Source organism: Bombus vosnesenskii, unplaced genomic scaffold (assembly GCF_011952255.1).
Source record: "Bombus vosnesenskii isolate JDL3184/JDL3185 unplaced genomic scaffold, Bvos_JDL3184-5_v1.1 scf7180000013274, whole genome shotgun sequence".
NCBI classification, from domain to species: Eukaryota; Metazoa; Arthropoda; class Insecta; order Hymenoptera; family Apidae; genus Bombus; species Bombus vosnesenskii.
Genome location: NW_022882932.1, coordinates 138102 through 594774, shown reverse-complemented (window position 1 = coordinate 594774; position 456673 = coordinate 138102). Strand labels below are relative to the sequence as shown.

At 40.2% G+C, this 456673-nt stretch overlaps 1 protein-coding gene across 6 annotated transcripts; it reads right to left on the bottom strand.

Moving 5' to 3' along the window:
• Positions 1-1964: 1964 nt before the first annotated feature.
• On the bottom strand, positions 1965-432636 carry LOC117231852 (RNA-binding protein Musashi homolog Rbp6). Of its 6 annotated transcripts, none has more exons than XM_033490701.1 (14): positions 432555-432636; positions 301598-301682; positions 270125-270166; positions 209422-209514; positions 132292-132340; positions 48798-48880; positions 47092-47176; positions 40786-40818; positions 39444-39527; positions 21429-21500; positions 9191-9256; positions 4444-4721; positions 2999-3063; positions 1965-2241 (listed from the first exon to the last, which is right to left on the bottom strand). In XM_033490701.1, exons 1-13 carry the CDS (start codon positions 432587-432589, stop codon positions 3022-3024), a joined length of 1047 nt encoding a protein of 348 aa, XP_033346592.1. In that variant the 5' UTR covers positions 432590-432636; the 3' UTR covers positions 1965-2241; positions 2999-3021. The 6 variants fall into 6 exon arrangements, with proteins under 6 accessions (XP_033346592.1, XP_033346591.1, XP_033346593.1 ...); XM_033490700.1 differs by lacking the exon at positions 21429-21500 and adding an exon at positions 10337-10441; XM_033490702.1 differs by lacking the exon at positions 21429-21500.
• Between the last annotated feature and the right edge of the window lie 24037 nt (positions 432637-456673).

The following is a 456673-nucleotide window of genomic DNA, read 5'->3' as shown; positions in this document are numbered from 1 at the left end:
CGTGTCACAGCATATATTATATTTGTGTTCGGAGTGTCTATGTCTCTGTGTGGAACATATGTATAGTTTGAGCGTGTACGTAAAAGTGTATGTAGAAGATATTTTATATACGTTTATCGTGAGCTTGTGTGAAATGCGTGTCGGTGAACATTGCTTGTGTTTCCCTTGCAGGCTCCTTTATAGGATCATGCGTTATAGTAAATCAACGATACAATAATTCGCGTACGTGTAATATGCATGTATGCACCGAAGTTAATGCAAGTAATCGATTGGATAGCTATACAATGGCCGATTAAATTCAACGATCATCGTTTCGGCATTGGATGAGACCAGACTTTCGACGCGATACAACGCTTGGGACTTAGCGTTCTCTTACTCGATTTCGCGACCCTGTATATGTAATGTTCTCTCATTCTCTTCCTCTATCGATAACCGTTCTTTGCGCTGGATGACTACATCTTCTTTTCTTATCAACACGCATCATCTTAAAAGCAGGTCGTATTCTTCCATTCTTCCTCTTTCCCTCATTATTTCTTCTTTTTTTTTTTCTCTTTGTTCGTCTAACTTACATAGAGTCTCGCGAGTTGCAATCCTTCCATCTCGCTTCGCAGCCCCCGCGTTGTTTCTTCCTTTCTTTCTTTTTTTTTTTTCTTTCCTTCTATCTATCGCACGATAAGCAATGCAAACAGCGACACGTCATCCGTGTAACACGCGTGCCTAGGTCTATGTACGCAACCTCACCCTCCTCTTGCTCTTTCCGTGCTTTATTCGTCCTCTTTTCTCCCTCGTTGCACACCCGGGAAAAGGGAAAAGTGCTTCGACGACACCGCGCCGGGGCGAGCGAGAAGTGTCATTCCGGCATTCAGTCGGCAAAGAGCACGCTGAGAAGTGGCGGACACGCGCGCGCAAGAAACAAAGAAAAAGGGCGAAGCGCACTCTTGGCCTGCCTAACGTCCTCGTTGTCTCGTATCCTAAACCCCCCCCCCCCCCGGACTAATCATTCACACTTCCGTGTCGGGTGCTCCTTCGTGTTGTCGATTCGCGCTCCTCGAAAAATTCCTTACACGCCTTTTGTATTTTTGCTCTTTTATTTTTTTATTATTAACCGTTTCTACACGACTAAAAAAACTCGAAAGCCCAACACAGAGACGCTCTCTTCCCGGGTGCGAACGTGTGTTATGCGCATAATAATTGTAATTTTATTATTTATATTTATATTTATATATTTGTATTTATATTCATATTTATATTTATATCTATATTTATATTTGTATTTTGCATTTGTATTTATATATATATACACACACACTTATATATATATGTGTATGTATATATATGTATATTGCGCACGCGTACACGCGCGAGCTAACACGGTGCATGGCTTTTCATCCTCTTCTTGTTCTTGTTAATCAATTAGAAAAAAAAGTCGCCATAACGTTATACAATAATAACCAGTAATTATAATAATATTCGTATGTAAGTTGGTATTTTTCCGCCATTTTTTCGTTTGCCTTAAATGCTAAGGATCCATACGTTTTATCATCTAATATTTATCAATTATTTATATATATATATTTATATATTTATATATATAATATTTATATATATTCTAGACTTAGTCACTTAATTATTTAGCAATTAATAATATTAATTTAATTCATTATTATTATTATTATATTATTCTTTATTAATGTCGGAGAACGGGCATTAATACGCAGTTTCGGCCACATCTATCTTTACGCAGCTTCTGCCCTTCGTGTTTCCCTTACTTTCTGCTTGTCTTATCTTTCTTTACCACGTCGCTCTTCTCGCAAACTTTCTGGACGTGTACCGCGATTTATAAATTTATACATTTTTCCCGCATTTTTGTTTCGCATCTTCCTCCTTCCATTCCTTCTTATTTTTTAGATTTTTTTCATATTTCTATTAGCTTCCTTGTGTCTTCCTCACGCCTTCAATTTACGTTTTTTTTTTCTTTTCCGTTCGTTGGAAAGTAGCGGCTATTTCCGTTCAATCGTCGCCCTTGTTGCGGTCGATCAATCGCCGTTGCAAAGTCGAAGCCTCCTTCTGGGTAGAAACTATTATCTTCCTATCTAAATCGCGATTTTCCGATGTATTAGTCGTAATAGTACGCATCCAGTTCCGTCCAAAGTTCGTTCATCGTGGTGCATTTTTCCAAGGCATTTACATCGTTCACTGTACCGTCAGTCAACCGTGCTGCGTTCTGCCCTCTCGTCCATCCTAACGAAAAAAAAATCGTAGTTTGTTAGCGAGAGATTGCGATACGTAAGCCATGATCTTTGTGAAATCAGCGCAAGCGGATCGTGTTACTGTTGGAGTGCTTAAAAGTGAATGGAAATAGATGAAATGTAAAGTAAGATCCCTTCGCGAATCATACTTTATATAATGTAATATACGAATCATAGTCCAATATAATCTTTTATTTGTATTTTAAGAAATTTAATCTGAAATTAATAAATGATAATGTAGATAAGAATTTAATCACGAAAGTATCTTAATCATTTAGCATCCTATTATTTGTATGCTCGTTACAGTAGGAGAATTAATGTTATGAATATTTCATGTGGCACACTAAGTGGAAACTTACGGTGAACCGGTAAGGAAACCTATGGTTTCTGTTATATTCATTTTTGGTGAACGTGTTTGCGTTTGCTACAGAAAGATGAAAGTATTTCGTTACCGTATTCGTACGATAATGCGCTATATTCGAGAAAAACAACAGGAAATGTTACAATATTTCAAATTTAGTTAACTGAATTAATGTCTCATAAGAAAGATGATGAAATGGCTTATAACTATCTACTATTTGTGCAATAATTATGTACAATTCAGAAACATTTAATTTTAATATTAAACAGATTTCATTACCGTACAACTACTTTTTTCAAATTAAGAAAATCTATTACGTATTAAATATTATGTAGCATGAAACGCCTAAATAGAAAGATTTAAAATGCAGGCGAACGTGACTACGTACCTGTTATTAGGTCTTAACAAGGCTCAATGGTAGCCATTAGTGAACGCCGCTGGTATTAGAGGACCCTAAAATACGAAGAAAAATATTTTGTCGAGGTTCATATATGATGGTTTTAAGGACAGGAGTTTATTTATTTTTGTACGTTATTTAAGATGGTGCAAAAATATCGTTTCAACTACGTGCAATTGCGATACTTGATCATGAAAGGTTGCATCGTTCGATTATAAAATTTTGTCCAAATGATGAAAAGGAGAAATAAGAATTAAAAGGGAAAGAATAAAACACAAAAACATAATATTGGCAAATTGAGAAGCTCAGCAATCGAAACCGATTTATAATCAAAGCTACAGCAACGTAAGTTGCAAATTCTAACAAAAGAAAAGGAAAGGTACCGTACTCTCGAATCTCTCGACTCTTCTTCGTTTTTTATTTTATTCAAATATCTTTTCTAAAGTACACTGAATGGATAAAAGAATTATCACAGATAAATCTAATAATTTTGTTAGAATGGGTTAGTTGCTAGAAAATTTTTTCGTTCAATCCGACTCGGTCGGTGCGAAAAGAATATCAATTATATCAGACATCTAGTTACCAGTGTACAATATACAATGGCAATTCTTTTATTTCCTTCTAATGTATGAAATTTCTTTTGTTATTTCGAATGTTATAAAATGTAATAGTAAGATATTTCTCCAAGAAGCAATATAATCGAATCTAGAATGTAGAATAAGGAATATCGTAATTTAATATAATCAGAAAATGCCCGGGATTGATGAATTACTATTGGATAATATAAAAAGTAAAGTGTAATTAAATTTGTAATTTATAAAGTGTATTTATTTAATTATTACATTCTCAGCACTTTTTAATAAAAAGAAAAAACATCAAAAGCAGTACAAATGTTTCCCGCGAAGATAGCAGAAACTATTATTTATAAACAGATTCAGATGTCAAGTAGTATAAGTCAACCACTGACGACTATCGCAAGTTTCACGAATTTCGTTCTAAAATTGACACGACGATCTAAAGTCAACTTTCTACGGTTTATTTGATTATTCTATAAGTAATGCAGTCCTCAAAGTATATTTATATATACACATATTGGATGCAAGGCAATCTAGTATTAATTAACTAGTAACACATTTCCTTTAGTTTCTTTAACAGTTTTTCATTTACCTATTAAGTCTCTACTTGTATATCATAAAACTCCTATAAAAGTCTGCATCACTTATTGGATAGTCTACCATCTCTATCTCCCCTTTATTGACTTCAAAATGAACTTAAAATCTTCCATATTCCCAATTTCGTTGTTATAATCAATCCATATCACGTGACATCGCGAACTTTTCAAACTCCGATTTCCAATATAACTGCGATTAAACAAAACATGAATAATTCCATGGGGCCCTAGGTCAGCGTGAAGAAGGATAGTAGAATGGACTTACGGGACTGTAGTTGAGCGGGGCACGGGACACAGCGATCGCAGGGAACGCGGTCGTGGGGGGCTGCGGACTGGCTGCGGCCTGGACGTAGCTGGCGACTGCGGAGTCCGCGGCTGCGGCAGCTGCTGCGGCTGCGGCGCTTGAACTATACATGTCGATGGGGCCCGGTGAATTAGCCGCAGGAAATGATCGGCCCTGTGGCCCACCGTGGCCACCGGCCGCGTGCGGCGACGCCGGCGGAAATCCGGCCTGCGCTGCGGCCGCTTGGTAGTTGTTCATCACTGCAACGAATGTGCCGGTCATTTTTCAATATTCCCCAATGCGCTGCCACGGCCTCAACCGGCTAAGCAATTAGCTGTGCTGCTGGTGTGTCCTCGTCGAGCGCGAAACGCTAACCAAGTGCTTCGCGAGTAAAAACATAAGGTCAAGTGAAAGAGAGTGTTTCTTGAAAGAGAGTATATGTACATGTCTTTTTCTTCAAGAAGTCTGTTAGAAGTCTGTTCAAGGCTGGTACAACCGATAAGTAAGTAGATTGGTTGAGTAGGGATTTTTTAAAGAAAACTGATGCGGTCAAATGAGATACCATGTGAATTAACTGTGAAACGATTTGAAAGCAGAGTAAGTCAGCTGTTCTTGTAACTTTGATTTCTTTTGAAGAACTAACCGGATTCGTTAGTTTACTAGCTCATTTGCAGAAGATTCGCGGTGGAATGCATGTAAATTTTTTTATTTTTGTTCATTGTAATGTAGTATCGAAATGTTTCTGATTGATGTTGAAAGGTGAAACAACTATGCGGCTATGGGCATAATGTTTGTAGTATTTAGCTTGAACATATATGGAAGGAACATATTTTATACACATACAGGAAATAAACGGAAAAGAAGAAATTTGTAAGATACCATGAAGCGAGATAGAATACAATTTTATAAAAGATTTGCGCACATAATTGTTTCAACCAATCAAATGATATACTACTTATTATAATAATAATATGAACTTATTATATGAAATTTAACATCGAAAGGTTAAATTCTTAAGTCGAACACGAAAATTCCAATTACTTTTGAGCATTTGAATAATTGATTGGAACGTCATACATTATACATGTTTTTGTAACGGCAAGCTAGAAAAACAAACACGTTGATTAACACATACATAGGTATTCATAAAAGCTATATAATTCCTCTGTTCCAAAGATTTTACGCTCTTCAAATGTTAATAACGACATTACTATATAGTAATGTACTATATAGTTAGCGATGTTAAAAACACATACTAGTTTCGATAAGCTTCCCGGTAGTAGGTATACTGATATAAATAATAATATTATTGTTTATATCACTATACCTACTACCGGGAAGCTTATCGAAACTAGTATGTGTTTTTAACATCGCTAACAAACACGCCTTACAATATCAACAACAAAATCACGCAATCAACATTACAACTTGCGTTTCTGTACATGTGTATATCTCGCAGTATAAGGAACATCTCAATTAATAAGCGACATGTGCGTATAAAAATAAATTTGTACCCGCTAGAAAAGGAGAAGAAAAAATAAAGGAAACGTTTCCATTTTCTTGTTATATCAGTGAACCAGGACGAATTCGTAATAGACATCCAATAAAACACGTGAACACTGGTACAACACAAAACAGATACACATACAGAGAGAGAGAGAGAGAGAGAGAGAGAGAACAGTGTAGAAACGTCGCCAGTTACGGAAACAAATGATCCAGACACATATAAAACGTGGAAGAAGCAAATAAGGAGATACTCAATAAGCGGATTACAAGACACCTCTGCGCGTAATGGAACAACAGAAAACCATCGGAGCTGCGGAGAATGGATACAATGTACTATACACGTCGCTAAGACAAGGAACGCAATCGCACGAGCCAGTAACAGCGACCAACACATAAACAGATATCGTCGAGCACGTGCGATTTAGAACTAAAGTGATTTGACTGTTCATAATGTGGCGGATTTTCTTCTCAAGAGGAACGATTTCGTTTCTGACTCGTGTTTTTTGCGCGTTTTTGCTATATCTCTCGCGTTCATGTTAGTACGGTATTGTTTCAGGGCAAAATAGAACATGCTATAAAACAAAGAAAAATGAGATAAAAGAAAATAAATAAAGAAACAAAAAAACAATATAAAAGACCAGCGCTCGCATTCTATAATAGGAGGAAGGATTCCAGAATAAAAGGGATAACGAAAGTCGAGCAAACAGCAATTGATTTATAGAATAATAGCCACTCGAAAGGCAAAATGGAACTAGTACAGTGACACCAATGCACAACGATCTCGACAATACTTAATTGGCCAGAAGTACACGGGCAACGATCCGCTCGAGTCTCTCGAAATAACAAGGGAAACGAAAGGAGACCACTATCACGCGTTCCGATTTCGAGGACATCGCGGCTTATTCATCAGCTGTATACGTGTTCCTCTTCGTATTAGCAGCTACCACGTCTGACAAACTAAAATATACCCCGGAATTGTATGCCCTAGGTCCAGAGGTTTCAGGGAATAAATTGCCAACTTGTCATCCACGCATCGGCCCGAAAAGCTGCGTTCCAGTCTCGAGTCTTCTGTACCAACCGGCCGAGCGAAACAACGAAAGAGATTAATGTACGCGACCACAGAATGGATCTCGCATATATCTTTTCTCAATACCAACCACACATTCCATGGCATTCCCAATTTTCCAACACTACATATATTTTAAAACCTAATATCAAGACTATTTTCTCCACTCCATGGTTATCAATTCAATTATCATATACGATTGCTCACGATAGTGTTCGAATATTTATCATAAAAAATTTGTATTCATATTTAGTGAAAAATTGATATATAGCAAGAATAACCATTTTAAATATACATATAATTAGTGTCGAACTGATTCCACTGAATATTTAGACTTATTACTATAATAGATAATTGAGTGTTTAAATATTTTTGTGATTTCTACAAGTGTTTGATTACTTCCGTGAGCAACTGTATGTACAAAAAATACAATAACGACGATCTCCAAGAAAAAAAGAAGAACAAAAGAGCAAGGGAAGATGAATCACTACGAGATTGCGCAACGTAGCTACGACACGGAGGACTAGGTATAATTCGAAGACAAAGATGACGAAGAGATTCCAGACAGAGGGTGGAAGAGGAACGCGAAGAATTCGAAACTCGCGAGGACGAAAAGAACGAGGAGAGGGGCAGAGTATGACAAACCGAAAATGCTCGATGTACAATCTAAAACCCTATTCAGCTTTTAAACTCTTGACAATGGCGACCAGTTAGAAAGTTTTCTACTGGTGGCTGGATTTGTCGATGCGGAGTACGAGGGATGGTGGGGGTGGGTCGAGCACGATTCAAAAGTTTGATTTATTTGAGAGGAGATTGCGAACAGCACAGGAGCCGACAGGATCAGGCCAGATTTTGCGATCGGTGGGAGAGAAAAGGGAGAAAGAAGGAGGAGGAATAAAAAAATAAAAGGGTTGAAGTCGTTGTATTTGCTGTCGGCATCCAGCCGTCCTACATGTGTGACATTTTTCAGAATTCCTTGCTGTCTGGATTGCTTCGCCATCCGCTCGACCTCGCACCATTCACAAGCTAAGAAGAAAGTCCTTTCACTGGCATGGGTCGTGAAAAGTGCTCTGAACCGTGACCATTTTCGAGAAATTAGCACGGATTCTTGGTAAAGAATTCTACAGAGAATTGCAGTAGGATTTTTCCTTGCTCGTTTAGAGGAACGACTTTCCTGGGAAATGCTTTGCACCTGATTTATTCTGTCTGATAGAACATTTCGAATGCTTAATTATTTATTGGGAGATGTTGTTATTTTGTACTGGACGTATTTCATTTACGAACCAAATAAATAATGGCTGTTCAATTTATTAATTATGATAGTTGCTAATACTTCTTAACTTCTTAACAAATAGAAATCATACGTAAATCGATCATGCACAAGATCATCCCATAAAATGAAAGAATCCATGACATAAAAAATCATGCATTTATACGACAATTGACTGTATATACATATACCGATCGAAGAATCCGAGCATGGAGTATCCTCGAACGAGGAAACGCTCAACCGAGGATAAACGTTTTCACGGTTCAAACTTCAGGAAGCTTAGCAAGTAGGTATGATTCACTGGTTCGAGCTTGTTCACTACTCAAAGTATACGAAGAAGTCGAAGCAGCCCCGTAATTTGCCATTAAGACATAATGCAAAGCTTGTTTCTTTTAAAGCTCGAGAATCGAATCACGAAAGAGAATTGAATTACACGAGTTCCAAGCCCCGTTGTAAGCGGCGTCGTAATACCGGATTCCGTCTAGCTATATCGTAACGTCTCGATCTAACAATCACGAAGACCTCGTGCTAAGAAGCAGAGCTGATATCGTTGTTATTCTCTTCCTTCCTTTCTCTTGCTCATACTTTCTCTCTCTCTCTCTCTCTCTTCCCCTTCCTCCCTCTTTCTCTCTTCTACCATTACTGCCTTTCGCTATATCGCGTGACTCGATAATGAAAACTATCAAGAATCGGAAATCGTGCGCCGTTCCCAGCGAACCTATTGTCCGTACATTTTGATATATATAATATATAATACATATTATATCTGCATATAGTATATGATGCGCATATAAATATAAACCTCGAGACTCTTTAGCGATGCGAGACAAATTAAGAAAGCGGTGGTAGGATCGAAGCCGAAAAGAATGGTAAACTTTTAGACGTACCAGAAAGAGCTTGCGTGAGCAAGGGCGTGTTGTTGTTGGGGGTGAGCTGTCCGTTGGTAAGATCCACTGAAACATAAAACTCTGATCACAACTGTTCCGTACATCAAGGCTATACGCGATATCGTACGCTCTCGCTACTCTCGTTTACTGCCACTCAGCAGAGAGTAAGAGAGAGATATGTAATACTGTCTGTAGCCGATTAAAGAAGAGAGAATTGAAAAAAAAAAAAAGAAAAAAGGAAAAGATGAAAGAAGACGTAGAGAGACATCTGTGTGACGCCAAAGTGACGGCCGAAAGAAAGACAGAAACGTGATTTTTCCGTGTGTGTTGCTTTGTCGTTGATCTTCTCTGTACGCTGTGCGACGATCGAGCGAGCACGTTTTCCTCCTGCGTCGTGACACTTTCGCGATCCCCGGATTAAACGTTCTCTCCTTTCTTTCGTTCTTTAGCCTCGCTACAGACCTTTGCTACTCTGGTCCAACTGGAACCCGAGTCAGCGTTTACTATGCTCGCAAACTCGTCGTTAATCTCTTTATTTTGGATGAATCACAACGATTACGTTTGAACACGTAAAGCGTGGTCAAATCATCGTCCACTATAAACCATGTATTTAGGTATCCCTTTCCCTTTCATCCGTGCTGCGTTACGCGATATTTACCTGCGAATATTCCACGTGCTCGCAATCGTACGAGTAACCGAATATCGCACTCTCGCGTTCGAAGATTCGTAAAATATTTGCCGTGTGATAATAGAACTTATGGCTACCAATTGTCGCACGGGTTACGGCAGCAGCCCCGTTTCGTCGATTGGACGCGTCTCACCGCGCTGTTATTTCTTGCTTACGGGACCGACGAAGGCAGAAATGTATGAATCGCGATCGATGACGTGGAACAGAAGCGCTCCAGCCTCCAAAAACGTTTAGTGAACGAAATTGTGAAACTATCAACGAAACGTTTACGTTTCATGGCGCCGATAAACTGTAATGATAATGATCGATGTTTTGCGAGAACGTGAGAAAAAAAAGAAGCGGTTGAAAGGAGAGACAGATGTACAAAGAGAAATAGAGGCGCGAAGACAAACGGACAGACAGAGAGGGGAAAAAGGCGTGCTTTTTTCCACAGTCCAAAGTGAATGTCGACTTCATACATTTCTTCCGGAGTGCAGTCCGTTGGACGTGTTGCATCGGTGTCTCCGTATATGCGCGGCTTGCGTTCTCGCTTCCGGTTCCGTGGTAGAACACTGCCGGCACTCCTGACATTAATAAAGAACAAGAAGAAAGCTGAGAATGTAGGCAAAAAAAACAAAAAACGGGGACGAATAAATAAAAATAATCTTGGTAAAAAATTTGCTGCTGAGATTGTACGAGATAAAAGAGAGAAAAATACCGTTGGCATGGTGAGTTTATTTAGCTGCTCTTTTTGGCGAAACAGCGACAACGTGACGATTTAATTATACGTGGTTTATGTACGTAAGAAGGAAATCAAAAGGTATGAGTCTTCATCTTTATGAAACATTAATAAAATTGATCGATTTGGTTGACTAAAAAAGTGATTATTGAAAATAGAGTTAAATGTAGTCTGAATATAAACTGGATATTTAATTCTAATACTTTTAATAGTACGAGAAATTTTAGAAAATGTCAGAAAAATTACTTCTGGGTTAAGAATAGATTTCTAATTACTTAGTCGTGATATTTGCTATGACACAAATCGTTGTAATGCTATTATTTCTGCTGTGAAAGGTAATTCCTAATTATGTGATCTCATACTTTAAAACTTAGACCAATAACGTTAAAATCAACCCATCTAGGAATTTTTCAATGTATTGTACTAGTCTGAAATTTATTCTATGAGCCGAAATAATTCAATCTAAAAAAGAATAATTATAAAATCTAAGACCCGAAATCAATAATTATCTTTAACAAAAATCAATGACCAAAATAAAACCGTGTATTGACAAATACTGCAAATGCGGCATTCGCAGTGGATTCATATCGGTCCTACGGAATACATATCGCGAGCAATTGCGATAACCTTCGCGCATTAATTACTCCGACGCGTTCGATAACGTGGAACTCGTTTCGGCAGACGAAAGAAAAAAAAATAATAAATAAAGAATTTTCATTGCAAGAAAGACCGACAGAAAAATCGGAGATCCTTTATAACCGGCTAAACAAACATCGACGCGTTTTGTGCTAGCGATGAATGCGGACGTTCTGACGTCACATTCTCCGCTATTTTTTCCACGAGCTCGCTTTTCTACGAAATAAATACGGCGCCTACGCGCGAGCATTACGCTGCCCCTGGCATTTACCATTCGGAATCAAAGAAAAAAAAAGGAGGTAGATGAAAAAAAATATCACACAAAGAACCACGAGTAAATGGTTTAAAGTTGGTAAAACGGTCCGCAAAGGTGGACTCGTCGCGAAGCGTATCGTATGGTAAGAGCAGCGCGGAAAGCAGAAAAAATGGACGAAACACAGAGAAAAGACGGCCCATCAAAAATAGAAATACACCCACGCGAATTGTAGCCACGTTTGGATTTATGTTCTGGGAACTGTTAGCGGTGCTGATTGATTCGAAATTTGCGTGGATTTTAGGAGATTCGAGGGGTGAATTGTCATCGATATTGGGTAAACAGGATGAAAAATAAATCAGGATGATACCAGAGTGTTTTGGACAAGTGGGTTGGGTTGTAGCTTCGAAAAGGACGGAAATGAAAGAAAATGTCCGATCTGTCAACAGTATGTATTTATGTGCGCGCGTATGGTTCAAATATTCTCCTTTCTGAATTGAATTATCTATATATTCTTTGATATAGCGATTGACATCGTTTCCCTTTTTATAATATTTAATACAAAAATTAAAAAATATGAACTTTTAGAAACTGATGATTTAACAGAAATTTAGTAGATAAAAATGTAAGAAATCGATCCGTATCGCAAAGTACATATTACTTTTTTTATTTATTGCAAAGAAAAATTATATCGATTAATTAATTCAATATGAAATCGCTTATTTGCTGCTATACGCATGCATAATTGCATGAGATTGGCGTGCAAATTACGACACATTTATTTTCTTTTATCTCTAATCGTTTTAAAGCTACAACCCAATCTACTTTCCCGAGCCACTGTGTACATGGAAAGTTATTTAGAGATAAGCATCGATGCTATAGAATAAACATAAGAAGAGATCGACGATAGTAGCTGAAAGTTTCTACATAACACAAAACATTACGATATGTCGCAAAAGCTAGCGCCAGGTTAATTGGGTTAGTGACTCCGAGTATAGATATGTACTTAAATGGTTAACCAGTTTACGAGAAAATGAAACATTACGAGTCTCATGAGGATCGAAGGAGACGCGTCGCAAACAGATTTCCCATTATAATTAAACTGATTTAGTAAATGTCTAAATATCTACAGAACTTTAATTCTTGCACAAATTTTGAAAATCTCTAAATTATTTCTTGATAATAAAGTAAAGTAAGTCGAATAAAATTAATGAATACCGAAAAATGATAGGAATATGCAAAAAAAATGGTACGTTAACGCGGAAGGAAAAAATCAGCTTCGGACAGCATGAAAACAGAGTTTTCCCAGAGTGTGGAATCTCGTTTTAGGAACGGTAACCGGCAGGACTGATAACGCGATAGCGTAAGGGGGTGAACGGACCATAAATCGCGGATCGACGTGATTTGTATGGGGTATCACGCCGCTTAATGGTGTGGCTTGTCTCTATCGAACGGTCGAACTCTGGCCGGAAGTTTCGAGCCACTGCCAGGTTACAGAGGAATATTCGCCACGTGTCTCTATCGCGTGACAATTTACATGACTTCATATCTTTTTCTCACCACGCAATCCTCAGCTATAAATGGGAATGATATAACCAGAGAACTACGTGGTTCGCATTTGTCACTAGATTACGCGAGGATGACTCCGAAGAAACCGTCAAATACAAACAATATTTCATCATTGGTAACACACGAAAAGAGGTAAGCTCCATGGATACGATCCAGGGAAAGCTCTTGCGATCCGATTAAGTAATATGGATTAAAAGACTGCGTACGATGCGGAGGAATACGTGATGCACTCTTGATTGTAGAACCGTGATTGTGATACGAAATACGTAATTCTATAGCGAATGTGAGATTGAGATTATTGGTGCATAAGAAGATTATTGTTACACGTAGCTTTTTGTAAAATTTAAATGTTTTATCACATTTCCGATTAAGGAAAGATTGCTTTCATAGATTATTTTAGTTTTGACGTTAAGGGGGTATTCTAGTCTAGAGGCATGAATTTCGGGCGGTTTTTGTAGCTCTGTACAAACGAAACAAAAAATATTTTCACTATCCATTTTTTTATCATTTGTTTATTGACACTATAAGATTACATAAAAAATTAACTGAAAAAAACTCAAAATTCACAAAGTTATGAACTGGCAAAGTGGGGGTCCAAAAAAAAGGGCGTCCTGGCGTGCATGATTTCAACCCTTCTAGTCATCTGAAGCAATAAAGCCGAACGGATTGTTAATTAGTATAGATGCGGCTATATCATGAACCTTGCAAAAGTCAAAACAATATTTTTTCACAAAATGGCGGCTGTTTGAAAAAAATTTTCCTTTTTAGCATGTTTTTTGGCTATTCCGAATTTTTTAAAAATAGTAAAATTAAAAATTTTGATTTGAGCGTGGTTGAGGCGATAGAGGAATGTATAAAGAACATTCACACCAAATTTCAAATAAATCGGTTCATTAGAACTTGAGACATCGTGCACGCCAATTCGAAAAAAGTAGTTTCGAGAAAAACGCGTTTAAAGTTTTGAGATAAGTTTACTCGGACAACGTCTACCGTCTACTGTTCATTTGTTCCGGTCGGACCGGAGCAGATGCCACGTCACAAAAATAGCTGTAACTCATAAAATAATTGAAATTTTGAAAAATACTTTTAAGGGCATATTCTTGAATGTCTGAACTTTGGGAATATGAAAAAAAAATTTTTTTCGATTTTTTCAAATTTCTAGACTAGAATACCCCCTTAATACGTAAATTTGTAATCTGCGTTTGTAGTATCCTTTGGCTTGCTTAATTGCTGATTTTGTATTCATTTCATTCTTTTTGAAATTTTCTGACTTCAATTAAATTAATTACTTTTTTAAGAAGAAAACAATTATTCATCTGTCAAATAAGACCCAAATCATAGACGGAATAATTACATATTAAATAAAAGCTAAAAACGTTAATAGAAGTTAAGTAATAGTTCACTCATTTGTAATTCTCTAATACAAGACACTAAGGAATTTAGTCTCAATCATATAATCAATAACATATATGTTTCTCCGCAATAAGAGCACATCGAACCTGATCCAACCGCTCGAACAATGGAGGTTGCTGGAACTTTGAGGGAGCGTAGCGTAAGAAAAGCGGAGACACGCGAGAAGTAATGGACGAAAATCGGAGTGCTGTAAGAGCCTGGTGACAAATGAACCGGGAAACTTCGCCCGCAGACGTTTATCGAACGTTTCACAGAAAGAAGGGGGCCATGTGCCGAGATAGCTGGTTCGGAGATTCTAGATCTCGCAATTCACGAAAGAAAAAAAAGGAAAACAGAGAGAGAGAAAGAGAGAGAGAGAGGGTGTCGGTAGCGCCCAGACTATCTCGTATCCAAAAATGTTTGTACACGCAATGGGAAAATCAAGTGCAGAATGCACGCGATAGCATCTAGAACCGAACTTCTTAATGCTCATGTGTTTCGATCGTTTTCATCGAAACGGCAAACGCATGAAGATCTAGGCCAAGAGTTCATCTATTTCAAGTGTATCTCCAGCTGACGTAGATACGATCGAGAGTCTGTATAACGGGAGGGGAACGGTCTGCACCGCGAAATCCACTCGTGGGGTATGAAATATCGGCCAGCAAGGAGACTGTGAGGTCTTGATAGGAGAATAATTTTGATCAGGTAAACCTGTGTCGGCCAGTACAGATCGAGTAATTTTTCAATTTATTTAACACTGACTCAAACAGCTCCAGAAATGGACTCGTGACATCTGTTGCTGTTACTTTGAAATCCATGCTTCGAATAGGACGAAATTGACGTGGACGAAGGAACGGAGGAACTTCGAGAATAATTGAAACTATAATTTTTCGTTCGTTCGAGTTTTCTCTGGTTTCAAAATAATAAGAAATTTAATTGGAAAGCGAAATTGGCGAATGTTTTGGACACAATGGATGAGAATGAACATAGGATTCGTGAATACCTTCTTAAACTGAAAAGTGCAAATGAAACGAGCTATCTCGTTGACTACATATTCAGAGAAAACTAAACTGCTTTCCGTCGATCGATACGATGCCCGACGATTCTTAGAGTGGGCAATAAAATGCACGTGTCTCTTCGACAGAATATTTCTATACATCCTTATGTATATATCGCGGGCATAGATAGCGTTAGCGCAAGTACCGATTTGTTTTTCTCGGACAGGAGTGGGTGACGGCAAATATATATCTCACGCTGCTGATAAAATACATCTTCTTGAAATATCGGTGAAAGTTAAGGATAGCGTCGTAATGCAAGCGGAGGAAACATAAATATGACGGTTCACGAAGCGACGAGAGGAGAAAAAAGCGGTGTACGATTAAATTTCAACGATTTAAAACGATTAAGAATAATTTAAAATCGTAATGCATTTTTATATCGTCAATTTAAATTTGATGTGAGAAATTGTTTTGTGACGACGAATTTCGAGCGAAGAAAAAAAGATAAAAAAGGTGTTTAGCGTATGCGATTATCACATCTGAACGTAACGCAACATGATTGCATCACGTACCATTATTAATACATGATTTAAAGCATTCACTGATCGTGACTCGATCATTCGTGCAGCGAAAAAGCACCCTCGTTATCCTGAAATATGTTCAAGCGTACAGCCTCGACGAAGCAACACACTGGACGAATCACGCGCTCGATCAACAATGATGACGATGGTTAATAAGTTGATTAACAACAGGCTGTTAGTTGATCATGTCCTCGTACAGCGACGAGAACGCGAAGCATCAACAAAGGGAACAATTTTAACATGGTTCAATCTGCACATCCTAAACTACACACACGTATTCAACGAACGAATACACTGATAATAATTGTAAACCTTCGAAACAGTATGGATAGGCATAAAAATAGTGGTGAAAAAGTATATGTAATAAATCGAGTATCTTCAACGTCGAAACTCTCTAAGTAACTACGTACGCGTTCAAAAACTGTGGTCTCACTCGGCTAAATATTAACTAAAATAATTAGCGTTCTAATACACTAGTCAATTAAACTCCAACGGTATTCAAAAAACATTAACAACGATTCGAGGTAACAGGTATTCAAGTTACTAACGTATCCAAAAAAACACTATTCGCAGATACAGCGGGTTGGTGAGTACAATAGAAAGGGATAATAATATAGTATAATACGTATTAAAAAGATACGGACAGTTAAAAATCTGCGGATATACACACGACACACAAAAGAAAGATATCACTCTCATACTATCTACATACTAATCTACTGTTCTATCAAAGTTATTCTATAAACTATGGATCGACGATTTCGAGGCTGTGGTCGGAATCTTTTGTCTTTTAACCTTTGACGTCCGCCACGACCTCCAAGCTCGCCTTTCTTCATTACTACTGTGTCTATAACCATTTAATCAAACTCAGACGACACTTAAAAGTTCTCTTTCAATGGATAAAGATACTGTTTACGGTCAGTCGACGTGTTCTATTTTATGTCGAAATTCCGACTAATATAGCCTAAACACCGCTAAGGCTGCCAACTATCCTTGTTCCGTGTTAAACTCGCATATGTCTTGTCGCAACTCGGACAAGCTCGATTGAGGTTAATTTAGCGAACGATAATTAATTTTGTTAAAAATGGTACGCTTAGTTGGCAACCTTATACACTAACTAGTTCAATTACTGTAAACGTTAAATTACAAAAGTCAAGTTGACAACGAATCTCTTTTACTACTGACTGCTTCTAACCAGAGGCTATTTATATCCGTTCAGCTCGATTTGTCTAAGTTGTCTACGTATTCGTACCACCACGGGACGATATTTTATTTTCATATAACGAATTCACGATATATATACTCCAATGATCTATTTCTTTGCCATACATCGAAGCGTAGAAATCATAAATTGACAAAACATTAGCGACCGATCGCCCCGTCGTGGTCACGCTAAATTAGTACTATGAATAATGTATAATAATAATAATAATAATAATAATAATAAGAATAATAATAATAATAATAATAATAAAAGACCACTGTATATACGACGACGTTTCTAAGAGACAGTAGGTTTAGGTAGATGGTAGATTACTCGCCCCTAGGTGACTGCATCTTCGAGGTAGTCTTCGTCATCGATCTCGGCAACAGTCCTGTCCCAGACGTCTGCCTTCCTCTTTTGAGATTATTCGACTCGAAATTTAGCCGTATTTCACGCGATAACAAAATGTGACCCATAGCCGGTGCAACGGCGACGAACGGAGCGAATTCTCGCGACAAATTCTGTCGCGTGTATCGTGTCATGGAAGCTGATATTCCGCAGCGTTTCTACAGGAGCGCGAGAACAATAACTTCGTATCCGGCGAACAAAAGAATGTTGGACGCGAGATACAAACGATCGTTTATGAAGAAAAAAAAAGAAGATACAAACGTATATCGTGGTTGCAAGTAAGAGAAATTCCAAAGGCAACGATTCAGGCCCGGAAGGAAACGAACGGAGGTCTTCATCGACTGTTGGCACTTTCGTTTGGCTATGGGTCGCGCGACCAAGGGAAAGCTTTTGTTCTTTCAACCGTCGACTGTTTTCAGTTTTCACTAGAACTACAGACATTGAGCTTCAATGCATGCATCCTTTTGACTGGAAAGAACGTTAGTCGAAAAATGTACGCGAACGAGGGTATCCAGGGTGTAAGAGTATAATTCAGAGTAGGCCACACCTTATTCACGAATGGAAATCCTTTCCTTGATGGATTTTACAATCGTTTCGGGAAGGATTCGAGAAGCTTTCCTCTTCCATGCTACATATATATACGTATTGTACACACAAAATTTCTCGCGATTACGTTCCCGTTACGAAGAGAGAAAGAAGGGAAAAACCAGAAGAACAGGTCTAAAGACGTTAGGCTAAGTTCTAGTGAAAACTAATGCAGCAGTTTAGGCTTCTTTACTCATTACGAATAATAAAATTGGAAATCTTGGAAAGTAACTATGTACTATGAGCTAGGCAATCATCCAACACCAGTACAAGATACGGGATTTAAATATATATATATATATATATATAAGTATAATATAATTATGTATATGTGTATACATTAGTCAAATATTTTTGTTACCATTACTTCTGGGCTATTCTAGATACTATAAAGAAGAGAGTATCACATGAAGAAAAGTAGAATATAGGAAGAGTGGAGATATTTTACGCTATCTTTCTTACGTAGAAAGCAATCATCTCTTCAGAATACTTCATACAACAACGTATCGTCGCGTTTTCGTTATAATTCTAATCTCTATATCGTTACTCGACTCGAACTTCAAGTTTTTCATCACACCTGCGTCCGCTTCCATTCGCGGAACGATATGCGACGATAAATACGAAAAGCAATCAACACACGAGACTACGTGACTAGAATAAAAGAAAGAAAGAACGGCCGTAAACAATTCGTATTCCGTTACGCGGGACCAACTTCATTTTATAATATAATGTAGACATTATAATTTATCCCGACTGGAAAGTATCGAAGAAGCTGAAGCGTTGTGACGGGTTACAGGATGCGCAGGGTTATCCGTGGAAAGAAAGTCAAGCCAGAGTATAAAGTTTTTAGAAATCCTGTATCGATTCGAGTAAACAGAAGTCGTTTGGAGAAACAGAAATGCATTACGAACAATGGGGATAAGGAGAAGAGGGCGGTAAGCGAGGAAGGAAAACGGAGATTGAAAAGAGTCGACGAAAAGTAATTCCAAACTTTCGACGCGAAATCGTTCGCCGCGGCGGCTACCCTTAAGTCGCTTCTTCGATACTCTGATCGGTTCGAGGAGCGTTCCACTCCCATCTGAAATACTAATTATAACGACGATTAAAAGGCAACGTAACGAGATAATGACGGGAATTAAAAGGCAACGAATTACGCGATGAGTTAGGTCCCGATCGAGCGGTAAATCAATTTTTACCGCTTTTTATTCTTTTCCAACCGTTTACGTTCGAACTGATCGATAGTGTCGCGGAAATTGTTGAAATTCTCGGTGATTAACTGCATCGACACTTTTATTCATTGCGTGTGTTCAATTTCCATTCCATTACGTCGTACGTAGAGCACATTCGAAATTCCATTACGTTCTTTTTTATTTTCATCACCTTTAATCAATGATCGTTTGAACAAATCCAACGGGCCCCGGCTCGAAAAACAGTCGACGAACTTTTCAGCGAATTAAATTCCGTCCGCGCGTGAAATATGTGTTTTTCCTTCGGTGCATCGCGAAAGAGGGAAAAACTACAGAGGGGAGGAATGGCGAACAGATCGAATCGAGAAGATGCTTTTCGGTCAATGTCGATATCGTCCTGTTCTAATAGGTTCGATATTAATATTCCGGGGACGCGACGAGGATATACGGGCACGCCTTCCTCGAGCTTTTTCCCGCGGAAATCAACGAACCCGACCATTTTGCAGGTGTAATCCAATTACATTAAAAAATTTCAAACGAACCGGCACTTTCTTTCTACGTTTCCCCTTGCTCTCTACATTCCGAATATTTCTGAACCGACAAAATGGCCGGGTGTCCGTGATTTCCTGTTCGATTCCTGTTAAAGAACGATCGAATGAAATCAGGATGTTTCCTCCCCTCGTTGTGATTCATGATTAAAACGGAAATGTTGTTTTTATTTAAATTCGCAGATACGTTCGCGACATCTTTCCGATAAGCCGGATCGTCGACTTCGGTGATGAAATGGTCACAGGCGGAACAACGAACAAACGGATGCACAAACTATAATAACAAAATACGACGTTCTGTCTCCTAAGCATTCCATAAGAATATACATAATATGTTTATATAATATATAAATGTATATAACAGTATGTGTACCAAAAATCCTACCAATCCAATATAATAGAACACTATCGTTAAACAATGCTCGAACTATGGGTACCTAAAACAACTAATTGGCAACAAAGACTCGTATCCAATTAATTAAGAACAAGTAAAGTGGACCGTGTAAAGAGTTGATATGTTTAATGGATAATCAGTTCGTGTATGGTATGTGATCGTGTGCGGTTTTGGGACAGTGAACGTTTGTTTGAATTTATGGTTCAGCGACGTAGTAAATGATTTCGATAGATTTCTAAGCGGCGAGTGCGATTTAGTATAAAACAAGAGCGTGCACATTTCCGTTGGCCGACTGTTAAATTGAATCACTAGTTTCGAATGAGTTCACGAGCTGCATAGAACGGGTGGAAATTGCTTGAAATTGACGTAGAATGTAGAAGGAAAATAATACGAAGATTCGATGATACTTTAATTCGCTATTTTATGCGGCGGAGCAAGCCGTAATTTACTTCGTCTTTCTAAAGGAGGTACTCAGACGTGTTTTATTTAGCGGATTTTCTACGGATATTGGAACAAAATTCAAGCTCCGCATACGCGCATTAATTACCAAACAAAGGCACGTTTGACAGTACTCATTTTTCGCAATGTGATTTTCATACAAATCATTTTCATACAAATAACATCGTTTTAATTTCAGCCGACTAATTATCTCCGTTTTTCGACGATCAACCGACTCTCATTGTATTTTAATAACTACCGCTATCGATCGAGCAACAATGCCGTTATCGCGGATTTACTAACATACTCTAAGAGAAAAAAAGAGAGAAGGACTTTAATTACAAGAATGAGATGTATTGTTTATCAAAATGTTATAGAATGGAGTATGCTAAGCACTAAAGATTATCGTTTAAACCGGGTTCGAATCGATAACTATAACAGACCAATTCACGATGCGATACCACATGGAGATGTTTTGCAATGTGAAGGTGTACAGGTGAAGGTGTTAGTGTGTGTATCTGTGTTTGCATACGTGGAATTTGGGTACGTACTACGTACTACGGATTACGGTTACCGTCAACACGAGCGAGAACACGAGAACTTGGTGGAACAACCTGGCACTTTGAGGTTGAAGCTTACCGGTGCAACCCCCGCTGGGGCTCACGGACACTCGGCCCACCCTTGGCCCCACTGCGCGGTACACGACCGCTCCTACCCAACAACAGACATCACCGATCTTACATTATGCACACTTTTCCCCGAGATATCGCGATTATAGAACTTTATTATGTATCGTGTTATGGTTATACGTATGTACACTAAGTTTGTGGGAATTCGTGGGAATGTGACTGTTTCGTTGCTGGATGAAGCGCCATAGAAGAATTATATTATTTATTATATAAGGATAAGCTGAGCTTGTATAATTTAACTAGTTTTACACTCTGTATGTAATTTACGTGTGAAAAAAATATTACTGAATTTTTATTTTTTAAGGGTTCCTAGAGAAACTGGTATATGTAATTAATGACATGGAAATCGTATTATTAAAGTTTCTTTTAATTGATAGGGTACGAATTGCGTAACAGCCGATATCATTACGTTGACGAGACGCTTAATCCAGCATCGTAAGTTTCGAGTACCTCCTAGAAAATGCAAGTCAAAGTTGCTCTCTGCCTCCAACTCGGCTCATAATATCAGAACTGCACTCGTTCGAAAATACACAATTGCACGAGTATGCTTTTTTCCGAGTTTAATCCCGGGATGTTGAATATTGAATGCTGAGTTATTTCACGAAACAAGTGTATCGATTATGTTAGATGTTATCTAGCTCATAGTAGTTCGAACTGAGAAACATTATCTCGTATTAGAAGAAAGATGTTAATTTCTTCTCTATTCTTTTTTGTTTGTTTGAAACATTCATGTCCAATGCATTTGTTCCATATCTCTAGATCTTTTTCTTCTAATACAAGATGCGATGGATGTTCTGTTTTTCCTTTCAATATCATCCGTTTTGCGTGGTAGATTTTATTTATTACAGACATTCATTATTTATAATCCTTAATCATTATAATAATAGAGCTTCAGCGAATTATTACATTGTGTCGTTAATATGTACGCACGTGTAAATAAACTTGTTCTCTCATTTTGCTTCAGAGCGATATCTCTGATAGACATTAGGTGTTACGTTTCTTTTCATCTTATTGTTTTTTTTATATATTTTGTTTCTTACGTTTTTTTCTTCATTTTACCGAGTACCCATTGAAATGTTTACAAAACTCTCGTGACTGCAGATTTCCACTTATCAATTTGTTTTCTCGTCTTATCGTTGGCGTTTTTTAATAAATTGCCCGAACCTCGCTGGATGGTCTCGGAAATTCGGTTATTCCTTTACAAGCATCGTTTGCAAGGCGCATCGTCGTTAGAGCATAAAGTTTCACAGAAGAAGCGTTTCGTTTCATCTTTTTTTTCCCCTTTAAATTTACATCAAGAAAGATATATATACGCGTATGTATAATATACAATTCTCATCGGCCAATGAGTCGAACGTCATCTGTAAGCATGGGTAAGAAAACTTGAAGTGACTTCCTGAGATAATTTCCGTTTAAACAACACGTGTATCAGAGCGGCAATGATAGAAAATAAACTTTTAAAAAACACAATATCCTTTCGTAATAATAAAAATGTATGCGTTCGAGTCCGAGATTAATAATAAAGTCCGTTAAGGTTAGTCCATAACGATCATTAAAATATACTTTATGTACATTTGAAAAATGTAAACGACGATAAATATTATCCGATCGACGATCGAAAAGATTTATATGTCGAGAGAGTAAATTAGTATAAAATTTTCATCTCCTTCCTATATGACACTCAGATCTTCGTATTATCGAAATCTCCGCATTCAGATAATGATTCAACGTGATAGAAAGGTTAAGGGGACAAAAATCGAAAAAACCGACTGCACAAAACGCCTTATTTCGATCGTTAATATTTAGCGATTATCCATATTTAAACATTTCAATATCATCATCATCATCATCATGGACGGTATAATGTTTTGAACGTTTCCCCAATTTTCTAACTTATTACGAGTGACGAGAACGACGCGTGTCTTCAAGTATTCTTACGGATGCTGGTGCCTTTTAGCACTTCGTTTACTCGTCGTCGACGCAAATAATTCGGTGAGAGTGCAAAAGGCGGTCGATCGATCGGTTCCGGATCGGGCAACGTATTATAGAAACCCACGCGCGATCACAGCGATATAACAACAATTCTTACGAATAGCAACAATCGGACCATAGCTCGATAACGTTAACCGCGTCAAGTTTTTTTTCTCTTTTTTATATCGACGTATACATGTCGCGGAAATTTAACTAACAATTTTTTTAAAACCTTTCTCTTTCTTCGTTTCAGGTGATAAACGATAAACGATAAAAATCCATCGAAAATATGAACAAAAGCAAGCAACGTAGAATCAAAACTTTTCGCACAATAATCGCAATGACAAACAATTTTATTTTTCTTCTTTCGTGTTTCTTATTTCTTTCTTTCTCTTTCTTTTCTCCTTTTTCTTTCTTTCTTTCTTTTTTTTTTTTTTTTGTTACAGAGGACGGTGATGTTAACGCGAGCGAACTATAGCCACGCATAAAAGTATCAATAATATTGTTTAAGCATCGTGTCGTTAACATATATATAAGCTCAGGACAGATGTATCTTCTCTTTGGCATCAGCTTAATTAACGCCAGCGACTGAATTGTCTCTCTCGTCGGTTTCTCGCAAAATCCTCAATGTCCACTAGTTTTCTTTCTTTTCTTTCCAATCATTCCGTATACTTTTTATTCCCATCTCGTCTTCCAATGCTTTCTTGTACGGGTTCATGTCGCTGGCTCTATTACGAAACTATAAACTCATGCAAGCGAGCGTTTTAAAACCTGATTTGCTTTCCTCGTGATTCCTCGCTTAATACTGTATTAACGGTACGAGAGACCAAGGACGGACAGCTCGGTCCTCGTCATCTTTTGCTTTTCGTGCACGCAAACTCCTATACATCGTGTATGTACGCGATTCACGCCGTGAACGTCGGTATCGTGGCTCGCAATCCTTCGTAGGATCGTTCGATCTTAGTCTTTTATCCCAGCTTTTTCTTACGTTATCTTTTTTTCTCTTGTTCTGTTACTCGTTGTTTCATTCATTAACGACGACTCGAAAAAAAATACAATAGAATCGAAATCACGAATCACAGCTTTCGCGGAACGTATACTACGTTGCACAACAGGAGATGGGTTGGATTCAGGAATAAAATATCGTCAAGGGACGTCGAAACTGGACGACCGAGAAAGCAAGGGCTCGAGAAAGGATTCGCGGTAACGCGTTGTAGAATGAATGTTCCTCGTTGAGTCTTTCGTCGTAATTAATTACCATCGTTAATCCGGATCACCGGCTGTGAATTGCATATACATCGCAAACAGGTCACGGGAGACAGGAGTCGATGCGTGCTATTTTGTTGACATTAATGGGATATCAATAGTCCTATTAAGGGATTGGTTGGGTCGCGATTGTTTTCGAAATCCAGTCGCCGAAGGCTGTACGTATAATTAGTCGACAAGCGCGACAATAGATGCTACGTAAGTATTAAACTGCTTTATTTATCGGATTAATTGAAATTAAGCCGTAATTACTGACATGAATGTTTTATAATTGTTGCCTAAAAAACTGTTCGTGTTTGTTTGCGCGATGTCTTTCTTGTTTAACCATTTGAAGAAGACCTCTAGCATTATGAAGAGTATGAAATTGTAAAATGTAAATAGTAACTCGGTATGATTGTTCAAACATTGATAATTAAGGTATCAAATTGGATTGATAATCTGTCAGGAATATGGTCACTTTGAAAGAAACAAAAAAAAATAGAAAAACAAATGTTAACGCTAAAATACAAACATTATTTTATGTTCCCTCTTATGACATTCCCCAAATTTTTATTTTCATGTTACTACATTAGTTCAATGTATTATTTGATTACAAACTGATAAGGAAACTTTTGCTAGTCGTAATTATCACGAACGTTTATGTTCTAATAATTAATCAGAGGATTTAACGCCTTTTTCCCGATGTCGTCCTTGCTTTCACGTTCCATTAGCAATATTCGACGGAAAGGTGGCGGAGGGTGAAAATCGAGGACATCGAACAGGCGTGGAAGATAAACAGAAGAACGATACAAAAAGCATAATTTTCTCGTTAACTGTCTTTTGGGCGGTTTGCTTCGGTGCGGTAATCTCTTCTACGAGGGTCGGTACTCTCTTTCTTATGTTTTCTTTACTTTCGCCTAACTTTTAGCGGATGCCTTATTCTCTACGTTTAGCAATACGTAATTTGCTCTGGATAAGAGATAGCAGTATCGCAACTTCAGCATCCTGTCGATTCTGTGTCGTCCGCTAGATCCCGCTTTTATAACGTGATCTTCGCTTCTACATTTGCATCTAGTCGTGAAACAACATTAACCGAAATAAATCGTAGAATACCATCGGATCAAGAATTTCCAATGAAAAGCGGCTGTGCAGGCGTTTGCGTGCGTGGTGTGCCTTTATTAATGTTTTAAATTCAATCTGTTTGACCGTGTTTGAAAGCACGAAATGTATTTTCGAAATAAATTGCTCCTGAGTTCGTAGAAACAGTTCGGTTCGATGGTTATTTCAAAACTTCCAAGCCACGGTATGTGTTCATTTAAATATAAAAAGAATCGAAAGGTCTCAGTCATTGAAATATTCGAAAATATTCTTGGCCTTTCCAATTAATTACTTTCTCAACAAATTTGTTGTGATAATTGTTTCTCAAGCTTCAAACAACACATCACAAATCATATCAAAATAAATTATTATTCCAAGTGATAATGTGATTGCAAGAAACTCGATTTCTCTAAACATTCTCATAAACGGTCTATTAAGACATTCTCATACATAGAATACTGACAGGATGCTTCAGCTTGAACACCCGGAAACGCCTATATCGTTTTATGTCTATATGACCTACGCTAAGTGTTTTCGATTAAAACTGTTTAGCTTAGAGATTACATAGAATGTGACTACATTTCAACCACTACAAAGATCAAACGACTACAAGAGAGAAACACGTTAAACTTCTTTTCAGACTGACAGGAATCGTGGTAACAAGGATTTGGATGCGTCGATGGAGAGGAAGAACTGGACCATTTAGGCTTGAAGGAATGAAATCTCGATCCAGGAACCTAGGAAAAGAGACAGAGAGATATAAAGGATATCAGAATATTTAAACATCGACCTACGCACAATTCTCGTTGCGATAAATCAATTTATCATTATACTTTCTTCTTGCACCTGTGTCTACCCCGAAACTTGCAACTATCTACTTGCGTTGTACGTCTTCGAACGGATTCATTTCTCACTTTGTCACAACCTTCCCTCCCCCACACATACGCATGCACAATAAAGAAGGGGCAAGAATGATTTTGACTTCGATCTTGATTTTTCTTTTACGCTAGATCGCTGCTTATCTCCACGGGGCTACATACTCGGCTATCATATTGATTAGCTGGTGAGACTGTCGCAAATCATCATACGTTGACGTTTTTCGGTAGAAAATAACTTCGACACTCTCGTCAAATTTTAACATTTTAAACTAAATCTAAAATTCAGAATTTTCCAAATATATATATGTATCTATAAAACGAGCTAAACTTTTATTTACTGCTAAATGTTCTCGAAGCAAACGATTCCACAGTTCGTTTCGAAATACCTTGAAAAAACTGGAGAAGCTGGAGATCTTGCGCCAAAACTGAAAACGTGGATATCGAACGAACGTTCAATTAAAAAAACGAACTAGATATTTCCTCACGTACGCCAAGCGTACGAACGCGCAACAGCCTCGCCTTTGGGCATCCTAGATTCGGACCGTGCGTTCATCTCTGTACTCTTTTCTGTTTCCTTGTTATATGATTTCCTTTCAAAGTGTGACGGTATAAGAGAAGATATACATTAACTACCTACGGTTCTACCAGTAAAGAGAAGAAGAAGAAGAAGTTGTAGTAGTAGTTTTAGTTGATGAAATGGAGGAGCAGAAAAAAGAGAGAACGTCAGAGGAGGGCTGAGGGGGGCCTTGATGTTCGGGTAAACCGGATAAATACTCGGCCCCGTCTCTCGCGTGCATCGATTTCTCTCTTTTCCCTTTCTCGGTTCGGTGTTTACGTGTTTTACCCGTTTCATCCCTCGCAGGGACTTTTCCTTCTTTCCTGTCTATTCGAACGTCAAATTTTTTCGCGGAAAGCAGCGCTGCGCTTACGCAACTAATCTCTTTCCTTGTATCGCAGCTATTTTCTCATATATGTGTACATATGTGTGCAGTGAGCCAGCATGCTCGCGCACATTTTCAGTATTTTCTTTGTATAAGATGTGTGTATGTGTTCTTGTTTTGCATGTAGATGATAATATGTCGATAGGTGTCATGTGTATATGTATGGATGGTGTTACGCGTGCGTGACGGGTTTCTCTTTTCGATATATCTTGTGTTTTTAGCAATACCTAATGGAATGGGGGTAGAGGCAGACGACGCTTTGCTTGACGAAGGACCACAGAGTTTGCCAGCCATGCGTCTGTGAACATTTTCGTAACTTCCGGTCAAGAGATTCACGTGAGAAGAGGGTGTATACATATTTACATTATATAATTCTTTTTTTCTGTTTTTATTTCTTTCTGTTCATTTCCGATCACGGTTATTTCGGTATACGAGTTTTTTTTTAACGGATACCAGAGCAATTAAGAGGCTCGGTGGTTCGTTGTTGCTCAGAGTTGGGGAAGGGTAGCTGCGATTTTTTCGTTCAGCTCTCATCGTGAAAAAATATTCAGCAAACAAGCTCGCGGCAAAATCGCGCTTGTTCCGATGACAGCTTCACGCCAACGCTTTCCCAACGCTGTTCCTCTGTTGGGTAGAAAAATCGTGACTCATCGATGCATGGAAGTGTTCAAACTCAAACAGGATTTTATTTCTATAGCGGATATATTATTTCTCTGCAGGATGAGCGCGAAACACGTAGACAATAAATTGGCTGTATTTAGCTAACGGAAAGGTACTTCCTTGTAAAAGGTGTACGTACGTTCGATGCTCCGATGCAATGATCAAACGTTTAATTGTAACAAAAAGGATCAAGTGTAAATGGAGAAATTTCAAACATCGACCAGTCACGTTCTCATCAATTGTAATGGTATGGATGTCTTTTAAAAAATACTGATAGAACTGAAAAAAGAGTTTTTTAGTCAGACAATACGATGGTTTTGTCCCTTTGAAAACATGAGGCGAGCCAATCGCGAACGAACAAAATCTGGCTTGTCAGCCAAATCGTTCCTTGTAATTAGAAGTGTCCCAATATCGCGTTGTTTGCGACAACGATGAATAATAATAGAGCTAACACGAAATACCGTACAATATCAAACAGGAAACGAAACAAGATAGAACCAAACGCGCCGCAAAAATATATGGCGAAAGAGAATATCAGCGATCATGTCCTTCGTAAGAAAAGGTATGAGCTTAAAGAGGCCGATCCGACGAATAACGCCGCCACGTATTACAGTAGCATATTGAATGTATCGATCAATGGTTTGTTCGTCATCGTAGAAATGAATAATGTTCGATTGACAATCTATATACGGTCCGTATATCAACAAATATGAACAACATTAATTTACATAGTTCCCTTTGTATATTTATATATATATACATATATTTATATGTATATAATTCTTCTTCTTATTTATATGAATTGTGTATATATAATTTATTCCTTTCTATATATATATATATATATATAAGTATGTATATTTCCACGAGCACATACGTGGATGTGTGTATGGATAGCAAATACCAGCATATCGTTAAGTTATTGCTGACCGTACTCGTACATTCCTAATAACTCTATCTACAGTTCGATGCATTCCACAAACAACTACGATTGATTTTAACCATTAACTAACCCTTCTTTAGCGAGTCGACTGTTGGATCATGATGTCATATTAGTGTTGTATATCTCAATATGATAATCTGAATATTTTAATATTTTTAATTAATTTCGTTGTCGATCATTAGTATCATCCACGTGATCACTTTCTAATGTTGGTCAAAGCAAAAGTTCTAGCAACCTCCACAACGGTCAATGCGTTAACGATTATTTCGATATGAAAATTACGGCAATTCAATCTATTCATTCGATATTTAAACAAATGTCGATTAAAAAAAAAAAAAAAAAAAGAGGACAAAATTCTATACGGTCAGATTCTGTCAATTTCGCACGTTTTGCGGAGAACCCACTGCACCCACCCACGTACCTACCCGTCCATATGTAACCGTATAAACGCGCGTATGTACACGCTTGGTCCAAAAGCGGCTCACGTCGCGCGAACGACATGCATAGTCGTATATAGCACGCGATCACGACCGCTTTCCGACCGCTTTCCGACTGCTACCGTATATTCCTGCTATCCCAAACGTATTTGTATCGAACACGTACGAAGATGAGATTCCGTTCGTCCTCCCAAACGAGCAGACGAGCCGATGTGTGTATGCGCGCTCGCGTGCACGCGCGCTACAACGACGCCGCGAAATCCACAGACCGGCAGGTGTCGCGTGTAAGCTTCGGATACTTGGGATTCTTAGCTCGAACCCCAGCCCTTCTCCGGTTCGAACGCTTCGAGCGCAGCTGAGAGCTACGTTGCGCAATATGTACAATGGTGTCCGGCGCGTCAGTGTGTACATGCGTATTCGTGTGTATGGTACAAGGGCGTACAACCCTTTAGAAGCGCACGATACGATATAAAGTGCGACGTCGCGGGAAGAATTGAGAAGCGGACTGGATTCGCGAGACTTTACCCCTCTCGCAAGAACGTGTATTATATAACAGGGAACGTTGGCAAAGATCGTAGGTTAGTTTTATGTCAACACGATGCTTCGATCAGGACAGATTTATTTTTCAGGGGAAGTATTGATTCGACTCTTCGCATTCTCCGGGAAAAAATAACACTCGATTGAAGTTGCGTATATTGTGATTGTAAAGAAGAACATCTTCTTGGGTAGAGGTGAATGATAAATATAATAAATAAAGAATTTTTCAAGAAAACTTGGTAAATCGACGACCACATGGGGAAAATATGGTAAGTCTACTTTTATTGGTTTTTTGATTGTTGTATGCTTTTTTATTAATTTAACGACTAAACGATTAAGAAATTTAATTAATTAGTCTGCGCAACTGAAGTTATCGACACTTTTTAAACGTTCAAACATGATAGAGAACGCATATTTAATCTCAAAATGATATGAGAAAATACGTTTTGATATGAAATTGGTTGACAATGTGTTGAATTTTAAAATGGTTCTACGATAAAAGAATTAAAAATTCAATTTATCATGTTCTTCATTTGTGACCTCTGTGTTAAAAAAAGAAGAGAATATAAAGAAACAAGCGTTGCGTCGAAACGCAGGTACGAATTACATTTTGAGTCAATCTTCTCCGGAAGATCGCTGGGAATCGAGGCTCGATTTCTAAACGAACGATTTTAGATAAGAATAGGAGAAAGAGAGGAAAAAGAGGTTACGACTGTTACGAACAGACCGCGTCGCATCGTTTGCTCGAGGGCTAATACGAGCAGTGGGGGTTTAGGACGCCACAATAACCCGCGGCCACCCCTCGAACACCCGTTCCCTCCTTGCGCGCCATCCATGGTAACGGTAACCAACGATTTATTGCGTGGCGCAACGAGCGCGCACGGTAACACGTTACGGTAATGACTGTGAAATACGACGGTGCACCTCTCCTACTGTGCAACCCTCAACCCCCTGGTTGCTTCGTCGTTGCCCCGTCACGGTTGCACAGCCAGACTCCCAATGAAAGGACGGGACTTCGATACGACGTATGCGTGTACGCACACACGTGTGTATACACCGCGTGTGCACGCGTACACCGATCGTGCATCGAACTGCCGGAGAAATATCGCCGGGTTGAAAGAGTGTTCTCGGAGAAACCTCATCGATCGTGTGAACGACTGCTGCGCGATATCGGTCTGCTATGTTGTAAATAATGCGCGCGTGCAGGTGTCAATTTGGACGGAGCACCTATTACGTCGCGAAGAATGTGTATCGGAGGTGGACAGGGTGAAAATTGTAATTGATTTATATTTCGATCTTCTGTATGAGGAAGATGGTGACTAAGAGGATAGTGGCGTCTTTGATACGTAGATTTTGGATGGATAAAATGTTGTTTATGACATATACATGTTTATCACGGTGAAAAATGAGATATATGTACTTTGGTATATTAGGTAGAGATGACATAACGTAGTTGTAAATTGACATGTTTGATATATAATTTGAAGTAGCTTTTATTGATATAAAGAAAATATGAGTATGAGCATTTACCTTGCATAATTAATATAGAATGGATAGGAGGGATTAAAACACTAAGGAACTACATTCATTAGTGTACAACAGTTCTGGAGTGGAAATCCTTATACTCATAAAATATGTCAAATTATTAAGCATTTCAACCCTCGAAACGAATAAAGTTTAGCCCTTGACAGGTTTTACGGCCGCGTTATATCTTTTACACCCAGTATACCAAAATCAGAGGCCTTAACAGACTAAAAAGTTTTACAATCGCGATAAATAATTAAAGAAATTCCGAACTAGTTTATAGCAGCCTTTTAAAAATAACTTTGCCAATAGAGAGATATTGTGGTAATAAATTTTCTTGATGTACAAACGGAAAACCATCGCAAATATATTTTATGTTAGAAAAGGTTGCGTAAATTTTGCACTGAATTCGACGCGAAATTAATAAAATTTACCCATGGTTCTTGGAAAATTGATTTTCTGGATTTCGAAAATATATGAAGGGCGAAGAAATTAGTTATAAATCAAGGGAGACTATTTTGGAAGAAAGACAATCTGCTATAGTTGGTTGGTGAAAAGGCCGCGTATAATTTTAAGTATGATGTTTAAAAATGTTGAATGTTTGAAAAGTGATAGGGTGGAATACTGATAAGTAGCGCGATGCAACATTTCGCCGCTTAACGTTCTATATCTCGTTTATTTAACAAATCGCAACAACCATTAATTTGCTGGTACCCACTGAAAGCGGAAATTTCAATTAGCGCGAAGATTATAAGAATTAGGTTAATACGTGTTCAAAATTGAAACCGATTTACTCCAAATTTAATCAACTCCTGACGACTTTTCGCATTGCACCGTGCAATGAATATTTACTTAGAACAAATATACAATGACCATTCATTAACCATATTTGAAATTATACTAATAAAATTAAAATATCGTGGTTACTAAGAAATAAAAATAGAATCCTCCCCTTCGGAAAGTTCAAGTTAAATAACAATACAACTTCGCTAATGAATTTCATTGCTCGTAAATTCGTTTAGTTAAAAGTAACAGACAAAAATACATAGAAAAGAAAACATGTGAATCTTTGAAAGAACAATTGTATTCTCAACGTTATGCGTATAATCCAAAGCAATAAATAAGATAACAAAAGTTTACAATCAGTGTACAATTTGCCGACGACATTACGTATCCATTACGTATCCATTGCGTATACTTTCGAAATTACTCTATATTCAGACTTTTTCGCACTGCAGGAAAACCAAGGAAAACGTGTAAAGAAGAAAGGAAGAAAGAAGGATGACTCTGAGAATTTAGAATAGGCGATAAAGAAAGCTAGAGACGAAAAGAAAGGGAGCAGAGAAAAGAGGAAAAAGCACATAAAAGGTGTGCTGATTTATTTTTGCGTCTTATAAGAAATCTCATGCTAAAGTTCGTCGAAGTCGCGAGATGATAGATTCGCGTACTAAACTTCCTCTGCCTCAGAAATGCAAAGAAGAAAAGGGAGAAGGAAACTCGTTATCACGATTATATTCGGAAAAGTCGTCGTTACGTCTGTCTAGTACCAATCCTACGAGAAAGCTTGATGAAACCGTTATTAGTCGGAGGGATAGACGTATTATAAGAAGAACTGCAAAAAAAGAGCTGGATTTTGTCTCGACGTAAACGAAGAACTAAGCATTTTAGCAGCTCACCTTTCGCAAGCATCTCTTTTTTTCCACACGATCTAATCGGTGTCACTACGCATATGTAATACACATCGTACTGATGAATCGTATATGTATTGATCGTATCATCATCTCGACTAGAAGCAAAAAATGCCGTTAGAGTAATGCATACGCAACCCTTTGCTTTATTTCCCCCCTCTCCTTTCACGCATCTTGTTATTGCTAAATAATCACATTACGGTTACACAACACGCATCCCTCGATCCCGATCTACACGTTTCCCCTAATGATTCTCGTAGTACACACGCTCTCGCATACGTTCCACGACCTTTTGCATCGGTCCGCTCATTGTTCGGGAATGATTCTGTACTCTGTGGAGAGGCTGTGTAGCGATGTGTCTCCGGCTGATAAGGGCGGTAGTCCCAAGGCACCTGAAAGTACCACCAACCCCCTCTGAGTCCCGTAGTCGCACTGGGTGGTCGCAAGTTTTAGTTTTCTTTCAAAAAAAATCTTTTTTGTAAGTCAAATCTTTCTTTCTCTTGCGCGCAATAACAGTCTTTCCTCTCAACAACAGTCTTCCTCCCTTTCTCTCCGATGCGTTTAGGTTAGAAACGATCACAACATCGCATACGTTCTGATTCTCTGGTCAATGGACAAGTTGTCAAGGAATTTCTCGACAGTTGGCATGCAGCACACCACAAAGTGACAAAACTAGACGCGACTGGCACGTCGTTACGGAGAAACTGCGAGCGCGGTGCCCCATGTGCTTGCTTATTTAGTTGGTCGGATTCGATCGCGAATGCAACAACTTCTCTCAACGTATCAAGCCGTCGGAGGAAGGTAATAGTTTCTAGTAGCTGGTCGTGGAAAATTATTCCCGCGTCACTGCATTAGCCAAAGTTTCGAACGTTCACAAAGGTAATGGTAGTTATTGGTCTGGCGTGTACAACATTCAAGCGTTTCTGTGGTCAAAGTGATTATGTGAGTAGAATTTATGATTTTCTTGTTGCAAAATATCAAAATTTCTTATTAAAAATTGGTTATGAGTAACTTAATTTTCTGCAGTCCAAACTGAAAACAATATGAAAGTTTAATGAAATAGACATTGTAAAATTGATTTTGGAATTCGTATTACACCCGTTAATTATTTCGTTGTTAAATGTATCGTCATGTCAGTTTCATGACAATGTACGATATTATTCACCATGGCTATGTACGTTAACATCAAACATGTATTTGACACGATTTAACTAAATGTAACCAAACATGTAATCAACAAAATGAAAGTACTCGCATATCAAAAAACATTAGTACCGTGAACCAGTCCACCGTCCGATATCCCGTCACATTACAATTTCTCCCTGAAACAAAGAGCTATCCCAGGCACAAGGAAATCTTTTAATCTCTCTTGATGGATCGACTCGGAGAACAAACGAGCAGGTTCCGTCGCGAGCGATTTCACGTGAAATCACTCTAACACCACCACCTCTTCAACCATCTAAGAGAAATCTATCGATATATATATACACGTATTCCTTCATTGGGCAGTGTCTAACGCGAGTCTAACTGCCGCCCACGGTCGAACGAGAATTTCTCTCGATTGCAAATTCCGACGCGTGAGTTCGATATCTGTCGGAAAATATCTTTTCAACAAGGAGGAAATTCATTTTCGCGCACCGGTCGCGTATCGGCCACCCCTCTTTCGTATTCGAAGAGAGAAAGAGAGAGAGAGGGTGGCTTCACCGACGAATGTTTTTCGGACATTGGGAGTATACGGACGACTTTAAGGCGGAGGGGTTTTCATTCGCAGTGATCAATCATTGGTGGTCGTTACCCACAATTTCTTTTTCTTCCTTCTACCGCCATGCCTCGTGAACCATACGCAAAAGTACGAAAGAAAGTACAGAAAAAAAGGAAGTAAGAGGAGGGAGCGTTTGCGATCGCGCAACCGCTCCACTTCCCGGACTGGAGGTTATTCAAATGCGTTAAATAGCGGACAGTGAGGGAAATTGGAAACGATTCCAGGGAACATCGGGACGTATGGTCTCTGGAGGAAAGTAAAAATATGCCGGTTTCTTTTTTTGAAATGGTGGAGGGAATCGAAGAAAAAGAGGACACACGAGGAAGGGATGTTCGTTCCGAGGGATGAACCAACGTCCGAAAAACATTATGCATTATTTATGAGTTCTCTTTCTGCTCGTCCACGTGAATTATTCTTAGGATCGATGTACTTCGAAGGGAAAAAATAATAAAATATATATATCACGGCGATTAGATCAACGGCGAAAAAAGCGCGATATTCGAAACCGTTTACGTTATACGTCGCGTAATATACACGAATTGTTTTCGTGGATATACACACGATGTTCTTTTTTCACACAGCAGCGTTTACGTCTGTTTCCTTGCAGCTAATTTATGTTCGGTCGACGTGCATGGGACACCTGTCGCAGTTTGTCCGCCTCTATTGGCGTTATATGTTATTGCTTCGCTATTTTCGTGTCATGCTTCACATAAAGGGGTGGTATCACAAGTTCAAACCGGGGGGAGGAAGGAGATACAAAGTGCAGGGAGGAAGAAGTTGAAAACTTTCGCCTCGAAATTTCCTCTTCGAGGAGCTCGCACGGAGTAACGATGAGAAAAGGTCAAACAGAGAAAGAGAGAAAGTTCGCGGAGAAAGACGAGTGTAGCAGACAAATGGCCAAAAATGGACAAAAGAGAAGGGAACAAATGGGCTAGTAAGACGTGTAAGAGCAACGGTCGAGCGGCGGACAGAGGGCAGGGGTGCAGTAGTTACGGGGATCGAAAGAAGCTTCTTCGGAACTAGCGTTACGTCTGCGAAAGCTCACCATAGGAGGCGTGATTACTGTACTGTATTTCTCTGTTTTCACGTGGTTCCGTTACACACGGACATAGTTATCTCTCGAACGGTCGTTTCGACGCAACGCAGTAGGGTTTAACAAACGCTATCGATATCCATATCGATTATCTAAAAATAACCAATACGATAACGAGACTGCAAAAATACGGAGGGAAATAATTAACGAACAAATAAAAGTCGGTGGAACGGATAGAACGGAAAGTATAAAACGAAGTAACAAATCGATGGGAATCGTCGATGACCACATTAAATTCCCGAGGGTCGTTTTCGCATCTCGCGAGCCGATCGAAGCGAGTAGTAAACGTATAATTCCCAGCTCCGGCACGAAATTTTGTCTGATGGAGTGCCCTGGTTATGAGAAGCGACATGGTCGAATCTTCATTTTGGGCTTCTTCATTTGCTGAACGTGGGCCTGCGGATTTTCATTTCGAGTTCGAATTCAACATGAAGGGCGCTTGACCTCGAAAACTTTGCCCGCAGCTACCTCCAATCAACCGGTTCGATTTAGATCAGTCGATACCCACCTATGGACGCGTTCATTTTCCAAACGTTTCCTATTAATTGCTCTAGCCTGCGTTTGTGTATATCTATGCGTACAGGGTTAACCGCGATGCGGTTCACTCGCATATCGTTTGTAATCGATACGCTCCCTTTACCCCTACCTAATATTAACAATGACATTTTACCCCGTTCCGCGACCGCACGATTAATCTTAAATTACAATCGATTCGATAGTCAGTCGATTTAAATATATTATCGAAATTGTATATGTATTCGTTGGAATTGAAATCCGACGACTTCGTGTCTTGTATGAGATCGTACGAAGGTTCGTGTGCATACGCTACTCGCAGGAACGATTTCCAGTGGAATCGTATCGCGTAATAAATAAGTTTACCCTATGCAGCGATCGAAAATTTATTTAGTAGCAGAGGGTATTCGTATCGTGGCCGTTCCTTTAACTCATTCGTTGAAATTTTCATTTTGCTCGTTGGTTGTTTGCCTCATTCGTCTACACTGATCGATCCGATTCGATGTACGCTTTAACGATCTATACCGAGAGAAAGAGAGAGAGAGAGAGAGAAAGAGAGAGGGAGGGAGATGGAGAACGTAATTGAAATTGATTAATCGATTAGCAGAAGCAATTTTAAAGCGTTTCGAGGATCGTAAAGCCTCGATGCTTTGAAAGAAAATTCCGTACCAGCAGAGTAGTTTGTTATTGACAGTCGAAGGCACGCAAGATGCTATCGAATGCAGAAGGTAAGAAACACAGAGTTTGTTTAACGACGTAACTTTTCCCATACATCAGCCTCTCATTATCTTGTCCTAGTTCGCTGGATTCTTCTTCTTTTCGATCTGCATTTTTATCGCGGGACTTTGTGTATGCGTATTTCTCCGGACGAGCATCAAGGACGCGAATACGATTTGTTACGTTTGTAACTTGCAATACAATTTGATTGGAGAATAACCGTATCTTTAAAACGTAAATATCTTTCACTTTGATTCATGCGAGCTTAAAAATATATTCCGCGGAACACTAAAAATAAAAACAAATTTGAGACGTATACTGATTACGTATCTATGCTGAATAAACATATTCGACATACGCGATTCTTCTATTTCAAATTTCCAAGCGAAAGGCTTTAGGTTTCACAAAACCTTAGGTTTTAACAAAATTTGTTATATAAACCAACCAATCACGAACTATACTTTACTTTACTTTACTTTACGAACTATACTTTTAAGTTCTGTCAGCATTGCAGTTAGGTTCTTGCGGAACGATATGAAATATAATAAAATATCAGTATATCGTCTTATCTCTGAAGAAGCTATCTGCAATTTTTAAAAAATGTCAAGATATAATTGTTATTTGGCGTGAATTATAGCTGAATGTCCGAAATTTTAATAGATGTGAATCATAAGTAACAATTAAACAGATAAATCGTCACAAGATGAATCGACTATTCTTAAAATCTTTTTCGGGTAAACACGGAACGGGGTAGAAAATTGGCCGAAGAGAATCGACACCTCCTTATTTCTATCTTAAATCTTAACCTCGACAACATAATATCGATACGATAATTTATAGCAATTTTGTACAACGTTCACCACTCCTTTCGTATCGAGTGAGACCGACTGTCGGTGCTCCGGCGGTCGAAACTTCGGCCCGGAAGTTGAGGATCGTCGGAACCCGAGCAAACGTTGCTGAATAATATACAACGTCCTTCGCGTTGGACGTACAGCGCACAACCGTACCATTCTCGATAGAACGTCGGTCTGTGACGTAACATTAGATCACTTATTTTCCCGAGTGTCCTGTCGTCGAAAGCGGAACTCTGCCGCGGAAATGGATTTCCAATAGCTTCCGTGTCTCATAAACACAACCTGCCTGGTCGGGAAAGGATTCTGCGTAAAACGCGAGCAGAATTGACGATGCACGCTTCGCCCTCCTTAATAGAGGAATCGATTATGTTTTCACGAACATCTTTTCGCGCATCGTCGAGAATTCGAACTCGCGATGGAGGCCACTTCGAAGGATCACTTCGAAGGGCCACTTCAAAGGAGCACTTTGAAATCCGCTTAGAAATTAGTCGATTATTCGAAATTGTCAAGCTTCGAATCGAACTCAATCTCGAGTGCTTAAGGAGCCATTGTTCTCGGATGAGAATTTCGGCAAGAGGCCGACGGTCCTGTAACAAAAGCGCCACAATCTCTCAAGATTCTTGTACGCGCGAGATCTGCTACTTGCCCGCTCCTTCAAACCGAGCTTAATTTCTGACGATTAGCTCATCTTGATTTTCCGACATCCACTGGTAACCTGCCCGATTCTCGTGTTAAATCGAAGACAAAGACGGTGACGACGGTGACGACGGTGACGACGACGACGACGACGACGAGCAGGGCAACGAGTAGCGACAGCGAGAGCACAGTTAGTAAAATGGTGTAGCAATGGAAGTGAGTTTTTCTTTTGATTAGAGATATGTGCGCATAGCTCGATGTCGAGATTATTATTAGACACATATAATTAGTTAGTTCACAGAGGCATGGCGTTGTAGAGGTCCAAATTAGGATGGTAAAAGAGCGGTGTAGGGGTAGGCGGATTATGGTGGGGGGCAGGCTGCGCCTGTATTAGGTTCAAGTTCAGATTCAAGGGCGCGATGTGGGCCGCATTATGGTGGTTAAGGTGGTTAAGGCTAAGGTGGTTACCTGTCGGGTAGGGCAGTCCGAAACTAGGGTACCCAGAATAGCCGCGGCTTGCCGCGTATGCCGCGTACGCCGCCGCTGGGAAACCTGTGAACAGAGCAAAAGAATCTGTCAGCTTTTCTTCCCTGTGCTTGGTTACCTGAGCTCGGAAGCTTTTCAGGAACGTATGGAGGAGGGTTATGGAGCGTGTTGAATATTTCGTGTCGAATCGTAACGATGCGTGTGAATGCGTGTGTTTGTTGCTAAAGCGGGATACGTCGTTTTTCCCGATCTCTTCTGATTGTCAGCGAAGCTTGTGGATTAGTAGAAATTATCGAACTCTAATTTTAAAGCTGGTCAGTTTGAATTATTTTAAGAAAAGCATTGCACATAATTTTATTTGTCGTCCTTTAAGTTAGCGCTATCGTAACATTGTTACCTATTATGTCCCTTCCTGTGATAGTAGGCTTTTTCTTATTCAATTTAACATCAATAGATTTCCAAATCAGCACATGAAAATTACTATTTTATTTATACAAGTAAATGTCTCATAAGTACGAACAATTGTTTATTTAGCTAGACTACTGTGATACGTTTATTTTGAATCGAGAGTACAAATGAATATTTAACTATGAAAAGATATCTTGACATTAGGTAACCATACTACCAAGGTATTTCTAACGCACTGTATAATATCATTAGAAACTTCTAATAATTGTTACATTACAGTATATAGATTGAAAAGTGTGATTTAATAAGTTATGTCTATCTAATATACAAATATGTCCTCTATCAACTACGATCTACATGCTCCCTTCTGTAAAATATATTAGATAAAACATTTCCCAAGTACGTACCGTGTTACTCTACAGAACATTTTCGATTGAAAACTCTATAAAATTATACTGGTCAAACAATTTCCACGAAGAAAGATACTCTCGAGTTCGTTTTTCACATTTCGATTTAATTCGAATGAAATTAATGTATCGTATTTCTGATACGGCAAACGCGTTTCTCCGATGCAATATCGAATGATGCCAGTAACCAGGTACGCATTAACCGAATAATTACGTTAATGAACCAGTGTATTTTCACAAAGGCAAAAATTTACGGAGACACACAAAGTGGAACGGTTGTACGATTTTATCCGTGCACCGTGGGTGAATCATGTATGAGACTTAGGACGAGAAAACTCGTGGCAAGTAGCATACAGAATTTTGTTTCGCTTTCGTGATTGATCGACGCGTGAATATTACAACGATGGTCTTACGTCAAACGTGATTGAACGTTGTTACGGAACGGTAGGCATGTCATTGGACATTGGAGTCGTTTTGTTGTACGTGTTCGTGCATATTTCAATACTCACCATCAGGTAATGCTCCCAGGGACCACATAAAATCTACAAGGAAAAACAGATCACATTAATACCGTGACGAGATTGATCAGAATCGGATAGAAAAATTTGTCTCTTCATTTTATCATTCTTTTCCCTTCATTTACTCATTTCAATTGCTTCGATTAGTTAGTGCAAATAGTAAATCGTAAGTCCCAATATAGAAATTTCTGCAACTAAGCACGAAGAAAAGTACTGAGCGATCGAATGAAGCCTAAAAAAATAAAATTTTCGATCGGATATCCGAAGGTGAGTACGCGCGACTATGAGGACTATCGTGAATTTTAGTTCACGAGCGTCTAACTGATGATTCTGTTGTGCAATATTTTTCTTCGTGCAGGCAAAGGTAATGCGTAGACAATTAAAATATGTACATGGAGACAAGTTAAGTATAAAGCAAAGCGTTGCAGAAATTCGTCGGTATAGACGGTTCGAGTGTAACGGATGACTAGGTTTCAAACAATGAGAGAAGGGTGAAAAGTAAAGATAAGAAAACTGAACAAAAATTAGAAAATAAAACAGATTGAAAGAAGAAGTCGGATTAAAAGCGTTCTAGGTTAGACAGAGAGTAGGAGATATAACAAAGAAGTTTATAGAAAAAGAGTATATAGAAGTATATAGAAAGAGAGAAAGAAAGGCATCCATGAAATTTCATAATTTGATACTAATTGAAAAGACCACACAACTAAGATTCTGACTATTTATAATATGTATATCGCATCGACTATATAGCGCATCGACTAAATTCTGTGACAAGGTACTAGTAACTACGCGCGGCCGAGGTGTTTTCAATTCTACCACAAAATAAACCCTCCTATGATCTATGGTTATTGTAGCCTTCAAGGTATTGGTTAATCATTTACCGTTAAGTAATATTTGCTAGGCTGACTATGTAGCTTATTAGATATTGACTAAGGGCAGATAATGTGTCGTGCGATCGCGAGGAAGGCATAACATTTAAATAAATTTATAAACTCTCGGAATTACAAATGGCAATTGGAACGAAAAATATTGGATGCAAGAAAATTTTGAATTTTGATAAAAACATAATTCGGAATTTTTAATTGTCGATGCTTCGTTCGTACAAAGCACGTGACACATTATCGACGCCACTACCACACTTAGATCGACGATACAATATTGAAAATAACACCGACCACAATACTACACTACTGTTTCACTATTCTAGTGTTCATATTGACGCTGCTCTCACAATATACGCAGATGGAAAAGTATAAGAGCATTTATTCTAGCCATTAAAAGATACACTGATACATATTAATAGTATTAGTGATTTCGTACCTAAAGTCTCTCTACCGGGCTGGTTTTGATTACATCAAGCACGCAACACAATTCTATATCATTTCAGTGTGACATCGTTTTTGTTTCTTTTCTTTCTTTGATATTTTTTTGTGTTTTCTTATTTCATTTTATCTTTTTTTTCTTTGTTTCTTTCTTTTGTATTGCTCTGTTTTGAAAATCCGTTTGAACAACAATGAAAATCTTTGCATATACTTCCAACATTATCTCGTGTTTATTTAAATACCATTCATTTTACTCTCATATAGATAGAGAAGATCGATTCACGTGTAGTACGTAAATGGACTCGAATATTAGACATGTACGTGTATATATAATATTTATGTATATATATTTTTTAATTTATATAAATATTTGTAATGTGCATATTGCAACGCGCATTTTATTTTTGTATTATACTTGACAATCGCAGCGACTTCGTATGTACTATATATGTTTATGTAATAATATAATAATTATATAATGTACGTGTACTTTCTCAGATGCAACAAATCGATTTCACGTAGAACAGACGTTTACGTACGGCATTAACATTAATAGTCTCTTACAGTTTCGAGGAGCGTATAAAGCTCATTCCGGTCGAGTTTTACGATCGAGTTGCCGGTCAATTAACATTTACGTCACATCGATAGCTTTGGCAACATGGAATCCCATTGAGTTCCTCATTCCGAATTTTATAGTTATTTCTTTGATCCTTTTTCGATGCTGGATGTTTCCCAAGAGAAAGAGGGAGAAAGAGAGACACATACATATAAATACAGAGTGTTGCAAGAAACATTATTTGTCGAGGAACGCAAACATTCGTTTCTTTCTTTTCTTTCTTTTCGATATCATTTTCTTCTCTATTCTGTTCCTTTTTTTTTAGTTTCTTTTTATTTTATTTTTAATCTCGTTCGTACTTGCGTAGTGCGCGGCCATAAACGTTTACGGGGAAGGAAGACGCATATTTTTCTAATTGGGTTCTCTGTCTAGACAAAAGGCGCAACGCTACGTTCCCCGTGTAACAAATCAAAATCTGGCCCAACAAAGCATTACAAAGGTGTGAACAGAAAGATAATCCGCATGTTAAGATCTGGTCTACTTACGAAACTGACACTGTTGAGCCTCTCGGGCAAAGTACGTACTTTCTAGGACACACGTCTCACGCATTATTATTAAGGTAAATGATGCTATATAGCTTAGAAGAGTTAAATACTATGTAACGAGTAAAGTGGGTAATAGAGGAGTGGGGGTGCGGGCGGGGGGGAGGGGGTTGTAAGGTATAGGTGTAGACGGGTATACGCACGATATATATTTAGTATATATCCTATAGAGAGGTATAATATTACGTGTAACGTAATATAAACATACTATGTAACGTAGCTTGTTAAGTAATAGGTACATTGTAATAGGTCTCTTTGAAGCCGCTGATAATATGCATTCTTCGTGGAAGACACTGTGGCTGTTTCTCATTTCTTTTCATTGTTCTTTTTTCTTCCTGTTTTCTTTTAGATATTCTTTCTGATGATATCTTTTATATTTTCCGATACAGGATCAAAAGGGAGACGAGGAAAGATACGAAAGAGATCACTAAACGGATCTTCCACGAAGAAATACCTAGAATATATTTCTAAACTATCGGTATCATAGTGACTTCTCAAAAAGCTATAGTTAACTAGTAGTCTCAATGATAGGAACGTATACATAGTATAGTAATTCGTCAAAAATTATATTCGTTCTAGCTAATTCAAACCTAGTTTCACCTAAAAAAAGTCTCATTAAGTAGCTAAGGTTTGTAACAACACAAATGTTTACCTAATTACCTAGATATATATATATGTATAAATAGAGAGATATATATATAGAATATACTCCGATATGTATAATCTGTAGGTCTATTACAAAAACTAGAAGGTTGTAATGCGGCTCTCACAAAATATATCAATATCAATATCAAATACTATATGGCGTTTTACCAAATACGTAGATACAAAACAATATATAATATATGTATATAATCTGCTATTTATCTAGAATGGATTAATTCTGCAACTTTTTTTGTCGTTTCATTTTCCTTTTCATCGTAATTGTTTTTTTTTTTATTTTTCACAAGGTACGTATCGTATATATATATTCATATAATTATATATATGTTATATGCACACGAGTATTCTATGTATATGTATATAGTTTCGCGTGTGCATTTATATACATATAGATAGCTGTGACCTCGCGTTGTTTTTCTTATTCATCCTTTTTTTCTTTCTTTTGCTTCTATCGTACACGTGTACCGCCGTATTGGAGTACGTACTTCTTCATATTCTCGACATTATGAAATTTCATGAAATTCATTGCGAAAAATACTCTGAAAGGCGCGACGAATGAGAAATGCTTATCGCCGACCATTTGCCGCGCGCTCTCGACGCGCTATCCGCCTTCACCATTCACGATTCACGGCTTTATTTATACCACTCGACATATCATCCCGTGCAAATCAGAAATTCACCTCCTTCTGGGAATAATATACGGCGTGCCGCTACCTGGGAATGTGTTCTTGCGTTTCTTTCCATTTTTTTCCTACTCATTCTTTACGCTTTTCTTTTCTTTCCTTTTTCTTTCCCTTCTGCTTCGATGAAATTCTAGCAATCTACGATCTCGACGACGGGCGCCCTCGCTCTCGAAATCGAACGAACAACCTTCACTTTCATGGAAAAATAGAATGCCATAGAACCTCGACCTCGATCGAGTTCCGAAGATTTCATATTTTTCATTTCATCTCCTTTCCTTCCTTTTTGCCGACACCATCGTCGATTCCTTCACGATCGTCTGTTCGAATTGAATTGTCGTTCAACCATGCGAACACACCGAGCTCTACCATAAAGCTTCGATCCAGTTTGCTACGAAATTATCTAACATCTACGAATCAATTGACGTGTTGTCGCGAACGCGAGTCGTTCGAGGCAGGAATTTGTATCTCTTTCGTTCGTCGAAAAGTATCTAAATATCTGTGTGGTATCGTGACCTGATTGCCTTTTACTTGCGACCTTTCCTCCTCTCCTAATCAAGATTCAATAGTCTAACTAAAGTACATTCGAAACACGTAATACGTTGGTCGTTTGCGATTGATTGTCTTTTCTACTACTTTAGAATTTTCCAACTGCCTAAATAGATATTTTTCTATGAGATTTACTGGTAAGTTACATTCAAATTTATATCTTTAATTTTAGAAATTTATGAGAAGGAGGAATGGTTTCTGCAAGAGGTACGTTGGATGTATCAACTTACTACCGAGCGCTGCTCGTTGAAACAGACTAATTTGCCTAAATTTTGAACACTTCCTTTTATTGTCCTACTACTTGTTTCTTGCTAATCAACTACGAAATCACTACCAGTCTTTTGCGATGCAGGATTGTTCCATTTGCTATCTACGCTAATCTTTGGCTACGAAGAAAACGATGCCAGATACGCGATTAATCGAGTTCTACCAAACAGACTTATGATTCACTACTATTTTATACTTTTTCAATCTTTATTTTTTTCTTTTCTCACTACGATCACAGTTTTACTGAAATGAGCTTCTCGAGCAGTCTCGCGAGAATTCGCTTATTCCCACACTCGAATCCCGGGAATAAAAAGGAATGGTTTTGTCTAGACTACGTTATATTGCACTTCTCGATATGTCTTCGATTCGCTGCTATACCAAGTCGGAAATCAACTGCAAGGTTATTTACGCTAATACTTTCCCGAAAAAGAAGGCGATGAGTCCTAAATCGAGGAATGTTTCAAAGTACAGCAAAGTGCACTTGGTATCCCGTTAAAAAATTACATATACGAAAAAGATATTTAAAAAAAAATACAAAAATGGTAACAAAACATCGATTAGAACAAAGAACGCAATTGTAACGATCACACGTACAAACGGGATACCAACACGTCATTCAAATCAGAACGAACCCGACCAACTATGAATCGATTTCATCACACCTGCTCAAATCCTCATGAAACATGATACAAAAGCATAGCTACGCCTCCAAATTTGTACGCTCTTAATTCCTTGGCACGTAACCCCCATTCCATACAACAGTACAAAAAATATACAATCCCCTACTACCTCAAACATCCTAAATCTACATTTCATCCAGTACTACAAACTCAACCCAATCAAACCATCGATCAACTAATTAACAGCAAAATTCCATTTATACGAACTTGTCGGGTAACTAACAGTTTATGCAGTTCATGTTTTAATGTAAAAAGAATCCACTCATTCTTCCTATAATCTGCAATTTTTCTTCCACATAATAAGAATTCCGATAAATAGATTTAACTGACACATGTTTATTTAATCGGACATATAACTAAAATTTCGTTCAATCACATGGAGTTTATATAAACGGAATTATACTAGAAATCATCGCTAACAAATCGTCGATCGAGGAATCAACAGTAAAATGAATGCAAAAACATGGAAAAGCTCAATGTATGACTGAAGAAACTCTGCCCCTTAAGATGAAACCTACTGAGGCCTGGAAAGGGGCGTGAGTATTGTCGGTCATAGTCCGATCGTGGGTATCGGATGGTAGACGGCACCCATATCGAGGCCCTGTACGCCTAATAGATCGCTCATGGAATAAGTGAGGGTTGCGGCCCGAGAGGCTGCTGCGGCCGCGACAGGATGAGGCCTGTAGGAGGCCGCGGCTGCAGCCGCAGCCGCGGCAGCGAGTGCCCTCTTGACATCGTAGACGGCCGCGGTAGTGGCCGCGGCTGCCGCCGCAGGTGCGGTCGCACCGGCAGCGTATTGGTAGGTAGCGGCCGCGTTTGGTGCGGCGGTAGCGACTATCGGAGTGAGCAAGTGGTGGTGTGGGGTGCCAGCGGACGCTGCTGCAGCTGCATGTGCAGCCGCGGCAGCAGCCGTCGGAAGGGGATACGGCGCGTAACGATAGGTGGTGGGGGTAGGTGTCGCGACCATCACCAACTCACCGTATGCGCCTCTGTTGGCCGCTCGCGTCTTCGCCAGGTTCGCTGGGAGCATCACTTCCTTCGGCTGTGCTTTCTTGCATTCGACCTTCAAATTCAACATAAAAATTCAATATTAGTTGTGTCTCGTGCACCCGATGAGAGCGATGGATCCCAAGATTTTGGGGTGAAGCTTCGTTAGAAGATTAGTAGCGGAGGTTACGAGAATTACAAAAAGTGATGATTACCCTTGTAGGATAATGCGATGGTGGGGGATGGCGATCAGGCGGCCTAGAGCCGCTTTATCGCTGTCTCAACGGACCGCGACTAGAAGGGGGATGGCGCTAGGGGCAATGCGCCCTCCTCGTGCCAAATTCAACAGTCAGGGAATTTTTAGGACTGGCTCGAACAAGAGAAGGCGGGAGGGGGTGCAACGGAAAGATAATTTGTAAGAGGTCCCTGGAGCACTCCTGTCACACACGTAGGATGGTCATCGTGGAGTTTTAGTCGGTAAGAGTCCGACACTACTCTGCTGTTGCCGATTTTTAGCAGCAGTGGAGTGTCCATGAGGATTTCTCCATGCGCAAAAAAAAAAAAAAAAAAGAAAAGGAAGTGATGATTAATTCCTTGCCTTATGATTTTATTTGATAGAATTATTATACCGTTCGTTCAATGCATGTATCATGGATCCGATTCTCTATTTGTTAACTGTAGTCTGCAATACTAATAATAAGAATATGATCTCTGTTAAGATAAGGGATTAAGATTTCCTTCTAAAGTTATGTCTAAATCCATATTTCAGGCGAGAGAGATTTTATTAAGAACTTTTAGGAGTTCATTCCAGATACAACAAGAGGAAAAGTCAATTTTAAATAATCAATCGACCACAATCAAGTAAGTTTTAATGAAATTTTTAATGGAAAGCTACAAGATAAGCTATGGACATTAGAATATGCTGGATATAGAAATTTTATTAGTAATTTCATTCGTCTGTAAAGGAGGTGCTTTGGCGAATATGGAACACAAATTCCCATGATAGTCGTTCGATCTTCTATTCAAGTAACAAACGAAGTTACGATAATTTGTTCGGCCTCGTTATATCCTCGTTACGAACGTGTGTCTGATTATGTGTTTTGATGCCCGTAATCAAGGGTAATCCGGGACCAGCTAATCAACGTGATTTATCGCTCTAATATTATCAGTGCAAATAGACGACTGTTTTATACCGAGCTAACATCTGACAATGGTGTTGCCGAGTTATTGACGAAATTGGGGATCGTCTAGGCCGTATGGATTTATGGATAACGAGAAGTGGCATCTGGTTAAATCCTTGATCCACGTCAGCGGGATTTCGCTGGTAGTAGACGACAAATAGAACTGTCTATTACCGAGAGACCTATGTGATCTCTACTATGACAGGCTTTCGAGAAACCGCTTTTCGTCTTCCAGCGTAAGATTCACACGCTCAACCGTTGTCGTCGTTGCGTGCGGACATGTGTGTGTCGCCTGCGTGCGTGTCAAATGCAAATAAGCACGGCAATGCTTCTCAATTATACAGAAAATTAATTCCGCTCGACGCCGTATCCGTAGATGAAGAACGGAAGGCAAATATCATTTGATATCACTTCTACGGTCACGTGCTGGGAATGTAGGAGAGGGAGAGAAACGATCGAGAATGGGTGCCCTCTTCGTTCGATAAACAGGCTTTGCTGGCCTACCAAGCAACTCACCATTTTGTTGTTGATTTCGTGGAAATGGATCTCACAGACTTTGTCGACCACGTCCTCGCTTTGAAACGTGACGAAGCCAAAGCCTGGAACAGAAAGAACAGGTGTCGTTTAATTATCGAAAATGAAAGATGCTTCGCTATGAACTGTACAATATAACAATGTAAAGTTAATTGGATAACAGTTTCGGTAAATTCTTTTGTTTCATTAGAAATTAATCTTTTTGAACCGGCTATATCTCATTTCACATAACTATATACAGGGTGGTTGGTAACTGGTGGTACAAGCGGAAAGAGGGTGATTCTACGCGAAAAAAGAAGTCGAAAATATAGAATAACAATTTTTTGTTTAATTTTTTTTTTTAATTTTTCCATCGAGACAACAATCTACAGTTAGATCCGTTATAACGTACCGCACGCGTACCGAGCGAAATTTCAAATTTTCTCGAAAACAAAGCCTCAAATGAAAAATTTTTATTCTATATTTTCGACATTTCTTCCGCGTAGAATCACCCCCTTTCCGCTCGTACCACCAGTTAGCAACCACCCTGATTAGTAACCCACCTAGTTAGTAACTGATGGATTCTTAGAGTAAGGACAAGTAATGATGGTAGGTTCAAAGTTTAATGTATTTTAAGAAGTGATATTCAACAACAAGAGGAATATAAATAGAGTTTAGTGTAGTTTAAATAAGCGATATTCAAGAACAAAAGGACCGATTATAATATCGTCGCACGTCGATTCACACTCTATGTCCGCTCAACTCACACTCTGCTTCTCGACTGACTCTCTGGCCGTTGTAGCATTCTTTTGTCTTTTGCTAGGCCCACCGCACACGTGTTCCGCGGACGCTCGTAGCCAGGGTCACGTAGGCCTTTTCGGCGAAGCTATTTATTTGAAAGACCCGATAACGCATTGATGGAGCCGACAGCGCCTCGGCTCTCGCGACATTGTCTGTAGTTGGCTCGACGTTTCTTAGGCCCTTCTCCCCGATACTACATATATATATATATATATTATATTATATTATATTATTATATTATATATATATATATTATATATTTATTACATACGCATTATATATATATATTATATATGTGGTAACTTAAATGGGTCTTAGAGTAAGGACAAGTAATGATGTTTTATTTGGAGTTAAGTTTAGTTTAACAAGCAATACTCAATACAAAAAACTGTTTACAATATCGTCGTACGTCTTATTATCATATTGTAATATCGTAGAATAGCTTTGATTGGAGATCAGCTGAAATTAGAAAACACCGTGTACGTCGTCTTTTTGTGGTTTGTTTACATCCAAGAGCGCCTAGTAACAGTGACGCGAGAAAAGATAAGCAGCGTCGAAACAGAAGTACGGTTTCATATTTCAAGGAGTGGCAATCGAGAGGCCAGAGTATATGAGCCGAAAAGTGTGTGTGTGTGTGTGTGAGAGAGAGAGGACGAGAGCAAGAGCGAGCACGACCGAGCAGGAATGCATTGGCGAGGGTCAGAGTTGATCGAGACGTCGAAGCATAGAGTCGTTAGAATTGAGTTGCGAGTGTTGTCGAGTGTTAGAGTTGCTAGTGAGAGAGAGAGAGAGAGAGAGAGAGAGAGAGTTACCAAATAGTTGTCAAGTTATTTGATGTAAATACGAGCGTTGCATTTAGTTTTCCTGTTAATCAAACATCGTTTCTCTGTCTAACTAATATCTGTATTTTCAATCCATTATTAATAAATTATAATTAATCGGACAAAATTACACCTTTAATATATTCCGATATTACAATATTCGGCTCTCAACTTCCCGATTCATACTCTCCGGCTCCTCCACTCACACTCTGCGGCTTCTCCACTGACTCTCTCTGACTTCTCAACTGACACTGTGACCGTTCTAGCATCCCTTTGTCTTTTCTTAGGCCTATCACGCACCTGTTCCGCAGATGCTCGTTGCCAGGGCCACGTAGATCCTTTCTACGAAACTATTCAATTGAAAGACCGACGACACATTGATGAACTGCGCCTGGGTTCTCGCGACATTGTTTATGGTTAACTTGATGTTTCTTAGGCCCTTTTCTATATATATATATCTTATTGGCAAAATAATCGATAGAAATAACAAGATCCATGAAACCACCTACAAGAATTCGTAGGTTTTCAATGCAAAGAGAATTCTTCTGAAGAACTATCAGATCAGATGCAAATTATACCCGACGCTTTAAATATGTGGCACGATTTCGATGAATGCCTTCTATTCGATGTAATTTGCCATACTTAAAAACCATCCCGAGTTCATGTAGCTGCTACGTGTAAATGGTGGCACGAAGATAACTATCCCGTCGGATCTTCCATTAATTCAGCAGAGTCGGACGAGTTTTGTTTCCTTTCCAACCCCTTTCTCGCCGAGGTACCCGTTCCACTCGAACGCGGTCTAAGCACTTCTGCTCAAAATTTATTTCGCTGGAGAACGAACTGGAAAGGAGAAAGAGAGGGGAAGAGAAAGAGAAAAAGAGAAAGAGACAGAGACACAGAGCGAGAGCGAGAAAGAGAGAGAGAGAGGAAAGGAGGAATTGAAGAAAGGATAACGAAACGTAGGGTGCGTGGTGGAGAAGAAACGAGGGAGAACGATGAGCCGGCGAAGAGCCATAACTTAATCAAGCATCAAGGGTTATTAAAAACTTTGCATTGGTCTCCAGGTGATTTTAATCTCGCCCCTTCGCGTCGCTGACTTTCTCTTCACCCTTTCCTCGTCTTCTGCTTCTTCGGCTCTCATCCTTACGCGAGAAGCGTAGTAATTCAGGCTCAAGTTATCCGGCGGGCGCGAGTTATACGAATCCAGTGCGCGATGTCGCTTAAGATAACCAGGAGTTAGTGCTTCCGTGCTGAAGCAGTCTGCCAGAAGAGGCGAAACTACGCCGGGTGACTCGTAATTAAACACAGCCGATGGATACCAGAGTCGAATGCGAGCCGACAGCTCGCGATTCTTCGAGCGTCCTCTCCTCTCTCTTAAATTTTACACCGGAAATAGAACGGGGCCGCGCTGAATTAAATTACATTGGAACGTTCGTTCGCAAGCATGCGCGGACGACTGCAGGCACAAATGCAACGTGCCATCAACTCCGCAGTTTGTTCGAGTAATTAACGTCAATCGATTTTAATGTTATGTCCTTATTTATCTACCGCCGGGTTATGATACGAAGATCGAGTCATGAACTGAAAAGATTAAAGTTCGTCTGGTAGTGAGAGTAATATACAATATTACTTTTATTCAGCTGCTGGTCGAAATGCTAATGCATGGGAAACTTCGGACGGAAATTATTTGATTTTCTTTGGAGAGTAGTTTCGCGAAGGATAAAGGGAATATGAAGTAGTTAAATTTATAAATGTGTTATTCGTATAGAGTACGAGCTAATGGCGAATAAGATGAAATAAAATATTGCAAAGAATGTCGCGTCTCTTTATTCTCGCGTTCGTCTAACGTGGTAATTGCCATATTGCATGAATTGTAATTTTAATGCCTAGTGTGCAAATAATAAACATCTCAAAAATCCTTTCGCCTCTACGTAGTTTTTTAACAAATGGCTTCTAACAACTTATCCGCACGATTTGCTCCTTTAGTACCATCAACAACGGATAGTCCTAAAATCTATCTCTTTGTAATTTATTGATTTTACAACCATCCACTTTAATCGCATTTTTAAACTTAACAGAGTATATTCAAGGTAAAGTACATGTTACATTTAGTATCATAAATAATATAAGATTAATTGACCTACAAGCAAGACGTGCAGCGATATCTATGAAGTACTAAAATGATATTATATCAAATTTAATGCTCTATATTCGAATTGATGGATACACCACATACAATATTACAACCAATACTACATGTAATATTGCACACGATGTAAAATTAACAAATCCTTAATCAAAACGGGACAATCATACGATTATGTTATACCTCCGAGCTAAATCTCCGAAGTTATTCACTTCTTCTTTTCAATCAAATGCTCTTTCCAATTCACTTTCTTTTCCTTCGAATATCGTTCCTTCTCCACGTGATCCTACCCTCCGGCATCACTTTCGTCTGCAACTTACACTACTGGTCCCTTGAACTTTAAGCTCCTCCGCCGGCATGAAAAGCACGAGTGATTAAGTTATAAACTTGGCAAGATGTCCGTTTGAGTGAGGAAGGGGCTTACTTCATTTATGTAATTTATAGTACTCTGTCAGTCAGCTAACTCCACGGAGCCTGAGCACCCTCTCCTTGGTACAAAGGCCGTGCTCTGACACCGGTAACATTTAACTACTTCCTGTTGGAGTCTACTGAGCGCGCATACAGCGTCCGAACGCAAGGACCAAGCCAGAGAGAATGGTATTCACCGTTCCGATATTATTCGTCTTTTAAAGCATGCCCTAATATCCTGCAGGATATTACAAAGTCGTCTTCCTTTAAGAGGTATTAAAAAGTTATGACAGGGTTGTTCACGTCGAGCCCACGTACTTCAGTCACTTTTCGTTGGAAATAGAGTCGACGGTATGCACCCGACGATATGATGTATGCGAAATATCGCATGAATTTATAATATGACCGACACCGTGTAAAATACGCCTTCGACCGTACACCCTTGTATGTGCCAAATAAAATTACATTGTTTCATAAATTCCAGCAGCGTTAAATAACTTCATAGTGTTCGCTAACAGGTTGAACATACATATACATATACACCCCCGTTTATAATTATTAGAACATTTATGAACAAAGTAAACTTCAGTAAATCAGATCCTCTAAGAATCTTAATACATACTATAAACGATGTTACAATACAGATTTAGGCATTGCAAAAATTTCTTCTCGTTTCTTATTCAATTCACCTGAATTTTTTAAATAAATTATTATAACTTGTGTTATTGTGAATCTTCAAAATAGTTTTGCTAAATTTTTCTTTATAAATATATATGGGTCACAATCTTGCATACAAAATCTGGTCGACTAATCAGTTCTTTGATGCTTCAGATTAATTATCACCTTCGGCTGACAATAAATGTCATGAACGTGAATGCATATCTCGTTCGTAAAAATATCTTAAACTTTTATCCACTTCGAAGTTATTAAATAGATCATCCGCGACACACATCGTGTTACCAGTTCTTCTTCAGACTATTACTAAACCCGAATATACTTCACACCTTGTGAAACACGTCATTTTATGCAGTTGAAAATAGTTCGCTTTATGCGCTATGGAATATCGTCATTTGAGGGTATCGACATGACCCGACGTTTACTTTTTACCATCGATAAAACGGAGGTTACGTGTTTTTAGGGTCCCGACTATTGAACAGAACCACCGTGGCGCGGGGAAAGCGAAGTAAGGTCAGCGCGGTCAGCGGTCTGCGAGCGATCCAATAAATTTTGAAAGAAAAACCTGGGCCCGGTGTTCGAATTTTCATAAGAGATTTTATTTCCATGGTCCAATCTTAGGGTCTCGAGAAGCTCCATTCTCGCCTGAAACAGGCAGGTTGGCCCTCATAGGGGTGGTAGAGGCGGCCAGGAGGAAAAAGTGCGTGCTCAGCTGTCCAACCCCTCGTTGGACGCCAGATGCGCTCATTTCAATAAAAAACACACCCCGAAATATCCTGTACTCCTTCCAATAGCGGACCCCTCTTATCCTCTTACCTCCTGAGAGTTCCTTAAATGATCCATAAACGGTCCCGCCAGTGTAAAATTATTGTAAAGTCGTGACGGTTATCTGACTATTTTCCGCTACCTTTCCACCCCGTAGAATTATAGCCGACTTTATCAGTTGAGGGCAGCGAATCGAAGGAAAATATGTTTCGGTCATCGTCGTTTTCCAAAGATTTAGTTTTTAAAGAGGATGTAATTCTTCTTTAGCGTATCACGTGTGTACAGTAGATAATGAACTTTGTGATCAGATAACGAGTTTCAAGAAAAAAGTACTAAACTTTTTGTAATCATATTTTTTCCTCTTTTGTTGTGAGTAATCGTGAGATTTTAGTATATTTAACACTTTACCGATGATTTTCTGTAACTTATTTTCTAATTTGAACGTCTTGATTTTATTACGTTCACGTAATTATGTTTATTGATCTCCAATTCCAAGCATCCATAAAATAACAAAATACAATTAATTTTTTTTATTCCTACATTGATATATTAATGCGAAAAATTATAAATCGAATTTATCACCACCTTTCTTTAAAAAATTATCCTTTGAATCAAGATAAAAATTTAACCACGAGGAATAATCGAAAAATTGTCGATGGTAGTTAAAGCACCAGAAAACGATACATCGTAAAAACGACGTATTCAATCTCGGCGACGAAGTTGGACAAGTATTAGCGGCTTTCGTTCTGGGGTTAAATTTTCTTGACGAGAGGAAAAATGGATCTTGATGGCTCCAGTGGCAGGCGTTGACGGAAGAGAGCAATTCTTCCCTATTCCGCGATCATCGTCGTCCTTGGTCGGTCCTCGCCTTTCCTCCCGTCTTTTCCACCTTCTTTCTCTTTCGGTCCCCTTGTCTTCCCCCTTTTTCTCTCCTCGTCATCTCCACCCCACGACTCTCGAGCATAATGCGACCCCGCTATTGTACCAATGGCCATGTTAACGTTTAAAAGCCACGCTGCCGTTAAGCGCGTTTCAGAATTTTACCGTCTATTGAGAATGGTAAAAGGTTTCTTTCAAAAGGCTCGGTTGGCAGAACGATTTGAAACTTGTAAATGGATATGGCTTAAACCTTTGCTACTTCTCCCGTTCCATTTCTATCGTTCTCTCTTGGTCTCGTTTCTCCGTACGCCTTTAACGTCCTACCTGTTAGGTGTGTGGGTCTTTGAAATGTTTGTTTGTCCCTGTTAATGCGATCGTCGTCGACGCGATCATCGCAGAATATCGTTGTATTCATGAATTTCACGAGTCACTGAAGCTATCTATGCAGAAATAACGATGGACTTTGATGTCGTCCGTTCTCAGCAACAGGCTAAGTGGAGTGCCGGTCGTTAGAATTTTAATTGTAATGAATTTATAATCGTCCAATTAGACTCGGTGCAGTGGTAATCCGTTTTACGATCATCTCTTGGAAGAATGCTCGCAAACAGTCGGAAAAAACGTTATTTTGTAATGATACGGTACTCTTTTATGGAGGAAGTTTTTGAGTTACGAGTTCTTTTTTCTTCTTATTTAATCCTGGAAGGATGAAACGCTTATCTCACTTGAATAGTTAGAAAGGATGAAGTTTAATTTGATTTTTAGTTAAGCTGAGAATTGTTTAGGCTTAAACTAGACGTTCATTCGCAGATATTCGAATTGAGGAATGCAAAGATTAACGATGATTTTTAAATAAGGTACCATAGTCGTAACTCCTAATAATTACGTCATTCTATTAGATCGTTTAATGCCATACATAAGCCCAGCAATACTTACTTTGATATACATTTTTCGGAATCGTTAATCTCCGTCGAACTAGTGGCGTAGTTGTTAAGGATTTAACGGCCGCAACGTAATCTACGTTTTATGCATTCAGCGAAAAATCCATAGTATAAAGGAAGGATCATAAAGATCGTAATCTGTTATCGTATTTCGTTCCTCTAAATCCGTGCCTCTTGTATTTTTATGGGTCGATTATACAAATTAAAAAAAAAAAAAAAAAAGATGGAAAAGAAAAAACCAAAGAGAAAAAAGAAAAAATATCACAACCATCAAATATATTTGTATATAAATTATTTCAAAAAAAGCAAAGGATTATTTCCGTTTGAATTTCAATTGTGGAGCACTTTCAAATTGCCTAACACCGCACAGAATAGTGTTTCAGACATCACGTATCGCGCACATGGAACAGATGCTGGCAGACATACAATCCGCAACACATAGATTGTCTCTACATGTAATGTCGTTATTATTATAGATTGATGATCGTCCTAGATTATTGATTAAGCAGTTTAGTGCGTACTACCCAATTACCGATCGGAGTACATACCAATAAATCAAGACCACGATATACAGGTGCGAAGCCAATTTGTACGCTATCCCTTCCAGTTCCTACCCCATCTTGTGCTAAACCTAATCGTCTCACGGTAAAGCGAAGATGACCAAAGTTTCCGCAATAGTACTCACGGAGTCGGCACGATAACATCGTTTCCAACCGTGTTTTCTTCAAGTCAGACCCAATAACGAACAGTGTAAACTGCAATTCTATACGAGAACCGATCGTTATCGATGGAAAGTTTGCTCGTAGATATACGGTTGTTAATTGCCTCTTTCAGAGTCCACCAGTTCGAAACTGGTTCGCCGTTGCAAGATTACAGATCTAAAAAAAAATCTAGAGCCCCGGAGAAATCGAGAATACTATACTGTTGCAATTTTCAGACTCGAGTGCGATGCAATACTTCAAATGACCGCGCGGAATTTCAATAAAAGTTTCCCTGTAATCAAAGAAGAGTATATTTATTACTTTTTAAATAATATAAAGACAAACAATTGATGTCGTTACAGATTTTTTTTATGTAATATATACATAACATGTTCATAATACAAAAGAATAAATTTTGAGGGAAAGGATCAAATCTAATATGAAAATGGCAAACAAATTATTCACTATAGTTTTCCAAACGAGAGAGTATCAAAAATCTGCTGATACAACTGATGCTTTAAAAAGGGTGCCTAAAGGTGGCAAACGAAAAACCAATTAAAGGTCACTTTTTGGATTCCACTTTCGGAAACTGCACGCGTTCTATCCCCTTCGATGCCAGTTAAATGAATAAACCGCAATCCGATTTTGTGATGCGTCGGATACGATGGACAGCGTGTGAGAGAGAGAAAAAGAGAGAGAGAGAGCGAGAGAGCCGTGGACCGACCTTCGATTAGTCGCCGAGATCACGAGAATTTTACAATGTTAGAATTTCAAAATGTTCGTTAGTGCGGCAATCACAAATTCACGATCGCGAATTTTTGGTGCACCTGTTCGGTCTGAGGCTCCGCGTGGCAGGATTCACGCAGGATTACCGGAGTGGACGTGCTCTCTCTGTTCCTGACCGAACTTTCCACGCGATAATGTGGGAAAAGCTGACGTTAATTTCACATTGAACACGCTAGGACGCGTAATTGTTATCGCCTGGCCGACCAGTCCATTTTCAATTGCATTATCGGAGGGGCGGGTATTTTTGAGAAAACTGACGCGCGTATTTTACCGATATCGAGCTCTTGGTGCAGTTACGAAAATCAAAGAGAATGACGTATTTGTGTTGACAATTTAATTCGTTTGCTTCGATTTCTTTGGATCAAAATTCAGAAGAAAATTAGTAAATCTGATAGCAGTTAAAAAATGATTAGGTATAAAATAGTAGAGAATAGAATAGAAAGTTATTGTTACTCGAGTGATCATATAAAAATAATATTGAAAATATAAAGTGTACATCCGCATTTTTTTGTAATTATTAACTTTTTCCTGCGCAATATAATTAATTTTGTGCCATCAGATTATGTGTATTTCGATTTGTACTCGGTGGAAATGTCGAGGATGATGCTTCACCTGTTTTAACTAATAATACTTGCTGCGAATTAAAAACAAGTTGTAATTAACTCGAAGTACTAGTTTAATTAGGGCATGTCTTCATCTCCGTTATACAACACCACTCGATTCAAGTTTGTCATTATTGAATTTTACAAATTAGCAGACACCGGAGTATCAAGTATCGTTTTATAATTTTCTGGAATAATCATCTGTCGCGTAATGTACACACCACAATTAAAACTGTAGTTACAAAAGCTTTAAATTCAATATTTGATCTCTGTAATATTTCTGTCTCAAAGTAATTGTAGGATTTCATTACGTCTATGACTATCATATTAAAATTAACATATGAAGTAGTCATTAGAAGGACCAGATCAAATCTCTGGAAACATTACACAAAGAGCTCAAAAAAGGAATTACCTGAAAATTCTTAACGATGCTATCCAGGAAGTAACTTCGCAGAAACAGCGATTCAAAAGTTTTTAAGACAAACTAGCTTTTGCATCGTATACAGTAAGCGGATCGAGACACAAGTAATCAGACGTCGGCGATGAACCACTTCCGATCGCAGTCGGGTCACAATGGTTTTTTAAGAACTTTTGAGAAAGGTTAGCCAGTAACGATTATTGTCCCGCAACTTCGAGCTCATCCAGGAAGGTAATAGCCAACAAAGGCCATGGGAGCGTTGCCAGTAACCTGAGATTTAAGACGACTCCCGATTTTACCGAATCTACAGCCTTATCTGTGATCGATTAAAATGTTATCTCCGTTGTCCTTCATCGTTTGTATTTCTACTATTGCCGAAACCATTTTCGAGGTCATTTACCATGAGAATTATATCGTAACATTATATCTCGGCATAGATCCGAAACGCAATGATCGTCCGATACGCATAATCGAAACAATCGTAACTAAAAATAAAATTTTACCTACGAAATATATTTCAAAATCAATTAGATCGTCGCAAGGGAACAATTGTCAAGTTGCTGGAAGCTTTATTCGGTCAGGTGCGGTTTCAGTTCGGTTGAGTAACGTGCTTCAACTTGTTGATTTACAACGGCAACCACGAAATTGTGGTTCCGAGGTGTTCGAGCTCCCTCGGTGACCCATCACTTTCTAATGGCCATCCTAAAACTCCCGAACACCGATGCTCTGTTGTTCTCGCCGTTAGACTTGTGCTGAACGAACTCGCGAATCTCCGAGCACTGGTTGTTGCTGTTGTGAAAGTTTCACGTAGCGCGATTTACTCGTCGAAGTTATTATCGATCCGACAGATTTTTCTGTAGCCACGTGGAACAACCACGAAGTGGATAGACGTGGAACATAAAGTACTCGCGTGCTCTGTTGTTCATTTAGCCGCGATAGCATGATGAAAACGTCTATGAATATTTAAACGCCGTAACGTTATATGGGTTTCCACTTTATTCTATAATCGTTCGATCAGTTCAATAACGTTTGATCGTGTTCTCGGTGTCAAAACGCGGCGCGAATTAGCTATTTTACAAGTTAATTGCAAACAAAGGCAGAGATAATTGGGTTAAACGACAGCGTTATGCTAAAATCGTTGACTCGTTATTAGAGCAAGTTCTATATTATGCGGCAAAGTTGGTATACGAGTTGAATATAGCAGAAACTTTTCCATTTTTCCTGGTTCACAGTATACTTTGGCACTCCTAAAACTAGGACTCATTGGATTATCAATGCTAATTAAGGCGTTAATGCGAGTTTTATACGTCGGCGAGGATGCGACGCAGACGAAAGGACGAAAAAGAAGTTTCTAGTGTAATTTAGCCCAGTTTTAAGTGGTGTCGTTCCATTATTTTATATACACCGAGCCGTCGAACTTCGAGCGTTGTCGTGGCTTTTCTACTCCGATAATATTCGATAATGGAGCGGGTCGATTAATTATCTTAAACCTCCGTTCGCTAAAGTCAACGAGAAACTAAATTGAGTTTTGAACCGAAGTCTTCAGATATGACCGAACTCTATTCTGCTGGATAAAGGATAGTTATACAATTAACTTTGGCACACAGCTCGATCATTAACGAGCATAATTAAAATATAATTGATTCTTTGTATTCAAATACTAATTTTGTGTATTTCGGCATTCATTTCTTCGATTTCTAATTGCTATACCAGTTTATTAATTAAATTCCGTGACTCATAGAGAAGAACAAAATGGCACATATTCTAGAACTACTGATGAATTTTCATTTTATACTATATAGACACGTATTTATTTTATATTTCAGACTCTCATATTAATTTTAGCTACTTAATTTAGATACACACTAATCAATACACGGATGCTTGATTTATGGCAAGTTTAAACTACAAAGGTATATAAAATATGTAAAATAAAGTACCGATTACAATTTTTATTTAATATTTTTTTAATTGAAGGGATTGCTGCAGTAAAAAGGCAATTTCGCTTCCAATAATTTGAATAAAGCAACAGAAACCGACTTAAAATCAGTTAAGATAGATTAAGATCACTCTGGATTGGTGTTACCTCCTTACTATTGTAAATCTTAAAATTCTGTTCATAAATATGAATTTCCATAATGTGCTGTCAACTAAAGTCGCATCCAAATATCGTTATCCAATGACGAAAGAAAGGACCCGAATTTCACACAACGAACGCGAAAAACAGCAAAGGCACGCAGGGGATTTGATTACTCACAGTTAATGAGATGTAAGCTTCTTGGCCTGACTCGGCTCCTTTTTGCCCTGCAGTTGACAGACTTCATCAGAGATACGCGGAACTGCAAACTGCACTTTACCACGTTTTGCAATTCGCTTAGCATGCAGCTCCGCGTTGCCATCAGCCGGCTCCGCTTGTGTCCTGTACTTCTGTCTTCCGTCTTCTCTCGCTCGAATTTCATCTCCCATCCTCCCTTTTCCCCGCGTGCAAAGCAGATTAAACGAACGAACCAAATTGAGGTACTTAACTCGTCAGAAAGCAGCCAGGTTGGGACACAGGGCAGGGGAGGGAGTTCTGAAAACGAAGAACCGAGCGAGACAGCGAAAGATTAGGCAGAACTGTGCTTTTAAGTCGAGCTGCTTTATTAATGGATTCATCTGGCGCTCGAAACTCCGATGTCTTGTCTTTGCCAATCAAATGAGTCACGGGAAAGAATATTAGAAATCGCTAAACCATGACAGTTGTTGTTTCGGTTTGGCAAGTAGGTTTGGGAGATTTTTCAAAATACTAAACATTCAGACGGGATTCGTACATTTTCAGTCCTTTCATACATTTTCCAATCTAAATAAATATAATATTAATATTTTCTCTTAGGTTTCCTGTATGCTATTGCGACAGAGAAGCAGCTAAATAATTATGTCAAAGACGTTCTGGCGAAATCAACGAATTTGGACGTTACTTAACCGCATCAATAATTCCATCAAGACCGTCATGTTTTTGCGCCCCATTTTTCTACTCTCGAACCGCCTTTCTATCGAAAACGATTTAGTGAAACTTTCAATCGATCGTCAATGCCCGGAATCGCGCATCAACCAAGGCACAACCCTTCGTTGCACATGAAGATCGCGCCTACGATCAGCGAAAACTTTTCCCTGTCTTTTGTCTTCCCCCGATTTTAGATCGCGTCGTGCGGTCCACATAAATCCCCATCTCCGGCTGTTTCACCCTCTTTGCTTTCTTCGAGCAGCCTTTCGACCTTTCTTCCCTTCTCACCGCACATCAGACACTTTTCTTCACCCTCTGTTGAAAATCATAGCGAACGTGGCGAAGATGAGCAGCAACCTAGGTCATTACCGTCGAGAACGCTGCCATAAGATATAATTGAACGGAATCCCTCTCTATTACGAGCAACCATCGTACTCGCGAGCCCTCCTCGCGCCCTTTTCTTAGCTCTTGCTCGTTTACGTGAGGTAACTCGAACGGGGATGTTTTCGCTTTGCCCCGACCGTCTAGCTTTTTCAGACGTTTCCCCGTTTTCACGTTCGTACGACGTCCCGAAACTGTACCCGTGTATCGTATTTGTCAGGCGCCGCGAAAAAAGGGGGCGAGTCGACATTTCGTATGTAAGCCGCATCCCCGCCTCCTAGCTACGAAATTGTGGCGATTTATTATCGCCCCTTTGCCAGAAAAGTGGCCCTCAACTGCGGTCGAACGCAACTATACAGGTCGTAACGCGGAGTTACCTACCTTGATGGATATCTTTGGTATTTTTCCTCCTCTTTCTTTTTCCCCTTTTCTCTTTGGATATTTCGTACTTCCTCCCTCTTGCTGATGATCGTTGGGATCGTTAGGACGAGGAAATGTCAGGTTTCGTGATTTACTAGGGGGAGAAGAGCAGAGAGAAAGAGAGAGAGAGAGAGAGAGAAATGTTCTCGAAAGAGAAAATGCGTGGGCCGTGGATAGCGTAGGTAATTTTGTCTACTTCTGTGGAAATTCGTGGTAAAAAATGGAACGTATTTCGGCGGAGCGCTGACGATGTTAGCTTTTTGCCGAGCATTAAGTATGGAAATGCGATGGACGGGCTACGAAATACGTACCTAGTACCTTAGTTTCATCCATCAGGTCGCGGTGTTTTATTTTTGGTAAGAGGGATACTTCCAGATTCGTATCGATACGTTCTCCGACTAATTTGTGGAAAACCATAAACAAAGGCAACCAGTCTTTCGAGAGAATATATCCAAAATTATATAACCAAGGGGCATCAAATTTAATTCATCGAAAAGAAGTAAATAAACCACGAACACTTTTTCATATGTCAATCCATTTGAAAGTCCCGTCGACGATAACAGGATTAAAGTTAAGTTTAACGTTTAAGGATTAATTATCGTTAAGTGTAAGCCTTGAGGACTGGCGCGTGTTCCGGAAACAGCAACGAAACTCCCATCGAGTTTGCACTACCATCTACAAGTGGCTTTTTCATCGACTCATTTTGCGATCGAAGACTTTCGAGGAAAAGCACAAGCTCGGCAAACTGTAGAAACTCGACAGAAACGACAGAAAGGGGGACGTTCGAACGACTTCGCGGAAGTATCTTGGCGCCCCGTTTGGCGTGACTATTCCTATTGTCCCGCGTTGATTATGAGCAATAATGAGACGCCCTGGTTCCTTAATCAAGCCAGCAAGGCCCGGGTCTTCGAATTGTCGAATCTCGAGCGTGATTCTCGATTCAGAGGTTCGCTCCTGAAATAATGAGTCTCGCAATCAGCTCCCTGGGAAATGTTTACGCTGTAATTACTAGCGCCGCCAACCAACGAACGAGTCAGCTGTTAGAATGGGGTGCCCACGGTTCACGTACATACGTAAGCGAGCAGAATCCGCGTATATACGAAACTAGAACTTGAGATAAATTCAACGACCAACAGAGACACAGAGAAATTCCTTTTCGCCTGAATTCGAACTGTTCGCGTCTTCGTTTTAACGGATTTCGCTGTAACGACGGTAATGAACGGGAACAAGGGCTGAGCAACGATACGGTTTCGACGTTCTTGAATTTTAAATGACTCCTCGAGATTGCTCGGTTGTTAATTTCAGCGGCCTTTGTGATCGCGAACTTTGTGGTTGGGATTTAAGCGTGGATATACATTGAAAAACGAACAGAGGCGTCGAAGACGCTCTGCTGCGCGACTCTTGTTAAATCGAAGATTTGAAAGAAGGACGAAACGAGGGAGCAATCATTTTCTTTAGGGTTGGTGTTCAATTGTAATAGGAGACTTTATAAGTAAATTGCTTTTTTATCCTGCAATGTTTTCTTATGTGCTTTCGTCTATTAGGAATATCGTATGCATATATTATATCTGAAACTGATTTGGAAATTTCCTTAGGGAAAAGTTATAAAGTGCCATAGCTACAAAAATGACTACAATTTTTAAATCTGAAAGAAGTTATTCTCTAATATCATAATTTCACTTCACAAATTTTGCAGAAAATTCTGTACTCTGCTAGTTATCTTCAACAAAAACCTGCTAAAACCCAAATGCGCTAAAAAAGAACAAAGAATTCGAATACCCTTGTAAGAAAAAGAATAAAGAATTTTAAATGATTGATACAGGGAAGTTACCCCCCAAAAAGGGAAGAAGTTCTAAAAAGAAATGGAAATTATGTTTCGTAAAAGATACAGAACGAAAACTATGAATCACGACCATACCACCAAATGAAAATCTTTGGAAACAAATCTGAATTATTTCAATCTAAACAGAAAAAGTTGGAAGGCAATTCAGTGGCGTGTGCTCTCAAATAAATCAGCGATGCGTAGAATTAAAAGAAGGCGCAGGCTGGCGCGCATCTTCCGATCCATAAATCGCGCGATCCTCGATAAAACAGCGCGCTTTCCGAAGTTTCACGATAGTTCTAGATCCCGGGAGCAGGCAGCACGCTTTCTTACGAGAAAATCGACGACGTGACGCTCCACGAACTTTTCCACTTTCTCTTGCGTCGGGTGAGATCTCCATAAAAGAGCTGAATATAGACAAAAATCAGCGGAGTATCTCTTTGTCAGATTTGTAAGATCATAAACTCCCGACTACGGTGCTACTTTATCGCGCCAACCGTTCTTACTCTTTCTGCCTCCCATCCGCGTTCCACCCTTTATTTCTTTCGTCTATCAGTTTTCCTCGCTTTCCTATCTGGACGACAGCAAAAGTTTTATTATGAAACAATAAAATATGTGAGAATCCAAGTTAGGCGAAAAGCCTGTGCACGCTGGGCTAGCTTTGATTTACAGCTAAAGTTTTATCGTATCGGGCCAGAAGAAAGAGTGGTTGCAGTCTAAGCCGATAATATTGCGCCTTGCATTTTACATTAAAAAGTTGAAGGGCTTCCTAACTCGTCGACGACGTCGTCACGAGCTGCTCGAAGAACAGGCAAGAGAAAAGTGGAACGCCAAGAGTTTCGCCTTAACTGGGCTACGATCCCTGTTTCATTATCTCCTTTGAATACTTCGCATCTCGAACGAGTCGCGAGCCTGAATCTCTCTCGTATGAAGTTTCTGTTCGGGCAATCTATTGAAGGGGATTGGATAACGATGGTATCTCGCAATTTTGATAAGTCGAAGTTACTGTATTCGTTTCTTGTTAACTGACTTTTTATGTAAGTCGTAGAATCTTCTAGTTTTCTACGTGTAATTTAATTTTGATTGGGAAGGTTGCTGAAGTTATGGAGTATACTTGAAATTCAACATTATTCATTTTCATCGCACCAGTTCGGTAATATATCTAAAGGTTTATTATTGATTCTTTTTTAGAAATCTGTATGTATATTACCATATTCTGATTTATTACGTCATTCTTAAAAACTTGGACAATTTATGCTGGAAGCAGAGAAGTCGTATCGCCATTTTCAGTTTCACTTTTTTCTTTAATATACTATATCCGTGAACATATAGAAAATATAAAGTAAAATCAAGCAGAACGATAAATCAATTATCCAAAACTCCCAATTCTTTGGCCAATGGAACGTGAGAAGTAACTTAATTCAATTCTTCTCACAAAAACGTACATTTCTATCAGAACCATTCTCGCAATCCCAAAAGTACAACTCAGTGAAAGCCGTTATAAAATTACATTTCCAAAAAATATTCAGACTTAGATAAATTATTGGGAACCGACTGGACTCTATTTCCTCCAATTCCTTAAATGCAAAGCAAAGGGATATATTTAATCAAATTCGTTTCTTTGATTTTCATCCATTTCTCTCGCAGGACGAAGTAAAACATTAACATTCAAACCGAAAATGGTGAACCGCGCCACGTCTCAACGTGATTGATCGTTTTGCAGTTCGGTTCATCAGATTTATCAGCAAGACTATCGATGGCATGCATGTTTTTTTGCAGCATCACGAGATTGCAGGCGTACTTTCTATCCTCTTTTGTCCCCTCCTTTCTCGACCAGTTATTACCAGGCTCTTGGTGTAGTGAAAAACACGTTGGTTTTCAGCAAGCGAATTGCGAATCGAACTTAGCGTCATATAACTTGATTACGTCGCGTGGAAAGTAAAGTAAGAAAGAAGAAGAAGGGACAAGGGATGAAAGGTAGGTAAGTGGCCGAGGGGGTTGGAAAAGAAAGCCAAGTACCCAGTTCAATTATCGATCGGTGGTGAGGATTTCTTTTCTCCTTATTTCTTATGTATACTCAATCTACCCCCTCTCCTCTTTCTTTTCCTGATTTTTTAAAGTGGGAAAGGAAACTGAATTCAGAAGTTGTTAGTTCTAAGTGCGAGCATTACGCTGTTTTCCCAATCTTGGAAGTACTTCTGCCGGAGCAGTGTCTTTTATCCTCGATATTAACTAAGTTACCTGATGTGACGAGATTCTGTCAATGATTGAATTTGTAGAGGCTGAAGGAACCTAGGTAATTGTGTTAATTCGAAATGCTTTATAAATGTCCCTAGTGATTAAAGTAACGAGGAAATCACGTTTTCAGAGGAATCTTTATTTGTGAGAGAATTATAATATAAAATTGTAACGAGTGGATTTGAGAAAAATGTAATGTAGAAGGTTCTGACCTTAATGAAGTTAATACAGTTAAACTCGTAAGAAAAATGTTATTAATACACGTAGTTGTAATACGGTCTTTTAGAGTTTATGAATAATAGAACGGAAAGAAGTCATGATAATTAACAATCATTTTTGTGCGTAGAATGAAGATACGGTATTGTTGATATCAGGATCCAATGAAAATCTGAAGAACACGTTATATGAAAAAAAAAAAAAAAGAAAATCCACGAAATATATAAATCATTCATTTCACAACAGACCAACAAGAAGGAATCGTGGAAACGAGTAATGATCGTGAACGGCAAGAGGCTCCGACGAAAAAAGAAATATTACGTGCGTGAGAACGATGAGAAAGCGATGGTGAGGGAGCGAGACCAAGTCCATAGGGGATTTCGAACGTAATAGAGGCGGATACTCTAGCAGTACGCATTATTCTCGTTACGGGACTGAGGCTGAGGTTTATGGCGTGGATGGTTATAGTCCGTGATAGCGGTTTATGTCCCCAACGTCACTGCTTTCCACAGCCTTTCGAAAGTCCAGCGATGCCGCGAGTTAACCCCCTCTTTTCACCGTCGCCAGCCTTCTCCCTGCTCTTTCCTTTTCGTCGTGTCTCAGCCTGTTCATCGTCATTTTTCCTGTATTATCGCCGTCACTGCTGCAAGTCATAGGGATATCCTTCCACTACGTGGCACAATAAAACGGAGGACTATCGATCGTTACCCGCAGACCCCTATACGACGTCGCTCAATGCGTTCGTTCACGTAATCGAGGACGTGTACAATTTTTCTCCTTCCCCTTCTGCTCGTCATTTTATTACTGGTCGGAGGAAGATCGTCGAGAAAGTTATCTGGGAGATCCCAGGTTACGCCGCGCTATCATATCGACTTACGAGCCGAAGAAGTCGTGAATCGTTGAACGGTTCCGCTAGAAATCCTTTTAGCACGCCTCATATCACGTGGTTAATACTCGAACAAACGATACGATAAAGCAAGGAAGCGAATTGTACGTGGTTGAAATTATGTCTTAATTATTCCACCTGCAGAAAACAACCCACGCAACGTTAAGCAAAAGGGTAACAGAGTGGTTTACAGCGAAACGCAGCAAATATACCGTGAAAATGGCGAGATTCCGTGTAGCGTCGTTATTATTCGCGATCATTGGCGTCGCGAAACTAATACCCTGCTCGTAATTCACGTAATTTACGTTATCAATTGGCGCGAGTCTGTACAGGCTCGTGCTATACTCACACCCACGGATACGGATCATTGATAATTTTTTCCGCTTCGTAATTTCCGTGCTCACCCGCCCCGATAAAATGCTCGTACATATTAAAGAATTATAGGGAGTATCGAATAATAAAAGCGTGCGCCTAAGCACTGTGCCGATTATTAATTACTCCTCCTCTCTCGGCCTGGCTATGGCCCCCAGCTAAATTACACCGTGCCCTCTCTCCAGGGCAAGTGATAAATCAGCGCCGCCGATGGCCGACGTTGTTTTTCGTCCCATCGAAAACGAATAAAACCCTGGTTCCCGGATTATGATTGGTGCTCGCAATAAACCGGTGGCATAATTCCCGTGCTTACCGGGATTTCTCGTTTCCGAAGATATTCCTACCCGAAACCAGGAAGGATCGATGCGGGTGAGACTAAGGCTGCGTTCTCACTGAAGCGACAACAAACATATTTCTGTTGCCTGTCGTTGCTGTATGTTCAAACAATACCCAACAAAGTATCGACTTGCAGATAGCTTTTGTCTACGCTGGGGCAGAGTAATGAAAGGAGCGTTTAAGTTTCGTTTCGGTTTCTAAGCGACATTTGTTCCTAGCAACAAGTGTCCACACGCAATGCGTTGGGATACAACCAGCAAACTATAAACGAAGGAACGTTTATTTCCTTTGGGACATATTGACGTATATCTTTTACTTTATTTGATCTTTTACGAAGGAAAGCAGGCAACAAGCAGCAATTTTTATTACTGACAACGGAATCATAAAGAAACATTGGGAGGAACATCGAGTGACAATCATTAACTTTTTCAAGACACATGGAACATTAAGGAAAAGTTGATCGTTTGTGCTTCAATGAGGACGCAGCTTAACGAAATGCTAGACTCACTGTCGATCTTCCCTTTTCCCTTGGCTTCTCTCGCCCTTTTCTGTCTATGCATCTCTGACCAGTCTCTTTCTCCAACCTCTCTCTCGCTCTCTTGTGTAGGCGTCTTCCTACCAGCATCATTGTAACAGCCCGTAGGGCGGCATTACATTAGGCCATAGTGGCCGCAGTAATCTCAGCTATGTGTATCCATTTAGCCCCGGGCACATAGTACGGCCTATCCAGTGTAATCCGAGCTTAATTGCCCGCCGAATCAATGCCATCCCCCGTATCCCCCCTTTTCGTCTCTCTTAGTGTTGCCGTACTACCCCCACCTGCTACTTATTACGCATTGTGCGTGGGTTATATATATGTATAGTGTTTGTGAAAGCCATGCTACGATCGAAAGTAGGGGGTATTTTCGGGAGTTAATTGAAGAATTGATGGGTGTGATGCCCGGGAAGAATATTTCCGTGAATGCGTAGTTCCCTTGTTAATTGTTCCATGGGATGTAGACACTGTGGTTATGTTAGAGCAACCAGGATGAAATAAATAATTTGTTTTACGAGATGTATATATATAGAATGTTTTATAGATTTTGTAATGATTTATAAAAAAAGATTTATGTTTAGGAATGTTATGTTGTGTTATGAATAAATTTGATAAGAGAATATGACGTAAATAATCGAGAAGATTGCGATATTGCGTCCTAAAACAATAATTTGTGAAATATTAAATTATCATGTGTAGAGAAAATAATCATGTACGATCTACTCTGTTTATAAATCCCAAAAAATTCTCTTCCCTAGTATAACGCCATAAATGTCTAATCTGAATATATAAATATATCTATATGCTATACATATGTAAATAATTACAATTAAATTTCAATAAAAATCGGAAATAATTTTGCCAGAAGCAATCGAATAATTTTAGTAAATATAAAAATAAATTTTGTCGAGTTCTAATGTTAAATAGCTGATCGTGCACACGATCACGTGAATCTTAGCACCTCAAGATTACTTCGATACTTGTTGCCGAGTGAAACGTCGACGAATGCAAAACAACACCTGTTGCAGTAATTAATACGAAGTTTTATCAAGACATGGTAACATTTTTACGGAGCTGGATTATATAATTGCACCTGCCCTATACTCGGTAACATTATTAGCAGGGAAGGCGGGCGCTGATTAAAAACGTGGCTTAAGGTGATGTTAAGGATGGTCGTTAACGTCTCCGCTGATATACTCGAGAGGCACGGACGAAGATGGTAACAACCCCTTCGGGTGATGCGATCCTTTAAGCACGATAATACTCAGAGATGAGCTACCTGACGTACCTGGGGGAAATTATCGAATACGTACTCGATAATGGAATCAATCCCATCCGAGCAATCGAATACGGATACGGGTACTAAATTGCGATCTATTCTGATCGATTGAAAAACGATACACCTGAAATAACACGTGCACTGGCGAATATATTACGTAATTACTATTATTTAGACTTCATTGTAAACTCTACCACATTTTGCTCTCTGAATTTAACCTTCAACTACAGCAACACCTGTCGAATTTTGATGTTATTATCACATTCTAGTGGAATATTTAACAAAAATATTACCAAGATATTACCAATTTCATTTTAACGCATTCGATTCTAAAACGCTTAAGAAGACAATGAAAATAATAAATATAAGAAGTAAATTAAATTTTCTCTTTTTCAAAACAATCAATATCAGAAGCAGATTTGCTAAATCGTAAACTTCCGAAATCACACAAGAGGAAAGTAACAATGTACTATATATAGATAGTAAATTCCAAGCACGACTATGGGGGTGAAAGAAGTATACTGTACCTTTCGGAACTTGACCTTAGTCGCGGTCAGGTTTTTCGCGAAAAAGTTCGTAATCCGTAGATCTTTGCAGACGACCCCGAGTTTATCGCTCATAAAACGAAGGAAATGAATAAAAGCGGCAGTAAAAGACGGAGAACTATATCGTGGCGGTCGTACACGGCCATGTCTCGGTTCATCGTTCTCAGTTTGTCATCGTGCGGCGTACATGGTTCACCGCGAACCACGTATAATTCTTAAACGTCCATAAACAATAAATAAGTGCCGCTAAAGAAAACAGCGTAACAGCGTTGTTGACATTCGCATGGTCTCCTGGTGGCTTACATTCACGAGTGCACGAACACCTAGCAATATTTCTGAACCCCATTATATGTATATATGTCGGTAACAGAATCGGTTGTTAACTTTACAGCCGTTCAATCTAAATACAAATAACCTCGGTCACCTAGTCAGACGGTTATTTCGCTATTTTTGTTATTTGTTGACTATTACATTTTGCGTTTTGAATATTTGATTTGCGAAAACGGGCAAACAAAATGAATCGGAGCACTGGCTCGCTCGGAAAACAACGAAGCCGAGTGAATTGAAAAATAAACAAACTACGATGACGTTGCTGTTGATTGTATTGCTCAGGCTATCGTTTGTATTCATGATTGTTATTTTGGTTGGCTAATAGGGTAGTTTCGAATCTTATCAGGCGTAGCTAAATTCCTAAATTTTGTTCAAATTATTAGGTCATTCAAGAACGTGTCTCGAGAACATATTTTTTAAAATTAAAATAAACATAAATCTGTCGATAATTAATTAGCGGTGCATTTTCTCTCAATTTGTACAAGACTGTTTACCACCTGTTTACCAAACTCCTTATTACGCCTTCTTTATAAAAGTTTCAATGTTTTGATCTCAGACCTAAAAGAAGATTTGATATATTCTATTATTAAACGCGCCGATATAAATATTCGGAAGGGTGGATTTCCCATTCATAATTACTCCCAATATGCTATCCATTAACGAAATATATTACTTTTCTCCGAAACACCATTACCACAAAATAAATGACCGGGGAACTGAAAATTTTGGGCAAAGTTGCAAAGATGTATTACTATCGATTGAATTGCCAAGACTTATACGGTAGTCCGCCACATCAGGGATGCTTTCAATTAACCCTCTGCGCAGTCAGTGACGGACAAACTGGAATTCCACCCGTTTCTTGCCTCACTTTGACAAATGGCTCTCCTCTGATCAACCCCTTCCACACCCATCCCTCTCGCTTTGGCCACCACCTCTTCACCCTTGAGAGGAAGGGGTTGCGTTCGAGGCGTATACCACGTAATATCGTCTGCGTAACTCCGTGTGGGGAATTCGTTTTCCCTCAGTGGCGCAGACGCGCCGCTTCTCTTCTCTTCGGGTTTTTTTCACGTTTTAAAATCGTGTCGGCGGTATTTCAGGCAACTCTCTCTCTCTCTCTCTCATTCTCCCTCTCTCTCTCTTTTTCCCCTAGCGAATTGGTATTCGCGCCCATGCTCCGGCGAGAGTATTCGCTAATTAGCGACATTCATTCGTCACCGCTGACAGACGGAGTGATTACGTCGTCTGCTGGAATCAGCGCGATTGGGCACGACCAATCTGTCCGTTTCTCGCGGCGGAAAAAAATTGCTTGGCTACTGTTAACCCTTCTAATTAATTTCCTGCTCTCTCCTCGTCGAATTTTTGATCTACTGAATGAAGGTTCGCTGCTTTGCAACCAGGCAGAAAGGAAAGATGGGCATGTGGGAGGGAGAATAAAAAAATACAGGATAGACAGAAGGGAGGACCGCGAAACGGCATTATATTATTCCCTTTGATGTCTGGTCCTTTGTTAACCTTAAATCACTTCAGGTCTGACAGCCAAACAGGTTTAGTCGGAACGATTGATTTGACGAATTTTCAACCCTTCGATCGAGAGCAACCGACGAGGAAAGGAAGAATTCTTATTTTTGACGCTTGAAAAGTAATCTTCTTGCGTGGATGAAGTGGGCAATCACATTTGCAGACCACTGTATGAGAGGATTATGTAATTAACCCATATTTTTGGTGTCTTATGGCTACGTCACGTAGTAGAGGAACGACGAGATGGTGATTATTTCCTTTTGTAAGCCGTACTTTCAACGGTCTTATAGTTCTTGTTGAATTACGTGGTAGAATCCTGAACCTCCTTTTTTTTGACGATATAAAGCTCATGAACTTTGGTTGAAATTTTTAAATCTTTAAATGGTTTCTTAGGAAAAGATTAAGAATAGCTCATTAGTTTCCTGTAGTTTACTTTTAAAATCTAAATATGAAATCAGCAATTTAAAAAAATCGATGGTAGCTGTATTAAGTAACAAATTAAAAGCTCAAACGCAGAATGTAACACGGGGGCAGTTAACGGTGAAGCGTTCGATATTAACCGATATCAACCGCGCGGAAATATTTGTCGTGCGGATTACACGGGTTGGCTGTTGCATCGTCACAGCCGTCACGCATCTTCAGACGTCGGAATTATTCATGGCTCCGAAGGAAACAGTCCCCGAGAGCAGCGGGCTACACGTGACTGAAATGCTCAGCCAAATTGAAATTCGGTCGTGCCACCTTCGGGGCGACCGTGTCGCAAATCTGGAACACGCATACATACACGTACAGATACGTACAAACGGACTATCCTGTTTCTGTTCCACGTGCATCCAGCCGCGACGCTGATGCATCGTGCAGCTCATTTAGCGAACGACGAAATGTCAACGATTAAATGTCAACCACGCGAGCTGTGCCTTCTGTTTTCCTTGCTGTGCTCCAGTAGGTAGATTTTCTAACGTTTCCTCGAAAATTTGTCCTATTAATCTTCTTAGACTCAAGTTTATAGAAAAGTGATTTTGAAGATGGAAAATATTGTATTGTATTACATTGTCTTATTTTGTGACGTTCTAATTGTAAGTTGCAGAATTACGCTTAATATACCTAATCATAGTTTTTGCATTCTATTGTGGAAATAGCGCAATACACATTTTTACAATATTATCAGTAATTTAGAAATAGAATGAGAGAAATATATAAAACGAATCACTATGTTGGAATAAAATTATTAAATCAATGCGAAACGTAAGATTCGTCTCTAACGCGCAGTAGAAATACCCAGAAAGAACGTTTTAGGGTTGCACGAGTGGTAAACTGTCAGGAAATTAACATTTTTTTCTATGCATAAAAGCTGCGGAAGTTAGCAGCTCAAAGGAGCGGAAAAGCCGTAGTTGATGCCACTTGTCGTCGACGCCGGAGTCGCCGACGTCGTTTCTGACGTCAATGATGCTCATTCATGCTGGTGTGACGTCCTTAAACCCACACAACAATTGCTCGTTTTACCCGTATTCACGTTACTATTTTCAAGCTCGCGTGTTAACGCGATACGATTTAACAAAAATTCACAGTGTTGAAACAATTCGGTTGGCTTTTTTAAAGTTCACCGATCACTCCTATCGTTTTTTTCGATCTTGACGCAAAACTTCCTTTTTAAATATCGCACCCCTCTATGTTTTTCATTGAATCGGCTAAAGATATACGAGTATTTTACAACGTACCAGACTGCTTTGCAAAAGATTAATATCGCCTTCATCCGCGATTAATTTGATTTAACGCTCGGCTACCGCTGCACTGTTTCGCGAAAGTCTCGACAATAGCTCGCACATACAGCTGTGTTAACAATGTGAAAGTTAAATCGCTTTAACTGTTCGAAAAAGTTCTGAAAATGAGCAGTCGGGAATACCTTCGTTCGACGTGCATCACGTACGCTAAATATTTCGCATAATCGCATTGTTCGCGTCTTTTATAATTAAGCACGTTCAAAGTGATAATGCGATTCCGATAAACGACCACAATTTACGCTTTCTATTAATTCCGCCAACTAATTCCTAAATCGAACTCGAATAATTCAGTATTTTATTTACGAGATGCCGATTTTCTTCACCTCTTTTTGCGCTTCAAGCGGTGCATATTTAATTAAAAATACATTCGACATCCCAATAAGTAACTGAAGTGACATCTAGTAATGTAATAGAGCATAAATATGTGAATATTTCTGCAATGCGATTCTTTTTAAACTATATGACATCTATTCTCATATATACGAAGCAATAATATTAATATATATTATATATTAATATACTTAATTAATATAATATTATATATTAATATATTAATATACCTCTTTATCTGTAATACTTTACAATGTATCCAATCAATAAGTATCCCATCACAGATGACTTCATAAAATAATATCACGCATTTCTTCTATTCGCATTCTACAGCCACATATTGTATTCGATAATCTCAGCTGTTAAATGGATTTATTCATTCTTTTAACCTATATGCAATTCTGTTAATTCCTGTGCGATATAAAAGTGCGAAGTTTACACACACAAAAAGTAGAAAACTAAAGGACTATGATGTTCGTGAGAAGAAACTTGAGACCATCCAGATGACATAAACCGGAGAGATGTTCAGGAATGGAGATCGGACAGTATTTCGCCTTGTTCTCAGAACCATTTCCGCCTTGAGTGGAAGGACACAACTGAGGGAGAGTGTGAGAGAGATGAAGAGAGACAGGAGAGAATAGTGGGAGCACGTTCGATCGTGTTTCCTAACCGTGGCACCTCCAGATCCCGGGATTATGCGGAGCTGACACGAGACGTTACTATACGGCTCGACTGGCGATATACGTGGAACCGACTTGAAGGACACTTCAGCGAACGTTACACGCCACTAAATCCTACAGGATCTCTGGGCCGTTCCCAAAAACCTTTGAATCCCTACTCCGAACATCGCAGAGGAAGGTCCAATGGTAACTGTACGAAACCGTTGTTTAAGTGGCTTAGCGCAAGTACCATGGAATATCCCGGTCTCTTTCAGCTAATTACTTTCACGGTTTACCTCCTGCTGACCTTTAATCGGAAACCTCTGGAAAAGTCCGCGAATCATCCACGAATAATGTATCTTGACGATAATTGACTTTCAGATTGCTCTTATTTTCATGGAATTGCAAAGAGATTTGGATTATTAAACTCTAGGGAGATTTGCTTTAAAAAGATTTTCTGAACGACGTGAGATTCAATTTTCGTTACAAATTAAAAAGTAGATATAAAGGGAAGAACGATTAAAGAGGTTTGAAGAGTTTAATTTCATGAATTTCTATTATTTCTTCAGTATAGATTCTTTACCTAAATGAGATTATGTTTCAATGGTTTGTGAGACTACTAAACGGTGCTATTATTCGTAAAATCACGATTACATCATGGAAGAGGTACATCTACTAAATTTTTATCTATATTAAAGTCCCTAATGGAATTCACGATCCGTCCCACTTGCACGACATGTTTTTTGTTTCACAGAAAACTCTTAGATTTTTTCAATTCGGCAAACCACAATAAATTGTACCTAAAGCTCATGATGCTAAATTGAATTTAAGCACATGACAAATTTTATCCAAGCATTTCTACATTCTAGAAACATTCAACCAAAATGAATGAACCAAAAAAGCAAAACGAACTTCTCAGTGTTTTAAAGCTCGACCAAAATTCCAGCAAGTTCACTACGCTTACCTAACATCGTTTACTCATTTTGCTGGCTGAAAGCGATATACATTGTTCAGAAACAATAAGGGAAACAATAAGAGGAAAGAGTTATTCCATAAATGCTCGAGCAGCTGCTTCTCGCGGCAGAAATCCCGCGAGAAGCAGCCTGCGAGGTAACTACGCCCGCATTTGACACGTTCCAATTCAACGTCACCGATCTGACAGCTCCAACTTGAAACGTTTCAATCGACACCCTTCGGGTTAGAATGCACGAAGTGCGCGTGCTTCTTCCACGTGTCCTCGTTGCCTCGAATATTCGAGAGCAAGAAAGAGCTGAACGGTGAAATGGAAATCACTTCCGGTCCGCGTGGAACGTTTCTACGAGTGGCAAAATGGTTGAACAAATATCTTGTTATATGCTCGCTGCATATCTAAGCGAACAAAGGCATCGTAACCGCGAAAAAGCTTGCTAGGACGAGTGTTTGGCGTTTTCAGGCGCACCTATAAAATTCAATGCATGATTTCGACAGCTTATCATAAGCATATCGGTGCAACCTTCACGCGAAACAGTACAAAATTGGATTTCCATCTGAAATCGATTTCAAAGTGCCGATGCTGCTCGCAGCACTCGAATAATTTGTATGTTTTATCCGTAAGTTTAATGGATTATAATTGACATCCTTTTGAAATTTTTAGGGTTCCGTTGTATAGCTTGGAATGTCTTCAGTGTGTACCTTTGTGTGAGAGAAAGTGACATTTTATTCTTTATTCGATAGATCAAGATTATATAATACTATCAAACAAACACATTAATTTTTAATTCTTCTTGCATGAAGTTATTCTGGGAATTTAAATTCTAAGACGCTGAAAAGTTGATAACAATGAATATATCTAACCTAACTTAATAATATAATTAAAAATTTCATGCCTGATTTCAAAATAGAATAAAGTTTCAGTGGGAAAGATTTTAAGTAGAATATCCCCCGCAAAAGTCAAACCGTGATACTTTGATTAAAAACAACTCTAATACCTTATGTCATCCTTTCTCATTTCATGAGACATATTTCTATGCTTATAAACATTATTCACATTAATAATAAAACATTTTACTAAATTTTGTATCTTTCAAGTTGTAGTTATTAATTTGGATAGCACCATTTTAGTATGTGAATAATTGATTGTATTATATTATACGTCGTTTCTTTATAATATTTCGACGAAGAATACTCATTTGCAATTTAGAAAAGGTTTTTTGGAGCGATGAAACACTGGCAGAGTTTAGCAACCTTTTTCCTCATAACAGACCGCGTAAGCGTTCACGGAGCATTAAGCGAATCATTCAACAGCTGGCACTGGCGTCGGATAATTTATATCCGGCTATTCCAAGATGAAGTCCACAGCAGCGATGCGAATGAAAATTAATGAATTTTAATTAATGCAACAATATGGAAATCAGAATGAAAGACCAAACACACCAGCCAGCTCTTCCTTAAATTATCCGCCACAATAACGCTTCTATATTCGTGCCACTTTATGCGATTTGCGTCAGCAATCGCTCGTGTTCTAATATTATAAGAATAAACATGTTGTCTGCAGAAATAGCCGGAAATACTGCTCATTTATTATCCATAACAATTCACTTTACAACTTCTAAAATTACTAAGATACTGAAAATATTTTAAGCTCCCTATATTTTTATACTCCTAGATTCCTAGGTTCCTAAATTCCCACATTCCTAAATTTTTAAATTTCTATTCCTAGAGTTGCTAAAATCGTCAATAAAATTTTTCAACGAAAAATAGTGAGAGATAGAAGTTGAACGCTATTACTTGCGGGAATCTCGCATTAAATAAATTCTCAACGTCACGAAACAACGGGTATCAGTCAGAGATATTTAGCAAGAACATCACAATAAGGTGATACAGATTCACCTATTTAGAGTCCCGGGAGTCCGTCAAACCAAATGACGTCTGTATCGCTGTACAGAATATTGGTAGTTGAAGCCAGTATCACGGGCCAATCCAACGTCATTTAATATGTTTGCCGTGTAGGGGAGAGCGAATGTACCGCTCTCAGTTATGGTTTGTATGCGAATTACAGTCGGGGGATAATGTGAGTAGTCAGCTGTTATGCCAACCCTCGCTTTATTGTATAGAGTATGACGACTGCACATTCTACGATGGAATAAACAGTACCCTAGAGCTCAATGAAGGCGTCCCTTTCGATAAGCGAATTCGTGATAAAGATTCATTACGATTCTTTTCGTCTTCTTTCTCTCATATCTTGGCCCTTTTTTATTTGCTCGCCCTCGAATTTCGAATTCCTTCGATACATTTTCTTTTGCGATCGATAACGAGAAAGTAGCGATATCGTTATAAAAAATAATATGAAACCTTTATGATTGGAATCCAATTAATGATTTCCGTGAATGGACTATGGAATTATCACAATGGAATGTTAATAATATATGACAGTAAAGCGATAAAATTTCAAAAATAATTTCAGAGTTAGATCGTGTTATAGAGAACCAATATACATTTATGAGAACAATATACGTTGTAATGAAATAATATTGAATATTGTAAATATAATGAAATATAATGTTAAATGAAATAATTTAATGTAATGAAACATATTTAAGCCTGGAAACTTTATTTTAAAATATTTAATAATATTTCATATAAATATGAACAATATAACAACTGGTTGCCTGCATTGTTTTTAACCTTTCTATCTTTAGAACCCTTGTCTTCCCCTTTTATTGACATTTACTTCAAGAAAATTTTCGCCCTTTGTTTCGACCCAGGAATTCGTCGCCATCGCGTCAGGAAATTCGAGCATTTATTATAAAAACAGGTTTTCTTGGGGGCGCGGCGTGAATGCTATTTCCGCTTGGCTACCGGAAGTTTCGCTAGAGAACAAGAGAAGTCGACAGAAGAGCCGACATAAACAAAAATAGCTTATCGTGAATCAACCACTATCTCTATTCCATCAAACGGAAGGGCGTGAGAACACGGCGAATCAGGAGTAACGCATTGAACAAACAAAAACCACCACAGAAATATCTACACGTCTACGTAATACTATTCTTTCAATTTCCGTTCAATAAACAGAGACAAGATCAAACAAACAAAACAAAAAAAGCAAAAAATAAGGAAAGAGAAAGCGAAATTTCCGACCAACAATCAACGATAAATCAATGGAAATTTGTATCCTACATCTCGAATTTTTTTTCTAAATTGGAGTGTACCCTTACAAATGTCCCTGGTGGCGCGCTATCGTCACATTTGAAACGTACACGCGGCGCGTGAACACGCGCAAAGGGAAGATTCCAAGAGGAAGATTTGCCGTTGGGCGCAAGGGGAAAAAATGCTGTTGTCAGGGGAGCGTAATCCAAAATTTCCGCTGTACGCTTAGACTAAGCTTGCCGCTGGCGACCAGCCACTTTCAGCCTGGGAAAAAGTCCGTTCTCCTCATGAGCCGCTTACACGACTACGACATTGTAAAGACCGTCCTTCGTCTCTTTGGCTCGTGTTCCCTTTCTGAACGTAGTGGACCGTCTTATCTAAGGCCGTAGAGAAGGAAGCTGCCTTTATCAGAGGACAGGGATGTATCAGTTTTTGTCGATGCAGTTTATCCCTTTTGTGGCAGCCAGTACAATGGAGACGGTAAGAATTTCTTGCCGTCACTGTTATCGAGTGTTCGACTGGCTTTTGCCGCGGGTAGCTCGAAATTTTCCAGTCAGTCGAGGGGTTAAAGAGTCGCTGGATTTACTTGCGTTTCGGATTATCTTCGTTTATGTTTTGTATTGTATTGATCTTTTGGAATCAGAATGTTTTACTACTCGAAGGTGCTTTTTAGAATTACATTTTATATTATATTTTACTATATTTTTAAACTAAATATATATAATCAAATTCAAGAGTAATTACTTTCTATAACCCAATAGTACCAAGTGAGAAATAGGTAATTAAGAAATAAGTATTCTATTAGATGCACCGTTCGGAAGCTTGAGCAATTCCATAAATTGAAAAGTAGAAAAAATGATAATGTTACAATATTACTAGTTAAAATATTAGTTAGTTCTGTATTTGAAACGAAGATGAAAAATAGAACTAGAAATAATTTTTTGGATAAAGTATAGTATCCAGACTGCAAACTTTTTATCTAGATGTCTTCTCAAGCGTATTCTAGATCGCTAATTGAAAATGAATGAAAACGATTCTCATTCTCGGTTTCGCTAATCTTAAAAATTCCTAAAAAACATAATTCTAGCTAAATATTTTGCAGCTCGGATACTATGATAGAGTCAGCTTTCTTCTCTTAATAAGGAACTATAGCTAATATTCGATTTAACTTTATTTCAATTCGCCTTTATATAAGGAGTTATGCTTCGATTGGCTGCCCTACAATTTTGTCTCTAACCTATGTAAAATAGGTTCTTGGAGATCAGTCGCAAATATCTTCCCGAAAAGTTCACTGAAAGTTTTATAGGTCAACTTAAAATTAAATATGTAGGAGATTCGGAGAGGCATCGGGCCAAGTTACGACGATTGAGCAAGAGGAATTGCATTCTAAATTACTCTGACATTATTTTCTTCTGTGAAAACGTACAAATTTTTCAGGGAAAAGTTTAATTCTTATATTACATTAACCCTTGCACTCCGATTTTTTGAATTCCTAAATACAATCTTTCAATAAATGTGACACATTTTTGTCATAAAGTTTTGTAACAAAAAATTATGTTTCGGAAAGGAAAAGATTTATTATCGACGAAAAGAGAATCAAATAACAATTTTCTACATTATCAGTCACCAAAATGACATCAGCGGTGTACAAAGGGTTACATTTGGAACGAGTTAAACTTCAATTCAATTTCAGTTGCTCTATTGTACTTTCATAATGAAAAACAACTCTAAAGAATGCAGTCAAATAATCTGAATAGAACATATCTAGATCCAATATCCATCAAATCACATTCTAGTATCAAAATCATCTACAAAACTCGTACATGTATCAAAGATGATCTATTTGATAATTGACTTACAATACCGGCTGGAACAATTACACCATTGGTCAAATATTTACCTGAAACAGAGAAAAGCAAACGTTTCGGTTAGTGAACGAGTAAAGATAGAGGCTTGGTGATGCGGCACGTTAAAGCAAATAATTTCATTCGCCGCGCGAACTTTAAGCCGGGTAGATAGAATAAACGGATTAGAAGGAACGGTCTTCTTCGGCCAGCATTTACCTAATTCCGGTTAATATCGAAGAGATACCACAAGAGACAGAGCAACGGAGAGAAAGTCAAACCGAATTTCTGTAGATAGAGGCATTTATACCAATCCGACGGTTTCGCAGTTTTCTGGAGAGATAGATTGTAATCCGATAAGACCAAAAGGTCTACGTGGCGCACTTACTATGATTAAACTCGACATGCAGCTATGTGGATACGCGCTATCTTCGTGCTCATGCTCGATCCGAGGTCGTACACACACACTCCTTGGACCCTTCTCTAACAGAGAGAAAAATCCGCTGCCCGCGACTGTTATCGCGATTAGATGTTAAAACGATCGTTCGTAGTGGAGCGAAAATACTTTCCGGTGTATCAATCGCTCGTTCCACTTTTTTTTCCGGTCGCGATCTGTCTTTGATACGAGCTCGATCCGCGAAATATATGGGTCAACGAAATGAGATTCTCCATCGCTATCGTGGAAACGATTTTTCTTCTCTTTCGATAAATGTGTACGGTTTCTTTCTTTATTTCCTAGCTCCGTCGCCGATCCAGAGTGACACTAATTGCACGTGTCGTTCCACGTGAACCCTCGCGGCGAAGAAATCGACGTTTCTTTGTCCCTTTAGTAATAGATCGGCGTACATGTCCATGGGGTATATCGATTATTTAAGGAATAGAGAAAATAGAGAAAATAATGAATCGACAAAATGGATTTCGAGGTCGCAGTTTGGAATCTGGATGAGTTTGATTGTTGCTCGAATTGCGGCAATTTTTCTCTTTTTTCGAATCAACAAGATCGGACGGTCAAAGAAGTGATACAACTGATGGAGAAAGAAGAGAAGAGAGACGGGGGAGACACGAGAGAAGAGGATCGGTGTATGCGAGACTCTTGACATGATTAGGGAGCGACTCGGTGCTAATGACGCGAATTACACGCTTCAAAAGATGGCGATCGATCGACCGAACGAACATGCTCCGCATGTTAAAAAGTTTCTCGTGTCAGCGTAACCAGAGGTGCGGAAAAAAAGGAGGAAGAGAAACGACTCGATGACGTCACCGGTGGGAAACGTGTGCACGGTTACTTAAATTAAATTTTCGCCTCGAAGCTCGTTGCCCATTCGCGCACTCCTTCATCCAGAAACATTATAAACGTGTCAAGCGGCGCACGGAAATAAAAGGAACGAAGTTTCCCGCGCAATCGAACACACCTCGTGGAGGAGAAAGCAATCAAATTAAGCCAGCGCCAATGCTCGATATGGAGGCGGGGCGAATTCATTCTCGATGATGGTGCGTAACTTCGTACTCGATACGTCGTCGACAGTACCACCCTTTTCCATGTTTGTTTTGCCGCAAAAATCACGATTAGATACTTGGCTCCTGATCCCTCGCGATAACGATGTGATAACCTAATGCTAGTTAAATTTTATAGTAATAGTTGTTCGTTTGCGAATTTTTGTTAGTTTTTCTTATAGTTTGTATTATATTGGATGCACGAATCAGAATATTATTCCCTTGTATTAAGTACAATATGAATCTCAACTCGTGATATAAATAACGATTTTGATTCAACGAATATTGGTCGTATCTGTAACTGATTTGTTAACAATCAGTAAAAATAATCAGATACAGATCAATATTTTATTGTACATTTGATACAGCGCAATAACGAATAGAAGATGCTCGTTTAAATACTTACTAAATAAGTCATAAAACAAAGGGTTAAAGAAGATTATAATCACAGCAATATAGCCCTCATTCATCATGATTTCAACGTTACAATGTTACAACGTTACAATCAATCTACAAGAACGAGCAGACAAACAGACGTTTAACTGGTTCCAAGGAAATCGGTTAATAACCTAGCCAGCCACAAGCCGATTCTCCAAGTACAAGAAATCTCTGTAGCCCTCGCATGATTCGATTTCATTCTCCGATAGACGAAAGAGATCACACGAGGCAAGCAATCAGCAGGAAATTTCAAAATATCGCCAGACACGAAGGGGGAAACAGTTGGTCAGGGTTATCGTCATTTCCGAGTCGATTTCGATAATCGAATAATCAATGGAGCCTGGAATAGGACATGGCAAACCCGCTTAGGCCTATCCAGTAATTTCTGTCGATCGGAATTCGATGAAAAGTTAATGGGCCACGCCAATATGCTCCGCCATGTGAATCTTACGGCGTCCGCTTATTCTATAGCGAAGTTGTGTACACGGGAGTCGCGCGGGACTCCTGCCAATCATGGTTTTATTTGGGAAATGAAGATAAATGAGCCTCCGCCGATTACCGGCTTGTTATAGGAGCGACGCGATAACGCTATCAATTTGCCCCTCAGATATTCTCTGTCCCCGTCGTATCGTCTTTCGTCGTATCTCCTCGTTTTCCTCCTAAGATGCAATCTACTTTTATTCAACGGATAATTGCAGTTTTGATCAGCGATCGGTGGATTATGAGTCTGAGAAGATGATCGAGTTGAAAGGAAATTGAGAAGTTTCATTATATAAAATTTCGGGAAAACCTACGAGTAAAATGTCTATATAAATGTATGAAATACAGCATGATTTATAAATAATAACAGTGAGACGGGGGTAAACGAATATCTAAAGGGAAATATGGAACATCGTTGTTGTTTGCTATTGTAATTACATATATACGATGAAATTTCTAATGAAAATATTTAGTTTGTTTTTAGGTTACAGAAATTTGGGGATAGTATCCCGGAAGCATTTGTTTTGATACTGTAAGAGATTATGAGATATGAATAATAAAAGATTAAGGTTCGTTAATATTAATTCAATGAATTATTGTTGCACGAAAAGCACGTTCCTAGTTGCTGGAAAATTATGAATCAAAGTTTGTATTACAGTGAACAAGCGGCGGGGTGAGATTACGCTATCAATAATGAAAATCTCATCCTTCGATAGGGCAAGAGATTGAACACTTGTTCCTCTAAAGATCTGCTTGAAAAATGAAATTAAATACACGGACGAGGATAAATGAGGCAACTTGGTTTTTAATTAATTTTAAACTATTTTGTGTAAACCGTAGATAAAAGCGGCGGAAGTGTAAGAAGCTGAAAGGGGTGATGATAAATGAAGACAACTATCTGGAAAGTTTCGGAATCGTCGATATTTCTTCCTTAATTTTATATTACAGCTTGATATTACGGTCAACCTTCTTGCAAGAAGAACTTGAAATTTAAATTTTAACTCCACGAAATTACGTTTTGCTCTCGGAATTAATAAAACCAAGTTCACGAACAAGTATCGTACAAAATCCAGTCAACTTCATTCTACTTTCTCCATGTATTTGCAAAGTTTATCTACTAAATTACCAATCCGAATCTACAATTTCAATTCTTGTATCAGCTTATTTCCATCGAATCCAAAATTTTCCCAACCTCTTACGAAACACAGTCGATAAGAAAATCACGATTGTTAAACGTTCGTTTCTATAGTACCAAAGCGTTCTTGAAATTTTTCGCCAACCTTCGAAGTTGAGCAAATAAAGTCCAGGACGTATACACGGTCGTGTTACGAATACCGAATTAACTATCGAATGGACCGCCCGCCATTAGTGTTGGGAAGAAAAATTTGACCTTAACACCGAATTTTAGACGATTAACGAGATTGTTTTATAGAACAAGGTCTTTCGAAAAGAAAATAGAGATGGTTAACGTGTTGGCCTGTCCATTCGAGGGTTTCCGCCTGGAACGCGTAGCGATGGGTGTCAATTAACGTTTACCGGGCTTCTAGTTGGTTAGAAAAAAGGGATAATGGGCTTTCCCATGGATATAAACCAGTATACCAAGGATACATTCTGTATAAATTACGCTAGCATTCAATAAACCCCGTGTTGTCGTGTATTTCTGCATCTAACTTCTTTCTTATGGTGCATCTCTTACTGTGCATTTAATTACGCTTGAAATTTTATATACGTATATATATATACAATTATGAGTACATGTATATATTATTACCAATTATGGGTATATATATGTAGTATCGTAAATATAATATTATAATGATGATTTATTTACGATGAATGGATTGTACAGATGTTAATTAATCACAATAACGTATTATGGTCTAGACAACGCAATAGTTAATTTGTAACTCTCGTCACAACGGATCCAACGCTCTCTCTCTTTCACGCGGACCACACTCTCACGACAACGCTGGCAACACTCACTTCTTGATTTGCACTCTCCGACTTCTCAAAATGGTACTGCCCGCCCTTCGACTCACTACGCTTGGGTCACGCCACCGTTCGCGCCTATGATCGCGTATGCACCTTCCTTGTGTATGTGAAAAAATGGACCGAAGGCGAATCGACGTTTCTGGAACTATACGCTAGTCGCTACATTGTATGCATTTCGCCGGTCCTATACGACAATCTGTCTGCGGCACTACATTATACTATCCCGAGAAACTCGAACTTAAATATATGATGGACCAAGCGTATGCCCCCCCCCCCTTTTTTGATATTACATATATATATCGTACCCATAATCATAGACTAATTTATATTTATTTTCGCTTTAAAAGTAATATAGCAATCTTCATATAGGGTGGACGAAAACTAACAATTAGCATTCTTGCATTTTATGATCCCTTAAGTAATACCTTTTCAGTCAATGTACTAAGTGAAATTCTTAGAATATAACTTTCTTCGCTTCGTAGTTTAATTTCTAAATTTAGTATTCTATTGAAACTCATTAAGAAATAGAACGCACAATTATTCATATTATAATTTTACTCTCTTCTAAGATTGTAATAGAGTTCGCTATCTAATTCATGATATTAAGATACATTGGATATTAGTTCTCTTCTGTATCTCAATTGCGTTATCATTCGCCAATCGTGCAATTTACATCTTCACCAGCGTCTAGGGTATCATTTATAAATTCTCGGAAGCTCCTCCCATTTCGCTTATTACATCCTATAATATACCGTTCCATTTCCACGAACACCCAGATTTCATAAGTGGAAGCAAATGGAAAAATATGCGGGTTATTTCAATTGCTAACACTTACTTGATACTAGAGGGTCTCGAATCGCGGGTTGAAACACTCCAATTTATTATTATCGATACAATGTAAAACGAATATAGCCGTTCGATCGAATTGGTAAAAAACGAACTGCAACTTCTATGTGGGTGACACTCATTAACGCTAGCCTCGTTAATTAGCACCGTCAATACGAGTGGGTCGTCATTACACACATTGTGTTTTGATGAACCGTGGTTGCCGCGATATCTCTTAACGACGAATGGATACGGAAGCTCGTCGAAGACCATCGAATTACGTAATTAGCCTTCGACAATCGAGAGGAAGGTGTCGACCGAATTATTCCCGACCCACTTGTGACGCCACCGCATTGTTTAACCTCATCAGAATTCCTCGTGCACGAACCAAAAGCGAGACAGTGGTAAAAAGCTGCTGGTATAGAGGAAAACAGACAGAAAGATATAGAGTGAGATACAGAGGATCTGGGAGAAATTCACGTTGGCTGATTATAATTGTAACTCAGTCGAACGGAATCTCTCTTGTCTCTCTGTATGTCCTCGAAAGCATTGAATTTGATAGAGACTGGGATAAGTGAGTTACAATGAAATCCGATGTGACTGATCAATCGGCGAGAGTCGCTGTTTTCATAGAATTTTGAAAGCTACTCGAAGAAGTTTCCGCTTTGTGATGCGACCGCTCGCGTTCGATGCTTGTTAGGGAAACGTAACGAACGCTTTGTTTACTTTTGAAACATGCCCTCTTTTCCGTCTACCTTTGACGAATTCGCTATCGATAAATTATTTTTTGTTGCTAACTATTTTTTTCGTATTTCAATAATATTATATTGCTTCGTGAGAAAATTTGATTCTTAAAAAAACATCTTTGAAGAGAAAGAATGAAAAAAATTTGGATTGTTGGGAAATTTAGTTGGTTTTGAAAAATATAGAGAATAGATGCTTAGTGAAGGTATAAATAATTTCTAAAAGCAAATCATTATGATATTACTGTACACAATTGTACTTACGATCGACTACTATATTTCGCTTATGTAGCTTTATTGACATATAGACCACAAGTTCCAACAGTTACCACAAGATGGCATACAGGACAAAGTAAATTTGCATAAATTCTATACGCCATACTGCTGCACATCCTCTTAATGGTAATACCTATAATAATGATAACGAAACTGCTATACAATTCCAATAAAGTTATCGTCGAAAAGGCTCCCGGTTAATGTCATTTCTAGATCAACTTAAACGTGATTTGTCTCCACTGACAAAATTTGATAGTATGCGAAGTTTCCAGGTGACACAAAGAATCAATAAATTGTGAATTGTATTGTGTATGTATCGACGAAAAGGATTTTTTTTTAAATTTATGTTTGACAACCAATCTTTCTGAAGTAATATAGAAATGGCACGCTTCAATTTATTGAAAAGTATCCGAAGAAGTCGAATAAAATTCCGCATATTGATATAACACAGCGGTCAAACAAAATTTGACCTAAATCTTGTCAATGTCCGGAGATTCATATGAAAAATTTAGTCCCGTACGCGTGTATAAGTATCGATAAACATTTTGCTATTTATAATGAATAGATTAATTGTGAATGAATAGATTAATCACACGATGTTTTTGCCATGTAGCTCTGATTTAAATCTATAGATTTGCATGTTAATCTCGGGACCGAAGTATCAGTGGATTTTGTGTCACGCGTATTTTCACATTCTTATTTTCTTATAGGCAGTTTTATCACCAATATTTAATGGTGGATAGTATCGTTTTACTATATGGATATCTTCAATTGCGCGAAAATACATCAAGCAACGAACATAATCTTTGAGGCATGTTCCCATAAAGATGACAATAATATGTAATAAAGAATATATAAATAGTGTAAAAATGTAATAAAACATAAATATATAAATATACTTTTATTTCTTATATAAGAAAACTTTTGAAGTAGTTTAAATTGAATCACGTTAAAAATAACATTCTTAGGAAACCAATGTTGAAACATAAAGAAACGTTTATAAATCACGGTTTCACATGTATCACGGAGTAAAATGGTTTAGCAATAAAAGGCATCTTTACGTACATAACACTTTGAACAATAGCGAGCAGCAGAAACGCGTTTATCTTAAGCGGTACGTGTTGTGCAACATCGTAAGGAACCAACCAGCTCGAGATTCTCAGTTACGGTCAGAAACGTTTTATTATTATACATTATATCGCGACTCGATGTACGTAACGTGTGCTCTTAGTCTCTCAGTATATCAGCAATAATGGGTCCCGAACTGAAAGGACTACACGTTCTGCAAATCTCTCTTGAAATCCCATATAAACGACGAGAATGCTATCCCGACCTATCCTTTAACAAATGTTCGCTTAACCCACTGGTTGATCGTTTAATAACTTCACATAACTCATATTGGATACTGGAAAGCGTGTATAATTTACTATTACCGAATGAATTATATTAAAGGTGTCAATAGGATTTTGGCAGCCCGTAAACGAACAAGTAATAATTACAGAGGTATTAAATGGTAAAGCAAATGGCAATTTCAATCCAGCTAGCATTAATTTCTCTATCCCTTCACATGCTATCGAAATTTCGCTATTGATTCTGTATAATACGTCTCAACCACAATCTGAGATCTCTTGCATGATTTAATTGATATTATTAGTACAGTTTTATCAGTTACAAGATACAAGTTACAAGCTATCAGTATTAACAAATTCTCTTGCATAAAAATAACAAATTAGTTAATGGAATAAGTTCTATAAATGAAATGTACAAATTGTAGCCGACTCATTGTTCCACTTGACGTATCATTGAAAAATTATTAAATTCTAAGAACTGTTTAGATAACAGATGTCTATAAGCTTTTTGTTTCACTTCACTAATATTATTAGTAAATCAGCGTACACAAGAGCCATATTCGTTCTGGCGAGTAAACAAATTCCCAGAAAAGGTAATTCTCTCGAAATGGTATTAAAGAATCACAGTTGTATCTAGAATAGAACTCTAAAACAAAATAATCTGGAAATCTATCTCTTACAAGAACAACTACTCAAAATCATTCTAACCATACGAATGAAACCAAGTCTTACTCGTTTTATTTAAATAAAACATTCCTTCAGTTTAAGAAACTACAGTTGAACGGCCACACAATTTTTAAATTACATTCCCTCAGAAACGTAACTGTGGAACGAGCACAAGATTCTTGAAAGAGTTCGATTCTCGGCCGCTTTTGAAACGACGAAGACAGGAAACGATGAACAGCCCCAGGGGAAAGTTCTGAGCTCACGCAACGCCTCAGGTGGTCTAATGTCTTATCGATGGCGAATGTAACTCGGATAAGCATCCGAACTTTCCGGTATTAATCGCCAGGTGGCACGTGATGGATGCGATAGCGCTCCAGAAGGCTCGGGTACTCCTGACGATGGTGCCGTCAGAGGCCTCTAATTACAATACCGATGGCCTGCGTCTAACGTTATACCTATATTCAAGCGAGCGTGTTATTAATCGCCAATTACTCAACCCGGATCTAATCTAATCCGACGTTCGAAACTCGAAAGTCATTGGCGAAAGCTCGGCCGCCGCTGATAGTATGGAGGCCCCCTTACACTCGCCATCAGAGAGATACATACAGACAGAATTCTCGAAAATCCACGTCCAACCATACCATTCATACAAATGCATTGTCTGACCCGATCAGTATAGCCTTTACGTCCAAGAGTAGGATTTGTTAGGAATGCGAATTCACTAGTAGACTCTCGATCAAATGCTTCTTGTTCGCACCTTATCCTCCCTCTTCTCGTTCTATTTTCTAGCATGATCACAATAGAATAAATCGACTTTGGTGTCGATAAGTTAAAATCTTTTCGACTTCTATTTAACTTGCACTACATTCACTATTGTGACACTGTCGTATTTCAACGAAAAAAGATTGAAAGGTGATTAGATCTAGAATCCTCTTAATGTTGGAACAGTCGTTCTAGTTATATAGTTTGCATAATACCATGGTTTAGATCATGATCGCGTGGGAAGAACGACAGTCCTTCAAGCATGTTGGATTATTACAACTGTTTCAAGTGATTTTGGGATCGATATGAGAATTTGGTCTAATGCTTAAAGCTTCCGAAGCAGGTTGTTTAGTTAGGCGATTAACAGTGTCTTCTTAGGATCATCAAGTCGCTGGTTTAGGTTAGACTGTAATCTGTTATATCAAGAATTTTGCGTTGAGCCAAGTTTCTTCGATTGCGATGTCTGCTGTATTGGATTACGGCAAAAAAAATCTTTTAAAATCTCCGCAAATCAATCAATCTATATGTATAAATTGTAGAATGTTTTATATTATACTTTTCACTTTGGAGTATTTAAAAAATTATTACACATTTTGATATAATCGAACAAGAGAGGTAACATTTTTTAGAAAGAAAGAGAAATTGTTGGTCGTGATGTCGTATGACAAGAAAATTTACGCGTGTCCATTTATGACGTACAAACTCGTTGCATTCTACATTGAGACTCATTCAACGAGGCGGCAAAAACAAAGGCGATTATGACAACGGTTCGAAAATCGCCGCTGCAAATCCTGGGGACAAGTTTCGAGATTCTAAAGAAAGAATCTCCTGATTGTTCCGCGAAGTATTGTCTCGAAACTCGTTTCATCGCGTCAACGCGGATGAAAAACGATTCCAGGTAATGAGGGCCGAAGTTCGCTCGAGAATAAAATAAACTACCGGAAGTCTGAAAACTGCTGATCGTCGTGAAGCATTAACGTAACTTCGCGAAATCGTTATCGAGTTTTAATTGAGATTTCGTAACGATCTATCTGCCTCTGGCTAGGTCGACGCGATACGCATCGAACTTCGAACGGTAATTAAACTTCTTGCTGCTGTTTTTCCCCTTTTCTTTTCGTATCGCGGGAATTTCAATGATGCCGATACAAAAGAAACTTTTTCCTAACTACTCTTTTTTCTTTATTTTCGTTTACATCGTACAAAATTGGCGAATGAGTCTAATATTAATTTTTATATTGCATAATCACACCTCCATCGATATTAAAATGATTAGAATTTTTCCAATTTTCATGATTTTGAATTCAAAATATTCGGCCATTTTGGATGACTGAGGATACCGGAGGGTCGATTCGAGGGTAGTTCCGTTATATTACACGAAAGACGGCGCATCTATTGAATGTCGAGAAGTTTAAAGAGGCAGTCGGGGGCGGAGGAGGTAACACGAAGGCGGAGGCCGCAGACTAGTCTAGAAAGGGGTATTATTCGAAAGGCACGCGATAATTGATACCTAAATGGCATCCCATTCCGGAACGAGCTGCCGCTGATAGTATCTAGTCAATCTGTTCTGTGATCGTGCTCCAACAATCAGGTGGCTCAGTCACGTGGACAAATACATCTCCCCCTCTCTCTTAATCGATTCACACTCTGGAAGGCAAGATGAATTTACCGATTGCATCGGGAGTTGGATAGGAGTGACGCGCAGAGGTGAGAGAAACGCCGGTATCGAACTGGTAATGCTGGAGACTAGTCCTTGGTGTCCCTAGAACCTCTGACAGAGCAGTAGTAGTGACAGAGCAGTGGCAGAGCAGTGGCAGAGCAGTGGCAGAGCAGTGGCAGAGTAGTGGCAGACTGGTGGTAGCTAGCTGGTGCTCCCCGTCGCTGATTGGTAGTAGCAATTAACGTCCGGTCTTGATCTAACGGCCCTCTGCTGCGCACCAACACGGAAACTGGTCGTGCTACATAGATCATTGTTGCACGAGATGCCATGGTTAGAGGAACTCCGTGATGCACGAGGAAGCTGTGGTTTCAATAGATGCCTGAACGTTGTAGCGGATTAGCATACTGGCGGCGACCACAGAGGAAACTGGGTTAGGTTTTAGGAAGCATCGCTCTATGTATCCCGATGAGGTTAGTCGGCAGCGAGCGAATAGAGAGAGAGGAGGAGAGAAAAGGGGACCGTCGGGACTTCAAGTGCCTTGTCAGTGGATAACGAAGCCTTTTGCAGGAACTTTACCCAGCTATATTCTCCTCTCCCACCTAAAATCCTCCTAGGTATTCGCCTTCGATCATTCTCAGTTCTAGCCACTCTAAATTGAAATACGCGGATGCAGTTCGATACAAATCCTCGACCAACATACCCAGGATCTTCCTGATGAAGCCCTTTCGCGACGACCTTGACTGATGACCACTGCAGCCTTGAACCTACAGGCATACGTTATCTTGAAGATATCCTTTCGAGCGAGCCAATCGAATAGGTTTACAGAGGGATGCGTCAAATGGAATTCTGGAACGTTTTGGGAAGAGCGACCGATGAAATAAAAACACCAGCAGTTAGGAAAAAAAATGTTTAAAAAACATTTCAACGAGAGTTATTTGAGATTTCCAAATAATTTCTATAGCTTAAATATCACTAATGAAGCAACGGATTGATGTGAAAGAAGCGAAAAAACTAACATCTTTAACAACCACATTGTTCACAGAGAGGGAAACAAAAGCAGCGACAGCGGTTCCACAGAAGAATCGGTTTCCAAGCGAACAACCGGACCAAAAGCTGACGTTAACGCGAACCGTGGCTTGCAATCGCAAAAAGCTTCGTAACAATTAACGTCAAACGAGATCGCCCGCTGGAAGTTCAAATACGGGTGGAAAAACGCTGAAAGACCCGAAACGCTTTACCCAGCTGCGCTCTAATACAGTTTGAAATTCATTCCCGCGGAGTTCCGAAGTTAGGAAATCACCATCTTCGTCTTCCTTTTTTTCACCCTTTCCTCATACCATTCTCCTTTTTCTCTCTTGTCGAACAGTCAGTTCATGGTAGCTTTAACCCGGTTCGTACTAACGAGCAAACACGGCTCCGCTCGTTTGTATGCAACCGCCTGACCCACTGGCATGTCCTGGATGAATGTGTCGATGCACGAGAAAGCTTGCACGAGAAGGTGAATGGTGGGTAGGGGTTCAATAATGACGACAGTGCCTAGGAGCACGGAGTTTAACAAGCCAGCCAGATATCGAACGAGTTAACGATACGTTGACGACTCCTAACTCTCGCCGCCATCTGCTCGTGCCGAGCTAGCACAAGTCAAGAACAAAGATAACGCCAACTGCCGGTGATAACGTGGGACAGGGATTAGAGGTCACCTGACGTGCTCGATAAGGAATGCATTGGTATTTTCCAGTAATCTGCTAACTGTCCTGTAACAGAATTGTTGAAGGAATGCGAGGAGCATCCCTGGTAAATTAGTCGAGTTTCTACTTTTAATATTGTAACGAGTAGGTACCAATAGTCTTTTTTTTTAAAAATATGAATATTATTCATTGAAGGGATAAAAAAATGTTAATTATATTTGAAAGAAGTATTATTACACAATACCTTGTTTTATCTACGTTAAGGATAATTCATAGATTAGAATTAAATGAACGCCTTTTATTTGTTCGTGCGCATACTTAAATTATGAAACCTCCTTGTTGAATTACCTGTTATACTCAAGAACCTGTTGCGTAGGATGAAAATAACGATTATCGATCTTATTTTATAATGTTATCTAATGGGACATTCATGAGACAGAACACACTGTATAACTCCAACAATACCAATTATATTAGTATTGCATTTTAATTTCTTCTACGCGTCAATTTATCAGGTATCACTTTCAATTTTTTCGTCGTGATTATTAACGCCGCTATTAATAAGCTGGAATGTATCCAGGTGTTTTTGAATGTTTAGGTTAGGATATAATGAAAGTAAGAACAGCGTGGTGTCTATCATGCACGAACTCTTATCTTCTATTTTATTATTCTCTCCTCTCTATCGTCCTTCTAGTTCGTTAGCAACTTCCAAGCTGAGCGTCCTTTTCTCTTTCCCCTTTCCCAATTGTTGCTCCATTCTTGACATTCTTGTTTCAAACTACCGGTGTAGCTTGACGCAGTTAATTACCCGATCGTTGCGTTCCAGTCGTGTTACTTAACGATGCTTATTCCGAGACTGCTACTCAAATAGTGGGCGAAGTAATAGTATTGTTATAATAAGGATTAAACAAATCAAACTTTGGATAAAACGGAGTTTGCTGAATCGTTTCTGCTGTAAACTTTAGATCGCTTACTTGAAGTTTTGTGCAACTTAATATACGTGTATCTTTGAAGAATCAAAAGATGCTCAAATCTGAATACTTTAGAAACAAAATACCAAGAATTTTAATTAAATTTAATTATCGATATTTGAAGAGGAAAAACATTTTTTCTATTTTGATCATTCAATTTCGAAACTTGCACCCCGTCACAAATTTCATTAACACCCTTTAACAACACATTAGGAATGTAATCGAATCGACTGCAATTGAATTTTTATCTACGTTCTATACATCTCTAGTGTTCAAAGAAGGTCCTCAAGCATTTCCTCAAAAATAGGTAGTCGCTGTCTTTTTTTAAAACGACTGGCCGACACCAAGGACCGTGTGCGACGTTAATTATCAAAGGATCCTCCTTCATCCAATTAGTTGGTCTCGCGAGAATGACTTGGTAACTCGCCAAAGTCATACGAACACGGTTCTCAGCTATCCTTGCGCCCACGACATTGAATTTGCATCATCAGCTTGCACGTGTGACTGTTACCCTTTATTCCGTGGCCGTGTGTAGGATACAGATAGAGAAGAGGAGAGTGGGACGAGAGAGGAGAATGGGATGTTAGAGGAACAGATAAAGATAGAGGACAGAGAGACGGGCGTACGGGGGTTGGTAAAGGGAGGGACTTCCGCGCTATAGAAGTAATCCTTTGCTCTACGGCTTAACGCTATGGTAGACCAGGTCAAAAGGGAGTGAAGGATGGAGCTGGCGGTGCTTGTAAACAGCTGAAACAGCAACCACCGATACTGATACCTCCACCCACGTGTTATACTCTGTGAATGAGCGTTCCCTAAGACCGAAGTGTTCTCATAACTTTCGCGCTCTCCTCGCTATCACAAATATTTCTCTGACCTTCCACGGAATGGATATTACGTATATGAATATACGTTCGAAATATCTTTTTAATGGCGCGGTCAAAGACGAACTCAGTTGATGGAGAAAGTAGTTCATTTAGATTAGAAGAGATGCCTGCTTTTTCGCTTGGAAGTATTCAAAATAATTGTGCAAGCTTCTATTCGTTGTCGTAAGTCATGGGTTTAATATGAGCTTAAAGTCTCGAAGATTTATGGCAAAAGTAAGCAGAGGACTCGAGATATTCGAGAAGGTCTATGGAGAAGGTAGTTGGTTTTTATTGATGATTCGGTTTAAGTTCTGTACTATCTTATTTAAAATATTGACAGATAAACAGCTTGATGTAATACTGAAAAGGCTGTTTTTAAGACCTATACATTAAATGATCTCTTGTAATTGTTATACGGAAGAGAAGCTATAGCTTCTGATCAAAGTTTCAAACAAAAGCGTTTAAGCGATTCCGCAATGAAGTTTGGTCGATATTCTATACGATTAGGCAGGAAACTCTACAGGGAACGACGGGGTGTACCCGCATGACTAATGTCTCGTTTCGAGGTGATACGAAGCGATGATGCCCAATCAATCACGGCTATCTAACCGTCGGAATGGTCGAGTTCACCGATTCGCTGTCTCCAGCAATGTCAAACAGCAGACAATCTAAGTTGAATTATCGTCATTATCTCCGTCGTTACGTCACGCGACATGCACGCCTCCAAGTCCAAACATTACATTCTCCGGTATACAAGGTAATTCTATATTATTACCAGGGTTTCTGTTACCTATAATCCTCGAATTAGGAACCACGATATAAAACTGTTTACCTAGCCTAAGAATATACCTTAAAAACTTTTATTTCACAGTATTTATCACATTGATTTCTAAAAAATATAACGTCATACTTCAAAATGGCAACTTTTTGAGAGAAAGGGATGTTCATGCATTCGTTTTATCAAATAAAGTCTGTTAGAAAACGGATTATTCTATTTGACGTTTGTAAAATCAATTTTAACAGACTAGTGCAGTCTCTGAATACTTCGCTCAGATATTTTACGAACCACAAAAGGCGCGCAAGTCAGTATTTTAAGCATTCGGCAATATTGATTCTACATGTAATGTAACTTTTTGAGTTCCACTTTAACGGAGTAATTTAAAATTATGCAACGCTTGGATCATTAATATCACGAATATAACATTCACTCTACCATTTACTTGGTGTAATTAACGAGTATTTCGTTGTGGGTAAAACGTCACGGAAAATCTACCGGATATTATGGAGATTATAATTCGAAATTTTGACGCAGATACAAATACCGTGACGCAGCTTCTGGTTTAGACGAGATAGAAGATAAGAGTGCGCGGAAAATACGCAATAATCAAGTTAGCAATGTCTGTCCCGAGATAGAGTGAAGCTGTTCGCGTTATATTAACTTTCAACAGACAGGGCGACAGGAGCGCGAGAGATGCACCGCCGGAAGTCACGTTCGTGTTGTTACGTCGGTATTAACATATAGATAGACTCATTCGCTGGATTCTAACCTGCATCTTAGAAGGGAGCTGCTAACTTCTCTAATAAAAGGCAGAAACTTCGGCAGCATCCGGCGTTCTCGCCTCGACTTTGGCTACATCCGAGCATGATTAATTATGTAGCAGGGAAAGCACTCTTAATCGTTCGGATATGATCGGCCGCTTTTCCCACGCGTTGTCTTATAGGCTCTGCATTTGATAAATTTTAACGTTGGGAAACTTCCGTGAATTATATCATAACGGAAATAAGTGAAAAAAGCGACTGAAAAAATTATAATTTTTGTTTATAATTTATTCTTCAATTCTACTGGACATTATAAAATATAATTAATTGTTTACAGAATTTCGTAAATTTGTCATTCATATTCATGAACGTAATAAGTTGTATACACAAAATTAAGAAATTGACAAAAATGACAACCATGTTTTTCTCGTATATTCCTCATAATAAAATAAAAATTTCTTCATAATAGAAATTTCTAAAACCACATACACAGTGAAATAAGTATTAAACATATAGTAAGTAGGTATGTTCTAGTCCATTCTACTTGAACTACCTTCGAAGCAGACTGACTCGCCATTAAGCAGTTGAATCTTGCTACTATCGTGTGTACATGTACATGTACACAATGTTTCACAAAGACGCAAAGCTTGTCGAGGCTCGTTTCAAGCTCGCATATGCACAATTCTCAAGCTGCCTGTGACACGAACGCCTAGGAAAGGGTCTGTTATCAGGTTGTAGACGCGTGAACACGCACATTACGTTTAATGTTACTCACGAACGTGCGTACGATAAGGGTGCTTACGATCTCGAGGCCCTGTTCTACGTGCAACACGTTGCGGGGACTAACGTGTACATGGCACGGTAATTGGTCAGAAGGATGTAGCCGTGTGCAGGTGCAATGCATGGTCGCGTGTTATTTATTAACGTCCGGTGAACGATTGAGATATCACAGATAGTGACAATTCAATCGGTTAATGCGCGTAATCAAGTAAATTATGCCCCCTTCTGTCGAGTAGCTTATACGCGTGGCCCGATCATTCTGAACTGTACTTAAACAGATGAACTTCGCGATATACCGTACGCTTAAAAGTAAATACTGGATAAGGTATAGGAAACGATACCTTCGTCGTATTTTATTCCTTACTTCCTTTTGATGAAAAATTATTTTACGGTCTATCACTTTAATAACTGGAAATGACGAGTTAACTTGTTATTTAGATTATTTCATCTAAATTATATAATTTAAGTTTGCTATGTAATTTAGATACTTTATATGCGAGTATAATATTTTGAGTTTAAGAAGAAGAAGAATCGATTCCGATTTTTCAATATTTCAATAATCTTTTCACTGTTATTATTGAAGAAATCAGAACCAATGTTTGCAATATTCATGGCTTTAGTGACTATTTTTTCAGCGAATCTGCAAAGTAAACGTAGTTGCAGAAGCGGTAAATATTAAACAAATTTACGTCAATCGATTTAAAACTTTCGTGTCCATAGCGGAAAGGAAAGATGTAAATTGAAAGAAACAAGGATACAAAGCGAAAGATAAATACAAAGTTGCTGGAGATAGTGAAAAGAATTCGACTTTACAAGGCGATAAACTAACTGCTAGAGATAAATTTGTTCGATCCGCAATTAACGTCTTCCGTCTTTGATTAAAGAGATTTCCTGCAACGTCGTCCCGGGAGTTCGGCTTGCCACGCAATTTTTAATCACCCTTATCGTTCGAGCGACTGGAGGAAGGGGGCAAGGTAAGAGAACGTCGGAGACAATTTGCGCTACAAATAGGCGGGGAATGTCGTAATAGGTAACAAGAAGAAAACTAAGCGATCGCATTAATTATATCCAAGAAAGTCGAGCTCTTTTTTCGTTTCTGCACCTGTCTGTTGGAACGTTGGGAAATAAGAAACCGTGGATTAAGATTTATCTCCCGTTAATTTGGTCAAATTTGTATCACATCGATGGTTGATTGTGGTGAGAATAAAATTTCTTTTGTAAATTTATATTTACGCAATAATAACTTCGTATTTAATTTAAAAAGGATCTCACATAATTCGAAAGAATTTGAAAATATACTGCTGTTTAAAAATATTACTTAATTACTAAATTGTACGTTATCTAGTTCTATTTCACGTATTTGTCATGACAATCACGATATCGTTAGAAACGATGACTGGCAGACTCGCGATAAAATTCATTTCGTCTTCAAAAGGATCGATCACGAGGGAGTGATCGTGTCATGCGTTTCTTACTATTCTGGATTTCGATCCTGGCGGTTGTCGATAACGATTTGACGATGTAAAAACGAATCGGCACGATTTTTCATTTGTTCAAGCGGGGCGCGCAACGTTCGCGTATTGCTTTTTTCCAACGTGTACACCGGAACTACGATAGCCTAACACGTCGGACATGATAAATCGATTTTTTTCGTGCTGTCACGGTAACTCTGTGGAACCAGATCTGGGAGCGATTCGCGCTCGTTCTAATGGGAATCGATTTGACAGGGGAACCTCGATTGGATGCCGGCCGAGGAATCACGCGATGGATTTCACGGTGGGTGTTCGCCAACCTATCGCATTATGATTAATATTTCAATAGGAAATAGCCCAGCAATACCTGAATCTAGGTGGAGACGTCTCTCTTGCACTCCGCCGTCCTTTCGCACAGCCACCAACCCGAAACCGCGTGTACGTTAATTGCCTCATTGAATATGAAACGCGCATCGATTTGCATGATGCCGATTGAAATTCAATATTATCACCCCCCAGTCCTCAGAACTGCCACGGTCAGTCTGAAATCCACCGATGGAGTGGGAGTCATGACCAGTGTCCGAGAGGTGGATGACAATCGGTTACGACTCGATAAAGAAGTTAATTCGAGACGGTTCGACGAGGGAAAAAAAGACTGCTCGATGGAAATTGAATAAATTAAATTCTGAAGTTGCAGGAGAAATCCTGTGCAATTTACGGATTCTGGAACATGACAGAGATGGAATTTGTGAGATCTACCGATCCTTTGCAAATGAGATCGATTCTTCGTATACTTAAGTGATACATATCGTCTATCGTACAAGTGAAATAACGGAATGCTTCTAAATTTTTTACGAGATGAATTTCAGTAAACTATAACTTAAGTTGAAATGTAATTAGAATTTAGTAAGTAACTTGTGTTACTTACATTACATAATATACCAATGTTAAATATCAATCACATCCAAACTCCAAGTACAAGTTACTTAGAAAAGATTTAAACACTTCTGAAGTGTAACGGAATATAAATGAAGAATTTTTCATCCATTTGCCACATACGAATAATACCAGGTAATCCGCGTAAACGACTGCACCATAAATATTAGAGACTCGAATCGCTCCAGTTCAGATGACTGTCAGCTTGGTTATCAGTAAAAACTTGAAACGCGTCGTTCCTCCCACGGGAGAACGCTTGTTCGATGGACGTTAACTATTTTTGCGTTTCGCTTCACAGACGTACAGCAAAAGAAGGAGGGAGAGGGAGTGTTCATCCGACTTCGTATACGCGGAACCGTGTATGTCAAGCGAAATTACGCTGGCCGCGCGATTTTAATCCGGTTGCTCGGTAGGTTTCGCTGTCACGTCACCAGTCGCGGTTCGCACGAGCTCACGCCAAATACGATTCACTGGCAATGAAACGATTCACATTCCGCGGTTCTGGGAATCGAGCGCAGAAATTACCAACAGCGCACCGCCTTGTAATAATCATAACGCGCGCGCCGATTCGTTGTCCGCGATTTCTCAGAACGCCGCATTTTGCTCTCGCCGTGGTTGAAACATGCGACCTTCGTGTCGCGAATCGTCGGTAAACCGATTCCGGAAGCTCGCTAGCGACGCGCAAGCACGTCTTGCGTGTACGCAGAAAAGCATGTATACTCGACTCAGCTGGTGAATTTTTCATTTAGTTAACTACGAATTTCAGATTGGGCTAATCACGAATAATAAGTTCGTTTTACGACGCTTGATAACGCTTCGGACGATAGGAGCTTTGTCTTTATGTAGAATGAGTAGTAGAGAATAAAGCTCTCATTTAAGAAATTTTTATGTGAATCTATTATTTTGAGAGAAAATGTGTGAAAATTCGTATTTGTATTACATGTTCAAGTATAATGCGTTTTACGAATTGTAAATTTAGTGAAAAGATTTGTTACAAATTTTCTAAAGCTGAATTGTAGGGATAGAATAATTCATAAAAATCCTAAATCACGTCTGCATTAAAAAAAAAGTCTTTTGCTAATATTCCTTAATAAATTGGAATATAAAAACACAATTTTGCGTTTCACAGTTATCTTAAACGTTACTCACACATTTTATAAGAAATCTGGAATGAAATTAAAAAATGAATCTTTTTTCAATATTTCGAGGGAATCCTTCTAAAGAATATAGCATTCCCCGTAAAGAAGGGGGTTAGATGAAAAAATAATTGACTGCGTTACAAAGTGTAACAAGGGAGCGCTTTTAACGTCATTAACGTGTATGAAGGTAAAAAGAAAGGAAAAAGGTACAAAAATTAAAAGAACGTTAAATTCTTTTCAACGCTTTCAGAAACTTTTAAATATCTCTCAAGATCTGTAAGAAATTCTTCCGTTAAAGAAGTAACGCGTAATGTTAACAGGAAGTTTCTCGGAGAATAATTTTATTCTTCCATCGTGATAGAGAGATACCAGGATATTTCCAGCGGGAATGTCGCCCCTCCTCATTTCAGAAGAAATTGAACGTCCATCGGAATAAGTTTCCACCTCTTGATGCGTCAATAAGTAATATAGATTATTATTTGAATAAGTTATCCTCCGAGAAAAGAGAGCCAGAAGAGTACGGCTGAACGGGATAAACTTGGAGAAATTAAAAAGAATTGAATCTCCTCCCGTCCGAGTTCGCTAATCGCGGACATTTTTCTTCGCAAGCAAATTTGATCCACAAATACATCATCAGCTGCACCTCGACTATTCTATTTCATATTGTCCGACCGGATTTATCTACTCATTCTTTGCAACGAAGATAGAAAACTTTTTTATTCTCTGTGGACCTTTCGGAACAAGGGCCAACAATTAATTAGTTCATCGAAAAAGGAATGTAGAGCAAGAATTTCTCAAGAAGAACTTCTTCTTTCAAATGCTGGCTTCTTCATATCTATGGAAGTTGAAAACTTACTCAATCGTAATCTTTAGATGTAGAAGTTTCACACAGGGTTGAAGAAATCCATTAGAAATCAAGATTTATTAAGATGAATACAATTGCACATTGAAATCTTTCTAAATTCGATTAAAACATCTTATAAATTTTCTTTTATTACATAAGGAAATTCACGAATTACTATACTCTCATGTAAAATCCTTACCTCTGGAAATAAAATTATTCGAAAAATTCTAGATACGAGGAAGAAGCAATTGTCGCGAACGAATGAGAACGGGGCGAAGAAATGGACGAGAGTCCGCGTTTCCGTGAGACCGCGGTTACGAATCCGTGGAGCGAAGAGAGATGGGGCAGAATCGGCGAATTGTTTTAATAAAGCGGCTGCGGAGCGTAGGACGGTGGTTGGATTCGGTAATTGACTTGGAAACTCACGCCCGGCCGTAGAACGTTCAGGGGCTGGGGAGCCGGCACCAGAGAAATATTTAAATTCCTTCATTACTCGCTCAAAGAATCGCTAATGCTAGATGGAATCGCGTGGAATATGATTATTCTACTATTTTAACAGCCAGCGCGGGTTCTGTCTGTCCCTTTGCTCGAATCAAATTACTTTTTTGTCGAACGAAGCTAACATAGAGATACTTAGTCCATGTCTTTCGTATCAACGTAAAAATTGAAGAATTTGGAACTATGGTATACGCCGGATAAGAATCCAACAGTTAAGGAATTATTTTAAGAAAATTGGTACACGTTTGTTAAAGTATTCTGAAGAAAAGTATTGGTGCGACCTCTCAACTAGTTGATGATCAGTTAAATTGTAACTGTTCGATTGGGGTCGCGAACCTTGGACGATATTAACGTTCAAGGTGGAGGGTTGATTGAAGAGTTTTAGTATGATCGTGATTTATAACCGGTTGAAATGTGGTTTGAACTATCTCTTAAAGTGTCTTGTATGATGTCGTTGTATGATGTGTTTATATGATTGGAATTTGTTTGATAACATTGGAAATCTGTCTAGTGCTTATATTTTGAATGTGAGACCTGGGAGTGTGCTTTCCTCAACATCTTCCGCGAGGTGGGAGTCTGTCTGTCCAATCTTGCGACTGTTGAACTTTTGTGGACATCTCGCAAGTAGTGCGTCTTGTGCGTACCTGGTAGAGGATGCGTAGGGTAACGTCCCGTTAGCGACATCGTCCGGTGGTATATTGTCGAGTTCTCATGTGGTGTTGAAGTTTATGACGGATCGTTTGTTATTGAGCGAATTTAAAAATGCTAATTATGTTGTCGACGTGATCCGAATTGTGAACTTTATATATGCAATGTGGGAAATTTCAACTTCTCGAAAATAGGAGATGTGCAGTCCGTAAACTTGGGATAATCTTGTATCCTAAAAAAGTATCATATAATAAATAAGAATATTTAGTTTGATTAAACTCGTATGATAATTGTAACGGTTTATGTAATTTTGTACGATTCTTGAGGAAAAAGTCAAACATAGACACACTTCAACAAATGTAAATTAAGTTCAATGTACATTGTCCACAACAGCTACCATAAAATCGCAAAGAAAGACAAAGATAATTCAATCGCGAGAATTGATACGAAAGGGGAGCAAACTATTCCAGATGAACAAACGTGTATCAAAATCTACAAAAAAAAAAAAAAAGAATACTATTAGAATCGAATAAAAGGACCCATAAAAAAGAGGCACGAATCACTTTGCTTCCGCTTCACTTCGGGCTATCTTCGGATTTTTTACCTATTCAAAAGAAACTTTCTTCGCTCACGATTTCGAGAGAGAAATGGTGTTTTCGTGGTTGTGTTACGATAGAATGGAGGGTGTAGCGTCTCGACGCTCGGTGCGCAAATTAGCCACAAATCGGAGCATTTCTAAAGACGATTCTCGCTCGGGGAAAAACGGCGAGTGCCGCTCAGGGAAACCGGGTTACAGTAAGTACCTTTGTTTCGCCATTTTGCACTCGTCATCAAGCAAATATCAAACGATTAACGTTAATTGAACTCGACCGAGGGTCGCGGCTTTTTTCCTCCTCCTTAATCATCGTCCTTATTCGAGTTTCTCTCTGTTTGCTCGCTGGCACAGGCCACCAACCATGAAAGAGCCACTTGACGAGGAGAAAAAAATGAAGAAAAGGACGAACAGAGAGATGAGAAGAGTGGAAACTCTGTTGCGAATATCAATTCATTGCCGACGACCGTCAGTCGACGATCGATGGCCTGCCCATTTTCCTGATATTCTTAAGGTCGTTCGCGTTATTATCATTGTTATCGTTATTTCCATTCTTATCATGGGAAGATGAATAGCACTTGTGGATCGTTCCGCAGGAAAATCAGGAAATCGTTCCCGATCACGATTTTAATCGGGTCGATTGTTTTTCATGCGGCTCGATCGTTTAACGTCGCGAACGATTGTTACATACCTGCTCGCGTTTCTGAGGAATTCCACTACATGTTATCAAATGAATAGTCGAATCACCGCAACCATCGCGAGTGTTATTAATTCTATTAATTTAGTGGAGAGCAATCGATTACGGTGTGTATCGGAAAATTAATTAGACTCGAGACCCAACGCGAATATTCGGCTAACGAAGAATCTGAGTTGCGGACACGCTGCATACAGCGTAATGACAGTAAGATAATACAAGGCTGCTACTTTCGAGAATGCTTAAATGATTCAATTTATTTCTAAAATGATTAATTTTTAAGGCAAATATTCAGCTACAGAGTTGAAATGGATACTAGACGATTATATTAGGTATAGAAAATATTGTGCGCTTTTGATTTTATATTCTATTCGGATAATTCAAATTGTAATATTTTAGAAAACAGCGTGATAAAGTTCGAGTTAAAGTTCCAACATCGAAGAGATATGTTAAACAATTAGAACTCGGTGGTTAATAATAATTTAAATAATTCGCATAATTTACAACAATGGTTATAACTAAATGTAGAAATCTCAATCTACATAATAATAATGTATCTCAATTAAATTTTCTAGAACAAATTTTCTTCGCAAATATATATTTTTCCCTCGTCCAAGAGTGGAATAAGAACTCACTCTCGATCATCGAGTCTCGTTTAAAACTCACCGAGCCGAGTTGCACGGATTTGGTCGTTGATTCGACGCGATTTGTTAATTAAACTCGTATTGCGGATATTAACGGCGGCTAACCCAGGCGAAAATAATGATGAAGTATGAATATTAAGTAAAACGTATTACAGGAGGGGGATGAAACGAAGGGAAGAGGTCTAGCCGACGGCGGAAGAGAAATGACGAGGGAAACGAAACGGGCTCGTGACGATCGATGAAAATCTATTACCGACGAAATCCGACGTGAGCGCGACAAATTAGAGAATTAATTGTATAAATCCCTTGGCCCGCGAAGTAGCACAGGGCAAAGAGAGAGAAAGAGAAAGAGAGAGAGAGAGAGAGAGAGAGAGAGTCGCGCCGGTTTCCAGGGTTGTGGCAGGGAGTGGTAATCCCTTTTCGAATTTCCACGGACGTTCTCCGCCGCAAATTGCCGTACAAACCGTCGGAAATCGTTCGCGAAGCGTTAATAATGCAATTTAATTTTAATAACCAGCGGCATCGGAGCGTTGCCTCCCGAAAGACGGACTCCAGTTTGTCTGATTTATTGAACGCTGCGAAAGGAAATCATTCGAGGAGTTTTTTGTTTCATATCGCCCTACCTATGTACGTCTTTTGTGCTTTCGTAAATATAATTCATCGCGAAATTGTTGCGACATTGACTACAGAAAATTTTTAGATATATCGAGTTCCTTGGACGAAACTTTTTGAAATTTCATTGGCAATGTATTTGTCGTGATTTTATTGGTAAAATCTGAAACGAATTTTTAGCAGTAAAAATAATTTTAATACTATATATTTCTATTATTATTCACTTGCAAATGATAAGTAAGTCTTTCTTCTTATTCTTCAATTTCAATTTTGAAAGCAACTTCCAACATCGGCTTAGAATAAATAGTTGTCAGATATTCCAGAATGAGACTGATTTGTCTTAACAATTTGTGCAAATAGAACAACAGAATAAAAAAGAGAACTGTATCGAATAACATAGAATTCAAAGGCAAAATGAAAAACGAGTACTAAAACTTGTCCCCATAAAAATTCATTTCACGTCAAATCTGGAGAAAATGTACACAAAACGAAGTATTACACGACTTGCACTTTACCACCGTGTTCCTCTTAGCTATTTCTCAACTTCTTCAAGAACTCGGTTACACGTCTGCTCGTTTCACATTTTAGCTCATAAAACCTTCCCTTGTTCTTTCGCTTAGCCGTCTCCGCGCCGAAATTCGAAGCGAGCTCCGAACAAATGAGGAGCATTAATCAGAAAACAACAATTACAAGTATTAAGTAACATTCTCCGAGTCCCTCTCCTTGGCATGGCAATCAGAGCGCGCTCAGGTTCCTGATCTCCACCCTCCATCTTGTTTCGCCTCCGAAAGGAATAGCGAACGACGAGACACGGGGGATGGAGTTCGGAGAATTAATGCGACAGAACTTCAAAGCTTGGCGTTTTGACTTGCAACTTGCGGCGAGCATAGGCGAGAGCTAACCGATCGTTGGTAATCACTGTGCAACGTGTCCGGATTACCGGCAGGAGTGGGACTGGCAGAGAACGACGGGTCAAACGGGTAAGGGGTTAATTCGAGTTAATTCACGTAATTAGTCGGGATAATTAAAGTCGTGAGTTTCCAACGGAGAAACCAAGCATCTCGCGGCAACACTTTGCGCCGCTCGCGACACGCACTTTGACATGCAAAAGCGGTTCTCTTCGAATTCCCCCTGCCCTGCCTTGTACTCTATTTCTTCTGAAATGTTGGATGAAGTTTAACATTGAAATTTGTTGTGAAAACGTTCTTTGTCATGTGCCGTAAGAAGACTGAATTCCAATTTTTGTAAGTAAAGACGATTTTTGTAAATTAAAAATACATAATATATACATACATCGTATAATTGGTCGTTATGGGACAACTTTGTAGTTACTAATATTATTCATTCGTTATAATATGACATCCATTCATTGGAAATTCGTATCAAGATGCAGATTATACAATATGCATAAATAGAAACTTGCGTGAAACTAATAGAGTTCGAATACCATACTGTATTCATTGTGTTTAATCAATCTATAAAAGGTGAAAAAATTTATTTATATAGAAGAAAAATTTCTAATATTAGTTTCAGTTCCCTAATATTATTAAGAATTCTTACATATTGTGCATAGATTGACCATATAATATCAATAAATGTTCAAGAATAAGAATACCTACTTTAACATCAAATAAAATTTAATTAATTTTTTTAACATTGCAAAATTCTTTCATTCCCTGATCTGAACACCTACTATATATCCACAAACTTTCCGGAGCACTATTAAATCAAGAATTTCCAATCGACCGTATAACCTTAACTGGAGCAACGAAATTTTGTCACGATCCAACGTTGAGCAGTTCGACCCCGTACAATTCATCCTTTTCTCACCCTATGGGAAGTAACTGATTAAAACACTGTTTGATTACGAACTCTAGACGGCTACCAATACTGCAGGTCGGTTGAATATTACAATGTTCCTCGACAGGAGCTCGAACAGGACAGTTTCCCTTCACTGTTCTCGCCCCGGTTAAGACGAATCGCTAGTGCGGTCCATGGAATTGCTCTTTACGGTTAATACGAGCCCTGAGGGCACGAATTTGGCTCTTAATACGAACGCACCCGGTCGTGTAGACGCTCGTAAACCGGTATTATGAGTTACGAGCCGGTGGGATCAAGGCCGATCGCGCTTTTGTAATTCCATCGGCGCCAGTGACGAGTAGCGCGTTTTAAGTGCATCGTAAGAACGATTACGCACTGTATAGGTATAGTAGCCGCCGTTTCGCTGGTCAGAGGGGTTAAATATGGAGACGTAGTTTTACGACTCTACAGGGAACCGTGACGTGCACGAACGAAGAGAAAAAGAACGTTCCTCCGCTAACATTCTTTACGCCAAATTTTAGCTACGAATTTTGAACGAAGTATATATTAGACTATTGCCTTCTAAGTTTATCTTTTCTGTTTAGCTGTGGGTAGAAAATAAGAAGTAAAAAGGCTATTTAGTAGAACTTTATGGACAATTTTAATTATAAACTGTGGCTCTTTGATGAATAGCTGAAGATCATTTTCATTGTACTATTTTTACAGAGACATCTATCTATCTATTTATCTATCTATCTACATATATATATGTACACATATATAAAAATCATCTATGTCATCCACTGAAGATTAGTTCTTATAAAGAGCTAGCAAAAATAAATTTAATTATATTCTCTTTCCAAATAATTTCTTGATTTCTAAGCACAAATACTTTCTGTATAATTCACTATCAGTTTAAGATTAAATCTCTGAAATGTAGAATCCCTACATTAAAATGAAGTATAAAAAATGTTGAAACGAAGTCGGTCACCTAAACGAAATGCATCCAACAGTAAGAACAGACGACGCCTGGTAGTTTCTAAATCAGAAATTTCACCGTCAAGCGACGGTTCGTCCAGACATTCGAAAAAAATTATCTCACATAACTCTGTTTCCCGAAGGTATCGTTAATATCATCTCCGCGTTCTTTGAGTTTCTTACACCCCACGTGAAACAGCCGAAGAACGTGCAAGATCAAAAGTCGTCGAGGTATAGGATCAGAAAGATGAAGGAAAATGTTGGACGCATAAGGGCTGAACAGTGAAGCGGAATGAATTGCTTCCGTGTAGACGGTGTTCTGTAACTGATAGCTCTGTCTTCATTTCTTCCTGACACGACAGCCACGTTTCCTCCTCTCTTATTGTCTCCTTTGATTCTTTTCCACCACGTACGTTTCTATCTGTGTTTCTTCTTCTGACGGGAGGAAACCGAAACGCTTGGCAACGGGAAACCAGAGAAATCGCGCCCAAAGCTTTGCCGACCGTTCAACCGTGAAAGATTAAATTTTTATGCTGATTGTTTATCGACAAATATTTTGCGCCTCCTACTTACACTTTTGCAGGTTTTGTCGTCGATATAAGATTCATATAATTTCGTATTAGTGATTGTAGAAATTGTAAAGAAATTGTTATAAACGTACTAAAATTTTATGGAGCCTCAAAATTGTTGATTTTTAGAAAGCAATGATTCATGCATTGAAACTTGGATATTATGTAAATATGAAGTATAAAGAGGAGCACATAATTCACGAGTTGTTACCTGTAGAAGTTCTTGAACTTTTTTCGCGGGACTTAATAATGTCAATTGTTCTCTTATCCACATATATAAAAATGTCTCTATACTTTGTCATAAAATCGCACAGGTGAACAGGTTCCCAGTGTAATATAAAATCAAGATTAAGTACTAAAGTAGACAAAAAGATGCCCGAAGCGTTTCTTTATGTATTCAAGGAAGGTTAATAAATAGATTTGCCGTATATGTATAAACATGAATTTCACTAACTTATCCTTCCCAAGCAGATAAAATAGCCAAATAAAGAAAAAGAAAATGCCAAAATAAATAAACAGAGTAGGTTGTGCCAATATACAATACACGTAACACAATAAAGTTACAAACTTTAGCCCCGAAACCAACAAATTATCTGCCTAACCTTGAATTTATAACGTCTGATCAATAAATCTTTTTTACATACTTATATTTTCTAAAATCTTAATACGATATGATAATTCAATGAACAAGCACAAATGTTCAGAGCAAAGATCAGACAAGTGTTCCCATTCAAGAAACCCGGCGAATTCGAAAAGCGATGCAAACACGCAGTATCGAAATACCGGAGTCACGACTAATTGACTTTTTAACTAATTGCATTAATAATGCGGCAGTATTCCCGCGCGCAAGTTTGCACAGGCTGGCAGTAGGAAAATGAACACGCCAAGTCCGGGGAATGAATCATGGATACGCATATAAATACTATGCGGGCCAGGGCTTAGAAAGGCGCGGCCAGCTCGGATGCGTATTTAATATGCAAATTGAAGAAATGGGATTGCAGCATGCTGTACGCAGGCCTGGTGATATTTCGAAGCGAACCACTGCGAGGATTATATCCTTGCAACCTACCTATATTGATATTATGCAAATCCACCCGGCCGCCAATGTATCGAGTGCTTTTGATATCCCTTTGTTTTGTCCCCGATATGTGTTTCCCAACTTTTCGATTCTCGATAAACTGGCTGGATTATTCCCGTACCTACTCGAATCAACTTGCTCAGTACACTCGATTATTTGCCCTCGTAATTGAAATAATTATCAACTGCAATAACGATATAACGTGGCGTACGAGTATTAACTCTGTGATAGGTGATATTTGATATGATAGTCGCTCTAAGATAATTTGCCTGCGATTTTGATTTCCTGTTTATTTGGTTGTGATTTTACTGTGGTTTTCTTTGGAATTCTTTTGGTTTATTTGAGAATAGGAAATGTAAATAGCGTTATTACATATATGTACGTAGTAAAATTTATAAAATGCTAAAGGAAACACATTTTATAAAAGGATATGATATTTATTCATCAAATTTGTAAAGCTTGAAAAAAATGGTTTCGAATAAATATTGAAACGTCGTTAAACATTTATAATTCTATGCAGTGCATGGTAGTAAAATATGTGGTAATAATATGTGGATAAAAACGTTAAAAATAGCAATATATTAACCTGCTGTGAAAGCTTTGAACCAAAATGATTGAAAAATAGGACGGACTGGACTAATACGCGACAGTTTAAACTCTGTGTCTCGCAGAGTTCGATGATTAACTAGAACGTAATAAATCCATTTTATTTAGTCGTATAAAAAGTCGTTTAGTGTTCATTAAAGATCGTAAACCCGACACGCGATTGTTTGTCCACTGAATTATGCACTCCAATTTTACGACCATTAAACAACTGAAACCAGGGTTCTCCCTAACAACTTTCTGTAATGAACTTTACTTTCGATTGAAATAATATAACATTCTACTGCTTGTTACAAATTTCAGAAAAATACTATTGTTTATCTTTAACCTTGTAATGTTTAGCAACTAAGAGATATCATTTTAGATTTACGAATATAAATACAAGGGCTATCAAAATTTTAGTCAGTTGTTATTCATAATTAGTGAAAATCCAATAAAAAGCAAAACAGATTTTATTATTATCGTTCATTCTCTTATACTTTATAGATTTCCATAAAATTATTTGATCAATTCGCGAAAGAAGCTTATAAAAAAGAAGATAAAAAACTTGCTCCTTATTGCCAAGAATAAAGCCGTGCAGCTTTGAGCAAAAAGATTTACGATCACTCGACCAACGACATATCCTCCGAAAGAACTTTTGCACAGAGTTTATTCTTCAACGCAACACATTTTTGCAGACATATAAGGTCAAAGTTTATTCAAAGAAACAATTGAATATTTAATCTGAAAAGTGCAAATATTTCTTCGCTAAATATAAAGAATCTGGATTTCAATTTCCATTCCACATTCCCCGCCAAAATCAAAATTCTTGCCGCTCTTTGTTTTCCTTGCCAACATCTAAGCTTCTAAATTTTAATTATAATCGTTTTCCGCTGTTTTTGCTGAACTTTATATTCACAAATTTCAATTATTATCACTTTCGACTTTTCCCACCAAAATCCCAAACGACCTAGATATTCAAATCGTCACGTTGCTACATGAAATCAAGTTTTGTCGCGGCTCTATGATTAATAATCCGGCAGGTGATTGGTATCGCGCACGGCACGGCAAGTGACGAGTATTGTCGGTTTTATCCAGATAATCGAGCTGGTCGATTCTCGATCCTGAAAACGAAGGAGTGGCAAACCGAAATGTTGGATTCGTCTTTGTCAGAGGAACAGCGAGGCTGTTTCGAGGCACACGCCAAACCAATGAGCCGAGTCACGCACCAGAAGAAAAGCGGTGAGTGAATTTATGCACACCACTTCGAATGAGCGTTTCTGCATTAGGTGGGCCAAATGGGATTATTTCATGACGGTCAGAATTACAGCGACGTTCTATTCGAATCGATCAACGCGGAAGATGAATCTAATTAACCGGCTAAATGACCGAGTGATTTTAAGCTAGATACCGATATGTGGGCTCCACGGTCTGTGCTGGTATCATCTACAAATTGGACTGATTAATTTATTTTTCAATTTGATATATTACAATTTTTATTTTTATTTTCGTATAATTTTCGTAATCGTAAAATTTTATTGCGTTATAATAACGTTGTAAATTGTTAAAAAGATTAAGTCTGATAAGAGAGAGTCACGGAGTGTTATTTTCATAATACGAATATTTTGAACGCTATTGAAACTTCAAAATATCACATAGCTAGATCATGTAGTCTTCTAATTATTTCGAGCACTTTAGCTACGAAGAAGAGGAGAACGATATAATGATTACTATCTTAAATATCTTTACCTAAAATGACGCAAGAAGTGACGCAAGAGATTATTTCTTTAAATAGACACTAAAAATCCAGCTCTTCGTATATTTAGTAAAGCTTAATAGAATAACATGAAGCATTTACGAGCAAACTTAACAGGAAGATGATAGCTTGTTCAAAATATATTCTAATTATACACCAAAATAGATAAGTTACATCAATTATTGCAATAATAGAGTAAATAATAGGAATTATCGGTTGCTTATAGCAACTGTGCCAATAATAAATTCTTTCAATCTCTCGAATTTCTTCGATCAATCTTTTCATTTTCCTCGTTTCAATCTTTTCACGGTATTGATACAAAGTATTCCTGAAGACTAGAAGAGACTAAAATAACTGGGAAATGAAAGTAGCGAAAAATATTAAGTATAAAGTTATTATACAGTAATGTGCTTTCTTACATCATAAAATTCCAAAACAGTACACATCTCCCATAAAATAAAAACAGTAACATCAATTCGATGCTATCATGTGCTCTTCCATGAATCCAATTCAGAATTGTCTTTGAGCGACAATCTTACCATCGCGACCGCTTACAAATTTAAATTCTCGTGTCTGTAGAGTCATGAATTTCATGACTGCATACGGAGCGCATGCATCATGTTCCTTGCAATCAAGCCTTTTTAGAATCGTGGCCTGACAAGCGACTAGGCGCGAAAAGAAAAGAGGACAAGTAGCGCGGAACGAGCAAACGTGCGTTGATTTCGAGGCTGTTCCTAGGGGACTAGTCGCGACCTTAACTTCAGCTGTGTCGGAAAACGGCACGCGTGAGTGCTTGGCCAAATTTAGTATGTACCCTCGGAGGGCAATTTGGTCACGGAATCCGATGGACGTTGTGAACGTGGACACATACACCAAATGCAGCCAGCAACGTGTTCCCATGGATAGCCATAGGTCGACCATCATCCGCGGAGACTCATAATCCGGAGAGTTCGTTTCCTGCCGGTCGCTGACGACACGGTGGATCGTAAAGCGGCGTCCGGCGTGATTAAAACGCAACGTTCTGTCCCTTTTCGCGGTTAAACGACTCTCGTGGACAATGGCGAGCAGGCTGCGATAAGTATTTAACCGGGGGACCGGGAGAGATGCTTTACGCGATCTCGTAAAACCGCTTCATCGTCGAACAGTTTGATCCGTTGAAGCTGGTGTGCTGGTTTAGTCGTGAAATCACCTTTTGAAAGAGCGACCAAGTATTTTAGAAAATATAGAGCTGAAAGGTATAAAGATAAAGTGGAAACCACAAACGAGTAACATGACGAGCCGTTCTTGTTTAGAAGGCTAATTTTAAAATTCAATATGTCGTTAATCAATTCTACATCAAAACTATCTTTCTATCCGATTCTGGATTAAATAAGCAATGTCTATTTTTCCTGTGATTCACATAGCCAGAAATATTTCTATGTTCAAAGGTGTAGGTTCTACTACATTCAATTAAATGATAATTGAAAGAACTGGGCAAGGAAGATCGCAATTCGAGAGGTGACGGAATAGAATCTATCGAAGTTATTTTACGGTTAATAAGACGGGTGACAGTGTTAGAAAATCTAGCGAGGAGGAGAAGAAGAAATCAGAGCCAAGGGATTACCTCCCGAAAAAAACTGCCCTTTATTGGATAACCCGTAGGTCTTAAAAATTTAAAGTCTTCCGGTGTAAAAAGTAGTTCCGATCTTATGTTCTTTCTTTCCTTGTACACCCTTTAACGTGTATAACATTTATTCTCTGCGAGAAGAACGGAAGAAGAAAGGCAACCAGAAAAGAGAGAGAAAGAGAATGAAACGGGGAAATTTATGGGGAATCTTTAGGGTCGAGAACATTTAATGACAATCTAACAAAACGACCTTTATTTTGCTGAGTGGTAAGCACAGTTTTCGATGTTTCCACTGGAAAGCGCTTGCCTCGTTCCTTTTGCACGTTTCACCTCCATCCGTCTCTATCCCCTTTGCTCTCTTTTCTTCTTGTTCGTCCATTCTTTCCTTCTCTCTCTGTCTTGCTCTCTGCCGGTTCTCCATCCCAGCATAGCAGACGAGTAATCCAGGAATAATGAACAGCCAGCTGTCACTCGCAATACCCGCTCTTCCAGCAAATACGACTCTTGACGAGTTTGCGCAACTTCTGGCCTAGCTGTTCCCAGGGAGGAAGACGAGAGCGAAAGAGGGCGAATTCGAGAAGAAAAAACTGCTGACCTATGATCGTATACTGCTCGGAAATCAAATTTACTTTCCGGCTGACTTTTTGAATATCCAACTTCTGTCATTGCTTCGCGACACGATCTTCACCCGCGTAAATTTTATTCCGAGTCGCGGCAAGCGATTTCCCAGCGACGAAAACTTTTATCGCGTCGCGAAACAATCAAGATCGTCTGAATCGTATCGAAAAGTTTCTCTTGCAAATTTAAACGTAGCTTCGAACGTATTTTCGAACAGTGCTTCCAGCGCTTCCGAAGCTGCTTGACATGCTTAAAGTTTCATGTTCCCTCTCATCCACGCATCGTGTATTGTTCTTCCGTTTAGCAGCCAGCAAACGGGAGAAAGAAACAGCGAAATTACGTTAAAGATATTGTGTTGCACCGGTTTCATAAATTTTGTTGATTAATGCGTTTCAGTGTATCCTGTGCAACTATTCGAAGCAATTTCCTGTTCGTCTTTGTTCGCGCTACGGGTCTAATCCGAACTGGTTTTGCCGGCAGTTAACGAAGTTTTCATTAGTCGTGCTCCTGGCAATGCCGCTAAATTGCTGTTCTCGTTTAGCTTTTGCTCATTTTGAAATTCCAAACTACCGTTCCGTTGCAACGCTGTTAATATCGATAATCGTCTTCGTTACGAAACCTCCAATTACCTGCAAATATTAATCAGCCTCCCGTGATGTTACACACGCCAACTTAATCGACACCTACCACGCTTTTCCGTATGACGAGATCGTTTCGGTGCAATATAATGATTAACCTCGTGAAAGTAATATAAAGTATAGTAATAAAAAAGTATTCTCAGTACATATCTTATAGCTTTCATATATATATATATTTTTTTTCAGATTGGTTTCCAATTTTACCAATGTCATCATAATGGTCTTGTCTCATTACAGTGTAAATTGTTTTATACATTACGTGTAAGTGTTCGTAATACTTTCGTAATCCACTGCACATAATTTTATCAGTATCAATAAATATAACCATTATATTAACGAAAATATGACTAATATTAACATTAACAACGAATTGATGTCATAAAATCTTATTAAAAATATATTAATTTTGATCTTACAGAGCGTATTCTCCATCACAGGAAAATCAAAGACGCATTGATAAAAGTGGAGAATCCTCCCCTTTAAAATGCTTTTCATTTCACCCCAATGTGACTTTCTGTTGCCAAGATATTGTCGTTCGAAGCGGAACGTAATGTTTAATGTTTCGTTAGCGCTGTCTCTTTCGCATGATCAGTTCTCTCTTTCGCTTTCCTTCACTGACCTGCCTGAAGCGCAGCACATATGCGCTGATCAGTGACAAACACCGAGTTAGGGTATTTTTTACTATTACTATTAGCGACATACGCACTTCCAGAAAAAAAGTAGGTCACGATGCATCTGGCTGTCATTCACTTACTCTATATGATACTTCATATGCTTTATTCGCTTGTCCTTTGAAATTCTGTATCTCGGGAACAGATTGAGATATCGAGATGAAACAAAAAGCATTTTAAAGTGCACGCTTTCCTTTATCCCCTGACATGATTGATGTCTATGATTTTGCAATTTTTCTGCGTGTATTTTTTGATCAAAGTTGCCATTCAATAAGAATGTACTCGTATTCAGAAGAAATTTACGAAATTTATTCAAAGTGAAAAGGTTGAGTTAAAATTGAATCTTTTTTGGAGTGTAAATGCAATACATTATGTGTAATGTAAGGATAATAATCATATAATGGTGGTAGTTAAATTAAGCAAACAATTAAAGTTTCCATTCTGGTTTGCTTTAAACAGTAATAAAAATTGCACAAGTAAGTTTTGAGGTATATTCCACACATTGTTATAGGCTACTATTACGAGGATAGAACAGTTTTTACTTAAATGTGGCGATTATCTCTCTGTTTTATATTCGTTCCCATAGCCACACTCACAGCGCTGTTACACAACGGTAGACCTTACATTTTTGATGCGTAGCTTGATTTTCAAAAGACCATAAAACACACGCGAGCTTACTCATTTTTTAACGCGAGATTTTATGAACCTGTTCGCTTGTTTTCAGTGAGTCCACGTAATGTAAGAACTATTCTATTTGTAACTCAATTACTTGTTGTGTATTTGCTTTATGAAATTTTAGTTTTAGGTTTTTACTCCGTGAAATTTTACTTTCATTACAAAATTTTATTGTCATTATAGAATTATCATATTTCTCAATTGTCTCAAATTATTTCACTTCCAAGTTATCTAAGGAATGATAAAATATAAAAAAATTCTGTTTAAACATTTCATCCTAACGATGTTATATAAAATTCATATCACTGAATTCGGTGTATTTCAGTTCGTGACGAATAGCGAATGCGAAATTCGTCACGTTTTAAAAGAACGCGTAACAGGAAATCTGGTTCCAGTGTATAATGGCGATTTCGAAGCAGCTATCGCATATTCCTTCGAGTTAGCATGCAGAGGTTTCGCAAAACCTGTTAGATAAAACTCAGAACTACTCAGGACTCAGGACGTTGTCATCCTCGTAAAATGAAGCAAACGAGTGATCGATATATTTCGACTTGTAAGCATATCTTCAGTTCCGATACCGAAGATCGGAAAGTACGTTTTAACGAGGCGTTTGCAGTCTCAAAATACGAATATCAATGGAAATATCTGTGAGTTGCTTCGAATCTAAACGATATTACATAGAGAAGATAAATTGAAAATAGTTTGATTCATGATGTAAATTTTATACTATACATAGTGAAAATAAATTGAAAATAGTTTATTTATGATTTAAATTCTATATTATACACGTATTATACATAAATTAAATTGTATATTTATTTGTAATTTGATTATGAAGATCAACTTGTACTTATAAATATAAGACAAGCATTAATCGAGGCACGTGAAAAGTATTTAATTTGCTGCTACTAAATTAAAATAAATTTTCTGCGGCCATATATTTTCAATATTTTCCAACTAACTTTTAAACGCGTAATCGTCGAATAATAAGCAAATACATTTTACGATTTTGATTGACGGTGCGAGAACCACGAGAACGGGACTCGGAAACAAGGCGAAACTTATAATTCATGGTATCGCTTGAATAAAGCATGACCGCGAAGCGAATTCCACGTTTTACAACTTTCACGCGCGAGTATCGTAGTGTTTAGTCAAACGAAATTGGGAACACGATACAACGGCCGAGTCAACTTTTACGCCGTTCCACCGTTACACGGCGACACTCGAGTACAATGAACATATTTTTCGCGTTGTTTCCAGGGATTCAACGGGGACTCTTGTTTCATTTACATAGCCGGGCGGAGCGACTGAATTTAATAATCGATACAACGTTAACGGATCGACGAAACGTTCTACCCATAGATGTATGTGGGTTCATCGATTGAATCGAACGATCCGTGAACGTGTTTCGTAATTTCAACGACGACGAAAAGAATCCTTGAACAATCACAAACCGATAACATCGATAGTGGCTAAGTCGAACGCGAGAATCGAATTCTCTCTTTCTCTTCCATTCTCTGGTTGTACGAGTGGTGTTTTCAAGTTTAGCTCAGGTCGGTGCTCGCGTGTATCGCGAAATTGGATCAGTGAATAATTAGAAAATTAATTAACGATTCACGGAGGATCGCTGCACAGCCTATCTTCATCTCAGCAGTACATTGTTTATCAGTGGGAAGGAGGGTGAGCGACACAAAAAAGCGAGATGCGCGCAAGCTGGGCGCGCAATAAAAGAGGCCACATACACCGATAGAGAAAGAATGAGAAAGAACGCGAGAGAGGATGAACGAGAAATAGGGGGGAAACGGACGTAACGAACATTGCGCTTATTTATTCGGCCGTTTTTCATCCGTGGTGCGCGGGGTTACTTCGATACCTCGACAACGGATGGCTCTCCGACCTGTCTGCCGCGCGCTTGACACAGATACACATCCAGCACACTTTTTAATTCTGTTTTAATCTCCGAGTTATTGCTACTCCAAAGCTCGCACCGGAGTTTTCCCCCCATTCATCCCGGTATCTCAAACACACCGTATATATGATTCCGCGCCAACGACGGGAATAATGGACCGCGGATACGCGCGCGAGACCCAGCTTCTCTATAATGCAGTCATTGCAGCTGATACAGAGATGCGAACGAATACACGGGACATCTCTTATTTTCCATCTTTTTTCCTATGTCACACTGGTAGTTTTGTCACGACGACGACACCACGCGGTACAAGCAATAATCGACTCAAAGAAATTTCGAGAGAACGTACCGCCGACTCTTTTCCACGACGCTCTGCCTCCTCGTCCCTGTTGTCTTCGAGAAAACAATACTACACCGCGGTGAACGCTCGTGCGCGTCTGTTTGATTAAAAAATATATCGTAGCTTCTTTTTCTGCATGCACCGCTGTCAGGATTTCGAGTCGAGATATTAATATACCTGAAGCAGGTTTTACTCAGTGTGCTTGCGCGCCACGCTACTACTTACCGTAATTGTTCAAACGCGAGGTATCGTCGAAGATTAATGTTACTTCTGGGATCGGGTTAACTTGGTGCAACGCGAATCTCTGGTTCCCGTAACCGTGCACTCGCGTAACCACGTTGTAGAACACGCCCGAAGAATGTGTATGGAGGTATACAGCAGAGCTACTATGTTTTGTGTTTGATGTAATTTCACTGGTTTCATGACCGTTTGAGCGAAAGCGTGTCTACAGCTGCAGGGTTCAGAGTAATGGAATTTCTGTATTGAGGAGAATTAGGAAATTTCCTCAGAGGTTTTAGTTCGATTTTCCGCCAGAAATGAGGCTTTTCATTAAAGATAAAGAGATCGTATCATGAAATACAATATAAGTGCAATCTTTATACTCCAATAGAAACCTATTTCTTTTAATTCATAACAGTTGAAATATACAATTACAAGCTTGAAAGATATAATGCTCTCAATGCCAACAGAAAATCGAACGATAACGCATTTGGAAGTCAGAAAAATGTATAATGCATTCAAGACTTTAAAGATCGGATGATAGCACTCTCGAAGCTCCAAAAATCGAATGACAATTCAGCACTCGAACCTCTAAGAATCGAAAAAGACCGCACAAAACTATGAAAGTGCAACTAACTATCCAAAGATTGCGCCATCCTCGACTCGTATGATTTTCAAACCTGTTCTCGCGACACAGCAGCTGTGTCGAGCGCGAGTTTAATTTCCGTCTGGCGTAACGCCGTCGACGATCATGATCGTCTCACCCTGGACTCTTTCCCTCGTCGAGCGTTAAACACGCCATGGGCACACAGAGACGAACACTCTACCCTTCGATCAACAGAGGCTAACAGCAATGAAGCAAGGGGTTCATATGTTCGGCCGTTTGACAGCGAAGCGTTTAAACGCGAAATGCGATCGGTTAAGTGCACCAATCACGGGCAGGGCGTTCGAGAGAGTCAAATAGAGCTTGGAATTCGAAATCGCGTCGTCATACTCCGGCGTGAAATTACGAGGATCGCTGGGGATTCCGACAGGGGATCGTTTGAGAGGGGAAAAGAGAGAGAGAGAGAGAGCAAGAGAATTCATGAATAATCGCGAGGAAGAAAATTTCGGGCTCAAGTTGAAGGTCGATGAAATAAGCGTGTGCAGAGGGAACGTTCAGGATTAGTGCAATACATGTGGATTGTTTACACGTTGTATTAAGCGGTATCTCCACTGTAGACTCTTCCATTAAATTGCGCTCTTGCGGCAAGACTGGGACTTCTTCGAAAGCCCGCCGAAGCTGCTTCAACGTTCTTGTATTGTTTGGCTTATTACATGGATTGGTTAGGATTAACTTTCTACGCCATTCGTGCTGCAAGTCAGCTTCAAAATGAGATAGATTTTTTCTAACAATATTACATATTCATCAGGTCCATCTTTAATACAAGTTATATGTATTAGGTTACTATACGTGCTATATACCAACTTTTTACTAAATTCACGTTTCGTAACTTTTCATGTAGCTCCTACACTACGCTTCTAGGCATTTTCTACTGGAGGTGTTATATACAAATATTTTCACGAACCCTGGTATACATTCCCAAATTTCATTTCTTTCACGATTCATTCTAACCTCTCTGAGATCCCTAAATCTCGTCAATCCCAAAACAGATTGTCAAAATCCTTATCAGCCATATCCCTTCATCATACAAGTAATATTCGCACCGATTACGGGAATAATCGGCGGAATAACAACCGGAGAAATAATAACAAGCTCTGGCAAATTGAATGGGCTAACATGGTGGAAAAGGATGGTCGGTGAATTCCAACCGCCCGTTTGCGAACCGATCGCGCTCGCGCGCGTGCACGTTATTACGGCGACGTGTTCCATACCAGTTTCCAAAGTTTCAGCCGGCTGTAAAGTCCGCGTGCGGGTAATACGTACGGTCGGATCGATACTTTCCTATCTTCATCGTGCATGAAATGCGCCATATGTCCCTCGGAGCATGATCGAGTCGCCTGGCTACTTGGATGCCTCCAACTCGTCCAAAGACTCGCCTCTGAAAGTTCTCCTCGGGCCAGCCGGTCTAGTCCGCTCGATCGATTCGTCGATTCAAAACGAAGGAGCAGAGGCCCGGAAGTGACGCAGCTACCCACACGGATACAAAGGCGGAACGCCTGCAGTCAATGTGAGTAATTCCATTCACCTGCACCCGCCACTAATCGACCGACATCCCCTGCCTCTTTTGCACACCCACACCGATTATAATACCTCCGAACGTCTCGAGATCCGAACACGAATAGTGATTAAGCTAACGATGGTCGGAGCGTATTCGTTCGTTCGTTCGTGATTTCTGTTTCGTATGCTCTGCTCGCAATGGGTGATAAAGGAGATAGTCTTTACAACGGCAGTTGTGTCATGACGCTTGGCTTTATGAGTTAGTCATTTAGGTTAAATAATTTTGTATAAGTAATCGTATAATAAGCAAGTAATTTTGGAAGTTTGTTAGTTAGACACCTTGGATATAGATGATGGTTTTACCCATTATATCTATAAACTAGACTAATTATGTTTTCCACAAACAAATTCATGACAAAAGTTCATGTAAAAGAGAAAAAACAGATGGTTTTCTAAGCACAATCTTCTTTCAGAAGCACGGAGCATTTGGCTTAAGTGCAAAATAAACGGAATGCCGCGCTCCTCATCGGTTCTTCAGTAACCCTATTGCTTTCCAGCGTATGTACACTCGCTAAGAGCCGGCCAGATCCCATTGAATAGTAACATGTACAGAAACGGTGTGTTTGGTAATGAATATTTATGCATCTTCAGTTGAAACTTAACGAGGAGAGCGAGAGAGAGAAAGAGAGAGAGAGAGAGAGAGAGAGAAAGAGAGAGAGAGAATCACATAGACTGATCGAGGATGCAATTTGCGCCGTTCTACTTGCCGGATTCAATCCGGATTCTTCCCAGTTGAATTCGTCTTGCTCCTGTCGAGTCTGGGAAAGAGACGACGAGATCCTTGAATTATTTAAAGAAATTTCATTTATCTGAGCTTGGTGTATCTTCAACGGATGTCCTTATCTCCGATCCTCAGTTCTCGCGAGGCCGTTTCTCTACCCTCGGTGAGGAAAGAGCGGTCGAGCTCGTGGCACGAACTATTTCCCTCGGTTTCGTCTGAATATTTCTTCGTTTTTCGTCGGCGACATTTCCTCCCGGCTCGGTAAGCGAGCCGAGCGCGACCTGCAGGGCCTGCTGCTCGAAATGCATGCATCTGGAACGACCACGCCTGGAGGGTGTCGGCGACGGGCTGCGAGACGGGAGCTAGAAAAGAGGAATTGCGCGAAGCAGGACGACGTCGTCGGCTATGACAACGACGACGACGACTCGAGAGGGCCACTTACGTTTGAATTTTAAATTCTCCCCTCTGGATGGAAGATTTTCCGCAGGCGAGGCATAGGGAGGCGGCAAAAGAAGGAGGACACCTCGGCGATGGATTAAGCTCGCCGAAGCACGAACGAGACGAAGGGGTCAAGTTGGCTCGGATGAGATCAGCATTCTGGATAGCGAACATAGACGGGTAGAACGAAAAGGACGGAAGAGACCCGAAGGAAACGACGGAGAAGAGCGTGTGCGCGAGCCACAGATCTACGAGAGAGACACTTCGCGACCTTCCGGGCCTCTGCACACCGCTCCAACCGATCCACTCTTCCCTTTTCTTCTCGCTACACTGAGAAATCGACGCCCTCCGCCTTTCATCCTCCTTATTCTCCTTCTTCTTCCTCTTTTCTCGCTTCTTCTCAATTCCGTGCTTCAGATTTTTCTCTCCTCTACAACCTTCAATTTCTCTCTCTTCTCCTGCACTTTTCTCAAAACTCAGCCTTCACGTCGCGAGCCGCGCTCGAACGATCCTCTTTTTACCCGGCATTGAAAGAGCGCAGATAAATAGGGGCGGAAATTCGTGAGATAGCTTCGACCCAATGCAGGTCCACGAAATTGCAGCCCGGGCGGCTCAATTCAATCGTGCGAGAAACTCACGCTACCGATGCTTCGCGCGAGCTTCCCAAAGATGTGTACGAAAAGTAGAGGATGGAGATCGAGGCTATACGGGAAATACGTTTACGTCTATTGGATCGTGGATTATACGGTAGACGGAGTGGATTTGATGATAAATATGTGCGACTGTGCGTGGTCGATGCGAGATGATGCGCCGGGAGGAAAGGCGCGAAACGCCGGTGAGAATGAGATTTACCGACGAAATTGGAGAAAAAAGATTACGGTGCTTTATTGTCTTCACAAGCCTGACAATAAAAGCTTCCAATCGTGTGTTTGAATTATTGAATCAGAAAAATATTGCATGTTATACGTAACAAAGAGTATTCGGCAAATTATTAACCTTCTAGTTGCATTATTTTTAATTCTTATGTGTTTTTATAGCGGCTATTTTCTTTATCAAGTTCTACTTTTTTGAAAAATAATACTAAATAATACGAAATTTAATATACCTATTTGAACCTAATTAATTATTACGTAAATGCTATAATAACTACAATGGCGTGTAAATATTTTCTATAGCTACTACATATATTTAGGAATATTTGAAGTAAAATATCAATTATGGTTCTTTCTACTTGATTTCACCAAGAACTTAAAGGAGGAATCCTTAACCAATATCTTCCTGCCTTCGATCTCCGTATATTCCGTATATTCTACTGAATTTGTATCTTTCAGCGAGAAAATATTAATAGAGGAAAGGAGGAAAAACGAGGAAACTTAAACGGTAGTATCTCGACGATTTCATATCGAGGAGACGGGTCGAGGTTCGATGCAATCGCGCGCGAAATGCGCGCTGCGTCTGGCAGTTGGTTAAATCGCTCTAGCCCAGTGGAAAGAGAAGGAAAAAGAAAGGGAACCTATAGAACAGCATAACGATGGGAAAGAAAATCGTGAGAGCGACGTGACAAAGGGAACGAGGAAAAAGTGGCGGGACCGTCTTCTGCGTTTCAATATTTTAGAATCTTTCGCTCTCTTTTCCTTTCTCTTCTCTTAGACACGCAACAATTCTCTTCGAATATAGCGGACAGTCGTAATGTGGGTGACAATTGGAGCGTGTCAATGCTCCATTCCGAGATTTCAATAGCAGGAAAGAACCTCCCTCAGTGCACCGGTTTCTCTTTTCTATCCGAAAACCGTCTGAATTACATTATGTACATCGTACGCCAGCAGTGACGTTCTCTATCTCGCTGATAAAGATTCGTCATCTCGTCTCGTGGATCTGGAGATAAGGAAATCGCAGAAAGTTCGAAAGAGAGATGTTGCTCGTCGTGAAATTTCAGAGATCCATCTCATTTTCTGAGATACAATGTCGCATGTCGTTCGCGCTCACGGATGGCGTGTACATAGGACGAAGTTTGTTTTTGCATCAATCGAACTTTATTTTTTTTAGTAAAAGCGGAGATAGGAATATCGACTATTGAAACTTGAATGTGATATTAAAAAGGAATTAAAGTTTATTCTGTAAGCCAAAGAAGAATTTTTATCTGTAGAACAATAAAGAGAAGATAGATTTTGAACATGTGGATAACGTTTCTCGAAAAGTTGAACGATTCTTACGATTGTACAAGGTATTTTATTAAGAAATCGCAAAATATCAAAGACAAACTTTAAAGGTATTTACTATAAAATCTTCATTTAGATTCTCCAAAAAATTCTTGGATCATAAACTGACGAGAACTAGTTATTCCTTAATTCTTTTATCTCAATATTATACCAATCTTTAACTAATTCCACAGACTGAGGATTTGGTCGACGATCAGATAAACGAGCCGCGGGCACTTTTCGCGCTGACCGATAAGACGAGATGCGTTTTCATTTAAAAGGATTGTTGAATTCGTATAGTTCGTCGTCGATAATTTTATAAGACGAAATGGAGGGTAAAATAGGAGACAAGGGAACTAGATACATGTTTAAGTTAAATTCAACGTCGACGAGTTTATGAGCCTTTACTTTATGTAGCATTCAGGGACCTGAAACCACCCATCGTTCAAAAAGTTTCCGAGCAGTGGCTAGTCAACTTTCACGGTGTAGTTTTCGATAGTTGCAACGACGCGTGAAACCGTCGTTTCCGTATTCTGATAGCAGTACTGCGAGACAGATACTCGCCGTTGCTTCTTCTCAAAAGACGGTGCCTTTGAAATTTCTGTAGCCGATTAAAACCTGGCTACCCTGGCAACAAAGAGGAAAAATATTTCTTGCTTTGCGTAGAGAGCGAGATCCTTCATAAAAGACACGATATTTTCACGAGAGCTCGCATCAAGCTTGTGCTCCGCAGGGAAAACTTTTCGACATGCTTCGACGAACACGGGAATTTTTTTAACTTTTCTGCGTTCCTTACTTGTCCGGAGTATGTGTTCTCGCCACATTTTCAGAACGTTCACTTCCGTTTCTGATGGTTCTTCAACTCTTATCTCCACTTTAGAGAAACATATTTTTTTCTTTTTAAAGCAGAAAATTATATAAAAGTAGGGAGAAAATACATTTTTCTGTAAAACGAAGAATCATTCGTGATGGAAATTTAGAAGAATAGCAAAAGACCTTATTCTAGAATATAGCTCAGAGACTAAAAAATCACGTGTCACCTAGCAATCTTTCTCATTTATGTTTCTAAAACTCAACGAGAGCTACCCAGCGACAGATTCGCCGCTTTCAACCCTCGCGACATGCTCGCCAATCCTCCTCTTTTCCACGCACAAAATCGCCGTCAATGCGACGTAAACGTTCCATCGCAATGCTCTCTCAGCTCCAGATTCCACGGGTTTATCGATCGTGGCCGCGCAATTACCAATCAAGAACCGGCAACGCGGAACTCTCCTGTGGAAATCAATCTCAGCTTTCCGCTCGACTACGCGTGGCGGACCGAACCTGCGGTGGCTTATAGACGAACTACGAGAGAAAGGGAAACGGAGAGAGAGGAAGGCGATCTTACGAGTTAGGTGGACGCGCGTTGCACGCAACCGAGAACCAACGGAAACCAAAGCGAATGGTAGAAACAGATTCGAAACTATTTCAGAGCGATCTGCGCGAACCAAGTTGCAAAGTGAAGCGACTGATGCAACTATTCAGAGCAATGGGTGCTTGGGTGCATACATGGGAGAGTTAGAGTCGGGCCACGGGATTTACCGCGCGAATTTGGAGCGCGAATTTCTCCACGCCGGAAACAACGCTACCGCGCCACCGACTTCCGAAACGTCTGATGCCCCCGCGGTTGGGATTACGTCAAACTGGCATAACGTATCCGTCCGGCACGCCGACTGCATAGACTGTAGCTTCGCCAACTTCTCTAGACTTCGCCAGAGATTCTCCTTGTCCAACCTAGGGAAAAGCCTCGGGTAATTGCACCCACGCTGCGGACCCTGACCACCAACCTGAGACTGGGATTCCGACCTTCGTTAAGTCAAGACCTTGCGACTGGACTTTCGTCTACCCCGATTACTATTCACCGAACCAGAGATTCGTCTTTGCGAAGTAGTGTTCTTCGTATCGCGAATATACTCATAGTAGGTAAAAGTGATATAGTAAGGTCATCGGATAGAGGTTAAAGTTTACAATTTTCAATGAAAATGACAAGTAGGTTATAGGTTTAAGTTCATGGCGAAGAACGACGTAATTGTTGGAGCTGCATCGTGAAGTATTTTTGGCGTATGGATACAAACAGATGAATAGCGAAGAGACGTGTCGCATTGAACGTTTACAGGAGACTCTACTACTAACTCGGAAGTTAGAAGAAACTTCTTTAGGTTTAAATATAGAGTCACTTAGTCAGCGTGTTCGGTAACAGAAATCTACTAAAAGATGCTGCATTTCTAGTCACGTATAGACGTTGACATGCAATGGTTCGACATGACAAATGGTCTCGCGCATTGACGTATAAGTCGCTTATTGAATAATTCAGTAAAAAATTAAGCGCTGTTGCATTTCGAAGATGAGAAGTTAAAGAATACATATTTAGCAACTGCCTTCCGCGGATTCTTCGGATATTCTCTTATAGTTACAAATTTCCAATATTACAAATTCTGACGACGTCTGTCAAGTAGAATCTTCGCTTACATATTAACATTCAAGTGATTATCTCGTTAGCATTTGTTTAGACCTTTAAGCAGCGAAATGCTCTCTGTACTAAATCAAAGATTCAATAGCTATAACCGATTTTGCATTCATATAACTTCGAATGTTCGCCTACAGAAACTTCGTTTATCTTCGTACATTTCTTCTACAGTTAAACCTAACTACAATCTTTACCCACGGAACGTCTTAAGGTAAAGACTCTTATATATCCCAAAAAGAACAATCGTCGAACAATTCCATAAAAATTGCTGGGTGCGATTTTCCCTGGGGTTGCGTTGAATCCTCCTACTCGCCGGTGGTACACGAAAGAGAAGGAAAGATTCAATGAACGATCGAAGAAGCTGGACGCGTTCCTTTGATGCGCGTGTTCACGCATGAGTAGGCAAGTCCTTCTTTTGGACCATTGCCGGTAGGCAATCAACGAGGACCATAGAAGCGGTCCTGGTCGATGCAGTAACACATACGTTCCACCCAGCAGCAATGTGCCAGCAATTTATGACAAGGTACAAGCGCAAACACGTGTACCTGTACCATACATTGGACCGACTAGACTATATAATCCCGGCTGCATGTGTGTAAATGTGTCTGTATGTATTCCTGCGTTCACTTCTGTCTACATGTGCAATGTGTACATATACACGTACATATGTATAGATATGTGTATATTCGTATGTAGTTAGACGTGTGTAGGCGAAGGCGAAGTTACGGAACCATGGCTTGCATCTGCCTTATAGGTGCCCCCTTCCCTATCCTCTTACCCTGCCACCCCCTCGTGTAAGGGTGGAGCTCACGAAGAGAAAATCCTTTGGCCAGCGAAGCTTGGATAATCGCGCCTCCGAGCTATAGTCGCGCCTCTTCGCCGGAGAGGCAAGCACGGCAGAGAGAAGACACGCTTTGCTGCAATTGCAGCGGCTGCCCATCCGCGTGGAAATCATAGCTCGCTGCGGGACTCGAAATTGTCCGGAAACGCTCGGATTCTTCTTTCACCAACGTTTGATGGTGGTGGTCGGTGATGGTGACGACGGAGGCGAGGATAAAGCAGAGAGTAGGGGGGGGGGGTTCAACTTCTTCGGGGATTTGAACGTAAAGGGGTCGCCCGTTACCATCGACAACGATCTCTCCTCTCCTTTTGTAATTCCACAAGCAGCTCGGGGCTGGCTCGTTGTTCCGCTCCGTGTCCTCCCAGCGTCGATCCGAGTAGTTCCGATCAAAATCGGATCTGGGTTAGAAAGCACCGTTGAATGACCTTGAACGAACTACAGTTGTTCCTGTCACTATGGCGACTATCCAAAGAACGATTTCGGCTATATGTGATAAGGATACCTCTTTTTAGTTCTTTTATGCTATCATCGACATATGTTTTCTGGATTACCGTACTTCTCGTTTGGTGATCTAACGGTATATTTGATTGAAAGCTTGTCCATTACGACAACTCATTAAATATTATCGATGATTTCCGTCACAGCCTGTTAGCCTTTTAATCTTTATAGTGATTATAGAATCTCACTCTTATCAGAAACTAATCATAAAATTACAGATAAACTTTCCTCCATTTATATCAATCATCCTTACATATTTCTAATTTGAAAATATTTTTATAAATAAGCGACTCATTTGTTAAAGGTACGAACAAATATTTATGACTATTAAATAATTGAACAGCAGGACGATTAAGACATTTTCCTGAATGCTCGATATAAAATAACCTCTTTAAGCAATTGGAACACATACTCGACTATATTGTTTCGCGATCAAGGAGCAACGCAGCTAAGAGATAACGAGAAGACCAAAATAAGAATCATCGCTTCCTGCCCTGTTGATTGCGTCCGAGCTGCTGCTCGCGCATCGTTCACAGAAAATCCGACGATAATCCCCTTAGGGGTCAGAGACCGAGTATGAAAGTACCATATTGTGAAATCTGCCAGAGAGCAGTAATGTTCGAGGTTTGAGGTTCACAGACTCGTCCGACGTTGGATGGTATTAAATGTCATCGCGAGAGAGATTACGCGCCGCTTTGAAAGAGCGTTCATCGTCTCTCTTCCTCCGTCTCTATCCTCTTTCTTCCACTTTCCTCTCTCCTCTCTCTTTTCCACCGACTCTCTTTCTTCTCCAGAGGTACACCGCTATTTCACCTATTCCTTTTCTGGGTGTCGTCCGTTTGCTGAGACGTGCAACGCGAGTTCTTCCCTTTTTGAAGGGTGGTATTCTGGCTACCATCCCCGAACGTGGCCCAACCTCCTTTTCACTCCCCCTCGAAGCGGCGGCAACCCCCTGTGGCATCGAAGGGAGCCAGCTTTCATATCCCATTTGCCCCTATTTTTCATAAGCGATATTAGAATCTATCACCGAGACCCGGCAGGCACTCCACTGGAGAGCAGAGGGGATGAAATCGAATCGAGGGTTATACGGATTGGAGGAAGAGGTCGGATACCGTTAAAAAAGATAGAGAGGCGCCCGATTATCGGTCCGGTGGGGCACCTCGATCGCTGACGATTATCGACGCCATTCAACCACCGACGTGAATAGATCCAGCCTCGCAACAGAAAGATGCTTTCCATTCGTATTCTGTCTTGTTTCCTTGCTCGCTCTATCCCACCTTCCTGTGAGGAGCAGACGAAAGTTCAACTACAGTGTATATAGAGACTAGCAAGCTGATATTTCTTTCACCCTGACGCACAACGCTGGATTGATACATCGATTGGAATGCTTCTGCTTAGTTTTTAGATTCGTTCTCTATATATAAGTTTGTGCTAAGAAACGTTCGTAATATTTTATATATACGTTACTCGGTAAAACTTTTATATGGCCGTTTGTTTATTTTGTATTAATTGCACTTATGTGAACTCTAGCTAGTTGAATCAACATGTCTGTATGTGAACCCCTATTATATGAACGAAAAATCATAAGTGTTATTCCATTGTACTCTGTCCATGTCTGAAAGAGACGTAAATCTACTAGATGATCGTATCATTAATTAATTCTTTCTAGTTTGAGTGAATATGAATTTGTTAAGTGTGAATAAAGAATTAGATATATCTTTATGAATTTATTCTTCACCCCTCATGCGCTAGTTTATCATTATTAATCTACGAATAAAAGGTTAATAAGTATATACCAAGTCTCAGTGAAGCATAGCTCCATATAACTTCGCTAGAACTCCATATAACTACCGAAGGAATACAATATTATTTCGAACGATTTCAATGAAGCGACTCAGACTGAATATCGTATTCATCATCCACGAATGTATAGTAAAGCCAGTAATTGATAACACCTCGTACAAATTACTGGTATTAAAAGAAAATCGTTTACGTCATCTAGCAGAAGGAAGTTCGAAACGAAAGCTAGTTTCCTTGATAGCACTGCTCGTTTCGTAACAATTTATTCTTATCGCTGCTTATCTCTCAATCTACGCTATCGCTTCACTAAGACGGAAACGTGCGGTGCCGCGCAAGACATTCAGAACGACCTTCGCTAGTTCAAAAGAAAGCGTACGATAACAGATGGTGTTATGCAAATTTCAAAGACGCCCTCAGTTTCCCCTCTTCTCTTTTTCTCTCTTCTTTCCTTTCCTTTTCTTTCCTTTCCTTTTCTTCCCTTTTCTTTTTTACCCAATTCTGTTCAGCTTCTAATCGAGCTGCGATGAATTTACATTTTTCGTATTTTCCATCGCGAGCGAAATTCTTTTAGTCGTTTGTACACGTGGTACGCGAGCCGGATGTAAATGCTCACCGTTTCGATTCCTGACACGCGTCCCCTTCTTTTATTCTTTATGTTAATCGTGCTTGAATAAAAGTCTGCGTAACCGACCACTGCGACCAACATATTGTTATGCGTGACGCGGTCCACTGAAATTCGAAGATACCATCGCGTTTATGAGTTTGCGAAATTTTGACTTGATAATATCGTTTCGGTAGATTGTGGAGTAAATAAATATTTTTGTGCATTCTATAAATTCTTGTGCATTTTTAAATGTGCATACTTAAATGTTCAATTAAATGACGAAACAATCGCACCGAAAAATTGTTCACCTCGCAAGAGGCGAAATATAGCTACTCTATAAAACACTTAACATTCGATCATTCTATTCTCGGGAATCACAAAGGTTGTGATTGAAAATGAAAGGTAGTGTCTTTGAGCCTATTTTAAACAATCACATTCATTCACAAACATTCACGCCAAGAAATTTTCCTGGCTTCGTGGAAATTTCGATTAAGCTCTCGTTTTGTCGCGCTCGGTCCGCGAAAAACGCGCTGAAATTTCCTAGCTGACGCATCGTTGGATCGTTAAGGCTCATCGCGAGTGCAAAGCGGCGTAAGAAAGACGCGCGTTAACGTTGAATCACGCAATCACCGTCGTGATTAACGGACCGATTGATCGCGGCGTCAAATTAATGTTATTTATCTTCGACTGCACCGATGTTGGCGCATTGGCGTCGCGCGTATTACCGTAATTACTAATTATAGTTTCGAGCCGGCTCGTTAATTACCCAGTTCGCGATCCGTGCGAGTGAAACGCCAGTATTATTGACTCGCTAAACAGAGAACAGTCTCGACCATATTTTCAGCATATTTGCGCGAGCGGCAAACTTGCGTGCCACGCACACACAGGGTGCTACGAACGCGCAACGAAATTTTGCCTGCGGACGTGCGGCGTCAGCAGTCCTCTGGTGCGAGCGGAAACTCGCGTTTTAACGATCACCAGTGATCAAACAGCAATTACCGGCCCATGGGTATCGAATTATTGTATAGCGGGGAGAACCGACTGATTCTCCCAACCCCTTCTCTCGAGAAAATCATAAATTTCACTCACCTCTGTGCCTGTTGGTCTGCTTATCGAACATCAGCATGGCATCCTCGATCTGTAATTCCAAACAAAAAGGACATGTTAATTGGCGTATTTCCTCCGATGTAAATTAATTTCACATGTACCATGAAATCGCACTGGATTCACTGAAAATCTGTTGCAAAATGAATTTTTACAGTTGCTAAATTTTCTTAAGAATAAGGTATTGCAGATACAGAAGTAGAATTTTTGGTTGATATTTGTAACAAAATGGTACATCTGACAATTAACTATGAATTAATAGTTAAATCACTTGGAAGATTCCAGGAAACCTAAAAAGTAATAAATAACAAACGTAGGAAAACATTGAAATTGTGAAAAGTGTTTTATTACCATGCTAAAATATGTATATCATTTCACAGGCACAAATTGTCACGGTTACATTTCCGCAGATTCCAGAACAAAAGAGCGTGATCGCGTTATAAACAACCATGATAAATGTACGACCTGCAAAAAGCGACAAGCGAGACGCGACAAAAACGTCAGAACTTAACGTCATAAATTAGTAGCGACCCTTTCTTGGTATTACAAAAAAAAACCCTTCTACGTGTCAGGAGCCTAAGTGGCTCGACGAAGGCGTTATGGATCGTAAACAACCCTGTAGAAATAGCGTAACAGAACTTGTGAAAGCGCGACAAATTTTGAAGAGAGGTCAGTTTTCCTGCCCGAGTAGGAAAATTAAAGTCATGCGATCCAAAAATAAATAAAAACCTTTCCCCCGATTTTCTCCTCTAATGTTACCCCTGGTCGTTGCAATCTACTGTTCAATTAACTAACCATTGCCGCGCGCCGTCAACTACAAGATACAACCAATAAAATCGCCCTCGTTAAATTTCCACGCTTCAGCCTCGATCGTGCTTGCTACCCCTAGTAAAACGAAAAAATCAGACATTTCCCGGATCGAACGTTAACCTAACTACCTCGAGCGATTGGCGACGGTAGAGGGTGGGACGCAACCCCTTGGAATCGGAGATAGGATCGCTTGTATTCTTTCCGGAAGTACATGTGCGCCGTAAAGCACAGCTGGACCGAGATTTACGAAGCCCGCCGCCGAGAAAAGCATAGCAAGGGGATTGAGAATGGCGGGAGTTGTAGCAGGTTGGGGTTGTGCGGGGGTGTGTTGTCGGTAACCAAAGTGCAAAGGAGACAGAGAGAGAAGGAGAGTGAGAGAGGAAAGTACAGAAGCACAAGAGGCGGAAAGGCGAAGCGGCTAGTAGGATTTATGGGACAGGAGAAACAATAGGGATTACCTTCACCCCCTGCCACCCTTGGAGTCGGGCTCTGCTTTGTTCCTTCGCACTTCCTGCGAAAGGACCGCAAGCACGAAACGATAGAAGTGGCGGTCATGCGTTGCTACCAGCAGTAGCACGTGAGAACAGACTCGAATTATTCGGACAGGAGAGAGGATGGACGGTGCGCGCAATAGAATCAAAGGCGGCGGAGAATGTAGAGAGGATGGGCTAAAAACTGTAGTACAAGCGGCGTCGTGGAGGCGGGAGTACATATTAGATTATGCGATTAACACTCGATGGACTTCGTTGGCGAAGAGACAGTTTCGTCCCGTTTGCATCTGTCAACGTAACGTAATTCGGTTTACCGGTTTACATAATACCCTCCACGGCGAAAGTAACATCGGAGAGGCGTGTCGGCGACCGGATAAGGTCGCGTTGATTTAGGACGCCGCAGAAAAATGTTGGTCAGTTGAGGTAAAAGAAAGCGGAGGATGATCGATCTTGCCGTCCTTCCTCGTTCGAATCTCGGATGGGAAAAATGGAAAAATGTTGAAAAAATTTATGCGCTATTGCTTTTATTATTGCGTGTTTTGGTAATAATTGCAAAATATTCGAAGCTGGCTCCGTGAACATAGCATTAGAATTCCTTTAATTTTTATAGCATTAAAGCGAGAAATTACATACACTAACAATCGTTCTTTCATATTTTCCTCATACTTAAGAAATTTTGTGATAATAAAAAAAGACGATTATGTGTGTGTATGTTGAAAATAACTGTGCTTGTTCTTTAATAATGAGAGCACATGTTAGAGGCATGGAATAACATTTTATTCTAACACGTGGCCTCTTCAAAATTGTCATATTTACAGCGTAAGGAAAGATTGATACTAAAACATCCATCCACGCTATCGTCCGGATTTAAGACCTGGCTGTTCTCGACACAGGGATTTGTTTGAATATCGTTAACTGTTTCGCAGACACGACAGGGGAACCGGAGGTTGTAAGCCAAAAACGCTTGGACCAACAGATTGTTGTTCGTTGCTTCTAACAAAAGAGCAGTCGAATATGAGATTCGCAGACGCAGCAACGCGGCGCTGCGTCTTCAATGAAGAATGACTCAAAGCGTGATTGTTTTATCGTGGGACCTGAGCCTTTTTTCTTTCTTTTTCGAGAAGAAAAAGGGTAACAGTGGCGAATCGATACTTCAAAGACGGTGGGGAATGTGTCGAAAGCACCGGGACATACCTCGGAGATGGTGATTATTCATCGAAATAATCCACATTCTGTTGCTTTGAAAGTCACGAGACATGCCAAAGAATTGAGTATCTTAGACGACATTCGTCCCGTTTTTTACTTTCAAAAGAACAAGTAATATTATACGACAAAAGAAAGGACGATGATTGAAAAAGAAAGATAGAAGGAAAAAAGAAAGAGACGGAATGAAGCTTTTAAAAAAACAGAAGAGGCATCACAGCGTAAGGAAAGACTGACACTAGGGACGTCTCGCTATTGCCAAGTCTTTACCTTCTTCGCTGTTTTTCACAAAGTGCACGTCTTTCCATTATTTCTCTTCTTGTTTTTCGCCTAACGCACCTTTGCTGCAGCACACAGTGCGCTTCTGCCAGGTAAATCAAAGTCTGAACATTCCTCATTTGGTGATCCTGGATTTGTTCGATAGATCTCTTCTTCTTTGGCGGCATGGAACGTGGTTTCAATAAAAATTTAGCACGATATGATTTTGCGTAGGAATTTAAAGCACCTACTCGAAATCGTATTCGACAATATATTCGGAGAAGAGTTTAGAGAGAATGACTCATGGGCTTGACTTACGTTACAGGTAAAAATAGATGTTTAAATAATCGATAGGCGTGGGACGCGAAGCGAGGGCGAAACACGAAAAGGGGATGATTCGATCTCCCTGAAGTAGAAACAGTAATACAATTCAATTTGATGAAAGCCGAGATATTGAAGCGCGAGTGAAAAACGAAAGGTTAGGTTAAGACAAATGGTAGAAACGTGGAATGACGAATGTCCATAACACAGCCTTACATGATCTACTACATTAACAATCAAATTAATTTACACGAAGTGCATAATAAAATAAAAATACAAAAACTGTATTCAGCAAGCTCTTAAATCATCATATTCAAAAGTAATAATTTTCATACAAAGTATCTCTATTATTTCTTTCTTCTTTTTCGTTAAAATATCACCAAATAGTATGTATGAAACCAAAATGTTAAAAGAATCAACAATTTTACGGTGTCGCTGAAACCTTTTTATACGTGTAATTAAAAACAAACACTCGAAATGAAAATGAAACAATATAAATTCTTAAAACATTCCTCGGCCTCGGGTTGATCTCTTTGATCATTCCAATATCTGGTTGGTCGCTCGGTGTTCCATTAAAGACAGAAGATTGTACCACATTTCCCGGCACGGAATTATTTCAACTTTTCTACTCTTTTGCCTCTTGCTAGTCCGCGTAATATCCTTAGGGCAAGAATGGCAAAACCCTTTCCGATATACTTTGATGTCCTCGAGTTGTTCAACGGAATCACCCTCTGGCTTTGACTCGTTGAATCGATATTAATCTTCCTCTCAGATTGTTCTTCACGATTTTCTCGTCGTGCCTCCACGCTCAAGTTATTGCTTTCTCGTTTAAGCTACGATTATAGGAAACATTTCCTTGATTCTACTTTTCGATGGATTTAGCGGCCAGTCAATTATATGAGATATCGTCGAAAATATTTCGCTACTGATATTTTAGAAAATTAATTATCGAGCAATCGTTAGAATGGACGTTACTCACTCGTGAAAATGTATTTAAACCAGAAACCAGAGATATTAATTTTCATTCAGTTCAACGCGTAAAATTTCTATACACATTTATAAAATACAGGTATGAAAATATAATTTTTGATATTGAAAGCTAATCGAGATACGTATAAACTTTAACAATGATTACACTCTCGTCCAATAAGTTTTTCTCATGAAATTTTATCGCAATATCAGTTGAATTGAATACAATAATGAAGAATTAAGCCAACTAACAGTTATATACGAAAAACCAATAACACTGTGATTGATTTCAAGATTGAAATTTGCGAACTTTACGAATTTGACTTTTTCTAGTGCTGAAGTGGGTGTATATTGTATCTGATAGATATCGATGAATATCGTTATTCTCGATATTCAATTAAAAACATATTTTTTATCAATATCTGAAAAACTATTGCAATTAGAGGAATTGTATAAACAATATAAATACTATTTATTATACAAATTTAAATATTCTGAAAGTTGTAAGCCAATTTCCTATAATTTATTCTACAAAGGCAATTTTATTCATTTAAGTCGCTCTTCTACAAACGGCGAACAAATTAATAACCTGGAATAATGTGTAATGCAATTCGAAGCGTCGTTGTAATTTCTGCCGAGCTTCCATGTTCCACACGGTTGATCCACAAACGAACAATACCGAAAGGTTGTAGAAGGAACAAGCGGAGAAAGACGCGAAGCAGGGTTGTTGTCCCTGAGGAGCAATCGACTTCTGGTGAGTGGGCGAGGTGTACCTTATTACAAGTTCGATTCTAGTGGTGTTACAGCTCTCGGTGGGCCGTGTTGTAGATTGCTGTCTTACGAGTCCTGCCCTTTCTACCACCAGCAGCCGATCCCTTTTCGCAACACGCACACACATATTCACACACCTCGTATCATTTCCCGCGACAGTTTTCCTCTCGCCGTCGCTCCAACTGGCTCTCTTGTTTGGCGAACTAATTTAAAAGGGCGTCCGGAACTGGGTCAAGAGTGTACCCTTTACGCGGACTTTTTGCATTTTGCTGCTCTGACATTTGTCACAAAGTTCTTGGGTGTAGAGCATCGTGGAAACCGGTGACCTCCAATTACGGGCGCGTAGCCAACGACGTCATCGAGAATTATACGTTTCGAAAAATAAGAGATACTGTCGAAGACAAAGGGAATTCAAATTTTACGATATTTACATAACGTTAAATACACGTTAAGTATTATCGATTTGACGTAGTTTGTGGTGGGTATGAATAACTGGTCGTGTTATCCTTCGTCACACAAAATTCATATAAAACCTTGTAGAGTTAAGAATTTTGAACAAATTTTACTTGAAATATCTTTCAATATATTGTATTTTCATTCTTACATTAGCATGTTTTTATATTACTTTCATGAGAAATGTCAGGGGTGGAATAATACTCAAGTAAGTAGAAATAAACAGTATATGATCAGACATATTGTACTGTGCTAATAACTGTACTTCCTAGCAAGATGCAGGGAAATTTGTTGTTTACATGAAATTATATAAATATTTACAGAAATTCGGAGATACCAGAACTATGATATTAGCTCGTGAATTCCATTTTATGTGTCTAGTGTTTGAGAAATCCTTTACATGGGTGATATCACTATTGGTTGATTTAAAATACAAGTGACGGTCATCATAACAGTTCACATATTTACAAAACTTACTTCTTTGCTTTCTCTGAAAATATCTTTACTTTCTACAGAAATAATAAATTCAATTTTGAAAGTAGAAATACTCCAACATGGACAGTGATATTCATACTCGCATTGTGCGTCGTTGACGCATTACGACCCTGACGCGACGGCCGAAATCGTTTCCATTTAAATCCCTGACGTTCAAGAAGCCGATGAGTAGACGGAATAATCTAATGCGATAATCGATTCCCGCAGGAAGACCGTAATTGCATTTACGGAGACGAACGGAACATTCTAAAATAAACAGCGTTGATGGAGGATCGCGTACGAGCTCGCCCTACCGTCTCGTGAAAGGTTTCCCACTCTTTTCTTTTTTCTTTTGTTCGTTTTTCTTCTCCCCTCCCCCCACTGTATCGCCAGCTCGTAAAACGACGTGGATTTAAACGAAACTATACCGATTTACCCCTCCGGTAACAGAAGCGCCGCTACACAAGCAGCTCTAGGATTTCCAGAGAATGCCCTCATTCCTTCCACTCTCTCTTTTTCATCCTCTTCCTTTCCTGTTCGCTCATTTCCTGTTTCGTTCACTTTCTCTTTTCTTTCTTGCCCCCTTATCTTGGTGCTCCCTTTACGGACGATCGAGGGTAAAAGCGAGCCAGCAACCAGGGACTTCGATGAGTTTCTCCTTTTTATTCCAGCCATTTCGCGTCCCACGTCGCGTTCTATCGCAACCAACACCCCTCTGTCCCTACAGATTCAGTATGCAGCGAGCTGTATTAAATCTTCGTCGTTCAAAATATTTCGACTTCCCGCTTCGAGCCTCGTCTCTGATTTCAACGCGCGTTGCATCCACGAGGAAGCTCGTCGACGAGCTGTTCACTCGGACACAATGGTTCTAAAAGAATATCTGCGATTGTTAGGTAATAGTACTCCTTCAGTGTAACACGTGACGATTGTTCCATTTAGGATGACAGTGGTTTATTTAGTTTTACTAGCAAACTATATGTCACGTACAAAACTTTATAGAAAATTTGGTGCTGTAACTTTTCTAATTAGATTTTGGTCTCAATAAAATAGTGCAAAAGGAAATATAAAAATATGATTCTAGTTTGTACTAGATAAATTGATAATTATAAGTATCTATTCCCTTAAACTCGGGAAATTAATTTCAGAGGAAAAACACTTATCAAACCGTGCGCAATTATTTTACGGAATATCAAAGTTTGGTATCTGGAGGCAACAAGCATGGAGTAATGTCACGACAAAGTTAATTCTGTATTTTCGAAATTGTCCCTTAGCGGCAGCCTGAGACCACGAATGTTACGATGAGTCAGGACATGACAATGAATAATTCCGTGCAGAACACCAGTCGCAACGACTCTCGCGCACAATCAAGCGAATTCGGTTAGCGACACACTTTTAATGTGACTCGTTGATGAAGCGAGAATTTCTCTGTCAGCTTCTCTTTTCTCAGGATTATCCGAAACGCTGTTAGATGCTAATAGAATAATGCTAATAGGTCCAGACTAAACGAAATACCAACAAGTTATACTGTGTACAAGACTAACTTTGAGTATAGTTAAATATCATCTTTCTCATACATACGGCGACAGATTTGTTTTCGAAAAATGATGTAGACATACACGTATATTTTCGAGTGTTAATTCACAGTTCGATTCAATTCCAAATTCATTAACGTTTGTATAATTTTTTGCCGTAAGTTTTATCTTTGTTCGCGGTTTTTGGTTAAGAATCGTATTTCTCTTTTCGTAGCATTCGAAGATTCGCTTACGATCTCCCGTCAGTCTTCATCAGATCTTTTATCCCTCGGTGGAAGTTCGAAGATCGGGAAGGTTATTTACGTTACCTTGTTCAATTAGGCGCAGCCTTTGGAGGCCATTAGCGTTAATTGAATAAAGTTTTCATCGAGGTACCATTAAATTAATACTGGTGCAATTAATATCGGCGGACCAAGTGTTTTCGTTTGCTTCAACGAAAACCTCGCGTATTTCGGTAACCCATTTCGAAATTACCCCTCTCGTTAATTCGAGTACACAGATTTTACAATTTTTCGCCTACCATCGAGTTTCGCCGACTTATTTATCGACAAATGTGCAAATACACAACCAACGAATCAGCTCCATTTTTTATTCGTCCTCATTTCGCCAAGGTTATACAAGACTGGTGTTTAATCAAATACAATCGATCGTTCCACAGCAATGGACCTCCTTGATTCATAAATGCCTCTTTTACTTCCAGTATTTTTTCTTTCTATCCCTGTAAATCGTTCATATTAATTATAATTCGCTGGTACAATTCGATTGATTGAACGAAATAATAGAGTTGCAGGTAAAATTGTCGACTCGTTCAATTACGCGCGGCGAAAAGGCTAAATATCGCACGACGAATTTGTTTGGATGTAGTGCCGAGTTCCCTCCCATTTCCCTCTCTAACCATACGTATACGTATATATGTATATATATTTTTCTTTCACTGTCGGTAATAATTAGAAATAATAATTATCGGTCGATGAAAGAACTCGGCATGTAAGTCGGGACCGAACCGAGCTCGAAATAATAATAGTCGTGGCTATAATAGGGAAAAGCAGCGGTTGGATTAATTTGAGAACCGCGCCAATTAGAATTTTTCCGATCGCGTCGGTAAAAACATAATAATCGTGAAATATACGACAAGGAAATAAAAACAATGTAAGCTGGTAACGCGGTTTTAATGAAATATACAGCGACTTCCTGATAAACTGCTATTTCGTTAAATTATTTCCCTCTTTGCCTGCTTCTCATTTTAAGAAAAAATGTACATGTGACTAAATTAACCAACATTTTCCCACTGAGAAAAGATACAAACAAACATGAAATAATAATTAAACCAAATAGAGATTAGATTAAAAATTTCATTTGAAAACCACAGGTGAACAACACGATATAAATCATATTTTCTATCTTTCATAGGAGAGCAATTTTTATATTCGGCAGTGTCACCCAATTCCGCATCGAAACTACTTTTTTTGTTTGATTTGGGAATTATATACGTGTTTTCGTATTCCTTTCGAATATTCGTAAAATACTAAGAATGTTAATTACATAAAACTGTATTAATTAAGTTAAACTAAAATAACATTCATTTCCTATTTTCAAAGGGCTTATATCTTCAAATCTCTTTTGATTTAAATTATTCTCTTCTTTAACAGTTTCATATCCTTTCAGTCACTGAGTGACATAACAGTTAGAAAATTGAAAAAAATGTCATTTTCCTGTTGTTTTCATTTAACAACTCTCATAATATCTAACCCAACTTCGCGTACATGTAGCATATTTTCCAGAAAAACACAGAATGAAGGACAAGATACACGTACATATGTATATAGTATGCATGTATTATATGTAGCGTGGATTCCTTTTCACCGGTGCGTTACGACGCTTTAATTCTCCTCCTCAAATACGTTCGCCAAACATCTCGCACGAGCTTGAAAAAACGCGGAGCTCGCGTATCCGCACCGCGACCGACGCGCAGGGGAACGAAAATTCGTCTAGTTGCGGCGTGCATTTGAGAATTAAATAGAAACGAGCCGAGGAATCTCGACTCGGTACGGTGATTCTTCCTCTTTCGCCGTCACGGAAAAAGGTCAAAAAGGGAACTAGGAGGAGTAGGAAATACAGAAGAAAAAGGATAAATAAAAAAAGGGGGAGCCGGAGAGGGTGGAACGTAGATGGAGGGCGTCTGGCCACGTTAGGCAGAGAGTATACGCGCATCTCACATAATTTTCCGCAAAAGTTTCCGGCGCTCCGTGCAGGCATCGTTCAGCTTAAATTCATTTTTGAGCACCAAGCTCAGAGGCTCGGGTTTCCACATCTGCGTACGGAACTGGTTTCGTTTCTGCTCCGACCCGTGTCTCGTTCTTCCCCATTTCGTTTCGTTTCGTTTCACTCACTCATTCACTCTCTCTCTCTCTCTTTCTCCCTCTCTCTCTCTCTTTACTCCGCTCATGTCCTTCATTCCTCCTCCGCCGACTTCATCGGCCGCGACTTAAGAGGTAAACTACACAATTTCGCAAAGCTTTTTCATCGGAACACGATTCTTTTTTTCTCCATTGGCAAACGGAAAATAAGAGATTCGAACACCACCAGCTCTGGTTACCCGCGAGCGAAATCCACCCATTAAAGTTTGTAAGGAATCACCGATGCAATCTGCACGTTCGATAATTGTTCGAGGTATACACTTTCCCGGAATGATTTCGGTGATTCAGTGGATTTTCCGGTAAGTGGAATGGATTAGATATATTTTAATACGGATCGAACGGAGGTTGAATTTTGAAACGACGAAGATGGAATTTTGATCATATTTTTATGTCACGAATCGTCTTTATTCAGAGATAAATATTGGATAGATATTAGGATAATGGTACTTTTTTTTACCGCAGGCAACTCTTCTTCGGTCAAGAAATGCATTTATACATATAAACTCTCTCAAATTTACTATGACTTCAAGAGTAATTTTTCATCAACATATTGAAACTTTTATACGTATATATGTTTAGGATAACAAATACAATAATAACATACAATTTCAATTCGCTGTTCAATTCAAATCACGTCCGCTGGTCGACAAACATCGGACGTTGCTTTCGTAGATCTTCAAAAGACCGCCGGAATCGTTTAGACAGGCCATAGCTCGCTAATTCCAACAACAACGTTTCCTCGCGCGAAGTTTTCCCGACAGTTCTACGTTTCTTGCGAACATTTCGACGAATAATGATGCGGAATGACGAAGAGCAGAGGCGCGGAACAAGGCAGTGGTGAGTAAAGAACTTAAGTAGCTCGCAAAGAGACGCAAACGCAGGAGGGTTGATCCGTTTATTCAGCGGCTCGTAAGCCGGTTCCAGCTTCTTCGTCGGCTCGAAGAGAACGCGGGGTAAACTTTCACGGAAAATTCGATGTTGCGAGCAAACAACCCGCCGTTGCCAGGACTATCAATACACGTCGTGGCTGTCGTTCGATGCGGGATCGATAGCCTGACACCGTTGTTCTGGGAATAAGAAGTCCCCTAGCTGGAACACCTAGTGCCGATCGGATGCTTTTTCTCGCGAGGATTACTTTCTCTTCGAGGAAAGAAAAAGAACGAATCCAGCGAGTGGAACACCAAGTAGAAAGAAAAAAAGGATGATGGAGAGAATGGAACACTCGTTTGGGCGTTGTTGGAACGAAGCTCGCCGAATCGTCGGCGCACCAACGTTCCAGAGGGTAATCAAGCCTTGACTAATTATTCTAACGCAATTCTGAAAGTTTATACGAGCGCTTGAAACCATAGTCGTACGAGTTACTGCTGAATAAACGTATCTCCGCTTACTTCGTTTTCTTCAACCTGCAAAATGGATTTCTCGTGGTACCTGTGTTATGCACAGGGGATAGGTGATTAAAGAACACTCGTGTTGAAATTGTCTGATTAGATCGAAAAGAGTACTCGACCAATTTAATTGGACAGAAACAAAACATTTGATCACAGATTTCGTTTCTTTCTATTCAGAAATTCTTCGATTGTTAAGAATGCACAGTGAATCGTATATTTTCGGAAGTTAGATTTTCCATCTCGAATCCATCGTTAAAGAAACGACTTAATGTAAGCAAGGGGAACGCGACGTTGCGTGATTAGGTGACAGGAAGATTGTCAACCAGAACGCAGAGATTTAATATCGTAGCCAGACGGATTCTTCAGAAAACGAGGGTAGCCTTGCTCGTATTTCAGGACTTGATACATTAGATACAGAATTGTGTAACGAGCCAGCGGTGTCTCTGTCGCACAGCTGACACCTAGTCATCCGCATTACCATATTCTCTGACGGCAATTGCTACAAGACCAGAGTATTCCTTTTAACGTAAGCGATCGATCGTTGTAATTTTAATAGATAACCAACACACCAAACCCATTAATATTAACCATTTATCACGAGCGACCAACTGTTACTTCGAAGCAAACACTTTTAACCAAAATATTCCTGCGTATATTCAATATTTCTATTAAAAGTAACAAATTTTAAATAAATAATTAAAATATATCCAAAGAACCAAAAATCACGCAGAAACAAGGATTGGAAGCGTTAGAAAGAATTTACCAATGAATAATCGTAGTTTGAACAAAACGCGAGAATTTTTACGATTGTGCAGAGCGTAGAACAACCATGCACCAGCCTCGTGACTAAAAGGAGAAAAGAAAAGCACAACGAAAAGATATATGATACCCTTCGTCGTCCGTATATTAATCAGCCTTTTAGTTCCGTGCGAGATCTCCAGGCGTTTCGCGTAATTTCCGCGTTTCCGACCAATATCTTGTTGCTGGCGTGCGCATAAATAAAAATGGGACCGGTTGCTCACGGAGTACGAAGAATGGTTTATTTATTGACAAAGACCCATTTGAGAAACGCGACCTCTCCTGAAACGCCACGTTCTTCTCTACCCTTTCTCTGTCGAGGCCGTTTTATACGGCTAGATAGCAAGTTCGTGACCCACGACGTGCCAGGCACGAGCACAACCATCGCCAACACGCGGCATCAGCCTGCTGTCTTATGTATTGCGCTCCATCCTAACCTAATGATGTACCCTGGAATTTCGCTAAACTCGTTCACGAAGGTTCTGCACTGTCTTTTCTCTTATTTTCATTTTTGCTTTCGAATATAAAAAGACTGGTATACTATCCTCCTTAAATAAAAGTTAAATAAAAGTTTTTGCTGCTTGGCTAGCGCTTATCTATTTTTAAGGACATGTTAAAACATTGAAGCTTCAAATTTTAGTTTCGAAGTTAATGGAAAGAGAGACAGTGCGAACAAATAATAAAATTTCAGTTTTTTGGGTGTTTCGAAATGGTAGAGCAATGACAGCACAAACTTCTTTGAAATTTACGCGAGTGTACGTTGTGTAGGTTGATGTGAAAATTACGCGATTGTACATTACCCAATTATGATACATGTAGAAAATCCAAAACGCAATTAACGGAAACCTTATTAATTAATACTGCAACTATTATCTCGCGCAACTGTAATTATTATCCTTATTCTCCAGCGCTTATCCTTATTAGATATGGAACGAATATTGGAATTAATTGGTATTTATAATTGATGGAGATTACGTGGTGTTAATTTGAACGAAGGTTTTAAACGTTCATTACGAAATGGAGCAATTTTGCGAATGATTTCTATTCATCAGTAAGATACTATCACTGACAGTCTCGTGACTTATATCACTGAACGGTGAAGAATAATATAATTGAAACGATTTGGCATGCCATTCATGTCGCATCAATTACAGTGAAAGGACAAATAATAAATTTTTCAGTCAGCCAAGATTGTAGGTACTTCAAAAATATGGATAAATCGAGTAAAAGATAACTAAATCGCATCTTCCCAGCTAGCTATGATCCAACCTAGTCGTTCGAACTAATCGAAAGCGTGTTTACATTTCCATAAACCTTGTTCTGTCTTCCACGAATTTTTACGGTATTGTACGCGCGATATCGGCATCACGTGATGTCCAGAAGTTCTATAGAACGTTTGATTTCGTGCACCGCCCCGTAACAGCCCTATCTTTTCCTCGTACGGTCGCAGAATATTCAAAGAGTTGGTCGAATTCGCGTGTCTTTCGATGCTCGTCCCCGTGCACACACGCTATGCCGGGTGGCGTGCACCGGAAGATTTACGTTATCGGATATCGTTTTCCGATTGGCTTTCGGCTTAACTTCCAACGAGAAGTAATGAAAGTTTGTCAGTTGGAAGCATCGTCATTTGAATGTTCCTCGTAACTCTCCCGGCTTCTCCACGCGATCTCCAGAAAATTTTCGACGATTAACCATTCATTGCTTCGTTCTATCTTTCTTGTCGTTACTTTTATTGCAAAGCAAAGAAAAGAAAAAAGAGGGAAGAGTAACAAGAAATCATAATATTGAGAGAATTCATTGAAATAATGTGATAAAGCGATATAAAACGCATCATTCGTTTCAGTTCTATTAACACCTGGTTCCGCCACTTTGGTGCACGTATTACCAATACTTCTGGATCCAATTACGAACGCGGTAATGGCTGCCAGCACGTGAATTTCTCTTTTAATATCGCAGTTCGATAAACACTCGATATAAAGTTTACAGTGTTCAGTTTTTGCGGTGATTTGAACGATTTCCCGGTGTAATATAAGAAAATCAGAAAAGAAGCGTACGTCGAAAATGAAAACAAAAGAGAAGCACGTAGCTGTGTTCGAATGTGAAAGCATTTGTTCTCGTCTCAACGATCGTCAATGTTGTCTTTTTGTCTTGTAACGATTCGAATGAAGTTTCCAGAATGACTGTGCGATAGATTCGAAAGAAATTTGTCGTATCGTGTTAATTTGCCGTACTAATCGTTTCGCTATGATTTTATAAGATGAGATTAATTATGGACTTCGAAATGGCTTCGCAAAGTGGACCGACCGAGCATCGCGCTTCGTCTGTTCGCAAACTTCGTTGAACAGTTTAACCAATGTATATTAAGACGCTAACTTTACCACCAATTTGCACAAAGTGCTCGTAAACTGTGCCGTAGTATGTGCCTGCGTACGAATCCGGACCACCTTGCGCGCGAAAAATCTTATCGTTGTCTCGATGGCGCTTGTGAAGTTTCTCGACTAATATAATTAGATCGGACGAGGGTAATTGGCAACTACGTTTAGGTATCTTTAGTAAAGTAACGAAAAGTTTAAAATTGTAGGTGATTACGAAATTAAAAGATTCTGCTGAATATTAAAAAAAAATACTTAAGTCAAAATAACAGTTATTTCGTTATTTCTTAATTACATAATCAGGATTTTAATTTGAAAATCGAACTATGAACTATGAGATCAACTAAAGAGTAGATAATCTAGAATTGTGAAAAATGCTTGGAGCACATAACTTCGCCAACTGTACGCTAGATTTTTATCATAAAATTCAATATACTGGGATCCCGACTCATACATTTTACCTTCCTATATAACGAAACCCATATTTTCTAAACCAGTAAACCCTGAAAAGAACTTCATTCAATACGACCTCCTTACGAGTTCCAGAACATTTCACACGTCGGCAGTCTCTTTTCCCTTTGCTCCCTTTAAAAACACACACACACACCACGCTATCTTTGCACCCTTATCCTACGCACGTTTTCAAAGAAAGGAAAAAGGGGAAAAAATAGAAGTAAAAAAAGTCTTCAGCCCATCGAGCAAGTTCGTTCGTTAAATTTAATGGTGTCACTCATTCGAGGCTAGATGCTACCAGGTGATTATCCAGCCTCGACATCGGCGCCTTGCCCGATGGTTCTCTCGACATGTAGAATTTGATCGGAAAGAATTCGATTCTCAACCCTTATAAGATCGTCTTACCAGCTGATACGCGCTGTCTCGAAGCGAACAGGAAGTTGGATCTGGTTAGAGCGTCGTGGACACAACGGTTCTACGTTAGCAAAGTCATCATTGTCGTACATTGTCGCAGTCACGGTGATCTGACTGGTCTAAAGGGGCTGTGAGTCGAACAGGGGACAGAAAGGGGTGGCTAACAGTTAGGAGGCTGCAGTCTCTATCCCTCAGGGGCTTCTTAATGCCATTATTTCTGGTTTCGTCCGTTGAGACCATACCATGAACTGCCGGAGAGCAAGAGTTTCCGATAGCCAGCTTGCATTCTCTTTCCTCGTTCAACACGTTAGCCAGGAGAATACACCATCGATAAACCAGTTACGTGCTACTAGGAACGCGTGTCTCTTGTCTCGGGATTCGATTACAACTTCCCTCTACAATACTAACGAGAGATTGGTGTAAATATTGGCGAGTTTCACACTTTTTCTTCGCGAGAAGTGGCCAACTTCGTTGATGTACTCTACGCTGGAGAGCTTCGCGCGGAGGAAGTTCTCTGAGAAAGTTTTTGTAAAAAGACTTTTCTTTTTGATTCTGTAAAGTGCACTAGTGCTAGAGGGTAGAAATGGATTCTCAGAGACTCTATTAACGATATCAAATTAAATTACTCAAACAAGAATTGATTTTTGGAAAAGCCGATTTCACATAATCGACAAAATATATACTTTTTTATGCTTTCGTTGACTGCAGAGACAATCCAAGATACGTACCATACATAACTTTATATAATCATATATAACTTTCTAAACACAATTCAATGGTAATGGTCGTACTTTCCAATAATGGCACATGAATTTCGACATTATAAACTTGCGTTTCTGTGACCAAAAAGGGGACAGAGTATCCGTATCTATTTAAATTCCTATTGGTTCTGCCGCGTAAATTTTGCGATAAACGTCAGACGCTTTACGTACCGAGGATTTATCTGCGCAGCAATCGATCGGGGCCCGTATTGTGTGTTTTTGGCTTCGGTGATTTGTCGTCATGAAATGCTGTCGATTCTCACTCTATTACCACTGCTATTATTATTCGCTAATAACTTAACATTTATATCAATTATCGGCCCGCGCGGAATATATCATTCACCGCGTCCGTTGAGCCGCGAATTGTCAATACGTTCCGAAACAGTCTGCTGCGAAATTTACTGCCGCACATAACGCATTCATTTCGTTCGACTAAATATTGTAAAGAAATGGGCATTTAAATGCGCAGATATCAGATACACATGTTCGGCTGGCTGAGCAATTCGACCGCGCGAATCGAGACACGAACGCGCCGATTGTTTGGAAGCGGGTCGCTGGAAATTGTTGAAATGTCAATTCGGGCTCGCCGAATTAATTAACAATGGGGTAACAAAACCCTCCTTTTTACTCTCGTTATATCAATGAGATACTATATAAATGTATTTCATGGGTACCGATACATGGTGAATTTATCTAGTCATTTATTATAATACATTTACTTGAAAATCACATAAAGAGTTCATAGTAAATCACATCTTTCATGCTTCACAGAGAAATGATCTTAAAATTCAATACGTTTTCAATCAATTTTATGTTACCAATTTCTCTCCTTTTATTTGATTTTGGTATTAAATATATGTACGTCGACCCATGAAAGTATTATGCACGCGTTGCTCTAAAATGCGTTATTGTTGCTACGAAAACCCAATTCTCTATCGAAGCGAGCGGAATTTTCGCTAAATTTGTGGCTCCAATCTCCGGGCATGTTGGTCGAGCTTCGTCGATTGATCGTCGAAAATGCAAACCGAGTTTGGTCGTTCTTTCCCCGTTTTCATTTTCTTTGTCCAACGAATGGTTTATTCAACATACGTCAACCTTATTTCTCGACCCGGTAACAGGATAATCGTATACTTGACTGGATTGCAGCGAACACATGCGTTCCCGTTCTGCACTGGACTCGAATGCCTGAAATATTCAGTGTGCGATGATGCCGTCTGTCGAAGCAGGGCATCACTTAAGCAGAGTATTACGGGTGCATCGTGAAACGGCTGATTCTTTCGTCGTTTACCGTCAGCATACCCTGCTTCATCCCTCTGCAACCCTTATCCTAAAACCGTAAACACGCTTTCGGCATGTCACGCTAATATCGTTTCTGCCTTCTGAGTGAATCGCTCGTAAAGCCGCTGTCTAAAGTCACGGCCGATCGATAACTCGTGGTGTGCATAGGTGCACGTTTATCCGCTATGTCTACACACTTTGTGGGCTTTATATGCGCACGTATTCCAGTTATATACGCGTTACGTACGTGTGCGTATATATATACAGGGTGGTCAGATACATATAACATCCGATACTCGAACTTTGCCACTATATTCTATTCTTGGTCAGTCATATTCTACCACATCTTATTTTATGCACACCTTCCTTTTATTTTTAAAGTTAACCGCATATAAAAATCCAATGGGATGATATCGTCTTTTCTATATTTCTTATTTTTTAGTATTTTATAAATATTTTTTAATAAATTCTTAAATGATTTACATTTGTAGTAACACTTTCTGCTTTTATGTATACATAGAACACACTGATAAAGTTTGGCTTTTGAATCAAGGGACACCATGTATATCTATAGACGTACACGTGTATAAATGTGTGCGCGTGGGTACGTGAACGATCATGTCCACGCGTGACTTCGCATCGAACGGCGAGTTTCGACCACCAGCCAGCCGGAAATCAAGCCGTGCTAATAACGACACTGATAGCACCAGTCTGAACATATCTGTGTATGCGTACCCGTGCATACATACATGCATGCGTGCGTGTGTGTGCGTGCGTGCGTGCGCGCGCGCGCGCGCGTGTGTGTGTGTGTACGCGTTGCGGCCGATCCGAGCGTGTCACGCGAATCGTCTGCGTTTAGGAGGGTGCGTTTATTTGCGAGCCAGGATACGGCGTCAGCGAAAGCAAATTGGGATTCGCCGGTGCGCACCGGGGACACCACGTAAGAATTGCCTCTAACGAGTTCATTACGCGCGCCGGATCTTCTAACGAATTTTTTACTCGCCGTCTATTTATTTCAGACTCGGCGTTTACCTGGCATTAGCGTTATCGAACGCTGGGTCTGCGAGTAATTTGCGCGGATGTATTGCGGACGATATAGTGGACGATAATGCTAGAATTTTTGTAGATCGAGCGAAGAGTGTGTGAAGTAGAATGATGAAAAATACAAATGTCTCAAATTTTGGAGAATCGAAAGAGTAAAGAAGTGTGAAAAGATGAGTGAAGAGTGTAAGTTATCCATGATTTTGGTATGGAATATCTTCGATATGGAATGAATATAGAATATCCGATAGGTATAACTATTTCGAATATAGGATACAATTATGTTCATTAAATTGCTATTTTAAATATAGGTTTGTTATTTAACATTTCACTTCTTGAGAAGATTTTAAACCCTTTTAGTAACGAGCATTGAAACCTCTTTCAATTTTTTATTAAGAGACGTCTCTACAAATTAAATCAAAGAAAGAATATTAGAATGGATGGGAAACTGAGTCATGAATCGCTTGTATCAGTATTTCTGCACTGATAAATGAATGTTAAGTTTTAATCGAAACATCGGTTTCGTATTGATTAAACGGAAATAATTCAACTCCGTAATATTTATATCCTATGATATTCCTTTTTCGTTTCTTCTGACATAACAGCTCTCATTTTCCGTGTAGAAATATTATTATTATCGATGATGGAATTGTGATGGAACACAGATCCTCAATATTACAATAGTTTGATTTGACAAATGTTAGATTTTAAGATGGCGGGAGATCGTTTCGCGATCATTCGGATAATCGGAGACTAAGATCTCACGATAGATTGTATGGATAATAGATAATTATTGAAATAGGGGGAAAAGTTTGGAAAGATGACGCAGCATCGTCGTGGAAAATATCCCTGCGAGGATTAATTTTTACTACGTCGTAAAATCCTTGGATGATAAGGGAAGAGCAAAAGTATGGTGATTTATGTATGATACTCCTAGACCTGGCTTCCCTAATACTTTTCAAACCAAATTTCCAAGAAGTATGAGACTTGAGAATTTATAGCTGCTGGCAGTTGCAACGTGCAGCGTCGGCGTGAAATTTTTAGAAGTAATCGGACTAGAGCACCGAACCTCTGGAATAGAAGCGAATTGTTCAGACATTTGGCGTAATAAATATCTGCAACCCACTTATTAAGAATTAGTTCAGAATCACAATTAAAGCAGAAGCTTACGTTTCTATCATATAACACGAGAAGATTATTATGCTAGATTGTTATTGTCATATAATGCGTAATTATTATTGCTGGATTTAAAATAAATTCTGGAATTCGACAAACGAGGTGTTAAGTTGGAAATAAAACAACGATCGTTGGTGAATTTCTAACGAACGAGGTACAGAGGAACATCGGAGGTTATGGAGGCGATAGATTAACGCGATGTATAAGCTATCGACGAACGACGGGTACGAATACAGGGCTGAACCATTCGGGAACGGTTGAGTATAAGTGGACTCGAGGGGTGAACGCTACGAACGGGAATTCAGTCTGGCTCTGCACCTCATAAATTTGAGTTATTCTCTTCGACCCTCCCCCTTCCTTTCTCTCTTTCCGTTCCGACTTCGCCTAGGCGCCCTTAAGGATTCTCCAGGAAGTGAGTTATCGCCTCCGGTCCGTGGCTCTCCTCCTCCGACCGTGCCGCGAGACCGTGAACCGTTTCCATCGAGAAAAATATTAGCAATGATACGCCCGATATTTTACTTTGTGGCTTTCCACGCCAAAACGTCCCTGTATTATCGGCTCATGAACGTCGTTCCCACGGAAGACGAATATTACATGTGGCCAGCTGGGTAACAAGGATGAATAAAATCGCCGCTAGCTTTCATTTCAATTCGACCGTCCATGAGGAAATCCTTCGAAAGTAGCAAAACGAAACGATACAAATATTTTACTCAGTATTTTTTGGATTACTCTTCCACTTTGAGTTTTATAACGTATTATTTATTTTCTTAACGATAGGTATTATTGTAATTTGAACGTACTTATATTGAGAACAATGATCTGAGTTTGCGGTGAAGATGCAATTGTTACAAGTCATGTCAATTTCAGCATCTATTGGAATCTTGATTTTATAATACAATACATTGGTTTTACAAAATATATAATTGTAAGAGATATAGGTTCATTTTCATATTGGATTAAAATGAAACAGTAAATAAATAACGCGTATGAAAATAATTCCATACAAGATATACGTGTTGTAAATATTGTAAAATAAAAAGTAAAAATAATATAAAGCTCGATAAATTATTTCCAAAACATATTTCAACAATAACTTAGTCTACTTTATTCGTATGATATTTCCATTTATTTATTTCCCAACAATAAAATATCAACACTTTATAAAACCTTTAATAAACGTTTCATAATTGTTAACAATTATTAACAATTTGTACGATAAACAAGTTCGCGATTCGTTTATAAAAAGCAGGCTCGGTGCATTCGTCTCCGTGTTGTTATGGTGAAATGTCTAAGGAAGATGAATAAGCCAGCTTTTCGCATACATCGGGAGCGTAGTTTCATTCTGAAATATGTCGCAGCTGTCACGTGTTCGACGGGCCGGGTGATTCCACGGGAGGCGCACATTTAAATATGAAAGAGAGTTTCTTGAAAATTTAGAATCCATTCCAGGAATCGTGACGTTGCCAACGAAATGTTCCGCAAAATATTGGTCAATGGAAATCGCGAGCATGCTGAAAAATATTTCGCGAAAAATTCGCTTCTTCAATACCGCGTTCCTTCAATTAAAATATCTCGTGACCACTAGAGAATTTCGAATATTCCAGAATGAACGCATCCTCTATATCTTTCTATTATTAGTTAGAATTCAGATTGTTATTTAATGAAAATACTTTGAACTTTTCGAATTTTAAGAGATATGTTTGAAAGTCGCGTTAATACTTCTTTCAGTATTTACTATCTTTTCTCTTTTTTTACTATCTATAAGGAAAGGAATATCTCTTAAAAATTCAAAGTATATTTGGAATCGGAAATGAATCCAAATGAATCTAAACATTTTGAAGTCTGACGACATTTGGTCTCCTTTCTTTGCTAGTTAAAATTGATGTTGACTTTACGTAAAGGTATGAACTGTTCGAGGCGCATGAATTTTGAAAGAGGAGCACAAAAATACCTACCTGCTTAAATTTTAGGTACGTTCTCCTCTTCAATTCTACGTGTAAATAATTCATATACGACCAACAACTTTATGTTCTTCTTCCTACCTTCGATACTACTTCTTAAAATACACGTCTCTTGGAAAGATGATTCGTTCCAACGTCTAACACCTAACGACCTTGTTAACATAAGAAAAAGTGTCAAACTCACTGATGATATCATTTTAGAAATACCTAACTTTCTAAAAGAAGGATATACAATACCTTCCTTGTAATTAAACTGTTTCGTCGAAGCGAATTTCTCAGTACCATTCACACGCGTGAAAGGGGTGAATTGTCTAAAAACCTCCTCAAGAAAAGGTATAGAGACTGTTCGATTCGCAGTGAATCACCTTCGAATGGAACGAAACGAAAGTTTTGAGGCAAGTGGCGAGCCGAACAAACGGTTGAGAAAGTATTACGAGGTTAGAAGCGTAAGAAGGCACTCGGCTTCGGTAAAATCCCTTCGACGCGAGCGTATCCGGGTATCCTGTCCGTCGATTGGAAGACAAACAAAGTCGGCGTCAACAAACTAAGAGAAGGCTTCGGAAGCACGAAGTTAGGCTCGCACGACCTGAAGACCGGCCTCTCGCGTAGTGCGAACTTTCGCAATCTTTTTAATTGTATTGCCGGTGAGAGCCGGTGATAGAAAAGTTTCTTCTCGTCTGGCCGTCCGTTCAGAAGGAATCTCCGATATATTTTCCCTCTTTTCTTCTCTCACTTCTTTCTCTATCTCTCTTTCTCTTCTTTTCAAACCAGAGTACACACTTTTTCCCATCCTACAGTCGTGCATTTTCAGTCTTTCTTTTTGCCCGCTACTTTCTCCTGCTTATCTGGATAGACCAAACACGAGCAAACCAGGATACAGGTAGGAAAAAATGTCCCGTTAATTTTCTGAGTAACATCGTACAACGAGATTTGATTGGATCCGACGTTAAAGTTTGCTGGAAAGTTATGAAGTCGCATATAGAAAGATACATAGACTCAGCTCCTCGCTTCGTTGTTCCCGTTTCTAGATGACAACTTTTCGCTCGCGGCTAGCTCTTGACTGTTTTATGAAGATTTTTATTATTGGATGAGCTTCGTTAACGTCAAGTACGGTAGTACAGAATGTGTCGTCGCGCTACTTACTCTTGTCGCTCGGCACAAGAACGAGATAAGGGAGGAATAGACTGAGAATCCAATCTCGCGGGATGCGAGGCTACCGCGCTGTTTCATAGGATGAGTATCTCGAGGATAGCGATCGACGGTGTATTCCCCTTTGTCAAGATAGCAAACGACGCGAATCTTATTCAACGATTTCATTTCGCATCGTCTTTCTTGCGGCGTGGCTTATCTATCGCGTTTTGTACACTTCCGGTTAACAACCATCGAAATTGGTTTAGACGTTTCTTCTCTCTTTCTCATCAAGCCGCTCACGTTGAAAGAATTTTTTGTTGAACGGTTTCGCGATGATTCCGGTAATTGAATAGTGGGACGTTCAGCGTTCCTATTGTTGACGGAGATTTAAAAATCTCTCTTTAAATTGGATGTTGATACATTGAATGAATCGCGAGGAGGAATTCAGTATTTCCTTCCCGTGTATCCGGAGTATTTGAGTGAAATTAAAAAAATTCCCGAAGCGAAATCCTGGTTTCGTTTAAAGTTCTAACGAGCGTGTCGAGGAGCCTTGAGCCTGTCTGAATTCAGGATTTAATTGGTTCGCGAAATTCTGTGAAAGTTCCTCGTTGCGATGCCGCGATCTAAAAGTCGAACAGCGTTCCCGGAATTTCCTCTGACATTCTTGACACTCGTCTTGTTCCTCTATTTCCGTATGCGCCGAGATATTTCGTTCCGAATAAATGTGTAGTTACGAAAATTAGGAACGTACCCTTGAAAACGTCGATCTAATGTAATATATCTAATATACCTAACACCAGAACACAATATATCTTTCTTTTTATCGTGAAAATAAAGAACGAAGAATACAGAATAAAAGTGCGTTTTGCGAGAAAAACATGATGTAGAAATGCGAAATTTTTATGCGATAAAAATTATATGCTAACGCGCCTTGGATAAATTCAGAAAGGACGAAAAAAGAACGAAATCCGAGACTTTCGCAGGGCTTACAACACCTTCGGCAATACATCACGTGGCAATTATAGTGTCAGCCCTAGCGACATTTCGTCCTTTACACGTTCGCTTTCCTGTGACTCGATTCTGCCCCATCAAGCAACCATCACCCCTGCTGCCAATTCCGTCGTCCAATTTATCAGCTCGTGAAAATCTCGCGCCAAAGGCTCGATTTCATAGGGAATTCGTCCGCGATGTCAGCGCCGATAATGCCGAGGTAATTTATTCTCAATATTGCTCATTGACTACTCCCATAATCGATTACGACGTCCGAGACACGAAGAAAATTATTTGTTAATTCTAAACTATAAATACGGCAGTGAAACTTTTGTTAATTCCGTACGTGCCAATTCAAAGTTTCTTCCAATAATCAATATAAAAATCTCTCGTTTCGTGCCTCTTACGGTATAGGTATACGTCACAGAATTTGATCTCTTGATTCTAAATTCTGAGTTCTAATATAAAATATAGGTATGTCTACTAAATGATTGGTTGGATAGAGAGGAAGTAGAGAAATAGAATTGAAAATGAAAACGGCGGATGAATATTAAAATGAGATTCGAGGGGGAGAAACTGAAGTTTTAAAGCAGTTTAAGGAACTGCAGAGATATAAAGAAACTCAAGAAATGTGTTAACGGAGAAGAGAATAATTAATCGGTATGATTAGTTCACAAGGTCTCTAGAAGTTGCAAATCCAAGTTGTTTTATAGTCTCATAAAGATTCATAATTCAACGCAGCTTATCTAACCCGAGAAATATAAAATCCTACTCTTGTTCCACGCTCTAAAAACACAAAATTTCTTACTACGTCGTTACCAGAATTTCCTTTGGATTAATCAAAAATAATTACTCTGAAACAGGTAACGTTTCCATTGGAGTTCGACAACCACGCAGAATTCCCATGGCGAAAGTTTCTCGCGCCGTTGGCGGGCACACCCCGTCCATGGATAATAAACACAAGCACCGAAACGAATCGACGTCACAACGTCGTCGTTAATTCAGTTTACCTCGTCGGGTTGGGGTATTGAATGTGCCCCGCAGTCTTTCCGAAGCCCTGCAATCTCCCGAAACATTCGGTCGCGAGTTTCCTGTCGGTGGTATCTACAAAGAGCAAGGCAGGCGGGTTGAAGGGTGGTCTTGACAATGGCGGCCTTCGCAATACGAAGGGTGGTTGAGCGAAGGGTCACGGTACGCGGGAGAGGAGACTGTTTTCACCCCCCCCTCCTGCTGTAGCGGTAACAGCTATCCTAACAACACCTGTATCTCGTCGACACCTGTAGCGCACCCTGACAACGATCCCTCCCGTCTCCCGCTTTCTATCTTCCTTCCGTTCTCTTCGTTCCGCGCCCTCTTCTCGACCGCGAGGGTAGAAACGAGTACGAGTTACCACGGAAGGCGAAGCGAACGAATGAGCGAGGGAGCGAGAGGAAACGAGGGGAAAGAAGTAAAGAGAATATAATAAATTGCGACCAGAGGCGTAGAAACAACAGGATAATGAGAGAATCGGAAGATTATATGGTATATCAAGGGGTGGCGCGAAAAGGTCATTGTTATACCTTCTTTTTTTTCGATCTCATATTTTTTATAGCCGCACGTTATACCCACGCAATCCCATTTTTTCGATTGCAACCATTTCTCCGTCGGATTTCAGACCGAAGGCAGAGCGGCATCCGGTTTACAACGCCGCGACTAAATTCGCGTATCTAAGTAGGTTGAGCATGGATAGCATTCAACGACGCGCGTACACCAGCTTGAGAAAGAGATCGCGGAAGGGACTCGTTAATCAGAGTTTCAATATAATTAGATGCGATGACGCTGTATCTCTCGTCGTCCCAGCGAGTTAATGAACAACGACGGATGAAACCTTCGCGCCGAATTATTCGAACTGAATTAACACGGAAAGACGCTGAAGATCGTGCGCCGTGACTGTATGCACACGAACGAGAGAACGAGACCGTTCTGATGCCCTTCAACGCTTCATCATTTGGATGCTATGCGAGGAAATTAAACGTCTAATGGAATAAGCGGGCAGAAAATCTCGCGTAATTTCACTGTTAACTACAAGTTCCTGAAGTTGTGCACGCACGTTGGAAAAGAAGGCTAAAGTTACACGTCGTTCTACTATCTATCGAAATGGAAAATACAAATTTGCATGTGACACACTTCAAAAATGATATGAAATTTTCTCGATTGATTTCTTTCTTCAAAATACGTCTCTATATACAAGTTACATCTTTACAGTATAAATTACAAGGAAGATCTACCAAATAAACCTTTTTCCTTGAACAATTCTACCTCTATTCTTTTAGTGCCAGTCGATTACTCAAGATAATGTCGGAAGATTTTTTATTTCAAATTACCGACATCAAAGACGACAGGATCCTTGTTATAGTTCTACCCGAATCTTGTTCGTCGTTTCTTTCGAAAGAAAGGAAAGTTCGAGGAAAGGTCTGAGCGACCTTTTTCTAGAAAACAAGATTTATCACATAAAATTGGCTATTTCGCGTGATTACCCCTGTGCCAAAAATAAATGGCACGTCTCTCATCACGGTGAAATGAGTATAAAGTTTAATAGGTGTGAAGAGAAGCTCGAAACAGGAAGTTTGAGAAGGAGGATAATCCCAAAGTTCGTCGATCATAACAACACACGTCGAAAACAGGGTAACAAATCATACAGCCGGGTATACCGGTGACCATTGGCCGTGACGAATAATAGACGGGCATGGTTGATGTCGAGTATCGATACGTCGAACAATCGAAACGAAGGGCGGCATTGACCATTCCCCTGCTGAACAGAAAACAGACTCGGGAAATCTCTCTTCTATGTCCCCAACTCACGTGGAACGCGATTCGATTACGAAACGATATCCACGCCCTTCTCTATCGGTTAGTAACTATCTCCTACAGTGTTTCGCTTTCTCTCTTTCTTTCGCGTTGAATTTTTCTTCCTTCGCGTTTCAATTCCACCGTGCTGCGATATCTTTGAATTAAAATTCGCTCTGATTGCTTCACAATGTACGTTCGGTTACCTTACGTTTATCTTCAATTACGCATTCTCCATGTCTGTTCTGTTCGAGTATTTCGCATATTTTTCCGTAGTTTCGTTGCCATTTGTTCTTAGGAAAAATGTAGTTCTAAGTATTTTAAATGAAGATAGAATAAATGATAAGTTAACGATACTTGTTAGTAATTAATATTCATTTTTGCAAAATTTGAGAAGATAAATAGCGTTCGTATTCATAATGAAATCCTAAATTCAAAGGTTCCATTATCGTGTTTATATTTATCATTTTTTAACCGTGACAGTAAAGCCAAATTATGATCTCCACATTATAAAAGTCACTATAGCGGCGGCAGTGGAGTACAAAAAGTTGATAGCAATTCTAGATTAAAAAATTCTTTGCCATTGTTATTTAAGATACCGTATTTTTATTAAGTATTATCAGTGAAAATACTGGCGAGGGAATGAAAACAAATGATCCATTGGTTTGAACGAAAGGCACACTCGCGGCTTAAACGTTTTTCGAACAACCTACTTTGTGCTAGCGGAGTGACTAAGCGACTTGATCGTTTAATAACTTCCAATCTTCTTAGTTAATATCAAACCATTACTCACAAGAAGGTATCCACCAGGCTTGAACGAAACAAATAACAAGTGCTTACCTGAAACAAAAAATAAATAGAAAATAGGTCAGGCTCGATGTAATCTAGAATGACGTTAAAAAAAAATACGGTTACATAAATAGGTTCGTAATATATCCCGTACGCATATCGTTAATCACTCAAGTCGTTAACTTGTAATGGACTTGTGATGATGATCATAGCGATATCATAACGTGGAAGGCATTTTTAGAAACCCTTACTGTTCGTCAAGAGGTGATTAAGAGTAGTGAAGTTTTAATCAAGGGACTAATGATAGAACGCTTTTTCTTTGAATATATTAAATATCTTAAAACTTTGCATTTGCTTTATAATTGTTATTTCTCCGTTTTCTAAACTTTCATATAATTACATAAAATATACATTTCATAAAATATATAATATTCTTTTATACACCGTATACATTTCCATTACAAAGTTTAGAGACAGCCACGCTATATCCACGAAACTGAATATTTCCATAAATACAAAAATGTGTTCACGAGTACCTGTCATTGATTCATAGTCACTTATGTTCATTAAACATACGTGAAGAAAAAGAAACAGCAAAATTTCTTTGATATACCTATATTGTGTTGAACATTCGTAAATGTTTGTAATCGTTAACCATCATTTGCCATCCGTCCGTCTTCGTGTCTGGACAGACGTAAATTCATAATAGCAAACATTTGTAAACGTCATGCGCAGGAATTGCATATCCAATATTAGAATTTCCATCTACTGTAATACTGTAAACCCACTCAGTCGAAAATTCCCTAAACTTACAAATAAAATTCCTCGACCAATGAGTCTAGAACTCAGGCGGTTAAATGTTCTGATGTCATCGATAAATACAGAAAAAAAGCTAAACCATCGACCGGGAGGACTCGCGCGCTGCACTCGATGCACATCAAAATATGCAGATGCTACACAACGTTGGCACAGGTTATGCAGGGAATAACAAGCGTAACCTTCGCCGCTCGACGTATGTGGAGTCTGGCGGGAGCGATTCCCCGCGAACCGGTTAGGTACTTGTCATTCGTTGCATGATTAATCGTTTAATTAGCGGCAGTGTTATGGCAGCATGGTTCCAGTCGGACCCCATCTCCTTTCCCTCTGACCCCCTGCCAGTTGGCTTGCACTGCAGCTACCGTGTCACCCCCGAGCATCCCCTTATCCCATGTCGAATACACTGAACTCCCAGGATTGCCCGGTTGGCTGGTCTGGCCTGGCTTCGAGAACCGAGCCAACTATTAATCGTGGCACGGCCGTAAGCCTTTTCCGGAGCGGAAGTTGTCGAGGTGTACAGCTCTCGAGACTTGTGACGACCAGGCTCAAACTGGGAAGACATCATGCCAAAAATGGGGAGAAATTCGAGACACTAGAGACTTCATCTAAACAGCTAGAGTTAGTCGCTAGACTGCTTCGAGTTAAGGTTCAATTAATTAGGATTTATGGTAATGAGGAGATAAAGGGTTTCGTTAGAGAGATTACCAAGGATAGTCTCCAAGCCGCGTAAACGAGAACGCCAAGATAAACCAGTAATGGCACCTGCAACCCCATGGGGGAGATTTACGAATACGATTGATGACGATGATGGTGTGCGCGATATATTAAGAGTCTAGGCATATAACAATACAATTTCTATAAGAGAAAAAAGAATCTTGATTTATGAAGATTATCGATGAATTCTGTACACTTAAACAGAATGTTAAGCCTCGTACGTACCTATAAATGATAGTTGCGTAAAAGTTTAGGCGACTGCCGTTTTTCTTGATCAGGTAAGGATATTAATGTTTGATACGATAAACAGAACGTATTGTAAAGGCTATGTAAAGACGCGAAGACATGTCTTTCTGTGAACAATGCAGAGAGGGGAAAGGCTCGGTTGAATAAGAAACTAAATAGACTTTACAATGGAACGTTATAAGATTTAAATTAATTTTACATATTCTACAAATATTTTCGTTCATTATCGTGGTACTCGTATCGCGAGCTGCGCATCGTGTGAATGTCACCATTTGTTTTAACGTTTTGTCTGTCGCTTTTATACGAAAAGTATCGTTGCTAAGATACACGAAACGAGCATTGCGATACTGCGTCTCACGAGAATTGTCGTGTGAATGCCTCCATTTTATACATATATAGTAGGTGCCTATCATAAAATTCATAAGCGTATCGCGTACTCCCTGTGAAGCCTGTCTTAATAATTAAGCTGTATGTTCACATTATTTTTAAAACTTTTTACAACGGGGTTCGTTCTTAATATAAATTTTGGTCGAAGCGAACGAAAGCAGTGAAAACAGTCAACAAATGGAGAATGAAGCGAACGGAGAGGTGCTTACGTAGATTGTCAGTCAAATCAATTAGAGCGACGCGTTCGTGTGATCAAACGAGAGTCGTTGAAAAAGTTTCCCCCGTTTAACGCTCGTTTTCGAGTATCGAATTACACCGAAGTTGAACTTCCGTGCTGGCTACGTATCGATGAAACTAAAAGGGCCTCGTTTGCGCGATGTCAATAGACAAGTGAACCGAAACAGTAACTAAACGTTGCAAAAATTTGCACGCCTCTCGTAATCCGTAAAAAGCAGACCGTCGGCGAAAAAGTGTAAGAGGAAAAAATGGAGTCAAGCAGAAATATTGACGTTGATATTTTCCCGCTTTTTCTTTCGAAAATCATTCAGTACTTGGATATATTTAAACATTATTAAGCATTACGAGTTTGAAAAATCTGTCGATTTGAAGCACAAAATACCCGAAGTCCTAACAATGTATTTTAGTACTTAATTAGTTAATTTTAAATAATGCCAACGTAACGAACAATAGAATTATAATTGAGATGATATGTTTTAGTAATGCTTATATGTATTTGATGTGAATTGATGTGAAGGAGTTTTGAACTAATCCAAGAAGCTAAACACCTAATGCCATCATGCTGCCTGTGGATTATGCGTATTCGTTGGAATTTTGGCTTTTGATGCATCTCGAATTACACGAACGCATTTAACGTCTACCCTTTGTTCTATTATTGGTTTCCGGTTTGTCAACTAGAGCACGATCGAATCTCATTGACATACCTTCTGTTTGATTTCCAGATTTCGTTCAGAATTCCACATTTCAATCATATCCCGAATCACTAAACCATCTTTGAACCACCTTTTCACTGGTCTCCAAACAACAGAAAACATAAAAATAACATATCAAATATATCTTGGATTTCTCAATTGAATCATAGAAGATAAAATCTCCAAAAATCAATTTTCTTTTTATTTCTGTTCTTCAAATATCTGCGCTAAACCTTTCACCATATTTGAGTTATTTCAACACATTCAAACATCAGCTGCATTTGTTTTGTTAATTTTGCACGTGGAAAATCTTATCGAACGGCACGACTGCGCGTTCAGCGACTCCGTTTATTAATGGACATTTCGTTAACTGTTATATCTGTCGTACAAGCCGGCGAATACGCCGTTTCTGCTTCCAATAATCGTCGATGCTTTAATTAATATGTATAAATCCAGTACGCGGTCGAACAGCTTTAGTCAAGCATCGATTTTTATCGACGAGTCGATGGGGTTGGGAGGGTAACGTTCGATGGCGTTCAAGCGGTCGACTCGTCGTTATATCAATAACGAGGGTAAATCGGCATTACCGTATCGTTTCCGCGGTCGCGCGAAAAAAAAGGAGAAACTATAATACCAAAAGAAGAATGCGATTCGGCGACGCACCAAAGGATGTAACGTCACGGAATTTTCGTAATTAATATTTTTTTCCAGCGTGCTATGAACAATGAACGACGGAAGTAAAAAAAAATGCGAGCTATGGAACGGGGGACCGCAGTTGCGAGGAAATTCGACTGTATGCGCCAGAGGGAAATTGGTATTTTTATGATACGTCGATAAAGTGAACGAGCGCGGCCGTTGGAACCATGATATTTCATAAACGAAAAACAGGTGGATTTTACACAGATCTGTAAATTTGAAGTTAAAAATTCGAAATTTCCAAATTTGTATTTTCCAAATTAATCTTAAATTAAAAATTTAGAAACGAAAGGTACGGAATTAAAACTTGTACCATCTTTATACCTTCCTGAAATATAAATTCTTACCCTCTACAATATTATGTCATTAATTGGTCATTAGAAATCATAAGTCAAAGGAAATATAAAAAAATCTTGTATATAGAAATATACGAAACGTACGATATTTTCTGTCAACGTCCATTCAACGAATGAGAGATGAGTTGCTTGGCAGTTCGTACATTTGTGAAGAATACAAAGGGAGATAGCAAAAGTGGAAAAAGACTGATAGGGTAGATAGAAAAAGGGTGGTGAGTTTCCAGCGATGAGAACGCCGATCGATCGGTCGTAGAAAAAGGGAAAGGATGGTGGGCTCGAAGTACTTCGAAAATGCGTGGGCCATTTTTCTATCATGACGACACTGGTCCACCGATAATAACGAGGACGGGGGATTCAGCACAATGGCGATTACGATCACCGGACTCATTATACGCCGGTGTTCCCCCTCCGCGAAATCGTCCCATTTTTGTCATTGCCCAGTTACGCTCGCCATCCTCTTTAACTCTCCGTGCATTTGCGTAATCTTCCTGCTTCTTTTCTCTTATAAAACCGCTGACCATTCACGCGTAGCGACCTTCACTTTCCGATAGATGGCAGACACCTAGGTTGGAGTGGAAAAGAATGTAACACACACTTAAAGAAGGTATAGTCGATGAGACGATTTATGTGGAGCAATTCTTAAGTAAAAAGAAATTTATTGTTGTTAAAAATGTACAATACTGTTCGTTGCAAGGATTAGGTATACGTGATGTAGAAAACAGTTGCTAATTTTGTTGTAAGAATGGCAAAATTGAAAATTCCTGATCCAGTATTTTGTAATTTTCAAGTGAAAGTGCTAAAACTAGATTTTTCAACTGCACCAGTTAACCGCTGTATGCTTTATTTAAAAATCCATTTCAATTCGACTACACACTCCATACAACGAAAGACAACTCAAGAACTCAACACCTGGCAAAACCAAATCCACAGCTTAGCCTGCCCCGGCCTCGCGCTAAAATTACCAGCGATCGATTCGATTGAACGTTAAATTTAATCGCGGGCCGCTACTCGCGGCATACTTTCACGGAAACCTAGAAATCCCTATCGAGTGGAAGCTCCACAACCTGAATTCTGTGCCCCTCGTACGATAAACACGAACCGTGCCCTTCAGCGAACGTAAAAAACAAGGAAGAATCTATCCGAAATATAAAAAGGAAGTTGCCATAAGGAAAAACGAGGGAGTAGTGGAAGCCAGAGTGCTGGCCACAGGAGATGTTTCTACCGATAAAATTAACGGACACGCTAGTGTTTATATTAAAACGAGACAAAAAAGGCTTTATGCCTATGCATTCGTGACGCGAGACGGCATTTTATTTGTACCTGCATGAATATGCACCTGGCCGCGTTACCTTCAATTTATGTCAGCGGTACAAGCTGAACTAATTTCGGTAACAACCGCACCGGGTCAGACCGAATGAGCACCAGTTATCCCCCGGGAATCCTCGACACTGTCCTGCTGTTGCAACCGGAAGCGCTGCCAGCGCGGCGCACCCTCTGGTCGCGTTTGTTTTTACCACTCGTTTTCTCTCTATTCTTTCACCAAACCTCGCCATCTCCCTTCGCCTTTTCTTTCTCTGTTATTCCCTTTTTATTTCTCCTTTTTTCCTTTTATTTTTGTGTTGCGTCGTTACATATTTTGTGGATCGAGGGAGCGCGAACTATTCGAAACATGGGCCAATTTTCATACTTTACTGGGTAGCTATGGGCAGAAACAGTAGTTTCCATCTCGGAAAACGGTAGTAACTATCGCCACTTTAACTATTTTAACTTTAACTACCGTGGTTCAATTTAAAAAGTTCAGTTGTTCGTTCGCGTCGAAGATTGACGTTTCCGCGGCGTCGCGGATATTAAAAAGTGTAATTACCGAGAAATTATACGCAACCGCGCGAACAAACTTGTTCGTTTCTATTATTTTTCACGGACAGCCTTCGCTATTGCCGATGGAAAGTTTGATTATACGTATCGATCTTGGACTCTACCAGCAATCTGTAAACTTGGTGAATTTCTTCCGCTCGATTTTCACGGATAACAGAGATAACTACAAACATTTGCTTTTTAGGAAAATTTTGGGAGCTCCATCGAATCGCATACAACAGGATGTTTATTCAAGTAAAGTACGAAGCAATTTTTCTTGGTGTTTTATAAATTCTTAATACGAAAATCCTTTCGCCGTGTACTATAAAAGTTACTCTTCCTCCCTTACGATCATTCGAAACAGTTGAACAAACCTTGTGGCCATTAGCATTTTAACTAAGCGACCAAGCACCTCCAGCGTTGTTCATAAAAACAATCTTATCGCGGGCCATTTGCGAAGCTGTGCGCAGTATCTAACCCATAGTATGCCGGTTCGTTCTCTATTTTCCAGCGAGTTTTACCTTCAAAACTTTAATATCAAGCCGCTTAAAATCCTCCGTTTACACTCCAACCAAAATCCCACGCTACTTACTTCGACTTATTATTCCCGTTAGGTAGCTATTCTCGCAGACAGGAACGTAATTGAACCGTCTGCGGATACTGAAGAGCATCTATAGAGTCGTCTATGCTCGTACATAATTACGGCGGCCGGTTCAGGAAGCTATTTCGATAAGCTATTTCGGCCGGTTAAGGCGATCCAATTTTAAGTTGCACGGAATGTGAAATGCAGCAGCTGGTGCGAGAAACGCGCACTCAGCGCGAGCCAAGTGCCACTGCCACTGATTCTCTGCCTCCACGCTTCGAAACTTAATAAACTCGCGGCTCGATTATTGCGGCCATGTTTCTGATGAAGATCGATGAGCGCCCAGACCAAAATGCCGCCCCGTTGCACAATTCCCGGGATTAACCGGCGTTTCCTTCGTTAAAGTCAAACAATGAATCCGTTACGTACGTTCGCCGCGAGATTAACACGAGGGATATCCTTTATCCGAAAGCCAGCGTATCTTTCAAACACGTTTATTCGAAAATGATGACGAATTATTATGGGTTTCTGAATAATTGCAAGTAAATATAAATAATTTGAAATTAGAAAATTATGATACAATATATCTTTAATTTTAGAAGCCTTGGAACCCTCCTCTACAAACTAGAACTTTATTTGGTTATAGAAACGAAATTATTTGTTTGTTCGTGCCTTGATTTTGTCGTAAATTAGTAAAAAGAAATACATATTAGATTATTATATACCTTTGCAGCTACGTGATGTTATAAAAGAATAACAAGAAGATTTCGAAATTAAATGAATCTTTGAAAGCAATCTAAGTCCTGTGGCGGCACTTGACAACAACTACACCTTAGACCCACAAAGAAGTTGTGTCTTTTAAACTTTAAATGTTAAGAATATTTATTGCAAGTGAAATTAGTTTATCTGGTCTGTAAGCTCGAAAGAATTTTGATTAATTTTTTTAGACACAGCTCCCGCCTGTAATTAGATACGTTGTTTTCGAAATGTAATTATTGAATATTTTCGTTCAGAGTACACGCTTATGCAACAATGATATCGATCTCCTGGGAGGTGCATACTGCTTGAAATTTAATTACAACGCACCGGAGGACCCGCGAGTTGTGGTGAAAAACGCTTAATAAAAACGTTTGAATGTGTAGGAACTTTTACTATGACGCTAATGTCGGAGCGGCAAAGGAGGAGGAGAAGAGATTGAGTCACAAAAAGGTAGAGAAGCCTGGTGCTATTCGCTACTCATTCCAGCTCGCATTCAAAGCGAAAACATTGGAAACGAATCGCGAATATATTCTCTGGTTCAATTCAAAAGAACTATATTAATATGCATGAACATTTTTTGCGCCTCATGTTTCTTTTATTCTGAACGATAAACTCGCGAAAGATACAATCGAAGGAAAGGTAATGAATATTTTTCATTTATTTCAAACGTTAATTCAATTATAGATAATGACAAAAATTTCGCGAGTAATAAAATTGTTTGTCGGTATGTCGAATTCAAGTAATTTTAATCGAGCACGTCTCTCTTTTATATAATACCCACGTTATAGGATTAATATTCGAATCGATTCTATAAAATCATTCTTAATAAAGTTTATGCGCTGTAATAAGCGTTTTAAAGTTTCACGCACGAAGGGTTTGCGATAACAAGAACTAATTTCATTCGCATGTGCCAACTCAAAAAATGTAACGTATCGATTGCCAGATAAATAAGAATTAACTACAGCCTGCTCTTTCTCTCCTACTCATTCACTTTCGCGCTCACGCTCTTTCGCTCTCGAAATAACGTGTTTCATAGATCTAATGGAAAAACAAAAAGCCGAGGGCGAAAATGACGATAATAAAAGTAACTTCGTTAAAACTAATTTAACTAGAAACTTTCGAATAGTACAAGTCTTTCCGTTATTTTTCGCCTGTTTCCTTTTTCGGAAAATTCGCCGTTAAGAGCAAACTTTATAGTGGAAAAAATGTGGTTCCAACTCCAGTTTTAATTTCCCGGAGCTCTCCTTTACTTTGTGAACCAATAAAGCTAAAGTTATAGATTAATAATGAAGAAAACTTCGTCGTCGTTGTCTTCCTCTGCCTCTTCCTTCCTCATCGTTTCTTTCTTCTTCCTCTTCTGTACAATCTAACATTGTCAATTATCGGACAAGAATGAATTACCGTTATTTTTCACCCATCCCCCATTCCCTATAAAACTTCTCCGCGTGACTTTAATGAGCGAATCTTCACCTAACGAGTCGCTCAAGATTGAACGAAGAATAAAATCTTCCTTCCAAACCAAATCCGATACAAATGGTCTGTGAGAGTTAAAAAAAACCTTTCATTATAATCTCATTATTTTATTGGAAACGAGAACTTTATCTTACTAATATTTAATTCTCAACTAGTATCGTTAAATAATAGGTAGCTACAGTAACTGTTTAGATTATAAGATTATTCAAAGTATACAATACGGACAGCACATCTGCTATTTTTGAGAAGTTAAAATTTGTTCACACTGCACATTATAAAGTTAACAACATCGGCAACTTAATTAGCATTTTAAGCGCACGAAGAGTTCGCTCGATAGCAAACGACGTGTCGTAAACTTTGACACCAGTTGAAAACTCTACAATAGACCAGAGGACGATGTCACTAACTACGCACCCTCGACCAAGTACGCACATGACGTACAACTTGCCAGACGCCCACGACATTTCGACAGTCGCATGATTGGACAGGCATAGATTCCCATCTCACGGAAAACGTTGATGGAAACACACCTTTTAGACTGACACTTAGAATATAAGCACTATGCACTTAGAGAATAAGACATTTCAAAATAAACATTCAACAAAATCAATCAACTTAATCAATCTCCACCTTGAGCGTTAACATCGTCCGATATTCACGACCTCACCAAGCAGTTACAATTTAACTGATCGTCAACTAGTGGGGAGGTCGCAACAATAATTTCAATTAGAAATTCTCTCGTAACTAGCCGTATCGCTGAAACAGATTCAGTCTACACAGAGTAACCTCATGGTGATATTTTTACTTGATGCGAGATATCGTTTGGTTTTGCTCTTTAAGTAAGCGACCTTCGAGGCAGCGACACGTGGCACAGCACTCGATGAGTATCATGGAGCCACAAAGTAAGCCTAAAATATCATGGGCATCGAAGGTAAAGGTGGCGGAAGGGCGGGTTGTGCAGGGGCTGAGAATTAATAGCCAACGACACAAATTGAACGGGGGCCTGCAGCATCGCGAAACGACTACGTGATTACGGGTTAATCAAAATTAATTAAGTGCCATGGCATGCGCGTCACTACTTCGTTACTGTGACGCGTCAAGTGGCGCACCCCGCGCACCCTCCATCGGCTTAGTGTGTGATCCTAATGAATGATATGCGCGTGCATGCTTCCGTTGCGAAGCTTCCGAGGGTTTAGCCGTGAGTAAGTCTGCCGTTCTCTTTTCGAAGAGAGAGAAAGACAGAATAAATGAGCCGGAAGGGATAAGCGAGGGAACTTCGTAGAGAACCGGGCAATTTTTTAGCATTCGACTACACCTCGCCTGCCGTAACGTTTATATTGTATCGTTTTTAAGAGTTACGTTAAGAATGAAAACCTTGCGAAAGATAATATTAATTTTGTCGATTTTCTAATCTCCATATCTATATTACTTGTTACCAGTTGGAAATTTTATTAATCAAATTGGTATTGGATCAATCCGTTTCTACACGACAGATTGAAAAATAAATAGTATATAAAAATTTGCTACCATCTCTTAGTTTTCAATTAAGTCTTCATTTTCTTTTACTGTCATAAGATAAGTTGCAACTCACAACTTTGTCTTACAATTTTAATGTATCTATTACAATCATATTCTCTTTATCAGCAACCTTAAAAAGCACAAAGTCACAAAAGCACAAAAATTTCCATTTCAACTTCGATATCTCGAAGCATCGAAACAGAGTTCGCGGACAACTTGTGATTTTTCCTTATCTTCCTGCTTGTTCACATACATGGTATACCAGAGAACAGAGAGGAACAGGGAAACGTAATTTGCAGTGTTTATCGTTGTTGAAACGAGGCAGTCGGCGGCGGCAAAACGAACATCATATTAAAACAGATAGGCGAGTTTCGAGCCGCTTAGAAACTGCTCCGTGGAAATTCCTATCGTCGATGATGACTACAGCGAAATTCCCAGATATTACAGTCCGTGAAACAAGACACGGCTCAAAGTGCTTTCCGACGCATTCTTAACAGATGATCCACCACAATTCTCGCGGTGAAAGTTCGGGCTTATAAAGTTGCTTTGCGTTTCTCCCAGCATGACCCGCATTTCTGTGCCACTCAACATATACGTGCAGGTTACGAGCATAATTCCCTTTCAGAGGTCGCTTTAGGTCTCGATTCTTGCGCTGTGAATGTTACTCGCGCGCTACCCGTAATCAACGCAATGGGGTAATAGTGCGCTGTGTGATTTATTCGGCTGATTAGACCAGTTTCTTCGTCCTTTTCATCCTTCCTCGCTACCATCTAATTTCCTCGATTAATTCGCTTTCCTCTACTAGTTCGGGCTATATAAACATCGAACACAATACAAATGTGAATATGTCTTTCATGATACAGCAAAATAATTTTGAAAGGGAGATATAGATTTTTTAATTTAGATGATAATTTAGTGAATCATACGAATTTAAATTGACAGCGACTAATAATATTGCAGAAAATATGAATTGCAATTTGACATTTTGCATTTGAATACTTGAATTTGTAATTTTAAAACTTGAAATTTGAACGTCTGCATTTGAAATTTGAATATTTGAATCTAAACTTTGAAATTTGAAATTTCGTATATATATTAAACAATCCAGCCTGAGCATTCTACATGTGTATGTATGTAGGTAAAGAATTAGCTTTCTGTTTAAGTTAAATCTTATTAAGTTTTTCGAAACGAAGCTACCCTAAGATTTAAGTACATTTCAAATTCTGAGATTAAATTTTCCATGAAGCAAGGAAAAATATCGTGTTTCGTGGACTGTTTTTCATGATAGCTCTCGAAGTTTCAGCCGCGAATGGCATAAACAGGAACAAGTAACGAGTACCTCCTACTCGTTACCGGGAAATCTTCATTAGACAACTCCAAAATTGACTTCGCCGTTCTACTTGAGAAAGTGCTTGAGCACTAATAGAACGAGGCGCGTGTATATCGCGGTGTACACCTCTAGAAGCTAGAATTTCCACGACGAAGACCGGGATTATGGGATTTGAATCGACTCTTCCGGGGTCAAGAGTCTTCTCGTGCTAGAAACTACGTTTCGTTTCCGGCCGGTCGAGGAAGTAAGATCAACGTTCGCTCAGCCGTGATTACAATAAGGCGATGTCGAGTTCGTGCAACGGAGAGACCGCCGGTTAGCCTCCATGACTTTGAAAGATGATCCCGATTCTCACTTCGTTTCGACCAATTCGTTTTCAAAATACGCACAGTATGGATTTTGCACCAGAATTCCTTTTAATAATGATTTAAGAACTTTTTCTTTAATAATAAAAATATAAATGGACATCGAGTCTTTTTTTTATGTATTATGTTCGAGAGTTATCATCATTTGAATGCAAATGTAAAATTAAATTCTTCAGTATTACGGGCGCAATTCAATAATAGCTTCTTGAAATAACCTTTGAAGTAAATATCAATATGTACGCCCAATTACGAAAATATATCTATAAGGCATGTACAATAACTCTAAACGACAGAATCTCAAATCTCGTCAACCAGATTTATTAGATACTATTTATGGCATATTCTGAAATTTGGAACTAATAATTCTTAATAATTAGAAAAAAACAGTAATTCTCTAAGAACGGAACACCTCGAATAACAAGCATCATCCTATTTCTATAAGAAATCTGGTAGCTGAAGAGTATAACTTTAAAATAACGCTAGATTTTCGATGATACTGAATCACAGGTGTACTAAAATGAAACAAACGAGAGGACGATAGGGGGTATTAGGCGGCAAGGAATGTTAAAAAGAAGCGTAATCCGGTCCGCCCATTGGCCATGGGCCAACTTGGACACGTACAGGTCACATCGGGGATGCCATGGCGTGAAAGAGTACCAAGCGAGTCGCCTAGATGATGCCTAACAATGTCGTCGAAAGGTGTCTAATTAAATAAGACGTCCGGAAATATGCGGATCTCGTGGACTAACAAGCCGTTGCTATAAGTGCGCGCCATCATTGACTTTGTTGGCGTTGTTGCTGTTGTTGCTGGGTCAGCCAAGAAGAAGCACCCCAGAAGGGCTATCCACACGGAGGCCAGAAACTTCGTATAATTGTAGTGGCGCGCTTACAACAAGTGGATCTTCAGGGCGTCGGAAATACCCAGCGTGGACATTTCTTATCTTCGCCTTCTATCCCTTTGTTCCCATTGCCGAAGCCGGAATATTTTACGGAAAAGGGAGAGAAATCGATTTCTGTCCTGATATATCCCAGGATACGTACACACTTTTATTCAGATGACGGAAAATAGAATGTAAGATAACGCGACTATTTTTATACATGAAGTCGATTTGGAAATTTGAGTAATTTTTCTGGATTGAATGAACCATCGTGTTATTAAGCTGGTGCATGTCGGACGTCGTTTTCTCGAGGGAAACTTTAATCGTACGTTACTTCTTCTAAATGGATAATAAATAATAGGTCATTTAGTGTACTGTAGTAAATTTCTTTTTTAATGTAGTTGATAATGATAAAATCAAATATAATAAGTAGTATCAACCCGTCACATTCAGGCTCCAAAGAAACGGTTCATTACACTAACCCAATAATAAACTGATGTATCAACAGAGAAAATGAAGATTACTAGAACTTTTTATACGTATGTTTCACGAGTAATAAACTATGCAGAATAGATAAGTAGGCTACAAGGATAATCTAATCAATGGAATTCCATTTAGTGAAAGAAATCAATTATACGAGATCATTAATACGATAATAATAAGACATCATTAATATTAATGTTGCTTGTTTCTCGTTGAAAACACGCACCGTTACGATTATAAGTAGAGTGGAATAAAAACATTTTTCCCGAGGAGTGAACTCGATACGCGTGCCATGACGTTTTTACCGTTCATCCCCTATTGCGGAGAATCGCGTCTACTCGTTTACCGTGCTTTTCATACGTTGCGACACAGGGGCACGCAATCACGCGATTCCCTTGTCCGTCGGAAGCGAAATCACGATCGCGTGGAAAGCCTGGATGCCCGGCAACGAGAAAATGGTTTAAGCCTGTCATCATCGCGTGTCGCTCACGAAATTAACGACATTATCGACGCGAGGCGAGAAAGAAGCACGCGTTTAGATATAGCTATGATAAGGTGATATACGTTCTTTCGACAAATTTTCCATTCAACGATGACACGACGGAAAATTTTAGCACGTTAATAGTTGCTAACGTAACAGCTACTGACGTAATATTACATTTTTCTTAGGACCAAAATATGACTAAGTAGGTCAACGGAGGAGGTTTTCGGGGAAGGATCTGTAAGTTTATGGTAAATATTCAGTGCTGAAGTTATTATGGAATTTTTATTTATCTCGAATGAATAAAAAAAGAATAAAAATCTTTAAGAATCAGAAAAATTATCAATTTAAATGTAGTTAATATCTAAGAACTAAAACTAAAACTTTGCAACTTACTTTCAGGTCCCCTTTTCAGAAAATTTCATAATTATAAAAGGATTATCAGTGTTTCTAAGGAGAACCGAGAATTTTTATTACTATTTTAAATTAATAATAATAAGTGATTTTGATAAATTTTTGTGCCTATAAAATTATGAATGAATAAAATAAAACGGAAGAAGTACTATTTGTATATATTTTGAAAAGAAAAGAGCGGCAGGTAATGCTATGTGATAAAAGATATAGCTAACTTAATGCAGGTTTCTAAGGGGATTAAAAGCACTTTTGAGGAACAGTAACTGATTCTAAAACCCAGCTGTTGAAACGATGGCAATGTTACTTGCAACCATTTGATTCCATAAAGTAACGTCTAAGTCTGCTATATGCAGGACAAAAGCCGAAACTTGACACTGACTGAATAATGCGAACACGTAAAACGGAGAATCGCCAGGAACATGTTGCAAGCGGAACGACTATCGTGGATCGCGGTTTGTCATTTGGATTACTTAAACGGTCTATCGTGAAGATCGATGATAATACCTTACCAGCATCGTTGGTCCTTTTCGATATTCCACGGGGATTTCTCTCGTATAAAATTCAGTTTTCCGGAAGATATTCTTGAAATGTTCATAGGATTGATGTAACGATATTTTAGGTAAACGTAATTCACTGTGTTTGTATTACACAAAAATCCAGCAATTTCAAATAATTTTTCGCTTTGTACACCATTGTTTCGATCATTCGCGGAGAGACGCGATCGCGAGATATCACGTCAACGAGAGTTGTAAGTTCTCGTTACGATTGAACAATCGACGCCACGAACTGATCGATTCCCTTATTTCGATTATGATAATAAGGGTAGTTCAATGAAATCTCACAGAATCAACACAACTAAATTAATGTTTATTGCACAACTTATTAACTATAAAATATAAATGGAACAACAAAGGAAATGTTACTATGGAATGCGCGATACAAAAGATGTGTAGACTGTTTGGCTTCTCGAAACGTTATGATTCTTTCTGGAAGGCGACCCCCACTACCTTCGGATCACGCCACCGTCTTTTACGCCAGATCAAATAACGGCCACGAATCGACGTTTCTGGAGGTCGCTCTGCTTAATGAACCATGCGCTTGCCACTACAATGTTTATTTTGCCGGGCAGCCGCGACGATCCGTCTGTGACATTATAGTGCCGCGACCGACAGTGAAGAATATGATCTATGGCAAGCCGCATGGCGTAACAACCATGAAATTATTAATATTCGCAACATTAATGAATGTATTCTAGACATTGTACACATTTGCCTAAACTTCAGTATCTTCTATTGAGAACAGCTCTATTTTTTAAACACAACTATTTATATCCAATTCTAAATCTCTAAACTATTCAATTTATGCAACAACAAACCACTATTAACTTCTAAACGATCACCCAGAACTAAATAAATTCTCGAAAATATCCTCTGTTTCCAATTGCTCGATTGTCTATCTTTTCTGTACAAAATAAACAATCCAAAATACCGCGCGAGCATACTAAACTACCGTTTCGTATGCATGACATTTTGGAGAAAATTTCAACCGGTTACGCGTAGCGAATCGATCGGTTGCACGTAGCCACCTTCCAGCAGCGATCAAAAAAATAAAACGCGCGAAAAATCTAAACAATGGCTATCAGTCGATGCATCGCCGGAAAACAATCGCTGAGCTTGTAAATAGTCCAGTGGCAAAAGGGGCCCGTGCTTCCGGTACTTGGCTGCTGTACGTCGACAAAGCTGCGGCTGTGCGGAACGTCTGCGAACGAAACTGTCCCCTACGGCGGCGGATTCCTTTGCGCCATACTGAAATTCCATGCATCCGGTAAATACGCTGAAGGCGTCGCGGTGGAATTCAATCATTATGCTGGTAGGGCCGCCGCATCATCGCGGTCCGTGCACGCCGCTTTACTTCCCGCCTTGCGCGCCGCGTCGCATTGTTGGTCAAGCTCGGTAATAGCGAGCTCCTTCGAGCTGATCCTGCCAGAATATTCCTATCACAGGCGAACAAGCTAAACGACCCTCGTGAGCATCGCTTGGCATTCACCTCCACGCGAATGTGCTCGACCACCGTAAGATCATGCAAACGAGGGGTCATGTCCCTTTTTCTGTTTTCTTGCCTCTTTCCCCTCTTTGTTTCCTTTTTTGGGTCGAGATTATTCGTATTTTCGCGTGGGCGCCGCAGCTAAACTGCTTGTCGACGAGTGTTATGACTTGGGATTCTTCGGTTTCTCAGATTTTACGCAAATTTTTGGTATGTGCCCTCTGTGTTTCTCTTTTAGACGGGTCGAACAGCTGGTTGATGGGTCTACGGGCTAGGATTTGGAATTAGATGTTGTGAAAGAAATTGTTTTTTATTAAATAACAAAGATGTAGATGAATCGCTTTGGTTGTTTTAATTTTATATAAGAGCATTTTGATCGATAATCTATAGCATTGCACTATGTAGGAAGAAAAATGTTTAGAGCAACAATTGGTTTGGTACAACTACAATAGCTTCTAACTAAACCAATCTCATCCCCATTTCTTACTTGCACTTTCACTTATAGAATTTCAGTAGCTACATAATTTGATATGGTACTAAACGCATAAATATATTTTAAGCCAAACTACTACCACGACTAATATCTAAATTCACCGTAAATTTCAAACCCATTGTACTGCAACATCATCAATACCGACATCGTGTATTTTGCTAGAGATCTACGCATCACGTCTGAAAACGATTATCTTATATCACTATTGTTTCCACGCGAGTACTCGCAGTGTGGTATCGTGTAATACATACACAACACTGAGAGCAAGAAAATAGTGGAGTTCAAAGAAACAGCTCGATGAACGAGAATGAAATTTACGCGATCTGGCAGCCGCGTTTCATAGCCACCCAGGAACGTGGCTGTGATTAACGCGCGCTTCCATTCTCGGTCGGGCTGTGTTCCAGCATCGCCTATAAACCGCGATTTACAGTAAATCCAGCACGCGTTGCTGGCAGCAGCCGGTATAACGCGTTTGCATTAAGGCTTAGCAAACCGCCGGTTGCCGGGACCGACAGTAAATTTTATTCCTCCGCATTTTTCTTCCTTGCCTGTCGACCCTCGTTGCGCTACCTTCGTTATCGATGCACGTACGAGGCTTATCCGAGCGTAAAACGAATCAGACTTCGGGGGGAAAACTGCATCGCTCCAGAATCTGCACGGTTTGTCGTAATAAATGAAGCAAAATTCCTCGATCTTGCTTTCTGTATTAGGCGCTATTTCAACGGTTTTACGACGGTGTTGAAGAAACGTTTCCGAAGTCGACGAATCTTGAACAATGAAGATCGGTAAGCATTCATTGCGACTCGTAAAACGAAGCTCGAATAATCGTTCAAGTTGGACGAATCCGCTCATAAACTCGCACACAAGACGAAGTCGTTTTAACGACACTGTAAAAATCGGTTGTACGTCGCGATACGTCGAGTCAACAACGGCGCCCTCCCGAGGGGATAGTCGATATATCTGGAGGCTGTCTAGCTCTGCATATGTATACACGATGCCGAATCCTGGCCCTTGCGCCTCTATTGACATTGATGGGGTGACAAGCAACGGGCGATGGGTGCTAGCAAGCAAGTAGTCGGTCGACGTTGGAAACCGGGGCAGCTTGTATTAGTAGCGGCGGTTAAGGGAGGAAATGGAGGGTGTTGCCAAGTCCCGACATGCTTCGCTTCGATTAATCAATGAGAATGGCATTTTGGAGAGGTGCTAGGCAAAGGTGACGCTGAAGGAGGTGACGCGAGAGCTCGAGGATGCCAGGAGTGAAGTGACTACTACCTAGACGGATTGAGCACGGAGGAAAACGGGGAAGATGAGGTCGGCCCTGGACACTTTTGATGAATGGTGTCTATGATGGTCCCCCGTAGGCTTCCGGTTTGTCATTTCTGTCGCTCTGTCTTTCTATGTCTCTCGGCTCCCAACCTCTCTTGCTATCGTCCCACTCTCTCGCCCCGCTTGGGTATTCATATCCAAGTGGTGAAACCGCTGAGACATCGTCGAGCTAAGAAGCCGTGACGTGAATTATCGTCCTGTCCCTTGTACGTCGGCAAATATTAGGATCGATTCGATATAGGCCAAGCGAGGACAGATATAATGCACCGGCAGGATGTTCAATATTGTTTAGATACGGAACGTGCTTACGCGAGGATAAGTAATGGGGGAGACGGAATTCTGTGGTTGGGGATACTGGTTCGTTCAAATCTGATCGCGTTAATTAGAGATGTTGAAATGTTTAGATGTGAATTTAATGAAGTAGTCGTACACTGTGAGTAAATTACGCACAACGTAATTTGCAAAATATATTAATACAACTTTGACAAATGTAGGAAACAATAGTAAACGGATTTTTCTTTGGTCACGAGAAAATAAATTAGAATTGGCTGTAATTTTTTATTCTAGTTCTAGGAATACAAACTACGGTAACTAGCACAAACAGTTTTGCTTGACAAGAAAACACCACGATAATAGTACTTAACGATAAAAGTTTATAAATATACGTAGCTTCCAAGTCACATCACGCCATTCACGAATAAAAGAATTATGAAGCAAATCATATTTGAACAAAAAGTAATTTAAAATCATCTGACAGAAGGTAAAGTAAACCTCGTAGAATCAGCGATATTTTAATATTCATACTATTCGAATATTAGAAGTAAGACAAACTTGAGTAAACTCATATGGAAATCGTAGGAGGGGATGGTTGAAAAATTCATGAATCTTCTTAACAACGCAAAACCGCTAACTAAAATACCAGAAAGTTGAAGCAAGTTTAATACCAAAGAACTAACTTCTTACGTAATAGTAACTCGATACATAAGAACATTCTCGGAAAGAATTATCATCTGTGTGTATCGTGAACAAGCGCGCGTTGGAATTGCTGTGCGTGTTTTGTGCACGGTTTTTATATTGCTTGATTTCTACGAGGAAAATCTGTCTGTGGCTTTTTTTTAATGCCGATAATTCATTACGGGGCGGAGATTTCGAGCTTCCTTCCGAAACTACGTCTTCTTTGGCTTATTGCCTCCCTCGCGGATCGGGGACGATTCTAATTCTTCGTTAATTAATGGAACGACATCGGAGGACACGTAAGAAAGGAAAAGGGTAGTACGGTTCGAGAGTTTGCTGAAAGGTGGCCTTCATTTATCACTGTCTAGGACAGAAGTAGACGGGAGGAAAATCGATCCCTTACGTGTCATCCTTCTCTCCTTTCCACTCGGTTTCACCAAAGAAGAGCGGAACCCGCTTCCGCATACGTAAGCCTCTCTCTTTCTCCTTCTAACGCCTTCGTCTTCGCGAAACTTATTTTATATATGTTTTATGATAATTACGCCGGTCAATAAATATTCCGTCAATTCAATGACCGTGCATTCCTCTATGCCAGTAGCACGTGCATGTATTATCATTCCGAAACTTCAGGTATTCCACATTCTGCTTATCCCTGTCAAGCATCTTATTTGAATATCCCTGACGTCGTCTTATCGTTAGCTATAGCGAGGCGTAAACAGAGAATATCAGCTGATCATAATTTTATTCGGGAAAGAGTTGGAAAACATGTCTGGTTCTTTTACTACTGGTAAATCTCGTGAAACGTTTTATATTTGATCTGTTTTTTATTCAAAATTTCTCGCTACCCTCTATATTTGCAAAATAATCAATCAGCCAATTTCTTTGCTAAAATCTGAAGAATTTCACTGGGGATTCAGCAACGGTCTACTATCAAGTAGAAAGAAGTTAGATTAAATTAAAAGCCTGGTACTCGACGAACAATTAACAACGATCCTCCCTGTTATTGACAGCGCCGCTTTCAGCGTAGTGGATCCACTCTAACACAAAAATCGCTTCGATCTGCGGTAGCTTTGCTAGTATCCAACCGAGATTGCTGTAATACCCACCAACAGCAATATGGCCCACACAATGAACTTCCATTCTTCGAGGCTGCGAGCAAGTTCAACCCGCTTCTCATTGCAGTTTCTCATACACTATAGGTAACAGCCGGTCACGTTTCTCCCTTGTCTTTTCTCTCTTTCTCTTCCTTTATTTTCCTCCTTCTCCTCGTACGCAGTCATCTTCCAAAACGCGAAAAACTCGCGGGATGTACGGGACGGGTACACAAGTTGCGGTTACGAGCTCTCGATCAGCTAGCCGACGCGCCGCCAGGGAATACGGTGCAAAGGATTGGAGGGAGGGATGCAAAGGGAGGAGGGAGGCAGGAGGAGGGAGGCAGGAGGAGAGAGGCAGGAGGATGGAGGCAGGAGGATGGAGGAAGGAGGAGGGAAAGGGTGAAATACGAATTGAAAACGAGCCCAGGGAAACGATGGTATACGCTCGGTGAACAAAAGATGGACCGGACGAAATTGAAACGAAACGCGGCAACACGCGGCTGCTTGTGTACGGAGCTCTGTTCGGGAAAATAAGAAAGCAGACGGAGAAGGTGGAGGCACGCGCGCTATCGCGAGTTCTACCCGAGTTTTCTACGAGTTATCCGGACAGCCCCAACCAAGGGTGTTAATTACCAGGCCGTTCTAGACCGGCGGTGTGCGAGGAGAGCGAGGCAGCGAGAGATTGGCGGAGAGAAGCAGCCTTAAGCTATGGAAGCGGCGAGGACGGAGTGGCGAGACACTCACCAGGCCCGCCGCCACTAGGAAAGGATGGAGACTCCCGGGTGCGAGATAACGTTTTCAATTACCTGCAGGATGTGACGTAGTTATGAGTTAGCTACCTAGAGAGCGACGGCGAGCTACCCAGCCAACTGGTTCCAGAAGATGATGAGCCAAGATGGGTCGAGCTGGAGAAGCGAACAGAGTAGACGACGCAGCGAATAGATACCTAATACTTGTATAGCGCGTGTCCTCGCGAGATAAACTAAACCCGATTAGACCGTATATACAACGGTACAATATTTCAACCGACGATACTTGTGCCGTAGGTATCTATCGTTTCAACGAAAAAAAGAGTCAGCTCTTTGGAGAAATTTCGTCGTATCTTGTCGTTTTACGGTGAACTTACAATACATCGAAGAAAAATACCCCCAACGACAAGAATTCAAGGGAAAAATGAGAGGAAAAAGGACGTTGAGACCGATCCAATTAGCAAACGACCTTAATGCAACGAAGGCGGAAGAAAGGACCAGGCTCTGGTAATCCTTCGAGTTCCATCTCCATCATTCAGCCACCCTTCTCGCCCGTCTGACTCGTGGATCCTTCGAATCCCTTCTTGCAGGATCTTCAAGGGTATCGTGAATGAATTTTCCGGCGGTAATTTTATGGCGACTAGCTTCAGATGCGTTTTAGGCGAGGATAAACGCGTCAACCGGTTGCAGAGAAGGAGGATAATCATGGTGGATAGATAGCAGCAATATTTCCAAAAGTCGTGCCGATACGATAGAGGAGAAATATTGTCGGGCTGGCTACGTAATCTCTTCGATGTCAGCATTTTTTTGAAAAGTTTTACAAACGGTTCTCCGATTTTATTTCAACTTACTTCGATTCTTGGTAAAATCTTACGCAAATAAGACTAAACAAATCTTATACACTCACACTTCTTAGGTATTGTATAGGTATTTTTCAATTTTACATGTTTGACATATATAGATAAATGATTCGCATAATTTTTTTGCTCTGGGGGATAAGATTAAATACCATTAGCAAACGTCATTCGATCGATCGATTTCAAAAGATTTTTTAAATATTCACCGTAAGACTTTAAAGCGATTAAGATCATAGTAAAAGGGGAAAAGCTTAGAAATAAAAGAAGCTTTTAAGTCATACGTTTTATCCTCTACTATCCCAGTCGGTCCTTTCGTTTGTTATATATCATTCGGAACTCATTCTTCAAACTTCACTTACTTTTTTTCTTTTATGCTTTCTATAATGGCGAGCATTCATGATTTCGAAGTTAACGGCAACTTAGCCAGGCCGAAAGATATACTTTTTCTTAACACGTGCACCACGTCGTTGGCTGCTGCCACTGACGTCATATTTATCTCCTTAACTGCACGATTATAGTGTAAAAACTGGCAAGGGAGAAATGCCGGGACGCCGCGCCGCTGCCTGCCACCCCCATAATGTATTATAATGTATACGATGGGAAATTCAGTCTGTTCATAATAATGGGAACAAAAATGATGCATAGTGACTGTCTTGGCAGTTGTTATTAATATACCAAAATCGGAAGATAAATTCCAAAGTTTTGGAATATGTCTGCGTAGGTAGCAATCGTTATTGCGATATTTTCAGACGCGAGACAAACGAGTTAAATTAACTTCACTTCTAGATTATTTAACGCGAAGATATATCTTTAACGAAACAACATGGTGCAAAGTTAAATGATTTTAGATATTTTATGTCTTGGTATTAGGTACTTGGTATTGTGGACGTCACACGATGCAAAATGTTTAATAAACCTACCTTGAAAGCTAAAAGACATCCCTGTGATGTAGATATTAATTGCAAAAATTAAATAGTTATATTTTTGGATGGTCAAAACGCAATTTATCTAAATTTAATTAAAATATATCCGATACACATATATAGCATATCCGATTCGATTGATATAAATATTTCTAACAGATAGAAGATACCACATTCTCGCAAAATATATCGTTTCCTCTATATCACGTCTACTTTCTACAAATATTCCAACTATGTATCACCATTCCCCTAAAACACAAACATTTTTCACACAAATAGCGTCATTTGTTTCGTCAGTTATCCCCCGGACACCATACATCCATCTAATTCAACCCACGATAAAATCTAAATTAACGAAAACCCCGAACGATCCCAGAAATCACGCCGAGATTAAACCAGTATGACCTCCATTATGTAACAATTCAGCACTTCCATTGGAGAAATTTTAAAGCCCTCGAAAGAGGAAGAATCCAGGCATCGAGGAACGGTGTTATCGGGTCCGGATGAGCCGAACCGTTGGAAATCGAGGTCGGCTCGAGCGCGAGCGCTCCGTGCATCACCTTAATCAGAGAAAAAGCGACGCGGGTAAAGGAGGCAACGTCGGCGGCGGTGGCGGCGGCTCAGCTAGAAGGAGGTAGAGTGATGTACGAGGGAGCTCTTTTCCGTTTTCCGGCTGCACGAGTTTCAAGTTACGCGAGCGCCAGCAGAAAACTTTTCCCCACCCTCGCCCGAGGGACTTCGGTTCGAGGGCTCTCTCTCTCTCTCTCTTCTCTCTCTCTCTCTCTCTCTCTCTCTGTCGCAATTTATAACCTTTCTAACTGAATCTAGCGTCACGCGCACGCTGCGCTCTTCATTTCAGGCCGCGTGTCCGCTGCTTTTAATCCTGCCCGCGACCTGTAATATTCGTTCGTACCCACCGACGCGAGACCTTAATCGCCACGATGCCAACTGGAACACGCGTCGCCTCTATTTTCCGTTTTCTCCGGAGACCGTGCCTCAAAACCCACGGCTTTTCGCTTTGTCGCATTTTTGCGAAAAATATTTCGATTCACGATACCAGACTTTCTACCACGGAAACGTGTGTGTTTCAGAGTTTTGAGAGCCAACGCTTCAACTTTCGATGAACATCTCGTATTTGCGAGGGTGGCTGTTTGTTGTTGCGAGTTTTAAAGTTTGGGGCTTTGGAAGCCGCGTGAGCGGTTAGTACGCTAATTAATTCGATAGGATCTTTTGGGGGGTTTCCATTTCGCTAGTTTATTATGTAAATGCGCACAAAAATATATCGAAAAATTTTTGTTTGTGGATTTACAATAAGAAATTGATATCCTAACCCCAATCCGGCTATGAAATATTCAAAAGATGAAACCATAAATTAGTAAACCACAATGTAATATTGCAAATTCCTATATAATATCAGCACAAAATCTGTGGCTGTATCTATAGCCAAGCTAAATACAAATCTTGCCCTGGAATTAGTTCACGCGAGAAGCTTTGGTGCAAAAACGGGGTACGATAATTGACGGGCGCGTTAACGTTTCAATATCTCGGCAATTATGGTCGGCCGGCCACTATTGAACCGTCGACGTTTCACTTATCGAATTTGCAGTAATTTGGTCGCGGGGCTGGCGCATTCCGTTGGAATCGAGTGCAGTTCGTTCCGTCGGCCACAGCTTCACCTCGATCGCGCAACGTGATCAAAATGTTCACGCCATATTGATCGCGTAACACATGCAGATAGCCTATGCATACTGGGCCTTCCCTTGCATATTTACAAACACTAGGCCGCAGTGCTACCACGGGCTGCAATAATAATGGCCCGTAACGAGTCGCAACCGCGTACGAGGCGAATTCACGTTGCCCATCCCTTCCATCCCATTATTACAGACGTCAGTTGGGAACCGAAGCAAACATTTCGAGCCGACACAGAGAGAGGGTTTCAGAGGACGAGTCGACCGGTCAATTCGGCTAGCGCGACAGAGACTCGAACGGAAACAGAGACATGGACAGGCATAGAGAGAGAAAGGGGGTAGGAAAGCTCAACCATTTAGAGTCGAGAGTTATACGATTCGGCGTGTAGAGCGGCTATGATAACGCAAAAAGAGGATTCGAAAAGTTACGATGCCTACGTTGGTCGGCTGGGAGCCAACTTGAACTTCCGTTACATGGAGTACACAGTCAGCCGCCGGCAACACATACGGTAGTTACCTCTGTTCGACAGTACAAATTACGATGGTTCTGGCTCGACCAAGTCCATCGAACAAACGCGACCGCAACCGTCTCGGTCGTCTAAACGCTACGTTCCTTCGTTTGCCATGGCGATTTAGGATTCAGGGGGATCTACGCGTTTTCCCTTGTGCGTTAAGGATGCCAGGACCCGGGGGCACCGGAAATTTATCCCTGTTTGTCGTGTTCGGGTTAGAACGGGGATGTCGCGGGGAAAGGAACGAAGAAGGACGTCGCGTCCTCTAAATCTGCATATTTGGCTAAGGGTAGCTACTGCGCCAATTGGAATTGCAAAATCGCAAATTGGACTTGTTCGCGGACCGACCCTTTCCGATGTTCCCACCCTCATTCCACGGAGACGGTTTTCGTGGAAAAGTATTCCCGGCAAGCTTTTCGTTACGCTTTCCGTGCCCCCGTCCCGTTGCGTCGTTTCGTGCGCTCCCCTTGTACACGGTGTTCTATCCGGGAATTATGCGACAGAGGTTGTTTGACCAGCCATGATAATAAATCAGGAATCCGGTAGATGCTGCGTTCGTGTTTAAGTACGTGAGCATTTGCGTGAATCGATATTTTATAAGAAATATCTAGTATCAATGGAACTTTTGAAATCTATAATGGAAAGAATAGCCCCAATCTTTTTGTTGTCTAAGAATCTGTGTATTTGAATATCGTCCAACAAAATTTTAAAGTAGATGCACGAACGATAAAAGAAAAACAAGGAGGATCGCTTACATTAGGAAAGTAACTAATAGCACAATAGCTGACTGCACAAACGAAAAACAAGGTGGGAAATTTGTCAGGCTGTGACGACTGCTCAGGTTATTCCGTTAAGAAAAACAGTTTCTTTATCCTATATTTTACGTTTGCGATTTGCTGTAACATGCTGGGAAAAAAATTCACGAAGATTGAAAATATTTCACCGTACCGTGGTGCTGAACCTAAACAGCTTCTGGATGGAAATGCATGCAATAACACAGCATTAAACTAAAATGAAGATTATGTTTGAAATTTGCCAAGTCTATATTATTAATGAAATTATGTATTAACTTTAAAATACGCAACTACTAAAACCTACTGTAACAGAGAATCAATTACTTGCTATACGTTATCACATTCTATGTATATCACACGAAGCTAACAGAAACTGAAAATGATGTAGAGAGATAGATGCTCTATGGTTATGAAATATCGGGGACTAGCGGCTCTATCGATAATCGTACTTGGAAGTATAAGTCGTATGGAAACTCGGAAATTGATTTCAACAAAGTTTGATGTCCCTGCGCTCCTTATGAGGCTACGCTGCTTCAGCGAAACTCACGAGATAATTAATTTCGAAATAGACGCTGCCAGCCGTCGTGAGTTTCATAAATTCTCCATACAGTCTTTTACAAAAATTAACATTACGCTTTAAACGTTAAAAATAACCACCGTACCATTCATAAGGCGTTATACATCCTCCAAAAGATTCCCATACACGAGCCATAAAGAGCCTGCAGATACACCGCAAAATTCGCGAGCAAGGCAAAAGGGCGCATTGAATTTTTGCGTTAGTCCAGTCTAGTCTTGCTCTTGGTCGAGTCTAAGCGGCGCTTTTCGGTGACCCAGGCACTTTAAACGTAGTAGCCCGCAATAGCAGAGCCGGAGCTCATCGCCAGAGGCGTTTCTCTTGCGAGTATCAAAATATTTCAATATTATGCAACACATGTCGACGCATACCAAGAGTACGAAGACTCCCTGACTTAGAAAAGCTGGTTTACGTCGGAAGGAGCTCGACGAGAGAGGAGCGAGGAGCCGGGTCGAAGGAAATAGAGGAATGGAGGCAACACGGCGAGAAGGGAGTAGAGGCCATGCAAATGGAAAGTTATACTGCAGAAAAACGAATATTGAATCAGCAGTTGGGTTGGCGGAGGGCGAATCGAGTCGATGCTTGCTTTTCATCCGTGGACCAACTCGTCGTCGGTGGCAGGATTCCTACGGAGATATGCATGCGGATATGTTGCGGTTTTACATCGAACCCTGCCCGCCTCTTCTCTTTTAACCCTCTATTCGTTGCGGGCACGATCGACGAAACAGCATCAAGTGGATTTCGTTTCTTCTTCGATATTCGAAGGAAGACCGCGAACCACCCGCCGCCAGGAGGTAGATACAAATATTTGTTTGTCGGGATTTTTCGGATTTGAAATTCTAACTAACTCGTTGGATTTACCCGGTGATTGTTGATCGGAGTTGTTTTTCGTCTAAATAACAATTTTATCGATTCGGCTTCGAGTTCCTCGAGACTGGTTAAGCAATTCGAAGATTGGATTTATCGGGACAATATGCTCCTCTTGAAGTACGAAGAAAAATGGAAGTTAAGAATGAAATATACTTACGTACTTGTTGCTAAGTTTATAAATTGATTTATTCTAATATTGTGAATTACCCAATTAGATTTCGTCTTTCCAAGGAAGATAATGTAATTTGCACGTGTTTAATCAACTTAATTTGTCTCTTGGTTAAGGTTTGACATTTTTTGTAGGAAAATCTAATTACAAACAGAATGTTTTCCCATAAATCGGAGACTGTATATTGTATTGACCAGAAATCAATAGAAAGACGATCCTGGAGTAGAACATCGAACAAGGTATTCTGAAAACAGCGACGATGTCAAGCCAGATAAAGGAGATCAGCGTGTGGAAAGACGTACAAGAAAGCAGGGAGTCAAATAATAATAACCGACGCCGAATTGGAAGACAGGCTAACGAACTAGTGCGTTCATTTAAAATCGTTCGTGCTGCTCGGTGCCTCTTAATAAGGTCTCGTTAATGACGGGACAAAGAGGCCAAAGAAGCGGAATGGATGGGACAAAAGAAATTCAGGCGAGTCACGATCGAACGCATGCGGCAGCCTAGTTATTCTTTGAAAAACAATAGATATACGATGCCTGGTTTGCGCCGGGCTTGATCGATCGATCGCAAACACGACCCAGCGGGTTAGGCAGCCATTGTAAAGACAGAGGGAGTTTCGCAAACGCGTGAATAATGGACACCCGTTTGATAAGAGAAGCGCTCGCGTGAGCCTGCTCGATTCGTCGAAGAGAAGGATGGACAGAAAGACAAAGAGAGATGCCGAGGGAAACCAAAAAGGGTGTATGAGAGAATGAGAGGCAGAGAGAAACGAAGGAGGAAGGTAACGAGGAAACGGAGGAATAGAGAAGCGGAACGATATCGGGACGAAAGAAAATAGTAGCAGGACCGAATTATTTATCGAGGAGAAAGTCGAAGCTAAATAAACGTCAGGATAGAGACGCCGATTTCCACACAGCTATCGGATCGCGCTATAAATGCACTAGCGCGATCCTTCGATCCATGAATCCCCTATTATCTCTTCCTCTAGAGACGATTTCTTTCCACAGTATTACTGGTGCTTCAAAGTAAGTAGTTTCCATCTAGTCGAAACTGAACAAAACTCGTGACATCTACATCCAAGTCCATCGAGACTCTCTAAATGATTGAAATTCAGTTTTTGTTTTTTTTTTTTATAATATTGCATGATACGTGGTAGTAGTTCGATGAAGACCGATGCTGGAAATATGAATCGTGAATGGAATTTAAATAGAATTATTCGGTTGTTCCGAGTGGCGAGAAACTCGCGAAGACAATTGCATCGTTCTCAGAATGCAACAGCGCAGTGACCTTTCAAACAGAGTTCGACTATAAATGAACTCTTGTGGACCAGTGACCTCAGGTTACCTACCTGACCTGAAAACGTCTCGTCGTCAAGCATCTCCTCCACGTATTGACTCAATTTGGTGTGAGGGAAGCTACGGAACGATTTATGAAATATCTGAAGTATTATGGTCGCATAATGTGGAACGGCAATGCTGCGAATTATTTTTAAAATAATCTGCATTCACTATAGAATTTATAGAACGTGAATTTATGTTCTTATTGTTCACTTTGTATACAAGAGCCGTAGACGTTCTTAGAAGACCACGAAACAACATCGATTCCCATTAAAAGATTAACAATAAGTCGCTTGAGTTGTACTTAGCAAATACATCAGAGAAGACGCGACGGATAGAACAGGAACGGGGAACGAAACAAGTAATCTTAAAGCGAATGTATTTCAACCAGAAACTACTCTTATTCCCTCAACAGGTCTTTCATCTGTCAAGGGAACAACTTTATACTTTTCCCTGTACGCTCTTGTCTCCCTATTCTCTAACATTCCCCCTCTTTATACAATTTTCATAGTTTCCTGGTGGTCGTGCATTCCGTTCGTGGGAGACACGGGTCTTGCCAAATATACATGACCGAAGGCAACCGTTTCCGTCAAAAACCAAGCAAAAGTGAGAATATAAGGCGTTGCCTCGTGACTAGTGTCACTCCACGATGTCGTGGCCAAAAAATTTTCCGAAATTTCCCGGGGGTCCTGTGTCTGCGCGACATTCTGTCCTTCTCTCTCTCTCTCTCTCTCTCTCTCGTCTCCCTTTCTTCTCTATGCTACCATGGTTCGTTCTCTCACAGCGTTCCGGCTTTTCTGCTAATATTTCATCGTAGCCACAGTGGCGTGGCAGCAGCGGCCATCTTGCTTCCGGGCCCGGGTGCGCCGGAAGCGGCCGGATGTGCCGCGACAAAGCGCCGTTGCGGAAAAATCACGGGACTATGAAGCGTGGATAAACAGAGAAGGAATAATCTGTGTTCTCGCCGCGCGCCGCCCCGACGCCTGCCGATGAAAAACATTGGCGCGAAACTATATTTATGCAGCTGCTGCCGGGATTTCGAGCGCGCACCGGCAAACCCGACAGTAACAGTTCCCGCATACGCAATTCCACGATTTTTAAAGATCGAACGCAATTGAGAAACGCGGAACGATCGCGGCAGAGACCTTTTATATTGCTACCGGATCGCCGGGTGCTATTGATACACGACGATTATATCGTCGCGTTGTTTTTCAATGACGATTTTTCCTCCCTCGTTTTCTGGCGATTTTTTAAAGGGGATTCGATACCGAGATTCGGTGAGCGATTGGTTTTACCATCGTCGTCATTGTCATATGACGGGAGGATTTAACGTTCTTTTGTGTTTTTGTCAAGAGAAAGGAATGCAAAATGTAATTTGCAAGATTTATGCAGATGGATTGTAACGTTTTCACTGATTGTAGAAGGAGATGTTAACGTTGCATAGGTTTCAAAGAATCAATAATCCGTTAAATACTTCATCGATAGAATTTAATTCATGCATTATCGTGTCACAAAAGCATTAATGTTTCACGCATGTATCATTGTCAGACATCAATAAGTACATGACAGACGGTTCTATTTATTATATCGCATTATGTAACCGCGTTCTCGATTTGTCACTGTCTGTTATATCCGAACCAAATCCTAAATAATATATTGTCCCTTTCTCTTTCTCTCTAACTCAGATTTTTGACAAGGCTATCTTGCCAACAATCTAAAAACTTGCACGTAAACGAATGGCACATTTAAATTCCACAAGTGGAAACACTGATCACACGTTTGCCGCGCGTTTATCATACTCTCTCAACGTTTCTCGAAGTAATTTCATTAATAATGTGCTCGATTCCCCAAATTAAGCCATCTCTCAACTATCAGACGGAATTTTGTTCCATCGAGAGGAATCCCCGGGACTATACCGGAGAGCTATTACTTAATGACCGTCTCCGCTTTAATTTGTCAAGGTTTCACGAGCTTTTTCGTCGGGCTTCAAAGTTTCTGGGTCAACGATGTGCGAAGAAAAGAGACACGGAACCGAATGTGGGCGGCGAGAGGAAAAAAATAATAAAAGATTTAAGGTAATACTGCAGCACCCCCGATGTAATTTGCAGTATTCCTGGCTCGCGTTAATCACGCTAGATTTAGCGGATGGCAAAAACGTTTCGCGCGCACTTATCGCTTCCTGTTTCTTATCACTTTCGCATCGATGCACCCATCGTTAGGCGAATGCAATTTTTACAGATTTATCGTTACCCCTTCCTCTAGTATTCACCCCTTTCCTCCCCTCGCTCCTGGTCTTCGTGGCGGGCTTGCAATTTATTTCACAACGAAGTTCGTTACGTTTTCATTTTATTCGAAAAGACAAACGCGTCAGAATAACGCAAACGCATCATTATTTTCCACGCGAGAGAACGAGGACGCTGCGTTGCTTCGGCGTGTGGCGAGGGTAAAAAAGAGAGAGAAGAGGAGAGACAAAGGGGTAAAAAGGGGAACGCCAGAAACGCGTGCACGACGTTTCTCGATAATAGCGGATTTTATTGTATTATTGCGCATTTTCCAACAAACAAAGGGACTAGTCAAATTTGTTCAGACGACGTGTATCGGTTCAGTTTGTTCGAACGACGTGTATTGGTTCAGTTTGCCCGGTCTGTCGTATCCTGCTTATCATCACCGGTTTTGCGAGCGGTTTTCAATAGCGATAAATTGTTCCACGGCTTCGTCACTGTTTTGCCAATCAAGACAGTTATTAAATTGTTACATGTAATCGCTGGCAGACACTATCGAATCCAATGCACGCTCAATTACGATATAAATGAGAAGTCATCGATATGGTATCGCGACTCGTGATTTTTACGAATTTTTAGGTCACCAAATTAATCATAGTAAAGTATTTTATAAAGATCTCACGTAAAGATTCTACTGCCCTATTTAACATCCAATTTGAAGCAATTTCTTCTTAGTAAACAAGTACTTCGATCGTTACGGCTTTAGTGTCTCGAAAGAATTCAGGTTTTGTTAAATCACCGTTCGAAACTCTTTCTTCTGCTGTTGTAGAACTTGCAAAACTTTTTATCTTTGTTCCTTTACCAACAGAATGAAGGTATCAAAGATCTATTCCACGCCTCGTTGGCGACGATAAAGATTATCGAATCGTTTCAAACGCAATATTATTTCCTTGCTATCATGATAAACACATACTCAAGATGAGAGCGAAGAGAGATAAAAAACAGAATATTACGTGATCCGGTTATTTACAGTGTAAATTCGCGATAATATAATCTCATCCGAGTAAGTACGCATCCAACAGTTATTGCGCTAGAGAACTGGAACATTTGGGACGTCTGATGAACATGAGAAACTGCTTTGTTTGCAAGCGGAATCTACCCACCGGCAACTAATCTTAAGAAGATTCAGCTGCGGGTTAGACACATTCAAAGAACACCAGCATGAACAGATGTTCCGTCTTTTCGCGTGAAATCACGTCGGATACGCGCCCATGTAAATATCGAGGAAATTAACCTTTAATTAACGACGAGAAATTTCACTATATTCGAAATCTCTTTCCTTCGTCTCAATATTGATCTACGCTCGTGAGTTCCAACGGTACTGTCTCAGCGTGCTTTCTTACTAATTCTAAATATGATATTAAGTCGTTTCTTAATACCGTCAACAAAATATTGAGAAATTACAGCAGCTAGAAAAGGTATTTGCACATACTTTTATCTTTTAATGAAGCGTTTCTTTATCAGATTCTACATTTCATTTTTATAGTATTCAATATTTACAGTTATGTGAAAGTATTACTACATGCTATGAAATTTAATATACTTGGAACTAATTACCTTTTGTAGCTATTGTGTAGCCCTATTCTGATCATGAAAATAAAGAAAGGCAGTTTAATAAATATACATGTATTCCAGGATTAAATAAGGAGACGATGATTGAAAATCTCCAAAGAGATCTGAAAATAAAGGAACAAACAAGATTTCACGTCGATCATCCGAAAAAGCAATTATCAACGCATTTTCTCTTTCCAGCAGACGGTAAAAGTGGAGAGCGAGCCAAGAAACGGAGAAACAAAGGGAATAAAGAATTTTCAATTGAAACACGAGACGTTGTTCCAACAAGGTTGTGGACAAACTCGCGACAGACAGAAGTCAAACTCGTATCGCTGTGTAAAATCGAGTAACATAAGGGCTGCTGGCGTTGCTCCAGGAAAATCAAAATTTCGTCATCCGGTTGTAATTCGAGGGACGCGCCCCCATCCACACTTAACCCTCTCTCCCCCTGAAGAGTATACCAGGGCCAGACTATTAGATTTTAACCTCATCTTCGGCGGTGACTTCGATTTCGCTCAACGAGCATTACGTTCACAACGTCATATCCCCGGAGGGAACGATTTTTCGGCGAGGTAGGCTTGCAGCTAAATCAAGCATGAGCATTGCCAGAAGAAAATTCTTTTTTGCGCGTCGCTTAAAGCCTGGGAATAGGATCGCTTGCTTCGAATACGACGAGATTTTTGCTCAGACTATAGTCCTAGGAAATTTGATATTTTATCGTTTAGTCGTCCCTGATCGAAAATAGAATTAAATTTTCCGGGTTATTGGTATTAAGATAGCAATTTTTAAAGAATTTCGAGGGGATTTCCTGGAAAAAAGAAATTCTTCAAAGCTGAATACGGCTATCGGTGGAATATTTTTCCACGTAAGCTACTTTTATTCAAGCAATTACTAAAATCGATTTATCCTATTGTTTATTTATCGTATAAAAATACAAGGAAATTCACGATAAACGTAATAAATAAGTAATAAGAAAATGGAAAGCAAGGATAAGTGAAACGAAGAGAAAATTGACGAAAACAGTAATGACGTTTCACCAATCTTTCTTTTACAATCATCTTCAAAGATCATTTTTGGAGTACCTTTGTTTTAAAAAATATATCATGGAAGCCACAAACGTTCTACGCAATAACTATCCATTGGTTCTCGTGTTTGGCCACTTGTGACCGGCTTAGTTCGAATACAGTTATCCCGTGGATGATAGAGTGATCTCTTCCTGCTCGTAGCTTTATCCCGGGGACACAATTTTCCCTGTCGTGAAACCATAAACATCCCCAGCCCACGGGCATACCTTAGCCGGCCCCGGCTCACTCCATAATCTGGCCGCCACTCTAACGCTGCTCCCGCGTTTCTAGCGCCATTTAGATAAACTCGTAATCTAGACGCCGTTTCCTACGGTGAAATATTCCCCCGAGGGTGTTGCAGGCCACCGAGTACCGGATCCCTGTGCATCTATAGCGCTCCACCGAGCCAGGGGTGCGAACCCTTTTGCGTCGAGAATTTAAAATCGATCCCAGCTCGATGAAAACGAGCCATGGAAATATTGGCCCGTGGCAAGCAATTGGATCGACCAGAGCAGTTGTAGAAACGCAATAGGAAATGCATTTGTGTGTGTGTGTGTGTGGTAAGTCTTTATAAAAGCGTGTTTTAGTCACTGGGTCTTGAATTATACGTAGTTACTTATTACGAATTTAAAAATAGATTGAGATATAGTAGGAGTTATAAGAAACATTGCATTACAGAAATAAAAATATACTATACAGGAATTATATAAAAATTACATTGGAATTATTATATATAAATTCTTTAGTGAAAATAATAATATCCAGAAAATAATAAAGGAGTTAGAAAATTATTTTACGATTGCATAATTCTAGAAACTAGAAATCGTGATAAAAATTGATGGTTTCAACGCTGTAATCCATTACCGATATACATATGTATATGTAAACGAATACTGAAGCTGACTGAGTAATATACGACACGCCCAGTTTTCATCGATGGTAGGTATAAAGAAACGGAATTCAACATTCACGAAACGCAAAGGTTTCGACGACCACGTTGGGAGATTTCGAACGACGATGGATCGCTGGCGAGGCGATGCATCAAGCACACCCGAGGTTTAATTCAAGCCTGGAAAATATATTTCACGACGTAATGTGATTCACGGCAAGTGTAAATCTGTCGGTTCGAGACGGGAAAACGCGTAGCCTTAATGTCGACGTGTTTCATTTGTTGCTCGACACCGAAACACGCGCGTGTACACGTTTTCTTCACGAATAAATCCACCAAAGAAATTCCAACGAGACGCCATGGCGCACATCGTTCCCCATTCTTTTCAACTTTGAATCGTTTCCTCTGTTTCTATATCCCCTTTCTTCTACTCTGCCTGAGTTCTTCTTTTTCAGTGTGTGTGTGTGTGTGTGTGTTTTTTTTTTTTAATTTTTCAGTTACATCGAGACACCGAAGGAAAATTTCATTTCGGGTGTGGAAAAATATGAAAGACGGATGAGTCGAAGAATATGACTGCATCTCGGCCGTCCTATTTGAAATACAAATGGACGATGGTAACACGGAAAGAGAAAACAGGAGATACACCTTCGTCAACTTTGTCGTTGCTGCGAATTATTTGCATAAACAAATTTCGACGGAAACGAATTCAACACGCCAGGAGTATTTCGCAGTTCCAACTATGCAGAGCAGTCTCGTTCAGAGTGACTCCTCTAACCCCTTTTCTCCAACGTCACCCTTGTCGTTCTGGCATATAATGATTTCTGGCTTGTTACGTTAACTTATGCGCAATAATTTGAACACACAGGGATGTTTTTTCGACAACGTCACAGAAGTCTCACGCATACGCAAGCTTCATTCTTGCAGTATAGCACTTGCAATATATGAGGATTGGCACTTTTGCGAGAAAGGAAAAATATGTTGTTATTCGCGAATTTGATAGAGTTTCAAGTACTGTTCTAGGGAACGTGATTTTTCAAATATTGTCCATATATTTGGGAACACTTTTATATAATAAAAACTCTAAATTTTTGCAAAAATTTGATATAAGTTGATTTCACGGTTAATTAGAATTTGCTCGATGATTTTAACATTTCGTAGAAAATGTCCAAAAGATTATTCGCATCGATCCTAGAAAACATTAAAATTTTTCGTTGATGTATTCAGATTAGAAGAGAAACGAAACTCATTGGACGATTTCATCAAATCATCGTCACGTACAGCAACGAAATGAGCCGCACGATCGACGGGGAATTATTCTATCGAATTATCACAGTCGAGGAAGCACTGTCTTGTACCGTAAAATTGCTCGTTTAGTATCGAGACTTCGGTTTAATCGGTCGGGGATTCCATGGTTGTATCTCTTTTTTGAGGGGATCGGGGACAATGTAGAGAGGGAGGAAAAAGCGTCGTCGACGCGGTCAAACGCAACGAGCGTCCGGAGCAGACGGTCGAATGGGCAATCAACGATCGAATGCTTCATGCGGACGGACCATTATTCGCGTCCAATCGACATTGCAACATGAAACACCGACAATTGCCCGATAAAATCATTATACGCCTCATTACTTGTCAGCTGCAAACGCTCGTTGTCTGCCTTTTAATTTACAGCCGGCCTCGCTGATCGCAATTTCAACGCAGCCATTGTAATTGGTCCCCTCCTTGTCCGTGGGCGTTGGATCTCCTTAACAATTTTCAACGGTAACAATAATTGAAACGACTATTCCTTGCTCGTTCACTTCCGTCAGGAATTAAACCTGTCTGACTAGCGCAGACCGTAATTATTGTATGCCGAATCTATTAGGAAGTACAGATGATTTAATATTTTTATGCCAAATCGAAATTGAATCGTTAAAAATAGAGAATATCCTGTGATTTGAGGGAACACTTTTGCAACAATGTTTGCATTTTAATGGGAACTTAACGATACATCGAAGGTTTCGTAATATAGGATAGTATATTCCTTATAATTCTTGCATTTACAAAGAAGTTCGATCTTGAAATCAATTCTTGCTTTAGGAATGAATACGCAATTAAGCATAAACGAATTAATTGCAAATAATAACAGTGCATGTTGTTGCGTAAACAAATTGTATTCACAGATAAATTCTTTGAACCTCGCACATATTCGCAGATAAGTAAATGTAACGGTTACTGCGGCTTGTTTTTGTTTGTCACGATATGTATTTATTCCCCGTCGATTGTTCGCGGTAAATCAACGTGCCCGTCATGAGAATTCCGCCTGGTGAGCCACGCAAAACGTGCGCGCCCATAACGAAATTTCAAAATGTACGTTCGAGCCGATTCACGTTGTTCGTTTTGATCGAAGAATCTCTGTTCTGCGAGAGTTTAATACGCGCGCGGGCAAACGTTTTGCGAGGGGGCGTGTATAAAATATTCGTGTCCCCAGGTGTCTCTTAACCACGTAACTCGTAAACCGCAAGACACAATGCGTTCATTAATTGCATTAACGGATTCCATGCCTGGCATGTAATGTCGTCATTGAAATGCCGCGCGATCAACGGACGACCACATTTCCCCATTGTCGTTTCCGATTTGCACACGACGACAACATGGAAAGCCCAGAAACGGGGGTGGAAGTGGGCGCGCAAATAAAACACCGCTTGATGACCGTCGAGACGATAGCTCGAGGTGTTTCGGCCGCCGATAAAGCGTCGGTTAATTGCCGAATGAAATTAAACAGCAGTTAAACCCTCGAGTCTTGAGTAATTATAAGAAGTTATAAGATGCCTCCTGTAGTCTGATTCTCCATCGTGCATCTCCTCCAGCCTCTCTCTGTCTCTTCTTCCCTTTCTCTGTCTATAACGCTCACGGCCTTACCACCTTCATCAACCTACTCTACCATCCCATCTCTCTTCTTCCCTTTTAAAGGCAGTATCCCTAGAGGCCGTTAACTGCAATCAAAGTTAACCCGGAGTTATAGGGGAAAACTGCAGAGCGGCAGTTAATGTTTAACGGGACTGTTAAATGCAGGCTTTTTCTCGCTCCCTCTCTCATTTTCCGTGGCCTGCTGTATTCCTCTAGTTCCTCCTTACTCCTTTCTTCATGTCTGTTAGCCTCTTTCCCCTATTCTTGATCTTTCCATTCCTTCGACCGCTCCGAGTCAGACGTTTAGGCCATTTCCGGCTGCGGCCGATTCACCGAGGTCTAAATTCGACTTTAGTGCCTGGACCGTCCTGTCCCCGCTAGGTGAACGGCCATTTGGAAGATTGCAGAGTCCTTACTTTGGCTGACCTACTTCGTGATCCGATTCTATTTGACACAATGCCCTGGCAATTCGGACCGTGCTCCAGGTGAACGAGCTGCCGCTCTCGTCGATTAGTTCGTTCCAAAGCTGCAATCGAATACTCTCTGAATCGAATCTTTCGGAGCGATTACGAGATGTTACGAACCTCCGTCGGCGACGTTGATAAAGAACGAAAATTTTGGGGAAATTACCTTTATACGGGCGACTTTTTTCCCCACAGTAACTGGCATGGTTGATAGTCCTGCGTCATATCAGTTGATAGATAGCGTACATTTTATACGAGTTTTTCTATGTAGGTATTCTAGGTCTTCGCTTTTTTCTTGTAGATATAGCGGTTGATGAATTGATCGCTCGCGAATTGGGTCCAACGAAATTTATGGAAGGTTGCACAGATTTATTGCCAGAAATGGTCGAACGGTATAAACATGGTTTATAACCTTGATACTCTTTTCCGCGAAAGTTATAAAAAGAGAATTTCTGATATATGATCATCGGAGGAATATCAAGCTAGAAAATAGTGAAAAATTCCAGTATCTCTGTTTCCTTTGTAGTGATAAAATTTCATTTAAATAAATTTCACGATCTTTCTTATTAGCGTAAACTTTAAAGATTTGGCAAACACAAACACGAAACAATGAGAATTCCACGAGTTTATTCCCCATCTTCCTAGTTTCGAAATAAGTACACCTCTGACGTTATCAACAATTATAATACCAGTTACATTCCAATAACACTCGATTTCCGGTTTAAACTTCTTGATCTTTGCTTAGCATTCTCTTCCTCTTTGAAATTCCGTAAACAGATGAAGCTGTACAAAGAACCATCTTATAACCGTGGAAACGTACACCGTTTTCAACGATCCAATATCAAGACACGGAGTAGGATATTCGAAAACCTAAGGACAAGATTGTCCAGGATAATTGCGAGGTAACTAGCAAAACATTTCTCGCTATTACATCCCGTCGTTGTCGTCGGGAATGTCGAGAGAGGAAGGCGATTCTTCGCGCGCGAAATTCCGGGAATGCTGGCTGGTAACAATATTTACGGTCGTTCTCGAATATGCAGTGGCATAGCGACGATTTCGCGATGTAAAATTAACGAGGGAATAAGAGACGAGGGCCAGGAGAGGTTGCTTTAAAATGGCACGGGTTCTATACTGAAACGGCACTCCGCGGTAAATGGCCTGCACACCCTAAAACGACCGTGCAAATACCTGTGCGATAAACCGTTCCCCGGAAATGCAAATGGCCATCGTTTACGCAATACTCCACCTACCGGTTGAAATTAGTATCGCGTCGGATCAATTCCGAGTAGATTTCTTGGATTAATTTAACCAGCGTAACTGAGATCATGATAAGACAAAGATATTTTTGACCCTGAAGTTTAAGAAATAATTACAGCAGAACTTCGTTTGTTTGCAATTTTAGACATACGAAATCATAGCCGAGTTTTCATTAGGCTATAAATCTCTAGCATGCAATACCATGTGGAATCTGAGAGATGCGCAAGAGCAGTCAAATGTATATATAGTTTGTTATTATGTCAAAATGACAATTCATAGAACACGTATCGACTGTAACTATAGTCTTATTCACACTACGGTTAAGCGTAAATCTCTTTTATCGGAACTACTCGGTTATCCTAACTGTTTCTCCTCTCCTTTCCCGACCTGTTTGGATAAACGGGATTTTACTATAAAAATGCGAAGGAGCTATTATATATATACGTAGCAAATGATGATTAATTAAATTCACGGCTAGTAAAGGATGAAACGTGTCCTTGGCAATATTACCGTCAACGTGGCGTAATTATGAATCGTCGTAACAGATAATTATGGTAATACGTGATTACGAATTAGCGGTAACGTAACGTGAATTTATGTAATTATTACAGTAATGAATCTGCTAGCCAACATGACTAATGCAACGTATTTCCCGCAACGGACATGACAAATACGTAAATCTGTATCATGATAATTACTGTAATCAAGCAACCATGTACCCCCCGTATTGACGGTAGGACGGCATGGAAGACCGCGAGGAGTCGTGTCCAAAATTTCATCCGCGTGAAACACGTGCGACCACGTATCAGGCGTATATTTTCCGTGTACACGCTGCCGGCTTGTTAAATTTTATGCAATAAAGTACAGCGAATTAGAGGGGCGTTTGCAGTTTGCTCTTTGAACGCGAGATTAACAAAGGGGATTTTGACAGATTAAATTTCATTTTCTTCCTGGCCTACGATCTATTAAATTTCCCGTTACAATTTCTCTTGCACGTTCTTTTGATTCTTTATTTATCGTATTGCCTTTAATCTGGTTAATTCGAATTTTTCAATATACATATTAACTCTGATCACATTTGAAAAATTCAGGCTTCATAGAGCTAATTTTCAGAAGATATTTTATCCGTTACTATTATTTCTTGTAGAATATTTACAATATTTCATTTGGCATTTTATGTTTTATACGTCGAAACCAATTGGTAATTAATACATCAAAATGAATGCTTTTTATCGCATAAAATATAGAATACGAAATAAAATTCTATATCTTGCGCTCAAATTGTAGGGTTATAGTTTAGTTTAAAATTCCTACAATATTTCGAGAACGTAGACTACAAATATATTCTGTTTACATCTTGGATGCAATATTCTTTCTATATACAATCGTTGACTATATCTAACACAATTTTATATTAAAACTCGTCGAAAATTTACTCCCAAAAAATAAAGAAAAATCGCAAGACATCCTGTCAAACACACTTTTAATAAACTGGGCAATATACGTATCACATATAAAGCAACATAAAATATTTCTACAAGAGTAGAACGAGCTCTCTCGATTTCGAAACTCAGACATCGTCAACGATGTCGCTAACAACGTCGGTTTTCCTGACAGCAACGACAATCAACCGATTTTCGCACAACAACAACCAATCCATCCTTGGTCCACCCTTATCCGCGTTCCCCGCGGGGAAACTACTCTTCTGCTGTGGATTTCTTCGCGCACCTATGCTCCCCGTGCTTCTCCCTTCGTGCGCGCACTTCTGCCACTTGCCCTCTTCGGCTTTTCTCTCTTGCCATCACGCCGCGCTGTCGCGTCTCCGGCAAGACGCGATGCTTTTTTTCCTTCAGCTGCTGGGGTGCTTCAGCCACGACGCAACGCAGTCTGTTGGTGATTAGTGTGCTCATTACGTCCGACGCTAATGATGCTTGCATCGCCAGACAAAAGCTGCGACAACCGAGCATACGAGTTGCGAGCCGCCGTCTCTCGTCCTTTCTCTCTTTTCTCGTCTGTCCTTCGTTTCCCGCATCCCTCAAACCCCTTTTTGTCCAAGAAACGCGAGACTTCGCGCACAGATGAAACCTTCGTACGAGCTTTTAACGTTGGTTAGCCAGCATCGTGGTGACGTTGTAGTGCGCGAGGTCGAATCTCTGAGACGTCAGAAGCGACGCCCACGCCACTGTGTAGGATAAGAGAATCGTACTTGACCTGACGTGATATTTCAATTTTTTGGCAAATTTTCAGTGATGCTACGATACAATGGCGATTGGAATTTGAGAAATCGAGAGCACGAAAGTGTCGATTTCCGAAGTATTTTGCAAGAAGTTTAATGAGTTTCTAGTGACGGGCATTATGTCAGAAAACAGCGCTGGTAGATGGCAGAAGTAAACTAGTCGTGACGAGCGCCCCAGCGTGAAACGGTCATTTTAAGAAACGAGTAAACGCCAAAGTTAATTGCGTTACAGGATGAAGCGAACTCGCGGCCGATCTCAACGAAATAATAATTCGCCGGGATACACAGAAGAAGAGGAACGGGTGAATTACTAACGTATTAAATTAATAGAATCGAAGGAATTAATAGAACAGTGGTTCGATTGTATGAACTAATTAGAGGAAATATGAATGGAAAACGGAACAAAACGGCCGACGCTTTAGAGCATGACACATTTTCATTTTGAACAGGCAACATTTTAATTGCGACACTCTGGAGCGCAATTAGGATAATGTTTTTAATTTTTCGGCTGGAAATTTTCTTGCACCCTGCCACGCGCTGGGACCGTAAGCATTTTTAATGAAAAGACTCTTTTACAATAGGATTTTAATCGTTATCGAATATGTTACTACCGGCTTTGTGTTAATTTTTAAATTATTCTTTCATAGAAATTTCCCTTGGAAATTGCAGTTAACGTGACAATTATGTGACGATTTCATGCCGCAATTGACGCGAAATATTTTTCTCTCGTCGACATGGGAATAGTCGAATAAAAAAATGTTTAAACGCGATATTAAATCGCTTATCCAACGTACTGCGAAATTAAAATTTCCCTTTTCGGAAAAACCGATAGTCAAATAATAAAATAAATTACTTTCAAAGAAATATTTGGCGTTGCAATTATTTTTTCTTATTATGTCCAAGAATCAGGATTAAAAAATTATTAAGCAGTATAGGAGGATTTTCAGAAAACTAATCGGCACGTACGGGGTATTGTTCGCTATGAATAAATAATCTCGTTTCATTCTACTCAAAGAAGGAAAATTCCCTCGATTACTTATAATCCAACGATCCGACGTTCCACATAAAATATGTCTTTAGATAATTCGCGCAAAGTTCTCCTCGAGGTCTCGAAGAAATCCATGGACCGACACGAATATCTTATCGTCAGTGAAAGACGAGTTTAACCGACTAAGAGGAAAACCGCTCGGCAAGAGTGGGAGTGATCTCTTTTTCAAGGGGTGGAGTAGGTCGTGTCGTGGCGACGGTACCGAAACACGAGGAAATTAATAAATTGCCCAAACTTAAGTCGACCCCTAAAGTGCTGGAATAAAAGACCTTCATAAATTTCATTCCACGCGCCCCAACACCTACGCTCGGCCGGCTTCCTTCATCCCCGAAGAAGCAATGCTTTCGCCTCGTCCCCTAAACGCGCGATCTATCCTCGCCCGTCTACGTTCTCTCGCGTGAGTATTTGGAGAAAGAGACGGGAGAGTGAAATTAGTTGCAGTATCCTAAGAACGATCTGAAACTCTATACAAACACATAATCCGACGTGAAAAAAGGGTAATCACTTTACGCGAGTACCGTTTAAATCCTCAGTTACTTTCTTTCTAGTTCGCAATTAAATTCTCTCATCGGTACACTCGTAAAAACAACGGAATAAGAACGAGACAACGAATCGTTTCCCTTTTTATGCGGTAACGTTTCAAGTGTACCGGATCGCCATAGTCCGAAGGAATTGTAAGAGAAAAACGAGAGAGGGCGAGAGATAGGTAACATCCAAAAATGTTAATGGTAAAATCGATGCGGGGCTAGACGTCTCGGGGAGCAATTAAACCGCGAGCCGGCCGCGATAATAGCGGATTTATTGCGACCCATTGGCAACCGACAGATTCCCCTCGTTATACTGTACGCCATACCACGAAAGTGGCAATTTTTCCACGAATAACAGCCCCCGATTGTTTCCAGTGGCCGAAACCCGATGAATATCCCGGTCACTTGGTGTGAAAGGTCGTTGGAGGATGAAGCTCACAATGCGCCACCGCCTCTGGCAATTCGCGCCTTATCGAATCGCCTTAATTGCGTTTTTATCGCGATAAAAAATGAATCGTGAATCGGACAGAAAGTGCACGGCGTCGCTATCAACGGCACCAGCTATCTAGCAACACGGTTTCGTTCGGTTAGCATTGGTCGGACGATGGTGGTGTCGGCGGATATAGAATGCGGGGGCGGCGGAGGCGGAAGGACGGAGAGTATGAGTGGGGGAGGTGGGGGCACCGGAATGAATAGCAACGTGAAACAAAAGCACCGGGTTACAAATGGCGTGTATTCGCGACGGCATTGTTTTAAATGGCTGTCAGACGCCCGGAATTTATCCCGTTTTGCTACGTGACAAGCGCCATTAAATTTATTTATTCATCCACGCAGGCGCGTAGCCTGTCACATTCGAGAAATCCCGCTCTATCTCCAACTACCTACGGCCGGACGGTACTCTACAGGTGAGAGAGGATCGCGTTCAACGATTATGAGCGATTCATGTAAATGGCCCGGTACGATATACATATGTACGATTTGTCACGTTATGCCTTATGTTGTCACGTTATCGTGATTTCTGTGTATACAGCGTGACATTGAGTTGCAAGAATTGCTTCTGTTGCTACAATTATCAGAGTTAAGGAGTTTCTCTGACGGACGTCGAGCACTTTGCACAATATTTTTTAGATTTAACATTGCTTCGTTTTATAGAAAAACATTGTGTGGAAAGTAAGAGGAAAGCTTTCCGCTACATTTGTTTCATGAGATACTAAATAACTGTTTACTGAGATTAGACTGCCACGTGGTTAATTGCTCCATAAATTCTAAGTAGAAGCGCGTTGCCCTTGGTAATAATTAAGTGGAAGCTTGGCAAATGTCGAGGAAAAGAGGAAGTTTATTTAAAAGAATTATTCACCTGGAAAGAACCCTACTTTTTACTGGACAAACGACGTAACAAACGTAGAAGAAAAAAGTGTAAAGTAAAAAACATGAGGATAAAAGAGCAATCCAAGGTGTGATAAATAGAATCGCGAACCATTCCCATCTCCTGTCTGATCAATAAAGTCCATTACTACTTGTGCTCCTGTTTTCCAAACATTAGCTCCATTAAAAAACAGTGGCTCTGGAGGGACGTTTCGTGTAACGCGCGCCGTTATAAACTCGACACTGTTCAACTAAACGAAGCGAATGGTGACGAGTAAACGCAATACACCACGATGGTGAAAGTTGAAGCTAAGTTTCTCTCGAGCGGAACCGGTGTACCGATAAAACGAAGTAATCTTCATGCTTCCAATCGACCAATCTCGATGACGTAATTGTCTTTTCAGCGAGCTTAGGGAAGCGAAGGGTAAACTTCTCGAAGGCTTGCAAGACCTGGCAGAGCCCTTCATCGATAAGCGATCGCTTGGAAGCAAAGTTCGCTTTGCGGCCTGGAATTAAACGAGCTCGTCGAGGCGATAGTTCCAAGAGAGATGGAAGGTACGAAGAAAAGAAAAAAATAGAGGAAAAGGTGGGTGGAACGAAAGAAAGAAAGCAAAAAGGAAAGAAGGGACTGGCCAACCAATCCCACGACGCGTTAATTCTTAATTTCTTAATTTCAAGTCGACCGTTAAGCACTGCGTCAAAGAGGTCTCGACTCTGGTGCACCACCTGCACCGTCTCTTCGACTCTCTCTTCGTCTTTTGGACCTCTTTGTCCGTCTCTTTTACCCATTCCTGGCTGTCGAACGAAAGATGTCGGAAGTTGAAAGCGAGCGCAATTAAGCCGTGCCTCTTTGGGATCCCCATTCATTTTTCAAGTAACGTCGTCGAATACCCTCATCTAAGTTTTAAATCGCGCGGCTTTCGGCGTGCAACGGAGTCGAAGTCACCGGCACCACAATCCATGGAAAAGGTTACGATTTACGGCAAGTGGGATTCGTGTCGATGCCGTGAATTACTCGCGGGCTAATTACGTACGGGTTTGGGTATCCAATACGGTACTGGTGATTCCACGACACATAAAAATTCATGAAACTAGCCTTGGACAAAATAGCGTTTCTTTCTCCGTATTTCTTCTTCTTTTTCCCTTCTTACACGAATCGATGATTTCGTTGGTTCGATATTGTATCTTCGTACATCGTAATTTCAAATATTCGATTATTCTTATGTTAATATTATCAGCATTGTTATTGATTATTTGGGACGTGGTTGAAAAGACTTCTGGAAATGTATTCCGAGAGATAATCTCGACTATCTATCGTGAAAGAAGTTTCTATCGCGTGAAATACAAAGAGCTGTTACCGTTTCGTTTCTCAAAGAATAAACTGTGCAATCGCGTCGAATGAATTCCCATTTAAACGCGAAAAATACATTACGCTCGATATAAGACGGCACTAATCCGTGAAAAACGTGCTTGTTCCTTTCGCCGATCGACAGGATGGATTTATGGGGCAAATCCTTGATAAGGTTTACGTCCTCGATCGTATCGGTGTTTGCTATCAGTCCTGGGTTCGATACATTGTTCCTTTCGCGTGAAGGAACTCCACGATACAAATAAATATAATGCAGTTACTGGAAATATCATCAGGTCGCTCGAACAACTCATAGCTTCGCCATTTCGCGGATAAGGATTTATTTCCTCTGTTCGTTCTTCTCCTCTCATTCGTCGTCATTCCTTTCTCCGTTTTGACCACTTTATTCAATGGATAAAAGACGAAAGAGGTTAAAGGACGAAAGGTACTGCGACGACGTATAAATATGATAGAAAGTTTGATGGAACTTGGTTCGCAATTTACTAAGAAATAAAATTTCGTAATAGTAACAATTGGATGTATGTGTACGATGTCGAATATGTTTACAATTCTTTTCTCGACTTATATTATAGAAATATCTAATTATTTTCATAAATTAATACCTATTGTGATAATGGCCAAATTTTCCCTACTATAGCATACCTTCATTATATTATTAAAATAAGCAATTTTTTAAAAGGAAAGCTTAAACGAGTATTTATCTTCATTATCGAGTAATTATCTTCATTTTGTTGTTTTTTTTTTTTAATAAATAGAGACATATATCAAGCGCTAATACAGTAATAGATACAGTATTCATTATTTGAAAATGTTATAAATATATAAGTATCAAATCATCGCTTCACGAAAAGTAGAAATTTTTCTACTTTCTATCAAACGCAAAAGAAAATCTTACGAAAAGCTAACTTCGTTAAGAAAGGATGAAATAGTCGCAATTCTTTTACGAGTTCCAATCTAAGATTTCGCGAAGAAACTGAATATAACGAAATTACCAGCAATACCATTAACTTTATCAGGCGGCTCGTGCCGTGGCTATTTCACCGACGAAGACCTCCGTTTCACCCTTCTTTATCCCGCTAATCAGCGCGGGATATCCAGGGTTGCCGAGAAGTAGACTGACCTGAAACGGCCAGCAAACGATATAAGGATACGGTTGGATTCAGTCTGCAGTTCATGTGTTTGCGAGTTAAGCATGGACGAGGTTGTTTGTACAGACGTGCTCGACGTAGTGAATTTGCGACTACGTGCACGTCACTCGTGCGTTAGTGCCGATAGGCTAACTAGAGAAAGAACCCACCAGTTCGATCAATGCTAATCTATTTAAATCAGTACTCTATGAAACGAGAAAAGATATAAAACGTAGAGTCGGTATATCATCTTCCTAACTTCCTTTTTAATTTTTTGCATGCAAGGAATTCTTGATGAAGTTTTTTGAAACCAAGAGTTACGTTTCGGAAAGAAACTACCTTCTTTCCTTTTCTGTATTTCATAAATGAGAGGCAAATTGTGCGAATGGTTCCAATAAAATACACAGGACTAAAAGAATGAGGATCTACGGAAGGAAACGGGAAGAAAAGGATCTGCACTAAAATCACAAAAGAATAATGTCCCACAATTTTACAGTGAATTGCAAAGTGGACACATTTTATATTTCATACAGAATTTAAATATTTTCTAAAGATCAATTTATCCATTTTACTGGGGTAGACGTTTTCGATATTGTCTATATGCAATCCCATAATCGTATATACGAGAAGGATAATTCGCGTACAGTTCTACGTGTATCTGAACACGATGTGTGTCCGATCGTATTTCCGTATGTGGGTCAGAGTCACGAGGGAGGCGAGCTCGAACCATTGTTAACAGGAAACTCTGCATTCGGAACCGGACGAGACTTTCAACGGCGAAAAGAAGGTTGAAAAAGGGAGAGATCGTCGCGGTTGGGATGAGTCAAGAGGCCGGAGATAGTGCCTCGCTCTGATATCTCAAATCCATTCCTGGTTCATGCCACAAACCGTGGACAACCGTCGACTTTCACGATCTTCCCTATTTTTTTCCTTTTCCCCGTGTTTCTCCCTTTTCTAACCACTCTCCCATCTCACACGCGAACCAGACGACACTTTCGAAAAACGTCGACCGCGAAACGAAACCTTCGCCGCGTTTCCAGTGAACTTTTGCTCCAGAATTTCCGCTTGCATCATGAAATATGATCAGAGAAAAGTATACTTTTACGGAATTATGATTTCGAATAGATTCCGCGTTGACTGATGTTTGACGGGAACAATTCTTTTTATTCGAAGTTATCGACAGTGTTACAAGCTATAGGAAATACACATCATTTAATCGTTTCTAAGGTTTAAATTTAAATTGCGACGAGTGTGAGACTCGGAATAGATGCTATCGATTCTTATATTCGCGATTATCTAGAGGCTGTAAATTTGCAGAATTATTTGCGAAATAAAGTTTTTAAAGTCTTTGCTTTATTAACGAAAGACAATCGCGGTGTATTACGTTTTAGTGTCCTTCCTGTTTTATTCTCGCTGTGATAACCTATTCAATTTTTACGACAGTCTACATTGTTCCAGTAGTACACGGCCTTCCTTTCTTTTATTAATCTTGTTACCGCTATGGTGTCGTATTTTCCGTGTGATTTAATGCTAGCAACGTCTCTCTATATTAAGAAATCTTCCCTCGTAAATAAATAAACGTACATACGATCTCATAAGAACATATATAAAATCTTCTAGTCAATAATAATAATAATTATTATATTTTAGGACAAATACTTAAATGAACATGCTCAAACTATTTTAACAAAAAGAAAAAGAAATTATAATAATTAGAAAACAATCACGGCACATAAAACGAAACAATCGAAACATCTAACATTCATCGTCAAAAGCGAGATATACGAATAGTTCTAAGCTTTAAACTACAAGAGCAATCGCAAATAAAGAGACGGTAAACCCGAGTGGTAGACAACTATTTTCCCCGTATAATGCTTTCGAAACCAGCTGTACGTTCGTCCACTATGTCAATTTTATGTCCCGGAACAGACGAAGGGTAGAGAAAAAGGCAAATCGTAGTCGTTATTACCAATTACCAAACCGTTAATTCTATTTACGTTATCGCCAGAACGTGGAACGATTTCGGCCGACTGCCACCAACTCATAAATCAAGCTCAAGTACCATTATCTGTCTCATACACCGAGGCCGATGAATCGCGACGGCTATTATCGAGGCGATAGAAGCCGGAGAAGTTCGCACAATAACGCGTAATGGTCCGCGCAGTCTCGCCAAAGGTCGATAAAGGCTAATTAGCAGAAATTCTCGTCTCAGGTGGTCCTTCTACCGATTCCTAATCACTTAACCGGCGCCGAGTGGGGGCGTCTCGAGAGCGTTCCAGGATGTACAACGCGACGAGAAGGGATTTAACACGACCGATGTGATACGTGGGCCACGTTCAGTTGCCAAAATTCTGATTAGCTCTCGACTGCCAACGTATTTGCCAACGATTCAACCGTGAGACGTGCCACTTCGAATACTAAGATTGCCCGTTTCAGTCATATCAACGCTTCTCAGAGAATCATCACGGGTAATAAAAGAGAAACAAAATTTTAGAATTTGTAATTACAGTGACTATATTTGAATTCGTCTTTTTCTATTACGAAACTATCTGCTAAACAATAATACCCGAAAGAATTTGGAATTTTCTTATGCTAAAGTTAGGTAAAGATTTCAGAATTTTATTATGTTCTCAAACAAAAATGTCGCGATTTGACTATTCAAAACATACTACTTCTCCCCTAATATTATCGAATACGAACAAAAACAAACGTTTTACATAAATACTAAACCTTAAAATCTACATTTTGTTTTATTTTAATTGAAGAATTACTAATCCTTAAAAAATAAAAAATTTTAGAATTCCTAAGAATTCAGTACAATAATATTTGCTCACTAAACATGCGAGTCAAATGATAGACGCGTAAAGCAAACGCGAACGTATCAGATTCACTGAAACGATAAACGTCCTGAATCAGGGGATTTACGGGAGGTGTGAGCTTTTTACAGTCATTGGCCCTGTCAAATATCGCGTTCGAGTCGGATTAGGGCAACACACGTAAAATAAGCAAAACGCTGAATCAAGCAATGTGTCGGTCGCGTTGGCACGCTCGCCAAAAATGATGATTCCTATGGTCTCGCGGCAATGATTATCACCCAGGCTGCCCGCCTGGACCGTGACGAGAAAACCGAGCGAAGCAACACGCTCAATGATTTCGCCTGCGAGCGAGTTCTGACACGCGACAAACTGTCAGTGATATACGATTTTGGTGTCGAATGTTTGTCACCATGAGTTTCGTGGTCTGCGTACGTCGTGATTTACGCGTACTGTCATTAATCAACATCATTCGGTGCGTGTACTCACCGGGCCGAACTGTTCGAAGTAGTTTTTCACGTCCTCCAGCGTCGTCGGTGCCGATAGTCCACCGACGAATATCTTCTTTGTCCTTGTCACCATCTATAAGCAGAAAGAAATTATTCGATGTTATTAATGATATCTTGAAAATGTTAGAGAACATATACAGCGATCAGAAAATAATGTTTAAGAAATTACTCTGTGGCGATAGTAAGAAAATGTAGCATGTATTAATACACGAACGATGTTCCCTTAAGAAATCATTAAAGTAGCAAGAACATAATGAGTATACTATAGATGTTTGTTCATTCACGAAACATTTTGAAGTGCAAGAATTTTCAGAATGCTCGTGACATTCAATAATATGTAGAATATCTAAAATATAATACACATCATAATATTTAGTATATTTAAATTTTTCCTTTATTTGGCTACCATTCTTTAAACATTATTTCTAATTATGTTTATAGAGATATGAATACCAGAGTTTAGTGATAAGAAATAAAATAACAGAATTATTATATATTATTATATTATTATATTTCTTTATATTTCTTTATATTATATACGCGATACGAAAGAATATTTATACATGTATACAAGAGTTCCTGGAATACAGTCAGTTCGTTTCAAGTTATTCAAAACAATATTATGCGAGACTTAGAGTTCATATAAATGTAATAATTAAGTTTCATGTTATTGTTTGTCGAAACCGTATAACTGAAGTATTGTATTATACTCTGCATGCCGTAACTTTTTACCATGTACTACGAATCATCATGTAAAACAAGCACCATGTAATGCTTACCGGTATGAGAAGTTTGAACAACGTTTGAAACAAGTGGTAATTATATAATTATATGAGAAATTATTATGAGAAAACGATGAGGTATGTATAGAAAGAAATTAGATTTTGTTTCGTATATTACGATTCACTGCATCGCATCATATCGAGGATACAAGCCAGGCTATTTCTCGATTATAACGCCTTAAAACTTGTTAATTTACAAAAATATATAAAAATTACTATATAGAACTCGGGAGTAAAGTGCAATAGAACACATCGTTTTAATTTAACATTACCAATTTGCAATAAGATATAAATATTCGTACAAAGTTTTTTCATTACTTTCGTATCACCCATTTATCAGCGAAATGGATTCCACATGTTACGAAACATCCTGCATACAGACGTGATTGTTCGTGTGTTCTGAAAACTATGCCAATATATAATTCCGGCTATAAAGGTTTCAGAAACTTCTGTAAACTTGTTTCAATAGAATAACTATGTCAGAGCTTGTTACTCTCGTAATTTAGACGGCCCATTAACAAGCTTAAAAATAAATTGAACAAGTAATGACAGTTGTACAGGAAAAGTATAGAATGTATAACTATTAATTATAAGTTCAAGTAAGTTTATAATTTTTATAGTATCTAAGGATATTTTTTGGTGTTTGAATTTGAAAGAAGAGGAACAATAGAATTAGAATGTCTTTCACATTTTGCACTGCAACGCTTCCTAAACGGGCGATCCGAATTTCTGAACACGTATAGACGGTTTTTACAAACAGCTATTGATCGACAGACATATATTTACGTCAACATGGTCGTACACAGTACCGTTAAATCGTACGTGTTCATATTTGGCATGAAAAATGGAACGTACAGGAAACAGGAACGATATTTATTTCCTTTGCGACAACGCATTGAAACTCGTTATCATATTTTCAATAAATTTTGTTAACCGACCGACAAGATAAATTTCGCTAAAAGAGGTTCCTCCAAAGCAACCGTGCAAAATGACGAACGCCCGTATTCACAAAGCTAAAATTGCACATCAACTGTCGAAGAAACAATTTTTCTTTAAAAAATAAGAAAGCAGTTTGAATATTTCTCAAGACTACTTAGTTTTAAATAATATACAAAATTTTATTCGAAAAAGAATTTGAACAGGAGAAAAAAAATGTTGTCTTGTAATAAACAATTTATCTTGCTCGAATTTGTATTTTTTTTTTGTTCATTTTCTTCACGACACTAATGGTTAATAAATTTAAGGTACCGAGGATGTTGAAAACGTTTTACCATACGCTTTGAAATATGTTTACTTTGTAGACTTACAAGCACAAAAATGCGCCGGGAATAATGTTCTTTTTAAAGCATGTTTTGGGGACGAAAGAATTGAAAAGGGATGGTATACAGAGGGAATGGGGAAGACAGCTGAAAAATGGCACGGTTGTGGTTAAGAAATTGATAAGGAGGCTGATAAAATATGAATGGCCCGCGTCGGGCACGCCACGCCGTTTCTACGAAAAAGATCCTTTCAGCGGCGACATTTTTCGTATTTGTTCAAATCGGTAATGTCAATTCACGATCGCCAACACTGTGCCAGAATATTTTACAGAATTTCAATTGAATGGAACAGTGGAACAAAAATGTTTATTACAATTTTTAATACAACGATAAAATTATTAACATACTGAATTATATCTAACTATTGCATGCGAAATAATTCGAGGGAAGATCTATTGTATGTGTATAAATTAAACCGATGCATCTTTCGATAGTTTGAAATTCATTAACAAAGAGGTAATGTTGCAACATAATTATCCGTGAAATAGGAATCGAACAAAGCCGGCAGGTATTTTAGAGTGATAATTTTATAAACGTTAGGATAAAACAACCGTGAAATTTATACGAATAAATTTAAGCAGATAATAGGAATGAAGATAAAGTACCCTTTTTTGCTTTGAGTATAATATCTTCAACCTGATCACAAGTTATCACAATATTTACTATTGTTTATATACGATATTAATATTAGGAAACAAATATTATCGTTGGAAGCTATAAAGGCGACATATTTTCAAGTTTATTAGCTCAGAAGCACGTGAACTGTTCAAACGTTGTAATTTTGTGCTTCTTAGAACACTGAACTTGGGTTTTATACAGACTACTTTTGATTAATATAAATTACATTAAACTCGTTTAAAAGGATTTGATTTTCCTCTGAAGGAACATACGGCTAATGGTTCATACAAATTTTCTAAAAATTGTCAAGGTTAAATAGCCAAAAAGCGAAAAACTGGATTACAATTCACAGGTCCGAACGAGATCTGTACTTTCTTCAATTCATTCCTATTGCGATGCGACAAAAATAAAACTAATACAAGTATAAGGAAGCTCGCACACTGCTCCTACATTGAAAAGTTCGGTAAATAAGGATACGAGCCGCACTCGATAAAAGAGATTTTGAAAACTGTATGAGATACGTTTTCCTTCTTTTCCTCGAAAAGTTGTTTGACGAATTCTAGTGGCACGAAAACATCACGGAAGCCTTTCTTCGATCGTTTTCGACGCTTTGATTCGAGACAAATTGCGATCGTTTAACGAGAAGAAAAGTGAAAAATAAGCAACGATACAGCGAACTGCAAGGATCGCCTCATAAATGATAACGAGAACGCGTTTCGTTGAAATCACGGCAACAGAAACATCGTATCGTGGCGAAACTAATTACCAGTGGTTGTTTCAACGGCAATGCGAAGAGATTGAGGCGGAAAAAAGAGAACAAGAGAGAATGGCATTTAGACGGAGCATCTTAATAACACGATCGCAATATAATAAAGCTGCACGGAGAAAATTTCGCAACGGAAAAACGGCGCTCGCAAGTAGTCAGGCTTCGTTTGGAGAATAGAGAAAGAAGGAGACAAAACGATGGTGTAGATGGAAGAGGCACGACGGGTAGGACGGGAGAATGGGAAAGCTGAATACAGCGGAAACGGCAGAAGAGGTAAACTCTGGTAATTTCAGTGATGGCTGGGCTTAGACCTCTCTATATCCGGTGAGTAACGCAAACCCCTTGGCGCAAGTCCTTCCACCTCGTGGTGCCTGAAACTCAACCCATTCTCTCTCTCTCTCTCTTTCTCTCTCTCTCTCTCTCTTTCTCTCTCTCTCTCTCTTTCTAATCTCACCCTCTGGTTCGCGATCATCCCTGTGTCCCTCTCATCTCATGGGAGGCGGAGGATAGCTCGCGATCCTCGGCTGCTTGGAAGCCTGGCTAATCAGCGAAGTGTATGAAGTCCCATGGATGAAAATAAAACTGGCTGGATCTCGAAAATTAAATAAATGACTAGCCTCGATTCCGTCGGCGGAAACGTACCTCGTGAAAGAACTACTGGCAGACGAGGGACGAGAAAGGGGAGGAATAAGTATACAGAGGAGAGAGAGAGAGAGAGAGTAAGTAAGGGAGGGAGACCCGAAGAGATCGGTAGAAGGCCAAACCTCAGGCAGAGAAGAGCTAAACGGCTGTCGAAAAAAGAGGACGAAGCAAACGGACTGAGAGAAAGACATAGATAAATAGCGAGAACGAAAAAAGGAACAGAAGATACACGAAGGCAAAGGGGAACCACTTATTCGAATGAAGTTGCATCAGCGGCAGCTCACTTGCTGCAGCTTGGCCGGAACATCGAAAGAGGGAATTGAAGTTTCCTGATATCCCGTTTCTACCGCTGCTGAACGGGTATCGGCCTAAGAGCCGGCCGAGCTGCTGAAATTTTATTACGCTACGCTACGCTCGGTTTCATTCCCTAATGAGCGCATTATCGTGCAAACAAGACACTTCAGCTGGAGGCCAGTGTCTCCGACGACACTCTTAAACATACCACTTACCCCCTCTTTTACCGAAGAATATTCTTTCGTCTTATTACACGGATAGGAATAAGAGAAGAAGTTGGATTGTCTACGATGTTGCGAAAGAAGAATTGCCAAAGGCCATGCTTGTAATTGCTACATCGAAGTTTCGCCAAATTTAACCAACTCGTTTTGTCCTGAATTTGAGAGAACGCAGCATATTTCATTATATTCGGAAGATGGAAGGAACGCGATAAGTTTTGTGAATTGAAGACTCAAGCATACAGGCAGTTGCGTGTCCAACGAAGAACAACTTGAGGTGGAAAAATATAAGCCATAGGGGCTGAGGGGGTGAATGGAAAACACCGAGCGGATCGTTAGCGGAAATAAGAGCGGATAGAGGAGAAATGGTAATGGAAACACTTATTATACCGTAGCATTATGTAAATACCGGAAGACTATTATAATTTTACAACTTACTAGCGGCGACTTTATAGTTTCATCGCTCGGAGGCTGGGTCCTATTCTCACCCTCCATTCTCGATTTCTTTGCAGCCGCAAGAACCTAAACCTGAAAGACCTACGCCGCGTATACACACGCGCGCGCCCTTCTATCTTGGTTTTCCAGTTTACTCGCCCACTCTTCACGGTTACAAAAATGAAATTGTCGCGCGAAAGAAGCTGGATAAACCTCCTTCGAGCTTTAAAAAAATCCGCTCCTCTCGTTTCTTTGTGAAAGAATATACCACGGTTCCCGGAGACTTCTTGATAAATATTTTACGACCAGCTCCCTCGCTGTCCGTTTATTACGCAATATATACGAGAGAATTTAAAAGAATAAATTATTTATATCGAGTAAAACGATTCGCAAGGTATAGAATATAAATTGGAAGGTCTAGCGAAGGCAGCGTAAAAATTCCGAATGATAAAAGAAACACGAAACGTATTGGTAAGAATGAAATATGTATATCCAAGCGAGTATGTACTGTATGTCAGCATGTACGTCATAGTTCCTAATATCAACTGGTGTATTCGATAAGTTCAAGCGAGAGGTAATTTCCTTCTGGCAGTTGATTAATCTATCCTTTTACTGGCTATACTCGACTAGTGTGTGGTTATTTTTTATCGTCCGTCCTTGAAACTTCGTAGAGATAGAGCGAGAAACTTCAACCCCACGAGGAAGACTATCCATCAAATGGTTTCGAATTTCCTATAACTACGGTGGAATCGTGGATGATACCGAAGATTTCAACATCCCGAAAATATTGTCGATAATACATACACTCGCTTTATCGTGTCTGTTATGTTTCACACAAGCTCAAAAAACGAAAATAGCTTTTCACGCAAGCGAAAAATGAAATATATAATAGAAAAGAAAGTGAAGAATGAATAAAATAGTGCTCCTAAATGAGCTTCGAATTACCGATTTCATTTAAAATCCACTTAGCAATTCCAAAGATGAACGTTGCGCATGAAAAGATAAACGTTCAAAGATGAACAGTACGCACGCAAGAATATATATTCCTATTAATCTCATAATCATTCTCGAATGCAGAAAATGGACGGAGGAAGAGAACGAAACAAAGGGGAGGACAAGAGCAAGGTGCTGGAACGAGGGAAATGGGTAAAATAAATATTGGAATAAATGTCGGCGAGTGGGCGTGCCAGTTTTAACGGGCCCAAACCATTAAATCTGCCTAGCGAGCGCGGATATTGTCGCGTGGAATGGCAAGGAGAACGCTTTGCTCGTTTGCAATTATTGTGGAAGTTTAATCGGCCGCTATATGCCGCGCTGATGAGACTACGAGAGCAGAGGCAGGGTATACATGCATATGTGTCCGGTATATCGCGAAAACTTTTTTGGTACAATATCGTTCAGAAAATGTTTCGCAATTTTTGTCCCTCTGTCCCCGCAACAGTGGCGGAAAGTAACGGCTGAAAGAGAAACAGAGAAAAGAGCCGTTTAAACAGTACGATACCTTAAACGAAAATTGCATAAAATGACATCCAGTGATTTTATTCCCACATTTATATGCTTCTCGAGCACGATAATCTTTTTCTATCTCTCTTCTTCCTTTTTTCATTCTTTTGCATTTTGAAGATATATTTTTTTCGTCTATCTATATTCATTTCATATTATTTAATACAAAGGAAAAGAGAATTAAAATCAACATAGAGATAAGTAGGTAATTCCTCTTTCTGGCAATTATCTTAATTAACGGAATTGCTTAATGTCAGAATGGTAGTTTAATACTCTGTTCTACTTTGAAATGTAATATTGATTCTAATCTTGGAAGTTACACAAAGTAATGCAAACTTGCGAGAAAACTGTTTTAAATTACAAAGTGTTATACATATTTAATCGACCAACGAAACTAAATATTGTGCAAGATAATTAATTATAAGTGGATAAAATTCAGACCTAACATTATAGAATTTTGATTCAGACAATCTCACTCACTATCCTCGCAATCTCAAATTAAAACTAAGCAAACGTAACCACATTAACTAAGACCAAACGATAAAAATGCGCTATTTTCCAGATCTACTTCGGAGAAAGCAAGATACGAATGGTCGTCTAAGACTAATACCCCCCGATGGTTTAAAAAGCGGCAGTGAATCGTTCGAGAGGGCGTAAAGGGTTGAAGAAAGAAGAAAAGATTTGCTTGAAAAGGGGAAGTTACCATGGAAAAGTAGGGCAAAAGGGCGGGAAATGGATAGGGCGAGCCGGTTATCGTCCACAAAGTTACGACCTTCGTCTTAGTACATGGATTCCTTTTCTTTCTTTTTCTTGCTTTCACGCTTGTCATTTTTTTCGATCTCAACGTATCCCTAGCTTTACCTCCGTTTAAGTCCCCCTTTCGACCACTACTCTTGGGGCAAAACAGAATTATCCCGTGCCATGCGATTTCGACTCGTTCTATCTGTGAAAATTACCTGAGCAAGCGTTTCTTTGGTATACTATCCATTGAGGGGAAGAAACAGTTAGCGATGTTAATTGAAACTTTAACTCAAAGGGAATAATAAAGTTCGCGGCAAAGAAACTGTAGTAGTTACTACGAACGAAGCTTCCCTTAATTTGTGTGTCGGAAAGATAATCTTTCGATATAGATAATGCTGGGATGATAATGTTCGAAGTTCGAATGTATTGTTCCCTTGTGGATAATTTTGCAACTGACAGTGTTAAATAATTTTGAAACTGATAGATATAATATACCTAATGTATGAGATTCTAGTACATATACTCAATTTAAGTGGATAAAACTCTTGTTATCCATTCAAGTAATTCGAACAACATTGCAATCATTTTATTATATGCACTGTATTTACAAATTTTACTGGAAAATTTATTAGTATTACTAAAAAATTATGTAGATTTATGTCCTAAAATTTGTCAAATTTGTTTTCGAAATAAATTGTCTTCAACAGATCACGAACTACGTGAAAAAACATTTTTTATTATAAAACATCATCAGCTACGCATAACTCTCAGCTATTCACGACACTATTTTACTATTGTTTTATTTCAACTATACGTTACTCAACACACTCGAACATACGTCGCCACAACATTATCCCCCGACACCTCCCCATATTTCACTAGCACTTGCTAACTATTACCTTGTGTTCTCAGGTACAGCTCGAACAAAACGGTACGAGACGCTCGCGAAAAATCCACGTTGCTCGAAAAAGAGGTAGACAACGTGGCAGCAGAGTTGCACACGGGATTAAAACAGCAAATATCAAATTTTCCTCGTGTTGGTGTCTATCTTACCGGATGCAGCTGCAGCTTGCGAGCTCGCGGCACTGCCACTAGTGCTAATTTCTCGGGTGTCTGACGTTTCAGAATTTAAGTCACCGGTCATAAATACCGAAAAGAGGTTAAAGCGTGGAAGGCAGGTTATCAGCGAGCGGACGGTAAGGCGCTCAACATTCGTCTGTGGTTCGGGTCATTGCTATCGCACTGTCCAGCCCTGACCCTACCTTACCCACCCCGGTTTTTACATGCCGCGTAATACTGCGATTCTACAAATTTACCGTTGCTACGTGGTCTCTACCGTAGATTATACCCACACACTATATCAGCCACTATACCCAGAAAAATTCTTTTTTTCTTACACAACATTTTAGTCTCCAATCAAGTTAATACACGATACAACGCAAAGGAAATTCGATAATTTAAATTCTAGTCGATTGTTCCGATTCGAGTCGAAAAGTCGATGGTTTTCTGTGATTATGAGGTGTCGATAGAAATTTGAGAACTTTTTCGGAGTATTTTGGAATTTGAACAATGTAGATTCCCGGATGAAAACTTGTATTTGAAGCCAAAATATAAAACCAAGATAAAACAGATGAAACTTTTTTCGAATCCATGTCCGTATTTTTCTCGAAGGGAGTAACTGGAGTAATAAAAGCAATTATCTCTGCAATTTTTCAAGCCTGATTCTTATGCCTTAAAAACATCTTCAATTACTAAAAGCCTTCTCCTGGGTCTCTCCATTTCTGAAATCGTACCGATGGTAGATTTTTCTTCCGGAGAAAGAATTATTTCTCTTTCGCTTTTCGAAAGAGTCTCAACGTTTTGTCAGCAGGATCTTTTTCCTATTGTTAACGTCGACAAAGACTGATTGCAACAGGGCCAGCCGGCTGTGATAGATCCTTCGATCACGCGAAAACGAATCCTTGGATGCAGCGAAATACTTTCTCCCTATAAATGATGCTGATGTAATAGATGTCGTTGCTTTATATTAAATGGTCAGAGATCTCTTTCCTCGTTAGCCGGCGCATCCTTCGAGCCAAAACAATGAAGGTTTACTCGAACTGAATGGAGGACTCACCCGTCGTGCATTGTGCTCCCTTTGAATTGTAATCATCGTACATCTGCTCGCGCGGTAGAACGTGAATAGTTCGAAAGAAAAGGAGCTCCACGAGCTTGAAGAATAAGTATTTTGAATGGTATAGTGGTTCAAGGCTAACTAGATCGAAGCCGTCGCCATTCTCACGACAGAATTTCCGTCATCGTCAAGCCGTCTTGTATATTTTTTTCTTCTTCTTCTCCTATTTAAAGTCACAAAAAAACGTCTGACCAACGATTCAGAATTAGTTCAGGCGATGCGTTTTAAGCGTAAATCAAAATTGCTCTTTAAATAGGTTTTAATTAACGATGGTATTCGCTGAGTGTAACCATGATTATTTGCTAATTAAACATTTTAACCGATTCGCACGCACGAATGAGCGACTAATTATAATCTCGATGCGTCAAAGGGAAGCTCACCGGGGTCAAAATTATTCTCCATACCCGAATTTCCATTTTCGAGGTTTCATGAACCGGCGTGCAGCCAGCGGTTTCGATTTAATAATCAAAAGTTCGATACACCTTTCTCTATCGCCCTAAATCCAACCCATTACATTCACCGCGCGGTTGCGATTTACCTCCTTGCTCTTAGCTACTCCACTAACTTAAACTGTTGGACTTGCGACTTTAGGGGATTACCAGAGAATTTACCAAACTCTCCGGCACGGCAAACTACCACCGTTTAAACTCCTCTCCGATTATTTCCGAATTATCTTTACGCATCCGTGTTACGATTATCTTGGAAAATTGCGTTATTTAGATAACCTTCTTTAAAACAGACTCAATTAAATCGAAGAGAATCCTTAAGCCTTCTTTATAGCTCATCTTTCTATCAGTCCTCTTTTATACATTCAATTACACTTAATTGAAGAAGGAAGTTAAAGCAAGTGACTTGAAGTTAAAACGTTAAATCTTTGGTATTAAAAGTAGTCAAAGTCTTGTCTATAATATTAAAAAAAAAAGGTTATTTTATTGATCTGCATATTGTTAAAAAGATTAAAATTCTTTCTGGTTGTTTTAAAGATCGTAACAATATTAAATGTTATACAGTGCCGTGAATAATTATAAACTTTACCCTATTTTTAGATTCTTCATAATATTAAAACAAGAATTGACAAACCCGTTTATATAAGTGAGTGTTTCGTCCAAGATCTGCTAGTATGGGCTCTTCAGTAAGGCTCATCTAACAGACCTATACCTTAGACACAATGAGAGAAGAGAGAAAGTGAAGCCCGTTTATATAATTTCGTATTATAATGTAGAACAAAACTAGATGATACAACAAACAAAAAGTTTCTTCTTTTGAAGCCTGGAAAAAATTAAATTTTCTCTTAAAGTTGTGTTTTTGGCTGCGAAGAAATATAAATTCAGTGTTAATTTTGTTATCTTTCTGTTTAATATTTTCCTTTATTTCTTATTACTTTATTCATCTGGTAAGTATATTATCCACTAACTTGTTTAAAGTTTCGTTTTGCATATCCACCCACACAGATTTTATTCTTTTTATAAATTCCACGATATCTTCTGTAGGTGACTTCTGACTGGAAACTTTTCTTGCTAGAATTTCCCATAGATTCTCGATCGGGTTCAGATTAAAATTCAAAGCTGGCCATGATAATAGTTCTATTCCGAAATCATGAAACCACTTTTTTGTAGTAGTAGCTGTATGAATCGGAGCATTATCTTATTGAAAAAATGTCCTTTTGTCTTCTATTTCAGTGATGAAATGTAATAATTCATTGTGTAACATCTCCTAATATTCATTCTATAGCGTTTCTTTTATGAAAACAATTTCTCTTAACGTATTCAGCCAAGATCAGTGATTTCTTGGAAATATTGAAAAAATAACGCAGAAAATGTGTTTGACTCTATAATTATTTACAGAACCGCACTTATCTTTTAATTATCTGTACTTAACATTTTTTTCTTATTGCCGTTCAAAAGTCTATCCTTGACGAAATCTATAAGTCGAAAATGATTACTATGCTACAGTTGCTATAACCACAGAATTCCAGCACAAGTAAATATAAAATTATCTAATAGCGAACATTTCATAGCGACAGAATGTTCCTCAGTGTCTGCTCCTTGAAATGTTTGAGCCAAAGAGGGAAGAAAGGCGAGGAAAAAGAAGAGATAAAGAGAAATACAAAAAATCTCTGCACGTAGGAATTCCGTTCTTTTGGCGGAAATTCGATGCTGATGTGTCGGCTTTCGGCCGGGGCATGATACATTTATTGATCCTGTGGCATCAAACGTTTACGAGTCACTCTTTGAGCGCGAAGATGAAAGCATCGACGCCCGACAAGTGCACGCGTGGCTTAAGCACGCTTCTCTATTTTTACTGTGTGTGCCTTTGATGCACATTATCAGGACTCGCCTTTTATTCAGACGCCCGAAATGCTCGGCGCTCTTTTAAACCCGACGGCGCGCTACGCGGAAGTCGTGCCTTGATTGTACATTTATATTTTTTCCTCCTAGCGAGATCGTCGATAGTTCGTCGACTCTGTTAAAAAATAAATCGTCGGTATTGATTTTTTCCTTCCATCGTTCTTTCATCACTGTTTTCATGAAAATTTCAGGAAAAATACGCGACTATGTAACCCCTAATTCCATATTCGAATCCTGACAAACGAGATTCTAGAAAGAAACGTAACAAACATTACATTTCACGAAGAAGCTATATGCACATTTAAGGATAAAGTGCGTACGTTTTCTCAGTGACGTAACAGAATTAAATGGAACACTCGCGGAGTGCTAGAACGAGTCGTTCGCACGCAGTCAAGTCTTCGGGAACGAAATCGATAGATGAATTACGAAACCAAGCGACGAAATCGATCAGAGAGTGGAAAATTGTCATCGAGCACTTTGCGGCTTGTTATTACGAACTTACGCGCGGATGTTCGTTTGATCGATTTTCGCGCGAACGATGATTGAATCGAAGCCTGAGCCTTGGCAGGTACCGCGAAATTCGGGAAGAGAAGAAAATAGAATCAAGATATCCTGGTGACCGAGTCTCACGAGTATTAGGTAATAAAAGAGGATACTCGAGGGGCTGCCGAGCGGTTTTTATCGAGTTGCATGCCTGAGATTTCGGCGTCGCTCGTAAAACTCCACCCTAAACTCTTATCCCCTCTACGGTGGAGTCGAGCTATTTCACAAAATATCTCCAAGTACAACGCACGCTCCCAAGTCATCCTAGGGAGACTGTCGTATAAGTTTCTGTACTACCGTGTTCAACTAAAATTGGAACAAACTACGGGATCTGCTTCAGATTGTGTGTCATTGAACAAAAATACGCTTGCATACGTGTATTTATGTAATTCACGTGTATATACGCCCAATTGCGACGAGTTCGTATATTGATGAGGATTATATACATATTGATTTGCAAAGATAATGATTTAATATCTTGTCGGAATTGGGATATGTTTGTATGTAAATGGTTAAATATCATGGGATATTTAGAAAAATATTATAACTGCTGAAGGATACGCTAAATTAAGATTAGCACGATCGATAATAATCAATACAATTTTATGAAAAATAATCAGTGTAATTTTATGAAAATACTTGAACAAACAATTTTATGAATACGCCTTGCGTGTAATACGAAACATTTCGAAATTTCATTAACACTGTAATGAAGCCCGACAATTGTGGTTTAATAAGCAAGTTTGTCTGAAGTATTTTCTTTTGCTTCGAGATGGATACTTCCATAGAGGATGTTACTGAATGAAGAGAAAAAGAGGAGAATGGGAGAGCTCTAATCACGTATCTACGCTGGCAGAGCACGTAGAAATTCAATAACGACGTAAACTCGATCACGACAGGCAGGAGGTAGCACATTCAACAACCGTTTGCCACGTCACGGAACAGGGAGGGAAGGGTAGATAGCCGGGGTGAATTGACGGTAAGGATACCATTGTAATGTCCCATTCAATCGTGTACAACAGAAACACCATTAAGACCGTTTGCACCGTTTCAATTAAAACGTAAACCAGCGACTGAGATGCCATTGATTTCGACGTAACGCCATTGCAATTAGCCGCTTTTGATTGCCGCTGATTAGGGGAGTCAGCCGAATTGACCAAAAATAATCATGGCTATTGTATCGCACAGAATTTCGAGTAATTATCGATTTTAGGTTGGATATCTACGGTACATACTGAATCGTGAAACTGATTTCCGATTCAGCCCTGTCTGAACGTTTTCGTCATGAGTATTCTAATCCAGCTCTCTCCCTCCCTCCCTCCCCCCCCCTCTCTCTCTCTCTTTCTGATTAATTCGAGCAATCCGAGTGCGCTTCCGGAGGATAATCAGCGATAAGATGTAATATCGTTCCAGGGGAATCGTCGCATAAATTCTAGTAAATTCTTGTATTAAAATGTGAATATCTCTGTTTAAACGTGTATAATAGATGTTTCAAATGAATTTACGAGATGCCTTCAAAACGGAACGTTGCGTACTTGAAAATTTGTTCGAATTAAATTGATAAAATTATTCTACTATCTACTTGTCGCGTATAGTAAAAATATATTAACTTTTTAAGAATTTGAATCCCTTCGTGAACGAATTTATTAGGACTAGATAGAAATAATAAATTTCTGTTTTTCTGGGAAAGTAAATGTATGGCCACGTACGTGTCAATATCTTACGCAATTTATTACAAATAGAAATAATAATTTTACACAATCAAATTTGACTAATTAACAGTAACTTCCAAATGAAATAAGAACAACAATGTAATCAAACAACATTCCAGGAATATAATAATAGAAATAAGATTATAAAGCCACAAATGTCAAATAAATGTCTAGTTCCTCGAATGTACCATTACGTATGTCGAGACAACGCGCATCGTGGATCTTTATGAAAAATATCTGTCCGATACGTTAGCGGAGCGAGCACGAACACCGACACATTGTGATGCCGTGATACTATCGTTGTATTAACACGTCACATTAGAATCGTACGTGTCTACCTTAAATGAGACACGCCGAGGTCTGATGCTATGTGCATTTCCACACATTTTCCATCGATCGCGCGGGCAAACACATAGAACTGGCGGTCAACGATAACGCACGATACCACTGTATGCCGCGGTTATAAATCACCGCGCAATGCATCGTGTCGCCGATCTTTGTGTTAATCACATTCAGCCATTTAATAGAAAGAAATATCGAAAGTAAACGTTTCCGTTGCACACGGGTGTGTGGCATCTATAATCAGAAAAGTATCTTAAAGGCTCGTACTGTACATAGATGCACGTTTAAAAAGTGTTCGTCTAAAAATCCATCGACAGAAATGTTTTAATTCGAACTAAAAAGGAATATGCATTATCATCACGTGGTGGAATCAAATAGCTGACGGTTCTTTAAATATCTATATTTGAATTATCGATTTAATATAATATTTATTATAATGCAATATTTTATTATAATTATTGAAAACAAGCAGACGTTCTCCGAGTATTATATTTGCATTACTGTGAATATTTCAAATATTTCATTGGTTATTTTGTCAATGAAAACGTTAGTAATTTATTATACATAAATTATGAACACACCAGAAAAATTCAGTTGCGATTCCGAATATATATTAGTAATACAGAAATTATAAATTGAAGGATGTATCTACATTAAAAATCCTTTCTATGACATGAATTTCAATTTCTTTTTTGATTTATGCTATAATTCATAATGTTTTCAATAAAACTTGTCGAAATTGTACAGGATGAGATTTGAAAATAGGAACGATTAGATATTACTTCATAAGAACTACCACTTCGCAACGTAACTAGTTATTAGTTATCAGTCCTAATATCACCGAATTGATTCTTCAAATTCTACCATATTGGAACATTTACAGAGTGAAACCTTTGATGATTATTTCTGGGTACGGTATGAGTAGATTTACCAATGAGAACCTGTTGAAATTGCCTTGAAACAACGGAGAACGTTTACAATGGCTCTTGTAGTATGCATGGCTTAAACAGCCACGAAAAGGACGCGTATTTAAACGCGATTTGACGGTCAAACCTCTGGTTACCTCTGTTAACGCAGATCTTGGGGTGTAGCATACGCACGGTAACGAGGGATTAATTAACGACTCGTGTACAGCACGGAAGCCCAATGCATGTCGACCGACATGTCTGTGTTCACTGAGATAGAAACCTCAATTCTCTGTCGACCATGTACTCAGAGCATATGTATAATCTCTATCAAGGAACTAGATAAAATTCATTTTACATGATGGAAATCAGGTTATTTTCGATTATACGACATATCTCATGATTTCATATTGCAATGGAAATGATAATCGATAACTAGTTAGAGCTATTTAGAGCAAGCGTTTAAATCAAGGACTATGATGAACGAATTTGAATGACAATTACATTGAAATATGGTAAAATTTTGGAAATACTCCATAAAGAGATTTTATTCGTGCAAAGTTGGACATATGTATATAGGTATCAGAAATAAATGGGAAGTAGTTTCCGCATTCGTCTGTTTGCCTCAATGTTTGTAAAAAAGACAAAAGTGACCTGTTGCAAAACTAGTTTGACAAAAGCATGTGTAATTGCGTCGTTGTGATATTTCCACCTAAACTTTATTATTTGGTGAATTTTTCTTTGACGTTATTCTGCCGAAAGAGGTCGGAAATAGCTTCAAACGCAACTCTCTTCGAGCCATGGAATTTTCAACATTAAACATCAGTTGTCGTTAAACGAAGCTGAACCGCGGCTAAGTGTATTACAATTCATGAATGTTTGCCTCCGATTTAATTCACTATTCTACAGGCAAAATGGAAAGAGAAAAATATCAATCTCATTTGCGAGGGAAATGAGATTACGACGGAGCAAAGCACGGAAGAACTTGATATCGTTAATTAAATTTCATTCAAAATAATTACTTGCGATCTATAATATTAATAAAAAGAACGAACTCAAATAATATATTAATATAAAATTTTAAATATCAACGATAGACTTTAATATTTTCTATATTTATTTTAATTTACCAAACTATTGACATCCTACAAAATGGTCAAAATGTTTTCAGTTTAAACCATACTTGTCTCTTCTTTATTAAACGCACAGTTAATTTTCAGAAACAACGCGGATCACTCTAGCCGATATAATGATAGTCTGTGTCTAGTCGCGCAACTATTATGCGAGATTTAACGGTGACGTTAATTAATAACGTCGAAGCTTCAGATCGCATAGTACGTGAAACACGCGAACTCGCGCTGGAATTGCGTGCACGCACATTGAGCGTCGATGAGCCCGGCTGATTAACCCCAGCGCGAGAAAGGAAGAGAGCAAGATACCAGCGGCAACCCTGGTCTCACGATACGCACACAAGAGCGCCGCTTGCTTTGGAAAATACGAGTATTGAGTATCGGGAAAATGTTTCTCGCTTCGCGTCATGATAAAACAGTGTCGAGATCGCATTCCTTCTACGTTCTAATTTCTGTAACTCCGGTACGTTCACCGATCGCGTCGCAATCGTTTCTGGAAAACGTTGCTTATAATTATCGTCCCGCAGTATCGTCGTCGGCCATCGTTAATTAATAGCGAAGTGAATGTCTGGCGGTTTTCGTTCCGCATTGCCATAGTTCATTAATCGAAACAGTGTGCCGTGACTATATTTTCGTTCGTGCGTTTCGATTGATTCTGACTTCTATTTTTGGTATCTAGAAAAGGAAAGATTCGATAGTTGAAAATGAAGAAGAAAGCTTTGGAAAATCGATCATTATCATTCGATTACATCGGAACAAGCCGCGTGAATAATGCAATAGATAATCGTTTGGCTAATAATACAACGGGAATGCCGACGCTTTCTACATTTACGGAAAATTAGGGGTGTCTGTGCGGTGACGCGGTATTATTTGGTATGAATAATAATTTTCTATGAAATCGGGAATGCGGTTGGCTACGTTTATAATTGATTAAGCGATTAACGCGATAATTATACCGATATTACTGGCCAAGCCGCCGATTACGTCACAATTCCGAATCTGGATCTCGTAGATAAATTTTAGCCGTTTTCAAAATTTATCGTTTAAATACTTATTTTACCAATTTTATTAGAAATCCTTTAACCAGAAACGATTACCTCTTATACAAGCCATACTAAATGCTATAAAAATTACATGTACTAATATTCCGTACTAACATTCTGTCAAATCCAATCACCATTAGCTAAACACACCCCTGTTGTTCCAAAAAACAGAAATATTCCACCTGCTATTCTAAAATCCTAATATCGAGTGTTTTATTAAGATACCTTCCAAAATCTGCAGTCCGGTTTATAAAAGTGCAAGGATTAAGGAGAACCTGCTCGAGCATATTCAAAAAATCCGATGGTGTCTCACGGAATTACATTTCGCATTTCATGTCAATCTGGCGTGTAAGAAAGACGTGACAAATATCAAATAGTAGTATGTGGGCCGAAAACGGCGAGGGAACTTGAAGGCACTCTTTCTCTCTATATTTGCTGCGAAGAGAGAAGAATCGTGCATACACGCCTAGCTGAACGTAAAGAATGAAAGTGGTCGGTCCGAGTCACCTACTTTTGCATCTCTGCTCGTTTATCAACGGTATCAGTGAGTGTGACGGGCTGCAAGGATTCTCAGAACGGGGCTGGCCGGTACGCCGGACGGGGTTTAAAAGCGTTTCGATGTAAACAGCCCTGTTATTCGCGAATTCGGCCACCTAATTCCTCCAAACGGTGACGCGTGATCGTACCTCCCCTTTATTTCTCTACATCCGCTTCCATTGGTCTCATTCCAATCGAATATCGTTAAGTACCTGGTTTTCATACTCTTTTGAAACATCGAAAGTAACAAGAAAAACAATGTTCTTAATATATATTACTTTAGTATTTGAGAATAAAATGGGTGAGTTTTGGAATCATTTCTGTGAGAATTATACGAGAGACAGGTTTCCAAAAGAGGAAAATATTGGAACTTTTAAGAAGTAGTTTTAGACGTATATGATCAGACGTAAGGAACTTAAGAAATGTTTTACTTTCCATAACGAAGTTCTTCGACCGTCTATGAGTAATCTTCAAGCAGTTTTTATGAGGTTTCATACTTCTCCCTTTAATAAGATCTTTTCTTTCGCCGACGTTAAAAATGGTTATTTTAATTCTACTGCGATCTTCGAGTTTTTACATACCAATCACAGATTCTCTTTTAATGTTTATTTAGAATTAATGCTTTCACCTTAAGAACCTTCGGAACGCATATGCCCATCAATAACGAGAGAATTAACTAAATTATTCTCTGTATAACCCTAACCCTTGAATATATTTCTTCCGCGCTAGTTGGCCACAGGAAATATAACGAAACTTCTCATAAAACCACCCACCCACATTTATATCGAAATATCAAGAACCGAAAATGGAGCGAAGAAAAACAGAAAGTTGTCGTCAACTCACACCAGCCTTTCTCCTTTATCCGATTATTATCGACATCAAAGTCACTGAGAATAATTATTCGCAAAGCGGATCAACTTCTCCTCCGCTTCATCTACTCACGGCGAATCCTAAGTAGCTTGAACTCGCACCGCGAGATTCCGATTCTCCAAATCTTCCTTTTCCTGCCAAGGAACACTCGGTGTCGCGACTGTTCATGATGCGCTGTTTTAATTCGTCCCCCTTTACGGAATAACGATCTCTACGGTCGGGTCGCGTTTCCAGTTTGCGAATAGCCGGCCGACCACCGCGAAATCCGCTTACTTCCCTTTTGCTCGCGCAAAGCGGCCACAGAACGAGCAAACCAAGCTTCTTTCCACGGAGAAATCCGCATCCAACGATACTTGTCTATGTGTGCGCGCGTCTCTCTACGTGCAACAGGAGAGCATGCCGCGCTCGTCACACTGCAGCAAACTTTCGCGTTTTTCCAAAGTGTATAGGAAAGGTCGAGGCTTTCGAGGATCCTGTCCGAGGAGGAAAGAACGACCAACAATCGCTGGACTGTATCGCTTCGAGAAAAAGTCCGCCTCCCCTCGAGCGAGCAAGTTCAGAAGCGTCGTTCTCTGAGTAATAATACGTTTTGCCGGCGCAACGTTTAATCAACAACCCGTGCCCGCCACTCCTCTGCCAGCTGCCTAGCTTTGAGGAAACTTTTCGCGCGACCCGATGAAAAATATTTATTACGTTTATACGTTCATCCTATCCTCGAGCTGCCTTTACACCCTTTTATCGAGACGTTCTGGCGTTTCGCTAGGAAACTCTGTCTACAACGCTTTGGTTTCCGAGGACTTCGCGATGGATAGATGGGAATGAAAGTACGACAGAGACCTTTGCCAGCGTGGAATTGAGGGGATTCGGGATACTCCGGGAGAGAAAGTTATACGCTGTCCAACTGTTGTTTGTGTGTCTGATCAGTATGTGATAGATCTACTTAACTACGGATTCTAGCGTCTCGCGTCAGATACGGTTGTTGAATCGTGTTAATTCTTTCGTGGTAAAAACGTTATTGTATGTTGGGGAAGAATATAGCGTTTGTAGATATAATACTCGGAACGCGAGAGGAACGTGTCACTTTGCACGGCAACTTCTCGTTCTGTGGTTATTTGGGAGCGGAAGAAAATGTGTAAATGGTGTTACTTCACCCGTATGGAAGATTTCGATAGACGAAAGAATTTGTCTCTGTTAATTTAATCGTGATCATCAACCCTTTAATTAATTCCCATAATTCTACCCAATTTTCATGTCTGCAAACATACAAAATAGATGACAAGAAATAAGAAAAAGGTAGGAAGCAAAGGGCAAACGTTATCACCTAAGGATAGACGATCGTGCAACCATAAATTCCATCTTCCACAGTCGACAGCTAGATGTCTTGGTTTTTGTTTACACATGATATACGAGCAAAATCCACCGTTCCTCGCGATACCTGGAGAAATATGTCGGCGTCTGTCGTTCGAAAGTGTACGTGCTAGAGTACGCAGTCATGTATCTGTGAGAATGGGAACTAACTTGGTCGCAATAGAATCGAACTTGGAATGGAAGTGAGAAGGGGTAAAAAGAGGTATTGGGGAGTAGAAATGGGAACGGATCCTCGTTTGATAGCACATGGACGCGTATGCGGAGTGGAGAAGATAGAACGAGAAGAGAGGGCAGGAAGATTCGGAGCCGCGGATTATCCGCGCAATCATTGGAGTCGATACTCTCGACAACGCGATTCGCTCGGTGTAATAAAGCGGAATGAAAAAAATCGTTCGTGACCTAAATTTTGGCCACGTTACACCGCCCTATCATTCGACGTATCAGCGAGCTCGTTAATGATCATTTTAATGTATGCGACGCGGCTCGATACGCCAGCGGAAACGTTACTTTTTCTCCGGCGGCAGACGCGCGGCAGGAATTAATTAAAAATCCCATCAACGGAGGGAATTGTGTACTTTAAATCGGGAAACGATTTTCATCGGCGAATAAATTGAAATCGACTCGAGAAACAGTCTTGTCGTACTTGTCCAACTACTTGGAGGATAAAGAGGCGTTTTTGTTCGAGATCAAACGGCGGGAGAGAGTATCTGTACAGAGGAAGTAGGTTAACGTATTTAAAATCTCGATACAGAGTGACTACGGGATAGATGTGGCCTAGAAAGACAAAGGAGAGGCGCGAGGCGCGCATCGTGATCGCCCCGTCTCAGAAATATATCATCGTTCGAACGCGAGTTGCTCGAAGAAATCTTGAAAAACTGCACTGAAAGTAACGCTCGACCGACTCGTTGAAAGGAGAAAATAATAATTATCGAGCAGTGGTCGCGAGGCGGGAACTTCGGAAGTAACGATCTCGTTATCGTTTCGCTTGGAGAATCGAAGGACTTAAGATAATAAGTTTGTTTGGGAGGAGGAGAACGTAATAAGGAACTAGAGTAATTTCTCTCCGGTGAAAAGGAAATAGTATTCTCCACTCTCCGTTGAATCACTCAACTTATTAATTCCGTTAATAATTCATTCATCCGATTTGACGTACCAAAGTACAGCATAGCCATGATTCTCAAAGAGCTCACGTTCACAATGAAACCAGAAGAATATCGAAAGAAGTTTTCATCCTCGCGTTGCAATGCAAGAAACTCAGGCACCCGGACTTTTCTTGTCATCGAATCCTATCAATTGGCTTGCCCGTCAGCGGGATTAAAGTTTTGTTGGCGACTGGCGACCAAAAGAAAATACCAACTACAGACAAGGAGACAAAGAGAACGACATAGAGGGAGAGACGGATGGAAGAATCAAAGATTGCACGACATGGCTATGAAAGGTCCGACGCATCGAGTGAAAGGTTTCGGAACTTCCGGCGAAAACTTGGGGAAGCGAAGCTTCGTTCGAACGTCATTTACGCGAAACTTTTCGGTCACTGCACATTGTCTGGAGAAATAAACGGTGCAAGAGATAAGAAGGACAGGAGAAAAGAAGCAAGCTCGATGAGAGATCCACCAAGCCGGGTTAGTCCGTCTCTGTCCGACGGATGACATCCAGGATCAAGCTCCACCCACACACACATGCCTGCAGCCAGCACACAACGTAATACCCACACATACGCGCCCACTCGTGTATGTACACACATATAGATGGTCGTACGTATAGAGGTAGCCGCGTAGGAGAAATTACGAGCGTATAAACATCCACGCGATACACCTACACGTTCACCAGATATACACGATTTCCTTCGGGATGATCGTTCTCTGCATTCCATCCTCCGTACCGATACATAGATAGGATTGTTCCTATATAGTCAAAGATTTGAATGCAACCACTGTACCTTCTCTGGGGTGATGAGCGGCGTGATGTACGTGGTGACCGCCGTCGTGTACACTTTTCGATGACTGCCGGGTGCTGCAGGTCACTCAGTACTACCGCGAGTACCGAGTGCCGTGCGATCAACGCTATGGCCTTCCTTTGCGAGAAGAAAAACTGACGAGCGAGAGACCGACGGTGTCTCGTGTCGGACGCTCGCGCTTTTTCAGCACACGCGTGTATATCTTGTATCCAACGGCTTCCAGAGGACGTGAACGTCACGATCGCTTCGTAACAGATCTCGTGCGTCAATCTATTTCGAATTCAGCTGACGATCGTTCGTCGGGTTACGCAGATAGGTGCCACTGTTAACGATGATTACGACGTGAACGACGATCACGGTGATCAAACTCACAGCTGGCGATCGAACAACGATACGTACGATCCTCTTGATCGAACGACGTCTCGTCAAACGGTTTACATTCGCGCGCGGTACACACTTGTCACGTTAATCGTCGTGGTTGCTACTCGCGGACACTGGAACCGGAGCAGATGAGCCGTCGAGATTGCAACACGCGTGAAACAACGGACCCAAAAAACGGAGTGACACACTGCAAGAGCCACACACCGCAGCTAATCAAATGTCGAACGTACTTGATTATTTATCCTTGGTGTCAATTGCGCGTGAAAATCTCCCGGTCACAGTGTTTGTGTATGTCTTCGGAACGGCTGAATGAGCGCCGATCGAATCGCTTATTGTCCTGTGTATGGCTTGTTATCCTCTTTCTTGTGTCCTCTTCTCGCAGTAGCGGGAGCGGCAGCGTGCACGAAGACGGAAATGAACGATCAGGCAACAAGAACGTTAAAAAGAGAGAGAGACAGATATAATCCGTGGAGCACAGAAAGGCAGGTGGTCGTTGTCGTGCTCCTTGTCGCCGTGCGTCGAGTTCAATGCTGTACGCTGTGATGCCGAGAACGGAATGGGGCGACCGTGGAGGCCCGGGCAGTGGAGCCGTAGCGAGGGGAGGTAGCGGAGCCGCGCGGCACCCGATGGTGGGGTGCACGCTCGAGGAGCGAGGGATAGAATAGGGAGGGGCCCCTTTCCCCTCGCCAACGGGTTTCGCCACTATCAGGCGACTGCTACCCCTCCGAGGCGCGCAGGCGCCCCCGGGGCGCTGCCGTCGCTCGAGGGAGATAGCGCCTCTCGATTCTAGCCGGAGAAAGTTCGCTGGTGTGACGGGGATAGAAACACCGATGGAGAGAGGACGAACCAGAGACGACGTGAAAGAGGGAGAGAGCATCGGTCTGTTTCTCCTTCTCACCCGTTTCACCTTCCTTCCTTCGTAGCGCGAGCACCCCAGCATCGACCGACAGCGCCGCTCGCCACGCCGCGTCGCGCCACTCCGCGCCACTCCGCGCCACTCCGCGCCACTCCGCGCCACTCCGTACTCCTCCTCGCCACGCCGACCCAACGGGAATACTTAATGCCAGCAGAGAGCCTGACTGCCTGACTGCTCCTCCTCGCCACGCCACGCTCGCTTGACGGCGGGATAGAAACGCGGGTATGGGGAGAACGCTCGAGTAGAGTGAACACATCAGAGGGGGGGACGATGCTGGATTGTGCTCGCGAGCATCGTGTTGCACCGATGCCGAAACGATGCATTTTCGGTGCATGACTACTTGTTACGCGTCCGCGAGCTAAACTTCTCGCATCATGCGATATTGAATAAAGTGTTTCTTTGCCGCGAATCCGGCCAACCAGTCGTTGTTGGACGAGTCTGAATGACGCGATATCGTGCCGAGTTCCCGCCTCTATACACATATACCAGTGCCGCTCCAATCGGGCCGAGAAAATCGGAGGCACAGGTGAACTCTTGAAAAATCCAATTTCGCGATATTCACGATTCGTTGCACCAATAGAAATATAGCTGCAAGTCACGACACACACATGGTAACACGTTAATTCTTTTTCAGCAGAGATGATAACTAGGCCACCGATGTAACGTCTCATTGACGCGACCAACTGAACGGTAAAGACGAAGCGAAGTTTCCAAGTGATACGAGTTCGCGCTTAAGAAGTCCCCGGTCTGACCAATATTGATCACCACTACTTCCGTCGGGGCCGAAAACCAGCCACTTCGGCGAGTTCTCTCTCTGGCTGGCCTCTGGCCAGCCTCTTCGCGCGTCTGGCAAGTCGATGTAAACGTATCCTATGCTTAACGCGGAAAGAGGGGGTTAACCTAACCTAGAAAGATTTCATTGAGTCGCAACGTGACTTGGCTCGCTGCCAATACTATGAACGCTACGCACACCCGTGTCTTGATCCCCGCTCCTTTTCCAAGCACGCGGCAGAGTTTCGTGAGAAGAAGAAAAAAGGTCAGACTCCTTCCAGAACGTCAATGTCGCACGATTCTTGTTATACTTTGCTGTTTTCTTTCATTTTCGCGAGAGAGAACTGAAAAAAAGAACACGATTTTTATACCAAAGTTCCGACGTAACGAAACGAACTTAACTTTATTAATTTTTTAACTTGCTCTCATAATCGCGACTCTTATCAGCTACACCATCGATTTACAGCGAATTTATTTCGAACTATTAAAGCGCGGTTTGCAGGAAGTCTGCGAGGAGCTGATAACTTGTTGCAGCAGGCCAGAGGCGGCAAGTATTAAATCGTTTAAAAAACTTGAGAGCCCCGCTCGTTTCGTCTTTCGCTTTCACTATCGCTCGACGACAGCCAATCTGTACCTTTTTTCTCTCTTCTTCTTTTTCTCAAGTGTTCCACAATGTCCCACGTCGCCCACGGAGGATATAGAATCTCTTACGGAAGAAATGCTCAAGACGAATAACGCGACCAATAACTCGTGTCGGATTTGGCTGTCGCATTTATTTTCTGTAACGTTGCGCACAATTTGTCGCGAAATATTGCGGAATAGGGCCGTGACCCGACCTTATTAGAGCCCGGTGTTGCTTGTTCTATAAACAAGCGACGCCAAAGGTGTAAGCAACACAGGGAACATCAACTTGCTATTCCGGGATGATAATGGTTGCGAGGCGAGGCGAGTAAGAGGAACGCAGAGGCGGAAGGCGCTGGTGTATTCAGTATTTGGCTTACATCCAACGCAAGATGCTGAATGAACTTGGCGGGAAAACCACACTGGCGTGTGCTTCCTTCTGTCGTGCGAATGGCGCAACTATAACTGACGTTGAATACCTTTTGTACAATGGAAGATCTGCTAAGGTCTCGAGACTGTCTTAGTGTTCTACCATGCGTCTTTACGCCGTGTGAGTTCTTATTAATTGCTTCAGTTAATGATAATATCTTTGAGAAAGCAAATGTATCTTTTATGTGATAAGTTTGATTTGGAATATTAATTTGTTAAACTAAAGCAGCTAAAGGGAACGAATCTTGGGAGCACACAGTTAAATATGTAAATGTTTAGAGATAAATATGTAGTTAACCGATTACGTATACACTGAAGTTTAAATCCAATATTACAGTGTAAAAAGATAGATGTAATGTAGTTAAATAATTAATTTTGGTTAATTCAATGTAAAAGCAACGTTAGTTAAATAATCTACTAGAGTCGGCCTTAGTAATTTAGAACGAATAATGAACTTGAATCCTAATTCATGAACATTTCTGAAATCCACCAATCTATACCGATAATTAGAGAGCATACAGAACCTCAAACATGTGAAAGTTTTTCGAGGTACTCGCGTGTGGTACAAAAGAAAAGGCGATAAAATTTCGCCACAGCAATTTTGAAATTTTGGGTCGTGGAAAATTATTACCGCAGCCGAGTGCGGGAAACGAGAAAACTTTTACGCGCGGCACGATCATGCCAAAACACGAATTCTTTCAAGAACAGCGTTACGTCACAAAATTAATGCAGGAACGTGCGCCCATATATTTTCATGGCTGTGACGATTAGTGGACCAACACGACTAGAGAGTACACTCTCGCTTGACTGAAGAATTTAAACGATCAATGCGATCCCGTGACAATTTCGAACTTTCCACAATAGTCATTACTCTGGGGATTGTCAACTGCCAAGGATGACGTGTAATCATGATATTGGAACGTAACCGAGTTATCAGGGCGCAGGATAGGTCAGCCCTTTCCTCTAGAGGCCTGATCGGTCAGCATGCGTTGCACAAGCTTCACGGATATGTCAACACACTGTTTGCGTAGTAGCAACACGAGCCACGTTCTATTGGAATTATAGCGAACAACGTAAAACGATAAGCCGAACTGCAGGCTCTCTAATTGGCACTCGATGTTTATGATGGATGGTATCTGAATTGGTATCGTCATGGAATGATTTTTAATTATATCGATTATCCCAAAGTATTAATTTAAAATCTAAAGATACAACGAAATTTAATGTGGAAACTTCGATAAATTAAAAGTAATTTTTTAAACGACTGCTATAGATTTCAAATGTTAGAAGTAAAAACTGAGGATTTAAAGACTGAAATGAGACGATCGTAGAAGATACGTTCTGATGAAACAAATCGAGATCCTTTCGAATCTGTAATTTAATCACCAAGTGACATCTGCGCCTAAAGGAATGATATTATGCGTTCAGAAAATTTGTTTTTTCGTTCCTGAACGAACTACTAATTCCACGTAAAGCTGCGTCGCCAAGCAGACGATCCGTCACATTCTGTCCAACATCGACCAAAAAGGATTCCCTTTCAACAGCGATTCCTGCGATCGAACAAAAGCCTGGCCAGTTTAAACAACTAAGTGCATCACAAAGCGCGCGAGTAAAAACTCCGTTCTGGCTGTTTACGTAACCGAATCGATAAAACGGTGTCTCGAGTCGTGTGCTCACAGAGACATAAATTATAAACGAAAAGAATAGTGGAAAACTTTCCATCCTCTCCCTTTTCTCCACGATACCCATCCCTGCTGGCCCCGCCGTCGCCGCCGCCTCCGGTGCACTTCGATATTTGTCTCGACGACAGTACAAGGGCAGCATGTTTTCGTCGGCGATGAGGAAAACAGTCGGACGGAGTTTCGAATCCCCCGCATACGAAAAGATGAAAGAAGGACACGATAGAAGGAGAAGAGGATAGATACTCGATTGGACCAGCCAACTGCAACGAAACTCTTCGATGTCGACCTAGTTCGTCGTTTTTCGCATAACGTTGCCACGCTAGTCGGGTTTTTGGTCGCGATTTTCAGGTTCGATACTTATCCTCCAAGATACGACTCACCCCGTTAGACTCGCCCTTTCCTGCTATTCTCTTTACCTTTGCCAAGAAACTACCCTTTAGCGTTCTCTAAGCTCCGTACCCGCCCCCTTTTTTCGACAGCCACCGCGATTCTACGTGCGCGAATAGCGCTGTGCACGTGAGCGTTTCCCCCCTTTCCTGATCCGTGTCGTGCAACTTCGAGCGAAACCAGTAGTTCGAAACTTTCCTAAAATATTAGATGCAGACCCGTCTCCATGTATTTCAGGGATTCAAGAGAAGTGCGTCTTCTTTGCTACGTAGATACCATTGTTCGACGTTTCCATGTTCCACTTCGTTCTTGTAAGATACCAATTTTTCCTTTAGGCTTTGAAAAAGTCAATTGGAAAAGAGGAATACCTGGTGAAGGAAAGCATGAGGTAGACGGATAAATAGTTAGGATCACGCGAACCAGTACCCTAGTAATTAATAGGGTGCACGAAAACGGGACAACGCGATTGCCGAGTCCCTGTACTTTGAAGAAATATGTTTTACATATACTATGTTTTACATATAGTAGCTTATCACAGGACATTTATCAAAATTCTATCATTTTAAATAGCACGTCAAATGGAAATGTAATAAGAAATATAACAAATATTAAGAATGGCGTGAAAAGTATGATAGGTACACCAGCCCATAAGTGGAATTAGTATGTGTGGTAAGACCGCGTGGACGTAATAGAAATGTATCACCGTTGCGCAATTTTTCGTCGAGAATTTCGGCGAAGGACGGTTCAAAGAGGCAATAAAGTAATTCGGTACGATCCTTCTCGGAGAAATTCATTAAACGACGAAACCATCGCTGATAAAGGTAAACGGTCCGCGGTAAGATTTGTCACAGGCGTCGTTGATCGCTAGGATTTTTCAGGTTACCGCGGAGATGCTGCGGAGGAAGATGGCCACGATCGAGATGGACTCGAGCGTTTCTCAGAGCATTCGAATGTTTCACCGAGACGGTTGGTCCGGCAAAGACGAAACGGAAGAAAAGGAGAGTCGAGAACGAGTTGGCTCGGTGCTTGAAGTAAATCAAAGGAAGGAAATGAATTTTTATTGAAGAAAAAGCCGCGTCTCGTCGGAAACGTAACCAGCACTTGCATCGCAAGCTAAATGAAATCTGTGAAAAGTTGCGTGAGAAACAATACGCTTCCAGTCGGTCCCTTTTTACCGCTTACTCCGCTAAAAAAACTATCCCTGGAGGAGCGGCCGGGTTCAGTGGATTTCTTGGACCTTTCCTCCGCTTGTTTTTATGAAGCCTTCGTTTTTCCTCTTTCCCTCGCCCCATCCACGCCTCTTCGACCCGTTGAATCTTTATGAAGTGATTAATGGTATTAATAAGAGGGTTACCTCCTTTGCTGAAGTCCCAAGAAGCCTCAGAGAAACGCGTCGTTCTTTTCTTACCGCGTCGATTTGAATACTCACGGCTTAATGACTTCAACGAACAACAGAGAACCATTTCCCATCCGTATTTACGGCGATTTAAATAAACTGCCGCCTTTAATCTTGATCTGTCGACTTCGATTCCAACCTCGTCTCGTTAAGGTGTACGCATCAATTTCGACCCGGTTTTCGTTCTTTCGGTCGGTTTACGTACCATCAGGAAACTCCATTCCATCGCGTATCTACGACTCCAGTTTGTTTGTGGCCTCGGGAACGAGAGATTAATGAAAGCTGGCACGGCAAGCAGCTATATAATGCGTAGCTTTGGCAACGACGCGCGCTGCGTCATTTGTGTTTGTACTGGCGAAGGAGGAGGAAGAGCCCGGTAACTGTGCGCGAAATGTACACGCAGGTGTGTGTCCGCGACGTACCCTGTTCCACTGAAACTCCGTAATGACTGTCGCTCGTTTAGATTGGTTTACACCGTAATGTGTTTGAGGATGTAATGGCGCGTACCCGATTAGTACGCGGTACTCTATATTACTTCTGGAATTATGACCGGTTTCTGCGGCGGGATTTACTCGGGCAGCCGATTTTCTCGACGTTTATGAATGAACTCGCTAGGCGAACTCGTAATCTTGTTTCCTCGATTTATCGAGCGACTCGCGTTGCCTCTCCGTGTACACGACGTTGAAAAGGATATTTCGGGGAACGTACAAGGTTTGCAACGTTCATTCGATAAATGTACGCCGTCGTTACGTGTAAGTATGAGAACAGTTACAGGGAAATGAGGTGGACTTGAAAAATATTTAAGATATCGCGAACACTTTGAAGAATTATTATTTTGTTCAGGAAGCTAGACTGTCCAGATGTTCAACGTTGTGATAAAATTTTTATCGATTATGTATAATTATGTACAATTATTTTTACAATCACTACATTCTAATTCCCTCTTTTTTTGTCTTGAAATTCTTTCATCGCCTATAAAGCATTAGATACTTTGAAATTCAACGAACGTGCAGGTACATTAATTTCGATCGATCCATCCTTTAATTCGAACGTCAATTACGTAAAAAGCACGTATTCAGCTTCTTCGAAAGTGTACTATGCTTCTCAGTTTTTTATCCGCACGATCGTCGATACGCGTTTCGCGTTAATCAACAGGGGCTACGCGAATCACGAATGTAATTAGTGAAACGTAATTAAAAGATCGGATTATTTGAAAATGTGCTAGGAATTTCTATCTGTGCAACGTGCTCGTATCGATAATAATTAACGTAGACTAACTACCAACGTTAAAAGTCGTGTGTTACAAGATCTTTTGATTCGTAATTGTACAGGTAGAATATTTCCGCGAAGACAACTTTGTTCTACCAACGAGATATTTTGAATGGACGATCATGAATGGCGTCGTATAAATTGAGTTCAAAAATTCAACCGCGTTCAATATTCCATGGTAGAACGGTTCATTGATAAATATACCTTACGTAAGATAACCGTAAAACCATTATCCATAACTCGAAGTATTAACGAGAGAAATTAGTAGCTCCCGTAAGACTTGCAAGAGCGAGCAATTCGAATAAAAGTCTAATTTGAAAGAATATTTCCGGCATAACTTACTTGGCGCTATATTCAGTGCTAACTATGCAAATTTGAGATTGAATTTTTGAAATATGCCCGGAGAACATTTAAGATTCAGAAGTTAATCAATACAAAAGACTATAGTTCAAAATCCAGCCAGCACTTTCTAAACACTGCCTTTTACGATAAAATATAAAAACTTTCTTCATATTTCCCAGTTCAACCAATTTCAGCGAACACACTGTAAATCCACGTCAATAATACATCCATTCCTACGGAAAACAATTAACGATTTTAACTCCTTGTAAACTCTATAGATGCCCCCAAAGTTAACCAAATAAAAAAATAAACGGAGGAAGAAAAAGAATACTAAACGAAAATACCACAAAAGAGTCTGCGTCTCTAAAGCAACAAAGAACTCACTTCTATAACCATATATATGCATATATACTTCTATAACCATATATATATATATATATAATAAGCAATCTCTATCGCAGCCCCTGACAGGAACGAGAGGGTCAGCCTATTTAATTTAGAGAATCAGTTTTATTTTCGCCGCTCCTCGGTCGGAGCTACTTTCCACAAAACTTTAGAAGAGAAAGGAAGAGGAAGTCTCGTCTCGGTTCCTCGTGGGTGCTCTCGTCTCCGGTTTGACGCGGAGCCTCTCGAAAACCTTTCTAACACGACACAAAGGGAACAGCGTGGGGAACCGGGGCTAGAACGAGATCGGGGGAACCGAGGGGAGAAGACCGAGACAGCCAGTGGTAGGGGGATCTTTTCGTAAGCGTAATGAAACTGCCTAGTAATCTTAGAAGCTGTGTACATCCTGTCTCACCTCACCGCGACAGTCGACCGGGGTTAAATGTCTTGAAATGGATATTCCTGCTGGTAGTAGGCGGTGGGATTCGGATGCGCCGCACCGGCGACGTGCACAACTTATCGTTTCGGATATTACAGCGTTTGCCGCTGCTTCCAGGGAATTTCGTGCCGCTTCTGAAATTTGGAATCTGTGGAATTTGGGACTGCGTCGCTAACGCTCCTGCACCAAGGCACCATGGAGTTTCGACCGTCGAGTGTCGATTTCCCACCTGATAATTATTGCTTATTACACGGACGAGAGTATTCTTCCGATGTACATTTAAATTGTTCAAATTTTTCCAAGTAAAGCATATTAGACGGCTACAAAATTGTTATACGTGTGTAGGAAGTTACTGTTAAACATAATACACGTCCTTAACTGATCTCTTCTTCATCGATCTTGTATAATTCGGGAACTTTGATCTTATCTTTGAGCTAGTCACCCGTTCTACCTCTATCCCCTTGCACAAACCGTACCGATAGTCAGGACGATGCTTTACAGTGGTCGAAGAGAGAGCATAGACAACATCTCGTCCGGCTGTACCACTTACGTCAGCGCAGATAAGCGCCGCTATTTCCAGGATTAAGGATTTGACTGACGTTGTATTTTCGTCGCGGTATCCCCCCCCCCCCGGTTATCGGTGGGCAGGGCGCCGTAGAAAACGAGACCCACCCGTGTGGTAAGAAAGGGGTTTTGCTCGAAGGGGTGGGGTTACAAGCAAGGGGTGGCAACGGGTAGAGGGAGGGAAAGAAGAACGGACGAACTACCCCAACGAGACTCACGAAACATTATTTCTAGCCTGAACGTCACGCGGCCTGGCCGGCAGTTAGATCGATAGATAGAGACGTCGGTCCTGCCGTTTCTCTACGTCGAAGCGCCGTCATGCGAAACTCGAATTCAAATATAGAAATGTCTGGCCCAGTGACATTTGGCAGCTCGTATCAACCTCCATCGGAGGTCGAACAGTAGTCCGCCATTCGCAGCACTGTTGTCACTGATAGCAGTAGATCCGTTCAACGGTTTTCTTGTGTTCTCTCTGCCCCCTCTACCGTTCGTTCACCCCTGATCGTTGCTGCTGATCAGTTTTACGCGATCTCGGCGGCATCTGCACCCAAGGAATCCGTAATTAAGAGCTTGTCGTCTCTTCGAACGGGGCTCGATCGTCGCTAGAAAGTGAAGGAGCCGAGAAAACGCTGTTCGATTTAGAATGTCGTTGAATCACTCACCGAATCGACGAGCGATAAGTTTATCGGGGCGACAAACGCTGTGCTCGATTCTTACCTGCAACAAGCAACGTAATAGACATTTTAATTAAATCGGCAACCTCGCAGGAAAGAAATAAGAGTCGGCAATGATTTACGAGTCGATGTTTGCCGTGGAAGTATCTTTGCCAAGCTCTCGAACCTTTCTCCCGACTGTTTCAACCGATTCATCAGCGCGGCGCACTCGAATTCGCAGTTTTACGACCGAGTGTTTCAATAACGCGTCTTTCCAACTTTTCGACCCGGCTATCTTCCGGTAAGAACGAACCTTTCTTGGCGCTTTCACGGCTCTCTTGATTGCATTAACGATCTTAGCAGGAATAAGCTGCGAACGGTGCAGTTGTTTATTTTAGTAAAACATCCTATTACGATAGTAAGAAGGACGCCAAGAATTTGCATTCATTTGTAAATTCTTTACAGAAAGAAATATTTTCGCTTCTTTTCTAAAATATCGAACGCAAAATAATTATCCTCAAACTTCCCCGCATCGATAGATCACATCCAAGAAATTACACAAATGTCTAATCGTTCCAAATATATTCGTATAAATATAGCCCTATTTTTACAACGCTATTGTAAAATTTCGCTTTTATAATCCAGGCGTTAAGAGGTTAAGAACCATTCGATCGGAACCTCTTTGAAAGCAAGATTTCACGCGGTGAATTTTCACACCACATCCTCCGCTTATTTTTACACGAAGAATCACCCCTGTTCAAGCGTGGTACAACATAATGACGCGTTTTAAAAATACTCGCCGCTCCGCTGCGTTATCGAGGAACCAGCTAGCGTAACACCTCCCAGTTCGAAACTCTGTTTCAAAGACGACTTTCGTGTATAGCGGTTTACCAAGGAACTGCCCGGTTGAACATGGCGCCAAAGCGAAATTTAACCTTGCCACGTATGGCAAGGAACGATCCGCGTACGTCGCGCATGACTCAAGAGCGCATCTATATTCGGTGCGACGACGGGAAGAGTGCATCGGGCCGAAGCGAGCCTCGCCAAAATGTCCTGTAGCCAATCAATCCGCTAAACGCACGTATTTATCCGTGCCCATCGTCCAGACGACGTTGGATGTAGCCGTTATACTTGGAGATAAATTCGCCGGTGTCCGGTTAATCTGATATCCGACGGTAGTGTTCGACTGGAAACCTATTGCGTCCGAGCTTGTCGCTCGGTTCGAACGGGGCTTCTGTTTGCTATTATTTCTTTGCTTCGCACCTGCTTTCTTGACAGTGAGGAACTACCGAGACTAGAGGAACTATCCCCCTTCCTTCGGGTATTTGCTGCCAAAGTTTATTTGCTATCGAATTAGAAACTACGAATTTCATAAGGCACGTGAAAATGAAGTTAGAAATGTATCGATTCCTTTAGAGTAAACGCAAATTTCGAACAATTTTCGTGTAAAAAAAGGGAAGAATTTTTTAATAAAAAAGTTCTCTTAATATTAACGAAACCTCCTATCTTTTTCAAGAAGTATATTTATGGTTGCTTTCTATTGGTTTATTTTTTAAATTTTGTATATAATTAGCAATGGAACACATAGCGTATCAGTTGTCCATGTATTTTCGAGAAATTAGTCAAATTATTTCGATTATCAGGCCACCGTCGGCCGCTGGAACGCACACACGACACAAAGATAGACACAGAAGCAGCATGTGTCAGAAGTGTCTAGCAGTCGCTGCGGGATTTCGATCAAACGATCAACTAATAATCTACCGAGTCTCTACCTTTCCCGGAAGCTACGCCACTACTCCCGACTCTCAGCATTGGGAACGTGCTCAGTTTCAGGATAATCCCAGCTGCATTACCTTGATGAGTTCCGGACTCCATCTTCAAACCCGGCAAGGTTCGTCTATCCTAACCGTAGTTGTCCGTCGTGCGGTTTTCGGAACACGTATTTACGCGTGCACGACGAATCGCATTGTTCGCGTTCACGAGAGTGTACTCCAGACTGTAGAAGATACGTACAGAATTTTATCTACGACGTATTACGGCCATTAATGTTGTAAGTCTTCCGAAGAAAGAAGAAAATAAGAAACTAGGTTGACATTTTGCGGAAATTGAAAATTTTAAGTCCATTCATATTAAGAGTATTGCAATTTTCAGCGAAGGTTGTCAGAGGGAAACTGCATAGTTTGATGGGTGGAAAATTACTAGGAAAAGTTATTGGTTGATAGTGCTTGAACCTTGGAAGGATAGGGTGCTTAGATTGAATAGAAAATTACATGGCAGGAGTGGAGAAAGGTAAAGTGCGTGGTGAATCATCAAGGAGAGTGTAGCAAATCGTTAAAATAGCATGCATGAAGAGAGATTTATCGGATATTTTGCTGTTAATTTATTGCTATTACATATGCAATATTTACTTACATATAATTTAATTTATTATTTATATATAATTGTATATGCATGTTTGTCGCCATTTGTCATAAATATTCAGATTGTACGATTAGTTACACAAAGTGGATATTCAAACACAGTATAAATTAGGAATATTCAAATTTCGATACAAAATACCAATGAATTATAGTTCCGATAAAGCAAAGTTAGAAATTGGCAAAATTATTGGGCCCTAATAGATCGCACTTTCATACCAGATCAGTAGACGTTGCAGAAAGTAGACTTTGCTCGGAATTAAGAAGTACTTTGGATTTATTCACGTTGCTTTCGGACTGGTGCACGTATACATCAAGCGCCGACGTGATGGCGAACTAGGGAAGGGTGGCAGGAGTAACGTTGCATCACGAGACAGGTACGATATCTCGTGGGAGCCGAGCTGTTTGGATGAGGAACGATGGAGAAAGAGAAACAACGCGAGAGGAAACAACAGGGCCCGACTTCGGTGAGCTCTGACAGAGCTAATTTATCCTATATTACTACTTAGCGAATCTACTGAGATTTCGGTATCCAGAGGTGCAACGAGCGAGCAAACAGCCGAGGCGGCGAATCGACTTCCGGTCAGGCAACGCCTCTTGGGGATGGAATTTCACGGAAATTGCTCTTGGTCCAAACAACACGGTTAATCGATTCGCGGGACATGGATGTAACGAACCATCCAACGGGAATCCCTCGCTTTTTTCGCCAATTAATCACGCGAATCGATTTGACGTGTAGCTAACGGGGAGCCAGCCATTCTCTCTGCGAAAAAAGCACTTGGTCGATCACGTAGATAAAGCGAAGATCTCGAAGAAAGAAGTCCGCGAAACGCTTAAACGGACGACCCTCTGCTAAAGCCACGTAAAAGTTTGTCTGCGGTGGAGCTTTGATCCTGGAAGACGCTCGTTGTTGGGTCGTCGAGCCTTCTAATCTCGGTGAAACAGCATCGTTAGAGAGAGGTAGAAACGTAGAAAGAGAAACTAGAGGGATGGAGGAAGAGGAGAAAAGGGTAGCAACAAGAAACGACGAGGAGAAGGAGGAGGGACGTTAGCGGCGGCGGCAGGCTCATCTTAGTTGCTCGACTAAATCTCTCTGTAAGCGGGCTAAGCAAGCTCCAGTGGCAATTCGTAACAACTATTAGCGAACCGACATTCATCTCGTTTAACTCGAGTTAGCGCCCAGGACGCGTAAACCAGGCCCAGAGTCCGTGTTAGCTAGCCACGTTGCTTAATGCGCACGTTGGCAACGAGAATCGTCCCCACTAATTTATACGATACCGGACTATTCACACCGGCGACACCATTAGTCAATATCGTTCATTAAATCGATACAACTGGCTGCTCAATCCATGGCTAAACAGGTTGTTTAGCCATGGAACGAGCCCCTTATAGATGCTCTCTGTCCCTACAGACAGAAATAATTAAACCGTTCTACCGCATTTGATGATGTTTAGCTCCATCGCTTCACTGCCGGTACGCGCTCGATCCATCACGCTATCAATACGATCGCTAAGCTTAAGCGGGAAGATGTTAACGACCCTTTCGTTAATTCTCATTGCTGCTACGTTAAATTTATGGTCATTAAAAGGTGATAATCTTCGCCCAGTTCCTTTATCTATTCTCTCTAACCAGAATTTCCTACAACACACGTTCTTTCGTGCGACTCGTGGGAATAAAGAAACGACAAAAGCAGGGAGAAAACGAGAGACAACGAGAACAAGACCGGGGTAAACGGGAGAGATAATTTCATCCGAAATGCTTTACATTAGCGGACGAACTATCAAAGGCCGTTAATACATCGCGAGCGAGCATGCATTTCGCAATTACAGATTGTGCATGCTGGACATGTCCGCACGGTGTATTATGTTATTATCCAAGCCAACGAGCATAAAGCGGTCAAAAGCGGCGGAGGAACACCTGGAGAACCTGCCTCTCGAATCTCGACTGCCGACTGCCTGCTCGAGTTAGGGGAAGATAAGCTCGTTAGCGAATAAGTGGGCTGATGTCGGGGGTTCAGCGGATAAACTGGATAAAGTAAACGAACAAACGTCAAACGACTTTTCACACATTAAGCAGCTCACGATAACCGAGCCGTATCAAACACAGACAAGGATAGAGGGCGTGGGGAGGACTGAAGAACATTATTCTATGTCCCAATCCCCAGTATTCGTCACCAGATGGTATTATTCGCGTCATTAGGGAAATAACGAGAGGCTCGACTCGTTTGTCCCGAATACATCCGCCTCGATGCTCTCCAATCGAGTCACGACTCCGAATTACCGGCAGTATACACCCTCGGTGTTGCTTCCTCTTCCGCCTTTAGCTTTCGCCCTTGCTTTTCGATTTTCAATTTACAGAACAGACGCAGCACCCCCATGGTAGATAAAGCCTAATCCGTTCTATCGCGCTTTTGTTGCGACCTCTACCCTCCTCGCGACTCTCCCTCTCCATTCTTCTCCGTTTCTCTATCGTCTTAGTGTTTTCTTACGTATACGTGATTTTTCTTTCTCTTTCATCGAGAACTTTCCTATTTCGGGATCTTTCCTATAGCCTGCCACTTTGGTGGTAACCTTCTCAACAATCCATAGAAGCAAACATACGAGTCTTATATCGTGGACAAACACATCTATATCCTGTACGAAACATTTTGAAATTTCATTAGTACTGCAATGACATCCGATTGCTGCGATTAAACTGAGAAAAATTCGAAACGAATCTAAAAAGATGATTTTACATATACACTATAGATACATACAATTTTCTATGAAGTGTTTAAATATTTTCGTGGGTCAAATGACTGGATGCACGTAGACTGAATGCACGAAACGTGCGTTCTTGTCGTATTATCTTGATCGCCTCGTTTGTTTTCATACATGCATGTAGATATATCGTAAGCACTCAAGAAGTACTTATCTTAAAATGCTCCTTAATACATTGTTGCTGAAGTTAGCTGAAATGCTGAAGGTATCTCGCGAATAAAACATAAAGGATAAAAGAAAACACAACACGGGGAAACACGGTAGCGAGGTATAAATCCATAAAAATCTCGGTAAAACGTGAACGTTTCAAGGCGATAATACCGGTAAACGTAATTTTTGTGCCATTTAATCAACGGCTGAACGCTATCTAGCAGCTACATGATAACAAGTCCGCCACTTAGAGCTTTCTTGTATCGCGTTTTAGCACACACCGTGGTGTGTTACGCAAATTTTTATTAGTAAGTGATCTTGTCGGTGAGAACGATCTGTTGCAACGACGACAGCCTAAAAACTGTATTTAATCAGATTTCCACTCAGTGTTTTTCAGTTATTTCACGATTTATACAATACATAACCTTCTTACAGGCCGACGCTAATTGGTCTAGGTTGCATGCTTTTTTGGCATCTATTCTTAATTCCTAATTATATCAGAAACATTGATAACGAAGGAAGAATAGTATCTACTAAAGATTATGCAAAACGGGAAGTTATAATTCGATGTACAAAGTAAGATAATTCCAAGTATTTCGTATACATAAAAGATATACGAAACGCAGAAATAAATATTAAATAACATCGATCCTGGAAAACTTGTATGGGAGTCTTGACCTAAAAACGCGCAATGTATGCTGCCTTATAGCTTGTAGTTCGCATTGTTGTGAAATTTTTCTTTTTTATTCGTGCACATGAATTCTCTCTTGATTTTTTGATACTTCACGGCGGTACTAAGCAATAGAAGCAGATTTGCTCGAATTTACTGCAATCGAAAAGAAGTTTCGCTTTGCTGTTCGAACACTATATTCGAATGTACGAATATAATGTCATGACATCTTATAAATTTAAAAGAATAAATTGGAAGTTTTTAGAAATTAACAAACGCGCAACTTTTCTCAGTTCGCGTACGAGATTTGACGTTAACAGGAATTTCAGCGAGAAATATTATCCTATGTTCTGGAGGACTAAAAATTCTGATTGAAGACACTTAGATAGCGAAGATATCGTAATACCATATGGCTCGATATATCCTTGGCCGTTCCAGAACCCTCGCTGAGAAGGAAGAAGCCGAACTCCATCCAAGTGCTTGTAATTGGTCGGGATTTTCCAGGCTCACGCGGCGTTATGCACCCGGTGGCCCAATTTAATATAACTTATGCATATTCAATAGTTTCCCAACGGCGTCGCCGGAACTGGAGGGGGTTATGCACTCTGGCTCGGTTGGCTTGAGACGCACCGGAAGGACAAAAGCTGGCCCTGCTCAGCAATTTCCTCCGACTCCTATGAAAGTTCTCCGACGCAACCAAGTTTCCAGCAAGTCACATTGCCTGACGATTACGCTACGATTTACCACGGATCTGTCGCGACATGGACTTCCAGCCGAACTTATGACACTTGTGTCTCACGCGGTATGCATTGGCCGACGCACTTCGCCTTGCTGGAATACAAGATTCTGAAGCTGATTGAAGTTACTGATTGAGGTTATTGGGTACGAAGTTAATAATAGAAAAATCGAATTTTAATTATCGAAATGTCGTGAGTTGATGAAAGATCTTGACTTTTGTAGCGCGGATTATTAATTTATATTATTAATAAAATAATATGTGCTGATTTCTCTCTTAGATTACTTTCCTGTTGGTAAAATTTCAGAAACAGCACATCTACAGCGTAGATGCAGCACCTTCTAGGATTTAACTATTATTCCAGATATCCTTGCCGCTAGCAATCGCTTGCACGATGATGAAAGCGTCAAAAGGAAAACATTCTTGCGGTTCTTTGGAATATCGACTTTCGACGAGAGAGAGAGAGATATCGGCCAGAGGAATAATATTCTTGGCTGTACACGCGGAGTCTAGCGAAAGTCCTACTAAGAGAGGAAACACAGAACGAAGATGAGGCGTTCAGTAACTTTTCCTTTATCCGTTCATCCCGACGTCGTCTGCCGGGACCCGACAATGAATGGATGTCAAAAACGCAGCAATTAATTCAGTCCCCGTGGGGAACAAAGGCGTAAGAATACCGTCGGTTGTCGTGGTACTCGAGAGAAGTTCTTCTTCAACTAGGGACTCGAAGAAGGAGAGCATGGAAGTGAGGAGAACCACGGGAAAGAAGAAAGAAGATAACTGGCAGTGAGGTAGCAACGGACGGGAGGGCACAATGGTTGGATCATCCAACTTTACTTTGCTTATTGTAATTCAATTTCACGGGGCGTCTGCTTGGTTCCTCTGTCTGCTTATGTCCCTTTCTTCCTCCGTTCCTACTCTGCTCTCATCCTTGTTACGCTAGTTTCACGTTGCTCTCTTTCTATCCTGATTCTGTATAATTTTCGTCAGACCGTACTAGAAACCCCTTATCGACCGAAAATCTAAAGGGGTGGAGTTGACAACTGTTTAACATCTTCACTTACAATTCTGATTTCACGGCAGACGTTGCTTGATCCCTGCAGCTTCGTGAAATTATTCGAGGCTCTCGTATCCGAAAATCGGCTTTGCGTAAGTGCCCCTGTCGTAACGCTGAACTAACTTTTCAATATCTGATACGTTTTATACGCGAGATAGGACGAAACAACTTTCCTTACAGTCGCGCAAAGAGGATAAGCATTCATCGAAACGTTCCTCTCGCGTGCATACATATGTATCATCTTTGTACTTGTTTAAGTAGAATTATATGAAACTTACCAGGCGTTCGTTAGCATTTCGTCCGAAACTTGAAAAGTGAGTCCGAAGAGTAAACAGGTCCAGCAAGCGAGATGCATCTACGATATTGAATTCTTCGCAAGTTCCGAAGAAGTAACGCAATAATCACGATCGAAAGTTCTCGTTTCCGCTCCCTTAAATGATAGATACTTGGAGCGTCTAACTTCTAACCAATGTGCAAATTGAAAATGGAGATTTCAGCTTTGAAGACGAAGATTTGCAACGTAACGAAAGGTTTCTCGTAGTTTAAAGAGGAAAGATGTGTGCCCGTCGCCCATGGAAATTGACTCATTTTGGAACAAACCCATTTCCTACTTTCGAATTGTTCTTTACGACTACTGGCTGGAAGGCGAACGAGAAAAATTTGGCTGACAGAACGCCTGAATAACCGTACGCTCCTAGAAATCTTTCGAAAGTTACTGCACGAGCGAAATAAAAACTCAAAGACTCCCCATCTTTATAAGACCAACAAACTGTACTAAAGAAAAATATGCGTTGATCTTTCCCAAAAGTATTATTATAGTTTCAGGACCAGCTTGGATACCAATTGTTAAATTGATCTTTTAGCTACTATAAAGTGCATTTACAGCAAATTCCCAATATTTTACTTTTTCTACAAGCTCGAATGCGAAAAACTTGGTATAATCCAAGCGAGTTGCTTAGGAAACGCAGGTGCAAGTGTTCCATGTGTCTATCATCAAGCAAGTAGGGTAAACATCGGTAACAGTCGGGGCGGTAAAGGGTAAGGTAGCTGCATTCCAAAGCAATATCTTGCATCAAATTGTGCGGGGCACGAGGCATTCCTTCCTTCACCCTTGGTTCGCCAAACTGGGCTTCGTCTGGATGGCTTCGCTGCGATGCCACGGCAAATACGTGAATGTTGACTCAGCCAGCTATCAGACTCGCTACGGGCGCGCCTTATTCGAGCTGACTAAACATGCCAACTTAGATTGCCATAACACTGCGCGATGTATATGTCGTAGGAATCTTCCACTTGCACTCGCCTCCGCTGTCTGCGAGCCGTTTCATCTCGTCATCCGTTTCGAGTCCCTTGAAACCGCGCTGCCTTTAATTACTTCATTTTTCCGTCGAATTGTTGAGAATGTATGAACACTGGATTCTTATGGAAGTGATTTTTGGCGCTTTGGAACGATGTATTAAGGATGAGAGATATTATTGTAAATGTTGATATGAATTAAAATTGGAATTAGGTTGGAATTTTTGTATAATTATGTAATTTCTGACCACGAATATTTTAGTACAGTACAATTAGGCAATTTATCTGATCAACGGTGCCGGCCCAATTGGATAATTCCAATTTCCGTGGTTTCAATACGAGTAATACATTCTACGATAAATCTTTCAAAGACGGCATATATCTAATCAAACAAACAGTCTTTAGGCACCTTGACATATGAAGAAATAACAAAAGAAGGAAAAGAAACCCACAAATAGTTAGCGCTTGAAAATATCTTAGCGTCGAGGAATTTACCCCATGTCATTGAATTTTAGAACAAACCACGTCCTACTTCAGTCTGATGTTGATTCATCTTCCCGTTCTTATCAAGCAACACCGTTTTGACTAAATTCAGTGTGACGATTATCGTGGACGGACACAGTTGGCTGGACTCCAGGAATGGTCGCATTATGTAAACAAAGACGAGACTACCGTGTCCCGATATGAATCACGTACGACGTTATATCAGGAATTACACGAGCACGTGACCAATGGAACTGCCCTGGGCTGGCTGGTGACGGATGCTTCAACGAAGCGTGATCGTTTTTGAGTTCCCGGAACTCCATTACGCCCTCTGCTAATCTCTCTATCCGTGCAAGTGCATTCTGCGCTCCACTGGCCACAATTCGAGTTATCTGCGTTACACTTCAATCAACATCGAAACCAATCTGTGCATTTCGCTAGGGGAAGCCTTTTGCACTGATACACCAACGATTCTATCCTTATATATCGTGTTTCCTTTTAAACGTTGATCGCTTGCACACCGGTCCACGGAATGACGAACATGAGCTAAATTCATACCTTCCCCGAAAATTTTGTTACTCTTCCTCGTTTCAGGCCAAAAGTCAAAACTCTGTTTGATGACATTTTGTTTATGCAAAAAGCTCAGTCTTTTAATTATATTCTAGGAACGTTCATTTGTTATCTCTCTTCGATCGCACAAAGAATTAAGTTTTAAGATAGCTACATTCATAAATAGTGTTAAAAGACACATTCAGTCAGATCTATTTAAACATCAAGGGTAACCGTACATTTTTGTATTCGTCTCTTAATGTAAGTAAATCCCCGATTCTTATACACTCGAAATTCAATCGTTCTCTTGTATTCATTTCTGATTCCTTCATTCATAATATCATGCAGTAAGAACTTACAATTTAAGAAAAATATTACGGAGTGATTTCTCTTTATCTAACATCAATTAGATTTTTGAAAAAAAATAGTTTACGATAAACAAATCCAAAAACTTTGTAACGAGATCAACGGGGAAATACGCCTTACAAAGTGTAACAGGAATCAATCCGGTTGGTGAAGCCGTTTCGGAGAAATCGGTGTACACACAAAAGAGAAAGAAAAAAGATATACTCATCGAATTGAGATACCTATTCTCTTTTTCCGAAATCGATACAAAAAATTATTGTTCGTGACCCATTCGTTGAAAAACATCAGGTCAGCGCCTCTGGTTCACCCCATTACCTTCCTATGAACTTTAACAAACGTATCAGCCTTATAACAGGCTTATCAAAAACGAGCTTCCGTCGGATTTTCACGACTTCAGATGGCAGTACCGCTTTCTAGCCACGATCGGGGGAGAAAAAAAGAAAAAATAGTGTACGTGTGACTGATGTGCTCAGTTATGATCGACGGAGGGCGACTGTAAGTGTGCAATATAACATGTCGTACGTATAGTCATAAAACCTGCGATCTAAAGGCTACGAATACAAAGAAGCGTGACTCGCTTTATTATCCGGTTTACTACTTTAATATAATATAACACAAGCCAGCACGATGACCAACTCGTCACCCGTGAAAATCCCGACTTTATCGTTCTGACTTGCCCACAGAATCGTTTACACGACGAACTGTACTTTCGTCATCGAAAGCATTTACCTTTCCTAAAGCTAGCCATTTTCTTTATCTTTGTTCTCTTGAACTTTATCCTCAACTTATCTGATCGAAAAAAGTCTTTTCTAAAGAAAATTGGTAAGCTATAGATCTTCGCCTCTCTGGGATTTTGACTGTGACGTGACGGCGAGAAGTGTCCGGAAACGCAGCTGACGTTTCACATGAGCTGTCCTTGTCGTGCGAGTACATGCGAAATCCCAGACAGTTAATTGCGGTATCCCACAGACAAAATGTGTCCCAGCTTCTGTAGTCGACACCATGGAGCAAACGGATTTGGACGTTGCTCAGCATTATTCGGTCAAACGTTACCGATTCAATTAGACTAGCGGTCTTGTCGAGGCACGACTACTCGTTGTATCACTGGTCTTGTCGTCGTATAATAATTCGAATCTCGAAGAACGTACCGATTAAAGAGATTTTCACGGAACGTTTAATTTTTCTGAAAATTTATGCTTCTATTCCCGCCTGCCATAACTAGACAAAAGTCTAAAACAAGTATGAAGTTCTAGAAACAATCCTTATAAATCCACCAGAAAATGTCATCGATTTCCCTAACAAGTTTCGAAAACTTTCCGACTACCGAGGTTACTTTGAGATGTTACGTCTTACAGCAACTAACGTGCACGTTTCTCGAGGTACAAAGAATCTCGTTACAATTCGTCGGACGTGCGTCTACCCCGAAATAAAGCAAAGGTAAACGTATTCCTGCAAACAAACTCCTCGAAAATCCGCGCGGACGTACGTTTGTGTGCTGAAGTAGAGAGGAAGAAGAAGAAGAAGAAGAAGAAGAAGAAGAAAAAGGTAAGGCGATGAAACTGTAAGGAACACGGAGGTAAGAGAGAAATTTCTTTTCCCTTCCGTTGCTTTCGTTCCGTTATTCCTTCCTTTTTCTTTTCTCTTCCTTACTTCTTCTCGGAGGCTGTACAGTGTATATTTCCTTTGGTTATTACATGCACATTCTATTATCCCGTATTCGTTCCCCCACCCCTTGGCCCCCCTCGTAGACCGTGCCTACGCCATATTACACCCTGCATGCAACTTTAACTCCCCCTTTCCGCGCCCCTTTGCCCCCAGTGTGATCCGCTCGAAGCCACATTCGCCACCCCCTTCCTCTTTCCATTTCTATCGGTCTGAAACCGAAACTGCTGGAGATTGGTAGCGGAAGGCACCTCTGTCTACGTGGCCCACAGGGAAATACAGAGCTCCGCTCAATTAATGCCTCGAGATCGGAATCTTACTTTGTGCATTTGTGCCTCGACTTCCAACCGCCCTACAGTCCGAAGGAAATCACGAATGAATACGTAATGCGGATTCCGCTACCGGCGAACCGGGACCCGGAAGGGTATGTTTTTTCCGCGATACGTATACGTCGGAATGAGCAGTATTTCTAATGTATAAGGAGGTAATGACATTCGTACGACGTCACGATTCAATCGGGAATTACAAACCAACTGGTTTCTTTCTTCGAGTATCGTCCCTGACTGGAGTGAGTGGATGGCAATCCAGTCGTGCTTCCCCACTCGTGTGTTTCGTGCTTACGGCCAATGTAGTAAACAGCTTGTTTTATTTATGTAGAATAGATGTATGTACCTCAAAGGGGAATTAATCTTGTTGAAGAAAAACGACGAAGACGTTGAATAAGTTCAATTTATCGTTAGATGTGAGACAGCATTTATGAAATAAATTATTATATCTCCAAATAATTTGATTTATATGTTGGAGATTTTTGTATTACGATTTTATTTATTGACGTTAAGAACAACCAAACTGAACTCAATCGTTAAAGTAGAAATATTGTTAACCCATGTACAAGGAACTGTAAATTTTATCAAAATTATTCATAATATAGTAACATACGAAATATTCCCAATTGAGGGTAGTTTACTCTGAATTTTGTAGTGAAATTGGGTTAACGAGCTCATGTTTGCAAGGTAGAAGTTACAGCCTTGGTCTCTTTGCAGTTTCTAATACCTCGTAAGCTATCTACTATTTAACTCACCCTACTCTATTACAAAACGTCATTCCTCATCGGGTCTACATACTACATCGTTACCCGGAAGGAAAACTCTAATCATACCCCCCATTGAACTCATCTATCACGATACGCATCAGCAAGACGATCAATCAGGCAAATATGTATTTCAAAATTAAATGTTCATTAATGGAAAAATTTCGACGTTTGAAGACATGCAATTTCTAGGAAATATCACGATTCTTTGAAGAGAACGTTTCTCTTTCGAGCATTCACCGACTTTAAACTGCCTTCTGAGGTCAAAGTCTCACGGTTTCTTTCTTCTTCCCCTAGAAACAATGAAGCTCCCAATCGCATTTGCGATTCCTCAGCTTCGCGAGTACCTAGTCGAGACCCCGTTTCCATCTCCTTTCCCCTATGGTTCATCCTTATTTCTTTCTCCGGCTCGTTCGCATCCGGGCTTACCGTTCTCCTGCCTCGAAAACGGCACGCTTCTGAATCCTTTTACATTTTTATAAAGCAGCTTAATTCGTCGGCAAGAGAGATGACGCGGGGGGCGAAACGGGAAGCGGGAGCCGGCGTGAACGAAACGAAATAGAACGGGATGGCAATTCGTGGCGCGACGGGGTGTCCCGGAATCTATGTACCGCGTACAGCGGCGAAATTTTGACGAGCCATCGATCATTTTTTCATATTCGGACGCTCGTGTTTCATCGATACCGTTCCACGTTGTTTTATTCATGCATTTGACTTGCAAATTATAGATTGGCTGCCCATAAATCAACGATTCCTTCTTATCTGACGAGTCTCCGCTACTCTTTCTTTTTGTTCTTGATCAGGTAGCATGGTTTCTTTTGTATCGAATATTATACCATAAACTGCGAGAATACTGTTACAAAATTGTTGTTAACTGTTATTTAGTTGACTCGCGTTTCGGATCGATAGCAGCATTATTCCGCTTCTCAAACTAATTTGTCATTGTAATGTAAAAAAGTGCATTTATCTGCCAATTCTTTTCCCGAACCTTTATTCGGTATGCCTGTTTAACGCTATACCTTTTTTTTGCAATTATCAAAGATGAATAAGGGTTAATATAAAATACTATAATAAAAAGAAAGATAAACTGTAGCAGAATTTTTCCAATCACCAAAACTACTTATGCTGCTACCTCTATTTCATTCAACAAAGAAGGAGAAATGGTAGAAATTCTGAGTTTAATCTAAAAAATATTTCTTAGCCTTTCGCAAAAACCTCCCCGTAGAGTGTTCAAATTTTACATTTAAATGTCCAAATAACCAATGAAAGGATGAGGGAACATTCCCACTTAAATCACACGTGCAGTCGAGGCATATCCACCGGCAAAGGGAAACCGGAAGGCGGAAGACGTAAGGGTGGGGCATTCGAAGCGCGAACGTGGAAATGATAAATCGAGGCCAGTTAGGTACGTTAGCTACATACGGCGGCGCAAGGAGAAGAATTATTATTGAAGAATTTATTTCTCGGCGAAGGAATTATTGCCGCCATTATGCCGACGAGAGAACACGTGTTTTAACGGGCCCTCAGGTTAGTCGAGGCCGTACGAGCCACCACGGACATAATAGTCATTCCTCGAAAGCTTCGCGACCGATCGCCCTCGCTCTACGAACGTCCCTGCTTTACGCATGGCTGACGCTCGTTACTCTAAATGAATCGTTCGTTTGAGAACATCAGCGCAAGTATTTTCTAATCCCATCTCCGGAAATTGGATCTCAAGCTGCGTTAAGTACCGCCGACCTACGTTTTCGCTGTGATTTGTTGCTCGATCCGACTTGCTTCTCGTGATTTCTTAGCTAATTAAACTCAATAGTGTTGATTAAACGACAGAAATTATTGTACTGTTGTAAAACGTTTAGATAAAAAATGGGAAATGGTTTTTAGGGGTACTTCTGATATATTTGAGAGAATATTCCCAAATGTTAAACATGATTGTATTTTTTAAATTGAAGTTTCTATAGTGGAAATATATTGTATACTTCATCTTGCTGTTTCTCTCCTCTCGTCTCAATTTTATGCTAAACTTCTTTTCAAAATAATACAAGTCTTTTTTATTGATTAAAATGAAACTCAGATTGAAATATAGAAATTCGAGGATCGTAGCAATGTTAAATTCTATTGTAATTGTTTCTCGTTAAGATAGTTAACATTTATTTAGAATATCTATGAATGCGAAGGTGAACATATATAGATAAATTTTTCCAGAAGCTATAAGAATTATTTGAATATTTTTCAGACGAACGTTACGCAATCAGAGGAAACTCGGTTGTTCACACACAATAGCATCTTGTTGCGCTAATAATTGCATTGAAATTACAAGGGCTATAGTGAATCCGAATTACTGCGTGTGTCAAGCGGACACACGTGCATTCAAGACGATACGGAAACGTGCCGCTTGCGTAACGACTATACGCGCGCGCCGACTGCATGTACAATCTCGAATTAATTATTCACTTAGATAACGTCGATCGATACGTCATATTAATCACAACAGCACGACTAACGTGGTTAATATTAATCAGCAGTCTAGAAGAGGGTCTACCGGGAGGCGTGCTGCACGCGGTGCGGAAGGACTGCCACGAAGGGATAGACGCACGTATATCCACAGATTCTAATTACTGATTAGACGGGGCGAGCAGCGAAAAGGGATTGCCGGTGAAGGTGCACGAATACTCGCACTGCCGGATGATCAAATACATGGCCTATCAGCCCCAATTCAATTCCGGAAGTTTCAATATTTTCACGATGTTCGAATCACAGGCTCCTAGTCGAACGATATCGAACGAATTTCAATCGCAATAGTAATATAAGAAATTCATCGCGATACTCGTTTCCAATCCTCTTAATGTCATTCTTATCTATTTTGGTAAACTATGTGTTACATAGATAACAATTTGTATTTGTGTGAATTAAAATTATCGATGTATAATGTAGAAGATACAAATTAGGCTGTGAGATCTAAACGCATACGAAGTAACCTGAAAATTGCAAATATACTATTCGTATCTTTGTGAGAACACAACTTATAACCTAATGTGCAAAATATCATGGTAACAATTGAATTATTGCTTATAAGAAAGAGTAGCAAAATTCGTCACGCAACGTTCTAGGCGCTTATTATGCATTGCAATTGCTGTTTAAACAAGGAAAGCACGAGTTTCATGCAATATAATACTTTCTTAAAAAAATATTAAGCAACAGTAATGTATCATTATTAACAAAACAGAACGAAACTTCAGATGCATGACATAAAAAAATCTGTTTACCTATAATCAAGCATTCATCCAGTTCCCAACAATCGAGTTAATTGTTTGACATCTCGTCATCGTTAAACAAATTTTCATTATCGAAATCCCATATGATATTAGGACTGTGCGTGATACACGAAATATCGAAATTGAAGGACAGCAACGGTCTTAAATTTGAGGAAGCGGTTCCCATAAAATCACTGTCGAGATTAGCGCGGGAGTGTGGCTGGAAGAGTAGATTTCAAGCTTAATCGAAAGCGCGCGCCCGTCAAAGTGTATTCGATGGTGCTTTAGAGAGAGGGGTCTCTGGCACGTCGTACCGCTGGCGTCTGTTCTTGGGGAGTCGGTACGGTTCGGCAGCCGCGGTTTTTGAAAGCCCTTTGCACAAAACAGACGCGAGGTTGCACACGAGGCCGAGGTATCCGCAACCGACAGCGCAGTAGAGACTGCGGTTACCAGACCGCAAGCTACTACCACCTACGCGAGAAATACAGGAGGGATGAGGTCTCGGTCGAGGCACCGGTGATGCTGTAAACCCTCTAACGAGCTTACTTCCCCGTAATATCTGGGCGTTTTAGTTTAACCCGGAGCGTCGAAGATAAATTCGTTTGCGATTAATTCGCCCGTCCCGTGCGCCCAGGAATTTCAATTCTCCGTGGACGAACAACCACTTCCACTGGTTCGCAATGAGACACCTTCATCGAGTATAATTCTATTTTAAAAGGGCTTTTGTCAACAATGATTTAATCCTTCTTTATGCCTTTCGCAAAGAATTTTGTCACATTTAGTGGTTTGTTAATAAATAATGAAGTTTTAATGTGTAATAATATAGAAGGGTCGTAAAATAAAAATTATTAGTGTAGAAGGTAGAAATTAATCTTTCACAAAAGTACGACATAGAATCAAGGTGTAAATATTGAACAGGATATTGAAGAAAAATGCTGAAACGCGTAAAGCTCCTAATTGAACCAAGTCGTTCGATCGATCTGTTAGAGGGTGTCCTCGTATCCGAATCAGACCGCATGCATATTTTAACTAAATTATATAGTGGTAACATGTGCGGGGAAACTAGGTTTAACGTGGGGCCATTAAAAGAGCGTGCAGCAGGTGGAAACAGGCCGCGTGCGAAGCGTCAAGAAATTCTGTGCAACTGCTCGAAAATTATTATTCACGGACGAAACGGTGCTCTCTCAACCTTTCTGAGGGTAACTTATCACGCGACTCCGTTTTGTCCTTGTAATTTTTTTCAACTACTTTTGCTCGATTCCCGACTGGTGAATTCGATTTCGAGCAGAGTCCCGAATAAAAACGAAAAAGAAAAAGAAAGGAAGATATACAGAAAAGTCTCGAAGAACCCGCAGGAATTCATCGACAATAGAGAGACGGAAATCCCCGAGTTCGGTAAGGGGTCGAGGTGAAAAATATCTTCGACGGTATCTCGACTTTTTGTAGCCTCTGCTTGCGATTCGCTCGGCCAGGGGAACCCGTTGTATTCGCGTACAACGGGAAATTGGCCGTAGAATATTTACGAGGCGGTCTCACCTCCTCCTCAGGCTTGAACATCACCACCGCGCACCAATACCAATGCAACCCCGACAACCGGCAACCTAGACAGCACCCATTGTGACCGTCGAGAGATGATTATAGGTGTGTGCGTGCGTGTGTCTTGCACTCAGATTCAAGATTCTCTGCGACCACTACGGAAATGCACGAAGATAGCGGGCGAACAAAAGAAGGACTCTTTTACACATCCACGATCGTGCTCCTCCAACTGCATGCGTACCTACACACGTCTACACGTATACTCGCACATATATACATATACAGAACACGTTCGGTCGTCGTTTGCTGTAGCAAAAGGGAAAAGTGGCTCGCTGAAGGCAGGGGATGAAACGTGAGGGTGAAGAGGGCGGCGAAGAACTGAAGTTACCGGGCAAGGAACGCAATTGAGTGGGATTAAACCTTCTCGATTGCTTCCAACTTCACGCGAGCTCCCGTTTTACCTCTCTCTATCTCTCTTTCTTTCCTCCTTCTTTCGTAGACACCTTCTTCACCCTCTCTCAGCTTCTTCTCTTTTCTTCTTGGATCCCTCATTGCGGTGAAAAGACGTCTGATAGTACGGCCAAGCCGAGTCAATTCGAGTCGATTCTATCCACCGAGCTCCTCGGGTTAATTGAACATTTTTTATTGTCAATTTGTGATTGAGATTGCGGCGGCCTTTGTCGTACGATCCGACCGCGGAGGAGAGAACTCGAAATGGCGCTTTGTCGGGAGACTAGCATTAGGACACCCTTTGTCCCTTATCGGAGCGATGGGAACGCTGTACGCTTTCTAATTCGAGCAATCGTTCTCCCTCGATAGCAAGAACCGTTACGCGCTACTTCCCAGTAACCTTAGCGGACGTATGCGCTTAAGTTGCGATAAAATTAAACGTGATCAATTATCCCACCCTAACTGTTTCGTACAAGTACCTACACTGTAACATGATACGTGAGTATAATTCTATATTAATTCGTATATATTCGGATAAACAACTGCTATAAATTACTCTCATACGGTTTTACCACGATGTTTCTATTTGAAATTCTGTGCTGCACTCCTTCGTCCTTTTATCTTCTTTAACGACGATGAGTCGGCCCGCGAAAAATTGTCCGGCAGCCGAAGTTTAGCTTTCTGGCTAAGAGGAAACGGGCCGGGAGAATCCGGCAAAGGGAAGGTAAGGCTGAAGAGACCGACAGGATAAAGGCGGCAGCGAAGGCGCGCGCGCGCTCGTGGGCGCTTGCATCAGCTTGTCAGCTCGCTTCACTCGCTCGCGAGAGGAACGAGTTTCCGCTTTGCTACTTTCGTCAGTGAATCGCAAACACCAGCGAAGAAAGAAAGATATCGCGATGAAAAGAAGGAATAGGAAGCGAGACGAGAAGGGACAGCGACTGGCTCGCTTCACAGGGCTAAATCGCGGACTTTTTTACATGCTTACACGAAGAAAGCCCTGAAATATTAAGCGTGCAATTACCAGACCCATTCACCATGATGCAACGTTGAGACACGCGTCAGTAACGCATAGAGCGACAGAGATGACGCCAGAGAGGGTTGTGCAGAGGAAAAGGGGATGGTAGCTGGGATAGGAGAAAAACTCTGGCACAGCTGGAAGTCGACGAAAGGACAGAGAGGTACACGCACACACTCCATTCCGTTCCGCTTCCTCCATACGCTTTCTCTCTACACGTCGATTCAATGCGATGATAAAAAGCGCGCTAGGCAAAAAATGAAAAGCTTTTTGAGTCCGCCGAGCTCGGATGAAGCGTGCGAGCGAGACGGTGCGCCGACGAACCTGTGTGCTGTCACATTGTTTCAAGCTTCGTTCACGATGCACCCCCGCCTACCCACCATCCTGCTATCATTGCTGAGTCGTCATTAAAAACTCCGGCTATTAAGTATATTAGACCAGCAGACCCACGTTTCGGCCTCATTTACCTTTCTAGATATTTATGACGCGTATAACGATAAGGGTAAATGGACAAGGATTGACGAGAATCGACCAGCGACGACGGCAAACAACGATACAATCGCGACGAGGGAACCAAATGGAAGGCTTGAAAGAATAAGGGAATAAATAAGTGCGAAGGTTATGGGCGTTCAACAGGTACAACGGCCAACTTTTTGAATATTCATGAGGTGTCTATTAAACGGGCTATAATTTGTTTTCTTCGCAGAACGCTGCCTATGCACGGAGACGTGATCTATTTCAGGTGGTTGGTTTAAAAATCTCTAACAAAAACGGGCTGAGCGGAGCAGGCTCGAATGTCTTACGCGTGATTGAGCGGAGAATTTGCATTCCACTGAATGGTAGTTTGAAAAAATGTTGTAAGCTATGAGGTTTGAGCGAGATGCTTCGAGAAATTCGTGTCGCGACGGATCGTAAATCATCGGCGCCAGAGCGTCGAAGTGTCGACAAAGATGCGGCCGGGGAATCGAACATTCTAATAAAGTTGCAATTACGCTCGGTGAAAAACGATTTCCCCAATGAAGGCTACTTTTGGATTCCGACGACTATCCGACGTTGATGCTAATGGACTGCCCTCTGTGGAAATGATGCGAATTTGCTGTACACGAAAGATATGACGTAACGTAAAAAGCGTTTAAGAATTTGGGAAAAAGACATTGCACAGTGAACTGTGACCAATGTTTGATAATTTTCTACATATTAAAAATCGCTACTTTTTTTAAATGAAGGAAAACTCTGTCGATACAAGAAGTAAATATATTTAATATTCTATCAATTTGCTCTCACGTGCGATAAATCATTACATAGAACGTATCTTTTTCCCTCTCTTGCGAAGCTTATATTAACGACAGTCCTATTTATCACACGCAAATCACGCTTGAAATAGGACCGTCGCGTGTCTCGACTGGAACCTATAATAAAGGCTTTAATAAGGCTTTAATGACTGCGAAACAAAAACAGCAGCACTGCTAGAAAATGCGGGGACAAGCACCTCCCAGTTGGCAGTTCGTTTCCCGAAACCACAGGTAGATAGCTGGTTGTTTCCGTGGAGTGGAGTGTCGCTTCGAAAATAGCTGGTTCTCTTCAGCCAGGAAGCGGGAGCTACGTGTACGCGCGAGCAGCCGTGATACAACGGGAACGATCACACGGAGGCGGCGAGGGCAGCGTAAAAGTGGTATGTGCGCTTGCCACCCCCACGTATACTTACGTGTGCATGTGTTTGGAGTTGAGCAGAGGATGGAGGAGGGGTTGGTGCACATCACGTACACCTATACATTATCTAGCAGCCATTTCGGTGGCATCATGGCATGGCTCCCCGAGTTTACGGCCTGCTCCATCACGGGAGAGCTTAGCTTATCTCAATGCGACACAACATATCTGAGGCTTCCGTCTTCCACTGGCCGAGAAACTACTGTCGTTAGCGACAGGTGGCAGCCATGCCGCGATCCACGGTCAAACGATACCCTACCTCGCTGTCGCGTCACGGTTTAGAAAGTTCTGTCAAAGATTAACTCGACGATTTATTCGGTTGTCCTGGGGACAGTGGGTTTACCCAACACGCGCCGCCCTTGGGATATCCGCCTCATCGTTTTATGCGATATTTTAGGAAACAGTTAATCAAGCGATAACGCAATAACATTTAGTGGTGTGAATGAGGGCTTGATACATCGTATTTTCCTCAGTTTGACTCCAGTTTCAAGGAAGATTGTGTTAGCATGTTTAGCGAGATGTTGGACGAAATTTTGAAAAAATAAATGTAGAGGAATTGAGATATTAACTAAAAATTTCGACTTCATTTTGTCAAGTATCAATTGAAGGGTACAATAGTTGAAAGAATTAACATTGCCGAAGGAACGGATCTATCTCGATGCACTTCATTTAGTAGAACACTTTGTGCGAATAATGCGCGATGTTATTTCGTATCAATTGGTTCTAAAAGACACGGTTGGATCGGAAGCGGTAGAGTTAGATCCGGATGTTTTCCAGGGCCGATTGTATAAGTCGCGGAAAAGGAACAGCGGGGAGTAGGGCAATAAAATTGATCACCTCGAAATCCGCATGATAGGAAGAAAAGAAGAGAAGAGGCAAGGAGGGGGAGCGGGCGCATTAAAGTGCTTTGCGCTCGGTCGAGCTACGAATTTCAATCTGGGGCCTCGAAACGATCGACCCTCCAGACAGAATAGACCCGGATAAAAGAGAGATTATCGGTTCGTACCTTTTGAAAACTCGAGATACTGAACTTTTCATATCTCTAGAATATGATGAGTTAGTGACCCTGTTAAATGTCTATCATCAGACCAGGAAATTCATTCAAAATAAAACTTATCCTATCTTTGGGGAAAAATTACTTGCTAGATTTGAAGCCTTTCCCCAGTTAGAGATAAAGTACGTTGTTCTCGTTCAAAAAATATGCGCTGACGGATAATTTTTGACAAACTTTTGTCAGATTGAATGAGTTCCCGAGCGAAACTCAAATGACACCATTCACGACGTGTAATGATACACAGTATCGGCTTTACTACCACCTTTACTTCTCGTTCTAGAACGTGGTTTTTTTCTAGCAAACGATAACATTGCACCTCACAGCCTCTCACCCGTTACCTTCGCTCATCCCGCCGAGTTACTCGGCCATAAATGCACTCGGATCCTGTGGTACCTGTCAGCGGATGGCGCGTATGATCCCTAACTTCGGCTGCAGAAACCTTCAGGGACGTGGAACGTTGTACAGACACTGGATGCCACTTACGACGCGCAAACATACCCCGTCCTCACGGCCCCGACCCCTTTTCTATGATCTTGCTACACATAGAGCCCGAAGGCTATAACCGATGAAGAGAAAGTGGACGTTAGCTAGAAAAACGGAAGAAGAGAGAGCCGGATGTTTCAGAGGAAGGTTGCGAAGGTCCTCGGGGTTGGACTGTGTCCACAAGGGTGCCACCGGTGAACTGTCCGGGGAGGGGAAGGTGTTCCAGAGTACACACCCGGTATAAGTAACGAGCCGTCGCTTTGAATGACCTGACCGCGTATAAAATGCATGGGATTTCGCTCTAATGCCAGCTAGGGAGTTTGCCAGGGAGCGTATTTAGTCCCGAAAGATGAATGTAACAGGTCTCTTTTAACCCGCCCACCGAGAAAGTAAATGAGAGAGAGCACGAAAGTACCCAAAGGATGTACATGTAGTCGTAGTCCTTGCTCTACTCGGAATCACAAATTGGTCTTCTGGGAGATGTTGGCCGCTGTCACGTGATCCTTCGCGATCCTCACAGCCTTTAATGCTTTGGCCTCGAGATTTAGCCTCGAGCGAAGCTCGAGAAACGGCCACGTGTTTACACACTTCATATCGTGAACTTTCTCCTCGCTGGCTACAAAGAACCTGATATCTTTCAAAGTAACTAATCACCATTAACGAGTATCCCGTTGCATACGGTTGCTGCAACCGAAACCGAGCTAATATGTATAACGAGAAGTATATTCGGTGATTAACGGAACGTCGAAACCTCTTCAAGTTCACCGAAACGCTTCAGTAGGGGATTGTTGAACGAGTGGCGCTGATACATCGGGAATAGCAACGACTACCAGTCGACTAGTTGGGTATCGCTCACTCGACGAAGAAAACAAAACGACTTCCCTGAAAGAAGGTACGTGGATGCTTGCGAAGGCATGGAGGTGGAGACGATACTAGACGAGGAGACGAAACGGGAGGAGTGAACGTGGAGGAGCTGAACACCCTAGGGTGCCGGCAGCTCGTTACGCGAGACGTGCTATAGCTCTCTTTCTTCCTTCTATTCTCCCTTCCTGGTCTTTCCTTCGCCACCCTATTCTTCCTTTCTCTCTGCTCCCTTTTCCCGTGATTCTCTCAAACCTTGATCCTTTTGCACATCTATCTCTATGCTCTTCCCGCGGTATTCCCTTCTTTCTTTCACTTCAGGTCCTACGTTTTCAAGGTAACGTCACTCTGAATAATGTCCCACGTACACGTTTGTATCCTCTCTATATGCACGTATCGCTACTCAGTAACAAGTGGATTTATGTTGGCGCGGCTGATACCATTGCTACCCTGAAGCAACGTTGGCCTTGCTTAAGGGGATACCAACGTCGATGACGATACTGCTCGAACCGATAGCTTGTTGCCATTCCTTGCCAATCTTTCGTATGCTTTTTTAGTTACGAGCCGTGATTGTAGTCTTCATGTTACTATAATAACGTTTGGAAATATTGATATACCTTTTTTGTCATTTATTTGTTTCACTTATATGCTGCGTTTAGAATCGCATGAGCAGTTTGATAGTTTGGTTTATAGTTTGTTCTGTTTGATACCGTTTGTTCAATATCAAATCAAATTTATGTAATTTGCGAAAATTGAAGGAATATACAGCTCATCCTCGCCCGCAGCAATGAAACTGCATTTTGTATCATGTATAGGGTAACTGAAAACTACAACTATGAATGAATGTCTTAATGAAAGTTACATGGATAGGTGCTTCAAACTTCTTCGATGTAATAAACAATCCTTGCGAAAGTTTATCGAACAAAGCGCGGCGATAACAATTCGAGAGATATTTCACACTTAACTTCTCACACTTATCTACCAACATGAATTTAATACCAGCTTATCCTGAAACTTGCTGCATTGCACAAACCTTCCACTTCAAAATAACTTGACTCCACCAAAGCATTTCACATAACCGTAAATAATTTCAATGCGAGATGCGCCGATACGTGAAATACACGTAGAAAAATTCAACTTTAACTTTTACTTATTTAATGAGATATGGTGAGATATAGCTCGAAACTGTTTTGTTTAGTTACTGTGACTATATTTTTTTATAATGTAATGATATTTATTTCAAATAAAAATGAAAATTTCTATGGCAATTCCATATCATTAGAATTGTCAGAACGATCCTTTTGTGCTCCTTTGCTTACGTGTGAGTTGCCTGCATTCAGAGGGGTAGACAGTAGGCCAAAGGAGAAATATAAAAAACAGCACAACCGATAAGAAAAAAGACGTTGAGGCGTTCTTGGAGGGCTCTGTAATGACTGTTGCTACTTTTCCGTCATGTCGGAAGCGCATTGCGCCGTTTCCGCTAGCCCGGAAGTACGGTAACAAAGCGCTTCCGGCACGAGGTCTCGAGGAGGTTGTTACAACGGACTATAGTGTAGGGACAGTCGGTGACATTTCAATGAACTTTGTGGCGTAGCCATTTTCTCTGTAAAGTTCATCAGGTTTAACATGTGTTTTGGGGGTTGACGAACTTCTCGGGCTAAATTTCTGCTTTCATCGAGAAATTAGATATGTATAATATCGTAGCAGTGGTTACGGAACGTGAGGTAGAACAACGATTCGAGTAAACGTCACTATCTTCTCCTTGGTACGGTGAACCACAAAAGAACAGGAGTTTATGTGTACCAAAATGCCATAGAACTGTTTGAAAAGCTTTGCTACACGTGCTGGCAGTATTTACATAATGAAGGTAATGCACGCAGTTCATAGAATATTCATAGGCTGATGAATTATTTTATGCGAAATATTCTATTAGTCTGTTGTAATTGCTAATTTTCATTACACCTTCAGATAGAATATTGTTTACCTAGTGGAATGAAATATAATAATTTCTTAACGTCTTCATACGAAACCAAAGTACTTTCGTATAATAATTCGGTAACTAACAATAATAGAGGATTATTATAAATTATAGTTTAGAGAATTCTTATAGACTTTTTTATCAAACTTGTTGTTATGTATTCGGCAGGCAACTAGTAAAATTTCACTAGTAATATTAATTCAATTGCATAAAAAGATTTGCTCTACAAGCATTTAACACGAAACTAGATACCTCTTTTTAGATTTTTCTTTTGAAATTGAAACGTCAGTGTCATATGATTCGAACTTGCAAGTCATTAGTTCCCTGACAGTTATCCAATGATTACACCCCCGACTACCATCGGTCAATTTTTCCAAACGAGACGTATCCTATGCGACTATCTTTATCAGCGTCGTTAAGCAGCAAAGGCCAATTACAAAAGGTGAATGTACAGTACAGACATCGCCCATAACTCAAACGTAGCTTTGAACGTTCTCGAATCTAGTTTAATGAAAGAACGTAAACCTACGCTTCAGGATTAAGGTTTCCAAGGGCCTGGGGGATACTACCGTCTAGCGTGGATTATCGTTACGCAGACGTAAGATTTTTCTACGCTTTACGTTCAACTTCGGTCTACTATCGGCAATTCCACGTTGAAATAAAAGGGAGTCGCTCTTTAAGAGTGGCTATACGATGACGTCTATTATAGCGTCGAGTTAACGCCGCGTGGATCGCGCCAGATATGCCATCTGTATCGTACGCGTGGTCCCGAGCTGGACTGCTGGCAAAGCTCCCAAAACTCGAAACGGAACGCGTGCATCCGTATTACTTTTTCGAACGAGGTTCGCGGAGAACCGTAGGAACACAGAGAGTGGGGCTAGGAAGGGGTCGAGGCCAGTGCAGCCATCGCCATTTTATGAAAATTGCACCGCCCGTTCCAACTGCCTCGAGCGTTCAGGCGAAATATGTTACTCCCATCTCGCGATTAATGGTCGCTATTTTATTTCGAATGCACGCGCCACTGAACGCGGATCGGTCGAGACTGCCACGTTCCAAGCTGATCATCCTTTTATACGCTGCTGTTGATTTTTTAGAACGAGCTTGCGTGTTATTACTAGTGTGTTTGCGATGGTGTTCCAGTGATAAAATGGTTAATGTAAGACTCTTTCACTATTCGTTCAGAGAAGTCCGGAAATGCGAAAGGGAACGATGTTGCTGTACGCATGTATATTCCAAAGTATTGTGGATATGCGTCATTAGATAAACATTTTTTTATAAATAATTGAATTTAGTTCGTATTGCACCAGAAACTAAAAATAGAAAAAATACATCACAAAATCATCTCTATATTCGCAAATAAGCTATCTTCAAATAGTAGAACAATTCCTTTCGAAGTGCAACCCAATTCCGTCTATCCGCTTCTATCGTGTAATAGCGTAAATTGAAGCAGCTGTTACATAGGCGAGTCTTCGCAACAGAAATAACAAAATTTTCATCGAGGCAATCCGTCCGATCGAACGTGCGGCTCGTTAATATCACGGGATACGTGATTACCGGTGACGGCGTTGAATCGTGATTTCCCGTTCGCGTCATAATTTATGCGCTTCCGGCTTTTGACGTTGAAATAAAATTGGAAGGCGACGTAGCGCTCACGTTCGTGCTATTTCTAACGAAAAGTGAAAAGAAAAACACCGACGGTGGCTAAAAAATAGCAGGAATGGAAGAAAAGAAAATAACAAAAATGAAAAAGATGTGGTCGTGATGCGATGAACGCCGAGCTGTCAGAGGATTCCTATTGAAAAGAGGCCGGCTCGAAACGTTAGAACGAGTTCGACTGACATCGAGCGAATAGCGGTGAAGGGGGATAGTTGCGGAGGGTGTCTGTTAGGGGTTAGAGTAGAGGGAAGGAGAGAAAAGGGTACAATTAAAATTAGCGCAATTCAGTCACTCGCCGGTAATTCGCGTGCCTGGCATTTATATTATTAAGCCGCGCAAATTTCTCTCGCTTCTCCTCTCATCCCCGTTCTTTCCTAGGCGCATGCGAATACACAAGCGTACATGCTCGATTCTGTCGACCCTGGTACGTGTAGAAATCTGCACGCGTGTATGCTCGCGCGTGGATGTGCTGGAATGTGTTGCACTCTGCCTCTTTCCCTTTTGATATCATCCCGTCCTCGTTTCACCGCCGCCGTACGATTCAGACTTTCGCGGCGAGAGTTTCGGCCGTGACTAACAGTCCGGTAGACTGGGAAGAAAATAATTCTGGGTTTTGAAATGAATTACATCTAATTGCTCTTATTACGAGAACGAGAGAGCTTTATTATTCGCTCTTCAGTAGCGTTCCTTCTCTATCTTTCCTTCAACCGCCTGGCTCTCTGTTCCTTCCTCTTTATCTCGGCCTTTGCAACCCCTTTCTACCACTCTTCCTACCACCGTCTTTCGTTAGTAGACCTTCAAAGCTCACGTCTGCCCCTTAGCTACTTCCTGTCCACCAGTCTGGCTTATCTTTTAGCACCTGACTTCTCGGTCAAAGAAGTTTTTCATGCGTGAAGGAAGTAAAGTTCGCGGCTGTGGCGAATGCGACGATTGTCATCTCGCGGATTTCGGGCTTTTGCGGTAAAGATAAAGTTTCTTACCTTTGGATGTGTTCTCCTAGGAAACGCTACCTTCGGATCGATCTGAAACGCAGATAAAGGAAATATATTAATGCATTGTCTGTCTGGTAATAATACTAATATACGATGCAAGTAGATGTCATAGAGTTAAGCGAAAGCTACAAAAAGTCATAATTTCTATCTTTACAAGAACTGAAAGATTCTTTTCTTTTCTTCATAATCATAAAAGTCAACAAAAATAGACTTATCATGTTCTTCTCAGAAAATCAAAATGTATACTTTCCATCGACAATATCAATTACTAACAAACCCATTCTTTCTTACGTAAACAAAAGGAAACCTCTCGAACCAAGCGAAGAAACTATTAGCAAAAGCTTCTTTGACAAAGCGCACCATGAAAGAAAAATTGCCAGGGATCGTTCGAAATCGCAGAACAAGGAAACGGGCGTTGTAGAATAACAGCGGAAGGGAATGGGTAAACAGAGAATAACGGAGGAATTCCCGACGTAGGAAATGGAGCAAACGGAAACGGAGGAATTGGCGGTTTTCCCATCTGAAACTCCTATTACAATTAATTATCGGGTAATAAAAAGTGGGCACACGAATACCGTGAATAAAGAGCCGCGAAGGAGTTGCGGTAGAGGATCTCCGGTACAGGTGCATGTTGGTTAGTTGGAGCAACCGAACTCTCGGCTTTCTCGACTCTATCCTCCGCTTAGTTTCCTACGCTCGCCCTTGGAGACGTACAACCAGGTCGAATGTAACCGCACCTTACGTGGCTAAAAAGCAAAAGCCCATCCTCTTTGGTTCACTTGGATGGTTAGGGGATACCGGCGAAACTATGGAATTCCCAGTGCAGCCGCGACGTAAATTCTCGCCGCGAAATCGAGCCGCTCCAATGTTCGTTCCGGTTTCCCTTGTGACCTTACTTCGAACGTACACGCTGTGAACCTACGTGAAATCGTACGTGATCGTAAAGCCATCGTACGGGCGGCCAGCTATTCGCGAACTTCGAGTTTCAACTACCAAAATTTTCGCAAAGTGTTTCGAGTGCGTGACCAAATCGAAGCGGCGATCGACGACTCGTCGTCATTCGAAGATCGCGTATTTTGACTACGTACCGCGCCGTAAACGCGATAGGAGGAGAACGCGCTGAATAATAATTCGCCAATGAACTGAAACGGTGTTTGGAAGAACGAGCTTGGAGAAGTTGAAGGATTTCAGATTTAGAATTCATGGGTTAACGTGGGAAACGGTTGAAGATATTGCCGGAATTTTTGGGTGCAGATACGTATATGTTCTTGAAGGACTTCCATCCAAAATGTTCATTCAATACAAACAATTATCTTTTACATCTTTTAACTTGCTGAATTAAGAACACTGTCATTTCCACAATATTTTTATGAATATGTATTAAAATCACTACTAGTAGTGTTATAAGTTATAGTGTAAAATACTCAATCTATAATATTTTGAGAGAACTATATATTCCCCTGCATTCTCGATATTTATAATGAAATTCGAACGATTCCTCTAAGTAATCAGTTTCGAAAACATGAACATCGTTTAAGTAGAAAAGCATTTTTCACGTACATATTGGTGGCTTACGTACACCGCCAATGACAGTTGGAGGTATAGATTTAACATTTAATTTCCGACCGATCGGGGCAAATGCTGAATCGACGACTTTTTATTAGAGTTTCTCGTCGCATTGCCAAATGTGGGTCAGTTTTTTTGTTTTTCTCCTCTGACTCAGGGAGCAGAGCTGGGAGATTTTTTATCGTCTGAAATCCTAGGTCGAATCCTAGACTTGAAAACATTTCCCCTATTTATTTAGCTTCCAGGGATTCCACCAAAGAGATTGAATGTGTTTTTGTCCTTCAAAAAACTCGCCGAACATTTCTTTTTCAATTGTACCGCGTATTTTCTTGTTCATACTCGAGACAACTTAATCTATATACGTAAGAAGAAGCAATATGGATGCACTGACAGGTTCTTCGATAGAGAAGCACGATCCGAAGGATGATTTATGATCACGCTTCGGTAGCGAATCGTTTGGGTTTCAATTTTTCACGAACATTTATCGGGATGAATTACCAGAAAATCCACCTACTTTCTACGTCTTACTCGAGGAATCTATTCAATTCGTTACGACAAAGACAGCCATAGTATCGAATAATCAGCGGTTTCAATAATAAATCCAGTGAAATGCCTTTCGACGTTACGACGCATCACTGTAATTAAGATGAATGTCTTGCGCATAATCTATAGTGTTAAAAGACATCTCATATTTCATACGTGTCTCTATAAATATAGAGATATAAGCATTGTTAAATATCTTGGAAAAATATCCTATATTTCTATACATAATTTAATTGAAGAATGAAAATTCTTCAAAATACTTAATAGCAATTGAATTTGATTAATAATTTCAGATTGGCATAATCTAGTGATCTTTATAATTATACTTGTAATGAACACGCCACTCTTATTTACAGAGAAATTTTAGAATTCAGTGCTTGTTTCAATAAAGTGTCTAAGTAAAATCAGGCATACGTAGGAACTGCGAATTGCAGTACTGCGTACGTCTTTAGTTCCAAGTTCCTATTTACTAAATAAGTATATATATATATATATATATATATTTATTTATTTATTTATTTATGTCTAAGTCAGAAAAGATTATTATTCATTTTACTATTTTAATCCCTATTACTAATAACCTAATTCTTACATTACCAAAGCTTATATTAACAACTCATATTATCAAAGCTTAGTAACTTTTTCACTTCCTTACAACGTTAATAATTTTCTCCCTATATATTCATTCTGTACACAACCGCAAATTATAACTTTTTCTCTGTGCTTCAAAAAGTCAATCACACTTTAGTCGGAGCACACATCTCGGAAAACAATTTTCTCGGAGAATTAATTTTAAACAACGATCGTGCTGCGTTCCCGAACTTTAGCTTCCTCGCGAGTGCTCCGCTCGCGATAGGTAAGAGAAAACGTAGCCGGGAGAGGTGGTGGAAGCCACGAACGTGGTAATGACAAGCAAGAAAGCCCGACTCTATCCACCGCCACCGCCGCCATCCACACCGACGACGTCGTTCCTCTCCTGTGTTTTCTCCCTTTCCTGTTCTCTGCTCCCGCGAACCACCCCGTTTGCATAATCCCCTACGGCAAAGTTCACACCGGTCGCTCGCACGCCCCCGGACGCCCTGGAGCACGTCAAGCGGCCCGACGTCGGCAACTACAACGACGAGGATGGAGAAAGTCTGTCGGTTTTCGTCTTACCCCGCCGTCGCTGCAACCACCGTCCCAGCGATTCTTCTCCTTTTGACCCGCCCTGTCGTTGAACAACTAGAAGAAGACGATGAGTTTTGCTAAAGAACTTTCTTACCGGGCCCTTTAGATTTCCGTCGCGATAGAATCTGTAGCTGAGTTATCGTTCCTGTCAGAATCAACAATAAAATTAACCGTTTTGCGGGCGAACATTTTAAAAGTAACTCGTTAATCCTTGAAAGCCATAAAGGAGAAATATTTCTTTCGCGGAATACTGACGATAAATTTGTTTAATGTTTTAAAATCAATATAGCGATATTGATTTAAGAGCAGTGTAGGAGAAAAATTTGTTTTCGATAGAGAAATTGTAGCTAATCATTCTCTACAAATACACATTCTATGTGCTTAATAATTAAACAAAATAGTCTCTCCTACTATCTTATCTTCCTCTTCCTCCTTCCCTTAATTATAACGCCTCAGACTTACCTAGAATAAATAAGACACTTGTGCCACCCTCTCCATTCCCTTGAAATTTCACCACAATTATAGGACAAACAATATAGAGATTTGTCGTTAAGTGCAATCGTCTCGAAGGCTACAGCGTCGCGATTGAAATTTGTCACCGTCCAGCAAGTCATGGTCGAGAGAGGAGTCGATCAACTAAATTAGTTTCGACGTTCTGGTTATTCGATTCATTCCGTTCGATTCCCGGGCCGAGAGTATCGCTACGTAGAGCGGGACAAAGTCAAGAATCGTGCGCGAGATAGAATCGTTCGAGAGTAAAGGATAGAAGAAATGAGAGAACGAAGGGAGGTATTACGGAGAAAAATCGAGAGGCTCGAAGCCATTCTCGCAAACATAACCCGGTTATCCGATATCGCGCGAAATGATCGGCCGCCAACTATCGACGACGACAGGGCTGCCGCCAAAGAAGACGACGTCGAACGACAACGACGATAGAAATTCAATCTGGATGGCACGCCTGGAAATTGGGAGAGCCACCTATTCTCCAACGATCCGACCGATTCTAGGATACTTTGCTACGACGTAAAAGCTCAAAGCTCGTATCGGCCACAGTTGGAAAAGTAATCGAGGAGAACGGAGCTCTTTTCGTCCCTCTCGCATGGTTTTCACATTCTCTCGCGAACGGAAGCTCCGTCGTCTCGTCGCTCGAGAAACCCGACGCTCCCGAGCTGCATCCACCGGGATAATACGAACGAGAAATTTCACACGCGAGTTCGCGGTAATTCCGGCGGAATTCAAACGCCAGACCCCGGCCACGTCGGTTAAATTGTTGCTCGAGCTACGTAAGTTCTCAGATTGCCGGGAGAGGAGGATACACGCGCACGGAGCCACGCGAACGTGAGTGTTATTAAACTTTAAATTATGAACGCAACGGGCGGAACAATTAAAAACGCGTGGCGTTAGCGGGCACAGGGCTTCACGGCCACGGATCCCGAGAGTGGTAATCAAGAATTATGGTCCCCGTTGATGTTGCCCCGTTATCAAACTGGATTTCTATGAACGGTGTATCGTAAAGGGGCGTGAATAGCAAATGAATCTGCAAACTTTCACGATAAATATTCCGTGTCCGCGCTGCGCTTTATAGCTGATCAGAATGCAAATGGATTTTGGAAACTAGACTGCGTCGTCGCGTTATTTAACGGGACTACTGTATAACCAGTTCTCTATACGGCGATTAATTATTTCGCATTTACGGATGTTCTTTCTTAATTCGCATTCTACGTACTTACAGAGAAAGATAGGATTATTTGGATCAGAAGAATATTTGAGTCAGAATAAATACTTTGCGCGATAATTCGCCAAACTTAGTTACGAATAATTTTCAAGCGATCTACATTTGAAGACAGACTATTTATTAGGTCGTCCGAAAAGTTTCTTTCGTTTTATAAGAAAATAATGGAAATAATGGAAAATAACATTTTTCATTTTATATTATTTTACCGAATTATGTATGATCCATTTTGTTCTATTAAAATAAAGATCACAACGTTTGACAGATTAGGTCTCATGTTTGTATAAAGATGCGTGGTAAAAGACGCGTCTGTAAAAGAAAGACACTTTTCAGACAACCTAATAGTTGATTATTAATGGCATGATGAACAGTGAAATATATCGCGCACTCACATTAACAGCTCGACAGTTATAATTTTTGCACAGCGATGTAACTTCTGCCACCGAAAAGAAAGTTGTTCGATTCATATTAATATTCTCACACGGAATTTTCATAATTCAGTAACATGTGCCTTATTTATTTTATTAGTTCTCATGTAATATCTGCTCGGTATTCCTATCGTATATTCGAATTCTATGTATTCGTACAGCTACCGTTGAAAGAAATTCAAAGAATGAGGCGGCACTATGAAGTTTGTTTCTCGCGGTCGAGATTCTTTCAACACTCCACATTCGGCAGGGGGAGGTGGTTGAAACAGATGGATAGAGAGAACGGTCTGAGTATCATTCAAGATTTAACTCCAGTCTCAGTGAGATCGAAGTAAATATCTGCGAGCTACAAGTGGGAGATTTTCCCACACTCGAGCAATTCTCTAACCCTTCACAGCAGTGTTCCTCTCCCTTCGCGTTTTTCACCCCACCTACGAATCTTTCCATCGCCCTCCGTAATTCTGTCTGTCCCAGCCGTGCCGGTTTGTCAGTTTCATACAATATTGCGTAGTTCTGACGTATGCATAATGGCAACGAAAAAAAAATCTTCCCCGTGGTTTTAATATGAAAAAACTTTTTGATTGGTACATTCCACTTTTCATTTAAATATTTACCTTTGTTGTATTGATATTCTCATAGCTTAAATACTACAAAATTTTACTCGACTCTCATCGCAAACCTTTTTTCAAAAATATTTTACATCAAACATGCATGTATCGTGCTTAATCTTGGTTATAGAAGATTGATTCGGCAACTATTACGGTTGAAATTTCCAAGCACCTCTTGCTTTATCGTCGTGGAATCACCCGATAAAGAAAATTCTTTTTTATATCACTAATAATCTAAAAAAGTTGAAGGCCCGTTTCAGTTTATTTCTGTTTGATTCGTGAAAACAGACAGTATATACTGCAGTTACTCGTCACCAAATGAAGGCGCAATCTTTTCCCAAGCGGCAAATGGGCCGAATATAAAACGACGCGACGGAACGCAGTCAAAGATTCCTCACGTACAACTTAATCCGCTTGTTCCCATCGTTCCCCCTATTTCCCTGGTTTATGTCAATGACGCGCGTTTCTCGGCTGCTGCAAACTCACTCGAGCCCGTGTTCGCACGCACGCTGAATTTTAATCGGCCGCGGAAGAGACCTCCCCTTATTGGGGAGAATGCCAAAGTAATGAGTTTCGCCCGCAGCACAGCGCGGCGTATCCATAAAGAAATGTAGGCTACGCGGCCGTGGAACGTTACAATTTTTATATCCCCGTGCTCATACAGGTAGCCGTATCAGCACGTGAGAACGAGCATGAGACCGCGCTAGCCTAATTCACCCTGGAATAGCTTGAAAACAAGCACCGCTGGATCGTCGGATAAATCGTACTGCAATTTCGTTTCATACCGCCATAGTAGCGTGCAGTTGGTACTAGGAAAGTTTCAGTAAGTGGATTGTTCGATATTTTTGAAATTTCATTCTTTTAAAAGATCTTCTTGTTTGTTTCTCACGAAAATTGCGTTCTTTATAAGAGAAAACAAGCACTAGTGCGTGTTCTAGCAACTTGTATAGAATTTTTATTTGTAGATTGATGCTTTTAGAAGTTTAGAAGTTCTACTTAGAATTATTTTTTGTATATGAAAAATAAAAACGGAATGATGATATATTTGCTGAAAAGTGTCTGGTTAAGTACGACCCACTTTTATTTTAGAGTAAATAGTACTGTATTTCGATGTTACGTGCTTTGAGGATTACGAAGGCTACATTAAACAATATTTTACATACAAAGTGATGAAAGTAATACTCATTTTATAATCCATATTCTATGAATTTGCTACGTGTCAATAATAAAAATTACAATAACGTGACAAGTAGGTTAATAAAATGTTGGGGTATCGGATTATCAAACAAGGGACATTTTCACAGAAATATCCTTTTTATTTGAAAATTGAATTCAGTAACGAATTTTTATACTTTCTGTAACCTCGTATTCTATAATTGCATTTATTACTTTCAACTCCGAGATTGAAGAAAATTTCTCTAAATCCGTTTCGTTCAAACTTTCATAGAATCTTTTTATTACTATTAAATATTTCAGAAAGGATTCTTAGGAAAGACTCATGGAAGAATAAAACAATATTCAATTTGGTACGCAACAATTACGAAACGTATCTACACGAAATGATATACATTAGAGAAATCTGCAGAATCAAGTTGCAATTACGGTTAAGTTAAAAGAAATAAATTACACATTCTCGTGAATCGTGTCATTCGATATCGAAACGTCGAGGTTTGTGCAATATCTACCGACAATTCTCTCCTATTTACTGTCCTTCCGTTTCTATTTCCTCCATATTCCGACACTCGTTAACTATTTAAACATGGCTCGTTTATAATTTATTTCTATTTCGCCTGGACCCGCTTCGAACAACAAGGTTAATCCGTTAAATGAAGAACTAGAGTGCAAGAGAGAGGAAAAAGAGAAAACAGAATTGCAGGGAAAGATGAATGTGGTCACAAGGAGGGAAGATGTAAAACGAATGGAAGATCAAGAGGGATAACGAAGGTTCAAGGAAATTAACTAAGAAACGGAAACGGAATCGTCGATGTCATGCTGTTTGACCAGCGTGCAGTGCAAGGTTGAGGATGGGAGAGGACACGACGGAAATTATTATTAAATTTCCGAGTCACAGTCAATTCTCATTTGCGCGCTTGTGCGCGATGCTTTGTCAAACACTCCCTTAATTCGTGCCGCAAATTAAAGGCAAATACATCGCAACGATTTTTGCAACTAATCATTCTGTCGATCTCGTTCGTTTTCATTCGCTTCATCTACCTCGTGCCCTTCCGTCTGTTGTTCCGACCGCCGAAACGACCGCCTCTTTGATCGAGCACGCCTTTGTCGCTTATTTTAAAACGTTGCCTGTCTCTTAGCGCTGTCGTTCCTTTTTCAACTCTCTTCTATCTTCCCTCTGCTACCATTCTCTTTTACCAGGCTCGCTCTCGCGTTTCCACTGCAAACCTTTCTCGGTACGTTTCTTGCGCGTTTGCAACGCGCGCTACTACTCCCACTACCGATCTCCGCGTTCCGATTTCGTGTATTCGCGAGACAGAAGGTGAAAGAGGAGCGAAGGGGGTCGGTTTGAAACAGAAAATGGAAGATTTCATACGCGAGGACTAAAGAAACGGAGCGCGAGCCGGGAAAACGAAGCATCTAAAAGGGAATCGGACATCGAAAAGGCCTACAAAGAGGAAAAAGCACGAAAGGAGAAGACGTGGGGGGAGTTGGAAGGGGAACGCGGAGCCGGACAATGCAGTCATCGCTTGAAAACTGGGCCAGAGACAATAAACCGGGGATCCGGATGAAGCAACCTCTTTTTCTTTTCGTTATCCGTCTTTTTAACGAAAACTGAACTCATATCAACTGTACCGGCCCGCTTGTAAATAGATTGCCCTTGAATTCTTTGGAATCCAGATGCCGGATTTTAAAGTAAATGTAGGAACAAGTAAGGAAGAACACGATAAACGGAAAAATGTAGAAATATTGTAGAATCCGTACAATTTGGAGAGTAATTCAGCTTTGAAATCGAATCAACCGTGAGATTTGCGATTGAAGTTACCGTACAATTGAAATTTCACAAAGAATTCAAGCTTTCATCAAAGAACTTGCACATTCTTTCTATCAATTTAAAGTCACATTCCAGTTAAAGAGAATAACAAGCACCGTCCATACATAATACCGTAACGTGGAAATTTTGACAAGTGGAGAGTATTCCCGAAAAGCTGTAAACGCTGCAAGTTCTAGCATCGGAAAGGCAGTAAAAGCTTCGACGAATTCGCGATGATATTGTTCTCATGGAAGTACCCGTGAAACGAGCGATTCAAGCGTTTGCGATTCGGCGAACATACGAAGATTCTTTCGGCAGTTTGCAATGATTATAACAGCTCGCGCCCCCGCAGACATTGCGAAAATACGGAGGATTTCTCTCGGCGTAGCTGAAAAGTATGGCCAACTTCGATGTTCTTGCCGGAGCCATAAAGTTTCCACGGTATCCTCGAAACTGGCCGTAATGGCCGCCCCAACTGTCATTCCTTGGTAGTTCGGGATGTCACCGGGATATAGAGAAACTAATGTAATGTAAGTTATTTGCCGGAGTAGATTACGATCGGATGAAGCAAAAAGGATAGGGAAGTTTCCTTCCTGCCGGACCTCGGACTTCCATAAAGAACTCAAATAGAAGATTGAAAAATGATATTTCTTAACTTCTGTAGAGGAAACGCAGTTTTTATGCCTCTACTTCTAATTGCATGCTGGAAGTTGAGTTTACGGATATTTGAAAATATAAAAATTTGTGATATCGAATAAATTTGTGAAATAATAACTCGAATAACAAAAACCTTAAATTTTCTATAATATTGTAATATTATGCATTATAATTCCATAGACACGAAAGGAACCTAACTTATTCCATTGAAATGACAAAACTGGGCAATCTGTTTAAACAGTGATGTAATAACTCCATCGATTAAAAGCAACGATATGCCCGAGGTGCACTGATGACGCGCAAAAAACCTGTGCCACGTGAGAACTATATTACTGGGAGCGAGCTGCAAGTTTCATTTCGCGTCGTACGTCACGTCCGTCAAGATACAATTCGTTACGTTCGCGGACCACGAACGACCGTCGTAAATTACCGTAACTCGCGGAGAACGCGAATTTATTATATCTACCGGCAGATAGGCTCGGTCAGTTATTATGCGAACTGACCGATTGCCTTTAATATTCGCGCCAGCTGCGCGCCTGTTCGCCGTTCGTTTTCCACCATCGGTGTTCCTCGTCATCAAGATGTATAGGCGATAAAAATGAACTCGGCTCGTTTCGATTCGAGTCGCGTTATTATTTTCAACGTTCGTATATCCCTGTAACGTGTACGTGAGTATGTACGTATATTATACATATATACATACTTATATATTATATTATAATCTGACATCGTAGCAAGTGATGTAATTAGCCATTAATTTATATAGATTAAAAATGTAATTTATTATTTTATGCAAATTAAAAGTTCGTTAAATTCGTATACTGTTACTACAAATAGACTAAAGCATTTGAGCATTTACAAGCGATAGCGTATATATATACAAATACGTATTCTAGCGTCTCGCGTTGGAATCAGAACGAATTTTCATTCTTTCGAGCAGCGCGAAGTTTCGCGGTTGACAAGAGGTTCCCGTAATTTCTCCCGATTGAAAGGCTCACGAGCAATGAGGGGAAAAAAGCGGGGAGGAAAAGCGTCGCGTAATCCGGTTTTATCATTTAGCAGCGCGAGCTAGAATTTTACTCAAACTCGAGGTTCGACTGCGTTGCGAGGTAAAGTGCGCCGGATATGCGCCATATTCCCCTGGTCAGATTCGTTTTTTTTTTTTTATTTTAGTTCGTACGTTCGTCACACCGAGGATAGAAAAACGGGAATGATAAAATTTAGCACCCGCGTCGCCTGTCTTGAAGAACCAACTTTTTCCACGCCTCTGTTACGTCTGAAAATTTCACACGAAATGTTGTAAATTTTGCGACGATTTGATTTAGAGCTCGTGTGCTCCCGATTCCCCTTTCGTAATTGTTTTTTCAGTTTATAATTTCCTTCTTTTCCGATGAAATAATCAATTAAGGGATTTTTCATTTGTTTTATGAATTTCTTACTATAATTAAATATAAGCAGTGTGTGTATAACCAGACCTTGCCAAATGCGTTTCCATAAGCTCTTTAATGCCCTTTCGAACGACTCGACCAGAATATAAATTATGAAATCAGCAGGAGAGGTTAATTGGGAAATTAACTGCGATTACCGGTTCACACGGCTATTTATATTCACGCTTTCAAATGTCAGCCTTTATCAGAGGAGATTAAAGCGTAAGCGGGTCATTCTGATTAGAACAAAACATCCCGTTGCGACTGCTCAACGTTCCTCTGCGGTCGTGCGTAATTATTACCGAATAGAGTGACATCTAGCTCTCCTATATGCATTTTCCACCGTGTGAGTTACGTGGCTTTTGTATTGTTCGTCCAAACTTTCATCCCAACTGTAACACTATTACAGAGTATAAAAAAAAAGAAAAATGGGACAATAGAACTAGATGATAAAAAATATAAATATAAATAAAACATATAGTAAAGGCAAAAGCTAGAAAAAAATTAGAAAAATAAATAGGGAAGCAAGGTGACAGGGTTGAACGAAAACGCGATACGATATCGATAGCACGATTTATTCCGCGCTGCAGTACCCGGGAGTGTACGCTCTCGTCTATTTCGATTTTTTCGCGCGCAGCCGGCGTACTGGTGGCAAGGGAATTTTTAATAACAACGCTTGTCAGAAATCTTCTCGACAACGTCACCGGCATTCGGCGCCAGCCAATATCGCCTGGTCCAAGCCAGCTTGAACGTTTTAGCAGCCGGCATCTGCCGACAAGATGAACTCTCTTTTTACGAAGGAAAAGGCAGGCGGGGACAGGTCGAGGACCAACCATATCCGGTCAAGGGAAATCGAATTAAGGACAGAGAAAACGAGATATGGCTCGTATGTAATCCGGCTTTATTAAGAAATAAAAACCGCCAAGGCCACTATTCGTCTCTTTCCGATTCTTTTAACGTATTTATCATGTAAATGCGCGGTCTCGTGCGGAGTGAAAGAAGGGAAGAGCGAGGTTTATTAGTTCAATGATATTTCAACGGAGATTAGCCTGGATGAACATTGCGAGAGGGCAGCGAGAAGCGCTTTGCATGCGCTGGCGCGCGGATTTTAATTAACCATTTTTAGAATAAGCAGGTATTAAAACAGCGGGATTTACGCGACGTTCCGTCGTTTCTTGTTTTCAATGATGTTGCATCGTGTAATCCACTTGGAAGCATTGTTGATTGTCCGTTTTGGAAAACCAGAATCGCGATTCACAGTATCTTTGCCCTTAAACTGTTGCTGGTAATTGAAGTTTTGTGTGGGATTTAGGATTGTGAAGATAATTTGCAGTGTGTGAAAAAATGAATTTTTCAGTTTACCTCTCTCTAGTTTTTACTCTTGCTTTATTCATACATTCAATAAAAACGGACATTCAGATACAGATATAAAAGTGGTAGAAGTAACGCGTTTATTTCATATTTAAAAACATGTGAAGATCATAAGCGAACAGTATTTTAGAAATTATATTTTCTATCCTCTTCAAAAATATTAATGTTTATAATAATAAGAATGTCACTCATTTTTTAAGTGGTATCGAAATAAAAAAAGTGAAGAAGGATACTTATAATCTTTTTTCAGGTTAAAACAGCTTGTCACTGTGACGCGAATAGTATTAATAAACTGAAAGTTCGTGAATAATTGTAATAATAATCCCCGATAATAACTTCTCAGCTAATGATTTTGCTACGTTTGCTTGGATGTATGAGCACGTTATATTTCCATTGTACCAAGCCTGTCAGAAAATCTAAATGAAATGTATGTGTGTCTAAATAAAATGGACCAGCAGACACAAATCTGCGATTTCATTAATCGTGCGAAAAAGACAAGGAAACTCTCGCGCGGAAACGTATTCTTGACAGCGGATGAGAAATGCGAGTTGCGCCCAGGCAATTTAATAAATTTCAACGGTGAATTGCGTTGCGTAATATATATTCTCTTTTTCAACAATTTCCCTTCTAACAATATTTGTGAATCCAAAACACAGTGAAAACACGTTGCTGCAATAACACGCGAGTCTACATTACCTTGATTGTAGCTTGTAAAGTAAATAACCAGAAGCGAGAATTATTATGGCGTTATATTTAATTACCTCTTTGTCATAAAATACCTAGCACATGTAAACTCTCAACATCGGTATTTTAAACAGAGTCAAGTATTTGTTACTAATTGAATAAAATTTCTAAAATTTCTGAATACTTTTAAACCAGCACAATTTGCTATGCCAGTTCTTTCTCTGCATCAAATTAAAAAAATATCCAGATGAAATAACGATCACAGAGTTTTCACAACAATAAGTGTACGCACGATCGTTCGTCGCTCTAAAACGTCTGTTCGGTGATATATTCCCATATTTGCTCGGACGCTTCGTTGCTGCTCGTAGCAACATGCAAGGATCAATGAATTTGGGGAAATAGACGAATTAAATTGAAACAACTGCGACAGAGAAATAACACAGATTTATTTGTACACGCAAGTACTGGTACACAACATGACTAGATGCAAAGGAAAAAGGGAAGAATAAAAGAAACAAAGGCGAATCGCGGCTGAGTGACAAATTACCGAGACTTGGCTGCGAGGGTGTTATATCCCAAACATGTTGTAAATAAAAAGAAATTTTTCAAATAGAAACAAGTCAAAGATGTAACGCGTCGATTGGCAAACGATCAACATTCGTTCACGCTGCTGCTTTTTTAAACTAATAGCTCATTCGTGGCATTTATAAATATTTATAGATAAATGTATTTCATGAAAAATTAATAATAATACATAATTATGCGAATGCGCGAATACACGAAATCAGTTGAATAAGACCATCGTGGATATCCAATTGAGGTATCCAATTTTAGAAAATTTGTTATATTATGTTTTATGAAAACTGAAAGAAGCAAATCCGCAAGCTTTCTGAAAGCAGTGAAAAATTAAAATTCTTTTCTGCTTTAACGACTCTATTTCTCCGATTTTGAGAGGAATTTCTTCTTAGCAATATCTGTTCTCCTATCGGCAATGTAAAAATAAACCGCAAATGGGCTGAGAGTCCACAAAGCCGATCGAAAGCCCAAACAGCTCTGTTAGATCTAAAGGCCAAAATCGTTTCAATTTTAAAGAGTATATACAAACCGAAATGTTTCACATTTTATTGCTCTCTTATGGGACCTATAAAATCTTTCAACAGTAAATTCGAATTTCGGTAGAATCGAAACATTAACTCCGTTAGTACATAGACTTTCCATTTTATTTGAACGGAACGTAAGCAAACATTTCGCGGGATATATTATCCGATCGACGATTCAATGATTAAAACGTTCACTGAGACACGTTTCGAAGATCGTAATATAAAATCAACGATACCTACCGATTGCTCGGAGAAATCGTCACGGCCAGGTCCTCGGATTAAAGTTTGATTAAAAGTTATCCTCAAAGTAACGATTGATTCGTAGTTACCACCTCCCTCTCTTTTACTGACAAATAAAGCAATCATTTGTGAGGAGCAATGAAAAGCGTTGATTTCGTGGCATTCATAAAGTTGGCTTCCACTTACGGGATTTCGAAATCTCGAATTCCCAGGATTCTTTTCCTTACTTCTTGCTTTCCACTTCACTCTTTATTCTAGTCTTCGCGTCGGCTTAATGAAACCCCTAATATTCCTCGGTGCCCACCCCTGTTGCGCCACCCCTACTCGTTTTCTTCTTTCTTACTCTTATCCGGATTTCTGCATCGATTTCACTCCTACGTGGCTTTTAAAGCGACTGTTACAAGTTACTATTTAATGTTGTGCCCGTTTTATTTTAATAACCTCTCTCTATCTCTAGGTTTTTCTATTTTCCTTGTTAGATAAAAGCGATCGCTTATGTCAATTCAGTGAAGAAAAGTAAATTGAAAGAGGACTGTAAAAAATGAAATAACGTGGAAACTTTATGAGTTTAAGATTTAAGGGAAACATTACAGGTGATTCAGTATGATGTCGTCAGTTTTCATATCGATAGTTTTCTCAGATAACTCGAGGGTAATAATTTAAAAGGAGGCAGACAATTTTCTTATAGTCTCCTTCCGACCTCGTTCGAGTAACGATATTAAGAATTTCACAGGGTTCTGAAATTTATCAGATCGATCGTAAATCAAGTTAGGCATAGACGTTTTTTAATTTCCTAAAAAAGAATCTACCGCTTGCAAGCATATCGAACAATGAGCAGCGATATGTACCACGTGTTTATGGAGTATGATAGTATGTTTAATGTAATATACAACTGTAGCGGCACAAGGTCATTGTTACGTACCGGGACCCGCAACACGCGCTAGTAACATTAATAAACACACTGTTAAATTAATACGCCGAATAGTCCTTTCGCACCCTTCACGTTGTACACCTTAGAACGTACAAATGCCAGTTCGTATTTACATCCAGGTAAGGAAACTTATATCGTATTACAGTTTATGATACCATTTTGGTTTTAGAACGAAAAACGGAACTGAACTGAACTGAGAACTGAAAAATTACGTATATTTTTGTTTAAAAATTTTATACGCGTAAAAACTAAAACATTTAACCTTTCATATGACGTTTCAGTTTTTTCATAGGCTCCGGTTATTAATGTTTAAAAACATCGTAGAAAGCAATTTCATGTTCTGTTTAAAACAACTTCCTGCCACTTTACTCCGAGAAGCTGAACAGACTTTCATAGGTCGCACATATAAAATAGCTATAAAAAATTAGGAGTAGGAAAATCGAGAAAGAATGTTTAATAGAAATTTTTGAATTGATGTTAAGGGAAATAAATTCAAATTTCACAAAAATTGACCTTTCGTCATTGTAGTCATTAAAAATTGCTTTTCATATTTAACAATTTTTTAATCCTTTTTCTAATTAGACGACTCTCTTAACAAATATCCCGTATGGAATCAATATCAAGACTAAAAGCTAAAACAATCTTCAAATCCAAGTGAATCTACACAGTAAGCTCATTTTCTATCATCCTCTCTACCCTCCTCTGTTCACGCGAAAACGTATTACAGACTCTGTCGGTCGAACCGTCTTTCGACGTGTTCAGGACGCTTCATAAATATGCATCGAACCGCGAGAAAAGCGAAAAAGGAAGCCAGTGACGAGAGGAACAGCATCGAATTGATTTCCCTCGGCGTGTGAATAACTTAAGCAACAGTTATTCCTTGCGGTCCATCCGGCGAATCTCCGTAGGCAAATAATGGTGTCTCGGTATCGATTTTACTAACGTTAGAATCCCACAGATAACTTGTCAAGGGGTAAGCCAGTACTATTCCGGAAACGATCCCGAGTATTCGTGGAACTCTACGACAGGACTGCCAGGGCGTAACAGAGGCAACAGAGGCAAGGAGAGACAGAGCAACGGGCTTTCTCTGCTGGCGGCCAGCGCCACGACAACAACGATGACAAGGAAGGACGAGAACGATGAACGAACGGGACGATGAGGAGGGACGAACAGTGACAAAACAATTAAGCAACTCATAACTGCCTTGCACAAGCGCCCCCTGGACACCGTTCTCTCTGTCCGTAGTTGCGTCAAAGTGTCACGGACAACGAGGTCCAGCAGACCGAACTGAAATTGCAGCTTACGAGAGAGTGTGTTGGGCATAATATCTCTTCACGAACTCGCGAGACCCCTCGCGGAAGAACCATCGCCCATCTGAATCGTCAACTTGTCGAATAGTTGCGACAGATTTTGCGGCGAACTGCCTCTGCTAGCAAAGATCAATTATGGTAAAATGGCGGATGAATTTGTATGTGGAGAAATTGCATTGATGGCGTAAGCTTTTCCTAATCGAATTGATTAGTTGTATTCGAAGTTATTTAAACGTATAAACTACAACCGAAAAGATTGGAGAATATGAAAAGACAGAAAGTTCAAATATTGAAGTGATGCACCCAACTGAATGATACAAAAGGCCACACGCAACAGGATTGCTTTCGAAACTCTAAGTAATAAGAAATTGCAAGGAGAAAGTATCGCCATGGAAGAAAATATTTTTTACTTGCAATATTTTACTTTTACCAAACAGTTTAAAGATATCAATCTGTTGGTACTGCAAGTGGAATTCCAAAAAGGAATCATCCGCGCCGACTACACAGAATAAGAGCGTGACAATAGTAAAACGAAGAAAGAAACAGGACTCAATTTGCCTTTACTTTGTTCGCGCCTCGCAGGATGTTCGAACATTCTGTGCGAGCGGAACGAAGGAATTTGACAAAGTTAAATCGAAGTGAAAGCGGGAAGTCCCGTTCGCGTAGGAAAGAGCAGGACAGTTAGAAGAAAGAAAGAGAAAGAGTATGACTAGCTTGGAGAAATTACCGCAAGCGTTTCGTTCCCTCTTTTTCTCGTCCTTCCTTTCCCTTTCTTGGTCCTTTTCATGCATGGACCGCTGCTCGGCTGGCACGTCAATGCTTTCAGGCGATAAAGTGCTTTTCTTTACGAAACCACCATCCGTCGCACAAGCGCGGCCAATCAGGCGACAATGGCTCGTAAATTCGAGCCAATCAGGAGAGAAGCCGAGACGTGACCGCGGCAACGGTGTGATATTGCTTATGAATTATTTAAGCGGCCAGAATAACAATGTCCTTTCTCCCCCTCTTCTTACTCCGATGTCTCTTTCCTCTCTTTCTATTTTTCTTTCCCGTTACGCGTATTTCTATTTCATTTTATTCGGCTCCACTTCTATAGACGTTTCAAGAAATTACCGCACAAATTGTTCGTGTATCATTTTCCATCTTGATGTGTTCCGGGTCACTTTCATTTTCGGCCAGATTAAAGATAGGCCACGCGCCACATTAATTTATGAAAATCTCCCGGAATCTTCGACAACATTTGCAACGTCTTATCGGCTTAAGTGTTTCCAATAACACGGCTACGAACAAGAAAACGAACTATGCAATTACTTGGAAGGCTTCGACTTCGATAATCGACAACACACTTCCGAGTTCCCAGCGTAGTGCCGGACCACCGGCTGATTCCGAAGTCCCTAACTACTTACTTCGTGGGAACCTGTACACGCTGTTCGATTTCTGCTTCGATCATTGCGCCTCGTCCGTAATGGAACGCTCTTCGAGAGTATACGTTGCAAAATTGATTCCCGTGCACTGTTTTTTTTTTCAGGTTCTCTATGATTATATTTTGTTTTCATAAATATACTGCGGATTACGTGGAAAGAATTCTATTGATGTCGGAACGAGACACGCATTCCAAATTCATTGGCCTTCGTAGCAAAAACATGTTTTTTCGAAACTGCGGAAAAATTCCCAAAGTGGCAAAATGCCACAAGAATACACGATAGGCTCACAGTGGAAGCGAAAAACAACATACGTATTTCTAATCATTTTATTATAAATTTCCAAACGCGCATATTTTTCTGCTGAAACGTGACTTTACCCTTACATTTCTCACAAGCTCAAGTACGTTCCATATTTCCTCGAAGCTTCTCGAACAGCCAAATATCTCCTTACTTCAAAAACTTGCGACGTCTACCAATCAAATCGCAATCAAGTAAGACAACCTGCCAGCAAAAACCGACTTCGTGAAACTAACTCTTCGATATCACACTCTTCCCGATTCCCAGCTTATCTTTTTCCTATTTCCATTCTGTCGAGGGGTGGTACATCAGCGTCCGAAACAAAGAGTCTCCCTTATCTCCGGACCACGACGATACTTGATTTATTATGAAACGCAGTCGCTTTCCTCGTTGGAGGGGTGGCGCGCCTTTCGTCGCGTGTCCAAAATGGGCACTCGAGGAGAGAAGAAAAAAAGCTCGTTTCTTCGGACTGACAGATTTCCCTGAACGAGTTTTTGAACGAACCTCGTTGACGAAAACCGTACCTCTTTTTCTAAAGGCTGTCTCCCACCCCTAGCACTCATGCGCAAAACGGGATAGATAAGACCCCACGTATTCCCGTAGGGGTACTGCGGAGTAGGAGGCATGGTATCGTGGGACGAAAATAGAGGCGTGCCATGGGACAGAACGGGACGAAGATTCTTGTGTGTACCGCACCAGAGAGTGGAGTTTTACGCGTGTTTAATCTGGAAATGGATCGCTCGAGAATGTGGCTCTATGAGGCGAGTTGAAGGGACTGAGAGTTAGCGAAAGCATGAGGGACGTGGCGGCGGAGGAGACGGAGGCGAGCTAGAGGGTTGGTTTTGCAGAAGAGGAGGAAAGCAGTGTGTGCCAGTCAGTGACGCGTTCTGTCTCCTCGTCGTTATCCTTTTTTCCACTTGTATCGTAAAAACTGACCAGACCGGCTCTCTATGTACTTTTTATGCTATGCTTCCGCCGAATATACGCCGCTGAAAGGAACAATGTGGTTTAATTGTTCCCTTCCATTTCATTTCCGATACAATTACGTTGGTTATTTTTATCAAGCTCGTGCGAATCCTGCATCCGGTCTCTTTTTACTGGGAGATGGAATTTTTTATGAATCGATACCCCAGTTTGTTTTAATGCAAATGGAGGAGGACATGTTCTATACTTGAATTATATAGAGAGGTGTTAACGAAGAACGCAGGGTAACTAGTTTCTTGCCGTGCAACGGATGAAGACGCTCAGAGGACGAAAATATAAATTTAGTTTTTCTCGTAGAGTTAGCTGTTCCAACGGAATGAAAGAGCAAAGAGGAAGAACCGTTTGTGAATTATAGCAAGGGAAAACGCCAGCTACCGAGTGTGCTTTTAAAGGCTCGTGTGTGAAACCGAAACGTGATACCGCTTTCCCACCCGTCTGCTTTGAATGGACCAGCACACGCGTCTTGATTTTTTCTCACGCGACTAATTTACCCCTTTGTTTTCCCAAAGCCTCGTTGCTTTCATGCATCGTCGCTTTTATAGAACTACCTAAGGCGAACATTTCACTAAAAAGGAAAAACTAACATAATAATAATAGCGTTAATGTTTTCGCTATAATACTTTTTAAACTGAAAGTATTTTTGATATCAAAGCTGTTGTTATGGTAAAATTTAAAAGAGTATATATATATATATATATATATATATACACCTTTTGCAATGAAAATTCGTAGTTAAAAATTTTATTATACCATACTTATCAAAGTAAGTGTAGAATATTCAAAGAAGTTAACAACACGCGCGAACAATGGACAAAATCAGAGGGAAGACAGAAGGATAGAACTTTATATCCTCTAGAGTGTCCAAGATTTCGATATCATTTTCTTCAGATTTTTCAACGTGAAATACAGCTAAGTTATCTATTTTGGCAGCAATTTTCTCGAAGCGGGTAACATAAATCGCGGGTGGGAAAGCTAATTTAGCGGATAAAATGTGACCGGTCTCGAAATAAAGCCGTGGGTCGCGTCGATATATCGCAGCGCGCACACCCGGCCGCAGGCGGCTTATATATCATACTAATTATTTATATTTCATGCACCGGTAGGCCAGGTACCTGCTGCCTACAACGTGTACACGGTATTTTACACTCATGATACGTCGTCATATACTATGCGCAGCGTGCAAACTCTATCCACCCGCTCGTGGTCCAGCGACGTGCGTCATGAAAATATCGTCAAACTTCTGGTCGTCCAAATCACCTAGCGTATTATTCCAGCGCCAAGCTTAAATTTTACCACCGCTCGTTGAATCATTGGTCATTAATAACGGTGACGTGTTATTTAGTCAGTTAGATTATCGCTTATCTAGTTATGATTTTTATTTATGCAGTGCATAAAAATAAAAGGTTAGTCGACAGCTTGACGTTTATACCGCTACAATTCACTGTTTCTCTCCCTCGATCATTTCACACGATTTAACGTATTCATGACTGTTGTTGTTAAATGTTTTCCTTCTCTGTTCTGTTCAGTATGATCGTATTAACAAGATAGTGTAGTAGGGTAGATAGATAGCCTTTTCGTAGATTCCGTTCGTAGATCGCATCGTAGATACATGAATTTATCTGTATTTGTTTGAATTATTACTATTTGTTAACTAGTAACGTCAATACCTTTTACGCGTACCAAAATTATTGATTGCGTGCAAACATATACATTTTTATCTGTGTATTGCTTATCAAATTTTAATAATCTCAAATAAAATTGAAACAATTGAAACAATTTTAATTTGTGAATGACTTTCGCGCTTCGTTCCAATCAATGACGATCGAAAACAATTTAAATAATTAAGATTATATGTTAATATCCGCACCAAAAACTTGGATAATTCAGTTGGATGAGTAATTAATCGAATCGCATAAAGCACTGATGGCTATTAAATTTTATAGAGACAACGTTCGATCGAGATGCTGTCGAAGGGAGATGCATTCGTCGACAGATATTTCGAAGAAAAGCGAAAGTTTCATCGTAAAATATTTAAGTCTCTGTCTCGATGTGATTTATAACTAAGGGTAACTTTTCCTGGGGCGTTTCTCATTTCGGCTGCTCAACTGACAGTGACAGTTTACTACTTGACAAGGAAAGGAATTGGTCGGAAAAGTTCCTGTTGATGTTACGCGCTATTAAGGGGATCGTGTTTCCTCGATGGCGGATATCAGAGGGAATGGTATCAAGACCACCCGGGAAGATTCGTCGCTTTATTTTATGTCAGTTACCAGATATCACCGAAAATCCTCCCTGCGTTGACTTACTCCCGTGAAACATTGTCGATCATTTCTTCTCCCTTTATAATTATTGGAAATTTTTCCATTCAAACGAGTAATCAGGAACATTACGTTTCTTCGGGCATTTCTATTTTGTCGAAATTGCGATCGAAATTTCACGACTCGTATCTCGGGAATTCAGGATGAAGAAACGGCAAAAATAAGAAAACCGTGTGTTCTCTACAGTATATCTGTAATAACTAAGTTACTGCGTCTAGAACAATTTAAATATCTAGATGCATTGCGACATTTAGAATAACACGTGGGAAATTACAAACTCCAACATATTCACGTTTAGAAATAAAAAGAAGTAACTTCTAACTCAAGACTAATCCGTAATGTGCAGTTACTACTTATGATTCAACGATACCGATTGAGGATGAAATCTGAATGAAAAAGTTACATTACATCATTTAATCAGAAAATAATAATGCTGGATGTTATTATCCTCCTTTGCAAATAGTTCATTTAAACAACACAGTGAATAGTAATTGTTTTAGCTTAGTGAAAGTTCTTCTATCAACCAATACAAGTTATTGCTAATCAATATACAACTTTTAATCGACAATAACATTTCTTACATCATATTTCCTTGTTTAAATGATTAAGCAAAAATCATTAGCTCTCACGCAATTTCATTCGCTTTTTCAAGGATTTTCGAATTTTCGGCGCATAAACTCTCAAAATCACGAAAACCGGTTGGTTAAATCGTAATCAGAAATCTTCATACAATGTTTGTCGGATTCGGTGGGATGTAAATATTCATGCGCCAATATTTTGGCGGAATTTTTAGCGCATTAGGGAAAAATGATTTACACGGTCGACTAATGGAAGCCACGCTAGCTGAAATTGTAATTTCACATCGTTCGTTACGCGGAGAATGCATGCATCGCGGTAGCCATGAGAACACGAATGTCGTCGCTATCGCGATGAAAAATTCTACGCCCGCGTTGCCCGTTCGATATCAGTAAATAGAAAGATAAATCATCGGGGTGGAATTCGGCGCAACGATGACACCTTGGGAAGAGATAACCCGCCGAGAGCTTATAAACGGTTATAAAACGCGACGCCTCTTGATTTAGTCGGCCGTCCTTCGTATGCATCCTCAGCATTCTAAAGAAAATGTCCCGTTATATACATATGTATATCTGCATTTACCGTATCTGCACGGAGTTTCTATCGTAAAAATGCCACGCATGCGAAAGAGCGAAGGCAAAAAATGTAAAAACGAGGAAGGAAAAACGAAACGGACAAACGAAAACGCAACAACGAGTTTCAAGTTGGATGTAAATGAGACTTCTCGAACAAACTGATGCTTAACAATTAGAGTAAATCATATGGCCAAGCGGCGATCCTGTACCTTCTAACTGCACGTATGCATGCCAATTTTTCCGTAATTTCATTCCGCAACTAGCGAGATACCGCCCGTCCTAGTTTTGACTTGTTTTCGTTGTGATTACAGCGACCGTACAATGCTGGCCGCGAAATGCGCGGAGGGAACGAATTAAACCGCGCTAGCAACAGATGCTAGGGATCTTCTGTTTCGCAGTTTAATTCGCGGCCGTGATAAGCGGAAGTTGCTCGAAAGGCCGGGAAATGTATCTTCGGGATTCGCTGCGGGGTATTAACGAGATCATTCTGCAACGAATGTATCGTTCAACGATAAATTGTTACAAGATTTTCAGAGCGGTTTGCTAAAAGAGAGCTGTTATTATCGTTGCTGTTGTTTTTTGTTTGCTAAAAGATTAAAAGTTTACAGGATAGGCATGAAACTGATTATTATAGCAGAGTTTTAATTACACCTCGCGTGTTCAAGATCAGATTATTATAACGCAAATGTTGATCACATTCGTTTCGTATATTCGGAAATTCTTGTATTCCGCAACAAAAAACAATCTCGAACTCCTGACGTAAATGTAACGATGGATTTCCACGCTCGGTCGGCGATTAAATCACTTGTCTGATTAAAAGGAAAAAAACAAGGCGGGATTCATCGGCGGAGCGTTCTCGGTCGCGTGTAGCGACAATTTTTCCACGGAATTCCTCTTTCGCTCAGCGAAAAACAGAAATACACAGGACACCGTGAAGAGCTGGGAGGGACGGAGAAGACAAAAACTTAAGAACTACCAACCGTAAAGGGACTCGAGAGCAAAAACGAGAAAGAGAGCACACGGGAGAAAGCGAGAAAGAGCGACGCGCGGTGGAAAGTTTGAAATCGAGAACGAAGAAAAAAATGCAAGTGAGAAAGCCTTTGGATAGAAGATGCGCATGCACGATGACGTTGATAGGTTGCAGAGGAAGGGGTGATGGTTGGTGCGGGGTGAGACGGCCGAAAGGGGGAGGGTGGTAAGGCAGACGGTTTGTATTTCAAATTTAAAAGCATTCGACAATGGACGCTTCTCGTATTGTTGACTCACTCGACGAAGGAGAGAGGAAAGAAGAAAGAAACGCGTAGAAGTGTACGCTAGAACGTGGAAGAGGAAGCAGATAGGGTTAGGATGGGGTAAAGAGGGAGGGATAGAAGAGAAACGGAGGTTCAAGGGGGAAAAGAAGAATCAGGGGTGGCTAGAGTTTTGTAAAGGACTGCAGACAATTTCCGCAGGGCTTAGTAGCTTCAGGCTCTCCAAATAAATTATTCCGTGGATGAGAGACGCTGCTTATTTTTCACCATTTTCCGAGCCACTAGCAATGGATGCTCAAAGTGTACGTAAAGGGTTTAAGGAATATCAGGCGCAAGAAGAAACACGCTCGAACGAAAACGTGAAACACCATTCTTCTTTTCTCGTTCATCCGGCGAGAATAGTCACCGGTTGAATACCCACGATGGTAATAAAATCACGATACGTTTCTGGACTTTGTCCAGATTGCGCGGTCAATTGCGAAATCAACTTCTCTGTGATGTCGATCCGAACGAAAATTATTCGACGGTATTCACTAAGAAAACTGCTAACTCCTAGCAAGAAACTTTTTGCTTTCCAATTTTCGACCGTCTTTAGCTTCTGTAGCTCACCAGAATTATATAAGATCCTCTTGTTAGATTATTTCTTAGCAAATGCTAATGTTAAAAACATCAATATGAGAGCTTTCATTATTTAAAACACCAAAAATAATTTTTCAAAATTCCCATGAGGATAAAAGCGGCAAATTACAACATCTAATTCTTCGCAAAGTCTCCGAACAAGCTAATTTCAAATCGTCAAGCGCGGTAACAAGAGTCGCACATACTCGATGGGCGAAGCTCGACGAGAACTGATCGAGAGTACTTTCGACCGTAGTCACGTATGTTACATATACATCACCTATCGATCTCGCTTTTTCCTTCGTTTCTTCATGATGCTCTCTTTTGGAGCACGGCCGTTACGTGAAAAGTGAGTCAAAGGGGTTAATCCTACATTCTTCTTGCGCTAGTAGCTACACCATTTATTCGTGAAACTGGAGAAGAGGAAGCGGGAGAAGGATCACCTTGTAAATGGTGTATCTCTGAAATATTTCCACTCAGAATATCCAGGGATGCGGGCTATACAAACATTTCTAAAGTGCTTTGACAATTTCGTTGCCGCCCTTTTTCATTTTCATCTTCGTGATCAACCTACACGCGTTTTATTACTTCAATCAAATCGTGTACGAAATAGCAGCGTAAATTTTTATATTTTTAATACTATCATTTAAAATGTATTATATTAAATTTAACGTTACGTTGGTGATAAATATGTATTAAGGGAAGTAGAAAAAAGTGCTTCATATCATGCTAACACGTTTCCCTTGAATTTCGAATAAAAATCTTTTCGCTACAATATTCTTTAGAACGGAATTTGAGCTCGAACGTATCGTAAACGTAAAAATCTGGTCAAGAGAGAATATCGACAGCCCTTTTGAAGTGTCACGTTCTCAGAAATCGACGGTATTCACGCGCATCAGATCGAAAATTCAAGCGTCAGGGGTCTATGCAGCTAGCCCATCGAGAAGACCGATTCAGAATGTTACGCAGTATTTTAGTAAAATTCCTATTCCCTCGAGAAATTTCTCATATCGTTGAATCTATAAAAAAGTTCGCAAACAGCACCACAAAGATTATATGGAGGAAAGATTAATTGAAAAAATAATCTACATTTTCCCACTAAACGATAACGAGTAATATTTTCTACACGAAATAAATACCCGCGCTGATTCTAACTACCGGTAATTTCACTGAGAAACATTTCATCGAGGCACAGTTTTTGCACGGTACGCGGAATATAATGTAGCCAATAATCACGTCCCGCGTTGAGTATCGCGAGACATGAAAAGAGCATGACACGTGACATTGTGCGCAACACGACGAGACAAGTTCATTCGTGACACTCTACACGTGTCGTCACACTTCTACACACACGATATACGGCCCTGGTTTCCCTTCCTCGAACCTCGTTTCGGAGTAACAAATATAATTGCACGGCAACACGTATCGTCACGTATATCACGAAATATTCGCATCACGAGACAAAACCCAAAGGTGGCTGCAAAGCGGGAACGACTTTTTATCCCACAATATTCGTTTGCGCAACGTGTATCAACACAAACCGATATCCGAACCAAGAAAACTGTGCATTACCGAGAGACTTCCGTGACAGTGCAATTTCTCGAGTTCAACCTTTTACATAGTTTCTACGTCGACCCGAACACGACATTCTATTTCATTCCATTTCTTCCAATTCTACCATGTAAAATACGCTTTCTTTCTTACTAAGCCACGATTCTATAGAAATGTATTAACATAGTTACGTTACTGATTACGAAAACGTGAGAAGTACTGCAAAATTCCGAGCAAGTTATGCAGGTAGTGTATACAGGGTTGCTGGTAACTGATGGTACAAGCGGAAAGGGGATGATTCTACGCGAAAAAAGAAGTCGAAAATATAGAATAAAAATTTCTTTTTTTAATTTTTTTAAATTTTTTTTTTAATTTTTCCACCGAGACAACGATCTACAGTGAGATCCGTTATAACGTACCGCACGCGTACCGAGCGAAAATTCAAAGTCGATTTTCTCGAAAACAAAGCCTCAAACGAAAAATTTTTATTCTATATTTTCGACTTCTTTTGTCGCGTAGAATCACCCCCTTTCCGCTTGTACCACCAGTTATCAACCACCTTGTATATCGAGTACGAAACGTTTGTTGGAATGAAACGACGAATACAACGCAGATACTTTTCAAAAATAGCATATCCGATTGGCAGTATGAAAAATGGTAGCTTCGAAGCACCCATTGAAAAATAAAAAATTCGCGAAACCTACTAGAAAATAAATAAAACATAGAATGTTCTGCACACAAGATAAATAACCAAAAAAGAAAACAGTATCATCGATAAATAAAAAAAAAATTAGGTCGAATCGTTTTCGTGTACTATCACGTCCTCTCACGTACGCAGCTATGATTGATTTAACTATTGCTGATTCACGTGGCGTGATTAAACAGAAAGCGAACGAGGCTGCACGGTTACGGCACGTGCGATCCATATATTTTTTAATCAGGATCCAGAACCGATTAAGCGCAATCTAACGACCATTTTGACCAAGCGTAGGTACCACGGTGCGGGTGCTTACGCGGCAGCTTGCGAAATCATTGTCTCGCGGGACAAATAGAGAGGAACGGCGAGCATCGATTCGCAAAATCGCTCTTGCGTGCGTTCCCGGTGATTTTCAATAATATTAAACGTCCTGTTCGTCTGCTGCTGACACGCATCCCTAAAATCGCACGACAAAAATGCCTCCCTTCGTTCCTGTCGCTGTGTCGTCTTCTGCTCGTCCGTGATAATTCGATGGATCATCGTTTATCATTCGGTGCCCATTGAATCGCTTTAATTCGGCAAACTGCACGAAATAGCGGTGGAAATGGCTTGAATGTAACGCGCCAGTTTTTCGAGGGGATATTGATAGGGTATTTCGAATTTTGTGGAGAAGAGGAGAAGTTTGTCGAAGCGATTAATTTCTGATATTTATCGAGGTATTACGGTGTTGTGAGATCTTGGAATAATGTATAATATAAATAAGCAGCCAAATTTTATGATATATATTTGTTTATTACTTCTTTTATAGTTAAAGATACATAGATGTACAAGCTCCTAAAATTTTTCACTAGATCGTGGTGTTCAAGTGAACATTTATATTCCTCTCAGATGTGAATGAAGAGAATAAGAAATAACTTGGAAGGAACAGAATGACGTTGTAACAAAGAAAACCCCTTTTCACCAGTCAATTTAATCAATAATCACATATCGCCATTCTCACAACTCAAACTAATTGTTTGCTCATTTATAGACTAATAAAAGAAACTGGTCTGAAAAACACAAGATTTCATTCTTTTTATTAATCCAATGTGCAAATTGCCTGGTTTCAACGAATCTACGTATTTTCCCGTATCGTCGTCGAATGCACAGACACTTCATCACTTTCATAATTCAGAAAGAGGTCGGGAAGTAGCGCCGGGGCGAAGATAATAAGAAATGAACGGGGAAAGTGTCCTCGAGTGAAATATAAAACGGATGAAAGTCAGCAAAGTAGGTAGTCGTGAACGGTATATGTATAGTCAGGTCTGGCGCGCGCGATCGAGCCCTCGACAAGGCCGCGCGACGAATTTCATCCGGCGGATGCGTCGACACGCTGCCAGGCAGGCGGGGGGATCCCGTGATGGAAGCGTCGTCGCGACTTCCGGTCCACGCCCCCCGAACGGTTCTGCCCTATCTCAGCTTTGTTTCGTTTATTTTCTCTCGCGCACAACGCGAGCCAAGGACCTCTTCAGAATTACACGAGAGCGTTCATTAACGCGACCAGAGAAGAACGATCCGCTAATTAATGTTACGAAGCTTGTCAGTGGACGAGAGCGACGCGCACTCTCGACCATTTCTCTCTTCTTTGCTCCTTGTTTCGTCTTGCCCGCGAAGAATGACAAGCGGGAAAGGAAGGAGAGGAAAAGCAAGAGATGAAAGAGATGGCAAATCGATGGGACGAGAATAGAGACAAGTTTATGATTTGCGTTTAAGATTATTGTTTTAATGTTTAGGAAGATTTAGTCGAATGGGAAATTAACGAAGAATCATTTTATCGGTCATGTTCGTTGCTCTATTTATCAGTTGAATGGTACAAGGCTTGAACAATGTATTGATAGCTTATATTAACGATTCGAGGAACCAGTCGTTTCTTATCTACATTTATACGAGGTAAAAATACACAGGTGATTCTTTGTGCAAAAATAAATCAAAAGAATAAAATAGCGTGTACCGTATTTCCTTAAACGTTATCAGGTACGAAGAAATAGAAAGAGAGAACTACTATTGCTTTCCTTTCTCATTTTTTCAATTAAACGGTAACAATCTGATCCAACTAGATGAGATTCCAGTTAAAAACTACCTTAATTAAAAAGACGATATACATTGTGTGTACGTTATATATTTTACTCAAGCAAGTCTCTTTACATCTCAGCCTCGATTTCCAGCTTGAGCTACGTAGGAAAACCGCAAGAAAGAAACGGACAAAACAGATACGACAGGAGATAAAGACAGTGGGATGAGGTGGGGAAGAAGGGACGACGGAAACCTTAATAGGATGCGGCAGAGTCGGTCTCGTGCACGTCGCTATCTCGTTCCTCGTGTACTATCGAGGAGGTGTTAGACACCGGCACAGTGCGCTCGCAATTTGCATTAGGCGAGCGAATTACACGAAATTTATGTGAGTCTGGATATACCTCGGGTAGAGGAACGCAGCCGCGCGCTACGGTTAATACGTATTCGGAGTACTTACGGAAGCGGCCGCACGGTCGTCGTACTTATGCTCCTGTGGACAGCTAATGTCCGCAACTATTTCTCTCTGTCTGCCCTCCTCCTCTATTCCCTTTAGCCGCCTTACGATATTATTCCCAGCTACGTATTGTCTCCTCAGAACCGGCCACGACAGAAACGTATTTGCCAAACGGTGACACGTCGTGGCGTGGAACGATTAATCTCTGCCAAAAGCATCGTTCCGGTCAATGCGGCGGCGCAACGGCGCGTGCCGTTCCCTGATTCGCCGCTGGTAATTGTCTAAGCGCGCGTGAAACGAGCCACTGAAAGTTTCACCCTGTGGAAAACGCCCTCTCGCGTTTCCTTTCGTGCCCGCCGTTCACCCGAATTATCAACGAATTCACGAAATTCGTATGATTCGTCAATCTTGCTGGTTCACTTCGCCACAATGAATTTCCAGAATCGGTTATCGGGCTGCCGAGTACTTCCATATTGTGAGAAAGCGATAGGTAATCGAAAGCTTTAAGTATACGAATCCAGGAATATTTTTGTTAAATGAATTTATGCAGTATAATTTTCACACGGTGAAAATAGAATTTCGGTTTTAATCAGGATAGAATTGTGAACGTCGATTGGAGTATTATAACTGGTGAATGTATTATGCATAATTGCGTGTCTTTATGAATTTACTCGGCATTAATACCTATAATTTACACGGTTCTGTTCAGATTATTATTAAATTATGACAGTGGGCAATATGAACAAATTATTTGAAATATTGAATTACTATAAAATATAAATTAGATAATTTTACTTGATTAGTTTATAAAATCTAATTTAATTTAATCACGTCAGTTGCAGTCTTTCATAATTTAGCACGCAAAATTTAAAACTCGGAATTACTTCTACATCAAACATAAATTCACAGAAATAAAATATAATAATCATCTAATTCGTACTTTCCTAAATATGGCTTTGTAGTGCCTGAAAATTATCCTTTTGTATTTCATGATTTTTCAACAAGACATCAATTAAATTTGCTTGCTAAATATATACATTTCCCACCTAGCGTCTCCGCGTTCTCTGGAACGTAGTTCCAATAACCAATCAATTTCTTGCGCCATCAGACGGAGACAAATGCCGACCGCAGGAATCCAGACACGGGCAATATTTATCTATCAGCGAGATCAATTAACCCAGTCCGTACTGTATCAATTATCTTGATCAAGAACTCGGCGATAGTTAATTGCTTTCGCGACACACATTCGATCGCGACGCTCTCGTGCAAACCGATATTTTTCGTGTCTTCGTGTAACGAACGATCGATGCGTCTTCGTTTGACCAACCGTGTCTCTCGTGTTGACTCTCATTACCTTTTTTTCTGTCTCACAACATCGCGAGTGGATGCCATTGACTTTAAGTGGTCATTACGTACGGTGAACTAACGATCCTGTAATTAGTGCGTTATGGAATGCCACCATGAAAACGTGGCCAGCTCCTTCCTACAACGATTTCCCTGCCTTCGATAATTACCATGTTGCTATGTGAAAGTAGTCAAAAGGCTAGTGTAACGCGATTGATGCTTAATTTCACATGATGGTGATTCGATGAGATCGTAATTGGTATTTGGAATTAGATACTTTATACGTAAATGAAGTGGAGATAGAAAACAATCGCGCATGCTTTGTAAGGAAAATTCTCGAGTGTAGAGAATATTATGGAAATGATAGAATTTTTACTGGAATTATTATTGTTTGCATTGCTGTTATTATTATCAAATATAATCATTTTGGTTTTATTTTATATTGTATTTATCAAGATTTATCTATAGTATAAAAATTGTATAACGTTTCATCTATATGAATTGAGGAGAAATTATGATTTTAATGAATAGTGTATTTAATTGACTGGTATAAATTTGCTAAAATACTTACTTTCTTGCCGTCTAACTCGTGATTACCCTGTGCCAGCACCTTGTCTACACTCGCGGGATCTGCGAACGTGATGAATCCAAAGCCTCTGTAATACAAAACGAAGCATACATAAATAACACTAGGAAGGAACAGTGGAAACTTCAAACAATTTACGGAAGTTAACTACTACACGAGTTAAAACTTCTGGATTATCATTACACGCATCAAATAACTTTTCAAGTTACAAATAAGTCTCAAAATCCGTACAAAGACCAACCTCGCTTAATCATCAAGTTCTCATGTTTAAACATCTTTGCTACTATGCCCCTATACTTCATAACTTGCGTCGCCTTGCTTTACATTAAATTCCTGATGCTTTCGAGTTAACTCAATGGTATATATGCGTTTTGCTAACGTAAATTGTGTGGTACGTACCAATCGAATAAATAGTTTATATATCAAATTACTTTATTTTAAAAGATGTAATGAATAAATTTCTTTTTTCTGAATTAGGTTTGAAGAAAATAGAGGGGAATTAAAAATTAGACATTCATTACGCGTGATCGATATTTTCCAAAGGAAAAAGTAAAATTGGAGGACATTTGTAAACTATCTGGATGCAAGAAAAATCCAGCAAAATAAGGCACAGCCATGGAAATAAGATATTAAAGATTTTTTATTTGGGTCAAATTATTTTATGAATTTGTGTCGCTTAACTATCCAATTCTGCTGTGCCCTAACTCACGTCACTTTCAAGAATTAATACCAACGTCACACCTGACAGTGGTTATCGCGAAACAATTCGAAGTTCGCGATTAATTCGCATTTTCAAATTATTCAAAATTGTTTCATGAAGGGGCTCTTTTTCCATAGCGACCACGCGACATGCATATAACACGGTGCGAGGATTTAGAGAAGTGATCGCGGGAAGGTGGAACGAGGGGCGAAGTCGAGCACTCGAGTGAAACAAATATCGGCCGGCGTCCGGCGTCATAAATTTTACGCGGAACACAGTGTACATACAGATATATTAAAAGATAGTTTACCGAGGAGGACGTAGGAGCCGCGAGAAGGATGGCAGGGGGTGGCCGCCGATCTGGAGTGGTTCGTACGGGGTTGGAGAAGCCGGTACATACGGCACGATAGCGCGGCGAGCGACCGGACGCAAAGCGGTTTGCATTTTTCATGCTAGGGCTGGCTGCGCAGTTATTGAAAATATTTACATGTTATTTATGGGCCACACATGCTTCAAGAACCGAATGCGCCAATTCCTCCGACTCGTCTCGCCGCGTTTCTCTAACCTTAGAACGTGTTTTTCTGCTTCAAGAATAGAAAGTTTGGCCGAGTGAAATGGGATAGCGTTGTTTGCAACACAGTACTATTTATTAGGTGCTATGTTTCATTTGTCTTCGTCTTTTTTTCTGAAGACGTGGAATTTTGAGTGGACGCGAAAAAAGTTTCCTGAATATATTCTACTTTGAAAAATTAACGCACGATATATTTAGGTGTTGAGGGGTGAACTCTAGAATTTCTAGTTCTTTAAACTAAAGAAATTGCTCGAAGTTTTGTGTTACTTTATTTTTAGCGCCCCTTAAACGTATTCTAGAGTTTTATTTAATTTTTAAAAAATATTCTTTGGTGAAGTTTCTTGCTTTCTTTCTCTTATTCTTATTTCTAACCCTTATTTTTTCTATATTCTTATTCTGATTTTAAACCAATATAAGTGATACGCGAGTTTTATTCGTATTTATTAATTTTGGTCTGCAATACCGTAACTTACGTTTTTAATGTTTAGCCTGTAAATGATATATTCCACAGCAAGGAGTTAAAAACATTTCATACTTTTTGAAAGCTAAAAGTCCTCCTTTTTTTTTTTCTTGCGAAGAACAATCTCCCACGCTATGCCTGACAAGAATTCACATCGTCTCAAGGATTCTATGAAACGTTTCATGCGACTCTTTCTTTTTTCTCTTGAACCCTTCACGAAGGGAACCGCGAATACTCGAGCGGATTGAATTTTTGATGGATCCAACCCCTTATTTCAGTTTCGCCGTTGGCGAGCTTCTTCGTCAGCGGTTGGCCGACTTTTCGTGCATGGAACGAGCAATGGAATCGCACGTGTGTATACTTCGAGCACGCGATACACGAAACACTTGAAACGGGCGAAGTGCTGCCCCCGTGGAGTCCAACTTCCACTATTTTTGTACCTCGTTTATGGGAATTTACGAGTTACAGGCTACAGTATGGTGGATTGCCGAAATTGCCAGATTCTCCGGGTTGTTTGTGGAATCGAATGTCACGCTCAAGCGGTTGCCCGGCACAACTTGATTTACGCAGACTGTTTGAAAGGCGGATAACGTTTTCGATTCGATGTCGAGTCTAGAATCGTGATATAGCTACTATTATTGTTCTTTATTCTGAATTGTGATTAATTGGAAATCCTGGCGTTCTGTCGAAATAAAGGGATTACAGAACAGAAGTATTCAAGTTCCTGTCAAGTAAATCAACGTCGGTATATATTTTAATTGGAATTGTAAGCATTTGTTTGTTATGAGTAGAAATGAATGGAAGCCACGGAGAAAATTGTATGCGTCAATACGAGTAAATCTTTTGATTATATTATTAAATTAGAGCTACAATCCTTGTTTTATAAATTAGTACCAAACCCATAAAGCAATTGCAACACTGAGTGATATTTCACTGGTGGAAATGTGATTTGTTGTCCAGGAAGATCTCTATTCGAAATCCAAATACACTGATGAAATCTGTTGATGTACTAAAAAGATTGTTTAAGCAAACGTTCCTCCATCAAAATTTCCGCGTGTGTACACACTGTAGCCGAACTGGCTTTCATATTCAAGTGTTTACTTAGACTCATATCGCATACACACATATCTCTACTATTCAATTGCAACACGACAGCTTTATAGCTTCTATGGAGTCCTCCTTATAATAACAATACGTGCCCGTATACCTGTCAACCCTATCAAGTAATAAATCTATTAGTGGTAATAAAGTAAATGTGAGTAGAAACAGTAGAATTTATAGTCAAGTACAACTGGCGTGTCATTCGCACGTTTTAATAGATGTAAATTTGTGAAAAATAAAATTTATAGCTCTAGAGGTAGAAAATAAAATAGAGTAGAATATTGTAATCGTAGTGTATATTATAAATGGTTATTATAAAATAAATTTGATATAGAAATTATTAAAAATTATTAAATGCCAGAGATTGCAACATAATTACGTTCAGCTGAAATTGCTGATCTCAATTTACACGGCTTTGTACCACGAGCTGTATGCAGAAATTATTAATTTGATTTATTTAGAACGATATTCTTTTCATGCTTGATAAATTCCTGGTATAAAATTGAATGACCTGCTGATTACAATATCTCTGGTGATAAAATAGCAACTTTGAAGTATGGAAAATTTGATACGAGGGTTTCACATAATTGTCGAAATTAATTACATTTTGCCAGCAATACAACTGTTATCATTTAAAATAACTAAATACTCATTATATTATACGTGTATTAAATACGTCGTAAATAATTTAACAGCCATTTAACGAAGCAATAACAGAGAATAACATAAATTTACACGAATACCACTCACAGTTCTCAAAGTTCGAGACTAAAACCAAAATCCATAAAGTATAACTTTGATCGTAATAAAAAGAAACATCCTTTCACCAATTATATATAGAACGATGCATTTTTCAAATTTAATTCTGCTTTTCACATTACAACTATCATATGAATAATGTTAAGTTGTCCACATATCTATTTATTACAAACTTACATGAATATTGATATGATATTACAATATCAACGTCATATTAAACGTCATTTTATGTTATTAGAAAATCTCTTCCCCGGAGTCGCTGATAATTCACCTGACTGACCTTACTTTAATTATTAAAAAACATAAGTTAGCGATTGTTAATGAGTAAAGAACAAATATATCTGCTCAAAAAAACTGCTGCTGCGACATAAAATGATAGATAATGGTTTCTTAGTAACAATCATTTCTATTCTAAATAAGACGAAATCAATACGAAGTGTAGATCTGCGCTCCGCTTCGTACTCAAAGGTTTAATGATTACAAAATTGTCTATAACCAAGCAGAACCGAGAGATCCGCAGTCATCGCATTACTTCGCGAGAATCGTCGGTATCAGTATGATTCACCATCGTCCCGGAAGAACCTCGGGACGTCGTATTACCTGCCGAAATGGAATAAACCCATCCACGTTCGCGATTTCGCTGACGATTTATCCGCCTATGGTTACGTGTGCCCCAGCACGTGTATGTACGCGGTACAGAATTTTGAAAATTCTCGCTCGACCGCGGCCGGCGCGTGTGGAAACAACAATCGTGGCAAACGAACGCCGGCTGAATCGGCAGTCGTCCAATCAACATTAAAACACCAAACAGTGCGATACCGAATACCGAGGGAAAAACACTGACCGTCCAACATCGACGACAGCATGCATTTACATGCGTTTTCAACCCTCTCTTCTTGCCCCGCCGTTACTCGGCCCGCGTTTTACGACTTCGTGTTTACGACGATGCGCGCCGCGGAAATCACCAGTATAGCCCATACCCGCGATATCACGCGAAACATTCATCGATCTCGTAATTTGATATGCGCCGCATCTGTTCGTCGTAGAATTCTAAAGTGACAATACGCGACGGGATACGTTTCAACGTGTTATACCCTCGCACACTGCCAGACGAGATTGTATGCTAAAAGGATTTCAGATTCCTTATAGAGTCATCCTGAACGTTCGGCTATGCTTCCTTAGCATAGCCATGCAGGCTAGAGACGAAGATTATGCAATAGATCTGTAACATGATTTGTTACGTTTAATCCGTTTCTTGTGGCGCACTCGATGTAAGACGGTTTTTAATATTACAGTGTTTTAATGGGACACTTAAGTTGGAGCTGATTTATGAAGGTTTTGGTCATAGATTTGGGAAACTTGATAGTTAATAAAAAATATATCAGTGTCGCTTCGTTTTGACTTTACTTAATGACAAAGACTTAGATATGAAAGAAAGAAGACCATCGAGGAACAATTTAAAAATCACACAATCGAAGAAGGAAACTTTTATGAGAATTCGCGTGGAGCACGTATATAAAAAAGTACATATTATATAAAAATTAATTATCAATATTATAGCATAGCTTTAAAACAAAAGAAAGTACCCTGTCAATTCCACAACTTAACTTTCCCATTAACATCGGAAAACTAATTCCACAGACAAATTACTTCACAAAGTCGTCACTGAAAAAAGGTCACTTTGGACTATTAGTTGCTATGTACAAAAAAAAATCGAGATTTCCGTTAGTGGCTGGGATAAAGGAGGGACGCAGATCCAGCGAGCGGCATGGCCCACCACTTGTCACTCGACCATTGTACGTGAATAATCTATAAAAGGCTGAGTAGAAGGATGGCGGCTGACGTGTCCCTTGTCTACTTGAGCACGGCTTCTACGATCCTTCGCTTTTCTACTCGTCTAGCTTGCGGGGCTTCCCCGCCTTAACCACCCTTCGCTGCTTTACTTCCCCCTTTTTCGAGGCAAACCAACCACGGAAGAGTGTCACGCCGGGCTGACGCGGTGCATTTGTTTGTCATACCCTCTCTACTGTGCGGAAAAGAGCTCTCGTTATATAAGACGAGCCGAGACGGATGAGGCGGAAGAGAATCCGCGGTGAAATCAGGTGAAGCCGCGTTTATCTGAATGCTAACGTCTCGCATTCGAGGATGTACTATCTCCGAGGAGCGATGATTAAGAGGCACAGCGATGCTCAGAATGAAACGGGCCATTTTCGGCAACAGTATTACACGTGGGAAACATTGTGAATTGAAAACGATAAACGAAGAATAGAGTTGCTTCGAACGTGCAATTGACACGGATAATCTCTGTAACGAATTTATGGATTATCTATCAATTGAGCCTTTTATTACGTCAGCTGCGGAAATATCTTTTTCCTCCGGTAATTTATGTGTAAGTAGACTCTCGCGATTGCGAAGGAACCGCAGTGATGACGAGAACAAAGTTATGCTAAGGTTAAAGTGGTACTTTATTTGGACTCGTCAGGGGTTGACCTCAAATGTTACGAGGGCGGCTGGGATAATGTCTATCAAAGTGAAAGCGGAGAGTTTAGCGGCGATGTCGCTGCTTTAAGATGGGCCGCGTAATGTTCTACTTTGTTCAAAGGTTACAGGTCTTTCTTTCAGAAGTTGAAGCTTGGAAAAAAAAAAGATTAATTTTGAGATGTTAATCCGTGCTTTAGAAAAAAATAGGGTGTTGCAAATTTATTCTAATTATGTCTTCAGCTGCAACATATCTATATATATGAACGTTTTGTGTTTGCTTGAAAAGACGAATATTTGTTTATAAATGAGGAAATGGAAGGTTTTTAATTGACATGTTTTTATGTGGAGGTAAGAGACAATTTAACCGTAACGTGTATAAATTTATGATCGATAGAATTTTAATTTGATCAATTTAAAGGAGGCAGACGGCGATGTTACCTGCGTTACAGCGAAGAAAATGAACGACAAGTACAGCGTACTACGATAGAAGGATAACGTCATAATAAATCTGCAGCGTAATCTTTACGCTGAGATAATGAGATTTTTTATCACCTTTAGTCGAATGGAGTCTTTGTCACAGATAACGAGCTCTGAAGCGGCAGGAAAAATTATAGGCTAAGAAAAGGAATTTTACTTTAAGTTCACTAAATGTGAATGGAAAGAATCTTCATCCCCCTCGCGAAGGGATGGTTATGTAGACACTTTTTAATCTTCAAGTACTCATCGCAGACTTTGATGCAGACATTATTAAAACAAAGACATTTCCCTCTTTTCGTTCTACCTTCAACGTTTCGTTTACTTCCTTTCACGTTATCTTCACTCCGCTAAGTAGAAAAATGTAAATGTAAATTAGCAACAAAATATTATTCGTTCGAATAATTGTCCTCGGATATGTAACTATATAAACAATATTTTCTGATTCGTAGTAAACACTGAATTTCGAACAGGACCAAAGCGAAATTTCTACTTTTTCCTACAATGTGAAGATACTATACATGACCTTAATTCCGAAGCGAAAGAAACTGACCTCAAATCCTTATTGGTGTTCTCGCACTGCTATTTGTACCTATAGTACTTCTTTCAGAGTGAGATTAGTTTCAGAATGGGAATTACTGAAACTTCTGAACGGAACATTCGGCCCAAGATTCAGTGGAACGTCGAGCTCTGAATTAATAGAGAAACATTCGAAAACGGATAATTTGTATGATCCTTGAATCATGCCAAGCACGAATTTGTTACCTCGCAGTTCTTAAAACTTAAAATCTTAGATTGCTTTGTAATTGGAGCCGAAAATATAAGCCTTCAATGATTTGTGATACTTCAACGACATGCTTCACTCGATTTCGATCTAGAACGAACAAACGATTGTTAGAAAATTTTCTTTTGGAATCATTGTCTAAAACGGTAGTTCACCAAACTATTCCTAAAATATTCAAATACTTTATCCGGAATGACGCTTAACGCCTGTAGTTAGATGTACCTCTTATATAAATTGTAAATTTGAAATATTCATTTCATTTATTTTTTAATTCAACAGGCCGCTCATTGTTAAGTAAGCTTATGTTTTTATTTTGATCATGTTGAAGAAATACGGACACACTAAGAGCGCCATGAGTAGGAAGAGTTTGAATCACTGACGAGTTATCAGCGATCTAAAATCTTTTTACATAAAATATAGAAATTTGTACGAATTTTGATCATTACGGGCCAACTATAATCTCTCAACTACAAGCCCCAAAACCACATAACAGCAGCATAGACTAAATAATCCTCAACAATTAACTCAACAGCACCGCACGAATCTCTTATTGTCAACCTAATATCAATTTGAAATTTACGCCGGAATCTGGAATGGTAAAAACAAAGCACTAAACTATGAAAGGTAACTATCCGACAGAAAGCATGCAATGTCGTATTGTGGCAAAAGGCGATGGTAGAGCTCGGGCACCGAGGGAATTTACCACAACGAACGGGTATAGAGTATATCATGCACGTTGTGAACGAACACGACTGGATAGGTAACAGAAGGGTGGTGGGTGGTTGGAAAGAGGGAGGGTAAGAGAAAGGAGGCAAGTGTATTAGGTGTATTTATGTAGGCGGTTTCATTGCGCGCGAAGTTACTGTAAGTACCGGCAGTTACTTAACTCGACAGTTTCTACTATTGCAGTAACAGTGGCGATGGTAGCGGCAACGACGGTGGCAGCCATATACCTATTCGTGGAGAGCTACCTTCCTTGCCTTGAAACTGAAGCTAGTTATGGATGTAGTCAGAGGTGGAAGTAACTTCGCGTAGCTTCTACCGACACGATTCAAGAAACCATCTCCTTTTCCACCTTCCTTCCAACCTCAAGAACGCACTCTCTTCTTCTGATTCTCCTTCTTCCTCTCTCTCTCTTTCTCTCTTTCCCTCTGCTTTAACCCGTTGCTTCGTTGCTCAACTATATGGTAACTGCTCTTTAACCAACCGCCTTAATCCGCTTTTCTCTTTCCAAGGCGAAGACAATCACCCACCCCGTACCAGCCAGTTCTTCGATCTCCCGTTTTTCGTCGATCCTTTCCGTCCCACTCAACCTTTCTTTCTCGCTCCTATTTTCGATTTACCGTCTGGATTTCCTCGCCTCATGGACTACTTCGCCCCGGTATCTACCGGATTTTCGACGCCTGCTAAGTGGCCACGCCAACCGTTCGCTCAGACGTGATACATTTTTGTGAGAATCGTGTATTGTACATGGTAAATGGCGAAGATAATTGGAAGGAGGCTTGAGGTGAGTGTAGAGAGTTAAGAAAGATACAGTTATATGTTAATTGCGTGGAATTCGTTCCTTAATTAAAAGTCCTTTGTCTTTCTCGGTTTGTCCTTAACGAAAGCCCGTGGCATCGTTATCAGCGAATTAAAATTTTAATTAAACCCTCTTTTCCAATTCCACTAACAAGAATCGAATATTGAATCAGATCCTTCTAACGTTTCTTAAAACAAGGAAAAAGATAGGCAGAACTGTATGGTTATATGTTCCTAAGACCTCTGACTACAATGTAATTCTAAAAATTTTCTCAAAATAATTAAATTATAAAAGTGACTGTAATAAAAAGAGACTGTAACTCCGATATAAAGCTCTTATTGCCAATTGCAATGCAACAACGACAGTTTGCGGCGCATACACGATTTCTTAGTGTGCAGATAACAAGCAACGCTAAGAACGTAAGCCCGCTAGAAGCAATACAAAACAGTGACCATTATCGGCCCGGCATTTTGAATCGAATTACAAAAATTCGCAAGTCCGCGTAATAACGCTCGACACAGCACCGAGCTAGTATCTTTTTTATAAACTGTTTCTACTTTTTTCTCCATTCGAAAACCCCTTCCTGCTCGGCGTTCTCCTTCCTGGTTCTGTCTTGCACGTTTTAATGACCGGCTGAATATTTATAAAGTCGACATCGTCTAGGTGGTCGGTAGCAAGCCCGTGAAAGCCACCGCGTCCCATGGAGTTTCATTGTAATTGCCCTGTTCTTCTTGACTTTTCCTTGAAACGGGATCCCGTTGAATTGCATTATGCAAATCACAATCTCTCTAAGTCACCTCGTCCGTCCGCTGCAGGCGAACAGAGCCGCGCGGAACCGAGTGGAAGAAAAAAAGAAAAAGGGGCCGGTCGATTCCAGCCGGAAAAACGACCAGAAAAATCTGGCTGATCCGTTTCTACCGATTCTTAGCAAGCGATAACAATTCCGTTACCTCGACGCTCTAACGACAAAATTATGGTCCGCATGCATAATCGTCGCTCATGAAATATCCCCATTCTCTCGAAATTTCATTGAACGTGTGTAATTAATCTTTAGCCATGAAAGACACTCGGGGGGAATGAACGAACTTATTCTTGAAGAGGATTGGTTAAAACTATGAAGAACGGTGGTTGGTTATTTGTAGATAAGCAAGAGGCGACGACGTTTGAAATTGGACGGATTGTTTGAAACGTTGGTGAAAAGTGTATCAGTCTCCAGCGAAGAGATGAGAAGTTGAGATGAAAGTTTGGATGGTGAGAGATGAAGACAGTTTTAAGGATGTCTCTCTTGAGTATTAATTTGAGAAATTTTAGTTTTCGGATGATATGTATGCATTCATAGGAAATAATTGAATGTGACTGTCTGCGAGTGAAAATAAGCTTATCGAAATGAATGTTTTAGAGAAATCTGTAATCTGTGCATTAAGTTAAGTTATATATTTATATATATATATATATATATATATATATATATATATAATTTAACTTAATATAATATATATATATAATATAATAATATAATATATATATATATATACTGTTATTATTGATTGCGTTCCATAACGAATGAATATTCTACGCATATATCTTTAGAAATTCATTTAAAAACACAGTATTGAAAAAGGGAATAGGTATCTGTCTGTCCAAAACGACTAATTTCCCTTTTTCCAAATCGATTCATGAATTCTGTATAACCGAAGTATTTCAGATCCATCAGGATAAGCAAAACAATTTATATCTTTTCTGATACATTCGTACATCATCCGTATCATGCAATATATTACAAACCCCGATCGTCTATAAAAATCTCGTATAAAAGTCCAAGGAATGTAATTTAAAATTTTCGCTCTATTCTCGGGCAAAGGAGAACGAGGAAGAATTATAAGGGAGGAGAGGCAACTAAGTTACGACACGGAAAGGATGGAAAGAAACGAAAACGGAAATTCGTAGCATTCGCTCGGAATGATGAGCGGACGTAATTTTCTAATTTCATTACATTTTTAACTCGCGACAACTTTTTCTTGCCGCGGGCGGCGGCCAAGCGGAAGGGGCAGGAGGACAGGGATGAGAGAAGCGGAGAAGAGAGGGATGCGCGCAGGATAGCACGAGCAAGGATATGAATATTCATCGGGCATTTAGGCCGCGACGTAACTCAATTAGCGGCGGAATAATTGTCCGCTGTCCGACACAGAGTACAGAACGAGCTGCTACGCGGAGAAATCCAATCTGGCCTCTCTCTTTCGCCAGCTATATTCCGCCCTCTTCCTCACTTCTCTATCTGATTTGCCGGCAAACTTCTTGAGCTGGCGAATCTCAAATATGATTTACGAAAAACTCCATAGGAGGCTTGTGAACCGACCGTGCGATTAAATATCATCCCTATCAGAAAAATATGCCGATACGAATGTTTTTAAAAGAGAAGATTATATTAAATGTATTTCTATCGACTGTTTCGATAAGGATTGTAACATTTATTAATTCATAAAAATCTGAATTTGTAGAATGTATAACTAAAATATTTAGCTTTGTAAATGGCTGTTATAACTAATTTACAAATATTCGGCCTTAAAAATATATCCCTTGTTTAATTCGAAATAATTTGATATTTTAAATATAGTCATTAGAAAGCTATTAGAATCTATTATTTTAAACAAACAATCAAAAATGAACACTTGTGTTTATTTAAATTCCAATCCTGCGAATATATAAATATATTAGTGAACGTAATAATGTTCGTCAATTCTTTAATAGGTGCAAATTTATCTAATTTTAAGACTGCTAATCACTCTTATCTGTAATTCTGAAAAAAATAAGGGCGCGTGAATAATGACTTATAATCGAACGAACTGAAGAATTTAGTTAGAGACCTAGAATTTAACGATCTATTCTTGATAACAGAAACATAAAAGGAAGAGAGAAAGAGAGAGAGAGAGAGAGAGATAGAGAGATGAGAAAGAAGAGCAAAACACAGTAATTTCCCATTGGCTTTTTCGTCGCTTGACTCCCGATAAATAATTTATTCCCGGAATAAAGCATTACAACAATACGTCGTGAGGGTGGAAAATTAATTTCATTCCTGGATTGTCACGCACACACCAACCGTAGTCCAGTCGATCCCTTTCAAGTCTTACCCGTCCCGGTACACCGGAATTCGTTAATATTCATAGCCGCAGGGGATGGTCGGCTCGGATAACGCTTATCTCGCCGCTGAAATAACTCGATAGCCGCGTGATCCTGACTCGGCGCTTTCTCGCATCCTCGCTTCAATATTTTTTCTCCGCGAGACACACCGACGATCGGCAGGATCAAACGTTCTGCGTGCCCCTGTGAACTACCCTATGGATCGCTGGAAATTCTTCTTTTTTACATTTTGAGCCCGCTTAAGAGCCGATATCTTTGTATAAAAGGTATAGTTGCTCTGGAAGGCATGACAATTACTTTTAACAAGGAAAGTATCCGATCTTCCGTCTCTCGGCCCTATAATTTGGCGTTGAAAAATCTGGCCAAAGAATAGTGATTATATGACATGAATATTGCAAAATATCATTCCGAATAATATGTCGAACTACATGATTACTAGAACACATTCGTGAGCACACTATAGGCATATTCTTTTTACCTAGAATAAGTAAAACGATGTTACGACTCTAATATAAGATGTTTTGAATTCGTAGACTAAGTGATACATATCAGACCAGTACATATTTTTTATATACTGATCTTTCTTTTATTATATTTACCACTCGGTGTAAAATCATAGTCGAATACATTATTATCAATTTCATTAGTCTACCAAAAGAAAATTACGAAAATATTCCCAGCCGATTCTGAAATCGCGAAACAAAGTATAAGATCCCAAGGATCTATTCGAACACAGAGATTACTGTGAGAGGCGTAAAGAGAAAGGGAAAGAGAAAAAAACCGGCGGATGACCACCTGTTGATGCGCTGTTGAATATTCGTTGTGCGTCTTGTGCGAGTGATTGTTGTAAATTTTTCGTATATCTTCGCTGAATGCTTTACAGTTTCCTGCACCGTCTCGACACGTGGATTGCCTGGACACGAGACGACGATGGAAATCCCGAACAGAAGTCGAAGAAAATTATGAAACTCGACAAACGGCTACGTCTGGATCGCTTTCGCTCGTGTGTCGCAAAGGATCGCAATTTGATTCTCGTACGCGGACGCTCGAGTGGAAGCGAAGGATTGAGAACGTTCCCAGGAGCACGGTCGAGTGGATGGATCGTTCATTCTATCCTCGCAGTGCCTTTCTTTCCCCCACTGACTTTTCTGCTTGCGACGCCCTCTTCAAGTCTCGAGCAGACACGAAGTAGCCACTCTTCCGATTTCGCCCCCGCTTCGAATCCAGCCACCCTCCCACGAAGCCACACCACTTTGATCTCGGGCTCCACTCGCGAGAAACGTATCCCGACGTGACAGCAGCTCTTTCGTTCCGTCTTGCTCTCTTGATCCGGCGACACGCCGCTGGTAATGCGAACTGATTAACGCAGTGATTTGAACGTCTCCTTCTTAACGAGGGATTGTTGACGAGTACCGCTACATGCACCGACTTACCGAAAAGAATGGCAATTCTGCTTTCTTTTCTGCTGTTTTATTTTTCGGAATGGATTATGTATTGTGGACGATAATAATAATAATCGGTAGTTTACTCCTTCGTGGTAGATGCAATGAAAGACTTCTTTCTCTCTGTTAATAGTTAATTTAATATGGATGGTACATACGTAGTGCGCAGTAACTTAACGCGTAGCTAATGCAAACGATGGAATCAGTAAAAAGGAATATTCATGAGCAGATCACACATAAATCAGAAAATACTTCAGATTCTTGTATGCTATAGCAAATTAAATTAATATCAGTAAAAAAGGGTAGTCTATTATATAATTATAGCTTACTATGTGAATCATAAAATCAGTAGAAAAAGATGTTCATGGCCGGACCGATAGTAAATATTTTTACGGAAAGTACAGCATATTATAGCTCCATTTTGTAATTCTCAGAATTGCAAAAGTTTCTATCCCTAAATGGTACACAAGACTGAAGAAGTGTCATCTTCCTGATTACAAATAGACAGTTTATCAAAAACCAATATTCCAGTTACGTGAACATCAAACATTTCTTTCACTTTTACAAATCCAACAACTAAATTTATCGCAAATAAAAAAGAAACCCTATAAAAGGAACATTCTTAAGGTTCATTCTTAAAACATATTCATAACAAGCCTTCAAAAATTACACTCATCTCATTTTCTACAACGTATATGCCCTCGAAGTAGCATTTCAATATTTCATGCCTTCAAAGATTCTGTCACTATAATCCTAGTCGTTCGATATAATTACCGAAAGAAGTCTACAAATATTGCAAGCCCCTTCGTTTCTATATTGGTCAACACCATCTTCTTCAGGCGACTAATAGGCGAACGCGGAACCAGTTTGAGATCGTCGGCGACTTTTTTTGTTCGAAACTCTCGACTATTCCGCTGATAAAAAGAATTGATAATGGGGTTGGAACCGAAGAGGAAGGACACGAAGATCCGTAGCGATGCGCGCGTTTGAGATGGGGGAAAGACCCGAAAAGAATACGAGACACGAAGGAGAGACAGGGTGAAAGAAGAACAAAAAAAAAAAGAAGGCGGAGAGGAAAGAGAAGAAGCTGCAGGACGGTGCAAGAGAATCACTTGACGCAGGAGAGCGAGACGTCTGGTGCTTGCATCCGGGGAAATGGAAGGGTAGGCTCTGGCTTCCGCCTGTCTGTTACCATAGCGACCTCGGCCGCCCTTTGGCTGAGCAAAAGGGCCACAGGCGGTAAATCTCTTGTACGTACAATAATCCTACATTGCTGCGGCTTGCCGTTTTGCAATCCAACTTTGCATTCTGCCTTGACCCTTTCGATGTGTCGCGTCGTGTCGCTGCTGTTCCGTCTTCACTCGTCTATAGAGTAAGGTGCTCGTTGTATGTAGATAGTCTTCTCTGATATGCTTTCACAATAAAGGTTTGAATCGAATTCGATGAAGATGGAAATTTATGAAGGAAATAGTTTTTCGAAAAGGAAGAATTATTTTTAACTTTTTAACGCATTCATTATCGAAATTTATGGCGAAACACGACTACCACAAGTCGCGTATAACTTTTAGTAATTTTATACAATATGTTTTTACGAAAGTCCACAATGTGGACGTACTCTTTTTATAGTGAGTCACAGTTTACTAGTGCGTGTTGTCGGTTACTAATGTAAAACTGATGCGTCACAAACAGGTGTACAAATACGTTACTTCCTACACAGATTATACGTGATATAACGCTATCATATCCAAAATATCACTGCATTCTATATACGTATTTATAAATCATATTCCAGACAATTCTCTCCTTTCATCTTAAACTCCCAAACAACCCAACATGGTTATAAAAATCAAAAAAACATAATCAAGTGACTCCATTCATTGAACCAAGCCTTAATTCATGGAACGTTTAGACAAGGTCCCTTTCGGTCGAACTCGTCCCAGTTTCCGATGGCAGAAGCGATTCGGAAACGAGGCATCGGCGTTTTAGTCGGGCCATAAGTGTCGGCAACCTAATTCCACCAGGGAGGTTACGCTGTCCTAACCAGCTCGAGGTCGGTGTTCCACAGCACTTACGCGACCGGTGGAAAATCGTGCAGGCAGTCCCGGATGCCAGGAATGCAATTTTCAGATTCTCGAACGCGCAAGTGCTCCGCGTCCGCTCACGGGGCAGGCCGGCGCATAAATGCTCGCATAGATTCGGATAAGGACCGCGCATTCTGTCACCGGAAACGTGGGACGGCGGAACTGTAGCAAACTCTCGCGAGAGCTACGAGCTGCATTAGTGCATACTTGGGAGCGCGGCACGCTTCCGCTCCGCATTCTGAGACGCCAGCCACCATTTCTTCCTTCAAAAGACGATGAATGCCGGCAACAATTTCGAGCGTTTTATCTGGCCGTTCTCTGCAACCCCCAACTCCCTGCCGACGACGTGCGTACATTCGTATATGTACCGCGATTGACACATAGAGAAGAGTCGAATAAACGAATAGTTTATTGCGGATGGTAATTTAAGAGAAAGTTTTAAGTGGTGATCGATTAAATTACCTCTTGTCGGGTTCATTGTTTTAATTCTGTTCAATTACATAGGCTGTACTTTCTAGCGAAATATACATGTCGGAGATGAAAGAACACCGGAGCCTTTGGAATTTTGGATAATCCCGCAACATTGTAATCTAAAGTCTACTATAGCTGTAATTAAACAATTGTAGTTATTCAATCCGATTGTAATTGTTCGCGAGTTGTGATAATGAGCTTAGGCTCGAGGCGACAGCCAGTCGCCGAACGTAGTCGCGGTCACGGGATGAACGCTTTGTCTAACAAAGGTAATGGAGTAATTCTATAGCTCTCCTTAAAAGAAATATTTCTGGCGGCACGCGACACTAAACATTCCAACGGTTTCTGTCCCGTGGCTCGCTACACGCAGACCCTATTCTTCGAGCAAGATGATTGCCAGATGTCGATGCGTCTCCGCAGTACATGTTCAGCTAGCCTAAGGGCCCGTCATAAATCTTAGGATTTAGTTGACTAAAGTCCCTCAAACAAACAGTCTTTGTCCCAGCTACGAGAAGATAGGAGAGACCTATTTTTCAACAAACGGCGTTTTCCACTAGCAACTTTCCCTCGAGGGCGGCTAGCATCTTTTTCTAACCACCGATATGGAGATTGACCAATTAGCAGCAACGCCAAATTCCCTCACCTTCTGAACGAAGGTTATCACGAGAGTCATTCTCTCGTGAGGTCATATTAGCGAATTACTTAGTGTCTGTATGCTTGGTGGATATTCCACGTTTTGCAAAGAGTCCGACTTAGATTTTTGTGAGCACGTACATCTATCATCCCGTTGACCGCGGATTCGTTATTGAACCTAAGACCAACATCACTAGTATCGCGAGTGTCCAACCGCCGCGGTTGATTGTCGCGTCGGTAGTATCCATACTCGTATTAACAGACCGTACCTTAGTTATAACACGACGATGGCCAATTCCAATGAAGATTTATCAAACGCCCACAACTTTATTCCTGACCCTTCTCCGACATACATATCAGTCGATCCAATTGCTTTACGAAACATACACTTGGCTACTATTTCATTTTCGAGGATACTTTATTTTTACGTTTAGACGCGGTTTCAGTATTTCAGCTTCTGTATTCTATCGTTGGGTTGGTCGAATTACGCGGGGGTTCCTGATTGTGTTTTATTATCGGTTTATTTGAGAGCGAAAATAAAATGCTGCGTATATGTTCGTAAGTTGTATGGCCTAAATTCTGGAAATTGTTAGGACGCAAGATGCATATACGATTGCGGTAAATAATAGAAGTTTTCCTTCAATAATATGTAATATTTGAAGATTATTAAATCGAATTTTGCTTTCTTGATAGGCAGTTGTACCGATAATCTAATTTTACACAACATTGGTTACTGGAAAAACGTCGAATAAATACGAAGACAAAAGAATACAAATTGCGAAAAGCTACTACAGCTATCCAATGTATCGTTGGGTAAGAAAAACCACTATAATGAGCGCATTTATGAGACTCCTGCGTGTTATAAGAAAGAGCAAGTGTTTCAGTCGATTGGAGAAACATGAGATTTTCGTTCTCTCCCGGCTATGGATGATATTCACAGCAGTCACATGTATCCCCCGACCTGTCGTTCGACAAAACGCGATAACAGTGTAGCGATGCGCAGAAAAAAGTTATCATAAAACCGAGCCTTGCACGCAGGAAAGAAAAGTTAATGTTATTTCTTTTGGCTCGATACTCCCGGTTATTTCTTTATCTTGCGGCGCATCGTTCCCTCATGGAGGCGTATCTGAATATTTCGTATCTCTAGTGTTGATACACAACGATAAACATAATAATATCGCTTCCGTCTTCTGATATTCTCGTTGTGGGAAGTTTATTAAAATCCTTTTGTGTGCATACACTGAGAACGCTATAATATGCCGTCGTGCTGAATTTTGCATAGCAATATAATATCTCTCTAGCGTATGCAATTTTTACGAAAGCCCGTTTGAAATTTTACATAAAACCACTTCAACGATATATCACATTAAAAAGTTATTTATCCGTGTACGAATCGAATTACGCCCGCGGATTAAAAGGTAAAAACCATCGTACGTTATTTAGTGGTGCTGATAAAAGCAGATTACAGAAATGGATTTAATAAAAACCACGCAAACATCAACGAGGAACAAGAAATATGTTACGCAGAGCGCGGAACCTGATATTCTGCAGACTTTCATCGAAAATGGATCATGTAAAGGATCGAATGGAAACACGATGCGCGTTCATATATCGAGGCAAACTTTTCCTACCCCGGGCATCCAGGATGCACTCCGTATTGGGAGTACACGCAGAGTCCTTTTAAGAGGAAAACATTCGTAAAGTACGTGACAATAACGTGACACGACTGTCAGAAACACGTATGCATTTCCATCGGGTCCGATCGTTGGATATTTTCCAAGATAAACACGATGCGTTCCAAGGCCTTTCATTAGCTTGTTCCTTTTGTACAATCGCATAATAAGAAAATTTAGGGAAAGGAAAAGTCAATGTCCTATTTAGATAAAAAAAAAAGCATCATAAGATGCACGTGACAAAATAACTTCCATAAATACCCAGTTCCACCATTCTCAAGCTTCTGCTGCATTACCGATTTCTTTTTTTTTTTTTTTTTTTGTTTCTTACCTTAATTCCGTTGTTGCCTAAACAGCTTTATTAGAACCGATTGAAAGAGGTGCACACCTTGGTTTGAACATTATTATACTTTCACTAGTAACAGAAAAGAAAAGCTACGAACACTTCATAGTCGCTTCCTCCTTTTCTCGATAGTGGGTCTATCCACAATCGACACCCGCGTAAAAGCGACTACGTCCCTCCGCGTCGCGTTTTCCAATTTACGGCTACCGGAATTATCTTTGGCATAAAACTGTTTACGATCGTTAAGTTGGTAAAGCTCTCGTTACACTCGTCGCTTAATCCGTGACAAGGAAAAAAAACCCAATTACCGAGCTGCACCGGGAAGGTTGCACTCGCTGTAATTCACGTGGCGCTCTCGCGACGCAGGAAGTAGTAACGGCACGTTGTTAATCAGCCTCGCGGCACCCGTCGTGTAACCCGGCATATATGAATAGGAAGGACAGGACGCGAGGAGTATGAACCATACCGAGTGCTCGCAGTGGTTCTCTTCGAACGAATCGCTTAGTTTGCTGGCCAAGCGTGATAAGCTTTCCCCAACTTAAGAGGAAGCTGTGACTCATTTTTTAATTAAGATTCTTATACCGCTGGATCCTTTTCTTCGTCTGTTTCTCGTTTCATTCGTTTTTCCCCGTGGTCGAAAATGATCGCTCGACTTGCTCACCATGGCTACCGAGCTAAATTGCACCATTCCTCGAGCGAACCACGTAATCGAGATTTGCCGAATAAAAGCTACAAGCTGGTGACTTACGGCCCTCTGCGGATATTTTGAGTCATTTTTTAATTACGACCGGATTTTTCCCTTTCACCCTATTCTCGTTCCCTCGGAGCTCGGTATTGCGCGTCGTTCGGTATGTGCATGCAGCCGGAAGTGAAAGGTGCTCGAAAGATCACGGGACTCGACACGGTCCCGACGACACCAGCCACGGTATAAAGCATTCTATTTGCATTTTATTGTTTAATATAAGTTTATGCATGGTAGTGCGGTAGCGTCGCTGTGCACAGAGAGGCGGCGTTCGCGCGAAATACGAGTCGCGGCGATGCGTCTCCCATCTCGATGTGTCTTTGCCTCGTAAATGATGAAAACTGCGTTGTAATTTCGGCAAATAAGAACGTATTGCCGTGGGCGACGCGCCGTGCACCACCAGCGAAATACAACGTGTTTGGTCAGTTGCAACGTTCCACCGTGCGGCGTAATAATAATGGTGAAATTTTCAAATACTGAGCCGCCGTGGAATGGCTAAGAAGTTAAGTACACTCGTGCACACTGCGCGTTGCGGAAAGATAAATGCCGACGGAGATTTTTCAGGACTGAGATTTATGTCACGCCGAGAAATGAAAGACGCGTGTAAAACAATGCTACAAACATTCTCGCGCCTTTCAACGCGTTTAGTTAATATGACGTTTATCGCGCCAACTTTTCGCGGTGCTCTTTAACGATTAGTCCAAGTTTCATCTTCATGCCGTTTCTATTATGAAATAAACAAATTATCAGTTTGTAAATCTGAATTCATTCTTATTAGTGGACGATACGTAATTTATGCTATAACAAAGAAATAAATCTTAAAAATCATTGATCCTTCGATACTTTTCATTGTTATTACGCACACTCATCTACGTTTTACACATGCACCCAACATACATAACAAATCTCCGAATTCCAGGAAGAAATAGAACGGCGTAGACATCGTCCTTCAAGTCACGTACGCCGAACACATGTCCTAGTCAAACACGTTCGCTCGAGTATCAATTATTCATGGAAATATGTAATCTCAAGCACATATACGTAACAGCCGGAATCGTCGCACGCAACGATATTAATATCAGTTGCCAGCGATCACTCTTCCTCCTTCGAAAGTCGACGAAGCGGGACAAACTCACGGGCCCTCCGTTGCCAATATTCCAAACATTCTTCAACTTCCAACGAACGAAGAATCCCGTGGTTCGACGTTTGGAAAACACGACCGCCGTCTTTTGATCTCCACGTCGTCCTCGTCGCCTATCCGTGCCAACAAGCTACGGATTTTCATATTTCTGCAAAGTTTTGAAAGGAGTTTAACAGGAAGGGCCGGTACAGCAAGACGAAGAAGACACCCCTATAGAAAGGCTCTATGGTGACCGTGTAAACGCGTGCACCCCCGTTGAAAATGTCAGAATCGTATAAAAGGACGTCAGACCTCTCTCTCTTTCACTCTCTCTCTCTCTCTCTCTCTCTCTCTCTCTCTCTCCCTCTCTTCCTCTATTCGCCGGGATAGGCAGTTTATTACTCGCATGCATAGAGCCATATGTGTCAGTCGTAACAATGTGTCCGGACTCTGTGAGCGCTTTCGACCCGGCGAACACGTGAAACGTGTTTCGCTGATCATCATAAAAAAGGGACACGATAATGTTACAATATAGACGTCCGTGTAATGACGTTCTTTTCACAGTAAATTAAACGCCAAAGGAAGGGTCCCGTCCCGTCGAGTACGGGGCCTTCATATTTGTGTGGCAGTGCAAGCGACTGTTGGCGTACGTAGGTGGTGTCTATACGCGTGTACGGGTGTGTGTGTGCGCGAGAAAAACGAGAAAAAGAGAGCTGCCTGTTGTACGCGCAAGCTGCCTTAAGCGTAGCACAGGGGCACTTATGCGTCGCTTAAAGTGGGCATTACGAGGCGCAATAGAACTGAAAACAAAGGCTGAACGGTTTATCGCCCTGTTCGTCTTTTTTAAGACAGAGATGAAGCTTAAAATTAACGTAAGTGCTGGAGAAATGATTTAAAGATCAGATTAAAATCGAGTCTTACAGATTCTATGATGAATAGATAAAGATTTCCTTTTCATCGAATACAGAAATATCGAACCAATACGAAAGTGGACACAACCATTTCACTTTCACGCGGATAAAAGAGAGAATTAGCATAAAGAAGCGACGGCGAAGACGCTTTTTGTCATACGGGATCATCTGGTTCAGGCATAAATAGCGGATAGAGCTCCCCGTGCTTGGTGCTCGGTCGAAAATTGGTGGATTTACCTCGCTCCTCCTATCTAAATCTGCCAATTTCGAATGGATGCAGCGGCGAAGGCGGCAGCGCCTGGAATCTGGATGTTTACTTGACGCCAGCGGTGAAAAGCGACGACGTCGAGAATACACGGAAAACAGAAAACCGTTACAGCCATGAGAAAGACGGGGGTGACGTAAAGTGGGAGAATAAGGAGGAGAAAGAGAGAGGTAAAAATCGACAGGGGAAGGGAAGAACAAACGAGCTGGGGAAAGGTATAGAAGGTGGAGGGAAATGAAGAAAAAGAGGCGGAGAGAAAGAAGGATACACGGAGACGGCGGGAAGAAGACGAGGAAGAAGAAGAAAGCGGATTCGAATCTTTACCAACCACTCGGCGAGACACCTGCGGGAGGGAAGATCTCCTCTGCCTTTGAAAAGCGAGGAAGTGGAGAGGTTTATTGAGTCCTGGGACACGTAGTCTCCCGAGGACATGCCGGAAAGTGCGAGTGAAACCTCTTTTTCACCCATTCGTCCCGTCCTACCACGCACTATGTACAAGCACGACGTCAGGTGAGAGGAGGGAAAGTGTATTTACCACTCGTTGCCGGGGAAAGAAAGACACACCAGGAGCTACTACCTTCGCGATTCTAAGAAAATACGAGCCAGCCGTTTGGCTCCATTTTAAAATAGATGGGAAGCCCAAGGGCTGCGACGAAACGTGAATCTCACGATTCCAGAGGGATATAGGGATTTTAAACGCCTCGATATGATTATAAGGTGGCTATATGATTGCGTATCTTGATAGTAGTGGTAGATAAAGAAGTATAGAATTGTATATTCCTTTATTCTGGATACGTATTTCGTGACTAGAATAGCAATAATGATCATTCTGTGATTAAAAATTCAGTAGCGTCGAAACTGTAAGCGCGTCTGACCATACCAAGATTAAATCTACTGGAGCAACGCCTAAGTTCTGCTTGCACAGTACAACTAACGTCTTGATTGTAGTTTAGTTTTGTGTTAAGTTTAGTTTGATGTTAAAAATATTCGGAGAATCATTTATCTATGGGAAATCATCGAAACCTAGAAAGGGTTCATGGAAGACTACCATAGGAAAATAACACGTCGGCGCAAAATAGTAAATGCGAGGTCTGAGTGAATCGAAAGTTCTTCGAAGGTAATGTTGGCTGGCTGACTCGTAGGGGCTCGTAGGGGCCGTAGGAACGTAATTGGATATAATTTTTGCGGACCGACTAACCGAATTAGACGGCGGTGTGTTTGCGTTACTAGCGGCGGTGGTGCTGGCGGCGTCGTCGGGAAATGGGTGGCGCGAGGGCGAAAGGGGGATGAAAAGCCCGCGGGGTAACAACCACGGCGAATTATTAACAGAAGCAGTGGCGCCTCCGTGCGCGCCCTACGAGTCACGCTGTGTGGCAAAGTAAATCAGCCCACGGCGATCACCAGCGAAACAGAGAGACTCACATTTGTAGTTTCTCTTCTTTCTTTCTTTTCGGCGCCGAATAAATCGGGTAGCGTAGTGTTGGATTATTCGTCGAAATCATTCGGCCACGTGTTTGCGTTTCGTATAACAAGTGGATGTCATAATGGAATGAGTCTGGCTCGGACTGTTGGAGATTCGAAGGAATTCTTGATAACGGAACTGGGCGTTACGAGTAAGTAGTTGAAAAATTAAAAAGCAAAATGGGAAGAACTTGAAACGGAGATAAATAAAGATAAGGAGGACGGGATAATTAGATTGGGCTGGGATTATATGAAATTAGAAATTTCTCAGGAATAAAAGGTATGTATGATGGAATGTGGTTCTTGCTGATTTTGATAGAGACTCTTTTATTTGAGGTTAAAATCAAAATTGTAAGATTCTGCACTCCGAGATTCGAAGTTTTCTCCATTCGGTTTCTAGGATTGTTAGACTGTAGGTATCGACCAGTGTAATTCGAGAAGTAGTTTCATCTCCAGGGTCGTCGCAATTAAGTTCTACAACTTTGGAGTGGCCGACTCGCACTCGACGGTCGTCACAATCAGATCCCTTAACTGCAAGGTTAACAATATTCTATTACAAATGGATCTTGCGTTCTTTAGAATTTCTATCTTCAAAAAGAGAAAACATTCTAGTTTGAAGATTTGTATAATTTTTAAAATTTTTTCTATTTTCGTTTTATAAAATTGTATTATATTATGTCAAGGCTTCCCATAATTCAATTACTTTTTATTATAACTAATTCTAGTAATTGCATCCATTAATTTTATAGAGATTCAACTTTATTGGAGAATCACTTTGATTACACTTTATATTTTGTTTTAACATACAAATTTGTCTGCAATGTTTTTCCAGTATTTTCAATTAATGGAAACAATGGCCGAAAAGCACGATCGTTGCACTGGCACAGCGAACACAATGGAATTATCGCGTCAGACGAAAAATTGCAAATCGAACGTCCGGAACGATTACTGTTTCGCCGATTCAGCGTTCAGACGCGTCGAACAAATTTCATTTTATTGCTAGCAGAGCACCGGATTCGTTAAATGTTTAAACACTTCCGTCGGAAGAATCACACCGGGCAACTACCGCAAAATATATTTTGTATTTATCTACATGGCCAGCAACCTACAACATTTATATCACTTATTTCACCAAGGGAGACTTTCTTGGCACAATTTATCCCTCACAGAAGAGACGCCTTGATCTGTTAATTCCTTGCGTAAATTATTCTGAGCTTCAAAATGGCGAGACGCGATGCGAAAAGAAATACTTTGTGCTCGATGAGAGTATGAAGAATGTAATAAAAGAGAGTCGAAAGGGATATTTCGGACGACGGGAAAGCTGAAAAAGAAGAAACGGAAACACGAGCACGCTCTCGTATTTACGCGAATGTAAAATGGAATCAGTTTATGGGGAGAATTAAACTGCCGTAAAACGAAATCGCCATCGCTGCAAAGTTATCAAGCGGAGTTATGGCCAGAAATACAAACGACCAATGAGACGGCAAAAATTTATTGCATGTACTAAAGAAAATACATACTTTTCAACAGTAAGACTTCAGTTGGCAACGGCATGCTTGAATAATAAGTGAAATAGGCGCACTGTGCACGTTCCTTGTTTTCGTTTTTCTTTATCCTATTTTTATATCATATAAGACGATCTTGTAAAGGCTGAGTAATAATTGAAGGGCAATTTCGCTCGCGTAGCTAAAGTCGTATTTTCAAATCTTACGTTTATTTTTTAGTAGACGAACGAGTGATTTTTTAGTAAGAAACTAGTGATCTAGTAGTCTGTTAACACTGAAAGAATGCATTAAGGATTGATTAAATAAATGTTTAATTAGGTTGCGATCCTCGAAGATATCCGAATCACTCCTTAAGAGCATTTTGGAACTTTGCCAAGGAAAGTTAAAGATCTAATTTATAAATTAAAATTTTTAATCAACGAAATTGAAGCTAGATTATTAATAGGTTAATATAGAAATCAATTTTTCCCTTAGGAATTTTTGTCGAATGATTTGGAAGTCAACTTTATATTATATTGTATAGAACTCTAGTTAACTGCACTTCATATCTTTTCCACGATAACAAGAAAATTTCGTTAAAGGAACATTAACAAACAGATGCAAGAATAGTTGTCAATTTGTGTTTCATTCAATTTGTCTAGTTCATGAAGATCGTAAACCAACAGCTCTCCTCGCACGCCGTATCGCAGCTAGTTTAACAAGAAGAACAAGTATTCCGGCTCTGTAACACGGAGATGTAGCCACAAACACGGAAACGACGTGGAACAAGGATGGAGATGGCGACGTTATCGTTCCATTTTAGACTGACATCTTAGACCGTCATAAACGATTCCCCTCGTCCTACGGTTCAGCTGAATCAACCTTATAACACCTCGTGTAATCTGGTTGGCTGGCAAGCAATATGCAGCTTGGAATCGGGAATATCTAAACTATGCGCCGTTCCTCACGGTTCACGTATCGAGGCTTGTAATGTCTTACTTTGTTCGGGTTGTGTACTTTTCTTTAAAGGGTTTTCCAGCGCGAAACGATCGTGCGCGACGTTCGTATCGACGTCGTGCTGCTATCTTTATTGGCCGTTTCTTGCTAGTGATAATCAGATGATGTCTAAATACGTGGATTTTTAGTAGAAAGAAGAATCGATGGATAGTAGCGAATAGAATTAATACATACCGAAGCGAGACACAGATCTTTCTTGAAACACAATATTACGTTTTATCGATCGATTACTTTATATTACGGGAAGATAACACCATTAAGAGATGTATTCATTTTCATTAGAAGGAGAACAATTTACTCCATGAATTTTAATAAATACTAAATATAAGAAATTCAAATACGGAACTTCAGCAACAAACTAAATAAAATCTTACGACTCTGATTTATGAATCTACACAAATTGAATTTGGAAAGTAAATAGAAAGATAAATAAATGTAGGAGAAATTCTAACATAGTAAATTGTGATAATTGAGATATAAACCGAACGTAATTTAGATAAGAAATTATTTTTCAATATTAATAAACCTGCACGGATGAAATTATAAAATAAGTCATCTTGTATCAAAATTTCATAACACCTAGTTTTATGATGTTCGTAAAAATTTGTTGATCCTCTTTATAACTGAAATTAACGATTCGAACATTTAGCTGACGCCTGACAAAAGCAGTTAACGGGCACAGAAACACTTCCGGCGTTCTTGATACGAGCGCGACTATCCCATTTTTCTCCTAATACTTTTTCGTGCGAGACAATCTCGGTCAGCAGAAATTTAATTAAGAAGCACGCACATTGAAGGAACGCGTACGGTCGTTTCGCTCCCCTTCTCTACCTCTCCGCCTTTTTCATTCTCCCTTCATTTATCAGAATTCCGACTTCTCGAGGGTGTAATCCGTTGATTAGAACGACCGCCGCCAACGACGATCGGTTTGTCCCCGAGGTTATGCCACCACACTCGTTCAACCGTGGCGACGTTAATTTCGTCTTGGTTAAGATACGAATTTTAGGGGGAGATTGTAAGATTTCGACTATCCTCCTTTTGGTTAAAAGGTTACTACTTTAACTTAGTAACTTTTTATTTAAGCACACGTTCACGATTTTTGTTTCAAACATACTAAAAATAATATCGTTGAAGAATTGTAAATCGTAAACAGACACGATTTAACAATTTTTAGGTATCTAACAAGTTAGTCATCCTTGGCTAATTTTTGCTATAGTTCCTTTCTAATTCGTAACTCTCCCCGAAGCTTTATTTTCTGCTTCTCAATCTCTTTTCACGATTTTCAACTTCTCTCTATTTTTTTAAATCCAGCTAATTGTCATCTTGCAGATATGCGACATTAAAATATAAAAAATAGCTTAAAACTGGCTATCATCAAAAGAGCCGCGACCTGACCAGTTGATAATCGACGAAAATGGTTCGATCACGCGATTGTTACAGAAAAGGATTTCAAGAACGTAGCTAAGTGAATCTGGTACGAGAATTCAGGGTAATTAGCGCGCCGCCTAAATCACCAGAGTAACATCGGTGGTTGGCAGATAGGCTACGCCGCCTGCGGTTACCACGATGTTGCTTGTAAGGGACGAAACGGTCCGAGAAACGGCGTGGATGAAAATGGAAATGCGAGAAGGGAGCGCACGTAGCGAATGTCTCCGTTTCTACTTCTGCTGCCTCTACCTGCGATTCAATGTGCATTGATTGGACAATCCTCGGTATTCGGTGACGTGTCGTCAATCTGTTTCTATCTATTTACTGTAGCCTCTTGCGCCATTTCGTGCAGACACGATCCGTTTCACTCGAATGGAGACAAAACGAATTATTTTGTTAGATCGTTCCAACCAGGGTTTTTCTTTTTGGTCTAATGCACGATTTTGAGGCCTTATTTATTACGATAACTTAATGATTTGTTACTTAGTTTTATGGATAGAGTTTTCGTTAATACGAAGATATGAGCTAATTTGAATCGGCGTAAATTTGGAGTAATAATGAGGGAATAATAAATTCGTTAGTATAATAAAATATTAAGGTGTAATACAGGATATAAGAAATAAAACTTTGATACGGATAGAACTAGGTTACACACACACACAAACACAGAACCATAGGATAAGTTAGTGTTTCTAAGAAAAGATATATGTTCGCGCATACAATATTTCCATACTCCAATAATCTTACTTGAATCTTTTCAAATCTACCATATCTTTCAATATTAATCGGAAAAAACCATTCTTTACACATTTTTACACAATATTATTTCCTTTCCAATAAATCTTTCATCCTTGACGCAATAGATGCTCAGTATCAAAGTAACGCGCGTTACCCAAAGATTCCAGCAAGAAAGGCAGCGCATTGAATATCCGGGCAGAAAATAAAATCGGTGTCTGTATACACGCAAGACTCTTTTTCTTGGGCGGACGTTCATAGAGAACACCAATAAATCCGTGAAGCGGCAGTGGCCGGTCGGCCAGTCGGACGGTCGACCATCCGTGAGAGGGTGCATCTATCGCGGCGGCGATATATAAATCCGCATCGGCGGTATATCAGGTTTTATGGCCGCGGTAGTTATTTACGCAACGGATAAAAATGCACGTGGAAAACGGTCGTAAACGCGTCGAGAGGGTGGCTGGCGCGCAAACCGTCAGATAGGGCTGAAAGCGGATCGCCGTGGGGATGGAAGAGGAAAGAAACATGCGAGTAATGCTGGGATTTCCCCTTTCTTCTTTCTTAAAGAGACGTATCGGAAAAGAAGAAACGACAGAAAATAAAAGACGAAGAAGGGAAGAGGAGAAGACTCAGAAAGGGTTGAGATAGAAGGATAGAAACGCGAGAGAGAAGCTATCCACGTACGTTTTCGTGGGTAACAAATTTATACGAGTTCGCCTGATTTATTGGCCGCAAGTTTAACAACGGCCGACCGGACCACCTCTTTCTATCGTAGAAAAAGGAGTGTGGTGAGAGAGTGCCTGCCGATAACGGAATTTATGACGCGCTCGTATGGATCCCTGCATCTCCAAGTAACTCGACGATCTTCCACTGAGATATTTGATACAGTGGACCAATCATTGATTCAACCCGAATATATGGGATACGTTTCGAACATGTACTGTATCATAAACGTTTTATGTGGACACGGTCAGGAATAGACATTTATCTTTTCGCTATCACGGAACTCCCTCGGTAGGTGGCGTCTATTCGAAACATTCAACCAAACTTTCCAGCTGTATTGTATCAATTGCACAAATGAAAACGTGCTCTATAAGACCCAGAGAAGAGACTTTCTATTACAAACGAAATGAGTTGCCAGTTGAAAAGAGAAATTGCAAACGTACCAATATCTTGTATTATCTTTTCATTATTTTTCGATCGAAGCCATAAATACGCGTATCTAAATAAAAATTTTCCAAGCATCATTTCGAAAAGTTTCAGAAACGTTGTCTATCTCCGATCGACTACAATTGTCAAACGACGATATAAATGACACGAAGCAAATGAAATAAATAACAAGTCGGTCACAACCAATACCTCGTAGCCAAACACTTAACGCGATACGAGAAAAGTTCCGCGGGAGAAAGTAGTGCGCCACCACTGAACGTGATTTCGTGGCGAATAATTTCACCCCAGTCCTCGAACAGCGAACCGTTTTGCAAATAAACGATCCTATGTTAACGGTGAACGAAATTGGTTGTTGGCTCGGCCGGAGAAACGGCACCAGCCCGGTGGGATGGGCTAACGAAGACGAAAAAAGAATTGCCTCAGTTTAAACAGTCCGGAGCGAGGTAAGTAGATAAGGCGAGGCGAGGCGAGGCGAGGCCGGGCCAGGGATGCGAGTTGTTATTTCAGACTCCGGAACGACGCCGAGGTTCCTAGTTAAGAATTAGCAAAGTAATTAAGAGTCAGGAAATGGAGCAAAATAAAGCAGGAGGGAGGAGGGCTTATATCTAGAACTTATACCGAACTTGCCGAGGAAGGGAAAGAGTCTAACTTAGCCTCGTCGGCCAAGGGAGAACGTTGATACGGCTCTTTTCCGTTCGAGAATTCAACAACCCTCCTTTCTCCCTTACATTCCCACAGTCCACCTCCGCTTTTAGCCAATTCCGCCGCCATCTCCTTTCCGGTTCGTTCGTTTCGTACGAATCTTCGGCTAGGAACGTTGGAACTTTCTTCGAAAAAGTCGGAGCAACGGAAACCGTTGGCGAGACGAGTGAATGACTGACCAACGGAATTACCTCACGCTTTCCACCTTCAAGAGTTGCTCTATGTCTTTCCGCTCTTGTTCCATGATGTTCATCGACGTTTATTAACTTCTACGGTACGAGCATCAGCTACAGTCGACAGTTGTTGAAACATTCCTACGGACGATTAATGTCGACAATTTTCAAGAACATACACATACGCTACAGTCATCTTTGTTTATGTACTCCTGTTTAGTCCTTTTGGGCGCATAGTTATAAATAGTCTGTCATTTCTTGTGGCATTTAAATAACTATTATTAGATTTCACTCAGTTTAAATAAGTATTGCTGTCGAGTGATACTATGCCGTATCGAAGAAGTTAATCAACCGGTAATTCTTCGGTTAATCTTCCATAATTATTTATTCACACTCGCATTTGATTGATATCCTGAATATCGACGAGGATTGATTGTCTTCTTAATTTCGTTGGCCTTGACATGTCACACTGTGAATTCAACTTGTGAGTTTACGCGATCGCACCGTTCAAAGTACACGCTCTGCGAACGGAATCATTGTAGCCAGACGTTCGCGGAAATTACGAAAGCAATTTTCGTTTTTCGTTTAATAAAATCGACTACGAGTCTATTGCACGAGTCTCGCTGGCGTTTCGTGCGACGATAAAATCCCGATCGATGAGACAATGCAATTTCGACAGCAATTGTAAGTTGGCATGAACAAGGTTATTTCGGAATTGGGAAGAGATCCGCCGGTGGAAATTCGACGCTAAAATGATAAACCTCAACATGGCAGGACATTGTTTATCGCGATTAGTTGGTTATTTTAAAGTTATACTCATACGATATACTGAACGGAGCTAGGAGATATGAGATTTTCTTTTGCGAGTACGAAATTGGCTTACTAACAATCAGGATCATTGTAAGTCACAGACTTTTTCGTCTGTTTTTCAAGTTACTTTACATGCTTCTTGTTATGTGACAGATGGGGTTTAGATTTGCAAAAACGGAAGAATTACTTATTAAAGAAGTAAGAAACAAGATTGAGTTACATTTAAGTATTCTATTTGCGACAGTGAATTTATAAAATTCTAGATGCATGAGTTTTTTGCATACCTTCTCTCTAACTCTTTCATAATACAGCAATAAAATGTTACTTTGAAGAATAATTTCCACAATAGCTCTTAAAAAACGATTTTCAAACTTCTTCCTCAAAAGAGCTAAATAAATGGGGAAACAAAAGAACGGTAGAATAAAGTATCCGCTATCTGTTAAAGAGCATTAAAAATTGGTTAAAGGAATGAGACGAGAGGTGAGAAACAGCGGAGAAAAGTGGACGGTCGAAGGCCAACAGTAAAGGGGATAATCGGAAGAGACATCGATAGCCAGTGGTGGAGCCGTCAGAGACATCTGGTGGCTTTGTCTTCGGGCCAAGACACGCCTCCTTTACGACTTGGCTTAGCTCTATAAACGCTTTTCTTAGGAGGCAATCGGCTCCCTTTTGCGATTTACCGTCCATCGTGGACGATTCTTGCGCCAGACAAGCAAAAGGACACCGAATCGCAACGCGCTCTTCTGCAGCCAAGAACGTCGCGTGCTCGGAAAAAGAAACGACCGAAGAAAGACTATTGGATGCAGTTAAGCCGTGAGGGCAGTTTGAAAGTACGATGGAAAGGGAAAGGACAACGACGAATAGTATGTGACGCAAGAGAAGGTCCGCGATTTGAAAATGAAACGCGAGATTTCACTATCTCGTAAACGTACAATCGGTTGCTCGTTCTCCTGACCTTAAGTCACCAACTTAACTTTCAAAGACTTTGTAAGATAGCTTACCGCGAATGAAGCCATTTTCATTGCTAAGATAAATAGAGACAACATTTTTAAATCGAACAGACAAGAAATGGTTAGACACAGGCCGAATTCACACCATCCTACAATGTATCCTTAGGACAAACAAGACTTTTGAAAGTGTCCCGTCGACGCTATCGGAGGACAGATTCGAGACGAGCTGATAGCTTCTCTATCGCTTGCTTTGGGAACTCCTGAAATTTAGCCAAGTTTGATTGAAATTTGGCATCGTATCTGCAACATGCGCAACATACAGCGAGCTGATAAGAGAAATCGTTATAGTGCGACGCGACGTCGAGTACCATCGAGAATCCTTCGATTCTCCAGGAAAGCAGATTCTCTGTGAGTCGAGGTGTATCGGTAGAAGCGAACGATAGAAATTGGAGAAAGCAGAAACGAGTTGGGTACTTGGTGTTCGATGCAGTAATACAGAATGACGGGTCCCATCGTCGAAAGGAACGACTTTCGAGATTTGAAAACGAGCTGCTGAAAAATTTGATTACTCGTAGCAAGGCACGCGAAGGGTCCAGCAACGGAAATGAGGGCGCGTCTTCTGATTGATCGAGCCGGGAGGAAATCGCCTCGAGATTGGTTATTATTACCCCGTTAATGCAGTTATCGTTGCCACCAATCGTGCTTCCAATCATCTTCGTTATTGAACTTCTCGCGACGAAATCGCCTCCCATCGCCCATTCTCTGTTCCCTCTCTTTCTTTTGTCACTCGATGTTTGTCTATCTTGTTGTGCTCATCCTACGAGTCCTGTTTCTCTTTCGTCAACCCCATTTCCTCCCGTGTCTCCGTTCATTCTGTCGCCTTTCGACATGCTGCGAGCGTGAAGAGAATGAATCTTGATTATTGATTTACTTAGACGACCCCTCAGTTTCGTCGATGTTTCGTTATCTTTGATAGGTGGAGAAACGTAGAATTGCATATTCTTCTATTCGAGAAGTGTAGTCAGCGATTAGAACGATGGTACAATGCTTAATAATAACAATTTATTGATTAAATGTCTAGTAACTTCGAATCTTTGGATGGCTGACCACAACAGGGTTAAATTTACTGGGTCGCTGTTCTAGACTTTCTGACACAATTAACTAATATTATTAGTAAATTATGAATATCAAAACAATGAAACAAGTGTTATCTATTATTTGACGTTAAATTATAAAAATGTAAAAAGCATTTGTGCAATAAAAGTCTATAATTTACAACTTTCGAGAAAAACTTTACTACAGAATTCAAACCGGGAAGCAGAAGTCATAATAGCAATTCCTTCATACGTTTCCAAACTTAAAGGAATTTTCAACGATATATCAGATCGAAGTTACGGAAAGTAAGGATCAAAAATTAAAAGCGCCAAAACACGTCTCTTCAATTTCCATTCTCTGCGAACTTTTATCTCGCAACCGCAAGGAAAGAACATTTATCGCTATCGTCATAGGAAATCGACCTCGTTATGACACTGTTGACGATTTAAAATTCCCCACGTAGCTATTCCCCATTAATATCGAAGGGCCCGGCCGCGTTTTCGTTTGGCGGGCGAGCGACGGTGAAACAGAGACGGAGCGAGATTTATGCTCGGCTACGTGACAAAAGGCGACCAACTCGAGTCTAGTTTGCAGCCAGCGATGTTGCGACGGAAATCTGAAATATTCAGGGTACGGCAAAAGGTATACGTGGGAATTCGAGTCTGTCTGCAGTGTGTAATAAATTGAAACGTGCATATCTCCGGAGGCAAACCGTAGTCGTGGTATACCAACACGAAGCTGGCGAGTGCAGATAAGCAACGACGCGGTAATCCTCGGACACACTGTGTAAGTTAACGCTGGTAGACCTTGCGAATTACATTAACGTTCAAGCATCGTCGGTAGTGAGAGTTTGTACCGGAGTGACAGAGAAACAGAATATAAAGATAAAGGTGTAAAGCGGGTTAACGGAACGAGATAGAGAAGTGTGGCCTACGGAAAATAAAGGGAGAGAAGGAGGAAAAGAACAGCTCTCAGGATAATTCAAAAGGGTTGCTAGTCCTAACCGGAGACAAGCTACTATCTAGTTAAAAGGCGCACTGTACGCTTAAATGGTCGGTGTGGTTACAGGACGCAGCGTTAAAAGGTGCAAATAGCCGAAAGCTTAAAACGCCCCGCCGACTTTGCGAACACGAGGCGGACTCCGTGAGCCGGCTATCCCCTGAAAATATCCACCTGCGCACGGTAATAAAGTTAGGCCGGTGTTCGGCGGCAGAGAAATAGTTGCTCGAGGGCTGGAATTGCGGAACGCCTCGAAACAAAAGCTACCGGCAAGCCGAATTTACCTCTTTGTGAGAGGGAATTCCGTAGGAAACGAATCTTCGCCGCGAAGGATGCCGTTTCCAGTTGCGCCTCCGCTAATCCGTGCACAGTAATCGTTCCAAACCCTAAATTCGCCAGACTTTCAGTAGTATCGTTTTCAGAATGATCAGCCCTTGATTCTCTATCCCTGTTTCACTTTCTTCAATTAATGTTGCACAAAATATTGCATCAATATAAAACCGAGAATGAAACTAACATTGTACGAAGTACCGAAGTACGAAGTTACGAGAAAATTGTTTCAGTCTTCCGAAACAAAACACATTTTTGTCTTTGCTTTATACACTACGTTACACGTTTCACACTCGGGATATGGATTATGTGACATATTCATTACGTCCATCGTTACGATCTCAAGAAGTTCGTTAATTTCACGTTCATTAGTTACGAAGTATCCAAAGGAAGAACGAAGCACGCTTCACCAGCGCGAATGTGTGCATAATTAAAGCGAAGGTTACGTCGTTAATTAGATTTCGTTACATGACAGCAACGACGAACAGAAAGAAAAAATCGTACCGATATACAACGTTTCACGTGCCGCTGGTTTTATTCCAGCCCGTTGGATCATAACCCTTGATTAGCTTTTATTGATTACCATTAAAGATTTCTTACCGTCGCTGAGAGTATGAAGAAGTTGTCTTCATTTTGCATATTATGTGAAAAAGTGGCAGACTAAACATTTGCTTCCCACTGAGAAGAGAAATTTATTTACTCGTAATTCCAACGGTTCAGTATTTCCATAACAAATTACAGAATAATTGTACTACCATAAGTTACCTGCCAGTTATGATAGGAATAAATAAACTTCGTAATTATAGAGTTCAGCATGTTACGAAAAAAATTACACTATGTTTTAAAGACCTTATTAACAACTGTCTTGAACTTAAATTAACAAGTGTGACTTATGAACAAGAGTATGTTAGCTGTCTTCGTTATATGCAAACGACCGTCACCGCGTAATCATGTATCACATGTAAAATTGCGTTTACCAACTTCTTTACGTCATTCTTATAAAACAGACTTTAAAGCCGACCGATCCGTCTTTCGTACATTGTAATTTATTCGAGTGACGAGCCGTTATCGAAAAACATAACAAATGTCCTCGTCATCCGCAGCGAATTTTCGTCGGTGCCACTGAAAAGGAAAAAAGCATTTTCGTTCCTCCCTCGTCCTCCTTGCCTTGCGGTACAGAAAGTTGCTAGTGTACGTCAACGACTTAAATCGATATCGAACGATGCCGTGCCTCTCTCATAGCAAAGTCATCCTAAAGAAACGGCCGACGGAGGGCAATTAATCATACAGATGCCAACAGAGGCCATGATAATAAATGCGCGAGATCGTACTGCGTGAGAGAGAGAAAGAGAGAGAGAGAGAAAGAGAGAGAGTACCTATGGGAGGTCTGACGTTTCCGGATAGGGTGACAATCAGAATGACGCCGCGTATCCTTTGTAACCCGGCAATTAGTTTCCTCTGTCCTACGTGGTTGTCCTCTACCTAGTTACCTGCAGCCACTGGAAAACCAAGTGACACGAAACCGAAGAGAATCACACGTTGTATCACGGTCAGGACAACTCGCATCTATGTACTTGTACCCACCTACGTTTCATATGTCTGTATCTTGCTCAGTTTTCGTATTTATGGTGAAGGAAGAATTTCCATTTTTTGACATATTGTATGTTCTGATATTATATAATTATGAAACTTGAAATATTTGTTAATCATTTGTATTCCTTTTTTATGTAGTATTGAGTGTGGAAGAGTAAATTAAAGTTGAATATGAAATGTTTAAAGCGTTAACGTTGTTGTATTTATTATAAATCTAAAAACTGTGACGAATCATCTTTCTGTTAAAGTTTAGCTTTGGCCTCAATTTTCTGCGCTTAAAAACTATGTCACTTGTACCGCGTTTCCTCTAAATCCTCCTCTCCGTATGTTTCTGTTATATTTTATAGAGAACAGGAATTGCAATCGAAAGTCACTTATTCGATATACAATATTTAAACCGAATATTAACGGTGTCGTAACGCTTTATAGAAACGACGAGGACGATAAAATTGCAGATTCGTCGCGCCATTGCGGTCTAAATATGAGTGGAAATATAACCCTAATCGGCTCGGGGAGACCCGTGGGAGATGCAATAATCGGGAACGGTCCCCATACGACCATGAATTAATTCCGCGCGGATAATTCTCCATTATTCAAGCTGCGAAATGATATTTCGATTCCAGCGCGCAGTCGATCTACGCAATTGAACTTTTTACCATCCCCGCATTTTGTACAACGCTCTCACGTGTAAGCTATGATAGAACGTTTCGTAACAGTTTGACAGAATTGAACTTGATACGAATTATGTCGTTCGAATTTGTCCTGATGAAAAATTCATAAATACGAGGAAGGATACAATTTCTACACAGAATTATTGATGTATAATTGTTGAATGATATCTATGCATATTTTTTTAAAAATAGAGAGGTTGATAAATGGAGTACGATTTTAATAAACTTTATTTTTTATTATTTTATGTTTGACAAAATAAATAAATTCCTGGACGAGATGTTTTTAATGATTCCTTTTAATGTAACACTTCCTCTCTACTGATAATTTACTTACATAGAAAATATGCATTAGACAAGAAACAATAAAATATCAGAGGAACGATAATAAACAGTGAAACTTCTATTTACCAAAACCGGGCTTTCCCATGAAACACCAAGTCATTGTTCTCGAGTCGGTTCTCATTTTACAACTGAGGACCAGTCGATGCAACTACCTGGACGAATGAAACCATTTTAATACCGTCGCTTTAATTACAAACGAGACTGACGCAGCGCGAAAACAAGCGCAAGCGGTCCGAAAGAAGAACGAGGAGACGCGAGTGTAGCCCGTAGGCTCATAAAACGTCGACAGCATTATGCTCTTCACGGTATAACTTCTCCCAAAAGCGTCGCTGCAATCAGCAATCCCCGCGACATCACGGACAAGGGCAACACCAGACAGGGTCGGAGGAAGTGGACTGGGTAATCGCGAACCCCCGAAACGCGAGAGTTGATAGGACGACGAGAAAAGGTCGAGGTAAATCTCAGAATTTAATATCCTTCGAAGAGATATGTAATATCTCCTAAAAGCCTCCATGGACTTTTCTCCTATGAAACATGCGTACTTCTTCTACGAAAGATGCGTTACCTAAAAATCATTGAACGAGAAGTCACACGCGTCTTTTTCGTTGCTTTCTTTAAGAGTTGTGCTTTTCATTCTATATACACTACAAGCCTTGTCTTCCTCTCATCAATGTTATCTCGTTAATTTTTTCAGGCGGAGAAATGTGGAATTCTTCCACGTTAGATTTGTATTTAGTGATTAGGATGTAAGTTAACATCGTTCCCAATTTCTAGATGGCTAACCACAACAGGACTAAATCTGCTGAAACGCTGTCTAGAACTTTTTTGAACTATTGCATCGATATTATTACCGAAATGAAAATGATAAATCTCAAAATTTAGAATCTTTCGAATATACAATATCCATTAGAAGACTTTATGAGCTTTCTCATGCGAGAGCTGCGTTTGTGTCTGAAGATCATTGAATGAGAAGGCACATACGTGTGGATCGTCGTTTTCTTCAAGGGCTGCGCTATAGTAATGCGACACTTGGTTGCCTGACGGAACAGGAGAAGATGGAACGAACGTGGAAAGATTATTGATGGGCCTCGATAGCTAAGATGAAGGCAAGCGAATCACTGCCGGTGTAATTACGAAATGGCTGTTAGGACGGAACGCCGCCGTTATTCTAGCACGAACCGATCCATCATCCACCGTCGCAACTGGGGTGGCGCTGAGCTGTAAACCCTCGGCTACCTTTTTTTACCCTCCCCGTGTTCCCGGCTGATTTCATTCGCGCTTTAACGCCTTCCAGATGATCGGGGGATCGCCGATGTAATTACCATGAAGTGGCTTTCATCGAGCTGCGCCCATTTGATGCTCTTAAGGTGAATTCATTGTTCATGGGCCCGTCCGTATTGGGAATCGATCATAGATCACCGATGACACCATCGGCGTCGGTGCCGTCGATATCGGCCTGCCCGACAGCTATTTTATATTCGAGAAAATCCTTTTTCCGCGAGACGATGGAAAATTGCGCGTAAAAAGCATCGCGACGTTTTAATTTATTTACATGACCGTATGCGGTAAAGTGGGTGACCTTGATGCTCTGCTATTACCGAAGGTAAGCTGTATGATTCATTGCTTTTGTATTTAACAGTAAAAAGAAAAATAAGCAAACTATTTTTAATCGGACCTTTAATGTTCTCGTATCATCGCTGTAACTCCTCAACGATGGAGATTGAATCGATCAGAATACATGCAGATATTTTACATTCATTGCTTTCTTATGAATTCTTTTCGCTCGACTCTTTGTTTAATCGTTATGAAAGAAAATATTCGACCTTTTGTAACACGACGGTGAAGTCTCTGTCAGCTGACGATTAACCTTGCAACCTATCTGCAATTAACCTGAACCTCAATTAATCTCTGATAAATAATACAATCTACCAAGTAATAAAAATAATCTAATCTAATCAATCTAATCGAGTAATAAAAATAATATCTCGATCGTCCAACCTGCTTTCTCACTTGTTTCTTAATTAACCTGAGATCCATCAACCGAATCTTTCTTACCAATCGTTTCTTCTATTCCCACCAAGAACAAAAACCGAAGATTCACCATGTCTGTGAAGAGTTCGACGTCGTCACCCATGGTGACGCAAACGGAGTGACGTGTTATTTACCGTCTTGGTGTAATCTCAGTTCGACCGGCGCTGCAACCAACCCCTTTCGTCGGTGACTTTCTTTTTTCTCCCGTCGAGCCCCACGGCTATCCTCCGCGGTCCCTTTTTCCTTCGGGCTTCATCCACTTCCGTTCATCGTGCCGTTGACGGTTAAAAGTCGGCTTCTTGTCACTCACTGCGAAGTCGTCGCTCGCACGTATCGCCTCGGCGATCTTGTCTTCCATTTTGCCTCGCGTTCTTTTCTCCGTGGCTTCTCTTATTTCCGTTTTTCCTCCTTTTGAGCAAGTGCGAGCCAGCCAGCTTCGGCGGAGACAGACGCGCGGTAAAATTGTTCGCAGCGCGTGAAACGTTCCGTCAAGATCAAGAAAGGGCAACTTGTATCAACCACCGTCGGAAACAAATAATTTCCCATCGCTCCGGGAAAATGGCTTTTGTTTTCTTGTTGCAGTCCGACGTTAGCTTTTGGACGCTTCCTTTAACATCTACACGGATTTAAGCAGCGAGAAGAACTTGTGACGAGATGAATTTCTTGCTGTTGTTGTGGCGAGTGTTCGTGGTGAGACGATAAGAAGATGTTATTTCAGAAAATTAAAAGTACGATGCAATCTTTTATCGTTTAATCTGTTTAATGTAGCATTCTAATATATTGTTGAGAAGATTGTAATTACGGCAGGTCACGAAAGTATTTGAACAGTCACCATGAAAAACTTTTATATCTATACTGTACGAGTTGCACAAAATATTTTCAAATTTCATTAGCACTATAATGACACGCGACTGCTGTTACGTCCGGTGACTCTTTACGTTCGAGGCGACCACCAACTGTGCACATAGAATCAAGCGGGTTAAAATAATCCTAAGAAACTGTCATAAAACGAGGCTTTTTGATCTACCGTTAAGGCTGTCAATTGGCATAAAACATCTTCGAGTCAAGAGGTCCTTATGGTTATTGCCCCATCAGATAAAAATTGGGGAAACGTGAGTTTTCCAATGTTTCCCGGAATTCCATCCGCACGCGAGCAGTGGTGGGGCGATCACCACCGAGTAAGAGTTTTCCTTTGCAACAGGGTTTTTACCGGGTTTTCATCCTGCAATCATTCATCTACTTCACTTATACCTTACGCACCAGCGTAACTATCTTCTTTACAAAGTTGGTGGAAATGTATACTATCTTTGAACTGTTAACCAAGTGTTATACTAATTAAATCACCTCTATTATCCTAATCGAAATAGAGGATCGATCAGTTCGTGGCGTCGATTGTCTAATCGTAACGGAAACTTACGACTCCCGTTGACGCGCTTCCGCGCGATCGCGTCTCTTCGCGACTGATCGAATAAACAACTGTCATGATCATATTGGTAAGGTTTAAGACGAATTTGAAAATGTATACAGAAGTTATGTACTGCAAACATATATGTATACTGAAAAGTAGGGTTAAAGATGATATGGAATTAAGGTGTAGTACAGTTTGGACATGTTTCCGACAATTTCCGAAGAATGTCTGGCGAATTGATTTGATGGTTTGAAGGAATCGTTCTTGATAACTGGCGGAATTTCCAAGCATTTCATTGAATAGCTGTAGCAAGGAGGAGAGGCCTTCTGAGAGGTATATTCATATAAATTTCAGAAGCCTGTACATTCGAGATGAACACATTCTTCAAACGAGGGAGGCTGAAAAGCAATGCCTCTTTTGAAATAGTATAAGCTTGAATAAGCACACCTAAGCGAGTTCTAAGAGAATTTTCTATTTCAATATTCCCTATTCCCTTTATTTAACTTATGACTATGCGATACCGACGAAGGTTACTGAGGCAAATCTAATTTGCATCTCTGCTATGGAAACGCTTTTCTTTATTAAAGAACAAATTTTTGGAGAAAGCTTGATCAACCGGATATCAATCTTTCCAAGTTTTTTCTTTGAGTCAGCGACAAAAAGGAAAAAGGGAACGAGATAGCGGATTCTTAGCTGAAGATTCAAATTGTAGCTGAAGTGTAGTTCATAAAACTGTTTACTGTACATGCGAATGTTTCCAAGTAAATAGCAAATAGCGGCTACAGATAAATATACCTGCCGCGTTGCGAAGATTAAACTCAATGCGCCGTGTCTCTTTTGCCCACCTCAATAAATATTTCTAACTCTTTCAAAGTCTCGTCCACGCGGAAACATTCGCCCCTACTCTTTGAGTTTACTTGTCTGGCAGAACTATTTAGTTCTTATTCATCGAAACGTCGCCTTACTTTCGCGGCAACGAATCAGGAAGATCACGAAAATTATACCAAAGAGAGATTTTTCCGTCTGAGGAAAATCGAATTAGTTCATTTTTTATGGCGTACCTAATGCATTTTTGAATTTAAAAAAATGTGCTTGTAGAGGGAGTTGGAAATATGTTACAAAATCTGAATTCGGATTGGTGATATGGTCTCGCAATGGCGCAAAGATACTTAAATAACCAGAGCACGATTAATTTTCGAATTCACAAACAACTTTTAAACGTTTCTTCTTTCATTTAAATGGATTCCACGCGGCCCTAAATTTTCGATGAAGTACTTTAAACTTCCAATATAGTAGATCTCCTTTTCCGCATAGGTTTATCTTAAAATTAAGGGGATATATTAACGGAAGTGCGATAAAATTCGGAGAGGCAGTCTTGCATGATGCCAATATCCCTCGAGATTTACTAAAACGTTCGTGATCTGACGAATTTGACTATGACATGGGAGATTATAAAGTATTAACCGGCGTTAATATTTTAATGGTTATCCGCTGCATACTCGAGGATTCGCTCGGCCTCCCTAGCTATTCGCAAAAAATTGCCCGATAAAAGCGCCTTTATTGTTGTCCGGCCGAGCGTTAAAGTTCATCGGCCATACTGCAACAGTTTCGCTTCTAGAGGCTGGCACAGCCGTCCTCAACGGTTTGGAAAATGGATTCGTTGTTGCCAACCAATTTTCCCGCTCTTTCCCTTGTGTGCACGCGCTCCGGCGTTTTTCCTTCTTCCTTTTTTTGCAACCGCTTTTCTGACAATTTTCGACCACATCGAGGCCACTCGGCGGGAAAGAAATTGAAGAGCAACGCGGTGCGCACCGAAACCACAAAATATTTGCCTTGTTTCTTCCCTCTTTTCTGTTTTTAGGAGATCAGAATTAAAATTCTTCCTATGAATATGTGCCATTGATTTTGAAATATTCTGTGTTCCGGCTTTGATATTGGACGATTAGAGATCTTTTGTTCCGTTTTCGAAGATAATAAACTGAAAGAGGGAAGAGAACTGCTGTATAAATAAATTCATAGACATATTTACAATCCTCTACTTTTGAAATCAAAATTTCTTGTTTTAGAAAGTGCTGCCGTAACAGTATACTGGAGTTTTTAGTCCATCGTATCATAGAAATTGTCCTAGTCTAAAAGGTTAAATAATATTTCAAAAGAATTTTCTAACTGATCTCTATTGGTCCAGATTTCCCGATGATACGAAAGAATTTGAGATCGAACCGATCGCTTCAGATAATATCAGAGATCAAAGTTTGGAGCGGCGGCAGGCAGGAGCCTCGACTCAGCCGCAGTTCCGAAGTATGGCAATATTTTAAGCTTCGAAACTTTCGGTTAGTTCGATTCAGATTTCCGGTTAGCAATTCGTCTATTTCTCGACGCCATCTCGTCTAAACGATCTTCGCGGTGGAACGGGCTCTTCGTAGTAGATTAATCGTCGATCCTAGCGTTGTCGGTGAGAGCAAGTAGTGAAGGAACGGCTAAAGGGGAAAGGGGAAAGCACCAGTAAAGCTTTCAAGGATACCAGTAGGCCAACGGAGGAGGCAATTATCCTCGTATCGAACGTAGTCCTTCCATGGCTGATTGTACGCGCGGCCGTAGCAAGATTTACAACCCCTAAATCACTGCCTGAGGAGAAAGTTGGAGGGGGCAGAGGAAAACAATGGTAGAGAGACAGAGAAAAGTAGAGTCGAATCGAAGGCAGTGTAAGAGAGAAAGGTAGAAACAGAGTGGGAAAAGAGGGGAAAGACGAGAAACCAGAGAGAAAAGAGGGACGGTTGTAACAGGAAGAGGATCTATGCGCACAGCTTTTCTTCCTAGCAATTTTCCGCCTAACACAGCAAGACGTCGTTCTAACTTTAGCGGCTCGCAGTCGCCGCGTCGGCTCGCCTAAGCCTGGTTCACAGTTACAAATATTAATTCCCAGCTTCGTATACCCTATTTTCCTCGTTTTCTCGACCGACAAACCCAGGGAGGTGTTCAGCAAAGGCATTGAACGTTTATCACCATCGCTTGTTCCGAGCGATACCAACACCGTGCCGCACATAAGTCAAGATGATTAACACGCGAGGCGTGCGTGACTGGCTGTGAGCGAGTCGAATTTATTCACTTCTCTCACCCCCTCTGCATCGCCTCTACCGCCGTCTTCGTCTTTCACCGTCCCCGCCTTCCGCCGAGGTTCCTTTCTTCCTCTTGTTATTCCGTCTTCTTCGGTATCCTCTTCCTCGTTCGCCTCATTTCACGTTAGCCACCTTTTTTACGACCTTCTGCCCAGCACCGACATCGGCGAGCAGTTAAGGTCATGAAGTTTAAATTGCCACGTGCTCGCCGATTCGCCGGCCAATTAAACTCCTTCGCTCGCATCCGAGGTTCACGGGCATAGTGCATTCACGTTGCATCCCAACGTAAACTATACTTCGGCCGACCACCGAGCATCTGTTCAGTCGACGACTGCTTAGACGATTGAGACCTCGTAGATAAATAGTAGTTCGTTGATTGGAGAAGTTCGTAAAGAATTACGTAGTTGTAATGAGCGTGATCGGTATTTGAGCTTAAAGGCGGGTCCATGTTATTGCGATAGGATCTGGTTTCTCAAAATTTATTCTATGGAAAATAATATCAGTGTAGAAAGAAGACAAGTGTGCAATTCACACAATTTCCTTTAGATTTTAAGTACCTTAGATTGCAGATAAATTTTTATCGTAATTAAATTTACGACGCTAGACGGCGTCATCACTAATCTTTGAAATTTGTGCATAGATGTAATCATGTCTTTACAAAATAGATTTAATTCTGCGAATCGGGCGTCTCCTGTTTCAAAGGGAAAAAATAAGAAAAATCGAATACTCGTATACTCAAAATCTCTGTTCAAGTAAAATAACTTCTTATTTCTATCATTCCGCTCATTTACAGAAATCGTTGCAAACGTAACATCTCGGAGACAATTCATCAGTATTGTTAGTGAAAAAATTGATCCCCCGAATTCGTCACAATTGATAGAAATAAACCGTTTAATCGCTTGGCTACGATTGGGGATTATAATTCTCTGACAAAGCAGCACATGAACGAATCGGTTGGCTTGAATTCGTCGGAAATAAATCGGCTCGCCTCTCTAAGCCCACGTATTGGCGGTGTTTTCTCGGGAAATGAAATCTCGTTCACAAAGCCGCCTGCTCCGCCGTGGCAAACCCACTCCACGGTGGATATGGAATTTTTTTCGACGGCCATTTCGATAACCATTAATGGCATACGGCATTTCGTGCACCGTATTCGTTTCCACGGTATTTCGCGTTTCCTGTACGAACACGAGAACTTCTCGAGATGCATGCTCTCAGGCGCACGCGTGTTCGCGTAAATTTCAAAGGCTCTTTCAAACGCGATGAAAACCGATCCTTGGCCTCGTAAATGCGACCTATCTTACGGTGACTGATACAGCCTGACTGCTGATTTTCTATGAAGAAACAAATTTCAAATATACATCGAAGTTCATTTTCTAAAAGAAAATTAAAATTTTGAATTTCAATTTTCAAATCTGAATGATTTCACTTCATCGTAGGTTTTTAGTATACTTTCAAATATAAATTACTCAATGCGTGAAAAATGTATAAAGTATTATATTATACTGATAATATTGGCGATTGATGCAACGGAATCATATACTAAGAATATTATGATTAATTATACCAAGCTGTATATCGTTAAACACTATGGTATGATAAACATTGATTAATTTAACCAGTTCGGCTATATTATACGTTAATAAAACAGAATTGGCTTCTGTTACTTGTGAATCGTACATTGAATTATTACACATTATAGAGTTTTAAATATTCATATCAGAAATAATTACAGAATTCTATGTGAAATGGTTGCAGCCAATACCTGATATAACACGAAACTACAGCTCGTTTAAAATCATAATGCTCTCTTCTAGTGTTCATTCAAACGATCTCGTTCGACTCTGTATGACCCTGAGCTCTTTCAATTTTTACTTGTATATTTTACTCAACATTTTCATGTCAAATGCGAATTCGATTTTTGTACAAAATGTACGAAATAACGATGTTTAATTAATGTTATAAAACGAAAAACTATATAAAAAAATTCATTATTCGATGGTCTCACACCGTTGGATCTTTTTCTTCCAGCAAACGAACCACGAGGGCACGCACGGATACAATATAAATACTACACGTTTGGACCGCACGTGCTCACCGCGATCTTTTACGACCATTTTACTCGACTTTTATACGCGCATGGTACGCATCAAGGATTTGGTACATTATAATGGATAGGATAAAACCGTGGGTTACTGTTTCGATGATAAAGCGAGCCACTCGCTGCGCGAACTTTATCAAAACTTTATTACATGCTCCCTTCTTTTTTTGAAAAATTGCACGCAGCCGGTTGCTTGAAGAAGGGTACGCTACTTTGTGTGAGTTATGGATAAAACCGTGTGAAAAGTAGAGCCGAGAGAAGTACATTTCAGAAATAGTAAAGGTGATATATACATGCATATCGTCGTAAATATAATGCTAACTGAAAGATCTTTGAAATTGCGAAATAAAAGAAGATAATATAAAATTCTCAAACGTGTGATCTTCTGTATTAATAAATCATTACTCACAGTATATTTGATTGTTTCAGGTCATAATATTACAAAACATGTAAAGATGACGAGTTTCAGACCTTCTTTATGGATGCCAAAAATATACAGGTGCGCTTTTGACAAAATTAATGCTTACACATAGTTATACACATATAAACACCACTTCTTATATCTTTTGATCACCTTGATACTAAGCAGAAATAAGAGAAAAAGACCGTCATTGTTAGCAGAGCTTTAGACATGCGTAAAATGTTCGATAAAAGTCAGAAGCTGAAGGAACGATCAGGCGTCATAATCGCAATCGAATTTTGCGGATATCCACGACAGACACGTACGATCTGATCGGCTCATCCTACCGCAGAATATCTGTCTGGTGTTTGCTTAATGCATAAGCAATTTCCGTGTCGGAGGCGCCACAGACAGCTTCCTATAATAACCCACTTACGGAGTCGAGGATGAACTATTGTCGTTTCTTCGAACAAGCTGGGATTTCGAGTCCTTTTCAAAGGTATAAAAGACACGAGAGATCGTGAACCACTTCGAGAAGATTTTTGTTCCGCCAAGAGAATTCTGTACGTGTGAAATCGGCGGCAGAGAAAAAAAGAAAAAGAAACGAAAGCACCCGGTCTTTCGACCCGATCTTGTACGATCGCGTTCGGTTGCCTTGAGGGATTCGCGGCGACAATATATCCTCGGCCGACTTCGGAGGATACGCCGGAGGTAGGAGATATTAGGTCACACACCGCTGAGGAGCACGGATTTACAATGAAGTTTGATTGGCATTTGACTGTAGTTCAATTGATAATGGTGGGGATCTCGTATTACGAAATTTCTAAAGCCTTGAATGCAATCCGCGCTTCGAGCGGGTTATTTATGCGGCGTCACGGTATGTGTTTTGCAAAACCAATACGTATAGCAAATTGCAAATTGGAAAAGGAGAAATGATGTGAACAAAAAAATTACCTTTTTACAGTTTCTTGAGAATTGTCTTCTGGCAAAATCCCTTCGAATGGATTAAATGTTACTTTCACTTATTTTCGTGATAGAGATATATGATCCCTAAATATGGTGTTAATAAGATTGTGAATAGGATAGTAGTCTGTGAAGATAGTATTACAGGTGCTGTATGTGTAAGGAGAGTAAAATATTTGTACTGACGAAGTCTTGGAACGCGCGATACAAGAAAACTTGGGTGTCTGATCATTACAGGTTAATACTACTTCAGATGAAATATTGAGAATTAAACATAACTAATGTGATACTTCTTTTTGCATAGAATTTATATGATGTTTCATACTGTTGATAGTTTGATTGAAATCAGGAAGGCCTTTGTTGCAAGTATTTTATTGGTAAAAAATATGAAGCAGATGGTAAAAGTAGAGGAACGATAATGGTTTCACCGACTGTTTCTTCTCCTCTTTATTTTTTCGCTTCTGACACATTCTACAGCAGTAATTGTTTAAATCATTATTCTATAGAATAGTTATGGTATTATTTACACAACGAAGGCTTTGTATAACCTGCTGGAGCCGATTTACAGCATACAATTATTCTTCAATTTATTAACCTATTCACCCGTCGAATTCTTTTATTCATCGTATGCGTTTCGCCATGAAAAATATTTCAGATTGTTCGAGTAAACATGCCTCGATTCACTTAATTGGCAAGTGACATTTTGGCTTGCGAGGTCTCGCAATTTTTCGATTTTAGTTCCGTTCTCGCCTAACGTAAATTTATCGCCAATTTCTCTAAAAATATATCCCCTAAGTCTGACGTCATCTAAGTTTACTGGAATCTAAGAAATGATATCGAGCATTAAAAAACTTCTTCTTTACGATATTTGGAATACATCATGCGCAGAATTAATATTTCGTGATTAATTGAGTTTATACAAAGTATCACCAATTGTGGGAAAGTACATATTCCTAGTACAATATTGTTTGACAAGCATCAATAATTACTTCGAAAAAATTTAAATAATACCAGAAACACAATCATACTTTTTACTACTAGAATTCCTTTAATTTACTAAATCATATTCGTCACCTGCCTATCGTAATTACTCCTATTAACGAACGAATAGCACGATATAAAGTAAACACCTAATAACGTGAAATCGACTCTGATACGATTATCCTCGACACCGAAATATGCGTAGTCACACCCTTCTGTCTATCTCGCGTGATTGCGTCAAGCGTAAGTTCACATCGACTGGTCGCAATCCAATGAATCCGGATTACTCGCGGAAGCGGGAGGTGATTTCCTTCGAAGCGTGGAGGAGGCCCGGTGTATCGCATCAAGGATCGCTTTCACGGGTCGTTGCGTTTCATAAATTGGCCGTCGGTTTCATTGGTTTCGAGCCCGTGACAATTCGCGAGAGCATGCGCGCTGCTGCACTTCAGCCACACGGGACAGACCGATGCGCTTTTTTCACTCTGTTTCGATCGAATGGAAAACAAGAAAAAAGAGAAGAAAAAGAGAAAAGAGATGCGGAAAGTCCAGCGCTAGACACGAAGCGTGAAAGAGTAAGATAGATAGACATAATAGATAGCTGGAGCGAATAAGGAAAACCACGGAATCACGATGAGTCGTGGTAATCATCGGCACTCTTTACATATGAAACCCGACCGACTATCCATCCCTACGGGTGTTCATAACGCATGGCTAGCTCATCAGGTAAATGCACGATCGATATTACGCGCGGCGAGCGCAGGGAATTGCAATTGCTATCTAATAACCCTACAAATATCATATCTTAACCTCCCATTCCCGCCGAGCCAGCCGCTCTTTCTCTGTCTCTCTTTCTACCACTATTTCTCTCGTATTCGCCCACTGCATACGTGTGCACGACCAAACGAACGCGACCATCGTGTTTATTCGGTCGAGGTGACTCGTGCATAAAGGCTGGCGTGTGCCCAGTACGCGTTCACCATCGATACAAAATCGATAATCAATGAATCGACAGACGGAATGTCATCGTCGATGTTGTACGCGTTTTCGATCCTTCCGCTGGCATGCTGCTGTTGAACGCCGGAAACGGGCTGGCTACGAAGCGCGGATGATTTTCCTTTCAGCTCGCAGTTATATAGCAACGAGTTTCACGGGGCGTTGGGATTCGCTGGCTCGATAGGATGAATTAGTTTCGGTCCACGAATTAGTGGCCGTTACTACTGGTGGGTTGGGTCGCGAGTGGACGTCTAACTTTCGCGCCGCTTTTCTGACCGTGATTCGTACGGTTTCGGATTGGGGTTACGTTTTGTTTAGACGAGTTCCCCTTCCCCTATTTGCGAACTTCAAGTCCTTGCTTCCTCGTCCATCATCATTTTCTGCTACTAGATTTGACTTTAGATATGCCTGTGATTGGATACAGGACTATCTACATATAATAGAAAAATTTTATGTATGACAGATAAGATTAGACTGATAACTCTGAAGAAATCATCTTTATATATAAATGATCTTAGGAAACTTGCTAGTAAAAGACTCGAAAGGAAAGCAGAAACGATGTTGTTGGATACGATGTTGTTCGATGTAATTAAATAATTTTGCGTGAGTTCCATGGGTGATAAAAACGAAATTACATAAAAAACAATCCGCTCATCAGAACGTCGCGCATTATTCCCGCTATCGAAACTTATCGCATATCGGTTAACGAGAAAGCGATAATTGGCGCGAATGAAGTGTGTCACGCTCGCGAAACATTACGTTCCATGAACGGCCATTCATTTGTTAATTTTAATTGTAACTTAATAATCACGGTACCGCTTCCGCGTCCTGCTTGATTATTAGAATCGACGCGTGAAACGAACGGGACGACACGTCCGATCGTGTTTCTCGAAAATGGCGGAACGAGAAATCGAGAGGTGAGGGAGGAACGGTCGCAATTTTCCATCAACGACGAACACCGATATCGAGACACGCGCAACCAGAAACGTAATCAATGAATGGATAAGTTTCCAATGCAGCACAGGGCAAACAACGAGGCGGACAATGCTAATCGCTCTTCGTAATAACAATCGTTGTCATCGTGTTATCTACGCCGGTTATTATCCGGTGATAATCACGCTCGTGATTATAGCACAGATTCGCGAACCAAGTAAATTGCTTCGTTGCGGTGTGTATGTCAGCGTTGATGATTTCATAGCTTTATGAAGGTAAATCGTCAACAAGAAACGGCTAAAGTATAATATGTTAGAAAAATATTCACTTCAGTTATTATAATTTCATTACATACGGATCATACTTTATAAAAATTATACGAATAATTGAGATATTTGAGATGGAATATCGCAGAGCGCAAAATGTATATGAATAATTCAATTTTTTAATTCTCTAACACTGTGTCCAAATTAGAGTTAATTAGAGAGAGCCGCGTACGGAATGGAATTACCTGAATTCTGTGATTTAATGCAGAGCTTTTATAAGAAGAATTAACGTTCTACCAAATTACACTTCGTTATATTTTAAAATTTATGCGAGACAAAATTGTTTCAAGGCAGGACGATAATAAAGGAAAACTGTATACTAATAGCGATTAATGTAGAACGACTGATGTAGAATTTTAATAGCATGAAAGAAGAGAATTTGTACCAAGTGCGTGAGATTATGATACGATATGCGTATAAATTCGTAAAAAATTGAACAAAATGCGTTAATTCACAAATTTTAAAACAGGTATTCCAATCTTTCCATAAAACCAAACAGATAACGGTACAAACCAACCGCAACTGAAATGCAAAACCTTGATATTCTTCGGTTGGATTAATAAAAATAATTCAATCAGAAGCTTCGTAGTTGCCGATATTAATGCAATCTAACCTCTGCTCGTATCAACAGCTCCAGATCGTTTTATCCAACGGTTTACGACAGCCGAGTTCATTATTACGGTCGGTGAAACCGCATCTCATATGCTTGAGCATCTGAACGGCGTATCCCAAGGGCGCAAGCAGGAAAATGGCAATGGTTGGTAGCCGTGGTCCAATGTCCAGCCAGGCAACGATTGCCATGGCCAACAGATCTCCCACTACGCACGTTATGATATTGCTATATTATGCTAATTACGCGGTGCCGACTCATGGTCAATTGTGCATACTAATGGCGATAGCCGCACGACCAAGTGCCGTTACGATTGATCAAAGGTGCTTTGATTATGCTAATTTCGCTTAAGCGCAAGTCAACAACAGGAGATCAAGAAACGGGTGCAAGAAAGGAAGGGGAAGTGAGTAACGAGAATTCGTAAAATTTTTACGATCAAAAGTTAAACGTCGTAAATGCGAAGGAGATGGATCGTTATGTGTAATTTTCTTTGACTTTATGAATGATAAATTCTGATCGAAGCTCATTTCCTTGAATTAGTCGCTCTTTAGTATTTTCATCGAAATTACTTGCTGTATTAATTACCAACTACCGGTGGAATTATGAGGACTAGAAATTCTATCGATGAGGAGAATGAGTTACTTGAGAATTTACGATCTATGATTCCTTAAGGCGTTACGTTATCACCTCCCTTAGCGTGAAACGCAATATGAAGCAATATTACTCCCTCCGTGACAATCTTAGGGGATTACAAACGTATTAATAGATGGGGATACCAGTAATCCAATGAATTTATAGTTAGCACTGAGCTACCTCTGTCGTATTGCATGCGGTAATCCTGAGCTGCGTTACGTCCTTGTCTACGCATCTATCCGTATACTCAACGTTTGCTGAATCGCACTTCCGCCTAGAAACACGTCACATACCCGAATCTCCCTAAATCACACAAACTTATTAAATACAAAATTACTCTTAAACAATAAGACTATCTTTATTTATCAAAAAATCATCCTATTTTCTTTGAATCAAATTGCCACGACGCGCAACCGACGATCGAGCTTTTGATACCGCTTCGCATTAATGCATTCTCGTAGCAACGATAAAATAGGTTCTTTAATCAGATTCTTCTGTAACAAAGGACAGGTTGTGACAACGCGGGGAGCTGTCGTAAGAAAGACACGGGATAGAATGATAAATAATCGTGATTTCATTTGTCAGGATGAAAGCGAAAGGTATGAAGAGTAATAAAGAGCAGCGAAGAATAAAACGGATCATTGTGTAGGCAATCGAGGAAAAAATGGAAAGATACAAGAAAAGAAAAATTGAATAAGAATTTCTCTGAGTTTTATAAAACCCAGTTATAAACGTGTATATATATATATATATATATATATATATATATATATATATATATATATATATATATATTCTCCGTTATAAACGGAGAAAGACAAAGCGAAGTATAAATCGCATGGCGATCGGAGCGAGTGGCTTCGTGCGGTGTTGTTTGAATTCTTAATTAACGTAATACTCATAGCAGCTTAATAATTCATAAGTTACTTGACGAAGGGCACGCGGTCGTTTAACAAACATCGCATTATCTAGTCATTACGAGCTAATTGAAAATGATGATGACAGTAGAGCAAAGCCGCCACTCAAGTCAAAACAATGCTGCCTCAATTTTACCTTTTGTTGCGTGCCGTCGTTGTAACACACTCTTTTCCGTCAATGGACGTCTCCTTATGCGTAATTCGTATTCTTTCACTCCAAAGGAAAGGACGAACGGTTACCAGTTATGATAGCCTCGAAATAGACAAAAGATGGGACAAACAATGACACTCATTGTCATCGATCTGACGAACTGAACTAGATGGCACGTGGCTCGGTTGTCCGATGTCACAAAAGCGAACATGGATCGAGTAAGCTTCATCCAAACGGTTTCAAAGCGATAGTTACGTGAAGCAGGGTGGGATTGTTTGTAAGCATAATATTATTATAAATGCATCATAAAATTTAACAAGAAGGACTAAGATTAAAGGATACATTTCTATTTTTCACTTTCAGTTGTGTACGTTTGAAGATGTTTGTTCTGATTTTACAAATGAAAAGAAACGCAGATCATATTTTAAGAAAAATAATGAAAAACTCAAAAGAGTAATGAAGAATTCAAAATAATATCAATAAGTCAATGGAAAATCAAGTAGAATATTAACAAATCAATAAAAATGTTCGTGCCATAACGAAAAACCACAAGGAATTGATAGATAACAGGACGTCCCACGGAATGTGAAGCATTATGAATAAATTTCGAAGCAGTTATGTGGATTATGGTCAGATTCGCCATCGGGACATTTCGGTTGATCCGGTGATTGCGTAATTTGAGAAAATTCACGGGGCAGTCGGATATCGATGGCCGCTCTTACAGGGATTTCTCCGGCAGGATAGCTAACCAGCCAGCAGTATACCCTATGGTCGGACGTAATCGCGTTTACGGTCGTAGCTGGAGTTCGCGAAATCGGGCGGTAAATATTTGAAACGACCCGTCATTAGGCATTAGCTAAACTCCGCCGGCGAACCGCTCTTAAGCTTCCGGTTTCGAGGAGGAAATCCCAGCCTTGCAAACGAACGCCATACATCCTGTAGGAAGGGCGCACGTGCACCCAAGTGGTCAACGCTACTAATGTTACTGTGGCCATTTAAGGGGAGTTACATGTCGAGAAGTCAATATCCTGCCGGGAGTAAAATAACTTTCGTAAAATTGCCGCCCCTTTAACCAAGGGATTGAGTTCAAAAATTGCGCGCGTGCACACAGACGCATATTGTGTATATTTCGCCGACTTATCCGGCGATTATGTTGCATCCTTGTCCACGATGGAACGTTACTCGATGAAAATGTTCATTTTAAATGGACGAGCGAATAAATGAAACGAGTAATGTGTTTTTTAGATTAATAAGAAACGAATTACCTTACGATGCTCAGTATCTTTTGTGTTGTGTTAATATAACACTGTTATTTTTCATTGCGCGATATCGATTAATATTCGCAGGGAAATATAAATATGTTTGTATAAATTGCTCAAAAAGGCGTCGGTGCAAAAATATATATTTGAAATTCACAAAGCCGGATTCTTCGCAACAAAACGAGAGCTTTCTATCGCGATTTCTTTATTCCTCTCCTGTTCTTTGAATGTTTATTTGTAACAAACATTTCCAGAATACGTGTAATTAATAGGGAACTTAATTAATGCTTGAAAAGATAATTCGGTTGAAGCATTTCGATAATGTTATACACACAAGTACCTTTGTAATTACACCGTGTGAAGCTTCATATTACATTGCTGATAAACAAATTATACAAATTTAACAGAGGGAACAACGCATACTCTATATTTTCACTTTAATGTTCCCAATAGAATAATTTAAACATATTATAACAAACATTATTTCGCTACAATAATAATGTACACTACTGTATCACACTTCATTTTATTCCTTTGTTCCAATTTCAAGCTATACTTTGATTGGATAATGTTTCTAATAGATATCTCTATATTCGTAGGAAAACGTGAATAGTGGAACAGATATGAGAAAAGAATGCCGGGAGGAGGAAGGACGATAGAAAAGACACGAGGAGGGAATAGAGAGAAAATATCCAAGAAGAGGAAAGAGAGTACCGCGAGAAGGGAGGTCGAGGGTTAGGCTGTTCTTTCACTGTCAATAACACTCCCCTGGGGCGTGATAGATTGGCGCACCCTTACTATCCAGTCACCATTTATCTACTTTTTGTCCCACACTTTCGTTTCGTGGCCACCTTAGCGATCGGCCGGGAATGTTTACCATCGTAGAGAAGAGGAAACCTGCTCGTACAGAAGCTCTTCCCTTTCCATTCCTCTTATTTCCTCGACGTTCACAAAATCTCTGAGTTGATCCTACATAGTCTGGCAGAAGGATCAGCGAAGCTCCATGTATATGACCGCGACAACGAAATCTGATTGTAGAACAAAACAACTTAATTTCCATCCAAATAGTTTTGGAACGTATAAATATCTGGACGAAGGTATTACTTGTTTGAAATGAAAGAATTAATCATATGTAAGATATGAAAGATTAGAAAATGTCGTGGAATTCAAAATTCAATTTGTTGATAAAGTCATACGCACTTGTACTTTTCTAAATTCGAAAGAAATGATATTTGGCTTATTAAAATTAAAATGATATTTGGCAGATCTGCTGTTATTATTATCCTATTTTCATGTTCCGAGTTAATTCCAGCCAGAAAGTCCAACCGTCGCAATTTACGATACACGAAACCAATTCCCGAAGAACTTTATATCGACGATCATCCACCGTTGTCCGACTATTTCCAAGAATCTTCTAAAATAATGGAAATAGTTGGCAACCACTTGATATTATGTCGAACGGCATGGACGCCGCCGAATCGGAGTGGAAAGGTCGCCGATTGAAAAAGTTTCCAAGATCTCGCTCAAAGGTGGAGCTTTCGGTAGAGGGCAAGATAGATATCGCGGAAATATCGAAACCCAGAGCGTCGAAAAAGCCAGCTTAAGTTCGCGAAATCTTCACCTCGCAGACTAAAGGAAATCGAACCGCATCTAGACACCATTGACCTGACCTCCGCAATTATATTTAATTAAGAATGACCGGCTGGGGTCAGTCCCGAGAAACGGTTTCCATTTTTCTTTATTTCATTCGGTCGCTTTTCTCTTTGCCTTCTTTCCTTCTTCCCCTCATTCGTCGTCCACGGAGACTTTCCGTATTCGAATTCCCCCTCCGTTGCGCCTGTATTTCGCATCGGATTAATAAAACTTAACGAGCCGAGCCACCGAGGTATTGCAAGCCAATTACGTTATTTTCTCTGACCGTGCCCACTCCTGTACCTTCCTCCTGGTACCAGTCTCACACACGCTCTCTTTGCACTCGTTTTTCTTGCTTTTCGAGGTAAATTAGGGGACTCCCCTATAAGCCTGTAGTCGCAAGCACGTTTCGAATGAATTCCGACGACGATAAAAATTTTTGTATTTATAGGGAGTATACTCTGTATCGCTTGCGTGTCGGAATTGCAGCTATTTGTATCGTGAAATAGTACTGTGTGTTATTTGTTTCTCTGGTAATTAATATTTATCATTTTTATTATTGTCTTTGTTAAGTAGAATAGAAATAGTGGTGTATGGAAGCATTCGAACACTTGTGGAGAATATTACTGAAAGTGGAATTGAATTTCTACATGGCAAGCTTTACGGTGAACTCCAAGAACGTAATCAACGAAACGATTAGTTTCTATGGTACGGCTGTTGTCGAAGAAAAGGGACGAAGGATGAGATTCATAGCGTAGACAGTAGAAACGGGCTGCTGGTTGTCGGCGTACCGCCAACTTGATAATTGGAAATTCATGAGATTCCTAAACTAAGTTGTTCTGATCTACTCCATTCCCGTATGGCCACCTGACCTTTATATATACGCTCGTGAACTGACAAAGATTAGCGATTAGAATTATCCCGGCCATTCTATTTTCCAACCTCCAGAACCGGAATGTTCTCATTTATGTTAAAAATACTTGACACGATTTTCAAATCTATATGAAATTGTGCTAGCTGCAAATGAACTATTTTCACAAATATGTCGATAGTAATGTAACTGCTGAACCATGAGAAATTTCGTTGCATTGACTTCCGATTGTGTATTCAAGATTCTACAAATTGAACTCGTTACGTTTTACGTTACGCATACGTTATTGCCAAATACAAATACGATAAGAAGAAAGGGCGAAATAATAAAATTAAGTTTAAGAAATTATGGAATAGAGATCATTGCCATTTATGTATTCTATTTTTCCAAAACTCTCTTACATATATTTACGTGCGATATAACTTGAATATTAGCTTTTATTATTATCGACGATTACGAGCACGTTTTAACATTCAGAAACCAGTTCCTTCCATAATCTGATAAGGCTAACGTTATCTGAACGCATGATTTAAAATTTATATAGCAATATCTGATTATTCGACATGATTAAAACAGCTGTTTTATACCAGAGATCCAACGAAGCGAAACGGTTAAAATTTTGAAATTTTTCCCGCAGAAGCATCGACCTCGTCGAAGTTAAGAACTCGAAGAGCATGCTGCAACAGCCAACGATAATCTCCGAGATAATGGGAAGCCTGAGACCATATTGCGACGTATTGTATGCGTCTGTTCATGATCGAGAACAATAGGGTAGCCATGGTTAATGACCAATCTCTAGAAACCAGGCAAAATTTCGATAGTTGGTACAGAGATAGCAAGAGAAGTCGAGATGCATTTCAATCGACTCGGGAAAGATCCATGATACAGGAACTCTGTTGTTGTATACTGTAAGTGTTACGCATAAATTTAATCGTAGGAACGTTTTCAAATTGGTCAAACGTGTATTTATAAGTACAATTTATAATTAAACTACGGATATTTATGCAAGTGTACATATTTACGAATACAATTACAAGAGTTTCATCTACTAAATATCATGACGAATGTTACACCTTTAATATTTTACATATTTTTGTCTATTATGCGCATTTCTGGGCCTTTAAATATTCCAGAAATGCAGGGGCATGCACAGTCTATTCGTAATAAGAGAAACTGCGCATTTCCGTTTTAAATGTTTGGATACACCTAACCTCAACCTAACCCCAATCTTCGTGAGAATTTCTCGCTCAAGATTCAGTAGAAATTATTGTACAAGGTGTGATGCAACTAACTTTTCAAGTTCGGTAGAGTGAAAAGCTATAATATTTCGTGAGCAAAACTCAGTTAGCCTTATGCGATGAAACATCAGAAGATTTGAATGCTAATTGCATGAGTCTGTTTAAATGTCTGAATGTGACTTCTTGTTAAAGAACTATCAACAATGAGAAATGATGGACGATAAAAAACAACGTTGTTTTGCAAGCAGTTTGTTGCTTTGTAAACTTGGTTGCAACGTAGAGACGACAGTTTAGAAAGCAACAATCATGCTGAAAAATATTCGTCTTTAGTTTCTTTTACCAAGCAGCACGGTAAAAAGTTTTTCAAAGATTTACGCCAAATATATATATATATATATATATATACGCGGTGAAATAGTATCAAAAATGCTCAAAATTGTTTGGACAGGAACTTATCCCAAGTAGTGTAAATGTTTTACGAAACTCACTTTCGGCAACAGAAACTTGGAATGATATACACGGCGAATGAAAAGTAAGAAACTTCAAAGGATACATTTTTTCTAGCTTATGAGAGGATCATGATTGGGAACCCAGTTTTTCGCGGAATCGTACTACTTTATATATCGTACTTTAAATTTATAGAACAAAAGTGGCGAACAAAACAAGCTATTTTCATACGAGAGAATAGCTTTCTTTAATTTGCAACGGGATCATGACTGGAAATCCGCTTCACGCGAAATCGTGGTACTTTCGATCATAGCAGCACGACAAGGATTCAGAGGTTCCTTGGCCGAAAGAGATAACGGTCGTGTAATTAAGCGTTTAATCTAGAAAGTTCTTGGTTCGAGTCGAGACTAGTCGGAGAGCAGGGCGAAGCATTTCGACCAATTACGGCGAGGTTATCGTCGCGGAGCTTCGGCAGAAGGATCCATGAGTCAGGAACTCTCCGCGTCCTTCGTGTCGAACGGATCTTCCGGATAGGAATGGTCCATTGTGTGGAAACTTCTGAAATGAAACTGGACAGTGGTTGAGCCCCGGGGTAGGGATTTAATTGAAGTACCAGACGTCGACCTAATTTTCTACCGGGTGCCCCACCAAATCCGTGGCGCATTCAAGGAGTGGTTAACGTTTATAGACCATACCATTTACTGTTAATGTTTCGCGGCAGCCCTTCAAGAAACTCGTGAAAACGCGATTTACAGGGTCCAACTTCGGATCAACTCGTCGCGATAAAGTAGCAAAATGCTCTGTTTCCATCGCGTTTCACGGCGTAATGTTTCGAATTGCCATTGCTTGGTCGGTTTCTTGAATCGTTAGAACAGGAAGAAACCACTGCCCTCTATTACACTATCCAAATACTTTGTGGTCCTCTTATTAACGAAACATAGTGAATTCATCGAGGAAAAGCAAAAGCTAAGCTTTCCAAATGTTTTCAGCTTAGCATAAACAAATGTTATCAAGTACGGATATAGAAAACCGCGAACAATTATACAGTCATTAGTTATTAGTCATTATATAGTCACCAATTATAGGTTATGTTGAAATGTATCGACAGAACTCTTTTATCCCATATCATCTTCGATTTTCGATATTATAACATGAATTTACTAAATTGTAAGGAACGTACAATTTTCAAGTTGCACAGATTTCAGTGAATACACGTAAGTGTCCATAGATCACAATAATAAAAATTCCTTTTTAAATGATTCAATCAAATACATTAAACATCTCCAAACTCCTTAAGATATCTCGTTGTCGCTGAAGAAACTCAAGAAAACGTTATTATACCATATATCCAAGTCGTATCTTGGATGAAGAAGCATGATAATTATTGATGTCCCGGAACAATGAAAATCTTGGGTCCCCGTGGGCAAGAAACTTTCCGACAATGACCGAAGTGGTCTTATTGGTTCATCAGAATCAGTAAGCGAGCAGAAGTGCGCGTACGCCGCGTGGGATCGCGTGTTGTAGCGTCGATTCCGGGGGGATGGAAACGGGTCTCGGTGCCAGCCGGTGTTCCTAGAACGGCCCGGAGTTGCTGCCGGGCCATTGGGTATTCATGAAGCCCCCGGTCGAAATTGAGAGACACAACGAAGCGTTACCGGGATAGGCGACCTATCGATTGTCTGGCAGTTACTTCGGCGAATGCGCTCGTTTACTCGTCCCCTTACCGTCGATCATAGTCAACGCTGCTGCGAAGAAAAATGTTGTCTCCGTACGACGAATCGTGTAACGAGCCATGGGCTTGGTGTGTTTCCGTGAAAAGGTTCGAACGATCGATTTCTCTTGACCAATACTACTTTTCTTTTCACACTTACTTTGTGCCTGTAGGATTAGAACAAGCGAACACGTTACAGGTCGATTGTTACACAAAACGGGTATTAAAATCATGAAGACGAGTTTGCATGGTCGCGTGCGGTCGACGCCAGCGACGTAAAATGAAAGCGAGACTGATTATTGAATAAATAAAATTTGGCTTTGAATATGGATATAGGATCTACTTCGACATCCATGGCACGTGAAGTTCTCTGTGGCGATTTATAACAGTAAAAATTTTCATACTTTATTAATTTTCAGGATGCACGCGAGTCAACGGAGGGAAGGTCAAGCAAAACTGCTTTGGCCAAAAACGATACAGGTTCGAATCACGTACTTGGCTATGTAATTCGAATATTACTGAATATTACTAGGAATGTAAGATATCAAAAGAATCACTATTTGTTGATTTTAGACTTTTCTTGGAAAATATCAATGTCTCAAAATTACGATCATCATCCTGTATCTGCTGGCAACAGAAACTTTCCCACAGGAGAACGTTCTTATTCTGCAATCCGTATGTGACATTTAGTATCAATTTACGGCGTCGCGGGCTGTTAACCACGATCCGTACCACGATATATACACGACTACCAGTGTACACACGGCTGCACACATGTTACGTGGGTGAGCTCAGCTTTCGACACGTTCGTTTGCACACTTCTGTATATATGTCTGTATATATGTATATAGTATATATACACGTATATACAAGTTAGTTTTATCTGTTGTCGAAATAGTTCACGCTAGTATAAGACAGTTTATATTTGTAAAAGATAACGAACACCGTTCTTTTTAGAGCCGTTCGTGCGCGATACGCGAGGAATTTGGCGTGTCTGACTAAACAACGTCCGCTACTACTTAATTCCGCCCTGTCAACGCCGACTCTTATTGCGCCGCGATTACATTTGTCTTTAACCTACACGGTATCTCTCCTCGTGATAGCCGCGAAATCAATTCCGAGAGACGACAAGCTGTATATCTAGAGAGTGATACAGTCAGTTTGATATCATGCTTTAGATCGTATTCTACGAGAGAGGTTTCGGTTCTCACCGGTATAGCACGTATTACACGTTCGAGGAAATGGAAGTAACTCTTGATGTTGATTCGTTCACGTACCTGCAACAAATATAATGTTCGTAATGTAGACGCTTTAAAAGCTAAGTTTTGTAATTAATAAATGTAAGATAACAGATAGATTTTAAAACATTGGAAAAAGAGCAAAAGGCAATTATAAAATAATCGAAGCGCGTTAAAACATGGATATAAAAGCTTCCAATGAAATCATTTGTGTAATTTCAGCCAATAATCGCCGGTGTAATAAAATCACACGTACGTGATGTCGACTGATAAACATTGATTAGCGAAGTCACACATACCCAATAACAGCTATCAGAATATTAAGTGATATCGTTGAACCACAAGTGATCGCAACCGTTTGGGTTAGGTAACTTCAGAATACTTAATACCATTTTACGCTACATGTTAATTGCTATATAACATATAAAACATAAAATACAAATTAAAATTTCCGATATGCTAAAATCAAGTAATCTCACCAAAATCCTTATAGCCTTCCAAAACTTAATGACATCAGCGAAGTATTAAGATAATGTACGCTACGATTCAGTGAAGCAGTATCGACTTAGGAAATTTTTCTAATAATCAGGAAAATTAGAAAATTCTTAAATGTGATAAAACTTTAAAAGGTGTGTTGAATTTCCATGATCGGTGCATAGAACGTACCCAATGAAATTCGTAAGAAAATTTCATAGGGAAATAGCATCTCGACCATAGCCTCGATAGACTGTTGTGTCACAGGCACTCTATTAGCTAAATTATCTCTAACCAAGTGGCCAACGACTGCGTGTACCGGCGACATTTTAAACGAATCGCTTGATTAACGCTACAGTCGCACAGGTCCGCCGCTATGTAAATGAGGACATTATTGCGATTAATAATTTTTCGAAATTAATTATCGCCCACGTTTGGCCCACCGTACGCGATTCTCTGCGTAACTGGCGGCAGTGATTGATGGGGCTCCATTATGAATCGTGCTGTGAAATTAATCGCTTCGCCCCCTTACCCTCTTCTTCTGCCATTTCACCCCTTTCGCCGTATCTCTCGCTCCCTCGTTTCACCCTGTTTTTCTCTCTTTTGCTCGCACGTCATATCTCATCCCTCACTTGACCACACAACGGGTTACGAATGGACCGACGATGAATACGTGATTTCCAGTTTTGCGCGCAAACCACCGTGTTGTTGACACGCACCTGCCTTCCAGCGCAGACCCCAGTTTTTCTTCCCTAATTATACGTTCATTATACCCATTTCAATAATTTTTGGATTCGAGTTTCGTCGTTTGATCGATCAGGAATTTTGCGAAGTTATTACGGTGACGGTTATTTCATAAAAGTTAACTTATTAAGGATCGAGTAATAGTTAACATAATGTTATAAATACTTCAGTTGCTTTAAATTTTATAATTCTGTAGAATCTACAATAAATGGAAGAAATAGCGACAGGGAAGATATTAAGTGCGTAATGAATATTCAAATGAAAAAACTATCTTTCAAAGAATAAAGGTCAGATATTTGGAAGGTAATAGTGCTTAAATAGTAACGCAAAAGTTGACGCAACGGTGTCTTTATAGTGGAGAAAATATGTGAAGGAGCAGATCAGGTAAAGCGCAATCCTCATGGGTGCTCGATTGCGAAAAGTTCTAGTTTCGAGCAACTCGGAGCCAAACTTGCCAAACATTGTGAGTTTGTATTTGATGTGTCAATTTCGAAGTATAGCACGGAACTTAAGTTGGCGAAACTGCAGTGACCAACAGCCACAACTTTGATCTCGAAAGTCACCGTAATACACAATGCATGTTATGACCCCTTCTAAACCTTTTCTACGCTGTCATGAAACTCATTGCGAAATATCAGAATTTTATCGTTCGTACAAGTTGTGAAAAGCAATCGAAATGTAAGAATTTTCTTTTACAAAGTATGTAAACCTTTCGTTTGCAATTACGAAAGCTCTCGTTCCCCTTTAGAAATGAAATCTTTTGTATGCAGTTGCACGAACCACTTCGTCTGGCCACGCTCGAGCACCGCTCAGGTACGCGCTTATCAAAGGCATACTCGCGTATCGCTGGTCATTTGTATGCATATCCAAAACTATTCAATCGATACATTGAACACTTTCTGATTTTTAATTTCCTTTCGCGTGCCGATGCATAGTCTGCATTTGTAACTTTATCCATAAAACACATTCTAATATGGTATTTCTATATTTGAAGATAGTTCAGATCTCATAATATATCATACGTTTTCCAAATAAACATTAAAACATCTACAGGGATAGCTAAGTCAATATTATGCACTACAAGTGAAATTGCATGCAATCTACAGTAAGAATACTTTGACAGACACATGTTAACCTCGAACGCAATGTCCACTTTTATTACCATATCACCAATATCGAGAATAAAACCAGATAACAAAAAGTGCAACAAAACTAAAATAGAACACGAAATGAAACTCTGTAAACTTCGGGCAGGAGCACGGAAGAGCACTGACACGACATTTGCCTGACTTGTTCTAGGGAAGCTGAGTACGCAATGCACAGCAAGGGAACCAAAAGAACCCGAAGGAAAATAAATTTAAACCGAACAAGCATCACCGTACAGCGTGCACGGGCCGAGCAGCTTTTTATCAAATTTTTTATAGCGTGGCCGACGGTGCTGCTAACGATAACCCTATCCAACGAACGGCGACAGTGGCGGGTTTCGTTTTTGGGACGGTGACGGCTCGATCTATCGCGATACATTCACGGTATTCTAACCGGACATTTGCAGGACATCGAAGCCCCTGGAGGGTGGCTGTCCATCGTGTCACGGCATGGGGCGAGTAGGCGGCGGCGAATTTCCAAGAGGAGGAGGTTGCACACGGGGGAAAAAGTGGTGGCAAAAGGGGGATAGCGGCGGACATCGAGGGGTTGCGGGACTTTGGGGGACGCGAGAGCATTTAAGCGTAAATGGTTTTTGTAACTGGGAGAGCGTAAAATTGCCTAACCACCCCGTGCACCTCCTGGCGCTTTTGGACGAACTCATCCGCTGCATCCAGTCCCGTCCGGTCCGCCACCCCGTTCAACTGTCCACCCACCACCCTGTTCCCCTGTCGATCCCCCTCTATAACCGACTCCCCTATCACCGATTTCTACCGAACTATTTTGCCGTTGTGGTTGTAGAGTGGACAGATTGGCCGGTATTTTGTTGCTCGTAAAAGCGGCAATCCCCCTCTCCCGTCCCTCCCGACTCCCTTCCTCGCGAACGATAAATGAAATTCGAAAAAGAGCAACGCGACCAACGTGCGACTCGCTGTTTGCTATCGCGAAAACTGTGACATACATGACGGCATGAGATCATCGCGAGATTTGACGTTTACTTTTCCCCGTTGAAATTCGAGGAAAATACTGCAGAGAGTGGAGAAATTTGTAAGAGATGATACTGCAACAATAGTTCAATGATATGGCCAGAGATTGTTTGTTAGAAACAGTTAATCCTTATTAATAAATAAGTATAAATTTTGTACGGAACAAATTTCTCACAAGCATTACCTTCCATGGTGACTGCTACTCGAACAACCAGTACTCACCTAATCAACGTTCCAGCGCATATTCCGCCCCCTCCCAAATTCATCGTTCGACGCATTAATCAAAGTCACCGCGTTGATCGCAGCTTCTCGACGAAACCACCCTCCTATCGCACGGCTGCACGCAACGCGAAGAACATCCCTCTTCGCAGAGATCGGTGGCAGAAACAATTTCAAGGAGCGCAAGCCCAATAAAAATTCGAGCTTCCGACGAAGCTAAAGCGGCGTATTAGATAAATTCCAATCCGGATCGTTGTACGGTCGCTGTATAGGATTACGAAAGACGCCATTTCGCGAGCCAATAGGGAACATGACCGAGCATTACGAATTGCGTCCTCATGCTCGCATCGCACCCTCTCTCTCGCACCCGCCTTTCTCGCCACTTGTTCACCGTCTCCCTTTCTCTCGTAGGATAATCCGGCCGATTACGTTATGCTTAAATATTTATCGGGCTGCATTAGGGAAACATGAGCCCTCTCTATGCATGGGAGCGCAGCACGTGGGATCGCCATCCCTTTCGCGCACTCCGTAACCAGCCCCACCGCCAACATCCCCGATACACACTGTACGATGTTCCTCTCTCTATTCCATCCTCCTGTGTCTCCATCCCCGACCACGGTCACCGCCGCACACGGCATGAGCACACCGACAATCCAGCATCGAGGGCAGCGCCCACATGGACGCACGCACACTACCCGATAGTCTACCGCGAACCGGAAACTAAATTCTCGGCAACGAGCCCGCCGAGCATGCTCCCAATTACGCGGTGCTCGCGGTACGAAATTGAACGACCGCGACGTTTTTCGACTCCTGCGGTGATGCCACGTGATGCTCCTCCAGAAAAAAAGTAAGTGCTCTGTGGAATCGAAATATCAGAGGAAGTTCGCGCGGAACGCTTCTAATGTGAATAATGGTTACGTGGCTATTGCGATCCTTTCGCAATTGCTAGGGTTAACGAATTTTCCTTTGGTACGCCAAAAATAATATTTTTGGTCGCCATTTATGAACCAAATAACATGTAAAGAAAAAAAGTCATAAAATTTAGGAATACTTATATCTATGTTAAAAGAGTCAATTTCTGCTACTTTCAAATTCGAATAAATCTAATTTAATTACAAGTCTTTACAAAGAGCAATCCTTTTACGCCGAAAGACATGCGAAATACTTGTAAATCCCCAAGGAAGTAGATTATCCAAAGCGTTCATTAAGTACAGCATTTCTGACAGTGAAACTAGTCGCATGTCGTTTTTCCATTCAACAGACACATCGAGGTCCCACGTACGTACGAACGACGTATCCTGTCTTTCTTCCACGCGCGATTACGATAATTTTCTGCAACAGTCCAACGTAAGGATCACTCGATGGCAGGTGGATACGCGATCGAAGAAAGAAACGCCGACAGAGACGAAGCGGTAAGGTCAGTGTACCGAACAGTAGCACACAGAGGGTAGCTTCCGACAAAGAAACAGGTAGAGAGAAAGTATGTGAGAAGGGGAAGCTCCTGACTTATCGCCCCTCGTAAAGGAACACGAAGAACGGCGCGGCACAAATTCGGGACACAAAGCGGCGCCATTTCTCGAGGGCCTTTCTTGCTGCCGCTGCTGCAGCGATGCCTCCTCGTCGCGCGGGGGTGGAAACGCGAGAGGTTTCCTCATAGAGGGTTCTCGTAGGCGCGAGAGGGGCGACTGTGGTGAGGAAGGGCGGCTGTGCAACGACGTACCTTACGCTTTGGAGAAGAGAGTGAGTGAGTGAGTGAGTGAGTGAGTGAGTGAGTGAGTGAGAGAGAGAGAGAGAGAGAGAGAGAGACGAAGAAATCGAACGAGTAACGCGAGAGAAGAACGAAGACAGGATGAGGAAAAGGCAAAGGAAGAGGGTGCGAGAGAGACGAAACGAGAGAAAGAGGGATGTGCTTTGACCGTAGGTATTCATGAACGTAGCCCGCCTGGTGGATTAGCATGTGAAAGAACGCTTTGCTCGTCGCTTTCCACACCGTGCCTTCCTCCCTCTTTTTCGTTCAGCCCTCTCACCTATCGCCTCATATTTTTCACAGGGCCTGAGGTCGAAAGGCCCCGTATATTCGGCTGTTGGCTACCTACGCTCCGCTCCGATCCCCCGACAAGACGGAGCGCACAGAGGGAACGCGGAAAGAGCGTAATATGGGAGACTACGAAAAATTCCCGGCTTTGATTAACCGGTTATATCTCACGGGTATTATTGATCGGCCATCGTAATTCTTCCCGTTACGGCGTCTAACGCTTTATGGCAAAAGTACAATGGTCGATCAACCGCATTCTTAACCTAGCTGTGTCTGCTTGGAACGTTTTATTTGGTATTAGCAATTAAGGAATGAATACGGTTAGGAATGTTGATTTAATCTTATATATAGTTGTTACGTAGTTTTACGAAACATTAAATTAAAATTCATTCAAATGAATCAGGCTATATATTACTTCATCTCGATCAATCTCGATTGTATGTTATTTCTACAAGTTGTTACGTGAAACACAAACATTCAACGCGTTCCCAAAATTTCTAAAACGTATAAAATCAGCAGAAACGTGAATTCCAAACTTCTAATCGATAAACAGAAATCAAACTTTTGCGACAAGGATTGCTATACGGTGAGCCTAGCTCGTCGGCTTATCACCGTGACGATAGTGGTAATTCCTCCGCTACGATTCTCGGAACGTCTCGGTTTCAGAATCTTTAAATTCCCATGGTCTGCTCGAGCAGGATCAACGCGGTTGTCAAACAAGCGGAAGAAAAACACCCCTTTCCAGCATTCCATCGACGCGAGGACGCGGACTCCAGGGAGAGGCAGCCGGAATGCAGATGAAGCGAAAAGAAGTCGTTGTACGGCTTCGCCTGGGCGTATCGTGTGCGGTTGCAAGCCGCGTGGGTGTTTCCGTAGTCGGATCTTCGACATCGACACCTACTCGCGTCATAGGAGTTTTAATCGAATTACTACTCGAAGTCAAGGAGATGGTGGGAGGATGAGAGCGTGTGTCGCTAAGCTTTCGCATCGAAACCTAATCGAATGAGAGAGGTATCTCGCGTCTGTGATACTCTATGCGCGCCAAGTCGGCGCGTAATTGCGAGAGGAACGCGCGTTTGCACCCGAGTCGCTGGAGCTGCGGCGCGTGCTACTGAATTTTCTCTGCGTGAAGACGTAGACGCGAGAAGAGGGGAAAGAGAAAAGAGGGGGAACGTCCTTTGAGGATATTCATGAGAGGATTACCATGTGAAACGCCTAGCCGGAGCTTCTTCTCTTTTCGACGGGTTCTCAATGTGACTGGTCGCTCTGGCTGTGCCGGCTCTGTCTTGTGCACGCACGCGCGAGCGGGCAAACGAACCAGCGACCAGAGGCTCGAATAGTTCGTTCTTTGCTAGACCCATGGAGAACCCTGAGAATTTAAGTTGTTCAGTTACCGAGACAATAATATACAGCTCTCTACGAGTCTAGGCGCGTTAGGTCGTCTTTTGAACGGCCGCTCGAAAGCCCTCCACGATCGACTCGATAAATCGTCGAGTATTTATCCCCAGGAAAGACCACGATGACGTCTCCATGGTTTGCTCTCTGTCTCTCTCGCTCTTTCTCTTTCCGTACTTGAGTGGAGAGCCGAACGCCCGACCAGGGATTGGACAACGGTCTTAAATAGGCAGACACGCTCTGTACCGATGAGAGTGGTTTTCCAACAAGCTGCTGCTATTTTAGCTGGCTTATAAATTGCACCCAAAATCGAGCGGAAGCGGTACGAAACGATTTTTTATATTATACAAGTTACTTGTGCTGCAGGTGTCGACTTTCAGTATTTCAAATATGGATAACTTCAAAACATGAAACGAAATGTTTATAATAAATGTGAATCGTTACTACCAAGTAATATTTGTAAGATATATAATAAACGCAGAGTTGATAATCACTTTCCTTTGAAGGATTCAATTTACGAAAGGCACTAACATTATTTTTAGTGGTTATTCCATAAGTACGATGGGAATCGAACATCCATCTCCAACACTACACGTGATAGAAAAGCGAGTTCCCGGTTTTCCATCCCGAAGTTGAAACATCACGTCCTCCCTTTATTATCCTGCCACACGTTACCAACACTTTGAACTTTCTTCTTTCCACCTCCATTGAAACTATAAATAAACGTTTATTTCGTTCCCCCGGCGCGGCGGGGCTCTCTCTTCTCTATGCTAATATCGTACGCTCATTCGTGCACACAAAATTGCCGCACTAGCCCATTTTAATCTCGCAATGTCGGTCGTAATTCCGCGACGCTATAAAGACGGCCACGGTGCCGTCCACCTAATATCATCCAGCTGTTTATGCTCGGCCGTTAATTCACCGCGCGAATATCATTACACTTACTGTCTCTCCATCTTCTCAGACGATCCTCCTAGCATCTTCATTCAAAGACGTAGTACAACGTCCGTATTACTCTCCTTTTTCGTCAATCGCTGCTGCTACTAAAGCACAAACGTGTGAAAGAACCGCTCTTCCTCGAGCTCTACCTGTGCCAAGGAATAAACGAAGAAGAAAAAGGGAAAAAAAAAGAGAAAGAAAGGGAACATGGAGAAAGAAGAACGACGTTCGGTCGATTCGACTGTGATGAACGACGAGTTTTCGCTGTTCCCTTATCAATATGCATTAGAGGAGGCTGGCCGACTTACCTACTCACCATCGACCACTTTTCGAGCTACTCGTCGAGTCACCGTTTTACGGCCCCTATCGTTTTCGGTCGGGATTCCGGCTGCTTTCCGTTACTTCCCTCATCCCTTGCCATCTAATGAACGTACACACGAACGTGGCGATATTTTAAGGGTGGAGAAAAGCCTTCTTAAACGGTGCACGCTCCCGCTTACGATTCGTCGTTAAACTACCCAAGGCTAAAAATAACGAATCGGTCACGTGGTGCAGGGACGAGGAACGTGGAAATTGTGGGTTATTATTTGTAACGGTCTTTAGAATCGTACGTAACGATTCGCCTCGTGCTGTAATGCACTAAATGGAGGCTCGTGTACGCACGTACTCGCGCGGGGGTGTGGCGACGAGGCGGACGGAGGTAATAGAGTGTACAAATAGTGGCTGGGACGCTCGCGTTTGCGGAAACGGGACGCGATGTTCATCCCGAAAAATAGAACTCATATACTGACAATTTGTTTTTTGACTGGAATACGCACGCCGAATAAAAGTTGCAGGAAATAATTTGATGTAACGATTTTAACGTTTGGGATGGAGGATTATGAAATGGATGGAAATAGTAACTGGTAGATAGGAAGTGTTGATGCTATAATATCCTTTAAATATTTATAATGTACAACAAACTTCGAATTAAGTTGCTAAAATTTCATCCGGACGTATCATAAACTTGAAATAAAACGTGACATTTAAATGCACGTTGTATCACTAGAAATTATAAGCAATCTTTTTAAAAATGTGATGATATTAAGGCAGAAATAATCTTCTCGTTAACACCGGTATCTTTTATATCCACCTTTTATAATTACATTTCGCAAAACTCATCACCGAAGATATACATCCCGCCAGCTAATGGAACAACTCGTAATTCGAGCATCTAAAGCGCGATTAATTCGACGAATTAATTATTCCGTCGGTAAGAATTTTTTACCGGGAGAATCGTTTGAATAAAAGAAACGAAGTTGATCGTAGAAGATTACGTCGGTAACGGTGAGATGGGACGGAAAAGAGCGGCGACAATTCCTTAGAAAACGCGCGCGCGAGGTGGGTAGCCGTTGGAATTGGAGGCAAGTTTTGCGGACGTTCCGGCCCTTATTAATATGCATTAGACGACTCGGCTCGATTTACCCCCTCATTGTCCGCACGCTTTACTGTCCGATCGGCCCCTTTGAGAGTTCGATTTAGCTCTTATCACTCAGTTCGTGCCTCTTTCTCCGTCGTTTCCCACCCTCGCTCGTTCATCCGCCATCACCCTTCTCCATCGCCCACTTTGTATTATTTTTCAGCGAGAAGAAAAAAGCCAGAACGCTCTTCGCGGCGGAAATTTGCGAGCTAAAGGACCCGGACCATTTTATTGAACGTTATAAAGTCAAATGCGAGAAAACTTGCCCCGCCTAATTTCGCGAACCTCTTTGCACCCCTTTCAAAACTTTTCTATCCCTTAACGGTGATTTTTCATCGAGCTTGAAATTTCAATCCCTAAACGGCAGACTTTATCGGTCGAATTTTTTATACGTACGAATTGATAAACAGCGAAGTTTAAATTCAATGGATTCGGATTTACGTAACCGGCGATGCCCATTTATTTTTGCGTCCGTCGCATGACGACTATTGAATAATTTCGTCTCCTTTTCATGTCGTGGAATTCTGTTAATGACGCATTTCTATTGTAATCACGACGCGATAAATATTCTACATCCATGTGCATCTGTGGGTTAATTATTAATAACCCTGATTAATTATTAACGGCATTTACACTGTTTTTGTCGTTATTGACGCTTGTCGATCGTGGTCATTATTAAATGCGACAGATATAACACGTTAAATTACAGTCGTTCCTAATAAAATAGTCACTTTACGTTCTATAAATCCTAACAAACATGTACATACCACTTTTAGTATTTCTTTCCAAAAAAAGTGAACGAGGAAATAGAACAAAAGAGTATTAAATCCTAAAATCAGTGAAAATACCAGGGAGCAAAAACATAAAGCAAAAAGTGAAGTAAAAGACACACGAGACGATGGATAAAAGAAAGAGAATGGAGGGATTACAATTCATATTCGATTTGAAAGGATGGAAGTTATATTCGAAGCAATGTTTCGCAACGGTGGACGTCAGAAGGAATCGGATGACGTGGAAAAACCAGTGACGCGTGTTCCCTTTTTCGAAAGGGTGGTGCAGCGGCGCGCGCGCACAGCGGACATAGTTGGACAACGAAAACGAGAACGATCATCGGAAATTCCAAGAGCAAGAGAAGAGATTATCTCGAGGCTAGAGGGAAGCATCTCGCGGTGGCGAGTTGGAACTCCGGAAGCTGGGGCGTACATCGGAGGTTCGGCGGGGTCCGGGCTAACAGTTTCATTCCGAGCGACGGGCTAACGATCGAATTCCTTTTGTTGGTCGTGGAGCGAGAGAGCACAGCGTAACCGCATTCCATCGCTTTATCCGGACGACAATTCAAGTAAAAAGATCCCAATCCTCAGGGCAGCAGTTTTCACTAACGAATTCCTTTTCCGATCGCTTTCTCTCATTCCCCTGCCCCTTCGTTCTCCGTATTGTCGTCCTTCGTAGCCGGACCTCGAACATACTTGTGCCACTTCCTATCTCTTTCTCATTTCCTACGCTATATAACATCGTATCGGCCTTGTTCCACCAGAGTTTCCACTCGAATCGCTTTCGTGTTCTCTCTGCTGACCACGTTCTGAAAAAACCTAGCAGATTAAACCATCGAGAGTTGCTGTGACAGCTACTAGCTATCTCCACGCAGCCACTTCTCTTTTCTCCTGTCTCACCTCATGTTCTTCCTGCTTTCCCTATCTTGCTGTCTCTCCCCAGAGGTAGGTTAGAATAGGCCGAATCTCGGGGACATATCGCTTTATCTGTCTGTTCAACAGACGGAGAACGAGCAGAAGTAGAGAAGGTAAAAGGAAAGGAACAACGAAGGAAGAAATCTAGAGGGATACGTCGAACATTCTCGGGTTCGACTTAATCCGCAGACCTACTGCGTATCCTGTTCTGAAAAGAGAATGAGAAAAGGCGGGATAAAGGATGAAAGAAGGAGAAAGATGGAGAGAGGATGAAGAATGAAAGATAACGTGAATTTTGACCTTTAATGAAGAGACAGAAAGCTAAAATGATCACGGAAGAGAGGGCGAATTAAAGAGATAAGAGAGTTCGTTCGCGAAGCACCGATAGTGGAAGATTTTTAAACGACTACGTCGAGCATCGAGCGAGAGACTGACGATGCTCTCCAGCTGCGTCGTACAATCGGCGTGAAGCAATATGCTCGAAGGATAATCTGGTAGTTCTGGATGTAACCGCAGACGTACGGACAAGGAGGGTGATAAGTTTGCAATTGGAGTGGCGATTCACGGTTTTACGGTATTCATGAAATATTCGATGCCACGAGTATAATCCGGAATATGGTACGATCTCCGTTCTCACGTTGGTATGCTGGTATCGCTGCTCTTCCCCGTCGTTACGTAATTGTTGAATCTTCTGTATATTCTTGGAATTGTTAGCGACACGTGCACTATTGTTACTTTACAGGCATTTACTAAATATTTTAACTAATTTCATTTGTTAGCTTATTCTTTCACTAAACGTTAATTATTACACTATACATACGAAACTCTTTACGTGTCTTCATGGAATGATTTAGTACATTGATTGAAACTACCGAAGTAAAACATTCGATAGTATGTTATTTACTGGAAAATAGATTCACAGAAGCAACAGCGATATATCATCGACGCCTAGAAGGAAGCGATATTTTCTTCGCAACGAGTGGTTTAGGATCATCGTGAACATTCCTCCTTACCGATTTCACGTACGAACGAATTTTTCTGCAATTCCTCGCGCCAAACATCCAGAAAAATCCCTGACAATCCCGGAGAGAAAGGTAGCCTAAGAAGTGCTTCCAGCGTGCCGGGAAAATCCTAGATATTTATGTGTACCGGAGGACGTCCTCCCATTGCGCGTATGTACACAGGGTCTCGCGCGCGCTCGCACACCCTCAAACACACGAATTCCACGACACGTGGACGCGTATATAGGTTCGTTGCGAACGATCTCAGGGATATAGGGCGGCACGTAAGGTCAATCCTACCGAATGGTTCCAGCAATTTTCACTTTGCTCCGGTTATGCTCACGTACGTTTGCCCCAGCTTCCTGTCTGGCTTCTCTCTCCTACGTCTGGGCTGCCACTTTTGACCCCTTTCCTTCCCTTTCCCACCTTCGAGCCTCTTCTAGAAGGACGTATACATCCTCAGGCGCAACCCGAAAGAACGGGTAGTCGAGAAAGACCAACACAGGAGAAGGGAGAACAGAAGACAGAGAAAATTTACTGACTTCAGAAATCGCCTTGATTTTCCACCCTTGTGAAATTGCCTCGACTGCGCATCTACTCGACGATTGACAGCCACTCTTTCTCTCTCTTTCTTCCAGCTTCCCCGCCTTTCGTCATGGTATTCTCATCTCCTTCATCTTACCTCCACCTCCAATCTTGGTCTTTACCTCGCACTCGTTTGCTCTGGCTATGCTCTCTCCTTGCCTCGTTTCTTCAAAATTGGACGGCCCGGCGAAATTCGCAGTTCGCCACTTCCACTGTACCTCTAACCCTGTGCCTCGTCTTTCTTTCATCCCATGCGAAACCCTACTCCTTTTTCTGTGCGATCGCGCGTCTCACGGCGAGAAAGCGCGACAAAAGGCGAAATTTAGGGCACTCGCGCGTAAGGTAACGACACGAACGAAAACGACGACGACGACGACGACGACGTCGTTCCCGAACGATCGCGGAACCGTCCTGGGGCATAACTTATGAAAGACGTCGCAGCCCTCTCGCGTATAAAACGTTTATTAAGTCCCGATGAAATGAACTCCGGCAGACAGCCCGGCCGCACAGCTCGCGCAGACGATGCACACGAAGGCAGCAGCTGGCTGTCAGATGATCCTCAAACTCTTCAGGAGTGTTTCAACCCCTCTACGCTTTTACTGGAAAGTTTTCGAACGCCGGTGGCGTGGCCTGGGTAAGAGTTATCGAGTAATCTGCCTGCAACGACGAACTGCTTCCGTAACGGGGACGGCAAATCGAAGGGTTGCGAATTTTGTCGAAAACGATGGTGAATAGTGGTAAAGGGATGATAGCGAGAAAATCGCATGCTTCCTAAAGTCTCTGATGATAAATCATCTATATGAGGTATTATGATGATTGTTAGACGGCGGATTTTTATGTTAATTCATATTTTTAAGAATGTAATTAAAAATGTTGGACTTTGATAGAAGATTGTTTTATCTTCCAAGTATTACGAAAAGCACTGTATTTCGGATATTTTATACATCTTTTATACAATGTGAATTCTGTGTAATTTAGCAGTTTTAATTTTCCTACAAATGCACACAAATCCGCAGTGTGATGATTTCAGAAAATTCGAGATATAATACGTAAAAATTTCTGAAGGTTTTTTAAACACAGAATTAGAAATTGATAAAGAAAAATTAATCCTACCAAAATTGAATTATGTATTCTTGAGAAAATATAATAAATTATTACATTCAAAACATCGATAATTTGCGTATATAATTATTTCGTCTCTCCTGAGTTATCGGATTAAGCAACATCGCTTCTCGCAGAATCGAATTTCTTGAATTTCGAATGACAAATTCGAAATGATAATATTTTTATCAAGTTCTGCCGGAATTGTTCTACAACGTCATCTACATCAAACAGAATTATTCTCCTTATATTCTGTACTATTTCGACGTAAAATTTCTGTCGCTGGAAGAAAATGGGAAAGGCTTGTACGCTCCAAATGTCCCGCTTCCGTCTCGTTTGCATTAAAGCACGAAACAGCGAGCAAATATTGAGCGTTTTCGTTTACCTTCGTTTTGTTTATGTCTTCAATGTCGAAGAAACTATCTACATTGGTCGCCTGGATCCAACTTGGATTCGCAGCATAAAATGAAAGACTACCAAAAGTTTCTTGGGCAGTCCACAACCGTGGAAATTTCACTATCTTATTAATGGAAGTCGTCTCAAAAGCCGCAACTTCTGCCGACCAGGGAAGCGGGAAAAGAAACTTCGCTTCACGATGCCGTAAAGAAAGATTCAGGTCCAGATAGACGCCACGAAATTGTGAATAAAAATAGCGCTCCTTTACTGAAAATTTCTTGGATTCTCTTATAATTGTAAGATAATTCGAGAAAGATAAGTCAGTGAAAGTTGAGAATAATGTATTGTATTTTGGACGAAAAGAAGAGGCACGAGATCTGTAAAGTTTGTTGCCAGTAACGAATTAATAAAGTTACTATCTTCTATAGTTATAGATAGTATGCTACTACATCCTCTAAAATGCAAAATTTTCTAAAATAAGTACTGTATAAATCAGATTATCACAGAGTACAGATTGGCTATTGTAATTTAAACAGTTAATTACAGGATCGATGTTATTACAAATTATTACAAATATAGAAGACGGAGATATAGAATTCTTTTCATTCCACTGTAATCCTGCAAAATCATGAAGAATCAAACAACATTGAAAGTAGCAAACTCTATCCAATACCACTGTCTAAAATCAAATTCAAAAACAGAAAAAAAGAAAGAAACTCCATGGAAACGCAAGTTTGTCTATTTTGCATGAGAAAAAGATTTGCTGGTCGATGGGAGGCCTGCTTTACTCTCGGAGAATACAGCGGCGTTCAGGCAATCGTCAAATTTTCCATTCGATTCGGGATGCAGACCAGTAACTTTAAAGGCGAATTTTTCTTCTTGGAGCGGGCAGAAAGGGAATGCCAAGCGTGTTCGAGAGGAACGGAGAAGGGTCAGGGACGCGAGCAAAAGCGTCCTAACGATGGAAGGTCCGGGGCACGAGTACGAAGGAGTCACAGAAGGTTCGTGAAATAGTAGGTGAAAAGGTTGGACGAGGAAGCGTATTACCAAGTGGACGTCGAGGAGACGGCAGTCCCTGGGGACGCACGGCCAGGAATACGGGAAGGTAATGGTGTCGGGTGAGCGAGCGGCGTCGGACGCGCCAAGAGTCTGGCATCGTGCCCGGACATACAGGGTCCTTCTTTCGTGACGAGCTTGTTAAATTTATCGAAAGCGTCAAATTAGGAGAGAACCAGACCGACCATCCTCTTTTCGGTTCCGCCGACCAATCCCACTTTTGCTTCAACCGTCTCGCCTGCTCCGTCTACGGCCCTCGCGGATCCCCGTTCAAGCCTCAAAATCGGGGGTGGAAATGTCGATTGGCGAAAACGTTCGGCTGATTCTCGACTAACGTTTGATCCCACCTGCTCGGTTTGGAATTAGCGTCTTCCACGAACGTTGTCGAAAATGAACATCGATTTTGGTACGAGAATGATCAGAAGATGCGGATTAAATCGAGATGAAGGATTGTAAGAATTTCCTTTTTGATGTAATAGCTTTGTGAATAGCTTTGTGAAGATGTAATATATGTTAAATAACGTTTAAATAGGGGCATCTTAATTAAATTGATTTTACTAGGATGTTTCACCAAATAAATCCCTTTATGAATATTGAATTTTCGAATAATAATGTAATGTCAATTTTATTGCATTGGAACTAAAATGTGTGTACAGTGCATTGTAATGAACAGTGCTTGATAAATTATTCTCATAAATATACGTGTATCTTTCGATGAGCGTCAAAAAAGGTCTATAATAATATTTGAAAAAGGAGAGAATAACATTTAACGTTTAATAACGGATAACATTTAAACATTTAACGAAATATCTATTGAAGTATGATGTATAAACTCTTCCATTTGCAAGCTGATATTCTATAACACGTTTCCAGCGTGTTGGATTTCATTAGAAACAGAAATTATATGCAACGCTCATTTCATTCCACCGTGTTGATAAAATATCTCAATTACCGAACATGTATACACCTGTTTCATCTGTGCAATTTTTCATTTTAAAAAGGACTAGAAACCTCAAGAAGCTTTTACGAACAGGAAGCGTTTTTCTGCGTCAAAATTTACAACTTGTTCGAACACAATTCAGTGACTTTGTTCGTTAAATGACACGACTGTTGTAAAAAAGAGAAGAGAAAATTAAACAAAAAGAAAAGCAAAAGATACAGAGAAAAAAAGAGAAACATAAAATATAGTTGATGTATCGTTTCACGCTTCGCTAACGAACACCGACCGTTACACATCCGTCTGTGATTTATGAAATGTTCCGCAAGAAGAGCATCGCGACTTTATTAATTAGCTCTGCCTTTTTTAAATTCAACTGCAACACAGGATGACAGCGCCGTGAAACTATTTCGTTCCCGCCGGGCTCTCTTTCACGATAAGCGCGATTACACGAGTCGCCGATGTTAAACATTTCGAAGCTCGATATCCAACACCCATTAGCGACGTCCCCGATGTTGTATACTTGTTATTTTATAAATTATAAAACGTCACAAGCGAGTAGACAATACAAGTTACAGAGCGGGGCGAGGAGGCTTCGCGTCCGCTGGTCGCGATGATTTATAATAATAATTACAGCTACCGCTCGTCCATCAATTTTGGCGTTGCTGTGTATTTTTAATGTGGATGGCCTCGTTCCAGGTAGCTGCACCGGCTCGTATATCACCGACAGTTTTGTGCAAGCTGTTACGAAGCGGTGCCGCGAAATAAAATTTTTCCCTCCACGGAATCGCAGTGTCGTAGGAACGGGGCAAGCGCGCGCTTTGCTCGTGCTGCTCTTTTCTTTCCACCCTCTGCCACCCCTTTCTTTCTTTTTTCTCTCTTTTTTGCGCCTCGTCGGACACGTTGCATATTTAAATTCTGCCGAGCAATAACTTTATCGTGAAATCAAGGAGTCGTCCCAGCGACGGGGAAATCGTGCCCGTGCCCCGCCAGTTTTATTACACGCGACACGTTTTTCTCGTTTTGCCTAACATTTTTAGTAATTCTTCTTCACTTTTCCTGTTTTTATCATTTTTCTTCTTTGTATTTTTTACACTGTTATTGGTTTTATTCGTTTTGATTCATTTCGGAAGAATATTTTGACATACAGTATCGAGAACAATTTGGAACGAGGTTGTATAATCATTCGTATCATGAAATATATGTATGCACAGTATATTTTTCGAACGTAATTTGGTTCGCTCAAAGGCCACGTTAAAATTACGAAATCCGATAGCATCGATTTGTGACGTTGATATTCATTTTCGTGGTTATCAATCCGTTTAAAACCGGTATAATGCTCGACCGAATGATTTGGTTAATTTTTTCCTATGTCAAAAATTGGGTACCGTCATTCGAGCTTTTGGCCTGTGTGTAATAGATGTATATGTATATGTATAACTTGATTGTTTCTGGTATAACTGGTATATTTTATAACTTGGATTTCTCATTTATCGGCTTTTCAATTTACAAAAATCATTAACTTATGATTAAAAATCGTTGTCTAACCTGGAATATAGCTTTATTCAAACGTACACGATATTTCGTAAAATTTGTCACATAAAACGAAGTTTAAAAAATTCACAATCTTTTACCACGTTGTACAGAAACTTTCTTCTCGACCTAATTAATTTCTATATCCATCTATTCAGTTTTTCATATAAAAGAAGCCTATCTTTTTCAGGTCATAATGTATGCAATCTCACTTGTACCACATCATTATGCCTCACAAATTATGTACGATTTCCCCTTGCTATCGATATATAACCTGGATCGTATTTTTATGTGAAATAAATTTCTCATACTAGAAACAAGCTTTAATCTCTCTTAATAAATAAACTTATATAAGTTATAAATCTGAGTATCACAGCATGCGTGACACACACTTCCGTTCTCGTGGGTTAATGACCGGGCAACCGATAATTCCACCTCGCGTGCCGATCGCCGACTCGATGTCTTCTTCTTAGCATCCTCGATCGTTTAATCACGTGAACAAAACACGTGATCGAAGTATACGGTACGCAGAGAGTCCTGCGACTACGATTTTGCGAATAGCGATGAGAGTCATCGGTGATCCCTCGACGAGAAAATGAATGCCTGTCGCTGGTAATCGGGCCCGATTTCGTGGAAACGAGCGGAATCCCATTCGACTTATCGTTAAAAATACGTTAGGGATCTGAACGATCGGAAGCAGACATTTAATTGAATTCGACGCGATTTGGGTCATGTGAGAGGAAACGTGGTATCATTGCAATCTCTCGGAGACAAATCTTTGTTTTATCCGACTAATCTTCTCTAACCATGATGCTCAGTATTCTGGGAACATTATTGTTGAAGATATTGCAATAAGAATACAATTTCATTAATTATTATTTGCAGAGGACATAAAAGTATTCTCTTTATATGTATGCATGTATAAATGTATTCAAGTTGAGAAACAAATTCTTGCTACGATAACTTTTGCTCGAAATGTACATTTATAAATTCAGAATATATACGAATAATGATTGAATAATTAGATTAAAGAATATTAAACCATGTCCAAGGTTTACATAAGATATTTTTCGTATAAACTAAAATATTCTCAAACGCCTATAATTTATCACGAGCATAAAAAGATTGGTCGCTAATCGAACAGGAATAACCCACTTATTCCCCAAATGCGCATTACACCAGCCGAATCGCATCCATCTGTCGAAAATTGTTTGCCCGGGATTCAAATTAATTCCCGATTATCGGGCTTTCGGCCGATCTCCAGGCGACAAGGCGATTGTTCCGCAAGGCTGTAACAATTGGACGCATACCAGCCAACGAGAAGAGTTGCCAATAGAACGTGTCAGGTCGGTTTGCGATCTCCGAGAGCAGGGTGATCTTAATGAAATTCACGGTATTGCCGCGGCGTCAATAAATGATCGTGTGCTGCTCAGTGGCTGAATCACTTAGTAAGCATTATTTGTGACAAATTACCGTGCCGTGATATGCCGGTATGCTGCGGTCATCGTCATCGTCGTCGTCTTCGTCGTCGTCTTCGTTCCCGTCTTCGTCGTCTTCGTCGTCTTCGTTCCCGTCTTCGTCGTCGTCGTCGATGTTGTCGACGTTGTCGAGAGTTGCCAATAAGCAGAACGGTAGAGAGAACAAGGGGCGAAGAGGTTGATTCGAGGTTGGTTCCGATTACGGATTGTCGTGGTACTGGCGCGTAGTAACGTACAACGCGAAACCAGCAATTGCAGGATTCACTGAGTACGAGCTGGAATGACAATAATTGATCCCTCAGCCCCGCCACTTTCGACCCAGTTGTCTCCCTTCTTCGCGCTCCTGTCGTTTCATCGTCTTTCTCTTTTCATTCTGTAGCATTCGCGCCATTCGCAACAGTCGCAACCACCATCCTCTCCTACCTCGGTCTATCTTCTTCCATCTTCTCTGTCACTCTCAGAGCCTGTCCCACGACATCGCTGTACCGTTCGCGCTGGTAATTTCATGCTCGAACTGACAGGGTCGATGGAAACCACCAGTCAGAAAGATCTTCAACCAAGGCGACGGCGCGTCATCTTTCATCATCTTGGCTAGCGTGCAACACCTGCTGCCACTGTTTCCGGCGCTATGCTTTGATTTAGGAAGCGTTACGTCGGCCGTGAGGTCGCGACGGTTGATCGCGAGACTTCCGTGGAAAACCGAGGAGGAACAGGCATTTTTGTTTCGTTTGTTTCGGATGGAGAAAAGGGCTGGCACGCTAACGCGAAGAATAATGAGGTGTCCAGGACGCAAGGCAAATATTTTGCGACGGCTACAACTGGGGAGCAAAAGGAAACGTCGGTGTAACGCGGGCGCGTTTTTTCGGATCTTAAAATCTAATTACTCGCTGCGTGCACGAATGCACGAGATGTAATACGATTATGTCCAATTTAAATCTCGCTAAAAGTTGCAAGTCGTGGGAAGCGCGACGTTACTTTCGAGAAGATTAAAATCTGCTACCGCGTAACTTTATCAAAAAGATTAGAATGGAGGGATTTTGTGCAACCGAGTGCATCGTTTGGCGCTCGTTTTTCTAGGCATTGGGGAATAAATTTTACTGAACCCGTATTCGCGTGGATTCTCTATATATGATTTAAAGCAACAAATAAATCAGATGAAGGATTACATAAAAAGATAAATGAGACACTTTCTACTTAATAATGACATAACTAATAATAAAAAATATCAAACACATGAAGTGTAAAAAATTCATTACTATTTTTCTATAGCCATTAACGATACCAAATTGTGACACATTTATCGACACAAAAGAAATTACGACAAGACGATCTTTTCTTTCTGCGATGTAATGAACGATATCAATCGTAATGAATTTTCTTCCGGTTGACACAAAGTGTTTGGAAACACGCATTGGGCAGAAAAACGAAGCTAATGAAATTTAGAAACTCTACCGTTATAATTACAGGGATAATTTGGAGCAGGGAGTAAATTGTCGGCGCCCCGTGCGTTTCCCAACCAATCGTGTTTTCGAGTAATTCCGAAGATCCGATAACGACGGAAAGGCCTACGACTTAGGAAAAAAGACCTGGTGAAGACGGGGTTGTATAGATTTCGCTTTGTCTGTCCACGATTCACCTTGTTACGTGGATAATTGCATCGTCAATTTTTCGTGGACGACAACCTTTTTGGATGCAGTCACGTGAACAGCTAGAATGGGACGCTCCAGAGATCAAAGATCAAGTAGTTAAAGAGGAATGGTTATAGACTTACGTCTCACGAAAGATATTAAATCAAAGAGTATCAGAAGATTCGAAGATTTGAATTAATTTCAATTTAATAGATTAATAGTATTAGGGTACAAATTGGAAGTAAGTTTTAGTTCAGAATTTGAACTTTCGAATTAATAAAGAGGTTCACGAGAGAAGTAATGATGCTGTAGCTAATACTGCTCGGAATACTATAAGTATTATATACATATATACTTATAATATAATACTAAGAAGCTCATTCTTCTATGATTTTCTTGCCCATAAAGATGTTCCCGTATTTTGAAGTATGCGTGACACCATTAAAATTATTGGACTTAAGGAAAACGCGTTACCACTGCTATTTAGTTCACGCGTTCGACTCATGGCCATAAGTTACGCCAACTGGCGTATAAAGCAGAGAGGATCACGAAAAGATAATCTTCCCCATTAAGGAAATAAACAGGCGTCTTCGAAGTTTACCCGTAAAATGGTTGGTATCGAGATTGCGGTGTGACGATCAAAGACAAGAGACAAGGTCAACGTCAACAAAATTTCAAAGAAGAGGAAAAGTTTGATTGGTGGACGATTTATACCGATGGCGGCCCGATAACATTAGAATCGTTTCTCGAGGTAAGTAGCGTCACGGATTTACCACGAAACTTCTATTTTACGCGTATAATACGTCAGGGTGTTCGTGAACGTGGTTGCCGCGGTCTTCTCCACTCGGTTTGCTTCCCGTTGAGGGCCAATACCTTAAAAGCATACCCCTTCACCCCGCTTAACCCCTAGCAACCTCTGAAAACGCCCTCCAGAACAGTCACTATCAGATTCGAAGCCCCGACGCAAGATAATCCTACTCTTACATCTGCCTCCAACCCTCTCTTCTTCCTTCGTTCACCCCTCAACCGTCTCGAATCTCCGTCTGTTTCTCTCCTTCTCGTTCTCGACGTCCCTTTTAACCTCACTGCTCGAGTGTGAATCGACGGTTTTCGCTATCAAGCCCGGCTTATTCGCAGGAGGTGGATCCAACCCTCTACAGACATGTATCACACAATTTTTCTACTCGCAAAACCAGCTTCACGGACGATCGGTTCACGATGTGTCTACTCCATGCTCCTTTTTCCCTCGACGGTCTGTCTGACCATTTCGTTCCTCTTTCTCTTTCTCGCTTTTCTCCTACGTTTATATCCTCCGTCTCATTTTTCCTTCTTCTATCCTTCCTTCTTAAGTTTCAACCCTCGTGAGACACTTGTCGTATGAACAGCTTGTATCGAGCAACGATCCACAATTTCTTTATTTTACCACCCGCGTGACGAAAATCGAGTTCAATCTCCTATGTGATACGGATTGTATTTGATTCAATGATATTTCGTGGAATACATGAAATTATTGGATTTCGTTTTAACAGAATTTCTCTTGTTCCTAATTGGATCTTTATTGAATATTTTGTTTTAAGATTAAAGTAGTATTTTATTCGTGATAAGTAGCTAGTATATACAAGAACTAGGGTGTAGTAGCCCATTAAGAAAGACAAACAGCTGAATATTATGAAGTAATCTAATTTACTCGGATATTAATCGTAAGTGGTATTGCCCCATATCTGGTCAGACACATCTTCCTTTATCTTGTATCTCAATATAAACAAAATAAAAAATAGTTACATATACTGCGTCACTAAATCTACTATTCTTTTACCACGTATTATATTATCTAGTACTATACTACACATTAAATCAATAAGAGTTGCAATAAACATTTCGGTTCGAAACAAATAATTTCAACTCAAGATTTTAATATTAATCATGGCTGATTCTAATTTACTCAAATACTGTTCCATGTTACTATAACAATTAGAACACAGAAATGACATTTTGTTAAAGCAACAAACCGACGTTTAACCAGAATCGTGAATCTCTGTGGAATAGATTCTGATCTTGATATTCGATTCCGTTGATCGAAAGCGTCTGAATTATATCGCAGCAATAAGCGTAGATATTAATTAAATTATGTATACTCCGGTACTAATAAATAGTGTCTTTGAGAGGTGAGTCGACTAGCGTTAAATTTTCATTGAGCCCGAACAAAGGTGGAAAGATATGGTAGCGATCGGTTAGAAAGGAATTTCCATTAATTGTTACCAATTCGTTTACATTTCAGTGACTTACCGCATAAAAGCGATTTTCCCCAACGGAACAAGGTTAATGGTAAATTACTTACCTGAAACAAAGGAAGCAGAAAAATAATGATGAGTGATCGAATTATAAGGATCGAGCGGGAAACAAAATAACGCCACTGGTGAGATGTGCATTATTCATTTTCACGATTGATAAGGGATTTCGCGGGAATTAATATATCCTTTAATTATCACTGCTGCGATTATTGAAATATCACGAGCGAATAAGCTTCTCGATACCATATCGCGAGACAATATCGTAGTTAATTACATGTTACGTGCACGCTCGAAGGTTTTCCATAAAAATATTACAACAGATATTAACGCAGTTACCATACAATATACAAATATTTGAAAATTTCTCATCAGTTTAATTCTATCAATTGAAGAAACTTACAGGATATTTACTTTCAATGAAATTCTAGATTTACTTTCAATAAATTGCAAAGTCTTTAAGGAAGAAATCATTCGAAATTACTCCAACTACGACAGAACTTAGATCATTAAAACACACCGTTCTCATGAAAAAAAAACAAAAAGGAAAAAGAGGAGACGAAAGGGGGAGGAAGAGGTAAAGGTAAGAAAAAACACGTCGGTAGGCGTTCCGTAAGCGCGATTTAATGACAGAGCATATTTCGCCGGCTACAAATTCAGCTTTTCCCTTAGACGACAACGCGGGGACGTTTACTTTGCTCCACCCATCCTCTCTTTTTCCCTCTTTCTCTGGTTCTCTCTCCTCTCTCTTTCTATCTATCTACCCCCGAGGCGGCCCCGCGGCTTCGCAAGAAACTCGAAGCTATTTTTATCAAAGGAAGGGGGCGAGTGTCGCGGACGATAAATCATTCGAAGGTTCCACCTACTGTATCCACCCTTCTGAGGCAGCCTCGTCTCGTGGCACGAAGTAACGAGTAGCTTTCATTGGCCGCGCGGGACGTCCCGGAAAAAGGTAAGAACGATTTTTCACCGTTAGCAACACCTGCGCTAAATGAATACGAATTGATTCAAAGCCGCATCCCGAATCGGTCTGTTTTATTCTCGGCGAACGTTTGTGCTATCTTCCTCACTCTTTCCCCTTTATACGCGCCAAAGCCGACTACATGTTCCAGGCCAGACCTACATTTCCACGACACGTTTTCGCGTTTTTTGTGAATGTATCGCGGGAAAATGTGGAACGCGACCCGCAATCTCGCTATATTAAAATTTCATACGGGATGTGCGAAGGGAATTAGAGAAAGGCGATGTAACACGGGCCATTGAGGACGTCGACGAATCAAAGCAAGCGAGGACGGCTGTGTGTAGGCATCTTTGGTCGAACCGACGGATAAAAGCGAAAACTAATGGTGCAGCGCAAGGCGTCGGATATTCTGCGATATATGGCATGGATATATAGGTGCGCCTTTCAATCATTTTTATAGCTAGACCTTTTCTCCTCTTTCTAGATGCGTGCTACTGGGATTTACCGAACCTGCTCTTACTGGTAAGAAATTTATTTTCTGTTATTTGCGGTTTCACCGATACTACGAATTCCTTAAATAATATGACGTAATACGCAAAAAGTAAAGTGTAAAGAAGCACTTTGTAGTTCTTAATGTGTTTTTCTATAAATTTTTAAAGATCCTATTTCAGAACTACTGAATATTATAATAGCTCTATAACTTGAATTCATGAAATCACTTACAAGAATAACAGAGATGGAACGAAATGTTCGGAAAATAAAATCGTATTACAGTATATGATGTAAGAATATCTTTGAAAATAAGTAGAAGTAAAGTTACGGAATTCATAATGTTCTTTCGCACAGAAAGAGCATTTTTAAACACAGAGAAACATTTTTTTCCCGCGATGAGAACTCGAATTTGCAACTAGATTCGGTCATTTCGCCACTCTTTCTTCGCAACTTTAAAGTTTGCTCATATCTGTTAGAAGTGTGCACGTATAGGAAATAATAAATCTTTCGCTACGACGATCCTCTTTTCATAAAAATTGAAGAACACATTTTACATTCTTGACTGGCGACCTACGCACTCCCACCAAGAACCGAGTTTCTCCTTTACTTCCTTTTATCAGTAATATCCACCGAAGGGACGGGTTTAGTCAGCGTTTCCAAGTCGTCCCACGTTCACCTAACTCGCAAGTCACCCAGCAGCAAATCAGAAAAGGGTTGTCGATTCACATACGACGACCAGTAACGTCCCTTCACATAAACTTAACGTTCAGGTAAACGACAAATGAGTTTTACTTTTCTCTTCGTTCCTTTCCTTTGAAAAAGGAAATTATGAATAAATTCCTATATTATTCTTACTCATTTTTGATTAGAAACTTTTATCATAAGCATTACTCCAGAAAAATAACTCACAAATTTAGACAAGTATTCCTTCCTACAAAATAAAATCGTTGATTTGTAAGAGATTCTAAAACCTATTCTAGATATCACATATATTCAATAGTAATCGTGTCAAGTGTATAATCGCTAAACGGTAAGTAAATAAGTAACGGTAAGCTAACGGTAAGTAATTAATATTTCAATAAAAATAACATATATTTACAACTTTAAAAAAAATTAAAAACTTTAGATCTTAGGCTTCAAATCGCGAAGATCCTATAACAAACCGAACTTGTTTTATTAAATTAACAAATTGGCTAAAATCGAGAAGTCAGAATCGCGCTCAACAAATAATACAGAGCTGACGAATAAATTCGAACGATGGCCTCCGGTTCCATTGAAGAGAAGATTCATCGGGCGCGAACTCGTTTCGCTCGCTGGAAACGATCGTTGTCCGATGCTGGTGTTCGCCGAACTAAACAATTTTTTTTTAATGCGTAGCAGGGAATAATTAAAACGCAACTGGTATGCGCGTGACGTTCGAGGCTCGATAAATCAACCGCACGTTGCATGCCGCCCGCCCTCATGAAATCCGGCGGCTGCGTTATTTCCTGTCTGTCGGTACACGCGCCAGCGACACGCTACCGTTCCTGTAATGAAATTGTTTCCATTTGATCTTGCGGTTCAGCCGACACAACGCCGGCTATCCGGTGTGTCCACCGACGCGTCGCCTCTTCGCTTGGAAACCAGTCTGGACGCTGTTAGTTGGCGAGGGCCGCTTAAAAATACATCGTAATCTGTTTCCGGCGTTAGTTACGCGCTTCGGTACAGCGTTAGCGTTAATTGTCAGCTTGGGACAAGCGCGTATCATACGGGTTAGTTTGACGTTAAATAAACTGCCCCGGCCTTTGACGTCCAAAGTTACGTTGCGGGCAGTCAGGTAACGAGGACGAAACGCAACCGACTGAGGATTGTATTCCTTTAACGAGGCGTCTCTTATTTTTACTGAGCCCCATTTGTCGCCCCTTTAACGAGCAGTTCGGTGGAAATGAGAGAATCCTTGACGATCAGTCCGAATCGCGATTAACGCAAGTAAGAATTCGGTTCTATTGTTGAATAAGTGAATGACGAGCGCTCTATGGTTAAATAATTTACGTCAATTGGGGTTGAATTTTCTGCGGGTTGTTTGGAATGGTAATTTCAAATAATATTTTTTCATTTATAGCGTTTTCTAGCTTTTTTCCTTTCTATATGTAGTATTTTTCTTTCTATGAGTTTCATTTTGGGTCGAAGATTTTCATTTATTGCACGTTTGAGCTTCTTTTTAGCATCGAAACGGTTCTTCGCGTTCCTATTCCAGGGAATATTCATACGCCTGTGGGAAAATAACAGATTGGCGTACGCGAGCCAGACATCGGAAAATCTGAGCGCGCGTTCAAATTTTATCGCGAAAAATTCGAAAGGGAAGAGATGGCTGCCTTTCAGAGAGATTTACCCATGGAAATCACCTTACTTTTTATATTAGGGGTCTGCCGAAAGAAAATCGGCGATTCTCTGAAAATATTGAAATTCTAAGTCGCAATTCCCTTGACGGAGAATTTCTTCCCTTGTCGAAGAACCATTTCATGGTATGGTGCTCCTACTTTAACTTTAAACGTGTTCGATATAAACCGTATTTTTTGCTTTCGTTCTGTTAAACAATCTTATGGATTTTCGACAATTATCATAGTTTAATTAGAGTGGCGATTAGTTAGATATATAGAAAGTAGAGAGGTGGAATTGAAAATCAAGAAGATGCAGAATTTGTTGCAGAAGGTGAAATTAACAAAAATAATCCGAGCGTGGCTGATTCACTTGCTAAGTTTTTACAAATTTTAAGTTGTATCTCATTGATAATTTTGTCACAGTTATCTATTCGTCTTAACTGTGTAATCAAACAATAAAAAGAATATTTCCTTCCTATGGTAATTAAAGAAATCTATGATCACAGTATACCATATTCGCTAAATTCGTGTATCTGGCAAACGAAATCATCTATGGACTTACATAATATCCTGTTATCGATTATTTTCAAGAAACGGTTTTGTGCCTAAGGCCCTACGTAGAACGCCCCGATATCCCATAAATCACCATGACACGCGCATAAACGTTTCCTAACGTCCAAGCCCCGGCAAACGAAATAATTTGATAACTAATGGCCGTTGGATTGCTCTTGGATTGCCATTGGTGCCCGTCGACACAGTGTGTGTATGTGTGTATGCGTAGATACATAAGAGAGTATGGAGAATTTTCATGCGAAACCGACGAAGGATGTATACGAGAAACGGATAGATCAATCAATCTGGAGCGGCGCATCGCGAATTCGGTTGTCATGTGGGAGCAAGGATGACTGATGGAGATCGGTCAGAGACGCTAATGACGCGGACTCGATGACCGACAAAACATCCCTCGTTAATGGATACCCTGTTATCGGTACTGGACGCTGGCCTGCCTGCCTGCCTGCCCGAAGAAAACTATTCTCGTTGCTTTCAATGGATCGCTCCAACTTTCGATCAGTGACGAAATGGTTTGCCCTCTCGCTAGAGAGTTGCCAGATTCGAGAATTGGGAAATATGAGGGGTTTTAAATTAATATTATGACGTTGAAATGGGTGTATAAGAAATATGGAAAATTCTAAGGATTGCTCGATAAGGTGTTGTAAATTATTTCCTACTTCAAGTAAGAGTATTTGGTACTTTTGTGCAATAGCAAAGGGGTACATATAAGAGTAAGTATTTTAATATCTTGAAGATTTCAATAGCTAGAATAATAAATAATTGTATACACTATCTTTATCTTCAAGCTCAGAATAGGTTCTGAAATTAAATTAAACAGAAGTAAATAGAGTAAGTTCATAGATATTTTAACAACCTGAAGTAACTGATATTGTAGAATACCCTGTCTCTATCTTTTATTGTCTTTACATCTACTCCTCAAGAAATAATATCATTAAAATCCCATCAAAATTTATCATATCTTTCAATATAAAAAAAAATCAAAACACACTTGAATCCTGTAAATACATAAAAAAAGTCAAGAATGAAGATACAGCAATTTTCACATATAACTATGTCACGAACCAGATATATACACGATAGAGGAGAACTTGATACCGAAGGCCGCCGAGAAACTTAGAATTCCCAGGATCATGGTAACACGATAATAAGAGTCTGATAATAGACAGCCCGACGGGAGTACTGAGCGAAATGCTCCATTAGGAGGGAATTTCGATGAAGGGTGACCAGTTCAAAGGAGCTGGTTCTCCGGTAAGACAAACTTGGCCTGACAGCGAGCGATCAAAGTGGAGCAAAGCCAAGGCAAAACAGCCATTGTTTCATGATAACGCGACGGCTAAGAGGCGCGCACCTCCTATCGATGGTTAACAGTTCGACCATAGTCGTTGTTCCTCGCTGGCGTCTCAGTTCGGAGGGACCAGGCCAGAGAATCAGGAGAAACCTGGGACTACCTACTTTACACATTCATGAAGCGGTATCAAAGGCCGTCAAGATCACTGCTTCCGCGGAGTCCCGCCGGGAATCGAAGCGAAGCGTGTCCCGTGTGTTTGCGGTAACCCTGAAACGATCGATCACCGACGAGCTCACGAGGTGGTGACCCAAGAATCGATGTCGTTTCACGACGATACCACCGCAGCCACGTACATACTTATACACGTGTATCGCTACCGATAGACGTAACACCAGCCTTTTGATTAATCGCCCTTCGATCGACGCATTTGTTTTGGTTCCGTGGCTCCACGTTTGTCATAGAATTCTGGTGGTTCGATATCAGTGTGAGAACAAGAATAATTTAAATAAGAATAAAATATGTTTGTAACATCTTGGTTATATCTTAATTTCTGGAAACCTCGAAGTTCGAGTTTAGTATATGAAGAATATGAGATGCATGTTGTTTTGAGATTTTCATCGTAGAATAGTCAGATTCTTTAATTACGACATAACGATGAACACAAACAGTTAAGCGTTATTAACCTGCTGGATCATGTATGCATAAATCATCAATCAACGAGCACAGATTTCGCTCGTCAGCGTTGTCAGGAAAAGGAAACGCTCTAATGGCGTTCCGTCGAATCCTTCGTTTCGGCTAATCGTGAGTCTTTCGAAAGCTACACCTAGTCAACCAATCCTAACTTTTTCCTTTTTTTCCTTATCTCCTTACCAACCCTGCCTGAGTATAGAGAAATACTTCACCTTGCACATCTCACAGAATTCTGGCGATTAAATCAATCAGCAATTCTTTAAACGAAATCCACATACTTCGTCCACGTTCGAAACCATATTCCAAAGAACGTGCGATTACCTTCTAAAAGGATGCTCGTACGAAGAAAAGAGTGGAATAAAACGAGGAAGAGAAAAAAAGACACAAAGCAGAGTGCTCGATATTATAGAAATTTTTCGCATCCAGCGGTAATCGTTGCTAGCAGAATAGCGTGCGACTAACGAGCACGCCAAAAAAGAGAAGAGAGAGAGAAAAAAAGATAAAAGACAACGAGAAAAAAGTAATCCTTCACAAGGGAACGTTCTACCGACAACGGAAACCGCAACTAGCATCCGCAATCACATTTTTTTCTGTCCGACCCTCGCCGCGTTAGGAATTTCTCATCGAAAATTCCACGGGACAAGGGGGATGAGAACTGACGGAAAAAAAGAGAGAAAGAAAAGAAGAAACGGGCTACAAAGGGTGGAGAGATAGGCCGATCCGTAGTTCCTTCCGGAAGCATTAACGCAAAAAATTCGCCAGTCCGACGACGTGGGATATTCGTGAAAGGGGTGCGACGAAATCGCCAAGGGTGGAAGCAGTGAAGGAAGAAAAAAACATCCCAACTGGAAATTGCAGTCGCGCTTAGGACACTATCGTGAGGTAGTCAGCAAAAACAAAGGCATTTCGGACTCGAGAGGGTGAGAGACGAACGAAGCTCGTCAGACGCGTGCTATAGAAATGAAAACCGGTGACGGAGGGGGGTGGCATACGTCGACGATGGTTCCTACGAAAAGGGAACTATGGGGATTGGAGAACGGATGTGTAGATAAATGAGCGCAAAAATTCGGACAAAGCAAACCGGCACACCGCATACCGCGAATACCGCGAAGCTCCTTCTGTCTTTTCTTGAGGAAACCAGCAACTCCTTTGTCGACGCGAATGGCGATAGGGAGAGTCGTGCAGACGATCGTTGGAACGTAAGAAACCTAGCGAAGACTCGCTCGAAATAAACGTCCTTTACTTTGCTCGTCTAGCGGCGCGAAATAAATGGCGATGTGAAACACGCCGGTGAAAAATATTGGTAATAAATTATCTCATTGCGGCAGGGACATCGTGCAATGTGTCCGCGAGTCAACGGCCACATTTTTCACCTTCTCCTTGCGAGAACTAATCATGCGAAATACGTTTCTCTAGCGAATGAAAAGCAGCAGAGTGTAGTCGTTGATCGGTGAACTCCAGGTAGAGAAAATTATGTTAAGGTCGATCAAAGAATAAAATACTCCCTTTAAGAAAACACGAATAAATAAAAAGAATTCTCCTGATTGTCTACTTATATTTATCTGCTACTTTTTGATATAATCATTTAGTATTTACAGACATATTTGAAACGAAGAGCCAATCTAGATTTCCCGGGCGTTTTTTATTTATGATTATTCAAAAACGTTACACATTTTAAAAAATAAGCAGCATACTACGCAAAGGACGCGAATCATATACAATATTAATGACATTTTCGGCGTTAAAAATTTTGGACCTTCGAAATCCGCGAAACAAGAGCTATAATCTAAACGTGTGACAACGAAAATCGATCATCTGCGATTTTCATTTTTTCATTAATCTTAAGTTGCACGAAAGGGAAACACGTGACTCGCATGTCCATGAAGCTATGCTTGGAGACATATCGTAATCGATGGCGGGAAAGTGCATACGCGTAACTCTACGAGCCCACAGTATCAGCGAGCTGGAGCGCATAAAACAATTTCTCGGAACAGATCGCATAAAGTCTCACCGAACTGCCATAAATTTCTTTCTAGGGGAGGGGGAGGGGGCGCACGCTGCAGTGCTCCTCCAACTTTCAACCGTTTCCACTAAAACCTTCGAGCCCCCTCGAGTACCGTGAGCTCCTTCGTGCAGCATTTTACCCTTCTCGCGGATCGATCCTTGCAAGCATTCAAACAAAAATTATTTTCCCCGGAAACTCCTGTAATCGTCGGCGAGGCGAGCAATTCCGGCGATATTTCCGAAGCTTGATTCACCGGCAGATAGAAGTTCACTTGGTTTCTTTGCAGGCGAACAGGATTCTTACTGGAAAGGAAACGCATCGCGAGTTCCTATCGACGAAGGAAACCTTGCTTCTACGATAAGATTCGAATTCTGAATTCGTTCGTATCATCAAAGGTGATTGCTTCGGGCGTGTATGAATATGTTTAAGTCAAATTAAGCTGTCCAAAGTATAATGTCTGTAACTTGAAAAATAAGCCTGAAACAAACAAACCGGGCACAAGAAACTTTTATGTCGCTCCGATGTCTGAAATCGGACTTCTACAAAGTATAGCGTGTCTCTGAAACTCAAAAGAGACAAATTCGATTAAAACGGTCCGATATTCTTTTAAAAATACATAAATCCTAATGTATCGAGAATCAGCCTAGCGCCTCGATACATCAGAAGGCATAGTGAGAAACCGTTCAAACGTTAGCCAATCCCTGTGTGATACGTTAAGCGTGGAGAATCCAGTGCAGATATTACCCTGTGGTGCAATGAAGCGAGCGGAAGTACTGTTCTTATCAAAGACACTTTTGCATACTTTGGTGGAAGCCACGATCATTCTCTTTTTCGTAGGCGACCACAGCAGCTGCTAGGCTCGTTGTTGAACGAGGAGGACGAGGACGCAATATTCAAGCTCTTCGCTCGAATCCGTAGGCGGCGCACACCCTCTCGAACGCTTAGCCACGCTCTCTTCCTCTTAGCTCGTTCCAGCCATGCCGCTCAGGGTTGATCCATATGTAACACGAATGAATATTCAACCTCGCTACGAGTCTGCACTTCCATCGACGCCACCACCATCTCCACCATTTCCTATCGCTGCACCATCGTTCTCAACGATGTCGACGTCGCAACTGCGAACCATAGTCCTCCTCGTTTCCACGGTCGCTGCGTACCTACGACCTCGAAGCTTCGAAACTTCTCCAGCGCTCTTCTTTGGCCCACTCTTCTTAGACCCCCGCTATCCTACTCTCTCTCTCTCTCTCTCTCTTTCTTGGCTCGTTTCTACACGTTCCCCTGTCGGGAGCCGCAAGATCTTAAGTGCGCTGATAACGCAAACGACGCGCTATCTCGGCCGAGCTTCGTCCTCCAGCTCGTCTCCTACGACGGTGTCGTCAACGCGCTCTTTCTGCATGGTTTTGTCGTCTCTTTATCCTAGTGAAGCTCGCGTATATTTTCGCGACCGCTTGGATAAATGGCTGATAAAAGATACATCTTCGTAACGCATGAAGTAGGTTGAAGAACGGAAATTGGAGCGATCGTAAGAGAAGAAAGAAGAAGGAGAAGTAGAAAAAAAGAATACTGCAATCGTGAAATATGCAAAGGAGGTAACGCGAGAATCGCACTAATGGAATATAAATTTACCTTAGGTTCAAAGCAGACCGCGAAACGGGCACTTTATGAAATTAATCATCTGGGTTGCCGGTGATATTGGCGATATCACGAAAATTACCTACCTCCCGAGTCCGGTAGCTATCAGAAAGCGAGTCGGGACTGCTAAGAGAATGGAGATGAACGTCTAGGCGTGGTTCGATCGATTCCTTTTTTAACATAGATCACAGGACCGTGTAAAACAGCTTGGTGGTTTCAGATCCTGGGATAGTCGGAGGTACGTGCTTTCACAAGCGCCGTGGTTACAGTGGAATTTGCATTGGTTTGCAATTCGTTGCGAACGTAAGAGTCTTCCTCTATGCTTTCAGCTATGTAAATATTTCTTTGCCGGGAAGATACGAGATTTCCTTCGAAGACGCTCCGACGGATAGTGGTTTCGGCTTCTTCCTGGGTGTAACAACGTCAACGGGGATATGGAGGGTTGAAGATGAACAAACGCTCTTACCGTTTTGTCTAAGATTTATTATTTTTGCCCTCTTCTTTTCACTGCTCCTTCCTTAATGGCGTTCGACAACCTCGTTACCCAATATCTCAGTGAACTTCTTTCTCCATAAGGGAAATCCTCCGAGAGAGAGAGAGAGAGAGAGAGAGAGAGAGAGAGAGAGAGAGAGAAATGATTGTCAAGAAGAATTTTTCTTTTTACCGATTCAATTCTAATGGAAGACTCCAAGTTGTAATTTGTTACGTCCATTATTGTATTTCTTGTTGTCAAAACTTACTTAATTAAACGAAATGTAGGTGTAGAAGCTTTCTAAAGTATATTTTTTATAATATGTTCATGTACACTCCAGTTCATAAGTATCGAGATACTAAGGGAAGAATAAAATTAACTTGATTCATTAGGAAAGGATTAAAAATTTTAGAAATTACATATTCAATCCCATAGAATAGAAGTATGAACGATAATAGCAAATGTTACATTAAATATATTAATTAGATCAAAGATGTAGAATAAAATATTTTTAAAATCACGTGTCCTATTTTCCACCAGAAATGAAACACTATTCCATCTCAAACATTGAATAGTCCTACTTTAAATATCGGAATTCTCAGTCCTTGACTCGTATTTACTAGTACATAGTTTTCCACGTAAAGTAAATTAAAATCGAATACTTGATTGGAAGCTCAACTCCTGAGTTTTCTGGCAAAGCTTGGCTATCGATTTTCAATTTATTTCTCGATTCATTGAACATGCTCGGCAAAGCTCCTTATGACGACGATTCGTGTATTTGACTTCAAACGATAACGCATGGTACGGAAAACTAAAGCTATTAGTAAACGGTCGAAGGTTTTGAAAGATGCTCTACGGTCCACGATGGTTTATTTTAAGAGTTTCAAGAGTAACGTTAACCTGCTTAAAACATCCGTATATCGTTCGTGCTCAAAGGATCGAGATTTTCGAGTTTGTCAAAACTCTCACCGCGATCTCTCGTCGTCATCGTTGAACCGCGAAAGAATTGGCTGCGCTTTAATCGCACTGATTTGGCTTAGAAACGATAACGCGTCTGCTAAACGATCCCATACGAATGTGTTTACCATGAAACTCCCGTGTGAAAACCCAATTTACATTCGAACATTGTCTTTGAAACTTGCGAAGCTGAATCCTACGAAGAAGCTTTCGCCCAAGCGATTCAACTAACCGTACATTCATTCTAATGTTTGCCTCATTTCGCAAGCAAACGATTGTTTCTACTTTTATCCTACTGCTTGGTTTCCGTGCGTTCTAAGTTTTACTCGGCCGTTTCATTTAATTTTTAAACAAGAACTTTTTCAAATGCTTCAAAATAACACTTTTTCTTCAAAACATTTATTTCACATGTTCTCTTTTTCTCGTTTTCAGACAATATTTTGTAATAATGGGACATTCAAATTCATGGATTTCGTGATTTCAGAGTTCTTTGTACGATAATTGGACAAGTATATTTGTTTAATTGTACTAGACAAGCCTTAGATCGTTGTTCGATAGATCCTCCCCTATTGCGGTCAGCTACTCTTAAAAAATCAAAATATCTGAAGGTTAAACGAAGAGATGATCAGTTTTGATTTTTGCCAACATTCTAACCACTAATTACCCTCTTCTGATACAATAATATATAATTGCTTATTCCTACATCAAGCAAAGATAACGAAACATCAATAGCACAGAGAGGCGTACTAATTAAATCAATAAAACAATCTAACGTTAAGTATCCATTTGATTATATCGATCTTTCAACATTACCCACATAAAATTGAAACTTGATTTATCTATTACCCAACGATCCACGCCATACATTCCTATGAAGCACAGTAGCACAACAAATCAACAAAAGTTAAGCAACAAGTAACCAGTGAAATTTCATGCACCCAACTATTCTGTTACCCATTTTCCAACACACCAATGCCACAAGACAAATTTAGACCCTTGATCCCTTGCATCTCAAAGTTGTTCGGAACATCGTAAAGTACACTACATAACTATCGAGCAATCAAGGAATGAACCAGCGAACGACGCGCGTAGGAACCCGGAACAATTAACGCGGAGGCATAAATTTCGGCTGATAGAATGCGCGTAATGGTAAATTCGTTTAGGGAGGCATCAGACGTGTAGTTAGAAGGTAGAACGACGGCCATGGCTGTGCCCTGATAACGATCGAGGAAAGTTAACCGGTATCAGGAACGGGCTAAGCCTCGCGCTCATAAAGGTTCCTCTCGTTTCTGTGCTGGTTGGCCAAAAGGCAATAAACTTAGTGCGCTTAACGCCTTATAGACGCGCGGAATGTTCAGAGCCCTCTGCGGCATGATCCTCCGCGCGCCGCGAAGCGTGAGTTTATTGCTCACGAGCTTGTCCGTGTCCGTGTCTTCTTCGTCGTGTTAGCTTCGTCAGTTACCTTCGTTACAGAAAGAACGTGAACACCGACTATTCGGTTATACACAGTTCGAATTCCTGTCACGCTGAATTTTCGTGTCGTTTTAGCCACGCTTTGACCAACACAAGCTTCATTCAGTCATGTTCCACAAAATTGCTATCTCTTCGATTTCGATGGTTCGAACGTTTCGTAGGCGAGAATGGAATGTTTTGTTCCCTTTTTCTCTCGAGGGTTATTTCAACAGTTTTGAATGAATAGAATGAAACTACGATTTGTTAAATTACATGCTTTGGTATCAATTTCGAAGAAGGAATCTGTTGTACGTATTGACGGATTGAGGGATAATTTCTACGTTTGATTATATAATATATTGATTGATTTGTGTTTCCGTGAAATGAAATTGTATATTTTGAATGGCATGCTTTTGAGTATATCTCAGGGAAAAGAAGAAGAAATGTACGATCCAAACAAACAGTTCCGTATCTAAGCTTTGACCATCTCCACTCATTTCATCTGCTATTCTTAATATGTTTAATGAATCAATCAATCAATCAATCAGAAATTAACTCTTATGAAAAGTTGTTAATTGATCCTATAAAATCAAGAGTATTTATCATACGACAAGGATATTCGAGCAAACACCCAATATTTCAAATTTCCTTTATCAACAGTTAAAGTACTTTTCGACGAAAGGGTATTAATTAAGGATACCTAACAATTTATACACCATTGAGAAATCAGACGATGTTTCCACTTTCGCAAATGACATAGTTATTTCAGAATATGGGGGTTTAGATGCGCGAACTGCTTCGACAGCTGTCCCTCAAGTTGGCGTAATTAATAAGTTGAAACGTAGAACGATTATAAGCGGACGGATAAGTAGTTAGTACTGTGGGGTTAGCATGAGTAGCAGATGAGGATGGGAACGTGAAATGAAGGGAGAAAGGGAAATACAAAAGGATGAGTGGAACTGGGACGAATCCGGGGAGGATTAAGAGACGAGGGATGGCACCCTGTCATTAACAGCCACCTATTGACAAATACGCGGGCTATCGTACTTGACACTAATACCATATCATCTTTAGGCCTTGTTGCACTCATTACACCTTCTCCTTTCATATAAAATCACCGAATGCTGCGGTCGTGATCAATGAAAGATGGACAGTTCAATTTTAATAATAATTCAGAATGTGTAACTTTCATTGATCACCAACGTTTTCTATTTATAAAACGTACAATGTAATATATCGTCAAACTAAATGTAAAATGATGCGCAAGTAGTCTACATTCAAATAGAAAAAATTAAACACATAAAATGTTAATAAAGCAAGTCGTAAAAGGTGTTAGTTGAGAAGGGAGAGGATCTCGTCGCACCAAATAGAAAATAGGTGGCGAAAATCAGCACGTAAGTCGTTCGAAAAAAGAAGAAAAAGAAGAGCAAAGGAACAAGCGTTCGAATAAAACGGTAGAAATCAGAATTCTGTTTGCACACCGCAACAGTTATCAGGGAGTCATTGCGTCCATCTCTGAACGTTTCGAAAGCTCAAAGAAGGGAACCCTTTTCGCTTAGCGGCCATTTCGTTCATTTCCGGTCCCGGGATGCGGACGAGATCCATTTGCTAGCCCTCCCCTCAATTCCTTCTATCGTCTACCTTCCAGGCATCGAAAGCCATTGTGTGTCCCAACCCCTTTTCGGTCTCTCCTTCGTCTGTCAGTCAGTTTACATTACTTGCCGTATCACGGGACCGTGGAACGAAACGGACTGAGTGCTCGCCCGTATTTAAAGCGACAATTATGCCGTTGTAATTATCGCCTTTCGATTCCAATTTGATTCATAAAAGATGAACACCGAACGACATTCTCATTTTTCGCGGCATAGTACAGGATACAAGAAGCCTTTCTAGACAATGGCTCGAGGACACGTCGTTTAAAAATTTCGATGGAATGCCTCCTATTTTATTGGCAGATTTTAAGATCTCGGTATTGGAATATTCATAACGTTAAGTCTTGTGTCTTCTTGAGCATTATAAATTAACGACATTACTTTTGGAAGCATAATGTGATAACGATGTGGGAAATATTATGAAGAAAATATAGCCTTATGCGCTAATTTTATGTTTTCGTAAATGTATCGCAAAGTACACATGGTTTCACTAGACTATGAAACACTAGAATATGAAGAAATATTTCGAATCATAAGATCATGACGACAATCTATTAGGTAATGAATGTTTACTCTAAATTCTCAAATACAATACTTTGTAACTTGCATTTTTTTAAATAATTTAATTCATTTTCATCGATTGTCAACAGACTGCACAAGTAACGTGTACATAAATTCTTAAAAGACACGTTTTCGAAATGAAGAGATCAGATATCTTTGACTACGAATAATCCACTTACATCTAATTTTGCCAAACGTTATACATATAGATTAATTGCATTTCGTTATCATTTCCACTTAATATATCGGTACCTCGATGAAAGATTATTCTAATAACAGTTTCAACATTCGAAACAACATTTCAGCACTTTCTATCGCCATCAGCGTATTTTCATAATATTTTTACGTCGAAACAAACAACAATCTAATCGCGTAAGGGAGAAACTAGGTGTTGTTTCCCAAGGAAGACACCGGTTGTAAATTCTGACGTATTCTTTCCATTCCGGCCGATAACAGTGACACGCGGTCTTTTCACATCGATGTCAGATTAACGTGTTACATTTGGCCACCCTTGCTGTTTGATGACTGCTACTTGCACACTTATCAGGCCCCTTCCTTCTCTCCATTAATGGAAATTACAGTACATCATAAAATTTTAATTTCACACCTCAGAGAGATAAAGGGTACGCATCACGAAACAGCGATTGTAAATTAAACAAGTGAAACGTTTATTGCGGCTCAACCGCTCGCAGCGCGTAAATTAAAACGAGGAAGGGGATGGTTATCGTAATTGCAGCATTACAACTGGTTAAAAATGAAATTAACTGCGCGTCCGATTAAATACTCCGAGAAAGATCATACTGACACGTTGTTAATTGAAAACGACACGACGGCGGAGAATTTTTCTTTCTTTCTTGTCTTCTTTTCTACCTATGCCAAATGTATGGTTGTCGAGTTGAATATTCCATACAGAACAATCGAATGGAATAACCAACTCTACAACCGCAGGGTGATTTCGAAAAAGAGGTAAAAGAAACAGCGTTAAAAGTTAAAAGTGGTCTAAACGTGTTTATTCCCCGTTGACTTTTATTCAGAATATCCAGACTATACAGTAGAAAAATACGTTATGTGCTTACTTTCGCTCTGAATAATTCTTTTGTGAAAGAGATGAGGTATCGAGAAAAGTTTTAAGAGTTTGTAGATATTGTTCTATCGTTTCGTAAACAATTCTATAATAATTGATGGTTAATTTCAAACGGATAAATTCATCATTTTTATCTTCGCGTAAAATAAATTAGTCGTATCGCTTTCAAGAATTATACGAGCACCTATATCAATTCTTCTACTCGTTTATCGGTCATCGTTACCTATTAATGCAATATCGAAAGAGGGAACGAAGTATTATGCTTGAAAGGGCAACTACAAGAAACCTTAGTAGTATCATTTGCGTTGCCGCCATTCATTAAATCGCCGGTTAAATTATTGCAATTAGACGTGATTAAATAATAAAAGTAGGACGAGTTCTCTGCTAGCTCGAATTGCTACGCATCCCGTCGGATGGCAGCACCGACATCTGTAACTAGTTGCCTTATGTATTTTCCACTCTTGGCTAACGGACTGCAGCTTTTCTTTTCCTACACCCCTTTACACCCTGCCCCTTTTCATCGCTAGAACTCCCTCGCTTCTGCATCAGCCCTTATTTCCGACTTTTGTCTACCTCGGTCCAATGTGTATGCGTTTCTTGCCGCTCCTCCCATCCTCTGCTACCCCTTTCTTTCTACCCTTCGCAGAAGTTTTCACGAAACTGTTCAACTTTCCAGTAGATTCGAGGCGTGTTTTTCGTTGTCTCGTTTCCAGCATACGAGTAAGGCGAAACACATAGAAAGAGGATAAGAGAAGAAGAACGAGTAGAAAAAGCAGGGCTGGATGGTCCTTCTTAAGGGTGGTAACACGCTATTTAAATGTCCTTCGCGAATACCAAGGATAAAACAGCGCCGCGACGTCGTATCAGCAGGATAAAACGAAACAGCTCGAATTGCCATCTTCCCTGTTCTTCCGCGCGCTTCTTCCGTTGTTTATCCACTGTTTGCACCGAACAAGACGACAAACGTGACTGCACCGTTGTCACAGAGGCGTGGCAATTTTCTCGCCGCTCGTTGCTACACGCCTGAAATGGCTTGACAAAGTTGTTCAATTTGTTTTTGTATCAGCTGGAACGCATACGCAAAACAGCCAACACCGCACCATTTTTCGACAACGAACCGTCGACGATGGGCGACGCGAAAAGTTTCGGCTGTCTTGCTTTTTCGTGAGTTTTCATTATGATCCCTCTGGAATGGCTACGCTTCTAATTTTTCTATGCTCCCAAATTTTTCAATGTTCCGCGACGAGCTGTGCATTCTCGAGCCATAGCGTGTACGTACGCTAAACAAAGCATATGACGTTGAAGCTTGCACATCTACCAATTGCAACGATTGGCCTGATGTCCAAGGCAGATAAGCACCACCATTGGGACTGTTCTTCCGCCCCATACTAGCGCATCGTCGAAATTTATCTGACGTATATTTCCTGCGGATCGTACTTTCGTGCGGATTATGCGCATTTATGAAAAGGAGCAGGCTATTGTAGGAGCGACAGAAAAGGATAGAGACAAGAATAAAGAGAGAGGGCATGATAAAAGAAGTAAGGGCGAGAAAAGGCAGAGATTCGAGTAGTTTTAGGGGTGGAGTCCTTCCAGTAACATGACAGCATATTTTCTTGAAAGTCGTGGATGTTCTGCAGATGAAACGGGATGCCTGTATTTTATTAGCGACCGTACTCTCACAAAAATTCCGACTACGTTCGCCAACCGTGGATGAATTCGGAGTTCTGTGAACCTCGGGCGTCTCCCTTGTTGCGTTTTAAACTTTCGCTTGAATTATTTTTGGTGCGAAAATTATTTTCTTCGCACAACCACTAACTAGAACTACTCGTAGAGTTTTTCTGCATGTGCGTATTTGTCTACGTTTATGTCTAGGTGCAGAGAGGAAGGAAGAGAGACTACGGAAGTGTTAAATAATACACCAATGTAAGAAAATTCTGTTTCACAGCTAAACAGGTGGAATTAGCATTGGAATTGCAATGAAACAAATAGTTTTGATGAACATTATGCTGGAGAGTGCGTTAGCGAGGATGAAATGAGAATTTGATTCTTTGGAATAAAGTTCTATTTCGTGATAAATTTGGTGGGGAATGTTTTAAGAAAGTTAAATTTAGTTTGAATAAGATTAGATTCTTCATATAGCTGGAGGAACAAGCCATTCTTAAACTTCATTTTAGAAACTTCGTTCTTTCGTGCTTTCGAATGACTGAACAAAGTTGTTTTTCGTTCGTACAGAAACGCCCGTTTCGGCCGTTAAACACATCTCAAATGCATTATCTGCAGCCATAAATCATGAAAATAACCGTAGATCAATAATTCCATATTCACTGCAACTGCGCTTATTTATCATAGCGTGCTTCTACTATCCATTTTGTAGAAAACTGCGGCTTTTAAATGTTTAATATAGTGGATTATGCATACAATAAAGAATATTTTACTAAAAAGAGCGGAGAACTGAAATTTCCATTTAAAGTTTCAGCAACTTTTACATACAAAGAAATCATGAGAAAGACATTTTCACCATTTTTGCAATATCTTTCCCCCCTATAAAAACTTTTTCATTAAAATGTTTTTATACCTAAGTACGTGTATACGGAATTATTTGTTTTGAAATGGTGTAATACACAATTGAAAATTCATTATTGTACATTTTTCTACAAAATGGAGAACAAAATTACTGTCTTGATTGTGACTTCTTCACGCTTCAACTCATTTTTGTATACAATATATTCGCAGTAAAACATTACTGACGAATTGTTATCAGTTAAATATTTTATGTAATTTCTTAAACGAATATTTCCAAATTAAATCCTTCTTTCAAAATTTAGAGTAAGCAAGGCTGCAACATTAAAGAATAATGTGCATAGAAAGCTGTATTTCAAACTAGCGTTTATTATGGAAATTAGATCCTTCACTGAAAGCCGCTGTCTCTTGTAGTTTTGCAAGTAGAATATGGAGATTTCTGGCCACCCATTAATGCCACGAGGAAACTTTCTTATTTACTTATATTCTTGATTAAATTAAAGATATTATTTTGTAGAAATAAGAACAAAAAATTGCAATTCTTGGAACAATATACATATATTTATATTTTTACGGTTTAGAAAATGACAGCCAAATATTCTCTTCTACGGCAACTGACTGTATTTTCATTTTTATACAATCGCTTGAGGAATAATATTGCATATGTAAATAATGGATATATAAATGACATGAAAATTATTTTGTGACATGATATTAAGGGCATTTACAAAAGGTATTCGTTAAGCAAAATAGTTTTACATTTAAAATACGAAAACCTACCCTCATACAAATCCCATAGTTCTCGTTACTATGATACGCGTGTTCGTTATTATTCAAAAAGTAGCTAAGCTGATTTCACAGTTGTGTTTCAGAGAAGACTGTAATACCAAAAAGTGCTCGCTGACCAACTCACGGAATAACTTTCGTCCTTTGTATTTCGAACGTCCTGCTTCTAGTCCTTCAAATTGTAACACAACAAAGAGCTGAAAAGTTACAGAAGTCCACCACTTCTCTGTTTTTCAAAGCAAGCCCAATTTTTTATAAACAATTCCTACCAATAATGATTGCGGAAAATTTAATTTTGTAAAATCACGGATCGAATCGCAATACAAACTTTTTACTAATAAAACGATACCATAGCAATACTATCGTAAATAAATATTTAATTGTTTCATGGAAAAAGTTTGATTCGGAATTGCAAACCACACTCACAGCTTCTAAGATATTATAAAAAGTCACACGACATTTACAAGATTGTAGTTAACAATAACAGACAGATCGGATAAAGAACGTGCTTCAAAATATTACACGATAAACTACAGAAGACAAACGAAAATGGTAAGTTTTACGGTAGAAAATAAAAAAATCATCGTAGTTTTGGTATCGCCTAACTTCGAATGATACAAACAATAAAAGGAACGTTCGATTACGGCCATTATTTGTTGGAAACACGATGATACGATTCGTGAGGACACATGGTGTAACGATCACCCTACTTTTAACAGCGTTGTCACCGCTTTTGGAGGGAGATCGTTCGAAGGGTGGGGGGCGTGTAAGAATTCGCTACAATCAATTCCGCAGCAGCAACCCCTCGCAATCCCTGCTTTCGACCCTTCACGTGAAATATTAACTTGTCCACGTGCACGACTCGCCCTCTACTTTTATCTACGATAAAGGTGTGCTCTATCGACACACATGAAACACATACACGCGCGTCTGTATCCCTTTTCTATCCGACGGATGACCTACATCAGTCTCGCGAATATATTTTTGCGGGATAGCGCGAAATTGAAGGAAATACGGCCGCGCCATGGCGATTCCGTTAAATACGAATTTGCATATAATGCAGCGGTAATGCGAGTTGAAAATTTTCGACCAGCCAATGGGAGGAGATGGCGATATCAATTTGCATGAAATTCCGAAATATCGTGTTACGTTATCGAACGCGAAACCGGATACCACGGCACCGTAGTGCGCGATCCTTACGACTTCCTGTTGCGTGTAAGAAGGGACCACATTTAATCAAACATGAGAAGAAAAAGTGGCCTGTTCAATTACACGCGTCATTATCCAGACGTGTATTTGACGGATGTCAAAAATCGAATGTAACGTGAATGTAAGGACAATCTATTTTTTGATCATTTTTTGACGCGTACTAATGTTGAAAACCATACACAACTTTAAAGATAAGATCTGAGTAGATAATTAACTCGTGTGTGTTGATAAATTCACGAGTAGTAGCTTATAATATCTTTCTTCTTAACAGTAGGATCAACAACAGTAATAACTAAAAGAAGCTCCTATGAGAATATACAAGGTGTGCTATAAGTTTCTGCACAAATTTTAGTTTTTTTAATATACTTTTTAAAACTCCGTAATTTTATAAATCGTAAAATACAACACTTACACACTGATACAGAAACCTTTTCGATATTTTACTAAGCCAACATCACAATCATATAAAACTGTTCATATGCACATACGATGACTTGCTAAAGTTGTACTTAATAAATGAGGTTCTTCATACTGCTAAAAAAAGGTAATAATGCAATAGTAACGTTCCAAGTTCCTCATGCTGTTCTCTTATTAATCAGTTTAAAAACTCGCAAGAATATAAGCACGCAAGAAGCGTAGACAAAAATCGAACACAATATCTTGGGACTCCCTTGTTTGTACGTCGCTTCTACCATTTCTATTTTCTTCCGCGTCCAGCGGGATTTTACCGTCCCTCTTTATGCAGCCTATAACTCACGCAGTTGTTGGTGGCGATTAAGCGCGGCCCTTGACAAAAAGCAGCGCGGCGCAGTCGATCATTCCGCGCGACCTCGATCATCCAGTTACAAAATTCTCGCGTATCACGCAAACACAGCGTGGCAATTAATCTCTCGCGGCCGGGTGTCCAGCAAATAATCCGTCCGCCGTTTCTTCGGCCGGTTGTTCACGCTCGAGGCACGCGCGGCCTCCAACCGACAAACTTGCCCCGTTTCGCTCGTGTTCCTTTTTCGGCCGTGCACGCGAGAATTATTTCCGCGTCCTTTTCATCCCTCCAGCTTGGTGCCAGACCTCTGGACAAAACGACCATCAAAAAAGAGAATAAAAATGAAATTGGAAAGGAAACAACGAGCAGAGAGAGCAAAACAATGGCGAGAGCAAAAAGAAATATTTTTTCGCGCGCAAGACGAGCAATGCGTTTTAATCATTTTATCGTTGCGACGACGAGTACGCTTTGTTTTCTACACCCGCGACGGGGCACCGAAGGTTTCTCCATAATGTTATTGAATCTACGGATGCACAATTATTTGTCTACTTGCACGTGATTTCCGGCCGACACCAAACGAAGGCCGATGCCGAATGAAAGCTGATGCCGAATGAAAGCTGATGCCAAATGAAAGCCGTCATCCGAACAATGCCGCTTCGCAAATATTATTCCGCATTAACGCTTTACACGATAGAACGTGAAACAAAAGGCACGCACGTGTATGAGCCTTTTATTGACGTTTGGAAATCACACCAGGAAAGATACTTAACGATTTCATGATCCGTGATCGAACGGCTAATCTTTGTGTGACGTGACGCGTGCTAATACATGGCTCAGTGGTTCTGATGATGATGGAAGGAGATCTTGGAAGTGAAAATTATTTGTTGGTTGTTTTTCAAATAACGGAGTGAGGGTTCCAAAGGGATATAAGAAAGTATTCGAACACTTGCAAACACGTTTTATGAACATATTATGTGCGTTAGACAAAACGTAAAAGTTTTTCTATGATAAATGTTCAAATACTTTCGTGAAATATACACAATTAGGGTATCGCTAAAAATTGCGAGAACAAAGCGGAGGTTATATATTTGATCTATTCGGTAAAACACAAGATATATGATAAGATGATACCGTGACGAAGTATTTTAATACATATAATACGTCAGGTATTTTCTATTCTTTGCTCAAACTTCCAATAAATAGTTCAATAACCATTGTAAGCCCCATAAAATGCAGGAAACTTTGAACGATGAGTAGAGTGCATATTCATCTATCAATTTCAAAATCCCACCCTCAGATTACTTCATACTAAAATCTTCTCTTAGAAACTTTTTAAAAGCGTGCTTGTAAATTTCTCAATCCATCAACATCTTCGGTCACGTTGCCCGGAGAAAAAAGGAAACGCAAAATATTGTTACATTCTTTGCGAATCTCTTGCAAAGTCCATCGATCGTAACAAAATATCGTGACTACGTTTAGCCCCACAGCTTCTTTCTCGATTCATAATATAGATGCGATTATTTCACTCTCTATGAAGCCCGTGCAACACAACAATTCTTTTGAAGCGCTTACAAAGGATGTTTAAGGAGAAGAGGAAGAAAAATGTTCCGGCGTTAGCGAAAGCGATCGCGCACAGCGCCGCTTCGCCGTTCGAAACAATCGTATTCCGACTATATAACGGACGTTCAAGTAGTACGGATTTACGTCTCTTGCGTCACAAAGGCGAAGCGAGCAGAACCGTGAACACGGTGGTTCCGGTTTCTTTCGATGGATCTTGCCAGAAAGGGGAAATTCAGGCGTTCTTTGTAGAAGGGCCGTGCTTTGAGAATTCCGTAAGCCAGACCCCCGTCGCCGAAGCAAGTTAAATGCCGAACAGGAGAATCGATGAAACAAGCTTTTATTTATCGACTCGACCGAAATATCCATCGGACTTTTAACACTTGCTACCACTGGACACAGCTTGGTAAAATGCTTGCGCGGGAATTTTCTGCTCCTTTCTACCATGTAAATTGGAATAGTTTATCGATTACTCCTTCGTAGGGTATAATTAGTAGAACGAGTATAGAATGTTTTCAAACAATGATTCTTTTAACAAAAATTGTGTCGGTCGTTTCTTCGGTCGTAGAATCGAACGAGGATTATCTGCTTTTGGCTGATTTTTTGGATAAATTTCTAATAATTGAGATTTGTAATGTTTCAGTGTTAAACTGTTGTACACAAAAATCTACATGTAAATATTCTTCCTTTTTTCTCTGCCTGGCAACATATCGCATATAATTGTATTCGACTAATATCGTACCATTTTGTTAAGTAACATGGCTCTTCTAATGAATTCCATACACAATGTGGAAGTGTATACGAGTGTATACAGTACATAAATTTCGTTATCTTTAAGAAACATACAGCAGAGACAAAAATACAAAATGTGAACAACCCGTCGCCATAATTAACTGCGAGGGTTTTAATTCGTGTTCATCGAAATCATAGCAGAGAACCGCAGAAACACTGTCGGAGAGTAGGTCTTCTAATTTACAACGAATATCATAATCCATTAAAACTTGCCGGAACTTCCATCGATTGATAGAAAGAAGAAAATTAATTTACGGGAACACAAAGAGAGATCAGTCTGCTATTGAAATCCATGAAATCTCGTTCCGATTACCAGATTTTTCCTTTTCTTCTTTTCCTTTCTGATTAATTTCAAACTCTAACGAACTTCGCGTTAAATATAAACCCACGATTTGATATTTCACGAATATCTCGTGAGAATTCGCGGGAATTATGTTCAAATAGTCATGAAATAATCGTCGAAATATCGTTTCTCCGTCGCTTAATCGCGACCCATAAAATTTGAGTGCGACCTACGCTTGCATGCGAAATGCCCGGAAACCGGTGCCACGGTGAAAAGTCACGAACCATTTCCCAGGAAATGCTTAGCCGAGCGTCGAGTTGTTCGAATCATTAAAAAGAAGCGACGTTTACCGAAACGAAGTTCGAAAAGATCCAACATCATTACGTAACGCATAAATCGTTCGAGGTTTTACGATTTGCGCTCCGAGGATGTAAGCAAACAGGTCGAAGAGATATGGCTGAACTTCGGCTACCGAGCAGCGCATCGCGGGGTCACCAAGCGTTACGCGTACTAGTTGTTAGACGAGAAGTTTCTGCGAACATTTCCGTGCATCCTGCGATGCAACGAATACATCGAGCCAAGCGTAAGTCCAGGAACAGAAACGAGAAAAGGGTGGAGGAGGTGAATTCACATTAAAAATAGAGATATGACGTGAAGAAATGGGAAAAGGTTGGTAAAAACGGGGGAGAGAATTGGAAAAGTTTGAAGAGATGAAGAGTACATGTGCGGCGAATCATCGATTTAGCTTGACAGTCTTAAATCGTAAACGAAATGGTATACGAAGATCTAGGAAATGGACTTTTCGTAAATAAATAAGAAATAAATGAGAGTACAACTATAATTACGCGTATAGTATCCATACGAGGCGAATTAATTGACTTGAATTTAAGTAAGCTGACTTTATGTAGACATCGTAGAAAATAAGCAAAGTAGTTTCATAGAAATTAAATGTTTGATTTAATTTCTAAGCTAATTTCAATAAAACTTGGCGAACACATCAAGTGACTAGAAACAAACAATAAAGAAATTCTAAACTGAAATTTCAACTGGATGAAAGAAACAACGGCAATAAAAACTGAAATCACAGTAAGAAAAAGATAAAATAAATAAAAATAGAATCGGTGTAAATATCAGAGCATAAGAGAAAGTCAATAGAAGAATTAGAGAAAGAGAGCGACCTAACGTATTTACAACGAGACCATAAATAATGTCAAGTCAAAAGGACGTGACGTATCATGGAACATGTGAGACACCATGTGTATTAGATGTCGTGTACTATTCAATTCGCTGTGAATTCATCTCGGGCCACTGACAGGTTGTTCGGACGACTTGGCTGTTGCCCTATAGCGTCACGTAGCATCTATGTACCACTATGACCGGTTCGACCAAGGTTCACCAGAACCTTTATGTGTTTATACGTGTGTATTCACGTGCAAGGGACGAAGAGAAATGGAGCTCATGGTACCCAGTATGCACACACCGTTGCATCGCAATGGTATATCATTGGAGAACGCCAGTAAACAGGTTATCGTCGCTAATGAAACACCATACGCGGTTCGACGATGTTTATGATCGCAAGGACCTCTTACCTTGCGATAGAATGTGCGTTGTAATAACTTTGGTCGAAGATCGGTGGCTGAAACAGCCCCGAAACGACGGATCAGAATTATTATCGTGTATTTTTGGAAATCCCTACCGACGATTGAAGTTCCACACGCGAATTTTACAAATTATAGGTCAACTGATTACTCTACATGAAATAAAATTGTAAAAATTATTTATGTAACAAGAAATCAAGACCTACAACTTTTAATTTGTTAATATCGAGATATGATACCTACTAAAATAATATTATTAATTAGCAAATTATTGTACAAGAGGATTCAATAAGGAGAACGGTGTTATAGAAAAATAATTCTTTGATTTTTATTATTAAACGTTCAGAATACGGTTGTTTCTCGATAAACGCAAGAGTAACTTGACACGATTCACAAAAAGGAAACTTAACTCCCAAACAGCCAGAAAGATATCGTCCGCAATATATTTCTCACTTGCAGACGCTTTCGAAAGCCGTTAAATATGGAACAACAACAAAAGCTAGCTGCTTCTCCGAGAGACAAGCGGAAATCTCTTAAGAGGGTTAAAACACGCACCAAAAGCAGCTTTTGAAAGAATCAAGAATCAGGACGGATCCCTTGAATCGGGTCATACGGCGTTTAAATTTCTTGAGTCGTGACTCGAGGAAACTTTCCCATTTACGCGTCGTCGAGGGGATGCGCAGGCGGGCTACATATGTACACCAAAAACTGTCGTCTGTGAAACGCGACGTTGTCGGACGGTTCTCTATTTTAAAGAAATTCAAATCCTATCTGATACGAAAGTTCGCAGAGGAGAATCAGCCACGCGATGGGTGGTTGTCGGTCGCATCGGAGGAGGATAAAGGGGGCGAGACAAGGCGCGATGCATCGGAAAAAGAAGCTGACACGGCTGAATTGCAGAGCCAATCGGATAAGTGCATTCCTATAGACCCAAGACGCCTCGTCCAATCAGATATACCGTAGTCTTTGACGTTTCTCATGTCATATCGCGCGATCTTCCGCGTCCTTTCTCTCTCTCTCTCTCTCTTCTTGAGGCCGTGTCTCCTTCGCAACGGCATTGCGCTGAATTTCTACCGTCTTCTGCTCGTTTCCTCTCCCTCTTTCAGTCCTAGCACTTCTAGAGGGAATCCTGACCGTGGCGGCCGCCGCCAATCCGCGGGGGCTCTGTGTAAAATGAGAAGAAAAGCCGCGGGAAATGAATCAAACGTCCTCGACGTTTCAATTATTTCTTCCAACCGCGACTGGCCCTTATCTGCCGCCTTTTCGACGCCCACTCTATCGATGCCCCCGAGCTACGGGGTACAGGTTGACTTAACTGTGCAAATAAAAGGCAATTCGACGTAACGGCCGTCCTATTCTCTGAACAAATGCGTGGCTCCCTTATTCGAGAACCGTTCGATACGCTCCGACTTGAAAAGTCTCCGGAAGAATAGTGAAAGTACACCAGCAAGTAGATTACTTTGAACACATCGACGTAAGATGAAAGCTTCCAAGATCTTATGAAACAATTCTGTTATTGTAGGTAGGGTATTCTTATAGTAATTGTTGCATTTAAAGCAACGTTTTGTCGAGAATCGTTATAAAAATGTCGAAAAGAAAACTTTGAAAAGAATTTAAAGTTATATTTCTATTAATCTTTTAGTGGATCCGCTTAGTAAATGCCACTGATATAAATTTTTGAGGTCATAGAATCGGCGAAATTTTACTGGTGTGAAAGTAAAAATCAAAAACGAAGAAAACGAAACGAGGGAAAACATAGCGATAATATGGAGAAAAGAGCGAGGGAAGCGCGGACATTGTGGTACCCCGTAGGTAGACTAATCGGATAATTAAGTTGCTCGAATTGGAAGGGCAGCGGCCGACGAGCGAGCACCGAACAGTGGGGGCTCTCGACAGCGCAACGCATCATCGCTATTCTCTAATTAACGTTGCTAATCAGAGTTTCCGGAGTAACGCAATTATCTGCTGGCAGATTACTACGATTCTGACATAGTCCCGATCGACTTTGATCGAGTATATCCACGGGACCAGTGACGTCATCGGACGGCCGTAACGAGCCGGGAAATCGTACGACGCCGACTGAGTCTAACCGATCGCTGCGCGATGGTCGCATCGTTGTTAATGCGAACGCCCATTATCGCGGTAAGCATCGTGCACGATATACGTGCCGCGTAATCGTATCTAACCGCGTTACATGACTGCGAGAGCCCCACCATTCCAGACGAGCTTCGGTCGCCGTTTAATGGCGGACGTGATTACGCTTGAAAAATGTTGCCGTTCGATCGGACACTGAACGCCGGTGTTACGGCTCGACGATGCGTGTTATTGGTCAGGCCAATGAATTCCAGCGACGATTCGATCCTTAACGATATTGGATTGATCGCGGAGATACGTGTCTATGTTTGCCGCATGCTTGTCGAATGATGTAACATCGAATATAAAGGTTAATGGGTTTGAGTACTAAAGGTAGCAAGGGTAACTTACGTTGCGTAACTGCTGAGGTAAGGATGGTTTCAGAGTGGATAAAACAAGAAGAGGAATTGGTATTTTAACAGAGTGCTAACTGTTTGACCTACGATTAAATTCTCGCTTTATCGTTTATGGAAAATAACATGGAACTTTTCTGTTTCGTCAGAGGAGGTTTGTTTTAAAATCATTGTTGGGTGATTGTCATTAGATGGAATGAAAATTATTTCGAAATTTCGTGTTACTACAAGTGAGTTTCAATTATTAGAGATATGTGTGTGTATGTATGAGATATGCATTCGTGTTTGAAATATACAGTGTGAAAGAAGAGTGTACGTCTATCCAAAATTTTGAGTGGACTCTATAATAACGAAAAAGGAAACGTGTAGGTGTTACGCATATCGGTACAAGATATCAAACAAGTTTGTTGGAAATATTCATACCAACTCCCATTCGAGTTAATTCATAATATATGAAATGCTTTCGTTCGTACAATTTCTCCGAAAATAAGGAAATGGATTTGTAATGGAATAATTTTTAACAATTATTATTATGTTAAACCACATATATGAAAGCAGGGCAGAGCTGGCTGAAGTTCGTTGGCTGAAGCTTTGAAACGATCTACAAGCAATTCAGGAAAAGGAACAACGAGCCGGTTTATAAGAAACGCGATCCGGGTAAAAGGCGGTGAAATAGAGCAGAATACAACCAGAGGCACAACAGGCAGTTCAATTTGAGGTACGTGTTTCGGTGCTAGCGGAGCAAGGAAGAAAAAATATTTCCGTATAACCGTAGTGCAATGTTTGCAAATGAACGAGTCTATAAATGAATAAATCGTCGGAGGTACGATAGCGGAATTCTCGAATAACCGAAACGCTCTGGATAAAAATCACCGACGTAAAAATGATCATAATAAAAAAGGTGTTGCGGTGTGTTGCATTCTGCCGATTCGTAATCGTCGATTCGAACGACCGGGTTGGCTTCTCGCCCTACCACTTAACACCCGCTTCAAGACATAAATTGCACGATTGATAGGAGGCTCTCTGTTACAACTGATGGTGTGGCGTACATCGTGAAAATTCTCTGCTTTTGTTTTATTTTCAACTTTTCAACGATTTTTTCGCAGTACTCGCTATGAATTCGCGGCTCGAAACTACAGATCGACCGAACGAGTGTGCGGTTATATAAAGACAAAAGGGTAAAAACAGCGAGAGAAATCAGGAAAAAAGGGAACGTTGATAAAAAAAAAAAGCAGAGGCGTGAGAAGTGAAACCAATACACATCCGCCGTATTTGCTCAGTTTGGTTTGTCTACCTTTCGTTGGCACAGACACCCCGTCGAGTTCATTCCTCGTTCGGTCGTGCACGCGCGCGCGTACACCAAAAAGGAATTTATTTTTTTGTACAGCTCGCCCCGTCGTACGGTTTAATTTCTCCATTTCAGTTTCTCGTATGTTTGGCTCGCTAGTTTTTAATAGGTGACGCATCGTCCAAACGCGAGTGTACATTTGTTAATTAAACGCTTAAATCTCGACGATGCATACGCATCACAAGATATTAAAATATATTTTAAAAGCTTCTGGACATACATACGCGTACATTGCAAAAAGAAACCGAGGACGATTCACGATCTTAAATCAGTAGCAGCAATGTGCGCCAGAAGTGGTGCTTGATAATTTTGTAGATACAGTTAAGTGTACGCAGAAATTCACGCATAGACGATACGAAACGACATAACGCAACGCGACATCCTTCTATCATCTTTGTGCATGACGACTTCATACGTTGACCGCAGCTAATACAAATTTCATACTTCTTCGTCATGTAGGCGAATAGTTTTGAAGCGTGCAGGAGGGGAGTAAAACACTCGAATCGAGGTTAAGTAAAGAATCAGAGGGTGGTCGAGAGTTGGCAAGGATGTTATGACGTATTACAGTGTGTCGTTACTACGAAAACAATGTAATTAGTTACCGTAATTGTACGCAATGTGGGTTTATATGCGGTAACCAACCCCGTCGGGCCACCATTTATTCCACCCCCTCACGCGTCCCTCTCGCTTTTCTGTTCCCCCTAGCGGACCCTTCGATCCTTCGTGACGCGCGTTTCTCCATTCAGCGCCACGTATAATAGAACGCTCATCCATTTTCGCGATACCTTTGTCTTTCGCACCGCACGCGAGTCACGATTCTTTTCTGAACATTCTTCTGCGAAAATTTTTATTACGCCGTGCCAGCTTTAATTAATGGGTTAGTTTGCATGGAAGCTTGCAGGATCTACTGTATAACTCGGTTTGCAAAATATTCCAATCGTGATGTCTTGCAATTCGAATTTTTTATTTAAAAAGAGTGAAATGTTTAATATGTCCAACATAAATAGATATATCGAATGTAATAGAATTTTAAAATATCCGAAATAAAAATTCCATTATTTTAATTAGCCCGATATATCCAATTAGTTCTATACAAAGTGATCAATTTACTCTCTGTTTCCATATATTAGTAATTTTTTGAGAGCATTATTATTATTCTATCATAATCATAATAATATCCACACAATCAATTAATGGGGCAACTTCCACAAAATTTATCATATTTATCAGAGAAAATTAATCTTTCTCATGAGTGCCAAATATTCGAAACCACAATACCAATTGAGATTTCCAGAACACGATCTAGAGCCACAATGTCGGTCGTGAGCCACGGTTTTTCCGGTATTCCTTCGCACCAGCTTCGATTCCCCAACCCCCGCTGACTTAATTAGCAAAATTACTCTGTGCATAGTGGCACGAAACATAGCAAACTAACTTAACAACGGGTCAGTAGCGATCTATCCCGTATACAGACGGTTGCACTAGCGACCGTCACCGACAGACAGAGATGGACGTTGTATATACACGCGTGTGTACTATCCGCTCGCAGAGTCGGGTTAGTTTACAAATAGCAGGATGGAAGATAGTTCTGGAGGATGGTTCGGCGACACGCGTACCGACGCGTACCGGCGCGCACGCCGGCCAACCGGTTAACCAGTTAACAGGCCTGCAGGTCGATCGCAATTAAAACGTTAAGTCAAACTAGCCCGACTAATTCTCATTGTCCGACCATGAATTTTACGCTGGCTGCTACTGGTTCAACTTATATAGGATTGCAGAGATTTTCGTGTCAGGGTATTCTAGTGATTTTCATAGTTAAATTAGAATTTTGGGCTTTTAGTTTATATAGGTGTGAAATAAGTTTTTATTGTGTCCCGTATCGTTAATAAACAGAGGAATTTTTAACAAGTGAGTCGAGAATGTATGAAATAGAGTGATGAATTTAGAGTATTAGAGGTGGAGAATGTACGATGAGCAGGATGTATCAAATGCTTAGGATTAGGTTAGGGTTAGGTGGAACTAGAATAATTCAGTGTCGTAAATGTGATATACCTAAAATAACACAGCCATTTACTTCGACAGCCATGAGAAAAATTCCAAACTTGAATCTACACTGGTCATCATCGTATCCTAGATTCAATCAAGAATCTGAATGATCTTTTAGAAAAAAGGCAGGATAAAGTATCAAAGATGAAGCTAATTAGAACTCGTCCTTCAGATACCTGTACTACGTAGCAATACTTCATCAAATGTTAGAGGAAGTTACATGGGTACATGTTTGAGCTATGGAGGATTTAATTACGCGATATCGATTAGAGGACTTAAGAATTCTTGATCCGACAGGCGATCGATCGATCACCGGAGTTTTCGAACGATGTCGTGCGGAACATCGTAAAGACGCGAGTTGTGTGTAACGCGGAAGCTGGCCTGTTAAAGTTCCGAAGTTGCTGAGTATCTTGCTCTCGAATATGTTCGTAGCCCGGTACAATGTTCTTGTTACGCTTGGTCAGAAATAACGACAGGAGTCGTTAGAAGTTGTAGGTACAATTTCCGACCAAACTTAACTGCCGCGTAGCTCGATATCGTTCCACCGATACCCGGCTCTGCATGAATAAATTGCACCAGATAGTTTCGGATGACGAACAGAAATTAGCGATTACGTGCAAATTTGTACTATGTAAAACAAATCTCTTAGGTATTAACCGTACAAAACTTCCGAAACTTCCATTACACAACTGAAACAATCCTTTGTCACTTTCCTGCGCTATAAAAGTAAACTCAGATTATATCAAGCACGAAAGAATATTTTGAACGATCAACCGATATTAGGTCATTATCGAATAAAATTCATTTCATGATATAATTCTTTCTAAAAAAAAAAAGCAGAAGGTCGGTTCTCAAAAGATTCATTCATGCTCCACCATGAATCTGGAAAAAAAAGAGGAGAAGATAACGAACGATGGTGGTCCATAAATCGCCCGAACACTGTGCCACACGCAAAAAGCTACAATCGTATAATTTATCGCGGTGCTAGGTACCTGGTAGAAGTGGCACAGGTCGAGAGAAAGGGAGTGGGAAAACGAGAAACCGCGGTCTGGTATGCTCGATGGCGCGAATACCCATTAAATTTCAGACAGACCAGTCCGCATGATTTGCTTAATGACGTTGCCGACTGCGTTCCTGCATTCAACATGTAACGACGTGGCACAGGGTTCAACAACTCGCAGATGTATTTCGAGAAAAACAGAATTCCCAGGTGTTCCACCAGGTGTTGTAGAATCATGCCGAAACGTCTGAATTTTTGCAGACGAAGGATTCCGAGTTTCCGATCAATTCAATTCCAGCCTGTCGTTGTTCCGTTTCTACAGCACGGTTTGTTTGACCGCAGACTCGCAGCTAGACGTCGTGTATTAATAACGCGTACCTTTCTCTGAAGATGAAACCGCGTATAGGAACGCGGTCACAGGTGTAACTTTGGTGAGACGCAGTCGTTTCATTGCGCCGTTACGCTGCTGCAACAGCGAAATAATTAAGCTCGAGGAATTTTACCACTCGATTAATTCGCCAACCATCCACTTTCTTGAGAGTTTTGGCTGCTTGTTCACGGAGGCAGCGTTATTTCTGCCTCGACTGTGATCCGTCGATTAGTACGCGTACTGCTGCTGGTCCAAAACATGAATCAGTACCTCCAGGAGATATGTATTTCCTTCCTGTTTCGTATTTTAAGACACGATAAGATACTATCAATCATCGTATAAAATATGTGATATTTCATAGCGTGGGATCAGGAAGAATCATTTATGCATTTTATCACAACGGTTCGCGAACAATTTATAAAAACAATATGATAAAATGATGTTTCAAAAAAGAAAACTAGTTAGTTACTGTATCGAAAAGAATTATTCTTTTGTATAATCATGTCAAAACGATGTAACGTTTCTTGCTAGTATACATAGAGAAATTCGTTCGCTTCTCTTCTTTTTGCTCTGAGAAATTCTGTTAGGAAAGAAAAGAGAACAAAGTTGGGCTATTCAAATGGAATATCCACGGATACTCGAAGAGTCTTTTATCGCGCTTCTATTCGTGAGATCCTTAATTTATAATTGGATTTGCGGCATTTTCCGCCTTAGCGAGATGACGGGTATCGAGGTCGGTCGGCGTCGTTCCAGATTTTCGCTTGAAAATAACCAATGGAATTGCCTCACTAGTAACTGCACTTAAATTCGGTTTAATTAGTCTGACTTCCGACCACAGCTAACAATAAGTGTTGCAATTATTTTTCCAACCGATCTCCTATGCGCTATAAACTCGTTTCTCTAGTATTAAATTATAGGAATATAAAACTTTATAAAATCGAACAAAACTGCCAACATTAATTTCTTCCAATTGTTTTATCTATTTCAAAAGGAAAAAGTGATTCCACAAAGCAAAAATTTGAAAAAGTAAACGATTTCCAATTATACGTAATATCTACTTCATAGTTAAAGAAAAGAAGACATACTCGCCAAAATATCTTCATAGGGCACATAAATATTAAAATCACTGGCAAACATAATTTCACCGCGTGTTATTCAAATCCACGAACACCTCGGTGCGCGTCGAGTCGTCGAGTGTAACGGAAGAATTCACACTGGAATCGCGTGCTCGCAGGTTGCCTGGCCGGCGATTAACCGAGGTAAACTCTTAATTTCCGTAGGGCTAAATTTAACGGTCGATGCGTGCATGCGTTATTAAACGCTGGTACATCTGCAACACGGAGCCTCGTCGAAGAATAAATGAGGGTGGATGGAAGCTCGTATACGTACACCGGGTCCGACCGAGGTCGAGATAGCAGGAAAACGGCCGTCACGTGTGTTGTGTGTACGTTCATGGGTGGAGAACGGGGGTTGCGGGACTTGGAGGGTGATTCGGAAGGTGGAGGTGGGATAATGCGAGGTCCGCGCGAGGACACCCGCTGCGCCCTGCGGGAGTTAACGCGGGAATCGCGTGTTCCTGCCACGAAACACGGAACACCGTCCAACGAAACGGGAGAAGGAGGTGCCCAGCAGGCTGAAAGAATCGACCGGAGAAAAACCTCGAGGCGTACCATACTGATCTTCCATCATTTTCGCTCCTCTGCCGAATGATACTCCTTTGCGAAGCTTTTTCCTCGTCACGTATAACATGCATCCCGGGAATCACTACAATCACGCGTTCCGAACGATGATTAATAGTCGTATCAACGAAATGACGAGGTACCATGTGTATTTGATATGTCCTATGGATGGTTAACGAAGAGAAATTCCATATTTTTCCATATTTTTCTATATTTTCCAACGAGGTACTTTCGAGTGAAGTTTTTAACCGTCCTTAGTATTCTTCGTTTAAAGCAAGAATAATTGAACTGTCGGATTGATAAGCTGATACTCGAAGACGTGGTCGTTAAATAACTGCTTTAACAAGTTGAAGCTGTAAGAAATTAACAGTTTCAACTAGCTATTCACTATGTAGCTGTATGGTTTCAAGAAAATTCATATCTAATCTACGACCTGTTTAATAAAATCTAAACGAATTTTACGCTAAGCAATTTAAGAACCATGATTAATTTTTTCAAAGAAACGAGGACAAATGTAAGAAATATTGAAAACAAATGGTTACGCAAATGGAAACGTCATATCTCAGTGAACCGCTTATACGCAGAGACAGCGAATTACTTTGCAATAAGATTGTCTGTCAACATACGGATCATACTGCTTAAACGAACAATTCATTACGTAAACGTATCGCGTTAAGGAATCAGTTGTCCCCGTTGTTACGCACGCGAATAACAGATACCAAATTTATGACGTTCCATTGCTGTCACAGGTTATCTAAGAAGATTATCGTACCCCGTGCAATGGGGATATGACCACCCTTGGGACTCCCGCTGACCAGATAAGACTTCACGCTACGCTGATCCGCGCGTTTACGGACGAGAAACCCGTACCATCGCAATCCATGCCTTTCACACACCCTGATAAATTACTCAACACCTTTCTCATCCATCGCTCGTGCGCTAGTTTCGATCGCGCGCGCTCCTATCGGCCGGAAAACCTTATAACCAGCTCCCTTCGACCTCGTTTTCATTGCGGAAAACACGAAAATAAGAAGATATCTGAGATATTAAGAAAATGAGAGATATACTATTTAAAATAATACACTTGTTACAAAGTTACTGTGGATTTAAAATTTTCCTCCGTTGCGTTAAAGTCTTTAAAATATCCTTTTGTTATAGTTTATTCCTGATCTGTAAGATAATATATTGCAATATAAGAAATTGCATACTTTCAGTAGCCACATTGATCAACTTCATAAATTTAAAAGGATGAAAAAGATATGACATTGCAAATACCATTTTTTAAATTTATCTTGGAATTTGCTATTATTTACATTATCTTCTTGCAATAAACGAATTTCTAAAGTAAGTAATTTGTTTTTTTTTTAATAATTGTGTATTAATCTAATCTATGTAATAAAATTGAGAAATTGATAAAAATCACTTTGTCTTCTGAAAATCTTATATTATGGAACAACATCGTAAATTCAAATATTTTATCAATGGAACAATTCGATTTCAAAAAGTTTTCTAATTTTCTGCATTAAAACTTACTGATATGACAATAAGAAGAACAACTTTTCCAACTTCTGTCGTACTTCCTTATTTCGTACCAAGTAGATTCCACGAGGAACTAAGAAAGATGCTATCCGCTGGCGGAAACAACGAAGGCAATCCGAACTATCGGCAAGAGCTTTCGTCTCGGTGCCAGCTGTATGAAGATAGAGGAGCGGAAGTGGCACGTGGCAACGTTTTTATCGGTGATCGGCTACCGCGGGAAAGGATACAGAATAGGGAAGGAAGATCTATGATGTAGCAAGGATCTTAATAATCGCGATTCATAAAGCCTAGTATCCCAGGCTCGATACGTTGGTGTCGACCACGAGTGGCCTGATAAAGAATGACGATCGTAAGGGAAGAAAGTTGCAAGCCGCTTATCGCCCAATAAATTTTACTTCAGCTGCCGCTATTACTGCCACCGTTTTGTTTCCTTCTCGTTCTTCCTGACTCGTTCTCCCTCCCGTTCCATCTCGTCTCGTTTTCAAGCACCGCCGCTGCAAAACCTATGTAATTATCGTTGGTAAGTTCCAACTAAATTTTCCGCTAACGACGATTTACGATCGAATTAACAGATTGCCTGGCGGGCAGACGCCTCTATAGTCTTTGCTTGCTTCTTCCTCCAACCCCTTCTACGGGTCCGTGACGTACTAGCAATTTTCTTTTCCGCTTCCCTTAACTGGTATCGTTTGACATTCGATGAAAATTTCGCTCAAGTTTCACGAGGCAAATTCACTCGCGATAAAATGAACGGTCACGCGAATTAAGCTCAATTCTTTCGAGCGAGTCTGTATTCGTTGCTAGCAAAGTCGAGGAGGCCAAGTAATGGGATTTTCTACAAGTAAGACGAACGAGACTGTGATTGAAGTAATCGGAGAAACTATCGGCCATTAGCCAATTTTAAAATTGCTTTCTTGCTGACGGATACTCGGCGCATCCCCTCAACTTCACGATTAACCCTGCTTGCCGAAGGTCCTGGGGAAATCATGACTCGTGATTTCCAATCAACGTTCCGATAAAAAAGACCGATTTTTTTGGAAAAGTTCTAGGTTGAGTACGTTATATTTATTTTCTTATTTTAATCCTTAATCTTAATCCTTATTCCAGCACTTTTTTCGCTGTATTCTACGTTTCAAAATTGGTATAAGTAAGGTAAATCGTTTTCCTACCTCTTTCGCAAAATTTATTCGAATTTAAAATTCTATTCAACAATTTTCAGGGACGAGTCCCTTTATTTCCCTGAAAATTCTCCCTTCGAATCCTTTTAATTCGGGTACCGAATAGTTCCCCTATTCAGCTCTCTTTTGTCCCAATATAATTCACATTTGACAAGTGGGATTGGCTGGGTGCAACAATGCTCTCTCAAAGAATAATTTCATACGATCTCATTTTTGAGATCGCCTCGTTATCCAGAAACTTACGCAACAAAATACGCGTGTTTCGTCGATCTGTTACAAAAAGTTGTAGAAAAGAAAATTACCACTGTTATGTCTATATTCGTCGCTTGAAAAACCTTGGACGACGTTTTTAGGCCACAACGATCACGAAGAAGACGTAATTTCCAACTGGTCTCTGATAAGGCGGCTAGTATATAGACAACGGACAGACAGGAGCAAAAAAAAAAAAATGAGAGAAAACGGGAAAGAGGAAGACCAAAATGGAAGGTAGCAACCACGTAACGAATACACCACGGTGAAATTGAGATTGGTTATCGAAGACTTCCAACCTTCTCGAAGCTGATGGGAGGAGAGTAGCGTGCCAGCAGCGTGGCAAGCAACACAGTTTGGCAGGGGAGCTCAAATCGGATAGTTTGTTCATTAGAGATATTTTCCGATCGCGAGAGACCAGCTGGAAGAACGGCGGAGCGTGTTGAGCGTGTATTTGTCTTGATAAGTTCAAAGCAGGAAATGAGACTGTCGATAGGAGAACGCTTCGTTTCAGCCCCTCTTCACGCTCTACTCTTCGTATCTTACAGCCGTCTCATTCGCCGAGGGGTTTGGGGGACAAAACCACCAGAAATGAGGATTTCGATTCATTTAACGGGCGGAATAACGGTCGCTTGCAGGTACTTCGAAAGTACTGTTCTGGCATCGAAGTTGACTTCTTCCAGATCCCATTTACTGTTCGATAGCGGGCTACCGAGATCGTGTGGACTATCCAGGAGACCCGAAGCGATCGTAAAAGTCGTATAATCGCGAGTTAGTAATTCCTGAACCACACAATACCAAGATCATTAAGCAACGAGATGGATGAAGATTTTGGCGATCGCCAGGGTTCGAAAATGGATAATGTCAAATACTTTCGTCTCTCGTTTTTACGTTATTTTACATACGAAACTAAGAGTCCGAAGCTAACCATTTAACCGTTATCGAATTGCAAGGTATCGAGCGTCGATCGGTTCGAGTTCCATCGCGACTACCAGCCGTATTCGTCTAAATTGCAAAAGTGATCCGTGTCCCTGGCTTTTGCATCTCAAAGACGCGGCAACCTCGATCTGGAAGCAAACACTTTGCACTCTCGAATATCGATGGCGGAATAGATAACACGTGAAATGGACCACTAGGAAGGAGATGCGTCTGCAACGGAATACGCGAGGACAGGAAGAGGACAGTGTGGATAGGAGGGTATCGATTTTCGGCCGATCAAGGAAAGAGGGAGATGACCGTTTTCGCGAGGCCCTCGTATCCACTGGGCAAGACCCGTTTGACCTAGCACACACGCCACCCATAGATCAAGCAGAACCCTTAGGACGAGGCAACCCCGTGCAACGGGCTAACCATTAATTTACAACCCGCAGAGTAACCCCATGGTTCACCCCCTGCATACAGGATCCACGTCCCTTTGCGGCAGATATGAGCTACGACGTGGCGCTGAGGGATTCAACCACCCTTGTTCCCGAGCCCTAGACGACGTTTCTCTATCTCGTCCTCGCCTGTCGTCCTCATTCAACCTGTCTCTCTCCAGCTGCCATTTAAGCGGCTTCCACCTGCCAGAGAAATTTCCCAGATCTGCGGAAAAGAAATTTAAATCTATCGAGGACACGTCCTGGTTGATAATGCGTAACGTGCTACAGACGGGAACACGCTTGTCCGAAAGTAATTGGACCATTTCCCAGAATACGTTCCTGCGCTCGTTTAAGGCTTGTTCGGAGGCAACACGTTTAACATCGTGGATGGTGTTTCAAAATGAATAGGGGAGTGAGTCTGGTTGATGTTGGATTGATTTTGAACTCCTTCCTTGATATATGAGAATGGTATATCAGGACTTCTTTGAGATATTTTTGAATGAACAGGAATTCTAATTTCTGTATTGTTAATTCAATTGTTAATTAAATTGTGATTTAATTTCATATAATTTTCATCAATCCTAGATTTATACTAACTTTTCATTATATCTATTAACGATTTTCTCTTTTTCAGTTAATTTACATAATTAAACTCTATTTTTTAATATTGTAGTTATAAGAAGAAATTCCAAAGATTTATTCAATGTATTTTATACAATACTTCTCCTTTTGCCTAGATCCTTTAATTTTATGAAGTTTGAAGAAATAAGAATTTATAACATTATTATTAACTACTTTTTTATTTAGATATAGAAATTTTCCTGTTTTTGATCTGTGTAATGTGTTCCTGCAAAATACCTATAGTTTTCACTTATGATTTCACTGCTTGTTCCTTAACGTGTTAATCTTTATAAAAACACGTTTCTTCTCTCGCAAGACAACGTCAAACTCGATCACAAGAGCGATTTAAAAAATGACAAAACACCACTATGATTCAACGTTCAACAAGCTTAAAACACGTTTGCGAATAAAGGTCTTTTAGAAAGACCAATGACTGGAATTCCTAATTGTCATTGGACTCGGAGGGGTTATCCCGGCGAACTTCGAGGAGGATAATAGAACGAACGCGAAAGGAAAGGGGGTCTGCAATTCGATTCTATGGGCTTTATTTCTGCATAATAAGCTGGTGTGAATAGGCCCGGCTGTTGCTTCTGTTTTATAACTCGGCGCAAGTAAGTTGTCCCGTGTTTCGTTTTGTTGTCCGGCTGCACCGTGCCCTCTATCCGCTTTTCTCTGCTCTCATTTACTCTTCCTTCTTCTTTCTTCGTATTTTCTCCCTTTCTCGTTCTCTTGCTCGTTCTCACGGGAACGAAAAGGAATGAATAATTAGAGAGAGAGTTGAGTCGGACGGCAGAAAGTTTCTGGCCAATTAATTAAACGGAGAAGAGCAAGGGAGTAGAGAGTAACCGACGTTAGAGCAAACGAGACAGGATAATTTAAAGAGTCGCGCGACAATTTAACTGCGATTATCGCAGTACAATCCCTTTAACAACACACCGTTATAGAAACGCGCCAATTAGCAGTGTAGTAGCCTAGAGTTAATGAATTTCAGATACGGTAAAAGGCAATAGAACATCGAGATAAACGTTACTAGAGGGAATAATTCAATGCTGCCTGATGTCTCGGACGATTCCGAGTTTCTAAGGAAGCTAATGATCACCGTGATCGATCGTGAATATTGTAATTTCGACAACCGTTATCAGTGTCTTATCTACTTCTATCAATGCATCGTCTCCGATAACCTCTTGCTAACTGAATTTGGCTAAAACTAAAACCCTAAAACTAAAACGCTAAATTCATTGGTGTCATGTGTCTCTAAAATGTGAAGAATGATAGCTTCTTTTATTATAAATAAAAAGTTGATATTCCTATGAATACAGCTAAAGGAATAGCTAAGTGTAAGTAGAGATTTGTTTTACCAACCAAATATTATAACGAATACTATACTTTGAACGTTTTATACATATATTTTTGCCTATTTGATGCATTCAGTGCATTTATATATCCTTATATTTCTCATAAATACATAAACATCCACAATCTAATTATAAATAACGTGATATTTTTATTATAAACAACATTATGTTATAAATGATGTACTATATACGTTTCCTTTATAAATAACGCAGTACGTATGTTACTATAAATAATATACTACGTTCTATCGTATTCTCGTTACGCACGATCACTAATTATTTAATTTTTCTTTGCTTTAACGTGGGATAAATAAAACACCCTCAAAAATGAAAGAGAAACATTGAGAAAATCACATTTCAATGATGATGATTCCAATTTCATACCAGTAAACGTTAACATCAAACACTTGTCCCATAGCTTAGAATCAAGACCAATATATCAACGGCTAATTAACAACGGACAGACAGAAATTCGAAGAAGATCGTCTCGAATCGCAACTGGAGATGTTGATTTGCACGAACACGCCACGTCCTCCGTCATTATGTAATTTGCAGAGACACGAAGACAGTTTAATCGGTATGAAAGAAGAACCGGATGTGACACAATTTCCACGCTAACACGATGTCGCGGAGAGTGCGTCATCAAATCGTCGCGAACAACCCCACCGGGTGTGATAGTTGACGCCTTGTTCTCTTTATTCTGTTGTTTCAGTGTCAAGCAATATGTCAAAGTGTCCAGGACTTAATTCCCCGACTACGCGAAGCGAATCGCGACACGATGGTTTCGGCATGTCGAACATTCCACTCGCTTGCATGTTTATACCGTGCTTTGATCACGAGCCATTCGAGGATACATCAAAAGGAAAACCGGCTATCTCCTATTTACACAGAAGTAACGTAAATCGTGAAAGCGTACCACTTTGTGGAACGCATTACTATAATTACACCATGACGAATGTAATGAATTATCAAGGCAACGGTGTCACTCTGGAATGTGCAACATTTAGAGTATCTATGTATCGTTTTAACGTCCAAACGAACAAAATGAATTCTATAATAGCGCGAATAAGCGAGTAGGTGAGTTCTTCAAGAGGGAAGCTATCGAGAGTATAAAAAAGGGTTGGTATAGTTGACGTGTACATGGTAAGCGATAATAAATTTCAGACATACATTTGTAATTTAACGAGAATAGACTGACCTTAATTCTACGTAACTCACAGTAAAGAGAGCATGAATTCTGATCCCAGCATTCCAAAGATTCCACCTTGATGAGTAACGTTGACGAATGAGTGAAGGATAACGTTGTGTTCTCAACTTTGACGATAATTCAGAGGGTTAAACACTGTTATTCAGGTAAAACACTGAAAAGTCTTTGGTTTTCAAGAATAATCAAAATAAAAAACGATCATATACTAAGCCACAAAATTTTGTATCTCTAAATACTTTCAATACGCGACACTGTCAATTGCAGCACGATGACAAGGAAGATTTCCCGAAATTGCTGGAATCCACTTTCGGAAAGCACTTTGCACTTGAAATTCGACCGCTTCCCCTTCGGTGCAGAGCCACCTGTGCCACCTCGACACACCCTCCCAGTCGATTTCTCACCCCTTCTTTCAACCCTCGTCGACGTCGTGGTCGTTGTCGTCCCCTCGTTTCCTCCACTTAAAAACCGGTAATTACTCTGATGCCGGCATTTAACGTTCGTAACCGGCGCGTGGATTTTCTGTCTGTCAGACTCGCTTCTGTAATTGTTGCTCGATTTCGTTTGCAGGTGAAAATGCCTGTTTTTGTTCGGTATGCAACGCAAAACGTCTAGACGAGCTCGAGTCACAACGCTCGCAAGGTTACCGAGTCACGACGCAACAATTTCACTTGGAAACTTAACCAAAACTTCGGACAATTTGCATCAGCTGTTAAGATACAATTAGAGGGAAACTGTGCAAATTGCACAGGAGTCTGAATTAACAGAAAGCAACTATCTTGGTAGGAGTTCAAAGAATGAGCGAGCGAGCGACTGGTTTCGTCAAATCTTTGTTCTGTTGAAAATGATTTACTATCAGTGGAGACGTGTTTAATATTTAATATGTATTCGAATAATCTACAGTAAAGTAAATTATTTAATTATCAATATTGCAAAATAATAAACGTTGAAATATGAACGAAATGTAAGAACGGCTAGTACAGGAATGCTGGTGTGGTAAAATCGAATAAACTCAAGACATCCGTCGTTCCTTGCGCCGAGTCACGCAAAACTACGTAATGAATACGTTAATGCAATGGTGATAAACGGCAAAAAACCATTCTGATTCCGGCCAAAGTTCGCAGAAAGGAAACAAAATGAAATTAGAGTTTGGAGGATTAACGATCACTTGCAAGCATTGAAATCTCCCAATATATTAGACGCAAAGTGTCGATGAAACGGATTTCAGGCTTAAAATAATTTTCAATTTAAATTTCAAATTTTAAGTATTCAAATGTAAATTAAAAATTCGAAATTATTTGACGTTTCATATCTTTAACAGTTCGCGCCAAATTTTCAGACGTTCGTAAACATGGCGACGAGCTAACGTCCCAGCTTCTCGACGATCGCGCGTAAACGAGTTTCCAAACGTAAGAGTTTCAAGTGTATAAGGAGACGCGAAGATGTATTCGTTCGGAAGGCTCAATTATTTATAGACGTGCCAATCCTCAGCTTGTCAGTTACCCTTGCCTTTCCGCATTTACCGGTGTTCCCGATACGAGAAACAGGGCAGAAATTCTTGACGAGTTCACACATAGCAATGACGTCATCAATATCCCCGAGAAAACGACGGAGATTATTTTGGTTTTCCTGCGTCGGAGCGAATATTCGAGGATCTTTAGCAAGAAGCGAGGGAATCTTATTAAAACCATCGATAAATTTATATTGGTCTGTACAACACGCTATTAACTCTTCTCCCAGCTTGATCGTGTTTCCCAACTTCCACTATAACAGTGTATACATCAGTGTTTTTCCATTCATAAATATTGTCGACTCGCTGACAACCGTACAGATTTACAATTTCCGCTCAATTCGCTTGAACGTTTTTATTCGACAGGTGTACTCGCGCGAGTCGTGCTTAATATTTCGCGACAAAATGCTGGCATCGAAAGGAGCAGCGGACATTTGTCACCACCGTGACGCATATGAACTGCAAATTATTCGCCACTTCTCAAATTAGAATACGGAATAATTATATAATAACGTTTTGGTTCTGGAGGCGGGCATGATCCTCCGTCGTAGATTCAAAAGTTGAAATTCTTGTTCCTGAAAACTCGTAATTCTTTCATAGTTATGTGAGAAATGAATTGGCTATACCGATTTTCTATTTTTGCGGAAACGTTTAATCCTCAAATGGTTAGCAATATAATTGGCAATAATGCAAGTGATCCACGGCAGTTTGAAACAAATTATTCAGTGTTAGAGTAGTTTTATCTCTACATATATTTTATATTTTATACTCGTTGAATATATCATTGCTGGCCTTCAACGCGAGTAGAAATTAAATATCTCAAAATCAAGCCAATCTAACCCAAACCAATCGTGATCATCCATGACTTAATAATATTGAGAGTTAAATTTATCTCTTAATCTTAATTGTTAAAAAACCTCCTGTACAATCATTAATGAATTCTATGTTAAAACTGATAGTTCAGACAACGCACGCGTGCAAGCTCTATTTCGGCAACGCGGTGCATGGCATTAATAATGACACGTACTCTTATAGGCATCCAGCACGCGCCACGTATTCGAAGATGGTAGGGCCAGATGCGCTGGCCAAGAATAGACTTATCAGCCAGATAAATGTGACAACGAACGCGAAAGAGCTAGCTTTACCTGCGCGCACCGTCAACCGATCCCAGGCGCCCATTATTTCCTTTCGCTATCTACCGCAGATGCATCGCACTTACCAACTCGCCGCCCGCTGCACCAGATAGCTTCGCTCGCATCTGCGCGCACGCGGATTTCGTGTCCGTTATCCCTTTCCCGTATCTATCGTAAGACATCACAAACGGTCCGACCGTGCCGAAAATAGGTTATCAGCCTGCCTCGAAATTCGATTGTCAATTTCTACAAGATATTTGAGATCCATCGATAAATGTTCTTTTCTCAGTCGATTACAATTATATAAGAAAGTAAAAATGATTGAAAAGAAAGGAAGTTAATTTTACTTAATCACACTTATAATTATGGAATGAGACAAATATTTGATAACGTTGATAAAAGATCTTTTGGAAATAAGATATCGCCGGTATCGAAATGTGATGAAAAGTATGAAATATTTTCTATTTTATTTGTATTTTATTTAGGCGCATATTCAACAACAGTCAAGATTACTCGTTTATTTATGAAACAGCGCATTAAATATATAGCAAGGTTTTAGAGGAGGGAGCAAAATGTCTCAAAATGTTTCTAGTATGGCAATGCTTAAGCGGCACAATAAAAAATTTTAACACATTTATATTTATATTATTCAAGCTTCATGTCTCAGTTTAATTTCATTAAATTGCAATATATTATGACACAAAAGTCGTCAAAAACATGTTTTGACAGTAACCACATTGAAAAACGCCATTTGTACCCGCGTAGGTACAAATGACGCACAGTGTATTAACAGTGTACTGGTTAATGGAATTATATATACAACAAGTTTGTTACTAACTTAAGATACGATCGTTACCATTACTGATGTTATACAATTAGAAATGAATATATACTATACACTTGTTGTATTTTTAACTTTGTGCCAACTTCGAGAAGGTTGCAATATATTTAATGTGCTGTTCAGGAAGTAAGTGAGTAACCTTAATAATTGTTACATACGTGCCTAAATAAAATACAGTTAAAGTAGAAATTATTTCGAAATAAGTAATAGTTTCTCAGCAAAAATCTTTTATTTTAAATTTTTTAGTGATGCGATTAATATTAGAGCCAACGTAAAATGCCCTTCATTGTCATTAATAAAGCGGTAATTTAATTCTATCTATTTATTATTTATTTCTATTCTTAATTCTTATTAATGAATAAAAAATTACATGAACTGTACAATCATGCATGCGAATAAGGAATAAGAGAGCTCCGCGACCGATATTATATTTTAAATAATGATAGAGGAGGATATTTTTATAACGTAATACTGTGTCACACATTATTTCGCAATGAAAGTGCTTTATGGCCAAAAATCGAATCGGCAGAATGATGTTTTCTGCGACAAGCTGCTGCTTTGAAATTATCTCGATATCAATCCAATAATTGCAGAGCAATCACTGAACACAGCTAAATGAAATAAGTGAATAACAAATTTTCTGCAATAACAATACCTAACAATGAACAAATCGGAGAAATTTTGCAAACGAGTGCGTTCAGTGGACTGGACCTGGAAGATTTTTGCAAAAAATATAGTTTAATGAAGAAAGCAAATGCAAAAAAGTTTTGTAATAGGATCAACCAGATATGCCGTACATGATGCAAAAAGGACCTTTTCGATTGATCAAACCGTTTCAGAGCAATCGGCAAACATAGATATGAAAAAGAGAAAAGAGAAAGAATATATATGTCGAATTGAGATACTTTCCTTCTTCTCCGAAATCGGTATAAAAACGACACAATTATTCTAGTTACTTTGTTTACTGAATGAATTAAATATTTCTAAAAGCAACATGGCATCATTGTTTCTTAGCATATAAATCTTCGCATTCAATTAATCATCGCTGTAGGCTGTTCGTATATCAACAAGTTTCGTGACAGCCTCTTTTCAATCATCTCCGAAGTGGCACAACCAATCATTATCTTATAATGTTATAAATCCATAGAAACACCAACGGGCCTAGCATTCTGGCTACTAAGATCGTCGTTATCGCGGCTAATGACCGATCTGATGGCCCCAAGTCGTTCTTAACGAATACCGATATTATATATTCGCCGCTTGTTTAATCCGAGTTGCGATTAGCATAATGCGCAAGAATAGAACGCGGCACTCGGCTTGCATGTCTGCGGTCGAAAGGAAACGTGAACACGCGAACGCAGAACTGCGGGGTGCTTCTAATAAGGGGTCTAGAAATCCATGGTCGATCGTCAAACGCCCCCATAACTCAGGATCCGAAGGGTACCACGTTCCATAAAACTACGTCGAGATAAGCGATCGCGAATACTCGTATCGCTATTAAAAGGCAGGATATCCGTTGGATCGCTATCGCCATGCATAAAGACGCAAAGATACGAAGAAGTCCCTGGTCGATAAATTTTTGTAACTGATAAAGGAAGAATAAGGGGTAGAATAGGGATAGTTTCTGTTTTTAGGGAACGTTAAGGTGTTTCTTGAGCGGAATCTCGCTTACCTTGATCGTCGCGTAGTAGGATCTTTCATGACCATGACTTCTGTGATGTCCCCATACTTGGTGAAGTACTCTCTAAGACTTTCTGAAATCACAAAATGGTATCTTTGATTTCTTGCGTTTTGCTGAGTTTGATGATAAGGTGTTGAGGTGGAGTAATAAAATTTTGTTAGTGAACGTTATTCACATCGTTACTCGCATTATTATTCACGTTATCCATATTTTTATATATGAAAATTTATTGTTTTATTGCCGAGTCAAATGTCTATGGAACATTTTGGAAATTCTTATCGAGTTTGTAATCAGTAAAGTAAGGAGAAGTTGAAAGGAAATAATACTATAGGTAGTTATTGTGGACTTCCATTTTTCACAGTAGCATATCATAATAATTACTTATTATGTCGAACGATAATTTCTTTACGGATTTTAAGTTCACTTACATTTTGATATTGTTTCGTACTTTATCATCATTCTGTTATTTTACGAAATGATATAATTTTATATCAGTGGCAATCAATCACAATTCATGAGATCGAAATACTCAGCATTCAATTACTTTCCTACTCACTTCGGTACTTTACCTTTTAAATAACATCAGAGTAAGCATCTTTTTTACGAATGATTAAAAAGAAGATACCAAAGATTTCTCGGTGAGTTGTTCGTTGCAGATGATTTATTACAGCGCGTTATCTTGGCGAAAGGAAGGGTCCATTTTCGGAACAGTCGAGTCCTGAGTCGAGTCGCCAATTACATAGAACATAATGAAACTACCAGACCATTTCGTGAATCATATGATACGAGGAGGATTTACGAGTGGCTGTTTCCTGTCGGTTATCGGCAACACCACGCTCGTTACTTTCAACGTAAAGAATAATTTTAGCAAATCAGTCGCTACGCCGGCTTTTCGTTGAGCCATCGTGAGGGCCATCGTGCAAACGTTGAACGCGAGGAACTGAAATTCAACGGTGAATAATCGCGAACCCCTTATCTACCTCGTTCCCCGTTTCAGAATCATAGCCGCTCTCGATGCAGGCTCTAGAGCTTTTGTGAATCAAACTAGAAACGATGAAGCACGCGAACCAAACCGTTGTACGCAAGAAAATGGACAACTGAATCCTGAGTGTTGAGTATTGTGAATCTCTTAGCGCGCACACAACGAAACTTGAAAGTGCAACGATATTGGTATTTCCGTTGAAAAGCGAATTCACGTAACTGGATTGATTTGATAGAAGATGATATTGCTACAGTAGGGGTTCCCTTATTTGTACAGCCATTATCCAAATACTCTAATATCTGAACGTTATATTATCCGAACATAATATTCTCCAGAATCTAATGCCTTTTTCCATTTCAAATATGTATATATTTTATTAGTGTTCGTACACAATGTATTCTTCTCTTTATTCGATTAAATGAATTCTGATTATAGGAATTTAATATGAAACCAATAGCATTCTAACTATCGGGACAATATACGATGTACTTAAAAAGCTCGAAAGGGGTGTACGTACAACAGAATCAAAATACATGATGTTGGAAAAGCCACAATCACAGATATTAAAAGATAAAGGCATGATATTGAAAACTATCTAAAGCACGTAAATTGCTCGGATGTTGACAACAGTAAAAAAACAATCTTAGATATATTGATATAATGAAATAGTTTTGTTACGATAAAAACGATAATAAGGACGAATTTATATAAATGGAAACAACAAACGAAAATGGTAACGGAGAGGTGTTTTCTTAAGCTGGAGCATTCGTAGCATTCAAAAAAATTCGATGGTTCAAAGTACAAAAAGGATATAGCTCGATGCAGTTGTTTATGTTGCAAAAATGATGTGATTTAACAGTCAAAAAGATATGAAGTCCATAAATATTTAAAGAATCTGTCAATTAATCTTCGATATTCGAATAAATGAAATTTCATATCGGAAAAATGATTGTTCTATTAGCTGAACAGATTTGTCTCTCTATTAATTTGGATAAGGCAAGCTCTACTATACCTATATTTTCATAGTTTCGAGAAAATACTTGCGAAAAATAAAATTCTTAGAGCACAAGATTATAAAGTAAAAATGGCTTATTATTTCTTGTCAGAAGTGAGAAAAGATACGGAAGTTGCAAGTAAATTTTTATAGTCGATAAAATGTCGCACATAATTTACGGTATAACACGGAAAGCCATTTACTGTTCTTTTGATATTGTACATCACTCTGCTCTATTTTTCTTGAAATATCGGTGTTGCACTTGACGAATCTTTGCGTCACTAGCTGATAAATTCTCGAACATTGGCGTTGCTATAAATTCCGAACTGGGCGAAAGTTTGGTATCAGATATTTCTTAATTACACGCTGCGGCTTAACTTGTCAAGTGTGCGCAATTAATTTTCTACGGTGTTAAGCTAAGCTAAAGCTCTCTCGTGAACGCACGCAGCATGTTCATAAATGACGTGGATTACGTTCGATACTGTCGACTTACATTGTTATCTATTAATTCTAATTAGCGTTAACGAACCTCGTCTTTCCGCTTGATTCGATGTCTCGTGGTATCGAAAACTGGAATTACATTGGAATTACTGAATGAATCAATATTTGAAGTCCCTTAATATACATATTATCAGACACCTACAGATACAGTATTTTAGAACACAAGAAACGATGTCATTAGATGATTTACAATACTTAGAAATTCAATTTTTACAAACTATAACCGACGTGAAATTGTAAAATTGTAAAGAGTTGTTATTGGTCGACTGAGAAATATTATTACTTAATAAATTATTGTACAGAGGTGCTCTAGAAATATTAATCTTCCATAAATAAAATACGTTACGAATATTTAATTCTTCGTCGACCAAAGTGAGTTTACTCATAAACGCGTTCATTCAATACCGACCTCAATCTTCCCTTCCATTAATCAAAATTTTCGCGACGGTTATCGTTAAAAGGTACGAAACGATAAATATGAAAACCATACTGCGCACTGGCCCTGATCGAAATCAAATAACGACTAATAATTTATAGCAGATTTAATCAATCCATGCGGTACGAGAGTTGCCGAACGCGGTGGCGGTCTACCCCCCTGACACAAGGGGCACCTTCTTGACCTCGTTTGCTGGTGTATATCAAAAGGGTGAACTCTGGCCGTGGGCCAACATGGACACACTCCAAATATATCTTACACCCTATCTAATTATACGCTATTTTATCCAGATCGCCGTGAAGACCTCGTAATGTTCGGTAGTTACTTGCCTATTCCGTCGCGAACGGTCTCCGTCTTCGATAAATTGCCGATCCGCCATCCTGATACTCCAAGAGGGACGTTATCCCGTATAGATTTCACCTATCTCTTCCTTAGCTTCTCCGTTAAATCGTGCGTGCAGCTACGTACCGTGCACAATAGAAAGACAGGAAAGAAGAAAGATTGAGGAAAGGTGGGATTCAATCTGTTCTCGAACAACCGATACTAAATCTGAGCTTTTCGTTACTCTTTTTTCGGTGAGAAAGTCTATTCGAAATATACACTTTAGAACACAATTAAGACCTAATGAGACCTCCTATTAAGATAATGTTTTTGAGGCAATGCTGAAAAAGTATTAAATTTCCCCTGCGGCTTTTCAGAAAGCACTCGTGCAACCTGTAATGAATTATCGTGGTGTCTTATTAAATTTGACTGTTATATTTTAGTGGGAGAAGAAAAGGGTGGCGAGTCCGAGGCTTTATATATATATATATATATATATAGAAGGGGAGAGGGAGAGGGAGAAAGAGAGAGAGAGAGAGAGAGAGAGAGAGAGTACGAGGAGGGATGGCAGAGTGGAGCGTTTATTGTTTATTCAGTAGATGGCGTTAATCAATGAATTATTGGTGTTCCTAGGTCATTAGCCGCTGAATACCACCTGTTTGGTAACGAGCTGTTCGCATAAATTACATCAACCTGCAGAATTAATTAGTAATACTTAATTAGTATTCTCGGAAAAATAAGGCGGGTCCCTCTTTGCCCGCGCCAGGTATTTCAAACGTTACTTTTATTTGCGCGCCACTAATGACGACGATATCCAGCAATTTCATGGCGCATAATCATTCTTTTTATACGAACTTGATAATCGTAATCGTATTTCATTAATGTATCCATTTTGCCAGCTTCGTTAACAATTGATCGAAAATCGAAATGATTTCTTCAATATTATTTTTCAATAAATGGAAGAGAAACGTCATTCTTTTAAAACTAAGAAGAATTTTAGTTTAGAGCCGCTCTTCCTTCTTAAATTTTGTTCCTTTAATTTCGTGCGTCATTTCGTTTAAGATATTCTAACGAAGAATTCTTATCGAAGAACTATCTGTCTCAATCGTTCTTTGAACTATGGAAATGTCGTTAAATCCAAGAGGCTGTGCCGCATTCGCTGATGCTACTTTAATTTGTCTCAGTGCGGATTGATGGAAGCAATTACGTCGTTCACGAAGAGACACTTTTAAAACGCTTCTGTGACTTACGAAAATTTACGGACGTCATTTTCTTAATTGTTCCTCAGAAGAAGTTATTTTTCACACGAGGATTCCCCAGCGATGCACTCTTTCTTACGTGACCCTATTCGACGCCATGAATCTCGAAAAGTGTCATTGCAATTCGTTCCCTGTCGGACATTGATACTTTTCAGTGAAATAAAACAACTTTGGGTTTCTACTACCGGTCATCAGAAATTATTCTAATATCACTGAAAAATTTCAATATTTTTTACTTTTAATACATTTAATTACTTTATTACATTTAATATATTTGGAGCTGGATCCACAATTATAGTATACGAGATTCGATATTTTTACTCTTTTCGAAAATTATAAACGATTTAATCGATTGCATACCGGCAATGCAATAATATTAATTGCCATGCATTTAGAGTTGCGAAACGTGCATTGGAAATGAATTTCAATAACACTTATCAGCAATAAATCACGCATGACAAATGAATTATTGCTTTATGTCACATAATGCCTATGATCCCTTCTACAAAATCGCTCAAAACCTAACCCCATTTAATGTCAGTGACAATTAACGAATTCGAAAATAGCTGAAATTCTAGAACATTGATCTGACGCTATTTTTCTTCAAAAAATATTACCACAATGATAATATTTGACGCTTTCACAGTTTTCATTAGACCTATTTAAAAAAGAGTTTCTGTACGAAATGTAAAATTATAACTTAGTATTACTTTATCAAACACGTGATGCGCAAGTAACTTAAATCTCTGTTGCTCGCACCTCTATTACAAATCCCGACAACTAAAACAAATCACAGCTTCCCTAAGCAGCAGAACACGGAAGCGTTCTATTCTCTGCGAATAACAGCGACAGGCATGCAAACTCTACGTAGATTTTACTCGGCATTCATGTACAATGTGTGTATATCAGTCACACATTGTCCCATTTCACTTGACATCGTCGGAATTATCCCCGTACACGCTTCTTCCAATAAATTCCATTTCCTAAAATACTACGTGTTTATGCGCCGCTCGAAATCAGTTCAAAGAATCTTCCTGTCAGATTTATTTTATGTTTAGTCAACTCTAGTGTGAAATTGAACCCCCTACCATAAAGAATGTGACTCCAAAGTATGTGAATTTTATCACATTGAATAAATCCGTTGAATGTCTCTGTTCTTTTAACATTTGGCTATTGGACGATCTCTTGGCGATCGTCGACTCCTTTTCTCATGTTCGATGCACTCGACTTGTCCAAAGATGAAAAGGGGCCACAAGTGTTTTTGACACGCGACACGTCCACGTAGCGATTGCAGTTTCGTCATGGTGACATTTCGCCGCGCGGAAAACGACTTAGAAGCGTTAATTCGACGCGTATTAGCGCTTCCACGGGAGTACGGCCAGTCAGCATAAATAACCCAGAGAGAAATCATCTTATTAGCGAAAACGAGACGAAGGGTACACGCTCGTCAACGACGATAGCGATGAACAAAGAGAGGAGACTGAGCGGAATATACGCGGCGAGGTGACGCAGCGAGAGTTAGATCCTTCGCTTGTAAGCGATTACAAGAGATAAAGTCAATCATGATGTACAATAGTACAGGACAAGATATAGCGAAATCGTAAATTTAACTATCGCGTAGCGGTATCGATGTCCCAGAGCTGTAGAATCATTGAGGGTAGTACATGATACTCTATTTTAAAGCTGAAGATATTTCATTTAGAAGCAGAAAAACTATTAGGATATCACTAATAAACCATTACTTGGACAAATTTGGATATGAAATACAGTTAATGGAAAAGGAACATATTCTTTAGAAGATACGTAGATTACCAATTTAAAAATTAAAAAGATTTTTGAACGTCATGTTAGAACATTTACAAAATTTTATATAGCAAATGATTCAGGAAACACATTCCATTCTTTCATACAATACACAATGGCAATTTGAAATCGAAGGTACTTCCATAAAACGCCAATAATTCAAGTGCTTAATGTTAATAATGTTGCCATACTGCTGCTTTCAACTGTATCTATGTTAACTCTGTGTTAGAAATGCCTTTATGTGGCTTTGGTTAAAATTTCTGGTCTTTATGTGTTCATATTACGATCGATTGTTCTACTTTGACACCTAAAACTTTGACTATTGACTGATTTTACATCACTATAATGTGCTCTTTATTAAACTTCCATGAAGGACACATCTGGTGCGTTTAACCACGAGTTGTATTAATCCTGGTCTCGCGCATTCGATCGGATCTATCTTGTCTTTCGGAATTGGGATCCACGAAATCGTGATCGAGAGTAGAAGAGGATACAACACGAGCGAAAACGTAAATTCGCGGCTGGTTGGACGAGCCAAATGGTGCCAATTTACTCAAACTGCAGAATTATGCGAGAGGTAACGCGCCTCGAATATTTTAAGCTTCCGTCACGTGGATAAACGTCGAGTATTGTGCTAATTTTATAAATAGACAAGCTCTATCGAAAGGTAGTTATTCTCTCGTAGCTTTCGCTCGTATATGTAGATAGATGTTTGTACATCATTGCATATTTACGGTGAAACTCGTGTACAAACGTGCATTGCGCGAATTAACGACTACAGTTTACGTGGTGCTTCCTTTCATGCGAGGGTTTTCAATCTTGATGACATATCGTTTGTTGTTGCTGTTGGTTGCGTTTGTAGCTTGGAAAACAAGAGAGAGGAACTAAAGAGAACATTCTTTGCTTTAAACATCGTTATGTAAATTATATTATTAGAATTGTTTAATTGTAAGTGTATTGGGAGTTATCAAATTTGTTTTACGAAATAAAATAATATCACTTTGAGGATCTCGTGATGATAGATGAATGATTAGTCTGTACTTACTAATTTCGCAAAAATTTGGTAATTGAAATTGAGGTTATCAGTGAGGTAATTATCTTTATTACTATTAATTATTATAATTATCACTAATTGATCAGAATTTAAAATATACATAAACAAAATATGGAAAGTCATTTGTAAGAACTATAGGAGAATAATAAATTAATATTTATGTGGTGACTGATGCTACTATAACACTGAATATAAGTACTTTATCATAAATTATGCTTTTAAATCAGATTTCAATAAATTTTCAAATATCGTTACTTTCTCGTAATACAAATATCAGTGAACAGCGTAGCAAAAAATTGAGAAATTATTGTTGAAAGTTTTTGCAGGCGTAAAGCGAAATTTCATATATCAGTCTCGTCTTCGATTCAATCTCCGTAACGGAATTGCTCTAAAACGGTCGCGTGTCGAATTCCCATTTCTCGCATCACCCATACCACCTTTCTCTCTTTGTCGGTACGATACAGAACGAATTACTTTGGCCGGAAAGTGCCTTTTCCGATTCTTGATCTTCGGCGTGCTCACAGCCCGTATGAAATAATTTAAGCTCTTTTTCGGAGGATCGCGGCGCAAAGGTTGCGCGGTGCGCTGAAATATTCAGATCCAAAGAAACTACCGTGTCTCTGGCTGCGGCGCGGCAGGTTGAGGCAACGTTACACGTTAGCAATCCTGCGGGAACTGGATCCGTCCAGAATGGATTTCCGCGCAGGTGCAGCGCGGCGCGGCTTTGTTCACCACGGAGTTTTTCTCTTATTAAAAAGCGGACGCTGCAATTCGCCGAACGACGGGGCCGACTTAAGGAAATTACGCGGCGCGGATTTGGATAAGGATAGTTTAATATTTCATGGCCAGAAACTGGGGATGCAGCCTGGGAAGACGTAAGGCTTCGCTCCGGGGAACCTTCATTTTGAGAGTGCTTGCTCTGAAATGTGGCGCTGGGCGAGTTTTATTTGGACCGTAGTTGTGAGACTGAGAGAGTGGTTTGAAAGATAGGAAGGAATTTTGTGCAGAGAAATGTATCTTAGATGCGGAGGCAAGTTGAAAAGAAACAATGGAGAAATACTTGGTATGGTTGATTAATTATTATCTCGAGAAGTCTTGATAGTAAAATGGTTGAGTGGAAAATCATTTTCACGTAATATTTTTATCTAATGTCTGCTAATTCAATAATGATAGTAGTAATCATGAAGTTCACAAAATTCTCAGACGTTAATTGGCACATAATTGGCATTATGCTGATTTAAATATCATGAGAAAAATATTAAGTTTCTACTTTGTACAACTTGTTAATGCCACTATTTTTCCCGGAAAATATAACAGCCGCAAAACGTAATAAGGAAATACATATCTCAGCAATTTCTCTGGCTATCAGCTTCAAATTGAGCAACGGAACACGGGAAACATTCCGCGTCCATTGGTACACAATAGGTGGAGCGAAGAAGAGGAGAGCTCGCGTTACTTCGTGTCTGCTCCGCGCCGAGTTGCAGTTATCAATTCAAGGGATCCCGAAAAGATTGCCCAGTGAATGAAATTCAGAATTACCATTCAGCTTGATAATGTGGCTCCCACAATCCTTCCATTCCTTCCTTCCTTCCTTCCTTCCTTCCTTCCTTCCTTCCTTCCTTCCTTCCTTCCTTTCTTCCTTCCCTCTTTCCCTCCTTCTTTTTTGCCTGTTTGGTCGCCTTTACTCGCCCAAAAGATCTTCCGTCTCGCATCATAGAGCCCGCTGCTACGTGAAATCGAGTCCTCAGAACATATTGGTTGGTACTGTCGAGGAGCTGCAGCCTCTGCTGTCGGGGTGATAGTGAATAGAAGAAAAAGGAATGCCGGGGCGGTGGGTTTCATTCAAATGAGATCCAAGCTGAAGAAGTAACCGAAGGAAGGGTTGCGTGCGCAAGGGAGGGCAATAGCATAGAGACAGCATAGCTGCCTAGAAGGTAAGAAGACCGAAGAAAAGAAGGGGGATAAAAAAGAGAGATGGCAAGCGTTGGTCTCCTCGAGTGTTTTTCTATTCAGAGCGGACTCGTATAAAGTTCTATATACTGAGTTCTATCCCATTCTATAGCAGAAACGTGGATACCCTAGAAGAGTAGGGATAGAAGACGAAGGAAGAGGTACAAGGGGAATGGTTCTCTCATCCCAGAGCGTCGTTCATTGAAACGAATGGTCTTATCTACCTCTTCCCCTTCATCCTTTTGTCTTCTCTTTTTCTCACTCGTTCTCTTTCTACTTCCCTATCCTTGCAATTTCACATCTCTTTTTCTTTGCTCCTTCCTCCCCTTTCCTTTCCTTTAGTCGTTCTCCTCATGACCCTTGAACGCCTTCGTCCTTCTTGATCTTCCTTCTCCCTACTTTCCACTTCTCCCTCTCTTCGCAAGTCGTTGCATCTCGACGTCTCCCGCGAATCCGCCAGGATTACTTATCTCTCAGTAAAGGACGCTCAAGGCTCAACCTAAAGCATCATTTGAATAAACGCGAAGTTACTGCGCCGTGTTCCGAGCTCCGCTAGGCGGTCGGCACAGAGAACGGATAGGTAAATAGATGGATAGGCAGAGGTGAACGAATGTGCCAACGCTCTGTATTAATGGCTCGAGATGTCTCTACGTTGAAAAGGGACGTGTCACTTTTTGTTACTGCGAGAGGAAAATCGTCGTTGCTATCGGTAAAATTTCTTCGACGATGAATCACGTGATTGGACGACAATGTTGCGAGATTAATTTTATCACGGGGAAATTCGTAGCTTGGAAACGAAACAAGCACTGAACAGAGATGTATATTACGATTAGAACAAAATTTCTGTCAACCATATCAAACGAAATACTGTTCCATTGTATCCTTCAATACGAGTTAATTCTTCTGTACTTTTAACTTGCTGAATTTAAATGCTATAATTACTACATATATATATACACACAAAATACTTAAGAAACAATCAAGGCAACACATTTTTTCTCTTTTCCAAGAATTCGAAGTACGAAATAGCATCTTAGTGTTACCCAAAATATTTATTAGACAAATACAGATACGTTGGAATACCTTTTGCATCCACGGCATTTGACAAATAGGACCGATGACCAACCTATAAATCTTTCATCCACTCTCAGCTGAGTCTTGCAAAAGCATATGATGAAGCAATTTTAAGCAATAACAAGAAACCGTGGATCGAAGTGGCACGCATCAAGAGAAGTAAAGTTCGATGAAGTCGAATCACAGCCTTCCTTGGTGACAAAGTTCAACAAACTTGACTGTGAGTTGCTGGACGGGCAGGCATGCGACGTTTCGTCGAGTTGTCCGTGGTGGAAGACAGCAATTACCCGACGACGCCTGAGTGTCGTGTACACCGAATAAACAAATAAACATTGCCTCGTTGGCCGGACCAAGAACGCGTGCAGAGTCAGTCTGACACCCTATCCGTTCACCTCGAGCTATATCGCTCGAGATGAGCAGGAGGCGACGAAGAAAGGGACTCTATAGGGCGGCCAGGGGCGTGCAGGGTGGGTAAGAAGAGGTTTCACGTTGCTCTCGTTCGCGTGCCGGTCTATTTTGGCGAATACACAGCATCCCAAAGAGATCATGCTACGTATACTCGTCGGTTTTCACGGGCCGTGCCATTAACGGTGGCGTAAGAATAAACTTAGGACAATCCAGCGTTCGACCACGTCATCGCGCGAAACCAATCCCTGAAATTTCGCCTGGTTTATCTCGTCTGGATTTGGTTTATCGGCGATTTGATGCAATAATATAGCAATAAAGGTATTGCGGTTAACGTCATTAGCAATTAGAGTTATTAGTTACTAGAAATTTATTAAAGGTTTTAGAGATCTTTTCCTATGCTACTTGGCATTTCCGTCAAACGTCATCGATTACATTGATAAACGTATGTGTTGAGGATATAAGAGTATCCCAGGTTTACGATATGGACACGTCGGCGACTTAATTAGCATTTTAAGCGCTCGGCGAGTCCGTTCAATAGCAAATGATGTATTATAAACTTCGGCATCATATGAGAATTCGACAATAGACCTCTGGACGATGTCGCTAACGGGACGTTACGATATGCACCCTCCACCAGGTGTGTGTGGATTGGTCGAGGATAGATAGTGCGAAATAACGAAAGCGAAATATTGCTGTCGCAGTCCGTCAAATATATTTTGAATAAATAAATAAATAAATTTACAGCCGTACACGTGAGTCGTTAGTACTAAATATAAATCGCGGAATAAATACTTGTTATTGTTCGTCGCGTAACTCGATAAATACTCGGAGATAGATACACTTCGATACTCGTTGATACTCGTTGATACTCTTCGATACTGTTCGATACTCTTCAATACTCTTCGATATTAAATCGCTCGCGATCGCGTCCGTTTATTTATGCTGGTCGGGTGAGAACCGGAAAATTCGAATTTGTCTACGTTTGACGGTTGCACGTATCGGCGACATTGTTTTGCCCGGAGTTTATTTGTTCTTACATTACTTGTAATCTAACGGTCTTGATACTCCGAGGCAAAACAACAACATGATTTGAATTGTGTTCTGAATCATGTGCCGCTACATATGCACATGACGCACAACTTGGACGGACGTATATTTCCACTTCACAGAAAACATTGACGAAAACACACGCTCTAGACTGACACATAGAATATAAGCACCAATCGCTTTGAGCATAAGACACACTTGCAAACACACTTCAAGATACGTTTCAAGAGACACTTCAAAAGAGACTTCAAAGTAAACACCATTTCAAAATCACAATCATTCTAGAAGACTTCAAAATCATAATCATATTAATACTTCAAAATGGGCATTCGCCAAAATCAGAATCTACTACTAATACTAGAACTCTTAATCAACCTTCCATCTTGAGTGTCAATATCGCCCAAGGTTCGCGATCTTAACCGAACAGTTACACAACAGTACGATTTAAATGAATTTAACCAAAAGATCAGGAAGCAGTGGGACAACTAGACGCAAGTCTTGCACTACTTCCTAGAAACGAAATTATTATTTTTGAATATTACCACGTTAAAGGCGAGTCGATGAAAGAAACGATATTCATGTTACATCAAAGATACATGACGGAGGCAAATCCTCGACGAGCAGGTCCCCGCCGGATCAAATGTGCATCAATCACCATCTCTAAAATTCACGGAGAAAGAAAAACCCAGGCGAACTCGGTTTGGGGTCGTTCAAAGCGAGGGTACCGTTGAGGTTGGATCGATGGAATTTAAAATAAAAAGAAGTGGAGGTTCCTCGCTAATATTGGTAATGGTAGAAAATTGCGAGCAACCAGACACCGCAAGAAGATAAAAGCATTCGCGTGTGCTTTATGCTCCGCGGGCTTTTGGTGTACCACCGAGGAAGACGTATTAGTTAGTCGTTTTCCTCGAGGGCCGATCTGCATAGCGGCGATACGAGGGGAGAGGGTGGTTAAAGGGAAGATGGCAGAGAGGGGAACAGCGACGAAGGGGGTTGCTTGATTTCGTAGGCGCATATAGGCTGGAACGTAGTAACGTAGGAGGGATGACAGAACCTGGAGCTTACCTGGCCGCGAGCCAACCCCACTCCTAGAACTCGTGATAGTGCATAGTCGGTGCATAGTGAGAGTGCATAGTCGGTGCATAGTGAGAGTGCATAGTCGGTACATAGTGGGTACCCGGTCTCTGCCCCACCACTCAGTCGCATGGGTGCCCGCATTGCAGCTATGGCCCACCATCCTAATGATGGCAACCACGCAGGTACAAATCTACCCACCCCTTTAGGCGTTCGCTCGTTCTATCTCTCTGTTCTACCGTTCCTCTAACGAGTATTTCTATCTTTATCTTACCCACGCCGTGCCGTTAGTCGCGCGATTTTCTGCTGACACTTTGCCCTGATACCGCTCTTTTGCGCCACGACACTTCCGCTTTCGTTGATCGAGCCCCTCGTGCGCTTCCACCACCTTTCCATCATCGTTCACCCTATCTAGTGCGCTTTTTCGGCTCGTCCACAGCCTTCATATAGCATCGTTCCCCTTTTACGAACCATCTCGTTCGCCATCTCTACATCTATATATTTGTCCATTCGCCACCCCTATTCGCGTCTGTTTCGCGGTTAACCCATTTTCCGATGCATTTTGCTCCTCTCGCGGTGTAAAACGTTGATGAATACCTATGATCGAATAGACTTGGCATCGGCGATTCCACAATTGCGCTCTTAAACTAAGCCAATGAATAGCGGTCGCGCATTGATCAGATATGTATTAAATGATTCGATGTACCTACCATTGGTGAAATAAGATATTCTATTTCTTTTCATCGATGGAATATCCAATCTCAATTTCTTTAACATTCTTACGATTTCATATCCTCCATCTCTTTCCCATCATTTGTACAAATTCATTCACGTAACAGAGAAAACAGAACGATCCGCGGAAATTCTTCGACGTAGCATAAAATTAAACAAAAGGCACACGAAATTAAAGAAGACAAACGACCAGCTAAATCTTTCACGTAGCCAATCAAGAGGATGCACCTGCCAGCTGATAAATCTGAATTAAATTTCTCTAATCGTGGATTTTTTCCTCCGATGGAAGCGCGCCGGGGCGGCCGAACTTCGTCCTATCGACTCCGTGGACTTTAGGAAAGGAGTCCGTCGAAAAAAGAAGAATGGGGGAGAAAAAAAAGGAGTCAAAGGAAACGGAAGCGGGAGAATAGAAAAGAGAAACGCGGAGGAACGGAAGAGAAACGGTACGAAGATTTCATTCTTGTTACTCGTGGCGACATCTTTAATTCATCGAATGCGGATTGCGGGCTGAATCCTTGATGAGCTTTATTCCACATCCGCGCGCTCGAACTATTGGATCCGATGAGAGATTCTCATACGATAATACTCGACGCTAAGCCACTGTTCCACGTCTCACTTATACGGTCCTCGCCAGCCTTTCTTCTCCTTTCCCTCTGTCTTCCCTTTTTCCCGGTGATCTGGCACCTTCAGCGCATCGGCTTCGAGTTAAGAAGCTCCCGACCGAGTTTTCTCGACTTCTTCCACGATCCCCTATCCTCGATTCGACTCGAGGAATGCTCGCTTTCCAGCCGAACGCGGACGTCTCGCTCCAATCTCGGACCCTCAATCCTTCCTCGTTTTCTCGCGGGAAATCGCGCGGAAAACTAGCCAGTAAAGATCCTCTGGTGCACGTTTCCATCGGGATACGTCCCTCTCCTTTTCTTTCTCTTTCTGTTCGTCTTGTCTATTTTATGTAGCCGGACACTATTAAGGGGCCACGTCGTCCTACCTTCCGATGGAAACTCCGTCACGTTATATTCTGGTGAATAATAGTACTTTCTAGAATCGTTCAAGATAGACGACGGAGGATTGAAATCCTTGGGAAATCATCGATATTGTATGGAACTTGAAACCGTTCGTAAATGCGCAATTATCTACAGGATCTTCTTTGACTCGAGTCCTCTTTTCTTTGTAAGATGGGTATTTTTGTGTGACGTGGTTTTGGTTATCTTTAGTTTCCAGGAGGAAATTTTGTATGGAACAGTGTGATAATAATAAGTATTATTGCGGTATAACTGGAATGGCAGGAGTCGGTCAACAATGAATAATTAATGAGACAGGAATAGATAGTAGAAATAGATAGGAGTGGCAGGTTTAATGTCTGACGCTGAATTTGGGCCGAAGCGATGTTCTGTAGTTTATACCGTTTGTTATTATATCAAAAATCGAGTTCATACAATCGTGTTGTAATTTTAAACTAGGGACGATTTTAACGGATTTGTAATTCACAAAATCGCTCATTATATTGCGAACGTCAATATGCATATTTTTATTTGAGCTCTACTTCATCATCGATAAACGTAAAAATATAAATCTACATAAATATCCAAAATCTATCGATCAGAATTTCTATTGGGGATGAAATTACGTTGTATACATTGCAAACAAAATATTTTCCATCATCTAGAAATCGTCCTTCACCCATCGCAGCCATTCGTTTCATCAATTCATGAAAACAACACAAACCGTATTCAATATTCATAAAATTATTATATCATTCCTCATCATCGTGTATACGGTTTTTATTATCGAATCATATCACGGTTCACCGTGGACAAAAGAGTTTCACCCCTTGTTTCGATCCGGGGAATTTTATAGAGCCGAGCAATTTAACTCTTTCGCGTGGTCGATTACAGATTAAAATCGAAACAACGAGAACGTTCGTTGATCGGATCCGTCTACCGATAAAAGCACGACAAAAGAACGATCCTACCTGAACTCCGGCTCGGCAATATTTCCCAATTTATTTGACCGGCCAACAATCTCGCTTCGTTCGCATATTCCTGTTCACGAAAGAATAAACGAATTATTACAAAACAATGCAATGTTTGTGCATGCCAGTGAATCATTTGACTTCGAAACTTGCGCACGCGGAACCGTACAATGACCGATGTAACAAAAAAACCACGACATACATCGTAACAGACACTGACTGGTTCATTGTCGACAAATCTTGTTTCACCCGATCCACTCCAAAACACTACATCGCTGCTAGAAAACAAAGAGAATGACGTGTGACTAAAGCCTAGTGAAACATCGAACGTTTAATTCGGCGATCGGAAGCGCACCGATTAAAATTCGTCGTTTTGCGATTCACACACTCGTTCTTTACATTTCCTTCTTTATGCGGTAGAAATAGAATGGCGGCAATAATAATGACAGAAAATCGTGAAGAAGATCGGCAACGATTCACGATTGAAGTAAGATAAGCGAACGACGTATAACCGGGGGAATAAGCGATTTCTGCCGATACACCGGATTCGATGGCCGTGAATGTGAACGAGAGAAATAGGAACGGAGGACTTCCGCAGGATATCTCCGCGGCAGCGATATTATGGCCGTCCCGGCCGTGGAAATATCCGAGTTTCTAGCGTCGAGCGTTTTTCGATTTCCAACACCGTGAATGAACCCCGATAGAGAGACCCCTAACCCGACGATCCCTCGAGAAGCCGAGGGGAAGAGAGATCCAACGTGATCGTTTCGATAGTCGGAGTGTGTCTCGCTTAAATTCTCCGGGAATCGACGATGGTTCGTACGATCGTGCGGATTCCGTTTCTCTTCCTCTCCTATTTCCTCGCAGCGACCGCGGTTTCATTTTCAATGGCGCGATACGATATTAGCCGCGTAACCGGCTTCGAAACCGAGGGAACAGAGGATTGGTTAGCGACATCGAGGGGCGAAAGGGAAAGGGGAAAGAGGCGAAAAGTAGAAAAGGGCGCATACGGCAGCCGCGATTGTAAAGAAAGTCTCCGCACTCAAGGCTGGGTTTAATAATTCAAATCTCTCAGTACTCGAAAAATTGAATTTAATAATTCAATCCAATAGGAAAGCCCGAACTGTTACGAGCCGCGGAGACCACTCGACCGACAGAACCCGATCAAAAATGCAATATCCAGGCTCGATTTCTTAATCCGATTTAACCGGACGCACGCTTCGTTTTTATTCGCGTTTTCCGCGCCACCCGTTCTCACTCACCCTCTTCCGGTCGTTCATTCTGCGTGTGTTACTGTTCATCCGTCGAATAGTCGAATTCGTAACGACCACACGGTTGTAATTCAACAATTCGGTGTATCAAGCTGGTTAGTTTGGTTAAAATTGTTCTGCCAACTGCAATTCGATCTTGGATTTTTTTTAGGGATTACAACAACTGCTAATTGGTGATCTGTTCTAGGCGAATGAAAGCTACGAATTGAGCCAGGGCTTTTTCGTTTTAACGAAATAAACAGAGATAGTGTAATAATTAAAAATATAAATGATTTGCGACTGCTTCGTTTTTATGACACCGAGCCTTGAATTATAATTTCGACCTTTTAATTCATAGTACCCATAATTGAAATCATACCAATTCCACACGATCAAAGTTCAATAGAAGATACATCAATCTGCATATTAAAACCTTTGTCACGTGCTATTAACAAACACGGCGATGGACTATTATTGTAAATTCGCCAATTCTACTATTCGTTCCAACTTGATATATCCACAAACACAAAACCGGCTATTTCGATTAGTATACGATATCACCAACTACTATATCATGGTATCGTTACAAAATTCAATTTATCGTTACAACGCGATACATGTCACATGGGATACTCGTCAACGTTTCAACGAGCAGATACACGTTTCCACGGGTATACATCTTCATTGTGCGATATTTCTCGAAACACGGGCTGGTTTCACTAGCATTAATGGGTCGTGCAGACATTCGTATCGATACGGTCGAATTAAACCGACGTTTTGACGTCACCGATACATTGAATTCAACGAGACCGGACGGTCGGGGTTAACGGAGGTTAACTCGAGCATCTACGCACAGGCTCTGCTGAGTAATCTTTTCCCGTGTTTCCCTCCGCTTCCCTCTACATCGCTGTTCATCCTTAACATCGATATCTGGATCGCGTACTCCAGGGGCCCTGGATATAGAATCAGGATCTGTTCCATCATGTATTCGAGTTACCTTCATCGCGCTCCAGAGACGTAGTTCTACAGACAAATACTTCGTTCTAATACTATGGCAATCTCGACGGGATTATCGTTATGTTTAAGAAAAAATGTCAGAGCTTAAATTACGCACCTTCGATTGCCTTTACTCTTCAATGGTGCAGCTTTGGCAATATTGATAACATATCCATAGATTATCCATAGATATCCGTCTAATCAAAGATTGATAATCTTTGATCCAGACAAAAATAATTCCAACAATTTAACAAATGCTGATAGATTGTTTACCTTCATGTTTTCAAACGAAAAGTCGTAAATATTTAAAAATAAATATATGAGATATTTCATTCACAGTTTCGCGCGAATGAAATTTTATCGCAAAATAACTCAGTGGTGAATACAAAGGGCACCTAAAATCGAGCCGATTATGATTCGGGATATCGAATATCTCGATTCGTATAACCCGAACAACCTTACATGATAAGGTAGAACTTTTCGAACAAATAATTCTTCAATTAACTTAAGCGGCCTATAAAATTCGATTCCATTCGCTGTAACCGAAAAAGGAACCGCTTGGGAAGCGATCGCAGGGCCAAATTCAAAGTACGAACGAGCGACCGATAGAAGCTCGGATATCTCCCCCATTTCCATCCGGCGGTATGAAATTTTCAAGTCAAATTTATCACGGTAATCGCCCGAAGTCTGTCTCCCCTCGCGCGATCACGTTGGTTCGCAGGGTGGAACAATCGTCGACCGTCATCCCACCGGTATCCAATATAAATTTCCATTCACGGAATATCCGTCGAACACGAAGCTGCGGATTCAATGAATTCGTTGCGAAACGATATCGTGAAACGAGCTTGGTCGCATCACGTGTACGTTCCACTAGAGAGAAAGAGAGAGGGAGGGAAAGAGAGAGAGAGAGAGAGAGGAAAGGAAACGGTACTGTCAATGCCAGAAAGTATCGGTCCGGTGTCCAAACATAGGTCACGTATAATTAGAAGCAAAGGGGAGGCCTCAACTCGCCACGTCACAAGCACGGGAAACGGACGTCGAGCACTTATACGCTCGATCCGCGAGCAGCTGAAACCGTTCGAATCACATTTGTGCGACGAAGATGCGCTATCCGTTATTATCAATAACGAAGGGCAGTTACAACATATTAAAACGTAGAATGCTCCTCTTTATTGTAAATATATACATACGCTGGTTCTTTGACTTATTCCCTGAAATGGTAAGTTTAATCTCGATGATTAATTCTAATGATTATAGCAGACAAGCTTAGAAGTAGTTTCATCATTGGAAGATTCTAAAGAATTATGAAGTTTCTAAAGAACTATGTGTATAATTGGTTCTCTGATTTAATCTTATTTATTGAAAAACAAATATATGGCTAGAAATAGTAAGATATATGCGCATAGTGACGTTGTCTTTAAATAATGAAACAGAAAAGGAGTATTTAAAGCATCGTTGAGTAATCATCAGTTCGTAAAGTATTATAGAGCGACGATTACCGTTTCTGATTATCCAATATGAAAATCATAGAGAGGTTTGGTATAGGAAGAGCTCGTAAATCCAGCGGTGTGACAAGTTTTACTTTAAATAATCCACGAGGCTCGAAGCGATTTGGCAGCAGCAGAATTACGGTCTTTATATATAGAGACCGGGATCCGTTGATTAAGAATCGCGATTAGTATTTATTTCGGTCGTGTTTGGGCTGGATTCCACGCTGCTAAACTTGGCGTGACTTGGTCGTCCGCTGCAACCTACTCTATTAGCCCCAATGACCCTTGTACGGAGTGATAGCAAAAGGTTCTAGGCATTATTCGAATTTGAAGTTGGGTCGTGGATCACCGGACTGTGGCCAATTTCGAGGATCAAAGGCATAACGGTTCGTTCTATCGTTCGACTTTCCGCGCCAGATGGATTCCAAAACAGTATACTTTTGGAACGTGGAATCTAGACCTGTGTAGTATTAAAGAAATTATTTTGGTTTAAGTAACAGTTTCTTGATAGTTATATATTACATGGTAAAAAGTTGTGACAAAGTTTTCGTTATTATGGCATTGAAATTTGGAAAAAGAATATATTAAAGGTAATTTATAGTAAGATCATATGTCCCAATTACACTTCAGTAGTAACAGAAGTATTATAATATCTGAGAAGTCTGCCTAAAAATTACCTCATCTATCGTCCAATCAATGTTACAGCAATCAAATTGTACTTTTCATAACCTACTTTATCGTTTCTAATTCTACTAAATTATTATAATAGCTTTCCACTTAAATTAAATTGGTTTAAATATACATTGGAAACAATAATCTACAATCTAAAAATAATATCTCATAAAAAGATAATCTGAAAACAGGATAGATTTAGCAGATATTTTCAAGGATAAATTCTGCACTAATAAGCAGGATATTCAGTTTAAAATGTAAATGTAATTATGATGTAGTCATCCTAAGTCGAAATGTAAGGATTATAACAAATAAATAAATGAACTGGATATTTATCTCTAATTGCGCGATTACTTGTGATAAGTAAAAGGAGATTAACACAAGTAAAATATGAAGAGACACGATAAAAGGTTAAGAGAAAAATTATCGGTCGGTAATAAACTATTGGCGATGACCTATCGAAAAGCGTAACTGCTCGTAATAGGCGAACAAGAAAGAATGATCGAGAAACAACGTATATTACAACAGAACATTGGAACAAACTGTTACGGATCATGAATTCCCAATTCATTGAGCAATTGTCATGGCGAGCAAAATGCTGACTTTCAATTAACGTATCACGTTCACTGATCCGTTCACTCTCTCATCTACGGTTTACAAACCTGTGTACTCGCGAATGTGTAACTGAAAAACGGAATTGATCTCCTTAAGTGCACGTAAATCAAGGATAAAGGAAATGAAAATGTGAAATGAAAATAAGAGAACAAAAACGCTCGAATGAAGCACGAATAAAAGGTAAACAAAGAAAATAAATAAAAAGATGGATTATACAATGAATAAGGAATTGAAACAGAAATAGATTAAAAATAAATAAAAAATTAGCAGAAGATTATGTGTGCATTTACAAAAATAAACACGTGGTATCACTTGTGTAAAGGGTTAAAAGAATGCAGGTTACTTCAATTTCGAGAACATGTAGTACGTATGTAAGTGTAGTAACTGCTGCAAATACTTTATCTTGATATGTATGAAATGGCAAATAAAACAGCATAAATTCTAATAATATCTTATTCATGACAGAAGTTAAAATATCCTTGTGACTTAAAAAGCAATTCAATTCGATAACAAAGACGATAAAAATCTAGATACTTAAACGTGTGGTGATATAGATTTATTCCTCAAGTTTTAAGCTCGAGATGATCGACCGTTAGATTTACAATGATTACATTTGCTATGGCTCGGTCGAGCTATGAACGAGGAGGCGAGCCAAAGGTCAATCCATTGGACATTGCGACACTTTTTCACGAGGTAATATGTTCTCACCTTCGTTTCGACCCGTTTGCCTCAATTCAGAACCACTTACTGCGAAATGAGATGCAATCGGTGGGTTTTAACCATGTGATACGAACAAATTGCCATTATTAGTCACTAGGCAGCGGTGTGTATTTTGGACCAACAAGTACATTGCACAAATATTTCTAAAGTCATGAAACTTGGAGTGGAAAGCAGGATTTTTATTTGGCTTTAAAGTCTAAATTATATTTGTATTTTATAAATGAAATGACGATATTGATATCAATATTCAAGTGACAACTTCCCATCTTCTATAAATTATTTTTTTTCATATAAAGTAATTTTTCTAACAAATTTTCTATTCATATTAAATTATATAGATGTCAAAACTAAAAGTCATAAATATTGCCTTTAAAAAAATGCTTTCTTAACTATTTTGTTTAAAGACAATAAATATTCACTAATAAGAAACAACACGATAGAAATACCAAACACACAAAGCAAAATTTGTTAATTTCTCACGTAATTTTTTCCGATTGTTCGGCCATTCGTCTTGCCTGGTTCATTTAGATTAATCGACTGTCGTTGTATTTCTGCCCCCAAGAAGAATAAAAAACGAAGAAAGAAAAGATGAATCACTAAGTGCGTCTCAATAGCCACTTCCAGGTCGTACTGGGCGTGGCATAAAGATATATGTGCGGCTACCAATACAAACGAGGATATTCTCATAGTGTGCCTATTTTGAGCCGTTGCTCCGAGTCTGAAACTACACGCTAGCCACGTGTCAGAACGCCATTCGTCATTATTCAGAAAAAAACCACTCTCGAAATCTAAATTCTAACGCTAGTACGAAATTATCTCCAAAATCCAACTCTATTAGTGGAACTACGATATTTTCATCAATTTTAACTTCTGAAGCATGGGTACTTAAATATTTAATTACAATATTAAAAAAATACTTTCATTCGTATTTCATTTATTATTATTTATATATAATATTTACATTCTATGAATCTCGCATCTCGCATTCAGAACGTAATTCTAGCACTAAGCTAGAAAAAAGCATTTTCATACATTGTCACTTTGCAATGATAGATGTTTTTACTAGATTCTACATTTTATTTTCTTAATATCGAATTTCTGTAATCGTATGAAAGTACTACCATATACTTGAATCTAATTAATTAATACGTAAAACTACAATAGTGCGCAAATATTTTTTGTAGCCATTATCGTATTACAAATTCAATTCTGTTGCTAGAAAAATAATACTCCTAAACTTTGGCTTAAAAAGTCATCGTTAAGCTTCCCTTCCAACATCAGTAGAAATATTTCAACCAGTTCCCCGACAAATGAGATATATGCTAAAAAGAAAATGAAAAACCTCTATACCTTTAATATTTTAGAATTTCTACGAAGCAGCTCTCTGGCATTGAATCACCGGCGAGAAGTGATTAATCGCGACGAACGTATAGTCTCACATTCACCCCTTTTCTTTACATTTTAATCGCACGCCATTAGGAAGAAATCAGCAAGAGAACGAGGAAGAGGAAACGACTCGGGCTCGCGCGTTTGCGTACAAGTAGCCTTAATTTCCAACGTATATTTAAACTCCTTAAGTCGGTTGTTTTTGCTCCGTGAATCTTCTCCGGTACGCCCGTAACCTCTCACGGCCATTTTCCTTTTTCTCCTCTTTTGCTCGTGTTTGCCCACTTTGGCCCGCGGCAAGCGAGAGACAAACTCTTCCATACGGAAAAGGAAACTTCCGTCCTGTCGGCGGAAATGAAACGTCGAGGCTCGGCAACCTCTCCCGGCGTAAACGCCACTGTTCTCTTCTTCCTGCTGGAATTCTGATTGTTCACCGAAACGCCAACCCTCGCCCTGCTACGCCTCGCGTCACGATTCTACCCTAGACCAGGCAACGACGTCCCTCTCGCTGTCTATTAAAGCAGAGAAACGAAGAACGCGTCGAATAAATTGCGCTGATGTATATTATCGTTCGCTCGATAATGTTTCGAATACAGCTCGAATCGCATCGTGGAAACGATAGTCATGGTAGCCGATGTTTCTATGCAGAGATATTCATATGGGTTATTGTCGAGGTTGACTGATAGAGGAGCGAGTGGATGAATTCGTAATAGAAAAATATGTTGAAATAAGTATAGGTACAAGTATAAGTACAGGTATAGTGTATGCTGATCCAGATCCTCGCTCTTTCAGTGTTACAATATAATAGAATATGATAGAGAGCACGTTTATATATTTATAGCAAAGGGCATTACTAGAAAAAGTTAACCATAGTGTGTAACTCTAGCTGAAGGCTACAAGAAACAGCAATAACAATCTACTAATAGTTCTTTTGTTTCCAGACCTTGTAACCCAAAACAACATTTATATTCAAGAGCACAATAATATGGACCTCTCCTTATTTATAATTTTTTGCTTCACTAAATTTCTTTGTAACAGCAGTGTTCAGGTCACGGATATACGAAAGAAAAGATGTAGAGTTTTCTTGAAGTAATTACTTCAACTTTGGTGTTTAACTACCGATACGTGTGTTAAAATTTTATTGCTTGGCAAGTTAACTTTTAAATATATGTTGAAATTTTCAAATTTTTGAAAGATTCATACCGGTATTCTAAGTGGTTAATATGTGATAATTCTAGAAGGTGGACGATATTCTCAGATCGAAGGTAATTACGAGTTATTTTTCGTATTACTTTCTAATCGCATTAATATGCTTTATCGTTGTATTTCTAGCAACCACTTCGTCTACGTAGATGAATGCAAAAGAACTTCCAG

Bases quoted from the DNA above. Each gene is read 5' to 3' on its own strand.
- LOC117231852 (XM_033490700.1), bottom strand. From the start codon at position 432,589: ATGGTCATGAAAGATCCTACTACGCGACGATCAAG. The intron at 209,515-270,124 runs GTAAGAAACTTT...TTCTGCTTATAG, and splicing joins CTAGGAGAACACATCCAAAG to ATGGTGACAAGGACAAAGAA. The intron at 48,881-132,291 runs GTGAGTGAAATT...TTTCTGTTCCAG, and splicing joins GCAGACCAACAGGCACAGAG to GCTTTGGCTTCGTCACGTTT.